At 37.0% G+C, this 474485-nt stretch overlaps 5 protein-coding genes across 18 annotated transcripts; 2 read left to right on the forward strand and 3 right to left on the reverse strand.

Moving 5' to 3' along the window:
* Positions 1 to 448: 448 nt before the first annotated feature.
* On the reverse strand, positions 449 to 133543 carry LOC131427687 (uncharacterized). 5 transcript variants are annotated; one of them, XM_058591096.1, is made up of 13 exons: positions 133364 to 133542; positions 120702 to 120967; positions 55480 to 55602; positions 29881 to 30044; positions 29462 to 29741; positions 28536 to 29390; positions 28329 to 28473; positions 27965 to 28265; positions 14990 to 15160; positions 1561 to 1650; positions 1281 to 1454; positions 1010 to 1123; positions 449 to 895 (listed from the first exon to the last, which is right to left on the reverse strand). In XM_058591096.1, the coding sequence occupies exons 2-13, from the start codon at positions 120862 to 120864 to the stop codon at positions 623 to 625; spliced, it is 2853 nt and encodes a 950-aa protein (XP_058447079.1). In that variant the 5' UTR covers positions 120865 to 120967; positions 133364 to 133542; the 3' UTR covers positions 449 to 622. The 5 variants fall into 5 exon arrangements, with proteins under 5 accessions (XP_058447079.1, XP_058447082.1, XP_058447083.1 ...); XM_058591099.1 differs by having other exon boundaries at positions 120702 to 120985; XM_058591100.1 differs by having other exon boundaries at positions 133358 to 133542.
* A 14147-nt stretch (positions 133544 to 147690) lies between these two features.
* On the forward strand, positions 147691 to 149792 carry LOC131427688 (protein male-specific lethal-1-like). The gene has a single exon (XM_058591102.1). It carries the CDS (start codon positions 147853 to 147855, stop codon positions 149416 to 149418), a length of 1566 nt encoding a protein of 521 aa, XP_058447085.1. The 5' UTR covers positions 147691 to 147852; the 3' UTR covers positions 149419 to 149792.
* A 14334-nt stretch (positions 149793 to 164126) lies between these two features.
* LOC131427690 (voltage-dependent calcium channel subunit alpha-2/delta-3) lies at positions 164127 to 181480 on the reverse strand. 2 transcript variants are annotated; one of them, XM_058591105.1, is made up of 15 exons: positions 181118 to 181480; positions 169470 to 169551; positions 169204 to 169404; positions 168607 to 169140; positions 168418 to 168543; positions 168004 to 168357; positions 167769 to 167948; positions 167235 to 167710; positions 167035 to 167180; positions 166461 to 166963; positions 166159 to 166401; positions 165963 to 166080; positions 165681 to 165903; positions 165412 to 165625; positions 164127 to 165355 (listed from the first exon to the last, which is right to left on the reverse strand). In XM_058591105.1, the coding sequence occupies exons 1-15, from the start codon at positions 181225 to 181227 to the stop codon at positions 165236 to 165238; spliced, it is 3630 nt and encodes a 1209-aa protein (XP_058447088.1). In that variant the 5' UTR covers positions 181228 to 181480; the 3' UTR covers positions 164127 to 165235. The 2 variants fall into 2 exon arrangements, with proteins under 2 accessions (XP_058447088.1, XP_058447087.1); XM_058591104.1 differs by having other exon boundaries at positions 167023 to 167180.
* A 33514-nt stretch (positions 181481 to 214994) lies between these two features.
* Positions 214995 to 448164, forward strand: LOC131427694 (protein rolling stone). 9 transcript variants are annotated; one of them, XM_058591121.1, is made up of 8 exons: positions 214995 to 215224; positions 271813 to 272000; positions 272150 to 272526; positions 352780 to 352870; positions 369695 to 369938; positions 370216 to 370338; positions 394429 to 394609; positions 443708 to 448164. In XM_058591121.1, exons 4-8 carry the CDS (start codon positions 352784 to 352786, stop codon positions 444009 to 444011), a joined length of 939 nt encoding a protein of 312 aa, XP_058447104.1. In that variant the 5' UTR covers positions 214995 to 215224; positions 271813 to 272000; positions 272150 to 272526; positions 352780 to 352783; the 3' UTR covers positions 444012 to 448164. The 9 variants fall into 9 exon arrangements, with proteins under 9 accessions (XP_058447104.1, XP_058447103.1, XP_058447107.1 ...); XM_058591120.1 differs by lacking the exon at positions 271813 to 272000; XM_058591124.1 differs by lacking the exon at positions 271813 to 272000 and having other exon boundaries at positions 272183 to 272526.
* Positions 448165 to 463461: 15297 nt separating this feature from the next.
* Positions 463462 to 466596, reverse strand: LOC131427693 (protein adenylyltransferase Fic). The gene is made up of 3 exons (XM_058591119.1): positions 465529 to 466596; positions 464866 to 465459; positions 463462 to 464800 (listed from the first exon to the last, which is right to left on the reverse strand). Coding segments are annotated over exons 1-3 (1497 nt in total). The 5' UTR covers positions 466431 to 466596; the 3' UTR covers positions 463462 to 464799.
* Positions 466597 to 474485: the final 7889 nt, after the last annotated feature.

Here is a 474485-nt window from a genome sequence, read left to right on the forward strand (position 1 = left end):
AGGAATTGCGTCAGGCCGAAGTTCACTTCTCCGTGAGGTCTATCTAACCAACTCGAGACCCTAGGTATGAGCCGATGTGTCCACCTGCCCTTGGTTGAGCTGTCCCACTCTTGTTGCCATCTGCGTAGAGAAACAAATTCGTCTGAAACATAACATTAGTGTATGTTTACATGTATGTGTTTTTCAAAAATGGGTTGGTTTTCATGAATCTCAAATGTAGTTAATTAAGTGTTGGGGTTTTGAGAGATCCTTACTTAATGCAGTCACAGTTCTAACAAAAAGACGCTTCTATCATTCTTATTTGTTGAATACTTACTCTGCATTTCTTTCTGTGAACGTTATTTTTCAAAAAGACGACCGTAGAAGTGTTTATCATGCAATTTTCAACAGTAAATGAAAACGTAATGAGTTTCTCTAAATTCCTACATTGCGAATCTCAATAGTGAGCTTTATTTGCTAACGTAAAACTTGTAGCCTTTGTAACGAGTTTAATAAACATCCTTGCAACAACAAAATGCAAAACAGAAATAATTCACAATCAGCTTTGATCTAAATGGATACACACAGCATTGACTTTGAGTCAATACCAAACACTACCACAACTGCAACTGCAGCCAAGTTATCATGTTTCGTTTTTACTGATCTGATTATTGCCTATACTGGTTTCTGGGTTGGCTTCTGCGTTGGTTTCGTCCCTCGGAACGGTACTGGTCTCCGGTCGAGCTACACTGATCGGGGCCGCTGGGGAAACAGCAGAACCGAATCCCACCATGTCACTTGGATCCACCGGACGTTCCGGAATGTCGTTCAGCACATGGGTCCTCGCCTGCACGGCCAGTTCCGCTTTGTAGTGATCCAGATCTGCTTCCGTCATTGAGTCACGGCGGTCTGTTTCCTGTGCGGGATGGAACAAACATGTGCTGTTAGTTTCATCTTGTTAGGATTTCAGAAGAATCGTTACAAAAGCAAGCATGCAGTTTACAGGACACAAAACAAAGCCAAAAATTACCCGTAGGAAGTTCCTTAAGTCAACCTCACCGTCCTGGTTGGTGACCTTTATAACCAGAATACCACTCTGATGATGCTTCTTTCGATGCCGGCTTAAAATTGACGGGGCTCCAATCTATGACAGCCGTAATAAACCAAAAGCATTTTTTATATATTTTAACACTCACAAAATGCAACACACATAGCACAAACAAGCAAGCACATGAAAGCATTTTACAGTTATTTTGAGTTCATCAAATGGACATGTGCCACTCAGCATCTATCCAACTCACCTCGTCGGTCACAACGCTGAGGGTCGGTTGGGAAATGTTCTTGGAAGGATTCAGCTTCGGAGCGCTGTCAGCCCGTTTTGAGTTGAGCGATTGGTCGGATTCTTTGCCGTCCTTCCGAAGATATGTATGCGATACCTTGTGATTGATTTCCAGTGCCGACTTCAACAAATCCACCTTCAGGATCAGCAGGAGTGAGAAAAGCAAAATGTTTCAATGCATTATTTCGATTTAGTATTGGCCTATTGTCGAATTTAAATTTGTGATTTTCTCGGAAGGTTACCTTCGAAGCGCTGCCACCGCCTTTGGGCACACGAACGAACTCGATGTTATAACTGCTGCGTCTTCTGGAAAGGGAATCGTTGACGTCGCCCTGGAAAATTAGGCAGATTGAGTAATCGAACATTAGGAATTATCGCTCGCATGAAATTTTAACGATTCGCAGAAGGCTCTTTTCATTCCTCAGCTCGATATTTGTGCCATGGAGGGAGCAAAGTGTTGCCACGGTACTCATGACAATCGAAATGCTGATTTTCAAACCAATTAATTCGTTGATTTGAATGATCTGAGAAATGTTAATTTAATTACTCCTAACAATGCTTAATATATAGACACCAAACTATTTCCAAGATATGCTAATGCTACTAACATCATTTTCATCGGGTTACCCGTGATTGTGGTGATTCATGAACTCCGCCGCTCTTTGTTATTTATGACTCCCACCATATGAAGCAAATTAACCACTGCTGCATCTCAAACATTCGCAGTCGCCCTAGGTACAATGGCTGGCTCGCCGTTCGTTGAAGTGCGAATTTAATATGTCGTAAACACATGCTACAAATGATTTAGGGAACCGCGAACATCTTTCAGTAACATGATCAATTATCTCTCTACTCTCGCTACACTCGAAGCCATCGCAGAAGTGCTCGGTTCCGGGTAGCAGAACTGCACTTTATTAGTGTGTTTATTATCACACCGAAGCAGATGTTTAGAAATGCATTTAATTCTAACCTGACACTTATGAATATCAGGTTTGTAGAACATCATTGGTATTGTGTGTTTTCTATGAAACACACCTAGAAAAAACCCAGTGATTTTTCACCTTAAAATTAAAAATAATGATAGGGACCGCCGTGACTTGAACGGAGAATCATTGGATCACAAAATACGCCCGTTAATCGATTGAGCTACAGAAGCACTTATCTGCTTAGCTGGTAAAAGGAGCATTGAAATTATATATGAGTTATATAAGTTATGTATGATGGCTGTAACGTAAGCAAGTAGAGTCTGTGACTGTTGACGACTACCAAATGCAAATATCCGCGAAGCAATTGAAGCCGTTTAAAATAGTTGAACTTCTCACCGTTGGCAATCTCTTACTCGGCAAAATCGAATTTAATAAATTTCCCTTGAAAAAGGCCATCAAAAACGGCCGAAACGTCGAGCAATTTAAGAATTAAATCGTTTGTCTAGTGATTTGGGGCTGAGAAAGCCGTCAATACTTATACTATACTAGCCGACCCGTCGAACTTCGTCTCGCCCAAAAATCATTTGTTCGAGTTTATGTTCGAGTATTTGTTCGAGTCGTCGGACAGCAGAATTGTGGTTAATGTTTCTCTCCAATATTTCTCAGATTCCTTAACCTACAATCAACAGAATTCGACATACATTCGCTTTAGCTCAAAAATTAATGTGAAAATGTGAAATACTTTTGTTGAACAAAAATTGAGCAAATGCACAGATTGCCATCTCATCCTTTAAGTCAATGCACTGAACAGAGATCCCTCTCTAATGGCTTCGACAAAATAGTCGTTTTATCTTCCAGATGTGATTCTTATACTTATATAAATTTTATACAATGTTGAAGTGTTTCTCCTCTAGAGTTTTTCATTCGGTAATGTAGAATATATTTACAATTTGTATTTAGCCCAAGTAACCAAAAGTTTGTAAAAAAAGATTTGGCTTAAGCTGCAGGTTGGCGGTTCAATGCATAGGACGCTGGTCTTACAAGCCAGTTGTCGTATGTTCGAGCCCCGACCTGGAAGGATTCTTGGTGTCAGTAGAATCCATAGTACTAGCCATGCAATGATTCTGTACACTAAAAATCGGCTGCGAAGTCTGTTGAAACAGAAAGGCCAAATTCCACAAAAGGAATGTAATGCCAAGACATTGCTTTGCTTTGCATACATAGCATTCTGAACAGTCCGTTTTTAAGGAATTACCCATACCTGAACGTTCACCCGACGCAACAGAACAATTTTTGAAACAATTCCTTGTACAGCTTTTAAACATCGAGAAAGTTTTCGCAAAACTTGTTCTGTACGTTTAAGTTGCCAAAAAGTGCCACGCGTACTTTAGAGCTCTAGTAAAGTGGATATTTTTAGGTGCTAAGCAACTTTTAGTGGCTTGAAGAGACGATGCACACATTTTAAGTAGATATTGATCTTACCAATTGGAACATTCTTTTCAGAATATGAAATAGTGTCCATCCATCTTGAATATTAATATCTAATTGCCACTTATAGTGTGCGCTTCGTATAATCTAAATTATTGGAAAGCAAAATACAAGGATAATCTTTTAGTTTGACTTTAGCGCTCCTACAGCACAATCTTTTTATTGATTAGCAATGACCGATATTATTCATCAGACTCCATTACACACAATCCATCAACTGGTGAACGATATCAGAACTTTTCCTCCTGCCTACAGCAGTTTTTCTAGAACAGTCAAATGCATTCCGCCATCAAACAAACACTTTTCATGAAACTGTGCTGATTTCGCTCTTAGCAACGAGGTTTCGAGCAAATCTGATATAAAAACCAGGTTCGAGACTGACTCGATCTTCAGTTCAACAACGTTGAACCTTACACTCAAAACGATACACCTAAACTACAGTACAGATTAGTTACATTAAACATTCTGCCACACAAATATTATGAAATAACCAGTATAGTTCCTTATGATAAAATAATGGTGGTTCTGAAAAGAACCTTTTATGAAGGCGTTCGTGATGGAGAGTGACGAGTTGAGTTCAAATTCCGATGGATACCATTGACTTCCGATGGATACCGCTGACTTCCGTCTTCTATTTCCAGGATGACCTGTTGTACGTGAATGCGAAACTGGTATGTGTTCTGTTGGAGTCTCCTGCTTCTTCCGCTTGTGGTAACAAGCTTTGTATTTCGCTCTGAGATTCCTCGATAATGAACACGATGACAACGACAGCCAAATTCAAAATGAATGGCTTCTGAGCCGGTGCTATGCATTTTATATAGCAAATCTGTAGAAAGTTTACTACAAACTACAACTGGTTGAAAAATGAGCCGTATACAGTATAGTGAAGTAAAATTTCGCATAATTTTTTGGGTATAAAATTATTGTTTTAAATAGCACCTTAGAGAATTTTGATGTCGATTATTTCATTTCGGATTTCAATATTTTAGTAAAAAAACGGCACGGGATTAATTTCTGGAATCCCAGAAGAGCCAAATTGTATAATTTTTTTAAGATATTAAACACTGATTGGATATAAACGATTTTAAACAATGTTGCGAATTTAGAATTTTGGAAATTGCAATTGAAACTGATCAAATTATCTTAGATTTGCACTACACTGATAATTTTAATTTTCGATTTACAAAGAAGCAATCTTTATAGTTCGTTAGGTAACATTTAGAGCCTTTAGAAAGGCTTATTTGGCATAATGTTCCACATTGTTGTCCATTTTCCGTTGTTTTTTTCTCCAATGCAAACGACCACCAACAGGATGATGTAATCGATCTTCTTCGAAGGGAAACTGGCTCTGCTACCTGAGCATTTGAGGTTTTGTACAACGCTAAAGGTCTGCTCTTATTATTGACGACTGGTCCACCTGACGATCGAAGTCCAAATGCAAGCACGACCTAAGCGTTTGAGACTTTATACCACGCAAAAGGTCTGCTTTCATTGCCAACTGCTCCACCTGACGACTGAAGTTTAAATGAGAGCATGACTCGTGCGTTTGAGGTTTGATACCACGCAAAAGGTCTGCTCTTATTATTGACGACTGCTCCACCTGACGATTGAAGTTCAAATGAAAGCACGACCTAAGCGTTTGAGGTTTTTAACCATGCAGAAGGTGCACTCTCCGAAGCTGCTGGTAGATTAAATCATTCCCACGACGTCCGCTTCCATTCAACGCACAAGAAGAAATGATCGATTTTCGACCACGGTTCCCCTTTTATACGCAGTTGGTTGAAGATATGTGCCTGACTACCTTAAAATCGTTGTCCTTGCGCGAAAAACCCAAGCGAAAGTAAAGAGTTTTCCGCGTTGTTTTCAAATTTTGAGAAAACCTAATTTTTGAGTTGTTTATGGTTATCTCACACTGTTCAAAATTCTATCCTAAATTTCTGATTATATTTTTGATGAAATAGTGAATCAGGAATCAGAACAAATTGGCTCAAATGGCACGTTCCCCTTGATATTTGGAGATTTGTGCCTTGCCATCAATTTGTTTTTAGCATCATTTTCCCGATATATAAGAGGGAAGGATTGAAATGAAATGGTAAGGGTTGGACTAGGAGGATGGGAAAAATTGACGACACAAAAACACATAAAAGCAGAAGTAAATTCTGCACCCCTAAGGGATGCTGAACAATCTGCTGAGGATCACATTTAGTGGAAGCAGAAGGAAATTCTGAACCTCTACGAGGTCCCGAACAGTCTGCTGTTAATAAAACCTCCAACCCCCGAGAGGATTTAGAGATCTTACAAAAGCGACACCATTCTCGGAAGAATGCAGAACGACTCGCAGTATGTACGAGCAGAAGTAAATTCGGTACCCCCAAAGGATGCCAAACAATCTGCTAAACCCTATTTAAGGTGAATACAGAAGGGATTCATTCACTCCAGGAAGAACGATGAACCCTTCTGACTATAGCTCCTTACCACATTGGGTGAGAAACGAGAGAATATCCTTCAATTTTAGCTCCGCATACACAGACTCAACCATGTATGGAGAACCAAAAACCCGGATACGTAGCTGCGTCAATGCGGGACAGTTACATATCAGATGATATGAAATACCATAATCGCATTCACACAAATCACACGAATAATACTCAGCACGTTGAATAGTAGCCATGTGATAATTGAGTTTGCAATGTCCAGTCAGAGCTCTGACCAGAATACTGCAATGATACTTGGAGAAATGCAGTAGACACTTTAACATTTTCAGATTTAAATCTGGTAGAAATGCTTTTGTCTGAGCGCAAGTTTGCAAGCTGCGCCAGTAAGACGGTATGCACAAGATAATGCTTCTTGTTTTAGGAACACATGTAGTGGTTTAATACACAGTAGCGCCTTTAGAGCAGCATTAGGAGTTGTCGTGAATGCTCCTGTCATCGCCATTAGGACCATCCTTTGGAGATGATTTAGCTTCGACTGAACTGTCGCGACTTCTCCTTTCTGCCACCATACAAGACAACCATATGCTAAAATTGGTCTAACGATAGTTGTGTAGATCCAATGAATATATCTGGGTTTGAGTCCCCATGATTTTCTAAAAGCTCGTCTGCATTGGCCGAAAGCCATGCAAGCTCTTTCAATCCTGAAGTCAATGTGAGCAGACCAATTCAGTTTTGAGTCAAGAATAACCCCGACGTATTTAACTTGATCGACCACAGTGACCTCTGAACCAAAGAACTGCAACGGACGAGCTCCTGTAATTATCCTACGATGAGTGAAAAGCACCATTGATGTTGTGCCCGGATTCACAGATAATCCAACCTGACAACACCATTGTTCAACAGATCGCAGGGCTTGCTGCATTAAATCAAAGAGAGTGTTAATGCTTATACCGGTCATCAATATATGATAATCGTCGGCAAAACCATAAGTCGGAAATCCAAGGTTATTAGGTTTCCTTAACAAACCATCAGCGACTAGGTTCCATAAAAGTGGGGATAGTACACCACCTTGAGGACACCCACAGACACTCAGCTTTCTAATCTCTGCTTGCCGAAGCGATGAACAAAGAAGTCGATTGCTAAGCATTGCGTGTATCCAGTAAGGGAAAAACCCAAGATATTCCGTTCACGACTGCAATGTTTAACCTCCTGCAGCCATTCAGCCATCGGTACGGAAATACACCTTGACTTAGGAGTTCCTATTTTTGTGGCCTTTTACGACATGGAACAGGAAACCAGTGGATCAATTCTTGGTAAAAAATAATTCCGCCGGATGCCACACGGCTTACCTGTTTGGTGGACTTATACCATCGGTACAGGTGGACCGTAGCGTTATTCTTAGCCAGTTGGGAAACCGCTACCGACACTACACGGCTATTTAGGCTGCTCAGAGAGGGAAGTTGACATTGATGGTCAACTTCCATGGATGGCCGAAAAACCCAAGCGAAGTAAAGAGTTTTCCGCGTTGTTTTCAAATTTTGAGAAAACCTAATTTTTGAGTTGTTTATGGTTATCTCACACTGTTCAAAATTTTATCCTAAATTTCTGATCATATTTTTGATGAAATAGTGAAAGAATTATGTTTCTGCCATTAATACAAGTCGAGATATTCACGATTAAGTTCTGCCCATTCTTCCATATGGCTAATTTTGAAAAGGCACCCCATAGTAAAGTAAGTCGTATTCACGACAAAATTGAATATTTCAGGTGACTTAATTTCTCATACTATGTAATTCATAAAGACCTAATTTGTCAAATGACGGAAAATTTCATTTGTAATGACTTAATGTTGGAATAGCTTGAATTTTACTGGTTTCGACTGTAACTTGCATTCTGCTAGCAGGTGCGACTGTATGAATTTAAATGCACCTTTTACCAACCAAGCAGATGTATGCTTCTGTGGCTCAGTCGATTAACAGACGTACTTGCGATCCAATGATTCTCGGTTCAAGTCGCGGCGGTTGCTATCAGTATTCTTTTTTTTATTTCAACGAATTTCATCTCATGGAGTCTTAGACACAATATTAAATGTTCTTCCACGTGAATTTGCGTGAACAGCGATGCTCCATTATTAGATGTAAAATCACACGGATTTTTTTTAGTGTGATGCAATAATTTTGATACCCAAGAATCACATGAATCAAGTATGCATGTGAAATCTTCACACAAAACAACTCGTTGCGCGCCAAACATTTTTTTCAACAATCTACTATTCTTTCCTTCATTCCCAGTCGTCCAAGAACTTCTGTGAAAACAGGTCTTAAGATCTACACGAACATTCAGCAGTTCATGTATAGTTTTTCGATGCTACTCATAGTCGTGGAGCTACAACTCCAGGTAGTTTTTGGATATCCTAGAGCAATAACAATTGTCCTACTGATTGCATGTGGTATCACGAATATTACCCGAGAACGATAAGTTCGTTAATGCACTTTGTTACACTGGTAGATCTCAAGGCCTGAACTACAGGTAGTTTTTAAATGGATCATAGGTTACGTTGGTAGACCCTAAGGCCTTTTCCGAGGAGCTTTTGGATGGACAAGTTCTTCTACAGATCTTATCACAGTATGTCAATTTTCTGTAAATAGTACTACGAGTACATACCGCACTCAATAGTCTTATAAAAGTGATTGTATACAATATTTGCTGTCCAGATAATTCTTGGATATTCACGATCTTATTTAGATTCTTTGAAACTAAACAATTCATTAATATACATTTCACAATATTCAATTCTCTGGAGCATGTTAGATTGTTTTGTAATGTGTATATCAATTGAGATTTCCTTCATTATGCATAACCTTTTTTACGCGATCATCACGTAAATTAAATTAAAACTCACATTTTTTCAAATAAAACGCGAAAAAAAGTCGCGTAACTGTATTATAACGTTTGATACACTTTTGTGAAATAGTGACTGTGAAAATAGTGACCTTGTGAGAGTGTAATGACGTGACATATTATAATTGAGCGGTACAACAACAGTACTATTAGTGACAATATTCTACTTACTGCTCCAACCACAAAAAACTAGTAAAAAAATGATGTTTGGGGTCGTTTCAAAATCCAAGATTGCGGCTTCCGGTTTATTGATATTGCTTAAAAACCAGGATTGATGAGTAGATAACGGAAAAGGAGGTGGTTCTGCGTTCCAAGATGACGATTTCCGGTACTCCTTGAAAGTTATTGCCGTATTCCTTGAACTTGGTATTTTTTAAAAACACTAGACCGGAAGTCACCACATTGAATTTTGAAACGAGCTCAAACATCTTTTATTGGTATCCAATCTGTTCCGAAAATCCCTTTATTTTAAGGGTTTTCAAATCATATCAATAAACCGAACGCTGTTATCTTGAAATTCGTTACGACACCATACATAGTTTTCCGGTACACCGAAACGTCCATTTACGAACTAAACGGGGGTTTGTAAAAAGAGGTCGTTAGTAAAAATAGTTTATGTTTACGAATTTACTTCGTAAGAAAAGTTTTGTGTAATGAATGTGGAAACCGCCCATCGTGTGGTTATTTTCGAAACGGATGTGAAGAGTAAGTGCAAGAAAATGAAGTTTGCGTTCGTTTCCAAATCCTAGATGGCGGCTTCCGGTTTATTGATATTGCTTAAAACTCAAACTAACAATATGGGTATTTTCGGAACGTAATTGATGAGTAGATGTCGAAAAACGATGTTTGAGGTGGTTCTGAAATTCAAGATGGCGAATTCCCGTTTCTTGATATTCCTTTAAAAGCCTTACAATGTGAGTATTTTTGGAACGAGATTGATGAGTAGATTTCGAAAAACGATGTTTGAGGTGGTTCAATAAATTCTTTCCAAATATACCCATATTCTAAGGGTTTTCCAGAAATATCGATAAACTGGAAGTAATAATAATAATAATAATAATAATAATAATAATAATAATAATAATAATAATAATAATAATAATAATAATAATAATAATAATAATAATAATAATAATAATAATAATAATAATAATAATAATAATAATAATAATAATAATAATAATAATAATAATAATAATAATAATAATAATAATAATAATAATAATAAATCCGTATCTCATCTAAAAGAGTTCTCAAAGAATATCAGTAAGCCGGAAGTCGCCATATTGGATTCCAAAACGACCTCAAACATCGTTTTTATGGCACCTACACATCAAATCCTTTCCGAAAATACCCATACTGTAAGGGATTTCAAAGAATATCAATCAATCGGAAGTCGCCAACTTGGATTTCCAAAATATCTCAAACACAATTTTCTGGAACCTACTCTTTGAACCCGTTACAAAAATACCCATATTGTAGAAGTTTCCATGGAATATAAATCAGCTGGAAATCGTTCTCATTGTATGCCAAAACCTCTTTGTACGAAGTAGGTTCGTAAGAAAAGATTACGCTATTTGGAACTTGGTTCGTAAAAAGAGTTACGTAAAAAGAGGTAACGTAAAAAAAGATGTTCGCCTTTGCCATTTTTTGTTTCTATCCAATAAAATAAAGAAAATTTATGTTTTTCTACTGTTTCATAAAAGAACCCCCTTAATGCTTGACGTTTTACTTTGATAAATTCCTGGTTCATCTATATTTTTCTTAAAGGCTAACGGCACGAAGTTGTCATCGTCAATTCTGTAGTCCATTCACTATGAACAAAAGGCTGCTGGCTTCGTTCCAAGATTAATGTTCTATTTTTGGGTCCATTCCAGCAAAGTTGTACTCTCAAAGAATATTCACCAAACCAATATAACTCGAAAGGCTGACTGATATGAAGAGAAAAATCGCTTCATACGATTCATTCTATTCTGAAATTTGATCATCCCTTAAACACCTTGATGTTGACTAGAAGCAATTGTTTTGCGATGAAATGTGAAAAATACCTTAAAATTAGACCTCCAACAAAAGGCGGAAAAGGTATTTTTCACCGAAAAGAAAACAATTAGAAAGTTCGAGATCTTTGAAAAAAAACCTGTTTTAATCCACATTTCTCATTAACATTTCATTACAAATCGAAGCACGTTCCAATGGAGTTTTTGACAATGTTTTTGTGGCCTGGCCTACAAGCTTAAATAGTTACGAGGTCTGCTTTGAAAATGTCGTACTTATCTGTGTTATAAATTTTATGATGATTCAATATTTTTACCAACATATAATAAGTTCAGCGAAAAAAAAAACTTTTCTATTGAAATGTTGATTATAGTGAGAGAAAGATGCTGTTATATAAGAAATTCAAAAGAAATGAGTAGTAATACCTTTCAAGCAGCATAATGAAACATGCTTTGTGATTGGATTGTTATTGTTGTAATTATTGTCAATATAACCGTTTGTAATCACCGCCGATGAATTCGGTTGTGTTTTGAAGACGTTGTAAGTTTTCGTTCTCCCGTACACGCTATACGACACAGAACAAAGCCCGCGGTGTGCTTCGTTCGCAAAGGCGATGGTGTTTTCTGTTTCCGTTCCAGCACGTAGGGTATAGTGTTATAATATGACCCTTTTAAAAATATATTCAGAAATTTCTTAGCAAATTTATATGTTTTCTTCGACGATGAGAGTGCAATACGACTGATAATCATAATTTATAATGATTTTGTAGAAGTGATGAAAATTGATTGATATAAATTCATTTTTCAAAATTACTTCACTCTCAGTTTTTCCGTTTACTTTAGACATAATGCTTTAGCATCCGTATATGTCTGATAGCTAATCAATGCACAGTGTGAAAAAAAAACAGGAAACCCGCAAAGAAATCGGGAACCATGGAAAAAGGCAACAAACAAGAGTGTTTCTTATATAAAACAATCCAAGAAATGCAATGGAATGGTTTTCAATGGCCGCACCAATCGCCATCCTGCTCGTTTTACCCCATATGGCCAGCAGTTTTTGGGGTTTCCTGTAGTATTTGTTCTGTAACTTGAAAAGTGCGGTCTGCTAAAATAGCTTGATTTTATGTGAAAATGTCTAGAGAATCGAATGGTCGCACGAAACGTTTCGGAGGCTATTTTACCCCATTTCCTCCATTTCATAATATCTTATTGTAAATCGTCCTTAAATCTCGGTAAAACTTATTGGCAGTTTACTAAATCTAGCTTATCCTGTGTAAAAAAGTCTGTAGAATCGAATGCCAGAACTTATACTGGCCGCACGAAACGTTTTGGTGGCTATTTCACCCCAATTCCTCCGATAAGTAAAATTTTCATCTAAATCACCCTTAAGTCTTAAGCGAACCACGTTGAAAGCATACGAAAACTATCTTATATTATGAAAAAAGTCTGGCGAATCGAATGAAAGAACCTACACTGGCCGCACGAAACGATCTGGTGACTATTTTACCCCATTTCTCTATTTCATGATATCTTATTGTAAATCGTTATTTTTTTCAAAAATCTGCGATGGAACCAAAAACAAAATCTGTGCACATTTCCCATAACATCATTGCAAATCGGAATAATTTTTGCGAGCAGAGAAAAAAACAAAAAAAGGTTTTAAAACCCACAGTCGGAAAGACATTTTCACTGTATTTTTACTAGCAATTTGAAGACTGTTAGAGGCTCTTCGTCAGCCTGTGATCGATTACAGAAATCTGTGAAAATCTGAGTCATATTTTAAATATACATATGTAAAACACAGGGACACTTTACAATACATTCCCCTGCCGATGTGTACCGGTTTTGCATCGTCATTTTGTATGACGGTTTGAATGTTTTGAACTGTAACTCATCGTCTTATAATTTCGGAACCGGAAGTCGGATATGAATGAAATTGTACACTATCTTTTGAAACAAATAGAGCTTTAATTTGAATCAAGATTTGTGAAAATCGGTTGCTGAGAAATCGAAGTGAGTTCCGGTTGTTGAGTTTTGCTTCACTATTATCGGTGCTTTCAAAACCGGAAACGGCGGACCAGTAGTCCTAAGGTAAGTTTCTATATCCTCCATCTAACAAGATCTGCCAACTAGATGAATTCACCAGTAAGTTTAACGAAAATTTGCACCACGTTTTGCTATCACTTTTGAAAAAATGCTCATTAAAATGAAAATTTTTCATTTATCGCGCCGTAATACCGGAACCAGTGTTCGGATCTGGATCATCTTTTCGGGGACTTTTAAAAATGTCGAGACCTTTCAGTTACATCTTAGTTTGTGAAAATCAATAGGTAAATTTCCGAATAAATTGAGTGCGCATTTTCTCATAAATTTGCACCTATTACCTTGTAATTCTGGAACCAGAAGTCGGATAAAGATGAAACTCAATAACAGGCTATGGGACCATAAGACCTTTCGTTTGAATCTGAGTTTGTGAAAATCGATGAAGCCTTCTCTGAGAAAATTAGGTGACATTGTTTGTCACATACTCACAGACATTTTGTGATATCGACGAACTGAGTCGAATTTATATACTCGGGTCTCGGTTCAAAAGTCGGTTTTCACAGTGATTACATAACCTTTCTATATGAGAAAGGCAAAAAAGAGAATGTAGAAATACAAACACCTCTTTTGGCAGGCTATCTGCACCTGTGGAAAGTGAAATGAACTTTTCGATACAACAAGCTTCATGAATGAAGAAATTTTCACATTTTAATACCTTCCAAACACGTAGCCGAACGAAAAGTCACATTTTTGATAGCATTATGATTGATGCCACTATTCTAAAAGCGTATGAGACTAATTTGTTTCATTTTGTTTCCACGATTATGAAACCAACGAACTTTTGAGTCGTGATATCAGAAGGACAAAAGAGAAAGTAAAGCATGGAAATGAAATGATCAGGAATAAGATAAAAATTAAAATCATGTACCAGCGACGATAGTGCAAGCTCTTGTAGATAAATTAAAGCGCATATACCAATCTTTCCCCTGAAAACCTCCAATAATTAATCGAATGTAAAACTGAGAAAAATACACGTATAAAACAGGTCTGCAAATGCTAGTTTTTATCCGATTCAAACTTGAAATTTCACATCAACAAGATCGTATTCGTCCTGTTCGTTAGTATGCCAAAGAAGTTCCCTTTTCCTGTGAGCTACATTCGCAAACTGTTTTTCAGGTTGTCCCAACCATATACAGTTGGTTACCATCCTAATTCCTTTCAAATCGTGCTATTTTGCAGTAAACTGAAAAAAATACTTCGAGACCAATTTGGAAGTTAAAGCAGGACGAAATATGAAATTCTTCTAATGAAAAACAATTCTCTTTCCACTCAACCATCGAATTCCAGAACTGTGGTGGATGGCAGTAGCCAGAGTAACCTCCCCGGTTGGGCTAGTAGTTCCAGTCAGTGAAGGGGAAAAGTTTTCTTTCATTTTCTCGGAGCAAATTTGCTTCTTCAGATGCTACATGATGCTGTCTCAAATTTTACCCACGGAGCCCTACAAAAGCCTTGTTGACTTGCTGGTTGTTATATCTTTGTTGGCAATACTTTTTGTATAACGAAGCACGAAATCCTTTGAGCATTCCAGAATAAATTTCGGCGTGTGATACCATTTTGCCGGCTGGCTTGTTTTCTGCCGCCTGAACAGCTTTTCTTTTTTCTCCTTTCCTTTTTAAGCGGCACATTTACCGAGAATTTTTCGCCGAAAGATGTACGATGCCGTCTTAGAATCGAATTTAAAAAGTTCATAATTCTCCCTTTCCTTGCTCAACAGGAGCGTGTCAAAAACCGTCAATGGAAAAGTTTTTCACATTTGTGCCAAAATTTGTTCATCCCCTTTTTTTTATTTACCGGCAGGTTTTCCGGCTACTGCTGGGAACTTACCCGAGAGCCTCTCGGCAGTGACGTTAGCGAACCAATTTGGTTGTATTTGATCATCAGGGAAAGACGCTCCTGGGACATCGAGGTGCCCTGATCTTTGGTTTTCGGTTCTTCGGCATCTTTGTTCTCCGTCAGCTTATCTGTTTCGCCATTTTCCGCATCCTCCTCGATTTCCTGCGGAAGAGATGATACGGTTATATATGTGTAATTAAATTTGAATTTTGTTATGTTAAATTGAAGTATGTTGATTGGATAACAATTATGATAAGGCTTTAGCAATAATTTTCGATGAATGATAGAATTTATATCAACAAAACAACGTGAGGAAATTGATAGCTTAGCAAATACAGCATACAAATCAGACTTCACATGCTTTGATTTGGATGAAACTTGATAGATATCTTCAGTAAAGCAAACCATTTATTTTGCATGGTCCAACTCACCAATTCAACTCAACACTGACTTTGAAAACGAAAGCATTTTTGCATGAACCTTCGTAGGAAAACGTCATAAAACCGTTATTTGTACACAAGTTGTAGAAAATCAATTGATCATTTAAAAAAAAAATCTCGCGTTAAACAAAATATTGTTCGTGCTAAAATAACGTAAGAATGCGCTGTTTAAACAAGTTGCATCATCAAAACCGAAGAAATGCAGAAATTCATGCAGCCCACCTGGGTTCGATTCCCAGTCCCTGCGCACACAGGGTTTTCTGACACGAAGAAGCGAATGACCTGAAGGTTGAAGCCTCTATAATTGAAACAGAAAACGAGCCTAGCCTTGTTAAAATCTGCTTGGTTATCTCTGAGAAATGGAGCGGTACAAAAACAATGCGTGTTGTCGCTTAAGTCACTTATTTAATTATATCTCCAGAACTAAAAATGACAGCCATTTGATCTTCGAACTTGAACAACGGTCCAATAGTATCTTTCAAACGAGTCTAGACTTTTTTTTAATAACTATTTATTGGAATATGAGGTAACATTAAATTATTAAGATTTAAATTAGGTGTTCAGCCACAAGTGGTGACTTTTCAGCCCTATTATATATATGATTTGGTTATTACCATGCAGACATCATTTGCTTCCGCAAGTCTGTGATTTTTGTGTAGCGAAAATTCTAAACCTACTTGTATTGTGTAATGGGGAAAAGGAACTTATATACTAACATACTAACAAATACAGAGAGCGAATCGATTCAATTGAAGATTGCACCGATTTTTGTCGGAATTTGCTTATAATATTATGTGACATTACATCTAATGGTTCTATATTTGTGAGTCTGTGTAACTCATTTGTACTAAACCAGGGAGGACGCTTCATTTTCAGAATTTTATTCTGAATCCTTTGAAGCGTTTTCTTCCTGGTGGAACAAAAACTTGACCAAATTGGTACTGCATAAAGCAGGACTGGTCTGAAAATTTGTTTATAAATTAATAATTTGTTCTTTAGACAGAGCTTAGAATTTCAGTTCATAAGAGGATATAAACATTTAATATATTTATTACACTTTGCCTGGATTCCTTCAATGTGATCCTTGAAAGTGAGTTTTTTGTCATACGTTAAACCTAAGTATTTTACTTGATCAGACCATGTCAATTCCAAGCCATTTAATTCGAATATTTGATTATTGTTTGGTTTAAGAAAAGAAGTTCTTGGCTTATGAGGAAAAATTAATTGCGTTTTTGCTGCATTTGGTTTAATTTTCCATTTTGACAAATAATCACTAAAAATATTTAAGCTTCTTTGTAGGCGACTGCAGATGACTCTTAGATTTCTACCTGTGGCTAACAGACTTGTGTCGTCACAGAATAGCGATTTCTGACAACCAACGGGCAGATTTGGAAGATCAGAAGTGAAAATATTATACAAGATTGGAACCGCTCGAACCCTGCGGAACACCTGCTCGTATGGGTAGCAATTCAGATTTACAATTCTGATAACTAACCTGAAGAGTGCGATCAGTTAAATAATTTTGAATCATTTTGATCAAATTAATAGGAAACTGAAAATCAGACATTTTTGCTATTAAACCTTTGTGCTTTTTCTATGTCTAGAGGAGCAACTCCAGTGGATAACCCAGAAGATTTATTTGCTTTTATTATGTTCGTTGATGAGTAGTTGAATGTTCATGACGAAATCCAAACTGCTCTGGTAAAAACATTCCCATTTATATGAGACAAGATAATTTTTTCAAAAAGTTTACTGACAGCTGGATAGGTCGATAACTTGATGTTTCTGCTAGGTTTTTATCAGGTTTGAGGATAGGAATTACTTTAGCGTTTTTCCATCTTTTTGGGAAGAAAGCTAATGAAAAATACTTGTTGAAAATTTTAACCAAGAGTCTCAAGGCAACATCGGGAAGATTTTTAATAAAAATATTAAAGATTCCATCATTACCAGGAGCCTTCATGTTTTTAGGTTTCCTAATAATTGACTAAATTTCATCAAAATTCGTCATCAAAATGTCATCTTGTAATAACACTTGAGTTGAAATATGATCATATTTCAGTGAGACTTCATTTTCAACAGGACTCACAACATTCAAATTAAAATTGTGGACACTCTCGAACTGCTGAACAAGAATTTAATTTAGTTCGAGCTTTGGGAACTGAAAGCTATACTTCGATAATGTAATGATTAAAATTATCAATTGCTGTGTCGATGTCCGCAGAATTTTCTAAAACAGTTTCATGATCCACATGAGTTTTTGAAAATCGCCTTTAAAGAAATTTGATTGTTCGCCGGTGCATTGGAATGACAAATATTCTCCAGCGATGAAATAAATTCCATGAATGGTTTCAACTTCGATTCCCAAGCTTTCAATAACTATTGAAATAAGGTAAAATTCGATGTTAAATTTGCCGTTGGACAAAAATGGCAACTCCACCACCCATTCCAGTAAACCTGTCAAATAGATGAACCACATAATGTGGATTACTTTTCAATTTGACATTTGGTTAAAGAAAAGTTTTTGTCACAATGGCAATGTGAATTTTGTGAACTTTGAGAAAATTATAAAATTCATCTTCACTCGATTTCAAAGATCGAACATTCCAATTTACAATATTCAAATAATTATTTAACATCACTGTTAAATTTTAAATTCAATATAATATTATTTGCACATTGCCATCCGATTTGAAATGCTTCAAAAAGTGATGAAGTCTAATTCATTCGGATGATCATTTGAAAAAGTTGATCTTGTAGGTAGATCATTTTAGTTTCAGTTATATCGCCTAAATCAACTTCATTTAAAGAAGCGAATGGCATTGAAGGAATAATGGTAGGTAGAATGCCATTAGAACAGCCATTAGAAGAAGATGATATGGCCGATCTACCTATTAATAAATTGTTTTCGTTAGAAGATAAACTGCAAGGAGGTCCTGTGTTTTGATTATTTACATTAGAAGAATTAAGTGGTAGATTTCTATCTGTTATACTAGCATAACTGACATTAGAAGAAGATGATGACGAGGTCGATCTACCTGTCAATTAATTTTTTTCGTTAGAAGACGAATTGGAAGACGAACCTGTTTTTTTTGTTTTAAATTAGAAGAAATAAGTGCCTTAGAAGAATTAGGCGTGGCATTTGTAACGGTTTTTTGATTTTCAGGTATGTTCTGTGAATTTATGGTCGTTGATTTGACTTGTTGTCTAAGCGAACGAGCGTTTAAATGTTTTTCCGTGACAGGACATTCCAAATAATTGGATTTATGATTTCCATCGCAATTTTATCAATGGTGTCATTCAATACGGAATACTTTGAAGTTGGAAATCATCACCGTCACTGGTGGCATAGATTGTTGTTTCTTTCCAGCACGACAAGCGTCCATTTTGGGAATTTTTGAAGAATTTTCTTCTATGTCGCTACAATCGGATTCAGGAAGAATCTCGTAAATATTGTTAAACGGCATAGGATCAATGGAAGGGAAATCCGTCCGTTGTCTTTTATTTTTACATTCAGATTCTATAAGATCGTGAATGTTATTAGGAAAATGTTGAATAACGGATTGTGATTTATTCCGTATTGAATTATTTTTAGCCTTAGGCTTGTTGCCTTTCCGGTTGGACCCAGACATTTTTGAAACGAATGAAATTTAAAATTATATTAACTAGGCTAAATTAGTCTCGATTAGACTCCTAGTTTGGAAAAATCTTGATAAAGACTGATTTTGTGGTAGTCTTAATAAAGACTGATTAGTTCGAAGAATAGGTCTTTGAATAGTTAGCCTTAAGAAAGGCTGATTAATTTCTTAGTCTTGAAAAAGACTGATTATATTAGAATATCACTCTTGAAAGACTGATTATATCAGCATATTAGAATATCAGCCTTGAGAAAGGCTGACTAATTGATAGTCTTTAAAAAGACTGTTAGTGATTCAGGTAGTCTTGAAAAAGACTGAAGCCTTGAATCAATGAAATTCCAGGAGCCAAGAGCCATACGCGTGCGGTGCGAACGACTGTTCAACACCGACTTAGCGAGTCTAGGCTTGTTAAAATCGGTTTAGTCATCTCCGAGAAAATCGAGAGAAATAAAATAATGCGTTTTGTCGGTTACGTCATTTATACCATTACACCTCCGGAAACAAAAGTCAGCTATTTGATATTCGAGCTTAATCGATGGTGTAATAGGTTCAATCATCTCAGAGAAAATTAAGTGGTAAAAATATCTTTGAAAAGTGCACACACAGACATTTTCCCATCTCGTCGAGCTGAGTCGAATGGTTCAAAATACTATGGATCTCCGAGGCTCCGTTCAAAAATCGGGGTTTCCAGAAATTCTAACACCTTTCTGTAGAGATAGGCAAAAATTATTGCAAGATTTTCTCAAAATTCATAAAACTTCGAGACGTAGTGTTATCTCGAAAAAATATTTTTTTTTAGATAACACTAGATCTTGACGTTCCGTGCATTTCTAAGACGATACAAGAAAATTGCATAACTTTGAAAATTCGCATAAAAAATCCGCACAGTTTTGAGAATTTTCTTTAAAACGGCCACATAACTTCAAATATTCGAATGAAAAGTCGCATAAAAAGAGACTTGAGTGTATTCGATTTGGAAGGATTTTAGTATCAGTAGGATCCACAGTACTAGCCATGCAATGATTCTGTACGCTAAGAATCGGCTGCGAAAACCAAATTCCACGAAAGGAATCTAATGCCAAGACTTTGCTTGGCTTATAAGAGCTATTCTTTGATGGATGAAAAGCTGCGCTTCGAGGAAATTATTCCCAATGTTATCGTAATGTTTTCTTCAGACAAACTGAACTATCTAGATTTTCCAGAAAAAAACGTAAGCATTATATCGGCATTAAAGTAACATTATCGATAATGGCTGTACATTTTATACAAGCACATTATTATCATATCAAGCTAACTATAATGCTACGTAGCTGGAAAGTTTTACGTATTCAAATTTCAAATACACTTCAGTCTTTTTATGCAGGAGATTTATAAATACAATTCGGAAGTTTGCCTAATAAACCGCATATCTAAGGAATATCTTTGTTTGCCGAATATCTTAAAAATTTATGAAGCATCAAGATCTGGTGTAATAACGAACAATGTCTAATTTTCCCTATCTTTCAAATTATTTTATTTTAGCGCAAGGAAAAGCTCTTGAAATCTCATAGTTTTGCTCTCCATCAGGCGTAAAACCTCCTCATCTTTTATATCAGCAGACTAGAGTAATCCAACAGATGCATATATTATAAAATGCTTAATAATAGTTTTCTAACTGAACCTAGCCTTTAAAACAGGAAAGGAAATGATTTTTTTACAGCACTGCGAGACGGGTGAAAATCACATACGTGAGAAAATCGATCAAATATATGCAGATTTAATTCTCAGCATTGAAATGGAAGAAATGAAGATTACGAGAATGAATATCTAAATTTTGGTTCTGTAACAAGTCAGGGTTATCAGTTGGGGGAGGCGGTTCGAGATCAATTAATTTACAATGCTCCTGATAACTGAAAAGGTTATAGGGATGCCTCCAAGACAGACCACGAAGAGCAAACCAAAGAGATTAATTTTGGAATGCAAGTTTTTAATAAGGAGCCCAAACGACAGTACCGTCTTCGAGAATCGAGCAATATGGTACCATTGAGTAATATAATATATGTTTTTGTGATACGGAATACAAATCCTAGCATTTTCGAAGCTTTAGAGATTGTGAATTCGACGTGACCCTTAAATTAAGTTCTGTATCCAACAGGAGTAAAAAAATACGGAACATTTTGATGCGTACGAAATCTTTATTGAATTGAGATTGCACCAACTAAAGAAATAATCCAACTGTTTCTGCAAGAATCTGGCATCTTCCTGTTCTTTAATAAGATGAAATAATCATCACATAGATAATATTACAACCATTTCAATAAAGGACCAATAAATCCAAGCCTATCTTGTTTGTCGAAAATAACCTTGTCGCCGAAGCCATTTAGCGAAATAACCTTGTCGCCGAAAGCCATTTCGCCGAAAAGTTTATTTCGCCGAATGACATTTCGCCGAATGGATCAATTCGCCGAATGCCATTTCGCCGAATCCTGAAATCGTCTTGAAATCGTAATTAGAATTGATTGAAATTGCGAACGAAAGATGATAGCGTTAAAACCCGTTTTGTTGACCTACCATTGTACTTCTTGAATAATGATTGATTCATGAACCTCAGAAAGTAGTTCCCAAGAAAACTTGTTGACTATTAGCTACTAAGCATCAAAGCAATTGCGTAGGTGTATCTACCAGGCAAATGTATTTTCCGTGTATTAAGTGAAAATGAAATAATATTTAATGCGACTACGACCCATCGTTTTGGTTCATGTGCTAACTAAAACAAAGAAACCTTGCTTTGAGTATACCGGGCAAACGAGGCGGTTACAGGTTTGTATGCAAGAGGCCGCCGCATTCGACTTTTGGCGAAATGGCTTTCGGCGATATGACTCGCTCTCAAGGTCATGTATGATCTTAAAAATAATATTCCAAAAGATGAAACGAAGGCGAATTGTATCGTTCAGGCATTGCCGATTAATGGCATGTAAGTATTAGATACGATCTTACAGCACCGAAAACTTTAAACGCGTTTATCTCAGAACCACGTTTTTTGAGCTTGCCGGAAACATAAATCAAGTAAATCTTGACCAATCGATTCAAAAATTTTACCGATTATTCTCGATAGTTATCTCCATTCTCCACAGAGGTACGTAGGGGTTTTTGAAAATTGTGAATATTTTTTTTTATGAACAATTGTGATGAAAAAATGCGGTTTTACCTTATGATCAAAAAAGAACCGGAATTTTCATTTTAAAATTCCCGCGCTTGTCCAATCGGTAAACTTTTATTCTCTCAACGTTGACAACACTTTTATACACATTCTGTCAAATTTTGACGCATATCGTACAATTAGTTGTTTTTTAGCTTCCATACAAAGAAATTGAAAAATTTTCGTGTGGCAATTTTTATAATGGATGAAAATTTAGAACAACGTGCGTGCATCAAATTTTGTGATGCAAATAGATTTAAGTGTTCCGAAACGTTGAAAATGTTAGAAAAGGCCTTTGGTGAATCGTGTCTAGGAAAAACACAGGCATACGAGTGGTATAACCGCTTCAAAGGTGGTCGTACAAGCTTGGATCATGATGAGATCCCTGGCCGCCCAACAACATCTGTTTCTGAAGAGAACATTGAATCGGCGAAGCAAATCGTGTTGAAAAATCGTTCTGTACCGATTAGAGAGATTGCTGTGTTGTTAGGCATCTCTTATGGGTCAGCCGAACACATTTTAACTGATGTTTTGGGTTTGAAACGCGTCGCTTCTCGGCTGGTGCCAAAAAAGCTGAATTTCATTCAAAAACAGCGTCGTGTTGATGTGGCCAAAGAGATGATTTCCAACGCAGATAGTGACCCCACATTCATCGAATGCATCATAACTGTTGATGAGGTGTGGATCTATGAATATGACGTCGAAACCGCACAACAATCGACCGAATGGCGCTTCGAAGGCGAGCCGTTGCTCTAAATTTTCATCCATTATAAAAATCGCCACACGAAATTTTTTCAACTTCTTTGTACAGACTCCAAACCAAAACTAATTGTACGATATGCGTCAAAATTTGACAGAATGTGTATAAAAGTGTTGCCAACGTTGAGAGAATTAAAGTTTACCGATTGGACAAGCGCGGAAATTTTAAAATGAAAATTCCGGTTCTTTTTTGATCATAAGGTATTTTCTAAGGGCTGCCATGTTACAAAAAATCAATTAATTAAAAAAAACCCTACGTACCTCTTTGCACACTGTAATATGAAATTAGAAAATGTTTGGTTGTTATTCTATATTGAAAATTGCGGGAGCTGAATTTCCGGCCGTCAAAATGAAGCACTTTCGCAGAACTGCCGTCAAGTCGCTATTTTGTTTTTCAATTTTTAAAACTGATCATTTTTTTTGTACTTAAATATACACGTTAAAAAGTGCTGTATACAAAATTTGGATTACTCCCTTTTTTGGATCCCAAAATAATACCCCAAAAAAAACCTTCTTTTTTTCTATAGTGGTGTAACCTCTTAAAATCCTATTAAACTTCTTGCTTTTCATTCAGATCCAACTTCTGGTTTAGGGAATACATGGTAATTAGTATAAAAATGTTCATTCCACATAAATTAATCAGGTTTATCGGGTCTGCTGATCTGAATAGTCAACAACCAAATAAACTTAGGAAGGCACAAAAAAATTTAACTCGCACTACAATTTCTCAAGGATGTCTACACTGATTTTCAAACATTTTGAATCGAATGTGAACTATACAGCTCCTCAGGTAAATTCACCTGACTTCGGTTAAACCGACTTTCGAATTCCGGTTCCAGTATCGAATCGTTTCCCAAAGCTCAATCGTTTTCTTAAAAGAAGACCAAATCGAATTTCAAAAATAAAAATTCAAATTAAAGGATTTATGGTCCGATACATAATTAATGAATTTTATCCGATTCTGACTTCCGATTCTGGAATTACAAACCGATATAGAAGATGACAGTCCCGAAAAGCCATAAAGCAACAGTCGTTATATATTCTGCTGTTTCTTAGCATTCGGCGGAAACGAATTTGTGAATTATTTTATCTGATACTCTTTCATATAAAAGTTAAAGCACTTTTAAAATGAACGTCATATTATGGTTTTTATGCAATGGAGTTGAAATAGAAATATAGTAAAAAAGTTGAGGCGTTTTTTTAATGTTCGTGATTAATTTTCTAATTCTTTAAAAATTATTCTATTTTTTTGCCTTTCTCATATAGAAAGGTTCTGCAATCACTTGAAAAACCGACTAGTGGAAATTGGTCCGGAGGGCCAAGTGTCACATACCATTCGACTCAGTTCATCGAGCTGAGCAATGTGTGTGTGTGTGTGTGTGTGTGTGTGTGTGTGTGTGTGTGTGTGTGTGTGTGTGTGTGTGTGTGTGTGTGTGTGTGTGTGTGTGTGTATGTGTATGTATGTATGTATGTGTGTATGTGTGTGTATGTGTCAAATAATCTCACTAGGTTTTCTCGGAGATGGCTGAACAGATTTTGACAAACTTAGATTCAGATGAAAGGTCTCATGGTCCCATACGGAATTCCTAAATATCATCCGGATCCGACTTCCGGTTCCGGAGTTATAGGGTAAAGTGTGTTCAATATTGTACACCGTCACTTAAACTGGCGGAACAAAAACCGTAAAAAATGTTATAAACTGGACTCTAAACCGTTATTCCCAATCTTAGGGTCAATTGAAAGGTCTTACGGTTCTACCAAATATTACTGCATATTTTCGGATGCGAAAAACATTTAAATCGTAATTTAGAGTGCGTACTAGTAGAGTTTGTATGTCATGTTAGTTGGTGGCCGTACGAACCGGCTTTGATTATACCGGTTCTCGGCTTCCGGTTCCGAAAGTGCATATAATAGTGAACCCACTTCGTTTTCTTAAGGATGGCCTACGCAATCAAAGCACTGTTTTATTCTGTATGTTATACTAGTTAATGCACAAGCAATCTCTTGGTTTCTTTCAAAAATCGTAGAAAATTTTTTTGAATAGTATACCACAATATTATACATGAGAAAGGCATCATTACATTAGGTGGATTAAAACAGGTTTTTATTGTATGATTTGTTTATTGATTTCCTACAGCTTTATCCTAGACACCATTACTGAGCAAGTGACTATTCCTCAGTTACGACGATTTGAGGAAGATGCATTAAAAAATAAATTCGCTCTTTTTCAAAAATACACGGGCAAAATTCCGATTCTAGAAATGAGCAAAAACGAGAAAACGAGTCATGATTTTGGGAAAATTATATATATTCATGTTATGATAATACACCATGATTAAAACTTCTCGGATGATTCATTTGGACTGATTTCGCTGAAAGGGTGTAGCCAGGTTTTTATATAAAAACTGACCCCAAACAGAAAAAAAATTGATATACGCTGTTTGAAAGGGTTTATATTGGAGATGATTTTCCCAAAATTTTAACCCTTCAACTGCCATATTGGTGGAGTTAGGGTGGTTCTTCTGATTTTCATTTTATTTAAATTTTTCAAAAACCTCTTTAGAAAAAAAATTGAAAAAAATCAGGAATATTTTAGGAATTATGAGTCTTTCTGATTTTTTTAAAAAATGTATTACATTTAAAAAAGAAATGTTAATAATTTTCGATTTTTTTTAATCGCACTCACCATTTTGGTACCACTATAGATTTTACATCAAAGATAAGTCATTTATGAGTACATTACGGTGTAATTTTTTCAATTTTTTAAAAAATGTGGACGGGTATATCAGACTAAAAAAAGTCATTCGGAAAACCATGCATCTCCATCAAATTGACGTCATCCGATGGAGACGCATGGTATGTAGTTCTAAAATCAAATATCACATGCCCTTAGAACTAAATACCATGCGTTTCCATATACAACTTGTGCCCAGGGGTTGAGTAGTTCGTTTCTAACTTCAACATCTTGCGGGATAGTCTGGTGGTTTCGAGGTTAGTTATTAGCAGTCCTAAGAAATACTATAAACCAGATATAAAACAAGTCGAAGCGCCTGCAGCAAGTCCCGAAGACCCAAAAAGAACGTATTAATTCGCATCGTCGATTTTCTACACAAACAACATGCTCTTTTAAACTTAATATTTTCAATTTTTTGCCATTTCCTCCCTTTATTAAACAGTTTCGGAAAAACGTATTGTTTTATTGCTTTAATCGAAATATGTATTAGCTAAGAATGAATGAGAAACTGAGCTGTGTATGAATATTGAATTTTAAACGCTTTTGCAAATATAGTTCATCGAATTTACTTGCACTTAGAGGTCTTTTTCTGATGTTTCGTGGAGTACTTTTCTCACGTATCAGCTCAAGCCCGCTTCTTATGTCTAAATACAGCTCAGACTATGACCACTCTTTGCCTCCATTTAATCGATCCACCTTGCTCGCTATGCTTCTCATTTTCTATTATTTGATTTGAATACAATAAATGTAAAATAAATGTAAAATGACTGATCAGTTCATAAACAAAAACTTTAAATCGTATATTAAAACCTAAATATTTGTCAATTTATTAGTTCTGATTCATATTTCTTTTACTGGTCTTTCCTTATGAAAATTGTTCTTAAGCCCTAAACTTAATCTGTAAATGGAAACGCATGTTATTTAGTTCCAAGGGCATGTGATATATGTTTTTAGAACTGAATACCATGCGTCTCCATTGGATGATGACAATTTGATGGAGATGCATGGTTTTCCGAAAGATTCATTATTTTGAAGTCTAATATTATACCCGTCCACATTTTTTAAAAATTTGAAAAAATTGCACCGTAATGCATTTATTTTTGATGTAAAATCTAGAGTGGTACCAAAATTGTGAGTGCGATTAAAAAAATCGAAAATTTTGAACATGTATGTAAAACATTTTGAAAAAAATCAGAAAGGTTTCCCATAATTCCTAAAATATTCCTGATTTTTAAATTTTTTTGCTGAAGAGATTTTTGAAAAATTTAAATAAAATGAAAATCAGAAGAACTACCCTAACTCCACCAATATGGCAGTTAAATGGTTAAAATTTTGGGAAAATCATCTCCAATATAAATTCTTTCAAACAGCGTATATACATTTTTTTCTGTTTGGGGGCAGTTTTTGTATGCAAACCCGGCTACACACTTTAAACTTAACGCACTTGACGTTGTTGGGTATAACTTCAGGCGTGTTTCTGCTACGAATGAAATTTTTGCAACAGAAATTCAGTTAAAAGCACGACGAACTTCTTTTAATCAGAATCATTAACAATTAAAATATTATGATTTTGAAAAACGACGACGCCTAAAATAACGTGTTTACTTGCGTTCATTGCTTCAATTTTGATTTTGTGTTTCAGAATTTAAACACTTCAACGAACTGCATGAAAAACCCGTGTGAATCAAACCTCTTAAAAAGAAACTCTATGTTGAATTCTTGCAAAAAAAATCGTCTTATTTATAATATTTAGCAACAACGGTCACATCGAATATGTAAGAATACATTCAAACAAAATGTAACATTGATGTTTGTCAAATGAAAAACGTAACCGTGCTTAGTCTCTTATGATGTCAATTTTTGGTTCATTATCTTTATTTTTATGGGGTAGAAAATTGGAGTTACCAGCTTCAAAAGAAATACATTTTTCAGGTAACGCATTTTCGAACCATGATTAAGTTAGGGAAAATTATTGAGTTATTGCTCATGGTTTCATAATAAGTTGAAATGATTGGTTTCATGATTTTCTAATCATGACAGCAGTAACGTATTTTTTTCCGTGTAGTCTTGAATTGATCCATTTCCATTCGTACAAAATAATAGTTTGGCATACTGCAGCCGTGTGCTAAATTTCATCCAAATCGTCGAAAGTCAATCCTTTTCAGCTTATAAACTTAAGCTGATTTGAAGTTTCTAATCATCTAATCATCAACTACTTACCGGATTGTCGTACTTTCTCAACCAGATGGCGTGAATGAACTTGTACGCCAGACCACCGGCGACCGCCACTAGACCCATATAACGGAACGCGTCTCTGGTGCCGACCTCTCCAATCAAAAATCCACCGAAGAATGATCCGCTTCCTCGTCCTAAGCTGAAATGTGCCATTCCGAGAACACCGATCAAAGTAGCCAGTAAATTTTTCGGTGCCAACAGTGAACAGTAGGTTGCTGCAGCGACCCACATCAGATGACAGGACAGTGCCTCCATGGCCTCAAAGGGAAAGCACCACCAAGCATTTCTGTGCAGATGAGAACGGTTGCGTTAGAATGGCATTCCTGGGAGGAGGGACCAAATTAATTACTCAATCAGTGAATATCCCACCAAACGGCACGCGTGAGCGACGAAAGCAATCACTATCAGATTAACATGACCGACCACTTTGGTAATGCGACCAGCTCCGTAAAGGAATGGAATGCTGCTCACCGTTCCAACGGTGATTGTGATGCCTGTAAATTGTAAACATTCTATAACAGTTCTCCGTACAACGCAACTACTACGGGAAACTTACCCAGCAGATAGTTGGGAGCGCCGAGTTCTTTGAGATACAGAAAGAGGAAACTTTCGATGAAACCCCAGAAATTGCCCAACAGGAACAAAAACCAAATGAATATGATTACGTGTTTCAGCTTCAGCAAATTCCACAAATCTTTGAATACATTATCAGCCGGTAGTTTCTCTCCCAGTGGCATCAAGAACACAGATATCGAAGATATGACCAACAATATATCGTACGTATAGAAAGCCGCCGAGTAATCGGTGTAACCAAGATCCTTAGAGAAGAAATCAATCATAATCCCGGTGATGGGAGAGAAAATAGCCATTCCGATGCTAGAGAATAATCTTTCCCGCCCGAAATCGCCGCCATACTTTTCGATCATAGTAAGCGCAATCGGATCCATGATCGTTACACCGGCAGAAAGCATCGTAGTCGCCAGGAAGCGGAGCCCGAAATACACCCAAAATATTTTATCATCACTTTCCTTGTAGTCCGGAGGACAAATGTCCGGTCCATTCTTTCGGAAGTGACATCGCTGCACCATGCAATCCGCTGCCAGCTCACTCAATCTTTGATTGCTGTTCAGGGTCATGTTGGACGAGAGCACCAAGCCTCCGCACCGAAGGTCTTCCTCTTCCAGTGCGGTGACGTTGACTCCTTGTTTCCAAAGTAACTTCACACCAAATCGAGTCTTGAAATCGGTAACCGTCTCATTGTCGTCATGTTCAATCTCCATACCAAGCTGTTCGATGGGTTCTCCCAAGTCCGGATGCATGTCCAGCACGAAGAAAGCCGAATCACCGCTTCCCGCTATGACCCAACTTTCCTCGTTCTCGTCCGAATCGGGCTCATGTATAAGTATCTGTCCTGAAATTCAAACGAATCAGCTGATGCAATAAGGTTAAGCAACGGATTCATCAACAGTAAATAACTCTTACTATCTAGGAACGCTTCCGTTGTGCTGGGGCTGTAGGTGGAACTGCTAACCACTTCCAGCGATATGTTTTTCAGGTTGGTCTTCTTTTTCACTATCAACTCCAGATCGTCCTTCTCGCCCACGTCTACGGGTGCCAAAATAGGCGAGAAAGTAGGCGGAGGAACAATCTCGATTTTGGGATTCTGTTCAAACAACAAACAGTGATCCAAACACTGATCCACAACGATGTCAATTTCTTCCTCCTCCGGACACTCACGGCTCGGACAGGGGGACCACCAAACCTGTAAACGTGTAAAAGCGTTAGAAAGTCACCAAATCTAATAGAACAACCGTCGTCAGAGATTAATGAAATAATTTCTAATTCATATGGTGGATAAGGAAAGTGGGCAGCAGTGCATGTCGAAAAGCAATTGCACCTACCTCGACATTGCCCGTCTCCGGATGTCTCATTACGTATGCTTCCGGTAGCTTGCCGGGAATTTCCTGCTGCGGGATCAACATCAACGAGTGGTGAAATAATGCATTTAACAGCAGACTCATAATCACCACCGGCTTGTAGCGACCGAACTTGTCCACCAGGAAACCTGTTTGGGTTAGAACAGACAGAGCAAAGTGAGAAATTCAATTTCATCGAGTAATATGGAAACGGAAGGTCAGTAAATTCACGGTGAAAATTTGATTAGCCTTGTTGAAGAAATTATTTCACAGCTCGGCAGCCGTTGTCGTCCCCAGGAACAAAGTTGATTACTTTTGGCGCGAAATGGGAAATCCGGCATATTGCTGGAGGATTATCCGGATTGTGCAGAGAACTAGAGCAGATCCCTTTGCGAGTACCAAGTCAATCTGAAATCGCATAAGATTGCACGAAAAATATCATCCAAAAATGATATTTTGAATTGCCTTCAGCCTAAAAATTGAGGAAAATAAATCCCAAAATCAACTAAATAGTTCTGAGTAGATCCAGAAATGGATACACTGAAACCTTCATTTACGAACTAAACGGGGGCTCGTAAATCGAGTTAGTTCGTAAATTTTTTTTTTAAGTAATTAATGTGAAAAACCCCAATCTCATGAATACTTTCGGAACGGATGTAAAAAGTAGGACCAAGAGAATGGGGTTATATCGAAATCCAAGATGGCGACTTCTGGTCTATTGATATTCCTTAAAAACCCTAACAATATGGTTATATTTGAATTGGGTCTGATAAGTACATAACGATGTTTGAGGTGGTTCTAGAATCCAAGATGGTAACTTCCGCTCTACTGATATTTCTTGAAGTCCCCTACAATATAGTTATATCCCAATCGAATGTACCGCAATGAAAATACGTTTGAGGTTTTTTCCGAATTTCATGATAGTGACTTTCGGTTCATTGTAATTTCCTGTATCCATTGATCAAACCTGTTCCAAAAATACATATATTGTAAGGAGTTTACATAAATAACAATATACCGGATACCGTCATCTTGGATTCAAATCCGTTCCATTCATATCCACATTGTATGGGTTTAAAAAAAATATTATTAAACCAGTGACACCTACAGGGTCCGCCATGTAACTTTTTTTTTAAACATGAAATAAAACACAAACGGTTCATCCGATTTCAAAATTTATTTTTTCATATTAAAGTACAATCCATCCGGTTAATTGTGGAATATAATTTCATTCAAATGGCTGCCTCGGCTAGCCTTGCAGTACGCCATACGCTCGGTCCAGTATTTTAAGTACATTTTCGATTGTATGCAGCTTTATTTCAGCTATGGCTGCACGAATGTTGTCCTTCAAGGCTTGAACTGTCTCTGGCTTGTCCACATAACACTTATCTTTGACAGCCTCCCAAAGATAATAGTCTAACGGCGTCAAATCACAGCTCCGAGGCGGCCAAACGACATCCGAATTTCGACTGATAATTCGATCTTCGAAAACTGTGCGCAGAAGATCGATCGTTGGCTGTGTGGCACGGAGCGCCGTTTTGTTGGAACCAAATGGTGTCCAAGTCTTCCTCTTCAAGCAACGGGAAAAACCAATCGCTAATCATGGCGGGTTTTCCTTCCCCCAGATGCGACAATTTTGCTTATTAACATACCCGCCAAGATGAAAATGTGCCTCATCCGAGAAAATGTTTTTTTGGCAAAAATCGGCGTCTTCTTCAAGCAGATCACAAGCCCAGTTGGCGAAGCGATAACGCATCGCATGCTCTATACACAACCATTTTCGTTCAGCGGAAAAATAAAACTAATTTTCAGTCAAATCAGAAGTGACATCAAGGTTACCAATGTCGAAATAATCGCTAGTTAAAAAAAGTTAGATGGCGGACCCTGTACTCTTCAAATCCGTTTCGAAAATATCCATATTGTAAGCGGTTTCAAGGAATATCAATAATCCGAAAGTCACCATCTTAGATTTCAGAACCACTTTAAACATAAGTTTCCAATATCTGCTCATTTCATCGCCGTTCCGAAAATATCGATACTGTGAGGATGCTTAAGAAATACAAAAATTCCCGAAGTCGCCATCTTGGATTTCAGAAACACCTCAAATATCGTTTTTTGGCACCTACTCATTAAATTCGTTCCGAAAATAATTATATTGTATGGGTTTTAAAGGAATATTGTAATATACCGGAAGAAATCATCTTGAATTTCAGAATCGCCAGAAAAGGAATGTAATGTCAAAAAAAAACCTGTTTTAATCCACCTAGTGGTGTAATGATGCCTTTCTCATATATATAATATTGTGGTATTCTATTCAAAAATTTTTCTCTTCGATTTTTGAAAGAAACCAAGAGATTTTTTTATGCATAACATACAGAATAAAACAGTGCTTTGGTTGAGTAAGTCATCCTTAAGAAAACGAAATGGGTTCACTATTATATGCACTTCCGCCACCGGAACCCGAGAACCGGTATAATCAAAGTCGGTTCGTACAGCCACCAACTAACGAATTAAATTACGATTTAAATGTTTGTAGCATCCGAAAATATTTTAAGTGACAATGTACAATATTGAACACACTTTACCATATAATTCCGGAACCGAAAGTCGGATCTGGATGAAATTCAGAAATTCCGTATGGGACTACGAGACCATTCATTTAAATCTAAGTTTGTGGAAATCGGTCAAACCATCACTGAGAAAAGTGAGTGAGATCCATTTTGGTATATATGACCACTATTTCCGGTTCTTCCGGAACCGGATACCGGGAACCAGGATAGCCGAAATCGGTTTGTTTAGTTGCCTATTGATAATAACTATCGATTTGTGTAGTTTTGAGACCAGTTTAGAATTGTTTTTACGTGTTTTGTTTCGCCGGTTTGAGATACGGTGTACAATATGTAACACACTTCACCCTATAACTCCGGAACCGGAAGTCGGATCCGAATGAAATTCAGGAATTCCGGAAATCGGTTCAGCCATTTTCGAGAAAACCTAGTGTGATTATTTGACACACACACACACACACACACACACATTGCTCAGCTCGATGAACTGAGTCGAATGGTATATGACACTTGGCCCTCCAGGCCAATTTTCACTAGTCGGTTTTTCAAGTGATTGCATAACCTTTCTATATGAGAAAGGCAAAAAATGTGTCATCTCGCGTTTTCGTTCGAGTGCGAATTGGAGAAGGTTAGGTGAGATCGGTCCTTAGAGGTATTTCATATTTTCTTTATTAACAATGTGTTATTATATCTTCCGTACTAAAAATCGATTTAGACTAAACTCCTTCGTTTACTCGGGGAACGTTTGATCGATGGATCTATTTTTCTTCGGGTTAAACACTAAGTTAAAGACGCGTGCGTCAAGTTTGTAACCGTGCAAATATTTTTTTTGCGATCGTGCTTAACTAGGACGTATATGAAAGTAGTTTAGACTGCGAGGAGGATTCATGTGGTATTTTATTATTTTGGTTAGGGAGTAGATATCGACATTACTTCGTATCGCGTGAGGCGTTGTTGTTAGATTGATGATTTTTTTATTTAAAAGATAGTTTTATTCAGACTTATATGCGTACCAACCTTACGTGGCCGATTGAGCCGATTTTTTTAATAGAAGATTTTTTTTTTATTGGATCTCGTTGTCACCCTTTTTCTAGGGGGAGAGGAGCTTCCATTTCCCTCCTGCGAGGATTGAAGGGCACATTGTTCGTGTCTCGTCTCGTCATCAATTGCCGCATCGGTGGTATTGTTCGCAGTCTTGAGTTCGTTGCTAGTTCCTGTAGATGCGCCTTGTTGTACATTGGTTGCAGTTGCTGGTTGGTTGGAGGGTAAGTTGTTAACTGCAGCTGGTGTACTTTGTTCTATAGGAGATACTGATGGATTCGTTGAAGGGGATGCTTCATTGTAGTTGGTAGCTGTCACAGGTGTACTGGGGTTGCTTGGGGTTGGAGTGAAGGAAGCACCGATGTCCTTTCGTGTAGTTGTCTCTTTGCTCAGTTTATCACATGGCTTTCTGTAGTGAGCAGCTTTTTGTCAATATTGACTTGTGGCCATCTGATTGTCATAGGTAACAAGTGATTTGCACGGGACTCTTGTATCCTGACCGAAAGTCACATAAGATGGTATAGGCCTCTTCAAGTGCATGCGTAACAAACGTACGCCATTTAGAATACCGGGGAAAAACTTCTTCCACTTTTCTTTTTCGATAGAGAGAATCTCCCCGTATTGGGACATAGTTTTGCGAATATAAGGATCGATTACGCTTGAGGGAAGATCATGCATTCGCACTACTATAGCACTATCTTCCATAAATACTGGAATGTTGTACTTAATGTTTTCGTGCTACACATAGTGCACATTGTTATTGTCTTTTGCGAATTGAATTGCACCCAACTCTTTATATAACTGGATGTAAACAACATTATTTGTCTTATTGCATTGAAGTTAATGCACACGTTTAATGTCAAGATGCATTTACTCCTCGTATCGAATGTCGAATTTTGCACTGCCTGAAGTCAACAATGATTGTATGCTTTCGTATCGGCGGTAGCTTTTGTTCGTTTTGTTCACTCATTTCGAGGTCGTTCTATTGTTCACTACACAATACTGTACTTGGTTTCTTCCATCACGAACGTTAGCGGCTTTGTTTTATTGACTGACTTGGATGAGATGAGAAAGCGAACTGTGTTCGATTGGTGATGATCGACTGATGTTACGCACGCCAGTGTAAAAGGAAGTAACGTAAAAAGTGTACGTGTACAGAGATGTGGATGTAGTAAATAATCCACATACTCCGATTTGAATAATAAATTGCACATATTTTCGATATGGCTAACCATTTTTTTTTGCATGGAGAAATCAATTCGACTCAAGATTGACTTTCAAAAAGATCGGTTATATGTTTGCATGCACTTTTGTTGAGTCGATGTAATTTAAAACGTTGTTCATCCACATAGCACAGAGGTCGACAAGTCTTCAGTTTATACGTTCATTGATTTTATGAAAAGAACTTAAAACATTGATCCAAATCGATTATCGAGAATCTGAAAAAATAGGAATTATGCCAGACACAACCAATCACAATTATATTAAAAATGAAAGAATTCTAAGGTTCCCATAATAAATAAAAAATGACGATGATGGTGGATGTACTGATTTAAAAACATAGTGACAGTGACAAATGAAAAACTTAATCTAGTATGAGAGCTTGGATTGTTTGCAAATGATAAAATTTTTGGGATTAAAAATAAAATAATTCCAAAATAAAAAGAATTTAAAGATTAATTAAACTATCGTACACAGATAGTTACTACTTTTTCCACCTCTCAAGAAATTTTCCATCTCGAAAAAAAGTCTCGTCTTTCGAGGTGATCCAAGTTTTAAACCAATATCGATTTCTGCAAAAGAAGTAAACCGATGACCTGCTGCATCGGTCAGAACAACCACTAATCAGAAGGAGCAATGTCTGGAGAATACGTTGGGTGAAGCAAAATGCCCCACTAATTCATAATCCATCAAATTCAAATCATTCAACAATTTTCTTCATATTGTAGCTTGATGTTATTAATGAACATGACCGAATATTGACATTACGATGCACGTAGCGAACAGACGCTTGTTGTTTTAATGCAAATAGTAATTGAACTGAAACTGTCGGTGAACCGATTTCATCCAGGGGTCCTATTCAAATGATACATGCAAAATCACAGATCACCTTTGATACTATATGATATTGCATCTAATAATTCTATACATGTGAGTATGTGCAACTCATTTGTACTAAAACAAAGAAGCCGCTTTAAGATATCTTTCAGAATGTTATTCTGAATCTTCTGAAGCGCTTTATTTCAGGTAGGATTGATACTGCATAACGATTTGTATTGCATTGTTTTTGTCTGTTTGTCACTTAGTCTAGATTCCTTCTATGTGATTCTTGAAAGCAATATTAGATCAAAATATTATCCTTCAAAAGACTATATCAATTTCTAACCATTCAATTAGGATACATGATTATTGTTTGGTTGAATAATAGTACGGTTTATGGTTTAGGGTTTATGAAAAAAGACAGTTCAGTATGAGTATGAGTTTCAACTGAATCCATTTGCGAGGCATCGTTTTGTTGGTGAATGGAGCTTCGACAAATCAATCCATTTTTAAGTGTACAATAATAAAGTAATGCTTCCAAGTCAAGTTAATTAGACAAATTCATTAACAAATCACCGAGATACAAGCGCTTCAAATTAGGTTTGAAAAATCTGTCGACGATAGTACTAAATTGACAATGCTCGATAACGGAGAATAAACAGCTGATTGGTATTCAATATACTCAAGTGAACACGGTGTGCAGCAGATAGAAAAAGGCATTCACATATCACACACAATGCAAAAACAGCTATCCAGCGAGCGAAAGGATACAACTGTCGGCATCGTCATCCACTCGCTAGACCAACTACCTTCATCGTTTGCTGCCAGGAGTTGACTGAACAAAACAGGTGTTTTGGCATATTCATTTATTTATTTATTTATTTAATCAACAGACAAATTTAAGTCCTAATGATTGTTTCTAAGAATATTTCAAAAATTTCTCTTATTCGGCTGCGGAAAAAATGAAAATCGAATCCTATAGAAACACCGTTGAAGGTTCGTTGCAATCCAATAACGGCACCGTTGATTCCGTAGTTAGTGCGACGTAGAGGCAATCTGAGGAAGTTGTTGTTGCGGAGAGCTCTGGACCGAACGTTGAGGTTGATTTGACTAAGAAGTGCTGGGCAATCGATATTGTTTGTCAAGACATCGGCAATCAGCATTGCACGGAACAGGTCACGGCGTACTTGCAAAGTATCGAGACCGATAAGTATTCCACGGCTTTCGTAGCTCGGCAGCTGATGAGGGTTGGTCCAGGGCAATTGGCGAAGAGCGAAACGAACGAAACGTCGTTGGATTGACTCGATTTTGAGAACACCATTGACATAGTGAGGGTTCCATATCACCGAGCAGTATTCGAGTGTTGCGCGAACAAGCGAGCAGTAGAGCGACTTCAAACAGTATATATCTGTGAAGCGCTTAGCAGTTCTCACAACAAATCCCAAGCAACGAGAAGCCTTCGTAACTATGTAACCAATATGCTGCTTGTAATTCATTTGTTCGTCTAGATAAACTCCAAGATCCTTGACACAAGTAACTCTTTCAATCGCTACATCATGGAGGCAATAATCAAACCGTAAAGGGTCTTTCTTACGAGTGAACGTGATAATAGAGCATTTGCTAACATTTAGAGCCATACGGTTGATTTTGCATCATCTTGAAAAAATGGTCAGTTGACGCTGAAGGGATGAAGCATCCTCTGCACTCTTGATTACTTGGTTTAACTTTAAGTCATCAGCAAAAAATAGTCGTGGGCTATCCAATGAGTAATTTACATCGTTGAAATATAGGAGGAAAATCAGTGGGCCGAGGTGGCTTCCTTGAGATATGCCGGAAAAAGCAAAGAACTCCTGCGATGGACTGTCATTGATTTTAACCGCCAGTCGTCGATTGTAGAGATAGGATTGCATCCATCAAAGAATACTGGAACCGAAACCCAGCCTATCCAGTTTGGTGATCGTGATTGATTTTATCAAATGCTGCGGAGAGATCTGTATAAATAGCATCCGTTTTGAAGCCATTAGACATAGCATCCATTATGTATGTCGTAAAAGATAGAAGATTAGTAGCAGTTGAGTGTTTCGGCATGAATCCGTGTTGAGTTTCCGCGATGTATTGTTCACAGTGGTCGAAAATTGGCTTTAGAACAACTAAATCAAACAATTTAGAGATTGTCAATGTTCTTTTTGTCTCCTTTTTTTGTGAACTGGAAACATGTAAGAAAATTTCCACATCACGGGAAAGACTCCGGTCGTAAGTGATAGTTGAAACAGTTGGCGTAAGGGGATTACTATTGCACTTGAAAATCTCTTCAAGACTGCCGGGATACCGTCGGGTCCAGCAGAGTGTGAAGGTTTAATGTTTTTGATTGCAGTTAGAACAGCGTTAGCGTCGATATTGATCGAATTCAAAGATTGGCTCTATATGGGAACAATAAGAGCCGCCTGAGAGATTTGGAACGGGCTTAAGGTATCTCTAGAAAAAACGCTGGAAAATTTTCTCATAAACATATCGCTTATCTCTTGCGTGCAGGAACCAGTTTGTTGTTCGTAAAACATAGTCGAAGGTAGGTCCAACTCCTTTCTAAGCTCGTTAACACGTTTCCAAAATGATTGTGGATGGGACTTTTGCCTTGTCTGCACATTGCGCAAATAGTTCGAGTAGCAACGCTTGGCTGTCTGTTTATACGAGGTCTGTTCAAAAAGTTCCCGGATTTTTTTAATTACGCGCGTCTGGAGAGTGCGGTGGTCAAAATTTTTTTTTATTGTGTTGGTACATATGTCCCTAATGTATGGTGAAATTTTCAGCTGTATTCATTGTTTACATTCTGTCTTGTAGCGGCTGGTGTAGACGTGTTTTTTTGAGCTCGGCGATTTTTGTTAGTTTAAACAATGGAAGAATTGAAGAGTCAAAGAATTTGTATTAAATTTTGCGTGAAAAATGAAATAAAGTGTAACCAAGTGTGCGAAATGTTACAGAGAGCCTACGGTGAGTCTGCTATGAAAAAAACAAGTGTTTACGAGTGGTATAAGCGTTTCCAAGATGGCCGCGAAGACGTTGAAGACGACGAACGCTCCGGTCGACCCAGCACGTCAATAATCGATGAAAATGTGGGAAAAGTGGCAAAAATGATTATGGATGATCGCCGAATCACTATTAGAGAAGTTGCTGATGAAGTTGGCATATCAGCTTGCTCATGCCATCATATTTTTTCAAATGTTTTGGCATGAAACGAGTGGCAGCAAAATTCGTTCCAAAACTGCTGAATTTTGATAAAAAAAACAAACGTTTTTTGGCTAAAAACAAGACTTTAATCATGCCACAACCTCCTTATTCACCAGATATCGCTCCGTGTGATTTTTTCCTGTTCCCAAAGTTGAAGAGACCTATGAAAGGACAGCGTTTTTCATCGATTGAAGAGATAAAGGCAGAATCGCTGAGAGTGCTACAGAGCATTACAAAAAGTGACTATCAGGGGTGTTTCGAAGACTGGAAAAAAACGCTGGCATAAGTGTATTATATCTAGGGGGATTACTTTGAAGGGGACCATATAGATGTAGACGAATAAATAAATATTTTTTTAGAAAAACGAGAATTCCGGGTACTTTTGGAACAGACCTCGTATACTTTGTTTATTTGCATGTAATTTTGTCGAAGCACTAAACCACCATTCTTCGAATATTTCTTCAGTGCAGTCCTTTTTAAGCTTTTCAAACGTATTAGCTATGCAGTTTTTCAAGGAGCCTGTTTGGAGGGCTGGCTAAATCGCTTAGGAACGTATTGATCGATTGCATACGTCATAACGTTAGAAAAGGTTTAAGTCGCAAGATTACCATCGTCGTTGTCAAGAATTTCACTCCAGGTCAAGTTAGATAGAAAAACAATGATACTTTTGTATATTTATAGATTCCGTTTGGTGCGACAGTTTGTATTGTGCAAGTCGAACGAGAGGATGACATCATTATGGCATGCTGAGATTGGCTCATGGAAACAGGTCAATTTAAATCGATTTTTCAATGATAAAATGTTTTCGAATCTATTGGTAGTTAAATTATATCCATCCATCAACAATTCAGAAAGTTATAAGCATTCAAAATTATGATAGGAAACTGTTACGTGTCTAGTTTTGCATTCTTTAAATGACACCTGGCCCTGTTTTATGAAGAGTAAGGCATTTTTAATGCCAAAAGGTACTGTACACAGTCGAATAAGTGCTTAAAAGTTATAGCATGCATCAATATTGAAAATCGTCTTCAACTTTGCTTTCAAAGTACGCTTTATCATGTAGAGTGCTCAAAACTCCTAACACTGGGATAGGATGGCAAAGTTAAACACACAAAAATATCAATATCTTTGTTGAAAGAGGACGGCTATGGCTTGTTGAATAGATATTACGGTAAGGAATCTTAGTTTTTGAATATGTTTAGTAGTCAAGGTTGTATTGAATTTAATTTTATTTCACCTCTATTTTAACCATTAGGTCTTTCGTCGCGGGAAAGTTTTTAAGGTTACTTGTGACAGATAAGACCAGAGTAAGTTATGGTTGAAATGATTAGAATGTATCAAAGTTTGAAAATAATTTTCATTCATATTACTCATAAGAACCGATATTTTATGAATACTTTCGAAGCAAGCACTTTGCGTGCTACGGACAGTGAAATGAGACCGGCAATGATTAAGAAAATTCCTAATGCCAAAAGATCTGGGGTACTGAATCCCCTGGTTATTAATAGCTTCGAAAGGCTGATCGAGCTTCAATCTCAAACAAGATTCATGACAGTATATTTTAACCATATGTCCCAGGAAATAAATCCTTCATGATATATTCCTATCCGTGTCAGCCTCCTAACTTGACTCAACTTTATTTTTCGACATATCCATGCAACGCGAAGTGCGTGGAATCCCGGTTCACCTACGCTCTATGGAAATCCCAACAATATTTTCGAGTAAGTTCAGGCATATAAATTCTGAGAAAATGTTTTACACGGACGGATCGCGAATTGAAGAAGCGACAGGGTTTGGTATGTTCAACAATAATGTTTCGGCCTCATTTAGGCTTCAAGAACCTGCATCTGTTCATATAGCAGAGTTAGCAGCAGTTCATTATAGTTTGAGAGTAATCGTCACATTATCTCCAAACCATTATTTTCTCTTCACAGATCGTCTGAGTGCAATTGAAGCCATTCGTTCAAACATGACTGGCAAGAATGAACCGTTTTTCTTGGGCAAAATAAAACAGTGCCTGAACAACATATTGAACAATAATTATCTAATCACTATAGTCTGGGTCCCGGCTCATTGCTCCATTCCAGGCAATGAAAGAGCCGATATTTTAGCCAAACGTGGTGCTATTGAGGGAGAAATTTATGAGAGACCGATTGCTTTCAACGAATTCTATAGCGCGACTCGCCAAAGAACACTTGCCAGCTGGCAATCTTCTTGGGATAAAGATGGTCTGGGTCGGTGGATACACTCAATTATTCCTAAAATATCGACAAATGCATGGTTCAAGGGACTGGAAATGAGTAGGGATTTCATTCGTGTGATGTCCAGACTCATGTCCAATCACTACACGTTAGATGCACATCTCCTTCGCCGAGAATAATCATTGTGCTTGTGGAGAAGGCTATCGCGATATTGATCATATCGTTTGGATTTGCGTGGAGTATCGTGAAGTCAGATCTCAACTAATAAATTCTGTGCGTGCCCAAGGTAGACTATCCAATGCCCCAGTTCGAGACATTCTTGCTTGTCGTGACCTTCCATACATGAAACTTCTTTATTATTTCATAAAGATAATTGGAGTTTCAATTTAATAAAGGACACTTTTAAGATTTAGTTCTGATTCCAGCTGCGACCATGAGTTCAACCAATAGCTAAATTAGAATAGAAATTATATAATGATACAAACAAACTCGAAATTATCAACAAAATGTCTGAAAATACCAGCTTATATTATAATTTATAGAAGTTAATCGTTTGGTTCAAATAATATTTCCGAGTAGATTTCATAAATAATGGAGAATTACCTAAGATGATATTTAAGTAATGAGAAGAACATGTTTTAATAAATTTAAATCGTTGTGACTATTTCAGAATTATATTAGGATAAGAATTTTATGTAAAAGTGATGCTACGGCGAAGAAAAACTTATGTAAACTGCCTTCAGAAATAAACGTATTTATGAAAAAAAAGAGATTTGGGACTACACCATATAATTTTTGTAAACGCACAATTATTGAGCTATTCGTTCTATAGTTTACTCTATTAGAAAATTTTCTACCAAACCATAGAGATATCTGAAAAAATAATTTCTGAATATTTATGCATTGGTGTACCAGAAGAGTCAAGGGAACTTATTCTCCAAGTGTTAACCTAAACAAAGTAAGAGGCTCCTGGGTTGGCTGATGTTTACTTTGTTGGTGACATGATGCATCTTATTGAAACACATCTTAGCATAAATTACACTCTGCCTTTCTGAATACCATCGAGACACCACGAGGAAAAGAAGCTTTTGTGATAGTCAGGAGCCAGTTGGCTTCCTTTACTCACTTATCGGATCGGATTTGTGCAAGACAAGCGAGTTTACTGGGTATCCAAAACTCTCGGTAAACTCGGCTTCGCCTGATACTGTTTGTTACTGAAAAGGAACCTTGCTTACCTTCCGTTTTGCCATCATATCACATTGCCAGCAAAATCGAGCACCTTATCCAGGACATATCAGCTTGTTTTAAGCGAAGGATAATTAATTTAATGCTTGATTGAACAAACAATTCCTCGTTTATGTTTCATGCTTAAATTAATGTATGTGTACACCGTACATAGGACTGACATAAAGCTTGGGCCTTGAATACGCTATAATTGGATAAGCTTCAGTCTTGTTTGAACATACATCCATCTATTTACCGACGCATATTGCCTGTGCTGGCATACTGAGCGAACACTGGCTAATGGAATGGAGATACACTTTGGTACATAATTGATGCTTTAATGAGAGATGTGTGTATCCAGACACGTGCGTGATCAAATGTAGACAACGGCAGTGAGCAATTTTGCAGCACTAATCATTGTGCTTAGAATGTGTACTGATGACAAAACATCTTTTAGGAGCAAAATGGAAAGATTTGATTTAATAATACACGAGGTGTATCTGATGATCCCCTAAGTGACGCAAATGGAAAACTGTCTACAACTCCGGGTCTGTACAAATCATGGGTAAAAAAAAACATCAAATAAAAAGATGGCTTTTTGGGCAATTGGTTTCTCGTCAAAACATTTATTTTTCGTAAACGGCCGTTCATTCCCATTCCAATCAGGTTGTCAAGATCGCTATATTTCTGCATGTTTGAATATGTAACAATTTTATGCAATAGCTTTTTTTAGAGCAGATTGTACTGATTTCTACAAACTTAGATTCAAATGGAAGAAATGATCGCATATAAAATTCCTGAATTTTACTTGGATGCGACTTCTAGTTCCGGAGTGCACTCACTTTCCTTGGAAACAGATCGACCGATTTTCAAAAACGTAGATTCAGATATTATACATAATATAACATACGAACATGTACAAAATTCCTGAATTCCGTTCCAATTTCATTTAGGTTCCAGGGTTACGAGATGGTTCGTGTGGTTGCGAGAGTACCAGAAATGGTTATCAAAAGCTGTAAAAAAAGGTCTCCCATATTCTTCTGAGATGGCAAAGAAAATATCCACGAACTTACATTCAAATTAAGGGCATTTATGTTCCACAAGTGGCTGCGAATTTAAGCGAGATTCGACATCTGGTTCCGACAGTTTGTGGTGATGAGAGTAAAAAAGTGGGTAATGTCAGAGACATAATTATAAGACGTGAATACCAATAAATCCGACATGCTTTTTCCATATTTCCGAATATCGATAACTGTACGAACCAGTTAATTGATTGTGTACAATTTGCAAACTTTCAATGCTCCACTTGCAAAATTGTAACGGTATAAGACGGAATACAAGGTTGTGCAGAGGACAAAACCGACCACGATGATATTAAAAATGCAATGTTCAAATTCATTCGAATTAGAAAAATTCTCAACAAATCTATTGTGGCCATATAGAACTACTAAATTAGAATTGGAATCAATATAAAATTAATTTCATAAACTTTCTTGTCAACTCCATCTCGAAAATACAGATTATATAGCTATTTGAAAAAATATCTACAAACCGAAAGCCGCCATATTGTATTTCAAGAATTCTTTAACTATAAATATAAATTATTGATAAACACTCGAGAATCGTGAATGAAAAGTATCTATAATTCCAATAATATGTACTTATAACCAAGGGGTTCATCATTGTAACTCAAAAACCGAATTGGGCTCAAAACTAATCAAATTTGAAGTTCAAGTTTAATGGAACTCACATCGACATCTTGGAGACAGCTCAGTACAGTATTGAACAGAACAGAATGCACTCTTACTTTTGTTCAGCTGAATAGCACGTACCTGCTCAAGCTTGAAATGCATTCTAACATTTAGCAAAACTGTAGTTTCTTGAACCAAAACCTGTTTTAATCAATCTAGTGGTGTAATGATGTCTTTCTCATATCAATCATTCTATCATATATAATACTGTGGTATTCTTCAAAATAATTTTCTTCGATTCTTGAAAGGATAACCGGAATCGGTTTGTTTGAACGTCTACTGATAAAAAACTATCAATTGGAAAAGATTTGAGATCGATTTAACAATTTTTTTTGCGGTTTTTCGCTCTTTCCAGTGATGGTATATAATTTTTAACACACTTTACCCTATAATTCCGGATCCGGATGAAATTCAGGAATTCCGTATGGGACCACAGAACCTTTCATTTGAACCTAAGTCTATGGAAATCGGTCGCGCCATCATGAAAAAAGTTAGATCACATATTTTAATTATTTTGCACATTTTACTCCATAACTCCGCTACCGGAAGTCAGATTCAAATGAATTCAGAAATTGAATATGGGAGCTAAAGAGCTGTCATTTGAATTTAAGTTTGGAAAATCGGTACAGCCATCTTCGAAAAAAGTTGATGCACTTATTTTCACATTTTTTTGCACATTTTACTCTTTAATTTCGGAACCGGAAGTCGGGTCCAAATAATATTCAGGAATTTTGTATGGGACCACAAAACCTTTCATTTGAATCTAAGTTTGTGAAAATCGGTTCAGGCATCTCCGAGAAAAGTTAGTGCAAATAAACGTTACACACACACACACACGCACACACACACACACACACACACACACACACACACACACACACACACACACACACACACACACACACACACACACACACACACACACACACACACACACACACACACACACACACACACACACACACACACACACACACACACACACACACACACACACACACACACACACACACACACACACAAACACACACACACACACACACACACACACACACACACACACACACACACACACACACACACACACACACACGCAAACACACATACACACACACACACAGATTGCATAACCTTTCTTGATTGACAATTTCCAATCGTTCACAGATAAAAGATAAGAATGAGAGGAAATGGTGATGAGTCACCTACTTTCCGGAAGGACGCCGACTCATCTTTCTCTTCCATAGGTATCACGTAGCTCTAGATTTGGGTAGGTATGAGGTATTGGCTTCGCTCTAACCTAGCGACACGACCATGGTATGAGATGGAATCAAAAATGAAAAGAAAAGTTTCATCATGAAGTGCAAAAACGAAAGTTAAAACAATTTCACCGACAACATCATTCCTGTTGAATCGGGAGTCCAATCTTCATGATCACTAGTTCCGTGTACTTTAAAACACAGAAGATCGGTAATGACGAAACCAATTTAACGTATAGAAGATCGTTAATTCGATAAATAATTCAAGTTCACTTCTATTCTGTATAAAATCATAATCTTTCAAACTTCATTAATCAAATGGAAGCGAAAATTTTGTACGTTAAACGATCCTTTTCCCATTAATTATTTAACCAAGAAGTTACAAAAAAACAATGGATGGCGAAGCAGTTGAATGCCACTCGGAAAGCAATTTTCGATCGCCTGAGAGCTATGGTAAAAATACACAACGGTAGATAAATGGGTTCCACACAAACTGAACGAAAATGAGATGGAAATACGAAAAAAAAAACTCAAATTATCTTTTTACGCTATAAAAGAAAGAGTTTTTTGGCAGCAACTCCGAATGTTTCAATAACATCTACAAAGCTTTCTCGAACAATATCGGATAATCCAGCTAGTAGTATAAAACTATGAAATTTTCATGAATATTATAAAAATTGTTCTATTGTTTCTCAACCACCCACTAATTTTTCCGTGAACAATACAAACAAAGTTTGTAACTGTAGTATTTTCGTGTTTGGCATTCCCGTGAATTTCATCCGTCATGTTTCGATTCAAACTCTATAATCAGGAGAATTAAAAGTCGCTTTTTAAACAACGCCTTTTAACTTCTCGGAAACCGGGCCAATTTTCCAACTCGTAAATCTTTTCAACCGAATCCTGGCGAATTTCGTTCCCCGGGGGATGCCATTTCACCAGAAATTTCCACTATAGCATATTGTTACACGCATTCACTTTCGTAGTTCTACCGAAACTATTTGTAAAGCCAAATCGTGGCACGGTACCTGGGCTGGCGGATGGAGTTTCGGTGAAACTGATGTAAGCCGTGTTGAGCCGTTAATGAAACATGGCTGCCGTATGTGAGCGAAAACCGCATACCGCGGCTGTGCTGGAATCCCTGATACTTTTAGGGTCTCCACTAGGTGTTGCCTAGGCTGGTAATGCCAACGAAAACGCGACGGTTTCAACACGGCACTCAGTAGAACGAATTAAACAATGAAAAAGTAATGTGCACTTTTTCGTGTGTGGTAAAGCTGGCAAAACATTTAACATTTTCTTCGGAGCAGATCGGTGCGCCGTCAATGGCACTGGGAATCGAATATTTTTTAGACTCAACAATCTTTGCCAATGTTCAAGAGAATATTGTTGTTGATAATAATGGTTAAAACTCGTTTGTTGCTACAAAAAAATATTAACGTGATAATAAAAAATCTGCATCATAGCGAGCAAAGTGTCATGAATATGTTCATCGCGATTTGATCGAGTTGCTATGTAAAGTGGCTTAGAACGTGACAGCATTTTCTTGCAAGTTTGTCACGTCAATGATATAGCTGTCAGTGGTTCCTTTCACCTTCGCGTCAACGTGTCTTTGATCGCTTATAACTATAGTTTTTCTGGATCGATTTCATATATTTTTGTTATCTTAGAGGGAATTTAATCATGAAAACGATAAACTATTCTTCATACCTCACTTTTAAAAAATCTTTATGGGTTTTTGGTCAAAAGTAGAACACACTTCCACATGTTTTCTTTAAAAAACCAGAACAAATCGATATAGAAATGATAAAAACCTTTTCTAGCCTTGTTATATCTGCTACTTGAAAGGTAAAGAGTAGAAGAATACGATTTAATGACTCGTTTTACGGTTCTCTCCGAAAGGCATATTTTCTTAAGCAACTGAACTAACGAAAAACTACACGAGCAGAAAACCGATTCTGTTAATTTGATGAGTCATGATTTCAGAGAACAAGTGTATTTTTATGTTATGATTATACATCATGATCAAAAGTTATCGGATTATGGACTATCTGATCATTTTTGGCAAAAATCGAAGCGTAACGCACATTTCATTTATGGATAAAACTTCAGGGGCATTGATGTTATCATGATCTTCTTTGTAGTATACATTTAGGAGTTATGTCTAAAATAAAGAAATAGCAAATGAACGGCTGTTTTCGAACAGCCAAATAGTGAGTCTCTTCAAAAGATATTCAAAAAATGTTGAATCATTTTCAGTGTTAAAGTAAAATATTGTGGTTTCGAACAACGGTGCAAAGACCGTGTGTTCTCTAAACGGTAAATGTTTATTACTTCGGATATGCTTTCAAACTTTTTTGTACATATACAGGGTCCGCCATCTAACATTTTTTTTAACTAGCAACTATTTTGACATTGGTAACCTTAATGTCACTTCTGATTTGACAAAAACTTAGTTTTTCCCTTTCGCTGAACAAAAATAGTTAATGTTATCGTTATCGCTTCGCCAACTGGGCTGGCGATCAGCTTGAAGAAGACGTCGATTTTTGCCAAAAAATCATCTTCTCGGATGAAGCACATTTTCATCTCGGCGGGTATGTTATTAAGCAAAATTGTCGCATCTGGGGGACGAAAAACCCGCACGCTATCATGGAGAAGCCGATGCATCCTCAGAGAGTGACGGTTTGGTGCGGATTTTGGTCTGACGGCATCATTGGGCCATTTTTCTTCGAAAATGAGGCAGGAGCCGCCGCCACGGTCAATGGTGAGCGCTACCGCGCCATGATTAGCAATTGGTTCTTCCCGTTACTTGAAGAGGAAGACTTGGACACCATTTGGTTCCAACAAGACGGCGCTCCGTGCCACACAGCCAACGATCGATCTTCTGCGCACAGTCTTCGAAGATCGAATTATCAGTTGAAATTCGGATGTCGTTTGGCCGCCTCGGAGCTATGATTTGACGCCGTTGGACTATTATCTTTGGAGGGCTAACAAAGATAAGTGTTATGTGGACAATGCAGAGACAATTCAAGCCTTGAAGGACAACATTCGTGCAGCCATAGCTGAAATAAAGCTACATACAATCGAAAATGTACTTCAAAACTGGACCAACCGTATGGCATACTGTAAGGCCAGCTGAGGCAGCCATTTGAATGAAATCCTTTTCCACAATCAACCGGAAGGATTGTACTTTAATATGAAAAAATAAATTTTGAAATCGGATGAACCGTTTGTGTTTTATTGCATGTTTAAAAAAAAGTGTCATGGCGGACCCTGTATTTGTCAAACCAGTTTAACGTCAACAGTCAAATATACTGCATATTAAAATCTTGACAATATTTCTGTTGGAAACCGCGGTGTAGTTGAACCTTTTTTTTGCATAAACCGTTTCAGAAATGATTTTATACTTAAATAGTGTACACTTTTCAAATAAATTAATTCAATTGTGCACTGGACAATATTCTGTGAAATCAAATCAGTCTGTGATATTTTTATGAGCATTATACTGAGTAGTTAGGCGAGGACATTCTTATGTTTACTATTAGATGGTGTTTTAAATTCAAAGTCGAATATATTTTACGGTTTCTGATAGCTATCGAAATTTAATTCTAACAACAACAAAAACATCAATAGTAAAAATATCCCTTCAGTTGTAAATATTAAAAAATTATTTACTTAAAAATATTGTGTTTGTCAAATAAAACATGTAACCGTACAGAGTCTGCTCGTGGTCTTACATGATGTTATTTGTCTGTCAATCGGATTATCGATATACAACAAATAATTCCAAACTATTAGGTAAATATTTCACCGAATCAAGTACAAAAGAAGTGGTTTGATTAAATAATGAAATTTAATTTAATCGATAATTAAATTAGAATGCTGACAACTTATTATCAAAAAATTAATTTTTAAATAAGGAAAAGTAGACATGGACAATAGATTTGGCACAAATTTCCACGAAGAGTGTAGTCGAGTGTGCATATAAAAGCTGCCCCAAACAGAAATTAAATTGATATAAACTGTTTGAAAAGGTTTGTATTGGAGATGATTTTTCCAAAGTTTCCACCCTTTATCTGCCATATTTGTGGAGTTGGGGTGGTTTTTCTGATTTTTATTTTATTTAATTTTTTCAACTATCTCTTTAGCAAAAAATTTAATAAAAAATCAGAAATAGTTTAGATACTATGATTTTGTTTCAGAATTTTTCAAAATGTATTTCAAATGAAAAAAATGTTCAAAACTTGCAATTTTGGTACTACTCTAGATTTTACATCAAAAATAAATCAGTTGTGATTAAATTACGCTGTATTTTTCCAGATTATTAAAAATATAAGAAAAAACGAATATAATATCAGATTTTTAACAGAATAAATCTTTCGAAAAACCATGCGTCTCCATCAAATGATCATCCGATGGAGACGCATGGTATTTAGTTCTGAAATCATACACCAGTCGCCTTCAAAACTAAATACCTTGGGTTTTCATCTACAGCTTTAGTTGACGGCTTGAGTATTAACGTAATTATTAATGATAAAATAATTTCATTCCTTATGTTATTTACACACGCCCGCACGCCTTTCTCGATTTCCCAAACAATAATAGATAGAATGCACTAATGAACATGTGTCGTAGTGGACCGTTGCAATTCATAAGGAACGACCAGTGAGGGAAACATGATTCAGAACTAATGAATTGACAAATATGTAGTTTTTAATATACTGAACTAATAAGTAATTTTTCTAACATTCATTGCATTCAAATCAATGTAAGTACATAGTAGTTAACTTTAATAACTTATTTTTGATATATTTAGTGTAGTAAGCTTTAAAGAAATAAAAATATAGTTCTTTTGCAGACAAAAATATTCACCAGACACTATGAAGTCGATATTCACCAGAGTTATGTGCGAAGTCGACGAGAATCTAAAACCTAAGAGAAAAACCAAAAAGAGGACTTCAGCTATCAGTTTGAGGACAAACTGTTCGTCAACGGTGTATGAATAGCCAAGTTGCCTGAAATTTCTCTATAATCTGCAATCAAATAATTGAATATAATAAATGTAAAATGACTTATCAGGTTATAAATGAAACTTTAAACCGCATATTACAACCTAAATATTTGTCAATTCATTAGTTCTTGTTTATATTTCTCTCGCTGGTCCTTCTTTATGAAATACAACCGTCCGCTGGCAATGTGTTCACTAATGCGTTCAAACGAACTGTTTCCCTACATCATTGCTAGTTAAATCAAGCCAGTCGTGCGGGCGTGTGTAAATAACAGTACTCAAGCCCTCAACTCAAATTGTAGATGAAAACGCATGGTATTTAGCTCTGAAGGTGACTGGTGTATGATTTCAGAACTAAATACCATGCGTCTCCATCGGATGATAATTTGATGGAGACGCATGGTTTTTCGAATGATTTTTTTTAAGTCCGATATTATACCCGTTCACATTTTTTTAAAAATCTGAAAAAATACAGTTTAAACTCGAAAATTTGAATATTTTTTACATGAAATACATTTCAAATAATATCATGAAAAAATCATGATTTTTGTAAAATGTTTTGCTAAAGAGTTTTTTGAAAAAATTTAATAAAATGAGAATCAAAATAATCACCCTAATTCTACAAATATGGCAGTCAAGGGTGTAAGTTTTGAGGAATTCATCTCAAATTATATCATTTTAATTTCTGTTTGAGGGCAGTTTTTATTTGCATACCTGTCTACATCCTTTGCAATTATTGAAATGGTTATGAAATGAAATGGTTATGAAATGGCTTGCACATTCATGAGGCAAGTTAACCTTTTGAACTAAGTTTTGTGATCTAAATTACGTGACCACTAATGGCATCGCATCTGTTTCGTCATCATATTATTGATTGAAAAATTTCGAATATCTCAACATTCGATTTGCATGGGTCCAGAAAAAAACATTTACCCGAGAACTCGCAAGTTTACGCGCAGCATTATTGCGACCAATCTTTGAACTAACAACAGTTGTACAAGCGAGATCGCGTTTTGCTGCAAAGAAGTGCGCCTATACTGGTTTTGACGTATCGAAATTGTTAAGCAAAGCAAAGCCTTGGTATTACATTCCTGTAGTGGAATTTGACCTTCTGTTTCAACAGACTTCGCAGCCGGTTCAGAGTGTACAGAACCATTGCATGGCTGGTGCTACGATTCTACTGCCACTACGAATCCTTCCAGGTCGGGGCTAGAACATACGACAACTGGATTGTAAGACCAGTGCCCTATGCATTGAACCGTCAACCCGGGACATTCAGAATTGGTAAGCATTTTTCATAAAAGCAACGTAAATGTAAAAATATTGATAAAAACACAAATCATTCTTCAGCATAAACGCACAGCACCTATGAATCTAACCTGACTTGTGCAGGATGGTAAAGCATCTGTAGCTTTGGTTCAAGAACCAAATTTCTAAAAAGGAAACTTATACGTTAGAAAGTTATTATACCCAGCCTTCGTTGTCTTCAACACGAACGGTATGACTAAAGCACGTGAAATGCCTCGAGCATGCATACTTGCAAATAGTGCTCTCTATATATCGCTCATATCTGAGCTCACAACTCGTGATATTTGTGCTGTCACAGTTGGTCTGACTGTTGATGGCATAGACAGGAAATATGTCTATTGTTCGGCATATTTGCTGCATAACCAACCTTGGCTAAGTGATGATTTCAAAAAGACTGTGTCATGCTGCTACAAAAGTGGTATACCGCTTATAACAGGCAGTGACATGAAAATCATGAAAACCATATCATATCATTTAGGAAAACACAGATATTAATTCGAGAGGCACTGATCTAATGGAGTCTGTGAGCAAGCTTTTGCGAGATCTGGAGGAGAGACGTCTTTGGACGTAACTCTCTGTTCTGATAGAATTTGGCATGAATTGGTAAATTCGCTCATTCCCGATGAGCTCGAACTTTCGTTATCTGTACATAAGTACATCTTCTTGGATCATATGATGATTAAACTTTGTTGAACTCTAACAGTTTGCTAATACCGGAACAATCGGGATATCGTAAGGGTCACTCTTGTGAAACCGCTTTGAACCTAGAATTGGCAAAATGGAAGGAGAAAATTGAAACCAAAGAGAGTTTTTTTCTGTGTTCCTGGATCTGAAGAGAGCCTTTGAAACAATTTCAAGACCATTATTGTTGCAGACATTACGGCGTTTTGGCATCGGGGGAATGGCACATGAATGGTTTAAAAACTATTTATGTGGTAGATCTCAAAAGACTGTTTTTAACGATGTAGTGTCTAGTTCCCTCGGTGATTCACTTGGTGTGCCTCAGGGAAGTGTGTTAGGTCCTATTCTATTTATTATGTATATTAATGATATGAAGCGAGTCTTACGTTTCAGTGATATAAATTTGTTTGCTGATGATACTGTTCTGTTCATTACGGCTAAAGATTTCAATGAAGCTGCTGAACATTTAAACGAGGATCTAAGTTCGCTGGTTCGATGGTTAAATTTTAAGCAACTGAAACTAAACGTCGCGAAAACTAAATATATGGTTATTTCTTCTGTTAGCACCGGTCATGACTAATTCTAAAATGTAGTAGATATACCTCCTCAGATTTTCTACTGAACGCATTACAATGGCTTTCAGTGAAACAGAGAATTTACTACTTAACCATGGTATTTATTTTCAAGATCTTAAATGGCATGCTGCCTCGATATTTGTGTGATCGAATTGAAAGAGGAACTGATTTACACCGCTACAATACTCGAAACGCATCTGATGCTAGAACACCAAGCTTTTTGTTAGCCAGGTCGCAAAACTCATTATTGTACAAGGGAATAAGTTGTTTCGATTCGATGCTAAGCGAATTTCCGAATTCAAACGCGCAACGACATTGGTGGATTTCAGAAAGTTATGTATTTCACACATAAAGTCCGCTATGTAAGCAAATATTTAGTTAGTTCAAATTTGTTAGATGTTTTATTTTTATTTTTACGTATTACGAATTGTATTTTCTTTTTGTTTATATATATTATTGTGAGACGTATTAAGTTACTGTGTTCTGTAAGATGATGATGGATTTTTAGTTTGTTTGAGAGTTAAAAATAATGAGCAGTCTACAAACGATTGAGCCTCGCGCGCGAAGCAGGTAGTGACTATTTGGAAAGCGATCAAGACTGGCCGAAGAGCCTTAGCATTCGGTGTGTTAAGTTTGCTCTTGGCCTTGATCGCAAGGTTTGATTAATAATTTAAGGAATAGATTCGGTAAACTAATTGGGATCGACAGTTGTTGATGGAATTGGACTTGGCTCTGCTCATCGGCAGTCTCGTTACTCCATCGTAGCTGATGTGTGTAGCGATGAACTGGTCCGGCGGGAAGGGTCAAGTGAATTACTGTCTGATACTGGTAAAGATATCGGGTTCGATTCCTGATGTGATCAAGGATCTTCCCGGGTTGGAAATTTGCTTGATGAACCCTGGATAGTAAATCCGAAATATTTGCATGTTATTTTGTGGTCAGTCGTTCTTTAGAAGAAGAATCAATACCTGCTAGATTAATCAGATCGTTTTCTTTTTCTTTATTTTTACGTTTCGTCTTTGACTCATCAGTGCAGAGCAGTTCAAATTGAACTGCTTAGTGCTAAACTCGGCAGTTCAATTTGAACCGCTAAGCAGACGTAAAGTTTCTGCTACTTACAGAACACTTTTTGTTTTGCAACGAAGTGCAATGTCTTTTCTGACGTGCCGAACGAAAACGTGTTTTCGACTATTTCTGGCCGATGCAGGTATGGTCATTTAGGGGTTAGCCAAATTTTGTGCTAGGGCACATAACCGTTTTCATTATTTTTACGTTTCGTCTTTGACTCATCAGTGCAGAGCAGTTCAAATTCGTTTTCTTTTGTTTACTGGTTAAGATATGTGCAAAATAACTCGTTCTGCTCACACCTTTCCAGGGGTATGAGGTGGGACCATCATCATCATTAAACTTGATATTGTCACATATCGTAATCCCAAATCTACAAACTGGGAGCTCTATGAAGAGCGCTTGGTGACTAGATTTTACGAGTACCAACCAACAATTGAAACTCAATGAGACAAACTCATTCATAGTTGCAGCATATGAGGAGGCTTGTCCACTTCGGAATGTAATGCGAGCTACTAGAGGAACTTCTTGGTGGAATACTGAACTTGCTAGACTAAGGAAACTATGCAGAAGAGCTTGGAACCGCCGACGCATGGATGGGTCGGAGGCGTTCGTGTCGGCTCGAAGTGTTTAAAAAACTGGGGAGGTTCCGGAAGAAAAAGGTCGAATAATTGGCAAAGAAGTATTTTTTGTGGCAGGCAATCTGTAGCTACGGCAAATTTTTGTCTGTTGCATGCTAGTTCAAGTGTAATCTTTGCATACATTTGTTATTACACCATTAGGTGAATTAAAACAAGAATTTCCGAATTCAACTACCTTGCCTTAATTCATTTCCTTTAATTTCATTACAACACGCATATCACCGTATCGGCGTCACGGTTTGTCCAAACGGCGCCGTTCAGTAAAATTGCTTCGGCTCACTTATCTATTTCCGAGTGAGAGAACTGCACGTGTTCGGTGCAACAAATGCCCAAAAAATAAACGCAGTACTTTGGTAGAGTAAGTTTTTGATAAATTATTGTATTTGTTCATAATTTAGCAAGTTTAAGGAAATGCTTCCCGCGCTTCCATGCATTTGAATAATATGTGAATGTGCATTGTGTAGTGAGATGTCGAAATATAAAATCGTCTGGTTTCGATGCTGAGTGCACCCGTGCTCGTACTCCGAAAGGTTGCTTTCGCGACACTGGGTGGGAAGTACGAGACAGTACTCCAATGGAACACAATGAAATTAGTGCCAAGATGCACGACTAATTTTAGGTCTTTTCCACTTGCACTGATGAAATATGTGAGGAGAACTCTTTTGTGCCGTGGCAAGTTTCAAACTTGAAACAGCAGAAGTCAAACACGTTGAAAATGAATAGTTCTATAGAACAACATAATTCGATAAACACTGTTCTCACTGTTTGCCGTACACTTTCACTTAGCAAATGGGTTTACTTTGCTTTCAGGAGTATTTCCGGCGGTGACACGACTGGAACGTTCCTCCGGACGGATTTGTTTCCGTTCACCAACGAACCTGTGTATTATTATTTTTTATAAACGATCAACAAACGGGCCATCAGAATCCCATCACACACCATCAATTACGTTGTAAAAGTTTACCGCCAATTATTTATCAATGTCGCTGGAAACCATAACTCACCTGTGATCGGCGGGCTTAGAAAAGTAGTGAATGGGAGCGCCAGGTAGATGATTGCAATTTCCTCCACCGTCAGTCCGGTACTTTGCATGTGGATGGTTAAATACGGCAGCAGCGACGATGTTGCTGAAAGAAAGGAACAAAACTGTATCACGTGTATCGAACGAACGGTGGCTGTTGGTCTAGGTAGGCGGAAGAAGAAAACTCCGGGGAAAAAATTGATCGATTCTTGTGACACCGGCAGCGCGACCATGATAAAAGGGGGAAATAAATGAATTTATAATCAGATTTTTAATGAACTTTTCTTCTGGTACATCCCCAGCGACACAAATGTTTTTTTTTCTGTGCCGTTTGGAGCGATGGTCGGTTTATAGATTGATCGAACATTTTTCTCACCTGCATTGCGAGCAGCGAAATGCGCTCTCCAATCGAGATTGGTTTTGTTCGTGGCGCACAAAAAGGATTATTTTGATATCTATCCGATTTACAACTCTATCGAACGGATTTATCACAGCGTTTTCATTCGTTGGTTGAAAATACAATCCGAGTACCTACTCTATCTTCCCTATAAACTTCAAACGGAATATAATCCTTGATAAAGTAGTTCTATTGGACTTATTATTTGTAATTACTTCAAAACCTATCAGCTGATACCTGGCACTAAGGGATCCAATTACGAACCCGAAAATTATTTTTAAAAACACACAATGAAACAAACTAAGCAAAAAATTCAACCTTATAATGCAACCTTATAATGATATTTCAGAGACTGGAAACCGAGAGCTAGGTATAGTCGAAGTGAATTTGTGTAATCATCATACGATTTTTTTTTAAAATGTGAACGGGTATCAGACTTTAAAAAAATAAATCATTCGGAAAACCATGCATCTCCATCAAATTGTCATCATCCGATGGAGACGCATGGTATGTAATTCTAAAATCAAATATCACATGCCCTTAGAACTAAATACCATGCGTTTCCATCTACAACTACATAAAAACATATATGTAATCGCGATAAAAATAAAGTCTTATATTTTTCTGTGAAACAAATTCAGTTTCAATGCATCCGCCATTTTTTTTTCGTTTTGGTTTCCTGATAGCATTCTGAAAAAAGAGAGAGAAATAAAATTGGCTCGACAAGGCTGCCAAACACACAGACATTCAATCTTTGTGAAAGTTGAATATTTTTTCAGTGTTCATTGGAATCCATGTAATGTCCAACCCATACGATAGATTACTGTGATAAAACTTCTCATCAAAATAATAAAATGTATGCTGGCAACCCGGTACAGTTTGCTCATATACGAGAGAGTACAAGAGAAATACGATGCGCAAAGGGAATTGAGCGAGCCACGTGGTCGATTTAAAACTCAACACGTGGCCCTCTGTCCTCAGACCTTAAGGTGAAATGTAGCGTCATAAAATGCGCGCAAAATTTTATCCGCTTCAGTTAAACGAACCGTCAAACAAAGCACACCAAGAAAAACGGACACATAGAAACAAGAACTTTTTGCAATGATTGAGCGCAGCTTGACGACGTTTATTTGAGTTGTTTATTGTCTAATACAATAAAACAATGTTGAAATTTGATTCATTTACAATCACTTATGTATTTTTGCCTTTCTCATATAGAAAGGTTATGCAATCACTGTGAAAACCGACTTTTGAACCGAGGCCCGGAGGGCCGAGTGTCATATACCATTCGACTCAGGTGTATTTCCGTGCCGATGGCTGAATGGCTACAGGAGGTTAAACAATGCAGTCGTGAACGGAATATCTTGGGGAGTTCCCTTACTGTGTTAAGCGAAGCTCTGGCACAGTGGACGACTTCTTTCTTCGCAACTCGTGGGATTTAAATGATAATAACATTTAAAAAAATCCTTACATGGTTCGCTATAGGCGATTATAAGCCAATATATTTGGTTTCTTGTAGTTGTTGTACGGTTGGTGCTGGAGGTGGAATGTTCGTTACTCTAATTTATAATGGTTAGAGTGGCACAAATCAATCTTCAGCATAAACGTACAGCAACTATGAATCTATCCAGACTTCTTCAAGAAGGTAAAGCTTCTATAGCTTTGGTTCAAGAACCATATTTCCAAAAGGGAAACTTCTACGTTGGAAAATTGTTAAACCCAGTCTTTGTTGCCTTCAACAAGATCGGTATGACAAATCCACGTGAAATGCCTCGAGCATGCATACTTGCAAATAGTGCTCTCGATGTTTCTCTCATATCGGAGCTCACAACTCGGGATATTTGTGCTGTCACAGTTAGTATGACTATTGATGGCATAGACAGGAAATATGTCTATTGTTCGGCATATTTACCGCATAACCAACCTTCGCCAAGCGATGACTTCAAAAAGGTTGTATCATACTGCTGCAAGAGTGATATACCGCTTGTAATCGGCAGTGACATAAATGCTCACCATATCATTTGGGGCAGCACAGATATAAATTCGAGAGGCTCTGATATGATGGAATTCGTGAGCAGTACAAACCTGCACATAGTCTATGCAGGAAACCGCCCAACTTTTGCGAGATCTGGAAGAGAGGAGGTTTTGGACGTAACTCTCTGCTCTGATAGAATTGCGCATGAGTTGGTGAATTGGCTCGTCTCCGATGAGCTCGAACCTTCGTTGTCTGATCATAAGTACATATTCTTTGATCATTCAAACGTTAAATTTGATATTGTCACATATCGTAATCCCAAATCTACAAACTGGGACCTCTATGAAGAGGGCTTGGCGACTAGATTTTACGGGTACCAACCAACAATTGAAACCCCAATTGATTTGGAAAATGTTGTCGACGAGACAAATTCACTCATAGTTGCAGCATATGAAGAGGCTTGTCCACTTCGGATTGTGCGAGCTACTAGAGGAACTCCTTGGTGGAATGCTGAACTTGCTAGACTAAGGAAACTATGCAGAAGAGCTTGGAACCACCGACGCAGAGATGGGTCGGAGGCATTCGTGTTGGCTCGAAGGGCTTACAAAAATGCTCTTCGATCGTCTGAGCGAAGTGGTTGGAAAAGCCTCTGCACAAATGTCTCTAGTCTCAACGAGGCTAGCAGATTAAATAAGTTACTTTCGAAGTCTAAGGTCTTTAATGTCAGTTTCTTAAGAACTTCAGATGGTGAACACTTGTCTGATGAAAGTGATGTACTTCACTGCCTTTTTAACACTCACTTTCCAGGATGTATGGATCCATCACCGACAGCTCTTCCCGAGACTTTTTCAGGTAGTTACGATTCTTGGGCCCTTGCTCGAAGCGTTGTGACGATTGAATCGGTCAAATGGGCAGTTGAGAGTTTTGCTCCGTACAAATCTCCTGGAAAGGATGGAGTTTTCCCAGTGTTACTGCAGAAAGGGTATGAACATTTCAAACATGTTTTGAAGAAAATACTTACTTTTAGTCTTGCGACTGGATATATTCCAAGAGCCTGGCAGGAAATAATTGTCAAATTTATTCCCAAAGGCGGTCGCGACACTTATGAGGAAGCGAAGAGTTTCAGGCCTATCAGTCTTAGCTCATTTCTTCTTAAAACAGTGGAACGCATAGTCGATCACTATATCAGGAATGTTAGTCTGGGCGTGCAACCGCTACATGGAATGCAACATGCTTACCAGCGTGGAAAGTCCACTACAACCCTGTTACATGATGTTGTGTACAACATTGAAAAAGCTTTCTCACAAAAGCAATCTTGCTTGGGAGTTTTCCTAGATATTGAAGGTGCCTTTGATAACGTGTCTTTCAATTCAATTCTGGAAGCAGCCCGTGGTCATGGCATACCTTCAAGTATCACAAATTGGATACACGCAATGCTTAGCAATCGACTTCTTTGTTCATCGCTTCGGCAAGCAGAGATTAGAAAGCTGAGTGTCTGTGGGTGTCCTCAAGGTGGTGTACTATCCCCACTTTTATGGAACCTAGTCGCTGATGGTTTGTTAAGGAAATTTAATAACCTTGGATTTCCGACTTATGGTTTTGCCGACGATTATCATATATTGATGACCGGTATAAGCATTAACACTCTCTTTGATTTAATGCAGCAAGCCCTGCGATCTGTTGAACAATGGTGTTGTCAGGTTGGATTGTCTGTAAATCCGGGCAAAACATCAATGGTGCTTTTCACTCATCGTAGGATGATCACAGGAGCTCGTCCGTTACAGTTCTTCGGTTCAGAGGTCACTGTGGTCGATCAAGTTAAATACGTCGGGGTTATTCTTGACTCAAAACTGAATTGGTCTGCTCACATTGACTTCAGGATTAAGAGAGCTTGTATGGCTTTCGGCCAATGCAGACGAGCTTTTGGAAAATCATGGGGACTCAAACCCAGATATATTCATTGGATCTACACAACTATTGTTAGACCAATTTTAGCATATGGTTGTCTTGTATGGTGGCAGAAAGGAGAAGTCGCGACAGTTCAGTCAAAGCTAAATCATCTCCAAAGGATGGTCCTAATGGCGATGACAGGAGCATTCACGACAACTCCTACTGCTGCTCTAGAGGCGCTACTGTGTATTAAACCACTACATGTGTTCCTAAAACAAGAAGCATTATCTTGTGCATACCGTCTTAGGGTTACAGGGCTTTGGAACAGTAACCCATTTGATTATGCTACCAGCCACACTCGCTTGTGGTCTCAAATGGTTACATGGGATGAGTATTTACTCGCTCCTAGTGACCTAACTCTCACATGCAGTTTTCCTTTCAAAACATTCCATGTGAGCTATCCTCTTCGTGAGGAATGGTTGTCTGGTTGTCTGGAACGACAACTTGATGAACACATAGTTTGTTTTACGGACGGTTCTCTGTTGAATGGTCGTGCTGGTGCTGGTGTCTACTGTCGTGAAATGAGGCTGGAGCAGTCTCATTCACTTGGTAGATACTGTACGGTGTTCCAAGCAGAAATCTACGCGATTCTGTGTGGAGTACAATCGGCACTTCAGCAGAGGATCTGTGGTAAACGAATTTATTTTTGTTCCGACAGTCAGGCAGCCTTAAAAGCACTCAGTTCGAATGACTCACGGTCGAATCTAGTGATCGCATGTCGAACTCAAATTGAAGACCTCAGCATTTCAAATGCTGTTTACTTCTTATGGGTACCCGGCCATTCTGGTAATACTGGAAATGAATGGGCTGATGAGTTGGCTAGAGCTGGTGCAACGAATGATTTCGTTGGTCCTGAACCAGCTTTACCACTTTCAACTAGTTGGATAAAGCACAAGATTCGTTCTTGGGCTGCATCCAAACATGCCAGCTACTGGCGCAGCTTGCAAACTTGCGCTCAGACAAAAGCATTTCTACCAGATTTAAATCTGAAAATGTCAAAGTGTCTACTGCATTTCTCCAAGCAACATTGAGTTGGCTAGAGCTGGTGCAACGAATGATTTCGTTGGTCCTGAACCAGCTTTACCACTTTCAACTAGTTGGATAAAGCACAAGATTCGTTCTTGGGCTGCATCCAAACATGCCAGCTACTGGCGCAGCTTGCAAACTTGCACTCAGACAAAAGCATTTCTACCAGATTTAAATCTGAAAATGTCAAAGTGTCTACTGCATTTCTCCAAGCTCTGACTGGACATTGCAAACTCAATTATCACATGGCTACTATTCAACGTGCTGAGTATTATTCGTGTGATTTGTGTGAATGCGATTATGGTACTTCATATCATCTGATATGTAACTGTCCCGCATTGACGCAGCTACGTATCCGGGTTTTTGGTTCTCCATACATGGTTGAGTCTGTGTATGCGGAGCTAAAATTGAAGGATATTCTCTCGTTTCTCACCCAATGTGGTAAGGAGCTATAGGCAGAAGGGTTCATCGTTCTTCCTGGAGTGAATGAATCCTTTCTGTATTCACCTTAAATAGGGTTTAGCAGATTGTTTGGCATTCTTTAGGGGGTGCCGAATTTACTTCTGCTCGTACATACTGCGAATCGTTCTGCATTCTTCCGGGAGTTCAGAATGGTGTCGCTTTTGTAAGATCTCTAAATCCTCTCGGGGGTTGGAGGTTTTATTAACAGCAGACTGTTCGGGACCTCGTAGAGGTTCAGAATTTACTTCTGCTTCCACTAAATGTGATCCTCAGCAGATTGTTCGGCATCCCTTAGGGGTGCAGAATTTACTTCTGCTTTTATGTGTTTTTGTGTCGTCAATTTTTCCCATCCTCCTAGTCCAACCCTTACCATTTCCTTTCAATCCTTCCCTCTTATATATCGGGAAAATGATGCTAAAAACAAATTGATGGCAAGGCACAAATCTCCAAATATCAAGGGGAACGTGCCATTTGAGCCAATTTGTTCTGATTCCTGATTCCTGATTCCAGTTGAACGAACCGTCAAACAAAGCACACCAAGAAAAACGGACACATAGAAACAAGAACTTTTTGCAATGATTGAGCGCAGCTTGACGACGTTTATTTGAGTTGTTTATTGTCTAATACAATAAAACAATGTTGAAATTTGATTCATTTACAATCACTTATGTATTTTTGCCTTTCTCATATAAAAAGGTTATGCAATCACTGTGAAAACCGACTTTTGAACCGAGGCCCGGAGGGCCGAGTGTCATATACCATTCGACTCAGTTCGTCGAGTACGCAAAATGTCTGTGTGTGTGTGTATGTATGTGTGTGTATGTATGTGTGTATGTGTATGTGCGTATGTGTGTATGTAACGTTTTTTTGCACTAACTTTTCTCAGAGATGGCTGAATCGATTTTCACAAACTTAGATTCAAATGAAAGGTCTTGAGGTCCCATACAAAATTCCTGAATATTATTTAGATCCGACTTCCGGTTCGAGAGTTATGGGGTAAAATGTGCAAAAAAAGGAAAATAAGTGTTTTATTTTTTTCATAGATGGCGTGACCGATTTTCACAAACTTAGGTTCAAATGAAAGGTCCTGTGGGATGCGTTATTCCTGAATTTCATGCGGATCCGACTTCCGGATCCGGAAATATAGGGTAAAGTGTGTTAAAAATTGTACCCCATCACTGAAAATGGGGAAAAACCTTAAAAAATTTTCTAAATCGACCTCAAATCTTTTCCAATTTGATGGTTTTTATCAGTAGACGGTCAAACAAACCGATTTCGGTTATCCTTTTAAGAATCGAAGAAAATTTTTTTTTGCCTTTTTGCCTTTCTCATATAGAAAGGTTATGCAATCACTGTGAAAACCGACTTTTGAACCGAGACCCGGAGGGTCGAGTGTCATATACCATTCGACTCAGTTCGTCGAGTACGCAAAATGTCTGTGTGTGTATGTGTGTGTATGTGCGTATGTGTGTATGAAACGTTTTTTTGCACTAACTTTTCTCGGAGATGGCTGAACCGATTCTCACAAACTTAGATTCAAATGAAAGGTCTTGTCGTCCCATACAAAATTCCTGAATATTATTTGAATCCGACCTCCGGTTCCGGAATTATGGGGTAAAATGTGCAAAAAATTGTGAAAATAAGTGCACTAACTTTTCTCAGAGATGGCTGAACCGATTTTCACAAACTTGGGTTCAAATGAAAGGTCTTGTCGTCCCATATAAAATTCCGGAATATTGTTCAGGAACCGGAGCTCCGAAGTTATGGGGTAAAATGTGCAAAAAAAATGAAAATATGTTTTCTAGCTTTTCTCATAGATGGCGCGACCGATTTTCATAAACTTAGGTTCTAATGAAAGGTCCTGTGGTCCCATACGCAATTCCTGAATTTCATCTGAATCCGACTTCCGGATCCGGAAATATAGGGTAAAGTGTGTTGAAAATTTTATACCATCACTGAAAAGGACGAAAAACCGTAAAAAGTTTTCTAAATCGACCTCAAATCTTCTCCAATTAATAGTTTTTTATCAGCAGACGGTCAAACTAACCGATTTCGGTTATTGTTTTTAGGAATCGAAGAAAATTATTTTGAAGAATACCACAGTATTATATAATATAGTATGATTGATATGAGAAAGGCATCATTACACCACTAGGTGGATTAAAACAGGTTTTTTTTTATTGTTATCAACTGGTTTTGATGCAATAAATTAATATTTCGTTTTGAATTTTTACTCATATTTTACACATTTATTAATTATTTCGAAGGAAATGTATAGAGTTTTGTCTGTAATTTAATGTAATGTAAATGTAAATTCCCGAAATTATGATCAATTAAGTTTGCATTTATGTCAGTTTAATTTTCAATCATTTCTTCGTCCCACTTTATACTAACTTTCAAGAATTCAGTAATAGTAGCAGTAATAATTATTTATAAGTTTTTTATTTTTACCCGGTTTTAACCTAATTTTGGTCTTTTCGCCGGGTTTGTATCAGTTGGGGGGGGAGATTTTAGGGGGGGGGGGGGGTGGAGGTTGGGGGAAGGGATGAGTTTACATCGAGTAGTAATTTAACATTTAATAGAGTCGAGAGGAAGAAGTGTGTTTACAGTTTATTGATTTAAGAACTATTGAAGGAGAGAAGGAGAGAGAAAAAAAGAAGAAAGAAAGAGAGAGATATATGTGTAAGGGGAGAAGCTTAAAACTAGGGGTTTGGGTAGCAGTAATTTTTTTCGGAGGTGTTTCAGAACATGTTGATCAATTTCCTTGCGAATCGAAATAAGTATCCAATTTCTTGATCATTTTTTGGTTATAAAGTAAAAAGTTTTAATAATATAAAAATTGGTACACTTACTTTTCGTCTTTTGCAGGGTACGCGAGCAATGATGCGAAGTATAAATAAAATCAGAATTTTAGCTCATTAATGAAAATGAAAGCTTTCAGAGAATGTTTCACTTTTATTCAATCTCATTTGTAATAAATGTTTATAGTGGCAGCACTGTGTAATTGAAATTAGCACCAAGCCGTTTTTCTTCTTAGTGAATTAAAGTGTAACCAAAAAAGATTTGTTAAATTAGTGTAAACTCGAAAGTGTGTTTAGTTTTACGAGAAGAATGAACTTTTGTGTTCCACACTGTGGTCACACTAAGCATTTCTATCCAAACTTGACTTTTCCCGGTTTCCAAAAGGTCCGGTAATAAGTCAACAATGGATTCGATTTTGCGTTCAACATGAGATATTTCGTGTTTTGCCATCAAAGCTCAATTAATCGTTTTTAAGCATTAATACATAATAAAAATAAGCAATCACAAAAACATTTTTCATGTTTATTTCAAATGAAAAATCAGTCCAAAAATTTAAATTTAATAAATATTTTTTTCTTGTCATAAAGTTCTTAAAAAAACTGTAAACATGGCAACACTGTAGCCGATACGTTGATATTTATTCCGCAGAGCGAAAATGAGGAGAATGATGATTCGGAAGGAAGAATAAGAAGCCAGTTGCCAGGTCTTGTCTTAGGTTTCTGCTACTGCGAGTTTGTGCAATCGGTATGATGAAATATTCACATGCACAGCCGAAGAAATTTCAAACCAAGCCAAAGAGGTCGACTTCACTACATTTTCTCGGAGATCACTAGCTGGGGTTTTGAAAACTTAGATTGAAATGAACAAACTTTATGGTACCATAAACTACCATTAACTTTTTTTCGGAAGCGACTTTCGAAATTATAGCATGATGAGTCTAGAAATGTCTATTTCAAGGATAACGAACCGAAGATCAAATGTCCTCTGGCCTCCGGTGCCAGAAATCATCAATAGTTTAATAATTTCTTAGGTTACATTATTGGAAAACATTCCAATTATAACTGATAGTTCATCTTACCATGCAGTTAAAATTATTTAGTCAATCTTTTCTCAAGCACATATTTGGGGCACGAAATTAAATATAAAGTTATTTCGTAGTTCATTATTATTCCATCGATTTTGAAAGCAAAATCAAGTGTTGATTCATTGTATTCATAATAATTGAAAAACCAATGAATTCCAATAAGTTTTCCATGCTGACTGGCTCGAAGCTGACCCTCAATGTTTATCACATTGTTTGTATCACAGGTTAATGAACGATAAAACTTGGCTTGTATTTCATTCAGTAGCAATATCAAAGACAATGATGAAGTTATAGTTTTGCTAAAAAAATTGCTACAATCTAAAATAATACCTGTTATACGATATCACACAGCCAAGCTTTATTGCTTCAGCAACATCAATGCATTGAACTCAACAGGATTGGACATTATTAGCATTATAAATGACAGTTACTTAGAAAATAAACAATTTTTTACAATATCCATTTTATTGTATTCAACTCGTTTTTATTTCAACACAAAACCCAATGCTGCATAAATTCGCGTCATAATTTTACATGTAATTTTTGCTCACGATATAATGCCACCGTGCCCACCGTGCATTTCTCACACCACCTCAATACGAAACAGCAGCGCGCAAGCAATAAAAAACGCGGAGAAGTTTATATAAACTTTTTCAAATTTCGGTTGTTTTAGCTAAAATTTTATAATTTTGAGTTGCATTTTCAGATTCTTTGTGAAATTCTGCTACAAACACTAATTTTCAGTTCTAAAATCATCCCCGTGGAACGGAACAGCAACCGTTTATACATTTCAAAAACCAATTACGGCTCGGCAAAGCAATATTTCAAAATTCTAAGAATACTTAGTTGTGATAAATTTGATTTCGAAAACTTGAGTGTTTTTGGTTTTTCGAAAATCGGTCTAGTTTTTAATAATTGATAAAAAAACGCGATTTTCGCATTCCGCTACATTTCACCTTAAGAAAGAATTTTCATAAGGAAGGACCAGTGAGAGAAACATGAATCAGAACTAATGATTTGAAAAATATTTAGGTTTTAATATACGGTTTAAAGTTTTTATTTATGAACTGATAAATCATTTTACATTTACTTTGCATTTATTTTATTCAAATCAAATAATAACTATATCTAGTAAAAATTCTGAAGGACAATTAAATTATAGTTATTTTGCAGAAAAAAGTATTCCTCGATACCAAGCGCCAAATAAAGAAAAATTCAATACCAAGCGAAATCTAAAAACCTATCAGTTTTAAGGTAAAATGTTCGTCGACGTTCTGTATCACATGGTATGAATTGTCAAGTTGCCTGAAATTGCTCAACAAGACAATTAAAGTCAAACGGCTTAAGCTCATAAAGACAGATCAATCATGTTGGGATCGGACTGACAGTAAATCCGTCGAAACAAAATGTATGAGAGGAGAAGGCTTTAAAATATAACACCTTCCTACTCGAAGAATGGTGCGTGGCGACGATATCGTCGTGGTTCATGAATTCGTGGATTTATTTATTTATGACCACGAATAAGGATGTAAGAGAAGTAATACGACACCATAAGAACTTAATCAACGGCGTATAAACCACGGATTTCAAAAGCTGCTTGGAGATCCACCTATCATACGTACAGCTGAAATTGGACAGCTACGATCGGCAGAGCATTTCATCAGGATAACAGACGGCAAACATTTGAAAATGATTCTTGAATGTGCTAAAAAACACATAGCGAGCAAGGCAGATCGATCAAATGGAGGTAAAGAGTGGTCATAATCAGAGCTGTATGGAGACATAATAAACGGGCTTGAGCTGATATGTGAGAAAAGTACTCCACGTAACACCAGAAAAAGACCACTAAGTGCAAGTGAACTCGAAGAACTATATTTGCGAAAGCGTTTGAAATTCAATTTTTATTCATAGCTCAGTTTCTCATCGCTTCCTAAGTAATACATATTTCTATTAAAACAACAAAACAATACGTTTTCCGAAACTGTTTAATAAAGGGGTCCTCTTCAGGAAATAGCATAAAACTGAACTAATACGTTCTTTTTGGGTCTTCGGGAAATGCTGCAGGCGCTTCGGCATGATTTCTATCTGGTTTATAGTATTTCTTAGAACTGATAATAGCTAACCTCGAAACTTCCAGACTATCCCGCAAGATGTTGAAGTTAGAAACGAATTACAACCGTCCACTGGTACACATGTTCACTAATGCATTTCCTACATCATGAGCAGAGCTCAAGCATGTAGGTATTAAGTTCTAAGGGCATGAGATTTTTGATTTTAGAACTAAATACCATGCGTCTCCATCGGATGATGACAATTTGATGGAGACGCATGGTTTTCCGAACGATTTATTTTTTTAATGTCTAATATTACATCCGTCCACATTTTTTAAAATCTGAAAAAAAATACAACGTAATGCACTCATAAATGATTTATTTTTTATGCAAAATCTAGAGTGGTACAAAAATTGTAAGTGCGATTAAAAAAAATTCGAAAATTTTGAACATATTTTTCACATGAATTGAAAAATTCTGAAAAAAATTAGAATTCCATAATTCCTAAAATATTTCTGATTTTTTCAAATTTTTTGCTAATGAGGTTTTTGAAAAACTTAAATAAAATGAAAATCAGAAGAACCACCTCAAGTTAAAGGGTTAAAATTTTGGGAACATCATCTCCAATATAAACCCTTTCAAACAGTGAGTATCAATTTTTTTTCTGTTTTTGGGAAGTTTCTTTTTATGAAAACCCGACTACACCCTTTGTCATATTGATTGTATTTTTTAGAAGTCATATGAAAACTTACAATCTTTATTGAAAAAGAACCTGAAATTTCAATCAGGGAAGAAAAAGAGATGCAGTTTCCTTTAGCTGAAGAAATTAGTTAGTTTTTATTTGAGAAGAGGATTAACTCAAATGTATTATGGGCTTTATTTCTACGGGATCGGGTCATTTCTCCGAATGCCATTTCGCCAAAAATCGTTTCGCCTAAAAGAGTTATTTCGTCGATAGGGCCATTTCGCCGAAAGAATAATTTTGAATACATAACATAATTTGTTAGGAAACCGCAAATTCTGGTTATTCATCAAAAATATCTATATGATTTTATATCTCCAGGATAATTGATGTGGCACAGCCACATAACCGAAGACTGAGGCGACGCCAGCTGAGTTTGTCGCCGACCCGCCGTCGGAAGCGGCGGCTTCTTGCATACAAACCTTTAACCGCCTCGTTTGCCGGGTATACCCGAAGCTAGGTTTCTTTGCTTCAGTTAGGTCCGAACGAGCGGTAGCGAGGTCAGATAGCATACGAACAGAGCGAGCAAACAATTGCCTGATAGATACACTAATAGAATCAATAATTTTTTTTGGTCATTCCGTTCTGAGGATCATGAATAAACCTACGAAAATTATTCAGGTCTCTGGATCATTTCAGAAGCCCAATTGTAGGTGAACAAAACGGGAGTAAACATAGTCATTTTTTAAACGTCTTATTTTTAATCAATCCCAATCACCATATTAAGACTAATGTATAATTCGGCGAAATGACTTTCGGCGAAATGACTCTTTCGGCGAAATGGCTTTCGATGAAATGACCCTGATTCGTTTCTACAAAAGACTGGTCACGAATCGTACTGCTTATGACTGTGTGTTCTAGACATTTATTAGCTGCTCCAGGTAGTTCTCCTGAAATTACCGCATCAATTTATAATCGCTGGCCCATCAGCTCTTTCAACTGCCAGCAGGGATATGTCTTTACGGATTTTTAAATCGCTATAAGGTATGTTTCATTACTTCATTACTGTCTCACTAGTGGAATGATTTGAATTTTATATTTTGTGGTCTCGGGGTTACACTTCTTCACCGCAAATATCAGAGGATGCTCCCTCATGAAATTATTCATTAATTATCTCGGATCTTGAAAGAACCGTACGATAGCAATAGCAATAAATTTTTGATGAAAATACAATCTTTTATTGTAGATTTTCATTGTTCTAAATATATTAAGTCTTTATATTTTATATTAATCGTACTCGCATCACTTGTTTAATTCAATAGTAGTCACATGAAAAGTCTATGAAACATCTACAATTTGGATGTTGTTAATCTGTTAGTATAAAAGATGAGGAGGTTTTACGCCTGTTGAAGAAAGAGAGATTAGATAATTTCAGTTCCAATAGGCTTTTCCCTGCTCCTAATCAATAAATAAATCAATAAATAAATAAATAAATAATACTTGTATATGCAATAAATGGCCTCAATTAAACGTTGTATATAAATTGTATACCATAAATGTAGAATGTTCCACATGAACCTGTCTATATAAATTCGGATTGAATACAATAAGCACTTCATAAATTGCCCCAATGCGTACTGTTTGATAATCTAATAGAGGATCACTATTTTTTACCTGGAGCTGTTAGTGGAATGTATTCAACAGTTTCACTTTTTCTGTACCATTTAATTCCACTATTTCACTGTCACGTTATTACACTTCCACAAAGTCACTATACTTTAATGAAGCATAACAAACGTTACAATACAGATACGCGTATTTCGGAATGTTACTTACATCCTTCTTCAGTGTATCAGTTTTATAACCTATAACTTATAAAACCGATACACTGAAGAAGGATGTAAGTAACATTCCGAAATACGCGTATCTGTATTGTAACGTTTGTTATGCTTCATTAAAGTATAGTGACTTTGTGAAAGTGTAATAACGTGACAGTGAAATAGTGGAATTAAATGGTACAGAAAAAGGGAAACTGTCTAATAGAGGATATAAGGCGTGTTACATAAATTTGATTAAGCCTGGAACTTTCATTCATAGCAAATGAATGAAAATTTTGTAAAAATAACTAGCGGAGGAGTTTTATATTTCATATGATAATCTTATAAAGGGTGATTTTTTAAGAGCTTGAGAACTTTTTTAAACAATAAAACGCATAAAATTTGCAAAATCTCATCGGTTCTTTATTTTAAACGTTAGATTGGTACATGACATTTACTTTTTGAAGATAATTTCATTTAAATGTTGACCGCGGCTGCGTCTTAGGTGGTCCATTCGGAAAATCCGCTTTTTTATCGACAAATTTTGTTCAGCGATGAGGCTCATTTCTGGTTGAATGGCTACGTAAATAAGCAAAATTGCCGCATTTGGAGTGAAGAGCAACCAGAAGCCGTTCAAGAACTGCCCATGCATCCCGAAAAATGCACTGTTTGGTGTGGTTTGTACGCTGGTGGAATCATTGGACCGTATTTTTTCAAAGATGCTGTTGGACGCAACGTTACAGTGAATGGCGATCGCTATCGTTCGATGCTAACAAACTTTTTGTTGCCAAAAATGGAAGAACTGAACTTGGTTGACATGTGGTTTCAACAAGATGGCGCTACATGCCACACAGCTCGCGATTCTATGGCCATTTTGAGGGAAAACTTCGGAGAACAATTCATCTCAAGAAATGGACCGGTAAGTTGGCCACCAAGATCATGCGATTTGACGCCTTTAGACTATTTTTTGTGGGGCTACGTCAAGTCTAAAGTCTACAGAAATAAGCCAGTAACTATTCCAGCTTTGGAAGACAACATTTCCGAAGAAATTCGGGCTATTCCGGCCGAAATGCTCGAAAAAGTTGCCCAAAATTGGACTTTCCGAATGGACCACCTAAGACGCAGCCGCGGTCAACATTTAAATGAAATTATCTTCAAAAAGTAAATGTCATGTACCAATCTAACGTTTAAAATAAAGAACCGATGAGATTTTGCAAATTTTATGCGTTTTATTGTTTAAAAAAGTTCTCAAGCTCTTAAAAAATCACCCTTTATATTTGTCCCAATATTAAATACATCACATACATCAGAAAAATTGCAGGGGAAATTGGTCGTAGCAGATGTGCGGTCGCAAATTTTCTGAAAAATCCAGCAAAGTATGGTCAGAATAAAAATGCAGGACACAGAAAGAAACTGTCAGAGAGAGATACTCGTCGAATTGTCAATAAATCTTCGAATTCTACCTTGAGTTATTTGAAAATCCGCACTGAACTTAAGTTAGAAGCTTCAGTTTCGCTGGTTTGGAGGGCATTCAAACTTTCGCCCAACATGGTTCGAGCAAAAATGAGCAGTGTTCCTCGTTTACTACCTCACCACAAGGAAGCTCGACTGGAATTTGCACATCGGAACATGTCCCAAGATTGGAAAAAGGTATGAACATGTACTGCAATATTAAAACAAACAAACGTATTTAAACTATTTAATAACAAATGTGTTAAACTATTACAGGTGATATTCTCGGATGAAAAAAAGTTTAACCTAGACGGACCAGACGGATTTAACGGTTATTGGCGTGATCTACGTAAGGAACTACGATATTTCTCAAAGAGAAATTTTGGCGGTGGATCTGTAATGGTTTGGGGTGCGTTCTGTGCAACAGGCAAGCTGGAACTTCAATTTGTATCGCACAAAATGAAAAGTTCCGATTACATAACTGTCCTCAAAGCTAGTCTGCTGCCAGTAATTAAAAGAAGACGCAAGTCAAAGCTCATTTTCCAGCAGGATAATGCCAGTATTCATAAAAGTGCTGGAACAATGAAGTGGCTAAGTCCGAGAAAATTGATATTTTGGACTGGCCAGCTTGCCCACCGGATTTAAATCCAATTGAGAATCTTTGGGGTATTATGCTACGACAAATTTATCCCGATATTCGTCAATTTTCATCATTACAAGAGCTAAAAAGTGCTATTCTTCAGTCTTGGGAAGCTAATGAACTGGCAACACTGCAGAAATTGGTGCAAAGTATGCCAAATCGTATTTTTTAAACAATAAACCGTTCCGGTGGAGCAACGGATCATTAGATGCTTTTTGTTGCTTATTTTAATCATCCGAACCTCAATAAACTGCAAGTGGCCTTATAATTTTGAAAAGCCATTTTTCCTTAAGAACGTTCTATCACAAAAGTTTTTCAGCGAAATCAATCAACTCTTGGACTCACATTCGTGTCTTTCAATCTAATTTCATGTTCCATCGAAAAAAAAATCCTAAAACTATTCCTTTTTTTTGTATCTGAATTTTTTGAAATTTATGGGTGGCCTTATAATTTTGAAAAGGTCTGTATGGACGTTCATCGATTTTTTTCGGTGAAAATAATAACTAATCGGTGCATTTAACCGGACGTTTCGACCTACTAAGGTGTTCGGTCATCTTCAGCGGCTATCTAAAGACATATATTTGTCAAATCAGCTGAATCTTAGCACTTAATTTTAACACTTAACTTATATGCTAATGACGTCTACTTTACAACACATCACATTTTCAACTGTCTTGCCTATTGCATTCTCTCTTTTTTATCTATTTTGAATGTATAGAGGTTCTGATTTTGCCAACGAGTCCGTTGTATGCTGATCTAAACTTCATTGCATCTCGTTGGAGGTTAAACGTGTCCTATTTTCCTCTTATTTTTATATAAAACAATTCAGTTGTTAAACGTATGTCAGTTCTTTGTACTTCGTCTAAAATTTTAACGTTCTCAAAATCAAAAATATGACTTTCATTTATACTGTGTTGAACTAGACCGGTTTGGATTTGACATCATTCTTAGCTTTGGATTTGACATCATTCTTAGCTTGGTCGATATATGACTTTCCTTTGCATACCCCGCGCGTACTATATACTGTGTCTTTAATTTTGATAACTGTTCTAAATACTAACTGTATGTTACCTTTTCTCCTAGACTTGAAATATATGGTGCGGATATGAATTTGGTGGCTACACTGTTATTGTTGTTCTGTGTTGTAGAGGTAATATGTTCGTTGTTGAATTACATTATTAGTAAAGAAATCAGGATACCTATTATTAACCAGAATTCGCTTTACAATGTTCAGAACATTACACCTTATGTAAAATGTAAAAAAAAAAAGAATCAAAACAGATAAAATGTGAAGTGTTGTAGTGTAGACGTCATTAGCATGTAAGTTAAGCGGTAAAATTAAGTGTTCAGATTTCAGTTCGGTTTCACATCTCATCCAAGTCAGTCGATAAAACAAAACCGCTTACGTTCGGGACAGAAGAAACCAAGTACGAAATTGTGTAGTGATCAATAGAACTCGAAATGAGTGAACCAAACGAACAAAAGCTACCGCCGACACGAAAGAATACAATTGTTGTTGACTTCAGGCAGTGCAAAATTCGACCTTCGACACGAGAACTTGAAGGTTTGCTTAAGGAGCAAATGCATCTTGACATTAAACGTGTGCATTTACTTCAATGCAATAAGACGAATAATGTTGTTTACATCCAGTTTTATAAAGATTTGGATGCAATTCAATTCGCAAAAGACAATAACAATGTGCACTATGTGGAGCACGAGAACATTAAGTACAACATTCCAGTATATATGGAAGATAGTGCTATAGAAGTGCGTGTGCATGATCTTCCCTCAAGCGTCATCGATTCTTATATTTGCAATACTATGTCCCAATACGGAGAGATTCTCTCTATTGAAAAAGAAAAGTGAAAGAATTTTTCCCCGGTATTCTAAATGGTGTACGTTTATTACGCATACACTTGAAGAAAGCTGTACCTTCTTATGTGATTTTCAGTCAAGATACAAGAATTCCGTGCAAATCACTTGTTACCTATGACAATCAGATGGCCACATGTCAATATTGCCAAAAAGCTGTTCACTACGGCAAGCCATGTGATAAACTGGACAAGGAGACAACGGTGCTTCCTTCACACCAACCCCAAGCAACCCCAGTACACCTGTGACAGCCACCAACAACAATAAAGCATCCCCTTCAACGAATCCATCATCATCCCCTATAGAACAAAGTACACCGGCTGCAGTTAACAACTTACCCTCCAACCAACCAGCAATTGCAACCAATGTAGAACAAGGTGCATCTACAGCAACTAGCAACGAAAAGAAGACGGAAATCGACAACAATACCATCGATGCGGCAATGGATGACAAGACGAACCACGAACGAAGTGCCCCTCAATCCTCGCAGGTAGGAAATGGAAGCTCCTCTCCCCCTAGAAAAAGGATGACAACGAGATCCAACTCAAAAAAAAATTATTTAAAAAATCGGCTCAATCGGCCACGTAAAGCTTGTACGCAAATAGGCCTGAATGAATATATCCTTTATATAAAAAAAGTGTTCAGATTTAGCTTACTTGACAAATATATGTTTTTAGATAGCCGCTGAGGATGACCGAACACCTTAGTAGGTCGAAACGTCCGGTCACCGATTAGTATTATTTTCACCGAAAAAAATCGATGACCGTCCATATCAAGTCCAATTCTATAGAAACTCAAATTCATGATTGTTAATCGAGTGGAATCTGATTTAATGTGTGATTGCATCCAATTGGATTCAAGATACGAAATTGATTTATTCTAACATTTGCACCGATTCGAATTCCCAAACGATAATACTTCTAACTCACCGTTACGGAACCATTTAAAGAAACAATTACGATGAGCCTGATTGAAATTGACACTCAGCACTTCACAGCTATCAATTTTTGGAACTGATTTTCATCATTTTGCTACTGCTTGCAAAAAAATCATGTGAACGAGAAAAATTGAAAGAGATCATATTTCATTGAGTTAGTGTGCATGATTGAATATTGAATATTAATTCTGTCTTCTTCTTTGACGCTCGAACGTTCTCGCAAAAGTTATCAAAATTGCATCACTCTATCGTGGCGGTTCTGCATAGACGATAGAGAACAGGATTTAGGTTATATGTAGCATTAGCCTGCGAAAACATTATTGAGGCCAAATGGAATGATTACTTTTAAATAAGTCACTGCGAAACGTTCATTTACGTCAATCAGATTTCAGAGCTTTCACCTCCAAAGACTGGCTTATTGGGGCGCTGTTCAAAGTTCTGACATTGACCCAATTCAATAGTATTATTAAACATCAGTTGCAATTTGTATTTGCTCAATAGAGTGAAACTTTATACACACGATTCCACTATTCACAATTAGGACATTCGCTTGAAAAGATACCAAAATGTAAGCGTTGAATAGAGTATTAAAATATTACTTTACTTTGGAAAATAGGAAACTGCATAACTTTGACTGTATCCATACAAAAATCGAAACCTCCAACCCACACAGCCCCTCATATGAGATAATTCAGCATGTTATTTATTGAGAAACAAAAACATTGTATCGAAGATTTTTTAATCAAGTTTACCAACACACTCTCACTCCTTAACACACACACACACACACACACACACACACACACACACACACACACACACACACACATACACACACACACACACACACACACACACACACACACACACAATTCCAGTGAACTTCCTTAAACATTGTACAACAGCTCCAACGATGAATGAATGACGATTATGGGAATCTGTTCATTGCTTGTACAAATATTGGCTAACATTGATTTCAGCTCTCCACGGAACACATCCCTTTGTCTATTCCGACAGGCATCAGCGGCAATGATGTGATTTATGATTGTGTGTCAATACAATACACTCAATGCGACGACTTCCAACACGATTTCAGGGTCGCTTCAAATGGTTCTGATGCAGACAAACGGTCATGTCAGACCAATGTCCCAAATATTTCAGATTCATTCAAGTATCACCATTGCTTTGATAGAGACCAGACCATCTGACCATGCGATTCCGGTTAATTTATTACAAACATGACGGTGATGTTGACACGTTTGTCAGTCAGCTGACTTTGACTGACAGCCAGGGCAAAAGGGGCAACTTCAGGGTTAGAAAAAATGTGTTTGTTCGTCTTTCGTCTGGGGCTAATCATTGTCGCACTAATAACATTCCGTTGCTAAACTGTTCATGCTAAATTGATTCAACCATTCAAACCTGCTGAATTGCAGAATTGAAAATTGCTTTCAGAGCATGTGACTTCTCCAGGCTGGCTCAACAGCACAGCAGTTCCATGCTATTCATTGCCTGATTACTGGTTTGATCACTTTTTCTGTTTCTGATCGATTTATAGATAAAGGATAGATAAAACAATAGAACGTAGTCCCAACCATCTAGGAGACGTCTCTCGTCTGCCAGCCATTTTTTTTAAATTCTACAATTGAAGAGAGTATTTAAATTTCCTGCATATCGAATCATGCAACAATTATGATGAAGAACCTGATTAGTATTGGTTGCACAGTATCGTTCGATCTTTTTGTGTGTTTTCCTAACAGGGGATCTAATCATCGATCAACGATGCCTGAGAGATGCGCATTCTCCTGCCTGAGTCTCACAAGATTAGGTTCTTAATGTCAAGTTTTTAACCAATCCTAGACATCTACTGGTCAGCGAAGATTTGTGACTAGGATCTTTTTTTCAATTAGAACAGAAGTGTAACATGTTCTATTTCATATATTTAAAGATTATACAACGCACGATTAACAAGAGTGTGTACAAATAACAGTGGTGTTATGATACTTTTCCCTCATGATTTCATTAATATTACTAAGGCATTCTTCGAAGACGTTTTGTTGAATATTGAATAAAATCAATAACCTTTTAATTTTCAACAGTTTTGAACCCATGTTAATATGCATTCTTTGTTATTTTTTTTTTCATTTTCGCTCTTAATGACGGCCTAACATTTTTAACACATCTCCCCCTGTTGTTCCAGAACTAAAAGTGGGGTAGAAACAAAAGTCAAAAGCAATCTATTTTTATAGAAGTAGACTCTTTTATTTGAGTCTAAGTTTGTGAAAATCGACTCAGCTGTGTCTGAGAAAGTGAAGAAAGGAGCTTGGAACTGGTATAGCTGAAACAAATTTGTGTCAAATCAAAATGAATTTTTACGTTTTTCTGCATTACCGCTCTACATGACAGGTCTAAATTTCATACATACTACCCTGTATTTCCGGAACAGGAAATCGGATCCGGATAAAATTCTACATTAACTTAAGGAAACATACTACGCTTCATTTGAATCTGAGTTTGCGAAGGTCTATCCGTTTCTGAAACGTTTGAATGATTTTCGGTTTGAAGCACAGATGAAATTCAATAGCAACCTATGGGACCATAAGACCTTTAACTTTAACTTTCAAATTAATTTTTTTTAATTTTTTTTGCACCTAAAAATCCGTGTAAAATTCAATTCAATGGGACCAAGAGACCGATTTAAACAAACAACTTCATCGGTCTTGCAAAATGTTAACAAACTACGCATTCTTCTTAGATTTAGTTAATCACATTTTAAGGTAGTTAAATTGTTAAAATATTTTCACGGATTGGAGATGGTTAATAAGTTTCAGTCCTGAACAAGTTTCAAATTTTCAAATGACAATTGAACGTCATTTATGTTTGTTACATACTTGTCGTTGCATGTAAATGACAGTATTCAAAACAAGAAAAGAATTAACCGTAAAACGAGTATTAATTGTGAACAATAAATATTTCTTCAATAACCATATTTTGATTTTATAAGTATGTAAAGCATTTTAGGATAGATTATGCCAATGTGCTTAAAAACACCTAATGCTTAAAAATTGCTACTGAAGTGAAATGACAGCATTTTTAATTTTATGAAAGGGCACTCCTAGCATCAGCAAACCTACTTGAAAGTAAAGTAAAGAATGTTGTACGGATCCGACTTTCAGTTCCCCAAATGAAGTTTGAAGTATGTATGGAGTTTTCAGCCGCCATTTAGAGCAATATTGTAATAAAACATTCTTCTACGATTGGCTAAAATTGAACCGATTCCAGCTATAACGGTTCCAGATTTCGATTCTGGAAGAGCCGGAAATAGTGCTCAAAAACTCAACAACGGAACTCTTTACATTTTCTCAGAGACGGCTAAGACTGAGACTGAGTTTATTTCCACAAATTAATACTCAAATAAAAGGTTTTATGGTCTCATAGACTGCTATTGACCCAAAGACTCCGATAATAGTTTTTTTTGTAGAATCTTATTTAAATGTGAGCTATATGAGAGAGATATCGTTACAGTTCTAGGTGAGTTAAACGGATTTTTAGTTAATTACCCACACTTGAAAGTTCATGCACAACTCATTCATGCCGAAAGTTCCACGTGTACTTTTAAGCAGCAAGAAAGATCACACGTAACTAATACTGGAACTTTTTGTTAACTTGAAAGTGAATCAGAAACAGTGGATGCAAGTGTTATCAAACAATACGATGAGCAGCTCAACCCAACAATGTTTCGAATTTTTTTTCAAATAACTATTTATTGGAATTTGAGTTAAAATTAAATTATTAAGATTTGAATAGGGTGTTCAGCCACAAGTGGTGACTTTTCAGCCCTATTATATATATGATTTGGTTATTACAATGAGGACATCATTTGCTTCCGCAATTCTGAAATTTTTGTGTAGGGAAAATTCTAAACCTACTTGTATTGTGTAATGGGGAAAATGAACTTATACCTTATGATCAAAAAAGAACCGGAATTTTCATTTTAAAATTCCCGCGCTTGTCCAATCGGTAAACTTTTATTCTCTCAACGTTGGCAACACTTTTATACACATTCTGTCAAATTTTGACGCATATCGTACGATTAGTTTTTGTTTGGCGTCTATACAAAGAAATTGAAAAATTTTCGTGTGGCGATTTTTATAATGGATGAAAATTTAGAACAACGTGCGTGCATCAAATTTTGTGTTGCAAATGGATTTAAGTGTTCGAAACGTTGAAAATGTTAGAAAAGGTCTTTGGTGAATCGTGTCTAGGAAAAACACAGGCGAGTGGTATAAACGCTTCAAAGGTGGTCGTACAAGCTTGGATCATGATGAGATCCCTGGCCGCCCAACAACATCTGTTACTGAAGAAAACATTGAATCGGCGAAGTAAATCGTGTTGCAAAATCGTTCTGTATCGATTAGAGAGATTGCTGTGTTGTTGGGCATCTCTTATGGATCAGTCAAACACATTTTTACTGATGTTTTGGGTTTGAAACGCGTCGCTTTTCGGCTGGTGCCAAAAAAGCTGAATTTCATTCAAAGACAGCGTCGTGTTGATGTGGCCAAAGAGATGATTTCCAACGCAGATAGTGACCCCACATTCATCGAATGCATCATAACTGGTGATGAGGTGTGGATCTATGAATATGACGTCGAAACCGCACAACAATCGACCGATTGGCGCTTTGAAGGCGAGCCGTTGTTCTAAATTTTCATCCATTATAAAAATCGTCTCATGAAAATTTTTCAACTTCTTTATATAGACGCCAAACAAAAACTAATCGTACGATATGCGTCAAAGTTTGACAGAATGTGTATAAAAGTGTTGCCAACGTTGAGAGAATAAAAGTTTACCGATTGGACCGATTGGACTTACTAATTAATACAGAGAGCGAATTGATTTAATTGAAGATTGCATCGATTTTTATCGTAATTTGCTTATAATATTATGTGACATTACATCTAATGGTTCAATATTTGTGAGTCTGTGTAACTCATTTGTACTAAACCAGGGAGGACGCTTCAAAATCATTTTCAGAATTTTATTCTGAATCCTTTGAAGCGTTTTCTTCCTGGTGGAACAACAACTTGACCAAATTCGTACTGCATAAAGCATGGCTGGTCTGAAAATTTGTTTATGAATTAACAATTTGTTTTTTAGACAGAGCTTAGAATTTCTGTTTATAAGAGGATATAAACATTTGATATATTTATTACACTTTGCCTGGATTCCTTCAATGTGATCCTTGAAAGTAAGTTTGTAACAATGTTTCGAATGGTTCATTTAATTCATTATTATCTATTTATTTATTATTAATATGTTCATCGGATATAAAAATCTAAATTTACAGGTTGAGAAATACCCCAGTTGAGTTGATCATTGTTAGCTATTCTCAAATGGACGCAAAAATCTTCATCCCTTAAAACCAGTGTTAGGAAAAAATCAAAATTTCGAAAATCGTGAATGAAATTTTTCACAAGTGATTTTTGGACAAATCATCGATCAGCAAAGCTCAGAACTAATTTTTTGACAACGCGATTCCCACTGAATCTGTTTTCGAATGGCAAAAATTCAATTGTGATAAGTTCAATAGCGAACATTCTCCTCGATGATATTTAAGAAAACAGTTCGCACATTAAATACATCTGAAATAATTTTCATAGCCGTTATATCACAAGTCTTCGCAGAATACATGATGAATAAATTCGCTCACAAATCATGGAGACTACCGCTATGCCAATTCGAACGCGACATTCAAACACTGCGCCTACTGTGTGTTGAGACATGCTGACAATGCTGCGCTCCTGTTGTTTCAATGAATCAAATTCATTCTCTTAATCTGATTTTTTCACAAGTGATAGTGAAATGAATTTTTTGATAATGATATATGATACACAATAATTGCAATATGAGAATCAATGATAAATAATAAAATTAATCACAAATTAACACACAAATTTCTATAAACAACATCAAAACAAACATCGTAAAATATATAGTCAAACGACAACAGAGTTTTGCCTTTCTCAAATAGAAAGGTGATACAATCACTATTGAACCGAGGCCCGGTGTTCCGAATGTCATATACCATTCGACTCAGCTCGACGAACTGAGCAAATGTCTGTGTGTATGTATGTATGTGTGTATGTGACAAATAATGTCACTCGATTTTCTCATAGATGGATAAACTCAGATTTCAATGAAAGGTCTTATGATCCCATAGATTGGTATTGAATTCCGACTTCCGGTTCCGGAATTACAAGGTAATATGTGCAAATCTATGAGAAAATGCGCATTCAATTTTCTCGTAACTTTCTCGACAGATTTTTACAAACTAAGATGCAAATGAAAGGTCTTGAGATTTTTCAAAAAGTCCTCGAACAATTGATCCAGATCCGACTTCCGGTTCCGGTATCACAGTGAAATAAGTAAAAAATTTCAATTTCATGAGAATTTTGCACATTTTTATAAATTTACTAGCAAATACAACTAGTTGGCAGACCTTGTTAGTTGGTGGGTATATAAATCTACTTTGTGACTATTAGTGCCCGGTTTACGCTTCCGAACGCATCGGTAATAGTGAAGAAAAGCTCCACAAGCGGAACTCACTTCGATTTCTTAGCTTAGATTCTTTACGATTTTTTCCGGGAAACCCATTTAAATTCTATTGAGTTTCAGATAATTCATATACAGGGTGATTTTTTAAGAGCTTGAGAACTTTTTTAAACAATAAAACGCATAAAATTTGCAAAATCTCATCGGTTCTTTATTTTAAACGTTAGATTGGTACATGACATTTACTTTTTGAAGATAATTTCATTTAAATGTTGACCGCGGCTGCGTCTTAGGTGGTCCATTCGGAAAATCCGCTTTTTTATCGACAAATTTTGTTCAGCGATGAGGCTCATTTCTGGTTGAATGGCTACGTAAATAAGCAAAATTGCCGCATTTGGAGTGAAGAGCAACCAGAAGCCGTTCAAGAACTGCCCATGCATCCCGAAAAATGCACTGTTTGGTGTGGTTTGTACGCTGGTGGAATCATTGGACCGTATTTTTTCAAAGATGCTGTTGGACGCAACGTTACAGTGAATGGCGATCGCTATCGTTCGATGCTAACAAACTTTTTGTTGCCAAAAATGGAAGAACTGAACTTGGTTGACATGTGGTTTCAACAAGATGGCGCTACATGCCACACAGCTCGCGATTCTATGGCCATTTTGAGGGAAAACTTCGGAGAACAATTCATCTCAAGAAATGGACCGGTAAGTTGGCCACCAAGATCATGCGATTTGACGCCTTTAGACTATTTTTTGTGGGGCTACGTCAAGTCTAAAGTCTACAGAAATAAGCCAGTAACTATTCCAGCTTTGGAAGACAACATTTCCGAAGAAATTCGGGCTATTCCGGCCGAAATGCTCGAAAAAGTTGCCCAAACTTGGACTTTCCGAATGGACCACCTAAGACGCAGCCGCGGTCAACATTTAAATGAAATTATCTTCAAAAAGTAAATGTCATGTACCAATCTAACGTTTAAAATAAAGAACCGATGAGATTTTGCAAATTTTATGCGTTTTATTGTTTAAAAAAGTTCTCAAGCTCTTAAAAAATCACCCTTTAGTATTACCACTGTTACCAGCAGCCATTAATAATGCAGAACCACCTTTTACTGACCACAATAACAATTATTTTTCATGAACAAGATACGCCCTTTTCTCGATTGTTATTGTACACTTGAACCTTCCCAAAGAGCAAACCTGCAAACCTATTGAAGAGCTTTGACTTTCTGAATGCGAAGCAAATAGGTGGGTAATGTCGTGAGACATAGCCGGATGACGGGAATACGAATAAAATTGATGGCTCAGTTTCTTCGATATTAAAAAATCTGAATTCTAGAACTCGACCACATTTCAAATCAATATGCTAGAGCTGAATTCCAAATCTGAGCTCTGAAACTCATTTTTGCTGCTGGATTCTGGAACTGGACTCAGGTAACGAATTCTCAAGCTGAATTCTAGAACTAAGCTTTGAACATGTGTTTTGGAACTGAACTTGAGAACAGGATTCCGGTTAGACACTGAATCCTAAACCTAAATCCTTGCACTGAACTCTGGATCCAGATTTGGTTTGTTTCTTAATTTTTATTGCAGAGTTCCGGTCTAGTATTCAGTTTTCAAATTAGGATCCAGAATTCAACTCCGAGATTTAATTCCAGAATTCGGATCCTAGAATTGTGGAACTGACATTTGAACCCAAATTAGAGTTGCTTTTTGGAACTGAATGCACTTTAGAACTGAATTCTAGAAATACAAATTCTGGATCTGAATTCTGGTCCAGGATTTCGGCCTGAAGTTCCAAAACTTCAGGTTCAAAATTCAGTTGCAGAATTCTAAACCAAAACTCTGAAACTAAATTTTCGACCGAATTTTGCAACTGAATTCTAGTTTCAGTTTCATAATTCACTTTCAAAAATCATTTCCAAAATTTAGTTCCAAAGTCCAGGTCCAGAAACAAGATCCTGATCTCAATTTCAGATTTCGTTTTCAAAATCCAGGTTTAGAGTCGAGTGCTAAAATTCAGTTCCAGTTTCAGAATTCGGGGACTAGATTTTGGCCTTGGATTAAGGACGAGGAACTAAATTTGAAATCAGGATTCGAAAAATGGAAAAAAAATCTGATCTTGGGTTCTGAAACCGAATTTCAGAACAGTACTCTAGCATGGGATTCTGGTCTGTACTGAACGTGTCAATTACTCCGGCTAGAGAAAATACAAAGCATAAAATTTTGACTTTCCATACATATGAAACATTTTATAAAATTTAAATTTCAAGTTATTAGCGAAAATTTTCTCACAAATTACTGATCATATCTCCGAAGACGTTCGATACAACAAGATATTCTCACGATCAAAAACTTGTCACTCTCCAAGAAGGTAAATTTTGAGAAAGCACCTCATAGTAAAGTAAGTTGTATTCACGACATAAAATTCCCCTGATTTTGTATGTACAGTGCTCATTCAAAAACTTTTTTTGAGATTGATATGATCATTGAGAAGGTTTCCAAAAATTCTTATTTCCGAAAATTTGCTATTGAGAAATCCAAATTCAATAAAATGAACATGTGCGTAGATTTCTGTACTATTATTCACTGCACTTGTATCGCACATTTTGACATAGGATTTTGTCTTTGTTTACTAAATAGGAGTGCGCTTTAAAAACACGTAATTTTTAACCGCAGTTTAAAAAGAGATCAGGCCACATCGTTTGGAGTAGATAAAGATATTCAAGATAATTGATGATGGAAACTTCCATTAATAACGAACTACGAACGAAATATTCTGTGTTTACCAAGCCGCTCTCATAACTTCCCTTAACAGTGATGACGATAAGTATTAAATTTACTTACACTCTCTGCGGCTCGTTCACGCCTTGGTAAAGGATTCTATGCTCATCAGCAAATGGGCCTTCTGTGGATTTTTATGCGCCGTTCGCCTTACACATCTTTCAATATCAACATAAACAAATTAACAGTACGTTATAGGAAATCTGAAAGAGTATATTTAACCGTGGTACAAATATGGATATGAGGAACACAGAAGAAACAGCATCCTGAATGTTCAAAACAGAAATCAATAGCGACTACACAATAATTGTGTAGTTCTACGTCAACAGTTCGAACAAACACAAATGAATATCCCTTGTAGTGTTACAGGGTCCGGCACTCGAAGTGTAACCAATTAAAAAGGCCATAAATTCAGTTTGGAAAATTACTTTTACTTAATTCAAAGTACAAAATGTGTAAAAATAATGCAAAATTCAGAATCAATTCACTTTTGCTCGATATGACCACCTTTTGCCTTGACTATGGCCTTGAGACGGTCAAAAAACGAATCGCAAGCTGCCGAATGTGACTCGCAGGTATTTAGGCCCACTCGCGGACAATAACTTTTTTCAGCGCCTCGAGACTGGTGTATCTTTTAGTTCGGACTTTGCTCTCCAAAATGGCCCAAAGAGAATAATCCATTGGATTTGCATCTGGTGAATTCGAGAGCCATTGTGTGGACGTGATGAAGTTCGGAATGTTGTTTTTCAGCCATTCTTGGTTCACTCGAGCTTTGTGAGACGGTGCCGAGTCCTGCTGAAACGTCCATGGTCTGCCACCGAAATGTTTGTCTGCCTACGGCTTCAAAGCAACCTCCAGAATACTTTCCCGATAATATGTCGCATTTACCTTGACGCCAGGCTCGATGAAAACGATTGGAGAGCGCCCATCTGCGGTTACAGCGGCCCAAACCATTATCTGTTGCGGGTGCTGCCTCCTGGTGGCCAATCGATGACTCAAATTCTCGTTAAACGGTCGGTCAAGTAAATCCTATCGTTTTGAGAGTTTACGAATTGCTCAGTTGGAAAAATTTTCTCGTCAGAAAATACAATGTTCGGAAATTGACCGCTTTCGGCCAAACGAAGCAACTCCTTCGCTCTCTCAAGTCATGATTTTTTTTTCGCGTTCACTTTTGGCAAAATGCTTTCTTGCGCTTGTAAACAATACAACTCCGAACTGTCTTTTAGCAAATTTCTAGAGAGCTGATGCCCGTGCGTCAGCTGCGCGAGCGGTCTGAAATTGGTTACACTTCGAGTGCCGGACCCTGTACATGCTATGCACATATAACATATACCCAAGTATTAATTGTTTTTAAGTTTAAGTCTTTAAGTTTTAATTGTAATGTATAAGGGTTATGTAATTAATTCAACAATGACTATCTGTTTCATTAAAGCTATAATCGTTTAACAAGAAATATAAAAGTTTTTATGTCGTTTTTAAAGCTTTTATAAACCTTTTGCGCGGACTAATAACTTAGATAGAATCAGATAATAATTTACCATTGATATTTGATTGCATTGCAACTCACCAAAATAGAATAACTAGAATCAGGGGACGGGCATAGCGTGATGGATTAGTCGATGCCTTTCATACAGCCCAAACATTAATTTTATGTTCTACTCTAGCATTTATTTCAAATAAACTTCAAAATACAAATAGGAGGAATTATAATCGACTTTCATGTTTCATTTCCAGAACACACAAGTTTTGACGACCAAAATGACGATGAATCACAAAAAAAAGTGTTTGTAAACCATGCAAGCCCTTGCAAAAAGCGCATTTATTTTAAGGCAAATAGTTATAATTTTTTTATTCATACATTTACGATAAAAATGAAAACGCATTCATCAGAGAAAGCCTCAAAGTCGTAAATAGAGTCTACTATGGAGTTCCTCCGAATAAACTAAATGTGGATCGTGAAGCAGGTTTTAGAACTTTCTTGAATTTTGAATCATTTCGGAATAGATCAAACGCAGCTTCATGCTGATTCCTCCTTTATAAACGAAACGAAAAATTATTCTCTGGCGGAGTTTGTAGTTTCAATACAAAATATAAGATGTAATTCTCAAGATTTCTACAAGTATTGATTCAAATTCAAAATGTTACTTGGGTAAACCTTACTGAAAAATAAGCTAATATGTGGTCGTCTTTACGGTGCTTTATGAAAAATTGGGCGCCAGAATCGCTCACTACGGCTTTGGTTTTAATTAACATCACTGCCAACGAGCAACAGATATGTTAATTTGATTCAAATCTATCAAACCGTTGTTCTTTGTGTTGTTAATTTAGATAATTAGATTATAAATTGGCCATCATACCAAATCGCATTTGCTAGGTAAAACTTGTTCCAACAAAAAAAAAACAAAATATGCTGTGCGCTACATATGGCAAACATGCGTTTGGTATTGCCCATTAATCAAATTTGGCCGAACTAAAAACAAACTCACATTTCGCGTTTGGTCGAATGACGATGCCAAAAGAGTCGGAATTCATTTAACCGAATATGCAATAAATCCAACACGTCTATCACTGTTGAATACAGCGTAAACTACGCTCATTTGCCTATTTCCAACTTTTTGCTCACTTGACATTACAATGCCAACCGTCAATGAATTGCATGCATAAATCATCATCCGAATCAGGTTCGTTCTTACGAAGCATTGCGAAAATGAAACTAAATAAAACTAAGTGATAACAATTCAAATCGTACGCCAAAATAGTCAAGCAGTGAAGTGAAAATGGGTTCAACACCATACACATAAAACGATACGGTATTGCAGTGTTATGTTGGACAGACGAATTGCTTCATCCCACAATCACCCAATGCACTGGATATGGACTATGCGCCAGCTGGAACACAGTAAATGTCATTCAAATAAATGTTTGAACGCATAACAGTACGCTGCAAGTGTAACTATGTGGGAGTGTGTGTGTGTGTGTGTGTGTGCGTCATCACATTAATGTAAATGGTGATCTACGGAATTTCATTTCTATTCATAACCAATCTAGCGAATTTACAACCACTCGGCATCGTGGCGAACGAATTTCGTAAAACGGTTCGAGGATGTGGGTGGGATACCATCTAATTCAGACGAAGGATCAGCGCTTTGTTCACTTTTGTGGCAATTCAAAGCTTCTGCTTTGGGACCCTCCATTGCACTGTATGAAGACTGACCAACGTTGGAAAAAAAGTTAAGTTATGCTCGAACGAAAATAATATAATTTGTGCTAAGGACACTTAACACTTATTATGAGAGAGTAACATGTGAATGAATGTGTTCCAGATTTGACGTATAGATGGCATTGCCAACAAAATTACCGTATTATTTTTCACGAGTACCAACCTTCAAAAGCTAGCTTTCAAAGATTGATTATTGATATTCTCAAAACAATGTGTTCGCCTTGACTAAGTTTTTAATTTGATGTGTATCTAAAGTGGAAAACTAATCAGAAAATGTCATGCGAATACAACTATGGAATGAAAACTGCAAAAAAGCTACCGCAAAGACGGGACTCGAACCCGTGGCTAACTTTCCCCGAATAGGCGTTAGTTACGTGTTCGATTCCCGTCTCTGCGGTAGCTGTTTCGCAGTTTTCATTCCAGAGTTGTATTCGCATGTCATTTTTCCAACCAGTTTTGCTCGTTAGATACTCATCAAGTTTAAGATCACAAGCCATCGCTGATGGTTATTTCGAGTCAAAAGATAAATCGTTCTACAAAAAGAAATTGTAATGTTGAGGAAGCACTGGACTAATGGTGTTGCTCATGAAGGGAGACACATGTGTGCATGTTGTTTAAGACGGTCAATTTAGTCATTCAATTTACAATCAAACTGCTCTTAAAATTGATATTCTCGCATATGGCGAAATTGTTCATTCTTTGTTACATATAAAAATCTTTGGCATGAAGACAATACTTTACCTAACTGAGTCCACCTATGCATCTACTGAATTACAGCTGGTTTGTAAGATGTTCGCTAAAAATATATCGTTTGTGAAGTGCATATCATATCGCTAGACATGAATTATAGATACCTTTTGTGCACGCTTGGCGAATGGAAATCAATAATCCATTCATTAAAATCGCTACACAGTTTTTCTTTTCCAGACAGGTTTGACAAGTCAGTTATTGAATATTCTTTCAAATCGCTGTACAATTTGTATTTTCGAGAATTATTAAAATAATTGTTAGGATTTCTAGATGGCCAAAATCTGGTTGAATGAATGAAGCAAGATTTTGTCAAAAAAACGTGTATTTCTTATACCGTTTTCGTTTTTGAACCTACACGCGGGCGACTCTGACTCCGAATAAAATGAACACGTGGTACGCGCCCTAAACATACAATTCAGAAAAACAAAGAAAAATAAAAAAACTCGCATGGATGCGTGGTGCGACTCGAGAAAATGTTCAAAGCGAAACTATGCGATTGGAGTCCAATCTAGAGCGACCTCAGGTTGCTAAAACAAACATATCAAACGTTGTTTGGGCGACTCTGGGGCAGCTTTCGGGCTGCTCTGATCAATAAACGAAAACGGTATTACTTAACCCCGGAACTTATTGATCTACGTGTTAAGTTTAGTACGAATATTTGATTCATTTTGACCTGAAAATTCTTAAGTTTGAAAAACAGTAAACTCTTTCTTGTTTTTATCTGAAACATCCGGTGTTTTCAACACCATTTGAGTCATTCATTGTAGAATTTAACTTGTTGGCTACTTAGCAAATTATGTGGCACTGGTAAGTTGTACAGAAAACAGATGATTTTTTGGAAAAAAATACGCTTAGAAACAGGATTCGAACCTGCAACCTGCATCCCGTGCATACGCGCTACCATTTCGCCACCCTGAACCTTGTGATAGACACAGTTTTAGAACGGTTAGGCTTGATAGAACGTACATCGAACATGATCTACATCCTGGCCGTCACCCGACCGGTACCATAAATCCAAACATCTTCTCAGCTCATCAAACATTAGTCTTCTCGCTCTATCCCTATTTTCCGTTCAAGCACTGAGTAGGAGAGTGTTTTAATTAAAATCCAAAAAATTATCATTATTAAGTTTTTCATTTATTTCATTGCAAATACTGAACTTAGTTATGGCGACTTTACGTTAAACCAACTAAAATTAATAAAACAATAATTTCTAACGTATATTTAATTTTCAATATTTCTCGAAAACAGAAAATTATTTCATTTGATTTTGCTTGGATGCTTAGTAACTAATAAAGTCAACTAGTTTTCTTGAGAATTTCTTTCCTAATCAATCTACAAAAAATATTCAAGAAAGTTGTTTTTTTGTGTGTTTGCTTATTAAGTCACACGACATAAGCGATGTGATTACGATGTTCATCAGAAGCTTATGAGGCTCAGTCTATATATCCGATGCTCATTGTTATCAAGTTCCAGTCGTTGTAAAGCTTTCTATTTCGATCAATTTAAAGCCATGTTATTTTCAAATCTTTCGTCAGATTCTATCGTATATGATGGAAGACTTTTGTTAAAAATGGTTCAGTGGAATTTTACGGGTTACTTTAATACTGTGCCAACTCGTTATTTTTCTTAGCAAAATTCTTAAACGCAAGAATTGGAATGGAATTTTCCAACACGAAATTTTTATGTATCTATTTTGATAGGATCTGGCATCGTGCCATTACGTGAAACCGGTGATGGAGTGGTACTAAACCGGCGATGTTGGCAAGTCTGCCAAACTCACCAGAACTTCGTCCAATAGAAAAATTTAGGGCGATTAGGATGAGCAAGCTCCTGGAAACAGAGAAGGTCATCAGAAAACAACAACGTTACGAAGAAGGAATGGATGAAAGCGTGCAAGAAAGATGGAACAAGTTCTGCACAGGATTTGAAGAATAATGTCGTCCAATATGCAGCACTAGCAATGAACCAACTTGCGAAAACATAGCTATTAAATGTGTATTAAAAAATTTAGAGTGATTTAGAGGCCTGATTTTCTCAGAAATGGTGACGAATATCAAAAAACCCCAACTGACAATCCCTTAGAAAATTAGTTTAGATTATTCTGTGAAAATTTCAAAATGATCAATTGACTTTAGCGGTCGGGAAAGTATTTTTTCTGAAGGAAGTATTGCATAGCTGAAACGCGGTCTAGTCCACTGTCGTCTGTCGTGTTTTATGTGCCTTCCAATGTCCGCATCTGCGTATACTTAATACAGCTCATGATTCATGCGTCTGCACCATTCTCCATTCTCTTTTTTGCCGCCGAATATTCAGCGCAGGATTTTTCTCTCAAAGACGCCGAGTACTCGAACATATGTTTCCTTCAACGACCATGCTTCGTGTCCGTATAGGACAACAGGCGGTATCCACGACTTGTATAGAGCAAACTTTGTGCGTGTTTGCAAGCTACGAGACTTCAGCTGATTACGTAGCCCGTAGGAAGCCCTATTAGAAGCTGCAACACACCTTTTTACCTCGCGCTAATATCATTATCGCATGTCACTAATGCTCCAAGAGTTGTGAACTCGTCAACAACCTCGTATAGTACCCCATCATTCTCCACCTAGGATCTTACACCGTTTGGGCTGCTTCCTTCTCTACCAGCCACCATGCACTAAGTCTTGGTAAAGTTTATCGTCAACCCTATTCTCGCAGCTTCTTTCTTGAAGGGCACAAAAGCCTCTTCCACAGCTCTACGATCCACACCAATAATATCAATGTCGTCCTCCAAACCAAGAAGCATGTGAGACTTACTGATGATGGTTCCGTTTCTCTGCACGCCATATCTTCGTATCGCACCTTCGATCGCTATATTGAACAACACATTTGAAAGCACGTTGCCCTGCTTCAATCCATCTAACGCCTCGAAAGCATTGGATGTCATACCAGCTATCTAGACGCTTGATTTCGATCCATCGAGCTTCACACGAATCAGTCTAATAAGCTTTGTCGGAAAGCCATTTTCCAACATGATCTGCCACAATTCGTTACGTTTCACTGAAAATATACGAAGAGTGTGGCCAATATGTGACATATGATTTATTATACAATTTTATAATGCAGTCACCTTAGCTACCAGGGTTGAGTAGAAATATTTTTTGAGAACCCTTCCTAATCCACTCAGCCATTAATATTGTGAGTTTATCATACAATCTAGTAGATAGTAGTAGCTTTCAAACGAGTCTAACGTCTTTCGATATCGATTCAGGCTTCTCCGAGGCATTTTGGCGCAATTAAAACCAGTGCGATTTATCGGTTAAATCACATGTACGATTACATCTCCCGAGCCGGTAATGTAGTTTTCCAATATGCCTAAAATTTTTGAAATTCGTTAAGTCATCTTTGAGAAAATAGAGCCGAAGAAAAATGTGCTGTTAGGCGGTTACGTCACGTATACCATTATGTTTTTGAAACCGGAAGTGACAACCATTTGAGCTTCTAACCTGATCAATGACTCAATAGTAGCTTTCAAACGATACTAAAGTAGTTGAAATCAGTTCAGCCACCTCCGAGAAAATTGAGCGATAAAAAAAACAACGCGTTTTGTCGGTAACGTCACATATACCATCATATCTCCGGCAACATCAGTGACAGACTTTTGATCTTCCAACATGATCAGTGGCCCAATCAATTATGAGGAGCCTGAGCCTATCTCCACGAAAATTGAGCGGCTCTTCACGAGGCTCCGTGTGAAAGTTGATTTTTCCAGTAATTCTATAGCCTTGCTTCCATTGATCCGATTCTGATGATGCATCCCTCATGACTCGCTCGTAAAATCTCCATAAATGTGTCACCTGTTTCAACATTGTAATAAATTCTCATTCATTCAAGCTGCCCAAGTGGCTAGAAGATAGTATAAATCTCAATCGGCTTTATCGGATGAACGATAGGAAAGAAAATGTGTTTCCTCGTACAGTAGTTTGAATGAACAATTTTACGGTGTGAATAAAGTTTGTTGGTTCGTCGTCGGCCTCAGGCGTATATTTTATCGTACATTTTCAGTTTATCAATTTCAATTATCTTCTTTTTTCCGAACCTGCCTTTCGTTGGTTAGTGACACAAAGTAGAACTAAGTTGACGGCGACTTCACATCACAACAACAAAAATTGAATCAACCTTTTTTACAAATTAAATCGTAGCAAAATACATCTTCTAATAAACAAGGATATTTTCGAAGTTTCCCTCAGTTTCCTCAACTTTTTAACGAAGCCATTTCATTCTTTCAAATGATAGCGATAAAAAGTAAAATAATAGAAACATCTTACACGAGTAGCTTTGGATTTGTAATTGATACCCACCGTTAGAAAAAGATGTCAGGTGATCACCAAACTACCAAAACAAAGAAAAAACAAAAATGTCTCCCTTAGTCGAATTGAAAAGTGAAACTCTTTCACAAAACGTTTACTTGCATGATTAAAACAAAACTGAACTGATAAGCCGACCTTTTCATTCGCGTTTATCCAAAGTTTAACATACGACATTATTAAGCTTTTTTCACAATGTCCTCAATCCGAACGTCGTTTGAACAAAAATACGTTAATAAATCGTTCGACGGAATTAAAAAAAATACCAGTCATTGCTTTCAATAGCAGCTGTTCATCATAGTGAAAAAAATCGTTATTTATAGACAGTACACCATTGTAGTATTCCTCAATTTCATCAAGCCACATTAATTTTGATAAACTCATACTGCTGACACGACTCGACCAGTGCCCACCAATTCGTTCGCAAGCTGAGGAGGCACTTGACATGATGTGTCACCGACACACACGCTCATAAAAATCCGCGGATTTCATTTTACGATAGCCACTTTGGGACATCAATAAATAAAGCGTCCATTATCGTACTCCGTAGGTACGGTAAATCATAACAATAATCAGCATACAGGCTTGGTGTCTGTAATAATAGGGTAGTTGGATCGTGATTCTAAAAAAATCTGATTTTTTTTCAATATTGACAAAATTAATTGGAAAATAAAACAATAATGAACATCCTCCTTGGCTTAGTACCATAAATCCTAGTATCAAATTCGATGTATTCAAAATGTATGTGAAATAAAATTCGTGCAAATTTCAAATTTTTTCGTAAATAGAAAATAGATTTTTCAATTCCATTCGATTCTAGTATATAAAACATGAAAAATCTAACTACGTATCATACGAAAAAGTATCTAGGACCATCTTAGTATACTCTGAGACTATGGAAATCCGCGTGAGATATTCCAAAATCCAAAAACTGCTTGGCATATTTTCCTTAGGGACTACACTATACCACAACAAGAACTACAAAGGTTTATGTCTATATTTTGCTTGCTGTTCATATTTTATTGCTTATTTGTCTATTTATAGCTGGCCCAGAAATGTTCTCAGTAATCCAACAACTTCAGTGAAAACAGGTCTAGAGATCTACATGAGCAATCCGCAGCTTATGGATAATTTTGCAATGTTGCTCATAGTCATGGGGCTATTCGTGACCTTCCTTACATGAAACTTCTTTATTATTTCATTAAGTCCATTGGAGTTCCAATTCAAATTTTATTTTATGTTAGACTCCTTTCTCTTCCATGTGTTCAACCAATAGCCAGCTATATTATATTGAATAAAAGTGATGAACTGATACAAACAAACTTGAAATAGTTATAAGATTATGTACAAAATAAATCTATTTTATCATCAGCAAATCGTTTGATAAAAGCAGTGTTTAGATTATCTAATGAATACCAACAAACTAATATGATATTCGAAATGTATTAGGTTTGAAATACTATGTATTGTGGATGCCACGAAAAACTTATACATATTGCCTATGAAATAAACGTATTCATGAAAAAAATAGTCGTGGAGCTACATACTGTTTATTTGTTTATTTTGATCTGAAACAGGATCGTTCCCAGTCATCCAAGAACTTCAGTAAAACAAGTCTTGAGCTCTACAAGAACAATCCGCAGCTTATGAATATCTTGCCGATGTTGTTCGAAGTCATGGCACTACCTGCTGTTTACTTCTCTATTCTGATCTGTTTCAGGAATATTTTCATTCATCCAAGGATGTTAGAGGATCACGAGTGTGGGGCGAGAAAATTGATGCACGTTAATGCACTTTGCTACTCTAGTAGATCTTAAGGCCTGGGCCCCAGGAAATTATTGGATCACTCACAATAAGCCTATTAATTGACGAGTACTGGCAGAGAACAATAAGTTCATTAATGCTTTTTCTTATGCTGATTTATCTTAAGGTCTGAGCTTTAGGTAGTATTTGGGCGAACAAGCACTTTTTCATAGTTCATCACAATGATCCCATTAATTGAATGTGATACCCCAAGAATAGACCACAACAAAGAAACTCACTAATATCATAGGTGACATTGCTATACCTTAAGGCCTATATTCCAAGGGCAGGGTATTTGGATGGCGAAGAACTTCCGCAGACATTATCACAGTATGTCAATTTATTTAATAAAGTACTGCGTGCAGAGATGTTCATCTCCTCTGTGTAACGAAGAGCATGTGTAATTTCTTCCCACGCACTGACAACATCACTGAGAACTCTACACTTTCACACATATACACCGCTTTTACATAGAGTATGCACGTATAATGAGAGTATGTGTATCTTTTCTTTCGTCTCTAGCACTAGATCACACCAAAGTGCTAGTGCAGAGCTCTCAAATTCTCAGTACATGCCGGCGAGCACTCTGGTGTACGGTTCGCATAAGAGAAGCGTGGGTCACTCATATTCAGCAAAAAAGATTTTCATAGAAAGGCCAGCGCTATCTTTCATAAATTGAAAAACAAATCACAGAAGTGTTCTGTCACTAGCACGTAACAGTGATCACTTGGGTGTATTTAGGCTAGAGCACGTGAGAGCGATTCATGCGAAGAGAACGTGGTTAACTCGCGCTAGCTTTCTTAAACACAATCACACACTCAAAGTCTGTCTACACGACACTGAGAAAAAGTGCGCTTTCCTTTCTGCGTGGTGTTCGCTTGCGGCATTCCTAATGTAGACATAAAACATACACCAGCGTGTATCACTCTAGTCAGTCACGTACCCTGATGGGGGGCCTGAAGGGCCCTGGCCCCTCGCGAAATCAAAAGTAAATATATAATTATTTAGAAGGTCTCAGACATGTGTTACAGAAATAACAAGATAGTAAACGTAAAGAAATGTAATACAATAACAGTTCCAGTGGAAAAGTTTAAGGTGTCTATTAAAAGCACCCATAAAAGGGACACCGAGAATTAGGTACAGCAACAATCTTCAGTAACATTATTTTTCTATCAGTGGGCCTCTCTCGAAACGAAATCCTGGGTATGGGTCTGACTCTAGTGAAATGCTGTCATTGACTATGCGCACATGCCGCACTCAAAAGTCATACAAAAGCCATCGCTTACGCATTCCTGCATCGGCCAGAAAGAGTCAAAAACTCGTTTTCGTTCGGCACATCAGTATAAACATTGCAACTCGATGCATAGAAAACAGTGATATGCAAATTGAAGAGACTTTACGTCTACTTTGCGGTTAAAATTGAACTACCGAGTGTTGCATTGAGCAGTTAAATTTGAACTTCTATGCACCGATGAGTCAAAGACGAAACGTATACATATCAAAACCAAATCTTTGCAGTTGCTCAGTACATAACATACATCGATGTGAGCTTATTGATCTTGATCGTTCATCGGCAAATTTCGTTGCTGATTTGCTTCAATCACGTATCGATTGCCCCAAACTCCTGCAGTTGATTAATCTCGACATTCATCGACGCAATCTACGTTCCCACCTCTTTTTGAGATTACCTATTGCAAGAACAAATTATGAAGAACATTGGAACAGTTGTTGATTATAAAACAACTGTTCCAATGTCTTCGACATTCATTTATCTCGAAATACCTTATGATCAAAAATGAACCGGAATTTTCATTTTAAAATTCCCGCGCTTGTTAAATCGGTAAACTTTTGTTCTCTCAACGTTGGCAACACTTTTATACACATTCTGTCAAATTTTGACGCATATCGTACGATTAGTTTTTGTTTGGCGTCTATACAAAGAAGTTAAAAAATTTTCGTGTGGCGAGTTTTATAATGGATGAAACTTTAGAACAACGTGCGTGCATCAAATTTTGTGTTGCAAATGGATTTAAGTGTTCCGAAACGTTGAAAATGTTAGGAAAGGCCTTTGGTGAATCGTGTCTAGGAAAACACAGGCATACGAGTGGTATAAACGCTGCAAAGGTGGTCGTACAAGCTTGGATCATGATGAGATCCCTGGCCGTCCAACAACATCTGTTACTGAAGAAAACATTGAATCGGCGAAGCAAATCGTGCTGCAAAATCGTTGTGTACCGATTAGAGAGATTGCTGTGTTGTTTGGCATCTCTTATCACCCGAACACATTTTAACTGATGTTTTGGGTTTGAAACGCGTCGCTTCTCGGCTGGTGCCAAAAAAGCTGAATTTCAGCGTTGGTTGTGTCGCAGTTTTTGGCCAAAAACTCAACCAATATCATCAACCAAGCACCGTACTCTCCAGATATGGCCCCGTGTGACTTTTTCCTCTTCCCCAGACTTAAATTGCCATTGCGGAGAACGTTAAATAAAGTTTTTAGGTGGGCCAAAATATATGAAGTGGCCAAAGTATCTCGGTTACCCTATTTATAGTTTATTTGTGAACTTCCACATTCGCTTGTAAATAGACATTTCTGTTCCCGACAAGCGCCACCGGTGATTTGTTTGCTGTGTTCGATGCAATCATATCGAAAGCAAGCAAATTTATGTAAATCCTTCATATAGCGATCGAAGCAGAGAAATCAATCGGATGACATCATGATGGCATGTTGTGATTGGATCGTGAAACATAGGTCGAGTCTAACTATTTTTTCAACGGTATGCTATTGAAATATTGAAACGACGTTACCATACATTTTTAAATTAAATATTTCCAAATCGATTGGTTGTTAAATTATATAAATTCATCAATAAAAAGGAGGAAACAGTAAAATTTGATGCCGTTTACACTGATCTGCCTATACTTGAAAACGCGATCATAGTTTGGAGTCCGTATCAGCAAGCTTGGAGTTTACGAATTGAACGCGTGCAGAAAAGACTTGTTCAAAATTTCAAAAGAACCGGTAAGCACGTTGATTCAGTTCTTCAATAGCTGGATGATAAATAAGATACTAAAGTGAACACGGTGTGCCGCAGACAGCAGGAAATCGCACCAACACACAATGCAAAAGCGACAATCCAGCGAACGAACGCATATACAATCCAATCATCAACTCACTGGACGAGCTACTTGTTTCATTCACAGGCAAGCATCAACTAGACAAAGAAACCCTAGGCATCTTAGAGCTTAAGCAGTGTGCCTAAAAATATATTATATTTTTGAATAAAAAATAAAACTAGGCAAAGAAATATTATGCAGCATATATTTATAGATTCTCCTTCATACTACGCAGAACGATGCGGTGTTTTTTTATGCATGACGTAAAGCCTCCTATGCTGAACGAAGAGAATGACATCATTTTGGTCAGCTGGGATTAGTGGATGAAAACATAGGTCGATTCTAACCAATTTTTGAATAGTGTGTTATCAAAATACTGAAATTATGTTGCCATATATATTTAAGTTAAATGTTTTCGAATCGATTGGTTGTTAAATTATATCAATCCATCAACAAATGACTGAGTTATTAACGTTCAAAATTATGACAGAAAAAGGTTACGCAGCTATTTTTGAAACTTTCAATTGACACCCGGCCTCGAATAGTGAAGAGTAAGGCATTTTCAATTCTCAAAAAAAATACTAATGGCTCATAGATCTTCTGCTAACATTTTCCTGGGACGTTCAAAAGAATACGACCGTCATAAAGTGCGAGTCTTTTTTGCGGGTTTCAAAACTATTTCACCAAAACGATTTTATATGTAATATGAAAATATTTATTTAACCGACATACGGAGGCTGACTTGAAAATTTATAACATATGTAACTAGAAAGATTAGTAGGATCTCTCCATGGTAGGTTACGCAGGGCAAATCTAACAAATTTATGTTGAATAGCTTCGATCCGCTCTATGTCGATTTGATAATGAGGTGACCAGACAACAGCTGAATATTCAAGCGTCGAACGGACTAGAGTACAATATTATGCTTTAAGACAATGTGCATTAACAAAGCTCTTAATAATGAGAAAAACGAAACCTAAAAGCTTGGAGGCCTTAGAGATCACATAATCGATATGACTTTTGAAACTCAACTTAGTATCAAGAATGATATCTAAATCTTTAATGGTAGACTCTCCTTCCAGTACATTCTGCGAAATATTGTAGTCGTAGCTAAATAGCGAGTGTTCGCGAGTAAACAACGTAGCGGAACATTAGGGGATGTATAAGACAATAAGTTCGTCGTAGTTGATCGTTTTTGCATAAAACCGTGTTATGCTCCATGAAATCCAGAATCATATTTTCAAGTAACTTGCATAATGCGGCTATCATACGATAGACAAATTCGTCAGTTTTATTTCTCTTCTTGAAAACAGGACAAATATATGATATTTTCTAAATATCCGGAAAAGTTCCTGAGTTGAGTAAGATATTAAACAGCATCGACAGTGGAATCAGAAGGCTTTTCGAGCACTTTTTCAATACCAAAGAAGGAATACTGTCCGGACCAGCTTAAAGGGGCGGAGGGTCTAACACTTTTGAAAAATCACTAATTTTTTTCTTTGTATTTTCTTACAGTAAAATATTTCAAGAATATTCTGTGAAACAAAACTCAGCAAGTTATGAGCCTTTATCTTTGCTCATCTCATACTGCGAGTAAGTAAGAGTTCGGTGCACAGGCAAAAAATTTCTGCTTCGATTGACTTAATAACTTGACAAAACATTCTTGAAATAGTTCATTATAACAAATTATAGAAGTAAAAATATGATTTTTTTTAAATGTACACATGGGCTCCCTTGAGAAATAAATTGTTTCCATTGATTTTATAGACAAAAACCTTTAAACGCGTTTTTCTCGAAAGCAGGTTTTGAAAGTCCGTGTCCATCATCATTTAAAAACTAGTGCACCAATTTTTTTCAAATTATGCACACACTTTCTACATATAACAAAACAAACCCCAACGTTTTCCTTTTCGTTGTTTGTTACTTTGGCGCGGTTTTACAGCTACAAAATGACGGATTTTTTCGTGAAAAATCGTAGTTTTCACTTTGAACAACCAAAAATTCAAAAAAATAAAAAAATATATCAAACGGAAACCTTGGAGTCTATAAAAACTTCTACTCTAACTACGCTGCTTCGATTTGTTCACTACTGATTAGTCTGCGCTGAGATACAGTGGACACCGCAAATCGTGCTTTTTAAGAAACGTCCTCAAAGATATCTCTTCACCGACTTATTTCCCAATTAGAGCGAAGGATGCTTCAATAGTTTTCTTAGAGCAAATCGTTTAACACGCTTATAGCGTTTTAGGGCCAGATTGGACTATGAGGTTATTTCGGGTTGGTGTGGTGGAAGCGCCGTTGCTCTTTGGTGTAAATGTCCTCTTGTCACGTTTAACACATGGCTTACCATAGTGAATCGCTTTTTGGCAATATTGGCATGTAGCCATCTGAATGTCATATGTAGCAAGTGATTTGCACGGAATCTTTGTATCCTGGTCGAAAATGCTCCTTCAGCAAACCTTAAAGTTGTCGTATTGAAGGTCGAATCGACGACGTCGAATTTTGCACTGCCTGAAGTCAACAACAATAGTATTCTTTCGTATTAGATTTTATACGATGACGACATAAATGAACTGTCGATGAATCAAGTTCATCTTTGACAGCTGGTTTGTTTTGCTTTTCGACTGCAAATTAAATACTGAAAAATGACGAAAAAGTGCCTATTAAAAACGTGTTCCACCGTGAAAAGAACTAAAAAGATTGGCCTGTATGCGTTTCCAGCATTAAGAAGCGATATTTGTATAAATCTGTTTAGTGTGAGCCGACTTGCAATTTTTAAATTCAAACCATAACCCTCTGATGAACTTTTAAATTGTAAACAAACCATTTGCGGCTGTCAAAAAAAAAGAATCATTTTGTTCATTTTGTGAGGTTAACAGTTCGGCTGAAAAGTTCGTATCGTTTAATAGAAACACACATTTTTTGCCAAAATTCGTTTTTATTATTCAACATAATTGCCATCAGAGGCGATACAGCGATCTTCCAACTTTTCGATACCATTTTTGTAGTACGATTTGTCCTTTGCCTCAAAATAGGCCTTAGTTTCAGCGATTACCTCTTCATTGCTTCTAAATTTTTTACCAGCGAGCATTCTCTGGAGGTCTGAGAACAGGAAAAAGTCACTGGGGGCCAAATCTGGAGAATACGGTGGATGAGGGAGCAATTCGAAGCCCAATTCGTTCAATTTCAGCATGGTTTTCATCGACTTGTGACACGGTGCATTGTCTTGACGAAACAAAACTTTTTTCTTCTTCAAATGAGGTCGTTTTTTTTAAATTTCGTCCTTCAAACGCTCTAATAACGCTATATAATAGTCACTGTTGATGGTTTTTCCTTTTTCAAGGTAGTCGATGAAAATTATACCATGCGAATTCCAAAATACAGACGCCATAACCTTACCGGCCGATTGTTGAGTCTTTCCACGCTTTGGGTTCGGTTCATCGCGTGCAGTCCACTCAGCTGACTGTCGATTGGACCCCGGAGTGAAGTGATGGAGCCATGTTTCGTCCATTGTTATATATCGACGAAAAAAATCGGTTTTATTTCGATATAACAGCTCCAAACACTGCTCAGAATCATCAATTCGTTGTTGTTTTTGATCGATTGTGAGCTCACGCGGCACCCATTTTGCACAAAGCTTTCTCATATCCAAATATTCGTGAATAATATGTCCAACACGTTCCTTTGATATCTTTAGGGTGTCAGCTATCTCGATCAACTTCACTTTACGGTCATTTAAAATCATTTTGTGGATTTTTTTCACGTTTTCATCGGTAACAGCCTCCTTTGGACGTCCACTGCGTTCATCGTCTTCGGTGCTCATATGACCAGTACGAAATTTTGCAAACCACTTACGAATTGTTCCTTTTTTTCCATATTTTTCACAATAACAAAAGTAGCTTTACTCAAAATGCAATATCTCACAAACTAATAATCAGACAGCTGTCAAATTTATACACGTATCTTTTGAAGTTTGGTACTAACTGAAAATGGTATGGATTTAATTCTAGTGGCGCCCTCTCATAGAAACGATACGAACTTTTCAGCCGATCTGTTATGTCATGTTCGTGCAAAACCTAATTGGCTACGATGATTTTTGTTCATTTGGTTCACTCATATCGAGATCGTTCTATTGTTCACTACACAATACTGAACACGAATTGAGCCGGTCATGTTATTTTTATCCGTGTTGAAATAGAAATGCACATTCTTCTAAATCTACCGAATATAAACTTCATAACATTCTTAAACAAAAGTCATATTGCCATTGTGACCAAAACATTTCCAAACCCAAATATCAAATTGAATAACAACCCCCCAACAATTATGTCGTTAGTGAATTCGACAGTTTTCTAGAATGGGTGCTGTTTCAACTTCTTTCACTACTAAAGCAAAAAAAAACATTGGAAATCAAAATCTAACTAATGTCTTCGGGAATCGAAAGAGAACATGGCATCCACAAATTGCTGAAATAGGGAATGATGTTTTCCGCCTCACCAGTTGTTTGGCTCGATACAAAGCACATTTACCGAAACACTTTTTACTACAGTCTATCTAAAGAACATCAAAAATTAATGAAATTCGCGTCTTAATTATAGATTTTTGCCTTCCTTCTAATCTCCAACAAAAGTTTCACCTCGGATGAAGTTTTCAATTTATAATTGCCGGTACTAGTTATAGTTTCGTAAAAGCATGTTTCAATGACTTGCCATCCGGACTAATTCCCCGTTTGAACTTGGATAATTATGTATGTATGTATGTATGTGTGAAGCCACCATCAGTTCAAGGCATTACCAGTGAATACTGGTAGACTTACAGTAGATCCGAATTTGATTATCAGATAACTTTCATATTACTGCTGTTAAGAAGGCCAAAATGGACTTTGAGGACCCGGCGCCTTCCAGCAATAACATCCGGCCATATAATAAAAGAATTCGCTGTACCAGCTTAAACCTGACTGATGGTTTGTTTGTTAGAAGGGTGCGTCTTACTCATTTCAGACCTTCTGGGGAAAACACACAGCTTTCCCCTGTGAATCGGGTTGACATTTCACTCCTTCATCCAGTCATTCACTTGTAAGATACCCTGATGCACTCCCATCCCTCTTCCCTCACATGATGAGGGAATATAATAGTATCATAATGTTATGTGACATAATATAGTAAAATATACCATAATATATTATAATACAGTTTGGTCACTATGCGACACTGAATATAATAAAATATTATTATGCATAAAATATAAAAATGTAATACATCACAATGCAATATAATACACTTATAATTGTGTATTAAAAAATGCATTACAATACTATATAAAACAATACCAAACATTGTACCATAATATAGTATAGTATAGTACAATGTAATATAATATAATACCACAAAATATGACGTAATATAATATGATACAATTTAATAATATATGTGTAAAGTGAAATGTGTAGTATGGAAATGAAAATGTAGCTGATAATGATAAAGATTATAATAATGGTAACGATAGTAATAATAATAATAATAATCACAAAAACAATACTAATAGAAACAATAGAAATACTAATAATAATAAAAATAATAATAATAATAATAATAATAATACTTAAATACTACAACATTATATAATATAACATAATATAGTATAATATATTTTAATTTAATATAATATAATACAATGTCATACAATATAATATATTCTAAATCAATATATAAAATAACAGTTAATGTAGAGTGTCAGTTATGCTCTTCTATCTTCGCAATACTGCAGGAAGTAGAATATTTCTCTTCTAATAACAATAATAATATCCACATCTATAAAAATAATATATGTTATTATTATTGATGACGAATTAATAATAATAACAATAAATATAATAATGAAAATAATAATAAAAAACAACATAATATAGTACAATGAATTACATATATAATAAATAATAGAATGAATAAAATGATATGTTGCGATATGCTATGATATTATATTACTTCAATTTATATGTCATTTCTCATCCTTTCATTTTGCCATCAACGCATTCCATCGACCAATTGTCACCACAGATACAAGTGTAGGCATGAAACAGGAACCAGTGAGGACCAAGCTCACCTTGTGACGACCTTGATATTTAGTTAAAATTTACTTTAAAAATGATAACTTATAAGGAAAACAAATTTATATTTTGCGCAGAGGTACGTAGTACTACTCATAATAAAGCATATAATATAATATAATATAATATAATATAATATAATATAATACAACATAATGAATACAATATAACATAATATAATAGAATACAATATAATATAATAAAATATAATATAATATAATATAATACAATATAATATGATATAATGCAATGCAGCATAATACCTTACAACATAGTATATAATAACATAAAATAGTGTAAGACGATAATATGTGAAATAATATGCTATGATACAATATAACAGTTAATGTCGCAGTGTAAGTTACGCTCTAATAATAATAATAATAATAATAATAATAATAATAATAATAATAACAATAATAATAATAATAATAATAATAATAATAATAATAATAATAATAATAATAATAATAATAATAATAATAATAATAATAATAATAATAATAATAATAATAATAATAATAATAATAATAATAATAAAAATAATAATAATAATAATAATAATACATGATGTAATAAACAACAAAATTATATGTTGTAATATACTATGATAAACACTGCACTTTAGGATGGGCTTCAACCTACAAGCCATTTCGCACCCTCTCATTCTGCTACTAACGCAGAAGGCGATAGCACCCAGTCGACGCCGTTCTATTGACCAAATGTCATCATAGACGCTCGGGGAGGCATGAGATAGGGACTTGTGAGGACTTAGTTATCTCACCATTTGACGACCCGTTTGAACTTGGATAATTATCGTCATAAAGTTCCCTGCCGTGTTAGTTATACGAGAATTGTCGGAAACAACTTTTTCAATTTCAATCCATCAATCGAATAAAACATTGATAACCCGTGTGGAAAATCACGGGGAACGCATTCATCCTGCCGTACCAAGTACCAATTAGTTTGCAAATACCTACATTCCACAGGAACTTAAAAAAAATAGGTGTTTGCCAGAGCAATATGATCTTCAAACGAATCGAATTCAAATTTACATGGAATCAAAACGCTCCTATAAAAGGGAAACAAACATCATCGGCTAACAAACTGTGAGATCCGGACATACCGGCCGCATTTCCTGATATTCGTACATTGTTTGACACAGTGAAAAAATATTTAGTGAAAATGTGTTCAGAAAAAAATAATGCAGACGACTGCAGAAATTGGCGCGTTGGTTTCGGAAAAATTACTGTCAACTGTAAATTTAGACAATTTTTTTTCACAGTTCATCCTAACTTTAACGATGGCTGATTCTGGCTGTAACTGAAATCTATTTCTCTCGATCCATCCTAGCAGTACCGATTCACACATGGCTTTATTTTGCATTTTAAATTGATAAAGTATGAATGGATGTGTGTGTGCGGTTTTGCTGGACTGTGCTGCATGCAGTTCGATGATGCATTTGTTGCGGCTGTTCAATTATTTTACACACATTCTATAACTTCGTTCAATACTGCATGATGCTAGTTGTTGATAGAACATGTTCGAAATCATGCTTCGAATGGCTATGAATATTCGAATTGCGTCGATGCATAAAAGTTGTTTGCAAAACTGAATAATTTAATATTCAACTGTCGCATAACGGCTTGAAATCACAAACTCCGTGTGAAATGTTCGTGCGTTCGGCATACGGTAAGACTAGAAGGATTAGGGCAATCGAGTGGTGCAAGGTATATGACCGTTGGCAATTGAAGCAATTTGATTAATCCTTTGTATCCAAATTGGAAAACTTTGTTTATTATCTATTCTGTCTTCATCGATTTTTTTGTTTCATGTTTAAAATCAGCGAATCCAATAAGTTTTTATGGGACAATTATGCATAGAGCGCAATGTATTACTGTACAATACTTCAAACAACTTGATCCTGTTTGTACGAAACACAAAACAACAAATTGTTTTATATTTATGAAACTGTGCCACAGATAAATTGGTTTTATCAGCAAACTATTAAATTATATTCACTGGAGTTAAAATTGGTTTGAATCGGTTCACGAATATTTTGGAAATCGATTTCTTGACGCAATTTCTGAATTTACCAAAATCGATTGTAACGGAAAAATCAGGTTGAGATTCATATTCAAGTTTTCAATTACGGCTTCCTTTGCTTCCGGGATTGGATTGAAGCAAGTTTGTTTGACTGTCGGCAGGACAACAACAGAATATTATTCTCAACATTTGCTACTTAGCCATTGTAGACTAGCTGGCGCACCTTCTTGCGAACGTTCCTCATTAAATTCCGTACAGACCTCTTGGTGACAAGTTTTGACACTTTTTTCCAATCTTTTTCGAACTGTTGAATGGTTTCGGCTGCCGAGACATGTTTTCTAAGATGTCCATTCATTAATGCATAAAAAATCTTCAATTTGTCGAAATTGTGGGCCATTTTGTGGATTAATGTCTTTTGGGACGAAAGTGACATTTTTGGTAGTATACCATTCTACCGTTGATTTCGAGTAGTGGCAAGAATCAAGATCTTGCCAGAAGAGAACAGGTGCCTTGTGGCTTCGAATCATGGGTAGAAGTCGTTTTTGTAAACAGGGTAAACAGGGTTTCGAAATCTTACCGCAGCTACAAATTGCTTATTAGACCATAGCATTCTTACCAAATTTTTCGACTTCAATCGATGTCTCGGACTGGTTTAACACTTGCCCTTCTCGCATCGTATAATATTGTGGTCCCGGCAAGGATTTGTAATCGAGTTTCACATAGGTTCCGTCGTCCATGATTATGCAGTTCAAATTTCCAGCAAGAATCGTATTGTACATCCTCGGCCTGATCGATGCTTCTTGTTTCGGACTACGTTTTGGTTGTTTATGGTTCTAATAGGTTCGAAGATTCAAACGTTCTTTAGCACGAAGAACATTTGAGTTCGAAGTGCCCACTTTTTTGGCCTCATCCCGAACTGAAACCTCCTTCTTTCGCTCGATCGCCTTCAGTATACGTTTATCCAACTGAGAATTAGCAGAACCTTTTTTCGACCCGTTTTCGGATTATCCTCAAAGGTGTTATCCTCACCGAACTTCCTGATTGCATTTTGCACGGCTTTTTCACTTACTCCTTCCATTTTTGCTACCTTTCTCAGTGACAGTCCGCACCATTTGTACACAATTTTTCGACGTTGTTCTGCTGAAAGTCCACGCATTTCGAAACAAACTAATGAAAACGAATAAACAACTGCACAAGTGGTTAGAGAAGAGTGTAAACAACAAGACGCAGCCATAAAAATTGACAGATTCTGAGCCATTGCGAAATGACAGCGACTTTTTGTTGCGTCCATACTTTCTGGGACAGTCTTTATGATCACTGCTCAAAACTGTTTCAGTTTGTAAACTATTTAATTGTTTCTTGTTTCGTCTTCGGCTTATCAGTGCATTAGCAGATTATTTTGTATAGCAAATGCCACTTCGTGGATCAACATAAGCCGCTGAGCAGGCGTAAAGTCATTGCTATTTAAAACACACTTATAATGCACCGAAATACAATGTCTATCCTGATGTCTCATACGAAAAAAGGATTACGACTTTATGGTCGCAAATTTATGCTACCCACCGAGGTTTGATGAGTAGAATAGATGAATAATACATTTCGAAGAATGAATTATAATGACTTTCACTTAAAATCTTTCCAAACTTATCCAAACAAAATGTGTTTGAAAGAAGAAACATTCTTTGATTTGATAACACAAAATGCTAAGATAAAACGACAAAAAAAGTTCATCTTTATTCGACTTCCGGTTCCGGAATTACAAGGTAATATGTGCAAATTTATGAGAAAAGCTATACTCAATTTTCACGGGTAAACGGAATTTCCATTGTGGTTTGATTCCATCGTTTTCTTAAGCATGTGCTTCGATATGACAAATCATATGAATCAAATATGTATATTAAATCTCTTAAATAAGAAACAACTAGCTCTGCGCCAAACGACTTTATCAAAAATCTAATGTTCTGTTTGTCTGCCAAAAACACTAAGCAACTCGTTGTGCACCAAATACCTATCGAAGATCTAGTAATCATAGGCAAATTTATTCAAAAACGAAAAATCTCACCTCGCTAATTTTTTGATATCTTATGAAGACAGATCCAAAACCGTTAAAAAGTGAAACTATCAGAGTTTTCAAGCACCACACTATTTACAAAATGTATATCCGTTGAAAACAAAGTGCATGAAAAAGCAATAACGTTCTTTACAGTTTCAATAGGGCGAATTTAAATAATTAAGTGCTTACTGATTGGCACAATGACGCTAGAATGAAAAGGCGCTGCTTGTTTAGAGATGATACTTTCAGCAAGAGCTGTCGAATCGGAAGGAAAATTTATAAATAATGACTTCATTTTTAATGATTTCTAATAAAAACGGACAAATGCATTTGAAAAATTATAATAAAAGTGGAAGAACGAGTGACAGTTTTTACTCTGAGGTGGTAATGTTGATTATAATTTAGTGTGCGAAAACTTACTTTCATATAAAATGGAGCATTTTATATACTGATTGACAAACTCGAAAAACGACAACAAGTTGATGCGTTGTACGTTGATTTCTCTAAATCTTTCGATTGTGTACCCCATCTGCTCGCAATAGAAAAATTGAGACGTGGTGGTTTCCCCGACTGGCTGACAGATTGGATTTTTTCGTATCTCACAAATCGCATAGCCTCAGTTCGTGTAGGATCTATTCTTTCTGATCCTTTCAACATTATATCAGGTGTTCCCCAAGGAAGCCATCTAGGTCCACTACTCTTCGTACTGTTTGTGAATGACCTATGTAGAGAATTATCGTCGCCTAAAGTAATGTATGCAGACGATCTCAAATTGTATCGCATCATTACTAGCCTTGTGGATTGCTGTGCCTTACAAATGGACGTTGACAAAGTTATTGACTGGTGTGACAGAAACGGTATGAGTATAAACATAAAAAAATGCAGTGCAATTACTTTCTCACGATCGCAATCTCCGATCGTATTTGAATACTCTATGATGGCTGTTCCAGTTCAACGCGTTTCTTCTGTCAAAGATTTGGGCATCGTCCTTGATCGTAAGCTTCGTTTCACCGAACAATTATCTCTAGTTACGGCAAAGGCTTACGCAGTTTTGGGACTTATCAAGCGCAACACCAGAGACTTTGATGATGTGTATTGCCTAAAGACAGTTTACGTCGCTTTAGTACGCAGTATTTTGGAATACGGAGTAATAATCTGGGCACCCTACCACAACGTCCACATCGATCGAATCGAACGAGTTCAAAAATGTTTCATTCGATTTGCACTACGACGACTTCCATGGCAAAACCGTCTTCAATTACCTAGCTACGAAAATCGCTGCGCTTTGATTAATCTTCCTACACTACAAAACAGACGAATTTTCCTTCAGCGACTGTTTGTCTTCGACTTGCTTTCAAATAACATCGACTGCCCAGCGCTTTTGGAGAGATTGCATTTTAATATTCCTGGAAGATCATTGCGGAGAACAGACTTTCTTCGACGATCAGTCCATCGCACACAGTACGGTCAAAACAATCCTATGGATGTTTGTTGTCATCGCTTCAATAGTGTTTATCATTTATTTGATTTTACAATGAACAAAAACGCATTTAAAATTAAAATATTCATGTTAGGTTAATTTTTTTTTTTTTCAATTATATAATTTATTAAGGCACACTGCTTAAGATCTAAGATGCCAAGGGCTTTTTCTAATTTTAATTAACAAATAACTTAAAACTAGGATAGTATATTAAGATAATGTAATAACTTTGGCAGATCCCGCCTTCAGCTGGCAATCGGCACCGGCCGGCGTACTGAATGTAACACGTTGGTAAGTATCTTGGTATTAGCCGCTTTTTTCTGTCCGTGTGGGTTCGCGGGGAACACCCCCAGGCTACGAATACCAGGCGGGTGGCCCATATTCATCTCATAGACTACAGCGGCATCCGTGGGCAATGATGATGATGTTACGGAGGAAAATGAAAAAAAAAGAAATATATACAGAGAAGTAAATATTACGGAGAACAGAGTAAAAAGGGAATATGGGAACAAAATGACTAAGAACGACAAAGATCTAATTAGTTGACATCGAGATGGTGAAAAACGTGGGAGGGGGAAGCAGAAAATTTAGTGACAGCAGAAAGATCTTGTTAGTTCCAATGAAGATGGTGGACAGACGAGGGATGGGGAGATTCGGGCGGATGTTAGTGTCGAACCTGTGGGTGGAGTTTCTTCTTAGCATCAGTCGAGGAACAGGGGTAACTAACGCAGATTACACTTGTATATTAATGTGTTTAAGGAATTTATATATGAGCAACATATATGAAATATCCCGACTCGCCAACACATCTCGAACCGGAACATCAGGTGGTCTACCTCGGGCCCTGAGGGAGTCCTTTAAAACAGACCTGGCGTCACAATACCCCACACATGACCATACGACATGCTCGATGTCCTGATAACCGTTGCCACAGGTGCAGAGACCGCTCTCCATGACCCCAATACGCCGAAGATGTGCATTGAATATGTAGTGATTAGACATGAGCCGAGACATAACACGAATGAAATCGCGACTCACGTTCATCCTCCTGAACCAAGGTTTCGTCGATACCCTAGGGATAATGGAATGTAGCCATCGTCCCAGTTCGTCATTACTCCATGAAGTTTGCCAACTTTCAAGTGCTCTTCGACGAGAAATACTGAAAAATTCATTGAAGCAGATTGGTCTTTCATAAATATCACCTTCTAATGCGCCCACTTTAGCCAATGAGTCTGCCTTTTCATTTCCCGGAATGGAACAATGTGAAGGGACCCAGACTAACGATATTGAATAAGACCGTTCAGATAAAGTTCGCAAGTGTTCCCGTATTTTCCCCAGGAAATATGGGGGATACTTTCCTGGCTTCATTGCCCGGAGAGCTTCTATTGAGCTTAGACTGTCCGTGACAATGAAGTAATGGTCTTTGGGCAACGTTTCAATGATCTCGAGGGTGTACTGAATAGCAGCTAATTCTGCGACGTAAACTGAAGCCGGATCACTGAGTTTGTACGAAGCGGTGATGTTCTGATTGAAGATGCCGAAGCCTGTGGACTCGTTGATGTTTGATCCGTCAGTGTAAAACAGCTTTTCACAGTTGACTGTTCTAAATTTATTATAAAAAATATTTGGGACCACTTGAGGGCGCACGTGTTCCGGAATTCCACGAATCTCTTCTCTCATGGATGTGTCGAAAAACACAGTAGAATCAGAAGTATCCAACAAATGAGCACGGTTGGAAACAAACGAAGAAGGATTAATATTCCGAGCCATGTAATCAAAATACAAGGACATAAAACGGGTCTGAGAATTGAGCTCGACAAGCCTTTCGAAGTTTTCAATCACCATCGGATTTAAGATATCGCATCGGATTAGCAATCGATATGAGAGATCCCAGAATCGATTTTTCAACGGTAAGACGCCCGCAAGCACTTCGAGACTCATCGTATGAGTCGACTGCATGCAACCTAAGGCAATACGCAAACAACGATACTGAATTCTTTCCAGTGTAATGAAATGGGTGTTCGCGGCGGATCGGAAGCAGAAGCATCCATATTCCATTACGGACAATATCGTTGTTTGGTACAGCCTGATCAGGTCTCCTGGGTGGGCACCCCACCATGATCCGGTTATTGTACGAAGAAAGTTAATTCTCTGTTGGCATTTTTGTTTCAGATACCTAACATGACATCCCCAGGTGCCTTTGGAGTCGAACCAGACCCCGAGATATTTGAATGTGAAGACCTGAGCTATGGTTTCACCCCTTAGTTGAAGCTGTAGTTGTGCTGGTTCTCGCTTCCTTGAAAATACAACCAGCTCAGTTTTCTCCGTAGAGAAGTCGATACCAAGTTGAAGAGCCCACGTGGACAAGTTGTGGAGTGTATCTTGTAATGGTCCTTGCAGATCGGCAGTTTTGGATCCTATAATGGACACAACGCTGTCGTCGGCAAGTTGTCTTAGCGTGCAAGATGTGTTGATATATTCATCGATATCTTTTACGTAAAAATTGTATAAAAGGGGGCTTAAGCATGAGCCCTGAGGAAGACCCATGTAGCTAAATCGTATTGTCGACAAATCACCATGTGCGAAATACATGTGTTTCTCGGACAATAGATTATATAAAAAGTTGTTCAAAACCGGCGAAAGACCATGCTGGTGCAGCTTCTTAGATAGGATATTTATAGAAACTGAATCAAAAGCCCCCTTGATGTCTAGAAATACTGATGCCATTTGTTCTTTACGAGCAAATGCCATTTGAATTTCTGTTGAGAGCAACGCAAGACAATCGTTCGTTCCTTTACCCCTGCGGAAACCAAATTGTGTATCTGAAAGAAAGCCATTAGTTTCGACCCAATTGTCTAGACGGAAGAGAATCATTTTTTCGAACAACTTCCGGATACAGGAAAGCATAGCAATCGGCCGATACGAATTGTGATCGGAGGCTGGTTTCCCAGGTTTTTGAATGGCGATAACTCTCACTTGTCTCCAGTCGTGTGGGACAATATTACCCTCGAGGAACTTGTTGAATAAATTCAGTAAGCGTCTTTTGGCGGTGTCAGGCAGATTCTTCAACAAGTTGAATTTGATTCTGTCTAACCCCGGGGCCTTATTGTTACATGACAAGAGCGCAAGTGAGAACTCTACCATCGAAAACGGTGTTTCGTTTGTATTTGATGTCGCGGCGCGGGAGATCTTCTGTTCCGGAACAGAGTCTGGACATACTTTTTTAGCGAAATCGAATATCCAACGGTTGGAATATTCGTCGCTTTCGTTCGTGGTGTTTTGGTTTCGCATTCGTCGGGCTGTGTTCCAAAGAGTGCTCATCGATGTTTCTTTTGTTAATCCGTCAACAAACCGTCGCCAGTAACCTAGTTTCTTTGCTTTAACTAAGTTCTTCATTTGCTTATCTAGCGCTGCGTAATTTCTATAATTATCAGGTGTTCCATATTTTCTGAACTTTTTGAATGCTAAAGATCTTTCCGCGTTCAGTGATGAGCACTCTTTGTCCCACCACGGATTGGGGGGAAGGATGTTAGTTTTCGCGCCGGGTACACGTTTCGTCTGAGCTTGAATCGCGGAGTCGAGAATCAAGCCAGCCAAAAGCGTGTACTCTTCCTCCGGAGGAAGTTCTTGTGTTGTTTCCAGTTTCTCAGACATCGAATTTGCGTAATATTTCCAATCAATATTTCGTGTGAGGTCATACGAAACATTGATTGTCTCCGATGGTCTTAATCCGTTGGCGATTGAAATTACGATAGGTAGATGATCGCTACCGTGGGGATCGGGGATTACCTTCCACTTGCAATCCAACCGTAGCGATGTCGAGCAAAGGGATAAATCCAGCGCACTTGGTCTTGCTGGTGGTGCAGGAATCCGTGTCATTTCTCCCGTATTCAATATTGTCATATTGAAGTTGTCACAAATATCATGGATCATAGCTGATCTGTTATCGTCATGAAGACAACCCCATCCCGTACCGTGTGAGTTAAAGTCTCCTAAAACCAACGTTGGTGCGGGAAGGAGTTCTATGATATCACTGAGCCGCTGATGCCCAACCGAGGCTCTAGGGGGAATGTAGATGGAAGCAATACAAAGGTCCTTACCTTTGATTGTAACATGACATGCGACAACTTCAATACCTGGTATCGAGAGGAGGTTAATTCGATAAAAGGAATAGCACTTTTTGATTCCCAAAAGTACTCCTCCATAGGGGGTTTCTCGATCCAAACGAATAATATTAAAATTGTGGAAGTTGAGAGATATTTCAGAAGTTAACCAAGTTTCGCACAATGCAAATGCATCGCAATTCGTGGTATATAATAGATGTTTGAAGGAATCAATTTTTGGGATGATACTTCTGCAATTCCATTGTAAAACAGTGATCAAATCCTTGACCTCATTGGATAAATTAGCCATCGAAGGATACAATCGCTGAAAGAAGGGGCCATTTTACAGTCAACTGTTTCAAAAACGTCTCAGCTACGGGTACAAAGGTCATCAAAATACCTTTCAAGGGGTCAGAGATATTGAAAGTTTTAAAAATCCAGTCCACTATATCAGAGAATTTAATAAATCCAGCATTTGGTTGATTCTTTGACTGGTCTTTAGGGGCAATTGAGTTTTTGTTTGTCTTAGGAAGTGTTGGAAACTCCTTATCAGATCTCAGTTTTTCTAGATCAGGAGCTATTCTTTGCTTCGGTGTTTTACTAACACTACCATTAGCTGTTACTTTTGGAGGCCCCTCAAGGGCCACCTTCGAACCCTTACTAGGTAGCTTATGAGAGGAAATATTTCTCCTTTTCCTGTTGCTACGAGGGATGGCCGAAGATGTGCCTTCGAGAGGGTCGTCTGAATCGCACTCGTCTGTTGACAAGCAAGCATAGGGATTTGCAGATGGGCTTGGTGGTGTAGCACTCTTTAGCATTTCTGCAAATGTGCGCTTGGAGCGTTCCCTCAAAGAGTGCTTTAGCTTATCTCCACGCAATTTGTAGGTGGGACATGCTGAGAGATCATGCGGACCCTCACTGCAGTAGAGACACTTTTCAATGTCTCTTCCGCAAGAGCCATCCGCATGACGCTCTCCACACTTCGAACAACGGGGCCGATTCGCACAATGGGAGGCTGTGTGTCCTAATTGCTGGCAATTAGTACAGTTCATAACCCGCGGCACGAAGAGACGTACGGGTAGACGAACCCTGTCCAGAAGGACATAATTTGGCAAAGCCGAACCAGCGAAGGTCACACGATACGAGTTCGATTGAGGATAAGATTTTGACCCATCCTCGGCGATCGATACTGAATGCAAGCGTTTGCAATCCAGTATCTTCAGATTCTTGAGTAAGGGGTTTTTGAAACCGCCAACCCCGTGCTCAAGAATATCTGCGCAAGTCAAACCTGCATCTGTGACCACGCCGTCTATTTCGACTTCGCGGGCTGGTACATATACGCGATAATCCCGCGTAAAGAGCTCATTTCGAACGATCTCATTAGCCTGCTTTAAGCTGGTCAACGAGACCCTGAGTTTGTCGGAGCGCATTTTTACTATTTGTGTGATAGTCGGGTAATGTGACGTCAGGTTCTTATTTAATGTCAATAAATTCAATGCTTTATCTTTAGATTTGGTCCGGAAGTACACCACATATGGACCGGTCGATAGCGAGGGTTCATCGGAATATTCCTTAATCCGGGAGGTTTTATTACTGTCAACAACAGGCGGATTAGGATCTGTCTTCATTTCTTCGTCTGGAGGGGGAGGACTCATTGTGCTTACTGTAGCACGAGGTTATATTTAGGCAAGTGGTAAATTATAAGAGGGATGCAACAATAAACTGTAATAAGGGCAGAATAAAGAAAAAAGCAATACTCAGCTTGTTGTACAGTTGCAAGGAACGGTCGCGAAAAAACCTCTACGAGGAAAAGCACAAAGCACCAGCTAACGGTTCGGTGCGAAGGTGCAAAAAACCTCACCGAGGAAAAGGCACAAATAAACTGTTTATAGTTTGTATGGACTAACGGTATCACTTCACTTCAATGTTCGATCACAATCGACACAGGGAACAATGGCCGCTTGTTTATAATCCGCACACTTGGCCTTGATCGGCGGAACAATAACCGGCTAACGGTACCGTCTCGATCGACCGCTCACAATAAGGCACTGTTCTATTATATAATGCGAAAAAAAACCTCTCAGAGGAAAAAGCACTATTGTCTATCACACAATATCGTCCGACCACTTTATCACACACACACAACTGGTTTTCAATGCTTTCGCAGTAAATCCAAATCACGTCTGTTCGCTCGGAAGGTTGAAACGGCAATCTGTGTTAGGTTAATGTTAGTAGTTGTATAGTAATAGTCTGTGCGATAATTTTATTTTAATCGAAGACAAATTCAAATAAATAAATAAAAATAAAAAAATACTTGGTTCAAAACCATGTTTCAAATACCCGAAAAAAAAACAAATAAAAAATCCAAAATAAATGGTACTCGATCGTAAAACACTCTAATACTCGAGAAATCAATATTACATTGGTTTCTGTTTAAAAAAAATGTTGATTCGAAAAAACCTAACCTCACCCAATTTCAAACATTTCTGAAGATTTTACATTTTTAATCGTAGTTTACTTTTATTGCTGATATCTATTTGTTATACTGAATAAACGAAAAAATCGTTGCAAATCACTACTGCCGATGTGAAATTTTTTTCTTGGTTCCATTATTCATTGACAGGTGTCGCTACCGGTAATTCAGTTTCGCGGCAATGTGTCAATTTGGATTCGTTCTAAAATTTACTGGCAGTTTAAGAATATATAATCTATAAAAATGTAAAATGAAATATCAAAATCTCAGAATAATTTCACCTTTTACCTACAGCAAAAGGTAGGTACCTTTTCAGATTTTACCTATATTTTGCTGAATCTCGGCAAAAAAATGCCGAGATTTGCACAGCCGAGTGCTCGGTAATCGTCTTGGCAAAATGTATAATTACTGGAAATCTCGGCATTCCAACATTTTTTAACTGTCAATTATTGCCGAACTTGTCAGCTGAAATTTTGCTGTCAGCTCGGCAAAAGTTATCAGGATGGAATCATAAATTGCCTAGTCATCACTAATCTAAAAAAGTAAAGATTTTTTTCTATTATTTTATGAAATTAATATCACAAAAGCTAATGTTGGTGAAAGGGGTGTTTTATTGATGTTCATTTCAATTCAGTAAACAAAAAAAGCCCAAACACTAAAAGAAAACATTACGGCTAATGATTTTCTAGTGTTCCTTAACACCTCTAACGGAAAATAAGCGGTTATATATAAATATATATATGCAAAGTAGATAGTATTTTATTTCACTCACCTTTTCATAAAACATACAAATCTTTTTCCTTCCATTTTACATGGTTTTCTGTTCCACGAGCAATGACGGCGTGATGCTTTGCAAAATCGAAAAGAGACATTAGATGATAAGTGCAGGGATGTCAGGTCATTTTTTCAAAAACCTGTGTGTATAAAATCTGTGCACGTTTCCCGTACCATAATAGCTGATAGAAATCATTTTAATGAGCAAAAAAATGGCAGAAAGTTGAAAATCTGTGAAACACAGATTAATCTGTGAACCTGACAACCCTGAATAAGACGTCCCTGTCCACCATCTTCATTGGAACTAACAAGATCTTTTTTTGTCACTAACTTTTCGTTCCCCCTTTTTTCGTCTCTTCACCATCTCGATGGCAACTAATTAGATCTCTGTAGTTTTCAGACATTTTGTTTCCATACCCCCTATTTACCTCGGTTTCCACAATATTTACTTTTTTTTCTCTCATTCTCTTCGTAACATCACCATCACCGCCTACGGTCCTACGGTCCTACGCTCCAGTCGATGACCAGCATGCGGGCCACCCGGCGGGTCTTCGTAGCCTGGGGGTGTTTCCCGCGGACCCACACGAACCGAAAGGAAGCGGCCATAGATAGCGCCATCTGGAAGTCATGCAAATCAATTCACCGACCACTGCCGAACGCCAACTGAAAGCTGGATTTTCGAAAATTCGAGACGACATAATCTAATGATACTATTCTAGTTTTAAGTTAGTCGTTAATTAAGATTAGAAAATACCCTTGGCATCTTAGAGCTTAAGCAGTGTGCCTAAAAATATATTATACTATTGAATAAAAAAAAAACCTGAATAAGTGTCTCGCCGAGTTTCAGTAAAAGCTAACTCACTGTTCGAAATCTCGGTAAATGGTTTGACTGATCTCGGTATTTTTGTTGTTCACTGACAAGTTCAATATGATATTATGACAAACTTCGGTAAAAGAACGCGCTCTACCGAGATATCAGCATATCACTTTAACGACTTTCGAAAGTGATGGATTACTGAATGATCAGTAAAATGTTGTGTTGTCAATTTAATTCTGCATTTCATTATGCCGAGCTCCAGAAACGGTTTTAAGTGTGTAAGCCCAATTCTCGAGCTCGGTAAAGTAAAATGCCGAGTCAGATCGGCAGCACAAAATTTTGCTGATTGTTCAGTAATCAAAATTATGTTTTCTGCGATTCGCTTAGTAGATTTACTTGTTTTTCCGCAAAGTGCATGTTTTTGCCGAGCTCATCGGTGGTTAACAATTAGCCCGAGATCAGCAAATGTGTTTGCCGAGATTTCGGAATATGTGTTAGCTTTTGCCGAAATTTGGCTAGACAAATGTCATTTACGTTTTACATTTTCGCTTGGCACACACGCTGTTATTTTCTGACGAAATTTTTCGAAGAAAATTTCCGGTGGTCATCAGAATTAGTCCAATTCAGCCATGGAATTAATCCAAAAGAAAGACGTAAGAATCTACGATCTATTCAGTAAGTATAATAACTACAAACTATTGTTTCCTTCCAGATCCTACTTTCTCTGTCAACAATAATTCGACAATCGGCGTTTAGACCGAATTGCATATTTTACAATTGTACCATATCGATACAATGCATAAATTTGTTGTATGTTTATACGGAAATTAAATGAAATCTTGATCCTCAAAAGAATGTTAACAATTAAAAAACGAACTCTTTGTTTACTTCCAATTGCTAAAAGCTCAGTAATTCATAAATTTCACTCTGTTGCTTTTGCCGAACATTCAGTAAAGGTTATACCGAACAAACAGTAATCTTTTTACTGGTAATAACTAACGTTTGTTAAATTTGAGGTTGCCGAGACTCCGCAAATTTAATTTTTGCCGAGATGATTACAGTCCCGGGTTGACGGTTTAATGCATAGGGCGCTGGTCTTACAAGCCAGCTGTCGTATGTTCGAGCCCCGACCTGAAAGGATTCTTAGTGTCAGTAGGATCCATAGTACTAGCCATGAAATGATTCTGTACGCTAAGAATCGGCTGCGAAGTCTGTTGAAACAGAAAGGCCAAATTCCACGGAAGGAATGTAATGCCAAGACGAGATGATCACCGAGTACTCGGCGGTGCAAATCATGGCAATGATTTTACCAAGACTCAGTAAGTAAAAAAAAATAAGTGTGTAGGCTACATGCAGATTGAATCGTAGATGCATTAAATAAAAAAAAATAAATAACTAAATCCCTTAGAGAATGTTAAATTGTACCCGAATAAGGAAAATTATTTTTTCAATGCTATTATCAAACAAGCATAGTGTTATTGTAATAAAGTCTTGACAGTTATGTTTCTCTGACGAAAACGTGAAATGAATGTAGAAAAAACATTTAAAAATTGGAATAATTTCCTCGACGTGCAGTATTCTAATTACCAAGTAGCGACAAATACAATACTTTCATTGTACCTTAGAATAAAACGGATAGGAAAAAAGCCTTGGTATTACATTCCTGCAGTGGAATTTGACCTTCTTGTTTCAACAGACTTCGCAGCCGATTCAGAGTGTACAGAACCATTGCATGGCTGGTGCTACGATTCTACTGACACTACGAACCCTTCCAGGTCGGGGCTCGAACATACGACAACTGGTTTGTGAGACGGATTTGAGAAAATCACAAATTTATAAAACAAATCAATAGTTCCCCTGAGTTTCTGAAATCCAACTGATTCTACTCTAAGAACATCTCATTGCAAATCTAAGTTTCTATGAGACAATTAGACCTTTTACTAGAATCAACGTATGCTAAAATCTGTGTTCCCATCTTGAAAAAAATTGAGTACACAAGCACAGACACTAATTGAAATTATATCCCAGATAACAATTCGAATACCTAATGGTTTTGATTATACTTAATAGGAGTTTTGTAATTGATTTTTCAATCACTACCTGTGTTATGACAACTATAATAAGTGTCTTTTTCGACAAGTAATATCATAGTTTTCAAAGCTTCTATAAAACCATTTACCTAGACTAACAACTGGACTAAAAATAAAACAATTTGTACTAGAATAAAAACATGCAAACGCTCTTAATATTGCTTTCAAACATTTTCTTTAAAACATTATTGTCAGGTAAATTCTTTCATGAAACTTGTTTTGTGTGTGCGTGTTCATTGGATGACAGTTTCACTCAGAACAAATTTAAGGGTTCTAAAGTACATTTATGACACATTTGTTGTGGGCTATTTGATTTATTGCATCTTAGGTTAAGTGTAATTTGCATTACAGAAAAGGAATATAATGGAATTTCATAATTCATTTACAGAACGTATCCACAAGTTTTAATGCTACGAAATATTTTTATACAAAAATTACGATAAATCACAAAAAAAATTTCGTGAATCATGGAGATTTTCGCAAAAACCGCATTTATTTCAAAACGATTAGTTACAATTATCCATACATTCACGATAAACATAAAAGCGCAAGAACATTACATTCGAAAAAACCTAAAACTCGTAATTAAAATCTAATATATTGTTACCCACGCAGCAATTAAAACTTATTAAAATAGGCATATTTCACAACTGCTACAGAACGGTTATTCATGTCAGATATGTTTTTGTAACAAATGTGAACATCATTCATATTACTGCTTGTGAAACCAAATCAAAAACCTAAAAGGATTAAGTTCCACATCGGTTTGTTTAACTGATTCTACAATAAGTCCATTTGAGCAGTTTCATTCTCGGTTTCTACTTAATAAATATTACTGCTATGAAACATATCAAACAAGAAATTTGTTGCACATCATACAAGCAAACTGCGCGTTTTCAATCGCACAATCGTTTCGAGAAGAGTGAAGAAATAATGCTGGAACAATGTTTGCTACTTGGGCACTGATTGCATGCAAAGCAGACATGACACACACATAGTCAAGCAAAATATCATCAAAACGACAGTTTATTCATAGCGAGATTCATTTCACCCGAATAAATTCAATGTTGATCGTAAAGTTGGTTTCGAAATTTTTCTTGAAATTGGAGTTTCAACGCTCTTATAGAGGCAAGATTAATGATGTAACATTGAAGACAACTACAAGTATTTATTGATATTAAAAATGTTACTTGGGATACGACACTTGGCCTCGATTTTAAAGTCGGTATTAACAGTGAACGCATAATCTTTCTTTGTTATAAAGGCAAAACTCCAGATATATGTTAATTCATATTCAAACAATAACTATTTCAATAAATCAAGCTTCACTTTAGTTTAATGTTTCGTAGGAATAACTTTTCTTTTTATTTAGATGCATGCTGCTCAGAAAATACTTAGATATATAAACTTTCTCAAGGGCTGGTGAAAATAACTCTACCATGATTGATGAGAAAATAAATGCGACAAATGACAAATCATCCAAAGTTACTCAAAACTGATCGAATAATATTATACGTGGCAAACAACATTAAATGTGCTAGTACTACTTACCTCCATACATGACAAACAGCGTAACTTTCAGCATGATCAAATTCGGATTGATCCCACGTCGCATGCAGAATTTGTCCCACTTGGAGAGGTCCTCCATAGCGACGGGGTTAGTTCCAATCTCTTCGGCGCTTGCCTTCATCGGTGTTTCACCCTCTGCTCCCATGTTGATGTTTTCACAGTGGCGTATGTTTTGGTTTTTCGCACAACCCTAATCACCACCCACTCGGTGTTTATTTCGGACGATACAGTTAGTTAGCGAGTTGACACTGGAACAAAACGAACCACTTGAGATTAACCTTCGCGTGCCCGCTTCTTTACGTGTACTGAGAAGATGTTACACTCGCTGCCCCCCCGGCCCTATCCGGAACCGCGCCTCGCCGAGACACGGTCCCCTTAATTTGAAACATCCGCTGTGCTAACGACTATGACGATTGCCAACAACACTTTTGTATCTCTGCGTCACACTAGATTAGATTCCCGCCTCGATCACATGGTTCCGTTGTAGCGGGACTAGATCTATTCAGTTTATCCTAGTCTGTGATACTGGACCTAGCACAGAACTCGGTGGCTAACGCAAGACAAACTGAGATATGGCTAACAATAGTGTTGATACTATTGTCACTAATCTAAAGATAACACCATCTCTTCTTATGCATGAAACCATACAACGGACAAATATTGTACACACACATTTCGTATGCAAACAAGATCCAATTAATCAAAAACGCGTTTGCATTCGACCAAGATAAACTCGTGAGTAATTTATAGAATTATATACCTCCATTATGTGCGAACCGGTGAGCAAAACTAGCGCCGTTCGGTAAGGGTTAAGACTGACTTAATTGAAGAGTAAGGCTGGACGGTCCACCGAGTTGATCAACTCATCGAAACTCGCTAGAAGTGGCCATGAACTTGAATAGGTTTGTTGAAGAATCGATTTAATCAAGGACAAGGAAAAGTTTTTACGTAGATTTTCATATTGACAGGAAGTTCTTACTAGACCATTTTCTTGTTATATGGGTAAACCAACAATACTATAAATTTATCCTTAATATTTGTATGATTCAAACTCAACTCGAATTTTAGTTCAACGATAAGGAACGAATCAACTTAGTTATGTTTTGTTTTACGAATAATTTGTTTGCTGTTAAAAGTTTCCCAAAAATGAATAGTATTCAACTAAGCATATATTGTATGTTGTGAAAACCTCAATAAATATGTCAATAAGTTGTTACAATGTTACTTTTAAGCATTGAATAAATAAAGTCTAGGAAGTGATACATAGCAAAAAAAAAAGTTATCCACAGACTGGATGAGAGTATCTGAATCCTTTTGCGTTCCGAACATAGCACCCGGCACCGTAAACTTAAAGAGCCAACATTGTTGTTCGTCAGAATACTTCAATTCGATACCGAACATGAACTTTGGTTTCAACTATTTATGTAAACGAAGTGTGACTTACGTATTGTCCTATTTTGTTTCATACAATTATTTATTGGGAAAACAACGGATCTTGCATGATTTGACCGGACTAACGTAGGAAAGATTCACCACTACTGTAAATTTAATCAATCAACTTAATGATTTTATTAAAGAGATGGCCATCGCAAGAACTCATGTGCGTCTAACGTTGGATTAACATACGTCTTCGTTTCCTATGCAGGGGAGCACACCTAAGGGGCGGATAGTGTTTAACACTTTTGGTACTCAAATGGTGAGTCGCCACTCACAAGTTCCTATCTCATGCCTCCACGTGTGTCTTATGATGACCGGCGTCGACTGGGTGCTCCTGCCTTCCACGGTAGTAGCAGAATGAGAGGGTGCGAGCGAACCCTGCCGCAGGTGTCAGTTATGTGAGGTGATAATAAATAAATTCCCACTGTGGATAAATAAATTCCCACTGTGGATACATAGGGTTGGGACAGGCCTAACGGGACGCCCGAAAAATTCTCGTTATGAATAATCTAACAATAAATACGACTCGGAACAATCTGCATCGACCTAGGCGACGAATAAAGGACAACGAGTGGAAGCTCGGCACATGGAACTGCGAATCGCTTGACTTCCCAGGTGCTACGGCATCCGTATTTAATCTAACAATAAATACGACTCGGAACAATCTGCATCGACCTAGGCGACGAATAAAGGACAACGAGTGGAAGCTCGGCACATGGAACTGCGAATCGCTTGACTTCCCAGGTGCTACGGCATCGAATTTGTGAGTTAGCATCTCGTAAATTCTATGTCGTAGCACTACAGGAACTTTGTTGAACGGGACAGAATGTGTGGAAAAGCGGGCATCAAGGTTGATGTCAGAGTGAGCGCGGAACGCGAACCGAAGCGAAGCGATTCAATGCGATGTACTGTTTTTGCATTGCATTCACTCTGACAGGTTGGCTTTGATCAAATGCAACTAGCTCGCACGCGCGCCTCGACGCTTCGCGTGGCGCTTTCACTCTGACAGCAACCTTAGTCATCCTGCGTTTTCCTCGAACGCGACTAAACAGCGGAATTACGAAGCGAACGGTGCATTAAACAAATCCTAATGCGATCCAATTGCTTATGAGCAGTAACTTTCTCTACGGCATTATCGAACCGAACTGAGTGCAAGCCGGTTCGAATCTAGCTTTGTGCATGCGTGCATTTTCTTAAATGCGAACGCACACGCTGAAGAACGTCAAGCTTAAGAAAACCGTGAGCTAATGTATACGAATCTGTTGTCTCTAGCGATGGACGGTTTTTAAAGAACCGATCAAAACTTGATAGTTCTGACAAAAGAACCTCTACTGAACCGGGTTAATTAAAAAAAATAATATTTCGTTGTAAGAATCTACAGAAAGAGTTAATACAATGCAGCACCGATTTTACTTATTAATGGACCCAGGGCCAAGCTTTATTAGTGTGCCCCTAGCTAACTGAAAGATCTTTGTTTTTGCTCGGTTGAACCTGTGAAGGATCCCCTAAGACTGTGGGCCCGGGGGCGCATGCCCCCACTGCCCCACTGTAAAAGCAGCCGTGATACAATGACATTCTTTTCTTTCATTTCTTTTTGAATAAATAGAGAACTATCATTCCTTATTAAAAAAACTCTTGGGCACTCATTCGTTTAAAAAAATAAACTAGTTCTTCTGAACCGTTCGCGAACTGATTGCCAATCTCTAGTCGTCTCTATCAAAGAAAATCATGATAATGGTTTGAAACAGAGGGAAAATTAGGCATTATTCGTTATTGTTTAATGTTCTGGTCACCAATTACCATAATATATAGTTTTAACCAATCGAATCGATGTGTAGAAATATTTCCAAGCAGTGGGTATAATGATATCCAAAAACTGTTTAAAATTTGTTGAACTGTAAATGTTCAAAACCTGACCACTGATTGTATTATTAGATTTTATCATATATTTTAATCCCGGTTCTAACCTAATTGTGACCGTTCACCGGGTTCACTAATATATGGGCTAAAAAGTCCCGAGCCTAACACATAGATGGAGCTAGTTTAATTGCAGTCACCTTTTTTCAGTTTATACTAACTAAGTGGACGTCCAAATAAGGCGGTAGCACCAAAAAACATTTTAAAAAACACAAATTAGTTTTGAACGATCGAAAAGTGAAGTAGCGTGAGTTTATTTATTTTTGTTTTATTTATGGAGGAAGGGAAAAGCCCGATGGAGATGAAATTTGGTAATCTCTCTCTCCTGCAGGCATGAAACCTTCTCAATAATCGTATCAACAGATTACAATGATCCAACAGATACATTTGGACTTATTACTAACAATTGAAACTAACAATTAAAACTAAATCTATGACCCTATGACTAATTGATGACGCCAAGCCTTACATGACAGTAATAGTACTCTTGCTTAAATAGTGAGTGAGAAGAAAAGAGTAGGAATAGCACCGATTTTACTTATCAATGGAATTATGGAATATTTTGGAGTGAGAAGAAAAGAGTAGGAATAGTATACAAGGGTTGGTGGAGAAGGTGGTAGACGAGCGTGGGCTAGCAACTGTGTTAGAATCGGCATGAAGATCTAATTAGTGGCCAAAAAGATGGTGGAAGGCAGAGAAAACGACGGGTTTAGAATCAGCATGTAGATCTAATTAGTGATCGAAGAGTGCATGGTGGAAGACAGAGAGAAAGAAGAAAAGACGACCGGGTTAATTTCGGCGAGCGAATCTAGTTAATTTCCAATGGAGAATGGTGGAGAGGAGTGGGGGTTGAACGAAAATACAATAATGTAAGTATGCATTATGTGGAGCAGGGAAAAGCTCACTGGAGTTGAGAGTTTTTAAACCTCTGCCTCCAGCAGGCATAAAACCTCCTCCTCATGTTTGTACCAATCTTTGATTCAAAAACTAACATGATAAGTGACTAAGAAACAATCGTTTGATTACATATCGAGATACATGAAAATCGAAGACATTATATAAGTTAACGAATAAACGACACGTACTAGTAAATGGTTCATTGAATCCATAGTTTGTTCTGGCGGAAGATAATCTTAAAAATGGGTGATAACGCAGACTACGACGATGAATGTCGAAATTAATTAATTGTAAGAATTCGGGACAATCGATACGTGATTGTAACGAATCGGCTTTGAAAACTGCTTTTGAGACATTCCTACGAACAGATAATAGATCCAAGCCTATAAGTTTACAGCGATCTTGGTAACTAGGTAGATTTGCAGGGTCGTTCCATGGTAGATTGCGTAGAGCCATCCGAACAATTTTTCGCTGGATAGCTTCGACGCGCTCATCGTCGATTTGAGTGACCAAATAATAGCGCCATATACAAGCGTCGAACGGACTAGTGCACAATATAATGCCTTAAGGCAGTGTACATTGACAAAGTTTTTGGTTACGCGAAAAATAAATCCTAGAAGCTTTGAAGCCTTAGAAATTTTATAATCAATGTGGTTTTTGAAGTTTAACTTGGCATCAAGAATAATTCCTAAGTCCTTTGCAAATGATTCGCGTTTCAGAACTTTTCCCGTAATGTTGTATTCGTATCTTATAAACAAGTGTTTGTGAGAGAAGGAAATAACAGAGCATTTCGAGGCGTTTAATGCCATTCTGTTTATTTGACACCAATTGGCGAATGAATCAAGCTGTGATTGTAGAAATATTGTGTCTTCTTGAGATTTAACCTAGCGATATAGCTTGAAATCGTCAGCAAAGGACAGCTTACAGCATTTCAGCAAAAAATTGAGATCATTAAGGTATAGTAAAAATATAAATGGTCCCAAATGACTGCCCTGGGGTACTCCAGAGCTAACGGCGAAGGGTGTCGTCGAGCACTTTCCAATTTTTACAGACATTTTGCGACCAGTTAAATATGAATGGAGACAGTTCAGTAAGGATCCATTGAAACCAAGCCTATCGAGCTTAGCTATAGTTATTTGATGATTTATCTTGTCGAAGGCTGCGGAGAAATCTGTATAGATTGCGTGAACTTGGAGACGTGCTTCAAGAAAACGGATGATAAAAGATGTATAGGAGAGTAAATTCGTTGAAGTTGAACGATTGGGCATAAAACCATGCTGAGTTTCGGAGATGTAGTTACTGCAATTGTGAGTGATAAAATCCAAGACAAAAATTTCGAATAACTTGGAAAATGCGCATAATGCTGCAATCTTACGATAATTGGAAGCGTCAGACTTATTTCCTTTCTTGAATACTGGAACGATATATGAACTCTTCCAAATATCAGGAAACGTTCCTGAGGGAAGGAATACCATCTGGTTCAGCGTTCGAAGATGACTTCAGCTTGACGCACGCTAACTCAATCATAGAAGTCGATATGATAGAGTGAGGGCCGATAGGAGAGCGGTGCGGAACATTGTTGATGGCTTCAGAGATTTGATGATTAGATAGAGTTTCGTCGGAGAAAACACTGCTGAAGTGTTTCCGGAAGAGATTGCATATATCATGTTGCGTTGATGATTGTACATCTCCTAGAAACATGTGAGTTAGTAGTCCTGACTCTTTTCTCTGTTCGTTTACGTGATTCCAGAAGCTTTTCGGGTTGTTTTTTAAATTGTTTTGAACGCGAAGCAAGTGATTACTATATAATATTTTGTTCAGTCGTTTGTAGCGGTTATTGAGGTGCAGTTAATAAGATCGCAGCTGGTATGAGGGACGATTTGTGAACTTTTTCAATGCCGATCGCTTAGCTCGTTTATAGCGTTTTAAAGTTTTGTTTGACCAAGGGGGGTGCACCGGTGCGCGTAATGCTTTCTTGGGTACGAATTGTTCAATAGAATAGGATAATATATGAGACCATAACATGGCAACGGAATTGCAATCACTTTTAGAAAATAATCTCCCCCAGTTCAACGAGAGTAAGAACTGGTTCATAGTATCATAATTTCCATTTTTGAAATCGTAATAAGTAGAATCTACAACTACTTCGAAGGCAGTGGGTGTATATTCAGGTGTCGTGATCAAGAGTGGAGGATGATGCCGACATGATTTAACTAACGGAGTTAGCTGACATCGTCAAGTTACCAAAAGAACGTGTTGGTTTTATATTGCATGAGCATTTGACTATGCAAAAGCTCTGTTCACTGTTGACCAAAAACGAGAACGTGTTGATGATTCTGAGCAGTGTTGGACTATGTTTGAACGTAACAAACCGGAATTTTTGCGTCGATATGTAACAATGGATGAAACGTGGATTCATCACTTCACTTCGGAATCAAAACAATCGTCATCTGAGTAGACAGCAACTGGTGAACCTCGTCTAAAGCGCAAAATCAGCACAACAATCGGCTGAGAAGGCTATGGCCTCGGAGTTTTGGGATGTGCGTGGTGTAATATTTATCGACTACCTTTAGAAGGGAAATACCTTTGACATTGAATATTACATAACGTTATTGGAGCGTTTGAAGGATGAAATTGCAAAGAAACGAATGCATATGACAAAAGTTGTTTCATCAAGACAACGCACCGTGGCACAAATCAATCAAAACAATGGCAGAACTACATTAATTAAACTTCGAATTGCTCCCACCTCCTCCGTATTCGCCAGATTTGGCTCCCAGCGACTACTGCCTGTTCGCAGACTTGAACAAAATGCTTGCTGGTAAGAAATTTCTCACGAATGAAGAGGCTATTGTTGAAACTGAGGCCCGTTTAAAGGCAAAAGATGAATCGTTCTAAAAAAGTGGTATTGAAATGTTTCGGAAATTCCATGTACTCTCCCCTATGATGCTTTTTCAAGATCGAAAATTTTCAAACTTTAACCGCTGGGCAGCACCCATGTCCGATTTAGCTCAAATTTTGCATGAGGACTTTTTTTGAGGTGCTTAAACTTTTGAACAATAGCGCTTAACGCTTAGAGGTGATCCCAAAATATTGGCACCCTTATATACATTAGAGCGGTAAAAGCAACGTGTTTTGTCGGTTACGTCACTTATACAATCATATCTCCGGAACCAAAAATCACAGCCATTTGATCTTTGAACTAGATCAATGACCCGGCAGTAGCTTTAAAACGAGCATAAGTTTGTTAAAATCGGTTCAGCCATCTCTGAGAAAATTGAGCGCGTATAAATATCTTCGAAAAGTGCACACAAACACACACACACACATTCTCCGATCTCGTCGAACTGAGTCGAATGGTATATAACACTATGGGTCTCCGAGGCTCCGTTCAAAAGTCGGTTTTTCCAGCAATTCTAATACCTTTCTATAGAGAAAGGCAAAAATCGTTTTCTCTTTGTTAGGACTTTTCTTCTTCATATGTTATTTGTTTTCGTATTATTAATTCGCACCACAATATAGAAAACAGATACATAGTCTTGCGTCAAAAATCCGGTACCTTCAAGCATAAAGAGAAAATATATTTATCAAAAATAATAAACATAAGCCTGTTTCACGAGAATTTGAAACTTGTCCATATCAGAATATAAAGTTTAACTAATAGCAAGTCAAAGACTTTAAGGTTGTATTATTGCAGTTTTATTGGGAGCTGCCGGATTTACTACATCTTTAATTGCGAATCATTAGAACGAATTCATGACCGCCATTAAGATAATCTACCGTATCTTTTAATATAATTTACCTATTTCAAACTTTCCACTAAAAGAGAGAAAATGGATGAAATTCAAGCTCCATTTTCGAAAGGCTTCGTTGCGATTCTCAATGTTCAATGTTAAATAGATGAATCGTTCCAAAATGAATCACTGAAATCAATTCATAAAATTTTTGTAGATCTTTGTTCAAACTGCGTAATTTCGAAGGCGGTCGGGTATAATGCTATTTGTTAGCTCAACTTTTACGATGAAAATTTAAGCTCATATTAATAAAATTTTAGACATAGGAAAGTGGCATATGAATTATTATTTATTATAATACAATCATTCTTCTCAAAATTTTATGGCACACATATCACAATAAATTCGTTCCACAATAACGTAACGTTATTTATTGCTCCTGTATGTTTGCTGTTCTCAGAGTGACGGCGAATCTGTTTATTGTTAACCCGGAATCGGGTTTATGATTTATTTGGAATGGGTTGAAAAATTTAGTTGAAACTAACAAATTAACTTTTTAACGAACCCGAATGACAAACTGCTAGACTTAGCATTTGTTAGCTGCGCCAACGATTGCGAAATATAAGCACCACCCTGGTGCAGAAATAATCTACGATTTCAATCGGTATTATCCGTACAAATCGAAATTACACTCTCTGATTCCCTTTGATTCATTCTCTGATCAAGTTATCTCGAGTGTACTCCAAGGAAGCCATCTCGGACCACTTCTTTTCGTGTTATTCGTGAACGATTTTTATAGTGGATTGAAATTTACCGCATCATTACAAGCCTTGTGGATTGCTGTGCTCTACAAATGGTATCATAGATTGGTGTGACAAAAACGGTATGACAGTAAACGTTAAGAAATGTAATGCGATAACTATTTCACGGACACAGTCTCCAACTATTTTAGAATACTCAATGATGATAGCTTCTGTTGAGCGAGCTTTGTCTATCATTCTCGATTGCAAGGTTCGCTTATGAGAATCTCTATGCTCTCATCGGAAGTGGGTCATTTCGCCGAAAGTCATTTCGCCGAATGCCATTTAGCCGAATAGATCATTTCGCCGAAAGTCGTTTAGCCGCAAGGGTAATTTCACTGAAAAGGACGGAAGCGGCGGCCTCTTGCATACGAACCTGTAACCACCTCGTTTGCCCGGTCTACTCAAAGCTAGGCTACCGCTTCGGTCGGACAGCACATGAACCAAAACGATGTGGCGAAGCCGCATTCGATATTTTTTTCATTTTCACTTAGTAAACGGAATAGTCAACTAGTTTTCTAATAATCAACCAATTTTCTTGGGAACTCCGTTCTGAGGTTCATAAATCAATCTTTATTCAAGTGTACAAGAATTAATCTTCAAAAAGTACAATTGTAGGTCAACAAAACGGGGGTTAACGCTATAATCTTTCATTTGTTTTTACTTTAAATCAATTCCAATTTCGATATTAAGACGATTTCAGCATTCAGTGAAATGACCCTTTTGTCGAAATGATTTTCAACGAAATGGCATTCGGCAAAGTGGTCCATTCGGCGAAATGTCATTCGGCGAAATAACCCTTTCACCGAAATGGTTTTCGGGGAAATGACCCTGATCCGCTCTCATCAACCTACCTACTTTAAAAAACAGATGAGTACTCCTTCGACAACTCTTCGTTTTCGACCTACTAAATTCTCCTCCCTTCGACCTATACTCAATTCTATAAATGAACAAAACGGGTAAATTTTTGGGTAAAAGAGTGTTTTTTTCATGTTAAGATAAAACACCATGATTAAAAGTTCTCGGATCATGACCATTTGAACTAATTTCGCTGAAATTTAAGCGTAACGCACCTAACATAGATAGGTATAACTTCAGGCGTGCTTTTGCTACGATGGTAATCTTTGCTACATCAATTCAGGCGTTGTGTTTTGAAATATAAAGATTTTAAATAAATATTAAATGAAATTTTGGATTTATTCACGTTAACTAGTGTCTTAAATACAAGACTTTGAATAGTAAAATAGTGAATAGCACAGTGAGTTTCTTCAAGAGATTAAATTCAAATCAATCAAAATAATCATCAAATGAATCATCTCAATTTATAAACGAAATATTGTGCCATTAAAGAACGACAACGCTTGAAATAACATTTTCTCGGCGCAGTTTTACATTCATTACGCCGATTTTCCATTTATTTCGAAAACTTGTTTGTAAAGTCGTCGTCAATTTAGATGGCTCAATCGCAGTGTCAATGTGTTGTTAAGTCCACAAACAATGTATGTAACAAAAATATGCACTCACTTTTCTCGCAGACGGCTAAACCGATTTTCACACACTAAAATTCAAATGAAAGGTCTCATAGTCCCATAGCCTGCTATTGAATTTTATTCCTAACGGACTTTCGAGTCCGAAGATATAGGATGATATGTACCAAAATAATGGAAAATATATGCACTCACTTTTTTCAGAGATGGCTGAACCGATTTTCACCAACTTAGATTCAAATAAAAGGTCCAACAATGCCACAGTCTGCTATTGAATTTCATTTGGATCCGACTTTTGGTTCCGGAGTTACATGATAATATGTGAAAATTAGAGAAAAAGTGAGCACTCAATTTTCTCTAAAACGGCTCAACCGATTTTCACAAACTAAGATTCAAATGAAAGGTCTTATAGTTTCCAAAAAATTCCCAGAACATTTTATCCAGATCCCGATTTTTGGTTCAAGAACTAAAGCGTGATAAGTGGAAAATTACCATTTTCATTAGTACTATTTCACGAACGATGGTAAAAAACAGGTACAAATCCCATAAAACTGTCTGATAAATTCTTCTAGTTTGCAGAGCTTGTTAGTTTATGGGCATAAACACTTAATTCGGCACCACTGGTCCCCATTTTTTCCTGTTCCGGAAGCACCGAAAGTGGTGAAGAAATAGTCCAAAAATAAAACTCACTTCGATTTCTCTGCGATGCTTGAACCGATTTTCACAAATCATTATTTGAATTGAAACTCATACTACCTTTAAAGTTACTGTGAAATTTCATCCTGATCCGACTTCCGGTTCCGCCGTTCAGGAATCAGAATAAATTGGCTCAAATGCCACGTTTCCCTTGATATTTGGAAATTTGTGCCAGTGTCCTTCGGCAGTTACAGGGCGATGAGTGTCAAAGTTTTCAAATCGCCATATAGATTGACAATATGTACAACACCGAAATAAGAAGAAAACACAAGACGAATGATTCGTGCTATGTTCTGTTTCGTACACGCTATGAAGAAATCGAAACGGTTACGGATGTCTGCTACTGGTGTGTGATTTTGGTAAAAGACTGTACTGCGTATGATAAAAATTTTAGCTATTGTATGATAAGTGCGAACGAAAGAATAAACAAATGTCATTGAATTCAAATTTATTTGAAAAAATTATGCAATTTTCACAGCCAGTAGTGCAGTAATACCATTCCAGTTGTGTTCCAATTTGTAGATCATATTTGTTGCTGGCAAACTAACCAACTTCGGCTATTCCGGTCATCTGAATCCGGTTTCGGAAGAATTGGAAATAGTGATTAAAAACTGCAAAAAGGATCTCACTCGTTTTCCTTCAAGATGGCTAAATCGATTTTCACAAACTTATACGTTCAAAGGAAAAGTCTTACAGTTTTATACAGAATTCCTAAATTTGTTGCAGTACCACTGCCGGTTCCAGTACTATTGGGTAAGCAGGATTTGTAGAGTTTGTTAGATTAGGTCCTAAAAAAACTTTCCTATTTCTATTCAATGAACATTTGTTTTAGCGGATTCCACAGTAATATTTATGATGTTATGAGTAATATGAGAAAACTAACAAACTTGTTGACGAAATAGTAAAGAATAGTTGATATAGTGAAACTGAACGGAATTAGTTTTCTTCAAAAGCAATTCTTGCTTCTAGCGTTAGTTTATTGATAGCGAAGTTGTAAATTTTGAAAAACACTTGCGCAGACAAATATTAGGGTTTATATTACGAACACTGATATTTAAATTTCATAAAAAACGTCAAGATTCAGAATTTGATTCATTTTGAATTCACGGATGCTGGATGAATCGATTACCGCAAAGTAAGATTTGCAATCTGTTCAACATTCTGATTAACCGGAACTATTGGCTGTTGCGTGCTGTGATCAGATATTAAGAATTTCAGAATTTCTACTTCATAGCTAGTGAATTGCATTAAATCGCTTTAAAGGAAAAAATCCTTTTTATTTCACTGAACTAAATATTAATATGATGGAATTGAAGGGATTCACGACATAAATTGACATTCTATTTGTTCTGAAACGTAAAAGGAAATTGTCGACAACCACTTTCTAAACTAACCGAAACCTTTTCTAGAGTCCGAGCCGTAGCAAGCAATGTTTTACAACACAAAGATCCGAATCATGAACGGAAATGAAGTGAAACAGCCGATTCAAGCCACGAAGGATCAAACTAATCATCTGTAAATCGCTTGCGAAATGAAATTTTCTGTTCCTCTAGTAGAAAATCAATCACGTGATAAGGTTCTAAAATGGCCGATCGCAACGGTGGCAGCGAGTTTATCATCTTGAACAAATATTTATCCTTATCCCAACACCAATTCCTGTTGTCGTTCACTATTACCCGGCACTGATTCACTCTGGAAAAAAAAAACGGTGATTCTTCTTAACGCTAGTTATCTTTTCCCGGAAGTAGTTTGGATGCGATCACCAAACTCGGTAAAGTCCCGCGCCTAGTCAACGGAAACAGTTAACGGAGACCGTACTGAGCTGAGCTCGACCGCGGCCACAAAGGAACTGAATTATATACGATTCGATTAGCAAAATTGTATCTCCGAGGACCGAGATCTGGACGAGAAGCAGACGGATGATGCTGACTGATAAGGCGGTAGTTTTATTTACTGCCCCTGTCACCACGTACACGCTTATGTACCTCGGAAGATGCCAGGTTGGTGCGGGATGAAACATACTCACATGAATTATGAAGTTATTTTGCGTACAAAATTTGAACTACCTGAATCGAGTGTATTTCGGGACTTAACTTGTTTGATGTTTCCTCATAAATAATCAACCCTTGTAAATATTGTTCTAGACCAGTGCGTCAAGGATAGCGAGTGGCCAAAGTTGCCCGTGCCGGCGAATTATTTTGAGTGAGATAAATCGGCTAATGTGATACGCCTGGCAATCCGTGCTACAATCATATTCTATTGCAACCACACCATCATATTAGGTCTCCCGATTACAATATCCATTCAGTTCGGACATATCCCTTCACCCTTCGCAGGGCCCTGCCCGTTTGTATATAGCGCAATTGATCCAGTGTGTGCAATTCCATATTTGTTAACTGATCTCGCTTATCTGGTTTCTTATTCAGTCAGATCCTCCAGTTGTCCGCACACTATCAGCGCAACTCTACACACTCATGTCCGTGTAACTTTCTGTCAAATGAAGAGCATAGGAAAATTGTCATCCCATTCATTCGTTGTCGAAAGCGGCGTCGACTTGCATTGTCGTCGGCAGTAAATGGTGATAAAAATAAATTTTATTAGTTTACCAAACAACACAGCTACTGCTACTGGTCCGATTCCGATTTCGGTACGCGCTTACTTAACGTTCGGAAGCGTAGAAAATTTTTTTTGAGCTTTCATATGAAATTGGCACGAAAGTAAAACGTAGGAAGCCTTGAGAAGATGTAGCTCTGACCTCATGATTCCAATGATTCCAGGCATACAAACTAGTCGATCGATGTTTCAGCCACTCTTTATAATCCATTTTAGGAAGAAGTATGAACCCTTATTCTGAATTATGGTGTATTAATTTTTCGATCGAGTTTGATTTGTATTTGTAAAAAACGAAAGCTAAATTAAATGGAACCAGGCAGAGCCGTAGTGAGCATTTCTGGCACTCAAGGCGAACTCAAAAATAATCGCCCCCTGCATTGTTTTAACAAACACCATGAAGACGAACACACACTTTATTTCATTTTCCTGTAAGGTTATCTCAAGTAACATTTTCAATGTTAGTCTATAGTAAGATCATATTGCAGCCAAGTGGACAGTTCTCACATGAACAAAAGAATAGGGCCACCGTCAGTTCGGGTTTACATCTCATCCAAGTCAGTCGATAAAACAAAACCGCTTACGTTCGGGACTGAAAAAACCAAGTACAGTATTGTGTAGTGAACAATAGAACGACCTCGAAATGAGTGAACCAAACGAACAAAAGCTACCGCCGGTACGAAAGAATACAATTATTGTTGACTTCAGACAGTGCAAAATTCGACCTTCGATACGAGAACTTGAATGTTTACTTAAGGAGCAAATGCATCTTGACATTAAACGTGTGCATTTACTTCAATGCAATAAGATCAATAATGTAGTTTATGTCCAGTTCTATAAAGAATTGGATGCAATTCAATTCGCTAAAGACAATAATAATGTGGACTATGTGGAGCATGGAAATATCAAGTACAACATTCCAGTATATATGGAAGATAGTGCTATAGAAGTGCGTGTGCATGATCTTCCCCCAAGCGTCATCGATCCTTATATTCGCCATACCATGTCCCAATACGGAGAGATTCTCTCTATCGAAAAAGAAAAGTGGAAGAATTTTTTCCCCGGTATTCTAAATGGCGTACGTTTGTTACGCATGCGCTTGAGGAGGCCTATACCTTCTTATGTGACATTCGGTCAGGATACAAGAATACCGTGCAAATCACTTGTTACCTATGACAATCAAATGGCCACATGTCAATATTGCCAAAAAGCTGTTCACTACGGTAAGCCATGTGATAAACCGGACAAGGAGACAACTATACCAAAGGACAAAGGTGCTTCCTTCACATCAACCCCAAGCAATCCCAGTACACCTGTGACAGTCACCAACAACAGGGAAGTATCCCCTTCAACGAAACCATCCAACGTAACCCCTATAGAACAAAGTACACCAGCTGCAGTTAACAGCTTACCATCCAACCAACAAGCAACTGCAAACAATGTACAACAAGGCGCATCTACAGGAACTAGCAACGAAATCAACAACAATACCACGGCAATGGATGACGAGACGAACCACGAACAAACTGCCCCTCAATCCTCGCAGGAGGAAAATGGAAGCTCCTCTCCCCCTAGAAAAAAGGTGGCAACGAGATCCAATACAAAAAAATTATCTAAAAACTCAGCTAAATCGGCCACGTAAAGCTTATACGCAAATAGGCCTGAATAAAATATCTTTTAAATAAAAAAAATAGGGCCACCGTCGACAAGTACCCACGTCAGCTGGATATGTAAGATTCATCCCATCAGCCATTGCCAACTAAAACTGGAGACTGGGATCCCTCAGAGTTGCGGTTATCAGCATACGACAATGTGAACCAAAAACAACAACGTTACAATTCATGAAATTATCCTAGTCTTTAAATTTAATAAAAATATACTGCTAAATAGAAAAAAGCGGACAGTTCTTCATACGTTAAATCTATTTCGAAATGGTTCAAAATTCAAGAAAGTTTCAAAACCTGCTTCACGATCAACATTTAAATTCCATAGTAATAACATACGAGATTCTATTTACGACTTTGAGGCTTTTTCAGAATTGAAAAACATGCACTTCCATTTTTATTGTGAATGCATAGATAAAAATATGTATTATAAAAAATGAAATCTTTCTTGTTTTTTTTTTTTTTTTTTAAATAACTATTTATTGGAATATGAGTTAAAATTAAATTATTAAGATTTAAATTGGGTGTTCAGCCACAAGTGGTGACTTTTCAGCCCTGTTATATATATATATATGATTTGGTTATTACCATGAAGACATCATTTGCTTCCGCAATTCTGAGATTTTTGTGTAGGGAAAATTCTAAACCTACTTGTATTGTGTAATGGGGAAAAGGAACTTATATACTAACTTACTAACTAATACAGAGAGCGAATCGATTCAATTGAAGATTGCATCGATTTTTGTCGGAATTTGCTTATAATATTATGTGACATTACATCTAATGGTTCTATATTTGTGAGTCTGTGTAACTCATTTGTACTAAACCAGGGAGGACGCTTCAGAATCATTTTCAGAATTTTATTCTGAATCCTTTGAAGCGTTTTCTTCCTGGTGGAACAACAGCTTGACCAAATTGGTACCGCATAAAGCATGGCTGGTCTGAAAATTTGTTTATAAATTAACAATTTGTTTTTTAGACAGAGCTTAGAATTTCTGTTTATAAGAGGATATAAACATTTAATATATTTATTACACTTTGCCTGGATTCCTTCAATGTGATCCTTGAAAGTGAGTTTTTTGTCATACGTTAAACCTAAGTATTTAGCTTGATCAGACCATGTCAATTCCAAGCCATTCAATTTGAGAATGTGATTATTGTTTGGTTTAAGAAAAGAAGCTCTTGGCTTGTGAGGAAAGATAATTAATTGCGTTTTTGCTGCATTTGGTTTAATTTTCCATTTTGACAGATAATCACTGAAAATATTTAAACTTCTTTGTAGGCGACTGCAGATCACTCTTAGATTTCTACCTGTGGCTAACAGACTTGTGTCGTCACAGAATAGCGATTTCTGACAACCAACGGGTAGATTTGGAAGATCAGAAGTGAAAATATTATACAAGATTGGAGCTACACTCGAACCCTGCGGAACACCGGCTCGTACGGGTAGCAATTCAGATTTACAATTCTGATAGCTAACCTGAAGAGTACGATCAGTTAAATAATTTTGAATCATTTTGATCAAATAAATAGGAAACTGGAAATCAGACATTTTTGCTATTAAACCTTTGTGCCAAACACTGTCGAATGCTTTTTCTATGTCTAGAAGAGCAACTCCAGTGGATAACCCAGAAGATTTATTTGTTTTTATCATGTTCGTAACTCTTACAAGTTGATGAGTAGTTGAATGTTCATGACGAAATCCAAACTGCTCTGGTAAAAAAATTGAATTCTCATTTATATGAGTCATCATTCTTAACAAGATAATTTTTTCAAAAAGTTTACTGATAGAAGAAAGTAAGCTAATTGGGCGATAACTTGATGTTTCTGCTGGGTTTTTATCAGGTTTTAGGATAGGAATTACTTTAGCGTTTTTCCATCTTTTTGGGAAGTAAGCTAATGAAAAACACTTGTTGAAAATTTTAACCAGGAGTCTCAAGGCAACATCGGGAAGATTTTTAATAAGAATATTAAAAATTCCATCATTACCAGGAGCCTTCATGTTTTTAAGTTTTCTAATAATTGATTTAATTTCATCAAAATTCGTCTCAATAATGTCATCGTGTGATAACACTTGAGTTGAAATATGATCATATTTCAGTGAGACTTCATTTTCAATAGGACTCACAACGTTCAAATTAAAATTGTGGACACTCTCGAACTGCTGAGCAAGTTTTTGAGCTTTTTCGCCATTTGTAAGAAGTATTTGATTTCCTTCCTTGAGAGCAGGAATAGGTTTCTGAGGTTTCTTAAGAACCTTAGAAAGTTTCCAGAAAGGTTTAGAATATGGTTTAATTTGTTCAACTTCTTTAGCGAAATTTTCATTTCGCAAAAGAGTAAATCTATGTTTAATTTCTTTTTGTAAATCCTTAACTATGTTTTTCATAGCAGGATCACGAGAACGTTGATATTGTCGTCGACGAACATTCTTCAACCGAATGAGCAGTTGAAGATTGTCATCGATGATAGGAGAATTTAATTTAGTTTGAGCTTTGGGAACTGAAAGATTTCTAGCTTCGATAATATAATGATTCAAATTATCAATTGCTGTGTCGATATCCGCAGAATTTTCTAAAATAGTTTCATGATCCACATGATTTTCAATGTGAGATCTGTAATCCAACCAATTTGCTCTATGATAGTTGAAAATAGAACTAATTGGATTAATTATAGCTTCGTTGGAAAGTCTGAATGTTACAGGAAGATGATCTGAGTCAAAATCAGCATGAGTAATCGGTTCACTACAAATGTGACTTTGATCTGTTAGAACCAGATCAATTGTAGACGGGTTTTTCACGGAAGAGAAACAAGTAGGATTACTGGGATGAAGAACTGTAAAGTAACCAGCTGAGAGTTGATTATGAAGTATTTTACCATTACTGTTATTTTGCCTACAATTCCACTGGACATGCTTAGCATTTAAGTCCCCTATTACGAAAAATTTCGATCGATATCTTGTAAGTTTTTGCAAATCGCCTTTAAAGAAATTTAATTGTTCGCCGGTGCATTGGAATGGCAAATATGCTCCAGCGATGAAATAAATTCCATGAATGGTTTCAACTTCGATTCCCAAGCTTTCAATAACTTTAGTATTGAAAGAAGGTAAAATTCGATGTTTAATTTGCCGTTGGACAAAAATGGCAACTCCACCACCAATTCCAGTAAACCTGTCAAATCGATGAACCACATAATGTGGATTACTTTTCAATTTTACATTTGGTTTAAGAAAAGTTTCTGTCACAATGGCAATATGAATTTTGTGAACTTTGAGAAAATTATAAAATTCATCTTCACTCGATTTCAAAGATCGAGCATTCCAATTTAAAATATTCAAATAATTATTTAACATCACTGTTAAATTTTAAATTCATTATAATATTATTTGCAAATTTCCATCCGATTTGAAATGCTTCAAAAAGTGATGAAGTCGAATTCATTTGGATGATCATTTGAAAAAGTTGATCTTGTAGGTAGATCATTTTATTTTCAGTTATATCGCCTAAATCGACTTCATTTAAAGAAGCGAATGGCATTGAAGGAATATTTGTAGGTAGACTGCCATTAGAAGAAGATGATTTGGCCGGTCTACCTATTAATAAATTGTTTTCGTTAGAAGAAGAACTGCAAGGCGGTCCTGTGTTTTGATTATTTACATTAGAAGAAATAGGAGATAGATTTCTACCTAATATACCAGCATAAGTGAAATTAGAAGAAGATGATGACGAGGTCGATCTACCTGTCAATAAATTGTTTTCGTTAGAAGACGAATTGGCAGGTGCCTTAGAAGAATTTTCAGGTATGTTCTGTAAATTTAAGGTCGTTGATTTGACTTGTTGTCTAAGCGAACGAGCGTTTAAAATTTTTTCCCTGACAGGACATTTCAAATAATTGGATTTATGATTTCCATTGCAATTTGAACATGAAAATTTATCAGTGGTTTCATTCATTGGACAAGCGTCTTTCGAATGCGATTTACCACAATTCAAACACCGTATATCCATATGACAATTTTTGGTTCCATGACCGAAGCCTTGGCAACGACGACATTGCGTTAAGTTTGCAATACGATTATGCCGTTTATAATGTTCCCAATGAATTTTAATGTGGGAAATGAAACGTACTTTTTCTAAAGTTTTCAAATTGTTTACATCACTTCGATTGAAGTGTATTAGGTAAAGTTCATGGGAAATTCCAGAGCGTGGTTTAGAAGTACCATTCGCTCTTTTTTTCATAAGTATTACTTGGGAAGGGGCAAAACCAAGCAATTCTTTTAGTTCATTTTTAATTTCATCAATACTTTGATCATTTGATAATCCTTTCAAGACAGCCTTGAAGGGTCTGTCTGATTTTATATCATATGAATAAAATTTATGAAGTTTTTCGGACAAATATCGAATAAGACGTTCGTAATCTTCCAATCCATCCACCAAGACTCGACATTCTCCTCTTCGTCCGATTTGAAATGAGACTTTTACTTCCGGGAGAAAAGTAGAAAGCTCAGTACGGAATGCTTTGAAGTCGGAAATCATCACCGTCACTGGTGGCATAGATTGATGTTTCTTCCCAGAACGACAAGCGTCCATTTTGGGAATTTTTGAAGAATTTTCTTCTATGTCGCTACAATCGGATTCAGGAAGAATCTCGTAAATATTGTTAGACGGCATAGGATCAACGGTAGGGAAATCCGTCCGTTGTCTTTTATTTTTACATTCAGATTCTATAAGATCGTGAATGTTATTAGAAAAATGTTGAATAACGGATTGTGATTTATTCCGTATTGAATTATTTTTAGCCTTAGGCTTGTTGCCTTTCCGGTTGGACGCAGGCATTTTTGAAATTAATGAAATTTTAAATTAAATTAACTAGGCTAAATTAGTCTTCGATTAGACTCCTAGCTAGCCTTAAAAAAGGCTGATTAATTTCTTAGTCACTCTAATATCACTCTTTGTATCACTTAGTCACTCTAATATCACTCTTTGTATCACTTAGTCACTTAGTTAGTGATTCAGGTAGCCTTGAAAAAGACTGAAGCCTTGAATCAATGAAACTCTAGGTAGCCAGAAAAAAAAATTCCAGGAGCCAAGAGCTATACGCGTGCGGTGCGAACGACTGTTCAACACCGACTGAAAATCTTTCTTGTTATATTAGGTTTAAACTACTATGTATTGTGGATGCCACGGCGAAGAAAAACTTATGTATATTGCCTATGAAATAAACGTATTTATGAAAAAAAAAAAATCTTTCTTGCGATCTATCGTCATTTTGATATACTGAAATTTTTTTGTTGTTTATAAATGCAACGATAGAACATCAAAAGGGTGTAAAGACTGTCCAGAAAGTATAGACGCACTTTGATTTTGATAATTTACAAGTATTAGGTATTCAATTTTTATTCGATATACTGATAATATTAGACTACAACAACAGAATGTTATTCCCAACATTTGCTACTTAGCCATTGTAGACTAGCTGACGCACCTTCTTGCGAACGTTCCTCATTAAACTCCGTACAGACTTCTTGGCGACAAGTTTTGACACTTTTTTCCAATCTTTTTCGAACTGTTGAATGGTTTCGGCTGCCGAGACATGTTTCCTAAGATGTGCCTTCGTTAATGCCCAAAATTCCTCAATTGGTCGAAATTGTGGGAAATTTGGTGGATTCATGTCTTTTGGGACGAAAGTGGCATTTTTGGTAGTATACCATTCTACCGTTGATTTCGAGTAGTGTCAAGAAGTAAGATCTGGCCAGAAGACAACAGGATCCTTGTGGCTTCGAATCATGGGTAGAAGTCGTTTTTGTAAACATTCCTTGGTGTATATTTCGCCGTTCATTGAAGCAGTGGTGATGAAGGATTTCGAAATCTTACCACAGCTACAAATTGCTTTTTTTTTACGCAAAAATATTAATTTTTTGAAAATGCTTTGCATTTTGCATTTTTTAAACTTTTCGACTTTATGAAAGAACACAAACGCAAGTACAAAATAAAATTTGGTTGACTACTACCGCTTTACTAATAATAGAGGGTTTTTATTATGTTAAAGTATCTTATTAAACTATGTAAAATGAAAAATGACGCTGAGCAATCATGCATAAAGTGGTTTTCGTGGTTCAAATTTGGGATTTCTTTATATGAACTACAAAAATGGTCCCGGACAGCAGAAAAAGTGAATGTGGTGGGATCAACTGGGCGCTACTCATTATGAGCTACTCAAATTAGGTGACACCATCACTGGTTCCATATACATATTACACTTGCTGCATTTGGACAGAGCATTGCATGAAAAGCGGACGCAATATGAAGATCTTCATGGCATAGTATTTTTGCTTCATGACAATGCAAGACTCCATGCTTCGAAAGTTGTAAAAGTTTTTTTTATAATCGCTGCAATGAAAACTTCTGCCCCAGCCGCCATTTTTTATCAGACATTGTTCCATACGGTTGTCATTTGCTCCAATCCATGGTAGTTATGCACCAGGTCAGTTACAAAAACTACGACACCACCAAAAACTGAATCGATTCATTCGTCGAATCTGAGGAAAAGGAATTTTTCAAAAGTGGTATCCGAGTCTTACCAGAAAGATGACAGAAAGTGGTACATAACGATGGAAAACGGTACTGCAATGATACTCTCTCTAAAAATCATGAAACTTAGCTGGAAAAAACGCTACTAATTTTTTTCCAACGCCTAGAAAAAGATTTATATAACGACATTTATTTTGGTGTTTTATGTTATGTATGTTATAATTTTTCTGATTTTATTTATCATATAGCCGTTTATTTAAATTTTACTTCATTTGCAACGACTTCATTTACAAAAGTATAGCCGTTGTCTTTGTGATTTTTATGTCGACCCCGCCAATAATTGAAAATAACCTTTAAGGTGCAGAGATATGTAGGATCGCATAATGGTTTTTGAAAAGTAGAGAAAAAATGCTATAAAATCAAACACTATTGAACATTGGCAACCCTTTCTTATTTATATAGAACTCTAATCGCAAAACATCATCATTGCGTCATGTATTTTGTATGGAAGGATGAAAAGAAAGTTTACAATACCCTATCTTTGAGAGGAGGAGAGATTATTTCTTATTTCTATACTTTAAACAGTAATCCTTCACTTTTCTGAGAATTCAAAAAAATTAATACAGTGCAGGAAAAAATTATATTTATTATTTGGATTTCTGCCACCTTGGCATCACTGTGCGTGGTCCCGGCAAGGATTTGTAATCGAGTTTCTCGTAAGTTTCGTCGTCCATGATTATGCAGTTCAAATTTCCAGCAAGAATCGTATTATACAGCTTTCGAACCCTCGGCCTGATCGATGCTTCTCGTTTCGGACTACGTTTTGGTTGTTTTTGCTTCTTATAGGTTCGAAGATTCAAACGATCCTTAGCACGAAGAACATTTGACTTCGAAGTGCCCACTTTTTTGGCCACATCCCAAACTGAAACCTCCTTCTTTTGCTTGAACGCCTTCAGTATACGTTTATCCAACTGAGGTTTAGCAGGACCTTTTTTCGGCCCGTTTTCGGTTTATCCTCAAAGCTGTTATCCTCACCAAACTTCCTGATTGCATTTCGCACGGCTTTTACACTTGCTCCTTCCATTTTTGCTATCTTTCTCAGTGACAGTCCGCGTTCTGTGCACCATTTGTACACAATTTTTCGACGTTGTTCTGTCGAAAGTCCACGCATTTCGAAACAAACTAATGAAAACGAATAAACAACTGCACAAGTGGTTAGAGAAGAGTGTAAACAACAGGACGCAGCCATAAAAATTGACAGATTCTAAACCATTGCGAAATGGCAGCGGTTTTTGGTTTCGTCCATACTTTCTGGGACAGTCTTTACATGAAATTTTCTTTAATGCAAATTACAACTTAACCTAAAAAGTAATAAATTTTATAGCCCACAATACATGTGTCATAGATATACTTTATTTCACACATTAACACGAAATTAGTTTTGTGAACGAATTGATGTTCAATTGTCTAATGCTCGCTCTAGTTATTTTACTTTTGGTGAGTTGTGTTTGCTAAATTGTTATACCATGCTTGTCTTGATTCTGGAAATAGATTTTGGACCTGAATTCTGGATTCAACCCATGAGCTTTGGATCTGGAAATAATTTCTGGATCTGGATTCAGAACCGATTTTATTGAACTGAATTTTGGTCCTGAATTCTGGAACTGGATTTTGGACACGAATTCTGAATTTGGATTCAAGGCCTGGATCCTGAAAATGAACTCTGGAATTTGATTGTCGGTCTGCATTTTGAAAGCTGAATTCTGGCAATAAATTATGAACCTAGTCCTAATTTTGAACTTTCGACTTACTGCTAAATTCTGGACTTGGATTTTGGGCACGGATTCTGGACCTGAATTCTGAATCTTGATTCTGGAAATTAATTTCGAACCTGAATTTTATATTCTGCACTAGAATTCTAGAATTTGATTCTGTATCTGAATCATAAATTTGTATGCTGGAGCTGGATTTTGGTTCTGGGAATGAATTCTGGACCTTAGTGCTGAACTTTTATTCAGAACCTGGATTCAGCATCTGATTTCTGGACTTGAATTATGAATCTGAATTAGGAGTCTTGGTTCTGAGCCAGAATTCTAGGACTGTATTCTGTATCTGATATGTAATTTTAGTTCTGTGTTTTGGAGTAGGATTCTGTAAATGAATTCTGGATCAGGAACTGAATTCGGTTCTGGTTCTAGCATCTGAGAGTGAATTCTGGACCTTTAGATTTTTAATTCAGAACCTGGATTCTGCATCTGATTTCAGGACCTGTAATGGAGTCCTGAGTTCTGGAAACGTATTATAGAACTGGACTCTGGACATAAATTCATAGATTCTGCACCAGTACTTGGATTCTGGAAATGTATTTTGAACCTGAATTCTGCAACTGGATTTCGGACATGAATCATAAAACTGGACTCTTCACTTGGATTCTGGAAATGAATATCAATTCTGAACATTAACTCTGGATCTGAATTTTGGGTCTAAACTCTAAAGTACACTTAGGACCGTCTTTCTGGGCCTATATTCTAAACTAAACTTCGGAGTAGAACTCTAATCCTGGATCCTGAATCTTGATTCTGGACCTGAAAAAAAATGGAAATGGATTTTGAACCAGAATTCTGAAGTTTGGACATGAATTCCAGATCTTAAAAATAAATCTGGATCTGGTTTCGGGATTTGCATTCTAGATCAGAATTCTACAACTGGATTCTGTATCTGAACTCTAGACATGAATTCTAAATCTGTTCTTGAGTTGGATTCTGTAAATAAATTTAGGACATGGATTGTGAATCAGGAACTGGATTTTGAATTTGGATTTTGGTTCTAGAATCTGGAGTTCTAGACTTGACTTCTGAACTTTGATTGAGAACTTCACAGATAAAAATGTTTTGTGAATTTACATCTATTTTCATGCACATTTTTAGAGCAGGTAATTAAACATAAATTTACTTTATATTTCTGTACGTTCGAATATAATTTAAACGCAAAACTAAGTGTTAATTGAAATATACAGTTATACTCATTCAAAATTTAATGCATTCCAATTTAGTTTTACATCGATGATGGTTTTCAATCAAACTTTCGATTCAACCCTTGTTACTATTGATTTACATGTCGTGTAAATTTCATTATTTCTTTCTGTGTTGTATTCTGCATCTGACTAGGATGCAAGTTCGTAGAAACGTACGGAGTGCGATTCATTGCTTCCTCGACTGTTGTTCTCCAAAATTTTTACGAATTTTACGGTTTTACGAAGATTTGACAGAATCGTGTTCATTTATCAGGAAACGCTTTTTCGAAAATTTACATTTACATTCGATTCACCTTTCCAAATATGTTTCCCGTGTCATGATGTAAGTATGTATCTTGAAAGAAATTTGAGTTTTCCAAAATCGAAAGCTCTCAGTTAAGTGAACAATAGTACAGATATCTACGTACTAGCTCATTTGATTGATTGCCAATTTTCGGAAATGGTAATCCCTTAGGACAGGACCTAACAATCGTTAATCCACTTCCAGGACCAGTTTCGGACCAGCTCGTGATTGGTTGAAATTGACATAAGCAAATACAAGTTGTTGAAATTAATATCACTGCAGGGTGGTAGAAAGTTGTCAGTATCGTCGGTAACAATGTTTCTTGATATTGCATATTTTGTTTTTTGGATAATCTTTTTAAAATAATTAATTTCAATAGGATTAATATTCAATTTGTTTTTAAGTCCTATCAATGTGGAAAGTATACGAGTACATTTAACAATCACTGGATGATACAAAGAGAAAGCCTGAAATCACGAAGTGTGATATGGACGAGAGTATTTATTATGTTGGTTGAGTATAGCACCGAATCTATGAACACTTCTGTATGTTAGTATTTTTCTGAGATAGAATATGTTGAATACTTTAGTAAATAAAGCTGCAAAAATTTTTTACCCAAAACTAAGTCTTTGAAATTTTTTTTATTAAACTGTTTCAACTAAACGTCTTCTTCAAAACAAACTTCTGATCAAAATGAATCCAGAGCTATATTTTTGACTGATATAACATTTGTCTAAGTGTTTTCAAATGATAAATTATCGCATGTTATAAGGGGAGAAACTTTTCAGAATGAATAATCATCTCTACTGGCAATAGTGATCGCGAGGCATCCGGAATAATAAGAGAAATATTTTTCTGGAATAAGAAGCCAGTTGTCTGGTCCTGTCCTAGGTAATCCCTTTTAGGAAACCTTTTAGAAAATCTATTTTTTTCTCTTTTTAAGGGGTTCGCCAGTTTGCTCTCTGAGAATTAGAGTTTTGGTAGGTGCAAGTTCACATCTACAATCGAGAAGAGACATTCACTTCACGCTAGATTTTTGTTTAGCTATTGGTTAAAATGACAAGTTTATTTTTGTTTTATTCGAATCGAATTCTCGTGTGATTTATGCGACATGGAAATAAAGTTGTCTTTAACACTTAGAGAAATCGTATGATAAGTGTTAAAATTGTTGTAGTTGGAATATTTCTATACCAGGAAGGAGGATTTTGTTATCGTTCCGAAACGTAGTGGAACGTTTTGAAAGATCGCGGAGATCAGTCGAGTAGGTGGCAGTAGTGTTTCCAACGTATAGCAAATTTGAAATTTACACAGGATTTTGAAAAACATTGTTCGACCCTGTTTATCTGTTATCTGTGGTAATTGTAATTGTAGTAGCATCGAATTCTAATTATCTATCTCCGTATAACTCAATTTCCACAATACTAAATTAAATAATATTTTGCTAATCATGCACAACAAATGTTTCAAATATAAGGTAGGTAATAATTACTACTCGGGTAGTATTTTAAGAACGTTCAGTTTGATTTGTAAACGAAAAGAAGTGTTTAAAAATTAGTTATTGTTCCTATTTGTACGTACGTACTTTGTTTATAACGTATATATGTACTTTGTTTATAATCGCGAGAAGATATATACTCTCATGCTTTCTTCCTAATCCAACGAACAGTACACATCAGGTAAAATTTGTACCGTACAAACCTATAGCAAGAAGCAAAAGTAAAAGATTATCCCCTCAACGATCGTTTCGAACGAACTAAACCGTCAACATAAATACCCCTTGTCAAGCCGCACGAACACGAATGACGTCGGTAGACAACTGCACAAACGGCTATTCACCTACCCCCGGTGCCACAGTATATTCAACGCTGAGTGACGTTTCGTGTCAACGGCTTTTGATACTGCGTTGTTTTCGGCTTTCTGGAAAAGTTTCACTTCGGCGTGCATGTTTTATACACCGTAACGTTTTACTGTTTTTCAAGTGAATTTAGATGCATTAGTTGGTGTTTCTCGGTGAAAAGTAAACGACCAATTCGGGTACAAGATTGCAACCATGATGATGGAAAATCTGGATCATGTTTATTGCAATACGGCGTCTACCGATGTCGGCAGCAAAGATTCCACGGAACAAATGAGCCTCTTCAAAGAGGTTAAACAGTTACAGTCAATTCTTTTGCTGCATCTCGATCTAATCCAGGAGCAAAGTGATCAAATCTTAGCCAAAGATAAGCTGATAATTAAGCTGAAAGATGAGAATGAGATTCTCAAGCATCAGCTGGAGTTAGTCAACAAGCGAATGCAGCATATGAAGCAACAGAAGGAACAGCGAGAAGTGAGCATTCCAGTAAGAAACGTCACTGCTGATAAAGTGTTTGATTACAATAGCCGAATCATTCCAAGTGCAGTAGAACAACCAGCCTCCGGTGAACATATTCCCGAACTGACTAGTACAGTGAGAAACATAAAGAAAGAGGTGGTTTCCAGTGACTATGATGGTTTTGATTCAATTTGTCAGGACTTTACCGGTGAGCTAGAGTCTGATATCAAAATCGAAAATAATGAGATCGAAGAGGAAATATTTCTCAACTATTCTAAATCGGACGACGAGTCTGGCCCATCGAGTGATCTTCCGCCGGTTGTGTCTCAACCGGTGAAAGATGTGCGACCGCCGAGTAGCAGCACGCCGATCAGTTATGACGTCAGCATTTCGCAATCTTTTGAAAACATTGCCGACGGCGCGGAATCAAACAGCAGCAACCACAACAACAACAACAAAAACGTAAACAACCAACTTCAAACTGCGGGACAGCACTCGGCAAAGGACGCCGCAGCTTGTGGAGATGAGAAAGTTAGCAACTATAACCCGTTGTGCTCTTCGGGAAACTCTTCCGACGGAAGTTTGACCAAGAAATCCTACAGCACATCGTTTATGATAACAGAGAAACCGTACATTTCTTGCAATTGGAAAGATGAGGCAATCACAAACGAATTGGAACGGTTGTTAGAAAATGAAGCTGCCGAACTTGAAATTCCCTGTTGGACCATTATTAATGACAGTTATGATAATCCATCGGGCTCTAGTGAAGTGACGTCCGAAAATATTAGTGACGAAGCATATATGAAACGACACGCCAAATTTGAATTGGATGAGCGACGTCGTAAAAAATGGGACGTACAGCGGATCCGAGAGCAGAAAAACATCGAACGGTTGAAAAAGCGACATTTGAAAACCGATTCAGATAACGAACAGAAAAATATCGGTTCGTTCTACCCGTCGATCGAGTCAATCAAGTATATTCACATCATCGACGAGATTCCGGTGCAAGCGTTTGGAGAATTGATTCCGGTCTTGCCGGCAACGAGTTTTAGTCTACCCTGGATGATGGGTGGCATTGATACAACGGAAAACGTAACGCCATCGGAGTTCGGTCCTGGGCCGTTATTCAGTGCGGCAACCGGCGTTCCTACTCCCGCTACGGCAACCTCAGCTGCATCAACAATAACGAGTAGCAGCACTGAAGGATCCCAGGAAATTAAAACCAAATTCCTGCATCGTCTGGCACCGAATCTGGCAGCACAAAGGCAACGGTTTACTAAACGTGTTAAGAAGGAAACATAGAGTGAAAGTGGTTTATTGGAGGAACTTTGTTGCAAATAACTAATTTATGCTCAGTGCGCATAACTAATGTTATCCTGTTTTTTTTAAGTTTCGTCTTCGAATCATCAGTGCTCGGTAGTTCGACTTTAAATTAAGTCAAATTCTGTTACTCAAATATACTTGCATGCAATTTGAACAGATACGCGTTGGTGAATCGAAGACGATACTAGAAATAAGGATGAAGGTAGAGATTTTAAAGAGGTCAAGTGCTTTAACAAGAATCTACTTGAAGTGATTGAAGTTTTGTATGACAAAGATGTATCTAATAGGAATGAATGTTTTCTGATAGGATTAGGAGTCGTTGTATAGAGTGTAAAAAGATGCAATAAAATGTTTAGAAGTATGCTGCTGGTTTTATTCGATTCGTTTAAGAAACCCAAATCTTCGCATGGTTATTTGGTTGGTATTCTTTGAACAGTTCAGTTAATGTTCTGCACTTTTACTCTTTGCTTCCAATATTCATTCATTTCAATCAGTCGTAAACCAAACTACCAATTGTCTACTCGTCGTACATAATGTAAGGTAACCGTTCCTTTGTTCATCGCAGCCCAACGTTTTATCAAATGTATTCAAACCTTTAGAGTGCCATGATATTCAACAGCTCAAAGGATTAAATTGAAGATTGGCTCATATCGCATCGAAACTCGTTGAATGTGTGTCTGACAATGTTAATAAACTGGTATACGAAAATCGATTATTATTGGTATAATTCTTTATTTTAAAGAATGTACTCGAAAAAAAAGGATGTCAAACAATCGGTTGAGGCTTGATTAGCTTTCAACTTTCTGGAAATACAGTGTGAAACATTTTGAAAATCTATTTTAATCCACCTAGTCGCGTAATGATGCCTTTCTCATATCAAACATATTCTCATATATAACACTATGGTATTCTATTCAAAAGGTTCTTCTTCGATTCTAAAGAGATTGTTCGTTCATTAACCTGTTTTATTCCACCTAGTGGTGTAATGATGCCTTTCTCATTTTCATTTTCTCCTGTATACTATAGCAGAAATTCCCCGAAATACTACAATTTAAAAAAGTTCAGAAAATAGTTTTGAAGATTTCTGTTGCATAATACTACTACATTGATACACTACATTTGAATTTAAGTTAGTGAAAATCTATTCAATCATATGGGAGAAAGTGAAGTGAGCTCCATTTTATCATATTTAATTATTATTACCTGTACTTCCGGAACCGAAAGCTGGATATCGGCATAGTGACATTCGGTTCATGGTTGAATCATGCACTAATTTGACTTACACATTTTTTACGATTCTCTATGACGAATTGAAGTTTGGAAAAAAATGTACCGGAAGTCGGACTTGGATAAAATTCTGCACATCATTTATGGGACTATCAATGGTTTATTTGGTTACAGAGTCTCATGGTCTGCAAACTAGCGAAAATCACTAGCCAATATAAAGAGGTAGCTTATGAACAAAGTATTCCTGAAATTAAAGTTTTCATAATGAGCACCATATATCTGGAACCAGGCTTTTGATACGAATGAAAATTGGGATATTCTTATGGCATCTTAAGAACTTCCATCTCCGATAAAAGTGAGTGACATTAATTTCACACTTTTAATGCACTATTTCCATATTTTTGGTGCATATCTACCTGTAATTCCGTTGAATACATATGAAATTCCGGAACTATGTTTGAAATCATGAGACCTTTAATTTGAATTAAAGTTTGTGAAACTCGGTTCAACCAAATACAAATAATAATACGCCTAATAGTATGTTCACATTAGCACTGATATCAATTGATATACGGATATACTTGATATCCGATCATATCATGTGCGATATCACTGGATATCCCATACAATTTGATGTCAACGCGTACCACCATTTTAGCATGATATCCGAGATATCACGTACGATATCATGTCGAGTTGTCAAAAATCGCAACTAGCAACACAGATTATGGCATTAAACGCACTCATTTATGAACGTCATTATAATTTTGATTTTATCAACGAATATTGGCGTTCGGAAACCGATAAAAGGGGAACTTCAATTATTCATTGAATTGTAGGAGAGAAAAGCAATATTATTGATCTTACTCCTAATGGGAACATTCAATATGACAAGTTGATCACCTCGGTGAATGACCGTAAGGTTAAAACCGAGGGTAAATAAAGCAACATAATAATAATAATAATGACAACTTGATTGTTAAACGATATCAATTCGATCATATGTGAACACTTCGACATGATATGTATATCATCTCGGTATATCAAGTGATATCAGCTCTAATGTGAACATAGTATAAGCAAATACAAATAATAATACCCCTAAGTCCCATACAAACGAACCGCCAATGTTTGGTTCACAGCCTGAACAAGTAAGCCTAGCAAATTACTCCCTTTCATTGTGATAGTTTGAAAATGTGGAAGGAGATCGTTTCTGGCAACGCTTTATGCTAGTTGCTACGGTTAGAGTGACTATAATCAGAGTGGCGACAGCTGTTCGTTTGGAATGACAGCTCCCAGTTCGAAACGAGCAAACGACCTGTCAATTCAATGTAAAGCTAATGGAATGTTTTGAATTGTTGCCAAAATTACGGATGAGATGTCGTCACTCTGGTTATAGGCACTCTAGCTACGGTGCAAAACAAACTTGTTTGTTTATGTTTATCGTTGCTGTATTAAACTGCAACAATCAGTCTAAATATCACCGGCACTAGCACAAAAGATGAAAAATGAACACAAACACCCACGAATCTACTAATATCAATACATTCATGGTGGCTTAACCATTCTAGATTATTGTTTAACTAACATTTCGCTTGTGATTTGATTATCAAATAAAAACTGTTTGTTTATTTATTTTTCACTATAATAAACAGTAACTATGGTGAACTTGTTCTTACCCTTCAGTGTTACTAGTTTTATAGAAAACTCGTTAAAGTACATTGTCACTCTGACAGTGTACCGCACGATGCAAAATGCGTTCTTGAAAATTTGTCGTAGTATTCCGTATTATAATTTGTATTTGGTATAAGTCCTATACTAACGTATCGCAAATTTTTGGTTCACCAAATGTTCAACTTAGCCTAGGTCCTTTCTTTTTAAAACCTTGACAGGTCGTAGTTACCAAAAAATACACTTACTGCAACATTATTTGATGTTGCTATGGTAATATTTGTTTGTTTAGAGATCCATAATAAATAAAAGTCACTATCAAATTATCTCAAAGAATGATAATGTACATCATTAAATCAATTATTTTGATCTCTCTCTTTCCAGATTTGTTGGTAGTCGTTGTCAAACATAGAACATGGATTGGTTTTCTTAAACGATCGACGAAAGAATAAAAGTTACCATAATCATATTTGCACAAAGATTTTATATGAACTTTGTGATAGTCCATACGAATGTAAAACCGTCAATATCAGATATTGACTGATAGGATTGCGTTGTATCATTCTATTTTTTCTTAGTTTTTTACTCGTATAAGTTTATGGCTTTGTGTTCTGAAAGCCTTGAAACTCAGACTTCATAAACGAACCTTTTCGCTAATAAGCCTAAGTCTTGCAAACCAGTTGCCGTATGTTCGAGCCCCGACCTGGAAGGATTCGTAGTGTCAGTAGAATCGTAGCACCAGCCATGCAATGGTTCTGTACACTCTGAATGGGCTGCGAAGTCTGTTGAAACAAAAGGTCAAATTCCGCTACAGGAATGTAATACCAAGGCTTTGCTTTGATAAAAAGTTCAGTCACCATATTCGGATGTAATAAACTTACGAAAACTATTAATTGTTCAAATTCTAGATGGAAAAAATTTGTTTTAATTACGTTTTGTATTATTAGATGAGGGCTTTGACTTTGTGTTACGGTTTATTCTATTGCAGATATGCTGTTTTAAACTTGCCCTAAACAATTTTATTTGGCACTTCAATTAAACCGCGGATGAACTTTTGGCTAATTGCCTATCTCAAACATCTCAAGATTTGAGTTTCTTATTTCGTATCCTAAATGCAGAAAATCATTAATTGTTTTTTTACTAATTATTGAAACCTAAAAAACATTTGAATGAGAATTATGGACACTGCAGTCTCCATTATTCAAATAGATATATGATTATAATAAACAGTATCCATGGGGAATTGATTTTCAGCATTCAGCGTTCAACAGTTCTACAGAAATTTCATCAAACTACACTGTCACTCTGACAGCGTACCATGACCGGTGTACCGCATAGTACAAAACGAGTCCACGAAATATCATCAGAGCATTCCGTATTATAATTTGTATTTGGTTCAACCATCTTCGAGGAAATGAAGTGACATTATTTTAACATTTTTGGTGCATATTACCCTGTAATTCCGGAACCAGAATTCGGATCTAATTGATATTCAGAAACTTTGTATGGGACCGCGAGACCTTTCATTTAATTCTAAGTTTAAGAAAATCGGTTGAGCCATCTCCGAGAAAAATGAGACATTATTTTCACATTTTCAATGCATTATTTTCACACATTTGGTGCATATCACCCTGTAACTCCGGAAGCGGAAGTCGGATCCAAATGATATTCAGGAACATTGTATGGGACTATGAGACTTTTGATTTGAATCTAAGTTTGTGAAAATCGGTTTGGCATCTTCGAGAAAAGTGAGTGACATTATTTTCACATTTTTGGTGCACATCACCCTGTTATTCCGGAACCGGAAGTCGGATCGAAATGAATTCAGGATTTTTGTGTGGGACCATAAGACCTTTCATTTGAATCGAATGGTATATGACATTCGGCCTCGATTCAAAAGTCGGTTTTTGCAGTGATTGTATAGTAAAAATGAACTGCTTAGTGCTAAACTAAACACACTTTACCCTATAACTCCGTAACGGAAAGTCGGATCCGAATGCAATTCTGGAATTCCGTATAGGGCCACGAGATTGGTGAGATTGATTGCATAATATTTCTGTACGGGAAAAGCAAAAAACTCAAAATTTCTGATCTCAACCTATTCGAGCGTCAAAACTGAAGAATTTTTATAAATGATTTAGCACGGAAATCATGCTTCTGATCAGGCCCATACCCTGGATAAAAAAATAATGTTGCTTATGCACATAATTTTCGGGCGCCTTTTGCTGGTGTTTTTAGCAGACACTCTAATCTTTTCCACTGCAACTATTATTATTAAGTATTGTGGCTGTGGCCGAGAGTAGGTTTTTTTTTTTTTTTTTAAATAACTATTTATTGGAATTATTGGAATATATGAGTTAAAATTAAATTATTAAGATTTAAATTGGGTGTTCAGCCACAAGTGGTGACTTTTCAGCCCTGTTATATATATATATATATATATATATATATATATATATATATATATATATATATATATATATATATATATATATATGATTTGGTTATTACCATGAAGACATCATTTGCTTCCGCAATTCTGAGATTTTTGTGTAGGGAAAATTCTAAACCTACTTGTATTGTGTAATGGGGAAAAGGAACTTATATACTAACTTACTAACTAATACAGAGAGCGAATCGATTCAATTGAAGATTGCATCGATTTTTGTCGGAATTTGCTTATAATATTATGTGACATTACATCTAATGGTTCTATATTTGTGAGTCTGTGTAACTCATTTGTACTAAACCAGGGAGGACGCTTCAGAATCATTTTCAGAATTTTATTCTGAATCCTTTGAAGCGTTTTCTTCCTGGTGGAACAACAGCTTGACCAAATTGGTACCGCATAAAGCATGGCTGGTCTGAAAATTTGTTTATAAATTAACAATTTGTTTTTTAGACAGAGCTTAGAATTTCTGTTTATAAGAGGATATAAACATTTAATATATTTATTACACTTTGCCTGGATTCCTTCAATGTGATCCTTGAAAGTGAGTTTTTTGTCATACGTTAAACCTAAGTATTTAGCTTGATCAGACCATGTCAATTCCAAGCCATTCAATTTGAGAATGTGATTATTGTTTGGTTTAAGAAAAGAAGCTCTTGGCTTGTGAGGAAAGATAATTAATTGCGTTTTTGCTGCATTTGGTTTAATTTTCCATTTTGACAGATAATCACTGAAAATATTTAAACTTCTTTGTAGGCGACTGCAGATCACTCTTAGATTTCTACCTGTGGCTAACAGACTTGTGTCGTCACAGAATAGCGATTTCTGACAACCAACGGGTAGATTTGGAAGATCAGAAGTGAAAATATTATACAAGATTGGAGCTACACTCGAACCCTGCGGAACACCGGCTCGTACGGGTAGCAATTCAGATTTACAATTCTGATAGCTAACCTGAAGAGTACGATCAGTTAAATAATTTTGAATCATTTTGATCAAATAAATAGGAAACTGGAAATCAGACATTTTTGCTATTAAACTTTTGTGCCAAACACTGTCGAATGCTTTTTCTATGTCTAGAAGAGCAACTCCAGTGGATAACCCAGAAGATTTATTTGATTTTATCATGTTCGTTACTCTGACAAGTTGATGAGTAGTTGAATGTTCATGACGAAATCCAAACTGCTCTGGTAAAAAAATTGAATTCTCATTTATATGAGTCATCATTCTTAACAAGATAATTTTTTCAAAAAGTTTACTGATAGAAGAAAGTAAGCTAATTGGGCGATAACTTGATGTTTCTGCTGGGTTTTTATCAGGTTTTAGGATAGGAATTACTTTAGCGTTTTTCCATCTTTTTGGGAAGTAAGCTAATGAAAAACACTTGTTGAAAATTTTAACCAGGAGTCTCAAGGCAACATCGGGAAGATTTTTAATGAGAATATTAAAAATTCCATCATTACCAGGAGCCTTCATGTTTTTGAGTTTCCTAATAATTGATTTAATTTCATCAAAATTCGTCTCAATAATGTCATCGTGTGATAACGCTTGGGTTGAAATATGATCATATTTCAGTGAGACTTCATTTTCAATAGGACTCACAACGTTCAAATTAAAATTGTGGACACTCTCGAACTGCTGAGCAAGTTTTTGAGCTTTTTCGCCATTTGTAAGAAGTATTTGATTTCCTTCCTTGAGAGCAGGAATAGGTTTCTGAGGTTTCTTAAGAACCTTAGAAAGTTTCCAGAAAGGTTTAGAATATGGTTTAATTTGTTCAACTTCTTTAGCGAAATTTTCATTTCGCAAAAGAGTAAATCTATGTTTAATTTCTTTTTGTAAATCCTTAACTATGTTTTTCATAGCAGGATCACGAGAACGTTGATATTGTCGTCGACGAACATTCTTCAACCGAATGAGCAGTTGAAGATTGTCATCGATGATAGGAGAATTTAATTTAGTTTGAGCTTTGGGAACTGAAAGATTTCTAGCTTCGATAATATAATGATTCAAATTATCAATTGCTGTGTCGATATCCGCAGAATTTTCTAAAATAGTTTCATGATCCACATGATTTTCAATGTGAGATCTGTAATCCAACCAATTTGCTCTATGATAGTTGAAAATAGAACTAATTGGATTAATTATAGCTTCGTTGGAAAGTCTGAATGTTACAGGAAGATGATCTGAGTCAAAATCAGCATGAGTAATCGGTTCACTACAAATGTGACTTTGATCTGTTAGAACCAGATCAATTGTAGACGGGTTTTTCACGGAAGAGAAACAAGTAGGATTACTGGGATGAAGAACTGTAAAGTAACCAGCTGAGAGTTGATTATGAAGTATTTTACCATTACTGTTATTTTGCCTACAATTCCACTGGACATGCTTAGCATTTAAGTCCCCTATTACGAAAAATTTCGATCGATATCTTGTAAGTTTTTGCAAATCGCCTTTAAAGAAATTTAATTGTTCGCCGGTGCATTGGAATGGCAAATATGCTCCAGCGATGAAATAAATTCCATGAATGGTTTCAACTTCGATTCCCAAGCTTTCAATAACTTTAGTATTGAAAGAAGGTAAAATTCGATGTTTAATTTGCCGTTGGACAAAAATGGCAACTCCACCACCAATTCCAGTAAACCTGTCAAATCGATGAACCACATAATGTGGATTACTTTTCAATTTTACATTTGGTTTAAGAAAAGTTTCTGTCACAATGGAAATATGAATTTTGTGAACTTTGAGAAAATTATAAAATTCATCTTCACTCGATTTCAAAGATCGAGCATTCCAATTTAAAATATTCAAATAATTATTTAACATCACTGTTAAATTTTAAATTCATTATAATATTATTTGCAAATTTCCATCCGATTTGAAATGCTTCAAAAAGTGATGAAGTCGAATTCATTTGGATGATCATTTGAAAAAGTTGATCTTGTAGGTAGATCATTTTATTTTCAGTTATATCGCCTAAATCGACTTCATTTAAAGAAGCGAATGGCATTGAAGGAATATTTGTAGGTAGACTGCCATTAGAAGAAGATGATTTGGTCGGTCTACCTATTAATAAATTGTTTTCGTTAGAAGAAGAACTGCAAGGCGGTCCTGTGTTTTGATTATTTACATTAGAAGAAATAGGAGATAGATTTCTACCTAATATACCAGCATAACTGACACTAGAAGAAGATGATGACGAGGTCGATCTACCTGTCAATAAATTGTTTTCGTTAGAAGACGAATTGGCAGGTGCCTTAGAAGAATTTTCAGGTATGTTCTGTAAATTTAAGGTCGTTGATTTGACTTGTTGTCTAAGCGAACGAGCGTTTAAAATTTTTTCCCTGACAGGACATTTCAAATAATTGGATTTATGATTTCCATTGCAATTTGAACATGAAAATTTATCAGTGGTTTCATTCATTGGACAAGCGTCTTTCGAATGCGATTTACCACAATTCAAACACCGTATATCCATATGACAATTTTTGGTTCCATGACCGAAGCCTTGGCAACGACGACATTGCGTTAAGTTTGCAATACGATTATGCCGTTTATAATGTTCCCAATGAATTTTAATGTGGGAAATGAAACGTACTTTTTCTAAAGTTTTCAAATTGTTTACATCACTTCGATTGAAGTGTATTAGGTAAAGTTCATGGGAAATTCCAGAGCGTGGTTTAGAAGTACCATTCGCTCTTTTTTTCATAAGTATTACTTGGGAAGGGGCAAAACCAAGCAATTCTTTTAGTTCATTTTTAATTTCATCAATACTTTGATCATTTGATAATCCTTTCAAGACAGCCTTGAAAGGTCTGTCTGATTTTATATCATATGAATAAAATTTATGAAGTTTTTCGGACAAATATCGAATAAGACTTTCGTAATCTTCCAATCCATCCACCAAGACTCGACATTCTCCTCTTCGTCCGATTTGAAATGAGACTTTTACTTCCGGGAGAAAAGTAGAAAGCTCAGTACGGAATGCTTTGAAGTCGGAAATCATCACCGTCACTGGTGGCATAGATTGATGTTTCTTCCCAGAACGACAAGCGTCCATTTTGGGAATTTTTGAAGAATTTTCTTCTATGTCGCTACAATCGGATTCAGGAAGAATCTCGTAAATATTGTTAGACGGCATAGGATCAACGGAAGGGAAATCCGTCCGTTGTCTTTTATTTTTACATTCAGATTCTATAAGATCATGAATGTTATTAGAAAAATGTTGAATAACGGATTGTGATTTATTCCGTATTGAATTATTTTTAGCCTTAGGCTTGTTGCCTTTCCGGTTGGACGCAGGCATTTTTGAAATTAATGAAATTTTAAATTAAATTAACTAGGCTAAATTAGTCTTCGATTAGACTCCTAGCTAGCCTTAAAAAGGCTGATTAATTTCTTAGTCACTCTAATATCACTCTTTGTATCACTTAGTCACTCTAATATCACTCTTTGTATCACTTAGTCACTTAGTTAGTGATTCAGGTAGCCTTGAAAAAGACTGAAGCCTTGAATCAATGAAACTCTAGGTAGCCAGAAAAAAAATTCCAGGAGCCAAGAGCTATACGCGTGCGGTGCGAACGACTGTTCAACACCGACTGCCGAGAGTAGGTTATTGTATTACATTTCTTAGCGTTTATTGTACATGACAATTTCAGTCGCACTAGTCTAAGACCTTCTAAATATCCACCCCCAGAGCACGGAATTTCAAAAGACTTATGATAGATTTTGAGAAGTGGTCCGAGATAATTTCCTTACTTCGATTCGATTCTTCTAAATTTGTTGGTCATATTAGTTGATGACCATGCAAACTTACTTTGGCTGTACAGGTTTCGGTATTAGGTTCCGAAAGTAGTGGTCTGCAATTCCAAAACGACTCACTTTCTCAGAGATGACTTGAGGTTTGGGAATAGTTTATCCTAAACCGTAAGGCTCCTTAACAGTGATTTCGGTCTTTAATCCCTCCATTAATGCACGCAAATTTCTGCATTGAGGTTGTCCTCCAAAAGTATACTATGACAATCCCAGAAAACCGGCATCATGATCTTTCCGACACTCATTTCCAGGCATTTGTGCCGCTTCGAAGTACCATTTCAATCCATTGTCGGATAATCATTTTGTTCTCTTGCGTATAATAATGGATCCAACCAAACATGTACTCGAAGTGCGCTTGCGCTCGTCTTTGTAGTCCTAAACAAGCATGTGCGGAATCCAGCAACAGGATTACTTTCTCATCTGCAGAGTCTTGCCCAACTATGATAAACTCGCATAATTCAAGTCATCCAATACAATTTAGTGTCTTTTTATTATTGTCGTTAATTTTGCTTCGGATTTCATTTTATTTTACTGTTCGTTTCGTATCAAAAAAACTTTTGTCTCCGTTTCTGATTTCGGGAGGGGCCGTGCCTGCTCCTGATACACTTTGCAGAACTATAAAACAAAATTTACATATTTATCTGATATGCAGATAAAAAAGCAGCCACAGGTTTAATACCAGTTTCCCATCCATTGACATCCACTACGCAACCAAAGTATGATACACGCTAACTTTTGTTCTATGGCTTGCATTACTTTGTTCTTTTCTAATTTGTCATTTCGTCATCGACTCATTAGTGCATTAGCAGTTTATGCCGAGCTGCTAACGGTTCGCTAAAAGGATGTAAAGTTAATAATGTTTTCAAAGTGGTTAGAGAGCAGCAACGGAGTTTCGTTCCTTCAGCACTTCAGTAAGGACATGGCATTTCGTTGCAAAAATTGTTTTGTAAATAGCATTAATTTTACGTATGCTTGCCAGTTTATGTTGGACTGCTAATGAGTCCAAGACAAAACGCAAAAACCTAGTGGTGCGATAATGTTTTTCTATTAAACTGCTTTTCTACTGCCATTTAAAAAGTTTCATTGAAGCATTTATAAAATCCTATCTTCGGCCATTAGTATTATGAGCTTATCAAATAACCTAATAGTAGCTTTGAAACGAGTCTTTCTAAATAGATTCTTTTTCTCCGAGGAATTTTGTTGCATTGAAAAACAATGGAATTTGTCGGTTGCGTCACATATAACATTATATATCTCGAACCAAAAATGTTTTCTATACTTCTTCTGAAATTCATAGAAATTGTTAGCTTTCAAGTGAACCTAAGTTCATCGAAATTCGATGAGTCATCTTCTAGAAAATTCTGCCGAAAATAAATTTGCTGTTAGACGTTCACGTCACTTATACTATTATATCATCAGAATCGGAAGTGACAACCATTTTATCTTCGAGCTTTTTCCACATTTTAATAGAAGCTTTTAAACGAGCCAAGGCTAGTTAACATCGGCTCAGCCAGCATTAAAAACAACGCGTTTTGTCGCTTACGTCACTTGTATCATTATATATGCTGAATCAGAAGTGACAGATTGGTGAAATCGGTTCAGCCATCTCGGAGAAAATCGAGCGGTAAAATATATTTGAAACGTGCTTAAACATATATATCACACTATGGGTTTCCAAGGGTCCGTTCGAAAGTCGGCTTTTCCAGCAATTATATTACCTGTTTTTTGGGGAAAGACAAAAATAGCCTAAACTGGTACTTATGCGGTAACCAAATCCCGAAGTAACTTGTTTTTATTGTTCTAACTTTGGGAATACTGTGAATCTGAAATCTGCAAAACTCTTTGAATATTCTTTCTTGTTTAAACTTCAGTCAATTATTTATTTATTTATTCATTTACTACAAATACATAATTTACAATGTTCTTCTAATACAGATAGTAAGAAGTTCGCAGTACTGATTATAATGACGCATTATTCGGTTTACTTGACCATTTTTCCCATAACTAGTTCTATCATAATATGATCAGTATGTAACGAGGAAAACAGATTGGATAATTGACATGTGAACACAACAATGTAATGAAAACCGCGAAAATGTGACCGCAAAGACGGGAATCGAACCCGTATCTAATTCTTAACCGGAGATAATATTTTGCCAATTAAACTACCCTGCATATGAAAACACATGAAGAGAAAGTCATTCAAAAGGGCGTATAAGCAAGTGACAGTTTCTCTATAATCACTCTCTCTTTCGATTATTGTGATGTTATTTTTTTTTTTTTTTTTTTTTTTTTGTTTCAATTATAGAGGCTTTAACATCTTAGGTCATTCGCCTCTTCGGATCAGAAAATCTTTCTGACCCTATGTGCGGGGTTGGGAATCGAACCCAGGCGGGCTGCGTGAAAGGCATCGACTATCCCATCACGCTATACCCGTCCCCCTTTATTATTATTGTGATGTGATTAAAAAGATTTTCTTTGATATCACTATTCTGTTTGAAAGTCGAAAGTTTCGGATATCATTTCATGCAAAGAGTTGAGTGATAAACGTGGAAACCGCTTGGTAATTAATAGAAGAGAAAGTAAACAAAGAGAAACTGTCACTTGCTTATACGCCCAAATAAAAAATCAACCGAGATTTGTGGAAACTGATGAAAAATTTGAAATACTGTCGCGTAACGAAAAAAAACTTCATTATTTTTTTCTAAATAACCTCCTACAAAATAACGAGTGAATAGGATTTTGATAAAATAGTTACCAACAAAGGCTTTTTTATCACTCAATTCACAATCGTAAAAGACAAGCAATAAAATGAAGATGATAAAATACCAAATAAAACTTTTCTTAGAAGCTAGCCGGAAATCGATAAGTTGAACGAAGTTTAATGAAGAGATAATTTAGTACAATAGAGTAGTTAGATGTGAAACGTTGAAAAAATCTGATAACTGAAGGGAAAAAAAACTCCTGCAATTGTCGCCTTGTACGACATGGAAGCAGGAACCCAGTGAATCTACCCAATTAACCATATGCATTCTATCACTGCACATTTACAACTCTATTTTTACATTGCGAATGTATAGTTACACTAATCCTACATACTTTAAAGCAATGTGCATTAAATTTGCACTCAAAACGTTACTGGGCATTATCTTACAACTTTCCGCCGTGATATATATCGACATTCAATGCTACATTTTTACGCCAATTTTTAAAGGTGAATTAACGTAAAGTTATAATGCGTCGTGGTTACTTGGGCATTCTTGGCTCATTTCCGCCGGATTCCACACGACATCTAGGCTGGTACTGTCCGGAAAAAGATAATAGGTACTATCAATCCCCTAGTGGACGCTAGCCCTATTTTGAAACTGAGTTTGAAAACTAAATTCTAAACCTTCTAAAAATAACTTGAAGTCCAGAATTCAATCCCAAATTCCAGATCTAGTGATCAAAAACCGAATGCGATAATTAACTATCTGTTGCTGCTGTCACTTGAATGCGACTTCCCACCACGACGAATACGAATGAGCACTACGACCTTATCTTTATGTCACGCAGAAGGTCTATTGTGTGTGGAATATCTTCACCAAGACGTCGAGTTCCATCCAACGCACAAGAAGAAATAATCGATTATTTTTTTTTCAAAGATATATTTATTAAGGCACAATCCATTTAGGTTTACGATGCCAAGGGATGATCGATTATTGACCATAGTTCTCCTTTCATACACTTTCAGTTGAAGATATGTGCTTGACTACCCGTTTCCACCGTTTTCCATGAGCGAGAAAGACAAGCAAAAGTAAAGAGCTTTCCACATTGTTAATTTTTGAGTTGTTTGTGCTTATCTCACACTGTTGAAAATAAAGAGCGATTTTTTAAGAGTTATAGGATTTGATTTTTGAAAACCCATGATCCACATCATTTGTGGACCCATGATCCACATCAAACAGTGACTTTTTTGCTTGTTGACGTATTCATTCAACCAGAAATGAGCCTCGTCGCTGAACACAATTTTTCGATAAAAAAGTGAATCTTCTTTCCACTTTCCCAGCGCCATGATCATGATTAAATTATAGACCAAACTGAACAAGTTTGACAATGACACAATACACGATTAACGGGTGATCTGTCAAACCAGTGTTGCCAAAAAGATATCAGCAAAAAAATCACCCTTTCTAATCCTAAATCCCTGATCATATTTTTGATTAAATGGAGAAAGAATTCTATTGATGCGTTTAGTACAAGTCGAGGAATTTACGATTAAGTGCTGTCCATTTTTCCACCGGCGATTTTTAAAAAGGCGCCATAGTAAAATAAGTATTGGGAATCCAGATTTTTCTGATAAAGAGATAAATTACGGGTAATAAATTTGAAGACTGCTCAGTCAGACGCACAATAGGTGGAAGCATCGAGTCCAGTTCGAATTGACTGCCATTAGTACTGTCGAATGATACAGCAGCCGGTAAGTTCAAAATTGCACTAATACAATTGGATGGGACGGTGATACAGTAACTAATAAATAATACAAGTGTAAATATCAACAGATTCTTTATACCAACGTAGACTTATTCACTAGCTTCCATATAAACTAAACATCAACTTACAAATGTTTTCCCATGCAGAGACACAACTAATCATAACATTTTCCAAATTATGGCGAAAGGTAAAAACAGATTTTTTTAAATGATACCGTTTCGTATAATCAATATTACATTTAAAATGTCTGTGGGACCTGACTTCCCGATCACTTATTGAAAAAAACAGCAATATAATATTTGTGTGCAAAAAAAACTAGATGTGCACAAAAATAACTATCCTTTATTTGAAATCGTCTATGCTATGTAACAACTTGCTTGCCAGACATGACTTAAAAGTGGGTACAAAAAATAAACGTTTGTCTTGATTATATGCACGTGTCGATTCAAAGATGGCTCTTGATTTTTTTAATTCCCGACCACCCTGTGCAGTAAGTGTTGGAGGGAATGATGCTGTAAACACTTGTGGCTCGAAGGAACAGTCCGAATGATGAGATTTTTGCTAAATTACCCTACCAATTATTTCTCACACTCCCGCGACTGCCGATCTAGTGAATTTGTAGGACGTTTCATTAGTGTTGAAGAACAACGTCTTAGGATGTATGGACAGTGACCTCACGAAACTTTTGAATGTTATTTATGTTGGTCGGTTGGTTTTAAAAGTGCTCACAAAAATTTAACGCTAACATCTCTGAGAAAAACCAATTTCTAAACAACAATTGATCGTGTAAAATTGCTCAACACTTCAAACGTGTAACAAGTACGATAATCTGAATGCCAAAACTACAATTGGTGTTTAAAAGTATCAAAAATCAGTAGGAAATTAGATGAGATTGGTTCTTTTGATGATATATAAATTTCTCTTATTCGAAATGTGCACATTGAAATAGTGGTTTAACGAATCAAATGTTTAATCAGAAGATACTTCCATTGAGTTATTGATCGCTTGTAAAAATGAAGTCTCTTCAATCATCTACAGGTATAAGCAATCTCAAAATTTTGTCCCACCAAACCTTGCTTAAATTATTACGAACCTTCACTGCGTTTCACTTAACTTATGGCTTTAACTAGTACTTCTGTCTAAAATCTGTTTCGATTGTATTCTTTAAAATTGGACTAGGTTTTCGGCACATCGATATAACAACAGTGATACTAAACACGGTACCACTACAGTCAGTTGAAGTAAGGACCTGGATGCAAGCCCGCACTGGGCAACCCGTTCTTCCTGTTGGAAAAAAATTCAAATGAGGAAATTCAAATCTTCGGATCGAAACTACTCACATCCGGATGCTCAGTGTAGCACTCCTCCAGCCGTCGGCGGGGTAGAAAATTCAATCTCGTTTTAACACACGGCAGCCCCTCGGTGTCATTGTGATTGATGACCTGGGGCGATGCACTGAGAATCACATGGTCCGAGGGATACTCGCTCTCGACGATGACCATCAGTAGATTCGATCGTGGAATACGCTTCGCAAAGTACGGTCGGTGAAGCAATCTGAAAGCGAAGTTAGATCAATCCCAAATAAAAAAAGATTCCCAAAACAACGTACTCCGCTGGATTAACCGGTTGCGCTTCGTAGAAGAACCCATCGCCCTTGATAAATCTGTCCTGTTGCATGACGTACAGGTCCGACTTTTTGTCGCAAGCTTCGTACACCATTTCCATCTTTATCTCCCTGGGACGATTGAAATATTCATCTTCATCATTGATATAAGTCTTTTTCGGTTTCTTCGGCCGGTTTAAGTCTGTGTAGTCGGAGTCGTCGTACTCCACTGCAAGAAAAGCACGGTTAGATAATTTTTATTTGATGAATTCGTGTGGCGAAATTCACTTGTGGCGTCATAGTAATCCGGACTGGCAACGCCGTGAACCCAAAAATCAAACTTGGTTAACCAGATGACTAATTCCGCAAATAGCCAGTCAATACCAAACAGGAGCAACTTCAATGGCTATTAAAAGGAGAGGAGAGATAGCACATTCGGCTTAAAATGTTCATAAATATATTCACACTTTCTGTCAAGGCTTACATGCATCAACGAAAATGCATCGTTCGCTGCGACTCGTTCGTAGTCGCACAATCCCTGAAGATCAAAAACTGTAATCATAGTGAAAATATCTTTATCCACCATCGATTGCATGATCGCTCCTTCAATCTCTCCGAAGAACCTTCCTGTGTCGTTGGAAGACTCCGACAAAATCACGTACCCGTTGTTGTCGATCACATAACAATCTCTGGTTTCCGAATTGCAAGTCTCGATACAACCTTCGCACTAGAAAGACCGGAAACAGTTGCATTCCAATACGCAATCGGAGCAAATATTCAACTCACCGTTGTTTTCGAAGTAATCTCCATAAACCGTTCATACATCAGTTCGTGAGAAAACTGAAATCCAGTCACGCACCCCGGAGCTTCCAGACCCCCATCCCTTGGGAAAATACCCATAGATGCCGTGACTTTCAGTTCCACACCTTCCGGATCGTCCGTAGCATGAGGAACGGAATACACAAAACTTTTCGGATCAATTTTATGCTGCAGGATTGCACTCTTATACCACGTTTCGTCGATTGCTTTCTTATGGTAGTCGCCAAACTCATTGTCTGTTTCGACTTCCACCTCACCGAAGATGAACTGCCATCTGGTCAAGCCACTCATAGTTGCCACGAACCGTAACGTGGCGTTGTACATCTTTATGATGTTCATTTCGTTCTTGTTCTCAAATTCCCAGTTGCGGAAGCTCGTATTGGTTACCTTGGCATCGAACACCAGTAGTTGCACTAACTCCTTGTTACAATAGTAGGCATCATCATCTAGTGTTTTTCTTCCGCAATTGGCTGCAAAGGCAAAAGAGGGAGTGGAGAGTTGAACTAAGGGTTACCTAATCTCTACTCACGTTCGTCAGCACCGTCTTTTTGAATATCTTCCGGCTCCGGTTCATACTGCTGGGACCATTTCCAATTCGGGTCATAGAGTTGGACCAAGAAATGGCGTAGCTCGTCTTCCGGAGTCTTGAACTCGTGTCCCTCCAGGTAGTGATACTTGCAATAGACCCTGGAAGAGCATTCCAGCAACATTCAAACGGGAAAACCTAACCTAAAAGCTTACCATTCGGGGTGCACCTTCCAGTTATCTCCGACAAAAAAATCGGAAATATTGGTTCCCATGTGCTGATTTCGCTTGATTTCATCGCCTACTTTGATCCACGTGTTGCCATAGTCATGTGGCAGGACCAATCCGAGTGAGAACGGTGTATTCTCCAGTGGTGCATAGTAATAGTCCTGATACTCCAACGAAACACGCCGCATTTTGTCGAAATGAAACCTCACCGGGACCTTCAACATCTTGCCAAACTTCGAGAACACTAGCTGTTCTCTTAGTGTTTCCATGACTGGATTGGGTTCCCGACCGTTGAGTGTATCGTCAGATATCTCCATTATATCGTTCAGAACCTGTTCGATCTCTGTCAGATCAATACTGTTATAGTTTTCCTTAAGACGACCCTTAGAAACTGGTCTAAGATCTGGATGCATCAATACGTAGCCATTGTTACTGACGATGAATGAATATCCGTTGACGCCCAGCTGAAACAAGATCCTTAAAATTTACTAAAATCGATTTATCCCTATCTACTATACCGACCTTATAAGGTAGGGTCAGTTCATCAAGATCTTCCACGGGTATATCCGTACCCGCCACTCCAAGTAAGCCCGGTATTCGTGTTTGATTATCGTAGTAGGCTTTCCGGTCGAACGCGGGTGCCCCAACCGCTATCATCAGCCGAGGTGGTTCATCGTCGTCGGCTTCGGATTCCAAATTTTCCTACAAATGAAATTTTTGTTAAGAGACAATTGTGCTCTTCACCATTCACACTTACCGCCGTATCCGTAAACGCATGTGTCCAAGTTGGTGGATGTTCGACACCTTGTAAAACAAGAGGCGTTGCTATCACGGTTACATACTTCAACACTTCCTCCTGTACCTCATCCAGTGATTGGATGTGTGAGTAGTGTCCCCGATTGAGGCAAGCCATCCACTGAATTTCTCGCACTTTCGTCACTTCCCGTCCCAGCAGGTAAGTGAAAACACGAACTGGAACTTTGGTCCCATTCTCCAACCAGTTGTACTCCTCGAACACTTCGGTTATATTGCTGGGAACTCCGTCCGTAATCAACATAACAGCTTGATTACATCCACTGACCGTTTCGTTACATCTTCGAATTTCACGGTACTGCAAAATTCGCAATGATTATGATCTGTCAAAATTGATGAAACGACAATTGGAACTCACGTATTGCAACAATTCAAAAGCTTTTATGAATGCCTTTCGGACGTTGGCGTATCCTTCAGGATGCAATTCGCGTACCTTTTCGTTCAAGAATCTAATATTTTCCGGAGTGGCTTGTACAAGTATATCCTAAAAATGCTGTGTGCATAGAAAAGTTTCACGATAGCATTAAGCAATGAAGGCAATACTTACGGAGAAGCATGGTATAAGCGGTTCCACGTCATTAGAATATTTGTAAATGTTAATGAAATCATTATTAGAAAACGTATCTAAAACACTTTTAACAGTTAATTGAGCTATGTAGTTTCGATACCCCGTCATCGATCCGGAGTTATCGAGCAGAATTACAATATCCTTGGAGCATGTGGCCGTTTCAATATACCACGATCGTCTCCGACAGTCGAAGGTGTCCACTTGTTCACGGTCCCACTCCAGTGCCGGATAGTGGCGCAGTATTCCCGTAGCCGATCCGAAATACTGCCACGATAGCGCAGGGTCTGAGTTGTAGTTTTGCACGAACACATCATCCAGAGCTTCGGACCACTGCAGTGCCTCCAAAACCCAGGGATACCGATCGTACACATTCTGCGGTACGTGTACTGAACTGTAGGAAGTGTTGACGGAAATGTTGAAAAAATGAGTATCTGGGTTCAAAGACATGTTCCGATACATCCAAATGTTTTCTTCCAGGGATAATGGTATCTCCGGTTCCGGACGATCTTCGATCTTTAACAAAAACATTAATTAACTGTTAAATTTACAATCTCACAACTGCTGCTTCGAACGTACAATCGAATATTTGCTAGAATAGTACGTGAAGTTGTCCGGATTAGTATTGTTGAATTGTTCGGACATTTCTTCCGCCAGATTGATGATACATTTGATGGCATCCATTTTCCGGATCAACATGCGGCCGACGTTCTCTACAATAGATTGGATCAAACTGGTTCCATCCTTGTGCTCTACACGTGCATTGAATCCTTTGTATTTCTAGACGCATAAGAACGGTGTATATCCTTAGTAATCTTGTTCTAAAACCTGAACTGAATACTCACAGCTGTAATTTCGCTGGCCTTTGTCATTGTCTGGGCCAAGTCCCACAGCTCTTCTCCGAAGTTATCACCCCATTTTTCCATGCTGAAACGAAATAAATTATTGTTTAGCGATAGTAGCAACGTATAATTCATTAAAAAAAAAAACTGTTAGATACCAGTCCCCACTGAATAGTTTTTTTAGTGGGTAATACCATAGCCTTCAATGCAGCCCATCTGGGTTCCATTCCCAACCCCACAAATAAAGGATCATAAAGTTCTTCTGACGCGTTTCGATCATTGCATTTTCACCCCTTTATGGGCTACTCTGGTCGAGGATGGGGGTTTGCAGTTTCCACACTGTCCATTCCAGGGCCCAAATGAACACTAGCAATACTGAAGGAAACCAAGCTCATCGTCGAGGTGATAGGTTTTTTTGTATCGACATGATAAAATAGCTTGTAACTCAAGCGACAGATTCCTTTGCGGTGATTTGCTACGACAGCTACGAGTATCTTCTATTGCAAATTCACCAAAGAATTTGACACTTGGACAGGAAATGTGCTTCACCCGGTCACCAGTCAATCATTGGTTTCTGCGTCTGTATCGTATCGGTATTTTGTCATCCTACCAACTGCTTCATTGTTTTTAATGTCTTCGTTACTGATTAATTTACGCCTGAGTAGAGGATGAATGATGATTAATGAGTCAGTGGAACATTGATATGGAATTTATTAAAAGTAACGATTGTCTGAGAAAGTACCAAGATTTCTACAACACAATCTAAGAGGAAGCTACATTTAACATGCAAACAAACTACTAGGTGTGCAGATTTAGGACGATATTATCCACGACGTTGAACCGCGGACAGCATAATTTAATCTGTCTTAAGGTTGTGCTAATACCCAGGGCATTCCAGTCATTGCATGTATACAAATTAACAATCTCCTTTATTCCCCAACCAGCACTATGACCAAAGTCAGGTTCAATACCATCTTAATTCTTAATTAACCCTTAAATTGAGCAAATCAACATAATCCCTACTACGCAGTGCCAAACAGTGTTTTCAGCTTTTAATTAAGTACATTCAAATCTATTTATCTAGCGAAGCAAAGAGAACAATAACAGTGGGAAAGATAACGAGACCAAGATCGACTCTCTACGAAGTGGGTAACCAATTTGTGCTTAGTGCCCATGGCTATGTTACTTTTGAAGTTACGTTTCAGTTTATGTTTATCACTGTATTCTAAGGAAAAAATATAAAAACAAATCATTTCGCTTCGTTTTCAATGAAAATTTGCACTTTCTTCTTGTTTCCTTCCATCAAACCCTGCCGGGTGCAACTTCCTTGGCACATTTGTTCCACATTTTGGTCATCTGAGTCGCGTCTCGAGCCGTTTTTCCACCATTCTTAAGCTTTCGCTTCATTATTGCTCAAAATCTCTTGATGGGCCGAAACTGCGGGCAGTCAGAGGGGTTTATGTTTTCATCGATGAAACCTACGTTATTGTCCCGATACCACTGGATGACATCTCGGCTATAGTGGCAACTTGCCAAATTTGTCCAAAACTTCACAGGACCTTTATGGGCTCTTAAGAAAGGTAGTACGCGGTTTTTGAGGTATTCTTCCTTGTACAGCTTCGAGTCCTTTGTCTTATTAATCACGAACACTTTGGTATTTGCTCCGCAGCTTCATATCCCTCGCCAAATGATCCGTTTTTTCGCCGGAACATCTCTTCGTGCCGTCGCCATGTAGAATTTTTGGCCAGAAAGCTGTCCAAAATCCATTTTGACGTAGGTTGCATCGTCGATGAGCAGGCATTCTTGGTACTTCGTCAAAACCTGCTGGTACAATTTCCGAGCTCGAGTTTTGGTGACGAAACTTTGCTTCAACGTTCTGTTTGGTTACTTACTGGCTCAATAAGAACGGTATCCTACTAGCAAACGAATTCTTCGAATGGTACTGCAGCTACTACGGATCACATATTCGCGATAAGACAAGTACTCCAGAAGTGTCGTGAACACAACGTACCCACGCATCACCTATTCATTGACTTCAAAGCAGCATACGACACAATCGATCGATAACAGCTATGGCAGATAATGCACGAATACGGTGTCCCGGATAAACTGACGCGATTGATCAAATCAACGATGGATAGAGTGATGTGCAACGTCCGAGTATCTGGGACGCTCTCGAGTCCCTTCGAATCTCGGTGAGAGCTACGGCAAGGTGATGGACTCTCTTTTATCTTGTTCAATATTGTCTTGGAAGGTGTGATTCGAAGAGCAAGGATCGACACGAGTGGCACGATCTTCCGAAAGTCCGTACAACTTTTTGGCTTCGCTGACGATATTGATATTGTGACACGTAACTTTGAGAAGATGACGGAAACCTACATCGGACTGACCATAAATGTGTCAAAAATAAAATACATCAGAGGAAGAGGCTCTAGAGATGAAACACTACGCCTCCCACCACGAATATTGATAGACGGTGACGATATCGAGGTGGTTGACGAGTTTGTGTATTTGGGCTCACTGGTGACCGCCGACAATGACACTAGCAGAGAAATACAGAGAAGTATTTTGGCAGGGTATCGTGCGCACTTTGGAAGTACGCCACCGCACGAAATTGGCCATCTACAAAACGCTCATTAGACCGGTTGTTCTCTATGGCCACGAGACCTGGACTATGTTGGCAGAGAACCATCGCGCCCTCAGTGTTTTTGAAAGAAATGTGCTGAGAACCATCTATGGCGGTGTGCAGATGGAAGACGGAACGTGGGGACGGCGTATGAATCACGAATCGCAACAGCTGCTAGGGGAACCACGCATCGTACGGACAGCTAAAATCGGACGTCTACGGTGAGCTGGGCATGTCATAAGAATGTCGGACGACAGCCCAGTGTAAATGGTTTTTGAAACTAATCCGACAATGCTACAAGAAGAAGAGGAGCGCAGCGAGCAAGGTGGATCGATCAAGAAAAGGGTGATCTCAGAAGCATTCGTGCCTTGAGTGGCTGGCGACGAGCAACCATGGACCGAGTTATGTGAAGACGTATTTTTGATACAGCAAAGGACACCCCAGGCCTATAGGTGTTAGGTAAGGCAAGGTGGGTAAGCGAGCAGCAGCGTATTTTTGTGCGATAGTTCAGGGTTTACTCTGGCGGTTCTCAAAACCTTCTGGTTCAGCTTGCGGCCATATGTCCCAATACGACGCTTACCTTGAAGCAGTGGATCGAGTTCTTTCGCTTTCTGGAACGTTTGAGCACATCATACACGGTTGATTTGGAGCAATTCCAGAAATGCTTAGCAGATCATCAGACTCGACCTTCTCTGATTTGGATGAAACTTTGCACAAGGCTTCAGTATTGCAAACCATAAGTTTTGAACCGATGGAGAGGTCAATCCGACTCACGACTGATTTTTAAAAAGGGCGTATGTATTTTAGCATATCACGAAAATTGCCTTTTCAAAACGTTGTAACTCGGAAACCGTTAATTGTACAAAAATGGCGTTCAGGAAGAAGTTGTAGGGAATCGATTGGGCACTCTAAACAATATACACTGAAAAAATTTTTTGATTTTTTTCTCAATAATTTCCAAATGAACCAAAAAAATTAAATTTAAAAAAATCAGGGTTTCGGTTTTTTTTGATAATTTTTATTTTAAAGCTCTTATTAAAACCTACAGATTGATGGCTATCCCATCCGTGCCTTTTGAAAAATGAAGAAGTTACAGCTAAAACAATTTACAGATATATTCGAAATTTTAAGTTCTCGTTGAAAGATAATTATTTAAACAGTAGAATATTATTCTACAGGCTAAAGGAAATAAATTTGTTCATGATATCCTTTTTTCTAAAAGTTGCTGTTCTTGAGATACTTGGATATTTAATTATAACACCATTTTTTATATTTTCATCCATTGTTTATTTGCTTGCTATATCTACAATTATTACATGTACATGAATAATTCTTAATTATATTTAAGGTTTTATTTATGTCTGACGGAGCTGCCTCGCAGTACAAAAACAGAAAAAAAAATTAAGTTTAGTAAATTTAAATCAATGTATAACTTTGATGCTGAGTGGCATTTTTTTGCAACTTCTCATAGTAAGGGACCATGTGATGCATTCACGGCCATGTCTTTTTGTTTACGTGTCACAAGAAGAATATGAACGGGGTGTGACCGAGTGGAGTAGTGTTTATAAGGATAAAAATGATTGCAGGCACACAGAAATACCATTCTTTCGTTCCGATTTCAGAAACCACAATCGTCACAAGACTGTATTCGAATGACGATGCACGTAGTACTCATACAATTTTCAAAAACTTAAAACCTTAAATATAATTAAGAATTATTCATGTACATGTAATAATTGTAGATATAGCAAGCAAATAAACAATTGATGGAAATATAAAAAATGGTGTTATAATTAAATATCCAAGTATCTCAAAAACAGCAACTTTTAGAAGAAAGGATATCATGAACAAATTTATTGTCTTTAACCTGTAGAATAATATTCTACTGTTTAAATGATTATCTTTCAACTAGAACTTGAAATTTCGAATATATCTGTAAATTGTTTTAGCTGTAACTTCTTCATTTTTTAAAAGGCACGGATGAGATAGACATCAATCTGTTGGTTTTAATAAGAGCTTTAAAATAAAAATTATCAAAAAAATCGAAACCCTGATTTTTTTTAATTTAATTTATTTGGTTCATTTTGAAATTATTCAGAAAAACCTGTTTTAATCCACCTAGTGGTGTAATGATGCCTTTCTCATGTACATATAATATTGTGGTATTCTATTTGTACTTCCGGAACCGGATACCGGGAACCAGCATAGCCGGAATCGGTTTGTTTAGTTGCCTACTGATAATGACTATCGATTTGTGTAGTTTTTAAGACCAGTTTAGGAAATTTTTTACGTTTTTTGTTTCGCCGGTTTAAGTGGCGGTATATAATATTGAACACACTTTACCCTATAACTCCGGAACCGGAAGTCGGATCCGGATGAAATTCAGGAATTCCGTATGGGACCACGAGACCTTTCATTTGAATCTAAGTTTGTCAAAATCGGTTCAGCCATCTCCGAGAAAACCTAGTGAGATTATTTGACACATACACACACACACACACATACATACACACACACACAGACATTGCTCAGCTCGATGAACTGAGTCGAATGGTAAATGACACTTGGCCCTCCGGGCCAATTTTCACTAGTCGGTTTTTCAAGTGATTGCATAACCTTTCTATATGAGAAAGGCAAAAAATAAAAAAAACGGCTTACGATTTACAACGAGACCCGTAAACTGTTTTAGCTATAACTTCTTCATTTTTCAAAAGGCACGGATTGGATAGCCATCAATCGGTAGGTTTTAATAACAGCTTTAAAATAAAAACTATCAAAAAAAATTAAAGACATGCTTTTTTTATTTAACTTTTTCGGATTATTTTGTAATTACTGAGAAAAAAATCAAATTTTTTTTTCAGTGTACATTCTGTTTAGAGTGCCTAATCGATTCCCCACAACTTCTTCCTGAACGCCATGTTTGTACAATTAACGGATTCCGAGTTACAACGATTTGAAAAAGGCAATTTTTGTGAAATGCAAAAATACATACACCATTTTTAAAAATCAGTCGTGAGTCGGATTGACCTCTCAATCGGTTCAAAACTTATGGTTTGTCATACTGAAGCCATGTACAAAGATTCATCCAAATCAGAGAAGGTCGATTCTGATTTTGTCACTTTTTCGTCTACTCATTCCTGGAATTGCTCTTTGGCGATTTGTGACGTATTTGCGATTTTTATGGCGGACCATGTATGCAGAATTTTTTCTCTCCTCTCGGCTTCCAACTGGAATAACTTTTGACTCACTGCACGAAACACCGTGAAATTTATACTAAATTAGTAGGCGCCTAGGTAAACAAACCGCTGTAAAAGAATTCTTACAGCGGCCACTTTCCGTGCCGCTGCAACACGAATTCCGGATTCTACTGTCTGTTACATAAGAGCGTGGTCACGATTATTCGCGATCGGTAAAGCGGAATAGTGTGGTGTGTTTATTTTTTAAACATAGAGAGCAGTGGTAACCTTGATGCAATGCGAAAATAAATCAGCCGACTATTGTTTACAATTCGATTTCAGCATTTTTCCAATATGAGTACCGCGTACTTCGAAGCAGTTTTTTTGTGCTCGCTCCCGATAGGTGCCAAAATGATCCAAGCTGACGCGGTGAAATACATGAAAAAGTAGAAACAGTTTGTGAGTAAGTGGGTGAATCGTTTTACAGGGGTGAAAAACGTCGACGACTTTCCAAATCGCGGCTCTGTCGGTAAAAGCGAAAAAGTGATTTATGACCTGTTTTAGAAGAATTCGGCATTAACTTTACGCGAAGGTGCTTCAAAATTGGCCAAAAAAGGTTTATATATATATATCGTACGGAACTGTTCGCAGACATTTGATCGCAAGTAATTTGAAATTTCGAAGTTCATTTTCAGAAACCGATGTTGAGTGAAAAACATGTGCAAAAACGTCTTGAATGCGCAAAGAGTAAAATGGTGTCGTGGCCTTGGACTGGCCCTCTCAGTCGCCCGATGCCTATCCAATTTTAAACGTTTGGGCTAAAATGAAGATGAAGCTTGGAAAAAACCGGCCACACAATTTGAAACAGCTTGTTAGCCGAATTCACAAATTTGGAGGTCGTTTTCAGAAAAATACACGCAAAATCTCGCTCAAAGTATGCCTCGAAGGTGTCAAGCCATTATTAACACTGAAGGGGATTGTACTTGCTATTAATATATTTGCATGCAAGTTTTTGAGCTAATAAAACAATATTCAAAAGTATTTTCATGTTGAGTCTTTTCATTTTCTCGTAACAGTGACATAATGTATGTCAGGTCAAAACCTTCTCACCCTGTGCCCGGAGTCTAGAATTAAGCCCACATTGGTCATGTGGAAAACATCGGATGAACCTGATCAATAATGTAGTGGCCTACTACACCTGTTCTTGTTACTGAATAGACATAAATATTAACACTAAAAAATATTTTAATTTTTCTACGTTGCGTCTTCAACTCATCATTTCGCACAGAGAACGGCCAACAGGCAGTTTTTTATTATATTTTATATTAAATACTGTGCTCGAAAAAATGCTATATTGGATAGGTGAAAATTTATGAAATGAAATTCCCGAAATCGAAAAAATTTTTTGATGCCAAAAGTTTTAAAATTGCATGAAACGTCGAGATTTAGTGTCATCTTGAAAAAAAAATTCTGGGACTCTGGGATCTCTAAATTTCCAGAAAGTCGATTCTTTCCAACAAATTTTTTTTTGAGATGACACTAAATCTCGACGTTTCATGCAATTCTAAGACGTTTGAGATCAATTTTTTTTTAGTTTGTTAAAATCGGTTCAGCCATCTCTGAGAAAATTGAACGGTTAAAATATCTTCGGAAAGTGTGCACACACACACACACACACATTTTCCGATCTCGTCGAACTGAGTCGAATGGTATATAACACTATGGGTCTCCGAGGCTCCGTTCGAAAGTCGGTTTTCCCAGCAATTCGAATACCTTTCTATAGAGAAGGCAAAAAGCTTAGTCGAATAGTATTTAACACTAGAGGTCTCCGGAACTCCAATTAAAAGCTTCAGTTTTGCAGCAATTCTATGACCCTTCTATAGAGAAAGTAAAAACATTCCCTAGGAGTTTCATAGTCCGGTACCATGTCTCAATGTTCGATACCCATTCAAATTCACAACGGCAATAAAAGACTGCCTCCCAGCATCGGAAAAAGACTACGAAATAAAACACGCTTCGATTTCTGGAAGTAAACTGATCCAATTGAGGTCCAACTAGATTTCGGATGCAGGAGCTAAATGATTCCGAAATAAAACTGACTGATTTTTGTCTTTTTCTATTGACTGATGATAGAATTGCTGAGACCTTGAAGACCCATTCGACTCAGTTCGACGAGCTCAGAAAATGTCTGTGTGTGTGCATGTGTATAACCGATTTCAACTCGTTTGGAAGCTACTGTTGGGTCATTGATCAAGTTCGAAGATCAAATGGCTGTGATTTACGGTTTCGAAGAATTTTTCTTTCGCGCTCAATTTTCTTGGAGATGACTGAGTCGATTTAAACAAAGCTAGGCTCGCCTGGAAACTTGGTCCATTGAACAGGTTTGGCTGTCACTTACGGTTCTGGTGATATAATGGCATAAGTGACGTGAACGTCAAAACTCATTGCTGATTAATTTTCTTGTATAAGGATTAACCGATATCAAAAACTGTAGGCTCGTTCTAGACTAAAATTGGACTGTGGGTCGATTTCGAGGATCATATGGCTGACATTTCAAGTTTCGGAGATATTATCGTACAAGTGGCGTAGCCACAATTATTCCAGAGGGTGATCAATGAACAAGTTCAAATGTATTATTGCTGATGATCTTGGTCCGAAAAATGTTGCCAAGTATGCGACATAATCGCTGAATTAGGGGCTATTGTGAACTACCCGAACTAATCTGAATAAATTGCTGTCAAAGATGAACCCAAACTAGTGCCAGAAATTATCTCAATAAAAAAGTAAACAATATTTTTAAAAGAATGTATCGATGAAAGAGAAAGGCATTATCACATCACTAGGTGGATTGAGAATAGGTTTTTTAAGATCGTAGAACCCATTTTCATAATCTGGAATTAAAATAAAGGTCCTATTGTCCATTGATTATTGCGATTTTTCTTGATCTGACAACTAGTTCCGGAGTTACAGGGTATTAAGTGTTGAAAACTTCAGTTGTTTAAGGTATGATCAGTTAACAGATTAGTCAATTAGTTTATTGATAGCGGTTTTTCAAACTGTTCATCGTCATCGCTGTCATAAAACTTTCTTCGGGAATATTAGTATCGTTTGATTACATAACTCATATAAATAATATGAGTATTGGTATAGAAAAGTCTTCATTAGCACCATAGGTATATTTGAAAACAAATTTTTTGTGTGGTGAATTATACACCTGTTTGCAATAACTCGCACTCAACGCCTCGAAATTATAAATTCCTAGTGGCGCTATGAGACCATCCATTTCAATGCACATATACGAAAGTCGATCCTTCCATCGCTGAACAATCAATGCGTGTTCAGTTCGAAATCTGTTGATCAATACTTTCTGGTCTTTCAATACCAGATATCGTAGACGTAAGCGATTAATAAGAAGTTTATCCAGCAATTTTGGAGACCCGAGAATCATAACAAAAAGATTCACAATAACTCACATGGCGTGAAAAAAAATTGAAGACGAAGAAAGAAATCTCATCAACTCGCTTTTCACAACTTAGGAATAGGAGGGTATCGATTTTATTCTCAAAAAGTAAAAAGAGGTTTTGTCATTCATCGAAAGCGATTTCCGACTCCATGGAAACTACTACAATATGGGTATTTTTGGAACGGGTTTAAAGAGTAGATTCCGGAAAGTGATGTTTGAGGTATTTTGGAAATCCAAGATGGTGACTTCCGGTTAATTTATATTCCTCGAAAACCCTTACAATATGGGTATTTTCGGAACGGAATTGATGAGTAGATGTCGGAAAATGATGTTTGAAGTGGTTCTGAAATCCAAGATGGCGACTTCCGGATTGTTGATATTCCTTGAGAACCCATACAATATGGGTATTTTCGGAACGGGGTTAATGAGTAGATGCCGGAAAATGATGTTTGAGGTGGTTCTGAAATTAAAGATGTCGACATCCGGTTTATCGATATTCCTTGAAAACCCTTGCAATATGGGTATTTTCGGAACGGAATTGATGAGTAGATGTCGGAAAATGATGTTTGAAGTGGTTCTGAAATCCAAGATGGCGACTTCCGGTTTGTTGATACTCCTTGAGAACCCATACAATATGGGTATTTTCGGAACGGAATTGATGAGTAGATGTCGGAAAACGAAGTTTGAGGTAGTTTTGAAATTCGAGATGGCGGCTTCCGGTTTGTTGATATTTCTCGAAAATCCTTCCAATATGGGTATTTTCGGAACGGGGTTAATGAGTAGATGTCGGGAAACGATATTTGAGGTGGTTCTTAAATCCCAGATGGCGACTTCCGGTTGATTGATATTCCTTGTAAGCCCTTGCAATATGGGTATTTTCGGAACGGAATTGATGAGTAGATTTCGGAAAATGATGTTTGAGGTGGTTTTGAAATTCAAGATGGCGACTTCTGATTTGTTTATATTCCTTGAAAACCCTTACAATATGGATATTTTCGGAACGGTAGTGTTTTAAAGGAATACCAAGTTAAAGGAAAATGGCAAAAACTTTCAAAAGATACTAATAAACCGGAAGTCACTGTTTTGCATTTCAAAACCACCTCAAATATAATTTTCCGACGTCTACTTTCAAATCTCTTTCCGAAAGTACCCATATTGTAAGGGTTTTCAAGAAATATCAACAAACCGGAAGTCGCCATCGTGAATTTCAAAACTACCTCAAACATCATTTTCTGACATCTACTCATCAATTCCGTTCCGAAAATATCCATATTGTAAGGGTTTTCAAGGAATATCAACAAACCGGAAGTCGCCATCTTGGATTTCAGAACCACTTCAAACATCGTTTTCCGACATGTACTCATCAATTCCGTTCCGAAGATACCCATATTGTTAGGGGTTTTAGGCAATCTCAATAAACCGGAAGCCGCCATCTTGGATTTTGAAACGAGCCCAAACATCATTTTCTTGCACTTATGTTACTCTTCACATCCATTCCGAAAATAAACATATGATGCGCGGTTTCCACAATAATCACACAAAACTTTTTTTACGAAATAAATTCCAAATAACGTAAACTTTTTTTACAAACCAAATCCCAAATAACGTAAACTTTTTTTACGAACTACCTCTTTTTACGAACAGCCGTTTAGTTCGTAAATGGAGGTTTCGGTGTATCTGGAAATCAAATTAAAAACATTAGTAGCATGTTGAACTATGAACGCTTATGCAAAATCGGTCATATGTGGCTTATACTATTATCTATCAATTAAAGAGAAGTCTGTAAAACTTCAGAAAAAATGGAAAAGTTTCAGTTTTTGACCGAAAACAGAATAGCTCTCCCATGTTCAGGAAAAATGTTTGTCGTTATCAAACAGTATCCGCGTAAAACAAAAAATAGCTTCATGGAACAATTAGATGTAGACATGTAGTACAGAAACGAAATTTCGGTAAACTGCTTGTAAACACCTCCGACAGAGGAGGCACATGCGCTCAGCCCACACCCACCGGCTCTAGAACGATTCTGTTTATGTTTATGTTATTGTATATATCCAACCACCGCATTGCCCTAAACATGTTTGCAAACAACTTCGAGCGAGCGTCTCCAAACAAATACCGAAAACATCTCACCAACTCGCGATGCCGGGCACGCTCAACACGTGTTTCTCTCGTGAGTAGTGAGAAAACTCGGCGAACGGTGAGAGGGATAATTCTCACGTGTCTGAAAATAGCATCCCGTTTCGTTAAGTTTTCAATTTTCATCTGGTGGCATTTCCATCCCAGTGACAGCTGTCAAACTGGTAATGAATATAGATTTTCCAAGAAAACCCACATTTGCATGATGCTTCTCATCTCTTAATTACGAATACGGATGGATTTTACTTACATTTCAGTCTGCACCGATGCGTTCGCACTTTGATTCGGCAATTTCATCCATAAAAGGAATACAGCGATGCTCAGCACGAGTACCCTTCGGATGCTCATTTTCCCTACCATTCCGGCTGTTTTCGCACGAAAATCGCTCACTATAGCTACCAATATTAACTGCAGCACATAATTGCACTGAAAAAAGAACGGTTCCCGCACCGGGAACGGCTAAAAAAGCACCGCAATCGATTTCCTGCCGCAGCCGTAGATCACCATCCGTCGGTAGCCAAGATGGACTATTTTCTTCTGCTGATCAATGGTTGAAAGAAACTGCGCCGTCCGAACACATCCGCGGTACGCTCGAGACTGAGCAGGATGAGAAAAGCTATTTTCGACCACCAATTAGGTGAGAATTTCCTGCGGTGACGCTCTCGTGCCACCTTGTTTTGGTTCAGTTTCCCATCGGAACGCATCGGTTTTTCGTTCAACGTGCGTTTTTCACGAAGACTTTTCCACGAACCGGTTCGTCCAGTTGAGGAAACTGACGGTTGAAAATGAACGAATGATGGGTTAAGTTTCACACGAATTATTATCCATGTCGAACATTTTGACTTTTATTTTTTCTATAACGAAAACTACAGTTACGTGTTAATGAAAACTCTTTCTCATTGACATTTCACGAGAAATCAATGCAAGTTCCACCAGAAAGAAAACGCTTCAAAGGATTCAGAATAAAATTCTGAAAATTATTTTGAAGCGTCCTCCCTGGTTTAGTACAAATGAGTTACACAGACTCACAAATATTGAACCATTAGATGTAATGTCACATAATATTATAAGCAAATTCCGACAAAAATCGATGCAATCTTCAATTGAATCGATTCGCTCTCTGTATAAGTTAGTAAGTTAGTATATAAGTTCCTTTTCCCCATTACACAATACAAGTAGGTTTAGAATTTTCCCTACTCAAAAATCTCAGAATTGCGGAAGCAAATGATGTCCTCATGGTAATAACCAAATCATGTATATAATAAGGCTGAAAAGTCACCACTTGTGGCTGAACTCCCAATTTAAATCTTAATAATTTAATTTTAATTCATATTCCAATAAATAGTTATTTAAAAAAAAAATAAAAAAATAAAAATAAAAATAAAAAAAAAAGTTTCATATTGGAGTCGAGAGACTGTCGCAGTTGCAGTTTTTAGGGTCATTAAAAAGTCAGGCCTACAAGTTCGAATAGTTTTATAATGTGCCTTGAAAATTTCGTACTTTTTTGTGTCGTCAACTATATTGAGATTTGACTTTTTTCTTCATTATCCTGAAAGTAGAATCCGGATCAAATTCAACGTCATTCAATAGCATAATAAGACAATTATTTCAATCAAAACTCGACCAGTTCAGTCACGGATAGTTTGTTTGATTATAACCTGCATGCTAGAAAAATTTACTGGGTAGTGTTTGATGAGTTTGATCCATTTTCAATATCCACTAACAATACATTCAATGAAAAAAATGTTTCATTCTGAATATGGATCATAGAGACATGGTCTTTGTTTTAATTTTAGTTGTATTCAGTATTGGTGATTGCCGAAAATTTGACAGAAGCTGCTATATTGCTATCTATATTGTATACAACATTTTCAATCCGATAGAAGAGTCACCAAGAACTCGAATCTCTCAATGCATGAACCGCAAGAGAATTTTCCTACATTCCTTCGCTCCACTTCATACTCTGAGTATTTCACGGCCCTTAAAAAAATTACAGTCTGATAATGATCGTTGCTGTGTGGAATTTCCCAAGAGAGAATCGCAAGTTGACAATTATCGCAGAAAATCGAGCCGATGATTCAACTTGATGATTCTCATACTAGGTTGCAATATTTCAAAACCCTTGTGTGGAGCATTCACAGACATTTTCATAGACACAACTTATACAAAGATTATATGCACATAGTTAGAATAAGCGGCAATAGTAAAATGATTCTATCGCAATTATCAACTGCCTGTATAGAATCGGATCGCGAAACGAGAATAAGCGACCGTTTGTTGCTTCAGAGAAGATCCCCACAGCAGCGTGCTAACCTTTGATTCTCAGGAATGTCATCGAGAGAAATTCGCTCTCACACTGGTGTCGATTCTATGTTAAATGAGCCATGCCGGGTTTTTGTTGTTGCGATGATTTCCAACTCTCTTTGATGGCACTGTTCTACATAACTGCTTGATTTTTTAAACACTTTTAATCTTGTAATTCCGGAACCGGAAGTCAGATCCAGATGAAATTTAGAAGTTTTGTATAGGACCCAGGACCGGTGAAATATGTTGAGCCCAGGTGGGTAGTTTTTCGATTTTTTTTTACAATATTTTGTTTCGTTATTAATTTGCATGAAACGTGTAAATTCGAAGTTTGATGCGTTTTCGGATTAAGTACGCCATGAAACTACTGTGGGGTTATTCGAACTGTTGACATAGGACTCCCCAACTAGATTCAAAATCACTGTCAATATTTGTTTTGAGTATTAGGGCAGTGGCCTTGTCTTGTTCCGTATAAACTTATTTGTGTGCGAATTTTCGATATTAATTCTTTGAGAATTCTAGTTACTCTGACCGTTAATTTCGCTGGGGCTGATGATGGAAGGTGCTGCATTCGCGCATGTCATCCTGCCGATTTTCGATCAAAATATGTCTCGTGCGAAACGAACGGCGCATAAAACAAATCCATAAACAGTCCAGTCGCTGATGTGCATAACACATTGCCCAAAAAGTCCAAAGACCCAAATGTTAAATTTACCTCATTTTTCGAAAGAACCAACCTTCAGATGTCAAATTTTCACCTTGATCTCACCGTGGCGTTACTTGTTCACTTTAGAAGAAATGGGTATAACGAGCTCTGTATTATGATAAAGCAACGGTTTGAGAGGTGTTACCCGCATTCGGATCCATTGAAAATAAAGATTTGTGTATTCTGATTTCTAACGGGACCAAACGATGCAATCGTCAGAAAAAGTCAAGCAAGTTTTGATCATCGCGATGAATGAACGCAAAATTGAAGTTCGTAAAATTAAATATGCTGAAATGGTTAGGACATTAACTGGAAGCGCTTTTATGATCTTACGCGAAAATCTGCGCACATAAAAGGTTTTTTCCAATCGAACAAAAGCAACAACGCATTAACGGTCCAGAGAACTGTTTGGCACTGTTAAGTCGCAATAAAAAGGATTTCTTTCGTTTGTATGAAACAGTGAACGGAACTTGGATCCACCATTTTTATCCGGAGTCATATTAGCATTCATACGGAGAAAGTCGTCCGAAAATGTAACAGGTAGCTGGAACAATCATGGCGACAGTTTTCAGATACTCGAGGTATAATAAACATTGACTATATTGAAAAAGAAAGCACCATCTAAAGTGATTATTACATTGAATTATTGATGCGTTTGTAATGCGACCAACTATTTTTAACCAAGACAATGCTCCGTGCCACAAGTCAATGAAAATAATGGCCAAATTGAACGAATTGGTCTTCGTTCTGTTTCCTCACCCACCATATTCTCAATAAACTAGCCACCAGCGACTACTTGTCCTACGAAGCCCGGGCGGGTGGCCCGCATGCTGGTCATCGACTGGAGCGGTCTTCCGTGGGCGGTGATGGTGATGTTACGGCAGAGGAACGTACTCATTGAAGAGCAGAAATCTTATGAAAACCGGGGAAATCCTGATAAAATGTTTTGGGAAACAAGAAAAATTAGACATGGTTCGTTACACATTGAAGTTTGAATCACCAATTATCTAAAATATATAGATTTATCTACTCGAATCGTTGAGTAAAAATATATCCAAGCAGTATGTGTAATGATATCGAAAATCATTTGAAAAATACTTAAGATGTAAACGTTTAAACCACTTTTTGTACAGTTTTATTTCCTGTATTTTGAACTTGCACCTCGGTAATCCTTGTCACATCTTACCTTTCTGTTGTATATCTTCACACCATTACTCTACTAGCTGAGTACTAGGGTTCTATAATTTTGATTTGATTTATTATTCCGAGTTACATTAAAAATGTTCTCATTGTTATAAATGATACTTATTCTTAAGCCTTCGATATTCATGAATAATACCTATATTACCATTGTTTTTCGTTAGAAATTTCAGGTGGGTAATTATCTACCTTTGGAATTTTCAGGTGGGTAGTACTACCCACCGTACCCACCTCTTTCACCGGCCCTGATAGGACCATAAGATAATCAGATTGGTTTAGTTTTATCCCAGCTTTAGCTTTGAGATCGTTCGTCATCGACTGTTAGTAAAGTCGAACAGCAACATTGTTCGGATATCAACTTACAAGGTATATTACTGTGGGCAAAAAATAGTAAGACTTTGTTCATAATTTCAATTTTATTTTTTATTCTTCCAAATCTATTTCATCCTCTACAAAGTAATCCCCCCGGCCCCAATACACTTGTGCCAACGATTTTTCCAAGTCTCGAAACAGTTGTTAAAGTCAATTTCCGGAATAGCCTTCTATTGACTTAAAATGGTTTCATCGGAGCGGTCGTTTGAGTTTGATCAATAGCCAGAAGTCACACGGTACTATATCAGGCGAATACGATGGTTGCGGAACGATACTGTTGGAATTTTTAACGAATCAATGCAGTATGCGACAGTGCTTTATCGTGTTGCCAAAACCAAGAGTTGTAGGCCCATAATTCCGACCTCTTTTATTGCGCTAAAACGCATGACACTCCAATAGTATTCCTTTTTGACAGTATGACCGGTCGGAAGGAAATAATCAAATAATACATCGTCAACGCGTTCTCGACCCTCTTTGAACAACTTGCATAAATCAAAAATACTTGTCCCGAGTTGGCGGTTCAATGCTTAGGACGCTGGTCTTACAAGCCAGTTGTCGTATGTTCGAGCCTCGACCTGGAAGGATTCTTAGTGTCAGTAGGATCCATAGTACTAGCCATGCAATGATTCTGTACACTAAGAATCGGCTGCGAAGTCTGTTGAAACAGAAAGGCCACACTCCACAAAAGGAATGTAATGTCAAGACTTTGCTTTTTTGCTAGCGACATACAATTATCACTGAAGGCCTTTTGCAATATTCTGAACGTTTCGGACCAGAAATTTGATTTCACAAACATAATATAATGGAACTTCTTTGTTGAATAATTTCACTCAATGTTAAAATCTTCCATTACACTTTTAATCCTTCTGAAAGACATACGTAGGTATACTAAACACTAATGAATATTTTAACGTTGGCACAGATGTCATTGACAGTCATACCAATTGCAAAAAAAATATTTCGACGAATAAGGTTTCCGCGCGAAATAAATTCAAAAGTCATACTACTTTTTGCCCACAGTAGTATGAAAAAAAAAACACTGCACTAAAAGCTTTTTTCGTCGCGGGCTTAATCCATTCTCGAATTGATTGTGCAGATCTCCTACAACAGCTAAATTTTAACATTCATCGGCGTAATTTGCGGTTTAATCCCTTTCGCAGAATTCCTCGTGCTAGAACAAACTATGGGCTTTAATGAACCGTTCTCCAGTATGTGTCGCGTATTCAATACTGGCTCTGATGAATTTAATTTCAATTTATCCCGTAACACCATTAAAACCCGTTTTCTCCGCATCTTTTCCCGCTAGTTTCATGAAGATAACTAGTCGATATGAATAGTTGTTAGTTAGTTCTGTAGTTTGAATAAAGGTAATTTAAGATTTGGTTATGTATCATTTGGGTAAATGTTATCTGTTGATACAAAAAATGAGAAGGTTTTATGCCTGCTGGAGAAAGAAAACGAAAATCTCAGCTCCAGTAGGCTTTTCTCTTGCTCCTAAATAAATAAATAAATAAATAAATGTAAATAGTTTAAACACCTATTTTGAAAACTTCTTACTAAAAATACGTTCGGATAAGTCTGCTTGAATGACAAGAGAAAGGCGCTATCACATCACTAGATGAATTAGTCACTAATTTTTCTCAGAGATGGCTGGACTGATTTTCACAAACTACAAATAAGAGGCCCCTTCTTTCTTTCTTTTCGTATGCGGTTGATTTTTTCCGGATCTGGCTCACGGTTCCGGAAACCGGATGGTGAGTTTTAAAAAATTCGAACTAGGAACGGAAAGAAATCGATTTTCGTTGTCATGATGAAAAACTCATGAAGCAAATCATTTTATCTTCTCATAAAGTCATGACAATTATTCATAATTATATTATCAAAATGGCTCAAAACATGAGCAAAAACTCTTCTTTCGTGACAATTAATCATAGTCGAAAAATGCGTTACTCCAATTTTCTTCCCGGATATAACTTTGAACCTTATCAATCAAATGATAATGTGATAGATTGTGTAACACATATATCGATGAACGTGTAATAAAAAAAACATTAGAATAACATACAAGCCATATCCAAAATGTTCTTTTGGTTCCGATGAGTATTTATTTGATAAATAGAAATATATTGGGGTATCCTCCCGTAAAAAAATAAACCATTGATTTTACAGCATAAATAATTGATTCACAATTAGATGTATTGGTTACAATACATTTTATTGTATCTTGACAAGATTTTTTTCATTTCCAACGATTCAATATATTGTTTCTTCGATTCTACAATTGAATTTATTGTACACGTGGTGTTTCAAACAATATGCAAACTGTACATTTGATTGCTTTCCAAGAAAACATGTATGAGAAAATTGTATGATTTGAATTGTTACGATACTCAACAACCTATACATTCTATTGTAAAAAGCATGTTCACAATTAATGGAATAGTGTATAACAATACACGAATGATTGGAGCGATTATCCCGCTTCCGCCATCAGATAGCACCATACAGTCTTAACCCTTAATTGCATTGAGTCCCAAATATGGGACATACATTTCAAAAAATTCTACAAAGTGTTGTAATGTATATTTTTTACCGCATGATGTTCCATATTTGGGACGCATTTTCAACTCACAAAAATAATTCATAGAACTCCCTTCATATCGAAAGAAGTTAGCGGCATCTACCTGACACAAAACGAGAATTTCGTTCACAGCTGATTTCTGCTATTTTCAAAAAAAAAACCAGTAGCGCTCTAAATTTATGAAATAACTTGATTTTTTTTTGTTTTGTAACTTACCATACTAATAATTTAAAAGAATAGAATTTTGACCTTCGCGATTTTCGGATTTTCAAATATCAAGGAGAACGGGCCATTTGAGCCAATTTGTTCTGATAAGTAAACTCTTTGTAGTTATTTAGACATTTTGGAGCTGTTTGTCAGACAATTAGCTAAGACCTGCTCCACCAGGTGCACTTCGAGAACAACATTGAATAATTAAATTTGCTCACAATAGATGAAATGTGTTAAACATGAAATATCACGAAAATTATAGCATTTGGAAGAATATGGACTTCAAAAAAGTTTTCCAGTAACTTGAAGTCAAACGATGGAAACACTAATTCGAAATCACTTTATCAGATGGAGCTAGTGTGCTTGAGTAATTATTTTATATATTATGTCGGCTCGCAAGTTTATAATGAAATATATTTTATGCTATGTCTTTGAAACCTAATGATATAAAATGTGAGTTTAAAGCAAATTCTCTCTCTTGGTAGTATTAGTGTACAGTTCATGTTTTAAAATTCCTGTAAATCGGTATTCATTAGTAAATTTAGTTAATCCTAACATTGTTTTTATCAAACGATTTGCTTTAATAAATCACATTGAAGAGATAAAAATGCATTTATTTTGTTCATGAAATTATAACTATTTCACGTTCGTTTGTATCAGTTCATCACTTTTTTTCAATGTAAGATAGCTGGCTACTGGTTGAACTCATGGAAGGAGTCTAACATAAAATAAACTCAAACAGTCTTAATGAAATGATAAAGGACTGTCATAATGAAATGATAAAGGACTGTCATAATGAAATGATAAAAAACTAGTCTAGCATGTTTGAACGACATGATCAATATCGCGGTAATCTTCGCCACAAGCACAATGATTAGTCTCGTAAAGTCCAATTCCGGACATTAACTCTGCTATATAAACAGAGTCAAGTTTTTGAAGCCTAAATGAGACCGAAACATTATTGTTGAACATACCAAACCCAAAATCAAGGCTATGATGACTAAAAAAACTTTGAGTGTAATAAACGGATTAAAATATTTGTTTTAGAAAACCGGTTAAGTTTATATATAATTTTTGCATTCAAAGCTTTTTTGTCCGGTTCCTTCAAAACAGATATTTTTTAACGATGTTTTCATTGCAAAACCCGGTTCCGGTTTTTGCTCTCAAGGATTTTATCCGGTTTTTGCATTCCAAAGTACATTCATACATTCAAATACGTTCATACGTGAAGAAATGAATGCTGCCACATACTTTTATCGCTTACTTCGATCCTCTTGAAATCAAGCTCAGATTAATGAACGCACGTGTGTGTGTGTGTATGTGCATATCGACCTTCATGTGAGACCGCAATTTTTAATATGCACAGAACACATAACTGCATCCATCCACACGAAGGACAAAGAATTGTGAAGCCTGCGGAAGCAAAATTCGAATAAAACCAAACCAGTGCTTCACAATAACAAACAAATAGATGAAAAAAGCAAGCATTTAATTCCGGGACATTTATCCCAAATTGAAGTTTCAAAATGCAGGTGAGTGATATCAGGGACACCACAGGAATACATGAGAGCGAATAGAGCTGCCTTTACACTTCCCGATCATCAAACCATAACAAGTTTATAACAAAAAACCTTTTTTCATAGCAAGTGCTGATATAAGTCTGGTCTCGTTAGTAGGCCAAGTATCAACATTTTCTAACAAGTAACAAAAAAGTAAATAGTTTAGATACGATATGATGATCAGGTTCCGCCGGAGCTAATGAGGGCAAAATACATTTTTTCATAATTTATCTGAATTTTTTATTAATTATTCTCATGTAGGTAGATGTAGATTTTTATTAAAGAATGTATCAAAAAACATTTTGAGATTGGCTTTTGGTTCTTGAAAGTTTAAACAATGATCATATGTTTTTCCAAGAATTAGATAACTAACCGAAACACAGATCACAATAAAAATTGAACTAGTAATGAAGTCATTTTAAAGATGAAGAAGCTACCTCTAAAACAATATGATCATCAATTGAAGTAGGCTGTGGTCAAGAGTGGAAGGAAAAAAATTTTGCTTGTCATTTTTACTTTTTCATTACATTAATAGTTTTCCATCGTTATTGTTTGAATTTGTGAACATTTTCAGTGCAAGTTTCTGTAACCAAATAGGTTTGTTATAAGTTCCTAGTGGAAACGGAACGTGGGTAAAAGAAATTTGACAACCATGATCATAGCAAAATTCCAGACCGGTAGTTGCTAAACGGGTTGATAAATAGATATCCACAAGTTCGGTTATCAGCGGGTTATTAATTTTATTTCACTCATGATCACGCATTGCTAGAATGACAACCGCCGGTTTGGAAACGCGGTTGAGCTTTAGAAATCGTGATATGCACAACCGGTGCAGAAATCAGTGTTTAAGTAAAATAGTAACGCAATGCGTAATCATAATAGACACGCATTAAGCTACTCACAAGTGGGCATGGTCTAACTGGTATTCAAAACCAGAAGCAGAAATGTATTCAAACATATATTTATGGATTCCCTTTCGTGCGATTGCTCATACTGCTCAAATCAGACTAGAGGATGGCATCATTGAGGCACTGTGATTGGATCGTGAAAACATAGGTCGATTCAAATCAATTTCCCAATAGTATGCTATAGAAATACTAAAACGACGCTGCCATACATGCGAGTTATAAGTTTCCGAATCGTTTGGTTGTTAAATTATATCAATCTATCAACAAATGACTGAGTTATTATCGTTCACAATTAAGACAGAAAAGTTTACGCGGTTAGTTTTGTATTTTTTTTAAATTGAAACCCAGCCAAGTATAGTAAACATTGAGGCATTGTCAATGCCATAAAATCACTATGCAAAATTTTAGCTAAATCGGATATGGGTAAGGAGTAGAGACGGTCGGGCAAGTCCCGAGTGAAACTCAACAAACATATTTTTTTCTGTACCCGAACTCGAATACCAATCGGGTTCGAGTTAGGTTTCGGGTACAAATGCCCGGCGGGGGGAGTGTTCAGAGTGTTCATTAAGGACTCTACAGTCAGTTTCAACTTCAATTATTTGACACTGGTGGGCGTCAAGTTTTTAGACAATACCAATATTACCGGCGAGTAGGATTATGTCTCACAAATTGTCCTACCAATAGACGATTCATTCGAACATAGTTTCATTTCTTCTGTGCTAATTAGGTTTGGAGCCCTACGTTCATCATTTTTGTGTGAAACTTTATAGTCCGGTTTAGCCTCACAGAGAGTCCGGTTTAGCCCTACGGTTTCCGAAATATTGGATGTTGGGATGGTCACTTCATTGCGACTTGATAAGAAAAATAATGCATATTTTTCCAAATCAAAAATTGAGAATTGCAGCTGAAGGTTTAAAATACACAGTGCACGGAGATCCCGCAGATCACAAAATTACAATATTGCAACGCCCTGGTTGTTTCAACTAAAATGTTGTTGATTTAACTAACATATCTGTTGATTTTGACATAACCATTCAGGTAACCGAAATTGTTGTATTCAAATGCTGTCACTTGGCGGAGAACGAAGACAGCAAGAGACAGAACAAAAGACCTCTTCATTTCACCAGAAGCGTTTCATATTGAAAATTTTCAATGGTAAATGAACGTCATTTATGTTAGTTACGTAGTGGTCGTTTTATGTAAGTGAAAGTATGCAGAAGAATTTAACAGTTAATTGTAAAACAAGTTTTCCATGTGTAAAATAGATATTCCTACAGTATAAATGTTTTAATTTCATCTGAGAGTAATGTACTCTAGGACAGTTCATGTCAATGTTATTAAAACCGTGTAACGCTCAAAAATTTGCTGCTAAAGTAAAGTGGTACTATTTGTATTTTCTTGAAAGTGTATCTGTAGCATTAGGTTTACCAGCGAGCCATTCTGCAATTGAAGAAAAATTTCCTAATTCCCTGTGACCATTTTTCTGGTGAGTTACCTTTTGAGAATTGTAATCTTTTGGTTCATTTCCATATCCTTGGTGAGTTTAGTGATAAAGATATAAGCAGTTGATTAGGTAAAATTTCGTTGTTCAAGCAGTGAACGATTAGCTTCCCCCGAAGAGGCTAACAGTAAAAAATATGTATTGCAATTGGCGTTTTAAGTTCAAATAACTGAATAATTGGTTGAAACAACTGAGACATTTTTTTGCTTTCATGCATACAAGTAACTTTGCTGGGATTGTGTCTTTGCTCAATTGCACGAGTGACATCTCATTGAAACGTTTCATTGTTCGCTCAGGGTGTTTGGCATTGCTCAACTGAAACGTTTCATTACTTGTTGGGTGTCGTTGCTAAGCTGCCAGCACGATAAATCAAAAATGACAGATTAGTAAAAACAACAGTCGATTAGTTGTACCAAATTTTAACCAATCAAAATCAGAAAAACAACTAATATTTTAGTTGTTTTGCGATCGCTGGCTTTTTCGTGTGGTATAGAAAACTTGGGTTTGGCTTAGCCCCAGTTTCTCCTACACCGATTTAATGAAAAACTGTACAGTTCAACGACAACTCGTGTTTATTTAATTTCAAGTCTAAATATCTAGACAAATGACTTCATCTAGAAGAAAGCTTACTATAAGCAAATGGATTGCTTTTAATCTGTGAAACATGCTCTAGTTTTCTCAAAACGTGGACATATACTACAGATCAGTTTCCTCCAGGTGAATTTAAAGCACAGTAGGGTTCGTTAAGTAAATTCCATATCTTACGTAAAGTTCTGTTTTATATGATGAATGCTTCTTGTTGCAGTTGTCCCAAGACATGTCCAAATTGAATGTTTTGTTCAATGTCTTTTTATCGAAAACAAAACTATGCTGAAAGTCATAGAATCCATTGAAACTGCTTTTCACAGAATACTCTATCGCTAGTGGCCCAATACTTGCAAAAAGTATCATTATTGACAAGAAAAAATTTTAGTCAGACATATTTATATGATCGGTTGGGTGAGAATATAATAACCTATCTTGGGACAAAATTTCATTTAAATCGAAAATGGTATTTTATTTTGTAAATCGACTTTAAATTATGAAAATCATTTTTTTTTCAGTGTAGGATTCGATTCGACGAATTTCGCACCTAATCGTATTCGGAGTTGGAAACAACCTCTCAGATTTGAATGAAACATTTACTTTGTACTAGTGATGTTGACAAATTTTCGAATAAAAGTACTGTAAAACAATACTAATAAAACCCTACACTCAAAAAAATCGGTTTTAAAAATTTAAAATCGATTTGAAAAAATAAATCATTTTCATTTTGATGGAAATGGGGAAAATTCCAAGATAGGTTACGTTTCCTAACAACCGTTCATACATTGCAATATGGGCACTTTCAAGGGAAAAATTTGTTCCTTGAAAATACTTTTTCTAGTCCAAATTGAATTTTTTCCAGTCCCTCCCTACTAACACAACTCCTGCTCATGTAGATGCAGTAGTACCCGCGGTCTCTAGGAACAACGAGTATCGGACTAACATTCCTACCTTTTCCTCAGCAGCACAGCCTTTGGTCGTAGCCGGCGTCGTTATTGATCATTTAATGAAAAGTTAGGAGTGAGTGGGTATGTACGGATCAGGGTCATTTCGCCGAAAGGGTCATTTCGCCGAATCCTGGAATCGCCTTGAAATCGTAATTAGAATTGATTTAAATTAATGACAAACGAAAGATGATAGCGTTAACGTCCGTTTTGTTGACCTACCATTGTACTTCTTGAATAATGATTGATTGTTGTACTCTTGAATAAACTGATTCATGAATCTCAGAAAGTAGTTCCCAAGAAAACTTGTTGACTATTAGCTACTAAGCATAAAAGCAATTGCATAGGTGTATCTACCAGGCAAATGTAGGCGGTATTTTCCGTTTATTAAGTGAAAATGAAAAAATATCTAATGCGGCTACGCCACATCGTTTGGGTTCATGTGCTGTCCGACCTCGCTATCGCTCGTTCGGACCTAACTAAAACAAAGAAACCTAGCTTTGAGTAGACCGGGCAAACGAGGCGGTTACAGGTTTGTATGCAAGAGGCCGCCGCTTCCGACGGCTTCGGTTATCACATCAGTTATACAGGAGACATAACATGCAGGAGATATGACCCTTTCGGTGAAATGACCCTTTCGACAAAATGACCTATTCGGCGAAACGACTTTCAGCGAAATGGCATTCGACGAAACGACTTTCGGCGTAATGGCTTACAATAGAATAGAACAAAAACGAGCAATATTACATCTTTGCTCTCTTCGTGTATTTCGTAGCCTAGTAACGTAACGTAGTAGTAACTAGTAACGAAGGAGAAAACCCTTCAACATGTAACCAAGCGACAGATTCCTTTACGGTAACCAAGATACGAGAATCTTCTATTGCAAGTTCGCCAGAGAATTTGTCACTTGGACAGGAAATGTGCTTCACCCGGCAACCAGTTAATCATTGGGTCATGCGTCTGTATCGTATCGGTATTTTGTCATCCTACCAAATGCTTCTGTGATTTCAATGTCTTCATTGATGAAATTTCGGAGAATTACGTATTGTATCCGCTTCGGTCTTATCACTGCTTTCCTATATAGTCTTTTATGTCTGAAGTGGTACATACGATTATTACTTTCATTATCTAGAAATGATATCGAAATGATTGGTCTACTAACACTAACTTTTCTAATCTGCTCTGAAGTTAGAGTTAGAAAGATATTGTGGAAAGAAAAACTACAGAATATTCTCCATTCGACAACATTGCTGTCTGTAACGCATGGAAATACTAGATGCTATTCCAGAAACACTCATCTCACACTTTCAGTTAGATGGTGACATCTGTGTCAAAGTTGGAAAAATTTAGGTACATTCAAACCTTCCCCCATCTGAGAGTGTCCGAATTAGTTTCGTCATCTTTGCAATTTTGCGACGTATTTGCAGCATCAGTGCCGGTACCGAACCGGATCGGAAAGGTTTGGAAGTTCCTTAACAATTGATAAGATGTCAATTTACTTTCATTCCTTATGATAATAGTCCTCCTTTTCGAATTGAATTCACCAGCTCAGGACGAATGAAATATATTAACATTCAATCCAACTGCATCAAGTTAATCCAAATTGGTCTGACTGTGTCCAACTTCCCACAAAGCGGGTGGGGACATGCCCTGTAGCTCATTATTTAATGCCTAGAGAATGTATGTCAAATGCCGATTCCCAAACCTAAATACCATTGAAAACGTATTAAAGCCCTAATAATTGTTTGGAAAACCCCTTATACGAAACATTTCATATATAACAGAAAAGCTTAAATTTATTCCATATCTTAATTTGAAAGTCAGAATCAAACAACTAGATCTTTGGTAACATATTCACTTTAAAATGTTACATTCATCAAAATTAAATAGAAAAAAATGCCCAAGTAATCAAATATAATCCATAGAGTGTTTTCAATCAATGAAAATATTTAATATAAATACGTGTAGACAATACACGATTGGCTTTAGCTTCTCAAACCCCTCGTGAATAGCTTTATTCGACGAACCAGAATTGTGATTGTTTAACCCTTAAATGCATGCTGTTGCCTGTACAGTGAAATAAAGGCTCAACCAGAAACGTAGATCGTATTTATAGAAATAAATCATATGAGTGGGGACGGGTATAGTGTGATGGGTAAGTCGATGCCTTTCACGTACCCCGCCTGGGTTCGTATCCCTACCCCGCACATAGGGTCAGACATTTTTTCTGGCCCGAATGACCTTACGGTTAAAACCTCTATAATCGAAACAAAAAAAAATTATATGAGTGAGAACGCAGAATTCATACATTTAAGGGTGGAATGCATGCTGACATGCTGTTATCGAGATCCTCACTGAGATTCGGTAATTTTATCTCAATAAAACACCCCATTCGAAAAGCACACATTGAAACAGTGACAACCAATCACTATCGGACAACGAACAATGCTATCGATCCTGCCACTCTCGGCGGACACCCTGTGCATCGCAGCATTCGAACCAACAGGCTCAAGTGGCAGGACGAGTTTAACCCACATCAGCGCAACGGTGCCGACCGATCCGAATGACACAACGCGGGTTTGCCGCACATGTCCATTATTCTGTCACTTGCATTACCATCCTGCAGCGAAGCTATTGGTTCCGCTTGAATTGGTTTGAATATAGGGAATTTCTTCGACGAATTGTAGAACCAGAATGAAACAAGCCACAATTCATCATTCGCTTTTCCATGTTTCAGCTTTGTGTTGAAATTCGCAGAAAATAGTATTTGATTAAGTCGGAAACGTATTGTTGAAAATATAAGGTTCACTCACGTGTAACTGATTTTGATAGGTGACATTCCAGTTCGATTAAGCAAAGTATTTAAATTGTCGCGATAGCAATGCTACCTAACCGAACCGGAACGACTATCGACTAGTGATGGTTAATGTAGGTAATGGAATGCAAAATTCACCCTATTAAAATGTCCCGCTCCTACCGCACCGTTTGCGGCGTGAATCAGTGCTTCAATCGCCGTCTCATTATAGTCTAGCAAACGCTCCATCCACACAGACAATTAATCGCACCAATGCTCTCGGCTGAAGGGATGGAGAAGCAGCTAAAGATAGATTGTATTATTTATATATTTAAATAACCACAGACAACCGAAACATCGGTTTAATCAACATGAGAATTATCGGTAACAATAACATGTCAGAAATCCGGAACGATCATTTTTACTTTAATTTATTGAAAAAATAAATTTGCAAAATATTTATGTTGTATTACAGGCCGGCGCTTCGAAAAAATATAATATCATCTTCAAAGCAAACACGTGTACAAGTAAATTGTAATATTCATATTTAAAAATGCTATAACGATTGATCTGGGTTTTTTATGTCTTTACAATAGTTAGTCAGCATAGTATTAAGATTCTAGTGTCTTCACAGTCAATTTCAGAACATGGTTTTTCACTTAAAAAGAATCTTCATACTATGCTAGAATCGTTATAACACTCTAAAAGAAAGTCAAATCATATTACGACCACTAGTAGCAGTGATGCTAGATATATTAAGGAATGAGCCATTGTTCGGTCGAAATGGTTGGGTTTCGAGTATTTGAACCCGAAACCTGACCCGAACCTGATGAGTATTTCTCGGGATCAGCTACAGAAAACGATATGTTTGTCGGCTTCAGATCGGGTACGGATGCCTATTTTTTTTTATTTCAACGAGTACTGATCGAGTTCGGGTTAAACAATTTGGTCGTTTTGCCTTTCTCATATACAAAGGTTATGCAATCACTTTTCAACCGACTAGAAAAAGTGGAACGGAGGGCCAAGTGTCATATACCATTCGACTCAGCTCATCGATCTGAGCAATGTCTGTGTGTGTTTTTGTATATATTGGAGGTGAAATCGCCGGATCATCAAGCTACTTGCACATAAGTGTGTGTGTGCATATGTCAAAAAATGACACTAGGTTTTCTCGGAGATGGTTGAACCGAATTTGACAAACTTATATTCAAATGAAAGGTCGTCCGGTCCCATACGGAATTCCTGATATTCATCCGAATCCGATTTCCGGTTCCGGAGTTATAGGGTAAAGAATGTTCAATATTGTACACTGTCACTGATCTCAAAACTACACAAATCGATAGCTATTATCAGTAGGCAACTAACAAACCGTTTCCGGCTATCCTGGTTCCCGTTCTCCGATTCCGGAAGCACTGGAAATAATGATCATATATACTAAAATGGATCTTACTCACTTTTCTCAGCGATGGTTTGACCGATTTCCACAAACTTAGATTTAAATGAAAGGTCTTCCGGTCCCATACAGAATTCCTGAATTTCATCCGGATCTGACTTCCGGTTCCGGAGTTATAGGGTAAAGTGTGTTCAATATTGTACACCGTCGCTTAAACTGGCGGAACAAAAACCGTAAAAAATGTTGTAAACTGAACTCAAAACCGTTATTCCTAATCTTAGGGTCAAACGAAATCTCTTATGTTCCTATCAAAAATTACTGCATGTTTTCGGATACAACAAAAATTTAAATCGTCATTTAGAGTGCGATGCAAAATTGTATAAAATCTTCAAAACATGTAAATAAAACTAGTAGAGTTTGTACGTCATGTTAGTTGGTGGCCGTACGAACCGACTTCGATTATACCGGGTTCCGGTGCCGGAAGTGCATATAATAGTGAACCCACTTCGTTTTCTCAAGGATGACCTGCGCGAGCAAAGCACTGTTTCATTATGTATGTTATACTAGTTAATGCACAAGCAATTCCTTGTTTTTTCAAAAACCGAAGAGAAATATTTTGAATAGAATACCACAATATTATACTTGAGAAAGGCATCACTACGCCACTAGGTGGATTAAAACAGGTTTTTGTCTATACAATCTAAAGAAACAATTTAGTACTCTAGGGAGCCCGTAGCGCCTAACATTTTCAAAAAATCATATTTCTTCCTTTCTATTTTGATATAATAAAACATTTCAATAATAATCCGCCAAGTTTAAGTCAATCGAAGCAGAATTCTTTGGACTGTGCGCTGAGCTCTTACTTCTTCGCAGTTTGAGACAAGCAAAGATAAAGGCCCATAACTTGCTGAGTTTTGTTCCGATAGGCGTGAAAATTTCACAGAACATTCTTAAAAATTTTTGCCTTTCTCATATGAAAAGGCTATACAATCACTGCACATTGGTCCAAAACGGGAAATTAGAGTGACAGAAATATTTTCACTATTAAATATTAGTTTTTTGTAGTTGGCGTCTTCACAAAAGTTGTTTGTAATCAAATGGCGCTCCTTTGATGGAAAAAGTTACTAGGGTGGTCCTCATTTAGATTGAAATCTGAAATCTAACTTCCTTAATTGAACTCAAAAATGATTTCGTTGTACAATAAAGTGATAGAAAATTTTATTTTAATCAACTTTTTTGAAAAAAGCACCTCTCTAGCTTTTCATTTGTGAAAGTAGGGTGGCTCCTGAGAAAAAAACTTTTTTGTGAAACATTCTATGGAAAAGTTATTTTCAGAAGAGTTGTTGAACTGAATTTTGCTGAACCAAGCTTTTTCATATGAGGTACCAATAAAATGTTGTGATTGTTTTTTCATCAAATACTAGTCAAGCTTCAAATATCAATATTTCTTAGATGCCAGATCGATAAAAAAGTATTTTATGCGGTTCCTGAGAAAATTGGAAGAGTGCTATTTGTAAAATTTATTTTAATTAGTCCTACAAATACCTTCAAAAAACTCAATAATATTGCATAACTCTTAAACGCCTTAACGTATCAACATACTTCCATTAGCAAAATAATAAAATAATACTGTAAAATGTCATTACTACTAATACCAGCAATCATAAAATCCGTAAGCTTTTTGTAAATCAAAGAACTTCCTGAAACCCAAGAAAATCATTAGCTTGTTAAAATGAGTAGAATGTATTTATTCTAACCAAAACTTATTGTGCGTCGTTTTCCGGTTGTTACAGGCTATTCGGTACACAATTGGTTACAAATATTTGCGTTTTACTAACTTACATCAGCTTGTTGGAATGGTTGTCGAGATAATAAAAATTTCTGTTTATAGATTTATCACGGCCAACTAGTTCAGAATAGCCATATTACATAGTATCTCTAATCCTCAGTTGTTTAAACTCAATTGAAGTAGATATTTTGGTAATAAATTTGATAAATTGTCCAACAAAAAAATTTATTTTCGGCTGTAGTTGTTGTGTGTCTCATTTCTCGAATAGACAATGTATGGAGCACTTGTAGAACTTATTTGCTACTATTATTTTGCTAAAGGAAGTATGTTGATACGTTAAGGCGTTCAGCAAAATTTTGTGCAATAATTAGTTCAACAACTTTTCTGAAGACAACTTTTCCGTAGAACGTTCACAAAAAAGTTAGAACAAAACAAGCCCGGAAGGTCGAATGTCATATACCATTCGACTCAGCTCGACGAACTGAGCAAATGTCTGTGTTTGTGTGTGTGTGTGTGTGTGTGGGGGGGGGGTGTATGTGGCAAATAGTGTCACTCGATTTTCTCAGAGACTACTGAACCGGGCCGGACAAGGCAATATGCGCAAATCTATGAGAAAATGCGCATGCGGAAACTAGAATATGGGTATTTTTGGAACGGGTTTAAAGAGTAGATTCCGGAAAATGATGTTTGAGGTGGTCTGAAATTCAAGATGGCGACTTCCAGTTTTTGATATTCCTTAAAAATCGCTACATTGTGTGTATTTGCGGAACGGGATTGATGAGTAGATGTTGGAAAAACGATGTTTGAGGGTTTTAAGGAATATCAAGAAACCGCAAGTCGCCATCTTGAATTTCAGAACCACCTCAAACATCGTTTTCCGACATCTACTTATCAATCCCGTTCCGAAAATACCCATATTGTTAGGAGTCTTCAGCAATATTAATAAACCGGAAGCCGCCATCTTGGATTTTTAAACGAGCGCAAACTTCATTTTCTTGCACTTACTCATCACATCCTTTTCGAAAATAGCCATATGATGGGCGGTTTCCACATTCAACTTTTTTTACGAAGTAAACTCCAAATAACGAAAACTTTTTTTACGAACCAAATCCCAAATGACGTAAACTTTTTTTACGAACTACGTCTTTTTACGAGCCCCCATTTAGTTCGTAAAAGAATATTTCGGTGTATTTTTTCACAAGCGATGGTGATACGAGGTGAACATTTTTATAAAATTTACTGGTATATTCATCTTGCTGGCAGATCCTGTTAGTTGGTGGATATATAAATCTACATGTGGCTACTAGTGCCCGTTTTCCGCATCCAAATGCACCGGTAATAGTAAAAAAAAGATCCAAAAACGGAACTCACTTCGATTTCTCAACAACGGTTAAATCGATTTTCACAAATCATGATTCAAATTAAAGCTCTCATTGTCTTAAAAACACTGTGCAATTTCATCCAGATTCGTCACTTATTTTCTTTAGTATTGTGTCGTTACTAATCCGATTGACGTCGTTAAGTTTACATAAAATACGGTCAAGTATAATATTACTAATTGGTCTTGTAGTGAAACTATTTATACACGAAAAGTCCAGGATTCTCCCAGAGCCTTATATCTCGTCACAATGTTGAATATATTGAGATATATTGGAACATTTATATCACCTACAATAAAACACGTATGCTTCGGTTGTAATCAGAAATCAGAAATATTTGGCTCAAGTGGCACGTTCCCCTGTCCCGGGTTGGCGGTTCAATGCATAGGACGCTGGTCTTACAAGCCAATTGTCGTATGTTCGAGCCTCGACCTGGAAGGATTCTTAGTGTCAGTAGGATCCATAGTACTAGCCATGCAATGATTCTGTAAACTAAGAATCAGCTTCGAAGTCTGTTGAAACAGAAAGGCAAAATTCCACAAAAGTGCAGTACGGTGAAGGTCTTTCCATCGAAAGGGAAGTATGGCGGAATTTTTTTCCGGGTGGCGTGCGAGTAGTACGTATGCAACTACGTAAAGCAATTCCATCTTACATCATTTCAAGATGATCAAGACGGAATACATCCGTGTAAAACGCTGATTACGTATGAAAATCAACTGGTTACATGTCAGTTTTGTAAACAACCTGCACACTACAGCAAACCTTGCACTGAAACTGCAAAAAGGACATCTTTAAACAAAAATAAGGAGAACCGCCCAACAACGGAAACTAGTGAGCGCAGTACTCCTGTTGTACCATCAAACCCACCAACAACTGCAATTAATGCACAACAAGGCGCGTCTACAGCAACTAACAACCAACCCAAGAATGCGAATTACAAGGAAAACGAAGAAAAAACGGAAACCAACAACGATACCACCGATGCGGAAATGGAGGACGAGACGAGCCACGAACAAAGTGCCCCTCACTCATCGCAAGTTAAAATGGAAGCTCCTCTCCCCTTAGAAAAAGGGTGACAACGAGATCCAACGGTAAAAAAATTATTTTATCTAATAAAAACATGGCTCATTCGGCCACGTATAGCTTGTATGCAAATTGGCCTGAATAAAAAGTTTTTTATAAAAAAAAAGACTTTGCTTTGCTTTGGCACGTTCCCCTAGTTATTTGGGGATTTGGGAAAGATAGAAGGAACATGGAAGGGAATTGTGAAATGGGTAAAGTAGGAAAACAGCACAAAACAAAACAGAAACTAATCGTTCTGCATCCCTGTAAAGATACCGAACGATCTGCAGGTGCCAAAATGCACATTTAATAAAACCTTCAACCCCCGAGAATGTGCTATTTGTGCTGTCCCAAATGATATGGTGAGCATTTACGTCGCTGCCGATTATAAGCGGTAAACCACTTTTGCAGAAGTTTTGTTTTATCGAATAATAAAAGTTTAAAGGCACATTGCTTAAGCTCTAAGACGCCGAAGGCAATTTTGCAGAAGTATGATACAAACTTTTTGAAGTCATCACAACAAAAGACATAGCTCCTGTCAATACCATTAATAGTCAGACCACCCCTCGGCATCTTATTAAATATATCGTTGAATAAAAAAAATAGTCAGACCAACTGTGACAGCACAAATATCGTTCTTGTTGAAAAAAGTGAAGACTGGGTTTGGGAACTTTCCAACGTAGAAGTTTCCTTTTGAAAATATGATTCTTGAACCAAAGCTATAGAAGCTTTACCTTGTTGCAGGAGATTAATTTGTGCTACTCTAACCATTATCAATTATAGTAATGTACACTCCATCCAGCACTTATCATACAGCAACTAGATCAAACCAAATATATTGGCCTATATTACTTTATAGTGAACCAATTTAAAATCCCACGAGAAGCAAAGAATGGAACGGTCCATTGTGCCAGAGCTTCACTTAACACAGTAAGGCGAACCCCAAAGATATTCCGTTCACGGCTGCATTTTTTAGGCTCCTGCAGCCATTCAGGGCACGGAAATACACCTTATCTTGGGACCCAAGTAGCAATCCGCAACTAGTTCTGATACGACAAAGTCCACAGTATGTTGCAACAAGAGCACGAATATGTTTTTTATGTTATACTGGTTAAAACATGGTGACAGCAATGTTTCATCATAACATAACTAGTTACGAAATAGTTATTAAGGTTTCCAATAATAACATATTTGTGTCATATTGAATTAAATATAATTTATAAGCTATCGTTACTTAATCCAAACATATCTTTAATAACAACTATGCTTCTAGCTACTAGTTGAAAATAAGTTTATTTGACTTCAATAGTAGCAAGCCGTAACTAGTTTTGATACCACTTAACCCAATTGTGTTGCAACAAGAGCACGAACATGTTTTTTTATGTTATATTGGTTAAAACAAGGTGGCATCAATGTTTCTTCATAACGTAAACATTGAACTAACTATCATTTGTAAGTTATCGTTACTTGATTCTAACATATCTTTAATCACAGCTATGCTTTTAGCTACTAGTTGAAAAAAGGTTTATTTTCCGTTACGAAACCATTATAAATACGTAAGCGTATATGTAAATCGTTACTTTGAATTGATGTAGTAATAACTTAGATATTATAAAATTATAACATATAATTTCTTCATTGATTCAGACAGTTATCGGTAGGTTCTCCCAACGTTATGATAACGAAAATGCAAACAAAACAACCTTTGTTGGCTTGAATATGGCGAACACAATATGGAGTCTCAAGGAATGTGTGGAACACAAATAAAACCAGGATATTACTTTTTTCAAAACTACTTTTTGTCGAAAATAGTGAAAGGCAGAATAGTCATTTTTGTTCTATGCACTGTCATAAACACGAAAAAAATAATATAGGGATTGAACATCGATTGTGATAATTCTATAATTCTCATGATATATGAATTTAAAATGATGAGAAATCACTCTACTTGGAATAATTTTGAGCATTCTGAACATAGGGTTATTTTGCTGTTTATTTTTTATATCTTTATAAACAGATTTTGACAGATTTGTTTTTTGTATCAAGTTTGTGATTTAAAGCGCTCTTCTGCTTTTTTATTGATGATAGAAAAGTGTTCTGTATTCATTCAATGTTTATAATATCGATGGTGACTAAGTTTCAACTAGTTTACTTTAAACAAGTTAAAGATAAGTTCTTTCAGTATGACATTACAACGTAACGACAACTTATTTTTAGCCGACCTAACAACTAGTAGAAACTGCGCATTTTAAGTCATGCAAGTGGTTAGATGTTAGTAACAATCACTCAAATATCTGGTTGCAAACTAGTCACAAACAAGCTAGCGTAACAAAAATTGTTACTTGGGGAGCTCCTATTTTAGTGAGCTTTTACGACATTGAACAGGAAACTGATGGATCAATTATTGGTTGAAAATAATTTCACCGGTCTTCACACGGCTTACCTGTTTGGTGGACTTATACCACCGAGACAGGTGAACCGTACACGGCTATCTAGGCTACTCAGAAAGGGCAGTTGCCATTGATAGTCAACTTCCATGGGTGACCGAGCAGCCGATGAGATTTATTAGAACATTTATATTTCCTACGATGAGACACGTATGCTTCGGTTGGACCGAATACATACAGCTTTCTAGGTAAACAAAAAAATCATTAAAATCAAAATGTCCTCTGACAAAAGTTCGATGTTTATATCGTGTTTAATGAGTCTATGTTCAATATCTTGTTTGACATATATTGCTAGGTCTCCACTACATGTTCTCTACAAGCAATACAGCTTTCAGTTTTCTTAATTCAACAATTAGAATTTGCCAGTACATAAACATTTAACTAGCATGATCCATTATTAAAAACTCAAACATCAAACATCTAGAAAAGAAACTTCCCAGGGGTGTAAATAAATACAATGGTTCAAGCTAAACATTTACTCTTCCAGTTTATTCCGAATTTAGTTTACCCATCAATTGGAGCATTAAGAACCCCACCCACAGGTAGAAGACAAATTTCAAAACGTTACAATAATAACCCTGCCTGTTCGTTCGATACATCCACTTGAACGTCGTTGAGGCACACGAGAAAACCCCAGCTTGCTACCGGGTTTCGGAGACCGTTGTGACATTGACTGCATAGCTTTAACAGCCTTGTTTAAGGTTGCCGGCCACGGGAGAGCAAAAAGTTCCGTAGTAATAATTGAAAAGATCACAAAAAGGCCCACCGAAGCATAAAATACTGAAAGAGCCAGAATACAAAAATATACAAGGCACAGTCCCCAAAACGGAGCACATGCACGACACAGACGCAGCATAAGCTAGAAGCTGAATCCGAAATCCCGCATCGTTGGGCATCTAATCCGTTGTTTTATATGTACACTTGCCTCGACCGTGGTGGGCTCTTTTTTTCTGCTCGGCGTCATGATACGGAAGTTGCGAGAACCGGCCAAGGAAATTTCCCAGGAGCACACAGCACGCTCATTTTTCTCTCTCGTCCTCTTTCTCTCGATCTGTTTCGTAAAGTTTTTCACTACGATTGTAGCATGTGCAAAACTTTCGGGTTCTCAGGAGGCGAAATGTTGCGAGCCAGCAGCGGGGCTCGTGTGTCAGCAGCGAAGAGAAAGAGAGCGATAGCCATGAGTGCCTCGCGATAGTCCTGGCGAGTGGGGATGTTCAAGTAGAATAGATTGACATTAATATTGAAAAATGTTCGGTGTCCTTGGGTAATGTTCTTACATCCGATTTCTCCGCCAAACGTATCGAAGTAGATTTCGACAGTACTGGCATGTGGAAAGTTGATTGTCGTATGTGATCAGCGATTTTAATTGAAGGCTTTTGCTTCCAATAACCAAGTAAGTAGGAGCTAGCCTTCCCCAACGCATACGTAACACTCGAGTATAGGCCAAAGGAAAAGTTTTTCCACGTTACTTCCTCGACGGAAGCGAACCTGGTCGTACTGCTCTATTCGTTTTTGAGTGTTGCTATAAAAATAACTAGGGGAATCCGGGACCAGTCCGGACACGGGCTTAAACCGGACAGATTAAATATCTTCTAAGCCAGCAATTATTCCGATCCATGGATTGACTTTGTAAACATGCTGTCATGTGACAGAGAGACGTCAGTTAGCTGGATGACGATGAGTCAATTCTATTTGGCGCCAATCGTGTTCATGCTAAAAGGTGTACGTTTTTCATTGAAATTTTGTTGTGGAAATTTTCTAATTTTTTGAATATCTTTGATTTCTGTGCATTGTAATGATGGTCTGGTTAGTGCTATCAAATATTTATTTCGTACTGAATCCAATGATTATAGAGCGCTTTTGATTACGTATTCGGTTTTTCATATTGTGTGAAACTTTATAGTCTGATGTAGCTCTATATGGTGTCCGGTTTAGTCCCGCGGTTCCGAAATATTGGATTTTAGATTGGTCACATCATGGTGACTTGGTTTAAAATCAAATGCATGTGTTTTCCTAGTCTTACTTACCTTACCTAACAGCTATAGTCCTGGGGTGTCCTTTGTTGTATCAAGCATACGTCTCCACATAATTCAGTCCATGGCTGCTCGTCGCCAGCCACTCAAGGCACGGATGCTTCTGAGATCACCCTTTACTTGATCGATCCACCTTGCTCGCGGCGCTCCTCTTCTTCTTGTGCCAGTTGGATTAGATTCAAGAGCCATATTCAGTGGGATGTCGTCCGACATCCTTATGATATGCCCAGCCCATTGTAGACGTCCGATTTTAGTCCATACGATAGGTGGTTCTCCTAGCAGCTGTTGCCATTCGTGATTCATACGCCGTCTCCACGTTCCGTCTTCCATCTGCACTCCGCCATAAATGGTCCTTTCGTACCTTTCTTTCGAAAACACTGAGGGCGCGTTGGTCCTCTGCCAACATAGTCCAGGTCTCGTGGCCAAAGAGAACAACCGGTCTAATGAGCGTTTTGTAGATGGTCAATGTCGTGCGGTGGCGTACTTCCAAAGTACGCACGATTCCCTGCCAAAATACGTCTCTGAATTTCTCTGTTGGTTTCATTATTAACGGTCACCAGTGAGCCCAAATACACGAACTCGTCAACCACCTCGATATCGTCACCGTCTATCAATATTTGTGGTGGGAGGCGTAGTGCTTTTTCTTTCAGTCCGATGCAGGTTTCCGTCAACTTTTCAAGGTTACGTGTCACAATATCAATATCGTCAGCAAAGCCAAAAAGTTGTACGGACTTTCGGAAGATCGTGCCACTCGTGTCGATCCTTGCTCTTCGAATCACACCTTCCAAGGCAATATTGAACAAGATACAAGAGAGTCCATCACCTTGCCGTAGCCCTCACAGAGACTCGAAGGGACTCGAGAGCGTCCCAGATACTCGGACGTTGCACATCACTCTATCCATCGTTGCTTTGACCAATCGCGTTAGTTTATCCGGGAAACCGTATTCGTGCATTATCTGCCATAGCTGTTCTAGATCGATTGTGTCGTATGCCGCTTTGAAGTCAATGAATAGGTGATGCGTGGGTTCGTTGTATTCACGACACTTCTGGAGTACTTGTCTTATCGCGAATATGTGATCCGTAGTGGCGCGGGCTCCAGTAAACAAATTCCAGTCCCTACGAATTTCTTAGGTGTTGGTGATAGACGACGGCAAAGGATTTGGGGATCTAGCTTATCGCCCTTTTTGTAGACGGGAGCACTCAATCCAGACATTCCTGCGGTAGAATATCCTCCTCCCAAATCTTAGAAATCATCCAGTGCAGCGCTCTAGCCAGTGCCTCTCCTCCATGTTTGAGCAGCTCACCTGGTAATTGGTCATTGCCCGCGGCATTGTTGTTCCTCAGCTTGCCGATCTCCTTACTTATCTTCGATAGATCAGGTGCTGGGAATCTATCGTCGGATGAGCGTGCGCCCAGATTGATTCCTGTGTCGTTCTCTGTATCTTGTGCTTCGCCATTCAGATACTCGTCATGGTACTGCTTCCACCTGTCGATCACCTCACGTTCGTTCATGAAAAGGTTACCATTGGTATCTCTGCACATTTCGGCCTGTGGCGTGTAGCCTCTATGTGAGCGGTTCACCTTCTCATAGAACTTCTGCGTGTCATTTGCGCGGTACAGCTGTTCCATCGCTTCGCGATCCTGGTCTTCCTGGTGGTCCTTTTTCCTCCGGAAAACCGTGTTTTGTCTGTTCCGTGCCTGTCTGTATCTTTCCTCGTTCGCTCTCGTCGCCCTTGCTGCAATCTTCTCTTCGACCAACTGCTGACATTATTTCCTAGTCACAAATTGCGAATTGTAGCTGAAAGTTGAAGCTTGTGTAGATAAATAGGGTAAAAACATTGAATTTTCAATACAACACCACAGTATTATATACAATATATTGTGGTATTGTATTCAAAATGTTTCTTTTCGATTTTTGAAAGAAACCAAGAGATTGTTTGTGCATTAACTAGTATAACATACAGAATGAAAAAGGCTTTGCTCGCGTAGGTCATCCCTTAAATAACCAAGTGGGTTCACTATTATATGTACTTCCAGCACCGGAACTCGAGAACCGGTATAATCGAAGTCTGTTCGTACGCTCACCAATTAACATGACGTACAAACTCTACTAGTTTTTTTTTCAAATGTTGAAGTTTTTATACGATTTTGCCATCATACTTCAAACGACGGTTTAAATTTTTGTTGAATCTGAAAATATGCAGTAATTTTTGGTAGGATCATAAGAGGTTTTATTTGACCCTAAGATTGGAAATATCGGTTCTAGTAAAATTTCCGTATTCGGAGTGAAGACCAACCAGAAATATTGCAAGAGCTAACAAAGCATCCCAATAAAGTCACTGTTTGGTGTGGATTATGGGCCGATGGCATTATTCGTGAAAACCGATTGAAGAGAATGCGCAGAAAAGAATCTAAAACGAAACCGCGGGTAACATTTGCATGAAATCATCTTCAAACAATCAATTATATTGATTTTTCTATCGATTCCAATAAAGATTTCATCAATTTCAATACTAAAGCTTTTTTTCTTTTCGCGTGATTTCGTTTGTAGCGTTTTCACAAATGGGCGATCCTAGCGGCCACAAAAATAGCAACATACATTATTGTCGATTATTTCATTTCGGATTTGCGTATTTGATTGAAAGTTTTTATCAAAATGCTGTACTGGATTCCATTATTGCATCCAAAAGGTTAAAATTGTGAAATTCTCTAAGATGTTAAACACTCGTTTGGTGAGAATTTCGCACTGCGCAAAGTGCACGAAGCTAATCAAATTATTCCAAATTTGCACTAAAATGATGATTTTTCTCTCCGATTTTCAAAGAAGCAATTTTAATAGTTCTTTAGATAACATTTGGATCCATTAGAATGGATAATTTGGCTTAATGTTCCCCATCGTTGTCCACTTGCCGTTGTATTTTGCTCCAATGAAAACGACCAGCAGCAGGATGAAGCAATCAATCCTCATTGAAGGGAATTGGCTCTGCGAACGTCCCGCAGTTGATTCATTACTGAACTGAACTCTTGATATTGGATCTAGAAATGAGCTCTGGACCTGGACTAAAAATGATGCACTTGCTTTAGTTTCTGCTCAGTCAATTGCAAGCTACAACTGCAACTATTATGTGTCAACCTTTACTACCTTCCAAGGTACGAGAAAGGCCGCATGAGTTTTCTTCTTTGATACTCGTTGATACCGAACATTTTTGGAAACTTTAATTTTGATACCGAACATTTTAGGAACTTTAATGAGTATGTCATACAACTAAAAATGTTATAAATTGATTTTTTTTCATATTCAGTAATACAATTTTATGGCATTTATAAATCGATGATCATATTTCTGATGACATGTAGCAAAAATTATGTTAATATGCTAGACACAACAAGAGATATTCAGGTCGTCAAATGGTGAGCTAACTAAGTCTTCAAAAGTTCCTATCTCAGACCTCCCCGAGCGTCTATGATGACATTTAGTCAATAGAATGGCGTCGACTGGGTGCTTTCGCCTTCTGCGTTAGTAGCAGAATGAGAGGGTGCGAAATGGCTTATAAGTTAAAGCCAATCCCAAAGTGCAATATTTATCAGAGTATATTGCAACTTATAATTCTGTTGTTTATTACATTATTTATTATATATTGAATTGAATTATATTACATTATATTATATATTTGTTGTTATTACCATTATTATTATTATTGAAAGGGAAGTATTATATTTTATTATATTGTATCATATCATATTATATTATAGTATATCTATATATATAAAAATGCAGAGATCATTCTTTGTAATCGCATCACGTAAGAACGGATGGACGGATTGAGATGCTTTTTTTTTTGTTTGATCAGTTTTTACCCCCACCGGGTTCGCACATCAAAAAAATTAGGAAAACTTACCGGAAAAGTGGGAAAAACCAACAAAGTTATTTTGTATGGACAATGGAATTTTCCACTGAAAAAGTCGCCAATGATTGCTAGATCATCGATAGGTGTTTGGCGCATAACGAGTTGCATAAGTGTTTGGCCGTCGAAGAAAGGAATACTAGACCGTTGAAAGAATCATTTGGCGCGCAACGAGTTGTTTTGTGTGAATTCATGTGGTTCGTCATTTCGAGCCACGTGCTTAATTGGGTATCAACATTATTGATTGCCAAATGATTCAATGATGGAACGCATATGAGTGTTCTACAGGGTCCGGCACTCGAAGTGTAACCAATTAATAAGGCCATAAATTCAGTTTGGAAAATTACTTTTACTTAATTCAAAGTACAAAATGTGTAAAAATAATACAAAATTCAGAATCAATTCACTTTTGCTCGATATGACCACCTTTTGCCTTGACTTGATGACTTGAGAGAGCGAAGGAGTTGCTTCGTTTGGCCGAATGTGACTTGCAGGTATTTTGACCCACTCGCGGACAATAACTTTTTTCAGCGCCTCGAGACTGGTGTATCTTTTAGTTCGGACTTTGCTCTCCAAAATGGCCCAAAGAGAATAATCCATTGGATTCGCATCTGGTGAATTCGAGAGCCATTGTGTGGACGTGATGAAGTTCGGAACGTTGTTTTTCAGCCATTCTTGGTTCACTCGAGCTTTGTGAGACGGTGCCGAGTCCTGCTGAAACGTCCATGGTCTGACACTGAAATGTTTGTCTGCCCACGGCTTCAAAGCAACCTCCAGAATACTTTCCCGATAATATGTCGCATTTACCTTGACGCCAGGCTCGATGAAAACGATTGGAGAGCGCCCATCTGCGGTTACAGCGGCCCAAACCATTATCTGTTGCGGGTGCTGCCTCCTGGTGGCCAATCGATGACTCAAATTCTCGTATGAACGGTCGGTCAAGTAAACCCTATCGTTTTGAGAGTTTACGAATTGCTCAATTGGAAAAATTTTCTCGTCAGAAAATACAATGTTCGGAAATTGACCGCTTTCGGCCAAACGAAGCAACTCCTTCGCTCTCTCAAGTCATCAAGTCAAGGCAAAAGGTGGTCATATCGAGCAAAAGTGAATTGATTCTGAATTTTGTATTATTTTTACACATTTTGTACTTTGAATTAAGTAAAAGTAATTTTTCAAACTGAATTTATGGCCTTTTTAATTGGTTACACTTCGAGTGCCGGACTCTGTAGCTATACCGTAAACATGATCAAAAGTTCTGATACTGTTTACCAGAAGATGCATTGTGTGCAATGTAATCAGTTAGTTGTTTATTGTTGGCCATCGTAGGCGTGAGTTGAACAAATCACGATTTTTGTACGAATCAATGATAAGATGCTGCTGTTTAAATAATGAGATCAATCATAGAGGTTTGCTTTGAATTTAGCATGCTGAAGTTCGTTCGCATCGGGTAAATTCTGGTGGATTGAAAACCATTAGTTGTGAGATTTTATGCATTGACTCGAACGATAAGCTGCATACTGGTACAATCACTCCTCATCTTCACTCCTCTATAACAGAAGAACTGCACATTATTTTCATATAAAACTTTCTGATATAGATTCTCAGTGCCGAACTCCACCATTCATTAATTGTAGGTGGGTTATGCGGTGTTGACTAATGAGATGACTATTGATAAAACTATTAAACGAATGCAGTGTTCATGTAAAAGTTAATGGATACAATATTTAAAAGAATGGTAACTTGAACTTTCGAATGTCCAAGAATTACTCATTTTATCATTCGATTTTTTAACAATATCAAACTAACCATAGTACTCAAGGAGGAGTAAGGATTTGAAGATAAAGTTCGGAAAATTCGACGTAACAAGGTTCATTTAAGTAAGAAGAAGATTTCTCGCATATAAACTTTTACCGTCTACCAGAGGAGTCGAACTTAGCGATGCGAAACATCCGAGTCTCTGATATGTTAATTTTTTTTTTACCCACCACACTCCCCCACACCAAAAAATTTACTAAATAGTTACTGACTGACCAGAAGTCCTACATTAAAAGTAAAAATAAAGTTTTATCGCTGAATTGTTAATGGAAATTTTTTCCTGTGATTGTCACGCTACGAACATTCATCATACACGGTTAAATAATATCACCAGACTAGCGAGAAGTGACGAACTACAAGTCGCGAGGGCAGCTTTTGTAAATTTGTTCTAATCAATTTAAAGTAGTCATCTCAGTTATTTTTGCTTCACTTTTTATTCCATATGTCGAAACCATAGTCTGAAACCATAGAGATCAACAATCGCTATTCGATGCACTGACTCAAAAGATGATTCGCGGTGCATTCGCTTTATTTTTGCGTAACAAAAGCTTTTAACATATTCACAATTTTTTTATGAATGCATCGCGGCCAAGTAATCAGTAAAATAATTGAAAGATACATTAACAGCATAACATTTGACAATTCTACTGTCCGAAAACATAAATTAAAAAAAAACGGGCGAGACGAAGTTCGACGGGTCAGCTAGTTATATTATATTATTTTATATTATGTTATATCACAGAGAACAGACATCCAAGTAGAGATTTCAATTTGTGTAAGAAATTTAACGGTTGTTTTAAAAAGCAATCACCAAGTAATGGTCTAAAGTGAGTAAGACGCACCCTTCTACACGCAGAGCAATTGAGCTTGTTTAAAATAACAAAACTGTCAGTAGATTTTTAAATATGATCTCTGTAAATTTTTTTGTTAATTTTCAAGCCTCCCTTTTACATAAACAATTCTATCTATTTGATTTGAAGCAAAATTCTCATCCTGGCTAACGAAAAAGTTGTTTGTTTCGGCAGATTTTATTGTTGAAATAAATTAGCCATTTATTAGTTGTCAACAAAAGTTGAGTTGATGCTATTGGCAACGTATATGTTGATTCAATCCTGTTTTACATTATGTCAAGAAAAAATTGGTTCATTTTATCTATGATCTTATTTGTGTAATGATACAACTAAATTTATTGTTTGAATTAACCGTATCAGTTTTGTTTCTTATAAACCAGAGATTTTTTCTTTTCCGTTGATAATCAAAAAACTTTGCACGTGTTTTAGAAGGAAAATTTATGTGCTTCTTTCATTTCCTTGAGGCATTTTTACAGTTCAAGTGTATGCATGGATAATTCAAAATATTACTAAACTTGCATTACGTTACATAACAAGTGTTTTTACAGAAAATATCTCTGCAGCAATTCTATATTGACCAGACTGGAGCACCGAATCATTTTCTACAATAAAAATTACACAAGGAGCTTGTTTGTGGCATGTGAAAAATTATATCATCCCACGACAAAAGGGTCCAACTGCTATTGAAAACAATTAAGCATTTGAAAATAGATAAAAAAAAAACGGAAATAAAATTAGTTCAAAAAATGACCTTGAAAATTACTTTGAAAGTAATCTCTTTCTAATAATAATGACAAACAAAAATTTATGATTTGAGCAAACAAAATCGTATGTTGAAATACTAATTATTTTAGGTTTGAATCTAATCATTCATTTCAACTGCCAAGTTTATAAATTCAGAGCACTAATAATATTACCTTTATCTAAAATTAGTTCATTTTAAACTTATTTTGAAAGTTAAATTTACCATGAAATTGCTTGTCAAGAAATTGACAGGAACGCGCAAGTAAAATATTTATTATTTATAATAAAATATTCATTGAAACAAACTAATCCACTGAGCAAAGTCGAATATCTTGTTCTGTAGCTTCAAGCAACAATATTTACAATTTCTAATCAAATTTTCTTTTGTCACTATTTCAATAAATTAAATAGTTGCGTGGAACCAAAATTTAGTTACTTTTACAATATTTTTCTTTGCGTGTAACAAACAAACCATCAGGCGGATTTAAGCTGGTATGGCGGAATCCTTCATTGTATGGCTGGACGTTCTTGCTGGAAGGTGCCGGGTCCTTCTTGACTCATTTTGGCCTTCTTAGAAGGACGGAGTCTTGGTGTCAGTAAAATTGTAGCACTAGCTATGCAAGGGCTATGTGCACTAAGAATCGGAAGCGAAGTCTGCTGAAACAGAGTAGTCGAATTTCACAACAGGAATGTAATACCAAGACGTAGCTTTAGCTAAAACACCACAAGAATTCCTTCCGGTAAAAGTTTATTCGTTTGAGTTGTTACAGGAAATAAGAGTAATGAAATATAATATAATGTTTTAACTTACGTTATATTGGTTAAATATTAAATGGTTTCAAAATGTACTTCAGCGTAGCAAAGGCTGAGATGGGAAAATTTGATCATCCCTGTCGGGATTGGGTACCACTTCGTACGGGCAAGAACGAAAGTCGGGTACGCCACGCTCTCGGGAAAACTAAACCGAAAAAAAGCGACCACTCAAGCCCAAACACGTACGGAGACCAAAATGCCCGTGCCATTGCCCGTCAGACTAAAACAACCTTCCAACGGTGACGGTTTGAATAGGTATCGTGGTAGCGCGCTCCAGGCAAACAAAGCAAGAGCTCTGCTGAGTAGCTCATAGTCGGGCCGGATTCGGTTCTCTTTAGCCCTATATCGGAGCAGAAGTTACTTCCGTTTTATTGTTTTTTTTTTACTCCGGTCGGTCGTACCCTCAACTGCAGTTGCTCTGCTCTGCTCTGCTGGTTGACCATAATTCTGGTGCACGGAGCGGTAGGTTTCCGGAGGAGATACAGCAGAATCATCGCACAAATCATTCTGGTGTACGGGGAAAATCGGGCGGTGACAGTGAAAAAGTCAATAAACGTTATATCATCGCGTTTCTCGGAAGAATTTCGGATTCTGGCAGACTGCCGGTCACCGAAATTTCACACCCCTTTGACCTCGGGTGTAAAAGCCTAGGTGGTGAGATCTGTGCCGTACGCACACCTACGCAATATCCTCGCAGTGCTGTTGTGAACTGGAATTGGAAATATTCACCGAATCAGAAACACGTGCCGGTAATGTGTGATGTAGTGTGAATTGGTGAAATTGATGGAATTATATTTGCAAAATGTGAATCACACTTCAAAGGATCCATCTTGCGTGCACCCGAAAGGAATAATTGGAAAAGGCATGGAAAACTTCTGGTTCATTTTGTGGTTTTAAATGACGAGCGATGGTGTCGACCGATTGTGTTGTGAAGTGACATTATCAAACAATCCCATCAGAACCGAAAATTATAGTCAGTTCAATTAATCATCACATCACAATTGATTACCGTGCCCTTTTCTCTCTTTCTCTTTGCCGAGCCAGCTGATTTTGTGGGTTTCATTACGAGAAGTCTTACAATCGCCCCTACGCTGTGGCAACAAGGTTTTTTGGAGGAAAATTCTACGGGGATTGTACTCGTAAAATTTTAATATTTAATATTTAATACATAACAGAGTAGGTAATCCTCAAAGGTGAATGAAAAGTGTAGCATTTTTTGGCACATTCCCTTTGCCGAACAGAAACGTACGACGTTTCTTGGGTGAGATTTTCTCCAATTTATTGTCCACACAAACAATGAGAACGAAATAGAATATTTGCTTTGCAATACCCCCGTGAACCGTGTACGATCTCAAAGGAAAACTTTTTCTCAGATATATGATCACAATAAAGCCCACATAAATTTCGAAACTCCACACTGCAGCATATTGAACGTAATAAATTTACAATGTGCTATTTGAATTTCTCCTTGGAAACGAGTTCCACTTAGTTTTCCCGGTGTGTGCAGCTTTGGAAGCGTGCCGAAGCCGAATAACGCAACGCTCCGATGTGGTGCAGCTTTCTTGCCAGTTTCCGAACCCGGCCCTGAACTGTTTTCCATTGGTACACGGCGTCCTGACCGGAATAAGCATGCTCATGACTTGAATCAATATTTGTGCCGAATTGGGGCGTGAGAGAGCCGACACAAGCTTACTGCAAATCGTATTAACTTAAATAGCCGAATGTATTCGTCTCTAACGCAATGTAATTGCTGGTATCATTTGGTCACATTTAACGTTGTTTAGTGATCAGCTTAAATGATCGTTTTAAATGCGTTTTCAAGTCATTTGATTTTACATTTGTTCCTAGTTTGGGTATGGAAAATGGAGTATTGCTATTCAGTTCGAATCACTTATATAAATCACATCCCGTAAAGTACGACAAATGAAAGATCCTTTGAGCTCACTCATAGGAGAAAGAATATATTTCTTAAGTGTCTATTCCGTCTATTATACAGAAGAAGAAGGAATAGGTTTTCGGCCTTGAACTACATCTAAGTGTGTCACATAAATTTTAAATATTATCTTTATTTAATTTTGTTTATTACGACATGAAAATTGAAAAAGGGTAGATGCGCGCAAAACATCTCCAATCCTTGAATCTTTTCTGCAAATTGAAATACTTCAGAGATGTGATGAAAGACTTTCGGTGACCCGATCGAGCAGAGCTTTGTACGTGCACACTTTGCACGGACGGCATGATTCTACTCAATCGTTCGCCTGGAAAACAAATAGGAAATTCTTGGTGCCTCTTCTGTGTTTGGAATTAATAAGAACTCAAGTTATCTTTTCAACTAACGGCTTTTTTTAGTCAAAAAAATTAGGCAGGCAGTTTGTATTTAAATTTACCCGACGTTTCGTTCGTTTTTGATGATCTATTTCAAGGGAAAATTACCGAAACATCAGGCAAATTTAAAAACAAACCGTCTGCCTAGTTTTTTTGGGCTGAGAAAAGTCCTTCATAAAAATACAACATTTCATATTCAGTCGTTGGAGATAATGCGATAGTTAGATAGTTAATCGAATCGCCTTAAGCACTAGTGTCTTTTTTTACGTTTGTTTATTTTTAAGCAACTTTGAGCGATGTTAACTATATGGAACGGAAAATATGGCCAATTTTCTTTGTTGCCTTTCTCGAATAGAAAGATAAGCAATCACTGTGGAACCCGACTTTTGAACCAAGGCCCAGAGGGCCAAGTGTCATATACCATTCAAATCAGCTCGTCGAGATCGCAAAATGTCTATGTGCGTGCTTAGGGAAAAAGTGTGTACTTGTTTTTCTCGTGATTGACGGAGCCCATAGAACGCTGAATTACAGAGTGAAGTGTTTCTAAAATTTCGAACGGTCGTTTAGAGTAGCGATGAAAATAAAAGCAATATTCTACAAAACTTGGCTCAAAATGGTACCAATTTCAAATTCATAATAATTATCGGCCAAATGAACTTACTTTGACTATACCGGTTTCTAGTTTGCTGTTCCGGAAGTACCGAAAGTGATGGTAAAAATGTATAAACGAAATTCATTTTATATTATCGGAGACGGATTTTCACAAACTTAGGTTCAATTAAAAGGTCGTACGACATAGACATAGAATGTTATTGGTTTCATCCGGACCCAGAGATTATGCTAGTTTATACTTGAACAAACTTTCAATAAAAATTTTTTTGAAAAATATCACACTTTTTTAAGAAAAATACGAAAATTTAAATGTAAATTAATAAGATTTAAATTGGGTGTGGTGACCACAAGTGGTAACTATTCAGCCCTTTTATATACATGATTTGGTTATTACCATAAAGACATCATTTGCTTCCGCAATTTTGTGATTTTTGTGTAGGTAAAATTGTAAACCTACTTGTATTGTGTAATGGGGAAAAGGAACTTATTTACTAACTTACTAACTAATACTCAGAGCGAATCGATTCAATTGAAGATTGCATCGATTTTTGTCGAAATTTGCTTGTAATATTATGTGACATGTGACATTACATTTGTTCTGAATCCTTTGAAGCGTTTTCTTCCTGGTGGAACAACAACTTGACCAAATTGGTACTGCATAAAGCATGGCTGGTCTGAAAATTTGTTTCTAAAATAATAATTTTTTTTTTATAGACAGAGCTTAGAATTTCTGTTTATAAGAGGATATAACATTTAATATATTTGTTACACTTTGCCTGGATTCCTTCAATGTGATCCTCAAGAGTGAGTTTTTTTATGCATTCTTTACCAGTTGATGGTGCCCGTTTTGTAATTCAAAGTGCCTTTTATGCCACATGAGCAAATAGCTTGCCACATCATAAGCTTTCCTTCACGGCTGAGCGTTGAAAAATTGCAACCCTGGAGGTGTACTGACGTACGTCTCTTCATCCATCAAAATGCACCGGTTAGAATTTTGATGAAGAACGTCATACAATTTCCGCGACCGTACACAGCAAAAATATTTAACAACGATCGAAAACTCGAAATATATCGAGACTTTTTTAAATAATGAGAATCTTTTTATTAGCTCAATGTTAATGACGAAGAATAAGCACAACAGAAGAAAATCACCCAAGCATAAATTTTTGTAAGAAAAGCTTATTTTCGACATCTCACCACTCACGTGACTCAATAATTACTAACATCTCACCACTCACGTGACTCAATAAGCGCGAGTGACAAGCGACATTTTACAGATCAGTTAAAAATATATAAAAAAGACATGAACTGTCGTTTCGTTGCAAGAATATACTGGAATAACTAATCTTTACTTTTTTTTATTCAATAATGTAATATAATTTAAGGCATACTGCTTAAGCTCTAAGATGCCAAGGGTATCATCTAATCTTAATTAACGGCTAACTTAAAACTAGAATAGTATCATTAGACTATGTCATCTCGGGTTCTCGTAAATCCAGCTTTCAGCTGGCGATCGGCAGTGGTCGATGGATTGAGTGTTGCATGAGTCTTCCAAATGGCGTTGATAAATATCTATGCTGGCCGCATCCTTCGGTCCGTGTGGGTCCGCGGGGGTGAGAATAACTTTTATCAAGTAAATTTGTTACAAGGGGCTGTTCATAAAAGACGTCACGCCGCAAGGGGGAGGGGGGTGTTTCATAAAACGTGACCTTTTGTGACAGGTGAAGGGGGAGAAGTTTTTGGAATGTGACGTCCAATATTTTCAATGAGCGCATTTTTTAAATACCTAATTATATTACTGCTTTGCCCTATTTCCTGAAAAAATCTCCACAATAAACGTTTACATTCTATATGATAACGTGTATTTCTGATGTAAAAGCTTCTTCTTGTAAATTCGGAAATGAATGATGCAGGAAATCATTTCTGTTGTGATCAGCAAAAGTGCACGGAGGAGCGAGTAAATTAGCGAAATTATTAAATTTTGCCTGAAATGAGTAAAAAAGAAAAAGATGCCTTCAAACGGTTTAACTTATGTTATGCACTGACAATTTTTTCAGTAATTTTATTTTCTAGCATTGATAAAAGTATATCATAAAAATTTCTCTCATCTGATTCTTATGCATTCACTGATCAACTGATTATGAAATGTTTCTCCGGCAGGGATCTCGTTTTGATGCGGTTTTGGTCTTTATTTTCTCAGCCCTGTATGCTACACTAAGGAAACATTATTCTTTACCTAAAACAATAATATATCTGTGTACCCCTAGGAGGAAAAAAACAGATGATTTAAATGTTTCATCAATTCCAACCAAATACTTTTGTTAATTTATATAATTGATATTAATAAAATATTTCTGATGATTTTGTAGTTTTAGGGATATTTTTTAATCTAATGACAGCATGTAATAAATCGATTTTTCCCTCATATTTGTATGGTTTGTCATACATATTTAGAATGTATAGAGATGAATTTTATTTATTTTAATCCGTGACATGTGACATAGGGGGGGTGGAGGGTCTTTGCTTCTGTGACAATTTGTGACAAAGGGGGGATGGGGAGTCCAAAATCGGCAAAAAAGCGTGACGTCTTTTATGGACAGCCCCCAACTTGTCACCAGCAACAATGTGAATAGGTGAATTTAAGAAAGCTTTTCTAGCCATGATATAAATAAGCATGTCAATTTAAATTACAAATTGATGTGATGCACAAATTTTACGACGAACCTTGAACTGTGAAGCGAAATTCAATTCTAGTTAAATGATTTTCAACGCACCTTCAAATAAACTTTGTTTAAAATACATTTATAGTTAGTATATAGTGACATTGAGCATAATTTTTAAAATCAATCAGCTTTCTTAATGCTCGAAAACTAAACATTTGCTTAAACTTAAAAGGGAATTGGAATTGTTGACTTTCGAACGGAGCCTTTAAGGTCCATTGTGTTACATACTATTCAAATCAGCTCGATGGGATTGGAAAATGTCTGTGTGTATGTGTGGGTATGTATATGTGTATGTAACAAATATGTACACTCGATTTTCTCCGATATTTCTGGACCGATTTTCACAAACTTATATTCATATGAAAGGTCGCTTGGTCCCATGGGTTGCTATTGAATTTGACCTGGATCGAACTTCCGGTTCTGGAGTAACAGAGTAAAATGTAAAAAAAATGAAAAAAGTTCATTCGATCTTCTCAAAGACCGCTTAACCGATTTTCTACAGATTCAAATTTAAGACCTTATTGTCCCGTAGTCTGCTTTTGAAATTCATATGGATCCGACTTCCGAGCTTGAATTCATATAATCCTACCGAATCTCATCCGGATGCGACTTCCGGTTCCGAGATTACTGACTGTGAGTAAAAAAGAATCATTTTCAGGAGCGTGTTTTTATACACGGAAAAATCGAATCGAATACATTCAAATAGCCGTATAATTCTTCTTTTAGACATACCGGATCAGTGTGCTCTAAACCGGAAATCACGCTAATTTATCAAAACCGATCTTCACAAACTTAGATTCAAATGAAATGTATTATGTTTCATATATGTTGTTGCATAAAACATATATGTTGTCGAGATAAAAATGAAGTGAAAGTTATTTTTGTGAAAGTAAGTCAATTTCTATGGCGGCGCCATTTTAGTTCCCTGGTAACGTAACGAAACATGAGAGAGAAATAAAATCGGCTCAAAAAGGCTGCCAAACAAGCGGTAGCTTTCTTGGATTTTATGTGATGTAGTCAAACTTGTAACCGAAAATATCACAACTTTCTTGGCCACCCGGCCACATCGAGAGTAATTTTGCACATTTGCGAGAGAGCATGAAGAGAAATGTAATACGCACAGCGAGCCAGCTGGTTTCAAGCGACCTATCTGCTATCTTTATGTAATGCATTTTTTTCATGAATAAAACAGAAAACGATTAATTTTAGTGCACATATCTCACCCAAATTTCGCCTTTATATTTCGTATTTGTGTCGAAGTGAAAATATTGGCTCGACGCAGCCACCCTAATAAAAAGTCATTTTACTTTCGTTGATCCAGAGCCGTCACAGAATCATAGAATGATGATAAGATTTTAAACCAAGTGCAAATAATACGACGGGATTTATGAAATGATTTAATGATCGTTTTCATGATTCACACACAATTAAAACTTTGTGTGCTGCTTCTGTAAAATCGGCACTGGAGTGTTGGAGCGTAGTTTGGTCACGTTATTTTATCACGTACGAGATCCGAATGGATTCCGACGAAAACTTTTCGCACTTTTGGCACTTGGGAAATTCGGTTCCATAAGATTTCCTCTTTCGATTCAAAACTCAATTCTTTACTTAGCTATAGGAAGAACGCACGGAATTCATAATTGACATTGACGTCCGTACCACCATTATAAAGGATGCTGGTCAACCAAGAGAATGTGTGCAAATCGGTCAAACTTTCTGTTAAAAATCAAATCAGGAATGGTTTTCAAATTAAACTCACACAAATTTACGTCGTTTGCGCTGGGGAAAACTGAAACTGACCCAGGGTAGTTTCATCAAACAAACACTTTTCACAAAAATGAGTTGGGTTCGCACTTAGTAACGAGGGTGTGAGCAAACCCGATAAAAGAATCAAGTTCGAAGCTGACTCGATTTTCAGTTCAACATACATAGCTGGGAAACTGGGTTAGGTTTGGCATCAAGCGAAAACAACATAAGGAAGCGATATTCAATCAAGCTTCAATTTGAGCAAATGCGAGTTGCCGAGCCTTTCGTTTCACTCCTTCCATTAAGTTTAGCACAGCCTCCTTGGTTTCTTTCTCTGCTCCAGAACGTCAGTTTACATTGGACTGCAACTGCAACTGAGAATCCGCTTGATGATGGCCCAGTATTAGCTATTGAAACAAGCTGGAATGAAAGCGAAATGAAATGCAGAGGTTTTCGGGAATAATAACAATGTGTTTGGGGATGATTGTAGCTATCACAAGTCTGATAAGATATCGGCTGGTGAAGTGCTGATAACTATTTCTAACAAATTTAGTGCTGAGATCAGAACTTTATGTATATATTCGTCTGGCAGAGGCAATACAAAATTTCTGCTCACTGTATTTTCCCCTAAACAATATCCGAGAAAGAGAAATATGAAAGTTTTTTTTTTAAATTGCTATTTCCATCTCAACTAAAGGTACATATTTACCGGTATAATGACTTTAAGCACAGTCGGTGTTGAACAGTCGTTCGCACCGCACGCATATAGCTCTTGGCTCCAGGAATTTTTTTCTGGATCAGCCTTTTTAAAGGCTAGCTATTCAAAGAACTATTATTCAAAATTCCATTCATTTCAAAAATGCATGCGTCCAATCGGAAAGGCAACAAGCCTAAAGCTAAAAATAATTCAATACGGAATAAATCACAATCCGTTATTCAACATTTTTCTAATAACATTCACGATCTTATAGAACCTGAATGTAAAAATAAAAGACAACGGACGGATTTCCCTCCCGTTGATCCTATGCCGTCTAACAATATTTACGAGATTCTTCCTGAATCCGATTGTAGCGACATAGAAGAAAATTCTTCAAAAATTCCCAAAATGGACGCTTGTCGTTCTGGGAAGAAACAACAATCTATGCCACCAGTGACGGTGATGATTTCCGACTTCAAAGCATTCCGTACTGAGCTTTCTACTTTTCTCCCGGAAGTAAAAGTCTCATTTCAAATCGGACGAAGAGGAGAATGTCGAGTCTTGGTTGATGGATTGGAAGATTACGAACGACTTATTTGATATTTGTCCGAGAAACTTCATAAATTTTATTCATATGATATAAAATCAGACAGACCCTTCAAGACTGTCTTGAAAGGCTTATCAAATGATCAAAGTATTGATGAAATTGAAAATGAAATAAATGAATTGCTTGGTTTTGCCCCATCCCAAGTAATACTTATGAAAAAAAGAGCGAATGGTACTTCTAAACCACGCTCTGGAATTTCCCATGAACTTTACCTAATACACTTCAATCGAAGTGATGTAAACAATTTGAAAACTTTAGAAAAAGTACGTTTTATTTCCCACATTAAAATTCATTGGGAACATTATAAACGTCATAATCGTATTGCAAACTTAACGCAATGTCGTCGTTGCCAAGGCATCGGTCATGGAACCAAAAATTGTCATATGGATATACGGTGTTTGAATTGTGGTAAATCGCATTCGAAAGACGTTTGTCCAATGAATGAAACCACTGATAAATTTTCATGTTCAAATTGCAATGGAAATAATAAATCCAATTATTTGAAATGTCCTGTCAGGGAAAAAATTTTAAACGCTCGTTCGCTTCGACAACAAGTCAAATCAACGACCTTAAATTTACAGAACATACCTGAAAATCAAAAAACCGTTACAAATGCCACGCCTAATTCTTCTAAGACACTGATTTCTTCGAAACAAAAAACAGGTACGCCTGCCAATTCGTCTTCTAACGAAAACAATTTATTGACAGGTAGATCGACCTCGTCATCATCTTCTTCTAATGTCAGGTATGCTGATATATTAGGTAGAAATCTACCACCTATTTCTTCTAATGTAAATAATCAAAACACAGGACCGCCTTGCAGTTCATCTTCTAACGAAAACAATTTATTACTAGGTAGACGGCCAAATCATCTTCTTCTAATGACAGTCTACCTACAAATATTCCTTCAATGCCATTCGCTTCTTTAAATGAAGTCGATTTAGGCGATATAACTGAAAATAAAATGATCTACCTACAAAATCAACTTTTTCAAATGATCATCCAAATGAATTCGACTTCATCACTTTTTGAAGCATTTCAAATCGGATGGAAATTTGCAAATAATATTATAATGAATTTAAAATTTAACAGTGATGTTAAATAATTATTTAAATATTTTAAAATGGAATGCTCGATCTTTGAAATCGAGTGAAGATGAATTTTATAATTTTCTCGAAGTTCACAATATCCATATTGCCATTGTGACAGAAACTTTTCTTAAACCAAATGTCAAATTGAAAAGTAATCCACATTATGTGGTTCATCGATTTGACAGGTTTACTGGAATGGGTGGTGGAGTTTCCATTTTTGTCCAACGGCAAATTAAACATCGAATTTTACCTTCTTTCAATACTAAAGTTATTGAGAGCTTGGGAATCGAAGTTGAAACCATTCATGGAATTTATTTCATCGCTGGAGCATATTTGCCATTCCAATGCACCGGCGAACAATTAAATTTCTTTAAAGGCGATTTGCAAAAACTCACAAGATATCGATCCTAATTTTTCGTAATAGGGGACTTAAATGCTAAGCATGTCCAGTGGAATTGTAGGCAAAATAATAGTAATGGTAAAATACTTCATAATCAACTCTCAGCTGGTTACTTCACAGTTCTTCATCCCAGTAATCCTACTTGTTTCTCTTCCGTGAAAAACCCGTCTACAATTGATCTGGTTCTAACAGATCAAAGTCACATTTGTAGTGAACCGATTATACATGCTGACTTTGACTCAGATCATCTTCCTGTAACATTCAGACTTTCCAACGAAGCTATAATTAATCCAATTAGTTCTATATTCAACTGTCATAGAGCTAATTGGTTGGATTACAGATCTCACATTGAAAATCATGTGGATCATGAAACTATTTTAGAAAGTTCTGCGGACATCGACACAGCAATTGATAATTTGAATCATTACATTATCGAAGCTAGAAATCTTTCAGTTCCCAAAGCTCAAACTAAATTAAATTCTCCTATCATCGATGACAATCTTCAACTACTCATTCGGTTGAAGAATGTTCGTCGACGACAATATCAACGTTCTCGTGATCCTGCTATGAAAAACATAGTTAAGGATTTACAAAAAGAAATTAAACATAGATTTACTCTTTTGCGAAATAAAAATTTCGCTAATGAAGTTGAAAAAATTAAACCATATTCTAAACCTTTCTGGAAACTTTCTAAGGTTCTTAAGAAACCTCAGAAACCAATTCCTGCTCTCAAGGAAGGAAATCAAATACTTCTTACAAATGGCGAAAAAGCTCAAAAACTTGCTCAGCAGTTTGAGAGTGTACACAATTTTAATTTGAACGTTGTGAGTCCTATTGAAAATGAAGTCTCACTGGAATATGAGCATATTTCAACCCAAGTGTTATCACACGATGACATTATTGAGACGAATTTTGACGAAATTAAATCAATTATTAGGAAACTCCAAAACATGAAGGCTCCTGGTAATGATGGAATTTTTAATAGTCTTATTAAAAATCTTCCCGATGTTGCCTTGAGACTCCTGGTTTAAACTTTCAACAAGTGTTTTTCATTAGCTTACTTCCCAAAAAGATGGAAAAACGCCAAAGTAATTCCTATCCTGAAACCTGATAAAAATCCAGCAGAAACATCAAGTTATCGACCAATTAGCTTACTTTCTTCTATCAGTAAACTTTTTGAAAAAATTATCTTGTTGAGAATGATGTCTCATATAAATGAGAATTCAATTTTTTTACCAGAACAGTTTGGATTTCGTCATGAACATTCAACTACTCATCAACTTGTCAGAGTAACGAACATGATAAAAGCAAATAAATCTTCTGGGTTATCCACTGGAGTTGCTCTTCTAGACATAGAAAAAGCATTCGACAGTGTTTGGCACAAAGGTTTAATAGCAAAAATGTCTGATTTCCACTTTCCTATTTATTTGATCAAAATGATTCAAAATTATTTAACTGATCGTACTCTTCAGGTTAGTTATCAGAATTGTAAATCTGAATTGCTACCCGTACGAGCCGGTGTTCCGCAGGGTTCGAGTGTAGCTCCAATCTTGTATAATATTTTCACTTCTGAACTTCCAAATCTACCCGTTGGTTGTCAGAAATCGTTATTCTGTGACGACACAAGTCTGTTAGCCACAGGTAGAAATCTAAGAGTGATCTGCAGTCGCCTACAAAGAAGTTTAAATATTTTCAGTGATTATCTGCCAAAATGGAAAATTAAACCAAATGCAGCAAAAACGCAATTAATTATCTTTTCTCATAAGCTTCTTTTTTTAACCAAACAATAATCACATTCTCAAATTGAATGGCTTGGAATTGACATGGTCTGATCAAGCTAAATACTTAGGTTTAACATATGACAAAAAACTCACTTTCAAGGATCACATTGAAGGAATCCAGGCAAAGTGTAATAAATATATTAAATGTTTATATCCTCTTATAAACAGAAATTCTAAGCTCTGTCTAAAAAACAAGTTGTTAATTTATAAACAAATTTTCAGACCAGCCATGCTTTATGCAGTACCAATTTGGGCAAGTTGTTGTTCCACCAGGAAGAAAACGCTTCAAAGGATTCAGAATAAAATTCTGAAAATGATTTTGAAGCGTCCTCCCTGGTTTAGTACAAATGAGTTACCCAGACTCACAAATATAGAACCATTAGATGTAATGTCACATAATATTATAAGCAAATTCCGACAAAAATCGATGCAATCTTCAATTGAATCGATTCGCTCTCTGTATTAGTTAGTAAGTTAGTATATAAGTTCCTTTTCCCCATTACACAATACAAGTAGGTTTAGAATTTTCCCTACACAAAAATCTCAGAATTGCGGAAGCAAATAATGTCCTCATGGTAATAACCAAATCATATATATAATAGGGCTGAAAAGTCACCACTTGTGGCTGAATACCCAATTTAAATCGTAATAATTTAATTTTAACTCATATTCCAATAAATAGTTATTTAAAAAAAAAATGACTTTAAGCAAGTGAAATGGAAATGAAAACTCCCTACTACCATGTTAAAGAGGTGAAAACTCTCCAATATATTTTTGGTAAAATTGCAAGCTTAGGATTCAACTAAATTTACCACATCAAAAATCAGCAAAACTGTTACCTGTTACCATTCCATAGACAAATTTGTTACCATTCTGTCACACTAAATTGTTAACCCTAGTATAGAAAAACGAAATATTTCACACAGTTATTGAGTTGTTCATATTGGATTCAAGCTAATAAACAAGTAGGAAATTTATTGGAATATATCAAGAACTTTAACTCTGATATCCGTAATATTATCACTAGCACTTCATAATAAGTATTGAAAAGTCTGGCACGAATTCAAAATATAAGAAAACCAACAATGTTAAAATCAATAATATATTATGATTGTTATTATTATTATTAATATTTCATTATTATTTGAACTTTCTTGGAAAACAAATAACATCAGAAGTATGTTGAAGATAAGCAAACAAATCTATAATGGTTTCAATAACTATATTGAAAAATCTAAGCCAGACATGATAGAAAAATTTATCATAAACATTCCATGTCGGCTTCCGATTAAAACCGGATTTTGAATCCCGCTCACTCCAAACACTTTTTAAACAAATGTGTATTTTTAGCGGTGTTAAAGTGGCTGGTGTCAACTAGGAGATTGATAGTACCTATTATATTTCTCCGGACAAGGCCAGCCTAGAAGCCGTGCGGAATCCGGCGGAAAAAATTCAACCAAGAATAGATTCACTGTTTTCCAAGTCATAAAAGGCGATAATTGCAGGAGTTTCTTTTTTCCTTCAGTTGTCAGATTACGTTTTATACGTTTCACATCTGTTTACTACATTATCTCTTCATTCAACAAAGAGCTTTGTTAAAAAATATTTTGTCATGATATTACGACAATATGATCTCTCATCTATTTGCATGTAGCTTCTGATTTATCTCCGTTTTTTTCTTCCATGTTATTGCTAGCTTTAAAACATTACAAATTGAATGATAAAAATCAACTATAGCGAAGATCCGTTAATACTACACTTTTAATAACGTAGATCGGCGTGTTAAATAAATAGTAATAATTGTGCAGTAGTATATAAGGCCTCTAGTAACTAGTTCCTTAGACGATCTACGTTCGGGCCTGACCGATGCCGGTATTGATCAATGAATTCTGGGCTTCCCAGAACATGTACATTGAAACATGATTTGCCAGTTCCAAATCTGACCATCTAGAAATTCTCTCTTCAGTTAATCCCGATCAGTAACGGAGTAGCAACCAGGAGTGGTCGCTCAAGCTCAAATGTGATTTTTTATCGAAATTCTTTTCTTTCGCAGCACTTAAATCTGATTTTTTTTCAGAAGAAATAATATACAGATTTTTCTGTATTTGTGGCTGTTTTGCACGACATATTTCGAAATGATACCCATACTAGTATAAAGATGTAGCAAAGTCTTGGCATTACATTCCTTTTGTGGAATTTGGCCTTTCTGTTTCAACAGACTTCGCAGCCGATTCTTAGTGTGCAGAATCATTGCATGGCTAGTACTATGGATCCTACTGACACTAAGAACCCTTCCATCCAGGTCGGGGCTCAAACATACGACAACTGGCGTGTAAGACCAGCGTTCTATGCATTGAACCGCCAACCCGGGCAGTATAAAGATGTGGTCTACATAAATACTTTCATTTTCGCATTGCAAAAGACCGTTACCGTCGTAATTAAATGTGTGAGTGACGGAGAAAACTTTTTCAACTGCCATTTTGATGAATCTGTGGCACTGAAAAGTGCCTTCAATTATTACGAACAAACGGGGTTTGCATTTAAATTAGAGATGGTGCTTGGCGTGTACACTGATGACTTCAGCTGGCAGGCTTCTGGTGTGGTTTCGCTGTGTACCCGTCCCGATGTTACTTCGACAACCGTTGCTCGGAAAGTGAATGAAAAAGTGAAATATTCAGCTTTTATATCGATGAGGCAGCAGATATTTTGTTTTCATCCTCAGAACGCGATCTGATTGGCTGGTGCTGAAATGGGTCAAATTAGACAGGTTTTACCTATATATATATATATATATATATATATATATATATATATATATATATATATATATATATATATATATATATATATATATATATATATATATATATATATATATATATATATATATATATATATATATATATATATATATATATATATATATATATATATATATATATATATAAAATAGGTACAGAATTCGCTCAAAACTGCTCAAAACTTTAGAAAATTTTTCCGAGGCCCGAATTACATATACCAATCGATTCAGCTCTACAAACTGAGCAAATGTCCGTTTGTGTGTGTTTGTGTGTTGTCAACTAAGAGGTCGAAATCTCAGAGATGGTTGGACCGATTTTGATCAAACTAGTCGCGAATGAAAGATCTCCCCGTCACCCTGAACGCTATTGAATGGTTTTAGGATCGGATGTTTACTTTTTGAATTATACGAAGTTTTAAGTCAAAATTGTCACAATTGATCTTGAAAACAGAATATATTTTCAGACATAGATTCCGAACGATAAAACCTATCCAACAAGCCGTAGATTGTTAAAATCCGTACATTTTTAACGGAGATATCGAAATTTTTGTTTAAGCGACTTTTTCCCCTATTCCAGCAGTAGAAGTTTTAAGCGCTGTCTGGCAAAGAAATGCTTGGGAGCAACATAAAACACGAATTTTTATACTGTTACATACTTTTGTTTCCAAGTACCCAAAAGACTGTGTACAGCATGATATATTGCTCGAACCGATTTTAGCACGGTTCATTTTTGGCAACATAACCGTTCGAATATGCCTTATGTAAACCAGATGATGGCAGAATTTTCGAATTGAAAGCAATTCCATAATTATGTTGATTTAAACTACTTACAGCAATGAATGCTGGAAGAACATAACACCCATATACCATACGAATCAGTTCGTCGAGATCAGCAAAGTGCGTGTGTGACAAATAATTTCACTCAATTTTTTTCGGAGATGACTCAACCGTTTTCTACAAACTCAGATTCATATGAGAAGTCGTATACTACCAAACAAGGTTCCTGAATTGTGTTTGGTTCCGACCTCTGGTTCCGGAACTACAGGATGATATTTGAAACGAAATTAAAACTGTGTAACTCATTTTTCTCGAAGATGGCTGAACCGATCTAAGATTCAAATGAAATCTAAGAATCATCTAAGATTCAAATGAAAAGTTTTAAGATTCTATTAAACATCTTGTTTTTCAGTCAGATCCAACTTCCGGTTTCGGAGATACAGGGTGATTAGTATAAAAATGTCTATTTCACATAAATTAATCAGGTTTATCGGGTTAGCAGATTTGGATAGACGATAACCAAATAAACTTATTTTAGTTTTAGTGGTATTCAGTTTTCGATTCGGCATTTATTCAAAAATTTAATTCGCTATTCGATTTCTCAAAGATGTCTACAATGATTTTTAAACATTTTGAATCAAATGTAAACTATACAGCTACTCAGGTGAATTTGTCTGACGTCGGCTACACCGAATTTCGAATTCCGGTTCCAGTATCGAATCGTTTCTCAAAGCTCAATCGTTTTCTCAATAAAAGCCAAATCGAATTTCAGAAACAAAAGTGCAAATTAAATTAAATCCAATTTTATCCAATTTTGACTTCCGATTCTGGAATTGTAGGATGATGAATTTTTAAAATTCAAAGCGATATAGAAGATGACAATCCCGAAAAGCTTGGACACAAAAATTTTGCAATTAATTCGTTACATGGCCATACGAATCGGTTTGGGTTATGCTGGTTCCTGAATACCGGCTCTGGAAGTAACTTAAATTACCCTGAACTCTAAAGTGGAAATTACTTCGACATTTCATGGAATGTTTGATCGATTGTTACACTTTTAAATTCAAATTCGATTCGATTTGCAGTTTCGACATTACAGAGTAATGAGTGATTAAAATCTCAAATTGCCACTTAAAACGACGGACATTAGAATAATGTCATGAAAACTGAAACACCGAAGAATATTCATGCAAAAAACACATGCGGATTGATAAAAAAGGTATCATCTCACTGCTAGGTGGATTAAGCACGTTTTATTTAGCATGCTTTGTTCTGTTGTCCCGGAACCGGAAGTTGGATCTGAATGAAATTCAAATTGTTTCCATGGAACAACTGGACTTTTCATTTGATTCCAAGTTTGTACATGAAACAGACAAAAGAAGTCAAAATTAGTGCGGTAAAATTTCATTTTCAATCGAATGATATCAGATGAAAATGAAATTTATGGTTACTGTTCGTCAGTATATCGATACAAATTCAAATCACTTTTGCTGCCATTTCAAGTGAAGCTCCCAGAATTCATCGTCAGTTGAATAATCGTACCTAGTCATTAGAAGTTTTGCTAGTTTAGTTTCAAGTACCAAATAGTCTAGCTGCTTCATTGTCTTTGCTGTTGATAGTGAGCAAGTTCGAATCAATAGAATTATAAATGGAATAAAATATAAAAAATGGAAACTGAAGGAGGAAACTATTATTATTTGTGTATTCTGTAATTGATATTTCAGCTACCTGGTTTGCCTTTCATCTATTATCTTGAACCAATTCGAATGTTTACATAAACCGCATGATATTTTGTTACTTCAAGAGATCAACTGACGGTGGTTAAACTGAGCTTTGATTTGAAGAGAATCGATTGAAGAACTGAATGCTGCCGGTTCGGTACGTCAGCGAACATTGTGTGTGTGTCAGAGTGTAAAGTTTACTGCAGTAGAGAGATCGACAGTGTGTCTCACATTCGGTTTCAATTGTATTGAATGATGTTTTACTGAACTGGTCAAAATATGTGAATCTGAACTGACACGCGATACTTCGAAAGCGTAGTAATAAAAAGAAAACCCGAAAAGCGTTAAAGGGAACGTGCCTGCCGAACCATTCTAGTAATAGACGCTCATTTCTTCATATTTATTTATTACCCTTGACACAACAATTCTTGTTTACTCTGTCACTCGATTGAAACAACGTCATTGCGAAAAAATCAATGTTAATTTTTTTTCACGACAGAACATAGCCTAACCTATACTATGCGAATAGCAAAAAGTAAATGCAAAAGTGTCCGAGTAAATAGCAAAAAAAGTAATTAAACGGGGTGGTTCCGAATGTTGTTTTCGTTTTTTTTACGATTTACTCCAGACTTCATAGCGTGACCAGTGAATGAAATAATCAAAATAATGTCTAAAACAAATGAAATTTTGTAGTCGTTACTCAATTACTGAAAATTTTTATGGATGTTAATCTTATTTTTGAAATCTAGAAAACTACCATTCAACTAAAAGAAATATTCATTGACAAACATTTATACTGGGCAGAACCAAATTTGCTTTCATTGCAATGTTAATCAAAACACTAATCATTGAACATCGTAAAAACGAACGCTTGGCTGAACCAATTAACATGTCAAATTTCATCGTCCGACCGAAACACATACGCATTAGTTATCGAAAATAGTTGCAAGAGGAACGTCGACGAGCATCTTGGAGAAAATTTCCCATAGTCGAGCGGTGAAACAGGAATTCAGTTCGAAGCCGGCTACCGTAACGAAATGCATCTGATCCATTGCAGTCCACGGGGTTCGCGTGTAGTTCAAAACACTTACTGCGGCGGTGTTCGGTTCCGTTAGTGATCAATGCAATGGCCACGTGGAAGCGTAGTTTGATCTTGGGTCAACGATAACAACTCGAATTTGGTCAAATACCGAGAAGAATCGGTCTGGCTCTGGCTGCCGGTGTCTATCAAATTGATTTTAATTGTTTTTTGTGCAAAAAAAGAAACCTCACACACTGACATCCACTTGCGGAACCGGAGAAAAGCCCGTAGTCGATTTGTTCACTGATATTGCATGCCTGGTCAGTGCTGAATGTGCCTCAGTTCGGGGAAGATACACTGCGAGAGCATAGTTCTCGGTCGCGGCCAATTTTGCAATCTATAAATCTCTATCGCACTTCGGAAGGTATCACGGAAGGTCTCGCCTCTTCGCGTCAGTCAGTGTCAGTATCGATGTTGAAACCAACCGCCGGACAGACGGTTATCGGATGAAATTACCGTGACTAACGAGGAAGTGTCTCTCAGTTGATCAGAGTGATGTGGAAAAAATAAGTGCTCTAGTTTAGTGGGACCATTTTTGGTGTTAGTTTTTTTTTATTTGTGGCTGTGCATTTGCAACCGGTAACATCACCATCTCGCTGCTTCCCATCTTCCGTTATTTGGTTGATTTTGCATTTCCATTGTGCTTCTGTTTAGGTACGTATGTTAATTTATTTTCGCTCATTTTACTCTTTCCACCATCCTTCTTTCGGTCTGATTTACCTTCTTTAGAGTTTATTTTTTGCAAACTTCATTCACTCATTACACAGCAGGTGTTTTGTGAATTTTATCCAATTTCCTTTTTCGCCAATGTTCTACATGGGTTTATTTTTTTATTTTCGGTTTTAATCTACTGTCGTTTTGCTGGTCTGCTTTCGAACATCAGACAGGGAAGAATAATTACCTACCGCACATCTTGCGAATTACCGCGCACCATGATTCTTGTTTCACTCGGTGTGACGCATGACTTGATTCCAGGAAAAACTTACTTAGCCGAACCGGTGCTCAAAGAAGCAAACCAAAGGGAAACTATAGAATCGTTCAACGTTGGTGTGATTGTACCGGTGGCAATTAGGTGCCTTACTCCGGGCCCACCGAAAGTTTGCTGGAAAGTGCAAAAGAAAGACGGCGGCTATGATGCAATAGTTGAAAATTCACCAGGAATGGATTAATTGCAACTGTGCAGAGATGGTTCTGGTAGAAGACTGTTTCCGAAAGCCTTTCTAGTCATGGAAGAATTCATTCCATACAAGCACGAAACGAAAATGAAAGCTGTCATTTTCAATGACACACACAATGCTCATGAAACGATGTCAACCTTGAAATTTTGAACGTCATGGAAGGGTTCTTGGCAATTTTTAGACGTTTTTGGGGGAGTACGTAACACAAGGATGCAAGCCGGATGAAGCATAATAATGAAATAAATATACTCTAAAACTAGAATGTTCCAGTTGACTGTCTGTTTGTTTGGGTCAGACAATAATAATAAAATAAACGAATTTTATAAATAGTTAAAATAACTAAAAATGTCATTTATCGATCGTTTTCCATACAGCCTATCTGACTTCAATTCTGTTCCTCGTTTATGAAGTCAAAAAATATATTCCTTCCGAGAAACAAAAGACACTCCAAAAGTTAAAACCTTAAATTCAGCCGTATTGACGGGAATACAAATACATTTGCGACGCTTCTTTCACACATCCGAATAGTTTATTGATTGTGTAGACTATATTCCTTCGTTTCGAGCCAGAATGGATCCATCTAAAAAACAGTGGAAGATTCTATCAAGAATTTCTTTTTCAAACTTGTGTAAAATTAGAAACCCTCTTTGTGTATAAACTAACATAACCTTTTCAATTTGTAAACAGTTATGTCAAATAATAAGATTTTTTCTACTTATTTTGTATCGCACTAAATGACGGTTTTGAGTGACATTATTTGACACATACTAACACACATACATACATACATACATACATATACTTGCAAAAACATTTCTCAGCGCGATGAACTGTGTCGAATGGTATAGGATTCTAGTCAACTTTTCATGTGATTGCAAAACCTTTCTATTTGAGAAAGGCAAAAATTATACTTTTATAAAACATCATCGTTCTCATGATTATGTGATAATACTAACAAGTGGGTACAAATTGTATGAAAGAAAATATCAATATGTTTTCTAAAATTTATTCTGATGGAAATGGAAAGATGTAATATAATGCAAGATAGTAAAAAGAAATGATAGCCAATTACATTAAAAAAAACAATTTTTAATCCACCTAATGATAATGCTTTTCTCTTTCATCGAAACAGCTTAATAAAAAAGATTTTTGCCTTTCTATAAGAATAATTTCTAACAATAATTTGGGCTCATTTTTGACACCGGTGTATCCAGGTTGATTCGAGTAGTTCGCAAAAGTATGCTTCAGCGTTTATGTCACATATTCGGCATCATTTCTCAAACCAAACGCTTGACATTTGCGTTGCCTTTTTGTATGAGCCATGTGATGCTAATCTAAAAAACCCTTCTTAATCCACCTAGTGGTGTGATAATGCCTTTCTCTTCTTTCATAACAGTCTCATGAAAATATGTTTCATACATTTATAAAATAATTTTAGACGCCGATTGATTCAGATTGATTCGAGTAGTTCACAAAAGCATGCTTCATTGTTTATGTCACACAGTCAGCATCATTTTTCCAAACTAGTGCTTGACATTTGCGATGCCTATTTGTATGAGAACAGTGATGCTAATCCAAAAAAAGCCTTCTTAGTCCACTTAGTGAAATTTTCATATATCTTGAAAAATCACCATAGGGGGGAGTACATGAAATTTTCGAAATCGAAAAAAAATTTTTGATGCCAAAAGGCTTAGAATTGCATGAAACGTCGAGATTTAGTGTCATCTCGAAAAAAAATTTTTTTGAAAAAATCGACTTTTTGGGACTTAGAAAAAATATGAAAATTTTTCTAAGTCCCAGAAAGTTGATTTTTTCAAAAAAAATTTTTTTTGAGATGACACTAAATTTCGATGTTTTATGCAGTTTTAAGAGTTTTGGCATCAAAAAAAATTTTCGATTTTGGAAATTTCATGTACTCCCCCCTATGGTGATTTTTCAAGATCGAAAATTGTCAAACCTTTACCACCGGGCAGCACCCCTTAAGCATGTCCGATTTAGGTCAAATTTTGCATGAAGGCTTTTTTCGAGGTGCTTAAACTTTTGAGCACTAGAACTTAACGAAAATAGAGGTGATCCCAAAATTTTGGCACCCTTATATATATAAGAGCGGTAAAAATCAACGTGTTTTGTCGGTTACGTCACTTATACAATCATATATCAGGAACCAAAAGTCACAACCATTTGATCTTCGAACTTGATCAATGGCCCGGCAGTAGCTTTCAAACGAGCCCAAGTTTGTTAAAATCGGATCAGCCATCTCTGAGAAAATTGAGCGCGTTCAAATACAACGCTTTTTGTCGGTTACGTCACTTATACAATCATATCTCCGGAACTAAAAGTCACAGCCATTTGATCTTCGAAGTCGATCAATGGTCCGATAGTAGCTTTCAAACGAGCCCAAGTTTGTTAAAATCGGTTCAGCCATCTCTGAGAAAATTGAGCGCGTTCAAATACAACGCTTTTTGTCGGTTACGTCACTTATACAATCATATCTCCGGAACCAAAAGTCACAGCCATTTGATCTTCGAACTTGATCAATGTTCCGACAGTAGCTTTCAAACGAGCCCAAGTTTGTTCAAATCGGTTCAGCCATCTCTGAGAAAATTGAGCGCGTTCAAATATCTTCGAAAAGTGCACACACATACACCTATACACACACACACACACACACACACACACACACACACACACACACACACACACACACACACACACACACACACACACACACACACACACACACACACACACACACACACACACACACACACACACACACACACACACACACACACACACACACACACACACACACACACACACACACACACACACACACACACACACACACACAGACATTTTCCGATCTCGACGAACTGATTCGAATGGTATATAACACTATGGGTCTCCGAGGCTCCGTTCGAAAGTCGGTTTTTCCAGCAATTCTAATACCTTTCTATAGAGAAAGGCAAAAATCCTTCTTAATCTACCTAGTGGTGTGATAATGCCTTTCTTTTCTTTCATAACAGTCTCATGAAAATATATTTCATACTTTTATTATATAATTTCAGATACTAATTTTGACACCAATTGATTCAGATTGATTAGAATAGTTCACAAAAGCATGCTTCAGTGTTTATGTCACACAGTCAGCATCATTTTTCCAAACTAGTGCTTGACATTTGCGTTGCCTATTTGTATGAGAACAGTGATGCTAAAAAAAGCCTTTTCAGTCCACGTAGTGGAATTTTCATATATCTTGAACCACCATAGGAAGGGATACATGAAATTTTCGAAATCGAAAAAAAAAATTTTGATGCCAATAGCCTTAGAATTGCATGAAACGTCGAGATTTAGTGTCATCTCGAAAAGATTTTTTTTTGAAAAAATCGACTTTTTGGGACTATCAAAATTTTTCTAAGTCCCAGAAAGTTGATTTTTTCAAAAAATTTTTTTTGAGTTGACACTAAATTTCGATGTTTCATGCAGTTTCAAGAGTTTCGGCATCAAAAAAAATTTTCGATTTTGGAAATATCATGTACTCCCCTATGGCGCTTTTTCAAGATCGAAAATTTTCAAACTTTAACCGCCGGGCAGCACCCCTTGCTTCTCCGATTTAGCTCAAATTTTGCATGAGGACATTTTTCAAGATGCTTAAACTTTTGAGTACTAGAGCTTTGCGAAATTAGAGGTGATCCCTAAAAAATTAGAGGTGATCCCGGTAAAAATCAACGTGTTTTGTCGTTGACGTCACTTAAACCAAAAGTCACAGCCATTTGATCTTCGAACTTGATCAATGTCCCGACAGTAGCTTTCAAACGAGCCCAAGTTTGTTAAAATCGGTTCAGCCATCTCTGAGAAAATTGAGCGCGTAAAAATACAACGCTTTTTGTCGGTTACGTCACTTATACAATCATATTTCCGGAACCAAAAGTCACAGCCATTTGATCTTCGAAGTCGATCAATGGCCCGTTTGTAGCTTTCAAACGAGCCCAAGTTTGTTAAAATCGGTTCAGCCATCTCGAAGAAAATTGAGCGCGTTCAAATATCTTCTAAAAGTGCACACACACACACACACACACACACACACACACACACACACACACACACACACACACACACACACACACACACACACACACACACACACACACACACACACACACACACACACACACACACACACACACACACACACAGAAATTCTAATACCTTTCTATAGAGAAAGGCAAAAATCACCATAGGCGGTACATGAACTTTTCGACATCAAAAAGTTATTTTTTATGGCAAAAGTCTTAAAATTGCATGAAACGTCGAGTTTTAGTGTCATCTCGAAAAAAAAAATCTGAATAAGTCGACTTTCTGGGACACTAAATCCCGACGTTTCATACAATTCTTAGACTTTTGATATCTGAAAAAAGTTTTCGATTTCGGAATTTTCAAGATCGAAAATTTTCACAGCTTAATCGCCGGGTAACACCTTTTACCAGTATCCGATTTAACTCAAATTTTACATGGGTACTTTTTTCGAGGTTCTTAAACTTTTCAACACTACCGCTTTACGAAATTAGAGGTGATCCCAAAATATTGGCATCCTTATATATGTTAGAGTGGTAAAAACAACGTGTTTTACGTCATTTATATCATCATAGCTCCGGAACGAAAAGTCGCAGTCTTTTGATCTTTGAACGTGATCAATGACCCAATAGTAGTTTTCAAATGAGCATAAGGTTGTTGAAATTGAATAAGCCATCTCTGAGAAAATTAAAGTTAAAAGGTGCACACACATGAACACACACAGACATTTTCCGATGTCGTAAAGCTGAATCAATTGGTATATAACACTATGGGTCTCCGAGGCTCCGTTCGATAGTCGGGGTTTTCCAGCAATTCTAATACCTTTCTATAGAGAAAGGAAAACGCTACCTTTAAACAAGAAGTAGCTTCCATTTTCAGATTCTATTCAATGACTTTATTATTTCGTTGCGCTTTAATTTCTTATCATTTTCAAACACGGAGTTTCAAAACAGAACTTTGATCTCCCGAAACAGATTTACAGATTTTCCTCCTGAAAAATATAGATTTAAAGGTGCCAACCTAGCACGTTATACGAAATCGAACGAAGCACGCTGCGTGCGGAGCAAAGGCGATGGTGTTTTCTTCTTCCGTACCAGCACGTACCGATGCGTACCGGCTTTGCATCGTCATTTTATATGACGGTTTGAAAGTGTTGATACTCATCGCCCTATAATTTCGGAAACGAAAGTCGGATAAAATTGCACAGTATCTTTTAAGACAATGAGAGCTTTAATTTGAAGCAAGATTAGTGAAAATTGGTTTGTTCATTGCTGAGAAATCAACTTGAGATCCGTTTTTGGAGCTTTTCGTCACTACTATCTGTGCGCTTTTTTAATTTGCTCTCTGGGAGAGTGATAGAACTTTCATCGTGAATATCTCTTGTTGTATCTAAGGGCATATTCAGTAGTGTTCTAGTTCTAGATGCATAATTTATGCCAGTTACAAAATTTAAATCTGAATTTTATAACAAGAAAAACTGGCAGCCCCAGCTGTGTTTTACTCGTGTTTTAAATATACAAAAAATAGAACGGCATCGTAGACCAGTTTTATATTTGACAGAAGAACTGGTCGAATAAATAAAACTAGAACGGCTTGATGGGGATACGTTTGTTCCAGTTTCTGCTCTATTATAGATCTTCGAACTTCTAGCTGCTGAATTTGCTCTAACGTATCAGCATAATTTTTTGCTACATGTCATCGGAAATATATAATTCATGATAAAAATTTTGGTTGTATGGAATAATCACTAATAATATATGGTATCAACAAGTGTCAAAGAGACAGAGTGTTTGATTTTCTTATCCCAGCAACGAGTAGTAAGCGACATTTCATTTCTGCGTTAGATTTTTTGTCATAATTTTGAAAGTTTATAGTTTAGTGATTTGTTGAGAGACTGTAATAATCTAACTACTAATAAAGTCTAATTTTTTAAATTTAAACATGCATTTCAACAACACTAAGGTGTTTCAATAGTACAACATTCAATGATTTGTTTTAGTGTTGTTAAGACGTAAAGCTGGCTTGAGCTAAAATCTTGAAATTTGATCAGAGTCTAATGGGGAAAACACATCGAAAAAAGGCATGCATATGCAACTATGTAATGAAAACCGCGAAAATGTTACCGCATAGACGGAACTCGATTCCGGGGCTACCACACATCAGCTAAGATAATCAAATAGATGATGACGCTGAAATACCCCATAAGCAGCAAAAGAGACAAAAGCAAAATCACAAATCAGCATCTGACGGTACAGTAGATGTGAAGATAGATTTGTGATGCGGTGTGTTTTGTTTTTTTTTCAGTTGGATGTGTTTTCATAGAGATAGGACTATAATAGAATGCTGTGGCGGCCAAGTAAAGCGAAGCATACTTGGTTCTTTTACCCAATTGGGCTGTTTCTTCATTCATGGGTATAAAGGATGAACATTTAAACTTTTTCCCATTAAAACATACGGAAGAGCAACACTGAAGACTTCACGCTTTAGAAATGAAACGTCCAGCAGAATTGTACCGAGGAATTACTGCAAAACCACACCAAAGGTCTGCCAAAAATTAACCCTGCCTGTTATAATGAAGCGAGCAAAGGAATTTTGCATAACATTGATTTGGGTTTCCAGTTTGCAGCAGTGGAAGTCGTCAAAGCTTGATGGAAGCACTGTTCTTCAGAATACCGCTGCGCAGCTAAGTTGTCCGGAATTTGAATTGGAATTCATTGTGAGTTCCAAATGAATTCCGAATCAAATGCGCATACCGTTTCTGTCTGCCTAAATGCAGATCCCATAGGTCATTGCAATTAAAGACCTTTTTCAGTACCACAGACCATCATGAAGAATTATTTTTAATTTTTTCTATTCCTCGCCGAATTTTTCAAAATGGAAGTTTAGGCAATGTTCGCAGTGTTGATGTGGAATACATCTTTTATATACTAGCCGTTGAGAGTCGTTTCGAAATATGCCGCGCGAAAAGGAAAGAATCTTCTTCGGTAGTTCATAAAGAAATATTGTATTGTTTATGAAATTCATAAACAACTGAGAATCCTGAAAATTGCGTAATCTATCATCGATAAAATCTTCGGAAATGTCTTCATATGGGAATGGAACGGGGATGCCGAAAATTAAAAATTATATCAATGGTAGAAGTCACGAATCTAGGTTCTGGATACAAGGAAAAATATTGTTCAAAGAATAATCTAATTATTTGTGAAACAACTCCAATTTAAGTATTTATTATTTTGGATAACGCATTCGTTCCTGTGAAAAATTATATATATTATTTTCTATAATTTCCTTGTGTTATCATATTTGATATTGGACTTATATTATTATATTTAGCAAGCCAATGTTATTCGTATTCACATCAATCCGGTTATGTATCAGATGTTACCCACTCACCCTTTAAAGCAGTTGTAAAGTGTTGCACTCTGTAACATTGCAAATCGGTTGCCAACTCAGTTGCTGCAGAAGGTCAAACTCGGTTTCGAAATGTAGTACTCTAAGGTTTTCCTTTTTAAGCAGTGCTACTTTTATAAGTCAAACCAAATATATTCCACCACCACCGTGCATTGCATTTCAGCCCGGAAGCAAACACCACATGACCAAATACATCAGTGGAAATCTATTCAAACTCCCAAAATGTGGCTGCATAAACCAACAAGTGAATTAGCGCCACAATGGACTAACGGACTGGAGCTTGTTGCAATTGTTATCCATTGACTGGGAAACCTGGTATGGCATCTTTCCGGTTCCCAACACACACACAGAGTGTGTACTTCAACTCGCTACATTCTGACTGCACGAGTACTGCAACGCCATGTCATATTTGTGAGAATTCCAAACATCAGCAAAGAGCTTGTTTCATTCCTGTTGGAAGCACTTGAATAAGATACACGCTCAGTATGAAAAAGTCTGTGCGATGTGTGAACTATTATTTGATTTTTTGAAACTTTTATACCCAAACGAAGATAGTTTAAATTTTTCATTTTGATTATACAAAACGTGAATTTGTATAATATACGCAGACATAATAAACAAGTTCTGCATTTATGTTCTTTTTGATAAAAATGATATGCTCATAAATGTATGTTCCTTTTGAGAAACGAATACACCAACCCAACCAATCAATCGCACAAAACAGGGGCGGGTGTCACGCAGAGAAACTTCCTCTTTCCATCATAAAGGTGATGATTTGGAAGCACTTTGGCGGTTTGTTAGTTCTACTGCTACTGCTGCACAACTGACAGAAGACAGCAGAGCTCTACTCACTCTCAGCAGGAGAAAAAAAGGCACCCCCGGCTGTTGGGGAGAAAAGTTCCTTAATTAGCATTCCGAATCCAGGCCAAGGCTGTGGTCTGTGCACGAAGCATCCGACTGGGGAGCACACGGCGAAGGGTAAACGCTGGGGCCGGGTACCGAAGGGCAAACCGTGTGATGAACAGCGTCAAGTTTCAAACTTGCTCTGCCGGAAAGTTGTCTTAATTTTAAATGGAAAAATGTACCGATTGCTTAATAGATGCTGAGCGTAAACAGACTTTGCACAGTTCCATAAACACAGTTTAATTATGTTAACCGAAGCTTCGAGAACTCGTTCATGCAAACATTTAACGTTATCTACCAGAAAAAAAGTTAAACTTGAAAAACTAAATGAAAGTTGAAAGAGGAATGATGAAAATTATGACAGAGCGTAGGCGTTGGCTTGCAAATTGTAACTAACGGCTCATGAAATGCTAAATTAAAACAGCTCTCAACTTCGAATAAAAATCTAAACCGCTGAACTTTGTATGTATATTCTCGAAACTCGAAAGTTTGAACTTGATCATTGGTCACATTCTGAAAAAAATGCTGATAGAAAAAAGCCACTATTGGTCGGTTACGTCACTTTTCCGGAAACCGGAAGCATTCGCAATTCGATCTTCAAACTTTATCAATGACCCAATAGTAGCTTTAAAAAGAGCCTAGGGTTGCAGAAATTTGATCAACTATCACTGAACTATTTTATCACTTACATCCCCGAAACCGGAAATTACGATCATTTGATCTTTGAACTTGATCCACAATCAAGAAATTAGTTTCAAAAGAAACTAAGTTCATAGATATTGATTAGGCGATCTCCGAGAAAAGTGAGCGGAGAGAATAATCTTTGAAAAGCACACATACAGAAATTTTCCGATCTAGTCGAAGAATATATAAAACTAGGGGTCTCCGGGGCTCTGGTCAAAAGTCGAATTTTCCACAAATTATAATACGTTTCTAAAGAGAATGGCATAAAGAGTGATCAACTCTTTATGCAATGTAACTAAACTTTGTCTCCTTACGTTTTAACAGCAAAATGCAGTGCAGATTGTGTGTGCACTGTTTTTCTCGCGAACTTCTTCTAACTTTGTTTCAGTCTTGTTAAGACATTGAGCCATCTTGAGCTGGTTTTAAATTTGATCCGTATCTCACGGATAATGGAAACCGCGAAAGTGTTACCACAGAAACGGGACTCAAACCCGTAGCTAGCTCCTAACCGGGAAAATTGTTTTGCCAATGAAGAGTAGTTTACTTCAGATTAAAACATATGAAAAGAAAACTCGATTTGTTAGAAGAACCAAGCATGCTTCACTTTCCTTGGTCACCACAACATACAATTCAGTATTATCTCTATGGAAATACATTGAACAGAAACCAAGCACACACCGCGACACAAACCGATCATTGCTATTCTGCTTAGCCGTCAGCTAGATGTTTTCCATCAGCAGCAAAAGAGACAAAAACAAAAATTTAAATCAGTGGCTGGCAGTGGTGGCCAAGGAAAGCGAAGCATGCTTGGTTCTTTCAAGTCAATTGGGCTTCCTCTTCGTGTGTTTTCTTCTTGAAGTTTCACTCATAAATAGGGAAAACATCAATTTTACTATATACATCTTGTAATCTGACTTTGAAAATATTCAGAAAAGTAGTGCTAAGAGTAATACAAAAGCACGTGTTCGATGTCCTTCGAATTTAAAAAGAAGCTTGCTGAAATGATATTTGCATCGAATGATGAGGTCATCGTTGAGACTGAGGCGTTTTTTTAGACTAAGCAGAAATCGTGGTATAAAAGTGATGCTGAAATGTATGAATGTCGAATTACTCTTCAAAGAGAATACATTGATGAATAATATCCAAAATTGGAAGCAAAAGTGCTGTTTCCTTTGTTGAACTGGTGACTTTGAGACCGACTTGTGGCATTAGATAGAAGCAACAAATTGGAATTTGTTTGTCGTCATCATCGTCGTTCACACTTTTCTTCAAACAGCATCATATATCAAAACACTTCGCTCTTAACCAGATCATTTTCATACATTACGATTCGTTCGGGGAACATGGATCCAAGCTTCGGTTGCAGCATCGAGGTAGTTGCAAAAATGTGAAAAAATATGCTTCATCGTTTTCGTGATATCTGTGACGCTTTTTTGACGAGTAAAGATTATGCGCCACTCCCGGAAATTTATGATTCCCAACTTACTAATCTAATGATCTAGCGGGAAACTCCAACGACGTTAGTTTTTCCCACTATTTCGGGATAATGAATGAGCAAAACAAATGTTGACTATCCTCTGATAAACTGAACCACTAAACGATAAATGGCAACAAAAACTAGAGAACTCACTAAATAATTATTTTCCATACAATAACCATGCGTTTTGTAACAAAAATTAAGGCTAGTTATAAAAAATTATTCAAAAAAAGCAAAACTTGCTCAAAGTGAATTCTAGAATCTTATGTTGGGAGAATCACAAACTTTGCGTTATTCTGGGAAAAATTTTGTGAATCTTGCTTCTGTTAAGAATTCATACACAAACACAAATAAACATACTTTGTTAATTTACACATATTTGGAGCAGGAAATTGAAAAAAAAGTTATATCACAGTTTTGTTGTGAATACAACTTAGTTTACTATGGGGCCCCTACTCAAAATTTACCCTCTGATAAGTTTTTGATCACGAATATTTCTTGTTGTATCTAACGGTAAAGCAAGTGCATCATTCCGATTGGTTCAGGTCCAGAGCTCAGCTTCAGTATCAAAAATTCAGTTTAGTATTAAATCAATTGCGGGACGTTCGCAGAGCCAGTTTCCCTTCAAAGGAGATTGATTGCCTCATCCTGCTGCTGGTCGCTTGCATTGGAGTAAAATACAACGAAATGTGAACAACGATAGAGAACATTATCCAAACCATTCCTTCTAATGGCTCCAAATGTTATCTAAAGAACTATAAAGATTACTTCTTTGCAAATTGGAGCTAAAAATCATCAGTTTAGTGCAAATAATTTGATTAGCTTTGTGCACTTTTTGCAGAATAAAGCTAGCATTTGACTGCATCGGGTTGAAAAAAAACGCTCCGAACAGTGTTCAATATCGTAGAGAATTTAACAATTTTACCCTTCTGAATGCCAAAAATGAATCCCGTGCAGCCGAAATAAAATAAACGACATCAAAATTCTGTACGTTGCTATTTTGTGGCCGTACGGATCGTCAATTTGTTAAAAAGCTACAAACAAAATCACGTACACTTTACCAACATAGCTTTAGTATTGAATCAATTCTCACAGGAAGAAGTTCCGCTGTGAGACGTTCGCAGAGCCAATCGAAAGCGATTTTCACATTCTGCTGCTGGTCGTTTGCAATGGAGCAAAATACAACGAAAAGTGAACAACGACGGGGAGAATTACGCAAAATCAGCCCTTCTAATGGCTCCCCCTTCTAACTGCATGACACGAAGCCTCTCTATACCTACAAAAGCAGAACGGCTATGGAATGAAATGCGAGATGTGGAGCAACGATCAAAACCGTTGGCCGTGATAGAGGAATCAAGAGAATGACACCATTATGGAATGTTGTGATTGGTTCGTGAAAACATAAGTCGTTTCAAACCAGATTTACAATAGAGTAATATTGAAATGCTGAGACGACGTTGCAATACACGTTTAAGTTAAATGTTTCTAAATCAATTGGCAGTTAAATCCGATAAATTCATCAACAAATTACTACATTATAGGCGTTCAAAATAAGGACAGAATAAGATTACGCGACTAGTTTTTGTATTTTTTTTACTTTTCTCTTCGCTATAAGGTGACGAAGTATAGTAAGGAGAAAAGCATTTCTAATGCTAAAAACAAATTAATATTCAATTCACAAGTACTCCGTTTTTGTTCTGGGCGGCATTTTGTCTCCAGATAGGTAATTATATACTCTACCAGTCATACATCAAAAGAAGACACTTCATAAGGCTTCTTTCGTGCCGATAGTTTTTTCTTTTTATATTTCAATTAATTGAATTTAACACCCGCTTCAATTTTTGAAAGTCAATAATTTCATATTTTTTTAAGAAAAAAAAAGGTTGTATGCATTTTGATATGAACCTTATTTCGTTACATGAAACAGAATCAGAACTAGTTTAAATCTCTGTAACTAAGAAATAGAAGAAAATAACAAATTTGCTTCTAATGAAAGATCTCTGGTCACAGAAATATCACGGTAGAGCATCTAATAGTCCTTCAGGTTGATCGATAAATATCATCAAAATTCCACCAGTTCAAATGTTCTTATAAAAAAAATGATCTGGATGAGAATCACTTGAGAAATAAATGGTCAACTATGTTAAAGGCTAACGTTTTGAGTATGCGTGGGAACATTTTTTCCATCTTAAGATTCAACGACTGCTGCAGAAGAATCCGCCAGACAATGTGGAGGACATCTGTATCTGTTTAGTCTCTTACACTAGCGATACATAATGTAAATGTAAAAACTTCGAGGTTGACATGGTTTATGCAAATAGTGCAGAGTTGCGATGACGGCCCGATCAGTGTGCTACAATCAGGTTGATATCGTGCTCAACCGATCCGATAATCGTGCTCCTTGCTGTTCACTCTTTTGCACTAGCGATACACAATGTAAACGTCAATCTTGTTCGAAACGCAATCATAAGCCTGATCCTTCCGATGTTCGAATTGACGGGGATCCGACAGCTATTTTGGGGGCTACATTCACACCACGCTAAATTTTTGTGTTGATGTAAATAAGTTAAAATCACAAGTTGATTTTTGTTTTATTCCGATTGAATTCCAACCGTTGTAGACAGCAGAACTTTGTTATCATTCCGGAACGAAGTGGAACGTTTTGAAAGATTACTGCAAACAGTCGAGTAGGTTGTAGTAGTGAGCTCCTTTTTCCAGTATATAGCAAATTGGAACTTTACAGACGCTTTTGTCTCCAAAAGAATGCAATACCAAGGCTTTGCTTTACTTTGCCTTGGAAATATTTGTTGGATTTTGTGCTAAGACACAAACCAAACGTGAATTCAATTTCATACTTTTCACTACTGACTAAAAATGATTGAAACAGCAGAAAATTGAAAATTTTTCAGGAAAAGTATCGTTCAGAAGAAGCACTCGAACCATAGGTTGGTGGAGATGCACCACCAACTACGCTACTCTGGAACATGTGTAGAACACGCTCCAGAATAGCACTGCACTTGTGCGTGACACTTTACAGTTGATACTCATTCTACATTAGCGTCTTAAACATGTACAATACTTCAAATATGTTAAATTGAGTAAAAGCCGAATACACAAATATTCAATTTATGCGTCGGAAGGATGTGTAATTACTCATGGTTGTAAGATTGTTAAAGCTCATACAAGAATCCAAAACTCATTGATAGCTCATGAGAGTTGAAATTTCTTGCATCTATAGTTTAGCTAGCTCTTTCAAGTCTTTCCTTAATAGTTTGTTTAATCATTTTGCTTATGTTTGTAACTAAATCATTAATTCCAATTGAATCAACGAAACAAACCTTCTGATTTGGCATGACGCCGTGAAATAGGTAACGTTTTCAAACATTAGAAGAAACCGCTAATTTGCTAACACACAAACACATTAAAGTAACATGGCAAACTGGTATCAAGTGCTAATCCTATTTAATTACATCAACACTTATCCTAATTGGAGTACTTTTATGCCCATCCCGTATCAAACTCAAATACGTAGTAAGCCCAATGCCGCACTTGGTCAAGGCACATGTCAATAGCATTTGAATAGCTGTGCACTATGGGTCACAATATAAAGTTTGCTCGAAAATATATCGAATTATTTTTTCCACGTATTAACTGTCACATTGATAATGATCAATTTGACAACGAACAACGCGTGTGTACTCTAACCTATTGCAAAGCTTTTGTAATAGATTTCAAAATTTATCAAATAACTACAAGGGCCGAATTATGAAGTCGTTCTACCTGTTGACGTAGGACTACACATTTATTGTCATTTGTTTTTTCATGTTCCATAAACACAAAGTTTGTGCCAATGCGAAATATTTTTTTCTAAGATAAATGTTTGAGAATGTCGAATTCTCTGAGAAGAATGGTCTACTTTGTTAGAGATGGGAAAAACAGTAAATTTCAAAGAACCGTTCAGAACTTGATAGTTCCAGCGAAGAAACTAGTGCTGCTGAACCGTTCTTTCGTTATTCAGAAATGTTTTTGCGAAAGCCATACAAGAGCAAATAGTTAAATTTTGTTGGAGAAAGAAATTATCGAATAATCTGGTGGTAGCTTTCAAACGGGTCTAATGGCGTTTTCGTTTTTAAATTGCACTACACCGGTGCAGTGCTACACTGAGGCATGAATAAACGAACAAAAATGACGAAAACATAAACAGTAACCATTGACTACAATACATGATTCCATTGCACAGAGCTACACCAAACTTTTGATGAGTGCTACACCAGTGGTATCGGTGCAGAAAAAGTGTAGCACTGGCGTAGTGCAATTGGTAAAAACGAACGGTTTCAGTGCAGCTTTCGCTACACCAGTGTAGTGCAATTTAAAAACGAAAACGACATAAGTCTTCATTTAACTACCCACTAAGTTTGAAAAAATAAAAATCTTGTGGTAACAGAATTAAGGAGTGTATCGAAAATAAGCTATCCACAAATTTTTCTTTCAAATTATGATAAAAAACGATATTTTATTCAAACTAAAATTTGATCCTTTATTGTACGAGGTTTAACTTGAGCATAATGAAAACCGGATGAAATTTAAATTATTCTTTCACGAATTCTCGAACTTTTGATCGAACGCTCTTCATCAAGTTCCGGACAAGTGTTGCATCGCATTTTTTCGACACTTTAGCCCAATTTTTTTTGAACTCCTGCATGTTCCCAGCTGCCTTGCCAATCTTTTTGAAAACCCTCTTCACGATTGCCTGATACATATTCATTAAGACCATTTTATTGTCAGATGAATTTCATATTTATAAATAAATAAATAAATAAATAAATAAAAGTAACGTCCGATGGGTCGAAGCTAAGGCAATTTGGTGGATTGATATTTTTTTCAACGAAATTTATAAACTTTTCCATAAGTCAATTGAAAGTGGTTTTGGCATAGTGAGCCGACGCTAAATCCTACCAAAACAGTGGAGGTGTACTATTCTTTTTTTATAAAAGCAGAAATCTTTTCTGGAGACACTCAGATCGAAAGATTTCTGCATTTACAGTTTCGGTAGTGGTTGACTTCAAACCACAGGAACATATTGCTTGCCATACCAGTACCTTTCGACCGAATTTCTGAATCGACCTGTCCGCATCGCTCACATCCTCCCTAACGACGACAGTAAAGTACCTGGACCTTCTTCTGTTCTACACTTTGTTTCGGGAATTTCTGCTTCTTGTAGGTCTTCCGGTATTTCACCTCTTGATACACTGGATCATTCCGACACTCGTTCCTGCTTTTTTGACCAAATCACATATTGACATTGATTCGTTCTTCATGATTAGAGATACCACTCTCTGGTCCAGTTTCGGGTTGGAAGAACAGAGTTTTCTGCCTGGTAGCTCATCCAAGGAATAGTGTTCCCTAAACTTATTAATGATGGTTTTAACACCGGCATGATGAATTCCAAACCACTTCTCCAATTTTCGCATAATAATACCCTTCTCACTTAGCCATGTGTCCGGAACCTTAATTTTCACTTCCTTTTCAATACGCAACATTTTGAAAACGCAGGATTTCACCCGCTCAAACAAGTAAACAAACGAAAGCTGACAAACAAACGAAAGCTGAAGGGGAAAGATTTGATAAATGTTTACGTGAGGATTTGGGTCAAAGAGAATAAACTAAAATTCTACCGGGAAGTCTTCTGAATTGTGCGTCCTCACATCCGCAGTAGATCAGAATGATTTTCCCGGATTGAGAAGGTTTATAACTGTCTCTGAGAACTTGTGACGCCAGTTTTTGGATTTCATTATTTTCATTTTACTAGTCACATTTTCAGTCTGTCTTTTCGTTAGACAAGGAATAAAAGTTCTGCAATAGGTGAGTTTTCTTATGGCACATGAGGACAATACAGTGAATTTTTTAGGTGCACTCCTAAAGTAACTTTTTAAGTCATTTCTGGTTTTGGGTTTATTTTTTGTAATAGAGACGAAATTAAAAACACCTGTAATCAAACATTTTATTTGAGGTCATACAGTTTATTTGTGACTCACAGTCTTTCAGATGGAAAGTTAAGACAAAAATTAGGTTGTGGTAATGGAGATATGCATGATTGTGTTTAATATTTTTGTTAGTAATTGGTTCTATGATTGTTACAAAAACTCGTATGTTCTCTCACTCAGTAATAATTAAGCGATATCTCAGAATCATCGGAAAATTTCACTTGAACATTGGCATGAATTTTTCATTTTTCATCAAGTTAATCAATTTGGTTTGTAGATGTGAATCTTGCTTCTCCAATTTGTATACGGATCCAAACAGGGATATCAGAATTTTAAATTTCGTGAACTCTTGTAGAGCTCGATACGGAGAATAAACTTTTGGCATCTCTTAATGTTTTTAAACTTCAAAAATTTGCAATCAAATCTCAAAATTTTTCGTCTTAATTAATTGATTAAAAGTACCAATTGAGTACCAATTTATTTAAAAAGCTAAGTAGCATTCGATCTCAACAAGCCTCATGCCTCATTGTGAAAATGGCCATCAAAATTTTGCTTGCTTTTCGCAAAAATTCATACTATTCGCTCGCACAGTTATCGAAATCGATAAATGAGGCTAAATTAACTGTTACTAATGTAATAAAACTATGTGGAGGTCGTTTGTCTACAGACAATAAATCCAGGCCGGATTGTCGCAAAAACATAGGAAAGAGCGGAGCGGAGCCCCATCGTCTCCGTCCAAGAATCATGCATTGATGAATTATATGACTTTGAATTGTGCGATATGCAAATCAAGTCGGTATTAAGCGCTAGAAGCTGATAAAGTGTGAATGCATAGTACCGGGTGATGAGATCTTCATCAAGACTTGCAGGTTTATAACAACTTCCAGAGTAGCAATATTCTATGGTTACTAGAAGAAAAGAACCTGATCAAAACGCCATACACGCTCCCTAGAAAAATAGATTGTTTCCTTCAATTTTTAGGCAATAAACTTTAAACTTTTCTAAAAAAAACAAGTTCCACGTTTTTAAATTTTTCCGTGTTTTTTACCGTCATTCAAAAACTACACCAATTATTTTCAAATTTTGCATACACTTTCTAGATACAAAATACCTTAACGATTTCTGTTCTATTTTCTGTTTCTTTTGGGAGGCTTCTTACAGCTAAAAAATGGTGGATTTTTTCGTGGAAAATTGTATTTTTATATTTAAACATCCACAAAAAAATCAAATAAAAATCTAGGGGTCTAGAAAAACATCTCCTACAACTATGTAGCTATGATTTTTTGATAATTTTGCCCTGAGATACAGTGGACACCGCAAATCACGATTTTCAAAACAAATCCTCAACAATATTTCTGCACCGACTTATTTCTCAATATTTTTCCTCGAACAAATCACAAACGTTGTTCTAATAGCTCTAAAAATATCGCTAATTTTTTTTTTCATCCGTTAGAACCGTGGCCACCTTTTGACAATTTTGAGTTTACTGCCACTAAAAATGAGCTAGTGCTCACTGGTGGTCTGTAAAGACCACTTTGGGAATCACTTTTGTATTAGGTGTACAACTTTGCTTCCGCTGTTTTTTTTTCCAAAATTTAAAGCTTTATTGCGAAAAAGTGCTTACAGATGTCCTTTTTTTTTTCGCCTCGAACAGTCATCGGGCGCGGTTCGCTTTTTCGAGCGCTCCGCAAGTAATTTATATTTATTTATTTTTTGACGCGTAGCCTACGTCGTGCGCGGGCTTTTTTCATAGCCTTTCGGACAAATTTTATCTAGAATAATGAAGTGCGGTGTAAAATCGTGTATTAATATTGACGATCGCTTCCTTTGAAAATGCGAATTCTGTGAAAAATCGTACCATTCAGCCTGCATCGGCGTGCAGCGGCATCAAGAAAATTTTATTCTGGCGTTTATGGTACCAGTGTGTGCCGACTGTCAACATTTAATAAGGACAGGAGCTGAAACTCTAAAACTACTTCATCTACAGGAGCAACTTCTAAAGCACACAAAAAATCAAACGGAAACGTATCACCGGACCACTGCAGACATGAAAACCCATTACCTGGAAATATTCGACAGTGTCGAGCGCTTGCTCATCGACGTGAAGCAGTCATTGTCCAGTATCAGCAGAAACGACCACAACATTTGCGGTAAAGTAGGTCAGCGCATGCAGTCATTCGAGGCCTCGTTACACAGTGCCATAAAAAACGTTTGCGATTTTAGTAAAGTCAATGACCAGCACATCAAGGAAATGAGCGAACGGCTTCTTCGCCTCGAAGAAAAATTCTTACTACCTACCAAATCTGAAGTCCCTGCAATAATACCTAACACTATTCTGGAAGAATTGAGAGATGAAGTCAAAGCAATATCGACTTCAATCTCCAGTATCGGAACCAAAGACCAAAATACCAAACCTAAGTCTCTAGCTGAAGAACTCAAAGAGAAGGAAATTCAAACATGCGACAGTGGCTGGCGCTTCATTGGAAGTAAAAAAATCTGGAAACGAGACTGGAGTGAGTATGACAAGAAACAGCGCACTCGACGGCTGCAAGAAAAACAAGCTGAGAAAGCAAACATCAGACGAAAACATCGGAAGCGGAAACAACAAAATAATACAAATTACAGTATACGCAGTAAAAACAACAACTACACCAACAACAGCAAACACGACAACAACAACAACAACAACAACAGCAACAACAACAGCAGCAGCAACAACAACAACAACAACGACAATAATGTGCACTACAACAGCAACTTGAATACTAATAGTAACAACACCTGCCCCAACAATAACAATAATATGTCATTACAATATACCTTACCCTTGGACAAGGACTTACTAGCAGCTGCACGGGTTCAATTCTCCGGGCATCCAGGTGCAGATATTGCCTCAAAATTCATAAATTTTCAAAAAGGTGAAACCATCAACCCTTACAAAGGAACAAGAAGTATTCAAAACAACACTACTCCGGTCTTAGGAAGTAATGACATCGAAGCTGCACCATCCACTAACTATGTGAACACATCTTCAATATCACAGAACATAAATACATCTACAGTATCACAGGACATGAGTACAGACAGCCAATTCGAAATTGATCCAATGCGTCCTCCAATTGTACGTCTTACTTCACAATCTGCAAATGGCGACGAACGCTTCTTGAAAGCAAGACTTCGTGACCCGAAAATAATGCACGTCGTCCGTCTGTATTTGTCATACATGAAAAATCAACAATCTACAGTATGCATCGAGGGTATGACACCAACTAGTATAAAAATGCTATTAGCATCAGAAGGCCTTCCAACAACACCTGACCACCTTCTACGAATCTTCATCGAAGTGCATCAGGAATATGGAATGAAACCTAAGGAAGCGCAGGCCGACCTGGACTCTTATGGGAAATTTTTGACAAGTGAACACATCCGCCGACTCCAACTAATCCGGGAAGCCGAACACAATTTTACAAGGCCGAATTTTCGGAAATAACGACGCCCTTTGACGAAGGAATAGAAACAGGAATTAGTAATGTAAGTATTCCAGAATTCTCAAATACTTCTTCGCTTCATAGACAAAATGTGACTGAAATTTTGGTCTATTGCCAAAATTTCAACCGCATGAAAAGCCCGGCCAAAATGAAAGAAATTCATCAAAATTTAATAACCTCCTCTTTCGACGTAATCCTTGGAACTGAAAGCAGCTGGGATGAAAGTGTTAGAAGCGAAGAAGTATTTGGAAATAATTTTAACGTATTCCGGCACGACCGAAATTTATCTCTCTGTCAGAAAAAATCTGGAGGCGGAGTCCTCATAGCCATAAACTCTTGCTTTACTTCTGAAGAAATTATTACTCCTAAATATAAAGAATTTGAGCATGTATGGGCCAAAGTCTCAATATTGGGAGAAGAACATATTTACTGCTCTGTCTACTTCCCACCCGAAAATGCGAACAAATTCTCTTTTGAATTATTCTTTCAATCTTTAGACACAATTATTTCGAATATGGAACCCGAAGTAAAGCTACATATTTTTGGCGACTTCAATCAACGTAATGCGGACTTCATTTCTGACATTGAAAATGAATCAATCTTACTCCCAGTCGTTGAAGAAAACGAAACATTGCACTTCTTTTTCGACAAAATTTCTAATTTTGGCCTACATCAAGTAAACTCCGTAAAAAATCAACAAAATGCATATTTAGACCTTCTTTTCACAAATTGCACAGAAGACTTTTGTGTGAACGCATCAAACCTGCCATTATGGAAAAATGAAGCATTTCACACCGCAATTGAATATTCATTATTTACACACAATGCATCCCTTCCCTACGACTTGGAATATGAGGAAGTGCCGGAATACAATAAAATTGACTTTGAAGAAGTCAAGTGTAGACTAAGTATAATAAACTGGCGGAACATACTGAGCACAGAAGGAAATGTCGACGTCGAAGTAAACAAATTCTATCACATTATAAACAAAATATTATCCGAAACTTTGCCCATGAAAAGAAGAAGAAAAAATCATAACAGCAAATTACCTGTATGGTTCAATTCACAACTAAAACATTTGAAAAATAGGAAACAAAAAGCACACAAAACTTACAAACAAGAAAAAAGTGACGCTCATCTTCAAAATTACTTAAATCTATGCAATCAACTCAAAATAGCCATTAACACAGCACACGAAGAATACAACCGCAAAATTGAAAACGAAATAAAGACTTGCCCTAAGAACTTTTTTAACTACACAAAAACTAAACTAAAAAGCAACAATTTTCCATCTCAAATGCACCTCGACGAACATGTAGGGAAAAATAGTACAGAAATCTGCAATCAATTTGCAAATTTTTTCCAGGAAGTATTTACATCTTATTCAGAAACTGACCGTGACCGTGAATACTTCTCTTACATACCTGCATTTTCTAGCTCCATCTCTGTAAACTATCTATCAGAACATGACATTTCGACAGCACTGAAAAACTTAGACGCCTCAAAAGGGCCTGGACCTGACAGTATACCACCAATATTTTTAAAAAATCTTGCTGAAGAACTTACACTACCACTACAACTAATTTTTAACTTATCACTTAATAAATGTACTTTTCCCAAAGCATGGAAATCTTCCTTTCTTGTACCAATATTTAAATCTGGTGCAAAATCTAACATTCGGAACTACCGTGGAATAGCCATTATCTCATGCATTCCAAAATTATTTGAAAAAATTGTAAACGAAAAACTTTTTCATCAACTTAAAAATGTAATAACAAACAAACAACATGGCTTTTTTAAAGGCCGCTCAACTACAACAAATCTTGTAGAATTTATGACATTCACTCTGAATGCAATGGACGCCGGCAACTACGTAGAAACTCTTTACACTGACTTTAGCAAAGCCTTCGACCGTATTGACATACCTTTACTTCTACACAAACTACAAAAATATGGCATAAAACATACTCTTCTGGAATGGCTCAAATCATACTTAACGAATCGTGTACAGGTAGTCCGCTTCCAAAACATTCTGTCTGAACCAATTAATGTAACATCTGGCGTACCTCAGGGTTCTCACTTAGGGCCTCTCCTTTTCATTTTACATATAAACGACATTTCCTTCATACTCAAAAATCTGAAAGTGCTTATATATGCAGACGACATGAAACTCTTCATGGAAATTAAAAATATCAACGACGCTGTAATATTCCAGAACGAAATCAATCTATTCCACATTTGGTGCTGCAAAAGTCTACTCCAACTCAATGTAAAAAAATGTAACTCAATAACTTTCAGTAGGAAAAATGAAACTATACCCACAAACATACATCTAGGAAATCAGCTTGTAGAAAAATGTAAAATTGTAAGAGATTTAGGCGTAATCTTAGACTCCAAGCTCACTTTTGTGGAACACTACAATACCATAATCAATAAAGCAAATAGCATGCTGGGCTTTATTAAACGCTTCAGTCATAACTTTCAGGACCCATACACAATAAAATTATTATACACTACATATGTCAGACCTATTTTGGAATATTGCAGCCTAGTATGGAATCCATATAATATTATTCACGAAGAACGCATCGAATCTATTCAAAAACAATTTCTTTTATATGCACTTCGTAAATTAAACTGGACAGCATTTCCTCTACCATCATATGAAGCACGCTGCATGCTCATCAATATACAAACACTTAAAGAACGCCGCGACCTTGCAATGCTTTATTTTATCAGCGACATTATTTCTCAACGCATTCAATCACCTTCTTTATTATCGCAACTAAATTTTTATACACCTAGCCGTCAATTACGAACCAGGAAATTATTTTTAGAAAGAAACACTAGAACAAATTATGCAAAATACAGTCCAGTCAATCGAATAATGCGCCATTACAATCAATACTGCGAACATCTTGACCTTACTATGTCAAAAAATCAAATCAAATCTCAGCTTTGTCGTAGAAATAATGCGTAGTATGTAAGTGAACATTGTAAACAATTTATATGTAGTCTACATTTGCTTGACGAAATAAATAAATAGATGTATTATTCAAAGTATTGTCCGTCGCTAGCGACAACTTTCTCCCATCTTGCCGAAAATTTTCGGATCCCGGCTCGAAAAAAGGAGTCCTTTTGTGATGCTATCCATGAAACAATCCATTTTTTCAACTCTTCGAAGGATTGAAAATGTTGATCTGCCAAGCCGTGTGCCATCGAACGGAATAGGTGGAAGTCAGAAGGGGTGACATCTGGGGAAAACGGCGGGTGGGGCAAGACTTCCCATTTCAGCGTTTCCAGGTACTTTTTGACCACTTTTGCGACGTGAGGCCGAGCATTGTCGTGTTGGAGGATGACTTTGCCATGTCGCTCTCGATACTGTGGCCGCTTTTCTTTTAGCGCGCGACTAAGGCGCATCAGTTGCGTTCGGTAGCGATCTCCTGTGATGGTTTCACCCGGTTTTAAGAGCTCGTAGTGAATTGTTATTCATCTTTGAAGGTTTTTTCTCTTCCACCATCATGTTTGTCTTCGACATCGAAATCACCATTTTTAAAACGTTGAAACCACTCCCGACACGTTCTTTTAACAGAAAAGTAAAACTTCCCGCAAATGGCGAGAATTAGGCACATAAACAGACATTTTCGAGCGTGAATAATACGAACACAAGAACAACTGTCACTGAAACGGCGATGACAATTCGTTAAGCACTGCACACACTCACTTTAAAGGCATTATCATCTATGTATTTTAACCAGCCTCAGCCGGTACAGCCACCTATCGGAAAACGGCGGAAGCAAAGTTGTACACCTGATACATAATAGATAGAACTTTTGAACACAATTCACCCTGTAGATCTGGAACCGGGAGTAGGGTCCGGATGAAATTCAACAGCAATTTTTTACTACCATTTCCGGTACTCCCGGAAGCCAATAACTGATATCTTCTACATCATTTTTGGGAAATAACTAACAGGAGATACAAAACATAAATTTTATATGCTAGCATAGAAGTTGAAATGAAAAGTTTTTCTACCCATCACCTTGTAACCGGAAGTAAAATCCACATAAAAGCCAGTTTTGTTATACGAGTATACGAATACGAGACCTTCCATTCAAATCTAAGTGTCAGCCTTCTGAACAAGAACATGGAGTACTTATTTTTTTGCAATTTTTGCACTTATCACCCTGTAACTCTGGAATTGGGAGTCGGATCCAGATAAAATTCAATAGCGTTCTATGAGAAGGTATGAAAATCGGTTCAGCCATCTCCGAGAAAAAGAGGTGCATATATTTTACACATACACACACAGACAATTTGCGTCTTCGACGAGCTGAGTCGAATGGTATATGACAATCGACCCTCAGGTCCTCGGTTCAAAAGTCGGCTTTCACAGTGATTGCATAGCCTCTCTAAAGGGTGTGTTTTCAAAAGCTTGCTAATTTGAAAATTAAGTAAAACACATGCCGAATTATGAAATGGCCAATTTTTTTTTATTTCGTAGATAATTTCTTGGCATTTAACAATGATTAACATTGAATATGATTTCGGTCATATGGCCACCACGACTATTTTTCACAAAAGGTCATTCTGGAGGTCCAATTTTTGACGACTTTTTCAAGCACTTGAGAGCGTATTTCAGCAATGACACGTTGAATTTTGTTTTCCAAAGCATCAATCGTTGCTGGTTTATCTACATAAACCAATGAGTTTACGTATTCTCACTAAAAATAATCAAGTGGCGTCAAATCACACGAACGCGGAGGAAAGTTCACCGGTCCATTTCTTGAAATAATGTTGTCATTGGAATGTTTATTTATTTATTTATTTATTTATTTATTTATTTCTTATTGAGTTCATCGGACATATGTTTAAATGAACCGACAGAGTGGGAATAAGCCTATATGAGTTGAACAAATTTCATGCCATTCTCAGACAGGCGCAAAAACCACTATCTTTTAAACAAAAAAACACAAAACAAAAAGTAATTACAATGCGTTAAATGAAATAAATTAACACATAGAAAAAAAACAGTCCTTATAATATAGTTCGTTTCATTCTTTCTGCGAAGCGACGGGAAGGTTCATCAAACTCAGAAATTGTTTCAACAGAAGAAAAATCTAGTGTGCACGCAGTTATAGGGTCGTTACTTTCAAATAAAGTCCTGTGGAATCCGTTTTGAAGTAGAATCGTATATCGCAATGATCTGCTTGGTACTCGAAAACTAATTTTGCTACGCAATTCTGGAGCATCGATCTCCCCGTTTATTAATTTCGCAATGATCAATGCTTGTTGAATTTTCCTTCGGCACTGTAAAGTATCGATTCCCAATAATTGGCATCGGTCCGGGTATGGTGGCAAGTTTACAGGATCTCTCCAAGGCAAATGTCGTAATGCCATGCGAACAAAACGTTTCTGAACACGTTCAAGTCTAAGGCTCCATGATATTTGATACGGACACCAGATTACTGAAGCATTTTCCAGAATCGGGCGGACGAGTGAGCAATATAAAGCCTTCAAGCAAAGCGGATCTTTGAAGTCTTTAGTAATTTTAGGGATGAATCCCAGCTGACGGGAAGCTTTCGAAATAACTAGCGACCGTTGGACATCGAACGTCAATTTGGCATCCAGTTGTACACCAAGATCACACACCTGAGTCACTCTAGATGAATTTGTTCCATCAATGTTATAGTCGAATATAATGGGACGTAGAATCCGATGAAATGTGATAACATGGCAGTTGGTTACATTGACAATGAGTTCAATTATTTGATTGTTTCGGCAGCAGCATGACAAGTGGCACCATCCTGTCGAAACCACATCCATACCTTGAAGATTTGCCAACAATAATTTATTAATCATGGTTTTGTATCGATTTTCATTCACGGTAACGCGTCGACATTTCTAAACTTGAAAAAAAAGGACCGATGATTCCACCAGCCCATAGACCGCACCAAACAGTACCTTTATCGGGATGCATCGGTAATTTTTGAGCGGCGTGTGAATTATCATTGCTAATAACGTTTTTTTATGGTGGTCCCAGACGGACGATTATGTCCACTAAAAATACACGAAGTGCTCTATGAACAGCTTTAATTGAACACTGATTTTGAAAATAAATTTCCACGATTTGGAATCGTTGTTCTGGAGTTAACCTAATTACTATTAATAATACTAATTTTGACACAAATTGATTCAAGTAGTTCACAAATACATGCATCAGTGTTTATGTCACACAGCCAGCAGCAGTGCTTGACATTTGCGTTGCCTATTTGTAGTCAGTGATGCTAATCTAAAAAACAGCCTTCTTAGTCCACTTAGTGGAATTTTCATATATCTTAAAAAATCACCATAGGGGGGAGTACAAAAAATTTTTTTTGAAAAAGTCGACTTTTTGGGACTTAGAAAAAATATGAAAAAGTTGATTTAAAAAAAAAATTCTTTTGAGATGACACTAAATTTCGATGTTTCATGCAGTTTTAAGAGTTTCGGCATCACAAAAAATTTTTGATTTTGGAAATTTCATGTACTCCCCCCTATGGTGCTTTTTCAAGATCGAAAATTGTCAAACCTTTACCACCGGGCAGCACCCCTTAAGCATGTCCGATTTAGGTCAAATTTTGCATGAAGGCTTTTTTCGAGGTGCTCAAACTTTTGAGCACTAGAACTTAACGAAAATAGAGGTGATCCCAAAATTTTGGCACCCTTGTCGGTTACGTCACTTATACCATCATATATCTGGAACCAAAAGTCACAACCATTTGATTTTCGAACTTGATCAATGGCCCAACATTAGCTTTCAAACGAGCCCAAGTTTGTTCAAATCGGTTCAGCCATCTGAGAAAATTGAGCGCGTTCAAATATCTTCGAAAAGTGCACACACATACACACACATACATACATACATACACACACACACACACACACACACACACACACACACACACACACACACACACACACACACACACACACACACACACACACACACACACACACACACACACACACACACACACACACACACACACACACACACACACACACACACACACACACACACACACACACACACAGATACACACACACACATTTTCCTATCTCGACGAACTAAGTTGAATGGTATATAACACTATGGGTCTCCGAGGCTCCGTTCGAAAGTCGGTTTTTCCAGCAATTCTAATACCTTTCTATAGAGAAAGGCAAAAACAAACCTCCTAGAAAAAAATCCGTATATGAGAAAGGCAAAAAAAAGTACGTTAACATATTTTGAAAATATCGTATGTGCTGGATTACGATACCAAAAACGACGTTGTTAATTTTGTTAGCGACTAAAATTTTGAAATTTTCAAGTTTAAATACTTTTTCATATTCCATAGTAAGTTCAATTATTCGGCCAAAATTACTTCATTCCCTTTACCACAGTGCGATGCGATGCTGCATTTGCCCGGGTGATGAATTTGCACACGTTGTCTCGATTTCACTGCCAGCCGCCGTGCTGCCTGGCGTTGGGTGCATTCAGGCAATACCGCGAAATGGTTCGGTCGGTGGCTCGGTTCTGACAGACAAACACGGCCCTGCCGGTCCCACTCTCGTCGGAAGTGGAGTGCCATGGTGCCCAAAAATTCGTATATATTTCAAAGAGATTTATGGTGCAGCATTAATATCGCATAGGCACCGTGCTGTGGAGGAATAATGCAAGTGCATGGCCAGACGAGCTTATAGTTTCCGACCCGAGGAAACACACCGCCTACGGTGACAAAGCCACCAAGCCCATGATTCGAGAGCGTAGAGCGTCGAACGTGTCGAAAGCGGGCGGAAAAAAATGTATTCTATAATCGAGTAGTTGCGGTAGTCATTAAATTATAACTTGGTTTCAGCTTCCACACAGCTGCTCAACAAACCGCAAACTTTACGGCAGGAAATACCGGAAATGGAAATTCCTTTTTATTTTCCATCAAAATATTCATCATTTCCGAACCAGAAGAAAAAAAACGCACTCTGCTCGGAAATTCCAATCATGGACGGAAGCCAGTTCCGTTTGATTGGTTTACTTTGCTTGAACTTTACGCGGCCAAAACACGACAGAGTACATAAATTGAAAAGTTTTCCATTATCCTGGACTGTAACTGTCTTGTTGGGAGATTCATCGATCACGGTGAAAATGAACATATTCATTTAAAACAGAAATTCCAAGCGGAATAGCGCAGTTGAATATTTTTTCGCCCACGGAGTTCAATTTCGGTGGAATCAGACCCTAATATCCTTTATCCCACATAATAAACAATATTCATTCATGTCGTTTTCACATTGCTTTATATTGTGATGAATAACTCTCAAATCCCTACATGGAGCTCAAATATTTCTGCACGATAAACAATTCCTTGTCAGAAATGAACAGTTGGTCAGTTTGACAATGAAAAGGTATTTCATCGAAATGTTTTTATTTAAAATCTTTTTTTGAAGCAAACAAACAACGAATTCGCTTTCCACATAGTGAAATTCATTGTTATGAAATTCCATGTCTGAACAGAATTGAAAAATCGACCTCGGCCATCCGGGACTGTGTCCGGGCTGGGTGAAACAAAAATTTTTCCAATTTCCTTTTGAGTGTCACTCAACTACTCAACTCAATGATATAAATGTTTTCCTTCGCAGGATTCCGTACGGGTGAATTCATGTGTACACGAATCTTCTCTACGATGTATCCTGCCGTCGGAAGCACGTTGAGTTTCGTTTTCCTTGAGCGCAAATGCCACCCGTGTACAGTTGAATTATAGTTGAAGAGTAACCATAACATTTTTCTATCGGTTCAACTGCTCATCGTCTCCATAACTTGAATATGAAAAATTTAAAAAATGGATATGAAAAAATTAAAAATTTAGGATACTTTGATGTACAAAAAAAAGTTTAATTATTCATCCTTCCTTGTGCTCATCCTCGTTCAGTTAATGAATTCATTTCTCGAAACGGCGGTCAAATGCCCCATTAGGAAGGATTCCTAGCAAATCCGACAAAATGATCCGGGGTATCTGATGGTGTTTTCCGGATTCGAAGGTTAGAAAAGCAAGAAACGCTCTTTTTGTATGATTTTTGTGATTTTTGGGAGGAGGAACCGTAATTGAAAGGCATTTATTTTCATTCATATGAATATTCTGTGCTACTTTTGAATCAGATATCTAAACAGAACCTGTTTAACACGCCGGTAACAAAGGCCCCTGTCAGGCAAATAAAGTAACACCTTTTTCCCAAATTTGGATTTTATTTCTCAACTAGCTCTCCCGGAGAACTTTGTTCCTCCCAAAACTCATATCTGAGTTCTAATTATTTCTTTCAATAATTAGTTCTCTCGAATTTAAACGATATTCAGATTGCAGAATTATCAAAGGAACTGAGTTATTCGCGTTGAAATCCAAGTTCATAACATTTAATAATTGAATTCAGTGTTTTAATCGAGTGTATCTAAATAATCTCAAGAACTATCACATACACACATAAAGCCATAAAAATTGTTGACATAATCGATGGATTCGCAGTAAATGACTGATGTCCTAATCATCAAGTGGGATGCGGAGTAGTTATGTGAAATATTATTTATGTTTTCTATTGTGCGTTGAGTTTATTCTACGATCTTCTAAAATATTCATATCAATACATTGTTTTGAAGTCAATATGTTATGTGGAATCATTTTGTTTGGACATGTTCAAATTCAGTTGAGTGAGAATTTTACATCTTTATGACCCCGAACGACATTTAAGCGAATTGCAGTGATAAGAACTTACGAAATCGTAACAATGTAATTCCCAGCTCAGCAACTATACCTTATGATAAAAAAGAACCTGAATTTTACTAAAAAACGCAAAATTTCAATTTTTAATAAATTTCCTTATTATCGCCTTCAAAGTACTCTCCTCCTGCGGCAATACATGCATACCAACGCTTGATCCAATTTTCCATACAAGTTTTATAGGCCGCCGAAGGTATGGCCTTTAGTTCACGCAGCGAATTCTCTTTTATGGTCTCTATGGTCTCAAAACGCACTCCCCGCAATGGTAATTTGAGTGTGGGAAGAGGAAAAAGTCACACGGGGCCATATCTGGAGAGTACGGTGCTTGGTTGATGATATTGGTTGAGTTTTTGGCCAAAAACTGCGACACAGCCAACGCTGTGTGAGCCGGCGCATTATCGTGGTGTAAAATCCATGAGTTTTCCTTCCATAAGTCTGGCCTTTTTTGCGAATGACCTCACGCAAACGACGCATAACGACCAAATAATATTCCTTATTAACCGTTTGACCGTCCGGAAGGAATTCATAGTGCACCACACCACGAATATCGTAAAAAACAGTCAGCATAACTTTGATTTTGGACCAACTTTGATCCAAGCTTGTACGACCACCTTTGAAGCGTTTATACCACTCGTATGCTTGTGTTTTTCCTAGATACAATTCACCAAAGGGCCTTTAAAACATATTCAACGTTTCGGAACACTTAAATCCATTTGCAACACAAAATTTTATGCACGCACGTTGTTCTAAATTTTCATCCATTATAAAAATCGCCACACGAAAATTTTTCAACTTCTTTGTATAGACGCCAAACAAAAACTAATTGTACGATATGCGTTAAAATTTGACAGAATGTGTATAAAAGTGTTGCCAACGTTGAGAGAATAAAAGTTTACCGATTGGACAAGCGCGGGAATTTTAAAATGAAAATTCCGGTTCTTTTTTGATCATAAGGTATTTTCATCGATTTCATATTGAGCTCATGCTGGAAAAATGAGTGAAACATGTATTGAAAGTCTTCCTCAGCTCCAGCGCATTTAACACGACTTAATTTTCTGATGGATTCTATTACGTGGAAAAAAATCGTTGTGAACCTATACACGTTACCTTTCTGATATCAATAAATTTATCTGTAAAAGTCCGTACATTTTTTTCGTGTGTCAACAAAGGCTTTCTATAACTTCATACCGATAAATGACTTAGAAAATATGTATGCTGTTCATGAGGTGCCCATACCAAGTTAGGCATAATTTAGATGCGATTAGTGCATTATAACATAGATGTTGTCGCGATAAAAACGAAGTGAATGTTATTTTTGGGAAAGTAAGTCGATTTCTATGTACGCGCCATTTTTTCTGCTCCAGTTTCCTGGTAACGTAACGAAAAATGGGAAAGAAATAAAATCGGCTCAGAAAGACTGCCAAACAAGCGGTAGTTTTATTGGATTTTATGTGATGTAGTCAAACTTGTAACCGAAAATATCAAAACATTCTTGGCCACCCGGCCCATCGAGAATCATATTGCACATTTGCGAGAGAGCATGGAGAGAAATGTAATACGCAGAGCGAGGCACGTGGCTATACGCGACCTACTGGCCTCAGCTCTTAATGACCTAGTGTTCATATTTTGCATCTTCAGCGGGCAAGCATTTCACAACTCGATACGCGCCAAATAACATATACATTGAAGATCTAGCATGCATTGAGTGGAAAATTCCCAATTCCATACCAAACAATTTTCTAGATTTTTTTTATTATCCCGATGGATTTTCCTTATTCCATATATGCTTTATTGTAGTCGAGGCGGATTGCATAAAAAAAGAATTGTATAAATCCGTGCAGCCATTCTTGATTCATGCCCGTACATACATTTTTCGACTTTGTTTTATATATTGAAAAGCAATAAAATTGTATGAAGGGGATGCCAAAATGTCTACAACACTTTCATGCCACGATTTCACACCACAGTTTCTGCGATGATCTCTTGGTTCGGTGAAAATCTCTTTACAGCATGCTTCTTTTTGAAATCAAATAACAGTAAAATAATCGCTGGGGGCTTAAGCTGACGAATACAGTGGATACGGTAGCAATTCAAGTTTCAATTCATGGAAGTTAGCCATGGTAACGATGAATATTTTTTTGATAACGTGATGATGTAATAAAACGCAGAAACCAATTTGCACTTTGCACTCATGCTAAATTTTAAATACACTTGCTTTTGAAATTATTAAGTTGTTAGCTATCATCACTTTTCGATTCTCCATGCCTCATTTGGAAGACCGAAGCGAGGTGCATTATCGTCGTTTATGCGACCACTTTTAAATTCAAAGATGGTGGATTGGTTTCGAGTTGAGGGAGTCATTACAGTCCGAATTTCAAGGAACCGGAATTTGTCTTTACCTGAGTTTTATACTGTTGTAGTTGAAAACACATTAGTATGAGGTTTTTGCGTATGAGTTTGTTGGAATTCTGATATAATTATGAAACATTGCTGAAAATTCAATCTGAAAATGATCACTTGCTATCGTTTAATGCCACTTTCGTTTATTATAATACAACTGCAATCTCCTTTTTTTACTATTTGCCTTATAATAAGACCAAGTCCTTCGACTTAGCAGAATTACGCTATAATACTTGCAAAAAAAGTGAACATAAAAACCCTCATTATGGTTATGTAATTTTTTATCCTCTAAAGAAACCATCATTTTTTACACTTGTTTATTATTGAACTCTCGATTCGCATTTTAAAAATCTTCATTCTGACAGAAAAGCAGCAATCTGTATATACAGAATCTTGGTCACAAATTTACTCCAAAAAACTTCAAAGTATAGACTTATCTGTATACTTGGCAACCCTGCCCGGATAATGTTTATCAAACCAATTCATTATTAGCCCACTATTTCTTGCCTTTCTCTATTGAAAGGATATAGATTTGCTAGAGAAACCAACATTTAATCGGATCTCCGGAGACCCATAGTGTCATATACCATTCGACTCAGCTTTATAAGATCGAGCAATGCCGGTGTGTGTTCTTTTTAACAACCTTTCTACGCGCTCACTTTTTTCGGAGATAGCTGAACAGATTTCAACAAACTCAGGATTGTTTGAAAGCTACTATTGAATTTCGAAGATCAAATAGGGTACACTAATCAAGTGGCTGTAACTTCCGGTTCCGGAGATATAATCGTATAAGTAACTTAACCGACAGATCAAAGTTTAAATGTATAATTGTGAATACTTTTGGTTACGTTGTCGTATTTGTAACGTATGCGCTGGGTACTACTTGAATCAATCTGAACGAATTTAAATCAAGAGCATAAATTTAAGTTTTTATGTTTTAATCCGAAATGATTTTCTCACACGACACAAGTTTTCATAGATATTGCAAAGAGGTTCTTCAAAAAGATAATATTGAATGAAGTCAAGAAAGTTTATGTTTTCAAATTGAAGCACAGCACTTTCAATTTAAAAACATTTGTGAGGCACATTTAGAAGAATTTAATCGTTTTGTTGCATCGTTGCTCTAAACGACGGGATGAGATTTGAAGCACACTCTGCAGCTCCTGAACCGTAGTCGGATCCGAATGAAATTCAATTGTAGCCAATGGGACCAACAACTCTTTCATTTGCTTAATTCAACAAACTGAATCGGATATTATATGACACTTTGTCTCCCAAGCCAAATTTTACTGTTTGAATTTTCAAACGGTTGCATAAGTTTTCTATATAAGAATGATAAAAAACAGTGCTTCAATTTCAATCAACACACGAAAATCGTTTTTCTCCATAGTTTTGAATTTATTTTCTCGGGGGAACAGTATTCTCATTCCTATGTCGAATTTTGCACCAAATCATATTCGCAGTTGGCAATACTCGCTCAGATTTGAATGAAACTTTCTGAACATGTAGACTTCGTCACAAAAAGCCACATTGCATACTTTGTTTTTTTTTCTTCTAAAATTGATCAACCTATTTTGTATTTTAAAAATGGAAAAACTAACTTTTTCAACCATTTTTCCAAGTTGTTCTTGTCGTCAAACGACAAATCCTATAAAAAAGAAGTGTTGTACTAGTGACTTTCACAAAATCAGTCAAAGATTAGAATAAAAATACTGAAAAAAATTCTTATCTAGTCCTACACAAAAACTTTAAAAATTTAAAATCAATTCACAAACTAAACATCAACTCATTTAATGAAGCATAAATATTGAAAACACTGAGAAAACCAAAGATTTCTCATATCCTCAGGAGGTCTCAATGGCAGAACTAGTAGACAGATTAGAGAACATTCGTATTTTGATTGAAAAATGAGGTTAACCAAAAATAATTTAATGGATTGGAAGCTACCAGTTGCAAAACACTCAAAAGCGAAATAAAACCGCATAGCAAACTAGATTGCAGATGTAAATTTGAAGAAATAAAGAATATCTTATAATTACCAATTACAATGTTTACAAAACGAAGCGTATTAAAATGTTATTGTTCGCGACAAAATCTAGACAGATTAAATATTTGCTTTAGGTTCAATCCAAGATGCACTTTTTATTCATTCAATTGTGCATGATTAAAGACTGTCCCAGAGAGTATGGACGCACTTCGATTTCGCTGTGAATAAAAGTGTTAGATATTCAAATTTTATTCGATATACTGATAATATTAGACTACAACAACAGAATATTATTCTCAACATTCGCTACTTAGCCATTGTAGACTAGCTGGCGCACCTTCTTGCGAACGTTCCTCATGAAATTCTGTACAGACTTCTTGGCGACAAGTTTTGACACTTTTTTCCAATCTTTTTCGAACTGTTGAATGGTTTCGGCTGCCGAGACATGTTTCCTAAGATATGCCTTCGTTAATGCCCCAAATTCCTCAATTGGTCGAAGTTGTGAGCAATTTGGTGGATTCATGTCTTTTGGGACGAAAGTGACATTTTTGGTAGTATATCATTCTACCATTGATTTCGAGTAGTGGGAAGAAGAAAGATCTAGCCAGAAGACAACAGGATCCTTGTGGTTTCGAATCATGGGTAGAAGTCGTTTTTGTAAACATTCCTTGATGTATATTTCGCTGTTCATTGAAGCAGTGGTGATGAAGGGTCTCGAAATCTTACCCCAGCTACAAATTGCTTGCCAGACCATAGCTTTCTTACCAAATTTTTCGACTTCAATCGATGTCTCGGACTGGTTTAACACTTGCCCTTCTCTCACCGTATAATATTGTTGTCCCGGCAAGGATTTGTAATCGAGTTTCACGTAGGTTTCGTCGTCCATGATTATGCAGTTCAAATTTCCAACAAGCATCGTATTGTACAGCTTTCGATCCCTCGGCCTGATCGATGCTTCTTGTTTCGGACTACGTTTTGGTTGTTTCTGATTCTTATAGGTTCGAAGATTCAAACGTTCTTTAGCACGAAGAACATTTGACTTCGAAGTGCCCACTTTTTTGGTCACATCCCGAACTGAAACCTCCTTCTTTTGCTCGAACGCCTTCAGTATACGTTTATCCAACTGAGGGTTAGGAGGACCTTTTTTTCGGCCCGTTTTCGGTTTATCCATCCGTTATCCTCACCGAACTACCTGATTGCATTTCGCACGGCTTTTTCACTTACTCCTTCCATTTTTGCTATCTTTCTCAGTGACAGTCCGCGTTCTATGCACCATTTGTACACAATTTTTCGACTTTGTTCTGTTGAAAGTCCACGCATTTCGAAACAAACTAATGAAAACGAATAAACAACTGCACAAGTGATTAGAGAAGCCATAAATTGACAGATTCTGAACCATTGCGAAATGGCAGCGGTTTTTGGTTGCGTCCATACTTTATGGGACAGTCTTTAGTCATCCTCAAACTAATTACAGTTAGTCGTCGTCGCAACTCCGGGAAGTTAGGTGGATTTGCCTCTTTCGGTACAACATGGAATCCATTCGCTTTACACCATTCCAAAACATTGACAAGATGCCAAACAGGCCAGAATAGAAGGGAATGGTATTAATCGCTTCTTTCTTTTTACCTTTCCGGTAGTGATAAAGCTCTGGTTTGCTTAACCACAGCTGCATATTACCAGCCAAACCAAATATTTTTTGGAAACTTTTTCTTTATCCTGAAATACGCCGTTCCGTCGCATGGTAGTATGAAAACGACATTCCGGGAAGCTGTCTAAAGTTTTCCAGCACATAAGTATCACGTAGGAAATCTTTTTCAAATATTCGCGATACAACTTGTGAGCCCGTGTTTTAGCCGTCACATTCTTTTTATCGGTACGATTCGTCGCAGTTTGCTGACCCGGGCTGGTGGTTCAATTCATAGGGCACTGGCTTACAAGTCAGTTGTCATATGTTCCAGTCCCGACCTGGAAGGATTCATAGTATCAGAGGATTGCAGTACTAGCCATTCAATGATTCTGTACGCTGTAGAAACGGCTGCGAAGTCTGTTGAACCAGAAAGGCCAAATTCCACCAAAGGAATATAATGGCAAGACTTTACTTTTCGTTACAGTTTTCACCTTGAACGATTTATTCCTTGCGGTGGTTGAAAGTATGCACCAAAGCTGGTGACATTTTTTTTCTCTAGCCACAGTACGTACTGAAAGATCTGGTCTCTTCTGAAATATTTGCTCCACCTTCCCATCTTTCTGATCCGGATTTCATTGCTACCGCACATAATCACTTTTCGCTTCTGCTCTTCTTTAGACGGCATCTTCGATCTAAAAGCTTGTAGTATCACCAAAACTTGATTTTACACAATTAACAGACATACGTTTATCAGCCTGTGAATTATTTCGTCCCTTGATGAAATATTTCAAGGGATATAAGTATTTAGGGGGGTGTTCAGATTATCACACGAACAACCCTTACTTGTATCAAGGATTGAACATGGACAAATTTCGTCCCTTTTGTGTGTTCAATCCGCGTTCATAGTATTGCATGCAATTTTGCATTAAATTCATGTGAGTCTTGGGGGCTGTCCATAAAAGACGTCACGCCGCAAGAGGGAGGGGGGTGTTTCATAAAACGTGACCCTTGTGACAGGGGGAAGGGGTGGGGGGGAGTTTTTTGGAATGTGACGTCCAATATTTTCAATGAACGCATTTTTGAAATACCTAATTATATTACTGCTTTGCCCTATTTCCTGAAAAAATCTCCACAATAAACGTTCACATTCCATAGGGAAATGTGTATTTGTTGATGTAAAACCTTCTTCTTGTAAATTCGAAAATGAATGATGCAGGAAATCATTTCTGTTGTGATCAGCAAAAGTGCACGGAGGAGCGAGTAAATTAGCGAAATTAATAAATTTTGCCCAACATGAGTAAAAAAGAAAAAGATGCCTTCAAACGGTTTAACTTAAGTTATGCACTGACAATTTTTTCAGTAATTTGATTTTCTAGCATTGATAATAGTGTATCATAAGAATTTCTCTTATCTGATTCTGATGCAGTTTATTCAATTGTACTCCATTTGAAAAAGGGCGGGAGAACAACGATTTCAGACGTAGATCATGTCATGTCTTATCTTGATCATATGTGATTTTCCTCCACCAACTTCACCAACTTCTTGACGCATATTGAATTAGTCGTACAAAACCGAAACTTTCGAAAGATCAACATTCTACAAGGACATTTTTTGTGCACGCACTATAAAAACTTCTTTATGATACTCTTTACGATGCAATTATATCGATTGCGCTTTTTATACAGATTTGTAGTAAGCTAGATTTGCTATGAAGGCATAAAACGAGATTCGAACGATTCGAATTGATTAAATGCCAAAAAACTCCGCAGTTGTGTTAACGCCATAAATGATGAGCCGGATAATCTTGGTAAATCGAACTGAAATCGTTTACGACACATATAAAAGCAAACCACTCGGACGGAAGGATTAACAGGTGTTTATGTTTGTGTCTTGTGTGACAATCCCTTGAAAAAAATGTCGAACATATATCCAATGTTGTATCACAGATATGTCACATTATCACATACGAGCTCTCCATCGAAAACATTTCTAACCACGAAATTCGCGTTTTTATTTATTCAGTAATTATATCTACAATAAGTGCGACATAATCAGTCAGAAAAAAGTGTTTTATTTCAATCGATAAGTAATTGTGAACTGAAATGAGATAAAATGTGCCCACAAGCAAGGCAGTCCCGTTGGATTAGCCAACGGTGAAAAGTGTGTGCTCAACCGAAAAGGATTAAACGAACATTTCGGTATACACGGTACGGTATACCGCATCGGTCGGAGATAACGTGAAATTTGCATTTTGACCGTTCCATCTCGCTGCGATTGGAGCACAACTCCCGCCGAAACATCGCTCACCCGCAGGACGAACAGACAGGCATCGCGTTGGAATATCAGGAGCAGCAAAGTTGTGCGTGTTCGCACAACGAAACAAAGCCTTCCTGCTTCAGGTAACGGATCTTGTTCCATGGTTGTGTTTGTCTTGATTGTGTTGATTGATTCTATCTGCATGCTAAGGTTAAATAATATTTTCGAATGACATATGTTGACATCCATCCTAGCCATTTGTCACATTCATTTCAGAGCATGCATCACTTGTGTCTGCTAGATCGTTTGCTTTTACGGTGATAGATGGAGCTCATGTTTCAAATTTTCGTCGCACCTCAATTAAAACCTCACAAACTTTGAATTTATTAAATTATTATAGCGCTTATTTCACTACATATTTCAAACAAATCCTTTGTTTCAAGAATAGTGAAACCGATAAGAATTATTTTAATTGCTCACTTCAAATTTCTAAATACGTGAAAATAAGATCTGATTGAATGTGAAACTGAAAGTAACAATGATCCTCATGTGTTTTTCACGCCTACGCGTTTACTATTTCCGGCACCCTGAGCTGGGGTAGAGCTTAAAATACGATTTGTAACCAATTTTAAACCAAATTCAGAAGAACGTTCCTGACGATGGTAAATAAACAATCTGTCAGCGTTCATTGTTAAGAGAAATTTCTTTTTCATGCATTTCTAAAACATTTGGCATAAAAAAAATCCTAAAGTCGATTTTTTTTTCAAAAAAAAATTTTGTTGATCTGAACGTTTCATGCATTTCATTCTTTACGCGGTTTTTCTACGCGGTGCATATCCCCCGCCTAAAAAATACCTCAGTGATGTTTTTAATACTTGGCATCCCTATCCCGGCTGCATATAAAGGCAGGCTCAAAGATTTTATTGTTGATTCGAAAGACAGTATAAAGATGTGTTCCACATCAATACTCTCGTTTTCTCATTGCGTGTGAGCATTGCCCGTCGTAATTGAATGTGTTAGTGACGCAAACTTTTTTCAACTTCCATTTTAAAGATTCCGATATCTTTGGCAAGAAATGGAGAAAATTCAAATAATTCTTTATGATGATCTGTGGGACTGAAAAGGGCCTTGAATTGTCACGAACGATGGGATCTGCATTTAGACAGAACTGAGATGGCTCTTGGAGTGTACACTCGGTAAGTTCGTCCGAAATTTGACTCGGAACTCATTGTGATTTCCGATTGGATTCTAAATATGATGAAACAGTTGATTCCAGCCGGAATTAATAAGTGAATTTGGAACTCACAATGAATTTCGACAGGCCCGTACCTAGGATTTGGTTTCGGGAGGGGCTGAAGATTACTTATGTACCTAATTCTCGGTATACCTTGTACCGGTATTTTTAACAGACACTTTAAACTTTTCCATTGGAACTGTCATTATAGAGTATTCAAAAAAAATTATGACTGTGTCCGAAACTGTGCCTCTTTACGTTTACTGTCATGTTATTTCTGTATAACGTCGCTAAGACCTTCAAAGTATTTATATAGCACAACGATTCACAAGAATTGATGCCGTATATTATAAGATCATTTACATTCCTACTTTAAATGATGACAATTCACTGAAACAAATAAACGACATTGTGATCTTTCCGTCCCATTGAGACGCCCTTCGAGGCACTTGAGCAGCTTTGAAACACTCGTACTGACTTTAGTCTATTGTCGGGTAATCATTCTGTTCTCTGACGTATAATAACGGATTCGGCCAAACATGTACCCGAAGTGCGCTTGCGTTCGTCTTTCTAGCTCTAAAAAAAACATGTGCGGATCTAGCGGCAGGATATCTTTCTCATCTGCAGAATCTTTCTTAACTAAGGCATGCTCGCACATTTTCCGGTCGTCCTGTACAATTTTATGTATTATTATTATTGTTATTTATTTTACCCTGGTTTCATCCTCCATTTTATGTGGTTTTGACTCGGTTCTGCTTCGTGGGACCTGCCGCTGCGTGCATTATCAGCAGTGGAGTTTTGACCATCACGTAACGCTCAAAACCTCTATCTCACGGTGTTATCTACATGATCAACAGCCCCATAATATTTCGCAAACATTTATTTTCTTTTCTGCTTTTGTTTTGAGTACGTGGCTGTCGGTAACATTTAAAATATTGAAACCGTTGGATCTGACATTTCAATTTACTGAATATTCTCATATCCAGAAAAGAACTAATGATTCCCTCCAAGTTTTACCGTGCATAAGATACAGGAAAAAGTTTCAGTTGTGGGAATAAAAGTTATGGATCTTCTTGCAATAATATTTATGCTCATTTTCCTTCAAAATTAGATGCAAGATTTCGTTTCGATAAGATATGTCAACGTGCTAATTTTGATCAGTGTAGTCCATGTCGTTGTAGGATTATTTCTAATCATTTCATAATTTTGACATTTCCAATAGATTTTGCAAACAAGTGGCTTTTCAATATGTTAAAATTTCCAAATCTCTTGTAATGCTTTTTAACACCCATAACTTACAAAAAGTAACACAAATAACGCGTCGTAACACACAAAACTTACAAAGAAGTTAAGGACGTCACGCCTCGTAACGCTTTTACCTTTTAAAAATGTAACTCTTGTAGCGCTTCGCAACGCCTATAACTTACAAAAAAGTAACACATGTAACGCTTCGTAACGCCTGTGAATCACAAAAAAGTAACACATGTAACGCTTCGTAAAACCTATAACTTACAAATGAACGACGTATATAACACTTCGTAACTTACTTAAAAGTAACGCATCGTAACTCATTTACCGCCAGAATCTAACTCTTATAACGGGTTTTAACATTCATAATTTCCACAAAATAACTCGAATGATTTGTAACCTTTGTGTATTCTACGGGATCAACAGCCTCATAATCATTTAGGGGTTAGCCAAATTTTGTGCTAGGGCACATAACCGTTTTCATTATTTTTACGTTTCGTCTTTGACTCATCAGTGCAGAGCAGTTCAAATTGAACTGCTTAGTGCTAAACTCGGCAGTTCAATTAGAACCGCTAAGCAGACGTAAAGTTTCTGCTACTTACATTTGAACTGCTCTGCACTGATGAGTCAAAGACGAAACGTAAAAATAATGAAAACGGTTATGTGCCCTAGCACAAAATTTGGCTAACCCCTAAATGACCATACCTGCATCGGCCAGAAATAGTCGAAAACACGTTTTCGTTCGGCACGTCAGAAAAGACATTGCACTTCGTTGCAAAACAAAAAGTGTTCTGTAAGTAGCAGAAACTTTACGTCTGCTTAGCGGTTCAAATTGAACTGCCGAGTTTAGCACTAAGCAGTTCAATTTGAACTGCTCTGCACTGATGAGTCAAAGACGAAACGTAAAAATAATGAAAACGGTTATGTGCCCTAGCACAAAATTTGGCTAACCCCTGAATGACCATACCTGCATCGGCCAGAAATAGTCGAAAACACGTTTTCGTTCGGCACGTCAGAAAAGACATTGCACTTCGTTGCAAAACAAAAAGTGTTCTGTAAGTAGCAGAAACTTTACGTCTGCTTAGCGGTTCAAATTGAACTGCCGAGTTTAGCACTAAGCAGTTCAATTTGAACTGCTCTGCACTGATGAGTCAAAGACGAAACGTAAAAATAATGAAAACGGTTATGTGCCCTAGCACAAAATTTGGCTAACCCCTGAATGACCATACCTGCATCGGCCAGAAATAGTCGAAAACACGTTTTCGTTCGGCACGTCAGAAAAGACATTGCACTTCGTTGCAAAACAAAAAGTGTTCTGTAAGTAGCAGAAACTTTACGTCTGCTTAGCGGTTCAAATTGAACTGCCGAGTTTAGCACTAAGCAGTTCAATTTGAACTGCTCTGCACTGATGAGTCAAAGACGAAACGTAAAAATAATGAAGCCTTATAATATTTCTCAAACTCCGAATTCCGGATAGCTCAACTGAAAAGCGCTCCCTTGAAGCTCTAACGACTTCGAGATATTTTGTTCTCTTCCTCAGAACGCGTTCTGATTGGCCGGCGGAAACATGGGTCACATCAGACAGGTTTTTCTATAGTGTAATATTGAAACAATCAATGTTCAAATTGAAAAATTTCGAATTTATTGGTAGTTAGAATATATAAATATTTCTACAGATCATTGAGTTATGAGCTTTAAAAATATGACTGAAAATCTAGCGCAAGGATGTAATGTCGCTTACAACATAAAAGCTGTCGGCTCGGGTACCAGAAAGGCAAACACGAGTCATGAGTTTTCCTCTTTGATACTCAATGATACCAAACATTTCAGAAAACTTTAATTTTGAATTGTTTGTGATTATGCCACACAACTCAAAATGTTACCATAAATTGATGATCATATTTGCGATTGCAAGTAGCAAAAATTATGTTGATACGATAAACACAACAAGAAATATTATTATCACATAAATTTTGGAAAGACGCTCCATAGTAAAGGTAGTCGTATTCACGACAAAAGTGCAGTGATCACATCGAATAACAGCGGAATTATTTTCCGCTGTAATTTTCCAAAATCATCAATATATAAAAAGAACAGCAATGGCTCTAAATTGCTATCCTGTGGTAGCAGAGTTGCTACGGACACTATAAACCGATACGAATTGTTTTCTGTTTGTCAAGTAACTACGAATGATACAATTAGCGATACCCATGGAAACGTAGCGTTTTGTGGAAACGTAAGGACATGAAGTTGACCATTGGCGTAACATCAGCAAACAGCATATATAGTAAGAAAATGGATGCTTTTAAGAATTGAATATTTCGTCCGATGATTTTTCTTCTCGATTTAGTTTTGCTTTCAGATTTTGTAAATGTGTCTAGAACACTATAATATTCATTGTTTCTGTTTACGAAAATATTGAAAATCTCGGTGAAGCTTGTTATTAAAGTTTCGTAATGAAAAGCTTCAAGCGGAATTAATTTAATGAAACACTGCAAAAGGCTTTAATATTTCACTACCATCAGGAAGCAGCATTATATCTGGTTTGCCGAATAATCAATTGCTCAATTCTTCAGTTTAGAAATTGATGTTATTTTTTGTCGTGAATACGACTTACTTTACTATGGGGCGCCTTTTCAAAATTAGCCATATGGAAGAATGGGCAGAACTTAATCGCGAATATCTCGACTTGTATTAATGGTAGCAACATAATTCTTTCACCATTTCATCAAAAATATGATCAGGAATTCAGGATAATATTTTGAACAGTGTGCGATAACCACAAACAACTCAAAAATTAAGTTTTCTTAAAATTTGAAAACAACGCGGAAAACTTTTTACTTTCGCTTGGGTTTTTCGCGCAAGGACGACGTTTTTGAGATAGTCAGGCACATATCTTCAACTGAATGCGTATAAAAGGGGAACCGTGGTCGAAAATCGATCATTTCTTTTCGTGCGTTCGATGGAAGCAGACGTCGTGGGAGTGGAATCATCAACCAGCAGCGACAGAGAATGCACCTTCTGCGCAGGGTTGCCACATATACAGATTAATCTGCATTTTGCAGATTTTTCAGATAAATTTGTGACCAAGATTCTGTATATGCAGAATACAGATTATTGTACAGATCTGTACAGATTTGTACAGATTAAATAATGATCGAGTTAAAATATATTAAATAATGGTTGTGTGTTAATTCTAAAAAGAGGATTAAACTTATATAAAAGGATATGTTAAGGACAGTAAACACAGATGTTCTATCTCCTAACAAAGATTTGTTTATACTTACTTTTATTTACAACTAGTGTAGCGTAATTGCTTATGCTTTCAAAAATTCAAAAGAAGAAAGATTGCAACTTGCATTATACCTAATGAACGAAAGTGAAAATAATCAGATTAAGTTCTCACTTTCAGATTGGATTTTAAAAGTTTTTCGTCATATCATTATTTCGAGAAGCTCAAACACAGACTAACAGACATGACAGTATGAGTAAATTCTTATAAAAATAATTTTTCGTGATGCACTAGTTCCACCTATATTGTACTGCGCGAACTATTTACTATCTGTACACCCCTTGTGTTACGTAAAAGTTTTTTTACTAGTTGGTTTCCCATCGTTTGTCAACACCGATCAGCTGCTTGCAGGGATGCCTGATTTCATCAAAATTTTTGGAAATGAATCGTCACAATAAATTATTGGATTACGTTGATAATATATTTAACTTTTTCGCGATGTTGAAAGGTAACTATTTCTTTGACTCAACGTTGTTCATCTAGACTATTTTTTTTGTGTTGGTAGTTTTCACCCGAAATTAAGTGGCGGCAGACCAGAAGCAAGTAAATATTGAAACAAAACAGGTTCGATTTTGTATTGCGTTGGAGGATGAGAAGTAGGCATAATTCTGTATATAGTTTTGGCAATATGTATTAAATCTGTATCCTGCATGAAATTCGCATGGACGTATACAAATCAATACATTACAGGTAATTCTGCATGAATGGCAACTCTGTTGGTAAATGAAAAAATAAACACAGTATAGATGACAGACAGGATGTTTTTGATAGGGTAACGTGGCGCCATCATGACACATGTGAGTACTGTCCCAAATAAAGGAATATTCGAAATGACCGTTAAAATGATTGAAGAATCTAATTTGAGTGTCCTGTCTGTTAGTCTGTGGCTCAAACGCAAAAACAACTTTTAGCGTTTTTTCAACTACATCATAAAATTCAGACTAAGAAAAGTTTAGGTTTCTTCAAATTTGGGTTCTAAAGACTTTTTCATTCCGTTGTGCTTCGATTTCTTTTCACTTCTTTATACAGATTTTCAATACAGGTTTTTGAGCTCCCGATACAGATTTACAGATTTTTCTTCTGAAAAATGCAGATTTAAATGTGGCAACCCTGTTCACCATAGTTACTGTTTATTATAGTGAAAAATAAATGAACAAAGTTTTTATCTGATAATCAAGATCACAAGCTAAATATAAGTTAAACAATAATCTAGAATGGTTAAGCCACCATGAATATACTACTAGCTGTATTTATATTTGTAGATTCGTAGGTGTTTGTGTTAATTTTTCATCTTTTGTGCTAGTGCCAGTGATATTTAGACTGATTGTTGTAGTTTAATACAACAACAATAAACATAAACAAACAAGTTTGTTTTGCACCGTAGCAACAACTAGCATAAAGCGTTGCCAGAAACGACTAACAGACATGACAGTATGAGTAAATTCTTATAAAAATAATTTTTCGTGATGCACTAGTTCCACCTATATTGTACTGCGCGAACTATTTACTATCTGTACACCCCTTGTGTTACGTAAAAGTTTTTTTACTAGTTGGTTTCCCATCGTTTGTCAACACCGATCAGCTGCTTGCAGGGATGCCTGATTTCATCAAAATTTTTGGAAATGAATCGTCACAATAAATTATTGGATTACGTTGATAATATATTTAACTTTTTCGCGATGTTGAAAGGTAACTATTTCTTTGACTCAACGTTGTTCATCTAGACTATTTTTTTTGTGTTGGTAGTTTTCACCCGAAATTAAGTGGCGGCAGACCAGAAGCAAGTAAATATTGAAACAAAACAGGTTCGATTTTGTATTGCGTTGGAGGATGAGAAGTAGGCATAATTCTGTATATAGTTTTGGCAATATGTATTAAATCTGTATCCTGCATGAAATTCGCATGGACGTATACAAATCAATACATTACAGGTAATTCTGCATGAATGGCAACTCTGTTGGTAAATGAAAAAATAAACACAGTATAGATGACAGACAGGATGTTTTTGATAGGGTAACGTGGCGCCATCATGACACATGTGAGTACTGTCCCAAATAAAGGAATATTCGAAATGACCGTTAAAATGATTGAAGAATCTAATTTGAGTGTCCTGTCTGTTAGTCTGTGGCTCAAACGCAAAAACAACTTTTAGCGTTTTTTCAACTACATCATAAAATTCAGACTAAGAAAAGTTTAGGTTTCTTCAAATTTGGGTTCTAAAGACTTTTTCATTCCGTTGTGCTTCGATTTCTTTTCACTTCTTTATACAGATTTTCAATACAGGTTTTTGAGCTCCCGATACAGATTTACAGATTTTTCTTCTGAAAAATGCAGATTTAAATGTGGCAACCCTGCTTCTGCGTGGTTAATAAAAACCTCAAACGCTCAGGTCGCATCTCTCATTCGCTTGCTGGCCATCGAAGCGCGAGGACCAGCCAGCAGCAGCAGCGGGAGTTAACCAGCAGCGAGAGAGAATGCACCTTCTGCGTGGTTAATAAAAACCTCAAACGCTCAGGTCGCATCTCTCATTCGCTTGCTGGCCATCAAGGCGAGAGGACCAGCCAGCAGCAGCAGCGGGAGTTAACCAGCAGCGAGAGTGAATGCACCTTCTGCGTGGTTAATAAAAACCTCAAACGCTCAGGTCGCATCTCTCATTCGCTTGCTGGCCATCGAGGCGAGAGGACCAGCCAGCAGCAGCAGCGGGAGTTAACCAGCAGCGAGAGAGAATGCACCTTCTGCGTGGTTAATAAAAACCTCAAACGCTCAGGTCGCATCTCTCATTCGCTTGCTGGCCATCAAGGCGAGAGGACCAGCCAGCAGCAGCAGCGGGAGTTAACCAGCAGCGAGAGTGAATGCACCTTCTGCGTGGTTAATAAAAACCTCAAACGCTCAGGTCGCATCTCTCATTCGCTTGCTGGCCATCGAAGCGCGTGGACCAGCCAGCAGCGAGAGAGAATGCACCTTCTGCGTGGTTAATAAAAACCTCAAACGCTCAGGTCGCATCTCTCATTCGCTTGCTGGCCAGCGATGTCAGATCTACGGAAATCTCCGTAGATCTACGGATTCGACCATTTTCTACGGATCTACGGATCCGTAGACAAAATCTACGGAAATTGGATTTTTTCTACGGAAATCTAAATTTATCTACGGAGAACTACGGAAACTAGTTTGGTCTGAAGAGCAAAAAAAAAAAAAAGGTTTTCACCGCGAGAGTTTCCGAGAAAAATGCCAATCTACGGAAATGACACTACTACTATCTGGCATCGCTGTTGCTGGCCATCGAGGCGAGAGGACCAGCCAGCAGCAGCAGCGGGAGTTAAATTTTCCACCAGCAGCGAGAGAGAATGCACCTTCTGCGTGGTTACAACCTCAAACGCTCAGGTCGCATCTCTCATTCGTTTGCTGGCCACCAAGGCGAGAACCAGCAGCGACTGAAACTGGATTCTGAGTGTTATTGGATCTAAATTTAGGTCTTGAACTCAGGGTCCAGTTCTCTATTCCAGACTTCTATTCGGTTCTTCTTAAAACCATAATAATACTCCTAAAGAATTATGCAGAATTTACTTTACTGTACCTCTATACAACCCATTTTTGTCGTGAATACGACTTACTTTACTGTGGGGTGCCTTTTCAAAATTTACCCTCTGAGAGAGTGATAAGAATCAGAACGCGTTCTAAGGAAGAGAACAAAATATCTGCTGCTGTACAACAAATCGTCCGGGAAAAATGTTCCGAAAAGTGGTGAATATCGCAGTGAGTTCCTCAATTTGGTCCTTGTGAATGCTAGAAACGAGTCCCTTCAGCATATTGATAGTTTTTTTCAATAAAATATGCAAATCCGAAATGAAATAATCGACATTTAAATTCTGTATGCGGCTATTTTTATAGCCGTTAGGACCGCCCATTAGTGAAAAAGCTACAAACGAAATCAGGTAGAAACAAGCCTCTCAACAAAACTTGAATCAGTTTGGATTAGAGGCGTGCAAAACAGCTCATTTTGGTGAACAGCTCCGAACCGATCAGCTCACCAAAGTGAATCGATTCGATGTATCAGCTCATCAGCTCTTTTAGTTTGAACATAAGGTTCATTTTGTGCGCCGTTTTTCTCATGCACCGGTTTTCTTTCATATGCATGATCAAAATTGAATCATTGATTTGCAATGATGCAATGAATGCAATGCGAATTAGTTTATCTTTAATTGATGTCGACTAAATTGAATCTCTTAAAGAGCCAAAGATCCGACCAGCTCGTAGCGTGTTCCCTTCGTCATAATGCAGTGAACTGGGTAGCAAATGAGTGAGCTGAAGAGCTGCGGTTCTTTTGAAAAGAGCTGTGAGCTGTCAGCTCACTTCAATGATTCGATTCACTGGAACAGCTCAGGAGCGACTTGCCCATCTCTAGTTTGGATTGTATCGCCACTGCGAGCAGATGTGTTTTGTGTCGTCTGCACGCTTTCGACAAGAGCGATTACGTCACAGCTGCCAGTCATTAGCATTGGGATAAAAACAACGGTGGAGAGCATTGCACAATATCAGCCGTTCTAATGGCTCTAAAAGTTTTCTAAAGAACTATTAGGATTTGTTGTTTGCAAATCGTAGGGAAATATCCTCAGTTTACTACATATCAAGAACAGTTTGCTTAGATTTGTGCACTTTTCGCTGTGTGAAATTCACAGTAATCGAGATCAAGTGAAGCTTTCTTTGTTTTTGCGAAAAATGTGAAAAAGGGGAATGCGTGCATAATTCATACAATTGATATTCGGAAGTGTTAAGGAACATGTCAGTTGTTTTCGTATTCACGACATCCAGTTATGTCTCTGACATTACCCACCCGCCTTTTTTATTCAATAATATAATATAATCATTAGCCACACTGCTTAAGCTCCAATGATGTTATTTGACAGATATGAATATATACAAAACATAGAGCGAATGTTACTTTTGTATGACTGTATACTGAAAAATGAAAAAACTTGTACTGAGTTTGGTAAAAGAATTAACATTTCAAAGTTTACAGAAAATTGATATGTTAGTAAATGTGCAGTAGGTTTTACATAGGACTTACTGATATTCAATAGTGTTTTACTGACGGCTGTAAGTTGGTGAAATTTTACATGTCGTTCAGTAAAAATAAAATTATACATTTTGCCTTTCTCATATAGAAAGGCTATGCAATAACTTTCAAAAACCGACTTTTTAACTGAGACCCGAAAAGCCGAATGGCATATACCATTCGACTCAGCTCGACAGATTGAGCCAATGTCTGTGTGTGTGTATGAGTGTATGTATATAACAAAAATATGCACTCAGTTTTCTCGAAGATGGCTAAACCGATTTTCACAAACTTATGTCTTTTTCACTTGAGAAAACTGAAACTGACCCAGAGTAGTTTCATCAAACAAACACTTTTCACGAAACTGTGTTGATTTCACACTTAGCAAAGGGGGTTTGAACAAACCTGATATAACAACCAGGTTCGAAACTGACTCGATTTTCAGTTCAACAACGTTAAAACTAGGTTCGAAACTAGCTTCAAACAAACGGTTTGACAGCAGTTAGGGTGGAAACTGGGTTAGGTTTGGCATCAAACGAAAACGACATTAGATTCAAAAGAAAGGTCTCGTCATCTCATAGCCTGCTATTGAAATTCATCGCAATCGGAGTTACATGGTAAATTATAGCTCACATTGTCTCAAAAGCTACTGTGAAATTTCATCCGGATCTGACTTCCGGTTCCGCAGTTATAGGGCGATAAGTGTCAGAACTTTCAAACTGTCATATAGAATGACAATAAAACACCGGTACGTGCAACGTGGAGGAAGAAAACGATACGTTCTTTGTTCTATTTCATACACGCAATGAACACAGAGATCATATATCCTTTTTTTTTAAACAAACTCAAAAACTAGACAAAATGGAGATTAAATCCAGGGCAAAATTAACGACAATTATAAAACGACACCAAATTGTACTGGATGACCGTAAAGAGAAAGTGTGTGAGCTTATCATAGTTGGGCTAGATTCTACAGATGCGAAAGTTATCCTGCCGTTGGATCCCGTACTTATTATACTTATTAAGGATTAAAAAGACGAACGCAAGTGCACTTCAAGTGCATGTTTGACTGGATCCATTATTATACACCAAAGAACAAAATGATTACCCGACAATGGACTCAAGTTGTGCTTCGAAGTGGCACGAGTGCCTAGAAGAGATCGTATGCTTTAAGTGGACTCCCTCAATGCAAGTATTAGCGTGCATTAATGAAGTGATTAAAGACCAAAATCGCTGTGAAATGGCTTTACATGAAGCACATGAGCATCGCTACCATAAAATCAACGGTTTAAGGATTAATTGCCTATCCACCTTGTTCACCTGTTTTGGAATTTTAGACCGCTATTTCCGAAACCTAATACCGAAGCCTGTATAGCCACAGTAATATGACCTACAAATGTAGAAATTATCCGTTCTCCACGTTAAAAAATGTAATACAATAACCTTCTCTTGGTCACAGTCACAAATTTTATTTTAATACTTAATAATGATAGTTCCACAGTTCGTGCTCGCATCTCACACGACGCAGTCGAAAATCATTTACGGTCGCAAATCATTTACGGTAGAAACAACAGAAACAAAGACAATACAGTACAGTGAACAATAGAGTGTACGAAATGGTCAAATACGATTTAACAAAGCCGGAATCTTGGTCTACAAGACCAAATTCAATTTGTATAGATTTCAAGCGTTGCAAAGTTAGACCAGCAGCAAATGAAATTGAAATCTTACTTAAAAAACGAATGCATCTAGACGCTAATAATGTAACTGAGATTCAATTCAACAAGGCGTCTAACTGTGTGTACAGTATGTTTAAACGTGAAAGCGATGCAATTGCATTCGCTTCGGTTAGCAACGAGGTGAACAGTGTTGAGTGTGATAACATTGAATACTAAATCCATGGTGCACATAGTGTACAATGCCATAGAAGTACGCGTACATGACCTCCCCCCGCAGGTCACCGATCAGTACGTTCGGGAGAATATGTCGCGGTACGGTGAAATCCTTTCCATCGAAAGGGAAGTATTGCGGAATTTTTTTTCCTGTATCCGGAATGGCGTGCGAGTGGTACGTATGCATCTACGTAAGGCAATTCCATCTTACATCATTTGTGGTCAAGGTGGAACACATCCGTGTAAAACGCTGATTACCTATGAAAATCAGCTGGTTACATACCAGTTTTGTGAACAACCTGCACACTACGGTAAACCTTGCACCGGAACTGCGGAAAGGACATCTTCATCCAAAGACATGGTCAACCGTTCAACAATGGAAACTAGTGAGCGCAGTACTCCTGTTTCACCATCAAACCAACCAGCAACTACAACCAATGTACAACAAGACGCATCTACAGCAACTAGCAACGAGCTCAAGACTGCGAACATCAAGGAAAACGAAAAGAAAACGGAAATCAACAACAAAACCACCGATGCGGTAATGGATGACGAGACGAGTCACGAACAAAGTGCCCCTCAACCCTCGCAGGAGGGAAATGGAAGCTCCTCTCCTCCTAGAAAAAGAGTGACAACGAGATCCACTTCAAAAAATATACTATTTAAAAAATCGGCTAGTTCGGCCACGTAAAGCTTGTACGCAAATAGGTCTGAATAAAAATACCTTTTAATTTAAAAAAAAAAAAAGATAGTTCCAGTGGAAAAGATTAAAGTGTCTGTTGAAAACGTCGGTTAGAGGCACACCGAAAATTATGTACATTAGCAATCTTCAATAACATTATTTTTCTTATATGTGGGCCCCTCCCGAAACGAAATCCTGGGTACGGGCCTGATACTAGATATCGTCAATGCACAGTGGTCCGGATCCACAATTTAGGGGGACAAAAACATTTGTGGCTTAGCCTTATACTTTAGAGCTATGATGTCTTCGGAACAAATGATCAGTGAAAGATAAGCCATATTTTGAAGCATATGGTATTAGGGTGGTTCTAATTATTAGGGTGATCCAAAAATTATTTTCCGTATGTGTTGAGATAGAGGACTGCATCCTTCGGCAAAATTGTAGGAAAACTTATATCAAGCAACTTTGCCGAAAACACTATTGTAGTATCTCTAACGGTTTTAGTGTTACAGCTATTTTAATAGATCAACTTAGGGTGTTCCTAAAAATATCAGATTTTTTGCTCTAGCTTTCTTAATATTCACTTCTCGATTTTGGTGTCTTTGAATATCTTTTAGAGTTTGTTGAAACCAATTTTTTCATGACTAGCGTATTCAGGTAGCGTTTTCTGAACCGAAGTTATGAGCAAAACTAGTTCAAAAACAGATCATTTTCAAACTGCTATATCTAACATTGGAGCAAACGAAAAAAAAATCGGTTTGTTTCATTTGATAGAAAATACTTTCGAGCATATTTATAGAAAAAATAGCGGAGGAGATATTTTTTTAAATTTTTTAAATTGTGTTCAAACATTGGATTTTTTCATTGAAAAATGCTCTTTCATGTAAGACATTTATTAGCTATACATATTAAAATAAGGTATTGCTGTCTTCTAGCGTGTTAAAATTAAAAATGTTAATTCAGCTGCATAATCGGGAAGATGGTGTACACTCACGTTGGTTGTTACTCTATTCGATAATGCTATTACAGGATCAGACGTTAAAAGAAATCGTTTGAATACATCCTCTAGATTCACTAAACGATTGAAGTTCTGCGGATGGAACTGCCTATACTTGCGAATTGATTTATTTCGACTCTCTTGCGCTTCCTTACTGTACATTATTTGCTATCTGTTTGGTTCCCTTGCGATTGATTGTTGAGCAAGAAGGCTGGATAATCTGGAACAACAATTATCCTTCATCTGTTTCCCTATGCTGTCCAGAATAATAATCTTTCAAAAGGAAAACACGGAACTAACAGCAGGAAGTGGACAAAGTAAATGCAGAAATTGCAGAGCTTTTTCGCACAGTACTGGGGAAAGTATTTGTATCAACGAAGCTAGTGTTCTGCCTGAACGATACGAAAGTGTTAAACGACATAACAGGCATACACTCCCAAGCTTGGTACATATGCAAGCGCTCAGGAAAAGCTCTGAATTTTTCAAGAACTGAAACAAATGAGAATAATCCAAACAAATATCAATTTGGAATTTCGCTTCTGCACGCAATGATTCGATCTATGGAACTTTGGCTAAAAGTGAGTTATTGTTTGCACATTGAGAAACCGACATGGCGCGTGTCCCGACAAAATCAGCATGTCAAGGAGCAAGAGACAAACATTCTAATGGCATTAAAAGAGCGGCTAGGGTTACGTATTAGCAAAGACATCATATTAACAAGATATCCAGCTCGCACATTTCTAGAATAAATCATTGGAAACATCCTTTTTTGTGAGCATGGTGCCCTCAGGTGAGTCCGCATCGAATCTCGTACATTGAAGTAGGGAAGATAAACGTCAAAATCTTGCGCACCAAAATAGTAGCACTGCGCACCCACACAATTGACATGATATGTTGAATGTGATGCCGTGTGATGGCGTTCCTATACTGAAGATTGATTTCGCTCCAAGCTGACAGGGTCTGGCATTGGTGAACCATTACCTGGAGGCGGCAACTCGAATGATGGTATCTGGGCCCGTAGATTTTTCAAAGAATATAACACAGTAGCGCAAATCATCGAATTAAATGGAAATATACTTGAACGGTTTTTTATAATCTTAACGTTGATAAACAGCAATGTGAAGATTTCGGTACCTGCTTTCCAGGAGTTTGCTGAACAAACAAAAATTTGTTTTGTGGAGCTGTATGGATGGTATGCTCTGTCGCCAACCGTGCATAAACTTCTGGTGCATGGGACTGCAATTATAAAACATGCTTTGCTTCCTATTGGTATGTACAGTAAGGAAGTGCAAGACACTCGAAATAAATCAATTCGCAAGTATAGGCAGTTCCATCCGCAGAACTTCAATCGTTTAGTGAATCTAGAGGATGTATTCAAACGATTTCTTTTAACGTCTGATCCTGTAACAGCATTATCGAATAGAGTAACAACCAACGTGAGTGTACACCATCTTCCCGATTATGCAGCTGAATTAACATTTTTAATTTTAACACGCTAGAAGACAGCAATACCTTATTTTAATATGTATAGCTAATAAATGTCTTACATGAAAGAGCATTTTTCAATGAAAAAACCCAATGTTTGAACACAATTTAAAAAATTTAAAAAAATATCTCCTCCGCCATTTTTTCTATAAACATGCTCGAAAGTATTTTCTATCAAATGAAACAAACCGATTTTTTTTTCGTTTGCTCCAATGTTAGATATAGCAGTTTGAAAATGATCTGTTTTTGAACTAGTTTTGCTCATAACTTCGGTTCAGAAAACGCTACCTGAATACGCTAGTCATGAAAAAATTGGTTTCAACAAACTCTAAAAGATATTCAAAGACACCAAAATCGAGAAGTGAATATTAAGAAAGCTAGAGCAAAAAATCTGATTTTTTTAGGAACACCCTAAGTTGATCTATTAAAATAGCTGTAACACTAAAACCGTTAGAGATACTACAATAGTGTTTTCGGCAAAGTTGCTTGATATAAGTTTTCCTACAATTTTGCCGAAGGATGCAGTCCTCTATCTCAACACATACGGAAAATAATTTTTGGATCACCCTAATAATTAGAACCACCCTAATACCATATGCTTCAAAATATGGCTTATCTTTCACTGATCATTTGTTCCGAAGACATCATAGCTCTAAAGTATAAGGCTAAGCCACAAATGTTTTTGTCCCCCTAAATTGTGGATCCGGACCACTGTGCAATGGTATGGTTTAGACGATATTAGAAATAGTTCATTAGGAGGGTCTAATGGTAGTTTTAGAAATGAGATGTCATTGGCTGATTCTGATTTACTCATAAACAGGAGCACACGTACAAAAAAATTACTACAATGCATCAAATACGAAAACTTTGATGGAAACAATCAACAATCAATGGACTCGGGTAAATTGTTGAGCATTGATTAAAACATCCCACGGGAATTTCAAGAATGCATACGATGAATAAATAAATAAATGCGTTCATATTTCCGTTAACCAAAACTATATTGTTATTTGAATTAGCTAAGCTCCCTTTTTAATTCTTACAGTAAAATAAAACCAGAGAACCGACAATTGTGGATATGCAGGAGAAGAATGAAAGCTGTCAAACTGCACCCCAATTAAATTCCCCAGTGATTGCAGATCCTTTCTATATGAGAAAGGCAGACAGTTTTTTTTGTATACCAATCAATAATTAGTATGATGAATGGGTGAAATGTATATATTCCAAAAATCAATACTTTGAATAAAAGAAATTCAGATTTCTCTCAAAATTCGATGTTCTCTATATCTCAACAAACACCCCTGGTATATAAAAGGTGATTTTTTTGAGGTTAGGATTTTCATGCATTAGTATTTGCTCAGATTTTTTGAGGTTATGATTTTCATGCATTATTATTTGCTCAGTATGCTCTGACATTTCATCATGAATAGACTTACTAACGAGCAACGCTTGCAAATCATTGAATTTTATTACCAAAATCAGTGTTCGGTTCGAAATGTGTTTCGCGCTTTACGCCCGATTTATGGTCTACATAATTCTGGTTGAATGGCTACGTAAATAAGCAAAATTGCCGCATTTGGAGTGAAGAGCAACCAGAAGCCGTTCAAGAACTGCCCATGCATCCCGAAAAATGCACTGTTTGGTGTGGTTTGTTCGCTGGTGGAATCATTGGACCGTATTTTTTCAAAGATGCTGTTGGACGCAACGTTACAGTGAATGGCGATCGCTATCGTTCGATGCTAACAAACTTTTTGTTGCCAAAAATGGAAGAACTGAACTTGGTTGACATGTGGTTTCAACAAGATGGCGCTACATGCCACACAGCTCGCGATTCTATGGCCATTTTGAGGGAAAACTTCGGAGAACAATTCATCTCAAGAAATGGACCGGTAAGTTGGCCACCAAGATCATGCGATTTGACGCCTTTAGACTATTTTTTGTGGGGCTACGTCAAGTCTAAAGTCTACAGAAATAAGCCAGTAACTATTCCAGCTTTGGAAGACAACATTTCCGAAGAAATTCGGGCTATTCCGGCCGAAATGCTCGAAAAAGTTGCCCAAAATTGGACTTTCCGAATGGACCACCTAAGACGCAGCCGCGGTCAACATTTAAATGAAATTATCTTCAAAAAGTAAATGTCATGTACCAATCTAACGTTTAAAATAAAGAACCGATGAGATTTTGCAAATTTTATGCGTTTTATTGTTTAAAAAAGTTCTCAAGCTCTTAAAAAATCACCCTGTACTTCGGTCATAAAATAATATGCGGTGGTTAAAGTATGAGGAAATTATAAAGTTATGAGAACCCCACAATGTTTAAAGCTGTGCTGTACCCCATTTACACGCTCTGGTAGACTGAAAAGGTACTATATTATAAGAACAAATGCTCCCTTTCAGTGTTATCACTAGTAATAGGTACCTTTCCAAGCCACCTCAGTGTTAACCGTCTGTACCAGGTATCTACTTTTTAGTCACAAAAAAAACTTTATGCTTGAAGAGAGGGCATCCTGAGTGCGATCTTCACGTTTCACTTTATCAAATGTTTTAATAGTATGCGTGTCCGCTAGTCCAAAGTCACGTTTATCCCTCATCCATCTCGTCGCAAAAGATAAATCCTAGCCGAGAACTTTTCCACGATGAACTCATGCTAAAGCAGCGGGTGACAGAGTACGGCTCAAACGGAAGTGAATGAAGATTAACACAACTTTCCGGGTAGCATCCTTTCTTGCTCGTACGTTCTCTTGATGTATAGCGTGTGCTTATGCTGAGCGTTCTTAATTACCTCTTACACGGGTCTGTGCCAAGTTCACCTGTCTGTTCCATTCAAACCCGATATGCTCCACAACCCAACTGTTAACAGCGCTCCGGTGTATGTTCACAACATCCCACATATACCAATTCAGAACGAGTTCCGAATTGAATCCGAGTGAGGGAAAAAATTTCATTCAGTATTCCATGTGGAATTTAGCATGAATTTTGAATCAATGCGAAGTCCGGTGCAACAAACGATTCTGAATGAATTTCACCGCCAACCGATTGATTCGGAAATCTGTTGAAATTGAGTGAGAAAAAGCGCACTGAATAATAATTCCAAGGGTTTCCAAAAAAACAACAAGCTTGGTGAGACTTAAACCAGGATTACTCTGAATTTTTGAGAGTAATCCAGGTGGATTACACTAGGAAACCAAAAGTAATCATTGGTAATCCTAAGTAATATGGGTAATCACTTTTATGCTTTGAATAAGTGATCAGAGAATATCTCGAAATAATCCAGTAATCATTAGGTAATCAAAATTTTTCACAGCTTTGATTCAAAATATTTTTTACAGTTTGGATTCAAAATATCAAAAGCTCTATTACATTTCGTAACCTAAAACGAGACCAGAACCTTGCAAGAAAATAATGATCCCAAACACCGGAACCGCACTTTGCTGAATAAAAACTGTTGCATTGTGACACTTGATTGGCCTTCATTAGCGCCCGATGCAAATTCTTTAGTGGAAAGTGCTGGTGGTGATTGGTTTCACTACTAAGCTGAAAGCGTGTTACCTCAGAATATATTACTATTGAAAAATTATTCTGGACACGCTCTTACCTAATAGACTATATAAAAAATTACATAATTATTTTGTTTGTAGAAACTTTAGAGATATGTTACGGGAAATATAGAAATTGCGATGCCTGGCATCTATATTCAGCTTACCTTTCAGTATAACCTTAGATTCTAATAGAAAATTCTCTCGTTTACACAGTAAAGAGATTGCAGCTTCCAAAACGTGCCTGATCCACCTAGCCGTGAGATGATACCTTTTTTATCAATCAGAATGTGTTTCCGTTTCGTTTTTGTTCATTAAATTCGTTTTGGCCTTCTTTTAGCATCTCTATTCTCGATACTTTCGGACACGGAATTCGAAAATCGGTGTACTCGAAGTCAGTTAAATTCGCCTAATGGATTGTTAACCATTTCATTAGATTCGAAATTTTTGAAAATCAGTGTAGCCATCTTAGAGAAATCGTAGTGCGTTTCACATACAATTTTTAGGTACCTTCCGGGATCAAAAACCGAATACCGGTAAAACTAAAATAAGTTTGTTTGGTTGTCGACTCTCAAAATCTATGAACCCGATAAACCCAATAAATTGATGTGAAATTTTTATACCAATCATCCTGCATCTCCTAAACCAGAAGTCGGATCTGATTAAAAAACAAGCAGTTTTATGGGACCTTAAGACCATTTATTTGAATGTAACATGAACGATTAGGCCATCTCCGAGAAAAATTATTGACATTATTTTTCACATACAAATTCGCTTTCTCGACGAACTTCTTCGAATGGTGTGAGAAGTTGTGTTCTTCAAGAAATTATAAATGCAAGCAGTATAAATCAATATAAGTATGAATTTTGAGGTGGGTTTTTGAAAAGTCTTCTTCCCGTTCACAGAATATTGTCAGAACTTGAGATTCAATACATCCAAATGGTCCACCAAACTGATCAAGAGACTTTTTTTATTCAACAATATAACTTTTAAGGCACACTGCTTAAGCTCTAAGATGCCAAGGGCTTTTTCTAATTTCAAATAACGACTAACTTAAAACTTAGGTAATGTCGTCGACTCGGTAGTATTATTAGGTAATGTCGTCACAGTGGTCGACTTTGGAAGATTCAGCCTTCAGCTGGTGATCGGAACCGGCCAGTGGATTGAATATATTATGAGAGTCTTCCAGATGACGTTTGTATGTATCTATCTTGGCCGCATCCTTCGGTCCGTGTGGGTCCGCGGAAAACACCCCCAGGCTACAAATACCCGGCGGGTGGGGATCAAGAGACTTGTTGAAAGTGCATGAACCTCAGTTACTTTATTAACGGTGAATAATTAGCAACATATAACAATACATATATATATATATATATATATATATATATATATATATATATATATATATATATATATATATATATATATATATATATATATATATATATATATATATATATATATATATATATGTATTGTTATATGTTGCTAATTATTCACCGTTAATAAAGTAACTGAGGTTCATGCACTTTCAACAAGTCTCTTGATCCCCACCCGCCGGGTATTTGTAGCCTGGGGGTATGGGAACACATGATCTTGCATTTGAACCTAAGTTTGTGAAAACCGGTCTCGTCATCTATGAGCAAATTTAGAACACATATTTTAATTTTTTGCTCATTTTACCCCATAACTTTGGAACCGGAAGTCGGATCCAAATAATATTCAAGAATGTTGTATGGGACCACAAGACCTTTCATTTGAATCTAAGTTTGTGAAAATCTTCTCAGCCATCTCCGAGAAAAGTTAGTGAAAAAACACGTTACACACACACACACACACACACACACACGCACACACACACACACACACACACACACACACACACACACACACACACACACACACACACACACACACACACACACACACACACACACACACACACACACACACACACACACACACACACACACACACACACACACACACACACACACACACACACACACACATACACACACATTTTGCGTACTCGACGAACTGAGTCGAATGGTAAATGACACTCGGCCCTCAGGGCCTCGGTTCAAAAGTCGGTTCTCACTGTGATTGCATAACCTTTATATATGAGAAAGGCCAAACGGAGTATGAAAAACTCTTCTTAATCCACCTAGTGGTGTGATAATGCCTTTCTCTTGTTTCATAACAGTCTCACGAAAATATATTTCATACTTTTATTAAATAATTTCGGATACTAATTTTGACACCAAGTGATTAAGATTGATTAGAATAGTTCACAAAAGCATGCTTCAGTGTTTATGTCACACAGTCAGCATCATTTTTCCAAACTAGTTTTTACATTTGACTTGCCTATTCGTATGAGAAAAGTGATGCCAGTGTTGGTGATTGCCGAAAATTTCACAGAAGCTGCTATATTGCTATCTATATTGTATACAACATTTTCAATCCGGTAGAATATGCTACAAGAACTCGAGTCTCTCAATGCATGAACCGCGAGAGAATTTTTCTACATTCCTTCGCTCCACTTCATACTCTGAGTATTTCTCGGCCCTTAAAAAATTGCAGTCTGATAATGATCGCCGCTGTGTGGAATTTACCAAGAGAGAATCGCAAGTTGACAATTATCGCAGAAAATCGAATCTATGATTCGACTTGATGATTCTCATACTAGGTTGCAATATTTCAAAACCCTTATGTGGAGCATTCACATACATTTTCATAGACACAACTTATACAAAGATTGTAGGCACATAGTTAGAATAAGCGGCAATAGTAAAATGATTCTATCGCAATTATCAACTGCCTGTATAGAATCGGATCGCGAAACGAAAATAAGCAACCGTTTGTTGCTTCAGAGAGGATCCCCACAGCAGCGTGCTAACCTTTGATTCTCAGAAATGTCATCGAGAGAAATTCGCTCTCGCACTGGTGTCGATTCTATGTTAAATGAGCCATGCCGGGTTTTTTGTTGTTGCGATGATTTCCAACTCTCTTTGATGGCACTGACTCAATCGGTGAAGAGTTGCCAGCGAACGTTCTTTGATACGATAAAAGCCATCCTTGAGTGATGCTAATCTAAAAAACGAGTGACATTATTTTCACATTTCTGGTATATATCACCCTGTAATTACTGATCCGGAAGTCGGATCCGCATGATATTTCGGAACGTGTATGGGACCATAAGACCTTTCATTTGAATATAAGTTTGTTAAAATCGGTTTAATCATCCCAGAGTAACGGTAGTGACATTATTATCACATTTTTTATGTATTACTTTTAACATTTTTTATGCATATTACTCTGTATTTCCGGAATCAGAATTTGGATCTAAATGATATTCAGGAACTTCGTATATGACCGTGAGACCTTTTATTTAAAATCTGAGTTTGAGAAAATCGGTTCAGCCATCTCCGAGAAAAGTGAGTGGCATTATTTTCACATTTTTATTGCATTATTTTCACATTTTTTATGCATATCACCCTGTAATTCCGGAACCGGAAGTCGGATCCAAATAGAATTGTGGAACTTTGTATGGGACCGTAGGGCCTTTTATTTGAATCTAAGTTTGTGAAAATCGATTCAGCCATCTCGGAGAAAAGTGAGTGACATTTTTTTCTCACAATTTTTGTACATATCAACCTGTAGCTCCGGAACCGGAAGTTGGATCCAAATGAAATTCAGGAACTTTGTATGGGGCTATGAGACCTTTGATTTGAATCTAAGTTTGTGAAAATCGGTTAAGCTATCTCCGAGAAAAGTAAGTGACAATATTTGTCTCACACACACACACACACACACACACACACACACACACACACACACACACACACACACACACACACACACACACACACACACACACACACACACACACACACACACACACACACACACACACACACACACACACACACAGAGACATTTGTTCAGTTCGTCGAGCTGAGTCGAATGGTATATGACATTCGGCCCTCCGGGCCTCGGTTCAAAAGTAGGTTTTTGCAGTGATTGTATAGCCTTTCTATATGAGAAAGGCAAAACGGCGCAAAAAAACGGCCCTCAAACCAAACTTTTAGTTTTAAATGAGCTAGTGAGCTGATCGGTTTGGAGCTGCTCACCGGTATGAGCTGTTTCGCACATCTCTGATTGAGCGTCGCACGATCAAGATATCGTCTTAAAAAAATTATTGCTTCGCGATAACTCAATTTATTTACACGTTTAAAAATGAAATCTCTTCGTAAAGGTTTGTACTTTTGCAACACTTTTTCATATTTTGTTTGGAAAATATTTTTACATTTTTTTATATGTGTTGAACTTGTGATAATTTTTCGGATTTTCAATATTTAAAACTAACTTTGAAAAGGCCTAAAAAATTGCATCGAGTTTCATTTAGATTTTTTTCTAATATTGTTAATTGTCAAAAAGTAAACAAAATAAAAATCACTACAATTTGCTTAAGTTGCACGTGCAAGCATTAGCTTGTTTATGAGTGTTTACGCGCACTTTGAAGTAGACATTTAGGTAATAGAGGTATTCTACGTAGATAAATCCAAAAAAAAAACTGTTTTTAAAATAAAGTGAATATTTGCATCTCAAAAAAAATTTTTTACATTATTTATATCCTCAGCAAAAATATTTCAAATGTTGTTTTCTTCGAAATGGGATAGAAAAAAAATTGTTGTGTAAAAAAATTATTTTTGTTCGAAATTGGTACTATTCCCTTAACAAAAACTTTCAAAAGAAGCGTAATATAGTCTTGTAAAACTTCTTCGAAGACGAGTTAGCTCTTAAAAATCAGTGAAAGTCGGTACAGACTTTTGACAGTCTTTTTCCAGTTTTGAACCACTGTGAGCCGGATCAAAATGAAATTCAGGAACTTAGTAGGGCCTTCCATTTGAATCTAAGTTTGTGAAAATCGGTTTAATCATCTCCTAGAAAAGTGAGTGAGAATATTTGTCACACACACACTCACACTCTCTCTCACACACACACACACACACACACGCGCACACACATTTGCTCAGCTGAGTCGAATGGTATATGACATATATACAGGGACCCTTATTATCGGTATCACTTCACGGTGAAAATCGAGTGAAGTGAATTTAAGTCCTTAGTACGGAAGTCGCTTCAAAGGCAAAAGTAATTATTTGGATGAACTTGATGTCATTATGAACATCACGCCACCAAAATTTCCTTGAAAAAATGAGTTTTTTCCACTGCAGTGATCACTTCACTATGATGATACCGGTAATAGGGAAAATCAAGTGAAGTGACATGTAAGTGAAGTGAATGTGAAAGTGAAAGTGAGAACGGTAATAACGGCCAGAATTCGAATCGAGTGGTTCAGTTTTTAGTCGTGTAAACTGGAGGTTTTGTAAAAGCACGCTTTAAAATTTGAAAAAAAAAAAAAAAAAAAAAATCTTTAAAGAAATGAAATGGCGCATACAGATTCGAACTAAATCTTTGGATGTTTTCGATTTTTGCCTTTTTCTTCAGAAAGGTATTAGAATTGCTGGAAAAATCGACTATCGAACGGAGCCTGGGAAACCTATAATGCCATATACCAATCGACTCAGCTCGATGAGATCGGAAAATGTCTCTGTTTGTACCTTTTAAAGATTTTTTTTAATTCGCAATTTTCTCAAAGATGGCTTCTCCGATTTCAACAAGCTTAGGCTAATATTAGGCCATTAATCAAGTTCGAAGATAAAATGACTTCGACTTCTGGTTCTGGAGATATGATGGCACAAGTGATGTAATCGACAAAACGCAAAGATTTTTTACCGCACAAGTTTCTCGGAGGTGGCTGAACCGATTTTAACAAAGCTAGGCCCATTTGAAATCTATTGTTAGGCCATTGATCTAATTCGAAGATCAATGGCTGTGACTTCTAGTTCTGGAGATATGATGGTGTAAGTGACGTAACCGACAAAACGCGTTCTCGGGGATGGCTGAACCGATTTTTATGAAATAAGATTCAAATGAAAGGTCTTGTAACCCCAAACAAAGTTTCTGAATTTCGAATCCGACTTTCGATTCCGGAATTACAGGGTGATATGTGCAAAAAAAATTAAAATAAGCGCACTAACTTTTCTCAGAGACGACTCAACCGATTCTCACAAACTTAGATTCAAATAAAAGGTATAATTGTCCCATTCAAAGTTCCTGATTTTAATTTTGATCCGACTTTTGGTTCCGGAATTATAGGGTGAGTAAAAAAATTCCAATTTCAAAGTACTTCCTCACTTTTCTCAGAGATGGCATGACCGATTTTAACAATCTTTAGGTTCACATGAAAGATCTCATAGACTTAAATAAAACTCCCAAGTATCATCCGGATGTGACTTTTGGTTCCAGAAACAAAAAAAAACGTAAAACAATTTCTAATCTGGCCCTAAAATTACTCCAATTGGTAGCTATTATTAGAAGACAACCAAACAAACCGATTTCGGCTATCCTGTTTTCCGATTTCCGATTCCGGAAGCACCGATAATAGTGCTCCCAAATGGATCTCACTAACTGTTCTCAAGGATGGCTTGACCGATTTGCACAAACTGAGGTTAAAATAAACGATCTTATAGTTCCATATTGAATTCCTGAATTTCGTCCGAATCCGACTACCGGTTCCGAAACTACAGGGTGAAGATTGTTAAAATATGTATACCGTCACTAAAAGTAACGGCGAAGTAAAAAACGTAAAATAATTTCTGAGCTCACCGCAAAACTATTCCAATCGGTAGTCATTGTCAGTCAAAGTAATTTCGGCCTTCCTCTGTATCCCGGTTTTCGATTAATGACCGAAGATTGTGGCCATAGACTCAAAATTGGATTCCAGTCCCTTTTACTTGAACCGACTTCGATTATACTGGTTCCCGGTTTCGGAAGTACCTGCAATAGTGGGACTCATTTTGTTTTCTCAGATATGGCCTAACCGAACTGAGTACTGATTCACTCTGTAGGTTATACTAGTTTATGGATAATCCTTTTTGTTTTTCAAGAATTAAACGAAATTATTTTGTAGAATACCACACTTTTATATATGAGAATATGTGAGATATGAAAAAGGCAACAGTACACCACTAGGTGGATTAAAACAAGGTTTTCGTTTATATATAAATAGTAAATGATTAGTTTTTCCTCGAACTCTAGCAAAAAACTGTTGAAATTTACTGGAAACTATAATTTCTCTGTCAACCGGGTTGTGGGATGTCTTGCCCTAATTTTAGAAACTTTATTCACACTTTAATAACAGCTGTCGCATTTTACTAGTTTCTACACTAGCCTCTAACCATACAAAAAAGTACAAATGGATGAACCCAGGAAACAGTGCCAGTCATATTAAAAAACTTTAAATTATTTTCCGTCCATCAAGCCGGTACCCACAGAGTTTCCGTGTGTCGTGTAGTTGGGGGTGTGTGAAAATGCTCCATCTGCTGACACATCGAATGGCTTTATCGAGCACATAGTACGATTGCCTGTCCACATCGGTTAGTCTTGCTTGTATTTTTGAAATATTGTCTACCAATCACGCTTCCCTTCCCAGCACGCAATCATACCGTGCGTTGGAAAGAATATGCTGAATACAAGGAGCTAGAGTGGTGTAGACTGCGACTTCTAACGCACTGGACAGTCAATGGGCTGTTAAATTAAGTTTTGCCTCGAACAATGGGCGATGGCGCGTGAATTTCAGATTTCGTTTCATGGCTGGTCCCACTAGAAACTAATAATCACTGAAATGTAACTGTGGTAAGCTTGGTAGTTGTACCTATAAGCATCCACAACACTTTGTTGCTCATTAGTCGACCTACAACCAACGGATTGCGGTACAATTGGATCCAATATTTTTGTTTTCGTCGCTAAGCGGCAATGTCACAACTAAATTGGAACGAAACATGTGCACAACTTCAGTTACAGCGACGCGTAAATTCAACAGAGATACCAACTCTGAGTCTTACTAACGGATATGAGATGAATTGTGGAGCTTAGATGATTCAAGCGACGGTCACCCTACATATCACAAGCACACTTTCGCTTGAATGAGAATAGAAATCATAGCAAAATCACGTATTTGCTTTCCTGTTCAACAGTGACTAGCATGTCTAAATGTTCGTAACGAATAATGATTCATCTTTTGGAATAGAACTTCAATAACTAGCTATCCTCTTAGGACATATCTCAAGTTCAACCTGCGGTATCAGTGTCTTGTAGGACATTAATTTGAAAATAACAGTCGGGGTACAAAATTCCGTAATTTTGAATTAACAAATTAACAAGGTAATTAATCCATAATCCATGCTGGCAACAACTCAATTCCCTTGCTATATTATCTTCGTGGATCTTCCTTCGCAATTTAATTATTTTCTGTAGCCATCCATTAGAAGGGTTCCATTCAATAATTTGATTTTACGTAAAGGTTTATCGCTGGTATGTGTGTGTTCTATATGGCTATAGGGACAGCTGGGATGAAATGGCCGCGAGACTGAAATAGTCACCCGCAATTTTTCAAACACTAAATGTTACATTCCATCGAGTAATCCCTCTTCACGTGCACCCGAATGTTTGCTTCATTTACCATATGTTTTAAGTATTTTTTTTTTCTTATTTCAACAGTTTGGGTTGTAGACTATATTTTCAATAAGTAAGTATTTGACGTACGACTTTTTTATTTTGCTCACCTGGGAGCATTTTCAAAAAAGGAAATATAACGAAATTAATACAGATTTGATTTATTGTTTACTTTTTCTCTGTTTGAGTATTTTCTCTAATTCTTTCACGAAACGAATGGAAGAAGGAGTAAGATTGTTGTTATTATACTATTTATTACGAAAACAAACACAAAAGATCAAAATCAACCGAATCTATAAATAGACCCTGTTAGACGTTTGCTAGTTTCAGTCTATGATAGTTCATGAATGGAGACACATCGAGTGCGCAGGCTACCATCTACGTCAAGACTGTGGATCTACACCCGTCATTATTGAGCTGGTGCTTCAGTCACTGGCGAATATGGGAAGATGGGGTAAAACGCACCCCCGAGGCATAATGCACCTTATGCTTTTCTCAAAAGTTACCAATTTTTTTCACTGAAATTTTAATGAAACTGAAAGTCCGTCATAACAACAGATTACTATAAAAATTTGGTGGGGATGGCTTAATCATATCTGGAAAATTTTAAATAAACCGATTATGTCTATGTTATAAGTAATTTTTGATGTTCGTTCCATAGTAATTTTCTAGGGCGAGGAAGACGATTTTAATTATGTAACCAGTAAACTTCTTTGCCAATCGTTCGGGTTTCTAAAATTAGTTCTAATACAGACGTTGTATTCGTAATTTTATAGAAAAATCGTCAAATATATCGTCTCATATTTTTGGGGACAAAACGACCCGAATTGTGTGAGGCAAAATGCTCAAGAATTCGTTTACAAAAATTATCCATAAGTTTTCAATTCAATGAATAGGGGACGGGTATAGCGTGATGGGTAAGTCGATGCCTATCACGCAGCCCACCTGGGTTCGATCCCCAACCCCGCACATAGGGTCAGAAAACTTTTCTGGCCCGAAGAGGTGAATGACCTTAAGGTTAAAATCTCTATAATTGAAAAAAAAATTAATGAATTATAGTGAACAATCTTCCACCTTGCAAATAAAGTCTAAAGCTTTCTTTTAATAAGAGGAAGAAGTTTTATGAGGGTGCATGAGCTTTAATCTGTTGTTTTGATGAATGTTTACCAGTTGTTTAGGATCATCCTGCCTCTATATTCAGATAATCGTCACTTCGCGTAATTTAAAATGAATATTTTTCATGTTTTACACAATCGGACGTCATGCCCCGCTAGCTGGGGACACGTTTGTTTCAATTTTACTTCTATTATAGATCGCCCATATAAAACTTCCAGCTGCTGAATTTGCTCTAATGTTTCTAAATGTTATCTGAAGATAACATTAAGAAAATCATCAGCTCAGTGGACATCTAGAATGATTTGATTAGCTTTGTGCACTTTTCGCTATGCGAAATTCGCACCAAACGAGCGCAAATTTAGTAAGCATTTAACTGCATCGCGTTCGAGAAAAATGTTCCGAGCAGTGTTCAATTTCACAATTTGGCTCTTCTGAATGCCAGAAATAAATAACGTATAGGATTTTGATAAATTCTGTCAATGAAATATGCAAATCCGAAATGAAATATTCGACATTAAAAATCTTGCTATTTTTGTAGTCGGCAGGGCCACCCATTTGTGAAAAAGCTACAAAGGAAAACACATTAGAAGGAAGCTCCCAACCAAAATTGGTTTGGTATCAAGTCAATCGGCATTGTGAACAATTCAAGCGATTGCGTCATCCAACTGCTGGTCGTTTGCATTGTAGAAAAAGATAACGAAACGACAACAATGAGGAATATTATACAAATTCATCCAATCTAATGACTCTAAACGTTGTCTAAAGAACTATTAAGATTACTCCTTTGCAAATCAAAGATAAAAATTATCACTTTGATACAAATCTCGAATAATTCGACTAGCTTCGAGCTATTTTCGCGAAATTCGCACCAAACGAGCGAAAATAAAGCTAGCATTACGATTATATTTAGCGATGATTTCTCCCAGGTTAAGGGTTAAACTTACAAATGACTTTGACTGGCGCCATTCTTTCTGGAATTCAGACGTAATCATTCGTAACAAAAAAGTCCTTTCCAGGAGTCCAAAGCCTCTAACGGTTCTTTTCAGGACAACGGAAGAACGCAAAGAACTTATTCCAAAAACTGTCTTGAACTGCCGCTCTAATCGAAAGCAATATGAAGGATAATCCAACAACATTTTGGAACTACATTACAAGCCGCAAAAAATCGAACGCTATACCTATAAACGTATGCTACAATGGTGAGTCTGCTGAAACATCGCTGGGCACTGCTAACCTATTCTCGTCCTTCTTTCAAAGTGTGCTAAGTAACAACTCACCACCTTTGTCAGAATCGTATTTGAGTGGTTTGCCCCATTACAACCTGGACATACCACCCATAGTTTTCAGTCTTCAAGACGTCCCTAGAAAGCTGTTTACGATTGATGCCTTGAAAGGTACTGGACCGGACGGACTACCTCCTTCTCTCATCAAAAACTGTGCAGCCTCTCTTGTCTTCCCAGTATCCATAATCTTCAACCAATCTTTCACCGATTGCGTATTTCCTACACGGAGAACCCGCAGATCACAAAATTACAATATTGCAATTGTTGTTTCACGCCCTGGTTGTTTCAACTAAAATGTTGTTGATTTAACTAACATATCTGTTGATTTTGACATAACCATTCAGGTAACCGAAATTGTTGTATTCAAATGCTGTTACTTGGCGGAGAACGAAGACAGCAAGAGACAGAACAAAAGACCTCTTCATTTCACCAGAAGCGTTTCATATTGAAAGTTTTCAATGGTAAATGAACGTCATTTATGTTAGTTACGTAGTGGTCGTTTTATGCAAGTGAAAGTATGCAGAAGAATATAACAGTTAATTGTAAAACAAGTTATCCATGTGTTAAACAGTATAAATGTTTTAATTTCATCTGAGAGTAATGTATTCTAGGACAGTTCATGTCAATGCTATTAAAACCGCTTAACGCTTAAAAATTTGCTGCTAAAGGTACTATTTGTATTTTCTTGAAAGTGCATCTGTAGCATTAGGTTTACCAGCGAGCCATTCTGCAAGTGAAGGAAAGATTTCCTAATTCCCTGTGACCATTTTTCTGGTGAGTTTTCTTTTGAGAATTGTAATCTTTTGGTTCATTTCTATATCCTTTGTGAGTTTAGTGATAAAGATATAATCAATTAGGTAAAGTTTCGTTGTTCAAGCAGTGAACGATTAGCTGCCCCTCGAAGAGGCTAACAGTAAAAACTATTTATTGCAATTGGCGTTAAGTTCAAATAACTGAATAACTGGTTGAAACAACTGAGACATTTTTTTGCTTCCATCCATACAAGCTACTTTGCTGGGATTGTGTCTTTGCTCAATTGAACGAGTGACATCTCATTGAAACGTTTCATTGTTCGCTCAGGGTGTTTATCAGCTCAACTGAAACGTTTCATTACTTGTTTGTGGTGCATTTCTTTGTTGGGTGTCGTTGCTAAGCTGCCAGCACGATAAATCAAAAATGACAGATTAGTTAAAACAACAGTCGATTAGTTGTACCAAATTTTAACCAATCAAAATCAGAAAAACAACTAATATTTTAGTTGTTTTGCGATCGCTGGCTTTTCCGTGTAGTGCATGGAAAACTGCTGCAATAATTCCGATTCACCAGAGTGGTAGTATTCACGAAGTGAAAAATCATCGCTAAATTTCAATCCTCAGTTGCTTACCGAAAATACTTGAAAGCATGGTTCATGATGCCATATATGACTCTGTGCATCACATAATCGCCGAATAACAACACGGTTTTGAAAGGAAACGTTCTACAACAACAAATTTGGTGTGCTACGTTTCGAGTTTAATCGAGAAAATGCAGAAACGGCAGCAAGTGGATGCTATCTACGTCGACTTATCAAAAGCATTCGACAAAGTCCCTCACCATCTTGCTGTTGAAAAATTTAAAAAACTCGGATTTCCAGATTGGCTTACTCAGTGGATTTGGACATACTTGACTGGACGCAGCACTTTCGTACGAATAGGAAACATAACATCGTCATCGTTCGATATATCTTCGGGTGTATCACAAGGAAGCCATCTTGGTCCGTTTATATTCGTTCTATTTATCAACGATCTCTGCAAAGTGATAAAATCTCCAAAATTATTATACGCGGACGATTTCCGCGGTATTATATCTACACTGGATTGTTACGCACTGCAATCTGACATTGAAACACTTATCGACTGGTGTCATATCAATGGCATGGAGATCAACATCCGTAAATGTAATGCTGTCTCATTTTCTCGTTTACATACTTCAACTGTTTTCGACTATAAAATTTCCGCAACAAGTATTGAACGAATCACTATAACAAAAGATCTTGGAGTCTATTTGAATGACAAACTACGCTTCTCGGAACACGTCACACTAATCACCGCTAAGGCCTTTTCCATGTTGGGTTTCATCCGTCGGAATACACATCTCGAATGCAGTTCTACGTCAATTTTACGGCAACGTCTCTGACATTACCGGCTCTATGTTTTTAGCTAATTAAGATACGCTGAAACTAATGCTATTAGTGGTTTCTATGATGGAATATTTTTATGTATGTGTTATGACATCGCCAAAAGGAAACAAATTTGAAATTTGGTAGAGCAAAAATGGTCTTTAGACTTGGTAGAGTCGTAAATTTATTCTTGGTTTTAACAACATGATTTCATGAAGCTTCACACAATTTTCAAGTATATACTAAAAAAGTAAAAAAAATATCCAAATCTCGGATAGAAGCTATAATCACCAATAAGATATTGCCGACTACGTGTGTACGTTTCTAAACATTTCAAAAGCATATTCGGCATCTGTAGCACAAAAGATGAGTGAAGATTCCGAACCAAATGATTTGGAAAAATGCGGCGCTTGCGGGAACAAATTACTCAATAATCAACGTTTCAAAGATTTCATTGAATGCTCACCTAGTACTCACTAGCGATGGTCGGGTACGCGTTTTCTGAAACCCGAACCCGAGCCGTACCCGATTGAAAATGAACAACTTTTATCCGTACCCGACCCAAACCCATCCGAAAGTGCTATACTCTTAACGGGTTACTCAAGTAGAGTATACTTGGCGTGTGTTTATCGGTTCAAATTGAGCTGCTAGGTGGCTATGGCAGTTCAAATTGAAATGCTAATCAGCCAAAGGCGAAACGTGAAGGGAATGAGAAATATATTAGACGAAGTTTTCCTGCGTGATAATGGACAATGAAACTTATGTGTTGAAAGGCAAAACGGTGTAGAGAAAGATTTCAGGACGAAGAAAAGAGCCAAGTTTCTCCAAAAATATTTGGTTTGGCAGGCAATATGCAGCTGTGGTCGAATAAGCCAAAATTGCATCACTACAGGAACGGTAAACAACTAAATACACCGTGAAGAATCCCTATTGAAGCGATTGTTAGATATTTTAGAATGGTATAAAGCGAATGGAGTCCATGTTGTACCGAAAGAGGCCAATCCGCCTTATAGCGCAGAATGGCGACCTGTCGAGCGGTATTGGCGTGAAGAGAAAAGTCTCTTAATATGAATACCAAGCAACAACCGAAGAAAAATTTCGAAAATCTTGGACAAAAGCAGCTAAATCGATTGCAGAGAAGTCTTCACAGACCCGAATGGCTGGAGTAAAGAGAAAAAGGTTGTAGTCTGATTCAGTAACTGCAATTAGCGTAAGGATGACTAATAATACATCTTAGAACTAACTCCAAATACTCAAAATTTAATTTTTGCGAACAGGCCTTATGTTTCTAAACAAGTTTTAGACTTGCAAACCTTGAGTGTTTCACATAATTTCAGTGGTATCAAGCCTGAGATTTACATTTGAATGTTTTATAAAAACGCAGTGAGAATAAACACATCAACTTCATTATTTTCTGTTCTTCTTATATCGTTCTAAAATACACGTGTCAATTGAATCTGAAACCTTTTAGAAGTCTGACACTTTACTTCAAGGTTGATTTGATTTCCGCTATCTATAGATGGTAAGTTCTACCGAAGTATGGCAAGTAAGGAACACGCAATCCCTCTGTTACAGAAGCTCAATTTCTTAAAAACACAACCTCAAATATCTGAGCTACCTGTTACAAATATATGATATACGGCTGCTCCGTGCGCTGTGGCAGCCCATCACACGCCAATGTGCGATTTAGAATAAATAATTCAGCAGCTCATACGGTACCATGTTGTGTACTCGAATACGTACACTGCTTCCAATGTCGAAATACATACGGCTGCTACGTGGGCTATGGAGGGCAATACAGCACGAAAGATACCAAGAGGATTTTGCGAAATCGACTGGAGCACCCCAGCACGTACAGAAATTTTATGCTAGTGAGACAAGATCAAGCATCCAGCATTTTCCAGAAGAAAAAAAAGCAAAGTCAACATTCCTCAATAACTAATATGCCATGTCATCAAAGGCACTGAAACAATTTATCATACCATGTATCAATAGCGTGGAATTTTCAAATAAACTTTCCCTTACGCTTACTAACTCGTTGATAGACGGAATGCTGGATGTGGGGTTTATTGCAATGTAAACAAATGAATCAAAGCACAAACATTTCAAAGAGTCCTCATTTTACCGGCAATATCGGTATTTTGGTCAATTTCGACGTTTGTTTCGAAAACCAATTTTGGTGCTAGAGGACCTGCCATGATAACACAGAGACGATTATAAGAGAGGAATATCCGTGAGTACTACAACCTGAGATGCTAGGTAAAAACTTCAAATAGGGTTGGAAAAGTCTGTGAACAACAAATAAAATGTATACGGGTTTCAAGTTTTCGATGAAGTGTGATGAACAGAGTGGGTTCAGCGATAAACCAAAAAATAACCATTTTTCATCCACCACTTAATAATGCCTTTCTCATATAACTCATGTTTTCATTATTATTACTAAAGGATTCTTCAAAACACTTTTCTTTGAACAATGAATAAGAACAAAAAAAATTGTATGGCCATATGTACATTAGCATAACCTTTTCAATTCTTAACAGTTTTAACCCAAGTTACTAGAAATTCTTCTTTTTTTCGTGTTTGCACAAAATGATGGTTTAATTTTTAAACACATCCCGCCCTGTTGTTGCGGAACCGGAAGTGGGATCCGAATAAAGGTCAAAAGTAGTATATTTTTTATAGACGATGAACCTTTCAACCTTAAGTTTATGAAAATCGACTCAGCGATTTCAAAGAAAATTTCGAGCACTATTTCCGGTACTTTCGGAACCGGGAGCTAGAACCGATACAACTGAAATTGATTCGTTTGGCCAGCAGCTAGCATAACCTATGAACTGAAACAGTTTTGAATCAAATTTAGAAGAATTTCACGTTATTTTGCACTTATCGGTCTGCAACCTGTCATAGTTGCATACCCTGTATTTCCGAAACCGGAAGCCAGATCTAGATAAAGTTCTACATCAACTAATGGAAACATTATACTTTTTATTTAAATCTGTGTTTGATGAAAATTGGTCTGTCATTTCTGAGAAATTGAGTGATTTCTAGTACCAGAGCACTTTTCCGGTACTTCCGGAACCAAGAACGATGATGCTGTTAACCCGAAATCAACGTATTTGGTCATCAACTAACCATACCTACCCAATTTATACGGCTATTTAAATGTATTTGGTTTGATTTTTCCGTGCCATGTATAAAAACAAGCTCCAACAAATGAAATTTTTATACTTATCAGCCAGCAATTCCGGAACCGGATGTCGTATCCGGGTGAAATTCGGTAGGATTATATGAGGCTGTAAGATGTTTCATTTGAACTTAAGTTTGTGGAAATCGGATGAACTTAAGTCTGAGAAAATCGAGTGCACTTCTTTAGCTCATTTTGCACATTCTACTCCAGAACCAAAAAGCGGATTCAGATAAAATTAAATGAGAACCTATGGAACTATAAGGCCCTTTATTTGAAGCGATCTCCGAGAAAATCGAGTACACATTTTTGTTACATTCACACATACATACACACACAGACATTTTGCATACTCGACGAACTGAGCCGAATGGTATATGACAATCGATCCTCCGGGCCTTGTTTCAAAAATCGATTTGCACAGTGATTGCATAGCTTTTCTATACGAGAAAGGCAAAAAAGGCCACGGCGATTTTAAAAGTCTGTAAGTTTTGACGAATGCGAAAAAAGACGGGTGGGTAATGTTATGAGACATAACTGGATGACGTAAATGCGAATAAAATGGATGGTTCTGGATCTGAAATTCTGAGACTGAATTTTGATGCTAGACTCTGCAACAGAATTCGAAATCTGAACTTGCAAACTGAATTTCGGATCTGGATTGTTGAACTGATCACTGAACCTGCGTTCTGGAGCTCAATTTTATAATTGAAATGAAGACCAGATTTTTGGTTAGGCACTCTGAACTCTGAATCTGAATCTAGCTTTGAACTCTGGATCTAGATTCTGGTTTGCAGTTGAATTTTAGATGCATAATTCCGAACCAGGATTCAATTTTCAAATTCGGATCCAGAATTCTGCTCCTGAATCTAGCATCAAAATTGAATCTCAGAATTCAGGTTTAGAATTCCAGGTCCATTTTATTTGTATTCACGTATTTGTATTTTATCGATTTCAGAAATTTTTCAGAATCTAGTTTCTGAATTCAGTTGAACTTCTAAAACTGTGAAACTGAGTTTGGAAACCAAATTCTAGACCAGCATTGCATTTTGGATCTGAATAGTAGAATTCTGGAATGTATTCTGAAATGTATTTTAGAACTGAATTCTTAAAATTTAACTCAATTATGGAACTGAATTCTGATCGGAACCTTAATTTCAGTTCCAAAATTCAGTTTAAAAATTCAGATTCAAGTCCATTCCAAGAATTCATTGCCGAAATAAAGTTCAAAAGTGCAAGTCTAGAATCAAGATCCTGATCTCTTTTTCTGATTTCGGTTCCGAAATCCTGGCTTTGAATCCAGTTCTTAAATTCGGTTTTATTTCCAGAGTACTGAAACACAACTTAGGTTTTTAATTCTGGACGAGGAAATGAATTGTATATCTGTATTCAGTTCCATCTGACCTGGTCTTAGATTTTGAAACTCTAGAATTGAATTCAGGCCCTGGATCCTGGTCTGAACTAAACGAGCCAACTACGCAGGCTAGAATGAGTGAAGCATCAATTTTTTACCTTTACTTATCAAACATTCCAAAAAATGTCTATTTCGAGTTATCTCATACTATTGAAAATTCTATCACGAATTGCTGATCATATCTTTGAAGTGAGCAAAAAATCATGTTGACACGTTAAATAAAACAGGAGATATTTGAAAAGGCGCCTAATAGTAAAGTAAGACGTATTCACGTCAAAATATGTTTCCGGAAGTTTACAACAAAAAATGTCTGAATGCTACAGCTGATGCTAATTTTTGTTGTGCCCTTGTAAATTTTATAGGATACATTTCATCGTGATAACTGTCATCTTGTTTTACAATTTTGGCGTGCTTGTTGGAAGTAGCAGAAAAAAAATTCTAACAATAGAAATGGGAGAAAACTCAGCATCGCTTTGCTTCGATTAGGATGAAACTTTGCACACGTATTCAACATTGTAAACGATTTGTTTTGCACGACTCGAATCACGACTAATCTTTGAAATCCAAATTTTTGTGCAACTCGAATCACGACCAACTTTGAAAATCAAAGCGGAAATTTTTGAGATTTTTTAAATTTTTGACATTAAATAATGGTTCCAACATTATCACGCATACGGTAAGTGAATCTCTAATATAATTTGGTCGTAAATCAAGTAACGTGAAAATTAATTTCGGCTCGTTTGCTCAACGGCTTAACGTGACCGATTAACAACAAATTTTTTTTTGCTCGATCTCGTTGCTATTATCTTCCTTGGAGGAGAGGCGTTTTCATTGTTACCTAGTGATGGGCAATACGGCTCAGTGAGCGGCTTTGAACTGAACGTTCTTTCGTAAGAGCCGATTCAATTGAACGGCTCATTGACTCTTTCTCAATAAATGTCGAAGTGGAGAAAAGGCGATCTAACGTTGTGTTTCACAACTAGAGGTACGTGTGCGAGGAAGCGGGATATTGAAATAAATTAGTTGAAATTGGAAAAAATCTATGTTTCTTCTCCTATTAGAACTGAATATTCACTGAAGAATAAATGGTCCTATGTATTCTTGACAGCTTCATTAGAAAACATCATCGTTTGAACGACAACGCAATCTACATGTCGAACTGTCGTTAGAAGGTCACGGCTGTCAAATTTGGGCGGCAGCACGGATGAACCACGTATCGTAGCTTGGATATCTTTTAATGTTGAGAGCCAAGGCTCTTCTTGAGAGCCGCGGTTCAATATTAAAGAGACGTGGTTCGTTCGCTCATTGCTACCAGTCGGTTTAAATGAACGGCTCGTGAGCGCTCACTATTGTTACCTAGCGACCAGTCACGTACCCAGAGGGGGGGCCCGAGGGGCCCGGGCCCCTCCCGAAATCAAAAACAGATATATAATTATTTAGAAGGTCTAAGACAAGTGTTGCAGAAATAACAAGACAGTAAACGTAAAGAAATGTAACACAATAACAGTTCCAGTGGAAAAGTTTAAATTGTCTCTTAAAAACATCCGTAAAAGGCACACCGTGATTTATGTACATAAGCAATTTTCAGTAACATTATTTTTTTTATCTTTGGGCCCCTCCCGAAACAAAATCCTGGGTACGGGTCTGCTAGCGACTGAAGGGGAACAGTGGTTCGCTATTCACGCTTCCGTTCATCGGCTCAGTGTCACTGTTATTGGTGGAATCATCGTCATTGCTTATATTTGTCCAGACGTTGGGTGCGTTGTAAGCTGTAGCTGGCAGATCTTGTCCAACGTAGGGTACAACTGGTTTCATCTAGGATGTTTTATTGTTATTGATGGCTACCACAGATGTACTGGGGTTGTTTGGAGTTGGTGTTGTCCTGTAGATGTCTTCTTGTTAAGTTCATCGCATGGCTTACCTTTATAAACAGCTTTTTGGCAATATTGACAAATAGCCATCTGATTGTCATCTTTTGACGAGTTAAGAACAGCCGACCTATCGAGCATTCTCACTCAACATTGTTGACAGTAGTATCTTAGGTAGCACCACTGTAATGAAATGTTATTTTTACTGAAAAAAATGAATTACCGAGGTTTGAACAACTGAGATTTGTCATCCAATTTAAGTTTGTAGATCATGCACACTTTTCTTCTGTTTTTAGCATAAGACTACGTTTTTCTTTACTATGCTCATCTGGATGCGAAGAAGGTTTATGATTGTTGTTATTACCACGTTTATTACGAAAACATTGTTTAAACAGTGAAAAAATAAGTCCAAACACAAAAGATCAAAATCAACCGAATCCATAAATTGATCCTGGTGGACGCTAGCTTCATTCTATGATAATCCAAAAACGGAGACACATCGAGCGCGCAGACTGCCATCTACGTCAAGACAGTGGATCTACACCCGGCATTATTCAATTGGTGCTTCAGTCAATAGCAAATATGAAGTTCCGTTTGTCAAGAGTAAACACAGAAAAACAATAACTAGTTCTTCTGTAAGTATATCTGCTGTTGGAAGTTTGCAGTGTGAGTTGCACTTTAAACAGGAGCGCTTGTGTCATCTAACTGCTAGTCGTTTGCATTGGAGAAAAACAACGAAAAGTGGACAACGATTGGGAACATTATGCAAAATCGGCCGTTCTAATGACTCAAAATGTTGTATAAAGAACTATTAAGATTACTTCTCTGTAAATTGAAAAAAAACATCAGAGTAGTGCAAATCTAGAAATATTTGATTAGCTTTGTTCACTTTTCGCTATGCGAAATTCGCACTAAACGAGCACCAATAAAGCTTGCATTTGGCTGTTTCGCGTTCGAGAAAAATATTCGAAAAGTATTCAATATCGTGAAGAATTCCACAATTTGGCACATCTGAAAACCGGAAATGAATTTCGTACAACATTTCGATAGTTTTTTTTTTTCACTCGAATATTGAGATGTATGAAATATTAAAATATATGAGCGATTGTACGATATGTGTTTCGATTATATTTATATAATGACTTCTTCAAGATCAAGGCTCAAACTTACAAATGACTTTGACTGATGCACTTCTTCCTGGAAAATAGTCCTGTGTTACTACTTGTAACAATCTTTGTAATCATCCGTAACAAAAATAATCCTTTGTTGTTACTTGTTAATAGACTCCAAAGCCACTAACGGTTTTTTTCAGAAACCCAAAATTAACATAAAGAACTTATTTAGAAAACTCTGATAAATTACCGCTCTAATTCTTAGAATACAAACACAAGCTTCCGAAACCGAATGGTTCTTTTCAGGACTACAAAATCTTAAATGGTCAAGCGGTATCAAACCAGTTAATATCTACACACATCTCGAATGCAGTCCTACGTCAATCTCGCGACTATGTCTCTGACATTACCTACTCTAAGTTTTTTTGCACAATTTTGGAACCGGAAATCATATTAGAAAAAAATTATTGTATTTTGTATGAGATCACAAGACCTGTCATTTGAATTAAAGTTTTTGAAAATCGATCTAGCTATCTCTGAGAAAAAAAATGCTCGAAAAATGTCACCTTCGTACAAACACACACACATTTTGCATTTTTGTCGAATTGATTTGAATGGCACTTGACTCTCCAGGCCTCGGTTAAAAAAAAAGGTTTGCATACTGATTACACAATATTTCTATATGAGGAAAGGAAACGGACTATCTAAGTCAAATCATTCTCTTGTTTCCGAACTTTTGGTTACTTGTGCTTCGTGACAGGTTGTAATCGGAATGCTCATTTTTTTCTTTTGGACCAGGGAAAAGCCTACTTGTCTTGTATATAAAAGATAAAAATAATTTCCAATACTGCTTCTCGATAACGAAATTTTAAACTATGAAGTAAAGTTCTGACATAAACAGGAATCCCGTTTTGACAATTCGTAATTTGCAGCTTCCTGATGTCAGCTAGTTTCAGTCAAAAGAAAATTAATACTTTTTTTATTTCTATACATGGGTATTGCAATCCGAACCGTTCCAAAACGATGGTCATAATTCATGTTTTTTCCAAAAATAAAACCATAAAATTTTCATATTTTAGTCGTTTCGGTAGTTCTGATCCATGTATCATACGCAAAATGAAGGATAAATAAATTATACAATAAACATTCATGAGCAAAGAATAAAGAGTCGCTTGCATGATTCGGGATAAATCCTCTACCGTACCACGGTTTCTGTCGGTCATTGTACTGGCCTGTGCTAGCGGTTCGGAATGAGAAGAAGCACGTTTTTCGCCGGTTCAATTCCAATTACTAACCGGGCCCTCTTTCGACCCAGTGATTAGTTTTCCCACCATTTGGCAGCAACGAGGCACGTAACCTTGAGTCGTGCCGAATGCTTACAGTTTGCTTGGCGAGTAAATGTAGCAAGAGAAACCTCGAGACTCGGAATACGAAGGGTTGAGTTATGTAGTTATTTTCTAAAAAGATTTTAACAACTTTAGCCTTTGCTGGCAATTTAATGAAATTTAGCTTTCCTCACGTACGCTCCTTCGGGAATAGTGCAACATCGAATTTTCCGCAGATGGCTAAATTACTTTTGAAAAATCAAGGAAATTAAAATCTTCAATCTGAAGGTCTCTTAGATAGCGAGTTTCCTCTTCCGGTGGCTTGGATTCTATGCTCTCGAAATGCCACAGAAAAAAAAACGCACCTGGTTGTAGCTGATGAGGTGGTTCAAGTGGTATGAACATAAATTGAATTTATTCCCATATCATACGATAAAAAGTTCTCTCTGTCAGGTCATAAAAGTGTTATTTTATGTCTTTTATGAGTGCTCTGCAGTCCTTTATAGAGAGTGCCGGTTGTAACAAGAGTGTGTCGGTTGTAGGAAGAATGATAATAAGGTATGATATATCGGAGCGGTTTCTATTTTTTACTTGTGCTTTACTTGATCGGATGTACTGGTTTGCTCCTTGGCATAAATTATAATTATCACTGTTTCGATCGTTAGTCGAAGTCGGTTTTCGGTCAAAATTAAAACTGTTTGATAGAATTTCGTTTATCGAACATGACATAAGTGTTTTGCCAGTATTGTGAAATCAAATAGGCCCTGTAGCATCCGGTGGCATGTCTTTCATGCCTTGAAAGTTGCGAGAATTCGTAGCTATTCTATCGGCAGGACTATTATTTTTGTTCGAAAGTATCTATTCTGTTATGAAATGAGTATAACAGTAAATGAGTAATGAGCGGAACAGTAGTTTCAAAATGTTTACCCTTTTATTTATTTTTTTGGTTTTCAATAAACATCAGAAGACGGGTCACATTGATTTTCACCCGTTGGCGCATGTATCTATAGCAGTTCTGATTTACAAAGAGTTCGGAAGAGGTTCTAAAGAGTAACAACTTTGATTTATCATATTTCAGACACTCTTCATAACCAAACTTTTATTATATTGAAGAAATTGTGAGAATTGAAATTCGACTAAATTGACCAACAGACGATATTTTGATTTCGTCTTGTCGCAGGGAAACGAGTGATGTTTACATTGATACACTCTTTTGTTGAAGTGAAAGACGAGAATGATTGGTTTCTTCTCGTTGGTGCTTTTACGAACGAGACAGCAAACAAACTGAGATGAAGCTGTTGGATTAGATTCATTCCGTCTCTGAAGATCTGGACAGTTTGTGCCGAAATCAGTAGCTACGGAAGATAATCAAATAAATAAATACACTAAGGTCTTTTTTTATGCGGTTTTTTTATGCGACTTTTTTATGCGAATTTTCAGAGTTATGTGGTTTTTAATGCGAAGTTTCAGATTTATGCGGTTATTTTTTATGCGAGTTATGCGGTTTCCTTTCTGCGGTTTTTTATGCGAATTTTCAGAGTTGTGCGGTTTTTTATGCGGTACGTAAACTCGCATAAAAAAAGATTTCAGTGTAAATCAATCGAAAATTGAATAATGAAAATAATGTTAATGTGACAAAGTAATTCATTGTCGAGACAGTGTTTTGTCAAATTTTAGAATTAAAACCTAAAATTTATTAATATTATTAGTAAATGAAATATGGTTGAATATACATCTGTTTTGAAACATTTAGGAAAAAGTGGGGAATTTCGAACCACACTTTGATTCATACGGATTACTCACCCAAAATATGGAGTTTTTCAACATAAAGGTCAAACTGAAAGCTGAATCTCACGTTTTAGAATTTACCGAATTTAAAAACTCGATTTTATTTCAAAGTTAAAGTGATTACTAAAATGTATTCAATTTCGTCATTTTAAAAATCGTTGGGAATTTCAACCCCTTTTGCAAATAGAGACAATTTATGTAAAACGTTCATTTATGACTTCGCAATGAAAAACATGAGATTTTTGAAAAAATATGGAAAAAAAACTTGTAGCAGGTAATGTTAGAAACATAACCGCGGGATTAACGTAAGACTGCTGTCGACAAGGGGCAGACTACTTTAAAAATGCACATTTATTTTAATACATTGTTCTACTAATAAACTATCCATTTCAAGTAAAATCTCATTAGATCTATGTGAAATGTTTTGGATTCTGAGAACAACCGAAGGTTACCACTTCTCCAACTTTCAACGCAGTTGACAATTATTTTCACGAGAAAAATTCCGAACAAATCGGTTGCCTCTCGTTTGGCGAACGGCGCACAAAGTAAATCTGCCACATGCTTATGTGCCCTTCCCTACAGCGCTAACGTTCCGCATCGAGTCGTAGCACCCACGAAGTTGGACGTCGCACGGTGCACAGTGGTTCGAATCAATAAAATCGTGGACATAAATCAGTAGCTGCCAATCCGTTCTTTTAATGCATATAGTTGCTTTGAAGAAATTATTTACAAATATATACCGCGTAATTTGATCCTATCAAAAATTGTTCATGGCCTACTTTGACAAAAAATGTAACCATAACTTTTTTTTCTGAAGAGATAGAAATTTTTTTTCTTCTACAAAGGTTTAGAACTATTAAAAATAATTTACTTTGTCAAATATACCAAAAGTCTAGATCGCACCGTTTCGGATATACAAAGCGTTTTTATGGCAACCCCCTTAAAATCAGTTTTTTATTTATAACTTGTTTCGAGTTAGTTTTTTATGCATACTTTCTTTGGAATAATTGAAGAAAATAAAGAATCCCATATTTTTGTTGAAGGTAGTGCATAGGTTTGTTGTTTCCTGGCAAAGTTATACAACATTTTACCTTTTTTTCACCTATCATAAAACCTTACACAGAAGCGAAATATGCAACTTTATGCAGCTGATTTTTACAAAATTTGTAGGAAAAGATGTGCCCAATATCATAAAAATAATCTAAGTGGAACTCGGTGGAACTTTTTTTTAGGTCTTTTCAAAGTTAGTTTTAATTACTGAATTATGGCAACCCCCTTAAAACTAGTTTTCAAGTCATAACTTGTTTCGTGTTATTTTTTTATGCATACTTCGTTTGGAATAATTGTAAAAAATATAAAATTTCATAATTTTGTAAAAACTAATGCATAAGTTTATTCTTTTCTGGAAAATTCATGCATAATTTTACCTTTTTTACCTAGGAAACCTTGTGTCGAAGCGAAATATGCAACTTAATGCAGCAAACTTTAATAATACTTATAGGAGAACATGTACCTTATCAAATTTATTTTCCAATGAGTATATCTTGAGTACTCTTCGTGTGACTCATTTTCACTATGGTCATGCTGAAACCATGAATGGTTGAGAAACAGAGGGCGCACAGTGGTCCAAAACTGGAAAAAGACGGTCACAAGTCTGTACAGACTCTCACTGATTTTTAAGAGCTAACGTGTCTTCGAAGAAGTTTTACAAAACTCTATAACACTTCTTTTGAAAGAAGCACCTTAATTTTTGTTAAGGAGGTAGCACCGATTTCGAAAAAAAATAATTTTGTTTTTGACGAAAATTTTTTTTTTCTATCTCATTTCAAAGAAAAAAACATTTCAAGTATTTTTGCTGAAGATATGAATAATGTAAAAAAAATATATTTTGAGATATTCGCTTTATTTTAAAAACAGTTTTTTTGGATTTACCTACGTAGAATTTATCTCTATTACCTATATTATTGGACGAATTTTTGTATCTTTGTTATATTTTCCAGGCTGTTGAAAAAAGGCTTTGTGTGAAATACCCCATGGATTATTACTATACATGCTATGCACGTATGCAAATATATGAAAGATATTTCTATCCTATTTCCGACTACCAGTCTGTACGCGCGTAAATACGCATAAACAAGTTCATGCTTGCACACGCAACTTAAGCAAATTGTTGCGATTTTTATTTTGTTACTTTTTACAATTGACAATATTAGAATAAATCTAAGTGGAAAATCCGAAAAATTATCAAAACTTCAACACATATTTAAAAAATGGAAAAATGTTTTCTAGACAAAATATGATAAAGTATTGCTAAAGTACAAACCTTTACGAAGAGATTTCATGTTTAAACATGTAAATAAATTGAGTTATCGCGAAGCAACACGATTTTTAAGACGAGATGTTGATCGGGCGACGCTCACTGCAAAAGTGAGTTACAGAAATAGCAGACGCGTGACGCCCTCTGTTTCTTAACCATTCATGGTTTCAGCATGACCATAGTGAAAATGAGTCACACGAAGAGTACTCAAGATATACTCATTGGAAAATAAATTTGATAAGGTACATGTTCTCCTATAAGTATTATTAAAGTTTGCTGCATTAAGTTGCATATTTCGCTTCGGCACAAGGTTTCCTAGGTAAAAAAAGGTAAAATTATGCATAAATTTTCCAGAAAAGAATAAACTTATGCATTAGCTTCTACAAAATTATGAAATTATTTTCTACTATTATTCCAAACGAAGTATGCATAAAAAAATAACATGAAACAAGTTATGACTAGAAAACTAGTTTCAAGGGGGTTGCCATAATTCAGTAATTAAAACTAACTTTGAAAAGACCTAAAAAAAAAGTTCCACCGAGTTCCACTTAGATTTTTTTTATGATATTGGGCACATCTTTTCCTACAAATTTTGTAAAAATCAGCTGCATAAAGTTGCATATTTCGCTTCGGTGCAAGGTTTTATCCTAGGTAAAAAAAAGGTAAAATGTTGCATAACTTTGCCAGGAAAGAACAAACCTATGCACTATCTTCAACAAAAATATGCGATTTTATAAATTCTACAATTATTCCAAACAAAGTATGCATAACAAAATAACTCGAAACAATTTATGAATAAAAAACTGATTTTAAGGGGGTTGCCATAAAAACGCTTTGTATATCCGAAACGGTGCGACCTAGACTTTTGGTATATTTGACAAAGTAAATTATTTTTACTAGTTCTAAAACTTTGTAGAAGAAATAAAAATTCTATCTCTTCAGATAAAAAAGTTATGGTTACATTTTTTGTCAAAGTAGGCCATGAACAATTAATGATATGATCAAATTACGCGGTATATATTTGTAAATAATTTCTTCAAAGCAACTATATGCATTAAAAGAACGGTTTGGCAGCTACTGATTTATGTCCACATTTTTATTGATTCGAACCACTGTGCGTCGTATGGATCAATGACGACACTTATTCTGATTGAAAATAGATTTCATAAAACCATCTTAATGTATATGAAGAAGTCGAATTAACTATTTGCTTGATTCTATGTAGAGACACTGAAAATGGTTTGGATCTAAAGGCGATTCCAGATTTTCATTTTTCATTTTTCGGGCCGATTAAATGTATTTTTTCTGTTACTCGCACGCAAACAACCGCAACTGAATGATGTAATCGCGGGATTCATTTCAGGTCATCATAAGGATGTATTTTCTACGATATTGATATGCCGTATCCTGGTTATTTTTTTTTTTTCATAAATACGTTTATTTCATAGGCAATATACATAAGTTTTTCTTCGCCGTGGCATCCACAATACATAGTAGTTTAAACCTAATACATTTCGAATATCATATTAGTATGTTGGTACTCATTAGTTAATCTAAACACTGTTTTTATCAAGCGAGTTGCTATTTTAAATTACATTAAATAAAATACATTTATTTTGTACATGATCTTATAACTATTTCAGGATTGTTTGTATCAGTTCACCACTTATATTCAATATCCTATAGTTGGCTATTGGTTGAACTCATGGAAGAGAAAACAGTTTAACATAAAATAAAATTTAAATTGGAACTCCAATGGATTTAATGAAATGATAAAGAAGTTTCATGTATGGAAGGTCACGACAAGCAAGAATGTCGCGAACTGGGACATTGGATAGTCTACCTTGGGTACGCAAGGAATTTATTAGTTGAGATCTGACATCACGAAACTCCACGCATGTCCAAACAACATGGTCAATATCGCGGTAACCTTCGCCGCAAGCACAATGATTAGTCTCGGAAAGTCCAATTCGAAGGAGATGTGCATCTAACGTGTAGTGATTGGACATGAGTCTGGACATCACACGAATGAAATCTCTACTCACATCCAGTCCCCTGAACCATGCCTTTGTCGATATTTTAGGAATAATTGAGTGCATCCACCGACCCAGATCATCTTTATCCCAAGAAGCTTGCCAGCTGGCAAGTGTTCTTTGGCGAGACGCGCTATAGAATTCGTTGAAAGCAATCGGTCTCTCATAAATTTCACCCTCAATAGCACCACGTTTGGCTAAAATATCGGCTCTTTCATTGCCTGGAATGGAGCAATGAGCCGGAACCCAAACTATTGTGATTAGATAATTATTATTCAATATGTCGTTCAGACACTGTTTTATTTTACCCAAGAAAAACGGTTCATTTTTGCCAGCAGCGTTTGAGCGAATGGCTTCAATTGCACTCAGACTATCTGTGAAGAGGAAATAATGGTTTGGAGATAATGTGACGATTACATTCAAGCTATAATGAACTGCTGCTAACTCTGCTATATAAACAGATGCAGGTTCTTGAAGCTTGAATGAGGCCGAAACATTATTGTTGAACATACCAAACCCTGTCGCTTCTTCCATTCGCGATCCGTCCGTGTAAAACATTTTCTCAGAGTTAATATGCCTGAACTTACTTGAAAATATTTTTGGGATTTCCATAGAGCGTAGGTGGTCCGGGATTCCACGCACTTCGCGCTGCATGGATGTGTCGAAAAATAAAGTTGAGTCAGGTACATTTAGGAGGCTGACACGGATAGGAATATATCTTGAAGGGTTGATTTCCTGTGACATATGGTTAAAATATACTGTCATGAATTTTGTTTGAGATCGAAGCTCGACTAGTCGTTCGAAATTATTAATTACCATGGGATTCAGCACATCACATCTTATTAGCAGGCGTGATGAAAGCTCCCAAAATCGATCTTTTAATGGAAGAACTCCCGCCAGAACTTCAAGACTCATTGTATGTGTCGAATGCATGCAGCCTAAAGCAATTCGCAAACAACGGTACTGAATTCGCTCAAGTTTGATAATATGAGAATTTGCAGCGGAACGAAAACAAACGCATCCATATTCCATCACTGAAAGTATCGTTGTCTGATACAATTTTATTAGATCTTGCGGATGAGCACCCCACCAAGACCCTGTTATTGTTCGAAGAAAATTTACTCTTTGTTGGCATTTCGTTATCAGATACCTAATGTGTCCTCCCCACGTGCATTTGGAATCAAACCACACCCCGAGGTATTTGAAAGTCAAAACCTGTTCGATTATTCTTCCCATCATATGAAGCTGAAGTTGCGCGGGATCATGCTTTTTTGAAAAGACGACCAGCTCTGTTTTCTCCGCAGAGAATTCGATACCAAGATGAACAGCCCAAACGGACAATTTATCTAAGGTATCTTGCAATGGTTTATGCAGATCAATAGCTTTGGGTCCAGTAACTGAAACCACGCCATCATCTGCCAATTGTCTTAGTGTACATGGGGTTACTAGACAGCTGTCAATGTCATTCACGTAAAAATTATAGAGGAGCGGACTGAGGCATGAGCCTTGCGGGAGACCCATGTAGCTAATTCTGATTGTTGCCAAATCGCCATGTGAAAAATGCATGCGTTTCTCTGACAAAAGGTTGTGCAAATAATTATTTATAACCGCTGGGAGTCCATGTTGGTGGAGCTTGTCTGAAAGAACATCAATGGAAACTGAATCAAATGCTCCTTTAATGTCTAAAAATACAGATGCCATTTGTTGCTTTTGAGCGAAGGCAATTTGGATGTCAGACGAAAGTAATGCAAGGCAATCATTCGTCCCTTTATTTCTACGGAAGCCAAACTGAGTATCTGACAACAAACCGTTCGTCTCGACCCAAGTGTCGAGACGTCGTAGAATAATTTTTTCGAACAATTTTCTGATGCAGGACAACATCGCAATGGGTCTATATGAGTTGTGATTGGAAGCTGGTTTCCCCGGCTTTTGAATGGCGATAACTTTCACTTGTCTCCAGTCAGGTGGAACAATATTTTGCTCAAGAAACTTGTTGAACAATTCCAACAAACGTCTTTTTGCGAGGTCGGGCAGATTCTTCACCAAGTTGAATTTAATTCTGTCCAATCCAGGAGCGTTATTGTTACAAGACATGAGTGCTATGGAAAATTCCATCATTGAAAAGGGGCTATCAATGGAATCATCATTTGAAGAAGACTCCCTAACAATGCTATGCGTAGGAACGGAATCTGGACAAACTTTCCTCGCAAAATCAAATATCCATCGATTCGAGTACTCCTCACTCTCATTTCCTACGTTACGATTCCTCATTCGTCTGGCCGTATTCCAAAGAGTGCTCATTGAGGTTTCTCTTGACAAACCTTCCACAAAATGTCTCCAATAGCTGCATTTCTTAACCCGAAGTATGTTCTTGTACTTGGTTTCTAAAACCAAGAATTTTTCAAAATTCTGAGGAGTTCCTCCTCCTCGTTTTAAAAACGTCTTGAAAGCATTTTGTTTCGCGTGTTTAGCATCTGAGCACTCTTTGTCCCACCAAGGATTTGGAGGTCTTCTGTTAGACGATGGACCAAGAAATCGTTTGGTTTGGGCTTGTTCTGCGGCCTCCAGAATCGAACAAACGAGGAAGTCATATTCTTCAAGTGGGGGAAGCTCTTCCATTGAAGTTAAGACACTTGAAATATTACTTTGGTATTTAATCCAGTCAATATTTTTTGTCAAATCATATGGAATATTAACTGAATTAGCAATGCCTTTGTTACTGCTAATTGAGATGATGATTGGTAAATGATCGCTACCATGTAAATCAGGAAATACTTTCCAGGTGCAATCTAGTCGAATTGAAGTCGAACAAAGAGATAAATCTAATGCACTTGGACGTGCAGGAGGTCTTGGGATCCGTGTCATGCTACCCATATTTAGTACCGTCATGCTAAAATTGTCGCAAATATTATATATTAGAGATGATCTGCTATCATTGTAAACGGAACCCCACATCATTCCGTGCGAATTGAAATCTCCTAAAATCAAACGTGGAGCAGGAAGGGCTTCGACAATTTCATTAAGCTGTCGTTGTCCAACTTGAGCTCTTGGAGGAATATATACCGAAGCAATGCAAATGTCCTTTCCTTTAATGTTTATTTGACAAGCAACAACTTCTATACTAGAAGTCGAAGGAATGTTTAATCTATAAAAGGAATAACATTTCTTAATTCCTAAAAGCACTCCACCATACGGGGAGTCTCTGTCGAGACGTATAATGTTAAAGTCATTAAAATTTAAGGCTATGTTTGATGTAAGCCATGTTTCGCACAAAGCAAATACATCACATTTTTGACTATGCAACAAAACTTTAAATGAATCAAGTTTTGGCATGATGCTTCGACAATTCCACTGCAGGACAGTGATTGAATCATTTGCGGCGGATGATAAATTATCCATCAAATGATACAAAACCTGAAAGAGCTGGCCATTGAGCTGATAACTGTTTCAAAAAAGTTCTAGCTATTGGAAGGAATGCTGTTATGATGGTCTTTAGAGGTTCAGAAATATTGAATGCAGCGAAAATCCATTCTACAATTTCCGAAAATTTCAGTAATCCTGTTGGTGAATGTGAAATGGAGCCCACTGGATTATTGTCTTTTCTTGAGCTAGTTCCTGGATTGGTTTGTGAATTTGACAAACCAGGAGGCACAGTTTTTGGTTTTAAATTTGGCTTTTTAGCTTTAACACGGGGATCTTTTTTTGAAGGTATAATTTTAGGTGTCTTTTTTGGTATTTTGTGGTTTGTTAATCTCCTCTTAACAGACCCTTGAGGAGTGACAAACGAGGTATCTTCACTATTTCCGTCAGAGTCAGATTCCTCTGGCTCCGCAAGATTTGAAAAACCGTTTTCGGTTTCCAAAGGGGAGACATGTATATATCCTGGTTATATTTGCATTCATTTGGTGCGAATTTCGCACAGCGAAAAGTGCACAACCTATCAAATTAATCAAGATTTGCTCAAAACTTATGATTTTTACCTATGATTTGCATGGAAAGTAATACTAATAGTTATTTAGATAATATTTAGAGCCATTATAACGGCTGATTTTGTACAATGTTCTCCATCGTTATCCACTTTTCGTTTTCTTTTTCTCCAATACAAACGAATAGTAGTTGGATGACGCAAGCGCTCTTATTTGAAATGAAACTCACACTGTAAACTTCCAACAGCAGATATGCTCACAAACGAAGTAGTTGTTGGTTTGCTGTGTTTAGGCTGAATGAAGGGAATCTCATATTCGCCATTGACTGAAACAGCAGTTGGATAATGCCGGATGTAGTTACACTGTCTTGGCACCCTGCGCACTCGATGTGTGTTCAAGGATTATCATAGACTGAAGCTAGCAAACGTTCAACGTCGAATCTATTTATAGATTCTGTTGATTTTGATTTTTATGTTTGGACCTATCTTTTCACTATTTAAACAATTTCCGTAATAAACGTGGTAATAACAAGAATCTTACACCTTCTTCCATTCGTTCCGTGAAAGAAATTAAGAACAATTAAGGAAACAATTCTGGAGTAAATTTGTTACACTTTCGTGTTGTGAAATTTTGAAAATGCACCCAAATGTGCATAGTAAAGAAAGACGTAGATAACATGAAAATGCCAATTTATGAATTACAAGGATGTTGCAGTCGGTTTTTATGAACACCAATTTAACAATTGAAAGTCACATTAAAGGTTTTAATACACTTCAGGAACAGGGTGTCAAGGCAAAATACCTGATCTATTTGAAGAATTTTGAATTATTTTCGCGTTTCAAACGAATTATTACATACGAACCAATTCACACCCTCTCATTCTGCTACTAACGTAGAAGGCGATAGCACCCAATCGGTGCCGTTCTGTTGACCAAATGTCATCATAGACACACGGGGAGGCATGAGATAGAAACTTGTGAACACTTAGTTATCTCACTTTTTGACGACCAATTTTTGACCCAAGAAAACTACCTTATACCAAAATGGCGACAAATCGAAAAAAATTTTTTTTACCTTTTTTTAATAAATATAAAAACAGGTATAAAATTCGCTCATACTTTAGAAAAATTTTCCGAGGCCTGGAGGTCCGAGTGTCATATACCAATCGAATTCAGTTTGACGAACTGAGCAAATGTGTGTGTGTGTGTTTGTATGTGTTTTGTCAGCGAAGATGTGTTTGTATGTGTTTTGATCAAACTAGTCGCAAATGATAGGTTTCCCCGTCACCCTAAACGCTATTGAATGGTTTTGGGATAGGACGTTTACTCTTTGAGTTATACGAAGTTTTTTGTCAAATTTTTAGTTTTTCGAGTTTCTCACTAGTAGGAATTTTATGCGCTTTATGATAAAGCGATGTTTTGGAGCATAATGAAACACGATTTTCAATACTGTTTTTTTGCAATTGTGTCTTAGCACCTAAAAGGCTATGCACAGTACCCTTTTTGCTGACGTTGCGATTTTAGCACGGTTCGTTTTTAGCAACATAATCGTTCGAACATGACGTATGTATTAGAAAGATGACAGTACTTTCAAATTCAAAACAATTTCATATTTATATTGTTTTATACTGCTTGCAACAATAATTACAGGAAGAACACAACTTTTTACACCCTTATACCATTCGAAAAGGTTCGTCGAGATAAGCAAATTTGTGTGTGAACAATGATTTCATCAATGTTTCTCGGAGAACATTCCTATGCTCCCAAATAAGGTTTCTGAATTTCATTTCGGTCCGATTGCTAGTTCCGGAACTACAGGATGATATAAGTAATGAAATTAAAATAATGTTTGATTTTGTCAATCAAACATTCGAATAAAATGTCATAAGGTCCCATAAAAACTGTTTGTTTTTATTCAGAGCCGAACTCCGTTTCCAAAAGTATCGGAAGATAAAAGAAGGCCAAAACGCATTTAATAAACAAATTCAAATAATCTTATGGTCTCATACAAAATTGGTGGATTTTATCCGATTCCGACTTCCAATTTTGAAATTACAGGATGATGAGTTTTTAAAATTCAAACCGTCATAGAAAATGACCAAAAAAATTTGGGCTCAAAACTTTTTCAATTTGTTCGTCATACTTATTCATGAGCCTACGAACTATTTTTGAAGGTTTAAATTAAAGGTATAATTTTAAGGTTTCCAACAATTTATATCTTCCAGTTCCAAAATTTTAATAACAATTCATTTAAAACGACGGTCAATAAAATAATTTCATGAAAACTAAACATAACGAAGAATATTCATGCGAAAAACACATGCTGATTGATGAAAAAAGGTGCTAGGTAGATTAGGCACGTTTTATAAACCATACCGACTTAGTTCTTATTTTCAACCTTACATTCATAATAAAACAGCCGTAGATAAATAAAATCATTCAAAGACGACATTCAACAAAACATACTACCGATATGACAGTTTACTCATAACGAAATTTATTTAATTAGAATAAAGTAAATGTTTATAATGAAGTTGGTTTTTAAACTTGCTTGAGTTTTGAATAAACTTTAAATAGTTTTGATGCAGGAATATGCTTATTCTTCATTTTGCTTTATAAACCTTTTAAAGAGTGGTCCATACACTGGAACATGATCTTATTGTGATTCTCAGTATGCTTTTGTGGAGTTCAAATTTTTAATCAAGGATGGCTTTTATCGTATCAAAGAACGCTCACTGGCAAATCTTCACACGATTGAATCAGTGCCATCAAAGAGAGACGGATATCATCGCAACAACAAAAACCCGGCATGGCTCATTTAACATAGAATAGACACCAGTGCGAGAGCGAATTTCTCTCGATGACATTTCTGAGAATCAAAGGTTAGCACGCTGCTGTGGGGATCCTCTCTGAAGCAACAAACGGTCGATTATTCTCGTTTCGCGATCCGATTCTATACAGGCAGTTGATAATTGCGATAGAATCATTTTACTATTGCCGCTTTTTCCAACTATGTGCGTATAACCTTTTTATAAGTTGTGTATATGAAAATGTCTGTTAATGCTCCACACAAGAGTTTTGAAATATTGCAACCTAGTATAAGAATCATCAAGTTGAATCATCGATTCGATTTTCTGTGATAATTGTCAACTTGCGATTCTCTCTTGGGAAATTCCACACAGCAACGATCATTATTAGACTGTAAATTTTTTCAAGGGCCGTGAAATACTCAGAGAATGAAGTGGAGCGAAGATATGTAGACACATTCTCTCACGGTTCATGCATTGAGAGACACGAGTTCTTGTAGCATCTTCTACCAGATTGAAAATGTTGTATACAATATAGATAGCAATATAGCAGTTTCTGTCAAATTTTCGGCAATCACCAACACTGTTTTTAATGCTAGGATTTTGATGAAACACTGACGACTGCTTCAAGTTTTTATTAAAATTTAAAATGTTACTTCAGATTCGACTTCCGGTACTGGTATTACAGGGTGATGAGTGTCAAAAGTTTGAAATCGATGCAAAAAACGGAAAAATTCTTCGAAAATGTTGGAAATTAACTAACAAGAATTACGTTGGTGTCCATAGGAAGTAACTTTGGGTATATGTACGTAAAATTGACATCAATTTCCTCTATTAACGATTATGAGAAGCTTCCTTACACCACTAGGTGGATTAAAAGAGATTTTATTTTGTTCATACAGTGAGGTTAATCAATTAGAGTGATGGATGTCATAATATTTATGATACTGGCTTCAGTTCTACTTCAAGAAAATATGATTTACAGTGCCCTTTTCATGTGAAATACACGAACTGGAGCAAGGCACCCAGATGCTTCGTACTTTTATTATCACACCCATGTCAAAAATTTCCAACACCATTTACATGAACCTTACAGCGAATCACAAACTTTTTCATTCCATTCGATTGCAGTGTTCTGATGGTAGACTGCTTGTCACCTCGTTCTAAGTACATGTAAAATATTCCAGAACAGCCATTAAAGTGGCAACGAGAATAAGTTCAGAAACGAGCTACCCAAAAATTGATCCAAATTGAGATTTATCGTTACTCGTTCCGAACACACAGGCACACGCTCGGGCTCTGCTTCAAAGTTAACCCAATTCGCTTGATGTTCGGCGAGGGATTTGAAGAATCAATGTGACTTATTCTTTCGACAACGACAGCCAGATTCTGTTCCGCTAGACTGCATAATGCAGCGCACAGTGACTGCTGGATCCTTTTGATGGAGATACTATAAATTAGTTCCCACAAGATCAGGTACAGCACAATGGCAGAAGCATAATAAATCAAACTCAATTGTAATTTATTCGTGGCAGCAGACATCGTTCGCGCGATAACAGACCGACAGGGCACTGCACCGTTCATCAAGAACATATTGCCAATAAATTGACGTCATGAGAGAGACAGGCAAAATGGCTCAAATGGTTTGCACATATTCGCATGGCTACTGTGCTTTTCGACCATGTTACTCACAAAACCAGCACAAATACACACTCACACATCTACGTACGGCTGGTTCAAGCCGGAATGTGAGACCCCAGCATAACGTGCTTCAGTGGGAAGTACACGATGCCGTCCATTGGATCAATTAAATTATGTCGATGTGATTGCCGTTATTCAATTACCCCTCGAGGTGACATCGTGAACTGAACTGAGCTCGCATCGTCGCGCAGGGTCACGTGTTGTTGCTAGAATATCTAACTGTAGGTAGCTTGATTGATTTCATGACCACCAGCATTGTCGCGATGTTGAAACATTCCCATCGGAAAATGGCAACTTGCGGTGCCCGAGTGGAAAATCAAACCGATTACCAGGCTGCTCCTCTCCTGATCCGATGACAACAATTTATGTTCATGAGAAGCAATAAAATTTTTCCTACTGTTGCCCTACTAAAGTAACCATCGGCGGTCATTTCAACGACATGTTGTTTGTGTCACGTGCCAGTTATCAGTTGACAAATGGTTGCTATAACGTGGAACGCATTTGTTATTACTGTTCCTCGTTGTAACTTGAAAAAGCTCCGGGTAGTGTGTAAAAATCATCCGAGTTGGAGTGCTGGGTTTTTTCGAATGAAAACATTTACTACGTTCTGTCGAACCGTAAACGGGAATAGCCGGATTTTTTCCGTTTTACGATCGATCGAAAAGCACACATTGGTTGTATAGATAAGCTACCGCAAAACCTGTCCGAAAAGGATGTAGTTAATGCAATACACGTCGTCCCCGGTTCCGGTTCCGGTTCGTAAAACTGGTTACAGTCCTGATCAAACGGAAGTTATATAATCTAATGATATTATGAAACCATTGAAGTGATGGACTGAGAGAGATCTGGGGATGTAAATTTTGCTCTGAATTCAAGGACACGTTTGGATGCAAGCCAGCTATACACAGTTGACACGTTCACGAAATCTTTCTGTTTAGGAAGATGGACGATGACCATTTAGTTTAAGTGTTTTTGGACCAAACCTATGATGAATAAGTTTGATTTATTAGCAAAAGAGCTAATGCACCTCGACGCAATGAAAGTGAAAGTAATTAAATAAAACAACTGGTAGCTATTGAAATTTACTGCTGAAAATCATAATTTGTATAGCATCAAAAATCGAAAGCAGTTTGATACTAGGTTGAAATATACCATCTGTTCTATTGTAGGGGATATTGAGGAGAAAATGGCCACTGTTGATCTTGCACAAAAAATAGTGTGGAAAATAATTATTTCACTCCGTATGTTATATACATACTGTTCCAAACCCGGGTAGAAGTGATTGGCAAACCAATAGCAAATTTTATTATTAAAGTTGAGCATCTCAAGGGTAGAAACTAAAAATATTTAGATTGAAATAAGAGTTAAAATATCAAAAATCATAAAAAAGTCTGCATGAGAAAATAGCAACAAATTATCAAATTTTGTCATTTGAATATCAAAGCAAGAACAAAATATTTATCAAAGACAAATTTTTCAGTTATTGGATATTGTAGCACCCCGAAAAGAATAATATCATAAGCGTTTCTCTTATTTAATTCTGATCCAGTTTATGCAATTGTATTTTATTTGAAGATAGAACTACGGGATTAATTGTACTTAACTAAATTGATATATGTCATAAATTACTAAATAAGATATAATAACTAATTTTTATGTTTAACAGATAATGTACTATTTCTTGATTCCTTTGACGAAATATCAAAAAAAAAATCCAGTAATGCGATGACAGCACAGAAACATCAAGACAATTTTGTCATTATTTTGTTCCTTGTTTGATGTTGACATCTACCCGGGAAACTATAACCTTTAGTTTAAAAACGCATTTGGTTAAAGGTAGGGTAAGGTGTTCGGTTGCCAGTACCCTACCGTAACTTTTGACAGAAAGCAGATGGCGTCATTCTTTTTTTTTGTGCCGAATACCAGAGCAGACGCTTGTACTTTTAGCTGCGAACAAAAAAACACAAAAGTTTTATAGTATCATAAAATGAAGAGCATCAATCGAAAAAGAGAGTGTATTGAATATTCATGAGGTGAAATCGATCTATTTCGTGATTCAATATCAATATTATATTTTTTCGTAATTTTCAAAATGTCTACTGATTTCGATTAACGGCACCCCGTGAAAATTGTCAGTGATATGCAGATATGCTAAATCAGCAAATTTGTCTTTAAATTATCAAATTTCGTAGTTAATCTGCAAACCTTTATTCGTCTGAAAACTTTTTACAGACTTTTGAAACTTCGACATTCGTCGGAATTTACAGACTTTTGTAAATTGGCGCAATCTTTTTGTTTTTGTTTGTATTAACTGGCATCTCAGGTGATATGCAACACGGGGACAAATTGCCAGCTTCAATATATCCGTCATATAAGTAAAAATTTTAGTTCTCCGATTCTGTTAGCCATGGCAACTCCAAACAAATCGTCAAAGTCAAAGAAATATGACCAAATATTATATATAAAAGAATTTTTCGGCATTATTAATATCTTGCGACTGTTTCGTACATAAAAAGTATCATTTCGTATTAAAATTAATGATTAGATCGAAGGAATATGAAAAATTATTACAAAAAATATGTAAAATACAATGTAATTATTTTTAGGTTAGACCAAAATTTAAAGGAATCGAAAAACATTTTTCCCATAATCCCATATGTCACTTGAGTGCACAATACTAGTAAGCATCTTCTGTGCTGCCACTGCCAAATGTGCTTTAGAATTGTTCAGAAACGTACGAGGTCTGTTCAAAAAGTTCCCGGAATTTTTTAATTGCGCGCGTCTGGAGAGTCCGGTGGTCAAAATTTTTTTTTATTGTGTTGGTACATATGTCCCTAATGTATGGTGAAATTTTCAGCTGTATTCATTGTTTACATTCTGTCTTGTAGCGGCTGGTGTAGACGTGTTTTTTTGAGCTCGGCGATTTTTGTCTTGGTGACGTTGGGTGCTTCCACGTGAACGATTGTGCTTTTGTTTCGACATCATAACCGTACTCCCATGTTTCATCACCAGTTATGACCCTTTCAAGTAAATTTGGATCGTCGTTGACGTCGTTTAACAGCTCCTGAGCGATGGTAATGCGTTTGTTTTTATGATCAAAATTCAGCAGTTTTGGAACGAATTTTGCTGCCACTCGTTTCATGCCCAAAACATTTGAAAAAATATGATGGCATGAGCCAACTGATATGCCAATTTCATCAGCAACTTCTCTAATAGTGATTCGGCGATCATCCATAATCATTTTTTCCACTTTTCCTACATTTTCATCGATTATTGACGTGCTGGGTCGACCGGAGCGTTCGTCGTCTTCAACGTCTTCGCGGCCATCTTGGAAACGCTTATACCACTCGTAAACACTTGTTTTTTCATAGCAGACTCACCGTAGGCTCTCTGTAACATTTCGCACACTTGGTTACACTTTATTTCATTTTTCACGCAAAATTTAATACAAATTCTTTGACTCTTCAATTCTTCCATTGTTTAAACTAACAAAAATCGCCGAGCTAAAAAAAACACGTCTACACCAGCCGCTACAAGACAGAATGTAAACAATGAATACAGCTGAAAATTTCACCATACATTAGGGACATATGTACCAACACAATAAAAAAAAAATTTTGACCACCGGACTCTCCAGACGCGCGCAATTAAAAAATTCCGGAAACTTTTTGAACAGACCTCGTATATACGTTGTCGGTAATATCGTATTTGTGATTATCGGTTATACCCGAGATTTTTTAATTTTTGTACTATTTTGTTGGTACGTACACGAAAATAGTGTCGAGCTTTATAAAATCAGTAAGTTTTAATATAAAACAATAATAAATTAACGACTCGGACTCAAAGTCTAGTGGCTATTTTCGCACCACCAAAAAGTGGCCTTTTTCGCCCCACCGCTTCGTTTCATAACACAAACAAAACGTCATAACACAAACAAAAATTATTTTATAACAAAAAACTGGGTTGAGTTTAGCTTGAAGCGAAAACACCATAAGTTTTTATCCAGATTTAAAAGTTCGTAAAACGTAACTGAGAGAACTTCTGAAATACATTATTTATCTTTCAATTTCACACGGAACCGGTTGTATACTTTTAAGTTGTCAAAAGTGCCTCGTGTGTTTAAGAGATTTATTTTTTTATCGCAAAATTATGTTCAGCGACGAAGGTCATTTCTGGTTGAATGGATATGTCAACAAGCAAAATTACCGCATCTGGAGTGAAGACAAGCCAGAAGCATTGCAAGAGCTTGTTATGCATCCCAAAAAAAGTCACTGTTTGGTGTGGATTATGGGCCGGTGTCATCATCGGGGAGTGCTTCTCTAAAGGCGACGATGGCGGAACGTTACTGTGAATGGCGAGCATTATAGTGTGATGATTGATGATTTTTTTAGCCCAAAGTGGAAGAATGGGACATACCTGACATTCACATCCCACATGGGCCGCGAAATAATGACCAAATTGAAAGCCGCCTTCGGTGAGCAATTCATCTCACGTTTTGGGCCCGTCAATTGGCATCCTGGATCGTGTGACTCAACGCCTTTGGACTATTTCTTGTTGGTGCCATGTTGAGGCTCATATCTACAAGGATAAACCAGCAACGATTGACACACTGGATGCCAATTTTTAGGCATTTATTCGTGAAATACCGGCCGATATGTTGGAGAAAGTGAGCCAAAATTGGCACCCTGTGCACGGGCTATCCAAAGTGGAGCCGCGGACAGCATTTGCATGAAATCGACTTCAAACATTAAATTATATTGATCGTTCTATCGATGCCAAGAAAGATTTCATCAATTTTCTCAAATATTTTGTGTTTTGTTTTGAAAATCAAATCCTAAACCTCTTAAACATCACCCTTTATTACACTATTGCCCTCCTTTCTTCTACCATTCTACCTAACAGATTTTTTAAGTTTTGCAGGATTATATCACAAAAAGAATTGTCATTATTGGGAGACAGGCATAGCATAACGATGGTTAGTCGATGCCTTCCATGCAGCCCACCTGAGTTTGATTCCCAACCTCCTACACCTCAAAAGATCATTTGAGTCTTTGGAGATCAGAGCAAGGCTTTTTATACGATCAATTGATAATACTGTAATTATTGTCAGTATTATTAGCAATGTTTACAATTGTTAAGTGAATTTCCCCCAAATGTAAACAAATAAGAAACTGAAAGTCAGAGTACAAACTACCCCGCAGCAGAACTACTCACAGTGCGAATTGATTCAAAAGTGAAACGAATTTCGTAAAGGGCTCTCTTGTAATGAACCTTTAAAATCAAAATTAGAAATAACACCTGAAAATTCAGAACGATTCGATTTATTATACTTTTAGACAAGGATGGCTTTGATCGTATCAAAGAACGCTCACTGGCAATTCTTCACACGATTGAATCAGTGCCATCAAAGAGAGACGGATATCATCGCAACAACAAAAACCCGGCACTTGTGACTATGAAAATGTAAACTTTTTTAAGGGCCGTTAAATACTCAGAGTATGAAGTGGAGCGATGATATGTAGAAACATTCTGTCACGGTTCATGCATTGAGAGACACGAGTTCTTGTAGCATCTTCTACCGGATTGAAAATGTTGTATACAATATAGATAGCAATATAGCAGTTTCTGTCAAATTTTCGGCAATCACCAACACTGCTTTTAGATATCGTGCTCACAGCAAAGAACTACAAAATAAAGCGTTTTGCAACAACAGCCGCACTGTCTACAATCTTCAACATATTACAATGAAAAATTCACAAACGTAACAAAACTTGTACTAATCGATGCTTAATAACTCATTGAGATAAAATCATTTTCACATTTTCCAGAGCAATCACTCTGGGGACGAGTATAGCGTGATGTGGAAGTCGATGCCTTTCACGCAGCCCACCTGGGTTCGATTCCCAACCCCGCAAAAAAAAGCAAACGTTGGGCTTCTTTTCTCGAGCCGGAAGTTATATAGCCCCTAATCGACAGTTTAAAATGTTGAACACTCATCGCCCTGTAACTCCGGTGACAGAAGTCGGATTCGAAGAAAAGTCAGAAATTTTGTATGGGACCATAAGACCTAACATTTGAATCTAAGGTTGTGAAAATTGGTTGAGTCATTACTGAAAAATCATAAACCTTTTGAGAGTTATCGATCAACTTATCAGCTACTTGAATTAGTTTAGTTGGTCATGTGCTATTATGATTTACTAACTGGAGAAATTTATTATCCAATTTTAAGGAAATTGTTTCACTTCACTTGGTCGCTTATGGTAAAATGCATTTTAAATTTAAATTTTTACCCTATTCACCGTGAAATTCCCGAACCGAAAGATTTTCAAAATCACTTTCAATGATAGCCCGAATCGTCATACAAAAACTTGACGATAAAGGACGCAAACGAATGGAGTTCACCACCATCAAATGTTAATACTATATTTAACACACAAAAATTGATTGCTGTTCAAAGTAATAAAAACAAGAACAACAATAAAAAAGCTATTCAGTTATTATCAGTTCTTTTTTTTTATTCAATAATATAATATAATATTAAGGCACACTGCTTAAGCTCTAAGATGCCAAGGGTATTTACTAATCTTAATTATCATCTAACTTAAAACGGGAGCGGGTCATTGCACCGAAAGCCATTTCGCCGAAGGTCGTTTCGCCGAATGCCATTTCGCCGAAAGTCGTTTCGCCGAAAGGGTCATTTCGCCGAAAGGGTCATTTCGCCGAAAGGGTCATTTCGCCGAAAGGGAAATTTCGAATACATAATTATTTTTTATGCCTCCTGTATAACTGATGTGGCGCAGCCACATAACCGAAGCCAAGATGAGCTGGCCGCCAAGAAGCCAAGATGAGTTGGCCGCCGACCCGCCGTCGGAAGCGGCGGCCTCTTGCATACAAACCTGTAACCGCCTCGTTTGCCCGGTCTACTCAAAACTAGGTTTCTTTGCTTTAGTTAGGTCCGAACGAGCGGTAGCTAGGTCGGACAGTACACGAATCAAATCGATGTGGCGAAGCCGCATTAAATATTTTTTTATTTAGTAAACGGAAAATACCACATACATTTGCTTGGTAGATACCTATGGAATTGCTTTGATGATTAGTAGTCAACAAATTTCTTTGGGAACTCCGTTCTGAGATTCATGAATCAATCTTTATTCTAGAAGTACAATTGTAGGTCAACAAAACGGGTGTCACGTTATTATCTTTAATTTGTCCTTATTTTAAATCGATTACCATTACGATTTTAAGACATTTGTAGGAATCGGCGAAATGACCCTTTCGGCGAAATGACCCTTTCGGCGAAATGGCTTTCGGCGAAATGACATTCGGCGAAGTGGCCCATTCGGCGAAATGACATTCGGCGAAATGACCCTTTCGGCGAAATGACTTTCGGCGAAATGGCTTTCGGCGACATGACCCTGATCCCTTAAAACTAGAATAGTATCATTATGTAATTTAGTATCGGTGTCGCGGATTCTCGAGAATCCAGCTTTCAGCTGGCGATCGGTAGTGGCCGGTGAATTGAATTTAGGATGAGATGATTCCAGATGGCGTTGCACGGAACCACCCGCGATCCCATTTCAACCAGAACATTATCGGTTTTGTTTGTTTTAGACATTGCAAATAGTTGAATCAATTCAAACAATGTTATTGATTTGAGAAAATAATCAAAATATACTTACTGATACACGTCATGATCTATTTGAAATTAAATTAGCGAAATTATTAAATTTACCTAAAATGAGTATTGAAAGGGTATGCCTTCAAACGGTTGAACTAAAGCTATGCACTGATAATTTTAGTCAATTTATGCGAGCTTGGGTGCATCAACCGCTGGAAATTGGAATTTTGCGACGGCAATTCAAACGCGCCATTCAATCGCAGCGCGTTCTGTGTGTTTGAAACCCTTCGCTCCTGTTACTTTTATAAATAAAATTCATGTTTAATTGCTAATGCATGAACATCATCATCGGTATCAAAAAGCTAGAAGTAAAACAGTCTGCTGGAAGTAAATCAATGATCGAATTTGAAGCATAAAATTTTTGCACATACCTGAAAGATTACGAGATGATCATTCATTGACATTTTCTAATTCATCACCAAATCTTTTTCATCTTAAACAAGGTTAACTTTATCACAACACCGCCGTTAGATAAAAACATAAATTTTTCAAATCGAATAAACACAATTTCACCGAACGCTTTAACCATCGATGTTGTTTTCATTGACATTTTGAAGCGACGCGAACAGATTTTAACTAAAAAAGTTGTTGATTTTGCATTGCGATTATTGTTTTGCTTTCAACTGTCTCCGGCATTTGACAGCATTCAAAACAACATATTTTTCAACTACTTGAATATATGCCAATCAAAAACCATGTTGGTTGAATAAAAAAGAAATTAGTTAAATCAACTATCGCAAAAATCAAAAACTGCGATATCGTAATTTTATGATCGAAGGGTTCTCCGTGTGGTAATTTTCTATGTTGGAAGCATTCTTCAGTCCGTGTGGGTCCGCGGGAAACACCCCCAGGCTGCGAAGGCCCGGCGGGTGGCCCGCATGCTGGTCATCGACTGGAGCGGTCTGATGATCAGTTCTTGTAGGCTATTTGATCATACTTATTGCATGACATTTTTAGAATTTCACACGAGCGACGTTTTCGTTGTTAAATATTATCATTTTACATGGTTAAACACTGTTATGTTCATTACAAAATAATAAATGTATTCCATGTTTACCACATAGTAGTCTGCTTCCTTGGTCAGAAAACGGAAGGGAAATAATAATAATAATAGGAATAATACATATTCATAATGACTTGATAAACTGCACCACGTAAAATTAAGACACAGTCTTATCACAGAAAACAGACATCCATGTAGTGAGTTCAAAGTGTGTAAAAAATTTAACGATTGTATGGCAAAGTGATCCCAAGTAGCATTTTGCCAACAGGGGCGCTTAGAACAGCCCAGCATTTCACTCTGGTGTTCAAGCTTGCATACAATGGTAATTCATGTGTGCAAAATCCTACGTGATTTTTAGCGAATTTTCACTTGTATAGCTTTCACAGCTTGTTTAAAAAAGTGTGTACTAACTTGAATGTCTGCTTCCTGTGGTCTGGTGAAGATTAATCCAGACCTGCACTATGCATGTATGCTAATGACAAGCGTCGGACACTTAAATCAGCACGGCAGATGCACTTCCTGCATATTTTAAATGCTTTTCCTTTTCTAACAGAAAGATAATGTCGCCTTGACAGCAAGACGCTGAAAGCCAGTAAAGCCGTAACTGGCAGGCTGGCTTTTGTGATTTCGCTTTCATTTAGGTGAACCTTGATATAAAATAGTGTTGGTATTTATCATAGCCCCAACAGAAACCATGTTGAGATGGTATGAAGAATTTGTGAACATGGTGCAACATGAATACTGATTAGGATGGGTGCCCTGCAGCATATTGGTCCGAACATGGGAAACCCTGGATTGTCCTTGAAAAAAAAAACAGTACAGTTTTCATTGCAGTAGAAATGCTGTATGGATGGCCACCCCTACAGTCACAAAACAAAGAAATTTTAATTGGTTTATTCGATGATCTAGAGAAGAATCGTCGCCCAGTTGCTTTCCGGTTACATAAATGGCAAAGTGTCTTACATGGAATTAACCAGTAATTCAAGTAAACGGTTCGAACAGTTTTTCTCTGGTTCTCCGATGTAATGTTGTATTAATGGCTTGCTTGCAGCGTGATATTGATTTCTCCAGAATAGAATAGAAAAAAAAATGGCGCTATGGTGTGTCGCACTCAGTCTTAATTGCTCCCATTCACTGTACTTTCCGAGCTACATGTCCGCCGACATTGTGTAGTGCTCGCTCATTGAGTCGGAAAGGTGCAGCCAAACCAAACCACGTTCATAAACTATGTGAAATAAAAGTTTTCCAGCATTTTAGCAACGGCAGGCTGACAAGGTCAGACCTTTGGGGCTCCGAGCCAGCGACAAACAAAAAGAAATAGCTGCCATCCTGTCTTTGTACCAGCGCAGTCAGTATAATCTTCAGAAGTGCATTATGCCCGGAAGTTGGAAAATAACGTAAAGCTAGGTAGACCTTTTCTCATTTTGTCACCGTGTTATCAAGTGCAAGGGGGGGGGGGGGGGGGGGGGGTGGTTTTTTGTGAACGCTGAATGCAGCCACCTACTACAGACATTGATGCCCCCACGGCGAACAAATTTTCGACTTATTCCTTCACTGTTTCACCGGCCTTCTCCGTGAGTTTCAAGCATGACAAGCAAAGCAAACGGTCGTGGAAAGCATATCCTGAACGAACGGAAACAGGAACTACCTGTAAGTGTATAACAAGGTCCTAACTATTTGTAGTGCATCTTTTTGTTCAGCACAAGTGTATGCTTTTGTGAAGTCATATTTACTGGAACACTTTGCATTTATGGTTGGACCAAACCTGTGGCAGTAGCGCCGGAACATCGCTGGGTTTTCACAAATCATGCACAATTCATAATGATTCTGCATGCTAGTTTTTACTTCCAGTCAGTACTGTGGTATCCTCTGGGTTATGTAATAGCTAACAATGAGTACGAGTATGATTATGTTAGCGTGAAGTCGTTTTAGACGTTCTAGATAGATGAGAGTAAAGATAGCAGACAACGAGAGAGTAGAGACCTATTGACTCATTCATTTATCATTCGGATTGAGCTGCACTCTCATTTAGCAAACTCTAATCCAGTGGATCCCAAAGTTTTTAGTCGAATGTCCATTTTGAGTACATTATTTATTTTCTTATGCCCATCAAGTGAAATTTTTATATTGCTATGTCAATCCATTTTGCCTTTTTACAAATGATAAATGATTATCAGATGTAAAATTGAGCGAAACGAATAAAAAGGCGGGTAGGTATTGTCAGAAACACAGTTGGATTAGTGTATATACGAATAAACGCTTTCTCTCTTACTTTTGATTTGTATACTTCAATGAAAGGAAATATCCTGTACAGTTATTCAGAATCGAATTGTTGATCTTATCAAAGATCGAATTATTGAAGTTCTACGATGTTAAAGTATTTTCTCTCATTGATCTGAGGTCGTTTGTTTACACGGGGAAAACGCGTAACTTCGGAAATCGCAATAAAAAAGGTGCTTAATCCACCTAGCAGTGAGATGATAGCTTTTTTCTATCAGTTCGCAGGTGTTATTTTGCATGAATACTCTCTGGTGTTTTTACTTTTCATTAAATTATTTAACTGACCGTCGTTATAAATGACAGTATGAACTCTGTAATTTCGGAACTGTAATTTATGTTGAAAAAAGAAATTCTACGAAACCATTCAGTTGTACCTTAGAATCTAAACGTGTGACAATCGATTGAACATTCTATGAGATGTCGAAATGAGTTCACTTTAGAGTTTTGTCTTTCTTTATAGAAAGGTATTAGAATTGCTGGAAAACCCGACTTTCGGACGGAGCCTCGGAGACCTATAGTGTTATAAACCATTCGACTCCGTTCGACGAGATCGGAAAATGTCTGTGTGTATATGTGTGTCTATGTGTGCTCTTTTCAAAGATAGTTTTACCACTCAACCACTTAACCGATTTCAACAAGCTTAAACTCGTTTGAAAGACCACTGATCAAGTTCGAAGATCAAATTGCTGTGATTCCTGGTTCCGGGGATATGATGATATAAGTGCAGTAACCGACAAAATACGTTATTTTCCACCGCTCCCATAGTTATATATCAGACCCTGTCGGCTTGGAGCGAAATCAATCTTCAGTTCAGCAACGCCATCGCACGACATCACATTCAACATATCGTGCCAATTTGACGAATTTGACATTTTTCTCCCCAACTTCTATGTACAAGATTCGATGCGGACTCGCCTGAGGGCGTCATGCTCGCAAAAAAGGATGTTGCCAATGATTTGTTCGGGAAATGTGAGAGCTGGATATCTTGTTAATATGATGTCTTTGTATATATAAGCTAATTTCGAAAAGCGGTAGAGCTCAAAAGCTTAGGAACCTCGAAAAAAGTCCCAATGCAAAATTTGAGCTAAATCGGATATGGTTAAGGGGTACTGCCTGGTGGTTAAGGTTAGAAAATTTTCGATCTTGAAAATCACATGAAATTTCCCAAAGCGAACATATTTTTTCGATGTCAAGTGTCTTAGAATTACATGAAAGGTCGAGATTTATCGTATTCTAGAAAAATATCAACCCAACCCAACAAAAATATTACCCCTTAGCATAATTTTTTCTCCATGTTATCGGAAACATGATTAGAAATTTATAATAAAATTTTCAATAGTATGAAATGATCACAAATCTCTCAAAATTATAGATTTCTAAAATGTTTAATTTCAATGATTATTAACGAGCAAAACTTATTTCTCTGGCTTGGACGCGTCAGCGTTATCGCAATTTCGGGTTACCACAAATTTTAAAAACTGACATGTCCCATTCATTCTAACCTGCGCAGTTAAGTTTTAATATTGTGCCATTCCATGCGGAATCGGCTGACTACTGGCACGACGCCCTTCGATTTGCATGAAACTTTGCATGTGTGTTCGTTATAGCAAAAGAAGTATTTTTTACTGGTCTAGAGATTTTGCATGAAACTCAAGACTAATTTTCGAAAACGAGCGTATGTTTTTCTGGTCACATTATATTCAAACAGTTAGAACTAGAAATCTATAGCTTCTACAAAAAAAATATGTCTAAAAAGGAGTCAATTAAACTTTCTATAAAAATTATACACTGAAAAAAATCTCGGATTTTCATGAAATCGAAAATAAAATTTATTTTTCGACATTCTCAATTATTTTACAGTACGATTTATAATTTTTATCACAAAAACCGTCAAATTACAAGAAAAAAAAGTGTTCGAGAAAGTTGGAGAGATGATAGATAGAAAAGTTTCCCGAGAAAAAACTTTTTAACAATTTTCGAAAAACGATGTTTTTATCGGAATAAATGTATCTGAAAAATGAAATATGATTCTCCAAGCTACATTCAATAAAAAAAGCTCACGAGAAGATCAAATTGCTGTGATCTTATCACGAAAAGATCTACAACGATTATATTTTCCCATCATTAAATCACATTCACTGAATACTACAGTTTTTTGATGCTAGTTTTCACACTGACGCTTTGTAATTAAAAAATTATAGTTGGTGTAGGTAATCTTTAATATCATAAATAAACTTTTATACCTAAAAGTAGGCATTTTGTTCAATATGACGCAGGTTCAAAGGGGATGGTGATTCAAGGGAGAAAGGGGGGGGGGGGGGCTCAAAAAGTGGGGAAGGTGCAATAATTTGAATAGTCAACTTATTTGCACTTTTATATAAAAAGTACCCTATGGTTTATGGAACTTACTGTTGAAAAAATCATCCATGGATAGGGTAAAATCCCCCTAAACTACCCCCCCCCCCCTCATACGAACGGGCCTGATATGGCGGTTCCTCCCTTGTTGAACCTGTGATTTTTATAAACCAGCGATTTTTCTTCGGAAACAGCTGCTCGCATCGTCTGATGTCTAAGAATAATTTATTTAAAATTTTATAGGGTTTTCAAAAATAATGAAATTTGCGATGGGGAACCCAGATTAATTTTAAAAAGGGCGTATTCTCATGAAATATCAATTTTCTCGATTAAATTCCTCATATATCTCGAAAATGACTGCATTAAGGAAGCAGCTATCTATGAACTTTTTCATAGAAAGTAGCTTGGAGAATAATATTTCATTGCTCAGATACATTTATTTCTATAAAAACATCGTTTTTCGAAAATTATTGAAAAGTTTCTCCTCGGAAAACAATTTTTTTTTATCATCTCATCAATTTTCTAAAACATTCTTTAGTTTCCTTGTAATTTGACGTTTCTCTGTGATATAAAATAACGAACTGAGAATTTTGAAAACTAAATGTTACTGTCGATTTCACGAAAAATCGGAAGACTTGTTTTTATGTTTCTTTTTAGAAAGTTCAATTGATTAGTAAAAAATATTTCATTTTCTATAACGAGCACACATGCAAAGTTTCATGCAAATCGAAGGGGGTCGTACCAGAATTTTGCCATATCAGGACGATTTGGCGTGGAATTGCTCTATTAGTAAATTTATTAGTAGAGACCTTTTCGAAATGTTCTTACATTCGAGTTAATTTATTTCGTACCGTGTGTACTTCAGTAGGGGAATAATTTTTTGTCGTGAATACGACTTACTTTACTATGGGGTGCCTTTTCAAAATTTACCCTCTGAGAGAGTGATAAATTTTAGATCGTGAATATCTCTTGTTGTATCTAACGAATCAACATAATTTTTGCTACATGCCATCGGAAATATTATATTATCACAATTTTATGATAAAATTTTCAGTTGTGCGATATAATCTCATATAATTCAAAATTAAACTTTTCAGAAATGCAAATGCAAATCCGAAATGAAATAATCGACATTAAAATTCTGTATGCGGCTATTTTTATAGCCGTTAGGACCGCCCATTAGTGAAAAAGCTACAAACGAAATCACGTAAAAACAAAACTCTTAACAAAAATTGCATCAATTTGGATTCTATCGCTACTGTGAGCAGATATATTTTGTGTCGTTTACAAAACTAGTTTCGCTTCCGACAAGAGTTTTCTAAAGAACTATTAGGATTTGTTGTTCTGCAAATCGAAGGTAAATATCCTCAGTTTACTGCAAATCTAGAACAGTTTGGTTGGATTTGTGCACTTTTCGCTGTGTGAAATTCACAGTAATCGAGATCAAGTGAAGCCTTCTTTGTTTTTACGAAAAATGTTCCAGAGTTTAATGTCGTAGAGAATTACGCAACTTAACCATATTGGTAGTTTCTTTCAATAAATTATGCAAATCCGAAATGAAATAATCGACATTAAAATTCTGTATGCGGCTATTTTTATAGCTTTTAGTGAAAAAGCTACAAACGAAATCACGTCAAAAGAAACCTCTTAACAAAAATTGGATCAGTTTGGATTTTATCGCCACTGCAAATAGATGTATTTTGTGTCGTTTGCAAAACTAGTTTCGCTTCCGGCAAGAGCGATTTTTTACTCTCTTTTACCCCGTCTTATTAACTTGTGTTTTTAAATTAGTGTGTCGTGAATTTGTCCTACTCTAGTACAGGTGCACCGTTACAAATCTAGAAGTAAATAAATAAAACCTTGCATAATTCACTCAATATATCAACTCATGAAAACGATTTTAGATATTCAGAAGAGTGAAGTTTTATTCGTATTTACGTCATCCAGTTAAGTCTCTGACATTAACCACCCATTTTATTCATTTTATTGCATATTTTGTCCCGTTACTCCTGAACCGGAAGTTCGATCCGGATAAAATTCAGTGGCTTTCTTTATAAGATAAATAAAACTTAAAAATAATAATTCTGAATTGGAATCAGTATTATCCTAATGTTACTAACCCAAGTAACAATTTTTGTAACGCTAGCTTGTTTGTGACTAGTTTGCAACCAGATATTTGAGTGATTGTTACTAACATCTACCCACTTGCATGACTCAAAAAGCGCTACTAGTTATTCTACTAGTTGTTAAGTCGGTTAAAAATAAGTTGTCGTAACGTTTTAATGCCATACTAAAATAACTTATCTTTTCATAACTTGAAAATAACTTGTTTTCAAGTAAACTAGTTAAAACTTAGTCACCATCGACATTATAAACATTTTTTTTTATTTAAAAGATGTTTTTTATTCAGGCCTATTTGCGTACAAGCTTTTCGTGGCCGAATTAGCCGATTTTTTAAATATATAATTTTTCGAAGTGGATCTCGTTGTCACTCTTTTTCTAGGAGGAGAAGAGCTTCCATTTCCCTCCTGCGAGGGTTGAGGGGCACTTTGTTCGTGGCTCGTCTCGTCCTCCATTGCCGCATCGGTTGTTTTGTTGTTGATTTCCGTCTTCTTTTCGTTTTCCTTGTTGTTCGCAGTCTTGAGCTCGTTGCTAGTTGCTGTAGGAGCGCCTTGTTGTACATTGGTTGCAGTTGTTGGTTGGTTTGATGGTGAAACAGGAGAACTACGCTCACTAGTTTTCGTTGATGAACGGTTGACCTTGTCTTTTGTTGAAGATGTTCTTTTCGCAGTTTCAGTGCAAGGTTTACCGTAGTGTGCAGGTTGTTCACAAAACTGACATGTAACCAGTTGATTTTCATACGTAATCAGCGTTTTACACGGATGTTTCCCGTCTTGATTACAAATGATGTAAGATGGAATTGCTTTACGTAGTTGCATACGTACCACTCGCACGCCATTCCGGATACCCGGAAAAAATTATAAACATTGAATGAATCCGGAATAGTTTTCTATCATCAATAAAAAAAGGAGAAGAGTACTTTAAATCACAAACTTGATACAAGGTACAAATTTCACAAAGATTTTAAAACTGTCGAGCAGATTTCAATTTTACTTAACTGTTTTTATGCGCCTTCAATCAAAATCTGTTTATAAAGATATAAAAAATAAACAACAAAATAACCCTGTGTTCAGAATGCTCAAAATTATTCCAAGTAGAGTGATTTTTCATCATTTCAATTTCATGTATCATGAGAGTTATAATATTATCATAATCGATGTTCAATCCCTATATTATTTTCTTCGTGTTTATGACAGTACCTAAAATGACTATTCTGCCTTTCACTATTTTCGGCAAAAAGTAGTTTTGAAAAAAGTAATTTCCTGGTTTTATTTATGTTTCGTACACTTCTTGAGACTCCATATTGTGTTCGCCATATTCAAGCCAACAAAGGTTGTTTTGTTTACATTTTCGTTATCATTACGTTGGGAAAACCTACCGATAACTATCTGAATCAATGAAAAAATTATATGTTATAATCTTATAATATCCAAAGCTTGCTTCAGATAGAATTGGAACAAAGACAATTGCCTGTATTTCAGTTATTTATTATCGAATTCAAGATCTTTTTTTATACAAATGTAGCGTTTTCTTCATATTTTTATGAAAAAATACGGATAAAATTATTCGTCACGGTTTCGAAGAAATTTTCGAATTTTTCCTGTAACATAGCTTATTAGGCGGCGCACACCTTCTTCGTCCATCGTTTTAGCTATCTTATTCCACCAGGTCGTCATCTGATTGATGTCTTTGACAACCTTTACCTTTGCCTTGAGTCTCCTCTTCATGATTGCCCAGTATTTCTCAATAGGGCGAAACTGAGGGCAGTTGGGTTCTTCGGAACAAACTGGACCCATTTCTCTGCATACCATTCTTGAACGATTTTGCTGTAATGACAACTTGCCAAATCTGTCCAAAACATTACGGACTGATTGTGGGTTCGAATGAATGGCCAAATTCGTTTTTGGAGACACTCTTTTTGGTATAGTTCCGATGTCATTGTCTTATTTGTAACGAAAACATTCGTTTTTTTTTGCCACATCCCCAAATGCCCTGCCAAATCATAAATTTTCTTGCAAATTTATCGGCAAAAATAAATTTAAATTTGGCGGGAACATCCCCCGAGCCGTTGCCAACTGAAAGTTTTGACCTGGGATTTGCCCGAAGTCAGCCTTGACATAGGTTTCATCATCCATCAGAAGACCGAAAAACCAGAATTCTCCGAAAAACCTTAACCCATTCAACTGCCCCCAGTTCCGCTCTATTGAGAAATACTGGACAATCGTGAAAAGGACACTCAAGGCAAAGGGAAAGGTTGTCAAAGACATCAATCAGATGAGGACCTGGTGGAATAAGATAGCTAAAACGATGGACGAAGAAGGTGTGCGCCTCCTAATGAGCCGTATTACAGGAAAAATTCGAGAATTCCTTCGAAACCGTGACGAAGAATTTTAGCTGTATTTTTCCTTAAAAGTATGAAGAAAACGCTACATTTGCATAAAAAAAGATCTTGAATTCAATAATAAATAACTGAAATACAGCCAATTGTCTTTGTTCCAATTCTAAATGAAGCAAGCTTTAAATGCAGACCACAATGGAGTTTCCAAAAAACTGTGCACAATTTTTTCCCTTCTTTCGGCTTTCATGTTGATTTGCTGAATGTCAAAAATCATACGAGAAGCTGACAAAATTCCCGACACGTGGGCGCCAAGAACTTCCAAATCCGTCCACCAGGAGCGCCAGTTTGTTCCATAGCAATGGTTTAGCAACGGAAATAAACCTTTTTTCAACTAGTAGCTAAAAACATAGCTGTGATTGAAGATATATTAGAATCAAGTAACGATAACTTACAAATAATAGTTAGTTCAATGTTTACGTTATAAAGAAACACTGCTGTCACATTGTTTTAACCAGTATAACATAAAAACATGTTCGTGCTCTTGTTGCAACATATTGTGGACTTTGTCGTATCAGAACTAGTTGCGGATTGCTACTTGGGTAAGTCATATTAATTGCTTAAAAGCTCCAAAATGAAGCTTGCTCACTTCTCTCATCGTAGGCGGAACGTATTTATCCAAACTTGGATTCAAAGGAAAGGTAATATCGTTTCATAGGCTGCTATCGAGTTTTATCCACATCCGACTTATTGGACACTATTTTTACATAAGTAAGTTTCCACGGTACAGGGATTTGAAGAAAGTGCATGCAAAAAATGCATTCGTTCTTTTCAAGAATCATTTTTGATTCAAATCGGTCTCCATCCATACGAACCGAATTGTTACCCAATACTGTAGGCGTATACACTGTTTAATTCACATTGGAGCAAGCCGATCATGATTTTTCCACTTTTATGCTGCCATTCTCTTAAATAGCCTCATATCAACGTATTTTTAAAAAATAATCAGAAACAATGAATACATCTACATTTTACCTCATGAATTCAATAATTGTCAATATAAATGAAAATAAATTGTTTGGCAAACATGTAGAGTGTGCTCCCAACTCTGTACCAATGATTTTCCTTCGAAGATCAAATGGGCATACCACACTAAAAAAGGCTCAATACCACATAAGAGCTTCATTCACTGGAAGTAGGGCAACCGATGACAGAAAAAGATTTTCGTTACCGATAGATATCATTTGTATGGCATCAAAAGAACTGCACTTTCAACAGCCACAGCACTCCATCGTACTTGTTTCCAACATCCTTTTATGTAACTATACTCTTTATTTTGTATCATTCGCATCAATGTTGCATTGTTCGATAGGACATACTTCTCAACATACTGGTGCAGTCCAGCACAGACTCATAAATGCACTTCTGATGTCAAGTAGCAAATAGTAGGGGAAGTACATGCTGATGGATTTCATTGTCGCGTCATGTTGAATTTATCTGCATACTGCAATATTTTTTCTATATCATCCCATCACAAAAGACACGACATCCGACAGGACGTTCTAAAGCTGCTGCTGCTTTCCCGTAGAATATCACACTGTTCGAAGGATATTCTGAAAAGCAGCCCCGCCTGAGCTCAACTACAAACAGCATAAGAATTCCAATCATGCTTTTCATATCACCACTCGTCAGACATACACGTAACGATTATTAAACTATGTGAGCTTGGTGAAATCATGCCAACCTGTTGAACAACCAAATGGCCGCAGCTATCCCAAAAAGCAGCAAACTGCTCGACCGACTACCCGAAAGGATTCCGCATATTGAATCCTCTATTGTCGCTCATCCGTGCCGTTGTAGTCTCCGAAGGGCTTACTGGAAACCCGCACAACGACACCAACTCGAAGGATACAGGAAAATCAATTTCCTCACATAGAGAAAATATGTCGAGAAATGAATTGAGTAAACTGAGTACGGAAAGTAAATTCCCCTCAGAGGATCCATTCTATTCTTACGGAATCATGATTTCAGTCACAGACTATGCAAGTTGTACTGAATTTTGAATCAAACTTGTGTAGACATGTAGCTATGTGCTATAGAGTTAAAACCAGTGTGAGCTGGACAGTTCTGTAGGTTTTCCAAAAGCAGTAAAAGTGCCATAAAACGCCTCTGACCAACCAGTGAATTAATGTGAGCTGTAGAATAAAATACTGAGTACGGTTCGTAGACGAAACGATGTCGCCAAAGAATAGAGATTTATTACCATCAAAGTTCAATTGAATTTATTTGGTTTATCGGACGATTTTTTTGTGAAATACAAGGATAGTCAGTACCAATAAAATGAGAGACGAATTATTTGGCCATTCTTTTCGGAAAACCAATTTATAAACGGAATTGCATTTTCAAATCTGCTACGAATCTCGTTTATTCCATCCAATTGCTTTCACTGTAATAAGCAAGCTTGTATTAGTGACTTGTATTAGTGTGAATTCAAACTATCAATTGCTGCTAGGGGCGTTGCATCTCTTAGGTTGATGTCAGAGTGAGCGTGGAACGCGGACCGAAGCGAAACGATTCAATGCGATGTACAGGTTTGCTTTGATCAAACGCAACTAGCTCGCACGCGCGTCTCGACGCTTCGCGTGACGCTTTAACTTTGAAAGCAACCTTATTGAGTTCATGAAATAAATTTTAAAATCTTGCCTTCAAATAAGTGCAAGAGCCAAGCACTAACCAAGCAATTGTCATATTCGAACGAAACGTATGACCAAAACTTTGCTTTATACTTAACTTTGTCCTAACTGACCTGGAATAGAGATTCAATTCAAAGGACCCCACCTCCGGAAAAAGTCTTAGTATCGATAATCAATAATATCGTAGCACTAACCATGTAATGATTCTGTGTACTTAAAATAGATTACTGAAACATAATCTCTGATGGGCAATTCACACAAAAAAAAATCGTGCAAATTTGCGTGTCGAAAAGATGCATATAAAAAGAGCGTTGCCATTCATTTTATTTTGCAACTCAAAATATGTGAAAATTAATCTTGTCTTCAATTTTTCAGCTAATTTAACTGAATTTGACAACGAAATAGACAAAACATTAAAAGTACTTGTTAATTATTTGTTCTAATATTCTGTCACTAACTAAGAAAACACGGCATGTGTAGATTTATCCTGTGTGTAAATTTTCTTTGTGGCGTAGGATTACGTGTTTGTTTTCTAAATTGAGGTGCGAATTTTAAGGGATAGGGTTGAACGAATGAAAAAAAAACTGTTTTATTCCACCTAGTGGTGTAATGATGCTATTCTCATATCTCTCACATATTCTCATATATAAATGTCCGGTATTCATAAAAATAATTTTCTTTGATTCTTAAAAAACAAAAAGGTTTGTCCATAAACTAGTATAACCTACAGAATGAAACAGTACTCAGGTCAGTTAGGCCATCTCTGAGGAAACGAAAAGAGGTACTTCCGAAACCAAAATCTGGGAACCGGTATTACCGAAGTTGGTTTGACAAAAATGATACAATCTTCGGTCGTTCATCAAAAACCCAAGAATAATAAAAGCCAAATTTATGTTTGGCCGTCTACTGACAATGACTACCGATTGGAATAGTTTTAAGACAAATTTAGAAATTATTTTACTTTTTATTTCCGGTGCTTCCGGAATCAGGAAACGAGAACCAGCATAGCCGGAATCGGGTTGTTTGGTTGTCTATTGATAATAGTTACCGATTGGAATAGTTTCGAGGCAAGTTAAGAAATTTTTTTACGTGTTTTGTTTCACCGCCTCAAGTGACGGTATCCAATTTTCAAAACACTGCACTATATAATTCCGGAACTGGAAGTCGGATCTGGATGAAATTTAGAAGTTTTATCTGGAACAATGAGACCTTTCATTTGAATCTAAATTTGTTGAAATCGGTCACGCCATCTCTGAGAAAAGTGACGAAGCACTTTGAAATAAGATTTTTTTCACTAATCACCCTGTAACTCCGGAACCGGAAGTCGGATCAAAATAAAATCCAGAAACTTTTTATAGGACATTTGTACCTTTCATTTGAATCTAAGTTTGTGAGAATCGGTTCAGCCGTCTCTGAGAAAAGTAAGTGCACTTATTTTAATTTTTTTGCACATATCACCCTGTAATTCCGGAACCGGAAGTCGGATTCGAATGAAATTCAGGAACTTTATGTGGGGATCCCAATATTCCATGAAAAAAATTCAAAATGTTGTTTGAATAGTGAGTTGTGTTTATTTTCCACGATAGCTCAAACAAAAATTTGCAAAAATAATGTTTTGCCTTTCTCATATAGAAAGGTTTTTGAACCAAGGCCCGGATGGCTGAGTGTCATATACCATTCGATTCAGTTCGTTGAGTACGTGAAACATTTTTTGCACTAACTTTTCTCGGAGATGGCTGAGCCGATTTTCACAAACTTAGATTCAAATGAAAGGTCTTGTAGTCCCATACAAAATTCCTCAATATCATTTGGATCCGACTTCCGGTTACAGAATTATGGGGTGAAATGTGAAAAAAATTGTGAAAATAAGTGCACTAACTTTTCTCAGCGATGGCTGAACCGATTTTCACAAACTTAGATTCAAATGAAAGGTCTTGAGGTCCCATAAAAAAATCCTGAATATTTTTTGGATCCGACTTCCGGTTCGGGAGTTATGGGGTAAAATGTACAAAAAAAAGAAAATATATGTTTTTCTCATAGATGGCACGACCGATTTTCACAAACTTAGGTTCAAATGAAAGGTCCTGTGGTCCCATACATAATTCCTGAATTTCATGTGGATCCGACTTCCGGATCCGAAAATATAGGGTAAAGTGGGTTGAAAATTGTATACCATCACTGAAAATGGGGAAAAACCTTGAAAATTTTTCTAAATCGACCTCAAATGTTTTCCAATTGATAGTTTTTATCAGTTTTCTTTTAAGAATCGAAGATGATTATTTTGAAGAATACCACAGTATTATATATGATAGTATGATTAATATGAGAAAGGCATCATTACACCACTAGGTGGATTAAAACAGGTTTTTTCTATATTCCTACGTTTTTATTTTTTATTATTTTTATTTTTATTTTTTGATGGTTGTACGAACCATCATTGTCAGTTCAATTATTTTGTGTGTGTGTGTGTGTGTGTGTGTGTGTGTGTGTGTGTGTGTGTGTGTGTGTGTGTTGATTGAATGACAAATTCACTCATAGCAAAGTTGTTGATTCTAAAGTACATTTATGACACATTTGTTGTGGGCTATTTGATTTATTACTTCTTAGGTTGAGTGAAATTTGCATTAAAGAAAATTTCATGGTCGCCATTTTGATGTTGTATACCGTAGAATTTATTGGCATCAAATAAACTTACAAAAACCAGAAAATATGATGGATTTTATGATTCATTTTAAGAACTTCTGCGCAATTGTTGACGCAACGAATCTGATTTATACAAAAATGACGATTAATCACTAACATTATTTTTTTTATAAATCATGGAGACTTTCGAAAAATCGCATGAAGTTTTTGTTTTCAGAAGTCGAATCAAGATCAAGTTCTGGAATGTTGTATAGTGTTTTCATACCTTTCATTTAAACCTGATTCGAACAGTTTATGAAACACACTGTTCTCCATGTTTCGGTTCAAAAATTTGGTTTCACAGTGATTGCATAAATTTACTAGATGAGCAAAGAAGAAAACGACCCTTCAATTTGTTATCATCGATTTTATTTCCAATTTAAAAATGAAACCAAATGCGATTTTTAAATAAAGGAGTTAGAGATTGATCAATTTATTAGGCATTAGCTAAAACTCAAGTTTTTAATAAAGTAATCATTTAAATACTAGATCCTGATTTTACAGGTAGAAAGAAAAAATTGGCATGTAATGATCATTCTTTTACAAGTGGCCTTTTTCTAGTTACTTAAACATGTTATTCAAAGAACTTAGTCAAACGCTGTTCTGTTCTTTACAAAAACAGTTGTTATGAAAGAAAAAATCCAATAATCTCTAATCTGTTAAAACGGTGCAGTTTAAATTTTCTAATACTGTTAATCTTAGAAAGAAATGTCATATTCTAGTGTTTATTGACTATTTTGTACCAATACCATGTTTTGTACAATTAAATGCTTTCAAGTTGCAACGATTTGAGGAAAGTGCATGCAAAAATCTTTCCGCCTTTACAAAACTTGCTCCATCCTTGCAAAATCATTTTCTTGGCTGAAGACGTGTGCGATGTTTTATTCAAATTGGACTATGTGAGTGTAATGACTCGTGTAACCTTTTTTTGAAATTGCTTCGATGATACTTCGATTCTACTGAACTGAAGGAACCTTCAGAAACGAGTCAGGACTCGATCACACGACGTGTAGCTTGTGAGACCAGCGCTTCATAGCTTGAACCATCGACTTGAGAAATAAATTAACTGAATAACAAACAGGATTAGGTTTTTACCATACAAATTATTCGGACCACAACTGAGGCTTACTTTATACTTATAACTATCCATGCTGATGCTGATAAATGATTATTTCCAATGCTTGTACTAAATTCTGTATATTTATATTGTTTTGCAGTATCATGGTGACCAAAATATGGCGAAGTTGCTTTCCCGACTCGACAAATTCTCCGCATCACGTTCAGCGGCATCACTTCTACCTGTGTCAGGTGAGTAACGAACTGTCAAATACAAATTATTTGTATTTGGTTCTGTTTCATTTTTAACAGCTATCTTAATAAAAGTAGATAATAAATAATTAAATAATACACGCAAAACATATATAAGCGTCAGCTAAGTTAAGTATCGATAATAACGTTTTTAAACAATATTTTATCGACCAAAAGTTATCTTGTGAATTTTTTATGCTAATAATGCGATAAGGCAATTATTGTTCCCTGTTCTGGCTAATGATTCAACTAATATATTTGTTGCCGCTAGATAAACAAAATTGGATACTTACACTCTTAGGAAAAATGAAACTTACACGTGACATAAATCCAAGCATGCCATATTTTTTTGGTGATGACGGAATATCGCATCCATTAACATGCAAAATTGAACTTCGTGTCTATTTTTAAACAAAAATAAGCTCCAGATAAGATGTCTAGTTAATGAAAAAATCATTTTCACATGCTTCGGATGGTAAATTTAAGTGACTCTACAGAGACGCAAATTTACATGATTTTTCCGTAGTATGTACGTATTATCGCTACCACAGTAAAAATTGTAATAATGCGACAATGCTCAGTCTCTGAAAAAGTGTTGAGATAAACGGGTAGGCGAAAAGGTCTGTATGCAAGAGAGTAACGTTTCCGATCGGTCTTGGGTCAGTTCGGACTGCGGCACCTAGGCACTTTTACCGGCGTCCTTTTGGTGAAATCATGGGTTTTGTTTTTTTTTTGTTACGTATTACGTAATTTGGTACGCACAAAACGACCTTTAATTCGTGATTCAATAACAACTCGATAACCAAAATTCTATCCGGCCAGAATTATAAAAAGAGGGTGGCGGATCACATTTTCGATTATTACCAGCAAGTTCAAATCGATAATTTTCGACTATTTGAAATGTACACTGGAACCTAAATTTACTCGAAGAGCCGGGGGTGCGTAAATTAAATTTCGCGTAAATTAAATAAAGCATCTCGTTATTTCAAATTTTTCGAGTAAATACAGGTTTTTCAAATTTCATTTGATTTTAGTGTAAATAACATGAACAACCTTGCTACGTCCGATGTTTTAGCACCTAAGGACCCTTTGAGTATGCTCTGAGACAATGGAAATGCATAAAGATGTTCCAATATTAAACAACTATTTGGAGTATTGTCGTTAGGGACTACACTGTGTCACAGCAAGAATAACAACGGCTCATGTCTTTTTTGTTTGTGGTTCATACTTTTAGAGCTACACATTGCTTGCCTATTCATAGTTGTTCCAGGTAGGTTCCCAGTCATCCAAGAGCTTCAGTGAAAACAGGTCTTAAGGGGGACTCCTAGGTCGCGTAAAACCACGTGGCTCGCTGTGCGTATTCCATTTCTCTCCATGTTCTCTCGCAAATGTGTGGAATGACTCTCGATGTGGCCGGGTGGCCAAGAAAATTTTGATATATTCGGTTACAAGTTTGACTACATCACATAAATTCCAAGAAAGCTACCGCTTGTTTGGCAGCCTTTTTGAGCCGATTTTATTTCTCTCTCATGTTTCGTTACGTTACCAGGGAACTAAAATGGCGCCAACATAGAAATCGACTTACCTTCACAAAAATAACTTTCCCTTCACTTTTATCGCGACAATAATAATGTTTTTATGCACTAATCGCATTTAAATTAAATTATCTAGACATTGTCAGGATAGATTTTTGATCCATGCTTTTGAAGGCGAGATATTCAATGAACAAGTTGAAAGTTGCCGTTTTCAGCTATGCAATTCTTCCTTCCGAAAAAGACTTTCTCGGCCGCTAAAGTCAAACAATTATTCTGAAATTTTCACAGAATAACCTAAACTAATTTTCTAAGAGATTGTCAGTAGGGTTTTTTGATATTCGTCACCGTTTCTGAGAAAATCAGATTTGAAGCGTGAAAATAACCCTTTAAAACGCCCTAAAACACACTGGCCTCAGCTCTTAAGATATCTACTCGAGCATTCAGCAGTCTAATAATTCAATGCAGCTCATAGTCGCAGAGCCCAGGTAGGTTTGGGATGGCCTGGAGCAATCACAATTGTCCCATTGATCGCATGTGGCATCACTAATATGGACCGAGAACGATAAGGTCGTTTATATAATTTGTTACACTGGTAGATCTTAAGGCCTGAACTTCAGGTAGTTTTTGGATGGATCATCGGTTATGTTAATAGACCTCAAGGCCGTTTCCGAGGAGGTTCTACATATCTTATCACAGTATGTTAATTTCCTGTGAATAGTACTACGAGTACATACCGCTTTCAATAGTCATATAAAAGTGATTGTATACAATATTTACTTTCCAGATAATTCTTGGATGCCCACGATCTTATTTAGATTTTTCGAAACTAAACAATTCATTAATGTAGGGGAAGGTGTTCGATTGCCGGCAGTGTTCGGTTGACGGCACCCTACCGTAACTTTTGACAGAAGGCAGATAGCGTCATTCCAACAATTGTCATGTGCGTGTAATAGCATCTCGTTTTTTTGTGCCGAATACCGAAGCAAAAAGACGCTTGTACACGCTCTGTATGGGCGTGACCATCTACATTATTACATTAGGTTACACGTTGCCCATGATCTACTACTCCCAAGTATCATGCATTTGATTCAAAATGCAATTTCAACTGGTTTCTGATCAATCAGGGAGAAACTCACGGGAGAATCAACTATGCTAAGTTAAGCAATATGGAAACGGTTGAATGAAAATGTAATTCACTGCAGATTCGTCTCTTAAACACTTTCATTGCCATTCATTTTTCTTCGTGTAGAACAAATCCCAGCCAAACTCAATTCGTTCGCCGCAATGACGATGCAGTAGATGGAATTTCATTTTGCATTACCAAAACGTAACGCACATCACATATCGATTGATCCAGCATTCAAGCACCCCTGGGGACACGTTTTGCAAAATACAGACGGTCACAGCTGAGCAAAAATACGTCGAAAATCGGGCACCAAATCTGTTTTTCTTGTAGAACTGGATACTTGTTTTTGCATCTCTTCATCGCCATTGCTTTTGCATTGGCTAAAGCGAAGACGTCTAATGCATTCTACTAACAGAAACACACCAATCCGAAATCGATTGGAAAGCACGCAAAAAGGTCCCCTAGCATCTAACAAAAAATAAACGACAGGAATGTGTTCAACGAATAAAAACTGAAAAGCTGTTATCTTAGTCTAATACTCATTGCATTATACGCTCTGTGTTGCCCCATCATATCTATAGATAGTCTGACTTTAATCAACGTATTGTGCTAAAATCGATGGCAAAATTTGATTCAATGAGCAATTCTTTATGATAGTACTTGAATTATTATTAGATTCAAAGGAATAATTTTATAGTTTCACGCGATTTCTCTTTTCGATCCGACTTGCAGTTCCGAAATTACAGGGTAATGAGTGATTAAAATTTCAAACTATCATTTAAATCGACGGCCAATAAAATAATTTCATGAAAACAAAAAACGAAGAATATTCATGCAAAAAACACATGCGGACTGATACAAAAACTCACTGCAAGGTGAATTAAGCCCAAGTTGGCGGTTCAATGCATAAGGCACTGGTCTTACAAACCAGTTGTCGTATGTCCGAGCCCCGACCTGGAAGGATTCGTAGTGTCAGTAGAATCGTAGCACCAGCCATGCAATGGTTCTTTACACTCTGAATCGGCTGCGATATGTAATACCAAGGCTTTGCTTTACGTAAGGTAAAGTAAGTAAGAGTGACTTGTCGGTTACGTCACTTATACGATTACATCTTCGGAACAAAAAGTATTCGCCATTAACATAGTGAATTTATCAAATATCCTAATAGTTGCATCTAGAATTTTCGAAATCTGCTTAGACATCTCCAAGAAAATTATGTATGTATTGCAGAAAACTGCAGAAACTGAGACTTGTCGGTTACACCTACAACATTACACTCAGTCAAAAAATATATGAAATTTTATCACGATTTCGTATGGGTTATAGCCACAAGAATAACGTACGCGAATCAGAAGACACCTTATGAAGTCACAGAAAATAAAAAAATCCAATAAAAAGCCTTATGCAACATTGTGCGAAATTTATATGACAAGCATAATTTCTCTCATACACTGTGAAATTCAAAAGTTTTTTTTTTTCATAAATACGTTTATTTCATAGGCAATATACATAAGTTTTTCTTCGCCGTGGCATCCACAATACATAGTAGTTTAAACCTAATACATTTCGAATATCATATTAGTATGTTGGTACTCATTAGTTAATCTAAACACTGTTTTTATCAAGCGAGTTGCTATTTTAAATTACATTAAATAAAATACATTTATTTTGTACATGATCTTATAACTATTTCAGGATTGTTTGTATCAGTTCACCACTTATATTCAATATCCTATAGTTGGCTATTGGTTGAACTCATGGAAGAGAAAACAGTTTAACATAAAATAAAATTTAAATTGGAACTCCAATGGATTTAATGAAATGATAAAGAAGTTTCATGTATGGAAGGTCACGACAAGCAAGAATGTCGCGAACTGGGACATTGGATAGTCTACCTTGGGTACGCAAGGAATTTATTAGTTGAGATCTGACATCACGAAACTCCACGCATGTCCAAACAACATGGTCAATATCGCGGTAACCTTCGCCGCAAGCACAATGATTAGTCTCGGAAAGTCCAATTCGAAGGAGATGTGCATCTAACGTGTAGTGATTGGACATGAGTCTGGACATCACACGAATGAAATCTCTACTCACATCCAGTCCCCTGAACCATGCCTTTGTCGATATTTTAGGAATAATTGAGTGCATCCACCGACCCAGATCATCTTTATCCCAAGAAGCTTGCCAGCTGGCAAGTGTTCTTTGGCGAGACGCGCTATAGAATTCGTTGAAAGCAATCGGTCTCTCATAAATTTCACCCTCAATAGCACCACGTTTGGCTAAAATATCGGCTCTTTCATTGCCTGGAATGGAGCAATGAGCCGGAACCCAAACTATTGTGATTAGATAATTATTATTCAATATGTCGTTCAGACACTGTTTTATTTTACCCAAGAAAAACGGTTCATTTTTGCCAGCAGCGTTTGAGCGAATGGCTTCAATTGCACTCAGACTATCTGTGAAGAGGAAATAATGGTTTGGAGATAATGTGACGATTACATTCAAGCTATAATGAACTGCTGCTAACTCTGCTATATAAACAGATGCAGGTTCTTGAAGCTTGAATGAGGCCGAAACATTATTGTTGAACATACCAAACCCTGTCGCTTCTTCCATTCGCGATCCGTCCGTGTAAAACATTTTCTCAGAGTTAATATGCCTGAACTTACTTGAAAATATTTTTGGGATTTCCATAGAGCGTAGGTGGTCCGGGATACCACGCACTTCGCGCTGCATGGATGTGTCGAAAAATAAAGTTGAGTCAGGTACATTTAGGAGGCTGACACGGATAGGAATATATCTTGAAGGGTTGATTTCCTGTGACATATGGTTAAAATATACTGTCATGAATTTTGTTTGAGATCGAAGCTCGACTAGTCGTTCGAAATTATTAATTACCATGGGATTCAGCACATCACATCTTATTAGCAGGCGTGATGAAAGCTCCCAAAATCGATCTTTTAATGGAAGAACTCCCGCCAGAACTTCAAGACTCATTGTATGTGTCGAATGCATGCAGCCTAAAGCAATTCGCAAACAACGGTACTGAATTCGCTCAAGTTTGATAATATGAGAATTTGCAGCGGAACGAAAACAAACGCATCCATATTCCATCACTGAAAGTATCGTTGTCTGATACAATTTTATTAGATCTTGCGGATGAGCACCCCACCAAGACCCTGTTATTGTTCGAAGAAAATTTACTCTTTGTTGGCATTTCGTTATCAGATACCTAATGTGTCCTCCCCACGTGCATTTGGAATCAAACCACACCCCGAGGTATTTGAAAGTCAAAACCTGTTCGATTATTCTTCCCATCATATGAAGCTGAAGTTGCGCGGGATCATGCTTTTTTGAAAAGACGACCAGCTCTGTTTTCTCCGCAGAGAATTCGATACCAAGATGAACAGCCCAAACGGACAATTTATCTAAGGTATCTTGCAATGGTTTTTGCAGATCAATAGCTTTGGATCCAGTAACTGAAACCACGCCATCATCTGCCAATTGTCTTAGTGTACATGGGGTTACTAGACAGCTGTCAATGTCATTCACGTAAAAATTATAGAGGAGCGGACTGAGGCATGAGCCTTGCGGGAGACCCATGTAGCTAATTCTGATTGTTGCCAAATCGCCATGTGAAAAATGCATGCGTTTCTCTGACAAAAGGTTGTGCAAATAATTATTTATAACCGCTGGGAGTCCATGTTGGTGGAGCTTGTCTGAAAGAACATCAATGGAAACTGAATCAAATGCTCCTTTAATGTCTAAAAATACAGATGCCATTTGTTGCTTTTGAGCAAAGGCAATTTGGATGTCAGACGAAAGTAATGCAAGGCAATCATTCGTCCCTTTATTTCTACGGAAGCCAAACTGAGTATCTGACAACAAACCGTTCGTCTCGACCCAAGTGTCGAGACGTCGTAGAATAATTTTTTCGAACAATTTTCTGATGCAGGACAACATCGCAATGGGTCTATATGAGTTGTGATTGGAAGCTGGTTTCCCCGGCTTTTGAATGGCGATAACTTTCACTTGTCTCCAGTCAGGTGGAACAATATTTTGCTCAAGAAACTTGTTGAACAATTCCAACAAACGTCTTTTTGCGAGGTCGGGCAGATTCTTCACCAAGTTGAATTTAATTCTGTCCAATCCAGGAGCGTTATTGTTACAAGACATGAGTGCTATGGAAAATTCCATCATTGAAAAGGGGCTATCAATGGAATCATCATTTGAAGAAGACTCCCTAACAATGCTATGCGTAGGAACGGAATCTGGACAAACTTTCCTCGCAAAATCAAATATCCATCGATTCGAGTACTCCTCACTCTCATTTCCTACGTTACGATTCCTCATTCGTCTGGCCGTATTCCAAAGAGTGCTCATTGAGGTTTCTCTTGACAAACCTTCCACAAAATGTCTCCAATAGCTGCATTTCTTAACCCGAAGTATGTTCTTGTACTTGGTTTCTAAAACCAAGAATTTTTCAAAATTCTGAGGAGTTCCTCCTCCTCGTTTTAAAAACGTCTTGAAAGCATTTTGTTTCGCGTGTTTAGCATCTGAGCACTCTTTGTCCCACCAAGGATTTGGAGGTCTTCTGTTAGACGATGGACCAAGAAATCGTTTGGTTTGGGCTTGTTCTGCGGCCTCCAGAATCGAACAAACGAGGAAGTCATATTCTTCAAGTGGGGGAAGCTCTTCCATTGAAGTTAAGACACTTGAAATATTACTTTGGTATTTAATCCAGTCAATATTTTTTGTCAAATCATATGGAATATTAACTGAATTAGCAATGCCTTTGTTACTGCTAATTGAGATGATGATTGGTAAATGATCGCTACCATGTAAATCAGGAAATACTTTCCAGGTGCAATCTAGTCGAATTGAAGTCGAACAAAGAGATAAATCTAATGCACTTGGACGTGCAGGAGGTCTTGGGATCCGTGTCATGCTACCCATATTTAGTACCGTCATGCTAAAATTGTCGCAAATATTATATATTAGAGATGATCTGCTATCATTGTAAACGGAACCCCACATCATTCCGTGCGAATTGAAATCTCCTAAAATCAAACGTGGAGCAGGAAGGGCTTCGACAATTTCATTAAGCTGTCGTTGTCCAACTTGAGCTCTTGGAGGAATATATACCGAAGCAATGCAAATGTCCTTTCCTTTAATGTTTATTTGACAAGCAACAACTTCTATACTAGAAGTCGAAGGAATGTTTAATCTATAAAAGGAATAACATTTCTTAATTCCTAAAAGCACTCCACCATACGGGGAGTCTCTGTCGAGACGTATAATGTTAAAGTCATTAAAATTTAAGGCTATGTTTGATGTAAGCCATGTTTCGCACAAAGCAAATACATCACATTTTTGACTATGCAACAAAACTTTAAATGAATCAAGTTTTGGCATGATGCTTCGACAATTCCACTGCAGGACAGTGATTGAATCATTTGCGGCGGATGATAAATTATCCATCAAATGATACAAAACCTGTAAGAGCTGGCCATTGAGCTGATAACTGTTTCAAAAAAGTTCTAGCTATTGGAAGGAATGCTGTTATGATGGTCTTTAGAGGTTCAGAAATATTGAATGCAGCGAAAATCCATTCTACAATTTCCGAAAATTTCAGTAATCCTGTTGGTGAATGTGAAATGGAGCCCACTGGATTATTGTCTTTTCTTGAGCTAGTTCCTGGATTGGTTTGTGAATTTGACAAACCAGGAGGCACAGTTTTTGGTTTTAAATTTGGCTTTTTAGCTTTAACACGGGGATCTTTTTTTGGTATTTTGTGGTTTGTTAATCTCCTCTTAACAGACCCTTGAGGAGTGACAAACGAGGTATCTTCACTATTTCCGTCAGAGTCAGATTCCTCTGGCTCCGCAAGATTTGAAAAACCGTTTTCGGTTTCCAAAGGGGAGACATGTATGACCGTTTTGAGCATTTCTGCATATGTGCGCTTAGACCGTGCTTTTAAAGAAAGCTTCATTTTGTCTTTACGCAGCTTAAATGCAGCGCACACTGAAAGATCATCATGAGGGCTTTCCCCACAATAAACACATTTTTCAACATCTTTATCGCAAAGATTATCCTTATGAGGCCCTTGACATTTGATACATTTGGACTTATTACTACAGTAAGTAGCTGTATGTCCGAATTTTTTACAGTTCGTGCAATTCATAACATGCGGTACGAAAAGCCGAACAGGAAGACGAATTTTATCGATATAGACATGGCTAGGCAATGCAGATCCGGCAAATGTTACGCGAAACGAATCTGAGGGACGATAAGACTTTTTTCCATCGACAATAGATGCTGAGTACAATTGTTTGCACTCGAGTATCTTAACTCCCTCAAGCATGGAGTTTTTAAAACGGCCAACTCCATTTTTAAGTAAATCATCTGCTGTCAGACTTGCTTCAGTCACAACACCGTCAATTTCTACCTCCTTCGATGGAATGTAAACTCGATATTCAATAGCAAATAATTTACAGGTTACAATATCGTTTGCCTGTTTCAAGTCGTTAACTACAACTCGAATTTTATCTCTATTAACCTTACAGATTTCTTTAACTTCAGAGAAATGTGATGTCAAATCCTTTGTAATTTGCATCAAGTTTAAAATCTTTTCTTTTTTTCGAAGATAGACTATCCATGGCCCAGTGGTACCCTGTGGATAATGTTTAGCCCTCGGAGTATTTAAACTTTTACTAGTATCCGGAATCGGATTCGGATGATCTTCCATGAGATCATCCATTACATTAAATTTTTTTTGTAAATTAATAATACCAAAATAAAAACTTATGTTTAGTAAAATTTCAGATATAAGAAATAAAAAATAAATTAAATTAAATCTACCTTGTAGCTGATGTCTCTGTTCCTTTATCGTGAAGAACGACGTGAAGCTCTTCCAACGATTTCCAATTGGCAGTCTTTTGCTGTTTCCAATTGGCAGTCTTCTGTCGTTTACTGCTATCTCAGTTGCTCTGCCGTCGTTGTGAACACCACTGCACTTGCTGTACCTGACCCCAGGTACAGTGCTTTTGCTCTTGGTGGCGATCAAATGCGATGCTTGCAGTGTAGCACCTCGCGATATATGCCGTCTCTTTTGATCCTACGCAGCGTACAAATTCTGGTACCTGGTAGATCAGCACTGGGTTGCTTTAGCACCTTTGTGCCTTTGCACCCCTTCGTCTTCGCACCTTTATGCGATGGCACCTCTGTGACTCGTCACTTCTATGCTCTCGCACCTCTGTGTTTCTACACCTCTGTGCGTATGAACGGGATGGCCTTCGTTGCTAGCTTTCCAGTCGGGAAACGCCCCGAATATTGCGTTTGCTATGGGCAGTTTAACTACCTGAAGCTTAGAATTGTCTCGGTAGCAGCCGTTAACTCACGAGCCAGTACAATCGAAACACAACCTCTTCGCTTGAATGGTTTTTACTGAATCGAATTCAAAAGTTGTTCGTATTAAAACTATAATAGTGATAGATGAGATATATATTGCAGAGGTATATTTTTCATATTAATCTTATGAAATGGTGATTTTTGATGCATCATTAGATTTGCCTTATGATTTTCACTACTCGATTTGTCTGAGTGTGCATCTACCGAACCGTAAACGTTTACCATAACTCTTCCAAACTTGAATAATGATCTCATGAAGGTTTTTAAATAATCCTAAATTATAGAACTATATTAACAGATCGGCTGAAAAGTTCGTATCGTTTCTATGAGAGGGCGCAACTAGAATTAAATCCATACCATTTTCAGTTAGTACCAACCTTCAAAAGATACGTGTATAAATTTGACAGCTGTCTGATTATTAGTTTGTGAGATATTGCATTTTGAGTGAAGCTACTTTTGTTATTGTGAAAAAAAGGAAAAAAAGGAATTTCGTGTGTTGATGAAACACTACTTTTTGATGAAAAAAAGTGCCGCCGATACCAAAAAATGGCTTGATGAGTGTTATCCAGACTCTGCACCGGGCGAAGCAACAATTCGTAAGTGGTTTGCAAAATTTCGTACTGGTCATATGAGCACCGAAGACGATGAACGCAGTGGACGTCCAAACGTGAAACGTGAAAAAAATCCACAAAATGATTTTCGATGACCGTAAAGTGAAGTTGATCGAGATAGCTGACACCCTAAAGATATCAAAGGAACGTGTTGGACATATTATTCACGAATATTTGGATATGAGAAAGCTTTGTGCAAAATGGGTGCCGCGTGAGCTCACAATCGATCAAAAACAACAACGAATTGATGAGTCTGAGCAGTGTTTGGAGCTGTTATATCGAAATAAAACCGATTTTTTCGTCGATATATAACAATGGACGAAACATGGCTCCATCACTTCACTCCGGGGTCCAATCGACAGTCAGCTGAGTGGACTGCACGCGATGAACCGAACCCAAAGCGTGGAAAGACTCAACAATCGGCCGGTAAGGTTATGGCGTCTGTATTTTTAAATTCGCATGGTATAATTTTCATCGACTACCTTGAAAAGGGAAAAACCATCAACAGTGACTATTATATAGCGTTATTAGAGCGTTTGAAGGACGAAATTTAAAAAAAAAAACGGCCTCATTTGAAGAAGAAAAAAGTTTTGTTTCATCAAGACAATGCACCGTGTCACAAGTCGATGAAAACCATGCTGAAATTGAACGAATTGGGCTTCGAATTGCTCCCTCATCCATCTTATTCTCCAGAGTTGGCCCCCAGTGACTTTTTCCTGTTCTCAGACCTCAAGAGAATGCTCGCTGGTAAAAAATTTAGAAGCAATGAAGAGGTAATCGCTAAAACTGAGGCCTAATTTGAGGCAAAGGACAAATCGTACTACAAAAATGGTATCGAAAAGTTGGAAGATCGCTATAATCGCTGTATCGCCTCTGATGGCAATTATGTTGAATAATAAAAACGAATTTTGGCAAAAAAATGTGTGTTTCTATTAAACGATACGAACTTTTCAGCCAAACTGTTATATAATCTTCGAGATAAGTTTGCCGATTGAATAAGAGCACTTTGTCGATTACGTCATTAATACCATAATAACTTCAAAACGTGAGTGGTAGGGGTAGCCTTTTCGAACTTGATGAAAGAACAAATGAAAGCCTTCAAACGAGTCTAACTTTGTTTAGTGAGCTTTTCCATCAATTCTGTATCCTTTCTATAGAGAAAGACCGATTGAAGAGTACATCAAATCCTCAAAAATTGTTGTTACCTTTACTTTATAAAGAATGATACAGCTTATAGTCTGGACACAAAACTGTTCAACAGTGCTGCCTTTCATTTCATTTTGATAAAAATGGAACATGCTATCACTGCAAACTCACCACAAGCTTAGGTCATGCTGTTTTTATTTTGTGTTGCTACGCCGTTTTTCCTTTTTTTCTGATAATGTGGTAAATTATGTCTACAGTAGAATTTCTAGTGAAACGGTCGCCTGACATAATTTATGTTCACTTTCGTTTAAGTGTTCTTAAGCTTCTGCCAAGTACACTGTAGTCTTTTTATGCGAATTTCACAAACACACCCACACACATAATAACAGTATTTTGCTCGCTTGAAAGTTGTTATCAGGTTCAGGAATCAAAACAAATTGGCTCAAATGGCACGTTGAGCGCATTGGCGAATAGTACACTATTTTTAAGATAGTTAAAATCCATAGAATATTTAATGGTTTTTATTACATATCTCAAGCGTTGGGAAACTTGGGAACTATGTAGCTAAAATATTGCTTAAATGTCAGAAATCGACCAAATTTTCAACACAATTCCGTACAATCGAAGTAACCCCAATACACTAGTCAAACCAAATAAAAAAAAATTATCGTATGAATGTAATGATCGAACATTTGTGGGGATTATGAATCATTCGATCGATCTCACACGAGTCAGAAAATATGACCATCATCAATTTTTCGATTTATGCTGTCAATGTTATCATAATCAGCAAATGAACACCAGGTCCACAAAATATTCGCATTCGGAACATTTGACTTTCCAGTTTTGGTCCCAGATTGATAGACAATTTTCTATATAAAACATACCGACACCCGGAATCTAATACGAACATGTTAAATTGATATAAATCAGCAAGTCAATCGCTCGTTTGTTGCCGCGTGCAGGCTCTTCAACCCGATCTCGGGCCTGTACATTGCCTCCCGGCATTCATGTCGCCGATGACGAGTTTTACATCCCGCCGTGGACAGTTGTCGTAGATTCGTTCCAGCTGCGCGTAAAATGCTTCCTTCTCGTCATCGGGTCTCGTCTCATGTGGGCAATGCACGTTGATGATGCTGTAATTGAAGAAGCGGCCCTTGATCTTCAATACGCACATCCTATCACCGATTGGCTGCCACACAATCACGCGATGACGCATCTTTCGCAACACTACAAATCCCGTTCCTAGAACGCTGGTTGTCCCACAGCTCTGGTAGAAGGTAGCCGCTCGATGCCCACTTTTCCACACCTTCTGTCCCGTTCCTTCAGTGCTACGACATCGAAGCCGCGGATTTGAAGCTCAACATGCAGCATTCGGTCGTATCCTGGGAAGCCAAGCGATTTGCAGTTCCATATGCCAAGCTTGTTAGGCCTGCACCAACCTGCTGTCTCACCGGAGGGCTATCGTGTCCGCACTGTGTAGGTTCTCACGCTGACACAAGGACGGTAATTAGCCGCTCCTAACATGGATAACAGACGTTGTTTCGAGCTACTCCTAACATGGGGAAGAGACGCTCGGAAAGGTTCGCTTTCTGTAAAGAGAAGGTAAGCCCCCCTTCCCTGTCAGCCCGATCTTTCCTATGGTTACTCGTACTCCAGTTACTCGGTAACGCGGGGACGTAGGAATAGGAGTTACTGGACAAGAGGCTAAGAGCCAGTTTGAAGCCTGAATTACGCATTGTCCAGTCGTTGACCAACCAAGGGTCCGCCGTGAGTAGCACTGCTGCAACCGTACAAGGAACGATACAGACAGGCGCGGAACAGACAGTACTCGGTTTTCCGGGGGAAAATGCGCAACCAGGAAAACTAAGATCGCGAAGCGATGGAACAAATACAAATAATTTGTATTTGTCAGTACCACGCAAATGACACATGGAAATTCTATGAGAAGGTGAACCGTTCACGTAGAGGCTACACGCCACAGGCTGAAATGTGCAGGGATATCAGTGGTTATCTTCTCACGAACGAACGTGAGGTGATCGACATATGGAAGCAGTACTATGATGAGCATCTGAATGACGAAGCACACGATACAGAGACGACACAGTAATCAATCTGGGTGCACGCTCTGCTGACAACAGAGCACCTGATCTGGATTGCCGATCTAATCCAGATCAGGTGCTCTGTCGTCGGCAGAACTGATGAACTGAGGAACAACAAAGCCGAGGGCACTGGATGATTTCTAAGATTCGGGAAGAGGAGATTCTGTAGGAATGGAATGGATGGAAGGAGTGGTATGCTTCATCTACAAAAGGATGGTAAGCTACATTGTCGCAACTACCGCGCAAACACATTCCTGAACGCCGGCCACAAAGTACTCTCTCAAATCCTTTGCCGTCGTCTATCACCAATAGCTAAAGGTCAAACCAAGCGGAATTCACTGGAGACCCCGCCACTACGGATCACACATTCCCGATAAGACAAGTACTCCAGAAGTGTCGTGAATACAACGTATCCACGCATCACGTATGTATTGACTCCAAGCGGCATACGACACAATCGATCGAGAACAGCTCTGGCAGATAATGCACGAATACGGTTTCCCGGATATACTGACGCGATTGGTCAAAGCAACGATGGATAGAGTGATGTGCTACGTCCGAGTATCTAAGACGCTCCCGGAGAGGGCTACGGCAAGGTGATGAACTCTCTTGTATCTTGTTCAATATTGATTTGGAAGGTGTGATTCGAAGAGCGATGATCGACACGAGTGTCACGATCATCCGAAAGTCCGTATAGCATTTTGGTTTCGCTGACGATATTGATATCGTGACGCATAACCTTAAGAAGATGATGGAAACATACATCGAACTGAAGCTATGCGTATGGGACTGGCCATAGATGCGTCAAAAACAAAATACATAAGAGGAAGAGGCTCTAGAGATGAAGAACTACGCTTCCCACCACGAATATTGATAGATGGTGACGATATCGAGGATGTCGACGAATTTGTTTATTTGGGCTCACTGGTGACCACCGAAAATGATATCAGCAGAGAAGTTCAGAGGTGTATTTTGGCAGCAATTCGGTCGTACTTTAGAATCAGGAAAACCCTTCGATCGAGAAAAGTACAAAATATATCTATGTGTGTGTGTATGTGTGTATGTGTTTGTATGGATGTATGTAACATTTTTGCACTCACTTTTCTCAGAGTTGGCTGAATCGATTTTCATCAACTTAGAATCAAATGAAAGGTCTTGTAGCCCCATACAAAGTTCCAGAATTTCAATATAACCCGTCTTCCGGTTCCGGAATTACAGGCTGATATGTGTAAAAAAATGGAAACCTTGATTTATATTTTGCCAAAAACCGCTCCAATCTCAGCGATGACATTATCATTCAATACATTCTCTTTCCAGCAAGCTTCTTGTTTTATTACTGACAGAAAATAGTCGCTAGGAGTTAAATCTGGCGAGTATAGTGAAATTTAGTCATCGAAACGTTCGACTGGTGGCACGGTGCATTGGATCAGCAATGAAAAATGCATTTGCGGATCCCGCAAATTTTGTTTTTCACATTCAAGTGCTCAAACAAAATTATGAATCCACTTTCTGTTGATATATTTACGATGTCAGTTATCTTCTGCAACTTCACGTTTCGATTTTCCATACCAATGAAATGAACTTTTGAGGCGATTTACATTTACATACGATTTAAATTAAGCATACCATGTTTATCAAATCGGTTCTTCTGTTTGTCCGATATTTTTTTATATTACAAAACAGTCTTTTTTCAGCACTTGAAATTCAGTTTGCTCCGTTGTTTATAATTTTCCAACAGCAGCACCACTGAAAGCACAATAACTAACATACTAGTGAACCGAATGTCATGAAATTTTGACAGATGTCTCTAAAGAAAGCTAAGGAGATTTTTATTTAATGACGCCATCTGTCTGTCAGACTGGAGACTTATTGACCGACGTGTTGCCTACCGGAAGACCCTGTCAGCTTGGAGCGAAATCAATATTCAGTTCAACAACGCCATCGCACGGCATCACATTCAACATATCATGTCAATTGTATGAGATTCGATGCGGACTCACCTGAGGGTGACATGCTCGCAAAAAAGAATGTTGCCAATGATTTGTTCGAGAAATGTGGGAGCTGGATATCTTGTTAATATGATGTCTTTGCTACCGGCCAAAAGTTGTGTCTATGATGGTAGCCTAACCAAGATGTCAAATTTGAGTTGAGACTAGTTAAAAGATCGTCGGTAAATGACAAATTACATTCATCACTTACACAGGTTTGTAAATAAAAGTACTTCAATTTGCACTAATGAAAAAGTTTTGTTTAATTTTTACTAATGAAAAGTTTCGTGATTTATGCTCAACGTAAACGCATAGTATTTGTTGTAGTGTATTCTCATTTGAATTATAATTAAACCACATTTTGCAATCAACACTTACTCACATCTGTGGTTTCCCGTCTTTCAAGCCGGGTCCGAATGAATTGTAAATCATTTGTAGATTGCAATGCAAAGTTGTCCCGGGAAAATTCAAACCAAATGTCATACCGGGTAGTATATCAAGAAACCAACGCCATTATCGATTGATTGCAACTCGTTGCAGCATTACGAGCAGGCTCTAGTGGTTTCAAAATATACACAACCGCAAACATTTCACCCCCATGGAACAATTAATAAATCAACCACCTGTACGTTCGATTGTTTCGAACTGCCATTCGGATAGTGAAGCCAACTGGGTGTCACAATCCAATGTCATTATAATCGACCTACCGTGAAAAGGTGGAATACTATTTATTATTATTTTAGGTTGGAACTGTTCATTTAATTATTTAATACATTAAATCATCTCATCGAGAAAATTACAGTCATTCGATTAAAGCAAAGAAGCACCCTGTTAATGAAATAAAGAATTGACACCAACAAGCCAACTTGATTCATCTTTGTCCTTGTTTCGTTCTATTTTCAGTGGCAAAGTAATACACAGGTCGGAATATGCTACCTGATGTATCGGCTAATCGTGGCCATTCTGTTCCTGGCCGTGCTAGCCTGCTCACTGCTGGATATTGGCCGTTCGGAACCGATGCTGGAGCACCACTACGCCAAATGGTGGATCTATCTGACACACTGGGCGCTGTTAGCGTGTGCCGTGCAGGCCTGGCTTGCGGCACTCATCGTTACCAAAGGACTAATGATTGACCGGAACGAGTTCGGTAAATGTCTTCCGAGGTTTTCCTGCCGGGTCAAGCATGTTATCTGTGTGGGATGCGTATGTACATGTTGGAGACCGTCCTACCTCGTACATCGAACAGAATATGACCATTGGCCATCGTTGAACGAAAACGTAATCCATGCTGTCAAAGGTCATTTTCTGTGAGGACGATAGAAAGCAGAAAATTCTATGTGCAATGTTCACAACTTGGCAGCAAATGTCTTGTGGTTTGCTTGTAAGTGCTTGGTCCATGATTGGCTGTGTTTATTTTCTTTCAGAGTGGAACATTCATGTGGCCAGAGAAAGTCGGCTTCATGCTGTCTACTGGGTTGTCTACACCATCGCCACGGTATACTCGTTCATTGTCACAATCGTCTATTGGACATTCGTTTACGATCCCGGTAAGTATTTAAGAACTTATTAAAAATGAAATGAAATGATCTCGGCTGTATGCCAAGATTCGCTTTCTCCGAGCTAATTAAAGAGCATTAATTATATTAGATGATGGGGGACGCGAAATGTGAACGATGAGAATCAAGATTTCATTACTTCGTTCAACCGTGTACGCTGAAAATCGATTTTTCAAAGCAGAAATCGCTCAATGTCGAGCATAGCTAGCATTGTATGAGCTATCCAAAATTAGGCAGAAAAAGATAAATAACCGATTACTCCTTTTGAGTTCATAATGGGTAGTAACTTAATCATTATCTACTCGAACTTTGACTTGATCGGAAAAAATACATTACTTTAGGTAATCTTCCATCTATCTAAATATTGAGGTCATCACTCGTTAGTCTGATTTATGTAATACGCTGATTACCTGTAAATGCGGAGATGAACTTTAGTTGATTTTGGGTAAATTTCTACCCTAAACTTGGTAGCAGCTGGTGAGAGTGTAGATTATTAACTCCCATTCTCTTTACACTACGTCTACCCTCGTTATCACTACAGTATAGATACCAGAACTATCATTAGCTTAAACCAGGGACCTTGGACAGGACCTGCCAACTAGCTTATTTTCCCAGAACAATATTTCTCTTCTTATTCCGGTTGCTCGCTGTTATATCAACCAAAAATATTGCTCTGAATTCATTTCGATCAGATGTTTGATTTAAAGAAATCGTTTAGTTTTAAAAGTTTAATAACATTTTTCAAGAACATTTATTTTTGGACAGTTAATTTTCGCTGCTTCTAAGTATCTAACATATACAATTTGAAAAAATACTAACAAAAAGAAGTATCTAAAGATCAGCTGGTATTCTCAAGTACAACCAGCGATCGCAAAACAACTAAAATATTAGTTGTTTTTCTTATTTTGATTGGTTAAAATTTGGTACAACTAATCGACTGTTGTCTTAACTATATATCGTGCTGGCAGCTTAGCAACGACACCCATCAAAGACACGCACCACAAACAAGTAATGAAACGTTTCAGTTGAGCAAAGCCAAACACCCTGAGCGAACATTGAAACGTTTCAAAGAGATGTCACTCGTGCAATTGAGCAAAGACACAATCCCAGCAAAGTTACTTGTATGCATGAATGCAAAAAAATGTCTCAGCTGTTTCAACCAATTATTCAGTTATTTAAAATTAAGACGCCAATTGCAATAAATATTTTTTACTGTTAGCCTCTTGGGATGCAGCTAATCGTTCACTGTTTGAACAACGAAATTTTACCTTATTAACTGCTTATATCTTTATCACTAAACTCACAAAGGATATAAAAATGAACCATAAGATTACAATTCTTAAAAGGGAACTTACCAGAGAAATGGTCACATGGGAATTAGGAAATTTTTCCTTCACTTGCAGAATGGCTCGCTGGTAAACCTAATGCTACAGATACACTTTCAAGAAAATACAAATAGTACCACTTCACTTTAGCAGCAAAGTTTTAAGCGTTAAACGGATTTAATAACATTGACATGAAGTGTCCTAGAATACATTACTCTCAGATGAAATTTAAACATTTATACTGTAGGAATATCTATTTAACACATGGAAACGCTTCTGGTGAAATGAAGAAGTTTTTTGTTCTGCGTTTTGCTGTCTTCGTTCTCCGCCAAGTGATAGCATTTGAATACAACAATTTCGGTTACCTGAATGGTTATGACAAAATCATCAGATACGTTAGTAAAATCAACAACATTTTAGTTGAAACAACCAGGGCGTTGCAATATTGTAATTTTGTGATCTGCGGGATCTCCGTGCAGTGATAATTAAATGTACTCATATTCTTTCCAAATTACCATGAATTGAATCAGAGCTCTATGAAATAATTGAAACGTAATAATTACAACCTCATAATTATCATTGCCGTTTCAACCTTCCGAGTGAACGGACGTTCTTTGTGTTTACTGCGAAAGCGTTGAAATCCAGTGCCGTGTGTGATAAAGTGACCGGACGATCAAAACTAGATCTCTATTGTATTATAGACAATAGTGCTTTTTCCTGTGATAGATTTTATGCACATTATATACTGAAGCAGTGCATTGTTGTGAGCGGGCGATCGAAACAGTACCGTTAGCCGGTGATTGTTTGATCGATCAGAACAGTTCCAGCGGTGTAAGTGATATCACTGAGCGGATTACAAAAGAGTGTGCTTTTTCCTCTCGGAGATTTTTGCACACCACCGAAGCGGCGATACGCCGATCGACGAGGGCTGGGCCTTTGTGGCTCCGTTGGATTTAAGTTAAGTATTATTATTTAGTTTTTTTCCCTCCCTGCATTCGACTGTTCTGTTTCTCCCCGATAAATTTATTTCTGCGCGGAGGTAGCTCCGCAACATGTTAAATGTAAATCCCGACCCCCCCTTTCTCGATAATCAGATGGAGACCTCTGTTGGCAGTAATAAGTCTCGCATAAAGAGTTATCCCGATGGGCTTGCACTCCCGGCCGGGCCTTACGCGGTTTATTTCCGGACCAAGTCTAAGGAAAAAAAATTAAATATCCTAAAAATATCGCGGGACCTGAATTCGCGATATAATACTATAAAAAGTATTGATAAAATACGGCCAGACAAGCTCAGGGTCTTGTTTACTAGCTCAAAACAGGCTAATGAGCTTGTACAAAAGGATCCTTTTACGCTGGAGTACCGCGTCTACGTGCCAGCTCGCGAAGTCGAAATCGACGGTGTGGTCACCGATTCGAGTTTGACTTGCGAGGACATTCTTAAGTACGGGGCGGGTTGTTTTAAGGACCCCTCACTTAAGAACGTCAAGATACTGGACTGCAAGCGATTGCATTCAGTATCGATCGCAGGGGATGGAACAAAGTCTTATCCCCAATCAGACTCTTATCGTGTGACCTTCGCCGGATCGGCTTTGCCTAACTTCATCCTCTTGGACCGGGTTCGTCTGCCTGTTCGTCTGTTTGTACCTCGAGTAATGAATTGTACTAATTGCAAACAATTGGGACATACAGCTACCCATTGCAGCAATAAGCCACGTTGTGGTAACTGTGGGGAGGCTCATGCGGACGGCTCTTGCGGTAAGGATGCTGAAAAGTGTCTCTACTGCAAGGAGGGTCCACATGACATAATGGCATGTCCTGCGTACAAACTGCGAGGTGATCGAATGAAGCGTTCCCTAAAGGAGCACTCCAAGCGTTCCTTCGCCGAGATGCTTAAAAGTGCCACTCCTCCTAAACAGACAACGAACCCATATGCCTGCTTGTCAACTGACGAGAGCAATTCTGACGACCCTTTGGAAGGGCCATCTTCGGCGGTCCCTCATAGCTGTAGGAAAAGAATCAATAAATCCTCTCATAAGCTACCTAGTAAGGGTTCGAAGGTGTCTTCCGAAGGGCTTCGAAAAGTTACAGCTAAAGGGAATCGGGACACACCACCGAAGCAAAAAGCTCCTGGTCTCGGAAAGCTCAATTCCGAGATGGAATTCCCACGACTTCCAGGGACTACAAAATCCCCAAGCGTCCCAGAAAATCTACCAGAAAACCAACTAGGTGCTGGACTTATCAAGTTCTCTGATGTTGTGGACTGGATTTTTACAACTTTCAATATTTCTGACCCTCTTAGAAGCATTTTAATTGCTTTCATACCAACAGTAAAAACATATTTGAAGCAGTTGACTGCAAATTGGCCCCTTCTCTCAGCGATTGTATCCTTCGATGGCTAAATCATCCACCGAGATCACGGATCTAATCACTGTTTTACAGTGGAATTGCAGAAGTATCATCCCAAAAATAGATTCTTTTAAATTTCTAGTAAATAATCTGAAATGTGACGCATTTGCATTGTGCGAAACTTGGCTAACTTCTGAAATATCCTTAAACTTCCACGATTTTAACATTATTCGCCTGGATCGAGATGATCCCTACGGAGGAGTACTTTTGGGGATCAAAAAGTGCTATTCTTTCTATCGAATTAACCTCCCCTCGATACCAGGTATTGAAACTGTCGCATGTCATGTTACAATCAAAGGCAAGGATCTTTGCATTGCTTCAATCTATATTTCCCCAAGAGCCTCGGTTGGGCATCGGTGGCTCAGTGATATCATTGAGCTCCTTCCCGCACCGACGTTGGTTTTAGGAGACTTTTACTCTCACGGTACGGGATGGGGCTGTCTTCACGACGATAGCAGATCAGCTATGATCCATGATATTTGCGACAACTTCAATATGACAATCTTGAACACGGGAGAAATGACACGGATTCCTGCACCACCAGCAAGACCAAGTGCGCTGGATTTATCCCTTTGCTCAACATCGCTACGGTTGGATTGCACGTGGGAGGTAATTCCTGATCCTCACGGTAGCGACCATCTACCGATCGTAATATCAATCACCAGCGGCTCAAAACCATCGAAGACAATCAAAGTTTCGTATGTCCTCACACGAAATATTGATTGGAATAGCTATGCGACCTCGATATCTGAGAAACTTGAAAGAACCCAACAACTTCCCCCGGAGGAAGAGTACACGTTTTTGGCTGGCTTGATTCTCGACACCGCGACTCAAGCTCAGACGAAACGTGTACCCGGCGCGAAAACTAACATCCGTCCTCCCAACCCGTGGTGGGACAAAGAGTGCACAAATTTAAACGCGGAGAGAGCCTCCGCCTTTAAAACATTCAGAAAAAATGGAACACCTGATAATTACCGGAATTACGCGGCGTTAGACGTTAAAACTAAGAACTTGATTAGAGCCAAGAAACGCGGTTACTGGCGTCGGTTTATAGACGGCTTAACGAAAGAAACATCTATGAGCACTCTTTGGAACACAGCGCGACGAATGCGCAATCATAACACCACGAATGAAAGCGAGGAATATTCCAACCGCTGGATATTCGATTTCGCTAAAAAAGTATGCCCAGACTCTGTTCCGGAACAGAAGATCACCCGCGCCGCGACACCAAGTACAAACGAAACACCGTTTTCGATGGTAGAGCTCTCACTTGCACTTTTGTCATGTAACAATAAAGCCCCGGGATTAGACAGAATAAAATTCAACTTGTTGAAAAATCTGCCTGACCCTGCCAAAAGGCGCTTGCTGAATTTATTCAACAAGTTCCTCACGGGTAATATTGTCCCACACGACTGGAGACAAGTGAGAGTTATCGCCATTAAAAAACCAGGGAAACCAGCCTCCGATCACAATTCGTATCGGCCGATTGCTATGCTTTCCTGTATCCGCAAGTTGTTCGAAAAAATTATTCTTTTCCGTCTAGACAATTGGGTCGAGATTAATGGCTTACTTTCAGATACACAATTTGGCTTCCGCAGGGGCAAAGGAACGAACGATTGTCTTGCGTTGCTCTCAACAGAAATTCAAATGGCATTTGCTCGTAAAGAACAAATGGCGTCAGTTTTCCTAGACATTAAGGGGGCTTTTGACTCAGTTTCTATAAATATCCTATCTGAGAAGTTGCATCAGCATGGTCTTTCGCCAGTTTTGAACAACTTTTTACATAATCTATTGTCTGAGAAACACATGTACTTCGCGCATGGTGATTTGTCGACAATACGATTCAGCTACATGGGTCTTCCTCAGGGCTCATGCTTAAGCCCCCTTTTATACAATTTTTACGTAAGTAATATCGATGAATGTATCAACACATCTTGCACGCTAAGACAACTTGCCGACGACAGCGTTGTGTCTATTATAGGACCCAAAGCTGCCGATCTCCAAGGACCATTACAAGATGCTCTCGACAACTTGTCGACATGGGCTCTTCAAATGGGTATCGAATTCTCTACGGAGAAAACTGAGCTGGTTGTATTTTCAAGGAAGCGAGAACCAGCACAATTACAGCTTCAACTAAGGGGTGAAACCATAGCTCAGGTCTTCACATTCAAATATCTCGGGGTCTGGTTCAACTCCAAAGGCACCTGGGGATGTCACATTAGGTATCTGAAACAAAAATGCCAGCAAAGAATCAACTTTCTTCGTACAATAACCGGATCATGGTGGGGTGCCCACCCAGGAGACCTGATCAGGTTGTACCAAACAACGATATTGTCCGTGATGGAATACGGATGCTTCTGCTTCCGATCCGTGGCGAACACTCATTTCATCAAGCTGGAAAGAATACAGTATCGTTGTTTGCGTATTGCCTTGGGTTGCATGCAATCGACTCATACGATGAGCCTCGAAGTGCTGGCTGGCGTTCTTCCATTGAAAAACCGGTTCTGGGATCTCTCATATCGTTTGCTCATTCGATGCGACATTTTGAATCATCTGGTGATTGAAAACTTCGAAAGGTTAGTTGAGCTTAACTCTCAAACCCGTTTTATGTCCTTGTATTTTGATTACATGGCTCAGAATATTAATCCTTCTTCGTTTGTTTCCAACCGTGCTCATTTCTTGGATACTTTTGATTCTGCTGTGTTTTTCGACACATCCATGAAGGAAGAGATTTATGGAATTCCGGATCACGTACGCCCTCAAGTGGCCCCTAATATCTTTAATAACAAATTTAGATCAGTCAACTGTGAAAATATGTTTTATACTGACGGATCAAACATCAACAAGTCCACAGGCTTCGGCATCTTCAATCAGAACATCACCGCTTCGTACAAACTCAGTGATCCGGCTTCAGTTTACGTCGCAGAATTAGCTGCTATTCAGTACACCCTCGAGATCATTGAAACCTTGCCCAAAGACCATTACTTCATTGTCACGGACAGTCTAAGCTCAATAGAAGCTCTCCGGGCAATGAAGTCAGGAAAGTATCCCCCATATTTCCTGGGGAAAATACGAGAACACTTGAGAACTTTATCTGAACGGTCTTATTCAATATCGTTAGTCTGGGTCCCTTCGCATTGTTCCATTCCGGGCAATGAAAAGGCAGACTCATTGGCTAAGGTGGCGCATTAGAAGGTGATATTTATGAAAGACCAATCTGCTTCAATGAATTTTTCAGTATTTCTCGTCAGAAAACTCTCGAAAGTTGGCAAACTTCATGGACGAATGACGAACTGAGACGATGGCTACACTCCATTATTCCTAAGGTATCAACGAAACCGTGGTTCAAGGGGATGAACGTGAGTCGTGATTTCATTCGCGTTATGTCACGGCTCATGTCAAATCACTATACATTCAACGCACATCTCCGGCGTATCGGGATCGTGGAGAGCGGGCTCTGCACCTGTGGCGACGGTTATCAGGACATCGAGCATGTCGTGTGGTCGTGCGTAGTGTATCGCGACGCCAGGTCGAAGCTACTGGAATCCCTCAGGGCCCGAGGTAGACCGCCTGAGGTTCCGGTTCGGGATGTGTTGGCGAGTCGGGATGGCTCACATATGCTTCTCATATACCAGTACCTTAAACACATTAATATGCAAGTGTAATCTGTTACATCTCACTCAGAAAGTATAATCTCCACCTACAGGTTCGACACTAACATCCGCCCGATTCTCTCGATCCCAGTCCCTGTCCACCATCTTCATTGGAGCTAACAAGATCTTTTTTTTGTCACTAACTTTTTCGTTCCCCCTTCCCTGTTTCTTCTCCATCTCGATGGCAACTAATTCGATCTTCGTCGTTTCCAAACATTTTGTTCCCACACCCCCTTTTTACCCCGTTTCCCACAATATTTACTTTTTTCATTCTCTTCCGTAACATCACCATCACCGCCTGCGGAAGACCGCTCCAGTCGATGACCAGCTTGCGGGCCACCCGCCGGGCCTTCGTAGCCTGGGGGTGTTTCCCGCGGACCCACACGGACCGAAGAATGCGGCCAACATAGAAAATTACCAACGCCATCTGGAATCTTCTCATCCTAAATTCAATTCACCGGCCACTACCGATCGCCAGCTGAAAGCGGGATTCTCGAGAATCCGCGACCCCGAAACTACATTATATAATGATACTATTCTATTTTTTTTTTTTATTCAATATTATAATATAATTTTAAGGCACACTGCTTAAGCTCTAAGATGCCAAGGATATTTACTAATCTTAATTACGACTATATTAAAACTAGAATAGTATCATTATGTAATGCCGGTGAATTGGATATTGCATATGGGTCTTCCATATGGCGTTTGCAAATATCCATGTTGGCCGCATCCTTCGGTCCGTGTGGGTCCGCGGAAAACACCCCCAGGCTACGAAGGCCTGGCGGGTGGCCCGCATGCTGGTTTTCGACTGGAGCGGTCTTCCCTGGACGATGATGGTGATGTTACGGAAGAGATGAAGAAAAAAAAATAAATATTGTGGAAACGGGGTAAAACAGGGGATGTGGGGACAAAATGTCTGAAAACGATAGAGATCTAATTAGTTGCCATCGAGATGGTGAAGAGACAGGGAAGGGGGAACGAAAAAGTTAGTGACAAAAAAAAGATCTTGTTAGTTCCAATGAAGATGGTGGACAGGGACGGGGATCGAGAGAATCGGGCAGATGTTAGTGTCGAACCTGTAGGTGGAGTTTATACTTTCTGAACGAGGATAAACACATTACACTTGTATATCAATGTGTTTAAGGTACTGGTATATGAGAAGCATATATGAACTATCCCGACTCGCCAACACATCCCGAACCGGAACCTCAGGCGGTCTACCTCGGGCCCTAAGGGATTCCAGTAGCTTCGACCTGGCGTCACGATACTCTACGCACGACCACACGACATGCTCGATGTCCTGATAACCGTCGCCACAGGTGCAGAGACCGCTCTCCGCAAGCCCAACACGCCGGAGATGTGCGTTGAAGGTGTAGTGATTTGACATGAGCCGCGACATAACACGAATGAAATCGCGACTCACGTTCATCCCCCTGAACCAAGGTTTCGTCGATACCCTAGGGATAATGGAATGCAGCCATCGTCCCAGTTCGCCATTGCTCCATGAAGTTTGCCAACTTTCGAGAGTTTTCTGACGAGAGATACTGAAAAATTCATTGAAGCAGATTGGTCTTTCATAAATATCACCTTCCAATGCGCCCACTTTAGCCAATGAGTCTGCCTTTTCATTGCCCGGAATGGAACAATGCGAAGGGACCCAGACTAACGATATTAAATAAGACCGTTCAGATAAAGTTCTCAAATGTTCCCGTATTTTCCCCAGGAAATATGGGGGATACTTTCCTGGCTTCATTGCCCGGAGAGCTTCTATTGAACTTAGACTGTCCGTGACAATGAAGTAATGGTCTTTGGGCATGGTTTCAATGATCTCGAGGGTGTACTGAATAGCAGCTAATTCTGCGACGTAAACTGAAGCCGGATCACTGAGTTTGTAAGAAGCGGTGATGTTTTGATTGAAGATGCCGAAGCCTGTGGACCTGTCGATGTTTGATCCGTCAGTGTAAAACACCTTTTCACAGTTGACAGTTCTAAATTTATTATAGAAAATATTTGGGGCCACTTGAGGGCGCACGTGATCCGGAATTCCATGAATTTCTTCTCTCATGGATGTGTCGAAAAACACAGTAGAATCAGAAGTATCCAAGAAATGAGCACGGTTGGAAACAAACGAAGAAGGATTAATATTCTGAGCCATGTAATCAAAATACAAGGACATAAAACGGGTCTGAGAATTGAGCTCGACAAGCCTTTCGAAGTTTTCAATCACCATCGGATTCAAGATATCGCATCGGATAAGCAATCGATATGAGAGATCCCAGAATCGATTTTTCAACGGTAATACGCCCGCGAGCACTTCGAGACTCATCGTATGAGTCGACTGCATGCAACCTAAGGCAATACGCAAACAACGATACTGAATTCTTTCCAGTTTAATGAAATGGGTGTTCGCGGCGGATCGGAAGCAGAAGCATCCATATTCCATTACGGACAATATCGTTGTTTGGTATAACCTGATCAGGTCTCCTGGGTGGGCACCCCACCATGATCCGGTTATTGTACGAAGAAAATTGATTCTCTGTTGGCATTTTTGTTTCAGATACCTAATGTGACATCCCCAGGTGCCTTTGGAGTCGAACCAGACCCCGAGATATTTAAATGTGAAGACCTGAGCTATGGTTTCACCCCCTAGTTGAAGCTGTAATTGTGCTGGTTCTCGCTTCCTTGAAAATACAACCAGCTCAGTTTTCTCCGTGGAGAACTCGATACCCATTTGAAGAGCCCATGTCGACAAGTTGTCGAGGGTATCTTGCAATGGTCCTTGGAGATCGGCAGCTTTGGGTCCTATAATAGACACAACGCTGTCGTCGGCAAGTTGTCTTAGCGTGCAAGATGTGTTGATACATTCATCAATGTTGTTTACGTAAAAGTTGTATAAAAGGGGGCTTAAGCATGAGCCCTGAGGAAGACCCATGTAACTGAATCGTAATGTCGACAAATCACCATGCGCGAAATACATGTATTTCTCGGACAACAGATTATACAAAAAGTTATTCAAAATTGGTGAAAGACCTTGCTGATGCAGCTTCTCAGATAGGATGTTTATGGAAACTGAATCAAAAGCCCCCTTGATGTCTAGGAAAACTGACGCCATTTGTTCTTTACGAGCAAATGCCATTTGAATTTCGGTTGAGAGCAACGCAAGACAATCGTTCGTTCCTTTGCCCCTGCGGAAGCCGAATTGTGTATCTGAAAGTAAGCCATTAGTCTCGACCCAATTGTCTAGACGAAACAGAATCATTTTTTCGAACAATTTCCGGATACAGGAAAGCATAGCAATCGGCCGATACGAATTGTGATCGGAGGCTGGTTTCCCTGGTTTTTGAATGGCGATAACTCTTACTTGTCTCCAGTCATGTGGGACAATATTATCCTCAAGAAGCCTATTGAATAAATTCAATAAGCGCCTTTTGGCAGAGTCAGGCAAATTTTTCAACAAGTTGAATTTGATTTTGTCTAACCCCGGAGCTTTATTGTTACACGATAAAAGCGCAAGTGAGAACTCGACCATCGAAAAAGGTGTTTCGTTTCTGTTAGATGAGGCGACGCGCATGATCGTCTGTTCCGGAGCAGAGTCAGGACATACTATTTTAGCGAAATCGAATATCCAGCGGTTAGAATATTCCTCGCTTTCGTTCGTGGTGTTTTTGTTGCGCATTCGTCGGGCTGTGTTCCAAAGAGTACTCATTGATGTTTCTCTCGATAATCCGTCTACGAATCGACGCCAATAACCGCTTTTCTTCGCTTTAATCAAGCTTTTCATCTTAGCGTCTAATGCCGCGTAGTTTCTAAAATTATCAGGTGTTCCGTTTTTCCTAAACTCGATAAATGATGAAGTTCTCTCCGCGTTTAATTCCGAGCACTCTTTGTCCCACCACGGGTTGGGAGGACGGATGTTAGTTTTCGCGCCGGGTACACGTTTCGTCTGAGCTTGAATCGCGGTGTCGAGAATCAAGCCAGCCAAAAACGTGTACTCTTCCTCCGGAGGAAGTTCTTGTGTTGTTTCTAGTTTCTCAGATATCGAATTTGTGTAGCATTTCCAATCAATATTTCGTGTGAGGTCATACGAAACATTGATTGTCTCCGATGGTCTTAATCCATAGGCGATTGAAATCACGATAGGCAGATGATCGCTACCGTGGGGATCAGGGATCACCTTCCACGTGCAGTCCAACCGTAGCGATGTCGAGCAAAGGGATAAATCCAGCGCACTTGGTCTTGCTGGTGGTGCAGGAATTCGTGTCATTTCTCCCGTATTCAAGATTGTCATATTGAAGTTGTCGCAGATATCAAGGATCATAGCTGATCTGTTATCGTCGTGAAGACAACCCCATCCCGTACCATGAGAGTTAAAGTCTCCTAAAACCAACTTCGGTGCGGGAAGGAGCTCAATGATATCACTGAGCCGCTGATGCCCAACCGAGGCTCTAGGTGGAATATATATGGAAGCAATGCAAAGGTCCTTGCCTTTGATTGTAACATGACATGCGACAACTTCAATACCTGGTATCGATGGGAGGTTAATGCGATAGAAAGAATAGCACTTTTTGATCCCTAAAAGTACTCCTCCATAGGGATCATCTCGATCCAGACGAATAATGTTGAAATCGTGGAAGTTTAAGGGTATTTCAGAAGTTAGCCAAGTTTCGCACAATGCAAATGCGTCACATTTCAGATTATTTACTAGAAATTTGAAAGGATCTATTTTTGGGATGATACTTCTACAATTCCACTGTATAACAGTGATTGTATCCGTGACCTCGGTGGGTGACTTAGCCATCGAAGGATACGATCGCTGAAAGAAGGGGCCATTTTGCAGTCAACTGCTTCAAGAATGTTTTAACTGTAGGAATAAAAGCCATTATCAGGCTTTTAAGAGGTTCAGAAATATTGAAAGTAGACATGATCCAGTCCACAATATCAGATAATTTAACAAACCCAGTATTTGGTAAATTCTCTGACTGATCTTTAGGGACTTTCGGGGGTTTTGAAGTCCCAGGAAGTGATGGAAATTCTTGCTCGGAATTTAATTTTCCAAGGCCTGGAGCTTTTTTCTCTGGTTTTTTACCATCACTACCAGTTGTTGTAATTTTTCGAGACCCATCAGAGGACATCTTCGAACCCTTACTAGGGAGCTTTTGAGAGGATTTATTTCTTCTCTTTCTAATTGATGAGCTATGAGGGACAGCCGAAGATGTACCTTCGAGGGGGTCATCATATTCGCTCTCGTCAGTTGACAAGTAAGCGTAAGGATTTTCGGTAGGTGGCGTAGCACATTTCAACATTTCCGCAAATGAGCGTTTGGAATGTTGCTTGAGTGAACGCTTCATTTTATCCTTACGCAATTTATACACGGGACAATCAGAGAGGTCATGCGGCCCCTCCTTACAGTAGAGACACTTTTCATTGTCTCCACTGCAGGAGTTATCCGCATGACTCCCTCCACACTTTATACACCGGGATTTATTGCAACAATGGGATGCTGTATGTCCCAATTGTTTGCAATTGGTGCAGTTCATGACCCGCGGTACATAAAGACGAACAGGTAAACGAACTCGGTCCAGGAGGACGTAATTAGGCAAAGCCGAGCCAGCGAAAGTCACCCGATACGAGTCTGATGGGATATAGGACTTAGTCCCATCCTCAGCGGTCGATACTGAACGCAATTGCTTGCAGTCCAGTATCTTAACGTTCTTGAGTAGGGGGTTTTTAAATCCGCCTGCCCCATGCTTAAGAACGTCCTCGCAAGTCAGACTCGGATCGGTGATCACGCCGTCTATCTCGACTTCGCGAGCTGGTACGTATACGCGATACTCCCGCGTGAAATTCTCACTTTGAACGATCTCATTAGCCTGTTTTGCACTGGCTAACAAGACCCTAAGCTTGTCCGGGCGTACTTTTTCAATTTTTTGTACAGTATTGTATCGCGAGGACAGGTCATTAGAAAGTTTTAGAAGGTTCAATTTTTTACCATTCGCTTTGGTCCGGATGTAAACCGCATACGGTCCGGCCGAGAGTGCAAGCCCATCGGGATAGCTTCTAATGCGCGATTTATTGCCATCTGAAGCATCCATCTGATCATCAAGGGGAAGGTCCGGCAATTTGATATCGCCTGTCATGTCACGGACTTGTGTCCGTGCGGTCAGATTCGGGGTGCAATTGAATTGGTATTAAACAACAGAGAAAATGAAGTTTTACTTAGCTTAAGCTCCAAAACGGTGAACGGCTGCCAATACCCAGTCCGAGGCAATGGGTAAATATTCCTTCCAGTAGAGTGCAAAAAACCTCTTTCAGGAAAAAGCACTTTTTTTTGTCTCTCACTACACTGTCCAATGAAACGTTTCTCTTTTTATCACTATATATATTTATCACTGTTTCTAATGTACACGATATATACGCAGCGCCCTGCGCTGGCGCTGGCTAACGGTACCGCACGCAGTGCTGCTTCACACAAGCTCACAGTCGGCCTTGAGAACGGATTAATTCGAATTATCACTGATGCAAACAATAGAATACGGAATGACCTTGATAACGGAATAAAACAATTCACCACGCGATTGGAGAAAGCCGAATTTACGTCCGATCGATCCGATAGTCACGGCACGAATGATACTATTCTAGTTTCAAGTTAGACGATAATTAAGATTAGTAAATACCCTTGGCATCTTAGAGCTTAAGCAGTGTGCCTTGATATTATATTATATTATTGAATAAAAAAAAAACCTCATAATTAAAACCTATTTCAATCCACCTAGTGGTGTGATAATCCCTTTCCAATATCACTCATATGATAATGTGGTTTTCCTTGAAATAATCCCCTTTGCGTCTCGAAAGAAAATAAAACAGTTTGTTTCTGCTTTAACTAGTACAACCTACAAAATAAAACACTTCCATTATTTCCGGTGCATCTGAAATAGGAAACCACGATAGTCGAATTCGCTTTGTTTGGCCTTCTACTGAAATAGACTATCGATGGGAATAATTTTGAGAATGATTTATAATTATAATTTATTTTTTTACGCTTATTGCCATGCTGCTTTGAGTATAAAATTTTAATTACTCTTCAGCCTGTGATCAGAGTTGCAAATTGTCAATCATTTCAAATGTCCTTGACAGACTGACTAAAATCATCGTCAACTGTAATCGGTACGGTCAAAGTGTCTGTCAAATGAGATACTCGATAGTTCAATGACCAAGTAGGAGTATACTCAGTCAAAGACAGGTGACGCATTTTGTTCTCTCTCATTCTCCTATTCCCTGTTGAAGTAAAAAAAATCCATGAGAGTATTAACATAAACATAAATTGATAAAGTTCATTGTTCTTTGTAAAAAGTCATCGAACTTCGGTGTACATGAATATAATTCAATGTTTATGCTGCTTGATTAATATTTAGTCATATCGTAATCAAGCAGTGACAGGAGGTATGAAGATAATATCAATCGCATCGGCAATCAATGAGGTTCCTGGTGAGTATATTATCAAGAGAATTTAGGTTATGACAGATCCACTCTCAGACACTCAATATATGATGTTTGGTAGAGCCTGATTACCGGCAGTCCAGTTACATAAACTTTCCAATCTGCGTCGTGCAAAGTTGCTAGTTGATAGTGACATTTAGCAGCTCTGCCTGTGATTCCGGAACCGAAAACTGGATCCAGATGAGACTCAGGAATTTTTAAGGGATCGTAATACCTTTCATTTGAACCTACGTTTGTAAATCTCTGTCAAGCCATTTTTGAAAAAAACCTGTTTTAATCCACCTAGTGGTGTAATGATGCCTTTCTCATGTACATATAATATTGTGGTATTCTATTCAAAAATTTTCTCTTCGATTTTTGAAAGGAACCAAGTGATTGTTTATGCATAACATACAGAATAAAACAGTGCTTTGATTGCGTAAGCCATCCTTAAGAGAACGAAATGGGTTCACTATTATATGCACTTCCGGCACCGGAACCCGAGAACCGGTATAATCGAAGTCGGTTCGTACGGCCACCAACTAACATGACACACAAACTTTTCTAGTACGCACCCTAGAACTCCGGATTCGGAAGTCGGATCCGGATGAAATTCAGGAATTCCGTATGGGACCGGGAGACCTTTCATTTGAATCTAAGTTTGTGAAAATCGGTCAAACCATCGCTGAGAAAAGTGAGTGAGAACCATTTTGGTATATATGACCACTATTTCCGGTACTTCCGGAACCGGATACCGGGAACCAGGATAGCCGGAATCGGTTTGTTTAGTTGCCTACTGATAATGACTATCGATTTGTGTAGTTTTGAGACCAGGTTAGAAAATTTTTTACGTTTTTTGTTTCGCCGGTTTAAGTGACTGTGTACAATATTGAACACACTTTACCCTATAATTCCGGAACCGGAAGTCGGATCCGGATGAAATTCAGGAATTCCGTATGGGACCACGAGACCTTTCATTTGAATCCTAGTTTGTCAAAATCGGTTCAGCCATCTCCGAGAAAACCTAGTGAGATTATTTGACACACACACACACACACACACACACACACACACACACACACACACACACACACACACACACACACACACACACACACACACACACACACACACACACACACACATACATACACACACACACACACACACACACACACACACACACACACACACACACACACACACACACACACACACACACACACACACACACACACACACACACACACACACACAGACATTGCTCAGCTCGATGAACTGAGTCGAATGGTATATGACACTTGGCCCTCCGGGCCAATTTTCACTAGTCGGTTTTTCAAGTGATTGCATAACCTTTCTATATGAGAAAGGCAAAAATGAATGAGCTTAAATTCGGACTATATGGCCACTATTTCCGGTGCTTCTGGAATCGGAATCCGCTAGCCAGGATAACCAAGATCGGTTTATTTGGCAATAATTATCGATTGAAATAGTTTTGACCCATGTTAAGAATTTTTTGCCAATATTCTTGTATAGAAAGGCTATAAATCACCGACTTTTAAACGGAGGCCGAGTTTCATATACCATTCGAATTAGTTTGTCGAGATCACAAAATATCTGTGGGTATGTGACAAATAATGTCACTCTATTTTCTCAGAGATGGCCGATTTTCACAAACTTAGATTTAAACGAAACGGCTCCGGAATTACAAGGCAATAGTGCAAATCTATGAGAAAATGCGCATTCAATTTTCTCGGAAATTTCTTAGCCGATTACCACAAACTAGAATGCAAATGGAAGGTCTTGAAATTCTTTTAAAAAATCCCCGAAAATTTGATCCAGATCCGACTTCCGGTTCCGGAATTATAGTGCGACTAGTAAAAAAATTCAATTTTATGTGTATGGTGAAACGAGGTTCACATTTTTGTACAATTTACTGGTAAATTCTTCTAGTTGGCAGAACTTGTTAGTTAGTGGATATATAAATCTACTTTGGGACTACTAATTCCGCTTCCGAAAACACCGGTAGTAAAGAAAAGCTCCAAAAACTGAACTCACTTCGATTCCGCAGCAACGATCAACAGATTTTCACAAATCATGATTCAAATTAAAGCTCTCATTGTCTTAAACGATACTGTGCAATTTCATCCTGATCCGACTTCTGGTTCCGAAATTATAGGGCGATGAGTGTCAAAACATTCTAACCGTCATACAAAATGCAAATGCAAAACCGGCACGCATCGGTACGTGCTGGTACGGAAGAAGAAAACACCATAGCGTGCTTTGATCAATTTTGTATAGCGTACAGGGTTACCACATTTAACTCTATATTAACTTGAGATAACTGTTTACAAATCGAAAAGGTTATGGTAGTGTATACCAAAAAAAATTTCGATTTTTGAAAAAAAAATTTGATAGAATCTTCTAGTTAAGATTTTAAAAATATAAGTAATATGAGAAAGGTATCATAACACCACTAGGTTAATTAAAGAAGATTTTTTACGTTTTTTACTCTGCCGCTTTGAGTGACGGTATACAATTTTTAACACTCTTCATCGTTTAATTCCGGAACCAGAAGTCAGATTCGAATTAAATTCAGAAGTTTTCTATGAGACCGTTTATTTTAACCATAGTTTGTAAAAATCGTTTCTGCCATTTCTGAGAAAAGTTAGTGCACAAATTTCCATTTTTGTGCATGTATCAAACTGTAATTCTGGAACCGGAGGTCGGATTTGAATATAATTTAGGAACTTTGTATGAGACCAAGTATGAATCTAAGTTTGTTAAAAGCGGTTTCGCCATCTTTGGGATAATTGTGTGCACAATAACGATACATACATAAACACACATATACACCTTCAAACATTTTGCGCATTCGACGAAATGAGTCGAATGGTATATGACACTCGGCCCTGCGGGCTTTGGGTCAAAAGTCGATTTTCACAGTGGTTGCATAACATCTCTATATGAGAGAGGTAAGTATTAGGATAGTTCGGCGCGAGTGATGTGCGTAGCCATCAATGTGACAACGAACGAATTAAGACAAGTAAACATTTTCAGAAGCCGAAGAAAAGTGTTTTGACATTCAGTAGCAAACATGCACTTTTAAACGATTTTACTGGAATTTACGATTTATTGTCGTGAAGATGACTCACTTCACTACGAGGAGTCTTTTTAAAATTTATATTGTATAAGAATGGGTAAAACTAACCGCGTATATCTCTTGTTGTATTTAACGCAGCAACACAGTTTGTTCATTATATTATCGAAAATATGGTCAGAAATTTATGATAAAATTTTCAGTATGAGATAACCACAAATAACCCAAAATTGAAGTTTTCTAAAATGTTTGGTATGAACAAGCATTAAGATGAAATTAAGTGCCAAATTAAGGCGCGCACAACTTCAACCGCACGAATTGAACGAATCATCGCACAAAGCGTATCGTACTGAACCGACACATAAAAATAAGGAATATTTTCAGTGGTTGAGTGTTGTGGGGTTACGATATGCCTTATTCACTAGTAAGACAGACACCAATTATCTTCAATTTATAACTAAAATGCCAAACCAAAATCCAAATTCATCTTTGACATGTTTACAATACTTCAAGTTGCTGATTCCTATTAGATATCATTTCATAAAAGAACTAAAAATATTGAGTTTTTGAAATGCACATCATATCAATATATAAGTGCAGCAATTCCATGAGAAACTGATATACTTCTCAGAATTTCATAATATTTGGAAGAATTTATCTTCATCGAAAAATATTGGACCCGTATTTTTGCCATCCCATATAGAAAGGTTATGCAATCACTGTGCAAACAGACTTATGAACCGTGTGTCATATACCATTCGACTCAGTTCGTTGAGTACGCAAAATGTCTATGTGTGTATGTAACGTTTTTTGTACTAACTTTTCTCGGAGATGACTGAACAAATTTTCACAAATTTGAATTAAAATGAAAGGTCTTTTGGTCTCATACAAAATTCCTGAACATTGTTTGGATCCTACTTCCGATTCAGGAATTATGAGGTAAAATGTGCAAAAATTGTGGAAAAGCACCAGCTTTTTTCGGAGATGGTTTGACCGATTTTTACATACTTAGACTCAAATTAAATCTCATCAGGTCCCATACTAAACTCCTGAATTTCATTAGGATCTGACTTTCGGTTTCGGAGTTATGGGGTAAAATGTGCAAAAAAAATTAAAATATGTGTTCTAATTTTTCTCATAGATGGCGCGACCTATTTTCACACACTTAGGTTCAAATGAAAGGTCCTGTGATCCCATATGGAATTCCTGGATTTCATCCGGATCCGTAAATATAGTATAAAGTGTGTTAAAAATTTTATACCATCACTGAAAAGGCAAATTAACGCAAAGAATTTTCTAAGTCTTTCAAGAATCGAAGGAAATTATTTTGAAGAATAACACAGTATTATATATGATAATATGATTGATACAAAAAAAGGCATCATTACACCACCGGATGGATTAAAACAGGTTTTTATTTTGTCATTTCCTTGTTAGAGTGTATAAAAAAATCGATTATTTTCGATTTTCTTCAAAAAATACATTTATTTTCAATCATAACTTTTGAACCACTCGGTCGATTCTGTTTATTTTCGGATATGTTGTCAATAAATGCCTGTAGTTCTTAGGAAAAATGTGCAAATATTGTGAAGTTGAAGTTTTGTGTTTGAAAAAGTTTTCATAAAACTATAACTCAAAAACAATAAAAAACAATTTTTGAATATGTTATGTGAAAATGTTTCAGCTTTTAAGAAATTAATATAAACTGACATAGTGCCCATAGGTCGCAAAACATGAAAAACCGGTAAAATACAATTGACTTTTTCAAACACAAAACTTCCTAAAAACTATAAGCATTTATTGACCACATATCCAAAAATTAGCAGACGGACGATTCTGGGTTGAGTGGTTCAAAAGTTATGATTTTTTAAAAATGTATTTTTTGCAGAAAACCGAAAATAATCGATTTTTTATCCACTCTAACAAGGAGATGGTCACCCTAATGACAAAATAAAATAATACGGATCTAATATATTTCGATGGAGAACGATTCTTCCAAATATATCGAAAAACTGCGAGATCGTATATCAGATTCTCATGGAATTGCTGAGTGAATAATTCTTCACCATTTGTCATGAGTTTTGGAGGAATTATAGATATATTTGGTCTACGCTTTGCGAGTGGATTGTGTGCCAGGTTTCGGGATGACCCATTTATGGAATTTCACTATTGTCAACTTTGACACATTTTTTGTGCTCTTCAGAATGATTTCAGAAATGTTCGCAAATAAACGGAATACAAAATAAACTGTTTCAATGAAGGAGTGGTAGGCGAGATGAAAAATGATTGTTTTATGTTTCGCATCATCAATGAATTAGTAGACTTAAGCTACGATCAGACTAGCCAGTTTATCTGACACAGTTTATCTGCCACAGACAAGTAATTTTTCTGCAGTTTATATTTGGTCTGGCAATGTGATTACACTATTCACAGTTAAATGACTGCAACAGTCAAGTTTGACTGCCGACAGTCAATACTTTGACAGTTGTTATGTTTGACTGTGACAGACTTTTTGAGCATGTCTGTATTGTGATAACATTGATCAGACAAATCAAACTGGTTACAGACTTAAATATAGGGAGTGGGCTGTTTATTGCAGTTTTTCTGCACAAAGTGATCACATTGGAAGAAAGTTTGTGGGGCAGAGAACTTTTCACGGAATATTGCATTATGATAAAATATCGATCTGATCTCACAAACGGAAGTTCGTTGCGTTGTTACTTGGTGTGTTGTGTTTCGAAGCAATTAAAGAAGGAATATAAATGTCCTCCGGTTTTTTTTACCTTTTTTATAAATATCAAAAATAGGTATAGAAATCGCACAAACTTTAGAAATTGTGGTTATTATTCTAGACAATTTCAAATACTGAACTTTTCCACAGTTTTTAAAAATATGAAACTGAAGCTCTTCGATGTATCTAAAAATCATTTATTAACCAAATATGAAGTGAGCGTGTTTTTGTTAAAATGAAACTTTTATTTTGAATGAGAAAAAAAATAGTCGAAATAGTGACCATCTTTCTGGCAATTTGTGAATACCTCGAGAATCAGACATCCCATTTTCGACTTCTTCGTAGGAATTGAAATGGTGCAAAGTCAATGCGTGGCTATTCGATAAAAACAAATGGTAGTCATTTCATTTAAATTCATATTTGTTTTCCTTACTTTTTTTAACCCTGAAAGATTCACATTTCAAGTGATTCTATAATAAAATTTTACAGTACTTTGGTTGTTCTGTTTCTTATTTCCTATCTGTATCTTGGTGTTCACTGATTTAGTGTCATTTGATACAAGTAGTATTCGGAAATAAATGAATACGACGGTGAGGGAGAAGCTCCCAGTCCAGTGCTTTGATTGTATCCTTCCTGAACTTTGAAACTGATTTTGATTTGACTCTGCAGTATTTATCTTCAAATGCAAACATAATTCTAATGATTCCCCCAAATCATCTCTTTCTAATACAAAATTCGACAATGTTTAAATGATGAAAATATACGATGTTGGTTGTTCTATGACTATGATGTATATTTGATATGTTTAGTAGATGTCACAACAACAAAAAAAAGAGATTCTTTCACATCATATGTTCATTATCTACACGTTTGTGTCTTAACGCTCACATCATACGGGTATATCTTCTATTACTAAAAAATCCAGAGTGGCACCGAGATCGAAAGCGTGAAAAAATATGTTTCGCAACTGTTGAGTTTTTTTCACGCAACAAATACATTTTCAATAAATTGTAAATGGAGTGGTAGATTCAAAAATCAAATGCAATGAAAATCCATAGAATCATCCTACCTCCGTAAATATGACAATTAAAGAGTTGAAATTTTGGGAAGCTTGTCTCCAGTCCAAGCTCTTTCAAATATGGTATAACGGTATGAATCCGCTTTGGGCAGAGTTCAGATTTTGACAGATCCACAATTTTATTACTAAACGCTTTGTAATCAATTCAATTATCGAACTAATGAACGAACGATAAGCTATTGGAAATTCGGTAACTATTTACAAAATCTAGAAAAAAATTCAAATAAGTACATTTTTTGTTACCGTTCAGCATTTTTTAATTTGGAGTAGTTAATATTTTTTTCATTAGTTCATTATTTAATTTTTCATAATTATTTCATCCAAGTACAAAGCAAAACGTTCCAGTACTATGCTTCTGGAGATCCATTGCACTTTATCGTGAAGGAGGAGCTCGAAAAATTCAGCAGTAATTTCGATTAAGAATTCTACGAAATATGCAATAAGCTTCATTATTTCGACCGGAAATGACAACGTGGTTCGGTGAGAAGTTAGTACACGTGGTTAAGAGATAGAATTGGGGTCCAGTACTCGTTAATCGATTTCGATCGATTTCAAGTACATTTTTGTAAAATAAACAATATTTGTGTATAAAACTAAAGAGCCACAGCATCATATACAAGAAGCCTTGGGCTATTCCCGGCTTCCTGTTCCTGAAATAGTGATCATATACACAAAATGGAACTCACTCACATTTCGTAGAGGTCGCTTGACCGATATTCACAAATTTAGGTTTAAATAAAAAGCCAAAACTCCTGAGCTTCTAAACTTTGCGCGGATGCAAGTGTTTAAAATTTCATTTTTACCATTTCTAAAATAATAAGTATTTAAAATTTAAACCCTCGTTTAAAGTACGATGGCCGAATCATATAGAATCTTATAAAATTGACTAAAATCAATACAGTTTGTAAGTCATGTTATCAGATGGTCATTCAAACCGACCTCATTTACACCGGTTGCAGAAGTACCTGCAATAGCAAAACTGTTTCATTTTGTTGGTTGTTGGTTGTGCTAATTGATTTTTTTTTGTTTTCTTTCAAGAAGCAATAAAATATAATTTCGAAGAATACCACACATATGAGAATGTGAGAATATGAGTAATACGAGAAAGCCATCAATACACCACTAGGTGGATTAAAACAGGTTTTTTATTACTATCTGGTTTCTACACATTAGAAAACAATTGATCACGAAACCAACCCTCTTGGGGAAAACCACGTGTACTCACTTCTCACACAGGTGCTGGAACGTTTTGCTTTGTGTTTGGATGAAATAAACAAGTTTTTGGTTGTCAAAGAATCTGTGGCAGACAACTTCTGCACAACAGTTTCAGAAACAGTCGAATTTGTCTGTACAGTCATCAACTGTTTGTCTGTCGACTATGATCACACTGTGATTACATTGTCACAGTTAATCTGCACACTTTGACTGCATACAGATGGACAGTCAAGCCGATTTTGACTGCTTGCAGACAACTGCGAACCGATTACACTATGATACAGTCAAACTTCACAAGTTTGTGCAGATAAACTGGCTAATGTAATCGTACCTTTAGTTGGACTGCTAATGCCACCTCGCAGATCAACATAATCCGCTAAGCAGACGTAAAGTCATTGCTATTTACAACGCACTTTCTTGCAACGAAGTAGTGAGCCTATCCTGACGTCTCAGGCGAAACCCAAATTTACTACTTTATGGCCGCAAACATATGTCAAAGTCATTTAGGTTTTGCTACCTTATGGGTATCGGTTTGTGCTAAAGTGCACATGACTGTTTTGATTATTTAAAGTTTCGCATTCAGCTCATCAGTGCATTAGCAGATTATGTGGGACTGCTGAGATGAAAAATGTTTCAAAACTCTTAAATTATGATTCCAAACAGTTAAATTTTCATATATTCAAGAATATTTAAGAGGAAACTATGATTTGTTCGAGTCATACGTTTTATGCTCCCGTAATTGTATATTAGCTGTTTGAAACAACTTTGCCATAACCATCACTTATTCTATCATCACTTCAACTACTCGCTTCAGTTCGGTGTTCAAAAACTGATGCCTCATGTTTTTCTCAAGGGAATTTTTTTTATACGTTATTAACATCCATTATTTAAATTATCATGATATCCACAATAATTACTCCAATTGTTCCGGCATTTCGAGATAGTGGTATCCAACCGAAGAGAGTCAGGGAAACGCTTTCAAAATACTAAACAAAATTCATTCGTGCAACAATTTTGGCATACAATGCACATTCACTAGCAATTGCTGTTAACCATTCCGATCCAATTCCAACTAACGACCTGTTTCATTCCAGAAATACATCGCGTGGATGCTGTCAACTTGATGGTGCATGTGCTGAACTCTGTCATAATGCTAATCGATTTGACCATCGTGGGACACCCGATCAGGCTCAACCATGCCTACTGGACGACCGGAATCGGTGTGATATATGGGCTCTTCTCGGTCATTTACTATCTGGCCGGTGGAACCGACAGGTAATTATTTGGTCCAATATACATGTGCAGCCATCGAAAATATCATAACCATCTCATAATGCCATGGCAATCATAGTAACAGTACAGGGTGTTTGGTTCCTTGGTAACTCATGTGCCGCAGATAAATTCAGAGCAGTTCTCGATCAGATTTGAGATACGATAACATTGATTTCTATACTTTAATTCTGCCAACACAATCGTATAGTTGGGTATTTTAAATGATATGCGAGCTTAGAGCAAATTCAGGAACTGAACGTTATATATGGGCGATCTATAATAGAACTAAAACTGGAACTGGTATACGTTGCCGTTCTATTTTTGTATTTTTGAAACACGAGTAAAACGCTGCTAAGGCTGCCAGTTTTTCTTGTTATAATTTCCAGATTTAAATTTTAAAACTGACGTAAATTATGCATCTAGAACTGGAACACTCCTGAACATGCCCTTAGCTTCACTTCCAAATTCTATATTCGATTGCACTTGGCCTTCAAAACGATTTTTTCGCCTTGAATACTGAGTGGTCGAGAAAGTTCAATCGCGGTGCTTCAGAAGACGTCTTTGAAATTGTGACTGGCGGCGAATCATGAATCTTAACAACAGGACAGTTTCTTCAACGTGAGCCGAATCCCAGACAAATTGTCAAAACTAACCCAATTCCCCGGACATATCGCCACCTCATCAACTCTAAATGGGCTCTTACAAATATCGCGGCGGACAGATAATAAATCTAGACCAATCAGTTTGTAGCGGTCATGGTAACTCGGTAGGTTTAAAGGATATCTCCATGGTAGACGATGGAGAGCGCATCGGACTATACAGCTCTAAAGTATTTACCAAAATATGTTTAGGGGATTGATAGTAGAGTATGCATTTGACCCCAATTTTCGGTAACGAGCGACCAATTGCACTTAGGTTAATCGTCAACGAAATGAGAACAGTGCAGATTTTCAGTTCATGAAAATTTTTCGATAAATCGATCGATTTCACCTCTAACTCTTTGGGCTGCTACTTCCGGAATTTCTGGAACAGGTAATTGGAAACCAATGAGGTCAACAGAGCTTCAGTCAATCACCTATCATCTAGACCTACGAATCGAAACAATCGACTATCCTTTTTATGTTGGGTATCAAATTGATATTTCTATCCGACCCAAATCTCCAGAATCCGTAGTCGGACTTTAATCAAATACAATAGTAGTTATTGTGCTACCCCATATAACGTTTGCATTAAAAAAAGCTTTTTTCGGATGATCATCAAAAAAAGCTAAGACAGATAATTGTTTTTAATAGATTTCCCACGGAAGGTAATTATATAAGCTAACTTGCAAAAAAAATTCTGCGTCCTTGCGAGCGGCCGTTTGGCAGTTATCCGGAACAATCGCCATGGCGGACAAAAACATGCGTGTAGGCATGTTTTTGAGTTCTTTCGTCGTTTCATTGAAAGAATTAATACCTCCTCAGTTTTCGCGGCAAAATTGTTGGAGTAGATCTTACGCGCGGAAATTGTCGACAAGACGCGGCTGGGGGACGTTGGGTGGGTTCACCGACTTGGGTACCACATCGATATTCAGCCGCTCCATCTACTCCAACGAACGCTTCGAGTAGTGGGCCGATGCCAGATCCCGCCAGAACACCGCGTCTTCACCTTTATGGTATTTCCAGATAAACGATGTAACTTCCGGCACGCATTTTGTACTATAAATTGAAGCCAAACACGAGAAAAGGTTCTAAGTGCAAATGAGAGTTTCTCTTTGATCACTTACTCTTTCGAGTATTACGGCTCAATCAGCAATCCTTCCACCTAGCACTTCACATAGGACAATAGCAAAAACGATCAACTTTCGATAGAAACTGTAGAATTTGTAGGAAATTACTGGAATTTACCGTAATAATTGAAAGGGAAAGTAAACCAAGAGAAACTGTTATTTGCACTTGGGACCTTTTCTAATGTTCATCGAGAATTTTCCCCAGTCCGGAACGAAAGAAGAGCGGTTTTGACATCCCTAGGGACAGTGGAAATAAATGCAAAATAATTGGTGAAACAATGCTTTTTCCCATCGTAATAATATTTGTGAGTAGAGAGGGATAAAATAATAATATTTGTGTGCTGAAAGGAATACAGTTGCAAGAACAAAATGTTAAAATGGAAACTATTCAAATCACCTATCAGAACACAGTGAACTTATCTCACCTTCATGCTCATTCTGGAGTTAACAAATTGCAACCATGCGACCAAAAGAATATAATGATTGTGTCAAAGAAAATAGTTTACTGTTTGCTTCGCTTGATTCTTGGCATTTTTCTTACACTACAAATTAAAAAAGAAAGCTTTAATAGTGATGGATTAAGTATAGTAACACTTGTATGCTTTTTTTTTTTATTTTTTCGTGATTATTAATTTTTAATAGAAATATTTAACTGTTTGGATGAAAATAGCTACAGAGCATAAAGTTTCATTGTGAAACAAACCGAGTATAACTAACCTAGAGCGATAGTTGTTTGCAACAATCGGTTCATTCGCAAATAATCGAATTTAAAATCAAAAAAGCTAACCATTGTCTTATTTTGTCATAATCATAGCACCTCAGCTTAGCACTAATTGGTTCTTCAATTGAAATTACTCCATATTTATCTCTCAGTATCCGGCTGTCTAGAGATTTAGGACTCGGTTGGTTTCAAATTGGTTGACTACCGTACTGAGAATTTAAACTGTACATGATTCATTCCACTTCTAAATGAAAATATTGCATTATTGAAATATCACGGAGTTACGCGTCGTTGTGAATCGGCATTTTCATTGCATTGGCATTGATTATTGATAATTAATTTTATTATTTTAAGATCTGTTACAAGATTTACGTTATTGATCAGTTCATGCTCTGAGTCAGTTAAGGTTTCACGTTGAGCATGATTCACTTCTCTCTAGTATCATGCATTTGGTTCAATAAGCAATTTCAAATGATTTATAATCAATCACGAGCAACTCACGGGCATAGGATAGCTCAGATTAGCTGATACTACGATCCTACTGACACTAACAATCTTTTTTCTTTCGAAAATTTTTATTCACGCGTTAGCACCATTTTCGAAGATTATGTCACATATGAAAGCTGAAAGTTTGAATTAAAAACACATACTTTAGTAGTCAAAATAAAACTTCCGTGTCGTAACATTTCACTAGGTCCATCTACCCTCCCCTCATGTCGTAATTTGTCGGTCTAGTATCTTACACATCTTTCATCATCCGATCTCTGCAATCGCGTCTCCAGGTTAACGTCATCTATACCGATTTTTCAGAGTCATTTGATTGAACAAACCATGAAATCTTGTACCTTTGGTGACACTTTACTGATTTGGAAGAGTTTATATCTTACTGGTCGCGAGATGAAAATAAAAAACTGTACAACAGCACCGTTTGCAGTTAGCTCTGGAGTGCCACAAGGAAGTCATATAGGACCGTTAATATTTTTACTCTATCTGAATGATCAGAGCTTCTCAGTGAAATGTTTCAAACTATCGTTTGCGGATGACTTCAAACTATATCATCAGATGAAAGAACAAAAAGATTCATGCTTTTAGCAGAATATCCTTAAACGAGAATCATTCGTGGAGGACCTAGGACTTATTTTTGATGACAAACTTCATTTCAAGATTCACATTGACTACGTAATTTCAAAGGCGTATTTCGAATTACCAACCATTTCATTAACATACACTGCTTGAAAACTCTTTACTCTGTACTAGTCCGATCAACACTTAAATATGCAACTATCGTTTGGTCATCCCATTATCAAATTAATATTTGCTATTGATCGTATCGAAGCTGTTCAACGCATATTCAATAGGTTCGCCCTGCACAATATACTATGTAGAGACCAATTAAACCTTCCAAGTTACAAAGATCGCTGCCGGCTTATTGAGCTGGATCCATTAACTATTCGTTGAAACATTTACAAGGTTGTTGCCATCGCTGATTTGATACAACCATTTATTAACTGCCCTGCTCTTCTACAATTGGTCAATTTCGATATCCATCGTCGCAGTCTTCGTTCTCATTCTTTTTTTTTGCGAATTCCTCATGGTAGAACTAACTACGCATATAATGAACCTTTTTCCAGCATGTGTCGTTTATTAATCAGTTGCTTTCACGACTTTGATTTTCAACTCCCTCTCGAAATACGATAAAACGATTATTTCACGATTTCTTATCTATTCAGTAATGTTAATTTACCCATAGATATAGTAATGTTGAATGTTTAAATTGTTATTATGTCATAAATTTCATATATCATTTGGATATTGATAATCAGTTGATATAGAAAAAGAGGAGGTTTCATGCCCATTGGAGAAAGAGACTAGATAATTTTAGCTCTGAAAGGGCTTTTGTCTGCTTCTGATAAATAAATAAATAAATGAACCATGCCAAGAGAAGCGGTTAAAGCATTCAAATGGTTTTTTTGGGAGATAAAGCCTGGTTAAATACATACAATACACACAGTATCAAATCTTGTACCTGAACTTTGTTATATTAGCAGAATAATGTTAATAAATTAAAACTCCAAACAGTTCGCATCAAATACAGTTAAACATATGAGTATTAATGACAGCAATGATATACTGTTTTAAACCATCCAAAATGTTAAATGGTAATAAGTTCTTATGATCCTATGAATATCAAAGAGCCGACACGTGGAAGTGGCCTCAATAACAGAAAGTTTTTTTTCAAAGAGTGTTGCAAACTAACATACAACTAAAAATGTCGCTGATCTGAATATTCGATTTGACTTGAATTATTCGGCAGCATTCAACTAACATGACATACCAAGGAAAAGCAATCAACTAGAAGAATGTTTAAAAAAAGACAAAACTTGCATCTAACTAAACCAGCAAAAAAATACGGCAATATGAATCTATGAACGAAACCAATTCCAACTAAACGAAACTGACGAAAAACTTTCCGACGAAATGTAAAAAAAAACTTTCCGTTGTCAATTGCGTTTTTTTCGGGAAAAACAAACCGGTGTTCTTCTACTTATGCAACACCAATCTATATCAATGTCAATGTTATCTATTTGTCCCAAGGTGTGAATGAATCGCATTAGAATCCGAATTGGAAAAAATAAAGTGTCAAATTAGATGTAGTTGACGAGTAACTGGAATCAAAGAATAACGAAGATTGTTGCTTTGCAGTTACAAAAAAAATTGAAATCTAATATTAAAATCTTTCGTTAAAACAATATTAAGTGTGCATGTGTAAATTGCTGGTAATTGAATGGTGGAGTTAATGTTGGTAGTTAAATGTATATGTATCTGTATCGAAGTGGTTTAAGAGTTAGCAGCAAATAGTTTAAACTCGGATTCAATTGTTTTGTTATCGGGGCTTTCCTATTTCAAATTATTTCAATGACTCCATTTAAAAGATACAGATTTTTTCCAATAAAACCTATTGAATTGGTCTAAGTTGCATACTCTAAACGATTGAACACAGTGTCTTATTGATCGTTAGAAGTTCAACCAACAAAATTCATAATAAAGGCTTTAGCTGGGTAAGCATACGAAAATAAGGAAATTCATATCGTTTCACCATCGTTGGCAATGGAAACTGGAGACAATGTTCCCAAAATTTCAACACTTTTACTTCCACGTTGACGGAGCTAGGAAGACTCATTTTAATTTTCATTTTATTGGATTTTTGAAGCAAACTCTGAGTGAGCGATAAGTTTTTTCTCGTGAATATTTATTGTTGAATCTAACATATCAACATAATTTTTTCTACATGACATCGTAAATAGGATCATCAACTTAATATTTTAAGTTAAATGACATAGTAAAAAAAATCAAATTTAAGTTTTCTGAAATGTTTGGTATCAACGAGTATCAAAGAAGAAAACTCATGACGCCTTTCTCGTACATGGGTAGGTATTGAAGGGTAACATATTTTGTTTATTCAAGCCTGCGCAGTTAACTGAACAGGAAATAAAGCAAGTGCCTCATTCCGGTTGGTTCAAGTCCAAAGCTCAGTTCCAGTATCAAGAATTCATTTCAGTATTGAATCATTTGCGGGACGTTCGTAAAGCTCATTTCGTTTAAAACAAGAGCGATTGCGTCATCCAGCTGCTGGTTGTTTGCATTGGAGTGAAATACAACGAAAAGTGAACAACGATGAGGAACATTATTCAAAATCAGCCCTTCTAATTTGCTCCAAATGTTATCTAAAGAACTATAAAGATTGGCTCTTTGCGAATCGGAGATAAAATTCATCAATTTGGTGCAAATCTGAAATTATTTTATTAGCGCAGTGCGAAATTCGCACCAAACGAGTGCAAAATTCGCACCAAACGAGTGCGAATAAAGCTAGCGTTTGACTACTTCGCGATCAAACAAAATGCTCCGAACAGTGTTTCATATCATAGAGAATTTCACAATTTGGCTCTTCTGAATGCTAGAAATGAATCCAGTACACCATTTCGATTGTTTCTTTCACTGAAATAAGCAAATCCGAAATGAAATAATCGACATCAAAATTCGCTATGTTGCTAATTTTGTGGCCATTGCATTGGGATCGCCTATTTGTGAAAAAGCTACCAACGAAGTTACCAAAAAAGAATACCCTATACCAAAATAGCGCTAGTATTGAACCAAGCCGAACAGAAAGCAGTTCTGCTGCGGGACTTTCGCCGAGCCAGTTTCCCTTCAAACGAGAGCGATTGCAACATCCAAAGGAAAAAATACAATACAAAATACAACAAAATGAGGACAACGATGGGGAGCGTTATGCAAAATCAGCCCAAATTTGCTCCAAATGTTATCTAAAGAACAATTACAATTACTTATCTGTTGAAATACGCAAATCGGAAGTAAAATAATCGGTTTAGTGAAGGTTTACAGTCTGATAGATTATAGATTATAAGAAAATTTTTGCATACTTCTAAATAGATTTTTTGTCTATTGGTTTGAATGCGTTCCATCTGAATTCGAATTCAATTCGTCACTCTTTAACACGAACGCATTCATAAAAGATTCTTTTGAGATCTAACATTATTTGAATCTAAAGAGCTATACAAATTATTTTGTAATATTTGATTGTGTGTCACAATATTGATTGTAACTACTTTAGTGAAGGTGTGTCGTTTCAAATTCTGGTAGTGAAGAAGGGGAAAGCTTGCACATTTCATACAATCGATCAGCTAACTGATATTTGGTAGTGTGAAGGAAGTGTTCCAGTTTTATTTGTATTCGAGTCATCCAGTTCTGTTTCTGACATTACCCACCCACGTTTTTCCCTTCGACCCAATAAACGCCAAATAAAAAATATAACTTCAATCTCTTCAAAATATGTAACTTCCAGAATTTTCATCGGGATAAGTAAAAAAAACTGATGCCACATATGACAGCATATCCAGGCAAAAAATTCTTTTCGCTTGATGCTCACGAAGAAAAATTTATTACCGAAATAGTTTAAAAATTTTGAATTGGATCACCGAATGCAATTGTCGCCGGTTATTGAAATACAATAAAAACCATCTCATATTCATGTAAAACTAGAATACGTTGCGTTGCCTCAAATTCAATATAATAATGTTGTTGTCGATATAATAAACATGTTGTCGTTTTTTTCAAACTTGTTTGTAATTTCCCGTTCATACTATGTAATTTTCGTAACAGGGTGTAAATAGATTTCTATTATAGATTCAACAGGGTTTGCACTCTTGGGAACCAGGCACTCTGTATGATCCGTTGCTCGCGGACCTGTTGGGGTGCATTTTAGTGTAGCTTCGATACATCCTGCTATATATTCACGAACACAATTAATTTTCATCCCCATTGTATGATGCGATTGTGCACGTGTTCTGAATTCTTATTCTGATATAACGGAATGTAGTGTATATTGAAAAGTTGAATTTTCACGATCTTTAAACGTTGAATTTTCAGGATCTTCAAAGATGAAAAGTGTTAACAGCTTTTGACAAAAGTAATCAAATACATGTAAATAAAGTAATCATGATCAATCCGCATGTTGCGTAAATTATCAAATTTTTCCACTCATAGAATAAATAATTAGTATCACAATCAAAACGATTTGACAAGTCAAAAAAAAGGTGCTGTCTAATGTGAAACAATCGTCCTTGTTATTGATTTGTTCACTTTGATTCATTCAAGGTTCCGTTGTGCATCCGCATGTAATGCAAAACAGCTACCCATTATTGCATCAGGGAAATTATTATGTCACCCGAGGTCCAGTTCAATTACCGAGAGAGGATACTGAAATATTCAGTGATCGTGAAAATCCCGTACACTGAAAGATGGCATCTATTGCTCACTGCACCGAGTGTTTCTATTGCTTCAATGTCACGTCTATGCGGTATCGCTTTGCTTTTCTTCGTTTATTTCAATGCCATTCGCATTCATTAGAGCGAATAACATGCCAAAATCAATTGACCCGACCGGACGATTTGGTCCTGGTTGTGTTTCATCATTTCTTCGTCGAAACAAATGAGAATTTAATTGAATCTGTTTGTTGCCGCTCGAATTTAATCGGATCGATGATAGTAGTGAAAGGTGGGTAATTGCAATCTGGTAGCCAGTGCCGTAGTGAGTATTTTATCTATTTCGAAAAGGTTTCAATAGTCAAGAAAGTTTTAAAACCTGCTTTACGAACAACATTAAATTTATTCGGGTAAATTCCATAATAAGATTTTTTTTACGACTTTCAGCATTTCTCTGAATTTAAGAAAATGCGATTTCATTTATCTCGTGAATTTACAGATAATGAAACCTGTTTTAATCCACCTGGTGGTGTAATGATGCGTTTCTCATATTACTCATAACATCATAAATATTACTGTGGAATTCGCAAAAACAACTGTCCGTTGAATAGAAATAGGAAAGTTTGTTCGGATTTGATCTAACGAAATCTACAAATCTTGTTTACCCTGTAGTTCCGGAACCGGAAGTAGTATCCACAGTAATTCAGGAATTTCGTATGAAACTCTGAAGCTTTCCCTTTGAACCTATAAAAATAGAAGAAAATCGATTTGAATCTTGAAGAAGAAAAGTGAGTGAGATCCTTTTTGCAGTTTATGATCATTATTTCCAATATTTTCGAAATCGGATACAGATTACCGGAATAGCCGATGTTTGTTAGTTTACCAGCTATAAATTGAAACAGTTTTGAACTTAGTTAAACCTACACTTACTATCTCATGCTCTATTTCGATTGAACCAATTAAACGAAGTCTAACAAACTAATCGAACCTGCGTAAGTAAGTGAAGCCAAACAGCATAAATCAGCAGCATAAAACATGTAGTAGGATTATTATTATTATCGTTATAATTGACATCACTACACCACCGACACGATATTACTGTACTACCGGCTGTGAAAATTGCATTTACATCGCGAAGTTTGAAATTCCACTGTATGTTTATTTTGTCAAATAAATTGCAATTCATTGACATTCTTTTATTCTTTCGGTTGAAAGCTAAGATTTTTATCAACCGCAGTACCGTTTTCTACCAAAATCAAACACCAGTAGCAGACAACCGTAACAGTTTCGTTTTCTTTATAGCGCGTACGAAATAGAACGAAGCACGCATCGTCCGTATTGTGTTTTCTTCTTCCATGTTTCACGGTATTGTATTGTCATTCCATATGCCAGTTTAAAAGCTTTGATACTCATCGCCCTGTAACTGCGGAACCGGAATTCGGATCCGGATGAAGTTTCACGGTAGCTTTTGAAACAATGTGAGTTTTAATGTAAACCAAGATTTGTGAAAATCGGCTCAAGCGTCACTGAGAAATCGAAGTGAGTTCTACTTTTGGAGTTTTTCTTCACTACTTTCGGACCTTTCGGAACAGGAAAAAGGGGGATCAATAGTGCCAAATGAATTCCTCATATCATTCCGCCGTGATATAAGCGAAATGTACTTTCTAAAAATTCTTTCCGAATTTTGAATTTTCCCAGAACAGGCTAACGGTACCGTCTGTTTATGTTACGCATAACCAGAACGAAAGACTTTGTACGTATTGTACGAATGGGATGCACCCCTACTCCAAATCATCCTGCACTTGATGATCGAGGTCGCTAGCACCTCGAATGCAAAATCATTGTCTCTCTAACGGCGCATAAAAACACACAGAAAACCTATTTGCTTTCTAAAAATTTTTTGGTTCTGTATTCTAAATGGCTGTAAACTAACAGGATAAAAAATTTTCAACGATTCCATCATGTTTTCAGAATTAAGAATCAAATCTAATTGGCTCAATGGGCGTAATGGGATAGTTTCCCAACACCCGCACATATGGTCAGAAAGTTTTTCTGGCCCGAAGAGGCGAGTGGCCTTAAGCTCCTTGTCATATTGGGTGAGAAACGATAGAATATCCATGAATCTCCATACACAGATTGAACTATGTATGGAGAACCAAAAACCCGGACACGTAGATGCATCCATGCGGGACAGTTACATATAAGATGCTATGAAGTACCGTAATCGCATTTATATTAATCACACGAATACGATTCAATACACGCTGATCAGAACCCAAGTAGCATGTTAAGTTGCTGTGCTGTATTTTTCTTCTGATTTATCAAGTTGGTTTATGTTACTGTTCTAGTAACTGTTGTGTTATGAAAAAAACCCAAAATATCTGTGCTGTGCAACATATCTTTAAGATCTTCCGTCATTACGAATATTTATTTCCAACGATTATGTAACTGATACAAAAACTCATGCGTCGATGCCATCATAAAGGTAGTAATAAAATCAGCGAAATAACAATTGTGAAACTCGTGGAAACTACCACGTAATGTAAACATTAAATGGAATGACGTTTACAAAAACATAACAAACTTAATTTCTAATGAATAAGTTTCACATTCGATTTTCAATACAACTGCTCTTAACACAAACATGGATCTTGTCAAATAATCTGCACATGAAAAATGATAATGCTACAAATTTTCGAATTGATCTTTTGTGTTTTTAAAAATTGAAAATTGACAACGAACTGCAATTTTATGGTGAAACATGTATTCGTACGCTCGATATTTTCAAACGCCTTGAATTAACGTGTTTTGATGATTGTATATCAATTTCTGTGAAAATAACAATCTATTAGTTTAATGAGAATCATCAAAACGGTATTTAAAATAAGTATATTCAAACATTCTTGAAATTTTTAGACGAATTTGATCAAACTAATGTTTTATTGAGCCTGAAAAATTTCGAAATGAATTTTTCTTGAATATTTTCCAATATGGCATCGATGGTAACCGTGAGTTGAACAAAAATGATTCACGCAACGTAGTGACTTATATTTTCTAAATAGCAGGAAACATTAACATGTTAATATTTCGGAAAGAAATGCTCAACGTTTTGTTTTTTTTTTCATCAGTATAAATCTTCTAGTTGAATTAAACAACAATACAGTATAGTCATGATATTTTGGTAAGCCCATGTGCTAGTGTTGGAAAAACAAGTTGCTCAAGCCGTAACTTTGATGAACTTTTTGAAGAATATCATTGAAAAGTGATGTCGAGTCTGCTCATTTTTTTCGCGAGATGAAAACCGAATACAAATTATCTGATTGATTTCTGTTTTCATTGCGTATGTAATGCATTTTTTATGATGATATTCTCATATCTGCAAATTTTGCGTTTATTTCATACAGATAAATCTTGCACAACTTTTTTGAAGTTTTGAATTTTATATTATTGTTTTCTAAAACTGACGAAAACAGCACACACTGACCTAAAAATTCACGAGGCAGCCAAAACTATGAGGACTCAGCAGAAAAAAATTGTGCAATGTTGCTTGAAAAAGTGTAGTTGACATTTTGACAAGTCTGGTAAGTCACATTCAAATCTGGTAAAATACTTTTGTCTGAACGCAAGTTTGAAAGCTTCGCCAGTCCATTTATTTCCAGTAATACCAGAATTACTGAGTATTCATCAGAAATAAACAGTATTTTGATATGCAGAGATCTTCGATTCGAGTTCGACATGCGATTACAAGATCATTCGAACTGAATACCTTCAAAGCTGCCTGACAGTCGGAACAAAAATAAATTCGCTTACTCAAGATTCTCGGCTGAAGTGCCGATTGTATTCCACACAGAATCGAGTAGATTTCTTCTTGGAACACAGTACAGTATCTACCAAGTGAATGAGACTGTCTAGTCTCACTTCTCGACAGTAGACACCAGCAGAAGCACGACAATTCAACAGAGAACCGTCATGAAAGATAATTGTTACGGTCGTCGCTGAATTACGGTTCTGTTTTCGAAATGGATATAGAGTTGCTCTCATGTAAATAAATTATTATGAAACACTAATATTAAACTTAATCTAATTCAAATAATTTTCCAGAATAATTTGTCAGAATTTTTTTAATAAACTAATCGTTCAACAACTCTTTATCAATTCCATCATGTTTTGGCGCCCCCTGGGTATTGGTGCTCAAGGCGATCACCTCACTCGCCTCACCCTCCCCATGGCACTGCTGTTAGCCGCAATGGAAGCTGTGATAGCAAATGAAAACAATTGGACCATTTCGGGTACGAACATATGTTCTCATACGTTGGCATTGATTATTTGCGTTCCGAATGCGACTGTCATTTAACATCCGCATGTACTAGTTGAAATAATTCAGGCGAGAGCTGGATAAAGCAGCGATTGGGAAGTGCTCAATGCCCTCCAACGATGATTTGATGCGAAGCGAAAACCAAACAGTCCATTTTCAATTCCACTGTTTTTAAACTATTATTATTTCTGAATACTGCATTCGAAACGGCGCAAAGTCATTTCAAGTCACATGTTGTTTAACCTCTCATTAAATAAATAAACACCTATTGGCTATGGTTTTGCAAAGTTGGTTTATTCAACATATTCTCCTAGGCTAAATGTCCGCACCTTGGGCTTAACGCATCCTGTCCAATCCTGTGCAACACTTGCGCCATCTATCCTATACACTTTCTTCCACTGTTTCTTTCTTCCATTTTCCTTAGCTTGCCTTTCATAATCGCCCAGATTATGACCTGGTTACGTCCCGAGTCAGACGCTTGAAACACGGATAACGCTTGAAGTAATCCCTTACCTTACTTGCGAACTCGGCGCTACATTTCTTCCCCTTTTCCCGCTGTCAGCTCGCCACAGGGTCGTCTGGAACTGTTGGAACGATTTTACCACCCGAGACACGGATGAATTGTCGATTCCTAACTGTTTCGGGATCTGCCCGTTTGGACTGGCCGGAATTTTCCACGACAGCACCCATAACTTAATGTCGAAACGCTTCTTGCTTAGAAACCATCTTGATAACCTGATTCTGACAAAATTATGCACATGTAAACATTATACTCTTAACTAGTTATACCCAAAATTTCATACAATCTTACCCTTACATGCAATAAAAAAAAATATACACAAAAAGAAAAGATGCATTTTTACCAATAGAAAGGTAATAGAATTGCTGAAAACCCCGACTTTCGAACGGAGTCTCAGGGACTCATAGTGTTATATGCCATTCGACTCAGTTCGACATGTGTGTGCTTTCAATGAATTCTTTTCGCGCTTGATTATATCGAAGATGGCTGAACCGATTTGAAAAAAAACTCAATCTCGTTTGAAAGCTACTATTAAGCCATTGATCAAGTTCGAAGATCAAATGGCTGTGACTTCTGGTTCCGAAGATACGATGGTATAAGTAGCGTAACATTGCGGTAGCAAAAGAGGTTACTAAAACAATACAAATTTTTGTATACACATATGACATACATACTTCCAATCAGTGCACTGAATCGAACAACCCCAAATATATAAAACATTTCTCCATATGCACTGTACGGAAAAAACCTGTAAATACGGCTTAAACTACAATCATTTATTTATAATGCATAGATGCATTGCCAAATCAAAAATCTCTTTTGATATAAGATTACCTGAAATTTATTTTCAATCCATGTGAATCTCTAAATGTTAATTATGACAACATTTCCAGAGAAAGTATTACAATTTTTTGATTCTAGTAATCAATCCACTTCTACTCAGGTCTATGAAAATGATGATTTCCGATTATCATAAATACACAATATCAGATCGTATTATTTTCAAAAGAGTTGAATGTGAAGACGATAAGTTTAATTCCTATTCTGTACAAAACTTTGAACGGTTTGTTATTTTGATTGTCCTCCCAAGGAACCATATGCATTATATCATTGCACATTTACAACTTTAGTATAACATCGTTAATGTAGAACCACATTAATTCAACATGCTTTAAAGCAGCGTGCATTAAATTTGCATTCAAAGTATATTGAAGCAACAACAGCTTTTTGTCATGCTATATATTGGCATTTAATGCTATATTTTATTGCAATCAAACATTATCGATAACAGTGCACAGAAATTGAATTGCTACATTAAATCAATGCATAAGTGGTGGAAAAAGTAGTAAAATTCTTTAATTTATAGCTAGTCTAAATTTAACTTTGTTTACAAATACAATAGTTGTCGGCAGTGTTGGAGATTGCCGGAAATTTGACAGAAGCTGCACGATATTTATCAATATTGTATACAACATTTTTCAATCCGGTAAAAGATGTTACAAGAACTCGAGTTTCTCAATGCATGAACCGCAAGAGAATTTTTCGTCATTTATTCGTATTCCACGGCCATTAAAAAAATTACAGTCTGATAATGATTGGCGCTGTGTGAGATTTACCAAGAGAGAATCGCAAGTTGACAATTATCGAAGAAAATCGAATCGATGATTCGACTTGATGATTCTCATACTAGGTTGCAATATTTCAAACCTCTTGTGTGGAGCATTCACATACATTTTCCTAGACACAACTTATACAAAGGTTATATGCACATAGTTAGAATAAGCGGCAATAGTAAAATGATTCTATCACATATAGCCACTGCCCATACAGAATCGGATCGCGAAACGAGATTAAGCGACCGTTTATTGCTTCAGAGAGAATCCCCACAGCAGCGAGCTAACCTTTGATTCTCAGACAGGTCATCGAGAGAAATTCGCTCTCGCACTCGTGTCTATTCTATTCATGACGATCTTTTGTTGCTGCGATGATATCCGTCTCTCTTTGATGGCACTGATTGAATCGTGTGAAGAGTTGCTAGTGAGCGTTCTTTGATATGATAAAAGCCATCCTTGGTTGTCGGTAATACAGAACTAAAATGGATTGCCGGCATTCACTTACATTCAGCGTAGACATGCAGAATATGTACAGGTTTATTTACAGAGTAGAGTGTATGGGCTACCGGACTACAATTGCATATTACTGTCATCCAAGGATCAACTCCAGAAAATGAGTGTATACTGAAAAAATGTACAAAGTTACATGTGTAATGGATAGAAAAATATGTGCCGTCAATTTTTTTTTAAATTCGCACCACATATTTTATATAACAAATCTGTCTTGCGTGCATTCGCAGTGTATATAAAAGGTTTGATTGTTATTTGGGCAATGATTAAATCGATACAGAAGAATTATATACTGTATTTCAGCATTATGAATGCAATTAACGTGTTATACACATATATGTTAATCTTTTATTATTCGCATAAATGCCCATTTCGACTTTATATTTACATTAAACAAGTTTTTAATGTTTTAATGCATTTATAAAGAATTGCACTGAATTTATATAAGGTGGAATTACTGTAGGTATATAATGCGTTGCGGTTACTTGGGGTATTGTTTATAGGGGTTATTTTATTTCATCAGAAAAAAAACATCATTTCAAATAAAGAATGCCGTCTGAGTGGGCATCATGCTAACTATAGTAACTATATAGTAACATAACGCAAACTATTAAACAATATGAAATTAGATGGTGTTATTGTGATGTCTTTTTCGCTTTGTGTTTGATTCCATGGAGTGACCAATATTGATATTCTAAAGGTTTTCATATACTGGAATAAGAAAATCGTTAGTAAAACAATTAATCAAACTTGCGAGTAAACTTTTCTGACTATTTTTTTTATTTAAAAAATATTTTTATTCAGGCCTATTTGCGTACAAGCTTTACGTGGCCGAATTAGCCGAATTTTTAAATAAAGAATTTTTTGAAGTGGATCTCGTCGTCACTCTTTTTCTAGGAGGAGAAGAGCTCCCATTTCCCTCCGGCGAGGGTTGAGGGGCACTTTGTTCGTGGCTCGTCTCGTCCTCCATTGCCGAATCGGTGGTTTTGTTGTTGATTTCCGTCTTCTTTTTGTTTTCCTTGTTGTTCGCAGTCTTGAGCTCGCTGCTAGTTGCTGTAGAAGCGCCTTGTTGTACATTGGTTGCAGTTGTTGGTTGGTTTGATGGTAAAACAGGAGTACTAGCCTCACTAGTTTTCGTTGTTGAACGGTTGACCTTGTCTTTGGTTGAAGATGTTCTTTTCGCAGTTTTAGTGCAAGGTTTACCGTTGTGTGCAGGTTGTTCACAAAACTGACATGTAACCAGCTGATTTTCATAGGTAATCAGCGTTTTACACGGATGTGTCCCACCTTGACCACAAATGATGTAAGATGGAATTGCCTTACGTAGTTGCATACGTACCACTCGCTCGCCATTCCGGATGCCGGGGAAAAAATTCCGCCATACTTCTCTTTCGATGGAAAGAACTTCACCGTACTGCGACATGATTTCCCGAACGGACTGATCGGGGGAAGGTCATGTACGCGTACTTCTATGGCATTGTCCACCATGTGCACAGTGATTTTGTATTAACTGTTGTCACACTCAACGCTGTGCACCTCGTTGTTAACCGAAACGAATGCAATTGCATCGCTTTCACATTTCAACATAATGTACACACAGTTAGACGCCTTGTTAAATTGAATCTCACTTACATTATTAGTGTCTAGATGCATTCGTTCTTTAAGTAAGATTTCAATTTCATTTGCTGCTGGTCTAACTTTGCAACACTTGAAATCTATACAAATTGAGTTCGGTCTTGCAGGCCAAATTTCACGCTTTGTTAAACCGTATTTGACCATTCCGTACACTCTATTGTTCACTGCACTGTATTGTCTTTGTTTCTTTTGCTTCGACCGCAAACGATTTTCGACTGTGTTGGGTGAGATGCGAGCACGAACTGTTTTTTTTTTTTGACTATTTGCTTTCACACGAAAAGCAATTATTTTCTGTCAAGTATCAAATAGGTTTAATTTATCAATTCTTTTAAGGACCAACAAATCAATACCAGTTTACTCTATTTTGTTCATTGAAAATCGGTAGTGCAATAATTGATAAAGGAGCTATCCGTATTATGTTTGCATTTCGAATTTTATATTCATCATAAGCTAATCATATCTCAATCGCGTACAACGTACAGTCTTTAGAATCTAAAAGTTCAAGTAAATGATATGCTATCACATCCGATTCCGGAGATATGTTAGTGCTATGAGTAACGTAACCGACAAATCACACTTTTTGCCCGATCGAATTTCTCAGAGATGGCCGAACCGATTTAAACAATACTAGTCTTGTTTGAAAGCGTTTACTGGATTATTACTCGAAATTGAAGATCGAATAGCGGAATCTTTCGGTTCCGGAGATATAAAAGTACAAGTGACTAACCGTAAATTTTTCTGCATGCTCAATTTCCTCAAGATAGGCTCATCGAATTTTGGAAACGTAGGCAAATTCGATATTTACTATGACGTATTTGATCAAGTTCGGGAGAGTTATGACGAGCATTTCCGTTTCGGAAGATATAATACTACACGTGACGAACCTAATCTTTTTACACCCATGTTATCTTTATCGGGCCTCGATTTATGTCGGTAATGTACGTTGATAAAGCTGTAATTGAAGAAACGACCAGAGGTTTTCAATATGCTCATTATATCACAGAAGTGATCTGATGCCAAAGTTGTTGTAATTGTTCCAATCAATTCAAGCACGTTCTAACATACTTGGATAAAATCAATATACAAATTGAACGTTTGTATTCTGATGGATAAAATCTAAAAGGACTCCAAATAATTATCGTGGGCAATACACCAACAGAAGATAGGATATCACGTGTTGAGATTTGTATCCAAGCCTCGAAAGCCACTTCTCCAAGCTCAACGATAAAACGTGTATTGATAATATGACTGGTATCTGTTTCTACACTATCAACTTCATGAAGTATCAACACTTAGAAGCCTTCCTCTAGCTCAATCAAAGCACTAGTGGATCAGTGCTAAAACCAAAACATGTACTACAAATACTGCCCCGTATCGTAAGGCCGGAAACCACTCGGATACGGCCGTATTATGCTCCGCCCCGGGCTAATACAGGAGCAATTTAATATACAAATTCCAAGATTGTTGTGTCCAACGAAACCAACAAAAAATATTACCGCACAACTTCCATTATTGTTCCGAAACTCAGACAGTTGTTCGCTCTAGCCAGCAGCGGGGTCCAATGTGGTGCCCAAAATTGAAGCAAATTATTCTTGGGATGAACCAAGGATAGATAGATAAATAGATAGATACACATTGGTTATGTTGAGTCGTTTATAGGCAAATTCAAGCTTGCCACAGAATTGAATTGAAGCATTGTAACATTCCGTTGGACTGCTTCCAACACTAAAGCGAGTGATTGAATCAGGACTTTGGTTCGAAGGTCATGCTCCGAATTTCCTTCTGGCATAAAATGTTTCCCTCAGATACAAGGTCGAATAATATGAGCTGCATTTGTGTATAGCTCGTAAAATGTTAAATTATTTCCTTTCCTATTGTCTCGTTAAGGATATCATTTGGAAAACGAAATAATCTTTTGCGCTTTCAGTCTATCAAGTTCTATTTTTTATTTCAAACCCGGCTAAAATCTCAGAAGTCTCGTGGGACGCCAGCATTTAAACAATCAATTCTCCCAACCAGCCACATAAACACCGAGACCTAATGCTTGGATAAGAAGAAGGCATTCCACAAGAGAAAATGTAATGAAAGAACAAAATCCGGCAGAGCTCGAATCTCGCCGCTGTTTTATTTTCCTTTCTCGATTCAATTTATCGAAAACCTGAACGGAGTGTTTGCTTTTTTATTAAGTGGAAAAAATCAACACAGTCTGATAGAAGAGTTCTTACAATCCGTAAACGAAGCTAGGAAGGCCACTTTGTTTTTAATTTAAAAGAAAATTTTCCGGTTGCCTCACATTGCACAAATATTTTCTTTAAATTACTGGTCGATATTCTGATGAAAGTATCACTACAAGGTCTGCATGTGCAGTTCAGCTACAGACGAAGCAGAAAAAAAGTCGGAGTAGGATCGATCGGATCGGCCTAATGCGGGTTGACCTTTATTCAGAGCCCAACAAAATATAGCAATGTGTCATTATCCTGAAATGTGAGTCATTAATTATTGACTTCTATTCACAGAAAAAGAGCACTGAAAATATTTATTTCATATATTTTTTACGGTGTAATACATTAAAGAAACTTTGGCGTGATCAATTGGTAAACAGTGCTGTCACCACCTTCGAGTCATGCTTTTGACTAAGTTTTCAGCGTTGTTGGCTGGAAGAGAATGTTATATCTTTAGAGATTGTAAACAGACTGTAGGGTAGATTTAGTATTCATGATGTCCCAGATATTTTCAACAGTGTTCAGTGTAAGGTTGGAAGATTATGAAGACCAGACTCGGTGGACTCAATATCAGGTATAAATATATTCTCAGTCTGTTTCATAAAGATTTGTTTAGAAATTTTAAACTTTTCTTGTCGCTTTCAAATCCTGCGGGAATAACTTCAGGTAAAAATACTGCCGCTTTTAGATGCATCGCCAAACATTCACTTTTATCAAATGTTTCACAGAGCGCAGAACGAAGTCGGTACTGTTTCGCAATCAGGCACGCTTCACTCGAGTCCAAAAAGTCGTTTCCTCAGATAAAATCGTGTTCGACCAATATTTTACAAAGGTATTGCGCTGAGCGGAAGATACAAACTTATAGAATGGTATTGCAGCTTGACTTATTATAAACATTGCTTGATCTTGTTTAAACTGACACGAATTCTCTTCCTGGCAAGTATAACTTTGGCTTCAGGCAGATGCTAAACATCTGCGCTATCGCTTTGTCGTTTTCACTGGACTTCACTTTTGTTTCTCCACTTTCATGTTTTGTCTCTATTTCATACACTTCTCAACGAAAGTCTTCGGTTTAACAATATTTTCATCTTCCTCAAAATACGATAATTCCGGACCTTTTGCCTGAATGTACAGAAAAGCTGCCCGCAAGCGATTCACATACGCATATCCAAATATAGGGCAACTAGCAATAGGATATCCGGGAAAATTTTCTCACGAATTGAGTTGCATTGGAATCTTGTATGATTATGACTTTCAGTTTAGTTTAGGTTTGAAGGGTTTCGAGTATTGGTAAGATTATAAAATATTAATTATTCATACAAAACTGAAGAACATAAACTGAATACGCGTCGATGGCTTGCCAATTGCAAGGGATCGAAAGTATTTTTGTAGTGTTGGAATCCATATGATGCAAACATTTCGTTGAGGCGGGGCTAGTCGATGCAACGGTGACCTCGAAACATGATTTGCTCTGCATATGAAATGGGTTATCGAAATTCGATTGAGTCAACACTTCCCTGAGTCCTGGACTGAAGTTATTTGCATATATAAACATGAAAAAATCTTGTTTGTAAACCGCTACCAGACAGTGTGACTTGGGATAAGTTAACCACACACACACAGATTATGACCAGTGCTGGGAAAATATCAAAATTTCGATCATCGCGACTAGAATTTTTCACAAGTCATATTTAGACAAAAATATCATCGATCAGAAAACCCACTGCTTGAAACTGTACTGATTTTTTGATAAGGCGATTCTCACTGAAACTGATTTTACATGCAAATAATTAGTTGTGAAAAGTTAACTAGCGAATATTCTGCTCAATGATATTTAGGAGAAAAGTTCGCACATTGAATATATCTGGTATGAATCTGAATTGTCATAGCCGTTGTATCTTAACCCTTTACAGAATACATGATAAATAAATTCACTGATGAATAAAAACTGAAACTTTCTGAAAATGTTCAGTGCGTGTAGCGTGGTTGATAAGTGAATCAATAATGTGATGTATTGGAAATTATTCGGCACTACCGAATTTGTTATAATTAATAAAAGCAGCAGGTGTTGTGAGTTATTATAGTAAAAATGATAATAAAAACATTAATAAAAATAGTCACAAATCATGATTAGATTACAAAATATTATCCAATTCAACTTGAAGAACGTACGTAAAAGTAACAGTAGCGCAGACTATCCCTACGCCACTTCAAACGCGCCATTCATACACTGCGCCTACTGTGTGTCCGAGACTTGCTGACAATGCTGCGCTCCTGTTACTTCTATAAATCGAGCTCATGTTAAATAGCGTTTTATTGGGTTTAATCTAAATAGTGCAGTGTAATCAGCCAGCTGAAATTAAGGCAACCTTTCGTCGCTATAATCACGCTTTGGAATGCAGAAAAAATATAATTGTTCATATTGACCACCCTAAAGACTGTCTCAAAAAGTATGGACGCAACCAAAAACCGCTGCCATTTCGCAATGGTCAGAATCAGTCAATTTTTATGGCTGCGTCCTGTTGTTTACACTCTTCTCTAACAACTTGTGCAGTTGTTTATTCGTTTTCATTAGTTTGTTTCGAAATGCGTGGACTTTCAGCAGAACAACGTCGAAAATGTGTGTACAAATGGTGCACAGAACGCGGACTGTCACTGAGAAAGACAGCAAAAATGGAAGGAGTAAGTGAAAAAGCCGTGCGAAATGCAATCAGGAAGTTCGGCGAGGATAAACCGAAAACGGGTCGAAAAAAAGGTCCTGCTAACCCTCAGTTGGATAAACGTATACTGAAGGCGTTCGAGCAAAAGAAGGAGGTTTCAGTTCGGGGTGTGGTCAAAAAAGTGGGCACATCGAAGCCAAATGTTCTTCGTGCTAAAGATCGTTTGAATCTTCGAACCTATAAGAAGCAGAAACAACCAAAACGTAGTCCGAAACAAGAATCATCGATCAGGCCGAGGGTTCGAAAGCTGTACAATACGATTCTTGCTGGAAATTTTAACTGCATAATCATGGACGACGAAACCTACGTGAAACTCGATTACAAATCCTTGCCGGGACCACAATATTACACGGTGCGAGAAGGGCAAGTGTTAAACCAGTCCGAGACATCGATTGAAGTCGAAAAATTTGGTAAGAAAGCTATGGTCTGGCAAGCAATTTGTAGCTGCGGTAAAATTTCGAAACCCTTCATCACCACTGCTTCAATGAACAGCGAAATATACATCAAGGAATGTTTACAAAAACGACTTCTACCCATGAATCGAAGCCACAAGGATCCTGTTGTCTTCTGGCCAGATCTTACTTCTTGCCACTACTCGAAATCAACGGTAGAATGGTATACTACCATCAATGTCACTTTCGTCCCAAAAGACATGAATCCACCAAATTGCCCACAACTTCGACCAATTGAGGAATTTTGGGCATTAACGAAGGCACATCTTAGGAAACATGTCTCGGCAGCCGAAACCATTCAACAGTTCGAAAAAGATTGGAAAAAAGTGTCAAAACTTGTCGCCAAGAAGTCTGTACGGAATTCAATGAGGAACGTTCGCAAGAAGGTGCGCCAACTAGTCTACAATGGATAAGTAGCAAATGTTGAGAATAATATTCTGTTGTTGTAGTCTAATATTATCAGTATATCGAATAAAATTTGAATATCTAACACTTGTGAATTATTTACAGCGAAATCGAAGTGCGTCCATACTTTCTGGGACAGTCTTTAGATGCATCGAAAATATCGAAGTTATTATTTCTCAGTTGCGAATTTTTTAAGTAGAGATTTTTTCATTGATGCAAAAATCTTGTACGAATCCCTTCGGTGTCGAGCTGAGGCGTAGTGGAAATTCAGCATCGAAATATCATCGGCGACTCTTCTCCCTTCGATTATCTCTTTAGCGATATTGCGGTGGGTGAAAATTCGTCATCTAGTTTCGCTGACACAAAAATAACTTGTGAGCTTCGAGGTTCAGAGTTTTGTGGATGCTTGTTTCATAAATGAAAATATCGGAAGTGATTTTTTCAGCCACTGGTTTTATTTAGAAAATCTCTTGAACTGATTTTTTAACGAGTGATAGTGAAATGAACTTTTTCTGATCATGAATTTTCCAACACTGATTATTACTTTCGGTTTAGTGTAGTTTTCGATAAAGACGCTGGATAAATGAGAATGGTGTTTTTTTGCAATTTGACTGCAGTGAAGTATTCGATTAGAAGTATTTGCAGTATTTTTTTCGAAAATAAGACTAACAGGAATTGTCATTTTTCTACTATAGTTATTTGTAAAGAAAGTTTTAAAAAATAAATCTAACCCTTTAAAAAAAACAGTCTATTCGTCTATTCAATTTCTACACTGAAAATAATCGATTTACATAAATTGAAGTCGATTTTCAAAAAAATAAACACAATTTACGAATTTATTTTATTGAAATTTTGTCTAAGGTAGGTTATTATGTTCCCTTCCATTCATCCTTGTATTGTAACACGGACATTTTTAGGAAAAAATGTGTTTCTAGCTAAAACTTTTTGTTCTCCATTACTGGTACTTTTTTGCAAATATCAGCAAACTACCAATATAATATTCTGTGATTAGTTTAGTTTTCGATAAAAAGACACTGAGAAAAAAAATCAGCTCTGGCAAGAAAATGTTTTGTTAGAAAAATTTGTTTTCCATGAAAGTGCCAATTTTGCAATGCATGAACGGTTGATAAGGAACATAATATTGGAACAAAATTTTAACAAAAACGACTCAACAGTGCTTGAAGCAGTTCAAATTGAACTGCCATCTCCGCCTAGTACACTGAGGTCTTTATGCGGTCGGTTTTTTCATGCGACTTTTTTATGCGAATTTTCCGAGTTGTGCGGTTTTTCTTTATGCGAAGTTTCAGAGTTATGCGATTTTTTATGCGAATTTTCAAAGTTATGCGATTTTTTTATGCGGTACGTAAATTCGCATAAAAAAGACTTCAGTGTAGTTCAATCTAAACTGCTAAGCAGACGCAAAGCTTACACTATTTATGCAAAACTTTAATAACATAGCACAGACGTGCAATATTATTTCTGAAGTCTCAGGCGTAAAGGAGTGACGACTAGTTACTGGCCGTCGCAGAATTTGAACATTTAGGGGTTTGTTAGTTCGTGCGAAAAGCACATATTCAATTTCAATTTATTTATGTTCATTCTTCGTTCACGTTCGCCTTCGGATCATGGCAGTTCAATTTGAACTGTTCGAAGCATTAAATATATGCTTTTTGCACGAAAACAACACCCCTGTTTTTTTGTAAATCGATTTAAGTCATTTTTCTCAGTGTAGGATACGATAAGGATTTTTTCCAATAAATCGAAATTAAATCTGAAAAAAAAATCGTTTAAAAAAATTGGCCCTTTTCAAAAGAAAGTCTAGATCAATTGGGACTAGATTTTGGGACGAATTCTACATATCCGGAAAGTTTCATTCAAATCTGAGAGACTGCGAATACGATTTATCGCGAAATTTGTAATATGACCTAAGTGCTTTTACAGAAATGAATAATTGTTTACCTTTCTCTTGTAGAAAGGCTATGCAGTCACTGTGAAAATCGTTTTTTCAAACAACGAGGGCCGAATGTGATATTCAGCTCGACGACCTGAGTTAATGTCTGTGTGTTCATATGTGTGTGACAAACATTGTCGCTCAATTTTCTCGGAGACGGCTGATCCAGTTTTAACAAACCAAAATTTAAATTTAAGATCCCATTCAAATTTTAGGAATTTCATTTGGCCCTGTCTTCCGGACTTTCGAAATTACAGGGTATGAAAAAAATGTTAGTCATTTTGCTCGAAGATAGCAGAACCGATTTTTACCATTCAACTGAGAGTACTTCAGATGCCCTTATTTGTTATCAATTTTTTCAGATTCAACTTCTGGTTCTGGAGATAGGGTGCTTAGAGTAAAAATGCCAATTTCAAGAGTTTTTCATAAGTAACCATGTGATGAACAGCGAATTCGTAAAATTTGCTCATAAATTTCTCTAGTCTGCAGGTTGAACAAATAAACTCATATCATATCTTCATAAAATCAAATTTAAATTAACAGAACTGATAGTCCCATAAAATATCCAAATCCGATCTCCGGTTGTAACATTACAATGTGGGGTTTTCAAAATTTAAAACCATCATAAAAAATCGTGAACAAACTTCTAAGTTAGGCTCAAAACTCTTCCAGTTTGTAGGTCATGTTAGTTTATGGCTTTTGGTTATACTGGACCCTCAATTAGGCCTAATACTGTCTCAGATTGTTATTCATATTATCTGATAGTTGAATGATTCGATTTTTTTTATTTCTTTAGTTTTCAGTTCTGGAAATACCGGATCGGTTGAGCAAAAAAAAACGCTCCCTCCACAAAAAAGTTACCGTCTCCATATAAGGAGTTAAATGTTACGCCAAGGAGACGCAAAACCTAAAAATACTTGTATTAATACTTCTAGTGGTGAAATGATCTCATAAGCACTGTGCAATTTCTAAAAATACTAATCCCTTGAACCATAGCCATCAGCTGAAGTCAATACCGAATCGAAACAATTCCTGAAAACAAAAAATTTTCCCGTAAGAACTCTCAGCACCATACGCAACAATTAATAACTGGATGACACCAAATCTAGGCTATAACACGGGAGAGGAAAAATTTCCCATTCATCATTATTCAAGTAGTTGTTGACTGGAGCCGCAATATGTGACCGAACGTAATTGTGATGCAAAATTACGGACGCGTGTCTGGTTCCATGTGAAAAAATATAGATTGACGTGTGCTCGGACATTCTGTTTCGACAGTAGACTTCTCAGCCGATTCAGGATAATTGAATGGCTTAAACTACGGGTGAATTCTCTTCTACGACATAACCGCTTTCACGACATAACGGCATTCATGTACCTGTTTACTAAAACCAAATATTCGGCAGACATACAATGGACATAATAATTTTGTATGAGGTATATACGATCTCGACGAACATCCTATATATGCACTATTAGCGATTCACTCCGCAATCCAATGACGCACTGTACTGCAATCCAATTATTCCACGGATGCAATCTGAGAAGGATGTTTTCCCAAACAGCTCGAATGCGAATATTTGTATTTAGCAGTACTTGGCAATCGAAGTCATTGGATAGTGCACGGAGCAGGTCGGATATGCACAGAATCCGACATGCAGTCCACGGCCTAGGACGGGACCAGACAACTGCGTATTCACTTTGAGAGTAAATTCCGAGCCAGCTCATGATTGAATGACAATGATACAAGCAAGTGCTGTATATTGAAATTCAAGTTTCCACCGGGTGGTGTATAAGAAGTGTTGTCAGAATTATAGACAATTGAATGAGTACCATGACATGTTTAATCTGTTTTCAATTTATTCATTAAGGTGAAATGTGTGCGTGTCGCGTTTTTGATTAATTATTCAAAAACTAGACAGAATTTCGAAAAATCAAAAACACTTATTTTTTTGCAATTAAGTTTATCACAACAAAGTATTCTCAGAAATTTGAAATTTTTCACAAATAATAACTTCATAAACTTTTCATCATTTTCTATATTATTTGCGCGCTGCTGTTTCGTATGGTGGTGGTGTGACAAATACACAGTGGGTTAGGTGGCGTTACATCGTGAGAAAAAATTGCATACAAAAATATGACACGAATTTATGCTTGGGGGGATGTAGTGATGGGCGAGCGCTCACGAGCCGTTCATTTGAACCGACTCGTAAGAATGAGCGAACAAACCACGGCTCTTCAAAATTGAACCGCGGCTCCCAACATTAAAAGATACCCAAGATACTAACCGTTGTTCATCCGTGCTCCCGCTCAAATTTAACAACCATGGTTCGTGTAGTCTGAGCTAAGGATGGGCGAATGCTCACGAGTCGTTCAAAAGAACTGCGGCTTTCAAAAAGATCCATGTCACTCAGCATTAAAATATTAGCTTTCTAACGATGATGTTTTCTAATGGAGCTGTCAAAATACATAGGAAAATTTATTCTCCAGTAATTTTTTATTTATTTGAAATAGAACAGAATTTTTTAATGTTTCAAACACAACCTTCGGTGCTGAAAAAATATCAGAGGTAGAAAATGAATGAAATTCTCACATGAAAAATAACGGTTCGCATAAGTGAATAGCTTTGTAAATACAAGATGTATAAATCATTTTCTAAGTGGAATTTTTTCCCCTTGCGTTTTGAAAGATAAACTTGCAATCATCATCCTCACACACGTACACTTTGTGAAAGTGTACAACGTTAGATCGCCCATACCGCTCGTGTATTTTCGTGGCTCTTACACTCATTCTCTCAAACCGCTTCTCCACAATGACATTTATTGAGAAAGAACCGATGAGCCGTTCAATCGAACCGGCTCTTACGAAAGAGCGTTCGGTTCAGAGCCGCTCATTGAAATGAACCGTATTGTCCATCACTAATGCTTTAGGTTTTGTGTTAAAATGACAATTAGTTGAATACAATAAAAATTTTGTTTTAACAAATCATTTATTTTTTAAGGTAATTAACGTTTAAAATGCTAGTAATGTCTGATTAGCTTAATGCATTGATGTTGTTTTGTTGTGTAATATCAAATAATAGATATTACCTCAGATTGTATTCCATCGAAAATTTCATAAAACCACCCACGCGCATGGTACTTGGACGATGGCCTTAAGCTTATCTAATATTAATCATCATAAATAACGCTTCAGATAAGAATAGTCCCAGCAAACCGACATTATGATCTTTCCGTCCCATTTAGACGCCCTTCGAGGCACTCGAGCCGCACTCGATTCAGCCAAACATGTATTCGAAGTGCGCTTGCGTTCGTCTTTCTAGTCCTATATATGTGTGTGTGCGGGATTCAGCGACAGGGTATCATTCGCATCTGCAGACTCTTGCTCGCGCACTTCCCATTTCCGGTCATCCAGTACAATTTTAGGTATTATTATTCATTTCATTAGTTTTACCCCAGTTTCATCGTCCATTTTATGGGGATTTGACTCCGTTCTGCTTCATACCACCGAGCAGAATTCGAATGTTGAGTATTCAAATGTGCAGAAGAGAAATTCCACTACAAATTCCAAGCGAAAGATGCCTTCTCAACAGTTAAGCAAATATTCTGCTTTGTTATTCACGCATCCATCGACGAATGAAAACAAGCTCCTTAACTTACGTTTCTCTATCAGACAATATTCTCAATATTGACTGTACGCGAGCAAAGGCAAATAGTTTTTGGCATACCGTAAACAATCATCGAACCCGAGAGCACTTAAGATTGAATTCAGTGAAAGGATTTAATCCGTCGATCGTGATTGCGTGGTTTCTCTGGTAAACATGTGCATCGCAAACATAAATAAAATGAAACCTTTCAGTCAACAATTAATGCACAATTTGGTTCCCTTAAGTGTTCTCAAACCTCAAAAGAAGACTCATCCATAAACAACTCCGGTTGCGCGAGTGGATCATCGACATCGCAGAGAAGTACATAATCGTTATACATCACGAAAAATTACTTTCCAAACGGAATGCAAAAGTAGGAAAATCACCGGAATCAGTGTGTTGACATAATTGAGGACTAAGTATAATAAAATACCCTTTTTTTTTATTTCCAAATATAAATGTAATAATGTATATTAGAATATTTTGAAAAAAATATATGACAATATAAAACAATTCAACATAATGTAATATCAAAAACATAGTCTAAATCAATGGCCAAATAAATGGGAATCATATCGTTGCGTTCACAGAAATGGTATTTGTAGGATGAATTATTGTTTTGTGTCATTTTCTAGCATTGGGTAAAAACGATATACCGACATTTCTGGTAATCTTCTTTCTTGAATATTTTTCTTATAGTCAGACCCAATTTAACAATATACCGAATAGGTTGTTTAGTAACGCTACCACACAAAAATAATAAATTTTCCGGATCATATGTTCGCAAAAACGATAAAGTAAACGGTTTGTTTATAATCAATTTCAGCATTATCACAGAAAATAGACATACAGGTTCACAGATGAACTGGGTGTAAAATTTGGTCATTCAGCGTGACGAACTCTTGCATATGTCACCACGATCGCCACTATTTTGGAAGCAACATTCACATCGCGCCACTATTTGGGTGCTACCATAAATCAAATTAACATAGATTTCTCACTGTACGGTGACACTAACAGCACCTCTAGTGACAAACGGGTGTACTTTTTTCCATTAGCTACTGTGGTTGTGTTAAATGCGCAGGTAACTTTTTGCATGCATTTTAGGAGCATTTACGCACCCATTCTCCACCAGACGGTGCTTTTGGTGTCACGGGTTGCTCAACTACATTACTATTACACTGGGAAATCTATGTTTATTTGATTTATGGTGCTACATTCACTTAATGCAACATTTTTGTTTTGGTGTTGGTTAAAACGACAAGTTCATTTTTGTTTTATTCCGATCGAATTGCCGTGAATATATACGACAAAGAATATAGTTGCCTTTTACACTTAGGGAAATCGCGTGAGAAGTGTTCGAATTGATGCAGTTGGAACATTTCTATAACAGGCAGGGGGATTTTGTTATCGTTCCGGGACGTAGTGGAACGTTTTGAAAGATCGCGACAATCAGTCGAGTAGATGGCAGTAGCGTTTCCAACGAATAGTAAATTTGAAATTTAGACAAGATTTAAAAAAGTTTGTTCGAGCCTGTATATTTATTATCGGAGGCATTTTTATCGTTCAGTACCACATCCCATACAATTTCTATGCCGCAGTTTATATATGTTTGTCTATATACTGATTCACATTCGCCACTCAAACCATTTGTTGTGTTGTTCTGTTGTGTTTATATAGTAAAATACTTAACCGTACGGCCTGTCAGGACTGTTTCAGAGACGACAGTGAAAGCCTAAACGACCCGCGCACTTTCACTGACTATTTCGTTGATCATGTTTGTAATCGCATAGCATCGAATTATTTAGAAGAAACAGGCGAGTTTGTTGTTAGTAGAAATATTAAAATTAAAATAAACATATATAGAGCAAAGAAACAATTTTTTTGTTCACTTCCTAATTTACTTGAGATTGGAATAGGAATTCTAAAAACCCAAATATTAAGACGAAGACATTTTTTCCCACGCGATTCTAGTCACTTTGGTTGCCGGCAGTATGGAAAACGACTGGCAGCCATGTCTCCATCGATATCGATGGGGCGAAATTCTGATGGGTACGGTTGTCTCAATGGAGGTTTATGTCTGCCAGCGGCGAGGCTGTGATAGGCCAGCGGGATAGAAAAACACATAAATGTTTCGAATTGCTTCTGTTTCATCCATTGAACGGTGACCTCAACTCTATCGATGAATGTTGGATTTGATGGTATCTTGTCCACTTGAGCTATGACTGTTAGCTATGGAGTTAGGGAAGCATTTTCCTTCATTTTCCAATGCACAACTTCACTTCATTTACAGATTACATCAAACAGTAATCTACTAAAAACACTCAGCTTTTCGCAAATTGAAAGTAAAACAATACTTCCTGACAACACTTTCATTTCACCCTGCAGTAAAATAATATTCAAAATCGAGTGCTTGCTTCTGCCAATTTCAATCAATCACGAGCTGGAGTTCTTTATAATTATTATAAATAACTTTAAATTTTCTTACTTCATATTATACAACTACACGGAAAAGCCAGCGATCGCAAAACAACTAAAATATTAGTTGTTTTTCTTATTTCGATTGGTTAAAATTTGGTACAACTAATCGACTGTTGTTTTAACTAATCTGTCATTTTTTATTTATCGTGCTGGCAGCTTAGCAACGACACCCAACAAGTAATGAAACGTTTCAGTTGAGCAATGCCAAACACCCTGAGCGAACAATGAAACGTTTCAATGAGATGTCCCTCGTGCAATTGAGCAAAGACACAATCCCAGCAAAGTTACTTGTATGCATGAAAGCAAAAAAATGTCTCAGTTGTTTCAACCAATTATTCAGTTATTTGAACTTAAAACGCCAATTGCAATAAATATTTTTTACTGTTAGCCTCTTCGGGGGAAGCTAATCGATCACTGCTTGAACAACGAAATTTTACCTAATTAACTGCTTATATCTTTATCACTAAACTCACAAAAGATATGGAAATGAACCAAAAGATTACAATTCTCAAAAGGTAACTCACCAGAAAAATGGTCACAGGGAATTAGGAAATTTTTCTTCAATTGCAGAATGGCTCGCTGGTAAACCTAATGCTACAGATACACTTTCAAGAAAATACAAATAGTACCACTTTACTTTAGCAGCAAATTTTTGAGCGTTACACGGTTTTAATAACATTGACATGAACTGTCCTAGAATACATTACTCTCAGATGAAATTAAAACATTTATACTGTAGGAATATCTATTTTACACATGGAAAACTTGTTTTACAATTAACTGTTAAATTCTTCTGCATACTTTCACTTACATAAAACGACCACTACGTAACTAACATAAATGACGTTCATTTACCATTGAAAACTTTCAATATGAAACGCTTCTGGTAAAGTGAAGAGGTTTTTTGTTCTGCCTTTTGCTGTCTTCGTTCTCCGCCAAGTAACAGCATTTGAATACAACAATTTCGGTTACCTGAATGGTTATGTCAAAATCAACAGATATGTTAGTTAAATCAACAACATTTTAGTTGGAACAACCAGGGCGTGAAACAACAATTGCAATATTGTAATTTTGTGATCTGCGAGTTCTCCGTGTACTATTAATTTTGTAGAAACTACAAAACATATCATCTTCGGGTAATGCTTTGTAGTTTGAAAAAAATCAGTGTAAATACTACAGCACAGTAAGTTTTCATATAGTTCGAACCATACTAGTTAGCATTTACAATTAAGGGCTGAGGACAGTAGGTCGCGTAAAACCACGTGGCTCGCTGTGCGTGTTACATTTCTCTCCATGCTCTCTCGCAAATGTGTAAAATGACTCTCGATGTGGCCGGGTGGCCAAGAAAGTTTTGATATTTTCGGTTACAAGTTTGACTACATCACATAAAATCCAATAAAGCAACCGCTTGTTTGGCAACCTTGCTGAGCCGATTTTATTTCGCTCTCATGTTTCGTTACGTTACCAGGGAACTAAAGTGACGCCGCCATAGAAATCGACTTACCTTTACAAAAATAACATTCACTTAATTTTTATTATGTTTTTATGCACTAATCGCACCTAAACTTAACTATCTAGACATTGTCAGGATAGATTTTTGATCCATGCTTTTGAAGGCGAGATATTCAATGAACAAGTTGAAATTTGCCGTTTTCAGCTATGCAATTCTTCCTTCAGAAAAAAGACTTTCCCGACCGCTAAAGTCAATGAATCATTCTGAAATTTTCACAGAATAATCTAAACTAATTTTCTAAGAGATTGTCAGTTGGGTTTTTTGATATTCGTCACCGTTTCTGAGAAAATCAGATTTGAAGCGTGAAAATAGCCCTCTAATACACCCTAAAACACACTGGCTTCAGCCCTTAAACGTGAATTTGTGTTATTGTTGTAATCAGTGACATTAGGGTTGTTATTGCCAAATTGAAATCTCCGGTTTCCAGTTTCGATGAATACATCAAATTTGACACATTATTTTATTCCAATCCGGATTGTCTGCACTGAGATGAGTGACCTGATTTCGAGATGCTGGTTGCTGTAGTTGCAGTGCGTTTGACAATATTAGAAAAAAGTCCGCTTTGTTTTCTCCTGTAAAAAGCGGTGATTGGCAACGAAAAGTTTTTTTTTACATTTCTTCGGAAAGTTTTTCATCAGTCGTTTTGTTCGAATTGGTTTCGTTCGTGAGTGCATATCACACGTACTTATTTGCTGATCTAGTTAGATGCAAGCTTTGCCTCTTTTTTAAACTCTCATCTAGTTGATTGCTTTTCTTTGGTCCGTTATGTTAGTTGAATGTCGTCGAATGTCGAATAGTCAGGTCGTATCTTCAGAACAGTGGCATTTTAGATGTGCGTTAGTTTGTAACCAGTGGCGTACCGAGGAACTTTTTTTTCTTGGTTTTAAACAGTATATTATTGCATTCATGAATAATCAACAGTTAAACTGTGAAAAAGATACCCCTACTATACTGCCCATACTCGCATATCAGTCCCATATCGATTTTCGCCAATTTTGAGTTAGCTTGAGGAATGAAATCTATCCTCAATATACTTTCAGTAATCGCAATAAAAAGTGAGGGTTTGTTTAGTAAAATGTGAAAAAAATATCAACTCATGTCTGTCCCATATGCAAAATACTCGCATATCAGTCCCATTCAGAGCAAATTTCAATAATTTCATTTGTTGCAATAATGGAATAGTAAAGGTGTATTACCGATGTTTCAAGTAATAATACCATGATTTAACATTAGGTAGCACAATAAATCAAAAAAATCGGAAATAAAATTGTAATCGTCTTTTTCTCGACATGCCGATTTTCCATATGGGACTGATATGCAAGTATGGGCAGTATATTTCCCTGATAAACTAAGTTTCAAACGAGCTCTGAACTCTCCATTTGTCCACAGTATTCTTTCAATCTAACAAAGTCCAGGTGCCCCATGTGATTTATTTATACAAGCAAATAACTTTAATTTTAGGCTCAGATAGATGTTAGCTCAATGTCCCATTTCGCATACAGAGCAAATCGTATTCCGAAGTAATCGTTCTATAGACCAGTCCCGCCTCAATGCAATGTTTGCATCAAACGGATTCAAGCATAACATTTTCGATTTCGAGATGGCTGGGCCGATTACAACTTAGAAAAACCTTGAAGTTTTGATAGCCGGTTGGCGGTTCAATGAATAGGGAACTGGTCTTACAAGCCAGCTATCGTATGTTCGAGCTCCGACCTGAAAGGATTCTTAGTGTCAGTAGAATCGTAGCACCAGTCAGTAGGACCGTAGCATGCAATGGTTCTGTACGCTGTGAATCGACTACAAAATCTGTTGAAACAGAAGGACAAATTCCACAAGAAGAATGTCTTTCCAAAGCTTTGTTTTTTAGGTTCAAATGAAAGATCTTGTGGCCCCAACATAAATTCCTGAATTTTATTCAGATTCCTCTTTCGGTTTAAAAAATCCGGCGTGACATGTGCAAAAGAAAACTATTTTTATCGGTCATGTCTAAATCGATTCTCACAAACTTAGTGAAATAAAAGGGCTTAAGATCCCATAGATAATTTTTTAACTTTTGATTTTACTCAAATCCGACTTCAGGTTCCAAAGCTTGAACATTCAATTTCAAGACTAATAGTACTGTTGTTGTACCGTTTTTTTTTGTTTCAATTATAGAGGCTTTAACATTAATGTCATTCACCTCTTCGGGCCAGAAAAACTTTCTGACCCTATGTGCGGGGTTGGGAATCGAACCCAGGCGGGCTGCGTGAAAGGCATCGACTTACCCATCACGCTATACCCGTCCCCTCGTTGTTGTACCGTTGAATTCCACTATGTCACGTCATTACACTCTCACAAAGCCACTATTATCACAGTCACTATTACATAGTGGAATTTAACGGTAAAACAACAGTACTATTAGTGAGAATATTCTACTAACAGCTCAAACAGAAATTTAGCAATTTCAAGAGTTTTTGAATAAGTGACCATGCAAAATGCAGCGGATTCTTCAAAACCGATTGCAAAATTTTCTGGCTTCTGCATCTTATCAGCCAACCCAAACAAACTCATCTCGGAAAATACCGAATTCTAGTCTCCCTTTCCCGGGAGTACCGAAAATAGTGATTGAAAACTCTAAAATGGAACTTTTTTAGATTTATCAGAGACGGTTGGACCGATTGTAGCACACTTATACTGTTTTCGTTTTTGAACCTACACGCGGGCGACTCTGACTCCGAGTAAAACGAACACGTGGTGCGCCTATACAACTCATAAAAAAAAGAAAACGCGCATGGATGTCGTGATGTGACCCGAGAAAATTTTCAGAGCGAAACTACGCGATTGGAATCCGATCTAGAGCGCCCCAGGTTGTTAAAACGAACATCTCAAGAATTGTGTGGGCGACTCTGGGCCAGCTCTCGGTCTGCTTTGATCAATATACGAAAACAGTATTAGATTCATATAAAAAACAATGAAAACGATTTCCAGCTCATTTATTTTCCATGGAAACTACTACAATATATATATTTTTGGAAAAGTAGATTGCAGAAAATGATGTTGGAGGTAATTCAAGATGGCGAATTCCGGTTAATTGATATTCCTTGGAACCCCTTACAATATGGGTATTTTTGGAACCGATTTTATGTGCAGGTCAGGCCCGTGCGAAGAAATCATCCAAGGGGGGGGGGGGGGGGTTCAAGGGGAGAGGTGGGTGTCCAAAAGGCGAAAAGGCGCCTCATCCACTATATTGACAATGTAAAACGAATTCTGACAGGCTCGTGCGCAGAAATCATTAAAGGGGGGGCAATTTTGTCGAACATTTTTTAGCGAAAACGATTAAAGAAATAGTTCCCCTGCATGTGAGTATTGGGCTTTACTCTAGAGAAGAGATGCGCGTTATTGAGAGCGGTGGTAGTCGGTACTTCGGGCACGCACTATACAAATGCGTAACATCGATGACTGCATTTCCAGTAACACTTGACAGAAAGTCATCCACAATATTGAAACTGTAAAAAAAATCTCAAACGTAGTATGAATTGTCAAGTTATTTGCACTTTAATATAATAAGTACTCCATTGTTCATGAAACTTAATTTAAAAAAAATTATTCATGGGGGGGGGTTAAAACCCCCAAACCCCCCCCCCCCCTGCACACAGGCCTGGTGCAGGTACCGGAAAATTGATGTTCAAGGCTGTTTCGAAATCCGAGATAGTGACTTCCGGTTTATTGGTGTTCCTTGAATATGAGTATTTTCCGAATGGATATTATGAATAGAATCCAGAAAATAATATCCATATTCTAAGGAATTTTGTTTACGTTTCGGAGAAGATGAAGAGAAAACGAATTGACAATTCAGTTCACTTTTTCTCACTCAATTCCGATAGATTTTCATACCAACTGGTTGGAGCCGAAATTCATGCGGAATGGGATTTGATTTGGAATTCATTCCGAACCGATAATGTGGTTCTATAAGTATTACAAGGAATTTCGAATCGAACCGAAGCTGTACATTTTCTGGGTTCAAATGCTGTGAATCTTGCTGAATTTCTTCGTCGTTTTACTGGTTAAGCTGTTAAGTATCGATTTAAAAGTTGCAAGATGCAGAACCTTTCCAACATATTCTGAGAATCAACATGAATTAGAAATTCGTTAGAAATCATTAGCAAATATTTCCATTCTCGCTTTTCCCGCACCGACAATTAGGACATTGTCGGTCCATCGCCGGTCCCAAATCATCTCTGCACATTTTCAACTTGAGCCCAAAACAAACAAGGCACTATGCGTTGAACATTTAATAAAGATTGTATTTTACTCTGGAACAGGAAGTCGCAAAAAGTAAATGTCAACGTAGAACCATCAATTAACTTTCAGTGCGAGCCGTGAGATTTCCTGTCAATTGAAAGCGAGTAGGATCATTATATAAAATGCCCTTTGAAAGCTTTCGCTTCACATAGTGGATGAATGAATGAATCGAACAGCCTATCGATGAAAGAGAGAGAAATAAAAAATACATTGAAGCGCACTTATCGCTGAACGTGATGGTGTCGGGTAATTTGAATACATTAAAAAAGTAAAACTTGTAACTAGTACAAATGCGATACAATAATGCAAGTTGATGAGGAGAATCCTCGTATATCGATAACGAAAGCCAAATGTGAATGTTCATGTCATTCTCATTACCCATGCAATCGAACGTTTCATATTTACCATCTATTATTTTATCGAGGATCTACACGGCAGTGCAACGGAGATAGACAACAATTTCAAGGTAGAAGTTTTTTCTTTTCCTTTTGATTGAGTACTGTGTAGTGTTGGTTTCAAATTTTATTTTAAAGTTTAGTTAAAAATTTTAATGTAATGGATGAATCCATGGACGTAAATCCTAGCATGAATCCGATACCCCCACGAACGAAAAAATATCAGGAGAGCTCTTCTGGGCCTTGGATAGTCTTTTTTAGACGTATATCAAAGCCATTAAACATTTTTCAAATTAATAAAGGTTTGACATCACGATACTCTTCAATCAAAGAGATCATAAAAGTAAATAACGATAAAATTCGTGTTGTGGTAAATAATTTGAAACACGCGAATGATATTGTCTCTTCGGAACATTTCAATAAAGAGTATAAAGTTTACATACCCTCCAAAGATGTCGAAATTGACGGTGTTGTTACCGAAGCGAGTCTTTCGGTAGATGATTTACTCAAGCATGGTGTTGGTCGTTTCAAGAACTCTATGCTTGAGGGTGTGAAAATACTGGAGTGCAAACAACTGTACTCAGTAGTTCATGAAGAGGAAAAAAAAGTTTATCGCCTATCAGACTCGTTTCGAGTGACATTTGCCGGGTCTGCGTTGCCGTCCCATGTCTATGTCGATAAAATTCGCCTCCCTGTTCGGCTTTTTGTTCCAAATGTAATGAATTGTACGAACTGCAAAAAATTCGGCCACACAGCTACTTACTGTAGTAATAAACCAAAATGTATTAAGTGTGAAGGGCCTCATAAAGATAATGATTGCAACAAGGAAATTGAAAAATGTATTTATTGTGGGAATAGTCCTCATGATGATATTTCAGTATGCACTGCATTTAAAGTGCACAAAGACAAAATTAAGCTTTCTTTAAAAGCACGGTCTAAGCGCACATATGCAGAAATGCTTAAAACGGTCATTGATGTCCCCCTTTGGAAACCGAAAACGGGTTTTCAAATCTAGAGGAACCAGAGGACTCTGACTCTGACGAAAATAGTGAAGGTAATTCGTTTATCACTACCCAAGGGTCAGTTAAGAGAAAGAAGTCTTCCTCCAAATTACCAAAAAAGACACCTAAAATTTCATCTTCAAAAAAAGATCCCCGTGTTAAACAAAAAAAGTCAAAACCAAAGACTGTGCCTCCTGGTTTGTCAAATTCACAAACCAATCCAGGATCTAGTACAGAAAAAGATAATAATCCAGTGGGCTCCATTTCACAGCCACCAACAGGATTACTGAAGTTTTCGGAAATTGTTGAATGGATTTTCTCAGCATTCAATATATCTGAACCCTTAAAGACCCTCATAATGGCATTCCTTCCAATAGCTAGAACCTTTTTGAAGCAGTTATCAGCTCAATGGCCAATTGTCTCAGGTTTTGTATCTTTTGATGGATAATTTATCACCCGTCGCAAATGATACAATCACTGTCCTGCAGTGGAATTGTCGAAGCATCATGCCAAAACTTGATTCATTTAAAATATTATTGCATAGTCAAAAATGTGATGTATTTGCTTTATGCGAAACATGGCTTACTTCAAACATAGCTTTAAATTTTAATGATTTTAACATTATACGTCTCGATAGAGACTCTCCGTATGGTGGAGTGCTTTTGGGAATTAAGAAATGCTATTCCTTTTATAGATTAAACATCCCTTCAACTTCTAGTATAGAAGTTGTTGCTTGCCAAATAAACATTAAAGGCAAAGATATTTGCATAGCTTCGGTTTATATTCCTCCAAAAGCACAAGTTGGACAGCAACAGCTTAATGAAATGGTTGAAGCCCTTCCTGCACCACGATTGATTCTGGGGGATTTAAATTCGCACGGTATTATGTGGGGTTCCGTTTACAATGATAGCAGATCATCTTTAATACAAAACATTTGTGACAATTTTAGCATGACGGTATTAAATATGGGTAGCATGACACGGATCCCAAGACCTCCGGCACGCCCAAGTGCATTAGATCTATCTCTTTGCTCAACATCAATTCGACTAGATTGCACCTGGAAAATACTGCCTGATTTACACGGTAGCGATCATTTACCAATCATCATCTCAATTAGCAGTAGCAATTGCATTGCTACTTCCGCTAGTATTCCATATGATTTGACAAAAAATATCGACTGGATTAAATACCAAAGTAGTATCTCTAGTATTTTGAATTCAATGGAAGAGCTCCCTCCACTTGAAGAATATGACTTCCTCATTTGTTCGATTCTGGAGGCAGCAGAACAATCCCAAACTAAACGCTTTCCTGGGCCAACGACTAACAGAAGGCCTCCCAGCCCCTGGTGGGACAAAGAGTGCTCAGAGGCTAAACTCGCAAAACAAAATGCTTGCAAGACGTTTCTAAAACGGGGAGGAGGAACTCCTCAGAATTTTGAAAAACTTATGGTTTTAGAAACCAAGTACAAGAGCATACTTCGAGCCAAAAAATGTAGCTATTGGAGACATTTTGTCGAAGGTTTGTCAAGAGATACCTCAATGAGCACTCTTTGGAACACGGCCAGACGAATGAGGAATCGTAACGTGGGCAATGAGAGTGATGAATACTCGAACCGATGGATATTTGACTTTGCTAGGAAAGTTTGCCCAGATTCTGTTCCTACGCAGAGCATTATACGGGAATCTCCTTCAAATAATGGTTTTATTAATAACCCATTTTCAATGATGGAATTTTCTATAGCACTCTTGTCTTGTAACAATAACGCTCCAGGGTTGGACAGAATTAAATTCAACTTGGTGAAGAATCTGCCCAACCTCGCAAAAAGACGTTTGTTGGAATTGTTCAACAAGTTTCTTGAGCAAAATATTGTTCCGCCTGACTGGAGACAAGTGAAAGTTATCGCCATTCAAAAGCCGGGGAAACCAGCTTCCAATCACAACTCATATAGACCCATTGCGATGTTGTCCTGCATCAGAAAATTGTTCGAAAAAATTATTCTACGACGTCTCGACACTTGGGTCGAGACGAACGGTTTGTTGTCAGATACTCAGTTTGGCTTCCGTAGAAATAAAGGGACGAATGATTGCCTTGCATTACTTTCGTCTGACATCCAAATTGCCTTCGCTCAAAAGCAACAAATGGCATCTGTATTTTTAGACATTAAAGGAGCATTTGATTCAGTTTCCATTGATGTTCTTTCAGACAAGCTTCACCAAAATGGACTCCCAGCGGTTATAAATAATTATTTGCACAACCTTTTGTCAGAGAAACACATGCATTTTTCACATGGCGATTTGGCAACACTCAGAAATAGTTACATGGGTCTCCCGCAAGGCTCATGCCTCAGTCCGCTCCTCTATAATTTTTACGTAAATGACATTGACAGCTGTCTAGTAACCCCATGTACACTAAGACAATTGGCAGATGATGGCGTGGTTTCAGTTACTGGACCCAAAGCTATTGATCTGCATAAACCATTGCAAGATACCTTAGATAACTTGTCCGATTGGGCTGTTCATCTTGGTATCGAATTCTCTGCGGAGAAAACAGAGTTAGTCGTCTTTTCAAGAAAGCATGATCCCGCGCAGCTTCAGCTCCATATGATGGGAAGAATGATCCAACAGGTTTTAACTTTTAAATACCTCGGGGTGTGGTTCGATTCCAAATGCACGTGGGGAGGACACATTAGGTTTCTGATAACAAAATGCCAACAAAGAGTAAATTTTCTTCGAACAATAACAGGATCTTGGTGGGGTGCTCATCCGGAAGATCTAATAAAATTGTATCAGACAACGATACTTTCAGTGATGGAATATGGATGCGTTTGCTTTCGTTCCGCTGCAAACTCTCATATTATCAAACTGGAGCGAATTCAGTATCGTTGTTTGCGAATTGCTTTAGGGTGCATGCATTCGACACATACAATGAGTCTTGAAGTTCTGGCGGGAGTTCTTCCATTAAAAGATCGATTTTGGGAGCTTTCATCACGCCTGCTAATAAGATGTGAGGTGCTGAATCCCATGGTAATTAATAATTTCGAACGACTAGTCGAGCTTCGATCTCAAACAAAATTCATGACAGTATATTTTAACCATATGTCACAGGAAATCAACCCTTCAAGATATATTCCTATCCGTGTCAGCCTCCTAAATGTCCCTGACTCAACTTTATTTTTCGATACATCCATACAGCGCGAAGTGCGTGGAATCCCGGATCATCTACGTTCGACGGAAATCCCAAAAATATTTTCAAGTAAGTTCAGGCATATTGACTCTGAGAAAATGTTTTACACGGACGGATCGCGAATTGAAGAAGCGACAGGGTTTGGTATGTTCAACAATAATGTTTCGGCCTCATTTAGGCTTCAAGAACCTGCATCTGTTTATATAGCAGAGCTAGCAGCAGTTCATTATAGTTTGAGTGTAATCGTCACATTAATTCCAAACCATTATTTCCTCTTCACAGATAGTCTGAGTGCAATTGAAGCCATTCGCTCAAACATGACTGGCAAGACTGAACCGTTTTTCCTGGGCAAAATAAAACAGTGCCTGAACGACATATTGAACAATAATTATCTAATCACTATAGTCTGGGTCCCGGCTCATTGCTCCATTCCTGGCAACGAAAGAGCCGATATTTTAGCCAAACGTGGTGCTATTGAGGGTGAAATTTATGAGAGACCAATTGCTTTCAACGAATTCTATAGCTCGTCTCGCCAAAGAACACTTGCCAGCTGGCAAGCTTCTTGGGATAAAGATGATCTGGGTCGGTGGATGCACTCAATTATTCCGAAAATATCGACAAAGGCATGGTTCAGGGGACTGGATGTGAGTAGAGATTTCATTCGTGTGATGTCCAGACTCATGTCCAATCACTACACGTTAGATGCACATCTCCTTCGAATTGGGCTCTCCGAGACTAATCATTGTGCTTGTGGAGAAGGTTATCGGGATATTGATCATGTCGTTTGGACATGCGTGGAGTATCGTGATGTCAGATCTCAACTAATAAATTCTTTGCGTACCCAAGGTAGACTATCCAATGTCCCAGTTCGAGACATTCTTGCTTGTCGTGACCTTTCATACATGAAACTTATTTATCATTTCATAAAGAAAACTGGAGTTTCAATTTAATAAAGGCCCCTTTCAAGACTTAGTTCTGATCCCAGCTGCGTCCATGAGTTCAACCAATAGCTAAATTAGAATAAAAATAATGTAATGATACAAACAAACTCGAAACAGTTTATGAAATTATTAACAAAATGTCTGAAAATAACAGCTTATTTTATAATTTATAGAAGTTAATCGTTTGGTTCAAATAATATTTCCGAGTAGATTTCATAATTAATGACGAGTTACCTAAGATGATATTTAAGTAATAAGAGAATATGTTTTAATAAATGCAAAACGTTGTGACTATGTTAGAATTAAATTAGGATAAGAATATTATGTAAAAGTGATGCTACGGCGAAGAAAAACTTATGTAAACTGCCTTAAGAAATAAACGTATTTATGAAAAAAAAAAATCTATTATTTTATGTCAACCAAGAATAGTTTATTAGTTTTTGATCATTTCTACTTGTCTATTAGAGTAGGACATGGTTGCATGAGAAAGAAATTGAAAGGTTTATTTCCTCGCTCCGCCAAATTTTTCACGATTCTTCGAAATTTTGGCTATTTTTGTGCCCGAGGTTTAAAGTTTGTATGGGATTTGGTATGGATAACTAACTTTTTTGCCATGAAATCATCTGGAATCAGCACACATGCCATTTTCGAGAGAATTTTAACGAGGAAGAACGGGAAAAACACATTTGAAGACAGCAAAACAATCTGGCATTCGTAGAAAATATTGTTAAAGAAAAAACGACACAAGGTCCGAACAATAACTCATTCCTCAATATATAGTCAATTCCAAAAATCATCATCATGAGACTCTACATACTCCGATTCGGATGAAGTTTTGCACACGTTTAGAGTATGACGAATCATTTGTTTTGCATGGATTCGGAGAGCAATTCGACACGTGACTAATTTTTAAAAAGAGAGAAAATGTTTTTTTGCATGCACTTTCTTCAAATCTTGGTAATTCACGAACTATGGATTGAACAAAAACGGTGTCCTAGAAGAAGTTGTAGAAAATTGATCGGACTATCTAAAAAAATATACCCTGAAAAAAAAGTTGAATGCTTTTTCAGGAATTAGGAAAGCAACCGAAAAACTAAAACCTAAAAAAACCTATTTTAATGTCTTTCTCATTAAACTCATGTTTTCATTAATAATACTAAGAAAGTCTTCAAAAAACATTTCTTTGAATAAGAACAAAAAAGTTTGTTTGGGCATACATTAACATAACTTTTATAGTTTTTAACAGTTTTGATCCAAGTTAATGGAAAGTTAAGGAGATTTTTTTTGCAGTTTCGCTCTAAATAACGGTTTCAAACTTTAAACATATCTCACCCATTTGCGCAGGAACGTCCTAAAAAACGTCAAATTAGTCTATTTTTATAAACGTAGACCTTTTTGGTTGAGTATTAGCTTTTTCTGAGAGAATGTAGGGAGTTCCGTTTTTGAGTTTTCGACAACTATTTCCGGTACTTCCAGAACCGGTTTAGCTGAAATCGACTGGTTTGCCAACAACTAACGTGAAATTGAAACAATTTTGAATCAAATTTAGAAGAATTTTTACGGTTTTGTCTAATCAAATAGAAAAGCTCTGCAATCACTGTAAAAACCGTCTTTTTAACCGAGGCTCGACGAACTGAGTAAATATCTGTGTGTGCAACCGTGTCCGTGGATATGTGTGTATGTATGTAACGAAAATGTGCACTGACTTTTCTCGGAGATGGCTGAACCGATTTTCACAAACTTAGATTCAAATGAAAGGTCTTATGGTCCTATAGTCAGCTATTGAATTTCATTTGGATCCGATTTCCGGTTCCGGAGTTACAGGGTAATATGTGAAAATTAGAGAACACAATGTGCACTCAATTTTCTCGGAAACAGCTCAACTAAAATTCAAATAAAAGGTCTTATAATTTCCTAAAAAATTCTAGAACATTTAATCCGGATCCGACTTTTGGTTCCGGAGTATTTTTCCACGAACGATGGTCAAAAACAGGTACGAATCCCATAAAACTGTCTGATAAATTCTTCTAGTTTGCAAAACTTATTAGTTTGTGGGAATATAAACTTAATTCGGCACTACTGGTCCCCCCTTTTCTTGTTCCGGAAGCAACGAAAGCAATGAAGAAAAACTCCTAAAACTCACTTCGATTTCTCAACGATGCTTGAACTGATTTCCACAAATCTTAGTTTAAATTGAAGTTTACATTGTCTCAAAAGCTACTGTGAAATTTCATTCGGATCCGACATCCGGTTCCACAGTTCCAGGGCGATGAGTGCCAAAGCTTTCAAACCGCCATATACAATGACAATATGTACAACACCGGTACGTGCAACGTGGTAGAAGAAAACACAACACGAACGATGCATCTTTTGTTCTATTTCGTACACCTTATAAAGAAAATGAAACGGTTACGGATATCTGCTAGTGGTGTGGTGACCAAAAACTGCAAAAAGGATCTCACTCTATTTTCTTCAAAATGGTCAAATCGATTTTCACAAACTTATAACATAGGAACAACGAAAAAATCTTACAGTTTTACACTGTTCTAATACTAATTAATTAATTTGTTGTAGATACTACTTCCAGTTCCGGAACTACAGGGTAAACAGAATTTGTAGATTTAATTAGATCAAATCCGAACTAACTTTCCGATTTCTATTCAATGAACAGTTGTTTTTGCGAATTCCACTGTATATTTATGATGTTATGAGTAATATGAGAAAGGTATCATTACACCTCTAGATGGATTGAAACAGGTTTTTGCATAATCGCTCTATAAGAAAGGCTGCAATACACACTACCCTGTTTTTTCGGAACCGGAAGCCATATAATCCATATCCAGCCATATCTGGATAAATCTCTACAGCAACTTATGGAAACATAATACTTTTCATTTAAATCTGAGTTTTTTATACTTATCAGTCTGTAATTCCGGAACCGGAAGTCACATACCAATGAAATTCGGTAGAGTGATATATGGAATCTTAAAACCTTTCATTTGAACCTAAGTTTGTGAAACTTGGATGTGCGGTCTCTGATTAAATCGAGTGCATTTTTTATATTCATTCTGCACATTTGACGCATAACTCAGGAACCGGAAGTCGGATCTAAATCAAATTCAATAGCAATATATGGGACTCTAAGATCTAGAGCAAACAAACAAACAAACTCCAATACCTTTAATTTTAATCTAAGTAGAAGAAAATCGGTTGAGCGGTTCCTGAGAAAATCGAGTACACTTTTTTGCGCATTTTACCCCCTTACTCCCGAACCGAAAGTCCGATCCAAGTAAAATTCAATAGGATTCTCTGGGGCCAAGAGACCTTTCATTTAAAACTAAGTTTGTGAAAATCGGTCCAGCCATCTTAGAGAAAATTGTGTGTACATTTTTGTTACATACTCACATACATACACACAAAGACATTTTGCGTACTCGACTAACTGAGTCAAATGGTATATGAGCCACGACCCTCCGGGTCTCGGTTCAAAAGTCTATTTTCACAGTGATTGCATACACGAAACCGCAAAACAACCTAATTTTAAGTACATACCACCCGATTCGGGGGTTCCGTTCAATAACCTTATTTTAGGTAAAGTGGCTCTAGGTAGTTTCCGTAAGACACGTGCAAAGTAAACTTAAAGATGACGTTTCGTCTTCGACTCATCAGTGCACTGAAATAAACTTAAGAAAATGGTTATGTGCACCTTAAACTTAAGAAAATGGTTATGTGCACCTAGCATAAATTTGGGGGTAAAAACAAGCTTTTTCCACTTCAAATTACCTTAAAGATGAGTTATATTTACTCTACAGTTGAGACGTACTGACTCAATCTCAAGTTGAAACGGTTTGCATAATTTTAGCTTATTGAACGAAACTCACGCTATTGGGTATTTTGCTCTTTATATTTTGACAACAATTGAAAGAAAAGATTCAAAAGAACACAAAATAAAGTAAAAAGAAGTCAAATAATAGGTAGTTTTTATTTACCGTGTAGCCTTTCTACACGCAAAAAAATTGTAAAAATAACTTAATTTGGGTTTCATGCAACGAATATTTTTATTAAAATAGTGACAAAAGAAAAGCTGGTTTGATATAACAAATATTGCTGCTTGAAACTGCAAAACTTGAAAATTGATTTTTCTCAGTGGACAAGTTTATTTTAACCAATATTTTGATAGAAATAACAAATATTTTTCTTGTGCGTTTCTATCAATTTCCCGACAAACAATTTCTCAGTTAAATCAATTTGAAAAATTTTGGATGAATGAACTAACTTTAGATAAAGTTAATAATTGTAGCACTAATAATTCACAAACTTTTTGGTTGCAATAAATTACCTTAAATTTTGTTGTTTCAACTAATGCTTTTGTTTGTTATAATCATACATTTTTGTTTGGTTTTACAAATAAAACGATGTCTTTCAAATTAATTTCCAAGGTAATTTTTGATACTACTTTCATCCCGATTGGTAACGGCTTCCTATTTCATCTGAACTCCTATTCCCATCTCATCCCTTCACCTCATTACTTTGAACATGAATTATATTTTACAACCTACCTGGACCAAACTGTGAAATGTTTTAAAATAATTATAAAAGCTATTGTAAAAGAAATGGTTTTAAATTCTTCGGTGATCGTTTTTTTTTCATTCAAAATGAACTCACTTTTCAATTTAGGACACATTTTCGTCTCAAGATCTACAGTTCGTCATGTTTCTGAATATCTGAATATCAATTCGTCTCAAAAAATGATCACTATTTCGCACAATTACACTACCATTGAATGCTGGATGACTTTATAATCAGTAATGTTGACTTGCCAGTTGTTTAATTAACGATTAAAAACTTCAAAAACTACCGGACAAGGAATAAAAGTCTTCAAAAATAGAAGATGAAAGTATTTCCCTTAGTTCACTTGATTGCACTTTGTTTTCATCTCATTTGGTTTCGCAAAGTTGCCAAGTTATCTCAGAATGTTACTAAACAAAAATTGGCTTTTTTCTTCAAATTATCATCAAAAAGTATGTTTTTGGTATCCGTGACATTAGTTTAATTATATCATTGATATTAACATTTCCATAAAACTGTTTCGGAATATTACCAGATAGAGCGTGTTAAATACTAATGAAATAACCATTGTAGCAAATCTAGTAGCAATGGTTTAATTCCGCTATACGTCAACATAACGCTGTGAAGTGTTCGTGTTTCATCGACTGTGCATGCCAGATATTTTCATAGAAAATATGTATTACTTTCAATATAAATGTTTATCAGTGTTCATAATCAACTCCACTTTAACATGTGATTTGTCCGTTGATTAATAAACTTTAAAAGAATCACTGCAATCAAATACTAATAGATACTCAGAGAAAGAATTTTTTTAATTCTCACTTTTTATCTGTACTTTGATTTAAATCAGTATGCGAACGCAAAAATCTATGCAATATAGATAAATCGGTATAAATGGCATCTCTGGCTTTTAAATTTAAAGGTAACGGAAACGACCGAACAATTTATAACGTTGAAATGATTTCAAACTGGTTTTGAAAATATCGTGTGTTGTCTCATAGTTGGCATTAGGCCGTTTTCAAGAAGAATTCCGACATTTTGAACCTGAGAGTGTAATAGTGGAATATTTTGTTTTGATTGCTGTCGCCATTGCCAATTTATAGGAAGAATAAAGGACCAACGATAGGATGGATAAAAATCCATTGCGATGAAATTAGGAGCAGAGTAGTGAACACATCATAAGTGTTTTTAGTTGTTTTATGAATATTAGTTAAATTTTTAAGAAATGTGAATCAATCCTCAACGTGGAGCAAGGCGAATGAAGCAGTAATATGAAATAGTTATAGTGATCTTAGTGGCTAAATCGGGATTTCGAGGCGACGTCCTTACAAATGAGATGAAACAGGGAGCCCTTACCCTATATGTGTTTTAAAATTCCTAATTTTGGCAAATTTTAGCAATTTCGTCGTTCAACGATCGAATTATTCACATAAATTCAAGTCCTGTTTATTTTTTATAGCATTCAATAATTCGGTGCTCCATCAGTCCGGTCAAGATGAAGATCCTGCATGAAATATTTTTGTGTAAACAGACCATTGAACCGGGTGCCATTTTTTTCGTTCAACAAACCCGACAAACAGAGGCCCAATGTTGAACCATTTTCAGTATGAGGAGTTGGACTAGTTTTACTGGAGAATTTAAAAAAAGTTTTTATCCACTTATTTTTCAAATGAACACTACATACCTGTAAAAAACTTCTACTTTATGTAGAATAACAACAAATTTTTCTTTCTATATGAACATAACACCAAATTTCCACACTATTTTTGTAGGAGTAAAAACAAACTAATTGTCGGACTGGAAAATTTAAAACAGTGGAATGTCGCTGTGCATGCACCGAATACTTGTTCTGTGGGATTCGTAAAAACACCAAACTGGGAGAAGCAACCACAAACCTCAGAATGCTAAAATGCCTTTAATCAGTGTTTGGAGCAACTACCTAACAAGCTAGTATAATGTCATTAAAAGAGGAACGATAAGAAGGTTAACAAGCTTATGTACGCTGCAGTGTTCTACATAATTCACTTTTCCGGTGTGCTGCTTCACTTCACCCAATAACGAATTCCTCTTTAGAGTGCAAACGCGATTTCCAATGAATTGAAGCCCAACTTGACAACAGTTTTAGTAGCACAATCTTCGTGGGAAAATAACTTTGGCTATGTCAGAATAATGCAAACACATGACTCATTATCTGGGTCTAAACAACCAAGCGTTTCCATTAAATACTTCCTCTCTAGTTTCCCATTAACATTCAAATGAAAATGTTAGATTATGTTAAACACTAAGCTTACGAAAGTTATTTAGTAAAATAATCTCTACAAAGGAACGGAAATTGCAATGAGTCTCACGGACAGCGTTTCCCAAATCTCTCTTCTTCACTTGCCAATGACAAGCCCAAAAAAAAACATATAAATATTAACCACCAACCAAGTGCTAATTCCTCACGTATCTTATCTTTTTCGCTTCGTTTTCCTTGCAGGCACAACGAGTCGAGCATCTATAAAATGCTCGACTGGCAGAAACCGGGCAAATCGATTGTAATCTGTGCGCTGGGGGTGTTCTTCGTCTTTATCGTTCACTTCATCTGCTACTGTCTGTACTGTCTTCGGGTGTGGCTGTACGCCCGAGTGTGCCTCCCGGAACCAGACAGTTCCGCAAGCAGCGGCAGCACCCGGAAGACGAGCCGGGAGAAGGTAAGCTCGATTACACGGACACTTTCGGCGATGGAGGAATCCCAGCGGGAGCAGTTCCTCAACCCGTCGACCGTCATTGATCTCAAGTGATGGACCGACGATGGGCAGCAGCCGTGCGGTTCGAGAGCCACGCCCGCAAACCGAACGGCCGCGCCAGGTGGGTGGAAAACCCAGTAATGATCCACTTCATCGCGACGAAACGAGAGCCGACGCCACCCGCGTTACGACACCGTGAAGTGCGGATCGCTCTAGCTCAAGTAATTCTCTGGAAAGTCATTGTTGAACACTATTAGCATCTGCGGGAGTGAAGCTCCTTCCTGCAACGTTTGATTCAAGATATAGATTAAACAAGGAATAACAACGGCGTTGTTCAGTGAAGTAATTAATTATGTAAATTGATAATAGAATTTTACGTAGATCGTTTAGCGGAAGATGGTTTTCTTTTGTACACAGAATTTTAGTCAGATTAGGAAGATTGTCAGCCGGAAGCCGACTGGCTCTTAGTGTTTTTGAGAGGAAGATATAAAAAAAACTCTATGCTCGCTCATGCTCGTCGCCGCACAGCATTTACATTTTGATTGCATACATACAAGAATTACCCTCATCCGACCCACAGCAGATTGGTAAAACTGGAACGATGTTGTTAACCGGTAGAGTCTAAGTTAATAAATAAAAAAAAAAGCTCGGTTGTACCAACTATTAGAGAGGGGCTCCGGAATCTTCCGAAAATAATTCTAAGCCACAAAGAATCAGTATTAAATAGAAACACGTTAGCCTTGTTGGTTTCGATTTGAGGTTCAGGAAACCGACATCACAGGCAAACAGACATAAAACGAATCTTATTTTCTAAAACACCACACAATTAGGAATGGTTATAGGAATACGATAACATTTTGTTTAATTGATATTTCAATAATTAATCTATGTATTATTCTTATATCCTTTCATTCTATCTACTCATCCACTGAAACTTTTTTCCCAGTGTATTGTGATTGCCATTGTGTGTACGTGTGAACGCTCATCAGTATGTGTAAGTGAATAAGTGTGTGACGTCATTAAGAAAACTACGAACACTGAATTTTGAAGTCCTTGAAATGACTCAAACTGTTTGTTTTCCTAGCTCACTGCCGCGTAGAATATTATTTTAATCTAAACGTCTTAGAGCATGTTCTGGAGGAGTCAGGTGCGTACCCAGAATACTTTTTCGGAGGGGGTTTCAGAACGGTTACGGATGTATGTAAATAATTATTTGATTTTTTTTTATAAAGTCGTTCGTTGAAAATTATTCATTTTATAATTCACTTAAATATGACGAATTTTGCGGTATGTCAATTTCTCAGTTGGCAGAATTCTCTCAGATTTGAATGAAATTTTCTGGACATGTAGACATTTGTCACATTGCATACTTTGTTTTTTAAAATTGATCTGAACTGTCTTTTAAAAAGAGCTAAACTTTTCGAATCATTTTTTTTTTCAAATAGTTGACGACAAATTACAAAGCCTACAATATGTATTAGTGATTTTCATGAAATCAGTCAAACTTTTTACTTTAAAAATTTAAAACCAATTTTTCAAAAAATAATACATTTTTTATTTTAATAGAAAAATTTTACGGTGTCTATTTATCGAAAACTAAACGGAAAGTCAATTTGAGAGATTTCACAGAATACTGGTTGCCCGATATTTGCAAAAAATATCACTTTTTTTCTCAAAACTACCCGCCTTACAATACATGGACGGTTAGAAGAGAATAAAATAGTCTACCTTGAGACAAAGTTTCGTTGAATTCGAAAGTGATGTTTTTTTTTGTAAATAGACTTTCAATTCTGAATATCAATATATTTCAGTGTAGGATTCGACTAGGCATTTTTACCCATTTTTTGTCGAAAAATGACAAATCCTACAAAAAATCAAGGCTCTCAAAATAAGTCCAATTATATAATGAAAATACTGAAAAAATTACTAAACGAATTTCACACTGAAAAAAATCGATCTTATAAATTTGAAGTCAAATTACAAAAAATGCAATTCTTTATTTGAATGAAATTTTTTCCCAACATCGATTATTATGTTCTCTGCCAACCTTCCATATATTGTAAATCAATCTCAATTTTTTTTATTTTTTTTTTCAGTGTAGGACTCGTTAAGAATTTTTTACAGTATTGTAATTGAAAAATTTGAATGATTTTGTGAAAATCACTAGTACTACACTTTATTGTATGACTTTTCATATTCGTCAATGACTGTTTGAAAATGTTTAGCCCCATTCAAAAAACAGTCTGGATCAATTTTGGAAAAACAAAGTATGCAAAGTGACTTTTTGGGACAACAAATCGAGTAGGCGCGAAACTTGGCATATTTATAGAGAAGAGTTTTCGTAACATAACAATATTTTTTTAGGTTTCTGGAGAGGTTTGAACCCCTAAAACCTCCCCATGTATACGCGCCTGTTTGGAGTGTTCTAGTTACAATTTGTGCCAGCTTGAAATCTGGAAATTATAACAAGAAACTGGCAACCGCAGCAGCGATTTAAAGCGACCCTTACACGATCATTAAGTGTCATTACTAAAAAAGAAATGTCATTTTTAATTAACGTGTAAGGGCAGTAATGATGATTTTTCCATACAAATTTGGAATGTCATTAATTTAGTAATTATTGAAAATGACGTTAACAATGACGTTAACCTTGAACGGCCCCAAGGTCTATTCTCAAATGACCACATCAGCAAGTGACAGTTTACAATGAGGTAGGAACAGTTGAGGTAATCATAACACCTTTGTGTTATGGCGTTTTCGCTTGAACTGTTAAATGTATGAATATGACAGCAGTTACGGTTGGAACTGGGATAGTCAAGCGAGAACGACATAACGACATTAGTGAAATTAAGTTTGCTTCAACAAGTCAAATAACATAAAAAACTGCGTACTTGCTTTCGTCATACCGTTCGAACTAGTTGACATTGAATCAAAGCATGTTTATTATTCATGAATTTCGTCATATCGAACTTTTTTTTTTGGTTACCAACACAAGCAAGCCATGTGCTCTGCACCACCTGTTTATATCGCATTGGACAGATTACCTTTGTTTACTTTTTCTTCTATCAATAACTCTTCCGCACTTACTCTATCTTCTCGACTCTTCGTATTAGAGCGGTGAAAATTACAGCCATTATTTCGCCAGAAAGAATTTTTATCCGTTCTTTAGTGACTCGGTGTTCTGCTTCATTGATCAAAAGTTGCAGACTTTTCAAATTCAAAATACTGAATTTTCTGCAGACATCCATAAAGAGATACAAAGCATTTAAATAAAAATTATAATTACTGTTTTTAAGCACCTAAAGTCAGCAGCTTTTTCTTTTTCGTTGGCAGACTACTTGAACCCACTCTATTTACAGGCAATGAGGTAGAAACAGGTGGGGCAAACAAACAGCAATGTCAGATATACAGAAATCTGCGTAGATTTACCGAACCGAGGACAAAATCTACGGAAATTGGATTTTTTCTACGGAAATCCACGGAAATTTGAATTTATCAACTTTCCACCGTGAGAGCTTCCGAGAAAAATGCCAATCTACAGAAATGACACAACTACTATCTGGCATCGCTGCACTTTAGTGTTCGTGACACGAATTTTTCTTCAACATGTTTTTTATCATGTGTGTCACCATAACGAATCACTTGGAGAATGTTTATGAAGTATTGGTTTCCAACACCACCTAATCATGTGCATGCACAACTTCAAAACAAAAATGTACGAGCGAAAATGATGGTCCAAAATTGAACGCTGGATCACAGACTAACAGACATGACAGTATGAGTAAATTCTTATAAAAATAATTTTTCGTGATGCACTAGTTCCACCTATATTGTACTGCGCGAACTATTTACTATCTGTACACCCCTTGTGTTATGTAAAAGTTTTTTTACTAGTTGGTTTCCCCTCGTTTGTCAACACCGATCAGCTGCTTGCAGGGATGCCTGATTTCATCATAATATTTGAAAATGAATCGTCACATTAAATTATTGGATTACGTTGAAAATATATTTACCTTTTTCGCGATGTTGGAAGGTAACCATTTATTTGACTCAACGTTGTTCATCTAGACTATTTTTATTGTGTTGGTGGTTTTCACCCGAAATTAAGTGGCGGCAGTCCAGAAGCAAGTAAATATTGTAACAAAACGGGTTCGATTTTGTATTGCGTTGGAGGATGAGAAGTAGGCACAATTATGTATATAGTTTTGGCAATATGTATTAAATCTGTATCCTGCATGAAATTCGCATGGACGTATACAAATCAATACATTACAGGTAATTCTGTATAAATGGCAACTCTGTTGGTAAATGAAAAAAATAAACACAGTCTAGATGACAGACAGGATGTTTTTGATAGGGTAACGTGGCGCCATCATGACACATGTGAGTACTGTCCCAAATAAAGGAATATTCGAAATGACCGTTAAAATGATTGAAGAATCTAATTTGAGTGTCCTGTCTGTTAGTCTGTGGCTGGATCTTCTAACGATGGATCGTTGCCGTTCAATTTTGAATAAATCGTTCAATACGGAATCTGAAACTAGAAACAGATGTAAAAACGTGTTTTTATGTCACGGAACCAGCCAGCTGACACCGGTATGTTAGCACCAGTCTTTTGAAAGTACACCGATAAGTTTGGGCCCCAAACACTGCGATGTTTTGATACTTATCGCGACTCTCAAATGGTGTAAATTATTTCCACTTGAACCATTTTGCGGTTAATTTTACCTTGTGGTTGAAATCTGACACTTACGCGGTTATTTTGTGTCGATTTTTGTTTATTTTGCACTGAAAATAATTCCAACTAAAGAATTAATATTAGAATTTTCATTGCAAGATTTTTTTCAGTGTCGGAAAATAACCATCGATCTGTCAAAATAACCATGCTCTCGAGCAGGGTTATTTTTGACAACATCAAAATAACCGCTCGAGATTCAGATTTCAACCAAAAGTTAAAATTAACCGCGAAATGGTTCACAAAATAATTAATATAAATCATAATACACTCAGATTGAATTATACTAAAATTCGGCTCTCCAATGCTCGGAAAGTTAATTTATTTTGAAAATCTGCGGTTAATTTTGTGTAGTTTTCATCTAGAAAATAGAAATCAACTCTGATTCACTAGTGCTCAGTTCCTATTAATTCATAATCCTTATAATTTTATGCACCGCGATAGTATTTATTTACAAGTACATTTAGTTTACCGTGCATGAACACTTAAATTCTATCGGATGTTTTTCAAAGAAGGGCGAATCTTACAAAACTAAACAAATCGAATTTCTCTCTACTACGAATAAATGCTTTAAAATGCTACAATTTTGCCTAAAAATTCGGATTCTGTGAAAATCTCAATCAAAGGGCGAAACTGTCATTCCATTTGTTTACGTAGGTTTCGCCCTCTGTGTTCCATTCCACCAAACCGGGCGTTACTTCAATTGCTAGAAAGGAAGGGCGAACTAATTGTTTTCATTATTTTAGATGGTTTCCGAACATTTCACTACTGGAAATAGTAAATGAGACGATAAAATTACCCGCAGATTTGTCTTAGTCGTGGAAACCAACCAATTTCACGAAAAATGCGCGAAGGTGTAACTTCATGACTCACATAGGGAGTGAACAAATTGATAAAATCCTTTTATGTTGCTTTATTCAGTGGACATAGAGGGAAGTGAAAAAATTGCATACTTTTGAAAGATTTAAAGATAAACCAACAGTTCATCGATTTATCAAAGATTGGTCTGAGACTATACGATAATTTCTAAATAGAACCCTTTTGCTTCAAAAACATTCATTGATGTTTTTCTTCATTTGCTGTCAATGTTAGATTCGCCCTTCTTTGAAAAACAGCTGATATATCAAGTAAACGACGAAATGAGTGTACTTTTTCCAAGAGCTTTTGTCGTTGTGTGAAAGTGTAAAGTGCAGGAGCATTTATGCACCCATTGCTCACCAGAGGCGCTTTTGGTGTCCCGGGATGCTCAACTACATTACTATCACACTGCTATGCTTCAATCAAGGACCTGTTATTGTATGGGAAATGTTCAGTTTAAAGCGATAGAGAGAATCAAGGGACGGTTTCCCAATGTTATCGAACAGAAAAAGCCAGTTTCTTACAAAAAAAAATCTATCAAAATCATTCTTGTTTTAGAGTCAATTCAGTAACTGGAAATGGGAGATGGATAATAGAACAGGAACAAACGTATCATCAATCATATTTATTTATTCGCTCTCGTCATTGTGTCAGCGTAGTTATCATTACAAATGCTATGATATTTGGTATTTTGATGAACTAACAAATCAATTTCATGAAAAAGATTCAAGTTTCAAAGTTTTAATTTGCCTATAATTGTTTGTTTTTCTGAACAGAATTTTTTTTGTCTAATGTACTCTTTAACCGACTAAGATGTCGTCCTAAAGAAAAAATCAATACTTCACAAGAGGTTTACAATTCCAATTTATTTAAGTTCTATCCAGACCAGAACCATTTAAAAAAAAAATATATCGAATCCTCGCATCACAAGTACATGTTGCATTATAGCGTGTCACGCAACGGGACACAAACAAAGGATCTGAATGTGATGAATTCGTGGAGATTTGGAGACTCCCCCCAAACTCACAAAAAAGAGAGTACAACGCTGTGGATCGTTTGAAAGTTTATGTAGTCTATCGTAGAAATAGAAGTAAGGAAGATACGACGCAAACAGTAAACCTATCACCTGATATAAATTTCAATTAGCAGCATTTGTGTTACAATCCATATCGTATAAACAACTGAACCAAGTTAATACTGTTAGTAAAGTCTTATTTCTTAAACAAACAAAAATTTATGATCGCAAAGCGACTTCACACATCAAAGCAAGATTCTAATTAATCCCTATATAACATGTAAAAAAAAAAACTAATCAATTTTCGATCGCCAAAAACATGTTTTTCAAACAATCAAACAATGTTACCCTTAGGTAACGATTTGTAGCCGTTCAATAAAGTATTATTGCTTCAAAAGCATCAAATTTCCTCTGGTAGAAATTATCCTCACATTTCAATTTAGTAGATAATCCACACATTTAGGTTAGCGTAAATTTGCACCCTATTTCAATAAAATTTCATTTCACGAATGAAATACGTATTCGAATAAAGTATTATGTTTCACATTCTCTACCCTTGTCCTTCAGACAAAGATTTAGTGCACCGATATTTTCATCAATTGAACTAAGTTTAAGCTTTCAGATATGTAAGACGAAGCCACCTTACTTTATAGAGGCACTCAACAATAGTAGTTTTATATAAAAAAAATAATCGAAAAAAAAATTTGAAAAATAGATAAATTGTCGAGAGAACATACTCAAAACAGTTAACTGAAATTTCGTGTAACCCTTTCACAGTCAATAGTGACACAAGCTGTTTTATTAGATATCATTCAAGCGAATTCCATTCTACATCTCACACTAATTTTGTTGTAGCTGAAAGTTTGCCTTTCGAAATAGCCTATCATCATGAATCAAGTAAACCTACACTTCTCACTGTACGAAGACACTGACAGCGCTAGATGTGAGAAATGGGTGTACTTTTTTCCAATAGCTACTGTGAATGTGTGAAATGCGCAGGTAACTTTATACATACATTTAAGAAGCATTAGCTCACCCACTTCTCACCAGAGGCGCTTTTGGTGCCACGGGCTGCTCAATTACATTACTATCACCAGGGCCGGTGAAAGAGGTGGGTACGGTGGGTAGTACTACCCACCCGAAAATTCCAAAGGTGGGTAACTACCCACCTGAAATTTCTAACGAAAAATAATAGTAATATTAGTATCATTTATAACAATAGAAATAGTTTTATTGTAACTGAGAATAATAAATAAAATCAGAATTATAAAATGCTAGTACTCAAGGTAGAGCAAGGATGTTAGAATATACAACAAAAGAGTGAGGCGTGACAATGGTCATTTGAGCAAGCAGAAATCTTTTAGTAACTTATCTTTTACCTACAACCAAAGGGGTCGAGTTTAAGCATCTCATTCATGCAAATCACTCGAGTCTCTGGTATGACGGAAAGTAGCGAAAAAGGTATTTTACCATTTACTATACGAACCGGCAAAAGAAAAGTTACCTGAAGTAGTCAGTTTCTACTTGCGACAGCATTCTCAAATACATTGAGTTCTTCACTGTATGGATATTTTTCTCAATCTCTATACAGCTAGTTGAACATCAGAATGAAAGGTTTGTTCGAACTATTGCTTATGCTCCCAGAGTCACAGCGTGCTGGCTGTTTAGCCTAGGTTGTAAGCGGTATTCAGTAGCGCTGCACTCACCGCTACCTGATGGAAACCCATCATGGTATTTTTACTTTTTCACTATTAGAGATAGTGAAGAATTAATTGTGTACGAGAATGCAGCCGCAAGTAGAAAGTAACAACTTCTGATAACTATTCTTTTGTCGGTTCGAATAGTAAGTGGTAAAATACCTTTATCGGTACTTTCCGGCATACCAGAGACTCGAGTGATTTGCATTGATGAGATGCTTAAGATCAACTCCTCTTGCGAAAGTAAAGTTACTAAAAGATTTCCGCTTGCTAAAATCAACCTTGTCACGTCTCACCTTTCCATTCTTTATCTTCACATAAATGAAATCACTCAAAATCTTTTGACGTAAAATTGCGTCTTTGTTTTCTATACTGGGGTACAAATTAAAAATATAGAAGTAAAACCATATAGACAGTGGTTAGGTTTTGAACATCTACAACTCAACTACGAACAATGTCTAATTCTCCCTGTTTTTCAAACCATTTGTCATTCCTATAAATGATATGACGGTTTCGTATACATAAGTTCACGGTTTCCATATGATTTCTGCTCTTCAATGAGTGCGTTCCCATTTGAGAAAATTACTCACAGAAAACAAAATTCAGTGTCGAATCGACTTGAACTCTGTGCGGTTCGATACTGCCGTAGAGAAGGTTGCTTCAACATCGTCCAAAACAGTCCAGGAACTAACTAGGAAAACAACATTTGTATTTCTTTATTTATTACCTAAATTTTTTATATCATACTTATAGAATGATTTGTCCATGGCCTTAAAATAAGCTTCAGTTGCAACGATGACTCTCTCAGATCATCAAATTACAAGTAGTCGCTGGGGGCTAGGTTATTGAGAATATGGTGGGTGAAGAAACAGATCGGTGCCCAATACGTTAAATTTGGTCATTATTTTCATTGACATTGTGCATTGTCTTGGTAAAAGATGATTTTTTTCTGCTTCAAACGCATTAATAACTAAAAACTTTCATTGGTACTTCCTTTTCAAGATAGTCGACGGTAATTATACCTCGAGCATCTAAAAACTGACGCCATACTTGTTGCAGCTACCTGTTGCGTTTTCCCCGTCTAAATGTTGAAACAACTCCGGAGAATAAAGATAGATCCATGTTTCGTCCACTGTTTCATACCAACGCAAGAATTTCTTTTTATTGCGACTAAACAGTGCCGACCAGCTCTCTGGATTGTTGATGCGTTGTTACTTTTGATAAATTGAGAGCGAACGAGGCACTTATTTCTAAAAGATTTTTTTCATGCCCAGATTTTCGCATACGATCGTAAAAGCACTTCCAGTTTAGTCGGACTTTGATTTTGTGTTCATCCATCACGATTATCAAAACTTGCTCACATTTTTTCCGGATGACTGCTCAATTTGGTCACGTTGAAATCAGAATACCACAAATCTTTGTTTTTAATCTGAGTGCGGGTAACACTTCTTAAACCATTGCTGGACTTGCTCGGTTTTTCCTTCTAGGAAGCAATGTTTTATCAATAAACGGAATTCGTTATTTTTAAGTTTTCGTAAATCAAAAAGTAACGTCACTTATATGTCGGTAAGTTTAGTGTTTGTGGTGCGATTGACGTGAAAACACTTGTCTTCTGAACGATGGTGATAGTTTGACATTACAAACGTTATCTCAGTCGGTCCCGGGACTTTTTTAACAATGTGCTATGCACATCAGCGACTGGATTTCTTTTGTGCGCCGTTCGATTCTTCCGGGTTTGCGGTTCAATGCATACGGCGTTGGTCTTATAAACCAGTTGTCATATGTTCGAGCCCCGACCTGGAATGATTCATAGTGTCAGTAGGATCGTAGTACTAGCCATGAAATGATTATGTATGCTAAGAATCGGCTGCGAAGTCTGTTGAAACAGAAAAGCCAAATTCCACAGAAGGAATGTAATGCCAAGACATTGCTTTCGATTCATGCGAGACATCTTTCACCATCAACCCCAAACCAACTAAACGATCAGGGTAACCAAAATTCTCAAAGAAATAATTTCGAAAATTTGCAAACACAAATAAGTTTATACGGAACCTAAAAGACTGCTGACTTAATATTCCAAACAAATATTGGCAGAAATTTTGTAGTTTAATATTGTATTTAACCCTATGTGCAATTTTGTTTTACAACAAAATATCGAAAACACTTCAAGCTTCGAATTTACGAGTCTCATGCAAAGTTATATCGAAACAAAATATTATTTAAAAATCGACTAAATAATACTTCAAAATAGTGGGTCGTTCTCCCTGGTACGAAAAATTACCCACCTGGGCTTAACATGTTTCACCGGCTCTGACTATCACATTGGGGAATCTAGATTTGTTTGATTTATGCTATCATATACTTTATCTATCATGCGCTCTTACCGCATTGCATCGAGTGAGAAATATTTAAGCATCCTTCAGAATATGATTTGTCAAAATTCATCATTGCGATGCTCAGATGTTCATAGATTTCTATCATCGCAGGACACAGTTTAAAAAAAAACCGACCTGACATCTCTGGTGTGCTTTTATTTTCACTGTTGTTGACACTACTGAATCTGAAGGGTTAAACCGAAACCATTTATTAGTAGTTACTATTCCATCTAAGAGAAAAAAATGTAATAAATTTTTCCGGAAATTGAATGAAATTACCAAAAAAATAAACAGATAAATCGATTGAAATGTAAACTACTCAAGTCAAGGGGACAGAGAGAAATACAGTACAAGAAACAAGTTGTATTAAAAAGTTAACTAGAGTACCTAAAGAAAGGAAACTTTGGTTTTGCAACCCGCCAAATTACACCTTAATTACGATGAACGACACACGACTTTAAGCTAACCTTGATATACTCCCCCAATCTTTTTGCTGGTCATGCACAATGACATCCACCACATAAACAATGCACTGTTTTGATTTGAGTGGTTAGACTTACATGGAAAACAATATCCAATTAGTTTAGGAAATTGGCTCTAGCATAACATGTGAAATGCGATATTTAGCGATACAACGTTTGTTTGTAAGCCAAACATTCCATTAGTTTGACTGTATTATCACCAGATAACAGATCGGATTCGGCGAGAAATCCTTTTGAAACTGTCAATAGTTGGTGTTAGCCAATGAAGCATGCAAAAACAAAAAAAAAAGACTTGTACGCTCATGTTTGAAGATTTGAAGAAAAAGTAAAGTTTCATTAAAAACTAAATGTTTTTGTTACTTTCCGAAGTGCAATATCACAGCAAAACATAAAAGTCACTCTTCAATAGAGTTACCATAAAAAAGAATGACAGTGTACGGCAAACAAAAGATGTTCGAAAGAAAACGACTCATAAATCTCGGCTGATTTTCCATTAGGGCGTATAAGCAAGTGACAGTTCCTCTTTGTGTACTTTCTCTTCTATTAATTACCAAGCGGTTTCCACGTTTATTACTTAACTCTTTGCAAAAAATGATACCCGAAACTTTCGACTTTCAAACAGAACAGTGAAATCAAAGAAAATATTTTTAATCACATCGTAATAATCGAAAGAGAGAGTGATTAAAGAGAAACTGTCTCTTGCTTATACGCCCTAATGAAAAATCAACCGAGAAATGAAAGTAATTTTACATTTCCGTAAGTAAGAAGGAAGGAAGGCTAAGGGGAAGGTGTTCGGTTGCCGGCAGTATTCAGTTGCCGGCACCCCACCGTACCTTTTGATAGAAAGCAGATAGCGTCATTCCGACAAATGTCATGTGTGTGTAATAGCAGCACGTTTTTGTTTTTGTGCCGAATACCGAAGCAAACAGACGCTTGTACTTTTTGCTGCGTTCAAAACTAATTTTAATTGCGTGAAAATCAACACCCTTTTTTATAGTATCATAAATTGAAGAGCATTAATCGGAAAGGTGAGTGGATTGAATATTTATGAGGTGAAATCGATCTATTTCGTGATTTAATGCCGGATGCTATCAAAATTTTCGCAGCCAAAGATTTGTTCTGTCATTTTCAAAATGTCTACCGATTTCGGTTACCGGCACCCCATTTTTTTCGACAAATCATGAAAAATTGTCAGTGATATGCAGGCTGCTGTCGAGACAAAGTAAGCCTAAGTTTTTTTCAAACATCTACACGTTTTTGTATGTTAGTATTCGATTTATCAGAAAAAAAAAATAAAAACCCTGCAGAAAAAAAAAATAAAAACCCTGTTCGAATCTTCAAGCAAAATCTGAAAATTATCACCAGCGCCAAAGACACCATATTAACAAGATATCCAGCTCTCACATTTCCCGAACAAATCATTGGCACATCCCTTTTTGCAAGCATGGCGCCTTCAAACGAGTCCGCATCGAATCTCGTACATAGCCCGGGTAGAAGTGATTTGCAAACCAGCTACAAATTCTGTTATTAAAACCAAACATCTCAATGGTAGAAATTAACATTATTTAGTTTGAAATATCAAAAATCATAACAAAACCTGCATGAGCAAATAGCTACAAAATATAAAATTCTGTCATTGTAATATGAAACCAAGAACAAAATATTTATAGAAGACGAATTTCTCAATTATTTTAGATTCTAGCATTCAGAATAGAGTAATATCAAGTATTTCTCTTATCTAATTCTGATGCAGTTTATTCAATAGTATTTTATTTGAAGATAGAACTACGGGATCAATTTTTTTAATGAAATTGGAATAGCTCATCAATAATGAAATAAGATATTATAACTAATTTTCTTTATTCTTGATTTCTTGGATGCAATATCACGAAAATATCAAGTATCGCTATAATAACACAGAAACATCAAGCCAAGATATGATGGTAAAAATTGTTATTATTTGGATCTTTGTTTGCTATTTACACCTACCCGGGAGAAGTAGGGACGAGAAATGTCAAATTCGTGCGCGCCAAAATAGCAGCACTGCGCACCCGTACAATTGACATGATATGTTAAATGTAATGCTGTGCGAGGGCGTTGTTGAACTGAAGATTGATTTCGCTCCAAGCTGACAGGGTCTGCTGCTGTCGAACGGTTTGTTTGAAGCTAGTTTCGAACCTATTGAAGAATCCAACCAACTCTTTTGCGATCGCTGCGCTGCCCGAGTGGCGAGCTTTGAACTAAGCGATGGTGATAATTTTCAGATTTTGCTTGAAGATTCGAACAATATGCCGGGTTTTTTTTTTCTTATGAATCGAATACTAACATACAAAAACGTGTGAAAATTTGGTAAAATAATCGATCATTAATGATTCAGTAACTTTCCGTGGTATGTTTGATTGATATTTATGGGGAAATCGTTACATGAAATACCAAATTCGAAGAAGTGAGGTTGGGTACTGTTTTCATATCTGGGATATTCTTTGTTTTTTGGGTTGGATTTTGAGATTAATTGATTAATTATGATCAAAAGTTTTATGACTAGTCTATTTACTCATGTTTTATCATCGAAATCAAATCTGTATGTGAACTGAAAATTTCAAATTCCATCCGAGATTGTCAAGAGTATAGGACAATTTGAAATCATATGTTTGATGACAACACATGAATAATCGTTTTTCTTACCCATATTTGTAAGGTTTTGCCATCTGCATTCTTTCAAACTCGAGTAAATTGAAAAATTCCTCAAAAATTTTTCTAAATACATGGGATATGTTAAAACAATCACCATAACGCTATCTCGTGGTGACCACGCTGATTGGATTGTTCAATAGTTTCAACATTGTTGAACTGAAATCGAGTCAGTTTCGAACCTGGTTTTTAATATCAGGTTTACTCCCCGTTGCTAAATGCGAAACCAATACAGTTTCCAGGGTGGCAAGTGAATTAGCGATTTCAATTTCCCGGTTTTCCCAGTGCGCAAGACTGAAAATTCCCGGTTTTTTAACATGTCCAAAAAACATCGAGAGTTGAGAAATAAGTATTTTTCGGGTATCTCCTTGGAACTACGATTAAAACTCTTATCCACAGTTTGTCCAAACGTTTATCTTCTGAACTAACAGTACCATCCAGCACAATGTCCAGTTATTTGAAAGCCTAATTAAATTTAAAGTCTTACAATTAAAATAAAATAATTATTTTTCGAACTATTCCATCTTTTTCAAGACTACCACTGAATCTGAATCAAGTTTCAGAATAACGAAAGAATGGTTCAATAGAACTGATTCTTTCGGTACAACTATCAAGTTTTCAATAGTTCTTTGAAATGAACGGTTTTGCCAGTTCTATTGAACCATTCGTTCGTTTTTCTGAAACTTGATATGTTTCTTCGAAAATAATATGAAAGCTATAAATTATATTTTATAGTAAACAGATTCAATAATAATAAAGTCTTTTTGCATGTGTTCTACCAATAATCATTCTCTTTTGTATACATTTTCAAAGTTCGCGGACTTCTACCAGATTCCTCAAACCAGCAAACGTTTCGAAAGACTATTCTATTGAGAAGAATAGAAAGCTATCGTTCTTCAATAAAGAACTCCAGTACACTCAATCTTCGAGGAAAACTAGTTCTTTTGGACCGTACGCGAACTGACCATCTCTAGTATATTCCAATACTTTTTTATCCTGGCATAGTATAAGGTTAAAAATTAAAAATGAATGAACTAAAGCACAACACTCCTCCCTCAAACCCGATTACTTCTAACAACCAGTGGCGTCTCGTGACAAAATTGACGGGTTGTGCACTGCTTATATGGTATGACATCAGAACCGTTTCGACGTTGCAACTGAGACAGCAATTTGTTTTCAACTGCCATAAGCATAAGCCACTGAAGCCTCTCCTGAATGTGTGCATACAAGTTCTCACAGAGCACAACAATCTATGCCTCTAGTGACTGAGATGATCTAAATTTGATTCTCCTATCATCGACACTGAATAAGCTCTTACGAACTCTGAAAAACCAATTTCAGCTGTCAAAGAAGGATATCAAAAATTCCTTGCAAACGGTGGATAAAATGAAAGTCGACAGCTTTGTCGATTTTGCGAATCCTATTGAAATCAATACCAAGATTACTAAACAAGTATTGTCACAATTTGACATTACTGAGACAAATTTTGGTGAAATTAAGGAAATAATTGGCTGGCAACTAAAAACAAGGCCCCAAAGAATTCTTAAAAAATTTATCAAACATGTTATCTGATGTTACTTTTACCATTATGCGTACTTCTTCTGAAATTTGAAGAAAAACACTGGAAAAGTACAAGTACAAATGACAGTTCCTCTTTCTTTCGATTATTACGGTCCTATAGGCAATCCTTCTATCTTACACTTTGTAACTATCAACTTTCGATCTGCTGTTGAAAAAATGTTGGAAAATACAGGAATACGCCGTAATAATTGAAAGAGAAAATAAACAAAGAATAACTGTTATTCGCACTTGGAACCTGATTGATGGCCCTTATTACCGGTGTCACTACACGGTGAAAACCAAGTGAAGTGTCTGTGACCCTTATTATGGGTATCACTTCACGGTGGAAATCAAGTGAAGTGAATGTAGGTCCTTATTACGGAAGTCGCTTCTGAGACAAAAGTAATTACTTGAATGAACTTGATGTCATTATGAACATCACGCCACCAACATTTTGTTGAAAAAATTAGTTTTTCCACCACAGTGATCACTTCACTGTGCGTGATACCGGTAATAGGTAAAATCATGTGAAGTGACATGTAAGTGAAGTGAATGTGATAGTGGAGTGAGAACGGTAATAAGGGCCGATATCTGTAAATCCGGGCAAAACATCAATGGTGCTTTCCATTCGTCGTAGGATAATCACAGGAGCTCGTCTGTTACAGTTCTTCGGTTCAGAGATAAATGTGGTTGATCAAATTAAATACGTCGGAGTTATTCTTGATTCAAAACTGAATTGGTCTGCTCACATTGACTTCAGGATTAAAAGAGCTTGCATGGCTTTCGGTCAATGTAGACGAGCTTTTGGAAAATCATGGGGACTCAAACCCAGATACATTCATTGGATCTACACAACTATTGTTAGACCAATTTTAGCATACGGATGTCTTGTATGGTGGCAGAAAGGAGAAGTTGCGATAGTTCAGTCACAGCTAAATCATCTCCAAAGGATGGTCCTAATAGCGATTACAGGAGCATTCACGACTACTCCTACTGCTGCTCTAGAGGCGCTAATGTGCTTCAAACCACTACATGTGTTCCTAAAACAAGAAGCATTATCTTGTGCATACCGTCTTAAGGTTACAGGGCTTTGGAACAGTAACTCATTAGTTTATGCTACCAGCCACACTCGCTTGTGGTTTCAAATGGTTACGTGGGATGAGTATTTACTTGCTCTTAGTGACCTAACTCTCACATGCAGTTTTCCCTTCAAAACATTCAATGTGAGCTATCCTGACTGGTTATTTGGAACGACAACTTGATGCACACATAGTTTGTTATACGGACGGTTCTCTGTTGAATGGTCGTGCTGGTGCTGGCTGGAGCAGTCTCATTCACTTGGTAGGTACTATACTGTGTTCGAAGCAGAAATCTACGCAATTCTGTGTGGAATACAATCGGCACTTCAGCATAGGATCTGTGGTAAACGAATTTATTTTTATTCCGACAGTCAGGCAGCTGTAAAAGCACTCAGTTCGAATGATTCACGGTCGAATCTAGTGATCGTATGTCAAACTCAAATTGAAGACTTTAGAGCAAATTCAGCAGCTGCAAGATTCATATGGGTGGTCTATAATGTAAATGAAACTGAAACAAACGTATCCCCAACAATCCGTTTTAGTTTTATTTATTCGACCAGTTCTACTGTCAAATTTAAAACTGGTATACACTGCCGTTCTATTTTTTCTATATTTGAAACACAGATAAAACGTTGCTGGGGCTGCCAGTTTATTTTGTTATAATTTCTAGATTTAAATTTTAAAACTGACATAAATTATACCTCTAGAACTAGAACACTCCTGAATATGCCCTTAGCATCTCAAATGCTGTTTACTTCTTATGGGTACCCGGCCGTTCTGGTATTACTGGAAATGAATGGGCTGATGAGTTGGCTAGAGCTGGTGCAACGAATGATTTCGTTGGTCCGGAACCAGATTCGTCTTGGGCTGCATCCAAACATGTCAGCAAAAGGTTATTCTATCGTTTCTCACCCAATGTGATAAGGAGCTTTAGTCAGAAGGGTTCATCGTTCTTCCTGGAGTGAATGAATCCTTTCTGTATTCACCTTAAACAGGGTTTAGCAGATTGTTTGACATCCTTTATGGGGTACCGAGTATACTTCTGCTCGTACATCCTGCGAATCGTTCTGCATTCTTCCGGGAGTGCAGAATGATGTCACTTTTGTAAAATCTCTAAAATCTCTCGGGGGTTAGAGGTTTTATAAACTGAGCATCGTTCATCAGAAAGAACGTACATAGTAACAAACCTAAATAGGTTTTACAGCAGACTGTTCGAGACCTCGTAGAGGTTCAGAATTTACTTCTGTTTTTTTTGTGTTTTTGTGTCGTCAATTTTTCCCATCCTCCCAGTCCAAACCTTACCATTTCCTTTCAATCTTTCCCTCTCATATATCGGGAAAATGATGCTAAACACAAACTGATGGCAAGGTACAAATCTCCAAATATCAAGGGAAACGTGCCATTCGAGCCAATTTCTTCTGATTCCTGAACTGTTATTCGCACTTGGAACCTTTTCTAATATTTGTCGAGATTGAATAGAAATCCAGCAGAAGCATCCAAATTATCCTTATTTTCATTATGAGCATTGAGGCTCCATTTTAAATGGATTGTGCACCATTGAACCTGTGAGGGACAAAAAGAAGTTTCAAAACTTGTACTGAACTTCTAGTTCAAATACAAAATGGCCTTCATCTTTTCATTTGTTGTATCAGGAAAATCATGACGCTGAAAAATGTTACTAATATTAGGACTGAGAAATTTTTTCCCGGGTTTGCACTAAAATTCCCGACTTTTTCCCGGTTTTTCACGGTAAAACCAAATTTCCGACATTTTTCCGGTTTTTCCGATTTTCCCGGTCACTTGCCACCCTGAGTTTCGTGAGAAGTGTTTGTTTGATGAAACTACCCTGGGTTAGAGTGCCTATAACCAGAGTGACGACATCTCATTCGTAATTTTGGCAACAATTCAAAACATTCCATTAGCTTTACATTGAATTGACAGGTCGTTTGCTCGTTTGGAACTGGGAGCTGTAATTCCAAACGAACAGCTGTCGCCACTCTGATTATAGTCACTCTACCCTGGGTCAGTTTCAGTTTTCTCAAGAGAAAACGACATAAATCAGTACATTACATATAATTCTGTATGAATGGCAACTCTGTTGGTAAATGAAAAATACTAACAAAGTGTATAGATGACAGACTGGATGTTTTTGATAGAGTAACGTGGTGCCATCATGACACATGCGAGTACTGTCCCAATTGAAGGAATATTCGAAATGACCGTTAAAATGATTAAAGGATGCAGTTTGAGTAAGTATGGAATTTTTTGGGTTATGACCAAGGATGACTTTTATCGTATCAAAGAACGTTCGCTGGCAACTCTTCAACGATTGAATCAGTGCCTTCAAAGTGAGTTGGAAATCATCGCAACAACAAAAACCCCGCATGGCTCATTTAACATAGAATCGACACCAGTGCGAGAGCGAATTTCTCTCGATGACATTTCTGAGAATCAAAGATTGGCACGCCGCTATGGGGATCTTCTCTGAAGCAACAAACGGTCACTTATTCTCGTATCGCGATCCGATTCTATACAGGCAGTTGATAATTGCGATTGAATCATTTCACTATTACCGCTTATTCTAACTATGTGCATATAATCTTTGTATAAGTTGTGTCTATGAAAATGTCTGTGAATGCTCCACACAAGGGTTTTGAAATATTGCAACCTAGTATGAGAATCATCAAGTTGAATCATCGACTCGATTTTCTGCGATAATTGTCAACTTGCGATTCTCTCTTGGGAAATTCCACACAGCAACGATCATTATCAGACTGTAATTTTTTTAAGGGCCAAGAAATACTCAGAGTATGGAGTGGAGCGAAGGAATGTAAAAAAATTCTCTCGCGGTTCATGCATTGAGAGATTCGAGTTCTTGTAGCATCTTCTACCGGATTGAAAATGTTGTATACAATATAGATAGCAATATAGCAGCTTCTGTGAAATTTTTGGCAAACACCAACACTGGTTATGACTAAAGGAATTTCTTTTTAGTTTATTAATTACTCGGTAAACGGTATAATTCTGATTGTTTATTTCTACTCATCATTCTGCTGGCTCTACGCAACAATTTCTGCTTCATTTGTAAAACACTCTCAAATCACAGATAGAAATTCATATATCAAATTTTCAATTGTATTTGCAGTTAAAAACTGTACAGTAACCTGATAAACATAAATTACTAAATATTTCTAGACGATTTGTTCAAAATAAATATTTTTATAGCTTCTGTGCGTGTTCATCGCTTTAATAATGGAGTTTTACAATATATACATTATTACACATTTCTAGTATTTAACACAAGTCAATGCCCGTCCGAAATTGGATGGAGTATTTTATAATGATCAAATTTCAACTTGAGATTTACGAAAGGAACCGTAAGCTTTAATTGATTCTCTCTTGTGAATTCAATGAAAAGAAGCAACTGAAGTAGATATTAAAACAGTTTCATAACATTTACTAGTATTTTAGTGCTGCATATTTCATTCACTCACGAAAGCTGTCGTGTCGATCTACTTTTTGCATGGTGCGAATTATTAAAAAAATCATGAATAATGGAAACCTTTCGATTCGCCTTTGGCTATTATAAAAATTGATTTGTTTTGGTCAACTGTTTTGGCACTTGAGAGAAATAATTATCTAATATCTGACAGACTGACTAAATCCCGATTTGAGCGTTTGTTGTGTACGTCGTTACGCTTCAGAATTCCAACTAAACACACAATCACGCTCGCTGAAGGGGAAAATAATTCTACCAAAATATGATTACAGTCTGAACACAAACTGTCAAACTACAGAAAAAGCACATTGGTGAGAAACAACTGAATCAATTATTGGATGTTTGACTCGCAACAGTTTTTGAATTTATCGTTGGGAAATAGATTCGAACAACCAACCAAACAACGTAATGGTTGATTAGTAGTCGTTACACACTCATTCAATACATACAAATATATGGTTTTATTTACAGTTTTAAAATGTTCTAACATTCTCATTTTCTTATCTCGCTTTAAGATCGTATTTTCTTGTAAAGACACTGACTGCTCTTAAGTTCGTTAGTAGTTAAATCTTGGTAATCTTTGATTGAAACTTAAAGAAGAACAAATTAAATATGCTCTGCTAGAAAGGATTAGATGCTAAAAGCTTAAATCTAAAACAGCATAAATAAACAAACAAAAAATAACATTATCCGGCTACTACTCACCCCGACGATTACAAGTTTCGGCGAAAGCTTCCAGGAAAGGAACATCCGAACATCTAGACTACGACCAGCATCACCAGTGCACGAGGTTTCCGGTGATGTAGCAGCAGTATCACTAGCGCAATGATGAGCACAGTTGCCAGCAAATATCTGCAAACCCAGCAGGTCAAGTAGATTCAAGTAGATCCATTACAGACGAAATTGACCGAACTTACCAAATGATTCCTATCCGTATGGTATCACCGGTTCCGCTGCCTTCCACGGTACTGGATTCCTCGGAACCCTTGATCAGTGACACACCTTTCGCCATGCTTTCCTGTGCCAACAGCGGAATCGGATTGGACAGATCGCTGGTGGCCCAAAGGTAAAGATCCAGTGTCCGTTCCGTACAATCCGCAATGAACCGCACGAACGGACGGATGTCACCATCGTTGGCAATCTGCAAATAGTCGTAGTACTTGTGACGGTGCTGTTTCTGGATGATCACCGGTGGGTAACCGGCCCGCATGAGCAATGTATTCATCAGCAAGCGGGACGTTCGGCCGTTTCCATCGCTGAATGGGTGAATGTGGACCAGTTTGTAGTGGGCCATGGCGGCATACTTCACCGGGTGCAGTAGAAACGATTGTTCCGAGTTTAGCCAGATCTCGAAACGGTTCATCAGAATCGACAAATCACCCGGACCCGGTGGAACATGACCTCCGACGTAAACCTGTGTACGTCGGAACTCGCCACCTTCGATCGGATCGACGTGACCCAAAACTCGACGATGTATTTCCAGAATGTCTTTCATTGTTATAAAATCGTTCCTGGATGAAACAAAAGAAAACAATGCTCGGGATAAAATGTATGAGGGTTTAAAGCGAACCTCTACTTACTTGTTAACCAACGTTGCATTAATGTACTTCATCGCAGCATCCAGCCCAAGAATTTCATTGTGTTCATCGATGCTCTTGCCGTCAACGGCCATTTTCGTTTCCAGAATCGAACGAGTTTGAGCTAAACTCATCGTGTTTCCTTCAATGCCCACTGAATGGTAGATATGTTGAATGTACGCTTCCTTTTCGGCACGTTTCAGTGCGGCGTTCATCGCGTGTACCGACGAAAGTGCATCCCGCTTTTCATCCAATCGTTCGAAACGTTTCTGATCAAGATGTTCCACTATTCGAGCAGTTCTTTGTCTATTCGTCAACGCATCCGAGTAGGATGGATTCACCGCCAACGCTTGATAATAGTAATGATCGGCCGTCAGTACGTCCTGTTGGTTGTGCTCCAGGAATTCACCGTACTTGGTGAGCACTTCCGGATGCTTTGGCGAAAGTGCCAATGCATGCTCAAACAGTCGAAGTGCTTTGTCGTCTTTTCCCATGAGTTTCATTTCCGTTGCCATTCTCAGCGAACTCAGAGCTTCCTGTTCGTTTGTATCGTGCTGTTCATTTCTGTTGTACTTTCCACTGGAGTCATCATTGAATCCTCCAGGTATCTTAACCGCTGACAGATAAGGTTCCAAAACTTTTGCCTCATCTGCAATTTGTAGAAATCTGCCATCGGGAAGATGATGCGGAGTAACCCGTGCGGGCAGTGACCGATAACTGGGGGCATGTTTCAACAGCGCAAACATCATTCCAGACACCAGAGTCCCACTGACGAAAATAATGAAATAATGAAAACCACTCATTCGGTTGCGCCATTTTCTTGATATCGTCCTTTCGTCTCTAGATTGGGATCGTTTCCGGATTCCAATTAAATTTGGCGATGAGTCATCGCATACACAACACATTTTGCTAGATTGGCCAACAATCAACAAACTACAATCAACATACTCGTGCTAATTAACCCTTGAATTATTTGGTTTCAATCGAACTCCGAAGAAATAGACCAGCTGAAAACCCGTTCCGATTGACGTGGTGAAACTGGAATGTTTTGTTATGCTTTGGCAGTTTTCATGTTTTGATCATCAATGTCAAAATGAACCAAACGAAGATGGATTCTCAACGTTACATATTTATCGATCAGATCGTTTAAAAAGTCAATTCAACACGCTACCAGAAAATCACTCTCTTATGTCGTTTTCGTTTTTAAATTGCACTACACTGGTGTAGCGAAAGCTGCACTGAAACCGTTCGTTTTTGCCAATTGCACTACACCAGTGCTACACTTTTTCTGCACCGATACCACTGGTGTAGCACTCATCAAAAGTTTGGTGTAGCTCTGTGCAATGTAATCATGTATTGTAGTCAATGGTTACTGTTTATGTTTTCGTCATTTTTGTTCGTTTATTCAAGCCTCAGTGTAGCACTGCACCGGTGTAGTGCAAGTTAAAAACGAAAACGCCATTAGTAATAATTTATTTTAATATTATCTCAAATAACAGCTGTTTTTCAAAGAACGCCAAATCTAACATTGACAGCAAATGGAGAAAAACGTCGATGAAAGTTTTGACTTTGGTTTCAAATCCCATTTAGAAATTATCGTATACTCTCGAATCAATTTTTGATTAATCGATTAACTGTTGGTTTATCGTTAAAAGGCATGCAAATTTTCCCACTTGCCTTCTATATCCACTGAATAAATCAACATGAAAAGAGTTTCGCCCTTTTTCGAATTGTTTACTTTCATGCATCCTGTGTGAATTATGAAGTTACGCCCTTGCGCATATTTCGTCAAATCGGTTGGTTTTCGCGTCTAAGATAAAGCTGCGGGTAATTTTATCGTCTCATTTACTATTTCCAGTGTTGAAAGGTTAGGAAACCATCTAAAATAAGAAAATAAATAGTTTCGCCCTTCTTTACTAGTAATTGAAGTATCGCCCTGTTTGTTGGCATGAAACACGGAGTGCGAAACCTTCCTAAACAAATGTAATGACAGTTTCGCCCTTTATAGTTCTTTGTATTACACAAATTGAGATTTTTGTAGAATCCGGATTTTTTTAGCAAATTTATAGGATTTTGAAGCATTTATTGGTAGGTGAGAGAAACTCGATATGTTTACTTTTGTAAGATTCGCCCTACTCTGGAAAACAGCTGGAAGCTATATATACATATACATTTTTTAAAGATCATCTCCAAATGTTCTTTAAATACTGTGTCTTCGTGAAATTCAGTTTTTCATTAGAATTTATCCATAATTTTGTTTGGTAGTTCGTGGACATGTCTTACGAACACGTTTCTTATTTTTTAAATAATGGGTGAAAGAAAACAAGATTTTAATGAAAAATGACTGGATTGATTTTTTTCGTTTCTTTCCACAAAAGTTAAAAAATATCCCAGGTGAATATTTTTCATTAATTTTTTTAATGCTGGCTGACTTACGTTGCCGGTCGGTTAGCGAAACGCTGACGCTACTGTTTGGGTTTAAGGGTATTAAAAAGTTACAAAATTCATACAATACACGATTTTACAACTATTTATCAAATAATTTTATCGAATGGAAAAGTGAGATCCGTAAGATGTTGCAGAGATATGTTCAGTGGGTGTTGCATCACATTAAACGCCTCCGGGGGAAACACTTGGCGATTCTGCTGTACTTGCAGACTGTTCAAGTCCATTTCTAGCTACATTTTCAAAAAGACGGAGAAACACAACGAAATCCGTATTAAGCTAAATGAAAAAAAAGAAAGATGTTGTTATGACGATAAGTTTACATACCAAAGAAGTCGTAGATTCAAAGCTCATAAAACACACCAATAAAATTTAGGCACTCACCTTTATCATACCTTCCACTGATATTGCGGTAGCGCTTAGAATGATCGATTGATCCACATTCTCGAAATGCTTTTAGGAAGTGGAACTGAGTGCAGAAAATTAAAATTTATAGATCTGTTCCACAAATTTCTCAAACAATTTGTTTATTTTTTCTGGGGCTTTTCTGGTAACTAATCCATAGAAACTTAAACAGTGTTGCCCAAAAATATTATTTTATCATTATCAAGGGGTCGCTACCAGGGTTTGGAATATTCATTCACCGGTGAATGAATATATAGTTTCCATTACATTGTGAGCGAACAATTCCACCGCTCACAAAGAGGACGCCTTTCCAGCCAAAAAGAACCACACAAACAAAACGCTAGTGGAAGCAAATATATTCCACATATGCACAGATGATATAGTGTGCTGGTATTAGAGTCTTCATGAAGCACAGTAGCCGTGAATATAGTTTGCTCTCTCGTGGTCCTGAACGTCGTTCTTCTCACAAACACTTCATTGCAAGCTAACGATCTTCACGGGGCTAGTAAGTGATGAAGATTATATACTCAGTTTTCGCTAACAGGCTGATGACTGGCTCTCCGACGCGAACGGCTGTTAATGATGACTTTATGCCACGAAAACTGTTGCATATCACTTATTCAACTCGTTTCAAGTTAGTAGAGGGTAACAATTCTTAGTTATACTTGAATATTATAAACAGAAGTAACAGGAGCGAAGCAATTCGCAATGGCGATCTGGTGATCTCACCAAATACTGCAAACAAACAAACGCTTCGTTTGCTGGCTGCTAGAGAGAAACTAGCTCCTGAACTCTTGTTACTTGTGTAAATCAAATTCCTGCTGAATAGTGTTTAATTGGGTTTAATCGTAGTAGTGCATGATAGTTGATCAACCAGTAGGATGAAAAATAAGTCTTTTAATCAGTATTCCGCGTTGAACATTTTTTCATTGAATTTTCATTGTGTATTGCTATAAGCTTCGAGAGCTGTAAGAAACACATGTTACCATTACAGCAAAACCTTTACTCTAATAAACGCTCGAGCGGTGGCAGTGCACACCTGTATGTGCAATTCTGTATAAACAAATGTGAATCGCGTTCGGACCTCGAAGAAACATGCGACAGTTAAGAGCCAGTCATCAGTCTGCTAGCGAAAACTGAATATTCAATCTTCATCACTATCTTGCATCGTGAAGCTAATTTGCTTGCAGTGAATTATGGGGCTAGAGCTTCTCTCTTACAGAGAGAAGGAGAAACAATAGTAGGGGTGAATATTGTTCGCTCTCTTCTATTCTCGTGCATGGACAGCCACTTCAATAAAGCAACAAGGCTCACGCTTCCTCAAAAGCGACATGGTTCATAAAGCAGGTATATTCATGAATATCATACACCGTGAAGCATGTATACTCATCTTCACTGCTTCATTCATCCAAACCCTGGTCGCTACATTTGTGATAACTGGCGGTAAATCGCTCACGAACACTTTTTATTTCAATTTTTCTTCAGAGTGTCTGATCGTGTCATCGGCATGGTTATTGCCAATTACCTCACGAGATTTCGAAGATCCATTGAGCTTCCTGCGTTTGCAATTTGCATTACGTCATTATACTTATTATCCTGACGCGTGGTCCATGTGTCATATATGATGTTCTGAAATGACTCGTTATAATGCAACCCCAATGTAACATTAAGATTTTCAAACCTTGACTGAATCTGATCCAATATCTTTTTATTAATACTTTCCGCAATGTAATCCAGTTATAACTAGTTTAAGCTCAGAAATAACCAGTTCAAACTCAGCAAAAGTTTGACCACAGACTAACAGACAGGACACTCAAATTAGATTCTTCAATCATTTTAACGGTCATTTCGAATATTCCTTTATTTGGGACAGTACTCACATGTGTCATGATGGCGCCACGTTATCCTATCAAAAACATCCTGTCTGTCATCTAGACTGTGTTTATTTTTTTCATTTACCAACAGAGTTGCCATTCATACAGAATTACCTGTAATGTATTGATTTGTATACGTCCATGCGAATTTCATGCAGGATACAGATTTAATACATATTGCCAAAACTATATACAGAATTGTGCCTACTTCTCATCCTTCAACGCAATACAAAACCGAACCCGTTTAGTTGCAATATTTACTTGCTTCTGATCTGCCGCCACTTAATTTCGGGTGAAAATTACCAACACAATAAAAATAGTCTAGATGAACAATGTTGAGAAAAATAAATGGTTACCTTCCAACATCGCTAAAAAGTTAAATATATTATCAACGTAATATAATAATTTACTGTGACGATTCATTTCCAAATATTATGATGAAATCAGGCATCCCTGCAAGCAGCTGATCGGTGTTGACAAACGAGGGGGATCCAACTAGTAAAATAACTTTTATATAACACAAGGGGTGTACCGATAGTAAATAGTTCGCGCAGTACAATATAGGTGGAACTATTGCATCACGAAAAATTATTTTTATAAGAATTTACTCATACTGTCATGTCTGTTAGTCTGTGGTTTGACTATCGAAAATCGTTCTGATTTTTTTCGACATCGCGGTTTATTTATTTACTATGGGACTCCTTGGTAACTAGATTGTAGCAACTTAAACAGTGTTGCGCAAGAAGATTATTTTTATCATTTTCAAGGGGTCGCTATATTTGTGGTAACTGGCGGTAAATCGCTCACGAACACTTTTTTCAAAATTTTTCTTTGGAGTGTCTGGTCGTGTCGTCGATACAACCAAACCACACTGGTGTCACAAGTCCATTTCTTCAAACCTAATATAAATATAACTCTAGTCTAGTATTCTCTATAAAACACGTAATGTGACCTCTTTTTGAATAAGAAAAAGAAATTGTGGTTTATTATAGTTTGAATATATTCCATCGAAATCGTTTCCTTATGTTGGTGTTACCGCATGAAGAAAAATGTGAACGTATGAACACTGCTTAAACACAGCATTTGACAGCGAACTAGAACCAAAACTTTCGGCTTCAAGCCAATTGTATGCAGATGACAATCGTGCCACCGGGGTGCTTTTTATCAAACAACGGCGAAACTTACAAAAGTGAAGAAATCGAGTTTCTCTTTCCTACGAATGAATGCTTCTGCAATTTCGCCTAGGAATGTTGATCTCAATCTTCAAAGCAAAATCGTCATCTAAATGTTTTCGTAAAACTCGCCCTGTGTTCCATGCCGACATACAATGATATACTTCAATTACTAGAAAGGTAGGACAAAACTATTTCTTTTTCGTCAGTTTAGATGGTGTCCGAACTTTTCACTACTGTGAATAATAGATCGAACCTTAAAATTTCCCACAAATCTGTCTTGATTGCAAAAACCAACCAATTTCACGAAGACATTACCTCATTATTCATACAGGGGGCATAAAAGTACACAAATCGAAACGAAAAGGTTGAAACTTTCTTTATGCTGATTTATTCAATTGCTGTTGGCAATCTATCGAGTCAAATAAGTTGATTTTATTTGATCCCTTCTTTGGTAACAATTGAATTTTACACTGTTCAAATTTATTATTTGAACCATTCTTAGGATGACGATTGAATTTTATGGGAAAATCATTTAATTTCAGTTAGATTGTAGAATTTTAGTATCTGCTACAAGAACTGTTCATTTAAAAATGTAAAAAAAATTGATTTTCTTTTAATTCGTGCCATATTCTTTTACATTATAAGCTGTTATGTTGACAAATATCGAGATGCGGAATTTGTTCGGTTTTTTTTTATTCAATAACAGTTTGTTCGGTTTTTAATTTTGAACGCTAGAGGAATAAGTCAAAAGTCGCCAAAACAATATTTCTCTTCATAATATTACATTTTTGATTAGTTCATTTGAAAATTATCCACATATTTTCTCACATGTTGACATCGGAATTGAAAAATTTTACTGTTTGAAACAGAATCTTGGATGCTGCAAAAATAACAGAGGTGGAAAATGATTTTCCTCCTACTAAAATGAACTTTTCGCTGGAATAAATGACGTTGTAATTAAATTATAAATGATTTTACAATTAGAAAATTTGATTTCTCTTGCATTTTCACAGATAAACTAGCAATCATCGTCCTCGCACACGTACGCCTCCAGCTGTGAAACACAACGCTGGTTCCCCCATAGAAGGAAAGCGGGACAATCTACATGCTTTCTAAAGACAAATCAATAATTCATCGACTTATCATCAATTGATCTAACAATATACGATAATTTGTAAATAAGAACTGAAACCGAGTTCGGAACATTCGTCAATGTTTTTCTCCATTTGCTCTCAATGTTATTAACGCTCTCCTTTGAAAAATAGCTTGCATATCTGTTGATCAGACAAGTACTCAATAATTGGCCCGAAGGGATAGGGCATCTTTTTTGTATTTACGATTCATATAAGAATCAGAAAGCATATAAGAATCTAAAACTCACCATTGCAAAAATGACGAGTTAAAGGAAGGATTGTTCGGTGTCATCCATGTAAACAACTACCGTGGTGCTGAATTTCTTCGACTTAAATGAATACATATGATCACAAATAAACCTGACGTCACTGTAACCGACACGTAACCCAGCAGTTGAAATATTTTCAGCATGCTAAGGTGAGGAAAAAATAATATAGAAAGAATAGGATGTCAGTTGTCAGGTTTTGTCTCCGTATACCAATTGTTTGGAGTTCTATTATTTAATTTGGAGTTGGATTGAATCTTAACTTTTTTTTCGCTCTCTCCTTTGTTGTAAAGTACTCTTCTTCTTCGTTTTTGGTTGGAAAGGCCACAATGACCATATATCCACAGACTAACAGACAGGACACTCAAATTAGATTCTTCAATCATTTTAACGGTCATTTCGAATATTCCTTTATTTGGGACAGTACTCACATGTGTCATGATGGCGCCACGTTACCCTGTCAAAAACATACTGTCTGTCATCTAGACTGTGTTTTTTTTTCATTTACCAACAGAGTTGCCATTCATACAAAATTACCTGTAATGTATTGATTTGTATACGTCCATGCGAATTTCATGCAAGATACATATTTAATACATATTGCCAAAACTATATACATAATTGTGCCTACTTCTCACCCTCCAACGCAATACAAAATCGAACCCGTTTTGTTACAATATTTACTTGCTTCTGGTCTGCCGCCACTTAATTTCGGGTGCAAACTACAAACACAATAAAAAATAGTCTAGATGAACAACGTTGAGTCAAACAAATGGTAACCTTTCAACATCGCGAAAAAGTTAAATATATTATCAACGTAATCCAATAGTTTATTGTGACGATTCATTTTCAAATATTATGATGAAATCAGGCATCCCTGCAATCAGCTGATCGGTGTTGACAAACGAGGGGAAACCAACTAGTAAAAAAACTTGTACATAACACAAGGGGTGTACAGATAGTAAATAGTTCGCGCAGTACAATATAGGTGGAACTAGTGCATCACGAAAAATTATTTTTATAAGAAATTAATCATACTGTCATGTCTGTTAGTCTGTGATATATCCATCAGTTTCGTTTATAGTAACATGGACTTTACTGATTTTTACTGACTCGCACCATTGAGCCACTACAACCGAGAACCAATATGCTCACACGTTGAGAGCTTCACATCCCCCATTATCAGTTCGGAATGAATTTTAAATCAAATACGAATGGGCAAAAATTTTTCATTTAGTATTCCATGTGGAATTCTGTATGAAATCCGAATAAATGTGGAATCCAATGCAACAACCGATTCCGAATGAATTTCGGTTCCAATCGGTTGGTTCGAAAATCTATTGGAAACGAGCGAGAAGGTGCGGACTGAATTGTCAATTCGTTTTCTTCTTATTATTTTACAATGCTGCACGTTTTAGTGCTGATTTTGTTTATTTTTTAATAAGAAATTTATATAACTGAATATATAAATTTATATCTTCAAGTTTTTGGGATATTCAAAACTATAAAATAACCAGTTCTTTATATAATGTCAGCATAAACTGTTGAAAATCGCTGGAAATGAACGAAAAGGCCTACCTTAGTCAGCATCATCCATTTGTCTAGCGTCTAGTGAAATGAAATAGCGTAAGTCGCCTATTTTTGAAACTAACATATTCATAA

The sequence above is a fragment of the Malaya genurostris genome, chromosome 2 (assembly GCF_030247185.1).
Source record: "Malaya genurostris strain Urasoe2022 chromosome 2, Malgen_1.1, whole genome shotgun sequence".
NCBI classification, from domain to species: Eukaryota; Metazoa; Arthropoda; class Insecta; order Diptera; family Culicidae; genus Malaya; species Malaya genurostris.

Coding starts and splice junctions, on each gene's coding strand:
- LOC131427687 (XM_058591096.1), bottom strand. CDS start 120,864: ATGGGAGCAGAGGGTGAAACACCGATGAAGGCAAGCGCCGAAGAGATT. Junction 1,651..14,989: donor CACTGCCGAGAGGCTCTCGG/GTAAGTTCCCAG, acceptor CTAATTTTCCAG/GGCGACGTCAACGATTCCCT. Junction 896..1,009: donor ACTTAAGGAACTTCCTACGG/GTAATTTTTGGC, acceptor CATCCCGCACAG/GAAACAGACCGCCGTGACTC.
- LOC131427688 (XM_058591102.1), top strand. CDS start 147,853: ATGATGATGGAAAATCTGGATCATGTTTATTGCAATACGGCGTCTACC.
- LOC131427690 (XM_058591104.1), bottom strand. CDS start 181,227: ATGGTAGGGAAAATGAGCATCCGAAGGGTACTCGTGCTGAGCATCGCT. Junction 169,552..181,117: donor GCATCGGTGCAGACTGAAAT/GTAAGTAAAATC, acceptor ATTTCGTTTCAG/CATGGAAAAATGGGGTGATA. Junction 169,405..169,469: donor AGGCCAGCGAAATTACAGCT/GTGAGTATTCAG, acceptor TTATGCGTCTAG/AAATACAAAGGATTCAATGC.
- LOC131427694 (XM_058591121.1), top strand. CDS start 352,784: ATGGTGACCAAAATATGGCGAAGTTGCTTTCCCGACTCGACAAATTCT. Junction 352,871..369,694: donor ATCACTTCTACCTGTGTCAG/GTGAGTAACGAA, acceptor TTCTATTTTCAG/TGGCAAAGTAATACACAGGT. Junction 370,339..394,428: donor GACATTCGTTTACGATCCCG/GTAAGTATTTAA, acceptor GTTTCATTCCAG/AAATACATCGCGTGGATGCT.
- LOC131427693 (XM_058591119.1), bottom strand. CDS start 466,430: ATGTGTTGTGTATGCGATGACTCATCGCCAAATTTAATTGGAATCCGG. Junction 465,460..465,528: donor AATGCAACGTTGGTTAACAA/GTAAGTAGAGGT, acceptor TGTTTCATCCAG/GAACGATTTTATAACAATGA.